The following is a 576,716-nucleotide window of genomic DNA, read 5'->3' on the forward strand; positions in this document are numbered from 1 at the left end:
GGTAAATTAAATATAGAAATAGACAACTGAATCAGCAAAGCTGGTATGGTGGGAAGTCAATTGAATAAATTCATATGGAATAAGAGAGAAATTAGTCGGAACACTAAATTAGCTGTATACAAGACAGTGTTCAAACCTGTTTTAACTTATGGATCTGAGAGCTGGGTCAGAAGTAAAACACTTGACCAAAGACTAGAGACCGCAGATATGAGAGTCCTGAGAAAGATTAGAGGCGTGAACAGATGGCATCAATGGCTATATCATATTAAAAATGAGGATATTAGGAAAGAACTTGACATTGTCAGCATCCAGGAATGCGTTAGCAGAGCTAATCTCAGGTGGTATGGTCACTTAAATAGAATGGGAGAGGAAAGATTAGCAAAACAAGTGTTCTCTGCCAGGTTGGCAGGAAAACGACCCAGAGGTAGACCAAGATATAGGTGGATTGATACGGTACAAAGTGCCTTAGACGATAGAAATATAAGATCTGATAATGTTGGAGTCTTGACAAGCAACAGACTGATTTGGAGGAAAATTGTAGATAGGAAGTTAGTAATGATGTAAATTTTTCATGTAGTACTGTCATATCCTGTACACCCCTTGAGGGTACATGGCAGGAATTTGATGATGATGATGATGATGAAATATTCAAATTTATCCTACAATGAATTGCATTGGACCAATTAAGATGATCATTGAGGGGCCATGCACCCGTAAAACGTTCATACATCAATAAAAATGCAATCGTACGGTTAAATTGACATGAATTTTGTAACACAGGTTGCATAAGCCACATGACAGCACACCAAACCTAAGGCATGTGACACTGCTAATTGCTATATATATATATATATATATATAGTGATGCCTCCCATGATTACTCTCCTCCCCCTCCCCTTTTTGTTTTCTGTACTGACAAATCATTTTACTGTAATAATCTTCCTATACATTTCCAGACCTATAACAACACTTTATTAAATATTTTAACCTGGTTACCTGCATACACTACCTTACACCATATAGTGTAAAGTAGGGTATGAAATATTCCCAAACTGAAGTGTGCCACTATTATCTTCTTCCCTGATCTCCTCTTAGTTGACATAATTCTTTAGTTATCTCTGGAAATACAGTATACCTCTATTTCTTTTCCATCAAGTGCATTACCCTCATTAACCATTTTTTACTAATGCCAAGCGTCTCTGGACAGCAGATGCTGTTTAAGGACACATGTTCTTCATACTGTTGGCATTAGTATGTAAGAAAAGGAACTTATTTTTGAGTATGTAAAATAAAATCATTACTCAATTCCACCCTCACTACTTCCAATTTCTTGGTCCCATCCTGATTCATCCTGTTAACTTCAGTTTGATTGATTCAATACATTCATCCTTCCACCAAATAACAGTTTCTCAAGAGGATAATTCCTTCCTTACCTAGATATAGACCACTCTTAATATAGAAATCCTTATTTTTTTCCTTTCAATGCCTATCAAGCATCGTCAATGTTCTCTCATCTTGCAACTTCGTCACCTCGTTCAACAGCGATGCCCCATTTTGTCAGCTCACTATTATCATACCTATCATCATCATCATATCATTACTATAGGGAGAGAGAGAGGGTTAGGAATTGGGTTGAATGATAATAGGAAGGAGGAGAGAAGACTAGTATTCAAGAATGGGAAGTGTATAAAATATTGAGTAACTTTAATGTTAATAAGGCTGTGGTACTGGATGGGATATCACCACCTATATTAAATAAGTTCTTAGATAAAAATGTTAAAAAGACATAGAGAGAGCAGCCGTTCTTGCATAACTCCTTGTTTGATTAAAATATTTTAATTTGTGATATATTTATATTGAACTACTGCATTTGTATTCTGATAGTAGCTTGAAACAAACCATAGTGTGTGTCTATGTTTTTCTTTGTTAATATTTGAATACGTTTTTCTCTATTGATAGAATCAAATGCTTATTTAAATTCCCAAAACAGCAATAAAGGCATGGAACTCCTTGTTCCATGCAATTTTGTCTACACTATGAAGAGTAAAGATATGATCAGTTGTTGACCTGTTCTTTCTAAAGGCAGCTTGTTCTTTTCTTAGCTGTTCACAATTCCATATTATTTTTACAAAGATTTTGTAAGAGTGGCAAAGAGTAATTGGTCTGTAATTATTACATTTTTGAACTTAATCTATTATATATATATATATATAGGAAAGATTTTCAAATCATTTGGGATAGTCTCATTGAAAAGAATATTATTGAAAAACCAACTAAGGATACTATTTATTTAGTGTCATGCCTGCATGCACATATCTTATTAAATTTTGTTCCCTGATTATGGAAATTTGACTTTGCCAAAATATTGGAAGTATTAATTAAATTTATTTTATTTAATATATTAGTCTGCATTGTAATTTCCTTGAAAAATACAGTTATGATAAGTTATGTTAGGACATTATATTCTTGTTTAATCCTTTACCCAAGTGTAAACAAGTTTGTGCTTGAAATATATTCACAAGTCTACTAGTATATGAAGGCTGATGACTTCTCATTGGTTTCGTTAATATCCCATAATGGCAAGTAGAAGGAAGAATGATCATGGTAAGATGATGTTAATGGATGAAAATGATAGAATGGTAACTGCTGCAGAAGCATTGTTGAATTTCAGGTATTCAGTGATCAATTTATAAGGGTGTTTCACCCCTCATCAGGGTGGAATCATGAGGGACTTTAGTGTAGAGGACATAGGAGAGGATGGTTTAATTGTGAGTGAGCAGGAGGTATTTGAGGAAATAAATAACCTTGATAAGGATTTGATGACACATCACCACATGGTGACTAGCTGTCAGATAGGTATCAGAAAGTTGTATATGGGAGTGCGGTATCCCATAAGTTATGTCCACACAAAGTGGCATGCAAGAGGGAAATAGTGCCAGATGATGACAAGAGGCCATCCCTGGAAGTTATAAAAGGAAACTGTGAGTAAGAGGGTGAGGAGTGATTTCTATGCATGGAGGGTGGTTGAACCATGGAATGCATTGCCTGATGGAGTGGTGAGAGCGAGAACGGTCAATGAGTTTAAAGAGTGGTATGATAGACTTTGTGTTTCTTAGGTTAAGAAACACAAAATCTATCTTAGGAAGGACTCCCACGATGAGTCTTTTGACTCCATGGAGGCCTGAATAATAATAATAATAATCTTAAGGGAATGCTCCAGGGAATTGTCAGTAGCATTGGCATGCTTGTTTAATAAAAGTCTTACAACAGCACAGATTCCAAGGGAGTGGAAAGAAGGTAAAATTATTCCACTGCATAAAGGTGGTGATAAGACTGTGGCTTCAAATTATAGGCCAATCTGTATATCTGGAGTTGTGGTGAAGGTACTAGACAGATTGGTTAGGTTTGGTGTACAGTGGTGTACTTGGATTTTGCAAAAGCTTTTGATAGGCTCCCACACGACAAACTATTAAATAAACTGAAACAAATGGGATTAGTTAATAGACTTCTGAGTTGGATCAGTGACTAGCTGTCAGATAGATATCAGAAAGTTGTATATGGGAGTGCGGTATCTCATAAGTTATGTCTATACAAAGTGGCGATGCAAGAGGGGAAATAGTGCCAGTGGTTCTGAGGCAGTATGGTGTGAGATAGAGGTGAATATAATGAAATACTTGGTTGGATGTTGTTATAGATCTGGTAATGTATGGTATTGACTATGAAATGTATAATCAAATTAGCCAAGCAAATAAGAAAAGAGTGATCATTATGGCTGATTCTAATTATGGCACTATAGACTGGAAATTGAGATAGCAAATGGAATAAGGAAAATGAGTGGAGTTTTTGAGGGACAACTACCTCAGACAGTATGTAACAGAGGGCACATGAGGATTGAGGGTCTTGGATTTGATCATCTCATTAGAGGATGTAATTATAAAAGGTGTCTACTCACCCAGTAATTGGTGAGCGTGACCATGAGGTGATTACCTAGGCGGTTGCCAGCAGTGTGAGAATTTCTGTGAAAAAGGGGTATATATGGAACTACAAGATGTGTGTGTGTGGGGGGGAATTATGAAGAGCTCAGGAGACAGCTTGCAGGTGTAGCATGGAATGAGGAGTTAGTTGGAAAAGAGATCAATGCAGCTTGGGGGATTTTCAAGAACTATCTAGTAAAAGCAATGTCTAAATGTATTCCAAGGGTCAAAAGGTTAAATAAGGTAGACGTGAAATGGATGAATTGAGAGATTAAGCATGTGATACATAGAAAAAGAGCATTATGAAGGCAGCATAAGAGAAGTGGTGATAACCAATTCCATCAGGATTACAAAGACCAGGAAAGGTGGATGACTTGGTTGGTAAGGGTAGCAGAATTGAGGTATGAACATCAGTTAGCTAATGAAGCGATAAAGAATCCTAAAGAGCTCTTTTGATATGTAATAGCAAAAAAAAAAGAATAATTATGGAAGGATGATATTGATTAGAGAAAATGGTAAAAAGACGGTTGTTGTGAAAGATGTAGTGGAGATACTTAATGAGCAGTTAATAAAGGTCTTTCAATTTTGAGAATGTGTCAGGGAGTTGACACCTGCCTTGACATATTTTTTAAATATGCTTCTTGCACTGGGTTGAGTTCCAAAGGAGTGGAAGAAAGGCAAGATCGTGCCATTTCATAAGGGAGATGATAGAACTCAAACAGTAAATTATAGGCCTATCTGTGTGTCAGCTGTTGTGATTAAGTTGTTGGAGAAGCTTGTGAGAACTAGGATCCAGAATTGGGTTGACAACAATGGTATTATCTTTAATGGACAGCATGGATTTGCTAAAGGGAGGTCATGTTTTAGTAATCTACTTACTTATTACAAGCTGTATTCCACGAGTAAAGAAGAGGACACAATTTGGAGTAAAGTGGATGACAAACAATATTAAACAGGAGCTACATGCGAAAAAGAGGCTATGGAAGAGATATAAGGAGACAGGTGAAGAGAAAATGTATGAAGAATATAAGACACAGGCCAGAAGAGTGACCAGTATGGTAAGGAAGGCGAAACTAGAATATGAGAAAAGATTGCCCCTTAGATCCAAGGAAAATCCTATGGAATATTTTAGCTAAGTGGCCAGTAGGAGGAGAAATGACTGTGGAAGAATGACATTGTGGGATAAAAATGGGAATAAAGTGACTGCAGAGGACATAGTCGAATTGTGCAATGAACACTTTATTGGAGTATTTCATCCTGAAGGAGTCAATTTTAATGCTAGAGGGATTGGGCAAGTTCAAGGGTTAGAGGTACAGAAGGAGAGTGTGTTTCAAATACTGAGTACTCTGGATGCCAGTAAAGCTGTGGGACTGGATGGTATTTCACCATGAGTTTTGAGAGAATGTGCTAGGGAACTGACAGTGACTTTGACCTGGCTTTTCAATGAAAGTCTGGCTGAAGGAAAGGTGCCCATGGAATGGAAGGAAGGTAAGATAGTGCCATTGCATAAGGGCAATAACAGACTGGAAGTGTCTAATTATAGGCCAGTTTGTGTGTCATCAGTAGTTAGTAAAATCTTGGAGAAAGTAGTGAGGGACCATATACAGCATTGGGCAGATGAGGGTAATGTTATCAGTGAGAGTCAACATGGATTTGTGAAGGGGTGCTCTTGTTTTAGCAATATGCTAGCCTTTTATGATAAAGTTACAAGAGCAGTAGATGAGGGAAAGGCATATACTGCAATTTTCCTAGACTTAGCAAAGGCATTTGTCAGGGTGCCACGTGATGCGAAGCTGGGAAGGGTTATTAGTAATAGTGCAGATGTGGTAGCTCTGCAAGAGGATTTGAATAAGCTAGATAGATGGGCAAATGAATGAAGGTGTTGGTTTAATGCAGCAAAATGTAAGGTCTTGAGGTTTGGGACACATCGATGGGACGCTGCATACTCTATGGAAGGAGTTAAACTGCAGGAAGTAGGAGAGACAAGAGATCTGGGTTTAATGATTGATAGAAACCTGAAATTTAGGGGACATATTGCAAAGGTAGTGAAGAGGATTGCTGCAATAATGAGAAGGACACTGATCTGCAGAGATAAAATGGTTATCATTCTGTTGTATAAAACTCTGATCAGACCACACTTAGACTATTGTTCTCAGATCTGGTCCCCAGGATTTGAAGGGGATAAATTAACTGTGGAAAGGGTACAAAGGTGGTTAACAAAGATGGTGTTGGGACTGTACAATGTACAGAGGGTGAGGAGTGGTTTCTTTGCATGGACGGTGGTTGAACCATGGAATGCATTGCCTGATGGATTGACTGTGAGAGGGAGAACAGTCAATGCATTTAAGGAGTGGTATTATAGACTTTGTGTTTCCTAGGAGGGACCTCCCTTGATGAGTCTTGATAGACTTGTGTTTCTTATAAAGGACCTCCCACAATGAGTCTTTTGACTCCATGGGGGCCTGAATAATAATAATAAGGTGACTGCTTCCTTGGACAGAGGAGAGAGATACACAGTAATATACTTATATTTTGTAAAGGCTTTTGATAGATTACTGCATGATAAGTTGATAGTCAAACTAGAGTGGATGGGGTTGAATATTAGATTAGTGCATTGGATTGGTATCAGTAAGTTGTGTATGGGGGAGCAATATCCAGGTAAAGGAAAGTCACTAGTGGTATGCCTCAGGGATCTGTTTTAGGGCCACTACTGTTTCACTTGTATATTAATGATATTGACAAAGATTTTGATGGATATATTCAGTTGTTTGCAGATGATGCAAAGTTGGGACGAACCATGAAGTGTAGGGAAGATGTTGTGGCCTTAAAGAAGTCTTGAATAAATTGAGTGATTCAGCACTGGAATGGGGATGTGAGTTCAATGTTGCGAAATGTAAGGTTTTAAAATTTAGGAAACAAAGATGGGATGCAGAATTTATGCTTGGTGGGGATATATTGTTGGAGGTGGAAGAAATAAGAGATCTGAGGGTGATAGTGGATAATGATCTGAAATTTAGGGGACACATTGCCAAAATTGTGAAGACAACACAAAGACTTCTGGGAATGGTGTGGAGGACACTGACTTGTAGAAGTAGGGAGATTCTTGTTCCATTGTATAAGGCTTTGATTAGGCCACACATGGACTAATGTGTCCAGATTTGTCTCCTGGTTTTCAATAGGATGAAGAGATGTTGGAAAGGGTCCAAAGGCAACTGACTAAGGGAGTTTCTGATCTCTGGAATGTGAAATATGAGGAAAGATTGAGAAGATGCAATTTACAGGGTCTAGTGGATAGAGGAAGATTAGAGATATGATAGAGACCTACAAGTTAGTAAGGGGTGGTTATATGATCAATGTTGGAGCGGTTCTACAGAAAACAGTGGGAGATCAAAGTAGAACCAGAGGTCATCCCTGGAAACTGTATAAAGTGGGTGTGAGCAGGGGAGTGAATAACAGGTTTTTGCATTGTGAATGATTGGAATGCGTTGAATGAGAGTGTGGTGTCTGCAGAGAATTTGAGTGTGTTTAAAGCACGTATGATGAGCTGTGTGTATGATAATAGGACCTCCTAGATGAGCCTTTGACACCATGGGATCTTGGGTGATGATGATAATAATAATAATAATAATAAGAGGAAGGTCATGTTGTACTGCAGGGATCAGTTTTTGGACCATTGTTGTTCAATTTGTATATTAATGATATTGGGATGGGTTTAAGTAGTGATATGCAGCTGTTTGCAAATGATGCAAAATTGGAGAGAGCATTGCAGAATCAAGCAGATGTTATATCCTTGCAGGAGGACTTGAATAGATTAAATAAATGGGTAGGTAAGTGGAACTATTAGTTCAATGTGGCAAAGTGAATTATTATTATTATTATTATTATTACAGGCAGCTCCAAGGAGTCCTCAGACTCACTGAGGGAGACCCAACATCATGTCAAGAACAGCTATTCAACATTTACACAGTATCTATCATACTTCACCTTGAACTCATTTACATTCATTGCATCCACAACAGACTCTGGCAACTTATTCCACTCATTTACCACTCTCCAAGTAAAAAACCTAGCTCTAACACCCTTGCTAACCACACTCTTACCAAGCTTCCATGGAAAGGCCTCTAGTCCTCCCACTACCAGTCCTATTCTCAAAATCTTCTGAATTAATCTTATAGAAACCCTTCAGTAATATGAATGTCTCAATCATATCACCCCTTTATTGCCTATCAACCAATTTCTGCAGCCCACAAATCTTCAACCTGTTCTCATAAGGTTCATTCCATAGTCCTGCTATTATCTTGGTCACTCGTCTCTGGATCCTCTCCACCTCCTCCCCATCAAGAAGAAACCCTGGCGCCCATATCTGGGCACAGTAGTCTAGATGGGGGTCTGCTAATCTTTTCACCCCAAAATGCAAAACCTTATATTTTTCCACATTAAATTGACATCCATTCTCCTTAGCCCAGTCCTCCAAACTATCCAAATCATCCTGCAAAATTTTGACGTCCTGAGCATTCACTATTGCTCTACCTAACTTTGCATCATCTGCAAACAGATGCACAGTTCCTCTCAGATCTTATCGTTTGATCAAATAAGGATAAGATTCCTATCGTTATTTGATCAATAACAATAGGAATCAAACAGTAGAATTAAACAGTAGCGCTCCAAGAATAGAACCCTGCAGCACACTGCTAGTCACAGGCCTTCTTTTGGACTCTACACCTGAATAAACCACTCTCTGATATCTCTCCATCAACCACCCTCCTATCCATCTCACCAACCCTATATCCATTCTCATATGCTGCAGTTTACTGATTAGAATTCCATGTGGTATCCTATCAAAGGCTTTAGCAAGATCCAGTAGAATCACTGTAAACCCTTATCCAGTTCATCCATCACTGTGTTATAGAACATGAGATCTACCCTTCACAAAACGATGCTGTCCTCCAGAGAGTATCCCATTTTCATCTATCCAATCTTGTATTTTCCTCTTGACTATTTTCTCCAAGACCTTGACAACGTTTCCTGATGCTGATTGGCTGGTAATTTTCAACAGCAGTCTTGGAATCTCCTTTATGCAGTGGAACTATTTTCCCCTCTTTCCACCCCCTTGGGACTAAACCAGATCCAAGACTCAAATTAAACAAAATAGTCAAATGCACTGACAATTTTTTAGCTGCTTCTCATACAACACGAGCTAGTATACCATCCAATCCTGCAGATGAATTGACTTTGAGGTTTTGTAATAGACTATTCACCTCCACTTCATTCACCACAATTCCCATATAAACTGTTGGTTCTTCCATTTCTGCAATGTCACCACCTGGATGATATACTCTTGCAAAGTGCTCACTCAGTAATTCTACTATATCAACTGATTTGGTTACCTCCCTGCCATCGGCATTCTTTAAAATCAATCTGCCGTATACATTTTTCTTTTACTTGCAACATATCGAAAAACTGTTTGGGATTCTCTTTAACCTACATGGCTAATGTTCTTTCATAATCCACTTTTGCTTTTCTTACCACACTTGTTACCCTTCTGGCCTGGGCTTTATACTGTTCATGTGCCTGCAGGTCACCTTTCTCCTTAAATTCTCTCCACAGTTGTTTCTTTTTTTCCAGCTCAAGCTTAATGGTGTTATTCATCCATTTAATCCCTACTTGATTTATTATTCGGACTCTAGGTATACAGTCAGCCATTGCCTCCTGCAAAAACTTCTTAACCGCCTCCCATGCACCATCAACATCCAGCCCTTTGCAGTTTTACATGCCATGGCACTGAACCAATCAAACTCCTAAGCTTGTCATACTTACCAGCTTGATAATTCCACATGTATCCTGTCTTAATTGTAAATTCCACACCTTTAGCCATCTCAAAGTCAAGACCCTATGATCACTCTCACCAATTGGTGGCAATGTGGTCATACTCGTTACAATCAAATCCTCAGATGCAATTACTAGGTCAAGCACTCTCTGACCCCTAGTATTTTCCATTACATGCTGTTGCAGATAGTTATCCCTTAATAACCGCAAAAAATCCAATTCCTTCCTCCCATGTGTCCTCTCCTCCTTCCAATCAATGTTACCATAGTTGAAATCTCCCATAATAATTACCCTCCTTCCATTCATTTCTTCTATTTGCTTATGCATACTATCTCCACCATCTATTCCATCACCTGGTCTATAGCAGCACCCAACTGTCTATTTTCTTCTGCTAGTCTCAATCTCACACGAAATAGCCTCAAATGTGCTCTTTTCTCTATCCTGCAGTTCCACTTCTGTTCTCCTTGGTTGCAGCTCATCAGCTATCATCAATAATACTACCCCCCCCCATTTTATTCTCCCTGTCATTCCTGGACACACTATACCCTTCACGTTCAATCCTACTAGCTATATCATCTTCAGTCAGCCATGTTTCACTAATGCCAATAACCTGTGGTCTGGAAGTGCCAATCAAGGCCAAAAATTCTTCCTTCTTGTTCCTAATATTCCTAGCATTAGTATACCTGAATTGCAGACCCCCCGTTAGCTCCATCCCTACCTTGATGCCTTATACTAACTATCCCATTCTGATTTGTTGTCTTTATTTGCTTGGGCATATTATACTCATTCATACACTCAACTGCCGCCCTAAAGTCTGCATATCAAACCCCCCCCCCTTAATAAATATAGTTTCCCTGATTCTGCACATCCACTTTATTCAACAACAGTTTTTCAAGTCTCCTTCCACCGAATCCATTCAAATGCAAACCATCCATCTTGTATAGATCTTATATTTGCCCATCGAACTCACTCCACACATCCACAAATTCCACACCACTCATCCTGCATAACCCACGCATAAAGTCATTTGCAATTATGGCCCTCCTCCTAAACTCTTCACTGTCATACTGTGGCAAAGGACTAATCATCCTAATTCTCTCACTCTTCTCTTTGGCTACCTCAAACAATTTATTCAGGTCCTCTATCATTTCCATTTTATCTCCTTTCAAATTATTCGTACCTACCACCACTATCATTTCTTTCACCCTTTGCTTTTGCTCCCTAATAGACTCACTTACGTCCTTAATAGTCGTGCCAGGTTGGTACAATTTTGTCAAATTCTCTACTATCACACCTCGTACTAACAAATCTCCATACAGCACTCACTCCTTCATTTTGTTTCTGTTCACAATCATACTCTTATTTTTTCTATCATAGTTTTTTTATTAGCTGGTACACTCAGTAGACTTTTGTGCATATGCTCCAGCTGCCGCTTTGCTCTATGTATTACTCTGCTCGATAGCGCGATCTCACTCATTGCATCTATCTCATCTTTTTTATCTGTTAAACCATTAATTTGCTCTGTATTAATACTTTCATTCACACTTTCTACATTCTTGCCCTTACAGCTCTCTGGTACAACCTCGCAATTTCTTATCATGATGTCGCTATTTTCTACATTCTGAAATTTGACAAAAATATCACAACCTGAAACACACTTTAATTCCTCATTTTCCTTACATTTTCTACACACATTCACTCCATTATCATCATCTAACCATACTCCAACCACTCTCCGCAAAGCATACATTTCGCAGATAGTACATTGCAATCTCCTTTATGTTACAGTTACTGAACAAAGATGGCGAACCATTATTACTAGCTGCCATTAGTACTATTTCCTTCTTACTGGAGCCATGTGCACGTTTCTATTGTATTTTATCAAATTAATAATTGAAATAACACCAAAAACACACAAACAGGCACACTAAGATATGAAAAGCAAACAAAACTATAATATTCAAGCAAAATTGTCAATGATAACTTAAAATAACACTTATCTTATCAGGAGCTCTCAACAAACACTACACACCACGAGTCCCTCTAGCGGGCAATGTGCATGGCTTCAAAATGTATGGTTTTGAAATTTGGTAAGCAACAATGGGATGCAAAGTATACACTTGTTGGACAAACTAAACTTTAAAGATGGTTGAGAAAATGAGAGATCTGGGAGTGTTAGTGGACATGGACCTGAAATTCAGGACCACATTGCACACAAGTTGTGAAGACATCATATCGGATTATGGCATAGTGATGCAATGTAATGCAGAGACTCTGACATGTGGAAACAAAGAGGTTATGATGTCATTGTATAAGGCCTTTATCAGGCTTCATGGATTATTGTGCACAGATTTGGTCACCAGATTTTCATGATGAAAAGAATATGTTAGAAAGGGTACAGAGAAGATCCATAGAGGTAGTCAGTGGTCTTTGGAATGTGGAGTATGAGGACAGATTGAGAGAATGTATATTGCAAAGCCTCAAGAATAGGAGGAAACAGCAGGGATATGATTAACTCATATAAGCTAGTCAGGAGTTGTTATCAGTTTGACATGGAAGATATTTTTCATAAAAATATCTTCCATGTCAGGAGTAGAACAAGAGGCCATCGCTGGAAATTATAAAGAGGGTGTGAGCAGAGTAGTGAGGAGAAGGTTCTTTTCATGGAGAGTGGTTGATGAGTGGAATGCATTGCCTGAGTGTGTTGGGAATGTAGACACATTGAATCATTTTAAGGCATGGTTGGATGAGCATTGTTTGCAATAGTGTGTACCTCCCACGATGACTCTCTGACTCCATGGAGGTCGGATGTTAATAATAATATTAGTAATAATAATAATGCAAAGTAAAATTGCATCTTCTTTCAGACATGTATAATGCTATGCATTATGGGAGGGCAACTACCCAGACTGGTTTCAAGCTTTATTGAGATCTCATCAGTGGGATCCAAATCCAGAAGTTAAATGATGATTGATATCTCCAATTATATGGTTATTATATACAAATGAGTTTATGCTGTCAATGGTATATGCAAATGAGCCACAGCCTAAAAGCAGACATTTTATAATGGTTTTCCATTTCACATCTGGAGTGAGAGCAAGACATGTCATGATAGCAAAATTCTTGGATATGGTTGCAAGTCATCATTTAACAAATGAGTTCAGGTAGTGAGACTTCATAAGATTAAAGTCAGGCAGAGGTTCCCAGATGGCTGCATGTGAGTCGTTCCATGGTTCACAGACTATGGAACCAATTCTAACAAACATCATCCTGGATATACAGTGAAGGAAGGCCATACACTCCAACTGCATTGGGGACTGATATTTCCAATTATATGCTTGGTAAAACAGGAGTGCTTCCCCAAATCAACTACAATCTGACCTCCTGTCAGCTACAGGAACATTGGTATCTACTTCCATTGTTTGCAGAAGGCTTCGTAAAGTCCTTCTGCTAGGCGACTTGTAGTCTCTGTGCCCCTATCCCCCATCACAAGAGAGAACATTTTAAATGGACCAGGCTCCACATTAACTGGACCCAAGATCAGTTGATATTGTTTACAGACAAGTGCTAATTTGCTACAAAGCAGTACCAGATGTGCTCTTATCTGAAGTGAAACAGGAACATGTTATCATCCTTCTAATATCCGTGAAAGGAACACTTGTGGTAGAGGTACCGAGATGATTTGGGGAGACATGTCATTGAATGTATGCACTGAACAGTATATGCATCCTAGTGGAACCACAAAAGCTGTAACTTATGAAGATGAGGTCCTCAACACCTATAGTCGTCTATATATAGGTGCAATAATGGAGACATTTATCCTACAAGACGGTAATGCTTATCCTCATTCAGCAAAGCTCATGGAAAGACTATCATATATATGGACTTGCCAGCCAGGTTTCCTGACCTTGATCCTATTGAGCATGTCTAGGATGCTCTGAGCAGACATGTTGCTGTTCCCCTCCCCTCTCAAAAAAAAAAAAAAAAAAACTTTGAGGGATTTAGGAGAGCTTTATAGGAGTAATTGTTATTACCAACTGAGCTCTTGGATATCATTATTAACAGTATGAAACATCATTGCGAGAATTGTATAGCTGTGAGAGGGTGACCACATTCATTATTGAGGCACTTGATAATCTCATTTTGGCCTTTGTTTTTGAACATCATCTTCATATACCCATTTGTTACTTAATTAAAATGTTTATTTACAATTTTTGTGGTGTTTCTTTCACATCTCATATCATACTGCTTTTCACTGAATTGCATAAAATTCATCTTACGTTTTTGAGTTATCATGATTTTTTTTCTTTGTTCCTCATTTCTGGAAACCAGTGTAATTTTCTGAAAATTTTAATTTAATTTATAACCAAATGAAGGAGACCTGTCCTGTGTAGCTTAGGGGAAGTGGTGCCTGCATCCTCTGCACTGGACCGCCTGAAGATAGACTTATAGTTCATGTCTAGTCACCAACTGGAGGAACTTTTTCTAAGCTTTTCTTTGATCAGTTCCCGAGTTAGTTGATCTCTGGCACAGGCAAGCGAGTTTTTCATCCCATAAACTCAAGAAAATCGACAGACAGTAACACATCCTGTTAGGGTTAGCTACCAAGAGAAGAGATGGCAGCACTTGTTTGCTGGTCTCTTCATCGGTGGCCACCTATAATTAGTAATAGTCATGGGCCAGCTATTTCAGATTGGCTATGGGTGGAGATTGAACTGCCCACTCAGTCTCCAAAAAGCTAAATAGAGTTAAAAGGCATCGCCTACTCTCTATAAGGGAATAAAAGGCTTATTATTATTATTAATCTACAGTTACCAGAATACATTGTGAATGCACCAAGAGTGTTAGGGATTTTAAGGAATATGTTGTTGGTTGAGTGAACCTCCCACATTGAGTCTGCTAACTCAATAGAGTTTGATGTGATAATAATATTCTTACCAAAGTCTTCCCATGACTATTGTTTAGCTACTTTTGTGCATAGGTTTGCTGTCTTGTATTCTCTCAAAGAACATGTTGACTTATTTGTTAGAAACTTTTGAAATGCTTTCTTCTTTGCTCAGGCTGCTTTTTAAATTCATTAAGTTTACCACAGAGTTTTGAGTTTTCTGTTTTTATATTGTAAAAAATTTCACCACATGCCTTCCTGCCTGTATCATCCAACATTTCTTCAGAATCTGCCATTGGTTTTCAAGGTTTTCTTGTTTTTAGACTCTTTCAGTTTTTTTGTAATCATATTTGTACAGGATGGCCCATAAGTCATGAAGAGGTTTAAAATGAGTGGTTTTTCATAACTAACATTCATAAAAAAAAAAAAAAAATCTCCAAGGTATGTATTTCATTATTAAAAAAATAATAATAATAAAAATAATAAATAAAAAAGTTAATAAATGTTTAAACTTCTTCATGACTTATGGGCCACCCTGTATATTTGTGTCTACAGTTTACCTCTGAAAGCTGCTCAACTTTGATTCCTTTTAAAACTTTTTTACTTATTTTTCTTTTAAATATGAAATTTATTTTTATCTTGCTCAAAATCAAATGATAATTTGATTATTTCATTTAGCAATTTAAAGAACTCTGGAAAGATAAGTGCTATTTTGAATAATAATTGGCAGTGTTTCATAAATTTTAGGGTTTCATTATTTATTTTTGAGAATGAAGTGTGTCTGAGTGATTTTTTGGTGTGAATTCTATCAGAATTATTAGTCTAAATTGCCGGTCAGGAGGCGTGGGCGTCGACTGGTGCTACTAGGCGAATGCCATGAAAGTCAAGTAGCATTGGTGACAGGCTTTTCAAAACTGATTCGATGTCCTGAGTGCAATATGTATGCATGGTGGAATATGAGAGATTTGGGGACAGAGAGAGAGAATGAGCGAAAGATGAAAGTATGGATTTATTTTGTCCTAAGTGCAATATACTGTTGGACCATGATACACAGAATACGAAACTGACTGAAAAGATAAATAGTGTAGATGAAAGAAACGGAAATGAAACAAAAGATAGAGAGACTGACGGAGTGAAAGAATGCAGGGATGTAGAAGTGAAAGTTGCGAAAAACCGAAATGAAACGAAATCAGAAGAAACTGAGGGAGTGAAGGAATGCAAGGATATGGAAGTGAAATGAAAGTTGGAGAAACTGAAGGAGTGAAAGAATGCGAAGATGTACAAGTAAAAGTTAGTGATAAGGGGGGTGAAAGAAAGTATGAATGAGGAAAAGGGAGTAAAGTGTGGCCAAACGAGAGGTAGCGAGATAGAGAGTGAATTTGTTCGAATGCAAGATTTAATGAAAAAGTTATTGGAAATAAAAAATGAAATGAAGAATATGTTGAGTGATGTTAGGCGTCTAGTAGAAACTAATGAAAGTATGCAAGAAAACAGAATGAAAATTTACCCATTGATGTATTCACCATCAATGGGTAAAAGATGTGACGAGTGATTCCAGAATAGCAGTATATAGAGATTCCATAATTAGAGGGCTAGTTACTGACAGATTCCATAAGGTCTGCTATCTGGGTGGGAGAATGCAGGGCTGGATTAACCATTAAGCAAAATAAGCACGTGCTTATTATGAAAAAAAAAAACAGAATTTCTGCTTTAGTTAGATGACGAATTCAATTTAAATTAACTTTTAATTAGTTTTTCATTGTTTTTATCTTTTCTTACTGTTACCTACTTTGTCTGGTTGGCTGAGTGGTTAGTATATCCGCTCTCCAGCAAAAGGCTGCGGGTTCGAATCTCACCGTGGGCATGGATGTTCGTGATTGTCTGTGAAAATGCTAGTGGTTGGTGGTCGACAGTAGATGACGTTGGTGTAGGTGATATAGTTGCAGTTCGTTGTGGAGTAGGTATCCCTCCCTCGATGAGTCTTAGGACTCTCCGGAGGTGTCACATAATAATAATAATAATGATGATGATGACATGTAGAAGGCCTAATAAAACTCTAACCATGTGCATGACGGTTCGTTTATGCCGTATTATCGCTCACGATAATACGGTGTAAACTTTCTGGCACTACCATTGTGTCAAATGGGGTAATTTTTTATAATTAACGTAACCATTTTATTTTTTATTTTCCTGTCTGTTTTAGGTCTTGTTTTAATAAATTATGTCTTATAAAAGGCTCCAGAAGCAAATATAAAACAAATCACGTAGTTGTCTCAGAAACGGGCCTCCGGTAAAAGGCCTAGCTGTCGCAGAAGTGCGACTCCGGTAAAATAAGAGTTAATTAAAGCACGAAAGCTCAAGATTCAGCTATAAGCTGAAAATTAAATTGCTCGTATGATTTTGCCTGTGATATGTGTAACTGTGTTGATTGCCACCTAATATTCAACAAAATAATCTTTTTATTTCTGTATTTAACAGATCCCAAGAACCAAGATGAAACGTGTTCAGTTAAGTGGTGCACAAAAGTGAAAACTATCAAAAAAGAAACAAGAGGCGACTCTGGAATTAGATTCCAAGACTGCAAAGCTGGCTGATTTCTTCACACAAGTTCCACAACATTATATACCAATTCCTGATCAGAGCCAATCTCCGTCATCAGAAGTGGACACAAATACCACTTTGATCACTTCAAAATCAAAATATGATGATGTTGGAATCATCAAGGTGTCGCAAGCAGGTTCATCTGGCACATATCTCACTACTGACCTCACTTTGTCTGTAAATTCTCTTGATATCTCTCTACTGCAAATGTTGATGCAAGTTGCTTTACAAAACATTCTGAGGTAAATAATTGCTGAAAATGAAAGTTTAGTGGGCCGTGGTGATGGTGGTGAAATGATTCAGTCTGCAAAAGATGAAGTAAATACAGCAAAAGATCCAGGGTTGTGGCTTGATTTCTCTGCTGATGATGTGGCTTATTGGACTGCTTGTGGACCCAGTGACTGTCAACATCACAATGAGCCATTTGACAAGTCTTACTGACATTTCAGTAGTGGCAAACCAGTAAGATACCGTTCGCAGAAACTTTTTGTTGGGACAAAAGCCAATGGTGAGGAATACCAAAGAGAGTGGTCATCATTGTATTCACCATCAATGGGATCAGTTTATTGTTTTGTTTGTAAACTGTTTGCTCCTAAAAATTTCTCACATTTTGTTACAAGAAAAGGGTTCAGTGACTGGCGAAATACTATTGTAACTGATCAACATGAAAAAAGCACTACTCACCGAGACTCTATGTTAACATATTTAACTCTCAGACAAGGTGTAGGGTTAGGACAACAGTTGGAAAAACAAATACAGGAAGAGTATGATTACTGGGAACATGTCCTGAGGCGTGTTATAGCTGTTATTCGTATGTTAGCTGAACGTGGCTTGGCCTTTCGAGGAACAGAAGAAAGATTTAGATCATTGCAAAATGGGAACTTTTTAGGGCTGCTTGAGCTCATAAGTCAGTTTGATCCATTTTTAGCAGGTCACATTGCGAAATATGGAAATTGTGGCAAAGGAAATCCTTCTTATCTGTCCAAAGCCGCCTGTGAGGAACTCATTTAACTGATGGCTCAAAAGGTCCACGTGCTTATTGTTTATGAAGTAAAATCTTCTGGTTATTTTAGTTTGTCAGTTGATTCAACACCAGATCTGTCACATATCAACCAGTTAAGTGTTGTACTTAGGTACTTAAAAGATGGACAGCCTATTCAATACTTTTTAACCTTTCTGGAAATGAAAAGCCATACTGGTGAGGAAATAGCAAATCAGGTGTTGCAGTACTTACGTAAAGTTTGTCAGCTAAACTTTTCAAAATGTAGGGGTCAGTCTTATGACAACGCTGCTAACATGTCTGGGCATTATAAGAGGATGCAGCAAAATATTTTAGAAACAAACAAGTTTGCTATATATGTGCCCTGTGCAGCTCATTCACTAAATTCGTTAGGCTAAAGTGCTGTTGACTGCTGTCAAGAGGCGGTTAATTTCTTCTCTACAGTGCGGTTGCTCTATGCCTTTTTTTCAGCCCCTCAACCAGCCGGTGGACAATTCTTAAAGGTTGTATTGGAAATGAAAATGTCTTAACATCCCTCTTTGATACCAGATGGGAGACACATGCTATGGCAACAGCAACAATTTTGAAATCTTTCCTTCAAATTTTAGAAGCGTTAGACTGTATAGTCGAAGACCAGTCACAAAAGGGAGACGCTAGAAGAGAAGCAGATAATATTGCAAATAAGATGCAAGAGCTAGAATTCGTTTTTATGTTGAATTTTTGGATGAGATTTTGCAAAATTTTCATAGAGTAAGCCAAGTTCTACAGAATGAGGATGTCAACTTAAAAACATGCACAGATCTGTATGGATCATTAGCTGACCAATTGTCACTTCATGAAATGAATTTGAAAGATATGAAGCAGCTACAAAGGAGGTGCTACCATATGTTGATTACAAGGCAGCTCAAACTCGCAAACATATCATAAAGAAGGTATCCAATGACAAAGATGCTCCAGAAGTATATCTGAATGCCAGAGTTAAATTTTTATCACCACCTTTTACACAATTGTTGACAAACTTGAAACTGAGATGAGAAGAAGAGGAGAGATATACAAAGAAATATAAGAGAGATTTTCTTTTCTAAGTGATGTGCCACATAATGCTACTTCAGTGACTTCATCATCTACTGAAATTGAAAGGTATTCTCCGTGTTGTCAAAAGCTGATTGATGCTTACATAGAGGAATTGAACACTAATTTCTCAGCTGAGCTTCAGCAGTTTCACTCATATGTGCACCATAAGTTCAGTGCAACAAAAAATGTAAAAACAAGATTCAGTCATGCTGAACTTTGTAAAATAATTGTAGAAGACAATATTGAGTGTGCCTTTCATGTATTTTTAACATTAATGGTCACAAATTGCTCAGCTGAGCATTCATTTTCTCAATTGAAGTATATTAAAAATCCCATCAGAACAACTATGCAACAAGGCAGGTTGAATGCCTTATCTCTACTAAGTATAGAAGCAGGTTGTTAGGTAAGATTAATTTTGAAGATCTGATCAAAGACTTTAAAAAAAGTAGGAGAAAACTTCAAATCTTAATAAAGTTGAAGTATACAAAAATAAACATTATTTTCCATCTTACTATAAGTTTTGTTTCATTTTGAAAAATAAAAATTTATTTTATGATTTATTATTGTTTATATTTTGAATTACATATATATGGGGCACCAAAATCTTTTAAGTGCTTAGGGCCTCTACGGGTCTTAATCCATCCCTGGGAGAATGAGCACAATAATTAAGGCTTTGGACATGAGGAAGAAACGAGCAAGAGAGTTAATTGTGATTGTAGGGATGAATGATCTAAATGGACATAAGAAGGATGTGAGGACAAATATCAGGAGACTATTGAGAATAGTGAAAGATAACAGTGTAGTAGGAAAGGTTGTCAATGTGTTACCCAGGTATGATGATGATGAGTTGCGACAGAGAGCCAAAATCATGAATGGTATGCTAGGGAGCTGTTTGAGGAGAAGAGAGTGGAGTTTGTGGATGTATGGCATGTGTTTGAGGGAAGAATGAAATTATACAGGCATGATGGGTTGCATTTAAATGGCTTTGGAGTGAGTGTGCTGGAGAAAGTGTTGCTCGATGAAAGTATAGTGTGTGGAAGTACGGTGTGTGATGCATGCCAGAGATCAGAAAGAAGAGATGAAGAGAAAAATCAGGAGAGTGGTACTGAAGAGACAGAAGTGCTTGGCAGTGGAAATAGTAGTAGTATGAGAGAAGAAGAGAGAATGGGAATACAAGAGGAAATGGGGGGGGGGGTGGACAGGGAGACATGGTATAGAGAGAGTGAATGTTGAAAATGGCAGTAAATGTGTATATGAATATGGAGTATATTGCAATGTGAGTGGAGAAGTGGAGGCAGAGCAAATATATGTGGTAAGTGGTGATAAAGGTGATTTGGCAGGTGTAGTGGAGAAATCAACCAACCTTTGACTTGGATAGGACTGGCTATAGACCTAAAAATGAACTGTTGTGCTTGTTTACAAATGCCAGAAGTATCAGAAATAAAGGGAATGAAATGGTTTCAGTGATTGAGTTTATTCACCCCCAAATCATTGGAATAAGTGAGACATGGTTGAATGAAGATGATGTCGTAACAGGAATAGAAATGGAAGGGTACAGTATTTTTCGTGAGGATAGAAAGGGCAGGAAGTGAGGGGAAGTGCTGCTGATGATGGCAGGGAAATTAAGTCCACATAAGGTAGACATGAAAGAGGGAAATAGTGGCAATGGTTATGAGGCAGTGTGGTGTAATGTGGTGGTTGAGAGGAAGACATATTTAGTTGGATGTTGCTATAGGCCCAGGAATGTAGAAGGTGGTGATGAAGAAATGTATAAACAACTTGAATTAGTGAACAAAGGAAGGGTAATTATTATGGGTGATTTTAATTATGGTGGTATAGATTGGAATGAAGAGAGATAGCATCTGGGAATAAGGAAAATGAATTTTTTGAGTACTCGAGAGATACCTATCTCAGGCAGCACATAAAGAAAGGCACACGAGGATCAAGAGTTCTAGATCTTGTCATTTCATCAGAGGATGTAATTGTTAGAGGTGTTTCACATTTTCCTCCAGTTGGTGAAAGTGAACGTGATCATGAAGTAATCACCTGTGTTGTGGCTAGTCATATGCAGACTTTTTTTTGCGAGGAAAGGATATATGTGGAATTATAAGGCTGGTGATTATGACAAGCTTAGGAGACAACTTCGAGATATAACATGGAACAAGGATTTGAGAGGTAAGGAAATAAATGCTGCCTGGGAACTTACAAAGAAATACTTAACAGCATCAATGTACGAATATATCCCAAAGGCCAAAAGGCTGAATATGATAGGTATAAAATGGATGAATGTGGAGCTTAAGCATGAAATTTGGAAAAAGAAAGTACTTTGGAGGAAGTACAAGATGAATAACAGTAATCAGTCACATGAAGAATATAAAGAACAAGCCAGGAGAGTGAGTCAGTTAGTAAGGAAAACAAAAAGTAAAGTATGAGCAGAAATGGGCAAATCAAGCTAAGAAAAAAACCTAGAGAGTTTTTTAGATATGTGGCAAGTAGAAGGAAGAATGATCATGGTAAGATGAAGTTAAGGGATGAAAGTGGTAGAATGGTAACCACTGCAGAAGACATTGTTGAAGTATTCAGTGATCAATTTATAAGGGTCTTATATCCTGACCAGGGTGGAATCATGAGGAACTTAAGTGTAGAGGACATAGGAGAGGATAGCTTAATTATGAGTGTGCAGGAGGTTGAGGAAATAAATAACCTTGATGTTAATAAGGCAATAGGATTTGATGACATATCACCACGCATCTTAAGGGAATGTTTCAAGGAACTGGCAGTAGTACTGGCATGCCTGTTTAATAAGAGTTTTGCAACAGCACGGGTATCAGAGTGGAATGAGGATAAAATTGTTCCACTGCATAAAGATTTTGATAAGGCTGTAGCTTCAAATTATAGGCAGTCTGTATACCTGGAGTTGTGGTGAAGGTCCTGGAAAGATTGGTGAGAAGTAGGATACAGAAATGGGTTGATAACAGCAGTATTCTCTGTGGGTATCAGTATGGATTTGTTAAGAGGAGATCATGTTTCACTAACTTACTTAGTGTACTATAACAAGATGACAAATACCTTGGACAAAGGAGATGCATATACATATACAGTGGTGTACTTGGATTTTGTAAAGGCTTTTGATAGACTGCCACATGACAAGCTCTTAAATAAATTGAAACAGATGGAATTGGATAACAGACTTCTGTGTTGGATCAGTGACTGGCTGTTGGATAGGTATCAGAAAGTTGTATATGGGGGTGCACTATCTCGAAAGAGAAAGGTCACCAGTGGTGTGTGCCCAGTTGGTAGGGTCAGTTTTGGGGCCATTGTTGTTCAATTTGTATGTTAATGATATTGGGTTGGGTTTAACTAGTGATATCCAGCTGTTTGCGGATGAGGCAAAACTGGGGAGAGCAATGCACAGTCAGGCTGTGTTGCCCTACAAGAGGACTTGAATAGATTCCATGAATGAGTAGGTAAGTGGCACTATCAGTTCAATGTTGCCAAGTATAAGGTTTTGAGATCTGGTAAGCAACGATGGAATGTAAAGTATACACTTGGTGGGGAAATTTTAACAGAAGTAGAGGAGATGAGAGATCTAGGAGTGATGGTGGACAAGGACCTGAAATTCAGGGGCCACATTGCGCAAGTTGTGAAGACATCACATCGAATAATGCCAACGATGCAGAGAACCCTGACATGCAGAAATAGAGAGGTTATGATTCCATTGTATAAGGCTTTGATCAGGCCTCATATGGATTATTGTGCACAGATTTGGTCGCCGGGTTTTCATGGTGATGAGGATATAGAGAAGTTTCACAAAGGTAGTCAGTGGTCTTTGGAATGTGGAGTACAAGGACAGATTGAGAGAATGTAAGTTGCAGAGCCTCGTGAATAGGAGAAAGGGGGGAGGGGGAATATGATTGAGACATATAGGCTGGTCAGGGGTTATTATCAGGTAGACATGGAAGAGATTTTTCATAGAATGGGAGAGGGGAGTAGAACAAGATGCCATTGCTAGAAACTGTATAAGGAAGGTGTGAGCAAAGGAGTGAGAAGCAGATTCTTTGCATAGGGGGTGGTTGGTGAGTGGAATGCATTGCCTGAGTGTGTTGTGAATATGGACACATTGAATCAGTTTAAGACGTGGTTTCGGATGAACATTGTATGCAATAGTGAGTACCTCATGCGATGTCTCTGCTGTGGATGTGGACACATTGAATCAGTTTAAGACGTGGTTGGATGAGCATTGTATGCAATAGTGAGTACCTCCCACGATGAGTCTCTGACTCCATGGAGGTCAAATGTTAATAATAATAATAATAATCACTTCCTATTTCATCCTGATATGTTTCTTGTGTCCTGAACCAGCATGAAAATAATCAGCAGTAACATGGTCAGTAAGAATAAATATATATTATTTAATATTAAAAATAATTTAAATTATATTAATTTAATTAATATAGCGATTTTTTTCAGTGAAATAAGTTGTGTTTTTTGTTTGCAGAATTATAAATTTGTATACGACGTCTGTGCTTGTTATTTCAAGAGTTGTGAGGAATGTAATTGCAGGCACATCACGTGGCATTATGTATGATGATATGCCAAATGTGGATCGTCTATTACAGCTGTGCCTAGATATTTATCTGATCCGTGAACATGGAGAATTCAGTTTAGAAGAAGATTTTGTTGCCAAACTTATCTTCCTATATCGCTCACCACAAACTCTCATTGAATGGACTCGCCTTACTCAATATAATTTGAGGTCATAGTGATGAGTTAAGGTAAGCCTAATTTATTTATTAGATAATGTGAAACTGAAGTATTATGGATAAATTGGATTTGAGATAGTGGAACATTTTTTAGAAAAATGTTGTCTGTTTCTCAAACAACAAAAAAAGCAATCAGGCACTCTGTAGAAAAGGAAAAAGTACTGAAACTTTTCTATTGACATTCCTACTCGGCAACTTGAAAGTTAGCCTGTTTTTAAAAAACAGAGAGAGAGTGATCTTAAGAAGCTATCATACCAGTACTATGAGTGAGTTCATTTCAAAAATAATGAAACTCTCCATCAACAACTGACTTCTTGATTTCCTCTAAGAAATCAGTTATTTTGAGAAAGTGGCTAATCACAAGAAATCTTCAATTAAGAAAGGATATATGTCTTAATTAATACAAAGTTAATTAAGATTAAGATAAACTCAGGGGTCATCTTGAAACAATGATATGTCATAAGAAACTGCAATGGAATGTGATTAATGCATATGAAATGGTTAAGAAATATTTAAGGAAAGTTATATCAGATTTGCATACCTAGAGGGTGGCAGGTGAATGGATGAATAGCATCATTTAGCAGGAGGTACAAAAGAAAAAAATGTTACAAAAGATATATTAAGGTGATATCAGCAGACTCATGAGCAATACAAAGCACAGCTGAGAAAGAGGCTACAGCAATTAAGCAGGATGAAAGGGTGGATGAGGTGATTATGATGGTGGGTACAAATGACCTTGATGATATCATTGACATAAAGATGAACAGTAATGGTTCCAATACACTGAACCCTGCAGAACTCCGCCATTACTTTTCCTAACATCCCTGATGCTGCTCCCCCATATACAACTCGTTGATAAGAGGAAGTGTAAATCGGGTGGTGAGAGATCTGAGATTCATGCTTGAGATTGTACAGAAGAAAACCCAGAGAGGGAAGATAGTGTGTGTGTTGCCCAGATATGATAATAAACGAGCTGAGAAGAAGGACATTAATAATGAATAGCATGATAGCCAGAATGTGTCAGAAGAGGCTTGGAATACATGGATGCTTAGAGGATAGATATCAGATAGATATCTATCTGATATACAACTTTCTGATAGATATCATAGAGTTGTATATGGGGGAGCTGCATCAGGGATAGGAAAAATACGGGTGGAGTTCTGCAGGGTTCAGTGTATTGGAACCATATACAACTCTCTGATATCTATCTGATATACAACTTTCTGATAGATATCAGAGAGTTGTATATGGGGGAGCTGCATCAGGGATAGGAAAAATACGGGTGGAGTTCTGCAGGGTTCAGTGTATTGGAACCATTACTGTTCATCTTTATGTCAATGATATCATTAACTAGGCCACAGAAAGATTTCAGTTGTTTGCAGATGAACTGAACATTGGGAGAGTTATTAGTAATAGTGCTAATCCTTTGGCTCTTCAAATGTAAGAAACAACTTACATTTGTATGAGGATGTAGGCATCTGGAAAGATTACTCTTCTCTGAATGAGTCAGTGTGTCACTGGAGGGAAACTAGAGTTGCCAGAGTGAATGGTAGCAGGGGTGGCCTCTTGTGGGGATAGGTGCTTGGGAGAAGGGGGAATACAGCAGGTAACACTGAGTCCAGTGGAGTCAGGAGGGGATAATAATAGGTATAAAAACAATGACATTTTTATGCTTTATACTAATGCCAGGAGTATCCAGAATAAAGGGGATAAATTGGTGTTGCTGATAGCATCAGCCTGTCCAGAGATTATTAGGATCTCTGAGATGTGGTTGATGGAAGATGATATAATAACAGGAATAAAAGTAGCAGGGTACAGCATTTTTTGAAAGGATAATAAGGGAAAATGTGATGGTGGAGTACTGCTTATGATAAGTGATGACACATGTCCTCTTGGAATAGAAGCTTTGGAGGGCAGTGACACTAATGGTTTTCGAAGCATATGGAGTGAGGTAGAGGTGCAAGACAGAATATTTAGTGGGGTGTTACTTCAAGCCAAGGAGCACAGAGAATGAGGAGTGGGAGATGTTTAGGCAGTTGAGCTTGGCAAGCGCAAGAAGAATGATTGTTATGGGAGATTATAACTACGGAAGTATAAATTGAGAAGACGAAAATGGCATTCATAGCTTCTGTAAAGAGCCTCCATAGCTCAGTTGGTATAGACAAAGCTCTTTGGTCAGAAAGACCTGGGTTCAATTCCTGTCCATAATGTAAGGAACCTTTATCTGGTCTCTTTTGACTAAAGATGAGTTAGCCAGTCTCATATTGAGGTAGGGGATTTCTTCACCTGGAAACTCAGGTTTTTCGTCCCCCAAAACAGGCAAACTGGCTCCGTGAACACACATTGATTTATAGCCAAGAATACTTAAGACAATATGTGGAAGAGATAGGGTCCTCACCGCATGTCGTTATGCTGTAGTCAACCATGAGTCACATCATGGTAACTAACTTCCTAGATAGGAGATGACGTGAAGTGAAGAGAAATCGCCATCTTCAGGAATTACACTGGTATTAAACACATGCACACAAGCACACTTCAGTAACAAAGATGGAACAGGAGAGATTATTATTATTATTATTATTCAGGCCTCCATGGAGTCAAAAGACTCATCGTGGGAGGTCCTTCCTAAGAACATAAAGTCTGTCAAGACTCATCGAGGGAGGTCCCCTCCCCCCCCCCTAAGAAACACAAGATACAGGAAGACCTATAAAAAAAAGTCTTATAATTATGCTGCTTGTTGGCTTTGGTTGGATGTTCTTGGCCATTGGGTTGACTGTCTGCTGATGAGGGTTTCCCATATGATACAACTATATTTGTTTAAGTTGTTGAGATAGTTGGTAAGAGCTGCAGCAGATTCAAGGAAAAGTCTCTTGAGCTTAAATTTGCTTCAGTTTAGTAAGGTACCTTTTTATCCACTGAATCTTGTGCCGAACTGAAACCTTTGGACTCTTAAGACTCTCGTTTCTCAAACAAGAGTTTTTGCTCTCTTAAGGATTCTGTCTGGTCTCTGAAGAGAACCAGCCAGTTTGAAACAGCTTTCAGGCCAGTGAAACCTTATCAAAATGGGCTAATAAAAGATGACTATATAGATGCTTAGGCTGTGCCTATTTCTTTTAATGGGAGTGTATTCCTGTAAACTCTCTGGTCAACTTACCATACAAAACTTTCATAGTTTCTACATTCAGCTTTGAAATAATGCTGGATCTAATATTCACTTTGCTTATTTAATTTTGCATCACCAAACTGAAGCCTTTTGACTCTTTATTTTAGTAATTTGTATGGAATACTAAATACTATGTATATTTAATAAACTGTATGATAATTGAATATTAATTCATAATGTTTGTTATTCTTTCAGATCTAATTTACTTGATCTTTTGTTTGTGATAATGAAGCGGCCTTCCAGTTTTAGCAGATTTAAGAAACAAAGCCTTAGGTGAGCTAGGGCTTTAGCAGTATGGTTGTAAATATGTAAAGATCATAAAGGCCAATTTGAAAAGGTCTATGTGATTATAGCTGCCTCAACTACACATTAAATCTGCTGCTGTATGCTTTCAAAAGGGACCATGATCTTTGTCCTTGTCACAATGCCTTCCTCAAAATAGATATTTTGCTGTTCTAGTCCCATTTATTGTTCAATAGACTGTTAAGCTATGCCTTTTTTTTTTCTTTAATTAACTTGTACATCATTAAAGATGAGTGATCTATCATGCCTTAATTTATTTCACTTGATTTATAGTTTGGTTAACAATAAACTGATATTTCTCAGTGGCTTCTTTTCACTAGTATAAAGCTCATAAAACTATTGTTTTAAATTGTTGCTATAGTCATTGACATCAACTTCATTTAATTTGTATGATACTTAAAAATGAGAATAATTTGCAGTTGACAGAGAAATGTTGAGAAAATCAAAGTGGTAATAGCAAGTGGTAATAGCAAGTGGTAATAGCAAGCATATAACTATTGATAATAATGATCAGCCTCAATTGCAGAAGGCTGTAAAACTGTGATTGATAAAAAACTTCATTTCTATGATTTTTTTTTTTTTTTTTCAGAACAATCAAAATACTGATTACAATAATATTATTACACCTTCCATGGAGTCAGCCGACTCATGTCAGAGTCTATTATGATTAGGAAAGATTATATGTGCTAGAATATAAAGTTTTCTTTTGCTGCATTAGTTTTGTTGCCTTTGATGTATTGAATTTAAGTATTTAAATACTTTTCAGATACCTCATAAGTTACATTTTGTTAATAATTTATGATTTATTCTTTTTTTACTATTCATAAAAGCTCATAAAACTATTGTTTTAAATCGTTGCTATAGTCATTGACATCAACTTCATTTAATTTGTATGATACTTAAAAATAAGAATAATTTGCAGTTGATAGAGAAATGCTGAGGAAATCAAAGTGTTTTTTCCAACAAATGGTAATAGCAAGCTTTTAACTATGGATAATAATGATCAGCCTCAATTGCAGAAGGCTGCAAAACTGTGATTGATAAAAAACTTCATTTGTATGATTTTTTTTTTCCAGAACAATCAAAATACTGATTACAATAATATTATTACATCTTCCATGGAGTCAGCAGACTCATGTTGGAGTCTGTTATATGGAAAGATTATATGTGCTTTCACCAGAATATAAAGTTTTCTTTTGCTGCATTAGTATATCTGCAATACTACATATATGTGTTGTTAATAATTTATGATTTATTCTTTTTTTTACTGTTGATTTTATCCATTTGCAATGAACATCACCAATTTTCAACACCAGAGATCGGCTAACTCAGGAATCAATTGAAGCAAGGCTAAAAAAAAGTTCCTCTAGTCAGTGATTAGAATTAAATTTAGGTCTTTCTTTGGTTGCCTAGCACTGAGCTACACCGGCTCTACCCCCATACAGCAATACTGAAAATTTGATGTTTTTATGCTGGGCCTATATCAGAATATTCAATTTTCTACAGTAAATTGTCATTCACTGTAGAATAAATTGGGATAGTTTTTGTTGATTTGTACATAAACTCGTCTTATTTAATTTTGTTCACTATTTTTCATGTGCTGTAAATAATTCTGTACATATATATATATATTTGTTGACCTCCACCATTTAAGCCTATACTTCATTTTCAGTGGCTTCCATAATAATATGCAACTGTTTGTTTAAAATATCGTTTATGGTTATGAAATTTTATGCCAGAATACAATATTTCACTGTAATCAGGCTTCCCATTACTGGCATCAAAATGCTACAATAATTATTCAGTTATCTGGTCATGTGGAAATTAATTTATGACAGATAGTTGCTACCTACTACATATATTAATTTTAATGCTTTGTACACTGTGTAGAAGCAGCACATGGGGGTAATTAATGCATTTTAAAAATTCATAGGAATAGGGCCAATGTTCTCTGATTATATTAATTATACTAATAATAAGGCTGTTTTTATTTCAGAGCCATTTGAAAAATGAATTCATTAATGATTTAGGAGTAATATCAACCTCATTGCTGGGGCCATTAACAAATATTGTTAGTTTGAAAGATTGATAAATGGGAAAGAAAAGGGAGAGGGGAAAGAGGATGCAGTAGAAAAATTGTGGGTGAGAAGATGGTAACAGAGATTAAAAACTGCTCCTTTCCATAACTTTTACATATACATAACTGAAAACACACATACACACAAACCAAAAAAAGGTTTTTCAGTTATTCGGGGACTGCCTGAGAATTACTGTACATAATAATAATATAGTTGTACAATACATATAATACATATAGCTTTTGAATAAATCTTTTCAAATTTATTGAAATTTAAAACTGTTCAAATATCGTTTTCATCTATTGAATATGTATTTTTCAAACATTTGTGATAATACCGTGGTTTAAAATATGTTTCATATGCTCTTTCCGATCAAGTTGAAATTGTGTTACTAATTTTGTAATTATTTGCACTTGTGCAGAATTTTTGTTTTAAGCTAAAGTATCTAAAGCTGCAAAAAAAGCTTGAATTTTACCCAAAGAGTTTAAAACCCTTCTGTAATCCAATTCCACAAAGTATGTAAAAGTGCACATTTACTTGTGCATTTACTATGCATACGAAAGATGTAATAAATTGCTATAATTATCGGCTGCTGTAAATGGTGGAGTTTTTAAATTTTATGAATTGTATAGTTTATTTTATAATTATTTCTTGTTATACACTAGAAATGAAATGTATTATTAAATGCAATAAAAAATCTATTCTGTTGTGCCAATGAAGAAAATTCTCTGTTATTTCTATTGTATCTCTTTTTAAGTATATAATAAATGGATGTAATATTTTTTATAAATCATCCTGAAATAGCAGCTTACCAGTTCAAGCTACATTTTGACAACATTTTGAAAGCAATTGAATTAATGTTTTTATTTATCTTCCAGTTGTATGTATGTGTTTGTTTTCTCCCCATAGTAGCCCTACTCAGAGTTAATTTTTATTTTCTATATGCTCCAATTGCATACAATGCATATATTATACTATGTGCATTGTGAAAAAATATATATTTTAACATATATATGTATGCATGTATAATATGCATATGTTATATATATATACTAGAGGAGGCTACGGCGCCCAACTCCCCGATTTCCGGGCTGGTTGCTCCTGTGTTGCACTACCTTTAACCTTCCTACCGGCTAGGACGTCTATAGACGTCCAACTAAATCTGGATAAGATTCAGCCCACCTGTTTAAAGAACCTGGATAAGAAGTGCAATTTGACTGTCATGTCCATTAGAAGGTGTGATAAACCCTCACGCTGAAGAGAAAGGTTAATCGGATTATCTCCCGTTCGTAGCTGCCTCTCAGTTGCCTATAACAAGAAACGGACTTTCTTGTTCCATGCTGGTGAACTGGATTTTAGTTATATATGATAGACTAAAAATAGAGAAATTATTTATATTTTTGTTTTCTCTTTTTCTTGTACAATACAATTTTAATTTCTGGACAAAATAAAACTCTTGCATAAATTCTTCACTTAACCAATTTAATTTTTTATTTTTTTGCGCTAATTTTTTTCTAATCGCTACTAGACAAAAGATTTTTCTTTGTTCTCGAAGAAATTAATTCACGATAATTATTTGGAATATTCTTTTAAAAGAAGAAAAGAAAACCGGCTGCCGACGTTCCAGGTTATATTAATTTTATTTTTGTATAAAACCATCGAAATCGAATAATACTTAACAGATTTCCTTTAGGACACGCTTGAGCAACTTTGCTTTATAGAGAATAACATGAAATTCTTTAATCATATTACTAAATTTTTTCTTCATGTTGTATAGTAATCTGTACTTTCACTTTCTTGGTTTCCTTGTATAATTGGTCATTACAAAATGAAATTAACAATTATGATTTAAATTTATATTTTCTGCATAATTCAGATATTTTATTCTCCAATTTTTAAAGTAAGCGATACATTTGCTTATTTTTATCATTCAAAATATGTATATCAAATGTGAAATTTTATTTCCATATTTTTACAATAGAATTGAACTTTATTTCGCCTCTGATAGTTTACCCCCCCCCCCCCGTTGCATTACTATCACACACCCGAAAACTGTTATGAAATATAGGTACAGTTTTTATTTAATTCGTTATTTTTCTCTAGTAATTGTTCCACATAACTTTAATTTTTCGATACTGAAACTGTGTGGTGATTATTATAAATTAGCAAATTATAAATCAGTCAATATACAATATACCGAATATCACATAATTTCCTGATTATTATAAATCAGGAAATTATGTGATATTCGGATACAGGTGAAATTAATATTTAAAATCACTGTCATCCTTCAAATGCAATATCAGAATAAAGAAGGAGAAAAACCCGAAGTTTCGAAATACATTTCGAAAGCCCGCTCTCGAAATGTATTGGTCTACAGACTGGATTCTGAACCCGCCAATGTTTCGTGATGTTATGACTGAAAAACAATTCAGTCTCATCATGAAGTATTTGCATTTTCAGAATAATGAAGAATACGATCAGGCAACACATCCTTGCCCAGTCCTCAACAAAATTTATGATTTTCTGATGAGAATCCGTCAAAAATGTAGATCACTCTACATTCCTGAGAGAGACTTGAGTATCGATGAAAGCCTTATGCCATTCAAAGGTGGACTGAAATGTAAGCAGTATGTTCCCAAAAAGAAAGCGAAGTATGGAGTAAAATTTTTTATGCTTTGCGAATCGGAAAGTGGACATCTTTGGGATTTCAAACCTTATACGGGAAAGCAAACTGTAATCGAGCACGATAAATATTCGGATCTCCCCTTGTCGATGCGTGCAGTAATGCAGTTACTTGACCCTTTACTGGGGAAAGGTTACCTACCCAATGGTAGTGCAACACAAGGGAAACTCGTAGCAAAGGTGGGGGAAGCAGCACGCATTCCGTTGCCTTCCAAAAGTCATGACCTACCAAGCTGACGTCATATCCTTTTCGAATTTTATGTCACATCCGTGACATAAAAACGTTTCAAATTTCGGCTTATCTTAAATTCCTGGAAACCTCTAATTAAAGGAACTTTAATGGAAGAAAGATAAATAATAATCATCATCATCATGCATATCAAGGATTTAGGCCTAGCATGGCCCCTTCCGACCTTAGAAGTCATCGTTTAAGAGGACGTCCTAGTTTTCTTTTTCCTAATGACTTGTACTTTAAGGCTTGTTTTGGTAATATTTCTGTTTTCATTCTTAGTGTTCCATCCATTTATGTTTATATTTTTTAATTTTTTCTATTGCTGGTTCTTGGTTTAATTCTTCCATAATTTCTTCGTTTCTTTTGTGATCAAATAGGGTATACTTTGCAGTTTTTCTCATAAACTTCATTTCTGTTGTCAATCTTTGTTTGTCTTTTTGTTTTATTGTCCAGATTTCGCTTCCATACATTAAGACTGGTAGGGCTAATGTATTGTATTCTTTTAGTATGGTTTGTTTTTGAACTAGGTTTGGTTTAAATATAAAGCTAATTACTCCTGTTATTTTTAAATATTTTGCAATTTTTACGTTTATATCTTTTTCATTTTCATATGTGATCATACACCCTAGGTAGTTAAATGAATTCACCTGTTCTAAGATCTTATTATCTATTACTGTTTTAGTTCTTGCTGGATCTTGTCCTTTAAAGGCCATAGTTTTTGATTTTTCTGTTGATATCATCATACCATAATCTTTGGATATCTCATTTAGATCTAAAATAGCTTTCTGTAGTTTGAATTTGTAATTATTATTTGGTCGTCGGCAAAGAGGAGAGTGTTTAAGTTTACTGTAGAAGAAAGTTTAATTCCTTGATGTAAATTTTTATTCCATTTTATTATTACTTCATTTAGATAAATATTAAAAAGAGTTGCTGAGAGGGGACATCTTTGTCGAACCCCTTGGTTTATCTCTCTCGTATATGATAGCTCGTGATTTAATCTTATTTGTATTTGATTATTTTCATATATACTTGTGATAGTTTTTAGAATATTATTTGGTATTTAACTTTCTTTTAATATGTTAAATAATGTTTCTTTTAACTTTGTCAAATGCTTTTTCAAAGCCAATAAATGCAATATGTGTTTCTAAATTGTATTTTAGGCAAAAGGCTGGGTCTATACATGATCGTCCTTTTCTAAATCCATTCTGTACTTCTAAAATAAAGTTTTCGGAATATTTCATTAGTTTGCTATTTAAGATTCTGCTATATATTTTGTAACAGGAATTTAGTATACTGATACCTCTATAGTTTTTTGAATCAACTCTATTACCTTTTTAAAAGATAGGAATCACAATTGCGTTTTCCATTCTATTGGGGGGGGGGGGAGATTCAAGTTGATTAAATTTTATTTAAAAATAATAAGAGTCTTTCTTTGAATTTAGTTCTTGCATATTTATATAGTTCTGAACCTAGTTTATCTTCTCCAGGTGATTTTCCGTTTCTTGTTTCTTTCAGGCTGATTTGTAATTCTTCTTTAGTTATTTCCTTTTCTTTTTCCTTAATTGTTTGCCAATTGTCTTTTTTAAAATATTTGTCTGTCTACAATTCTGTGTAGTAAGTTAGAAATATTTAGAAATGTGTAAAAAAATCAGCTAAAAATCAGCTAACGCCTTTATATTCCCGTATACGGGAGTAGGCAAGGCCATTTAGCCCTATCTAACTTTTGGAGACTGAGTGGGCAGTTCAATCTCCACTGGTACCTAATCAGAGACAGATGGCCCAAGGCTATCACTAATTAAGCGGTACGCACTGAAGAGAGACGGCTCAAATGTGCCGCCATCTCGTGGTCCCTAACCCTAACACAATATATTTAATGTCCGAAATAATGTGGGTTCTACGGTCGATTTTCTTGAGTTTTACAGGACGAAAAACCCGAGTTTCCGGGAGGAAAAACCTGCTTGCCCGTGCCAGAGATCGACTAACTCGGGAACCGGTCGAAAAAAGGCTTAGAAAAATTTCTTCTAGTCGCCGACTAGACTCGAAACCAAGTCTTCCTTCGTGCGGCCAAGCGCCGTGGTTGGCAAACGCCACATCCACTGAGCCACACAGGCTCTAATGTGTAGTAATTTAGAAATAAGAAAAAATAAAGAAAGAAAAAATAATTTCATGAGTAGATATTTATAATCCGGCGTAATCATAAATAAACTAAATAAATCTAACACCTTTTTTATTTTATATAGAGCAGATATCAAATAACTTCACATAAAAACGTGACATAAAAACATGGATGAAGATGCCCCCAACACAGATTCCTCTGTCTCCAGTTATTCTTAGGGAAAAGCAAAGATGGACAGCCTTAAGAACCACCATGGCCAACCTACAGATAAATTACTCCACTGCCAAGAACACAGAGGAGGGCATCAAAATTCAGCCCACTACAGTGATTGACTATAGAAATTTAACCAAGGAGTTGGATGTAAGAGGTATACAATACCATACCTTCACACTTACATCGGAGAAAAATTTAAAAGTGGTACTCCGAGGAGTATCTGAAGACATTGAAATAGCTGCTGACCTCAACATGCAAGATCTGCCTCCCATAAAGGTCAGCAGAATGTACAGATTAAACAAAACTATGCCTCTGGTATTGGTGGAAATACACAATATCTATAAAAATATTTATAACTTGAAGACAATCTGTGTGCTTAAGGTCTCACCGGAGCCACTTAGGAAGAGGGCCTCTTCTGGGAAGTGCTATAGATGCCAAAAATTTGGTCATGCCCAGAAATTGTGCAAAGCTCAACACAGATGTTTAAAATGTGGTGACACCCACCCCACACATACCTGCTCCAAGACAAAAACCATCCTGGCTAAGTGCGCTAATTGTGGTGGCCACCACCCTGCAAATTACAAAGGGTGCATTTGCCACCCAAAAAACAGGCAAACTGAGTTAATCAGTCAATCTACCTCACTATCAGAAACGAGAGCCCCAGAAGCTCAAGTTCATCAGGCTCTTGTTAGTTTGAACAAGATGCAAGATGACAGATGTTCACCCACTATCAACTGAGCCCCACAAGAAAATAAATCTTCAACACCAAACAAGAACATATGTTGACGTGGCCCACCCCAAAAAAGCAGTCCATGACCAGAATATGCCATATCCACATTCAAATATAACAGCCATCATCACCTCTTCTCTTGTAAATATGTTACAGGATTTCAGTAACGCAAATCCATCAAGCACTACAATTTCTTGCAGCAAACAGTCCATTTTATCTGCACTCTCCAATCCATAGGAAAAAATTTACCCCAGATTCTCTAATGATTATTGCATGGAATGCCAACGGCCTTAAAAATAAAATACTAGAAGTGAAGGAATTCAATGACAGTAATTAATGTGACTCACCCGAGACCTGCTGACAATCCTAAATTCAAAGGATATCAACTCTACAGGAATGATAGGCTGGATTACAGAGGTGGTGGTACATACATCATCCTCATCAAAAATCACATCAACCATCATGCTGTAGCCATTCCTACAACCACTAATCTCGAAGTCACAGGTATCAATGTCATCACAAATTCTGTCGAAAACATAAAAATCTATGCTGCTTATAACCCACCATCAAAAACATTGCTGACCACAGATCTGGATGCTATCCTCGGCGTTAAACTTCCGGGTTATTATTGCCGGAGATTTAAATGCAAAACATCACACCTGGAGCAGTAGGTCTATAAATAGGAATGGCCGCATCCTCTTTAACTACATAAGCTCAAATTGCACAACTGTGGCTGGCCCCTCAGTGCCAACTCACCACAGTCCCACTGGCTCACCGATGTCTTGGATATAGCTGTCCTTCAGAATGTCAACCTACAGTACACCCTGGAATCATTGAATGAATTATCATCAGACCACAATCCTATTCTGCTCCAACTGGGTTATCAGAGGGGACTTCCCCCTTCGCCTCTCACCTTCATTCCCTGGGAAAAACTATCCAAAATGCTTCCAAACTACATTGATCCCATCCCTCATATTAATTCCAAGGAAGAAATTGATTCTACAGTCAATAAACTTACTGATCAAATCAACACAGCCATAGCATCTATCACCTCAAATTCAATTGCTTTCAAGCCTAAACGACTACCAGATGACATAATGAACTTAATCAGGGAAAAAAATAAAGCAAGAACAAGATACTACAACACCAGAGCACCCCAAGACAAAAAATATCTCAACAAAATGAACAGTGCAGTGAGAGATGCACTTAAAGTCCACAGAAACAAACTATGGGAAGACAAATTAGCCTCCATATCACCTGGTGATCAAACCGTTTGGAAGGTCCTGAGAAACATCAACAACAAAAACAAATCTCTTCCTCCTCTAAAATCTGACCCGAACATTTTTTACGCAGATGCAGAAAAAGCTGAAACTATAGCTAAAAATTTAGAACAGTGTAACCCTTCATACAATAACCTAAATTTCAGTCATATTTACAAAGTCCACCGCCACGTCAGACACGTGTTAAAACGGCCTGATACTTGTACCAGCCAACTCACACCTACTTCCCCAGCTGAAATTTATGACATTATATAAAGAACTTAAAGAATAAAAAAAGTCCCAGTGACTGACGGTATCCAAAAAAGTTATTAAACTGCTACCCCGCCATCGTATATCTTACAACAATAATACATGCTATGTTCAGGTTTAAGTACTTTCCCTCTGCATGGAAGATGGCAGACGTAGTTCCTATATACAAGCCTAGCAAGGATCCTCAGCAGCCTCAAAGTTATCGTCCCATAAATCTGATTTTTGATTTGGGCAAAATAGCAGAAAAAGCTATCCTTTTCAGAATTCAACTTTCAGTAAAAAAAATTAAACATCCTTCCTTCAGAACAGTTTGGTTTTCGCTAATTTCACAATACCACCCAACAAATTCATAGACATCGAATTCATTATCACAAGTTACAAATGGCACCAATACACCGGAGAACTTAGAAAAGGCGCTCGACAAATCATGACGCTTTGGACTACTATACAAGTTGATTTTAGCTGGCATTCCATTAGATCTAGTCCAAATTATGAAGTCATTTCTTAGTGACAGACGAATGCAAGTCAAACTAAATGATATATTATGGTCGGATCCTAGAAAGGATCCAACAATAATAACTAAAAATGGTTGGATCCTTTCCAGCTACACAGGATCAAACTATGCTGTTGTGGCTGGACCTACCGAACCAACTCGTCTCAGTACGTCTGGCACTGCTGACATCCTGGATATAGCTATCCTGCAAGACATTAAACTACAGTACAGCCTTAAATCACTAAATGAGCTGTCATCGGATCACAACCCAATTCTACTGCAATTGGGAGAACAAGAATGCCTGTCTCCTCCCTCTCATTCTGGCATATCGTGGGAGAGATTGTCTAAAGCACTTCGGGATCAAATTGGACCCGTCCCTCACATCTGCACACCAGAAGATGTGGAATCTGCAGTGACTAGCTTCACTTAACAGATCAAGTCCGCTATAACGGTTGCAACCTTCCACAAACCTGTTCCCAAGCTTCGTCGTTTGCCTGAGGATATTATGGACCTGATCAGAGAGAAGAACAGAGCTAGGAAGAGATTTCGTACCACTCGCGCTTCTCAGGACAAAACAGTGCTTAACAGATTGAATAGAGCAGTAACAGATGCACTTAAATATCACAGAAACCAAGTTTGGGATAAAACGTTAGCCTCTATCTCACCTATTGATCACTCAATCTGGGAGTTACTGAGAAACATCAAAAATAAAGACAGATCCCTCCCCCCATAATATCAAACCAGGGCTTAGTCCACACAGATGTAGATAAGGCAGAAGCCATACTGAAGAATCTAGAGGAGCAGTGCAAACCTTCTTATAACAACAGATTTCAATCACTTGTACAAAATCCACAGACAGGTCAGGCATGCATTAAATCTCCCAGATACCAATGCTGACTATATTGCACCTGCATCACCTGCTGAATTATATGATATTATTAAAAAACTTAAGAACAATAAAGCTCCTATACCAGACGGCATCTCACACTGGGTGATCAAACTGCTTCCTCGAAAAGCTGTAGTGCACCTGACCAGTATAGGAAATGCAATTTTAAGATTTTACTATTTTCCTTCCACCTGGAAACTGGCTGATGTAATCCCAATTCATAAGCCAGGCAAGGACCCACACCTACCACAAAATTGTCGTCCAATCAGTCTTATCTCCAATCTGAGTAAGGTTGCGAAGAAGATCATCCTCTCACGACTAAAAACCTCAGTAAATGACCTAAACATCCTCCCTAAAGAACAGTTTGGTTTTCGGCAACACCATAGTACTACCCAGCAAATTCACAGAATTGTCGAATACATCACCATCAGCTACAACTGGCGCCAGTGCACAGGAGTTGTTTTCCTAGGCCTATCCAAAGCATTTGACAAAATCTGGCATTTTGGAATCATACACAAACTTATCTCAGCCGGTACATCACTAAAAATGGTTCATCTAATCCATTCATATCTTCAGAATAGATCAATGCAAGTTAAAATCAACGGTTCTACATCGTCCCAGCGCCATATCTTTGCTGGAGTGCCGCAGGGATCCCTACTGGCTCCATTGCTGTTTTCCGTATACATGTCAGACATCCCACACAATCCGATGACTTCCATTTTGGCTCTGTATGCAGAGATACGGCAATACTAACCAGATCTCTCAGACCCCATTTCATTACCAGAAAGCTTCAAGAAAACCTTCTAAAGCTGGAGGGTTGGTTCTCCAAGTGGAGGTTGGAAGTCAACCCCCAGAAAAGCTCAGCTGTTCTTTTCTCAAAAAAGGCCAATATCTCCTGCAGGAGATGTGTTACTATTCAATAATAAAATTCCCTGGCAGACAGAAACAAATTACCTGGGTGTAATTCTCGACAAAAAGCTATGTCTGAACATCAAATCTATGTGCGCAAAGGCATCTAAACCCATAGCTCAGATCTATCTGCTAATTAATAGAAATAGCTAGCTCCGCAACAGAATCAAATTGCAACTATACCAGATGACGATTCGTCCAATAATCACCTATGCTTCTCCTGCCTGGAGCCACACCTCTAATACTAACATTATCAAGATACAACGACTGCAGAACAAGTGCTTGAGAATGATTCTGAAATTCTATATATATATATATATATATATATATATATATGTGTGTGTGTGTGTGTGTGTGTGAAAGATACCAAGCTATTTTAAACCTGGTTTTACTCAATTTCCCAAGTAAGCAAACAAACAAGTACGTCAAGTTTGCGCCTTACTTGAGAAATGGAGTAAAACCAGGTTTAAAATAGCTTGGTATCTTTAACATGTATTATACCCAAGGTAAAATACTTTCAATTACCTAGTGGGGGTGTTGTTACCGACCTGATAGATCGGTTGCTAGTGATGAAAAAATGCATCCCCAAATAGACAGAAGAATGCGAAAATAGTAATCATAATGGGAGACTTTAATTTTCCAAATATGGGTTGGATAGCAGTAGAATATCATGAGAAGAATGAAAATGCATTTATTGAACTGTTGCGGGACAACTTCCTCGAGCAGCATATGACAGAAGGAACTCGAGGTCAAAGAGTGTTAGATTTGATTATAGTGTCAGAGGGCATTTCAGTTAAAGATGTAACTGTTCTGCCTACAGTTAGTCGCAGTGATCATGTGGTACTCACTTGGGAAGTGACCAAGTTTATGAATGTTCCATTCAGAAAAGGTTGCATTCTGAACTACAAAGCAGGAGATTATGACCAATTGAGGAGTATACTGAGTTCTCGTGAGAGGTTAATTCAACTGACAACATATTTATCATATTGAATTTTAAAATCCTTAACACTCCTTGCATTAACTGAGGAGTATACTGAGTTCTCGTGAGAGGTTAATTCAACTGACAACATATTTATCATATTGAATTTTAAAATCCTTAACACTCCTTGCATTAACAACACATTCCGGTAATGCATTCCATTCACCGACAATTCTCCATGTAAAAAATCTACTCCTCACACCCTTCTTCACTACACTTTTACATAACTTCCAGCAGTGGCGCACCCAGGGAGGGAGCCAAGGAGCCCTGCCCCCTACCCCCCCCAAAAAAAAAGAAAAAGGAAAAAAACACTAGAAAATTTTCCAAAAATCTTTTCCTAATTAAAATGATTTTTTTTCCCATTTATATTGTGTCGTGTCTTCTATTTCTAAACTACTTATGAATTGGCGGTTGCATAAGGGGGGATTCTCGGCAAGCACGGCCACTGTTGAACGCGAGGCTAACGAAATATTGCTCCGTCGGACCGAGTGCTACTTCGTTTGTTCTCCTTTGCCCGAGCTCGGCCAAAGGAGATCATGGGTATCATGTATTTGGCGATCACTGCAGATGCTCAGTCATAGCTCGTATGCAATGCGTAGTGTGTATTCTCAAATCGTATACAGGTAATCCTCGTATAACGCGGTACTTATACAACGCGGTTTCGATATAAATATAACGTGGTCTACAAATTGTAGCATCCCTTGTTCAACGCGGTCTACAATTTCTAGTACCCCTATATTTATTTATTTTTTCATATTTTTCACCGCGGGACTTAAAAATCAAATTTTATCTTCGTTAAATTTGGGTCTGCCCGTATCGCGCAAGTAGTTATAAGTATCGAATTTAGTTTTATTGCATCACTGAATAAAGTACTGTACAGAGGCTTTTGCAGTCTGTGTCATTCTCAACAAACAGTGCAATTAGAGACAGATGGAATAAAAACGGCGCTAAGTAATAAATAACATGTCCCCTCTCGCAGAAACTATGCTGTATAGACTTAAGCAAAACCATATGTTGCACTGAAACACAGTATCTAACTAAAAAACTATTGTCCAATTTTTCAATTATGAAATAAGTGTTTGTTTTATTGCATTTGAAATTCTCGATGTCATTATGACAGATCACAAAGGCTAACTTAAAATAAGACTACTAAGAATTGAAACATGCCATATAATGAATATTTGAGTTCGCCTGCCACCTCAACCGCAAACAAAAAGCCATAAAATTCAACCAAGGTTTGAAACGTTTGTGTGAGTTGAGCCAGTCAGTAATGAGAAGTTCCATCGGAACGATAAATGACACCCTGTTGTGAATGTGTTAAAACTAATAGGGAATGTTGTTATGACAGTTTCAGATGTTATGGAATTCGATTGAAGAGAATTAGCATTTCAACTCAATACTTGTCGGTTGCTTTTGTCTTTGGGTCGCGCGATCTTTTGTTAATACCGCACCAATCATATGCACGTCTTTATAGCTGCTGTCTTGTGTAAAACAAAATTCAGCTTGTACGTATTGTAACAATTAAAAAAAAAAAAATTTGAATAATTTATAAGAGTATAAAAGGATATCACCTGTAAATTGTTGACATGCCAGCAAAATTCTCAGACGTGCCATCTCTGGCACGGGTGCCATAGGTTCGCCATCTAGGGTTTACTATATAAAGTGTTTATTGTTGAAAATTGTCTTTTCTGCCAGGAAAGCGCATTTAACATCATAAGTGTGTTATTCTCAAGCAGCGCAGTATATTTTCTGGTGAGTTACATACATATGAGAATTATACAAATGATACCAAGAGATTTCAAGTGGTAACGACCTCCAGCCACTTAAAGAACATGTACGAAATGTTATTTCTGAAGACAGTGATGACGATTAAAATATGCGCTTTATTTTATTGTGTCTAAAACATTTATGCATTATGTGCAATGAAATTTATGTACAATTTGTAATTTTTATAATTTTATACTACGTATTTGTCTCATAGTTTATGTTTTCTTAACTTACATGAATTACCCGAATTAAATAAAAATATTGTTTTTGTTCGATATGTCATTGTTGTTTATATAATTTAAAAAAAAAAACCGATTTCGGAACATAACCCTACTTTTTTGTATGTGATCTAAGTCTCGTATAACGCGATTTATATAACGCGGCATTTCTGAGGAACCTAACATCCGCGTTATACGAGGGTTACCTGTACATAACTCCCCCCCCCAAGATTAAATCTTGAGTGCTCAGTCCCCTCCAAGATTAAATCCTGAGTGCGCCACTGACTTCCAGGAATGACCTCTGGTTCTTCCTCTCACCTTCTACTCTTTTTATAATCCCCTCTGGATTAATCTGATAAAATCCTCTCACTAACTTAAACGTCTCTATCATATCATCTCTCTTCCTCCTATCCACCAAATTCTGCAATCCACATTTCTTCAGCCTCTCTCTCCATAGCTAGCATTCCAAACTTCTGATATTATCTTAGTCACCCATCTCTGGACCCTCTCCAATGTCTCCACATCACATGGAAAACCAGGTGACCAGATCTGAGCACAATAGTCCAAAGGTGGTCTGACCAGTGCGTTATACAGTGGCACAGCCTTATCAAAGGAGCACTACGATGCGCAACCTTTGCAACCCTAGCAATATGCCCTCTAAACTTCAGTCTACTGTCAACCATCACTCCCAAATCTCTAATCTCATTAATCTCATCCACTTCCTGCAGTACAGCACCATCAACATAGTACACAGCCTCTGCACTCCAAAATGCAACACCTTGCACTTATTGATATTAAAACTACAACCCCACTCTTTTGTCCAAGTAAAAAAGTCTATTTAAATCTTCCTAAAGGGATTCAGCATCAGAAGTGCTACTTATAATTCTTCCCAACTTTGCATCATCAGCAAATAACTGAAGATCCCCAGTCAGTCCACATGACATATCATTTACAAACAAATTAAACAGCAGACGCCCTAAAACAGAACCCTGGGACACACCACTGGTTACACTGATTATTATTAAAAATATAAGCAATATTTAAAAATCATAAAATTTTTCTGAGCCATACAAAGCAGGTGTGTATCCGTGCAGATAATCCTATTATAATGTTTACGTTGTAATTGTTTTTTTGCGTTTTATGTAATTGTGATGTTTACATATTTTATAACACATACGTAACATTTATCTATCATTACGGCCTCGCGGGATAGAGTAGTAAGCGTTAACTGGAGTGTTGCATAAAAATTACAACTGGTTGAGAATCTTGAAGGTGGTGTAACCCTTACACGTGCGTGCGAGATTTATAGATTGAAAAAAGCAAACAGTTTCAGACATTCGCAAAATAAAGAAATAAAAAAAATAAAAACTTATGGAGTTCGCATTAAAATACAGTATAGATAGTTGTTGCAAGACTACTTCTACAGTTCATAGTAGAAAAGATATGAAAGTACTAAGAAAATGGACCTAAAATTTCAGGGGAGTGATGGATGGCTGTGTTGTTTTCGGAAGCTTCAAAGCTATATTAACAAAAGAACCTGTGGTGAATCTTTAGTACAAGATGAAGAACAACTTGAGCCTTTCAGAAAATATCTAAATGGCCTCATTTTATCACAGCTTTATAACGCTTACGAGACTAGTCTTTTTTATCGTGCTGTTCCTGGAAATACCCATGCTTACAAGCATGAAACAATCAACTCTGGTCGTAAGCTAAATAAGGAGCGAATTTTAGTTTTATTTTGTGCAGAGGCGGCTCGTGCACAGGCACTGCGGAACTGCAGCATCCCCAATTTTTCTCGCTATACAAATATATGTATTAATTTATTTATATTTGCTTGTAATATTTAATTTTATCATCAACAATCCTATAGAATTCTCTTATTTTGTATAAAATAATAAAAAAAAAATCCATCTTGTAGCACTTAGGAGGGCGAAGGACGCTAGCGGCACTGTGTTTACCACAGTGTTATATTGCTACGCGCGAGCATATGCACGTCAAAGTCGGATACGAGCTATTAGCGTAATGCGTCACTGTTCGTCGCACAGTTCCACTGTTGTTTATATTAAGACTCTATTTAGAGTCTTAGTTCATATGCAATTTGCGCCAGTAGTAGAGTGTTCGTAGTGCTTATCGTGTTTACTCCGTCTCTTTAAATATTTGGTCAAAAAATTGTAAATCCATTCCTTTAATCACAATTAAAGGAATGGATTTTATTTTAAAATAATTTTGAATTATACCAAACTGTATAATTTTATCGATAGTAAACAATATTTTTTCATGAAACAAAACAAGAAGAATATATTTTATTTTTAAGTAATTTTGAATTATACCGAACTAATTTTATCGATAATAAACAATATTTTTCATGTTTAATTTTTTTTTTAATTTTTACCATAATTTTGATATTTTATCCAAACACGTATACACTGTACTTACAGTGTGTGTATATGTATATTTCAAAAGTTGCAGCACCCCCACGATTTCAAGCCACGAGCCTCCACTGATTTTGTGCAAATGCTGATGGCTTGCATCAGCTTAAGCCGATAGTAGTTGGTAAGGGACAAAAAGAAACAGAAAAAACTCGTGCTTTAAATGATTTTACAATGGATATTTAAAAATTTTCAAAACTTTCCAGCTGCTGCGTGGAAATTTTGACCACTGCTTGGAAGAAGTTATTATTATTATTATTATTATTATTATTATTATTATTATTATTATTATTATTATTATTATTATTATTAGTGGATGTACGTTTGCATACCACGGCGCTTGGCTGCACGAAGGAAAATTTGGTTTCGAGTTAGTCGGCGACTAGAGGAAATTTTTCTAAGCCTTTTTTCGACCGGTTCCCGAGTTAGTCGATTTCTGGCACGGGCAAGCGAGTTTTTCGTCTCATAAACTCAAGAAAATCGACCGTAGAACCAACATTATTTCAGACATTAAATACGAGTGTTAGGGTTAGGGACCACGAGATGGCGGCACTTGTTGAGCCGCCACTCTTCACTGCGTGCCTCTTAATTAGTGATAGCCTTGGTCCAGATACCTCTGATCGGGTACCAGTGAAGATTGAACTGCCCACCCAGTCTCCAAAAGTTAGATAGGGCTAAAAACGGCCTCGCCTACTCCCTATATACGGGAATGAAAAGGCGTTAGCTGATTTTTTTTTTATTACGTGGCACCTCCAGGGAGTCCAAAGACTCATCGAGGGAAGGCACCTAGTCTATAACTCTCCGTCTCCACCACTCAATCCACCAACTACAGCGAACCACATCATCTACCCCAATGCCATCTATTGCCAATCACCACTAGTATTTTCAAAGACAGTTGCAAACATCCATGGCCTCTGCAGGATTCGAACCCCCAGCCTTTTGGCTGAAGAGCGAATACGCTAAACACTCGACCAACCTTCCTGCAAGTTGCTGTACGACATAGAACTTGAAATGGACTTTGATGGAGTTCAGGTGTCTAATTTTCAGGTCTATTGAGGATCGGCAACAAATATGCAACTGAGAATGGCGTGGAATAGTGGCTTGCAAATAATGATGGTGATTCAGGTTATCAAATATTTTCTGAGATCGAGACTGAGGAAAATGTTCTTCATGGAGAGCAAGAGGACGATGATGACAAAGAAAAAGAATCAGTGCACCTCATCTGTTATAAGACAACATATGGATGATATTATACACTGAATGAATCATCAATGAATTGAATGTCGTATTGAATCATCGTCATCAGACCCTGATGTGCTTCCTTATTATGAACATTTTAGAGAATTTCGATCTGCAGTGAAGGAAGCATCACCAAGGTGTAAGATAACTGAAAATTGATGATTTCTTCAAGACTATTTCATGACCTGTTTCACGAGAATTCTCTACCAGTAAGGAATTAACACCTCTTCCTCCATATGACACTTGTATTTCTGACTCTCAAAATTGCGATTCTTTCAACTAAGTTAATATTAATGTTGAATGTTATATGATGTATACATTCAGGTGTTCCCTAGGCAACAGTGTTAACACAGGCTAATCCTTCTGCTCCAAAAGTAACTTTTACTCCTTTATTGTGCCTAGGGTTTTAATCTAATCCATTTAAAGTCTATCAATACATAAAGGACTCTTGCATAACTTTGTCAAGAATTTAATTGTGGTATACTGTGTTTACAAGAAACGCACGAAGATATAAATCAACGACGCCAAAATTCCAGGAATGAAATTGGCAATGGAACTTTCCCATAACAAATATGGTAATGCCATTTGCATTAGACCAGACCTTCAAATCTTTGCAGTGGAGAATGACACAGATATAATCGCCATAGAATTGAGTAATTCTGTCATCTATTCCGCCTGCAAACACCCAAATTTAACTTTCTCCTTTAAACTTTCTGTTAATCTTAACAGGCAAAAAGTGTCTTTCTTTATTAGTGACCCTAACAGCCACAATAGTGTCTGGGTAACCCGCCTGATGATACGAATAGAGCGGCAATGTTGGAATGGGCTGAATCATACCAGTTATCCATGATAGTAAACATCCTTCTTCCATTTATCGCAGAAGATGGAAGAGGGGCTATAATTAAGATCTCATCTTTGTGAGAGAGAAAGAGAGTAACCCACCAGTGTGTAAACGTGATTTTTTTGCCAGCCTGGTTAGCATATCCACTCTCCAGTTAAACGGCTGTGGGTTCGAATCCCGCAGTAGGCATGGATGGTTGTGATTGTCTGTCAAAATACTAGTGGTGGTGGTGGTAGGCAGTAGATGTCGTTGGTGTAGATGATGGTGGTAGTGGAGGTTTGGTGTTGGTGGGTTAAGTGGCGGAGATGGAGAGTTGTAGTGTAGGTGCCCTCCCTTGATGAGTCTTTGGACTCCTTGGCGCTGTCACATAATAATAATAATAATAATAAAAAGCTCTTTACATGCCTATTCTAAATTCACAACATCGACCTATAATATGTCAACTATTAGCAGCAATTCGACACAAAAACTGTTCTGCGCATGCTTGGAAATTTTATAAATAAAAACAAAGTATCAAATAGAAACTCTGAAGTTTACTAAACGCACTTCGTTGCTTATGATGTAAAAATACTCTATAAATATTTTAATTTAAAGAGCAGAACCACTACGAAGTTTACATCTTTTAATAATCTCTCTGAAGTAATAGTAACAGTGTTTCTATAAGAACGATTATATAAGCAAAGTGGATCTTTGTATTTCCAAATAACCGTCTCTTGTGTGTTACCAGGATACACACTTAACGCCATTAAGATATTTTCTCAACAGGATCAATAGTCAACGAAGCCGGAGAAATTAAATCACAAAGACTCTGTTCTTTCGCTATCATGTTGAGAATAAGAGAAAGAATGACTTTGGAAGATTAACATTAATGAGTGATAATGATCACGAGGAGACAGAAGCAGATAAAATAATTGAGTTACTGAATGACCAATTTGCAAGTGTATATCATCCGTGTGAGATTACTGTTTTAAATATGTGACAGACACTAATGTGGGAAGAGAGGTTGATGAATTGGAGGTTCTTAGGACATTGCAGAATCTCAATGTAAATACAGTTAGGGGATTAGATGGCATATCAGCTACAGTTTTGTGAGAATGTGCAAGGGAACTGGCAATGCTTTTGACTGGGTTTTTTAATTTTATTTTGGGTTTTTTAATTTAAGTCTCAGCTCTAGTAGAGTTCAATGAAATGGAAAGAGGGCAAAATAATTCCCTTGCATAAGGGAAGTTCTAAGACTGCAGCAGCAAATTATAGACCAATCAGTATCTCAGGCATGGTGGTAAAAGTACTAGAAAAATTGGTAAAAAGGAGAATCAAAAATGGGTAGATAAAAATATGATACTGTATGAGGGTCAACATGGCTTTGTGAAGGGTTGGTCATGAGTTAGTAATTTACTAACTTTTTATAATAGAGTAACAGATGAGGTGGATAAAGAAAATGGCTACATGATGATTTTGTTGAATTTTGCAAAGGCATTTGACAGAATACAACATGGAACTATGTTATGCAAATTAGAACAAATGGGTATGGATATAACAAACTGTTAAGTGGATAAGAGGGTGGCTACTGGACAGATATCAAGAAGTGATATATGAGGAGACAGAATCAAGGCAATAACAGGTGACTATTAGTATAGGATTCAACTGTTTGCTGATGGTGCAAAATTAGGTAGAGTGACAGTTAATCAAGATGATGTGCAGAGCTTGCAAGATGAAATAAATAGGCTGTCAGTATGGGTAAAAGATAATGGATTTCAGTTTAATGTGAAGAAATGTAAAGTTATTCATTTTGGGATAAATAGATTACAAGCTGTGTATCACATTGATGACACTGTACCCCAGGAAATAGAGGAAGCTAAAGATTTTGGGGTGGTGGTTCACAGACAGAGTTTAAAGTATATCTTGCAAAAAGTATCTCATAAGAATACTTGTCTATTGAAGAACACATTAACAAATAGAGATATGGAAGTTGTTATTCCTCTTTATAAGGCCTTGATAAGCCCACATCTGGATTACTGTGCTCAAGTCTGGTCCCCTGGGTTTCTTGAGGATGAGGAAGTGGTGGAGTGGATTCAGAGGCGAGTGACCAAATGATGAGTGGCCTGAGGAATGTTCTCTATGCTGAGAGATTGAGAGTGTGTGGATTGAAGAAGTTGGTTGATAGGAGAAAAGAGGGGGATATGATGGAATCATTTAAGTGACAAAGAATTTTATAGGATAGGTGTACGGAAAAGGTTTCTTTCAGCACTTGGCTAGAGGGACAAGAACAATGGGTCATCCCTGGAAGTTGAATAAAGGGGTGGTTAATAGGAGTGAGAGGACTAGATTTTTTGCTTGGAGAGAATCAGTGGAATGGGTTGCTAGAGTCAGTTGTGAGTGCCTTACCTGTTAATGGGTTCAAGGAGTGGTTATGATAGATTGTGTGGATAGACTGGGTATCCGGCGATAGTAGTATGGTAGGCACTAGTGACCAGATCAAGATCAAGATAAGATAATGAATCGTGACGTGATTGAGATGATGACGTCATTGTGTGTGATGTCATGAGTTTGTAATGTTTGGAATTTCCCTCTGGGTGTATATGTGTCAGTGACGTCAGTTGTCGTGGTTTTGTTCGCGTATGGAATTATGGATGATGGTAGAGATAAGCATTCGTGTGTGTTGTGATTGGTGGTGCACTTCTGACCAGATCAAGATCGACATAAGATAAGGAATCGTGTCGTGGGTGTGTATTGTTTTCAGATGTAGATAAGTGACATACTTTGTTAAGTGTAAATAAGTGATGTTGTTTCGAATGGAAAAGGGAGATATATTAGTGGATAAGGAATCGTGTCGTGATTGATGGGGCACTAGTGACCAGATCAAGATCAAGATAAGATAAAGAATCGTGTCGTGGGTGCATGTTGTTATCAGATGAATATAAGTGACGTTATTGATTTGAATGGAAAAGGGATATATATTAGTGGATAAGCATTCGTGTCGTGATTGGTGGGATACTATGAACAAAATAGGGACAGGGTGAACGTAGGGGGAAGCGATGTCAGTGTGTTGGATGTGTATTGTTATGAGTTGTAGATAAGTAAATGGTTTGCGTATGGCATTATGGGTGATGGATAGTGATAAGATAAATTTTGGAATGTTTGGAATTTCGCTGGGGTTCCCCTTCTGTCAGGAACATCACGTGGTGTGTTGGGTTCGCGGTTGCATTGTGTGATATTTAGAGATATACAATCGTGACGTTATGTGTTTGGAAATTTCTGAGGAACATATGTCTCTCTGTGATATCACATGGTTTTGGTTTACCTATGGAATTGTTGGCGATGTTTTTGAGATAAGATATCTTGGAATTTTCCTAGGGTGGCACACACCTGTCATTGTCATCAAGTTTTGTGTTTGGTTGTATATAGATGGGTGTACCAATTTTCCAATACAGTTTGGGGTATTTCTTTCCTGTTAAAGGGTGGGAATTCTTAGAGTAAGTCGTGATGGCGGCAGTGTTTAAGATTTTCTGAATAATTTAATTATATGCTGGTGTCCCTCACACACACACACACACACACACACACACACACACACACACACACACACACACACACACACACACACACACACACACACACACACACACACACACACACACACACACACACACACACACACACACACACACACACACACACACACACACACACACACACACACACACACACACACACACACACACACACACACACACACACACACACACACACACACACACACACACACGTTAGACATGAAAAGTCGCTAATGTATCCATGTTGATACGTACCCTATGATTATTCTTATGATAAAAAAAACTATTCAGTATTAGAATTACGATTACCAAAACATACGAGCAGTGATTATTGAAATTACAATTATCATTTGTTATGTTTAAGTTTAAAAAAAAATTTCCAATACATTTTGGGGTATTTCTTTCCTGTTAAAGGGTGGGAATTCTTAGAGTAGATTCGTGATAGGCTGTGTTTAGGCTTTTCTGAATAATTTAATTATATGCTGGTGTCCCTCAAACATATGCGTTTTTTTTTTACTCCGAAGTCTTCATTATCAGTTAGAGGAAACACCACTAAAATATAATTGGCAAATGATAACCTCTTTTCGAATTAACGTTATTTTGTTTACTAATGTTTGGTTAATGGTGTTTTTTTTAGTTTACATGAAGAGAAAAAACCAAACGGTAATTTTAAAAGATAAATTAAAAATAAACGAGACTTAAAGGATTACAATAACTTTTTTGTATGTAGTCTAGAAATTCTAATGATAATTTAAATTTACATACAAGTCTTTCCAGAATGATTCTTCTTAATGCAAATAGATATTCCAAAATAGTTGAATTTTTATCCACATCACAACACACAAAAGCACAACCTTGAAAGAACGAAATTTCTGTAATAACCTGAAAGACTATTTGACTTTTGTTTCTTAGATTTTCTGTCCGTTTGATAGTCCGTTAATTCCTTGGCATTGGGTCATACTATGTTTTTATTCCCAAGGTGGTGAGTGTAACCTCAAACTGTCTTTTCCTGACTAATATATTCACCAACGATCGGTAAGCGCTCACCCAGAACAATATTTCTGTAAATAACCAGAAAATATAGTTGACTACATCGTTTAGATTTCCATCCATTTTCTTGGAGATGACTAATTTCTGGATTAGTTTTCGACCTCTGTCACACTATGGAACTGCTTGTATTAATCACATCCTGTAATATATCAGTTGCAGTATTGTTCAAAAGGTATCATTTTTCTGCATTTTACGGTTGGATGTTTCTCACATACTTACGTATGACTAAATGATTAGCATTCACATGATTGTGATGACACATATCCTAAAATTATTCATTCCTGATTAAGGATTTTATACACTTATTGTTTTCAAGTAGATGGCTTGTTTGTTTGTTTACATTTTGTGTAGGCTAGGAAAATGGAATTTATTTCAAATGAATATTAGCTCTGTAATATATATACTCTGTTAATTTATATGTTACCTTTTATTTGAGTGCAATATTATTAACAAATTCTACTTACTGAATCTAACATACAAAAATTAAATAAGAGAGTATTTTTTTTTCTTATTCTTCTGATTTAACATTAGCGCTGATGTTCATAGTGTACGATTTGCCACTGGTGCTTACGTGTAATTCATGTGTTTTTTCTCCATGTGACATTTCAAAACAAGTTGAACTATGGTTTTTACGAAGTTCAATTATTTAAAACTCATTTCCGTTAGTCCCAATTGACTGTTGTCCTCTCAGCCCGACATTTATTTCAAAGTAGGGATATTTATATATATATTTTAACACAATTATTATATTAGATATTCTTTCCAATACAAATAAATAATAATTTATTCTCATTTCAAATGAAAATTAACTCAGGAAGAAAGAAAGAAAGAAAAAAAAAATTTACCCTCAAGTAAATATTTATGATCACCACAAACAAGAAATTCATCAGCTTATTCAAAGTTTTGAAATTAATGCAAATATTGTTTTCATCATTTGGTATCATTTAAATGAAGAACGGGTCTGGCTATTAAGTTCGTTAATGGTTTTTGATTTTTCTCTTCCAATGGTGAGTATTTTTTGTTATACTCATGTTGATTCACTTGTTATCTGCATGCTACAATAACTTTTTACTTTTTTGTCACTTTTCAGGTATTCTATTCTCCACTAAAATTCTGCCTATTACTTTAATACCCATTTCCTTTTGCTTCTAAGAGTTGACACAGTTTCACTGAGTGGATTTTCAAAAAAAGTCTCTGGTTAGTTTGTGGCATAAAATTTCAGAAGGAAAAAAAATGTTATGGTCTTACTTAAATTTGTATAACACATCAACGACACCCAATTTTTTTCATTTAAATTTACACATTTTATTTGAATGAAATATTATTTACAAATTGTATTTACTGAATCTAATATACGAAAAATAAAGAAAGCGAAAAATACAATCTATTTTTTGTTCCTTAATTTTCTTATTGTTAAATTTGCACTGTTGTTCAAAGGTTCTTCCCATGGTTGTGCAATTGTCATCATATGGTTTTTGACAATGTAACGCTCATCTGAAAGTTAAGTTTCATCTGGTGATCGTGGGGAATTTATTACTGTAGTAAAATTAAGGGTTGCATATTTATTTTTTAGAAACCAATACATATACTTCTGAGAATTATTAAAAGCACAGAATCTTTCATTATGTTTCCAAAAGAATTTAAAAGTACATGCTATGTTTTCACATTTTGGGCATCCAATTACATTTAAATCAAGAACAGGCCTCCTTATTAACTTCGTTAATGTTTTTGATTTTTCTCTTCCTTTGGCGAGTAATATTCGATATTTGCATGTTGATTCTATCATCTAATTTCTTAGTTTGTCCAGAGATAGTGAACCAATTTCCCACTTCAGCTGATGGTTATATTTTATTAACCAAGAATTCTGTTTTTTAACTCTTTCAAGTAATTCTTTCCAACTACAAGGTGATTTTGTCAATGTATATCTTACAATAATTCCCTCAGAAATACAAATTTCTTTAGGAAATAAATTTGAAGTCTTACTGAAAAGAAATTGACAATCAATTATTCCAATGATAAGTGAAAATTCATATTTTTCACTACTGTCGATTTTTCATAATCGTTTTCCTTCATTCTTCTTAAATTACTTCATATGGCACCACAAATAAATATTTATTATTATTATTATTATTATTATTATTATTATTATTATTATTATTATTATTATTATTATTTCACTGATTATTAGCTCTGGTCGTATTTTTTATGTTAACTTTCTGTTACAAAATTCTAAACAATTAGAACTTTTCACAAAGCAACTTTCAAAGAATTTTGTGGTTCACCCATTATTTATACATTACCAAACACAAAACACCACAACACAAAACAACAACTGCAGTGGATAAACGATTACCTTAAGTCCAAAGTCACTCAACTCTATGTTTTTTTCTTAAAGTACTGTTTACACTTACTATATGCCCTACCCAGACTGTTCCTTCAAAAATGAACCTTTCGCACAGATGACTCAACGACATGTTTTTGCATACTGTTGGATATAGTGTTGGTATGTTTTCATCTTACTTTGTGTGGGGAAAGGTAAAATTTGTATATGTGTTATGTGGAGAGTACAAACATTTTTTTTCTGTACCAAACTTTAAGAGTTTAAGTCATATTTTGGGGTTAATTATCTGCTACTCTTTGTAAAGACCAAATTCTAACAGTTCGGATTTTCGATTATGTGAACGAATTGTTTTCAGATAACTCAAACAATGTCAATAGATATCATTAGACAATTTCTGAAATAATCAATACATGGATATCAGTTTTCAACACTGTTTTGTGTTGTTTTTTCTCGTTCATTCCTGGCATTTATTTCACAATAGTGAGAGCCTGGTAGCTCAGTGGATGTGGCATTTGCACACCACAGCGTTGGCTGCACGAAGGAACACTTGGTTTCGAGTCTAGTCGGTGACTAGAGGAAATTTTTCTAAGCATTTTTTCGACAGGTTCCCGAGTTAGTCGATCTCTGGTATGAGCAAACTGGTTTTTCCTCCCGGAAACTCGGGTTTTTCGTCCCGTAAACTCAAGAAAATCGACCGTTGAACCCACATGACTTCAGACATTAAATATATTGTGTTAGGGTTAGGGACCACGCGATGGCGGCACATTTCAGCCATCTCTCTTTACTGTGTACTGCTTAATTAGTGATAGCTTTGGGTCATCTATCTCTGATTGGTACCAGTGCAGATTGAACTACCCACTCAGTCTCCAAAAGTTAGATAGGGCTAAATGGCCTCGCCTACTCCCCGTATACGGGAATAAAAAGGCGTTAGCTGATTTTTTTTATTTTTTTTAAATAATTAAACAGAATTGCATTAAGGTATAAAGTTGTGGATTTAAATATCGAGTTCTAATCAGAATAACCGAGTAAAAAACTCGCTGTGAAAAAACACAACATCAAAACCACACATCTTTGTTCATTTAAGTTTACAAATGCATATTTTATTTTGCTGAAATACTATTTACAAGTATATTCACTGATAAAAATTTTAAACATGTAATTACCTAAAAATATTTCAGAGTTCAATGAACAAAATTTTTGTTACTCACTGTTTCTTGGTTACATTACATCAAAATAGCTGGTCAAGCAAAAGAGTTTTTAAAACAGACACCACGGTAAACACACCTCCATACATTAGATATTGTGTCAGTCTGGAAATGATACCATGCCTCCCTAAACATTCTGTGTATTCTTTTGTCACCAAATATACAGAAATTGTTTTTGTAAAATGTTCATAAATGTCCCAAAATAAAGAATCTTTATCGAATAAGATGTTTCTCAAATATTTCAAGAAACTGTGTCAACTCTTGCAAGCAAAGGGAATCAGTGACAATTTGTTACTATATCTGTAGATATAGTAACAAATTGTTACTCCACCAGACTAAAAAAAAACAGTCGTACTGAAAGTATGACTTAGAATTTGGTTATTTTACAGAGAGACAGTAGATAGTTAAATCCATCATGTTTCCCAAACTCAAAAAAAAAGTTTGGTGCAGAAAAAAAAGACAGATGTGATAGCTAATAATGTAATTGTGTATTTAGAAATTAATAAAGTACAAATGAATTAAATAGTGACAATGTCTGTAAATGTCACCAACAGACTATACATTTGATCATTGTTCGGAATTAAAGTCTGACTGTTAATTTGGTGATTAGAAAATTGTTTAATGCTACCTATTGATCTTGTTTGAGTTATCTGTAAATATTTCGTTCACATACTCACCCCGAACTGATAATCTCTAATTGAATTTGAAAGTTTATTTTTCATTTGGTTAGACTATAATAAATTTAGTTTAATCCTTTATCCAAGTGTGAGCAAAGTTTGCACCTGAAAATATCTTCAGGACTGAGGAGGGTAGTAAACACTGGGCAACTCATAGCAAAGCTGGAGCAAGCTACCATCACTCCTATCCCAGTATCTCCCATAATGCAAAACACATCTCCTTGCAGAGATGCATTAAGGGAAGAGCCACTACCCAGACTAGTTTCGACTTTATTGAGGTCTCTTCAGTGGGAACCAGGCCCAGAGGTGGAGATACCAGGCAGAAGCAATAGCGAGGTCATCTTTACCTATGATGGTGTCATCATAAGAACACACTGTGGAAACATCAAAAGGGAGTATACAATGTAAACTCTTGTAAACATATCATACAGTCTAAAGTTTTAAATGATTGGAAATGTAACATTGAAATTAAACTAATTACAAAGTACATTATACTACTGAGCTAATATTCATTTGAAATAATAAGAAATAACTATTTATTTGTTGTGCTGGCAAAAAAAAAAGTTTCTAAAAGAAATCGCTTACAGAGAGTTCAAAACCTTGTTTGTCTCAATATCAGTTACTTAACTTGCTAATGCTAAAGAAAATAAATAAATAAAATAAATTTCAGTTACAGAAATTGATTAAGAGCACAAAGAATCGAAGGTAAAATCAATAGTCAGAGAAGGACAATCAATTATTTATTTATTTTTTGCTCAGTTATTCTGATTAGAATTATATGTATTGGTTTAAAAAAATAAAATGCAAGCATTAATTACTACAGTAACAATTACCCACAGGAACGAAGAGTTCCAACCTAAACACACGATTTCTCACCTAGGTACAATAAATTGCAGAAGGAAATGAGTTAGGTTAAGATAACAGATGAAATATCTACAATTGGAGAAAATAAATTCACACACACACATTTATTTATTTATTTTACTCATTTATTCTGGTAATAATATGTAGTTAACTGAATTTTAAAAGTAAAATAGAAAAACAACCAATCATTTGACAAAAAAAAACATATCAAAAATAAATCTGCATTGAGAGATGCGAAATTATCAATACGCTGGCAGATATATAGTCAGGAAAAGACAGTTTCAGCTTACACTCACCACTGTGGGAATAAAAGCATAGTATGACCCCAATGTGAAGGAATTAACAGACTATCAAACGGACAAAAAATCTAAGGAAACAAAAGTCAAATAGCTTTTCAGGTTATTTACAGAAATTTCGTTCTTTCAAGCTTGCATGTGTGTTGTGCTGTGGATATATGCTTTAATTCAACTAATTTTGGACTATCTATTCACATTAAGAAGAATCATTCAGTAAAGACTGTAAGTAAATTTAAATTATAAGTAGAATTTTTAGACTACATACAAAAATTCTTGGTAAGCAAAGAAACTCCAGAAGTGGGTGAAAAAAAAACATAGCCATGAGTGAAGGAAAAACGAAATGGCAGTGTCACCTATAATTAAAAAACAGTCAACTGCATTTCAGATCTAGTGTTTGTGTGTTTTGTGGTGTGAATATATGTTTAAAATCAGCAATTTGGAATATTCAGAAAACCTCGATAGTTTTAAGTGTCCCATTCTGGAAAGAAATGTAAGTAATATCTGTGAAATAAATGTGTAAACTTAAAAGAAAAAACAGTGTCGTTGATGTGTTATGCATATTTTCATTTGTTTATTTATTTATTTATTGAACTTTAAGATCTTCATTTTAGACAAATCAAAATATTCGGATGAATTATGAATAAAATATGAATTCGAATTAGAATATGAATATAGAATAAAATATGTCTGAGCTATGGAAAAAAAGTGTGTGTTTGAGTGACACCAGCATATAATTAAATTATGCAGAAAAGCCTAAACGCTGATGCCATATCGACTCTACTCTACTCTAAGAATTCCCATAGCCTTTAACAGGAAAGAAATACCCCAAAATATATTGAAAAATTAGTACTGCCATCTATAGACATCCAAAGACAAAACTTGATGATAATGACAGTGTTGTCACCCTGATTAATTCCAAGATATCTAATCACTAATCATCACCCATAATTCCATGCGCAAACTATTTACTAATCTACAACTTATAACAACACACATTCACGACACGGATGTTACTTCCCCCATCTTCCTTTTCCATTCAAACCAATAACGTCACTTATTTACAACTAACAATTACGTCACTTATTTACAACTAACAGATGACATCACTTATCTACATCTGATAACAACACACACCCACGACACGATTCCTTATCTTATCTTCATCTTGATCTGGTCAGAAGTGCCCCACCAATCACGACACGAATCCTTATCTCTACCATCACCCATAATTCTATATGTGAACCAAAACACAAGAACTGACGTCACTGACCCATATGTACAATGATGTCATCATCATCTCAACACTCAATCATGTCACGATTCCTTATCTTATATTGATCTGGTTCAGAGTGACTGGACTACTACTCACCAGAATTATGTAATTGCTAGCTGCAGCATGTTAAGAGATGGTAGATAGATTCAGTAATTTTACTTGGTATGTTTCTACCCGATATTTTTCTGTCAGATCTCTGAAACTATTTGTACTATCTAGTAAAAATATATTGAAAGAGCTCATATAAGAATTCCCCTTGTCCCGGTTATATATATATATATATATATATATATATATATATATATATATATATAAAGTTTCCTCCCAGGTTTTTCCGGGAGGAAAAACCCACTTGCCCGGGCCAGAGGGCGACTAACTCGGAATCGGTCGAAGAAAGGCTTAGAAAAAGTTCCTCCAGTCGGAGACTAGACCTGAACTTAAGTCTGACTTCAAGCGACCAGCACACTTCCACTGAGCTACACAGGCCATTTTAATCTAATATAATAAGTATTTTATATTTTATATTTTTTGTTATAAAATATATTTGCTAAAAATATATTATATACAAAATATAGGTCTATATATATATATATATATATATATATATATTTTTTTTTTTTTTTTTTTTTCATCATGTAACTTATGAATTTCCCTCCGGAAACAGAGAAACAGTCAAATAATTTGCCTTTTTGATCAAGCCAGTTCTTGATGCTGATTACCTGTCGTATACTGTACCGTCAAGAATTTTGAGACGAAGATTACTAAACTTTAATTTAATATGAAAACAAATGTTTTTGACAAAATAAGTTTTGAGAAAATTGTAGACCTTTCTTCATTTAATTCTTTCCATTTTTTATTTAGATACTTTTCCTTGGGAGTTCCTCTATAAAATGATAAGTGGAAGAGCGAACTTTATTAGTATTATACTGTTTCTCTAGTAACACTTGTATACGTACAAATATTTTTGTATAAGTATTTCCCGTAGTATTTTAGAAATTATGTCCGTTGCGTGGGTATAGGCAGTTGAGTATTCTGTTAATTCTTTTAGTTGTTTTGTCAACCTTAGATAGGATGATGAAGATATAACTTACCTAGCACAGTCATGTTTCCCTTTTGTGTTTTGCATCTCATGCGTCTCTCTCTCTCTCTCTCTCTGGGATTTATATATGAGTGAAAATAAATTTTATTTCATAGGGAGAAAATTAGAAGCTTGAATGTCATTTTAATCACTAAAATTATTTTTTAAATATGAAAGTGATATAAAATTCTGACTATTAACCCAAACACGGCAATAATTTTCTATCTATCCTATCCTTCACATCCGTCCCTTAGGACAGGTTCAGAATCCCCTAACGACGAATTAATGCAGTCGAGTTCGTCTCTCTGCTGCACCCACTAAGGACAAGTATTCATGACTGTAGATCCGTGTGTTCACAGGGACGGTTTGTCTGTTCTGAAGGACGAAAAACCAGAGTTGACGGGAAAAAAAACCCTCTACCTCCGGATGAGACGGCTAACTCGGCTTTCGTCGAAAGTGACCACAAAGGCTCCCCGCGTCACTGATGTGAATCGAACCCAGGTCTTTCCGACCAAAGGGCTTCATCTATACCGACTGAGCTTCTGAGTCTAATTTCCAAGAGGTTTTGTATTTTTTCTGGTCATCACGAAAGGAATCTTTATAAGATTTTCACATAAAGATGAGTTACTGTATCGAACAGAAATAGAAGTTCCCATACCCCTCTGAGAAAGTTTTTTTTTAATTTTCTTTCGTCAAAACAAACAACATTAACAGAGAACAAACGTAAACAAAAGAAAAAAAACTGGGACTATATAGTTTCTACGTAAACGTTTTCCAAATATGTTTTATTAATTGACACATATGGAGTCATAGTTTTCTCTCTCTCTCTCTCTCTCTCTCAATATATATACACAGAGTGGTTCAAAATTCCACTTACAAACTTTGAGGGGAGGTAGAGAACATCAAAATCAACCATATTCACATTCACCTAAGAAAGAATAATTAGAAACGCCACCAGAAAGTGATAGGTGGCGCTGTTCGCCAACGCTCCAGTTGAGCAATTGGGGATTCCTCATTCAAGCTTTTCAGATGGCAGACATTCACATCGTTTACGGGTTAGCTGACGAGCAGCTGTATGAATGTATCCCGAAAGGTACCCAAACAGAGGTGTACCGCATCACCAAATGTTTGCGCATTTGCATCAAAATTTGTGTCACTATGGATCATTCAGAGATCCATAGTGACACAAATCATGATAATGGGTGGTCACGATCGATGCGAAATCCCGCCATGGAAGAGGAGGTGTTGCATGCGATGGACAATAATCCAGAGACAAGCACACGTGCCGTTGCCTCTGCTATAGCAGTATCTCGATCCAGTGTATTGCACGTTTTGCACTCGGAGTCCTTACATCCATTTCATCTGCAGCGGGTCCATTTACTGATGGCCGAAGATTATCCTCGACGTGTGGAATTCACGCAGTGGTTTCTGCAGAAAAGTGCCGTAGACCTGGATTTCCCAACTTGTGTTTTCTTCACAGATGAAGCTTCATTTACCCGCGAAGGGTTCTTCAATCACCACAATGCTCATGTGTGGGCTCATGAGAACGCACGTGCTGTGCGATCACATGCTGCACAACAACGTTTCGCCGTTAATGTATGGGCTGGTATCGTCACTGACTGTTTAGTCGGCCCATACCTGTTACCACCCCGACTGGACTCCCGGAAGTATCGGACCTTTCTGGAAGAAGTTCTGTCGGATGTACTGAACAATGTTCCAATGACTGTGCGTCGGCAGATGTGGTTCCAACACGACGGGGATCCAGCCCATTTTGACATTTCTGTACATCAGTATTTGGACAGGTTCTTTGGGGCTCGATGGATTGCATGGACATAATATACAAACTTCCAGATAATAATCCGCTCAGCTTTCTACATGAATTAGAATCATGGCTAAGCGGCATCGAACCCGGTACAACACAATAACAAAACCAGAAAGTACATAACTTTTAATAAACTATCAACACATTTCATAGCAGAAGTCCAATTCTACATATTTAAAGAATATTTGGAGTAGGAAGCGCCGCCTATATATATAGAGAGAGAGGGGGGGGAGGTCGCTAGTGAGTTTTCACTGATACGGTGGTGAACTTTCTTTTTTGTAGAACGTGGTAATTAAATATGATGGTTTTGAAGTTAGCTGCTAGATTAACTAGCAGAGACGCGTTTAAAGTCATTAAATTGCGGATTATACTGAATCTAAGAACATCAACAAAGATAAGTGGACGGTAATTGCAATGAGGGCGATTTGTTAGGCCTAACAGCCGATAGAATCGCCATTGTTAGCATATCTATTCTAGATACATTTACTTGCGTTTATACGCAAACTGTCAATAATGAATGTGTCAGATTTGGACGCCCTCACAGATTCGCTGGATGAAGAGACAGCGCTCATATTTGTAAATAAACTTCAAAGGAAATTTAAGCTCAAATGGCCATCAAACTTGATAGATCCTGATACAATTATAGACTCTCTAGATGAAGGATTGGCTTTCCGCTTCATAAAGAAACTCCTTAAGAAGTTCGGGCGTGAATGGCCCGGCTTCCTGAATCTTTACTCTTCACCTGAGACTGACGATGATCAAAATGAAGACACTCCTCAAATGGAGGAAAATTTAAATCCAGTCACCTCTGACTCTACTCATTCAGGTCAAGGAGAGAGGCACGTGCGTAAAAAACGCAAAACTCTCGCCTCGGAGTCAGCAAACGAAAATGGCATGGATGAAGATGCTCCCAACATAGATTCCTCTGCCTCCACCAATGAAAAGGTGCCTCCAGTCATTCTTAGGGAAAAACAGAGATGGACAGCCCTAAGAACCACCATGGCCAACCTGCAAATAAATTACTCCACTACCAAGAATACAGAGGAGGGCATCAAAATTCAGCCCACTACAGTGTCTGACAATAGAAATCTAACCAAGGAGTTGGACATAAGAGGTATACAATACCTTACCTTCACACTTACCTCGGAGAAAAATCTTAAAGTGGTACTCCGAGGAGTATCTGAAGACATTGAAACAGCTGAAATAGCTGCTGACCTCAACATGAAAGATCTGCCTCCCATCAAAGTCAGTAGAATGTACAGATCTAACAAGACCCCTATGCCTCTAGTATTGGTAGAAATACACAACATCTATAAAGATATTTACAATTTGAAGACAATCTGAAGATCTCACCAGAGCCACTTAGGAAAAGGGCCTCTTCTGGGCAATGCCATAGATGCCAAAAATTTGGTCATGCCCAGAAGTTGTGCAAAGCCCAATACAGATGTCTGAAATGTGGTGACACCCACCCCACATATACCTGCTCCAAGCCAAAAACCACCCCGGCTAAGTGTGCTAATTGTGGTGGCTCCCACCCTGCAAATTACACAGGATGCATATGCCACCCAAAAAACAGACAAACTGAGTTAATCAGTTAGTCTACCTCACTGTCAGAAACGAAAGCCCCAGAAGCTCAAGTTCATCAGGCTCCTATTAGCTTGAACAAGATGACAGATGTTCACCCACTATCAACTGAGCCCCACAAGAAAATAAATCTTCAACACCAAACAAGAACATATGCTGATGTGGCCCGCTCCAAAAAAGCAATCCATGACCAGAATATGACAAATCCGCATTCAAATATAACAGCCATCATCACCTCTTCTCTTGTAAATATGTTACAGGATTTCAGTAACGCAAATCCATCACTGAGCACTACAAAACGTTTCTTGCAGCAAACACAACTCATTTTATCTGCACTCTCCAATGCATAGGAAAACATTTACCCCAGATTCTCTAATGATTATCTCATGGAATGCCAACGGCCTTAAAAATAAAATAGTAGAAGTGCAGGAATTCAATGACAGATATAATCCGGATATATTATTAATTAATGAGACTCATCCAAGACCTGCTGACAGTCTTAAATTCAAAGGATATCAACTCTACAGGAATGACAGACTGGATTACAGAGGTGTTGGCACAGCCATCCTCATCAAAAATCACATCAATCATCATGCTGTAGCCATTCCTACAACCACCAATCTCGAACTTACAGGTATCAATGTCATCACAAACTCTATCGGAAACATAAAAATATATTCTGCTTATAACCCACCATCAAAAACATTGCTGACCACAGATCTGGATGCTATCCTCTGCATTAAACTGCCGGTTATTATTGCCGGAGATTTTAACGCAAAACATCACACCTGGAGCAGTAGGTCTATAAATAGGAATGGCCGCATCCTCTATAACTACATAAGCTCAAATTGCGCAACTGTAGCTGGTCCCTCAGTGCCAACTCACCACAGTCCTACTGGCTCATCCGACGTCTTGGATATAGCTGTCCTTCAGAATGTTAACCTACAGTACTCCCTGGAATCATTGAATGAGTTATCATTAGACCACAATCCTATTCTGCTCCAACTGGGTTATCAGACGGATCTTCCCCATTCGCCTCATACCTTCATTCCCTGGGAAAAACTATCCAAAATGCTTCCAAACTACATTGATCCCATCCCTCATATTAATTCCAAGGAAGAAATTGATTCTACAGTCAATAAACTTACTGATCAAATCAACACAGCCATAGCATCTATCACCTCAAATTCAGTTGCCTTCAAGCCTAAACGACTACCAGATGACATAATGAACTTAATCAGGGAGAAAAATAAAGCAAGAAAAAGATACCACAACACCAGAGCACCCCAAGACAAGAAATATCTCTACAAAATGAACAGTGCAGTGAAAGTCCATAGAAACAAACTATGGGAAGATAAATTAGCCTCCATATAACCTGGTGATCAATCCGTTTGGAAGTTCCTGAGAAACATCAAAAACAAAAACAAATCTCTTCCTCCTCTCAAATCTGACCTGAACATTGTTTACACAGATGCAGAAAAAGCCGAAACCATAGCTAAAAATTTAGGAAAACAGTGTAGCCCTTCATACAATAATCTAAATTTCAGTCATATGTACAAAGTCCACCGCCACGTCAGACACGTGTTAAAACGGCCTGATACCTGTACCAACCAACTCACACCTACTTCTCCAGCTGAAATTTATGACATTATAAAGAATTTAAAGAATAAAAAAGCTCCAGGGCCTGACGGCATCTCCAACAAAGTTATTAAACTGCTACCCTGAAAGGCCATCGTATATCTCACAACAATAATAAATGCCGTGTTCTGGTTTAAGTACTTCCCCTCTGCATGGAAGTTGGCAGACGTAGTTCCTATATATATACAAGCCTAGCAAGGATCCTCAGCAGCCTCAAAGTTATCGTCCCATAAGTCTGATATCTAATTTGGGCAAAATAGCAGAAAAAGCTATCCTTTCCAGAATTCAACTTTCAGTAAAAAAATTAAACATCCTTCCTTCAGAACAGTTTGGTTTTCGCCAATTTCACAGTGCCACCCAACAAATTCACAGACTAATAGAATTCATTATCACAAGTTATAATTGGCACCAATACACCGGAGCAGTTTTTCTTGATTTAGAGAAGGCGTTTGACAAGTTATGGCACTTTGGACTACTATACAAGTTGATTTTAGCTGGCATTCCATTAGATCTAGTTCAAATTATAAAGTCATTTCTTAGTGACAGAAGAATGCAAGTCAAACTAAATGATATATTATCTACCCAATGACGCATGTTGGCAGGAGTTCCTCAAGGGTTCCTTCTGGCACCGATACTTTTCACGATTTACATGGCGGACATTCTGCACAATCCAATGTCATCCATCATTGCCCTATACGCAGACGACACAGCTATACTAGCCAGATCTATTAAACCGCACCTTGTCACCAAGAAACTGCAAGAAAACCTGCAGAGATTAGAGCACTGGTTCTCGGAATGGAGACTGCAAGAAAACCCTCAGAAGAGTATCGCCATGCTCTTCACTAAAAACTCAATACTCCCCAAAGATGATATCTTCCTTTTTAATACCAAGATTCCCTGGAAAGCAGAAGTCAAATATCTGGGTGTACTGCTGGACAAAAACTAACTTTCAGTTCACATATAAAAGCCTCATGTTCGAAAGCATCAAGAGTCATAGCACAGCTGTACCCTCTTATCAATAGGAATAGCAAGCTGGATACCAAAATAAAACTGCTCCTGTGGTGATAATTGTTATTTAGAAAAAAAAAATTCGGCTTCACCATTTCGTACAATGTACATTAAACTTTTTTTTAAAAAAAAAAAATTACAAGACTTTGCGCTTCGAAAATCATCATAAGTCCAATTCAAACTTAGAGCATTTTGAGAAAAAAAAGTGAGGAGAATCGACAGTTCACGCTACCGAAATCGCTTTTTTTTTTTTTAAATCATCCGTGATTGGAATGGAGCACAGGTCTTTCTTCAATACACCTAATTTTGAAAGTTAACAAGTCTACACACTCTTCGAAATAAGTGTAAAATAAATTATAAATAGAATATTGAACACCTAGATTTGCGTAGTAAATGTATTATAGGTATTATCACTTACCTAAAACAAAACTAATATTTTAAAGATATTTAAAGAATCAGATTATAAAATATTTTTTGAAATAATAATATCTTTTCAAAATAAATAACTTTTTAAGGGCATTCGATTATCTCTTAAAATATTTTTAAAATATCAATACACCTAATTTTATTTAACATGAATTTTATATAAATTTTCATGTTTCGAAATTCATCATCAGACGATTGGGAAAAAATGGCGGCCCGTGTGTTAGTGTTTTGTGTCGTGTATTATTGATGATGGAATTAAGAGTCAGATGAGTCATTGTGTTGTTAATTAGTGGCGATAGTTTTTGAATGATAAATGATATATATACAGAGGTAAGTGTTCTTCATTTTCTGAGGTTTTTTTTTAAGGTGAAATATTTGCTACCGATGCTGGTAGATCGATTTGATCTACGGGATATATATATATAAAGTAACATTTTATTGCTGGTAGACACCTAAGAGTGTCTACGGGATTTGCTAGTGGACCCTCAAAAGTCCACAGGATTGTCTTTGCCTGCTCGGGGCACCTGAGGGATCTCTACTCTTTCTCCATCTGTGTCTCAACACATTTTAATTCTTGAAATGGAAAAACTTCTGAATGAGACCAAATTCGAAGACGTTTACAGGGAATTCCTCAGACTGGGAAAGCTACTGAGTGATAATTGGCCGGGAAAAGTTAAACTGTATGACACGTTTCCCCCCGAATGTGTCTCAGACGCTGTCACTGAAGATCATTTAGAGTCGATGCCTTCTACTCCTTCAGACTTTGTAGAAGTGCGTGCTCGCAAAGTTGTCGCTGAAGATCATTTAGAGTCGATGCCTTCTACTCCTTCAGACTTTGTAGAAGTGCGTGCTCGCAAAAAGCGAAGAACAACAGAAGAACCGCACAATGACAATATTGTAATGGAACAGGATTCTCAGGGTTCGGACGACGCTACTTCTCCCAAAGAAAAGGTGCCTCCGGTCATCCTTAGAGAAAAACAAAAGTGGGCAGCTTTACGATCCACAATGTCCAATCTGCATATTGGCTTCATTAAGGCCAAAAACATGGATGAAGGCATAAAGATTCAGCCGGCAACAGTGACAGACTATAGAAGGTTGACCAAGGAACTGGACGACAGAGGCATCCAGTATCATACCTTTGCGCTCAGTTCGGAAAAAAATTTAAAAGTAGTCCTTCGTGGTGTCTGTGAAGACATTGACACAGCAGAAATCGCTGCTGACCTAAATTCTCAGTATCTGCCACCAGTCAAGGTGAGCAGAATGTACAAAGCAGACAAAACTCCCATGCCATTAGTCCTTGTTGAGATTCACAAAATATATAAGGATATCTACAACTTAAAAACAGTCTGTGGTCTCATCGTCACACCGGGACCACTCCGTAAAAGATCATCTTCTGGGCAGTGCCACAGGTGCCAAAAGTTTGGCCATGCCCAGAATCTATGCAGAGCTGAATATAGATGTTTAAAATGTGGAGACAGCCACCCAACCAATACCTGCACTAAGCCAAGGACCACCTCGGCCAAATGTGCCAACTGCAGTTGCCCTCATCCGGCGAACTACAAAGGACGTACTCAACACCCAAAGAACAGACGGATGGAGGCAATCAATCAGCCCTCCTCCTACAGTACAAGACCACCAGTCGGAGACCTCCAACCAAAAGCAAACAAGAAGTTATGCCGATGTGACCCGTACAATTAGGCCAATTCCAGAACAAAATCAACCAAGAGCACCTAAAAACCTAACAGCTATTATCATGGCCTCACTAGCAAACATGCTACAAAATTTTAGCCTATCAAACCCTACTGAAACCTCCACTAAAATATTTCTTCGTGAAACACAGGTCATCCTCACAGCTCTCATAAATGAATAGTAACAAACTCATTCCAGCATCTCTTCAAATAGTTGCTTGGAACGCAAATGGCCTCAAAAACAAAATCCTGGAACTCCGTGCCTTCACATCTAGGTATCAGCCAGATGTTATTCTAATCAGCGAAACTCATCTAAGACCCTCAGACAATCCTACAATAAGGGGCTATCACCTATACAGAAATGACAGACTACTCTACAGAGGCGGTGGCACTGCCATCTTCATTAAAAACTACATTAAGCACCACTCTGTGAGCATTCCTTCAACCACTAACCTTGAGATCACAGGAGTGGAAGTAGTCACAAGTTCCACTGGCAAACTGAAAATCTACTCAGCTTACAACCCTCCCCAAAAATCTCTACTTCACTCTGATCTAAATGCCATCTTAGGCATCAGAGGGCCCACCATTATTGCCGGGGATCTGAATTCCAAGCATCCAGCGTGGAATTGTTCAACCACAAACAAGAATGGTTGCATCCTTTTCAATTACTTAGGATCAAGCAACGCTGTTGTGGCAGGCCCCACCGAACCAACTCATCTCAGTACGTTCGGCACTGCTGACATCCTGGATATAGCTATCCTGCAGGATATTAAACTTCAGTACAGTATCATATCTATGGATGAACTATCATCCGATCACAATCCAATTCAACTACAGCTAGGAAATCAGGAATTCCTATGTCCTCCTTCTCACTCCTACATTGTATGGGAAAGACTGTCAGCAGCACTCGAGGATTATATTGGACCTGTTCCTCACATACGCACAAAAGAAGAAGTAGAAACTGCAGTTACAAATCTCACACAACAAATTAATTCTGCTATAAAGGTAGCTTTCTCCTACAAATCTGCCCGCAAGCCAGATCGCTTGCCTGAAGACATCATGAACTTAATCAGAGATAAAAACAGAGCTCGAAAAGATTCCATAACACGTGTGCACCACAAGACAAAACAAATCTAAATAGACTGAATGGGGCAGTAAGAGATGCACTGAAAGCTCACAGAGACTATGTATGGGATGAAAAGTTATCCTCCATTTCACCTAGTGATCATTCCATCTGGGGACTACTGAAAAATACCAAAAACAAAGGCAGATCCCTTCCCCCCAATATTAACTGATCAGGGCCTTGCTCACACAGATGTGGACAAAGCAGAGGTTATAGCGCACAGCTTGGAAGAGCAATGTAGGCCTTCGTATGGAAACCTTGACTTTGACCACATACATAAGATTCACAGCAAGGTCAGACACTCACTCAAACTTCCTATCACCAGCACTGACCATATTGCATCAACATCACCTGCTGAGATATATGACATTATTAAAAATCTAAAGAACAAAAAAACCCCTGGACCAGACGGCAATACTAATCGTAAACTTCTGCCCCGGAGGGCAGTAGTGTACCTGACCAGTATAATAAATGCAATTTTAAGATTTCACTATTTTCCTTCCACCTGGAAACTGGCTGACGTAATTCCCATACATAAGCCAGGCAAAGACTCACACCTACCCCAAAATTATCGTCCAATTAGTCTCATCTCAAATCTGGGTAAGGTTGCAGAGAAGGTCATCCTCTCACGACTTCAGACCTCAATAAATGACCAAACATCCTTCCAAAAGAACAGTTTGGTTTTAGGTAACACCATCGTACTACCCAGCAAATCCACAGAATTGTTGAATACATCACAACCAGCTACAACTGGCGCCAGTGCACAGGCGCTGTTTTCCTAGACTTATCCAAAGCATTTGACAAAATCTGGCATTTTGGACTCCTGCACAAGCTTATCTCAGCCGGCATCTCACCTAAAATGGTTCATTTAATCCACTCATATCTTCAAAATAGATCAATGCAAGTAAAAATCAACGGTTCTACATCCTCCCAGCGCCACATCTTTGCTGGAGTGCCGCAGGGATCTCTACTGGCTCAATTGCTGTTCTCTGTATACATGTCAGACATCCCACACAATCCGATGACTTCCATTTTGGCCCTATATGCGGACGATACGGCAATACTATCCAGATCTCTCAGACCCCTTTTCATTACCAGAAAGCTTCAAGAAAACATTCTAAAGCTGGAGGGTTGGTTCTCTAAGTGGAGATTGGAAGTCAACCCCCAGAAAAAGCTCAGCCGTTCTTTTCTCAAAAAGGCCAATGTTTCCTGTAGGAGATTTGTTACTATTCAATACTAAAATTCCCTGGAAGTCAGAAATAAATTACCTGGGTGTAATTCTTGACAAAAAGCTATCTTTCAATCAACACACCAAGTCTGCATGCACAAAGGCATCTAAAGCCATAGCACAGATCTATCCGCTAATTAATAGAAATAGCAAGCTCAGCAACAGAATCAAATTGCAGCTATACCAGTTGACGATTCGTCCTATAATCACCTATGCCTCTCCGGCCTGGATCCACACCTCTAATGCTAACATCATCAAAATACAGCGAGTGCAGAACAAGTGCCTGAGAATGATTTTGAACGCCCCGTGGTATGTTAGAAACACTCAACTCCACAGAGACACAAATATTCCCTATATTTTCTCTTTTCTACGATCCTTAGCCACCAAGTTTTTCCTAAAGACGTCCACACATCCCAACGATTTGGTTCAACAGGCTACAGCATACGATCCAACGGACATATTCAAATATAGAAGACCAAAAGCTATATTGGCCTCCTTTAGTGATGCATAATCTCCATGCCCAATCAGGGCGAGCATTCTGCTCATAAATTTTACCTTCACTGCAACCACAACAGATAGCGGGGAATATGAAAAGCATCTTGCTTCACCCCTAAAGACATAAATGTCAATTGTCAATCATCATCAGACCACATTTTATGTCTGAATTTTTTCAAAGAGTTGTCTTGTGAATTCGGAGATGCAATTTGATTGATATATATATATATATATAGAGGTAAGACTTTGATTTAGTTGCAATTTAGAAATTATAGTGATTTCTGAAAAGAAAATACATCATTGGATTTTAACGGTAGCTATCGCAGAAAAGCTAATTTGTGGAAAACTTTTCCAGTTCCAGATACAAAGGAGTGCATTTTGATTGAGATTCACTCAGCGAAAAGTAAGATTTCGCTATTAATTCTCAGTTTTAGTAATCGACCAACCCCGAATCAAAACCTACTAGACGTAATTATGACTGACATAGACACCGACGCCCTAATAGAAACACTAGACAAAGGTCTGGCGCTAAGCCTACTCAAAAAATTGCTATAAAAATTTGAAGTGGAATGGCCACGATACTTAAACCTGTACTCCACAAATGATGAGGAAAGCGAGGATACTGCTAATACAGAGGAAAAATTGGATTTGGTCTCCAATCCCCCCCCCCCCAGGATCAAACACAGACGACAGAAGCACCCACAGATGAAGGCATGAAGGAAGACGGACACAACTCTGACCCTCCTGCCTCTACTAAAGAGAAATTGCCTCCAATTATTTTAAGAGGAAAGAATAGGTGGACAAAACTAAGGGCCACTATGTCTAGTCTACAGATAGCATACACTACAGCAAAGAATTTAGACATGGTATCAAAATCCAACCCACCACTATAATAGACTACCACAGACTCACAAAGGAGCTAGACAATAAAGGTGTGCAATACCACACCTTCACCCTTGACTCCGAGAAGAGCCTGAAGGTGGTTCTCTGTGGAGTATCAGAGCATATACATGCAGAAGACATAGCCGCCGATCTCTGCTACCAAGACCTACCACCCATCAAGGTCAGCAGAATGACCAGAGCAGACAAAAGTCCAATGCCACTCGTCTTAGTAGAGCTCCACCAGGCATATAAAAACATATATGACCTAACTTCAATTTGTGGGCTAAAAATCAGCCCAGAACCACTAAGAAAAAGAACCTCATCAGGAGAGTGCCAAAAGTATGGTCATGCCCAGAGATTATGTAAAGCAGAATACAAGTGCTTAAAATGTGGGGAGAGCCACCCCACATATACCTGCACCAAGCCAAAATCCACCCCAGCTAAATGTGCAAACTGCAGGGGGCCGCATCCAGCAAACTACAAAGGATGTATCTGCTCACTCTACTAATCTACAAAAACCAGTAGCTCCAACTCCTCAATCCTCCAGAGGTCGACAAAACACGATACAGAACCAACTGCCGCAACCAAAAGCCCCGATCGAAGCAAACCTCAATCGGCAGACAAAGTCCTACGCAGATGTAGTCCGCTCAACAAAGACCACTCAGGAGCAATACAACCCAAATTTAACAGCTGTCATCACAAACTCCCTTGCAAATATGCTGCAAGACTTCAGCGAATCTACCCTACATCGGACTCCAGAAAAAGATTTCTACAAGAAACCCAATCCATCCTAGCAGCTCTCATAAATGTATAAAAATTAAAGCATTCCAGTTTCCCTACAGATCTTCCCTTGGAACGCAAACGGACTTGGAAACAAGATTCTGGAACTCCAAGAGTTTGCACTAAGATTCAACCGGGACATCATCTTAATAAACGAATCTCACTTAAGACCAGCAGACAACCCCAAAGTTAGAGCATACCTCCTCCACAGAAATGACAGAATAAACTACAGAGGAGGAGGCACCGCCATTTTCATAAAAAAACACATCGATCATCACTCTGTAACCAGCCCCTTAACCAAAAATCTAGAGCTCGCAGGAATAGTAGTACCCACTACTTCAGCTAGGAAACGAACACTTTATGCAGCTTACAACCCTCCATCAAAGAATCTACTACATTCAGATCTAGATGCCTTCCTAGGCAATAAAGATCAAGTCATCATTGCCGGTGATCTAAACGCGAAACACGCGGCATGAAACAGTAAAACCACCAACAGAAACGGCTACACACTCTTCAGCTACTCCAGTTCAAATTATGCAGTGGTGGCAGGCCCTGCAGAACCAACACATCACAGTACGTATGGCACAGCCAACATACTTGACAGTGCTATATTACAAAATATTAAGCTACAGTATAACCTAGACTCTTTAAACGAGCTGACATCCGATCAGAATCCAATCCTGCTCCAGCTGGGAAAGCAAGAACAACTGCTGCCTCCTCCCCACTCCATCTCATGGAAAAAACTTACAGAAGTACTATCGGAACATATTAGACCTGTCCCTCACATCAGATCCATGAAACAGATTGAAAATGCGGTCAGAAGCCTCACCCAGCGGATCAACACAGCCATAAAGGTTGTCATATCTACCAAAACTACTCTTAAGCCAAATCGACTACCAGAAGACATCATGGATTTAATTAGGAACAAAAACAAAGCAAGGAAAAGGTACCACAACACCCGTGCACCTCAGGAGAAAAAGATCCTCAATAAACTGAACAATGAAGAGAAGAGAAGAGAAGCACTTAAAGCTCACAGGAACGAAACATGGGAAGCCAAACTAGCCTCTGTATCACCCGGTGGACACTTCATCTGGAACATATTAAGAAGTCTCAGAAACGAAAACAAATCTCTTTCCCCACTCAAGTCAGACATGGGACTAGTACACACGGACGCAGAAAAAGCATCCATCTTAGCAAAGAACCTAGAAAAACAGTGTAGCCCTACATACGACAACTTGGACTTCAAGCATGTCTATAAAATCCACCTCCATGTCAGACATGCACTGAAAGTCACCGATACCTGCAACAACATACCTCCAAACACCTCACCAGTGGAAATCTATGAAGTTCTAAAGAAGCTAAAGAATAAAATAGACCCCGGCCCAGATGGCATATCAAATAGAATAATTAAACTGCTGCCCCGAAGAGCTGTCGTATATCTCACCACCATAATCAACGCCATGTTGTCCCAGTGCATAAACCAGGTAAAGATCCACACCTTCCTGAAAGCTATCGACCCATCAGCCTAATCTTAAACTTAGGCAAAATTGCCGAAAAAATCATCCTCTCTAAATTCCAAGCCTCAGTAAATGAGTTAAATATCCTTCCTAAGGAACAATTTCGCTTTAGACAACATCACAGTACTACTCAACAAATTCATAGGATAATTGAGTACATCACCACCGGTTACAATTGGCACCAGCACACTGGAGCAGTCTTCCTTGACATAGCGAAAGCTTTTGACAAGATATGGCACTTCGGATTACTACACAAACTCATTTCAGCAGGCATACCATCAAGTATCGTCCACCTAATTAAATCTTACCTCCAGGACAGACACACACAAGTCAAAATAAATGGTATAGTTTCAAGTCAGCGACGGATCTCTGCGGGAGTTCCCCCTGACACCGATCTTATTCTCGATATATATGGCAGACATCCCCACACAACCCAATGTCATCCATCTTAGCACTTTATGCGGATGACACAGCAGTACTTGTCAGATCTCTACGACCACATCTTGTCACTAAAAAACTGCAAGAAAACCTGCTACAATTAGAACAATGGTTCTCCAAATGGAGATTACAAGTGAATCCCCAAAAGAGTGAGCGATACTTTTCACCAGAAGATTGGCAACTCCCATGGGGGACCTTTATCTATTCAACACCAAAATCCCGTGGCAAACAGAAACAAAATATCTTGGAGTAATTCTAGACAAAAGATTAACGTTCAACCCACACACCAAAGCCTTATGCGCGAAAGCATCTAAAACCATTGCACAACTTTACCCTCTAACAAATAGAAAAAGCAAATTAAATACCAGAATTAAAGTGCTCCTCTACCTGCTGACGATCCGCCTCATGGTGACATATGCATCTCCAGCCTGGAGCCACACATCCAACACCAACATCCTCGGGCTACAGAGAGTGCAAAATAGGTGTTTGCGCATGATATTGGATGCACCGTGGTTTGTGAGGAACGTCCAACTGCATAGAGATACAAACATCCCTTACATCTACTCCTTCCTACTAACTACAGCAGAAAAATTCTTCTCAAAGATCTCTACACACCCCAACGATCTAGTTAAACAGGCAGCAAACTATGATGAAACTGACCTCTTCAAATACAAGAGGCCAAAAGCCATCCTGAATACTTGCAACAATGACTAATCTCCGTTCCCCCCCCCCCAGGGCGAGCTCTCAGCTCATAAATTTTTCCTTCAATTCATCCTCCCTATCAGACAACGGGGAATAAAAGCACCTTGCTTCATCCTTCTGGCCAATGATGTTTTGTTATGTTATGTTATCATCTGACCTATACTGACCTACGGTTCACCAGCGTGGAGCCACACCTCCCTTAGCAACATCAAAAGATTACAAATATAATCCAAACCAAATGCCTCCGAATGATCTTCGATGCCCCGTGGTTTGTGAGGAACACTATCCTCCAGCAAGACGGATACCCGTCAGATATACCCACGTTTCTACTCCAGATAGTAAGCAAGTACTTTGCTCAAGCATCACTCCACCCCAACCTCCTCATTCGTGAGTCATCAGATTACGGTGAAAAAGACAGATGGAAACATAAACGCCCAAAGACGGCCCTGATCACAGATTGAAATATTTCTACACAGCCCTAATTTGGGCGAGCCAAGTGCTCAAAACTTTCTTTCTGTAAACAATTAAAAAACAAAATACCGATTATGGGATAAAAACCCAAGGGGTTGATGTCCATCCAGCCATAGAAGTTAGAAGTTAGTTAGAAGAAAAGAACTTCTGGCTATCAGGCAATCTACTGAACACTAAATGGCCAGTAAAAGTCGTGATTCATCAAATATAAGAGATTGATACAGATGACCCTAAACTCTCTGAACTTCTTCCCAGCATCCCTCAAGACAGCACCAGCGAAATAGAAACAACAGCTGATAATAATTCCCTCGCAGATCACATTGATTATCAGGAGGTTCGCACTCGCAAATAAAATGCAAAACTGCAGCCGCTGAATCACCCAAAGCGGATCGAATGGAAGAAGAGACGGTCCTGTCCTGGATTCTCCTACCTCCTAAAGGGAAAGGATATCTCCGATTATTCTGCGAGAAAAGAAAAAATGGATGTCCCTAAGGACTATGATGTGTAATTTAGAAATTTCATACAGTCAAGCGAAGAATGTTACAAATGGTATAAAAATCCAACCCAGGTCAGTGATGGATTATCGAAGGTTAACTGGTGAATTAAATGCCAAAGGTATACTGTACCACACCTATTGACTAGGATCAGAGAAAAACCTCAAGATAGTGATTAGAGGTGTCTCTGAAGACGTATCCACAGAAGAAGTGGCTGTGGATCTACACTAGCAAGACATACCACCCGTTAAGGTCAGCAGAATTTCCAAAAAAGACAAGACTCCAATGCCACTGGTTTTAGTAGATCCATCTGTAAACTGAAAATTACTATAGAACCATTAGGAAAAAGGGCTTCAACAGGGCAGTGTCATAGAGATCAAAGGTTTGGCCACACCCAGAAAATGTGCAAGGCTGAAATCAAATGTTTAAAATGTGGGGTTGGCCACCCAACAAATACATGTACTAAATCAAAATCTACCCCGGCTAAATGTGCTAATTGTGGCGGGCCTCACACTGCCAATTACAAAGGATGCGCTCACAATCCAAGAAATAGAAAAACAGAAGCAGAAACATTTTCTTCCTCACTCAGCATGCCTACGTCAGAGATTACTTTACAGCCTCCTGAAGAACAACATAAAAGGTCAGACGCCCATCGGCTGAAGCCAGAAGTTCCCAAACGAGTAACTTTGCAACAACAGTCTAGGACATATGCGGATGTAACTCGTCCCAAACAGTCATTCCCGGGAACAGCCAACACCACATGCAAATCTGACAGCTATCATTACCTCTTCTCTCCAAATATGCTGTTGGATTTTAGCAGATCCAATCCTTTACCAAGTTCTACTAATAGATTTCTAAAGGATACACAAGCCATTATCTCAGCACTCACCAATGAATAGAAACAAATTAAAACCTGATTCTTTGCAGATCACAGCATGGAATGCAAATGGCCTAAGGGGTAAGGTCTTGGAGCTCCTGAAGTTTGTTTGCCCAAAGACATCAGCCGAATCTACTCTTGCTAAGTGAAACCCATCTGCGACTATCAGATAATCTCAAAATTAGTGGATACCAGCTGTACAGAACAGACAGATTATCCTGCAGAGGCGGTGGCACTGCTATTTACGTAAAGAACTACAGTAATCATCACTCTATAAATATTCCATCCACCACTAATCTCGAGATTACAGGCATCGAAATTCCTACGTGTTCGGAGGGTAATCTAAAGATCTTCGCAGTTTACAATCCTCCGCAAAAAATATTACTCTTCTCAGATCTTAACGCCGTACTCGAAAACAGGGTGACTGTCATCATGCCGGCGACTTTAACTCTAAGCATCCTGACTCGAACAGCGGTTCTGTCAATAAAAATGGACAGATACTAACCAACTACTCCGAGTCCAACAATGTGGTTGTGGCAGGCCCCACCGAGCCTACCCATCATAATACATACGGCCGGGCTGATGTTTTGGACATAGCTATCCTACAAAATGTAAGACTACAGTACAGTATAATGAGACTCAATGATTTATCTTCCGATCACAATCCCATTCTATTACAGCTGGGAAACCAAGACAATTTGTTTTCCTCCTCCACATTCTTTCATACCCTGGGACAAACTATCCAAGGTACTTCCAAAATATATTGGTCCCGTGCCGATAATAAAATCAACAGATGAAATGGAAATAGCTGTAAAGGATCTAACTAAACAAATTAACACAGCCGTTGCAGCAGTTACTACTTCCACAACTACCCTCAGACCAAATCACTTGCCAGAAGACATCATGAACTTGATCAGAGAGCAGAACAGGGCAAAAAAGAGATATCATAACACCCGAGCACCTTAAGATAAACGAATCTTGAATAGATTTAACTCCACAGTAAGAGATGTCCTCACAGGGTATAGAAGTCAACTTTGGGGGGGAAAATTGACTTCTATCTCTCCTGATAACCACTCCATATGGAATCTAATCAGAAAGATTAAGAACAAAAACAATCCTCTTCTGCCTCTTCAAACAGATGTTGGCCTCATCCATACCGATGCAGATAAAGCCGAGGCAAGAGCAAGAAATACAGAGAGTCAATGTAAAGCCTCTTATGACCACCTCAGCTTCAATCACATATACAAGATCCACCGTCATGTCAGATCTACGCTTAAATCTTCTAACATATACTCTAGTCAAATTGCACCCACATCACCTGCAGAAAAATACGACGTAATCAAGAAGTTAAAGAACAAACAGGCTCCTGGACCTGATGGAATCACCAACAAGGTGATGAAACTACTACCCTGAACAACTATTGTGCATCTGACTAACATAATAAATTCCATCTTTAGCTACAAATATTTCCCTTCCCACTGGAAGTTAGTAGATATAATCCCAATACATAAACCTGGAAAAGACCCGCAATTACCTCAACGTTATAGACCAATTAGTCTCATCTCAAACCTGAGCAAAATTGCCGAGAAGGTTATTCTCACAAGATTCCAAGCATTAGTGCACAGGCTAAACATTATTCCTGAGCAACAGTTTGGGTTCCGCAAATCTCACAGTACCACACAAGAGATGTATAGATTGGTGGAATATGTTACCACAGGATTTAGTTGGTGTCAATGCACTGGGGATGTTTTCTTGGACATAGCCAGTGCATTTGACAAGGTTTGGCATTATGGCTTAACACGTTCATTGCCAATCACGCGATATCGTGTGTTGCGAGTTCTCACCGGGCGGCCGATTACGCGTTATCGCGTGGACGTCGCTAACTAAATAAAAAAATAAAAAAAATTGGCCACCACACGAAATTCCAATTGTCAGCTTGGCAATGAACGTTCATTGACAACACGCGATGCGAGTTCTCACCAAATGGCCGATCACGCGTTATCGCGTGGACATCGCTAACTAAATAAAAAAATAAAAAAAATTTGCCCACCACATGAAATTCCAATTTTCAGCTTGGCAATGAACGTGTTAATACACAAAATGATATCTTTTGGTACACTATTGGGAATGGTTCAATTGATCAAGTCATACAACTACAATAGGTGCATGCGAGTCAAGTTGAATGGCGCACTCTCAATACAAAAGTACATCCTGGCTGGAGTCCCACAAGGATCTCTACTGGCACCAACTCTTTTTTCCATATGTGTGATATCCCACACAACCCACTGTCATCTATCAAGGCCTTATATGCAGATGATACTGTGATACTGGCCAGATCTTTACAACCCGCATCTAGCAATCAAGAAACTGCAGGAAAATCTACTGCTAATACAATATTTCACCAAATGGCGACTCCAAGTAAATCCTCAAAAGAGCGCAGCAATGCTATTTACCAAAAGACCAATGCTTCTTACTGGAGACATCCTCCTATTTAACACAAAAATCCCATGGTTTACTGAGATCAAATATCTTGGCGTATTGATGGACAAAAACTGACTTTCTGCTCCCATGTCAAGACTGTCTGTCTAAAGACATCAAAAATCATTGCCCAGCTCTATCCTTTAATTAATAGGAACAGTAAATTGAGCACCAGAATCAAGTTACTTATATATAAAATGATGATTTGTCCTATACTCATCTATGCTTCTCCGGCCTGGAGCCATACTATCAATACCAATATACTTAAACTACAACGTGTGCAAAATAATGTCTCAGAATGATCTGCAATGCACCATGGTTCGTACGCACTGTGTACCTTTACCAGGTTAAAAGTGTCCCCTATATCTATACCTTCATGCAGACTACAGCAACTAAGTTCTTCTCAAAAGCATCTGTGCACCCTAATAAACTAATTCAACTAGCGTCAAATTACGATGCAACAGACTACTTTAAGCATAAAAGACCAAAAGCTATCTTAAACTAACCGCTCAGGGTTGCAGTTTAAGATAGCTTTTTATTGATCCACAGATTAATAAAAAGACTAATCCTCAGGCCCACTCAGGGCGAGCAACAGGCTCGTAAATCTTTTTCCACTCACAGTTCTCATCAGATAGCGCGGAATATGAAAAGCATCTGCTTCACCCTTTAGGTCAGTAATGTCAAATGTCAAAGAAGTCAGTGGAACGATTTGGATGATCTTTCGTTCATTCTTAAGAAGAAAAATCGTCTAATTTCGTTTTCGTTTAGGAGTCTCAATTTTTAAGGCATTTTTGATGTTGTTTTTTTAAGATAAGGGTGAATTATTGATAATTTAGAAAGCGGGACTCCTCAAGAGGACTTCCTTCTGGTATGAATGAATTTACGCTGGATGACAATGACAACAGCCATTATGCGCAGGAATTAAAATTTACATTTTTCCCGTTTTTTTAAGTAACAAAATAGAGATAAGTTAAAATCAACAAGATTACACATATTTCTTTTAGATAATTATCATTAGAACTGTTGAAAATAAGCATGGCATGCAATTCATTTGATAATCTTAATTGTCAGTCTTAATGTTTTCTTTATTATTCCATTTGTTCACTTCTAGGAATTATTTCTGAATATTGAATATGAATAATTCCTAGATGCATTCTTCTTTTTGTTTGTACAGTCGTAATACATGTTGTTATATACATATTCGTTATCAACTGATTTTTTTTCTTTCAGTTTGAGAGTATCGATATGTGATCCATTGTACATAATATCAAAGAACTCTAAAACTCGGTATTGCTTCTGTCATTTTCAAAATAAATATAGTTCTCATGTTATGACATACTTGAGCACAGAAGATGCTTCACCATGGCAACAGCTTTCGGGGACAAGTAGGTGTCCGAAAAGGTGGACTGCATCACATCCAGGAATTTGTTGCTTTCTTCAACGATTTGTTATTGCAAAGAGTGGTTAGTTGGAGATCCAAGTAAAAAGATCACTTTCATCCCTTTCGATGTCGCGTATCCACCCCTAGTTTCCAGAATTGCATTCCGTGCATCGAAGTGCGAAGTCGCGCTGTGAACAACGATGATTAAAAGGTAATTTCTCTGATCATCACACAGATGGGGATTTATTTCTGTGAATGACTGCGAATTAAGTATGACATAATATAAAGCACTTTTTTTTATTTTAAAAAATCGACATGTAGCTTCTAAAAATATAGAGTATGTAGTTGTAGTATTTTTATTATGTCGCCATATTGTTGTTTACGTTGATTGATGCACACTAAAAAAAAGTACAAATTACAGTTTTAAAAGTGCATCAGATTGTCTTTCTGCCTCAGATTTTCAGGTATGCTTTTTCTGTCAGATTTTCTGTTTAATAAAAAAAATTAATTAGTAATGTAAATAGTAATGTAAACGTGCCATTTGTAGGGTAAATTTAAAATAGGTAAAAAGAATACATAAAGGTTAGGCGTTTTCTAAAAAAAAAATTAAAAAAAAGTAATATGTCTGCATATATGTGCATCAGATTTTTATTTTCTTAGCATTTTAAAACCGTAAAATTTCTATTTCTTTTTTATCCGAAAGAAACAGGAGTGTTTCTCATTCTGACATATTTGCCTGATAGTTATCTACACAGCAAACTCCACCGATGTCATTCTGTGCGTATACAATTGAATTGCACTTTAGATGGAAAGAATAATTTGTATATAAAGACTTCATGCTAATAATATGATAAAAGCATTTTTAAAATCTAATCAATAATATTTATTTTATCAAAACTTGATATTCAATTAAATTAATATGAAAATCTAAGCGCATCCGTAATGTGAAATATTGCTTATATACCTGTCCAAAAACATGTTACAAATGAGCCAACGGCCATTCTACGCTGAATACACCGGTTCTCGTCTGATCACCGAAGTTAAGCAACGTTGGGCCCGGTCAGTACTTGGGAGGGTGACCACCTGGGAACACCGGGTGCTGCTGGCTTTCCTTTTATAACACGCCACTAAAATATAAAATATATATTTTATATATTTTTAAAATATATTTATATTTTATTTTAAAATTTAAAATAATTTATATTTTGTAAAATATATATAACACGCCACTAGAATACGAAACACTAAAAAAATAAGTCTTTTCAGAATGTTAAATCATATTCTACGCATACCGACTAATGACTCAGAAACTTCTATGCAGTCATATTTTAAGTATTCTTATCTGTTCTCAGTATGATTTCATAAAAGTGGATTAATTTTAAAAGCGCTACAAAGAACATCGTGAAGGCATCCGAGTGAAAATCAAATGTCACGGCGTCTGCGCAATGGAAGCGTTTGAAATCTGCATTCAAAAACATACAGGTCATTTATTTCCAGGCTCCTCGATATGTGTATATATGTATTTGCGCCTGCGAGTGTTTGGTACAAACTATTTTCCGTGTTCATCGCATACTGGCATTCATGTTGCTCAACAGAAGGAGGCGACATCTAAGAAGGACTGAAACATCGCACACATTTTTATTTTTAAAATATTTCGTCTATTTATATGACTTTGTTCGCATAAAATAGATTGCCTTTTTCTATTTACGAAGGAAGAAAAATTTGTTGGCTTCTCGTGCATTAATTTTCCGATTGATTTTAAAATATTTCGTCTATTTATATGACTTTGTTCGCATAAAATAGATTGCCTTTTTCTATTTACGAAGGAAGAAAAATTTGTTGGCTTCTCGTGCATTAATTTTCCGATTGATAAACTGATCGCCAGGTATCTTAAAAAAATTATCGATTATTAGTGCACAAGTTAAATTTGACGTTTCGTATCGTCTGACGTTGGTTGACTGTTCCATTCCAGAATGGTGTTGCTGAGTTCCCAGTTATATGTACAAGTGCTGGTTTTATTTTGATATGAATTCACACAATAGCTAATATTCGTGTAACGGAAATGAATACGTAGACATAAATGAAAGAATACTTCGTAATAATCCACTAATTACAGCATTTTATTTGTTATGAGAATTTTTTCAATACAAAAATTAACTGCGATTAAACTTTAGCACTCTGATATTATTTTAATATATTCCTCCTCCTGTCCTGTTCATCTGTCTAGGACGGGTTGAGTACACTCCTAATGAGGGGTTACTGGCGTATTAATGCAGCCGGTTCACCACTCCTCTGCTGCATCCCCTAAGTGCGATATTCATGACTGCATCTGTGTGTGTTCACGGGCTGGTTTGCCTGCTTGCGGGATGAAAACCCAGATAAACTGGGAAGAAAAAACTCTGCTGTCTGCGCCTAAGACTGGATAACTTAGCTATGGCTGAGGAAGCTCCTCACGTCTCCGACGAGAATCTAACCTAGGCCACTCCTTCCCCAGGCATGTGGTTGCAAAGCACACAGCCACTCGGCTAACCGTGCGGTTTAATATATTACAAATTCTAAAATAAAATGCTACGCTATTATATTATTCCTTCTCAGATGTCAGAAAGAATACATTTTTCTTTATTTATTGGTGTGTTTGTTTTTAATCAGAAAACGGAAAGTTTGTTGATGAGCATAAAGAAATCTTAGAGTTCTTTTCAAATTTCAGTTCAGGACTTGTGGTTAAGGTATTGGAAAAATTGGTAAAAGACAAAATTCAGGACTGAGTGCATATAGGAATATGATATTTTATAAGAGAAGCAAGGTTTTGAGAGGGGAAGTCTTTCCTTAATGCGAGTAATTTGCTTACTTTCTTGTAATAAAATAACAATGGAGTTAGATAAGAGAAATGGCTACTGAGTGATTTATAGAATTTGTAAAAACATTTGACAAAGTCCCAGATAGACCTCTATTGCATAAATTGGAAATATACAGGGTGTTCGGGATAAATTTGACATATTTATAATTAATTATATTTTTCCGTAAGTTACATGTATTAACACACACTTCTCTTCATTTAAAAGTTTGGACCCTTCTTCATTCATATACAAGATGTCAGAAAGGATGGATAGCTGGAACCCACCTGAATCATGGAAGAGAATAACTTGTATCATGATGATTCGTGCCCGCCATCAAAATAAGGATATTACGACTGCTGCCCAATGCTCCCTGAATACAGTAAAAACAATCAGGCATGAACTAGAGACTTGCAATGGTGACTACGAGGATGTAGCAAGAAGAAAGATCCCTAGCAGACGATCGGATTGCGTTCGTACAGCAGAATTCCTCGCAAATCTGCAGGAACAGGTGTTGAAGAACCCTGGCATTGGAATTCGGGCTTTGTTCGTGGAGTTGCTAACTGTAGTCAAGCCCTGGATAACAAGGGTAGCCAATGGTAGGCCGTATGTATGGCAGCAGGATTCGGCCCCTTGCCACACCTCTGGGAAAAGTCAAAAATGGTTGTCTGAAAATTTCTACGACTTCACCAGTCCAAATGTTTGGCCTCCAAACTCCCCAGACCTTAACCCCATGGATTATTTTGTATGGGGCGCAGTTGAAAAAGACACCAATCGCACTTCCAGTAATACAAAAGCCCAGTTAATGGATAAAATTAAAACAGTTTTTGCGGCCCTTCCCAGGGAGACTGTAGCATCAGCTTGTTCGAGGTTCCGAAGCAGAATTGAAACTGTGATCGATGCTAATGGTGGTTATTTTGAGTAAATCTTGTTGATAGTATTGTAATTAACTCTGCCTGTAATGTTTTTTTTGTCAATTCATTAAATTTAATAGATACAAAGAAGATTTTCTTTTTCCTTACGAAACTGTCAAATTTATCCCGAACACCCTGTATATGAATCTGGTGATTTGGATTAGAGGTGACAAATGTCATATAATGGTTTATGGAGGAGTTGAGTCTAGGAGAAGGTAAGTGATTAGCGTTGTACGATAGGGCTCATCACTTGGACCTCTGTTGTTTAATTTGTGTAACTGATATAGGAAAATATTTAGTAGGAAACAGTCAGTTGTTTGCTGATGATGATGAAAAATGGGGCTCCCAATTCTGTGGGACTTAAAAGTGGTGGAGAGGATAGACACGCGAGTGGCAAAGATAGCAGCTAGTCTATGGAATGCTCCCTATGAAAATAGATTGACCACAGGAGGGTGGTGCTATTAACTTCAGAAGCTAGCTGATAGGCAGAAAAGAGAAGATGACAGAAGCATATAAGTAATTTAAGGGGTGGTTATATTAACAAGAAAACTTTTAGTGTTATTTGGCAGAAGGGAAGGAAGAGAGGGGACAAGGGGATCACCCATTTAAATTGTGTAAGACTGTGGTTAGCGAGGGTGTCAGGACTAGAATTTTTGCTTGGAGGGTGGTGAATGGGTTGTCAAAGGTGGTTACAAGTGCTTCATCAGTGAATGAGTATAAGAAGAGGAATGATATGTCTTGTGGTGAAAAATGGATCGTCCCTCGATGAATCCTCTGACTCCGTGGAGATTCCTGTATAATAATAATGCTATTTTTACAGCATTCTCTAAACTGGGCTACTACGTTGCTATTTTAAAAACTCTGAATTTTTCCAATTTTTAACATAGTTACTTGTGCATATATCAGCTATTTCTAACTCCTCATGGCAAAGAAGGTATTCTGCTATACTGTTTTACTTTCTAAAATTAAATATTCTAACGTCTGTTCTTCCCTAGATGAAGTAGGTAAATCCTTTAAATCCCTTTTAGCCCTAAGAATGACTGTCAAATACATGGACAGTCATTCTCCATTCTTCAAGCCTTCACTAATACTTAGCCCAAGCGTTTTGGGAGAAAGAATACCACACAGTACCCACATTAAAATAGATTATCCGGATTATTGTATATAAGTGTGAATTTAGTTTGTTTTTTTTAGATGTCGTGTAGTAAAAGGACAAAAGCACTGCTTTTCCTATCTATTCATTTACACATACCGGCTACCGAATTTTAAACTTTTATTGAATTCCATGCTGGATCTTCATTAGCCTGAATTAGAGCACATACGGTTTGAATCGATTCCACAAGCTGTTAGATTACATTACATTTATAACATAACAATCGTTCTCCAGAAAGATTTGTCAGAAAAGAACTTTGCTCTTGGATCTGTTTTTCTTATGCCATACATTCGCAATGGAGTTCATTTCCATGCTTTGTAGTGGTGGCAAGGGAAATGGTGAAAGTTGCTGAACAAATCTTGTGATGGACATTAGCATTGTCTATAAAACATAAAACAACCGTCACCTGCTAAACAAAAAGCCAACATTGCAGGATGAGCTTGATCTGCAACAATGTCCAGATATTCCATGGAGTACACACAACTTTCTAGCAATATCAGATCAGAGGACCCCATTCCGTACTACCAGAAAATGCCCCACACCATGAAACCATTTCCATAACCTTGAGTTGTGTTCTAAAGGCAAGTACAGTTATTGCTTAACACTTTCATTGCCAAGCTGAAAATTGGAATTTCGTGTGGTGGCCAAATTTTTAATTTTTTTATTTAGTTAGCGATAACACGTGATCGGGCGTTTGGTAAGAACTCGCATCACGCGTATCGTTCATTGCCAAGCTGAAAATTGGAATTTCGTGTGGTGGCCAAATTTTTTTTATTTAGTTAGCGACGTCAACGCGATAACGCGTGATTGGCAATGAACATGTTAATGGGGGCTCATATCAAATTCTCTGCCTACCATTGGTACAAAGCAAGGTGTACCATGCCTCGCCCTAACCACATGACTTTCTTCGAGTGTTCAGTAACAATGTTCTTGACACCATCGTAGGCGAACTTTCTGGTTCTTTGCAGAAATCACCGGTTTCCGTATAAGTGCGACCGTCAATACCGATCCCCTTCAATTCCGTAAGCATAGCTGAGCCGAGAAGAGCCTTCATTAAATGCTTCGGTCAACTCCTGCACACAGAGTTGTTTTTCCATACAAGCCTTCTCAGGCGACGCCGATCTCGTTCGTGACAATATCTTAGGACCACAATTGCACCTATTGGATAAGCATTACGGGTTATTTTTCCACTGATTAAACACTCGCGATATCTCAATCTCAACTTTTGAGAAGCCAGTTAGCTCTTGCTCTTTTCAAAATCGTTGCTCCATGCAGATGGCACCCACAATGAACCCTTTATCGAACTGCAAAAGATCCTTTTGTTTTTCTCACTGTGATCAACACCACTGTGGAGTACTGACCAGCAACATTCTTAAATATAGTTGCACAGAATGTGGTGACCATATTTTACATATACATATATATACGCTGCATGAGGGTTATGTACATCTGCATAAAGGTTTCTAATTCAGTGGTGGACTTTCTCAGGGACAGGAATTTCTATTCTTTATGATAAAATGACAAAAGGGAAACTTAGCATATATTTAAATTTTTTTTTTAAATATCAAAATTACAAGTTTTTAAATTTTGATTAGATGTTTTCGATTCAACATATTTTGTCACTGTTGTCGCAGTTAAATTCAGACAATTTAACTTCGCCGAAGCGAAGTCTGTTGGCTCTTATTTTCAGTAATAATTTTTTTTTATAATTGAATATTTAAATATCAGTATTTAAACACATCCCTTTTAGCTGATAACCACAGTTGTTACAGATATTCTTCAGAAAGCTATTCTCAAATAGAAATAGAAACATATTTCGAAATAATCTCAAGAAGAAAAAAAAATCAAAACAATGGCATTTAAAGGTCAAGATTCGACTCGAAGTAAAATAGCAATATAAGATTTTAGAAGGCGTGTTAATTCTTTGTTTTTTTAGAATGCATGACTTTATGTGGAAAATGAAAAGTACATTAATGTGAAGACTACAAAATACCCAAAGTAACTTAGCAACCATATGGTTAACTTTATTTGGAATTTACATAATGCAAGTACATGGTGTACATCATCATCACAGTGATAACATATTTCAGAAATTCCACTCGTGAGTGAAATTGGATCAGATTAGCATGCTTGTAGATTTCGAGGATCACCGAGGAAAAGCCGATGATGAGATCGATCAGGATGCTGAATATTTTGATTAGACTATGGTACGTTTTCAGCAGACACGAAGTTAGTATTGCAACTACGTATGATTGTTGATTGATATTGGTGGCTCTAACGTGATATTATTCGAGAATTTTCATTAATGAAAACTAGAAAAGTTCAATTCACTAAATGATTTTTCTTTGGTTAAATATTTCTTTACCCAATAATGTTTAATATGTTCCTATTTTATATACTTGTAAGTTTATCCGTTTCTTATTTATACCTATACAAAGTACAAATGACAATGCAGTTTTCTTGCCAAATAAAATAGTTTAATTTTGTACCAAAAAATATTCAATATTTTTGTTTATAAAACTAAGTTTATCTGTTAATTTACGTTAAAATCTGTTAAAACTATATAAGGTGCAATTCGCACATGATTTCCTTGTCAAATAACAAATTATTCGTTGTTTTTGTTTTTTATACATGTTTTGTCTAATTTCTGCTTTTTGTTCAATAAACTTATATATTTCGTATTTCATTTTTACTCACTGATACGTTTTTATAAAGTGATTTTTTATTCGGGGAGGGGTATAGGGGCGCCAACTAGTTTTGCACACAGGTGCCGGACACTAATGTCAATGGTAGTAGTGACGCATCGAAACTAGGGAGGTCCAATTATGACCCTGCACTTCTATAGAATCCTTGGCTTCCAAAAAAAAACTTTGCATCCTTCTTGGCTCGACTATCTCTCCAGCTACTTATGCTGTACAAATCCCAAATGTGCCCAACCATGGAATTCTGCTCATACATTTGAGATGGTACATCTAAAACATTTTTAAAATTCTCAATGCTATTCAGTTTGGTTGATTAATAATTTTCTCTTATTTTTCACCATTGTTCATCAGCTTTTGCATTTGACTTCTAGATATTTTCATGGGTGCTGTACAGCTGAACATCTGTCCCCCCCCCCCCCCACACACACACGTCAATTCTACAGGAACAAGAGCAACAGCTGCCCAACATGCTTTTAAGATGGTGTAACTGCTGACTGAAATGAATGAATCCATCTTTCATTCTGTCTACCTCAACTCACTGAAATAATCTTTCCCCAAATAATCACAAGATGAGTCTCAATAGATCGGAGTATGGTGCCTGCTCTTCTAAGCAGGACACCAAGACCCAGTACCTAGACCAGTACGTCTGCAGACAATTTGGTTCCCGCACATCACATCCGAATGGTGCGGCATAGGAAGCAGCTGCTGCATGGTCTCAATGGCTGTCTTGATGCTTCCATTCTGGTGGCCTAAAACAACCATTACACACACAAATCCTATCATACCTCTCCTTGAATCCGTTTACTGTCAGAGAATTTAGATCCAATTCTGGCAACACATTCCACACAATCAACACTATCCATGTAAGAAAAATGTGGTCTGCTCACTAAACACACTCTTACAACTTCCACAGATGGCCCCTAGTAATCTTAGTATTTGTGGTATCTTGAAGAATTTCACTTACATCAATTTTATAAAAACTTTTTAATGTCGCCCCTCTTTGCATCCTATGAACTAAAGTTAGTGCCCCACAAATCTTCAACCTTCCATCATATGGAGTATTACATCGACCTGTCGCCATCTTGGCCACTCGTCTCTGAATCTCCTATACCACCTCCTGAGTTCTACAGAATAAGAATTTTGCAAAATAACAGTAGTCCCACATATGGCCAGTGGGCTGGAGCTCCGCACACAACAAAAACCCTTTTCAAACCACTGCAATGTAATAGCAATGGTAATGGCATTTTGATTTGCATGGTGTGTTAGTTTAAAAGTTTAATAATTTAAATTATTCAAATAAGGACCTAAGGCATCAGTTTTTCACAAGAAACCTTGCAGTGCTCAAACATCAAGCTTCAGGATCCACAATAAGCATCTTAAAACTCTACATCATGTTTCCACACCCTGAACTTCAATAACCACCTAGTTACCTTTACTGCTTTCAAAGCAATTTTTTCTTGAAAAAAGAAAAAACTTGGAGAGACAATAATTGAAACCAATCTTTGTTTATTTTCTCCTTTCCTGGCATAATCACATTACAGGATGTCCAAATGGGACCTTCCTAGTTTAAAAGAACGGTCAAAAAATCTAGATGCTGATATATAAAAGGTTTGGGATTGTTCTGTATAAGTTTCATCCAGATATATATATATATATTTTTTTTTTTTTTTAAAAAAAACCTGATTTCAGCACCACACTTAAGTAGTAGTAGTGACACATTGAAACTATGGACCGTGCATTTCTATAATAGAATCCTTGGCTTCCAAAAAAAAACTTGGCATCCTTTTTGGCTCAAGATCTGTCCAGCTACTTATGCTGTACGAATCCCAAATGTGCCCAACCATGGAATATTGCTCATACATTTGAGATGGTACATCTGAAACATCTTTAAAATTCTCAATGCTATTCAGTTTGGTTGATTAATTTTCTCTCATTCTTCAACTTTTGCACTTTACCTCTAGATATTTTCATGGGTGTTGTTCAGCTGAACGCCCCCCCCCCCCCCCCTACATCTATGCCAATTCTACAGCAACAAGAGCAACGGCTGCCCAACATGCTTTTAAAACAGTAACTGCTGACTCAATGAATCCATCTTTCATTGTCTACCTCAACTCACTGAAATAATCTTTCCCCAAAGACCATAATTTCTTCCAGTTAAAGTGAATAGAATACTTTGCTCTTGGTGACCTATACTAAAATTAATTTGACAGCGCCAAAATTTTCCCCGCTGGCGACTTTTGGTACTATTTTTCCCCATTAAATCGAATCCCCATGTTCCGTGTATGCCTACCGAATATTGGTGTGTTTTGTCCAATACATTACTCGCTAGAGGCTCTGAATACTTGATTTTATATATATATACTGGGTGATTATAAAATAACATCAAGTATTCAGAGCCCTCTAGCGAGTAATGTATTGGACGAAACACCAATATTCGGTAGGCGTACACAGTGGAACATGAGGATTCGATTTAACGGGGGGGGGGGGGGGGAATAGTACCAAAAGTCGCCAACAGGTGAAATTTTGGCGCTGCCAAATTAATTTTAGTAGGTGTGACTAATGAATGACTAAATGGCAAATGAGAGACAGCACACATCAATTTCATGACATGTATTGTTAATTGCAAATGAGGTTCCATATGACCACCATTCTGATGTTTCAGGAACTGCATACAGTGCACATTTTCCACAGTGGCTCGCAACATATCGGGATTTGTCTCACGTGTAACGTTATTCGATCTTTCAAAGTTGGAATATCGGGTACATGTCCTTGATACACAATGCTTTTGAGAAATCTCCACAGCCAAAAGTCACAGGGATTGAGATAAGGCGATCCCGGTGGCCATGACGTGGGAAATGCATGACTAATGATTCTTCTGTTAGAGAATGTTGTCGCAAAATACGTTGTACCTGAAGTTTGGTGTGGGGTGGTGCACCATCCTGCATGAAGATGGTTGAATCGAGACCTTCTCTTTGCTGCAGTTGTGGAACCACAAAGTTCTGTAGCATATTGGAATATCTGTTAGCATTGATAGAACAGATCACTGGTCCATTTTGGCGATTTTCCTCGTAAAAGATGCCGTAAATCCGCACCACACTGCAACTTTGGGCGAGTAGACACGTGCCGATTAGTTGCAGCTCAAATGCGACAGTTGCGTGTGTTAATATCGCCGTTCAAATAAAAGTGCGCTTTGTCACTCCATAAAATCTGCCACGGCCATGTGCGCTAAGAATTTCAAAGATAAGTCGATTCGTGTGGTTGGTCACATCACCAGGGCGCAATTCTTGAACATGAATGATTTTATAGGAGTAAAACTTCAACATCTGATGAAGGATTTTCTACACCGCTGTGTATGCGTTATCTGTTTGCCGGGATATTGCTCGTGCACTGCTGGTACCCTGCACATTCGTCATCTCCTGTTCCACAATAGCGGTTGCAACTTGTTGGTGATTGATTGGTTTGCATCCCCTGTCTACTTGCACTGCTAGAGTTCCAGTCATTTCGAATCGCCGAATCAGTTTTCGTAAGTTTGTTACGCTAATCGGTCCTTTTATGTAAATTTTTCGTATGCCGAAAATCATGAAGACGAGCACTGGCATTATTGTTCCGCTGATAATAGTTTGACTAACAAAGCACGCTCATGTAAGGTAAGAGGCATCAAAAAGCAGTTCGTCTACGAATAATAAGAAATCTCGCAGGCTTTCCTTTTATTGCATGATCACTCACAAGAAACGCGATAATGTAAATTAATGCATTTTACTCGGTAAACAGCGCTAAAATTTCCCGTTGACGAGTTTTGGTACCATTTTTTTTTTCGTTAAATCGAATCTCCGTGTTCCACACATCTACCGAATATTGGCGTGTTTCTTCCAATACATTACTCGCTAGAGGGCTCATGACATTATATCCAACTTTTTTAAGAACAGATAATAAATAGGTACTTACAAAAGCTGTGAAATATCAATTTTTTGGTCACATAACTATTACCAAATGACAGCACTAGATGGCATATGTCACACCATTTGAAAATGGCAAATTTCAATGGTGCAAAGCAAGCACGTGTTTTGGGTTTGAGAAAACAGAGGCTACAACACAAGGAATTTCCACATGCAATATGGCAAGGAACTTCCTAGATCTGCACATGGCACCAGAATTTTGTGGAAACAGGCTGTACTGCGAGTCATCCAAGGTCAATGGGAAGGCCACGTGCTGTTGATGCTGTTGTGGAAGAAGTTAGAGAAAGTTTACAGAGAAGCCTGGAAAATCACAAGGATGGTAGCATCTCATCAAATTGGAATTCCACGTGACTGTGTGGCATGTTTTACGACAGCATCTACATTTAAGACCCTACAAATTTACCCTCATACAACATTTGAAGAAAGACAATAAGAAGATATGTTAGGATTTTTGTATGGAAATGATCAGTAGGATAGAATAAAATGAGGACTTCTTCGACACAATCGTTTTCAGTGAGGAGTGCACTTTTCATGTAAGTGGGCAAGTAAACACTCAAAACTACAGAAATTGGGGGAGCAAAATTCCACACATCATAGAACATGTTTGTAGCACCCCAAAAGCCAACATTTTTTGTACCATAAGCAAGAAGAAAGCTATTAAACCTTTTTTTCAGAGTCTACTGTTACAACGGTACCTAATACCACAATTAGACGATAATCACGATGAGCACTCACATACCCAGCAAGACAGAGCACCTGCTCATTATCTGAGAGACGTAAGGTCATACCTCGATTCCTGTTTTCCAGACAGATGAATTGGTATAGGGGCATCTGTAGAAAGGCCACCACGTTACCCTGATCTTACACCATTAGATTTTTCCTTGTGGAGCTTTGTGAAAGATCAAGTGTTTGTACCACCACTACCAGCTAATTTAGATGAGCTGCATTTCAAAATTACTGTTGCCATTGCTGAGGTTACACCACATATGCTGTGCTGCATGTGACAAGAAATGGATTATAGATAGGACATCTGCAGAATTACTGGAGGCAGTCATATTGAACTTCAACTGTGTGTTGAAACTTCAAGTGTTATGCTACAGTAATAAAAATTGTTCATCTATCTATTTACCTTCTACTGTCATTCAACAGGGTGCTTCAACTTTTGAAGCACCCTGTGTGTGTGTGTGTGTGTGTGTGTGTGTGTGTGTGTGTGTGTGTGTGTGTGTGTGTGTGTGTGGATTTTGCACGATCATGTTCTAAAAACTTCAGAAATTATTTCAGTATAAATTTACTTGTTATAAAAATGTTTTATTATCTTTTTTTTAAACTGTATTCTACAAAATTACCAGGCACATTCAATTAGCAGCTGGCCAGGATTGAAAAAAAAAAAAATTAAAAAAATTAATCTTGTTCAATGTTCAAGACTGTATCAAAAAGGATATAAAAAAATATCTTTTTTTTTTTTTTTTTTTTTTTACCAAACCCAGATATAAAAAGCATTATGTACAGTATTCCACAATTGTTTAAAACAATTTACACTTTGATTTTTAGCTTTTTGAAACAACTGTAAAATAGCAATAGCTCTTAACAAGTATGCATAAAAAGTTCTGATAGGTGTTAAAGAAAGTGAATTTAATTAACTGGGGTTGATAGGCAAACTAAAGCACATCACATTATCAACATTTAAGTACAAAGACAAGAAGATTAGGTACGATATAGCACCAATATGAAAAGATAGTGTGATGATCTAATGGGCTGTATTACTTATCAAAATAAATTAGGACTTTAATCAATAAATTTATGTACCTCGACAATATTACACAAAAATATTTACAATACTACATATATAAAAATAGCTATAAAATAAATTCATTATACTAAACATCTGTAGGTGTAGAGCTATTCCTGAAAAACATTTCAATATACAAAGATCACTTTATACAAAACATGTACCAGGCAGAATTCTGTACTTTACATGGGCTGAGAATTATACAAACTGGTATTCATAAATTATGAATGTTTTCAATTTCTGGAATGCCTCTATGTTTGAACCCGTCAATGCTAACCAGGAAAATATCCTAATGACAAACACACGAGTCTATCTTCAGAACACTGCTCCACAATGCTGAAGTCTGTAGAGGTGAATAACTGCCAATATGGCCATATGTAATGATATGTGTTAATATAGGAACATCACACCATCCTTTTCCACAGCTGTCCAAAATTTATGACACATACCACAATCAAACCAAGAAGTGATGCAGCATTCACACTGCCCACGGAACCTGAGTCACGTATTGTGTTGCAGAGAGTACTGCAATCATCATCTTTACATATATCACACAGTGTTGCTTCTTGGGGCTCATAAAACATTCTTGCACTCTTCACTGCAAATATAGTAAACAATGAAAAATACTGTGCATTTTACATAACATTAAATTGGTAAATTTTTATATATTTTATTAGAAAATAAATTTGAAATTATAAAACTATGAACTGATTTTATGGACAATTTAAAAATTAAAATATGAATTTTAATTCAAACTATACAGAATATACACAACAAGGTCTGAAGATGTTAAGCTTTCATCCCAGTTTTCTCGGATGTAAGTTTATTCTGAAAACACACTTTGTTATTTAAATTTGTGTCCTATCCACAAATTATTCAATGCACTAACATACAGGTTCATAATCTTTCATGGCCAGATTCAGAAAAATAGCAGGCAGAAAAGGTTTAAAAAATGTTATGGAGTTATGGCCAAAGCTGTAAGACCAGTGTTATTTGCATGTGTTCTTGAAGCTGCATTGCCTGTTTTGTAGGATTTAAAAACCCATACGTGACTGGTTAATCAACCTTCTGCTGAAATTCTTTAAGGTATTTTGCTTCTTAGGTAGCATTTGAACCAATTTTAAACAAATTAGAATGTTATATTATTCAACAGCATGGATATTACATAATTTTTTTTATAAAAACAGTCACTATAAAGGATGAGATGATCATATAGACATACAAACTGAGATGAATAACTTGTATCTTGTAGGATACAACTTTTCTTTACTCCCGGGTTCAGCAATTGATAGCTTTGACATACAGCTCATTATTAATATGTATAATAAGCAAAAAAGGCTAAATTTGAGAAGCAGACAAAAGTAATGAACACAATGCTTGGAAAGAAGTCAATAGATATCCCATGGGCAAGGGTGCCATGAGTTTGTAGCCAGTATAAATTGGAGGAATATGATGCTCACAAGTAAGGGCAACTGTGTCCAGGTGAAATAGCTGTGAGAAAGGAACTGATGGAGTTTAAAAGAGGCAATGTGATGTGGTGCCATGTTGCAAGCCTACCTGTGTGGAAAATTATTGACAAATGGGGACCATCCCAGGTCAATAATGAGTGATACCATACTGAGATAGAAGCAAAGGGAGTAAACTGCAAGTTCTACCCACAGTGGACCACCCACCACACTCACCAAACATGACCATAGGGTGCTATGAAGGATGTGTAAAAACTGCCATTTGTTAGCTGACAAGTTGAATGTGCAGTTATGCAGCATCATCTTCAGTGGTGCAAAGATGCGTGTACATTGGGACATGGAAACTTCGAGAGCTGTGTAATGGAGTGATGAATCACACTGTACCCTCTACCAAACACATGGACAGGTGTGGCAGATGCCAGGTGAATGTCTTTTACCACAGTGCATAACCCCAACTATGAAATTCAGAGGTGGCAGTGTGATGGTATGGTTCAATTTTATCTGGTTTAACCTCAGACCTCTGTGGTGCCACAAACAATGATCTTCGAAAGGTATCTGAAAATTCTAGACAATCCAATGGTTCTTATTTTGTGGTATTTCTATGGAACTGACCATTGTCTCTTTCAGCAAGACAATGTATCATGTCCTAAGGCTGCTGCTGTAACTGCATTGTTCGTGGACATGTCAACCACACTTAACTGGCCTCCACAGAGCCCTGATCCCAACCCTATTGAGGGACCTGAACACTGGACAATGCAATGCTTCCTATTTTGTAGTGTTTCTACAAAACTGACCATTGTCTCTTTCAGCAAGACAATGCACCATGTCATAAGGCTGTTGCTGCTGATGTGACTGCATGTTGTTTGACACAAATGTCACAACACTTGACTTGCCTCCCTATCGAACTGGAGTGTTGGATGAAGTCAAAGGATGTCCATCCCACAACAGTCCTGGGCCTTGTTACATTCCTACAGGAAGAATGGTGCAAAATTCCCATTGATTGCTATTGTATGCTCTGTAGGATTGCTGTAGTCATCATAGTGAAAGGAGATTCGCATTATTAAGGTGGACACCGTGGCTGTTTGTTCCTTGCACTCTGTACTTTGGCTGTTTTTTTTTTTTAAGCAGTGTATATAAAAAGTAATAATGAAACCTTTTACAGAGCACAATGAAAAAACAAATTAACTTATTAACATGAGATATGTTATCACCATTCATGCAAACCTCCCCTAACTGGGTGACTGAAGTTTTGTGAATGAAGCAAAAGGAAGTTAAAATTGTTTTGAATATTTTCCTTTCTTTTTTAAATCTTGCAGAAATTAGGTTATATTTCAATCCCACATATACAGTCTATTCCAAATACGGCATAGATCCATAATCTGAGAATAAAAATTAGCTCTGAGAACTCAGCCAGTTGAGCCGGGATATGAAAAGAATAGGGCACTGGGAAAAATTGTCCAGTGGCAGTAGAACACTGTTGAGTCCAAACCAAGTCTCAGGACCTTCTTGTGGAAGGTCTCATTTACAAGGTGTGCCATATAACACATCCAGCACTACTGATTTGGCTAATAACTAATAGCTGACTCAACTAGCACAGACTAAGGGAATCTGACTAATTCAAACAAAGCATTGTGATGTCTATTGAGAGGTTTACTCCTACTGGGTATTCACAGGAGTAAACATGACTCATTGAGAAAGAGAGATTGAATGGAGCCATAGTTCTGCTTGTCAAATAAACGAGTGAAATGAAGCTTCCTGTAAGGGCAAGTCCAGCATGCATCCTTAAGTGGATGATCCCATGGACAATACTTGAAATGCAGAGTTGGTCATCAACCCTGGTGTAACTATTTACCATCACAGACAATTAAGACCACTGTTGATATCGTTATAGTTGTGCACAGGTAGGAGAATCCATAAGATCCTACCATGCCTCTACAGATGCACTTACAGAGATTTACTTTCTCTACAAAGATGAACTCATTAAACTGAGTAGGTGGTTACAATGGGATGACCAACTGCAATTTTAGACCACCGGTCATGTTTCAAATAGTTCTCACATAAGGATAGATGGGGAATACAGAATGTAGAGATAAGTTAAGATGGGAACACAAATGTGCTTGGCAAATAATTATCAGATTAAGATGTGGTGATGTTCAACTGGCCAATCCAGTGATATTAGTGAAAACCCAAACTCTATGCTGCACAAAGTGGTTAGCATGGGCTGAACAACTGTAAGATAGAATCCTGTCTGGCCACCGTAATAATATTGTTTGTGCCTCGCACACTGAATGATAGTTTGATTTACTATCCAGTATGAAAGTAAATCTGGCAGCACTAGCCAGAGTTACTTCCATACTGTTACGTTGCAATTGCTCTAGTGATGAGACATTAGAATGGAACTAAATCAGCTGTTGAGACTATGTGACGTCTGCTTTCTAAGCTGTGCCATTTACATGTGATGTGTGGGGTACCAAATCATCCCAGGGCGATGACATAGGCACTGGTCGGGGTGTCATGATTAGAAGAGCAGTCACCGTACCCCAATATATTCAGACTCATCCTCTAACACAAGCATTAGGAAATGGCCACATTAGGAAATCAAAATCAAACTATCATTCATATAATGGTATCCAATTGTTTAACATTTGAAATTTAAAGAAGGGGAAAAAAGTTACTTTTTAACAGAAAATTTAACATCTAAATTGCGTTATTTAATTTTAATTAAAACTGATAACTAATACAAGTTACTTTTTTTTCTATAATAGTTTGATTACATAAGCCTAATGACAAAAATCTGTTAAATTTATTAAAGTGTAATGCAACTGAAATATTAAAACTAATAAGACAAAGATAAACTGCATATAAGAAAGCTAAACTGTGTAAAAGTATCTAAACAAAAGTGATAGGAAGACTTAGGAAAAATTATAGAAGACATATTAGGAAGGTGGCAAAATGTTCTGGAGGCTACTGAAAAAGAAATGAAGTAAAAAGGAATCAGACGATAAAGGCAACATAAAAACAGAAGATATTGTGGATGTACAGAGAAATAGATTATTAAATAACAATGACAAAAATATTCAAAAAGAATGCAAGTCAGGCGTATGTATTAATCCTTAAGGTAGAAAATGCCATCAAAAACAAATGTGAAAGCATAAATTTTCCAGTGGCTGTACTATTCAGAAGGCAAGGTCAGAGTTGGAAGTCAAGGGATCATAGTCATGGAGTAGTATTCTCAGAATACTAATATATAAGAAAGGAACTAAAACAAGGAAAATTACAGAGGAATTTCCACTCCTGAGTGTTTCAGATTATGTATGCAAGCATAACTGAGAAGACGCTAAGAAAAAATCGTCAAAGAAAGACTTTGACAAGTACTAGCTCAGTTTAGGTCAAATAGCAGTTGTCAGAATCAGATTTATATTTTAAGACATGATTCAGAAATCATGGAAATATATATCATGGGATGTAAAGTTTTGTAGAGCTGGAAAAGACATGGCAAGGTTCCAAGAGAAAAGCTGTTCAAAACAGCTCGTCTCTTGGAATTATATGATATACACAAGCCATGACAGATAGCAATGCAGTCTATATTTAAGTTCTAAGTCAGCAATTAGAACTGAAGTTGGTTTGATGTAAAATCAGAGATAAGACAAGGGTGCAACAATCACCATTGCTAATCTCAGTTCTTTATGCAGATGGCACTCTTAAATAAATTCAGTAAGAGTATTTAGGATGGATTCCTAAACTAAACTGGACAACTACTGGACAGCACGGGAATCAGCAGTAAAAAGACAAAGACTATGAAAATAGGTAAGAACACTGAAAATATCAGCTGCATCTTAAATGGTAAACCTGTAAAACTATCTGAGCTATTTAGGAACAATTTTTAGTGAAGATGGCAAATTAAATATGAAAATAGACAATAGAATAAAGATAAGCAAACCTAATATGGTGGGAAGCCAACTAAGGACATCAGTATATGGAATAAGAGAAATTGGTCAAAAATATGACTAGCAGTATAAGTGTTCAAAGCCAATTTCAACTTATAAGAAAAAAAATATTAAAGTGTTACATAACCATTAAACAAAGAGTACAGGAAACAAATTTTTGGCTAAATTGTAGTTGAAGTTGAACTTGAGTCATCAAGTTCAACTTCTACCCAATAACTAAAACCTTTCATACAGTTTTAAAGGGCATGCCAAGTAGAATGCTTTTGTTCATTGCAATTTGAACTCTTTCCTGTAATTGTCATAATGCACATCTAACTAACCCTGCTGTAAAGATGCTGGTTTGAAATCCGGTGGAATATAATCCAAATGTATATCTGGAGAAAGAACATAAGTGTCAAAGCTTTTCAAAATGCTATGATTATATGGGATAAATGGAACATTATATAGAGCAGTACATGGGCTAGATTCAAGTTGTATGTCAGCAGTCAGAATTAAAGGAAATACAAGTAAATGGTTTGATGTAAAATAAAATCTGGTGTTAAAGTGACATTAAACCTGATATTAGAATTTGAGATATCAAACTTAGCTTTTTCCTTATGCAGATGATGTACTCCAAAGACATTCTGTGCAAGATTTTAACTAAATTGAATGACAAATGTAACAAATTTGGCATAAAAATCAGCAACAAAGACAAAACTATGAAAATAGGTAGGAATGTAGAAAACTTCAGCTTCTCCATGGTAAACCCATAGAACAAGTAAAATATTTCGGCTTTTTAGGCAAGATGGCAAATTAAATATGGAAATAATCAACAGAATAACCAAAGATGGGAGAGCCAGTTCAATAAATTTATATAGAATAAGAGAAATCAGCCACAAGCTGATTAGAAATCAGTTTGTGGCTGATTTCTAATCAGCCACAATTAGAAATCAGCCACAAGAGAATACAAGACTGTACTCAAACCAGTTTTACTTTATGGACCTGAGAATTGGATTAGAAATAAAGCATTCAAATATTAAACAGTACAGATATAAGAGTTCTGGAAATCATTAGGTGCCTGAACAGATGTTATCAATGGCAAAATCATTAAAAAATGAAAATATTAGGAAAGATCTTGACATTGTTAAGATCAACACTGATGTTAACAATGTGTGGGCAGGGCTAATCTAAGGTGGTATGGTCAAAGAGAATAGGAGGAGAAAGATTGGTTAAGTATGCATTTTATGCCAAGAAAAAGACCCAGAGGAAGACAGATCTAGTGGACTGATTCAGTCAGAAATGCCTCAAAAGACCAAATGTCAGATATGACAATACTAAGTTTTAAAATAAGTTTTAAAAGAGGTATACCGTGAGTAGACATATCGATACAAAATTAATAACAGAAAAAACTCATGTACAAAGATTATTTAATAGTATAATTTTCGCCTGTGTGTCACAGGCATCTTCAGTACATTAAGCTCAAATTAAACAATAACTGACAATTCCAAAAAGTGCCACCTAAGTAGCTGGTGTAAGATAACTAAAAAGGTCAATAACTTTCCTAAAAATCAAAAAATAAAAATAATAAAATAAATAAATAAATAAATAATCAATACAATAAAAAGTTAAGAAAGATTAGCTGATTTGTAAAGTACTATCTCACATAAAGGGGATAGACGTAAGCCGTCGGATCTGTTTGAGTTAGGAGAATGAAGTAGTTTCACATGTTTCTTTATAAAGGCGTTCCATGAGAAACAAACTGACTTTTGTGAAGAACTCGTCTTTATCCATTGAACTCTGTGTCTAGTGAAGATGGCATATGTTCTGCAAGTCCAGACTTTTCAGGTTTAAAGTATTCAATATAAGATTGGTGTTCTTCTAGCCGAATAGAGGCAGATCTTCTCGTTTGTCCGAAATAAGATAATCCACAAGAGCACAGAATCTGGTAGACACCTGGATGATTAAGATGTGGAAGTTTGTCCTTAGAAGTGAGAAAGGTGGAGATTTTTCTAAACAGTCGAAAGGCAACAAAAATATTCAGTGGTTTTTCATCCTGCAGGATATCTACATCACCTTTACCAACTATTGCTCTCCCCAGTTTTTTTTTGCATCATCAGCAAACAACTGAATATTCCTTCTTAAATCTTTCCCTATGTCATTGATATACAAATTAAAGAATTAATAACAATACAAATCTGAAAACAAACCCCAACTCAACATCACCAGAATTAAAGATCGGTACTATCAACGTAAGAAGCCTGAATGGCAAAGAAATGGAGCTAGCTGAGGAATTAGATAAGTACCAGATCGACATAATAGGGGTGACTGAAACAAAAAAGACCAAAACTGGTGAGATCTTTCTGAGCAATAAATACAAAATGTTATATTCAGGCAATAACAATCAAGGAAAAGAAGGAGTAGCCATAGTATTCAACACAAAATACGAGGCTAATCTTCTTGAATGGCAGTCAGTCTCAAGTAGAGTAATGTGGGCAAATATGAGAATGGGGAACTGGACAATGAGACTTATTTGTGCCTATGGTCCCACAGAAGGTTCTACTAAGGTAGAAGTGGAGGAATTTTTTGAGGCTTTAGAAAAAGCAACTGACACAATGAAAAAGGAAAAGTTGGTCCTTGTTGGGGATTTAATAGTAGAGTAGGAAATGATTGTGAGACATACAAAAATATTTTGGGAAAATTTGGAGAAAAGAGCAAAGCTAATAATAATGGCAAATATCTGTTGGATTTCTGCTCAGGACATGGACTGGTTATTACTAACACCATGTTCCAACATAAAAATGTGCACAAATTCACATGGAGAGAAGAGGCTAGGAATAAGAAAAGTCTCATTGACTATGTTATTGTTGATAGTGATGTTTTCTCCCTGGTGCAGGACACCAGAGTGTACAGAGGATTTGAAATTGGAAGTGATCACTATTTAGTCTTGAGCAGGATAAAATTGAATTTCATATTGAAAAGAATAACATGTAAGAAAGTTTTAAAGCGAATAAAAGTTGAGCAGCTCTCAGATGTAAACTGTAGACTAAAATACAGAAATATTATTGAAAAGAAAATGAAAGAGTTTGAGAACAGGAATCAAACCTTGGAGATTCAGTGGCAAACTCTGAAGGAAACATTGATTGATTCTGCCAGAGAGGCATGTGGTGAGGTTGTGTGCAAAGATAAAAAAATCAGAACTCCCTGGTGGACACAGGAAGTTAAAGAGGCAGTGATGGAAAAGAAGAACGCATACCAACAGTTCCTGTCAAATAAGTCAGCTTGTACTCTTAGAGAATATAGACACAAATGCAAGAATGCTAAACACTGTAAAACTAGCTAAACAAAAGTCATGGGAGGACTTTGGCAAGAATATAGAAAATAAATATCAAGAAGGTGGTAAGATATTCTGGAGATTGTTGAAGAAGCTTAAGAATGGAGGAAAGAGTGCTGTAAAAGGAATTACAGATGATAAAGGTGACATGAAAACGGGAGAAAAAGATATCCTTGAAGTATGGAGTAATTACTTTGAAAAACTGCTAAATGAAACAAGCAGTGATGACAGCACAGTGATAAAAAACACTGACCAGGCATGCAGTCAGGAATACATATCCATACTTGAAGTAGAAAAAGCCATCAAAGGCTTGAAATGTGGAAAGGCAGCAGGAGTAGATGATATTCGACCAGAAATGCTGAAGTATGGTGGTATAAGAGTCTTACAGTGGCTGCACTGCATAGTTCAGAAAGCCTGGACAGAGGGACGAATTCCCGATGATTGGAGTAGAGCTCTCATAGTACCCATATATAAAAAGGGAAATAAAACTGAATGTGAGAATTACAGAGGTATTTCCCTACTGAGTGTTCCTGGCAAGATCTATGCAAGTATACTTGAGAAACGGTTGAGAAGAATTGTGGAAGAAAAGCTTGGCGAAGAACAAGCTGGATTCAGGCCAAATAGAGGCTGTCAGGATCACATCTTCACTTTACGACAAATAGTCGAGAAAGCATGGGAATATAACAAAGATCTGTATTTAAGTTTTGTCGATTTGGAAAAGGCATATGACAAGGTGCCAAGAGAGAAGCTATTCAATACGCTGCAGTTATATGGTGTCAATGGGGCATTATATCAAGCAATACTTAGTCTTTATTTGAGTTGTGAGTCAGCAGTTAGAATTGAAGTACAGGAAGATGGTTTAATGTTAAATCTGGTGTGAGACAAGGATGTACATTATCCCCTCTGTTATTCATTATCTATATGGATCACATTATGAAGGAATGTGGTATTAAACCTGATATCAAAATTGGAGATGTTAATATCAGCTCTTTGCTTTATGCGGATGATGTTATACTTCTAAATAAATCCGCTACAAGTCTGCAAGATTCTCTGACTAAATTGAATAGCTGTTGTAATAGATATGGTATGAAGGTCAGCAATAAAAAGACAAAGACAATGAAAATAGGCAGAATCATTGAAAATGTCAACTGTGTTGTGAATGGAGAACCTGTGGAACAAGTAAAACATTTCAGCTACTTAGGCACAATTTTTACTGAAGATGGTAAACTAAATATAGAAATAGACAACAGAATCAGCAAAGCTGGTATGGTGGGAAGTCAATTGAATAAATTCATATGGAATAAGAAAGAAATTAGTCGGAACACTAAATTAGCTGTATACAAGACTGTGTTCAAACCAATTTTAACTTATGGATCTGAGAGCTGGGTCAGAAGTAAAACACTTGACCAAAGATTAGAGACCGCAGATATGAGAGTCCTGAGAAAGATTAGAGGCGTGAACAGATGGCATCAATGGCAATATCATATTAAAAATGAGGATATTAGGAAAGAACTTGACATTGTCAGCATCCAGGAATACATTAGCAGAGCTAATCTCAGATGGTATGGTCACTTAAATAGAATGGGAGAGGAAAGATTAGCAAAACAAGTGTTCTCTGCCAGGTTGGCAGGAAAACGACCCAGAGGAAGACCAAGATATAGGTGGATTGATACGGTACAAAGTGCTTTAGAAGATAGAAATATAAGATCTGATAATGTTGGAGTCTTGACAAGTAACAGACTGATTTGGAGGAAAATTGTAGATAGGAAGTTAGTAATGATATAATTTTTTCATGTAGTACTGTCATATCCTGTACACCCCTTGAGGGTACATGGCAGGAATTTGATGATGATGATGATGATGATAACAATACTGGAGTACTGACAGGTAACAGATTAAGTTAGAGAAAAATTGTCGATAGGAGATTAGGAATGATATGGTACTGTCATAGTAGCCTGTATATCCTGCACCCCCCCCCCCCCCACAGGGTACATATTCAGAAACTGATGAGTCTACAGTTCATATCTGAGAACTGATCACCTGAGATTTTTTCAATGAAATACTCAATTTTTTTTTTTTTTTTTTTTAAATCCTGAAACACTAGATGGTGGTTAGATACTTTCCATGTCAAATTCCTTGTATTCTTGTATCTTGGATACAAGATACCCCTCTCTCTGTGTTCATTCATTCATAAGCAGCTTGTGCCCTGAGCGAAACAAGTGCTTTCTACTATTTTATTAGCTCTGCCTTTCTCCAAATTTTTTTCGACATTTCTGGATGTCTGGAACTGATTTCCTACTCTGCTGTTTAGATCTCCAACTAGGAATACTCAAATCTTAAAAAACGGGAAGCATACCTGTGTTATAGTAATCATATATTGTGATGGGAACAGGCTTCCTGTTAGCTACATCAAAACCTTTGTGTGCTGGAACCATTAAACAGATCTCCGTTTTATTAATCTAGAAAGAAAAAAAAAAGGATTAAAATGCTGATTAAAAAAAGACTGTTCCTCAGAACATCACATTAACATACCATACATTAAAGGAATGTAAATGTTCTTACAGAAATAATAAAATTGCTACTTACTTTCAACAACTAAGAACTTATGAATTTAATTAAAATACAATGTACCCCTCCTGCTTCATTAAACTTTTTGTGTGTGTGCGCACGTGTGTTTATATAGCGCTTATCCTCAGGGCCGTACCTATGCACAGGCGCACAAGGCTATAGCTGGGGCCCCCCAAAGCATTCTAGCACCTCAGGTCCTGCCCCGTCTCGGGAAAAGTGTATATACAGCCCTAAAATAATCCCATACATGAGGTGGTTAAATCAATAGTATATTAATACTATGAGAAAGAAAAAAAAAAGGCTTGCAATATTGGACTTAATACTGTTTAGGAAATAAACAGACTATTCCAAGAGAAAGTAACAGAAACAATGAAGAAAAATTTGTTCTGTGAATTTGGAATTGAACTGAAGTGTTGAGTAACTGCTGCAGACATTAACAAATTTAGAAGTGACTGCATGAATTGCTGATGCTAATTCTGATAAAGTGAGCATGGAAGTATTTGGCAAAAATACAAGTAGAAACAACTGAAAGTGTGATAGAACGAATTGAAGTCATTAACCTGATTTTTTAATTTTTTTTACAGTAAGTACTTTTGTTGAGTCTTTAAGAATGTCACCCTAAATGTGAAACAGTAATCAACAGTTAGAGGATATGTGATACATATAAATTTAGTGAGTGTAGAATTAACACTTCACAGCAAAAGAAAACCAATTTCTTGAATGCGTATGGGGGTATACCTGTAATATTTATACACAAAAAGATCTGAAGAACAAAACCATCTTGACCAGAGATTCAATTGTTGTCAAAATAAAATTAAAAAAGTGAGCAGAAAGAAAAGGGAGATGTGTGCAAGATTTTGCTTCACTAGCACTGAAGTTAACAAGTATCCCATTGAAGAATGGTTGAAATCAGAACTTGAAAATGTTATAGAAGTTGATATTCTGGAAGTTTTGTTGATTTATACAATAAAAATTTGTCAAATAAGAATGAGGAGGGTTCTGTGTACTGTCATCAACAAAACTATTTGCTAATGACACTGGAAGTCACTGATATAGAGAAGGAAGATGTTAGGTGAAAGAGCCTTATGAAACCTCAGTAACACAGTAAAGATAAAGAATCCATCTACCATTAATTTGTGATCAGTGAGAAAGCTGGCAACCTAGTTCCAAAAGTCAGAACATATGAAGGGTACTCAACTTAATAGGCTTTTGCACCGAACACAATCAAATGCAAGAGAAATAACATGAGCAACAGGTTCCCCAGGCTGTAAATTGCCATTTGTCATAAATGGTAGCACAATCCATAGTGGCAATCATTTATCATATTAAACGGTCAACCAACACTGCTATTTAGAAGCTGAAAAGATTATGAGATTTGTTCAGAGAAAAAGACCTGAATTGCAGCCTGACAAGTGGATCATCCATCATGACAATGCAACAAGCCATAATGTGCTCACCGTGAGAGTTTTGGGCCAAAAAAATCAATTACGAAATCACCTGACTTAGCTCCTGTGATTTCTGGCTGTTTCCAAAATTAAAGACTGTGCTAAAAGGATGAATATTTTCTGACATCGCTGATATCCAGCATAATGTGATAAAGGAATTCAAGAGTATTCCAGAAAAAGAGTTCCAGGCCTGTTTCCAAAAATGGAAACACTGTCTAAACCAGAGTATAAATGCATAAGGGGCATACTTCGAAGGCAACAGTAGCCACTAACATATAGTTCCAAATGTATGTTTTTTTACAGGTGCATTCCAGGAATTAAATTGTCACACCTTGTATATAGTATGTTGAAATGGGGTACATTATGGGATACTAAGCATTTGATGTGAAGTCATTAGCCTCTATATATGAGTAGCCCGGTTAATTAATAATATTAAATAACATAAAATTAATATGAATTAATGAGTTATTTTGATTAGACTCTCCCAGATTTTTGATATAGATATACAGTCATTCCGATTCAGGTTAAGACGATGTAGTAAGGCCTCTACTCTTTCTTTGAATAAACGCTCAAATTTATAATGGGATCTATGTAAGAGGCGAGTTTTTGACCAAAGTTGTAGGGAATTCGAAAAACTCCAGGAAGAGACATAGTTGAGCGTTTGTCTTTAGGAGAAGGAAAATGGGAAGATAATTGTTAATAGGTGAATACGTAGCTGTTAACTCATTTCTTTAGAAATCTTGCGATGGGTTCTGAAATCCCAGAGATGTATGGAATTGGAACTCAACGTTTTGAATCTTTGTTGTTTTGTGGTGGATTATAAGAATCGAGAAGATGTTGAGTACTCATTTCGGAAAAGCCATTGAGTTTCATGTGTTGTTGGATAGTAGAAAGTTCTTTCTGTAGAAAATTAGAAGAAGTAGAACAATTAGTTTTGGCTCTTCTGATTAGACATTTTATGATTCCTGTTTTTTTTTTTGACAAGGATGATGGGCTGATTCTTTAAGAATATAATGACCCGTGAACGTTGGTTTCCTGTAAACTGTAGTTGTAAGATTATTTGAAGGGGATTGGATGAGGAGAACGTCTAAAAAAGATAACTGGTTGTTTTCTTCCATTTCCATAGTAAACTCTATATGATGATGTAAGGAACTGATATTGTTTAAAAAAGAAGGTAAGGAGTGTTTGTTGTGCGGCCATACAGTAAAGATGTCATCTATATATCTTACCCAAAAGGATGGTTGAGGGAAAATAGATGAGATCAAAATACTATCAATCATAGGATGTCAAATCAGTGGCTTATCCATTCACCCAAAATCAGCTGCAAGCAACATCATTAGCTAAGAGAAATTGGAAGTAACCACCTCAGACAAAAGAAAAAAAAAAGTACTGGAAGAAGAAAGTAACATTAAAGGACCAAAATACAATTGAAAGTATAGTTTGAAATCTCAAGTAGTCTAATGTGGAAAGAATGGCCATGAATGAATGCAATTCTCTGTAGAAATTTAAAAACAAAACAAATATTGGAGCAATCATATAAATTCTAGGTAAGCTGGACTCAGGCAGGTTATTAAAAGCAGTAAAATAATGACTGCACTCACTGATGAAATGAGGGCAGTCATTTGGAATATGACTGATGGATAAACTAGAGCTACAGAACACAACACTTAGGCATGTCATCACCACACAACTAGGCGTGTGTGAGATGACCATACTCATTGTGTAGAGCAGAGCAAGAACAACTTCAAATTTATGGTTCCTATGCAAACTTAACATCATAATTTTAATCAATGGTGAATAAGATTCAACACCATTGTAGTACACTGTATCTGGCAGAAGCATAAAAAACTGGGACCCATAATCAAGTTTTGATCTAAATGATACTAGCAGAGCAAGGATATCTGATACCCATCTCTTGGGTGCTACAAATCCATGGATTTGTTCTTGCTCTGCTCCATGTAAGACAGTGATCTCACACACCTTGCTGTGTGGTGATGATATGCCTGTGTTTATGTGGTTCTAGTTTATCCATCATGAATATTCAACAAGTGCCCTCATTCTATCAGTGAATGCAGTCATTATTTTACTGCTGTTAATAACCTGCCTGAGCCCAATGCACCCAGATTTTATCTAATTGCTATGATATTCATTTTGTTTTTAAATTTCTACAGGGAATTAACATTTATGTTTTTTTTTTACTAATTGTTTTTTCTATGGTAGTTCTTATACTGTGTATAAGGTAGGGAAGTCAGTCTTTAGTCAAATATAATCTCCAAGAACTTGGCTTTTGTTGCAACTGGGATTAAAGTTTGTCTTTCAAGTTCTGGGTCAATGTGACGACCACATTTGTGGTAAAAATGCACACAAGCAGCATTTTTACCACAAATGGTAAAAATCGGCACTTACAAATGGTGAAAACAAACCATTTGTAAGTGCCAATTTTGAAAGGCGGCCAATGGCTTGATGCAGTATTTCTATTATCCTTGCGTTGTATGAATGACAGAAGGTGGTAAAGTCATCCATCACAATTGGAGGAAACTGTTCAGTGATCAAGTTGAATGCAAAAGCATGACACTTTTGAACAATAACTGAACTTTCCAGGACTCCCTCTCCCTGGGTGTAAGTTTGGGAGGGTAATTCCACTCGAACTGGGAAGTTCGAGTGGATAAGAAGTTTTTGATAAAAAGATGGAGGTTCCCTCTGAGAATAAAATGGTGTAGGTCTTTCAGTATTCAAATCTGTAAGTTGTATTGTATGTTTTTTTTTCATGTTGGTACTAAGTGCTCCTACTTTAGGAAGACACCTCTAATGGATGCTTCCAGTCAGAGTGGATAAGCACTTGTTTAATGGAAGCCAGGTTGTGTTCTTTAAAAAAAGGATGCTTTCTCTCTCCCACACCCAGAAACCATATTAACTTTTTTTTTTTTTTTTTTTTTTTTTTTTTTTAACACCACCTTAAACAGGCAACTAGTTATAGCAAATGGAAGTGTATTTGAATTTATGGGTCCTTGCCTGGTTTTGTGAATTGCCTACTGTAATCTTCTGGACTATGTGAAAAGAAAGGGAATGGGTTTTTCTACATTGCTTGTGGGGGGGGGGGGGGAGATTGCTGATGTTTTAGCAAAGATCTTGAGAATATCAGCAATTGCTTTTGGGAAAGCAATTGGACATCCATTGTATCAATGGATATCCATTTGTATCAATCCATTTTCTGGATTTATCCCAGACCTCCTCAGTGTTGGTTGATCTGGTTATAGAAGATGTGTAGCAGATCCAAGAGGCCTTTTAGCTTTGATAGCATATCTTGCTCAGGCATGTTTGAAAGTAATCTGACTTGTTGTTTGGTATGTCTACATATACCTCAAACTTTATTCTGATTTTCCTTGGCTGTTATGCTTTCAGTATTCTACCATGGTTTAGGGAAGAGTGGAAATTGAGTAGATGCTTTAAGTGTTTTAAATGTTGTGGCACCTTGTATAATACACTGTGTAATAAGATTCACTGACCCACTGATAGAACTGGTTATAGGGATCAAATTCTGTTAAGGAAGAAAAGGTAAGCCAATCAGATTGCTATGTTTTTCATCATGTTTTTGCTCTACAAAAAGTGAAAATTCATGAGGACATGATCAGTCACACAAGTTATCAATTTCCCACTTAAAGTGGAAAGGCAGATAGTGAGCAGATTGCTAAGTCAATGGCATGGAAAGTAACACCTTATATATGTCTGCGTTTAAGAGGGAAAGATTAACACCGTCAAACTACACACTCCAACCCTCCCTATAATATTCATATGAACACTGCCCCAGTATTATGCCCAATTAAATCCTCCATTAAAAGTATAGATGTGGTAGCTGCGATATCACAGGATCATCCCCGTGAGATATTTGCACCAGGAGGTAAAGAGCTGCAGCATATTGTAATAAGACATCCCATTGTCTTATTGTAATAAGACATCCTACATGTTGTGGGATCTGTTGAGGGGTTATCACTGTCCACAAGGACTTGCTGTCCTTGTGGACAGTGATAACCCCTCAACATGGGAAAATCCATCACTCATCGTGTCCTTATGTGGGATCATTGCTGAGCTTTAAATGTCCCCTACAGGCAAAAGAACACTAGCCTCTAAAGAGAGCCTTGGTGTCAATGTTTTTACAGAACAAAAAGGTATAGATAAATATATCAAATTTCTGTAGGACTAAAAAATAACTAAGGCATTTCTACAATGAAACTGGGTATTCCATTATAGAGATACTTTCATTATTTTCAGTAGATCCTTTTGGCTCCTGATGTGGTGAGGTCTTGATTATTTTTTTTTTAAGAATTGTGGCCAGCCAGAGTCTTCTGCAGAAAAAGCATCTGATACATTAAAATGTCCTCCATCCAGGATAAGAAGTATTTGGGTGGTTTTGTTTTCTTGGGAGAAGATAGGAATATTCCACATATTAATGGATTCAGAGGCATGGTCCATTATTTTTTAGCTAATGGATTTTCATATAGTGAATTCAATTTTCAGTGTATTTTCAGGAGTGACATTCTGTGAAAATAGCGAGCAAATCATACTATTCAGGTACTTTTGATATGTCATCAAGATCCTGTGAAATTTTTGCACTAGGAGGTAAATAGATACACCATTAAAGTTGCCTTCTCTGCATAAACGTTTACTACTAGGTGTAGTTTCTACTGTGGTGGTACATTCTCTTCACTTCCTGATATGGAATGTTCTGCTTGAACATTTTTTTTTTTAAATCTCCTTTTTATCCTTCAATGTTTGACAGACTTGAGAGTAGGCTTTGTGTGCTCTCATACAATTAGAGCAGTTCATTGTTCTTTGTCCTTATGCTGTTCACTGTTACAGCAGGCACACATGCAGAGCCACAGATGAACATTTAAGTAGAATAGGGGGTTTGAGCTAAGAGGACAGTTTAAGTACCTTGCATTCACTGATGTTTAGGAGTTTCAGGATACTGAATGTAAGGATTATATTTCTGGTTGGAATCAGGTGACATCCATATGCATGAGGATTTTTATGGTTATCACTGTTTGTCCTTCAGTTTGGAGCACATCTCACCAGGAACATCAAGAGGTCCCACTTCAATATTATTTCTCAAGAAAGTTTCAAAGTTTTGTGGTATCATGATCAATATTCTGCACCAGATGTTGCCCGAACTAGGTGCTATTTCTGAATGACTGTATCGACAAGCATGTTCCCTGGAATGGAGTTTAACAAATTTTGGGCATACTGGCAATCTTTGAAACCTTTCTGGATAAAGGAGAGCAACATTTTCAATGAGACATTCACCTATTGAAGGTATAATTAAGAAAGCAGGTATAATTGTTGATGTTTGAATTTTCTGTTTATTATTTGTCCTGGGGTGCAATTGGTTTCTGAAATTGGTTGGGTCTTGCTGAGAACCCCATGATAAACATAAGGATCAAAAATTACTCATTCTCAAAAGGAAGGAAATTCACTGCCAGCATCACCCAGACACCATAATGACATCACAGCAAGTCTTGAGCCCTGTCTGCAGAATATAGATAAGGAGACTTATGCAACATTCACTGATCCTTGCAGGCTACTAGTTGAATGATCCTGAGTAGTTCTGGATCATCCAAGACCACTCCCATCTTGCTAAAGCTGGGGCCGAAGTAGTGTGGGACTACTAAGATCCTCCTTACTGGAGTGTCCATAGGTTGAATTGCATGGAAAACACAGCAACAAGACAAAGTGTAGGATCCCAGTGATGTTAATGTTTTCTTTTCTCTGTACACTAGTATTTTTCTAAGTGCATCATTCTAACTGTGAAATGTAATGGTGAAGGTGTAATGGTCTGACTTGAACTTTTGATCAGTTGTTTTGGCATGTACATAGTGCCAACCTCAATCCAAATAAACACTGGGTATAGACCAGACCAGTGCATTCTGCAGTATATCAACTGTGATCGTGGAGGAAGAATGAGAAATACCTAACTCATTGACACAGGGTGGTGGTTATGCCCAGAATAATGGAGAATGTGATAAGGACCAAAGAAAGATCTACTCATCATTGAAGTATGTACAACTCTAGGTTTCTTTGAAATAGCATTGTTTATACTTATTTCAACATAGTGTATATCATGTTTTTGTAATGTTTACAATATTTTTATAATAATCTAACAACTATTTTCACATTGCTCAGTCAATTGCCTGTCATGTTTTCTATAAGTTTTATTAAAAACGATTTTCTAGTAATAATTAAACACCACTCACCCTATCAAAATAAATTACAACATTAGTGTCACCATCCTGAGATTCGACCCTTTTTACTAATGGATACTTGTGAAGTGCATCAAAATTCTCTGTATCAGCTACATAACCTGAAGGTAAGGCAACTTCCATCACAGCCATGTTGCTAGCTCCATCTTCATTATATCTAGAGGACAAGACAAAAACAGTTCAATAAACAAAAGTGTGATGATTTTTACCATACAAAAGGCACTTGAAATTTCTGTGAATATATGCCAAAGATTTAACTTAAAATGAAAGTTATCTAAAGTAATAAATATTTTCCAGTATAAAATGAAAACAGGATACACAATAGCTTCTTCCACCATCACCCTACACAATAAATTTCATATTTAAAAGAATGAACAAAGAAACTATAGTCAATATAAGCCATTTTTAATGCTTCCATAATACTTGATGTTTTTTTCTTCTGTCAGACTATGGCAGCATACAAAAATGGCTTGGGTTGACTACTTTTTTTGTCATAGCATTCAGCCATCAGGAACATTAAAAACACATCAATATAACAAGGTATGATCCATTGGTTCATCAGATTTTATGATCTTTCATCAAAAACCTGATGCATGTAGATCTCAGAGGCTCTTATCAGTGCTAGCCATCAAATATTCTAGTGCTACTGTTTCCATTCATTTGCTAGCAGTTTAACTCAGCCATTGTATTTTTATTTCACTCTCCTGATGAAGTGTATTATAACATACACGAAACTAGTAGAGGTTACTGTTTATTGACCACTCATAAAACAAGTGGTCGATAAATAGTTGCCATGTGAAATTTATACAATACTTAAATGTTTGACATTCATATGTTCATTAAAACAAGATGAGATAAGTAAGATTTATCAAACTCTTAAACAAGAATAGAGAGAGAGAGTCTAGAATGGACAGGTGCAATTAGGACTGCACTGATGTCTTAGAACAGTGCTTCCCAAACTTCTGGATGTCAGGGCCCCCCCTTTGCAAAAATTAAAATATTTCACAGCCCCCCCTCGAAAAAAATTATAATAGACAGATATATTATCATAATATTTATTGTATTTATATTCAATACAAAACATACACAGCGAATATTGCAAAAATCAAATGCATATTACATTTTTTGCCTCTTAGCGTTTGGTTCTGAAGACAATGCAGGCTGTTCTGGTAAAATATGAAATATTGTCCTCTTTTTTTTTTTTGAGTCTGTTTCTGCTTCTTCTGATTGTTCGCAGGATTTTTTTTTTTTGATTTATCAGCCACTTATTCATCTCAGGGTTAAATGTTTTAACGTAGAATAGATCAAATAATATCGCCACTTACTGATACTGGCACATCACAAACTGATAACATGAAATTAGTGAATATTAGCTGAATAAGGGAATCCCCAGACCAGGAACATTTTTCTCTTTTGTGACTTTTCTCCCTTTATGGTAATTAAGCCTAACGCGAAACAGACAGCAAAGGCAGGTTATTAAAACGTGTATATGATTGGTGCGGTATTAACAAAAGATCGCGCAACTGAAAGATAAAAGCATAGCTGACAATTGAGTTGAAATGCTAACTCTCTTCAACCGAATTGCATATGTGAAACTGCCAAAACATTCACTATATATGTATATTACTTAGTTTTAACACTTTTACGAATTTTAACACGCTTGGTTGAATTTTATTGCTGCCTTGGGAAATCGAACTCACACACATCTAATTAATAACAATAGTTTTTAGTTAGATTCTGTGTTTGCCCATGCAACATATGGTTTTGTTTCTGTCTATGCAGCATAGTTTCTGTATGAGGGGACATGTGATTCATTAATTAGTGTGTTTTTATCCCAGTTGTCTCTAATTGCACTATTTGTTGAGAAATATATTACACAGACTCCTCATACCTTATTCACTGGCATAATAAAAGTAATTGTTTTTATTGCCTCTTCAGTATAGTGGCTGTTAGGGAGGGCGTGTTGTTTACCACTGCAAGCGAGTTACTATCTCCCACACATGAACTTGTTTAAGCTTTTTTTCATGTGTGAAGTATATGCGAAACTTTTATTGGTAACAGAAAACTAGCTCGGATGACAGTGATAATATAAAACGAGTTTTGATATGTATATAAAGTCGATATCAACAGTCCCCGATTACGAATGCATGATGAAAGGGACAGGAAGATTTGGAGCTTCCTTGGAGAGCATTCGAAGTAAATACAATTAACCATTGCTTTGAAATGAAACATATGAATAGGCAATATTTACTAATATTCATTAAGCGCCGAAATACGCAGGAAGCAAAGTTTCTGAACCAACACCAATGTGTGAATTTTTCCATTAAAATATAAAAAATAACAAAAAAGAAATAATAAATAATAAAAGTTAAATACGTTTCTTTTAAAATAAAAATTAATTTAGTCTTAACACATTTTAAATTTGTTTTCATTATTTCACAGGCTCCCCTCAACAAAACCTATGGCCCCCAAGGGGGCCACGGCCCACAGTTTGGGAAGCGCTGTCTTAGAAGACAAGTGGGCACAGACTGAAAAAAATTAAGCAAAAAATGAGAGAACTTAGTAAAAAAAATTTTAATTGTATATGGAATATTATAGTATTCCATGCATTCCTAGTAATGGTAATATTACAGCTGTGCAGTACCCAGAATATATCTATTTAGATTTGAACATAAATTTAATTATTTAAACTCAGGAAACACAATCTTCCTTGATACATTCTTGCTAAGAGAAAAGATTATATATCTACACGCAAGTGATATGATTTTTTAACTATCTTAAACAGGTGTTTTATGAAAGGAGTTTGTTTGAATGAAAGCAAATCGATTTCCAAAAAGACATTTCAATTTTGATTCATAACAAATGCAAATGTTGATAGAAATTTTGATGCAGGTTAAAACATATAGATTTAATGGAAATTAAGTATCTCCCATTAAACAGACTAAACAGGCTAAGTGGAGATGGGCTGGCCATATTGCCAGATGCAGTGATGGAAGTTGGATTATAAAAACAACAGAGTGGAAACTAATGGATGGAGCAAGACAAAGAGGAAGACCCAGAAGAAGGTGGAGGAATGAACTGAAGCAAATTGCAGGAGTAAGATAGATGGGAGAGGCAGAAAACTGAGTGGTCTGGAAAATCATGGGGGAGACCTTCGTCCAGCAGTGGACAGAACCAAAAGGTTGAAGACGAACAAGTATCTCCCAAAGGTATGAAAAACTGGAAGGAGTAAACAGTTTAATGCTTTCAGCATTCCATCTGTTACAGAGAAGCCATCAGCAATTCATTATAAAAGTATCATGCACTTAGGCAACACAGAAGGAGCAGAAATGATCAGAGCCTAAAGTCTTAGGAAGGAGCATTTCTAGCAATGCTCCTTAAATTTAGTTTCTCCACAGAAGACCTTAAATTTAGTTTCTCATATCTCACTGCAGACCCAAGAATTGGACCTAGTTTAATTTCATACACAGCACTGGTGCCAATTTTTGGAGTATCCTAATATAAAAATGTGCTAAATTCTCATTTAAAATTGTTCAATAATTTCCTGGTTCTCATTTCTCTAATCATCTTTTCTCATTATTAATCATGTACCCAACATAAAAGATGAATGTAATTAATACTGAATGAACTTACTGTGTGCAAACTTCCAACTGGAAATTCATGTCTGTTGACTTCTTGATATCTGGTTTTAGAGAAAATGCAGGTACTTCTGCTGGTGTTTTAATGTTATATGACCAAGAGACCTAATTAGGGTAAAGGAACAGAAACACATTATACAATAATGTTTTAAAAAATTTGCATTATTTTACATTTACTAAAACTTAAAACTATTAAAGATAAAATCTGAAATTTTATTGAAAGAATATAATATTTAATAAATTTACTTCATCTTTTTTCCCCCAATTCACTATGTTATCAAATTTGCATCACATAAAAATGTAAAACACCTGGTTATAAAAAATAAAATAAAAGAAAGGCAGGGCTACATGCTGCTGAAAGGCAAAAAAGTTCCAATCCTTGGCATACAAATCCTTGTCTGTAGCATTTGTACAAGGTAAATATCATGACACTCACATGGCAAGGCTATGACTAAGGTTATTTCTAAGCTCTGAATAACCATACTGCCAATAATTGTCCAGACACTAGCAATTTACAATTGATGTCAGCAGACGAACCCTAATATCAGGTATGTCTACCTTTGGCTTTGATCACCTCCTACACCCTTTGAGGGAGACTTTCCACCAATGAGTGGCAGGCATCAGGTGGAATATGTCTCCATTCCTCCATCAAAGCAGCACTCAGTTCAGCAACAGATCTGCTGCTCTGGACCTCAATCACTACTCCAATTCGTCCCACAGGTGTTCAATGTGGTTGAGGTCAGGCCTATGCAGTCATTTGACACTCATCTCTTCATACCATTCCATAACAGCTGTAACTTTGTGGCATGGGGCATTGCCGTCTTGATAGTGACATTGGTCCATTCCATAAAAACCCCACAGTGTAGGCAGCACTTGATTATCCAGAATAACATACTGAGCTGCTTTCATAGAACCATGGACAGTGACCCTACTCCAAACCAGCTGAAAGCACCCCCACGCCATTACTCCCCTGCCACCAAAATTTACTGTGGGTACAACACACTGTGGTAACAAGCATTCATGCTGTCTTCATACCCACACCCTGCCATCAGACTAGAAACAGGTGAACCGTGATTCATCACTCCAGAGTACTGTTTTCCACTGGTCAACTGTCCAGTTCATACGCTCTTTGAACCAGGCCAGGCAAGCCACCTTGTTCATTGTTGTGGTGTTTTTTGTGTGCCACTGCTCTTCTGTGGAAACCCAGTAAATGAAGTTCTTTTCATAAGTATTAGTGCTCACCATGGTGTTACTCATGCTCTGGAACTCATCACAGATGGGTTATGCCAATTGTAGCCAGTTTTTGCATACCACTTGTTTTACCTCCTTGTCTGTCAGTCATTTTCAGCGCCCACCATGGATGTTTTCATGTACTAGTGATGCCAAAACGTCTCCATTTGTTGATCACATTGCCAAGCATTGATTTTGGATGCTTCAGTTGAGTGGCAATGGCATGTATGGACGTGCCACGTGTGACAGTCCACAATGAGACCTCTCTCGAAGTCACTGAGTTCAAGCGTTGCCATACCATTTGTATTCAATTGCTATGATGAAATACTGCTTCCTACTATCTATATACTAGTTTTTATGTTCCATAAAAACACACCTGGAATGTTCCATAACTTCAAATAACAGGGGTGCCCAGGCAATTATTGGTAGATAGTGCATGCCAACATACAAGGCAACTAGGAATATAAGACAAAATTTTCTTTCAAAATATTTGTACTATATCACTAACTGCTGACAGTTTCTTATGCATTAGTTTTATCTTAATATAAGTTAAATAAAAAAAAAACAATAAATCAGCTAATGCCTTTTATTCCCTTATAGGGAGTAGGCAAGGCCTTTATACTCTATCTAGCTTTTGGAGACTGAGTGGGCAGTTCAATCTCCATCGATAGCCAATCAGAGATAGCTGGCCCATGTCTATCACTAATTATAGCAGCCACTGATGAAGAGACTGGCAAACAAGTGCTGCCATCTCTTAGTAACTAACCCTAACAAGATATGTTACTGTCTGAAATAATGTGGATATTTCAGTCGATTTTCTTGAGTTTGGGATAAAAAATCCCAAGTTTCCGGGAGAAAAAACCCGATTGCTGTGTCAGAGATCGACTAACTCAGGAACAGGTCAAAGAAAGGGTTAGAAAAAGTTCCTCTAGTTGGCAACTAGACTTTAACTTAAATCTAACTTCGAGTAACCAAGCGCAGAGGACGCGCAAGCGTCCACTTCCACTGAGCTATACAGGCCTCTTTAATATAAGTTGTGTAAATATAAACATAAATCACAGGAGGTATTTTCTTTATTGTACTATATGAACCCTGTCTTTCCATGTGACATGATTAATAAAATAAAACTGATTATTTTTTATTTTTTTTATTTTTTGTGCATGTACACTCTTAATTCATTCAGTCAAGTTTCATTAAAAATGAAACTTCTCACAAAAAATCTCACACTTACTGTGGAAAACATTTATGAAATACAATTATTTGTATTTCAAATCATAATTAGCATAATATAAAAGCAAAATACTGATTACTCTAAAAACAGTTTAGAATGTTTTATTTGTATACTTTAATAAAAGGTTATTCAAGACACTATGTATTAAAACCTACATTTTGAATCTGAAAGCATGGCTTCAATTTCATCCTCCCACAACACTTCATCCTCTATACTATTGCTAGACAATGTGTTCCATTGCAGAATTCAGAGATTCAAATTTATACTTAAAGAATCCCTTATTCCGGCAATTTTGTTTTAAAATTTCAAATATCACTTTATATGCTAACATATATGGTAATTACAAAGCACCCATGGCAATTTAATACCACTGCACTGTTAAACTGATTACTGAAACACTGGAAATCTTAAAGATTCTCTTAACTAAACTGAATAACAGCTAAATAAATTAAATAACAAATTGGCATAAAAATCAGCAATAAAAAGGACAAAACTATGAAAACAGGCAGAAATACAGAAAACTGCTGCATTCAGTTTTCTATGTAACTGCATAGAAAACTTCAATGGAAACCTAGAACAAGAAAATATTTTTGCTATTTAGGCAGTTTTTTAGTGAAGATAGCAAAATTAAATTTGAAAATAAACAGCAGAGTAAGCAAAACTGTATGTGAGAAGCCAGTTGAATAAATTTGTACAGAATAAGAGAAATAGTTAAACAACTAAACTAGCTGTATATGACTCAGCATTCAAACCAGTTTTAATTTATGGATCTGAGATTTCAGTGTTAGAAATGCCTTTGATCAAAAGATTAGAGACCACAGATATGGGAGTTCCAAGAAAAATTAGAGAAGTGAACAGATGGCACCAATGGCAGAATCATTAAAAATGAAGATATCAGAAAGGAACTTGACATTGTTAGCATTCAAAAATGTGAGGGCAGAGGTAATCTGAGCTGATATATCCACTTCAACAAAATGCTAAGAAAAAGCCAGAGAAAGACCAGATGTAGGTGGATTAATTCATAAAAAGTGTCTTAGAAGAACAAAATGTTAGATAAACAATATTGGAGTAGTGACTAGTAAACAGACTAATTTGGAAGATAACAGTTGATAGGAGATTAATAATGATGTAACTTTAATCATGTTGTGCTGTCATAGTAGCCTGAACATCCCTTGCAGGCATATCAGGAAATTAATAATGATATTAAACTATACTCCCTGTGTTTCAAGGTGAACCATAGATATTTGTTTATCTACAACCATAATTAGTCCACTCTAAGCTAAATTTACAGTGGTTTTAATGGCACTTGTGACTGATTATTAGACAGTCATTCCCAAGAATATGCGAAATATTTGCAATAATAAAATTATTAAACAAGACATCATTGCATCAGTGTAATCACAAGGTGAAGTTAGAAAAAAAAAACTTAATTCTTTTTAGAGGATTAAAGGATTCATGTTCTTTGTATAAAAAGGATTAACATTCTTTGTTCTAGTTTCACTTTGTGATTATGCTATTGCACTGATGATGGTTCATTTCTGGCCAAAATACTTACAACTGTTCTTTATTCTTGTGAATGTGTGTGTGTTATATGTCAAAATTTACAGTTCTTTCAAAAAATCAAGATGCTTACCTGAACAATCCCAACACCAAAACCAGTAGCTTCTAATTCTACATAACGAGTTGAAGGTGGAAGCTAGAACAAAATTTAACCTTCAATTAGAATTAAAGTAGTAATACTATAAATGATTATCTGATTTAGTGCATTCCAACTTATTGTCTGCCTTATAAAAAAAATTCATATGCAGTTCTTGGTGCACATTACAATTTATATACAACTTATCGGAACTTATAAGATGTGCCGTTACTGAAAAATCAATTGAATACAAACTCTTATGTCTGGTCTACATAGACTACGAAAAAGCATTTGATTCAGTTAAAACATCTGCAACACTAAAAGCACTTGAAATCCAGGGAACTGAGAAACCATATATTGAAACACTAAAATATATTTATATTAATGCAACTTCTGTAATTAAATTATATAAAAACAGTGAAAAGTTCCTAATACAAAAAGGCATCCGGCAAGGCGACACCATATCTCCCAAATTATTTATAACTGCATTAGAGGAAGTATTTAGAAGCCTTGTTTGGGAAACAAAAGGAATAAACATAAATGGAGAAAGGCTGCATCATCTGAAATTTGCAGATGATATTGTCCTAATAGCAGATAATCTTGAAGATCTGGAAGAAAGGCTAAATCAGCTAAATAAAGCTTCCAGAGTAATTGGATTAAAAATAAATAGAGAAAAAACAAAAATAATGATGAATAAATATATTAACCATAGAACTGTCAAAGTTGAAAACCATGAAATAGAACAAGTTACTTCATATGTGCATTTGGGCCAACTGTTATTCTTTGAGGAGTGCCAAAGAAAAGAGATTGGACGAAGAATTCACCTTGGATGGATGGCTTATGGGAAAATGAGAGACATATTTAGAAGTGACATCCCTATGAGTCTAAAAAGGAAAGCTTTCAACCAGTGCATACTTCCTGTCCTAACATATGGAAGAGAAACATGGACTTTAACAGAAGCCCCGAACAAAAAGTTGAGAACAACACAACATCGCATGGAAAAAAGTATGCTAAATATAACATCAAGAGACAGCAAGACAAATACCTAGATAAGATCTCAAACAGGTGTCATGGATATTGTAAAATACATTAAACAGGATAAGTGGAGATGGGCTGGCCATATTGCCAGATGCAGTAACAGGAGATGGACTAGAAAAACAGAGTGGAGACCAATGGATGGAGCAAGACAAAGAGGAGGACCGAGAAGAAGGTGGAGGGATGAACTAGAACAAATTGCAACAATGAGATGGATGGGAGAGGCAGAAAACTGAGTGATCTGGAAAATCATGGGGTAGACCTTCAATCCAGCAGTGGACAGAACCACAAGGTTGAAGAAGCTCAACTTCTACAGCTTCATAATACCTTAACTATTTCCAGCTATTAAATTTATCAAAAAACTCAATAGTATAACTCCCATTCTTGTTTCTTTGATTGTAAAATGTAAAGAAAGGTTGTGTTTTGCAATTATCTGCAAACTAATCAGTACACAGATATCTCCATGTACCAATTCAAACTATTCTTACAACAAATTACTATGGCTAATTTATGTGAAATTATTAGTAAAATTGTTATCCATGTATCAGTTCTTGTCAGTACAAAAATGGAAAATACACAAATCTGGTGCACTATGAAAGCTTTAGAATGGTAAAAAAACTGCTTCCTAAAGAAGGAAAAAATTGAGAAAGGCACATCACAAAAGCATTATTTCCAGTAAAGGGAATAAATACAGAACATTAATCCTGTTTAAGATCAGAAAATTTAATAATACTTCACTATTTTGTTCATAAAATTATAATAAATATTTACACATGCAATATTTCAGTATTCTCTCAAACAACCATGTGCTTAGACTATTCAGGTTTATGAAAAACATGTTTCAGAAGTTAACACACACACACACACACACACACACACACACACACACACACACACACGTGCGCTGTTTTATTTCCTCACAACAAACAGGCAGATCTGTGTATTACCAAATAGGGCAGGCCATAAGAGGAAGGAATCTGATAAGCTCGGAAACTTTAGCAATACCCTGATATCCCTTGACATATGATATTGGGATATAATTTCTTCTTAAGAAAAACAAGTAGAGTTCTTGTAATTATTGAATGGTTTATTGATAAAGGTCTTCTGAAAGCAATTTGCTAAAAATTTTGACTTAATGTTATAACTCTTCCAAAGAACTAAGCATGAGATGATAAATAAAGCCCCCCCCCCCCCCCAATAACCATTTCAAGGATGTGAGACAACAGTATTTTCTGTGCATGTTCTTTATCTTCTACTATCCTTACTTGTCAGATTAAAAGGCAAGAAATGTTAAAAAAAAGTGTTAAGAATTAGGTGCTACTTTATGCTCATATTTAGATTTAATAGAATGAATACAGCATACAGAAATAATTTTAATAGTTAATAGTTAATTTTAAGGGGTTAATAGTTGCTATATTCTGTCTATCATAGAGACATCTTCAGGGATATAATATTAAAATTGTAATAACACACAAAACATTAAGTGAAAGATAATAATAAATTTAGTTTAATCCTTTATCCAAGTGTGAGCAAACAAAGTTTGCGTCTGAAAATATCTTCAGAACTGGGGTAAGGTAGTAACAACACCGGGCAACTCGTAGCAAAGGTGGACCAAGCTAACATCACTCCTATCTCAGTATCTTTCCTTATTGCATAACATTATATATATCCACAAGGAGATGCGTTTTGCATTATGGGCGATACTGAGATAGGAGTGATGTTGGTTTGGTCCACCTTTGCTATGAGTTACCTGGTGTTGTGCTACCTTACCCCTGTCCTGAAGATATTTTCAGGCACAAACTTTGTTTGTTCACACTTGGATAAAAGAGTAAACTAAATTTATTATAGTCTAACCAAGTGAAAAATAAACTTTCAACATTAAGTGAAAGAGTTAGACAAAGCCTAAAATCCTATGAGAGTGGTACCTCTCATAGAACTATAGCACCCACAGAAGGTGCTTCTGTGGGTGCTATAGTTCTATGAGAGGTACCACCTTCAGGCCACCTTCAACATCTTAGGCTAGCCTAAGATGTTGGGAAGGTGGCCTGAGAATTAAGCTTTCCTAAATCTTCTTCAGGGATTCACGTTAGTATGGGCAAATTCCAACAATCTTCCACTATGGTCATTACATTCTTCTAAACTAAACCAAACCTGCCATACAAGGCCTATCACTTTTGCACTTTTCACTTTTGCTTGAAGTTACTTAGAAAAGAGAACCTATCTGTAGGAAATGCATAAACCATCACAATTGACACATTGGTTGAATGAGCTGTAAGTGTGATAAAAATTGTCCTGTCATTCATGAGCATATAACAAATTAGGATCTTGGACCTTTCCTCAGGATCACTACTACACCATGATGCTTTGAATATCCCCATGAATGAACAACTAGCTTGCCATGTGCTTGTGAAATGATCTACATCTATTTTCTGTAATTTTAGGGATGTCAATTCTGCAACTCTTAATCTCTCTAGAGACCATGTCAAGGGAACCCATCTGAACATTCCATATGCCTATGAAAAGTTCACCTATGAGGCTGATCACATGTCTTCTGTATACTTCTAGACAGCTAGAATGAAAATGATTACAGTGAAACCATCTGTACCACCCCCACAAATGCACATAGATACCATACTGCACAGACATAAGTAAAACAAATTAGAGCATTAAATACAATACAATGTCCTAAACCTTCAAAATAACTTGTTTTAGAAAACATTAAGTAGCAAAAGTTTTTTTCACTTGGTTACAAATTAAACCTGCCAAGAAATTATATTATTTTATTCTTTATTCAAGTATAAGCAAACAAAGTTTGACCATGAAGTATATTCATGACTAGGTTACTCATATATAGAAGCTAATGACTTAGTATTCCATAATACAAAACACATTCTTTTGGCGTGTATATGCATTATGGGAAAGGCCACTACCCAGATCTGTTTTGACCTTTATATAAGTAAAGGGTTATCTCCAAAAGCTGGGCAATCCATTGGATCATTCTAATTCGGTGAGCAACCTGAAGCATCATTTTAGCTCACTAACTCTTGATCACTGAAAGATGCTCAGCTGTAGTTCCACTTAGTGACAGGCAAACCCTACTACTGAGCAGAACTTCTTGTTGGGGGGGGGGGGGGGGGTGAAGGGCATCAATAAAGGGCATGTCAATGGAGGCTATACAATAAGGCAAGCAACTAACAGAATGCAGTGATAAAGACCACTTCAGCAGAAGTGTGGGCCTTCAACAACTACGGGAATCCTTCAGATCACCTATTCTCAATGACTGGCCTGAAAAATCATTTAGCTCATTAAATCTCTATCACTCATCTCCCAGGGAAAGGCATCCACTGAAGCAGGTGCACTTCCATGGAAAACCACATCAGCACTTTAAAAAAAAAAATGAAGGTCAAAATTGGTCTACATTGCACTCTTCCTATAATGCACAGTATTATACATGCCCAAAAGGATGTGTGCTTTGCACTATGGGATACTAATGCAATTAATGTGACAGTCATTAGCTTCTATATACTAGTAGCAAAAGATGCTTCATGCACAAACTTTATTTGCTTACACTTGGATAAAATATTAAACAATATAATTTCTTGGCATCTTTTAATTTCATTTAAAACTGAGTGAAAAAAAACGTTCAATTCATGTGCAAACTTTATTTAGTCACTTTGGATAAAGGATAAAGCAATTGTGGATAAAGCAACTAAGCCTCTGGGGCAATGTTCCCTCTAAGCTGCACACATGTGCATAGCACAGACGATGTTAAAAAGGGGTGCACAAAATTTTCCTTTCAGAATTTCAAATATACAGTCCATAATTCTTGAACGTATTATAAAAACAAATTGTATGATAAATTATACTTATTACTTGCTTTGCTTAGTAATTTCCTCTGTGCCTCCACTCCATTATTAATCTAACCTATTCCAAACTTAATAAACCAATTAGTTACTTTTACACCTGCATGTGTGGGCAAATATGCTAACCAGGTCAGCAGTTGGCTGGAGAATGGAAACACCATCTACTCAACAAATGAGGCCAGTAAGAAGAGAAGGTTTAAAAAAAATTAATAATAAATAACAAAAAATAAATAAAGCAAAACTTGAAATATAACTCTAAATCAATGGGAATAGAAAAGCTCTGCAGATAAATTTTAAGATTTGGAAAAAGCATATGATAAGGCACCATAAGAATCAGTTCAAAAAATTACAATTATCTGATATAAATTAATATTATACAGAAAAAACATATGGCCCATATGTAAGATAAATAGTTTGATGAATTAGCATGCATCCTTGTCTTCAACCTATCTCCAGTGCTATCCATAATCTATATAGATGACACAGGAAGGAAAGTGGCATATAACCTACTTTCAAAATCAAAGATGCTCAATTATTTTATGCAGATGATATTCTAAATAAATACAAAACTTTTCTGGGCTAAGTTTAATAATTGCTGTAACAAATGAATGAAAATCGAAAAGCTATAAAAACAGGAAGTATACATGATGAAAACCACATTCTCAACAGAGAACAAGAAAAAATGTTTTAGTTATTTAGACAATGTTTAGCAAAGATGACAAATTAAATGTAGACAGAGAACAGAATAAGCAGAGTTAGAGTTGTAATTTTTTTTTTTAATGCAACCTATGAAAGGTAAATCTAGTGTAGGTGAATTTTCTCTCATTTCTTTTATATATTTTTTTCACTTGATTTGGAAATCCTGCTATAGAGACTTAGTAGTAAACTTTATTCAAGCAACTTAAGTATGGAAGTGGTTTCACGCCAGGCAATGAATATTTCTCACATAAAGAAATTCACAAACATCCATGCCAAATGTAGGATTCGAATAAGCAGTCATCTATTGCCTTGAGAGTAGGTACAATAACCATAAGAACACCTGATCAGAAAGTGGGGTGAATGTACATGAAATAAGAAAACAACCAAATACCAAACTGGAAGATTTATACAGGAAACTATAATTATATTTTTATAATTAAATATAATAAATAATTATTATATTTAATAATTATTAATAAATATTAAATATAAATATTAAATTATAATAATAATTATTAAACTTATTATATATAATTATAATAATTATAATAATTCATATAATAATTCTCTATATAAAAATTATAATTATATCCCATCTAATTTTAACTTTTAGATGCAAGAATTGCATTAGAAATAAAGTTGAAGACTGGAGGATCATGAGTTTGTTGAGAAATTAAGAGTGAAAAGACAGTATCAATGGCAGAGTTATTAAAAATGAAGATATCAAAAAGTTATTTGCCTGACAAAAAACACAACTGGGGAGAAAACTGCTCACAGGAAGTTACATAATATAAATATTTATATTATGTATGTTCCTCCATCTAGGAGTCCTTGGACTCATATTTAAAAACCTAACATAGTTCTCTTATAACATATTCACCACAGAAGCACTCACAATATCTAACAGCTCATTCAACACGCTCACATCCTACGAAAGAATCTGGATATCACATCTTTCTTAGCCACTTTTCAGGGAAAAATCCCAGCTCTGCCTGTACCAGCTGCAGTATCTTGCATCTCTTACACCCTCTGTCCAAAAAGAAACCGAACTTTTTTCGAAAATAGAAGAAACAAGTGGCGCCACCTGTTGTATCTTTTTGTTGTCAAAAGCGGCAACCTTCATTAGTGTTGTGTCAACTGTTTCTGACATTTGTTTCATTAGAAGCCACACTATCAAGAGTGACTGTGTATTTTGATGAACGGTCAGAAAAGGAGTTTCATACAGAGAGCTGCGATCGGCTTTTGCGTTAAACTTGGTAAAAGTTTTACCGAAACGCATCAAACGCTTCAAGAAGCATATGGTGATGAATGCTTATCTCATACTCAAGTTTATGAGTGGTTTAAGCATTTAAGTTCAAGTTTACAAAGTGGTCGTGAGGTGCTTGAGGATAACGAAAAGCTGGGCTGGGAAAAGCAAAAACTGGACTGAGCAAAGTTAAATCCAAAACAATTTCAAAAATACCTGCAATTGTCTGCGAGACTGAAGATGAATTGGGGATTCCAAAATCGCGATTTGTTCCCCACACATTGACTGACGACCAAAAAATTTATTGAATTGAACACTGCAAGGACATCATTAAAATCGCTCGTAAGAACTTCCTTGAAACGATCGTTACTGGTGATGAAATGTGGCATTTTGAGTATATGCTTGAAACAAAGTGCCAGAGTGCTGAGTGGACACCACCAGAAGAGGGGCATCCGAAAAAAAGTTGCTTGGAGAAGTCAAAAGTAAAGACAATGCTAATTTGTTTCTACGATTCCAAGGGCATTATCCACAAAAAATTTGTTCCGCCTGGCCAAACGGTCAATGGAGAGTTTTATCTCGAAGTTTTGAAGCAATTGATAGTGAGAATTCGTTGCGTATGGCATGAATATCATGATGCTGGCAGCTGGTCACTTTTGCATGATAGTGTACCATTTCATCATTCAAACATTGTGAGAGTTTTTGAGCAAAAACCAAGTTTACGTGTTGGATCACTTGCCGTATTCACCTGATTTAGCACCCTGTGACTTCTATCTCTTCCCCCGACTTCATTTGCTGATGAAAGGAAAGCGATAAGACACCATTGAAAATGTTCAAGCGGCAGTAACCACGACCCTCAACAGTATCCCAAAAACCGATATAAAAAACTCATTTAAAAAACTGACCATGTCAAACACTGTGTCGAAGCTGAGGGAGAGTATATTGATTGAAATAAATCATTTGAATAATTATAATTGGCCTGTGTTTTATTTTCTATCAAATAGTTTGGTTTCTTTTTGGACAGAGGGTGTACTAATTTGTGTGTTACCATCACATCTCTTAAATCTGTTTCCCCTATCTCCTCTAGAACCCATTTCAAAAGTGATCTTAGCAAAATCTTGTGTAAAGTTGGAGAATAACTTCTTTTCTTACAAGTTACTGGTCTCTTCAACAGAGCAGTTGAAGATAATAATAATGTTCCCTTCCCTTAGCAATGTGGGAACTAAACTATCTGTATATCTCTAAACTGTATAGAATAGAGTAAATAAAAGCAGAAGGGCTAAAGTTGGAGTATCTATTAAAAAACAGATGGAAAAAGCAAGTTAAAAAAAGTTGGGAAGAAGTAAACGAAAGATTTATAAAAATTAATTCGTGAAGTATATGGATTGGAATTTTTAATTATTAGAACTTATGCTCCATGTGAAGACGCTTCACTCGATGAAAAGGAAGAATATTTTGAAGATCTTGGAAAAATTATTGAATCAGCAGGTGGATGCAAGGAATTATTAGCATTAGGAAACAAAGTCCAGTTGGTCAGAGAGATGATCATTGTGCGATTGGGCATTATGGAGATCATGTTAATGACAACAGGTGCAGGTTTATTCAGGTGTGTGCAAATGAGTTAAGTGCTAAATGGATATTATCAACAAAGGGATAATACATAAGTTTATATAGACCCAACCAACTAGAGGTCTGAAACCAACTGATCTGGTGAAAGCTAGATAAGAGAAAATAGCAACAATGCAAGATCTGAGTGTTCTGTGGAGGTGAATGTGGAACAGACCATTATAGGTAATAAGTAAGACTGTGTCCTGTTACATTACAAGGCTGAATACCTCACATGATATTAGAGTTATTGACATTCCAGGATACAAAATAGAGACGTTACAAATAGTATACAGGATTTACATAAAATGTCTTGAAAAGAAATTGAATTTAACCAGAGAGGGATCTGCATCTGAATTATATGACCATTTAAAGAAATGTGTACATGGGGCTGATGAAGAGGCCCTTGGAAGAGAAGATAAGAGTTGGGGAAATATAGAATGGATGATGCAACTAATAAAGGAGAAGATAGAAGAAAAAGAAGTGAACATAAGAAATGGCTAAGCAGTAGAACCCTTCAAGGACAGGGAAGAATACAACATTAAGAGACAAATGAAAAGAATGGTGATTAAGAGTAAAGAAGTGTGAGAAATCAAGTGCTGTGAAATTTATCACCTCTGAGGCTTGGCAATTTGTGACAGGTATGAGCCCCTTGTAGATCTCAAGCAGTTTATTATTTATTATTTAGATTTAAGATTTTAAGAGATATTATGGTTTATTATATGAGGAGACAGATGGACTATCAAGGATGAGAAGCTCTCATCAGGAGAAGGAACATTTGAAGTAGAATTAGAGAAGTGTCATGTAGGCACATGTAGGAATCAAACAATGGAAAAGCAGATTGTCTGGTGGAATGGTATTAGAAATGTTCAATTAATGGTGGCAGTAAAATATTACAGGTTCTGACAATGATATTCAACAAAGTGATTGCACATCATAAGTAGGGCAATAAGACCCCAAAAATTAGAGGAATAAGCATCATGTGTTCAGTTAGTAGGATATTTAGTTGAATTATGGGGGACAGAAATGAATTTAAGATATTCTCCAATAATATTGAAGGAACAATCTTTTTTGCAGCAAGACAATCTTGAATGGATAATCATTTATCAATCATTTTCTTCAGAACAAATATCCCAAAAAATGGTTGCTAAGGATAAAGCATGTCATTTGATTTTTGTAGATCTGGAGAAAGCTCATGATACTGTCCCAAGGAAGACAATGTGGAAGGTATTAAATAGAGCAGGTATAGATGAAAGACCAGTAGAGATAATACAAAGGATGTACAAGGCATCTAGGTCTGCTATAAAGGTTAGTAACAAACAAACAACCTTTCAGAAGAATATCTTGTAGCATCCCTGCAGGGATGTCACAAATGGTGTTTAAGATGTACATGGATGCAGCCTTGGAGGACTGAAACAGGAGGATGGAAATCCATAGGGAAACAAGTCTTACATTCTCTAATGATCAGGTGATCCTTGCACAGAACAGGGAGGATGTGGAATACTAGGTGATAAAAACTGTTAGAAATTATAAATGTTGGAGACTGAAAGTCAATCTGTTAAAAACAAAGTACCTAGTAATTGGAGGTGAGTGTGCAACAGATCTTGATTTGGGAGGTGGGGAACCACAAAATCAGTCGATGCCTTCAAGTACCTTGGCTCCATGATAAGTCTAGGCATGAGCATCTATTGGACCATGGGGTTTTATGGAGTCACAAAGTCCCAAGGAAAACTAAGAAGACTATCATATGATTATATAGGGTACAATGGTATATAGAGTAATGATCTATAGATGAGTGTTTGACCCTGACTAACAGCCAGAGGAAAGAAGTAAAAGTTATGGAAATAGATTCTTCAGACAAAGTACAAGAACCCCTGTATAGATTATCTCATCATCATCATCAAATTCCTAACGTGTACCCTGAAGGGGTGTAGAGGATATGATAGTACTACATGAAAAATTTACATCATTACTAACTTACTATCTACAATTTTTCTCCAAATCAGTCTGTTACTTGTCAAGACTCCAATATTATAATTATCAGATCTTACATTTCTTTCATCTAGGGCACATTGTACCTTAACAATCTACCTATGTCTTGGTCTTCCTCTGGGTCGTTTTCCTGCTAACCTGGCAGAGAACACTTGTTTTGCTAATCTTTCCTCGCCCATTCTGTTTAAGTGACCATGCCACCTGAGATTAGCTCTGCTAACGCATTCCTGGATGCCGACAATGTCAAGTTCTTTCCTAATATACTAGTTTTTAATATGATATTGTCATTGATGCCATCTGTTCATGCTTCTAATCTTTCTCAGGACTCTCATATCTGCAGTCTCCAGTCTTTGGTCAAGTGTTTTACTTCTGACCCAGCTCTCAGATCCATAAGTTAAAACTGGTTTGAACACTGTCTCGTATACAGCTAATTTAGTGTTCCTAAATTAGCTGTATTTCTCTTTTATTTCAAATGAATTTATTCAATTGACTTACTACCATACCAGCATTGTTGATTCTGTTGTCTATTTCCATATTTAATTTACCATCTTCACTAAAAATCGTGCCTAAGTAGCTGAAATGTTTTACTTGTTCCACAAGTTCTCCGTTAACAACACAGTTGACATTTTCAACAATTCTACCTATTTTCATTGTCTTTATTGCTGACCTTCATACCATATCTATTACAACAGTTATTTAATTTAGTCAGGGAATCTTGCAAACTTGTAGTGGATTTATTCAGAAGTATAAAATCATCTGCATAAAGCAAAGAGCTGGCATTAACATCTCCAATTCTGATATCATGTTTAATACCACTTTCCTTCATAATGTGATCCATATAGATAATGAATAACAGAGGGGATAATGTACATCCTTGTTTCACGCCAGATTTAACATTAAACCATCTTCCTGTACATCCTTCAATTCTAACTGATGAAACTCAAATACAGACTAAATATTGCTTGATATAATGCCCCATTGACACCATATAACTCTAGCGTATTGAATAGCTTCTCTCTTGGCACCTTGTCATATTCCTTTTCCAGATCAACAAAACTTAAATACAGATCTTTGTTATATTCCCATGCTTTCTTGACTATTTGTCATAAACTGAAGATCTGATCCTAACAGCTTCTATTTGGCCTGAATCCAGCTTGTTCTTCACGAAGTTTTTTTCCATAATTCTTCTCAACCTTTTCTCAGGTATACTTGCATAGCTCTTGAAAGGACCACTCAGTAGGGAAATACCTCTGTAATTCCCACATTCAGTTTTATTTCCCTTTTTATATATGGGCACTATTAGAGCTCTACTCCAATAATCGGGAATTCGTCCCTCTGTCCAGGCTTTCTGAACTATGCAGTGCAGCTACCGTAAGACTTTTATACCACTATAGTTCAGCATTTCTGGTCGAACATCATCAACTCCTGCTGCCTTTCCACATTTCAAGCCTTTGATGGCTTTTTCTACTTCAAGTATGGATATGTATTCCTGACTGTATGCCTGGTCAGTGTTTTTTTACCACTGTGCTGTAATCACTGCTTGTTTCATTTAGCAATTTTTCAAAGTAATTACTCCATACTTCAAGGATATCGTTTTCTCCTGTTTACATATCACCTTTATCATCTGTAACCCCTTTTACAGCACTCTTTCCCCCATTTCTAAGCTTCAACAACCTCCAGAATATCTTACCACCTTCTTGATATTTATTTTCTATGTTCTTGCCAAAGTCCTCCCATGACTTTTGTTAGCTAGTTTTACACAGTGTTTCGCTTTCTTACATTTGTCTCTGTATTCTCTAAGAGTAAAAGCTGACTTATTTGCCAGGAACTTTTGATATGATTTCTTCTTTTCCTTCACTGCCTCTAACTTCCTGTGACCACCATGGAGTCCTGATTTTTCTATCCTTGCAGACAATCTCACCACATGTCTCTTTGACTGAATCAATCAGGGTTTTCTTCAAGGCTTGCCACTGAATCTCCAAGGTTTGGTTCCTGTTCTCAAACTCTTTCATTTTTTCTTCAATAATCTTTGTATATGTTAGTCTACAGTTCATGTCTGAGAGCCGCTCAACTTTTATTCCCTTTAAAACTTCGTTACGTTATTCTTTTCAATATGAAATTCAATTTCATCCTACTCAAGACTAAATAGTGATTGCTTCCAATTTCAAATTCTCCATACACTCTGGTGTCCTGCACCAGGGAGAATACATCACTATCAACAATAACATAGTCAATGAGACTTTTCTTATTCCTTGCCTCTTCTCTCCATGTGAATTTGTGCACATTTTTATGTTGGAACATGGTGTTAGTAATAACCAGTCCATGTCCTGAGCAGAAATCCAACAGATATTTGCCATTATTATTAGCTTTGCTCTTTTTTCCAAATTTTCCCAAAATTTTTTTTGTATATCTGACAATCATTTTCTACTCTGCTATTCTGATCTGCAACAAGGACCAACTTTTCCTTTTTTCATTGTGTCAGTTGCTTTTTCTAAAGCATCAAAAAATTCCTCCACTTCTACCTTAGTAGAACCTTCTGTGGGACCATAAGCACAAATAAGTCTCATTGTCAAGTTCCCCATTCTGATATTTGCCCAAATCACTACTTGAGACTGCCTGCCATTCAAAAATATTAGTCTCGTATTTTGTGTTGAATACTATGGCTACTCCTTTTCCTCGATTGTCATTGCCTGAATATAACATTTTGTATTTATTGCTCAGAAAGATCTCTCCAGTTTTTATCTTTGTTTCAGTCACCCTTATTATGTCGATCTGGTACTTATCTAATTCCTCAGCTAGCTCCATTTCTTTGCCATTCAGACTTCTTATGTTGATAGTACCGATCTTTAACTCTGGTGATGTTGAGTTAGGGTGTGTTTTCAGAATTGTTCCAGTAGCTGACTTTTCGCTGTTCCCCCTGGTTCCCTGGCGAAAACAACGGGGGGCGTTGTTTAACCGGGCGACGTCCCAGCCAGCATGAAATTTTGTCATGCTGTACTATCATTTTTTTTTTTTTTTTTTGGTTTAACCAATAAGAATACAATTTAGTCGGCTAAATCCCAAATTGCCAGCCCATCCGCGTTCATTCAGTATCCAGGTAGATATCCAACAGGGTGCACCACGAGAAGCGAGGATTTGACATTAGGTCAGAAGCCCTGGTCAGTTCTCTGCATTCCTTTAAAGGCTATGTGGAGGTCTCCTCTCAGTTATACAGCTTTGACCCTTAAGCACCCTGTATAGATTATCTGAAGAGTGCATATGTTCAAAGAGAGATGAAAGTTGAACAGCCCATTACAGAGAGGCTATGTGAAAAGTAGAGTAGAGAAAAGTGATAAGAGGCAGCTGCTGACAAGTGGAAAGCATGTAAAAAGGTAAGTATAATAATAATAACAATTATTAACATTTGCCCATAGAATGGCTGTTCAGGTCAGTGCCAAATATTTTGTATTTGAATCAGTGGTAAGGGACATGCCTAACTTACTAAACTTAATTTATTTCATCCTCATTATTATGAATATAATTTAAATAATAATGGTTTCTGTACCACAGAAACATGTGGCACAAACCTTTATTCTCTTACATTCTGCACCTCCGTATATTACTTTATGGTAGCTGTCAGCAGCCACTATCCTATTTTGAATACTCATCCTGTTGAGTTTGTATATCACATATGGTATGTAGTAAAATCCCTTGCAAGATCCAGTCCTGCTCTCTACACAGAACACAAGCAGATTGCTGAAGTTATCTTTAACAAACTCGTGTTGTCTATAGAGAATTTCAGTGCTGTCTCCTAATCATGCTAAATGTCCTAGCTCCACACTTGTATATAGAAATTATCTTGCTCTCCCTCCACTCATTAGGAATCATGTGTTGACAGAGCCTTGGGTCAAGGCCATTGCCAACTCTTGCACATTCCTTCATCACTTGTGCTGATATATACCCACCAATCTAACTGCTGTATTCAAATCAAGCTCTTGTAACAGCCTTAATACTGCTCCTTGGTTCATCCACTTTTACTTTGATATCCAGAAAGCTAATGGGTCTGCTTAGGATATATCTGATCTGATCCTGTGGCTTCCTCTCGAGAGGGTTGCAGCTGATTACTAGGGAGATAGTGACGCAAGGTTGTTTCCCATGGCCTTCCTTGCCGTATTTTTATGACTGTAGCCTGTGTGTTCACGGGTCCAGTTTGCCTGCTTGCAGGATAAAAAAACCCCAGCTGTCCATGCCCAAGACCAGCTAACTTGGCTATGGCTGAGGTAGATCCTTAAGCTCCTCACGTTATCGATGGGAATCTAATCTAGGACACTCCTTCCCCAGGCATATGGTTGCAAAGTGCAAAGCAACTCTGCTAACTGCACGGACTTAGGATGTATATCTGACTAAAATGAACACTTAACTCAGTTCTTTCTAGTGAATTTATCGCTTTATTTAAAAAAAGTCACGAGGATATTTTTCCATTTTTTTTTTTTTAGGGATATATGTGGAACTGCAAGGTAGATGATTATAATAGACTCAGCAGGTGACTTGAAACAGTACCATGGCATAAAGATTGATCAGGATGATAAATTGGGTAGGGGTTAGATGGATGAACAGTACCATGAAGCATGAGCTGCAAAGAAAATGTTGTGGAGGGTATATAAGGAGAAAGGTGACCAACTAACTCCAGAGGCAAGAAAGGTAACCATGATAAGGAAAGCAAATTCAGATTGTGAAATTGTTGAGCTACTGAGTGATCATTTTGTAAAATTACATTATCTAAGTAAAGATATGACAGGGACTGATGTGACAGCAGAGGTTGAGGAATTGGAGGTATTACTATATTGCAGAATCTGAATGCATACATGGTTGTGGGATGGGGTATCAGCTGGTGTTTTATGAGATGTGCAAAGAAAGTGGTGATACCCTTTTAAGTCTCAGCTCTGGCAAGTCCCAAGAGAGTAGGAGGGAGGAAAATAATTAGTTTGCATAAAGGATGGTCTAAGCCTATGGTAGCAAATTAGAAACCAGTGAAGTTGGTCAGAAAGAGAATTCAGGAATGAGTGGATAGGAAGAATATGATGCTCTATGAGGAACAGCCTGGCTTTATGAAGGGTCAGTCATGCCCTAGTAATCTAACTTTTTTATAGTAGTGACAACTGAGTTGGATAAAGGGAATGGCTATACAATGATACTGCTGGATTTTGCAAAGGCAAAACAGGATAACACATGGAACTCATATGCAAACTGCAACAAATGGGGAATAGGCAGGAAGTTGGTGATATGAATAAAAGGGTGGTTGATGGGCATACAAAAAAAAAAAAAAAATAGTATATGGAGGAGCAGGATCCAAAAGGCCGGTGATTAGTGGTGTACTGTAGGGCTCTATGCTTGGACCACTGCTGTTTAATTGATACAGCAATGATATAGGAAATAATATGAAGGGAGATGTTTGCTGATGATGCAAAGTTGGGTAGAGTAATAGTTAATCAAGATTATGTAGAGAGCTTGCAGGATTATTTAAATAGGCTAACATTATAGGAAAAACAATGGATGTCAATTTAATGTGAAAAATTGTCAAGTTATACATTTTGGGATATAGATTACAAAATGTGTATCACATTGAAGAAACCGCTCCAAGAAATTGATGAAGCCAAGGATTTGGGGGGCAGCATAAGATACAGCTAAACTTTAGAGGGCATATTGCTCAAGTAGCCAGGGTAGCTCACATGATTTACTTATTCACTGAAAAATCACAATAACAAGCAAAGATAAGGGAGTTATCATTCCTCTTTATATAGCCCTGATATGACCACATCTGGATTGCTGTGCTCATGTCTGGTCACTTGGGTTTCTTCGAGATGAGGAAAGACAAGTGACCAAGATAGTCACTTGGAATGGTCTATGGAATGTTTTCTTATGAGAATAGATTGAGGGTTTGTGAATTGCCAAAGTTGGTTAATAGGTTACAGGGAGGAGATATGACAAACATTTAAGTTACTTTAAAGATTTTATAGGAATGATGCAGGGGATGGAGCAAAACACAAGAAGTCATCCCTGGAAGTTGGGTAAGAGTGTGGTTAGTGAGGGCATGACGATCAGATTTTTTGCTCAGAGAGTGGCGAACGAATGGAATGCTTGAATCAGTTGTAAGTGATTTGTTTGTTAATGGTTTCAAGGAGAGGTACGATATTGTGTTGATAGTTTGGGACTCCCATGATGTCTTAGGATTCCATGGAGGTGCCTGTGCAATAATAATTTCAAGGGGCCTTCACCCTTAAGGATTCATATCAGGAATTATCTAAGCAAATTTCATGGATACTAAAGGAAAAGTTTTTTACACTGGAAAGTTTATCATATTATTCCCTAACTTTTATTGTGTAGCAGTCAAGACTTTCTTTTTTAATACTGCTCCCAGCCATAAAAGATTATTTGTAAATGTATAGTACATTTTGCAGTGGGTTGCCTATGGATTTTTTCTATTGTATCAATGTTATATATTTTTTGTATTTTTAGCTTATTTTCTACATAGTCGAGAAATCCTGCTCTAGAGACCAAAGTATGGAACTTTTTTTCAAACCACTTCATGCCTCCAATAAGCAGGCAGTTATCTCGCAATGGGCAATGAAGCTCATCTCCCAGCTAAAAACAATCAGAAACATCCATCTCCTGTCTAACTATATAACTGCATTTGCTGCAATGAAATTTAACTATACATACTATATATGGAGATTCCTGGGTGACTTCAGCTACTACCCACAACACAGCCTTTTAACAACAGACAGTCAGTGAGTACAGACATTAGCAATACTTCATCCTCAAATTTTTGCAAGTACTGAGCTAGTTTGGAGCTAGGCAAAGCTTTCTAAAAACATACTAAAATATACCAGACACTTATTTTCAAAAGTTCTATGAGTACTTTATTTACATATTGCTGGAGTGCTGCATACTTTACAAAATCAGATAATCATGGATTTAATAGCACCTTATCTGGTGTGATAAATTTCTAAGTATCAAGTTAATTGAAGCTAAATATAAAAAACTACTAATCTATTCTACTGATTTGTCATCATTCTATACACACGTAGCATGTTGTACAAATAGTTTAGTTACTGAACTTTATTCAATTACCAAATGCCAATTACCTGATGTGATCAATCTTCTACATTTTAGTAGTTTACATCATACTAGTATAAATAGTGCATAACTTTGAATATTGTGTTTCAATGGCTACAAATTATCAATACAAGTATAATAAATTTCATGTAAAGTGGTTTAATCTTGAAATTCAGTTTAAGTTAAAATGTTAATTACCTGAACTCTCTGTAAAACCATGGCATTATCTGCAGTGATGCTTAGAGTTTTGCTTATGTCCATTGAAGTATATGCAATATTAATTGAAACAGTTGAGGATGCAAGACGTGATGCCATTGAAGCAAGGGCCTGAATACCAATAACTGTATCCTGTAAATAAGATGATTCCGATTACACTGATAATTTACAAAAATTCTAAATTACACAAACAAACATATACAAAAATTATTCGTGCATATTCAATAAGTGGGAGGAGGAGAAACTCGCCAAAAAGCTCGCTTAAGTTACTATATGACTTAGTATGATATATGAAGCAGTTCTGGAGTCCATAAATTAAAGAAATTCTGCATTGATTTTTATTATATACATTTCATCATCAAATTATGTGATCTTAGGAATGGAACATAAGAGTACTGCTAGGTAAAATGATCTCCACACATTAAACTAACGTATGGCAATTAAAAATAATAATACAACAGAACACTTTAGAAGTGCACATTAACTGCATAAATTTTGGACCCCATATCAAGGACATCTTAAATATGAATTCAAAAATTAAACAAGGCAATTCTCGTTAATTCTTGAAAATAAATCAGCAGTGAGAACTTGTTAGTACATGTGAATAAAGTAACATGTCCAAACTGCTCTAAATTCCAATGATGAAAGTTTTTTCACTTGGTTATACCATAAATTAAAGATGCCAGAAATTATATTCTTGGTTTCATCATTTATCCAAGTGTAAGCAAACAAAGTTTGCATGTGAAATAATTTCACAACTGGGCCACTTGTATATAGAGGCTAATGGCTTCACATCAATCTTCTTAGTATCTGATAATGCAAAGCACATATCCTTATGGACGTGTATGATGCTATGCATTATGAGAAGGACCACTACCTACAACCGTTCTGACCTTTATTGGGGTCTCATCAATGGGAGCCAGACCCAAAAGTGATAAAGGGTGAAGTAATGCAGAAGTCATATTTCCAAATACAAGTAGTTAAAAGGTGTCACACCTTATTACTAATGTACTCTAAAATACTCAGGCAATCCAAGATGGCCCATCTTGTCAAAGAAATGCAACATGATAGTCAGAATAGAGATAGATGTTGAAAGTTTTTTCACTTGGTTATAATTTTTGTATATGGATACTAGACATAGTATAAAGATCCAGCCAATGTTTCTAAATCCTTTTGAAAAAAAGAGCAATATTTTCTTCATTTGGTTTCTCATCTGTTGAATGGATGATGAGTGATGAGAAATACTGGTATATGCTTTGCCTAAGTCTCTTATTTCTGTTATCAAACTATGTATCTAGCATATCTGTACTTGGTCAGAACCTTCCGAGAGACAAAGAAAATTTGAAGAAGGATCCATGCTCTAGCATGCAATAAATGCTATACCTACACTGAAAAAAAAATCTTAGGCCTTGTCCTGAGACCATGGATTGGGAGACTTACTGCAATGCCACTGACCCTTGCTGGCAAGCCTATTAGCTGATTGATCCTGGACAGGCAATCCAGGATGGCCCATCTTGTCAAAGTAATGCAACATGATAGTTAGAATTCATGACAGTTGTCATTGTTATCCCAAAAATGAAGATTCAACACAAACACAAGCTCACAGTTACTGACCTAACACCTAACCAGCTGTGTTTGTAAGATATCAGAGTAAATGGTTAATAGCAGCTCCCATGGTATTTAGAATACAATTATCTTTTCTCTGACACAATGTGTGGTATTCATAGATGCTAATAGACACTGTGCCACTTGGCCCTCTAGAAACATGTATAAATAATTCCTTTTTGAAATGTAAAAATCTGGTCTGTTTTCTTTGACATGGAAAAAAAAACCCGACACAGCTAGGAAATATATAGTTTGATTCTTGTCATGACAACAGGAATTTTTATAAGGGCTTTTCAGTTGAAGGTGAGTTAGCCGATCTCGTGGCTGAGTAGCCATGAAAACACATTTTGCAGAGAAAAAATAAACTGATGCTGGTAGTGATGTGCAATAGATGGTGTTGGTGGTAGCAGTGATGTGTGTATTTGGAGAATTAAGTAGTAGAGGGAGACGTGTGTAGTGGAGTACAGTGCCCTTCGACGATGAGTCATTGAAGCTGTCATGTAATAATATGGTGTATTAAGAGACCTGTGTAATCTAAGTCTCACCAGACATCTTCCTGGGTCGCACTGTGTGGCAAAATGGCAGCAGGGTATTGGTCTGGTAGAGAGGACAGTAAAAAAATACACTCGGGAGAAGTACAGTAAAGTATTCAGAAAGTATAGAAAAAGAGGAAGAATGAAAGTGGCCAATATTATCATTGAGAGGTTCCCAGCACCAGAAACAAGTGTCCCCCGCATAGAATGGTAGGAAAAGAAAGCAGCGAAGTCAATATATCATAAAACTGAAATACTGAAGAGAATGCTAGGAATAAGGAAGTTATTCTTCCACTTTAGAAGAATTTGATAGATCATATCTTGATTACTGTACTCTGTTATGTAGATTCAAGGAAGATGAGAGGAGAAAATGATAAACATGTTAGTAAGGGGAATTATTACACTATAGATGCAAATGGATTTTACTCATGGCAGGTGGAGGAAAATTGTGGGTGATCACTGAAAGCAGAATGAGGATACTTCTTATGACATATGGTCATTATGTGGAATGGAGTACTAGTGGATGTTATGAGTACATCTTGAGAGAGGGCACTCAAAAGAAAAATTGACAGTCTGTGCAGTTAGCTGAGTGGCTATGCGCTTTGCAACCATTTGCCTAGGAAATGAGTGTCCTGGGTTTGATTCCCATTGTAAAAATTTGATGTAGCTTAATAATGCCAGAAAGTCTCACATCAATTTTTACAGAAGTAAAGCCCAGTAAGATTGTAACCTATATGTCTGTGTATAGTTAAAATTGTTAATGTAAATAATCCCCATGGGATTATTTACATTAACAAGGTATTGCCCTAGTGTTGAACTAGGGCAATACCTTGCCACCAGAAAACTGTATATGTTAGCGCCTTATAAGGACATAAAATTTGTTTGTGAAGTGCACCTGTAAATACTCAAGGTCAGTGTTAAACAGACAGACAAACTTCAGACGAATGTCCAATGCCCGAATCAAATAGGATTAGAAGTGTACACGAGAAGAAAAAAGAAAGGGTCAGCGTCAGTGGAAGAACAAGGGACCGCACCGAAATGTTCGGGGTCCCATATCTTCATGCAGGGACACGAAAGAAGGCAGATAAAAGGAGTTGGCCCGAAGATCGAGTATCGGTTCCAGGAGTTCCTCATCAGTTGTCGAGAGGTCATTATGGAGAAGTCGCCATTGGTTGTCCTTCAGATGTAAGCCATCGGGGACACGACTTCAGGAGAAATCATGCCAGTGATCTAAAAGAAAGATGGGAGCCGATCTGCCAGGCAAAGCAGATATTTGATGCCGAATTGACGAATCTTCACTGGGAGCTGTTGTTCAAGGGAAGAAATTGCTCCGTTAGTCCAACGCGCATGCAAGCATTCCACAAGCCGATAATCTTCGTCCGAAGTGCAGCGAGTACAGCGTCCCAAGAAGCGTCAGTAAATCTATAGCTGGCGTAAAGGGGGAGAGAAAAACCTGATTCGGAAAAAAACTGTCAGAACTCCAGTTCGAAGCCAAGTACACAGTGGGTAGCAGCCATAAAGTGAGTTGATCCGTTTATTCAAATTTCATGAATTATAGGAGAACTTTATTAGTGGACTGTTAAGTTGAGGCTGATGAAATTGAGCAGAGTTAATGGTTGAAAATTAGATGTTTAATAATTAATAGAAATTTATGTGTAATAGTCAGAGGGTAACTGTTTGTCAATGGTGCATTTTGCCTATATAATTATCTTAATATCGGAAGAAAAGACGTGTGTAATGATATTTTTTATGTGCATAACAGTTAAGAAGTAACAGTTTATTAATAGGTACTATTGCTTAGGGTAGTAATTTGTATTTTGAAAGTGAGTGGTTAATTTTGTGACATAATTTCATGAATTGAAAGGGCATTTTAAGCTAATTGTTGAACTAAGCAAAATTTTCTTTAATTGCAATAATAGTGTAAATTGTTTTGTGGTAAATAAATGTGTTGTTTAAATGTTAATAGAGTGTTGCCTGATATTTAATTCTTTGATGCACTGTTACAAAAAAATATTAGAGCCTATTAGCGGGAACGCAGGAGAAAGGATAGTAAAGGATAGAGAGAAGACCACGACTGCAGATATTAATTAATCAGGGATAATTTGAATATAATGAGAAAACTACTGGATGCATTTAACACTTCTTATTACTAGAAAACGGACATCAGTGGCGCAGCTTTTAATCAAATAAGTTTTCTGGTGTTCAAAGAATAAGAAGGCAAGTGCCGAAGGCAGTATAGCATAAAGAAACACATAAAGAGATATTAAAGGGATAAAGAGATACCAAAGAGTGATAAGGAAGAATAGTTAGAAGTACATAATAATTATTGCATTAATGTACATACATAGAGTAGATGCAGAGATAAGATAAGCCAATTAAGGAAAATATATAATTAGAGATATAAAGAAGGGGCAGATATAAGATAGATATAAATAAAATAAGCCCACCTTTACACATCACTGACATGAGGAACTTAGGATCTTTCTCAAACATAGCCAAGTTAGCTGGTCTTTTGTGTGGACTGCGGGGGTTTTCTCCCCAGTTTATCTGGGGTTTTTCATCCTGCAAACCAGCCTTGAGAACTCAATGCTTCTACAGACATAGGATACACAGGGAGACATAGGGCTAACCACTTTATTCTTGTGTGCGGTTGCAGTTAAATGAATAGAAAACCCTCAACACTGCAAGGTAAAAGAGGGGAAAAGGAAGAAGAAAAAAATTGACATTGTAACCCAAAAGAAACTCCCAAAAGAGTTCTTGACTATCTGGACAAGACTACATAATGATAAATTTCCATTAAAATATGTAAAAATTTCCAAGGGAAAGAATTTAGTGTGTGTTTCAGCATCAATAAATGGTGTCATAATACAATGTGCTATTATAGTAAATTCAACTATTCTTTTTTTTGGGGGAGGGGGGGAGAAATAAGCAATATTTTGGTAGAATGCATGCATGCTAAGGTCTCTAACAATATGGGCAGTTGCTACTTTGAGTTTTTGCTGCAAGTTTTCAAATTTATGATTATTTTCCCCCACCTTCAAGTAACAACAAAATGAAACATAAGAACATTACAATAAATAAATGCTAAACATTCATAAATATGGCATTGCAAACCACATACATACTTATAAAGTACAGTGCTACTGCATCGTATAGCTACGTACATGTTACATGCATTTGTTCAAGCAGGTGAGTGACTCTGGTACCACATTGACATTACAAAGAGTGATGCTCTTCATTTCTGCTGTCTTACTTCAAATTTATCCCTTTTATTAATACTGTACAGTATGCCAAAACTATTCAAACTTAAAGCATACTAGAAAAGTAGTGATAGATGATAGATTTTAAAAATGCATACTATCATGAAATTTATAAAGAAAAGAGAGAAGACTGCCTAGGAAACAACTCTCATAATTTGGTTGATTTAAAAGTTGATGTTTTAATTTCTTTGGGTAAATAAATCATTGCATAAGAATAAACTATTATTTTGTTGGCTTTTATTTAACATGACTATGATCAAATTTCTTTGTTGAAAACATAACTTCTTTTAATATTATGTCACCTGTGGGTGACACAATTCCAACTTTAAATTTTTACTTCATGTGCATGCACTGGGAACAAATTAACTCTTATAAGTGTGGAACCACCGTTTATAACAAGTATGAGAGGTTTTTTTTTTTAAGTCTTTTTTTAAAAAAAAAAAAAAAATTAGAATCTTTCTCACCTGGGTGGAAGAATATCCTCCATTCTCATTCTGTTGAGAAATTAACCATCTTATAATAGGCAGAGCACTTCCAACGTCATCCCTCAGAGAATATGTTAAAAGGGCATATGCTGTCATTTCAACATCCTGAGATTGTGGAATATATTTTGATTTAACAGGCAACTGATCAGATCGAGACCAATACAATTTGTCAGCTGAAAATCAGATTACAACACAAAATTAGACTGCTAGTAAACATTAATAATGTAGTTATATTAATTTATTGGAAATAAAACTAAAAAAAGTAAGATTTTATTGATAACATCAATAAAAAGGATACAAGTGCCACCCACTTTACAATTTAATTTATACATTTCCATAATTGAAAGCTGACAAAAATATCTTTGACATAAAAATAAGCATTCCATATACACACACACAGCCATTTTTTTTTAAATATTTTTCCTCTGCCAATAGCAAATAATTGAAAGGTAAGACTTATAATAAATTTATAACTGGTGAATACATCTGTTTACTTAAAATATATCAGGAACATTTCACTACACAATGTTTGTATTTTTATTGACCGATTATATTGCTGAATACTGAAATGCAGGAAACGCTATTCAGTACTATATATGTATGTCATAACTGGTAATTAGTTCACGGAATTAACAACACATATAAAGCATATTAATTAAAGATAACTTTAATGAATAACTTCTATATTTCGGCAATGTCACATTGCCATCTTCGGGAACATAAAGATATGGTATGTGCATTCAGGAACTAACACAAAGCAAATGAAGAAGAAAGCAAGAAACTAATATTGTTCCTAAAGTCCTAATGGTGCCCTCTTGCAGGCTAATTTGGTAGTCTTGGCAGTTGGGCTGAAGTTCTCATAATGAAAGTCTCCCAAATTTGGGGCAGTTTCATGCACCCAAATTTGTTGAGGTTAGGAACGTTTTTTAGAGCTGCTGAAGATTCTTTGAATAATCTTTCGTATTTAAACTTGCTGCGATGGATTATTTTTGTTTTCTTCCAACGAATTTTATAGTGGGTATCTAAGGCATGGTCTGCCAGCCCAGAGCGGCTGTACTGGTGAAACCGGATGTAGTCTTGGTGTTCTGAAATCCTGATATTTGTTGTTCTGCCTGTTTGGCCAAAGTAGGACAATTTGCAGCTGCAAGGGACCTGGTATACACCAGGTAGGTCTAGGGGAAGTGGTTGGTCTTTGGTAGAGCGGATAAGGGATGCCAACTTTTTATATGGTCTGTAACAGGAAGTAAGGTCATATTTTTTGAGGATATTAGTTATTTTTTCAGAGGTGCCCTGGATGTAGGGGATGGTGATAGACTTGGTGTAATCTTTATTGTGGAGGGGGGGGGGGGGTTGTGGTTTACAGGTTTTAGTATTTTTTGGGGTTATAGCCATTGGCTAAGAAAGTGTTGAGGATGTGGTTTAGTTCAATAGTCAGGGCCTTGTCATCTGAGCAGATAATTTTGCCCTGTTATATAGTGTTTTATCCCCCCCCCCTCACAACATATATTGTTGTGAGGGGGGGGGATTGCTGGTGAATGTATGATACATTCACCAGCAACATTTCACTACAATATTTCCATATTCTTATTTAAAAATTGAGACATCAGTATGGTTGAAATTAAAAATTTTGCAGGACTTCAGCTGCTTAGAAACAGTCTTTTTTGAAACCAGGTTGGTGAAGGAAAAGAAGAAAGCACATCAACAGTTCCTGGCAAATAAGTCAGCTCTTGCTCTTAGAGAATACAGAGACAAATGTAAAAAAGCTAAACACTGTAAAACTAGCTAAACACAAAAGTCATGGGAAGACTTTGGTAAGAATATAGAAAATAATATCAAGAAGGTGGCAAGATATTCTGGAGACTGTTGAAGAAGCTCAGAAATGGGGGGGGGGGGGGGAAGCACTGTAAAAGGAATTAGAGATGATAAAGGTGACATTAAAACTGGACGAAAAGATATCCTTGATATACGGAGTAATAACTTTGAAAAATTGCTAAATGAAATGGCACAGTGGGAAAATACTCAAAAGGAATGCAATCAGGAATACATATCCATACTTAGTAGAAAAGGCCATCAAAAGCCTGAAATGCAGAAAGGCAACTGGAGTAGATGATATTCGACCAGAAATGCTGAAGTATGGTGGTTAAAAGTCTTACAGTGGCTATAAGACTTTTATACCACCTTCTGATCTATACAGGCCTTCTGAACTATGCAGTGCTTATGCTGCACTGCATAGTTCAGAAGGCCTGGACAGAGGGACGAATTCCAGATGATTGGGGTAGAGCTCTCATAGTACCCGTATACAAAAAGAAAAATAAAACCGAATGCGAGAATTACAGAAGTATTTTCCTACCAAGTGTTTCTGGTAAGATTTATGCAAGTATACATGAGAAACAGTTGAGAAGGATTGTAAAAGAGAAGCTTGGTAAAGCTGGATTCAGGCCAAATAGAGGCTGTCAGGATCAGATTTTCACTTTACGACAAATGGCTGGGAAATCGTGGGAATACAACAAAGATCTGTATTTAAGTTTTGTAGATCTGCAAGGCATATGACAAGATGCCGAGAGAAAACCTGTTCAAAACAATAGTGATATGGTGTGAATGGGGCATTATATCAAGAAATACTTAGTCTGAGTTGTAAGTCAGCATTTAGAATTGAAAGATTGTATGATGCCCGTTTTAATGCTAAAATGGGTGTCAGACAAGGATATACATTATCCCCCCTGTTATTATCTATATGGATCACATTATCAAGGAAAGTGGTATTAAACATGATATCAAAATTCGAGATGTTAATGTCAGCTCTTTGCTTTATGCAGACAATGTTATACTTCTAAATCCAGTACAAGTCTGCAAGATTCCTTGACTAAATTGAATAACTGTTGTAATAAATTTTGTATGAAAATCAGCAATAGCAAGACAAAGACAATGAAAATATCAACTGCATTGTGAATGAAGAACCTATAGAACACAAGTAAAACATTTCAGCTACTTATGCAGGATTTTCAGTGAAGATGGTAAATTAAATATGGAAATAGACAACAGAATCGACAAAGCTAGTATGGTAGGAAGTCAATTGAATAAACCCATATGGATTAAGAGAGAAATTAGTCGGAATACTAAATTAGCTGTATACAAGACAGTGTTCAAACCAGTTTTAACTTATGGATCTGAGAGCTAGGTCAAAAGTAAAACACTTCAAAGACTGCAGATATGAGAATCCTGAAAAGATTAGAGGCATGAACAAATGGCATTAATGACAATATCATATTAAAAATGAGGATATTAGGAAAGAACTGGAACATTGTTCGCATTCAGGAATGTGATAGCAGAGCTAATCTCAGGTAGCATGGTCACTTAAACAGAATGGGAGAGGAAAGATTAATAAAACAAGCGTTCTCTGCCAGGTTGGCAGGCAAAAGACCCAGAGGAAGACCAAGATATAAGTGGATTGATACAGTAAAAAGTGCTTTAGAAGATAGAAATATTAGATCTGATAATGTTGACTTGACAGGTCACAGATTGATTTGGAGAAAATTGGTGGATAGGAAGTTAGCAATGATGCAAGTTTTTCATGTAGTACTATCATATCCTGTACACCCCAAGAGGGTACAGGTCAGGAATTTGATGTTTACGCTTCTTTTCTTTCTATCTCCCATGTAATGAAATGCAATTAACTTTCACTATAGCAAACTTGTAGGAACCCAGTAATAGTTTATTATAGTGGATAGTTACAATGAATTTGCTTTTTAATAATTTTGTGCCTATGAGGATTTGATTGCTGTTTTTGGCAGTCTTATGTAATGAGTGTTGTGCAAGATATGTTGTGTACACTTATCACACCATGCTCACTTATTGTTAGCTTAGTACTGCATGGGTACACACACCAATCAGCCTATCTGCATCAATATAGCCTGTCAAGAAGTGACATGATGACGTTAATATCATAATTGTATTCCATGGATGATGAAAATGTAACTAATAATCTGGTTTAGTGATTGTGACCATTTTTGTTCTTATTCAGGAGACTGGCTTGACTTTGTTGTATCACTTTGCTTAAGGTTAAGAGCCTGCTGTGTCAAAGAAGCATTAGACTGGCAGACAATAAGAAACACTGTTCATGTAATTCTTTTAGTGAGGTTTCCACATTGACTGTATACTTTATCAAAGCTTTTTTCAGTATGATCTCATATAAACACAATGTATACAGTACTTACCATTCCTCTTTCCCAGACTCTGTAATTTCTGGAAGGCATCATCTTTCTCTGGGTGATTTGCAAGATGAAGTGCATATGTTATTACAGATACAACATAGGGATCATTTGATAACTTTAGTTCCTGCAGAACATAGTTGGTAGCTAGTTCCATTACTTTAGCATATTTTTCTTCAGCCTTGAAGGGGAAAAAAAAAAAAAAAACTTTGAGGGCAATTTCATAACAAATGTACTTCAAAATAAACTCAGTTTTAATGCCTACTTAATACCAAGAATATGAACAGTCTCGGAAGGTGGGGGAATTCACAAATAGAATGCGCACACACTGTTTTTAAATACAAACTCAATTTATATTAAACAATATTTATTTTATTTTTTTTTCCCTTGACTACAGAAGCTATGTGAATTGACTATTTGGGAAATGTTGATCAAGTATCTGAGAAAGAACTATTTTAATACCAACTAGTTTCACCAACTAAACCCTGTTGGCATCTTCAGGGTACAGGTCTGATGATAGGAAATAAAGCTAATAAAACATGTTACAGACTAGACATTAACAGAATTCTAATTATAAATTATGAAACAACACTAAACGTGTGTAATACACATGTGGCACGTACATGATTTCACTTGTTGTTTAGGAACGTTTTATAGTTGGTACTAAAGTTCATTTCTTGCGTGTTTAGAGATCTAATTAGGGTCTTCCAGATCTCGGATAAAATTAAACCTTGGTTCCTATTAAGATTTTCTACAGAAAAGGCGACTGTTGTGGCTTCTTTAAAAATACGAGCATGGTAATCCTTTCCTATGTAAGGAGTATAGCTTTTATCCCACTCAATGACATGGTTGATTGTGGAGAAATGGGAAGACAAGACCGATATATCTTGTCTGTTGTTTTTGACATATCCGATGTGTTCTCTGTCTTATCTCAAGGCTTCTTGAAGTTTGGCCGATGTAACTTAAACCACACGAGCATGGGATATTATAAACTTCAGCATATTTAAAGAAAGGATGGAAGTCTTTTGGAGATCTCAAGAGTTGTCGAATTGTATCTTTGGGTTTAAAGGACACTCTTATTCTATGTGGTTTGAGGAGTTTAGCAATCTTGTTAGAGGCTGTCCCCTAACAAAGTTATTACCTTGTTAGGGGACATTATACTCAATATATTACCACAATCGTCATCCCATGTATGGAATGATGATTGTGGTAATATATTGAGTGTCTTCTTGTCTTTGTGGTGGATCAGAGAACAGAATCTTGTTAACAAGTCTCCAGGGGTAGCCATTCAAGATGAGGTTGTTGGATATCAGTGTCAATTCGTCTTGGAGATCTTTTTGGTCTGTTGTAATCCAGACAGCTCTCTTCTTTAGCATAAGTACAAAGCTGAGTTTTTGAGAAATGTGGTGGGAGGAGCTAAAGTGTAAATAATGTCCTGAAATGTCAAGAGTGAATTTGATTGAATGGTGAAAGGAGTTCTTATTTAGGAATTCAAATAAGTCATCTTTTTTGTGGGTCCACACAATGAAGATGTCATTCACATATCTCCACCATATTGTGGGTTTGGGATCTACTTGAGATAAAATTCTACTTTCAAGATCTTCCATGAAAAGATCGCACAAGAAGGCGAGAGGAGGCTGCCCACTGTCAAGCAAGTCTAGGAGATCCTAGACTATATGGTGCTCCTAAAGTTCACAAAGATGGACTTCCATTATGCCCTATTGTGGATGGTATCAACCATCCTACCTATCTGTTGTCTAAGCACCTTGCAAAACTCCTACAACAACATATCCATAATTCGGATACTTATATTAGAAACTCACAACATTTTGTAGAGAAATTAGAAAACATCTCCATCTCCGAAAACTATCTACTGGCTAGCTTAAACGTCCAATCTTTATTTACAAACATCCCTGTGGTAGAAGTCATCAACATTTTAGGTACGTTGTTTCCACGACATATCGCTTCGCTGTTCAGTCATTGCCTAACATCAGACTATTTTTTATGGAAAAAGACCATTTACCAGCAATTGACTGGCTTAGCAATGGTCTACTTTGAGGTCTATCTCAAGTAGACCTCAAACCCACAATATGGTGGAGATATGTAGATGACATCTTCATTGTGTGGACCCACAAAAAAAGATGACTTATTTGAATTCCTAAATAAGATCAACTCCTTTCACCATTCAATCAAATTCACTCTGGACCTTGAAAAAGAAAAACTACCACCATTTCTGGATATCCTAATTAAGAAGCAAGCTAATGGTTGTTTCAACCTCTCAGTTTATAGAAAACCCACGAATACAGGATGTTGTTTACACTTCAGCTCCTCCCACCACATTTCTCAAAAACTCAGCATTGTACATGTTAAAGAAGAGAGCTGTCCAGATTACAACAGACCAAAAAGATCTCCAAGACGAACTGACACTGATATCCAACAACCCCATCTTGAATGGCTACCCCTAGAGACTTGTTAACAAGATTCTGTTCTCTGATCCACCAGAAAGACAACAAGACACTATATATTACCACAATCGTCATTCCATACATGGGGACAGCCTCGTAACAAGGTTGCTAAACTCCTCAAACCACGTAGAATAAGAGTGTCCTTTAAACCCAAAGATACAATTCGACAACTCTTGAGATCTCCAAGAGACTTCCATCCTTTCTTTAAATATGCTGAAGTTTATAATATCCCATGCTCGTACGGTTTAAGTTACATCGGCCAAACTTCAAGAAGCCTTGAGATAAGACAGAGAGAACACATTGGATATGTCAAAAACAGACAAGATATATCGGTCTTATCTTCCCATTTCTCACACAACCATGTCATTGAGTGGGATAAAAGCTGTACTCCTTACATTGGAAAGGATTACTGCGCTCGTATTTTTTAAAGAAGCCACAACAGTCGCAGTCGCCTGTTCTGTAGAAAATCTTAATAGGAACCAAGGTTTAATTTTATCCGAGATCTGGAAGACCCTAATTAGATCTCTAAACACACAAGAAATGAACTTTAGTACCAACTATAAAATGTTCCCAAATAACAAGTGAAATCATGTATGTGCCACATGTGTATTGCACACGTTTAGTGTTGATTTGTAATTTATAATTACAATTCTGTTAATGTCTAGTCTGTAACATGTTTTGTTAGCTTTAGTTCCTATTATCAGGCCTGTAACCTGAAGATTCCAACAGCTTTAGTTGGTGAAACTAGTTGGTATTAAAATAGTTTTTTCTCAGATACTTGATCAACATTTCCCAAATAGTCAATTCACACAAACTCAATTTATTTCTAGCTAATATTTTCCAAGAGAAAAGTATTTTTATCCTTTTATGAAAACACCCATACTAATGGGCTTTTTGAAGAAAGAATCACTAAGGAACGGTGTTAAGGAAAGAATGAAGATAACACTGACAATGTTTGATGATAATAAGCTCATAAGAAACATAGGGAGTACAAGTAACTCTTAATGTAACAAACTATTATAAACAAACTCACTCAGTATAACAGACTAAAAAAAAAAAAAAAACAACCAAAGCATAGGTTACGCTATTCTAAAGGATTTCACTATAACCAACTGAAAACTGTATTCAACTGAATATAGTATTCATGGAATCCTTATGAATTTGATATAGTGAACAGGGCTTGCATAAGGTTAGAGTGATGGTGTTCACAGTGGTGTTTATCAGTGAGAAAGTTGACTATGCAAAGGTCTATTCAACAAGGAATGTGATAGCATCCACTATATTACGAAGTCATGGAAAGTGCAGATCTTAAGAATTGTTAATTGAGCCATTTTGTTTGTGACATTCTTCCTTTGGCTGTAATAGCTTCAATAGCAGAACAGTTTACTAATTTCTGGTACAAGGTTGGTGGTATTGCACTCTACTCTTCCTTTAGAGGATCATGGAAAAGTTCCACTAAAGAGATTTTTGTAATTAGCTTCATTATTCGTGATTTCATTATTAGTTATGCCCTAATTTTGCATTTCAGGTCATCATATAGATGTATTATACAGCTAATGGCAATGCAATATTCTGATATTCTCTTTGTTCACATTGCCTTGTGATAACGCATAATAGTGGTAATTGCAAACGCCAGCATCATAAGATGGCCAATGCAGGACAATTATTCAGAATATCAATGCAAGACCTAGCAATTATTTCAGTCATAATCAATATTAGAATATAGATTATGACTAATTGATTAGAATAATGGTATATCACGACACTGGCTCTAAAAAAAATTAATCACTGAGATAACACACTGGAAAGTGTTCTACAGGCATCCTCCACACTGAAATTAATCCATACTGGAAGAGTGAGCATGACTCTTTGCTCAGGACCAGGTTTCAGTGTTCCTAGTTCTGAGTTTTAGCTTGTGCCGATCAATGAAGTACATTCATTATTGTTAAACAAATGTCTTGCAAGGCTGCAATTCTTATTTCCACATGATGGTGAGATGAAGCAACTAGCCTTCTTCAAGGAGGCTAGTTGTTAATGTTAATGCACATGTTAATGTTTTTCAGTATTTTAGGCCTAAAGTCTTATCCTTGCTGGTTTCTTGAGCACATTGACAACTGAACCTGGAAACGAACAAAATATCCTTCCCCTAAATAAAAAAAAAAAAAATAATAAACCTGCCTATCCATATACTCATCATTCAGTATATTATAAGATTGAATCGACTTGCAAAAGACCTGATCTGCTTTACAGGTTACAAAGTTTACAGATTGAAAAAGTACATTTTCCTGCATTAGAGGAGTGTCCTGTGAATTATTCAGCTATAATAATACTATTCACAGCAGAAGTGTTTGCCATGTCATTCTTCTTACTGTATTAAGTACTTTTTTGGGTAGCAATAAAGACGAAACAAAATCCTATTCAGTTAGAATCATTAATCTTGCTTAAAATAAGACTAAAAGAGACCTTGACTGACAAAAATCTAAAGGTTGGCAACATACAGCAATTTTGTATTTCCAAGTATTTTTCTTATTTAATAAATTTAGCCGCCAATTGGTGAGAATGATCATAGGGTCTTGACTTGGGAGGTGGCTAAAGATGTGGAATTTTCAATTAAGACAGGGTACATGTGGAATTATCAGGCTGGAAAGAATGACAAGCTTAGGAGTTTGATTGGTTCAGTGCCATGGCATGTACAACTGCAAGGACTAGAAGTTGATAGTGCATGGGAGGTAGTTAAGAAGTGCTTGCATGAAGCAATGGCTGACTGTATACCTAGAGTCCAAATAATAAATCAAGTAGGGGTTAAATGGATGAATAATATCATTAAGCTGGAGCTGCAAAAAAAGAAACAACTATGGAGGGAATTTAAGGAGAAAGGTGACTGGCAGGCACATGAACGGTACAAAGCGCAGGCCAGAAGGGTAACGAGGGTAGTAAGAAAAGCAAAAAAAGGATTACGAAAGAACATTGGCCATGCAGGCTAAAGAGAATCCTAAACAGTTTTTTAGATATGTAGCAAGTAAAAGGAAAAATGTACATGGAAGAATGATTTTAAAGAATGCCGATGGTAAGGAGGTAACTGAATCAGTTGATATAGCTGAGTTACTGAGTGAGCACTTTGCAAGTATATATCATCCAGGTGGTGACATTGCAGAAACGAATAAACCAGTAGATTATACGGGAATTGTGGTGAATGAAGTGGAGGAGAAGTATATTGCATAACCTCAATGTCAATACATCCGTGGGATTGGATGGTATACCAGCTTGTGTCGTACAAGAAGCGGCTAAAGAATTGTCAGTACCTTTGACCATTTTGTTTAATTTGAGTCTCAGGTCTGGGTTAGTCCGGGGGGGAAATAGTTCCGCTGCATAAAGGTGGTTCCAAGACTGCTGTTGTAAATTACCGACTGATTAGCATATCAGGAATCATTGTCAAGGTCTTAGAGAAATTAGTCAAGAAAAGAATACAGGATTGGATAGATGAAAATGGGATATTGTATGGGGGACAACATGGTTTTGTGAAGGGTAGATCATGCCTCAGTAACTTGCTCACGTTTTATAACACAGTGACGGCTGAACTGGATAGGGGTAATGGGTTTACAGTGATACTACTGGACCTTGCCAAGGCCTTTGACACGATACCACATGGAACCCTAATCAGTAAACTGGAGCAGATGGGGATAGATATAGGGTTGGTGAGATGGATAGGAGGGTGGTTGAAGGAGAGATACCAGAGAGTGGTTTATGCAGGAGTGGAGTCTAAAAGATGGCTTGTGACTAGTGGTGTGCCACAGGGCTCTGTTCTTGGACCACTGCTTTTCAATTTGTTCATCAATGATATAGGAAAGGATTTGAGAGGAAGTGTTCACTTGTTTGCTGATGATGCAAAGTTGGGTAGAGCAATTGTGAGTGCACAGGATGTCAAAATTTTACAGGATGATTTGGATAGTTTGGAGGACTGGGCTAGGAAAAATGGATGTCAATTTAATGTGGCAAAGTGTAAGTTATGCACTTTGGGGTGAAAAGAATAGCAGCAATATATCGCATTGGTGGAACCATACTCCAGGAGATTGAGGCCAGGGATTTGGGAGTGTTGGTGGATAGGGAATTGAAGTTTAGGGGGCACATTGCAAAAGTGACTAAATTAGCTCATCAAATCACTTGGCTTCTGAAAAATACTTTAACATTCAGAGACAAACAAGTTGTTGTTCCTCTGTATCGAGTCTTGATAAGACCCCATCTGGACTACTCTGCCCAGTTATGGGCAGCAGGATTTCTTCGTGATGGGGAGGAAGTGGAGAGGATCCAGAGACGAGTGACCAAGATGATAGAAGGTCTGTGGAATGAACCTTATGAGAATAAGTTGAAGATTTGTGGGTTGCAGAGATTGGATGATAGGCGAAGGAGGGGGTGATATGATTGAGACATTCAAATTACTGAAGGGTTTCTATAAGATTGATCCAGAAGATATTTTTGAAAATATGATTGGTGGTGGTGGGAGGACTAGAGGCCATGCATGCATGGAAGCCGGGCAAGAGCATGGTTGACAAGGGAGTTAGAACTAGGTTTTTTACTTGGAGAGTGGTGAAAGAGTGGAATAAGCTTCCAGAGTCTGTTGTGAGTGCTACGACTGTGAATGAGTTCAAAGCAAGGTATGATAGATACTGTGTCAATGTCGAATAGTTGTTCTTGACATGTTAGGGCCTCCCTCGATGAGTCTGTCGACTCCTTGGAGTTGCCTGGAACAACAATAATAATAATAACAATTTCTAAACTGTACCATTTATGCCTCAACAAAGCTAGAAGCTTTTTGAAAAACAAATCCATTGATTCTCAAATATATGTCATATTTATCTCAGTTGAAAAACATTCTCAAAATGTGAAAGAAATAATTTTGTAAATTTTCTCAAAGCTGATATACACCAGTTAAATGGAACTCTTATGAAGTAAAGAAGTCATTCTGCAGTGGAAAAAATTTCAAGATGGTGTATTTACAAAGTAATAAAATGCTGTTGAAAACTAGTATCAGTAATTATTCTGAACCATTTTTATTGCCAGTCACTACTACCAAAGCAAAACTAGTGCAGTTTACTGAACTATGCTGTCAGTTATAATTTGATTGTAGCTTTATTTTTGCTGTTTTCTGGCAATGCTCCAGTAGTATCCTGGAACATTTAAGGCTATTGTTTTCTCATTCTTAGCAGTCCCATTTGAGAAAAGTTGTAAACCTATAGAACATTAGTGTTATGAGTGGGCAAAGGTTAGATTATTAGGAAATACTGCTCCAGAAGATCAACAACAGTACACTTTGAACTCACTTTGATTAAGGCTACCATTAATCTGAATAGTTGATGATATGCTTAGTGATGAAATCATCTATTGCCTAGATTAAACAAACATGATGAAGAGCATTTTCACAAATTAAGTTTCCACTTCCCAGGAAAAATTTCTTTCCCTCCATATAGGGAACTTTATATTATGGAAGTAACATCTTCATCTCAATCCATTAGCTTAATGGCCTATCCTAGACAAGTAACCTGGTTTGCTAAAACCTAGCATTCTAATATGGACATTAATCTTATCTGTAGAAATATTAACAATTGCATGTATTGTTCAGCCAATTTGTGTTGTAGGATGAAAAACCAATATTTCTGAGAGGAAATATTACTGCCTCTATATGAGATCATCTATCTTCAGTTGAAATGCCCTTTATAAAGGTGAAGACCTGGGATTCAAACCCAAGTTTTTCCAAAAAAACAGCATCATTAATATACTCAGCTATGTAGTAGGAGTCACAAATTTGTGATGAGTTCAGAGTTCACAAATTCATTTCATGACATAGATCAGTTGCTTCCAATCATGAATGTTATTTGTGAATGCTGAATGAAAATCAAAAACCAACCATGAAATACATACTATGACAATTTAAAAAAAAAAAAAATTCACTTACATATTTTAGATTGGAGCCCACAGAAAATTTCCCAAAATTGACTGGAAAGGAGTCAAAGGCCTTTCATCAAAGAAACAAATTAAAGTTCTTTTTTTTTTGTGTAAAGCATATTACAGATGTTTAGGGAAATACACACAATGAGAAAAGTTAGATCTGCACATCCCAAATTTCCTGTGTTTCAGTAAGATCAGTTAATTTCTAAATATTGATTATATCATCATCATCAAATTCCTGTCAGGTAACCTCAAGGGGTGTACAGGATATGATAGTACTACATGAAAAAAATTACATCATTATTAATTTCCTATCTAAAATTTTCCTCCAAATCAGTCTGTTACTTGTCAACACTCCAACATTATCAGATCTTATATTTCTATCGTCTAAAGCACTTTGTACCGTATTAATCCACCTATATCTTGGTCTTCCTCTGGGTCGTTTTGCTGCCAACCTGGCAGAGAACACTTGTTTTGCTAATCTTTCCTCGCCCATTCTGTTTTAGTGACCATACCACCTGAGATTAGCTCTGCTAACGCATTCCTGGATGCTGACAATGTCAAGTTCTTTCCTAATATCCTCGTTTTTAATATGATACTGCCATTGATGCCATCTGTTCACGCCTATAATCTTTCTCAGGACTCTCATATCTGTGATCTCTAGTCTTTGGTCAAGTGTTTTACTTCTGACCCAGTTCTCAGATCCATAAGTTAAAACTGGTTTGAACACTGTCTTGTATACAGCTAATTTAGTGTTCTGACTAATTTTTCTCTTATTCCATATGAATTTATTCAATTGACTTTCCACCATACCAGCTTTGCTGATTCTGTTGTCTATTTCTATATTTAATTTACCGTATTCAGTATAAATCGTGCCTAAATAGCTGAAATGTTTTACTTGTTCCACAGGTTCTCCATTCACAACACAGTTGACATTTTCAATGATTCTGCCTATTTTCATCGTCTTTGTCTTTTTATTGCTGACCTTCATACCATATCTATTACAAGAGCTATTCAATTTAGTCAGAGAATCTTGCAGACTTGTAGCGGATTTATTTAGAAGTATAACATCATCAGCATAAAGCAAAGAGCTGACATTAACATCTTCAATTTTGATATCAGGTTTAATACCACTTTCCTTCATAATGTGATCCATATAGATAATGAATAACAGAGGGGATAATGTACATCCTTGTCTCACACCAGATTTAACATTAAACCATCTTCCTGTACTTCCTTCAATTCTAACTGCTGACTTACAACTCAAATAAAGACTAAGTATTGCTTGACATAATGCCCCATTGACACCATATAACTGCAGTGTATTGAATAGCTTCTCTCTTGGCACTTTGTCATATTCCTTTTCCAGATCAACAAAACTTAAATACAGATCTTTGTTATATTCCCATTTTTTCTCGACTATTTGTCGTAAAGTGAAGATCTGATCCTGACAGCCTCTATTTGGACTGAATCCAGCTTGTTCTTCACCAAGCTTTTCTTCCACAATTCTTCTTAACCGTTTCTCAAGTATACTTGCATTGATCTTGCCAGGAACACTCAGTAGGGAAATACCTCTGTAATTCTCACATACAGTTTTATTTCCCTTTTTATATATGGGTACTATGAGAGCTCTACTCCAATCATTGGGAATTCGTCCCTCAGTCCAGGCTTTCTGAACTATGCAATGCAGCCACTAAGACTCTTATACCACCATACTTCAGCATTTCTGGTCGAATATCATCTACTCATGCTGCCTTTCCACATTTCAAGCTTTTGATGGCTTTTTCTACTTCAAGTATGAATGTGTATTCCTGACTGCATGTCTGGTCAGTGTTTTTTTACCACTGTGCTATCATCACTGCTTGTTTCATTTAGCAGTTTTTCAAAGTAATTACTCCATACTTCAAGGATATCTTTTTCTCCCGTTTTCATGTCATCTTTATCATCTCTAATTCCTTTTATAGCACTCTTTCCTCCATTCTTAAGCTTCTTCAACAACCTCCAGAATATTTTGCCACCTTCTTGATATTTATTTTCTATATTCTTGCCAAAGTCCTCCCATGACTTTTGTTTAGCTAGTTTTACACAGTGTTTAGCATTCTTGCATTTGTCTCTATATTCTCTAAGAGCACAAGCCGACTTATTTGACAGGAACTTTTGGTATGCTTTCTTCTTTTCCTTCACTGCCTCTTTAACTTCCTGTGTCCACCAGGGAGTTCTGATTTTTTTTATCTTTACAGACAATCTCACCACATGCCTCTCTGGCAGAATCAATGTTTTCTTCAGAGATTGCCACTGAATCTCCAAGGTTTGATTCCTGTTCTCAAACTCTTTCATTTTTTCTTCAATAATCTTTGTGTATTTTAGTCTACAGCTCACATCTGAGAGCTGCTCAACTTTTATTCGCTTTAAAACTTTCTTACATGTTATTCTTTTCAATATGAAATTCAATTTTATCCTGCTCAAGACTAAATAGTGATCACTTCCAATTTCAAATCCTCTGTACACTCTGGTGTCCTGCACCAGGGAGAAAACATCACTATCAACAATAACATAGTCAATGAGACTTTTCTTATTCCTTGCCTCTTCTCTCCATGTGAATTTGTGCACATTTTTATGTTAGAACATGGTGTTAGTAATAACCAGTCCATGTCCTGAGCAGAAATCCAACAGATATTTGCCATTATTATTAGCTTTGCTCTTTTTTCCAAATTTTCCCAAAATATTTTTGTATGCCTCACAACCATTTCCTACTCTGCTATTTAGATCCCCAACAAGGACCACCTTTTCATTTTTCATTGTGTCAGTTGCTTTTTCTAAAGCCTCAAAAAATTCCTCCACTTCTACCTTAGTAGAACCTTCTGTGGGACCATAGGCACAAATAAGTCTCATTGTCCAGTTCCCCATTCTCATATTTGCCCACATTACTCTACTTGGGACTGACTGCCATTCAAGAAGATTAGCTTCGTATTTTGTGTTATGGCTACTCCTTTTCCTTGATTGTCATTGCCTGAATATAACATTTTGTATTTATTGCTCAGAAAGATCTCACCAGTTTTGGTCTTTTTTGTTTCAGTCACCCCTATTATGTCGATCTGGTACTTATCTAATTCCTCAGCTAGCTCCATTTCTTTGCCATTCAGGCTTCTTACGTTGATAGTACCGATCTTTAACTCTGGTGATGTTGAGTTGGAGTTTATTGATTATATGTAATTCATAAAATAATGCATTAAATTCAAGTAAAATTTCATTTTTTAAGAGTTTCTTGGAGTGTTCTGCATATAGCATTAAAGTTATTCTTCTCAAACTCAGTGAAGCTTGAGAAGCGCTGACCTATAATAGACTGAAATTATGAGGATCCTAAGGATTAGATAACCTGAACCTCCTGCTCTCACATTATGCATTGAAATTCATCTACTCAAGTCAAGTTTCACTAGTTTTCTAGAGTGAATAAGTTTGCTACAGAAATTATTTTTTATTTTTTTTTAGAAAATCTGCATTCATATGACTTTGGTTAGGATTTTTTTCCACTACCTTCTTGTAGTCAGAAAATTTGTTATAATGGAATTTGCAAATCCACACATACTGTTAATTAAGAAATAGTGAGAAAGCTTTCAGATTTAATATTAAACATCATAGATCAGGGTGTATCTAATGTGCTGGGCATTTTTTTCTTCTCTCTTTCTTTTGGCCTGTTGTTGATTTGGCTGAACACAGATTATGTAGAAAGAAACAAGAGGGACAGGTCTTTTAACAGATTGAATGTGCAGAACTTTTATACCGGTATAAAAACAGTCTACAAGAATTCCTAACCACCCCCATCTGAGGAAACCACTTTATATGTTTACTTTTGAAAGAAGTCAAAATTTGTTCATATTTTGTACTGAAATACTCAGGATATTAAATGGAAACTGGTTTATGCACAGATATGGCTTTCACAATTCAAGTCATCACACAACCATGCAGCCACATAACATTTGTGCTTTTTAAATTTGTGCTATGTTTTATCCATATAAATACAGAATTATTCAAGATTAAATTCAGGACACTTATTGTTGACACACTTGGATTTACTTAAGACATGAAAAAAGGGACATTTTTGATTTAGTATTTACCTTATTTTTATATGGTAAATACTAAATCAAAGGTAAGGTGAATATTCCAAAAAATTTGACCATCTAATTTTTCAATATCATCCATTTCTACTTGCAGACATACTTGATTCTAGGGATTAAGTTTACTTGAAATTTTGGCTTAGAAATCAGTCGGGATAATAAGTAATACTTACTTTATTTTCCAGGAAAGCCAAAAGAACATATGATGCAAGGGCTGCTCCACTTCCAGAACCACCCTATTAAAATAAGGAAAAGGGTCTAATAAAATATTAAGATACTAATGATTACTATGATCAGAAATTAAATATATCTACTGATTACACTAAGCATTTATAGTGATAAATTACGACAATTATTTCCTGATATGTTCAGGGATTGTACAAGGCTAATAATAACAACCTATTAACAATTATCTTTCAAATTAATCTGGTCATCTTCAAAACTGAGATTTCAGTTCTTCTAAATCTGTGTCCGGATAGACAAAGAGGCAATCTAACTAATCTATCCGAACAAAGATTACAGTCTAAGTAATATTTCTGTCATTAAAATCCTGCTTTTGAAGTTAGGAGACGACTTTAGCCATGATCTCTTGTTAGTTGCAAATGTCATCTCTTGTATATTTTGTTAACAAATTAGATATTCTGCTAAGACTTCAAGAATACCAATAAGTGCAAATGGCCTGAATGTCCATTCAGGCCATTTGCACTTACTGCTATTATAATAGATGTAATATTCCATAATATCAATAAATACATACTTATATCACAGGTCAATGACATTTAACTATTGCCTAAAGTTTTGTTGTTCATACTTCATATGTTGGGTCATTTGTCATTCAGTGTTAAACTGAGGTATCAGCCTACAAGATATGTTGGCGCAATGAATTAATCTACTATTAATTATGGAATGCATCCTTATGACTTTACAAGAAAGTTTCTCAGTGATAGAGAAATAGTGGCAACTATTTCATCAGTGATACATCTGATGAAATAGTTGTCATGTAAAATGAAATGTCAGATTATATAAATTATACCATCTGAAAAAGAATTTATATACATCAATACAGCTATCCTGTCAAATTTCATCCAGTCCCAAGACTGAAGATAGACAAACAATATTGATGGAAATATTAATTTTAAAAAAAAGGTCAGATCTAGTTACTCCACTTGATACCTTTTACATGTATTCCTCGTTTCAAATTATTAGATATTAACAAGATTATCAACATGCTTGAAGGAGAAAATCCCCAACACTAAAGATGAAATCAAAAGTTTTTTTTATTTGGTGCTTAAGCTGTATAACAGAGGAGACCTCCACATAGCCTTTAAAGGAATGTGGAGAACTGACCAGGGCTTCTGACCTAATATCCAATCCTCACCTTCTCGTGGTGCACCCTGTTGGGTATCTACTTTGCTACTGAACAAACGAGGATGGGCTAGAATTTGGGATTTAGCCGACCAAATTGTATTCTTATTGGTTAAACCAAAATAAAAAAATGATGGTACAACATGACAAAATTTCATGCAGGCTGGGGCGTCGCCCGGTTAAACAAGGCCCCCTGTTGTTTTCGCCAGGGAACCAGGGCGAATAGCGAAAAGTCAGCTACTGGAACAAATCTGAAAACAAACCCCAACTCAATATCACCAGAGTTAAAGATCGGTACTACCAATGTAAGAATCCAGAATGGCAAAGAAATGGAGCTAGCTGAGGAATTAGATAAGTACCAGATCGACATAATAGGGGTGACTGAAACAAAAAAGACCAAAACTGGTGAGATCTTTCTGAGCAATAAATACAAAATGTTATATTCAGGCAATGACAATCAAGGAAAAGAAGGAGTAGCCATAATATTCAACACAAAATACGAGGCTAATCTTCTTGAATGGCAGTCAGTCTCAAGTAGAGTAATGTGGGCAAATATGAGAATGGGGGAACTGGACAATGAGACTTATTTGTGCCTATGGTCCCACAGAAGGTTCTACTAAGGTAGAAGTAGAGGAATTTTTTGATACTTTAGAAAAAGCAACTGACACAATGAAAAAGGAAAAGTTGGTCCTTGTTGGGGATCTAAATAGCAGAGTAGGAAATGATTGTGAGACATACAAAAATATTTTGGGAAAATTTGGAGAAAAGAGCAAAGCTAATAATAATGGCAAATATCTGTTAGATTTCTGCTCAGGGCATGGACTGGTTATTACTATCACCATGTTCCAACATAAAAATGTGCACAAATTCACAGGGAGAGAAGAGTCTAGGAATAAGAAAAGTCTCATTGACTAAGTGATAAAAAAACACAGACCATGCATGCAGTCAGGAATACATATCCATACTTGAAATAGAAAAACCATCAAAGGCTTGAAATGTGGAAAGGCAGCAGGAGTAGATGATATTCGACTAGAAATGCTGAAGTATGGGGGTATTAAAGTCTTACAGTGGCTGCACTGCATAGTTCAGAAAGCCTGGACAGAGGGGCGAATTCCCGATGATTGGAGTAGAGCTCTCATAGTACCCATATATAAAAAGGGAAATAAAACTGCATGTGAGAATTACAGAGGTATTTCCCTTCTGAGTGTTCCTGGCAAGATCTATGCAAGTATACTTGAGAAACAGTTGAGAAGATTGTGGAAGAAAAGCTTGGTGAAGAACAAGCTGGATTCAGGCCAAACAGAGGCTGTCAGGATCAGATCTTCACTTTACGACAAATAGATGAGAAAGCATGGGAATATAACAAAGATCTGTGTTTAAGCTTTGTCGATTTGGAAAAGGCATATGACAAGGCGCCAAGAGAGAAGCTATTCAATACGCTGCAGTTATATAGTGTCAATGGGGCATTATATCAAGCAATACTTAGTCTTTATTTGAATTGTAAGTCAGCAGTTAGAATTGAAGTACAGGAAGATGGTTTAATGTTAAATCTGATGTGAGACAAGGATGTACATTATCCCCTCTGTTATTCATTATCTATATGGATCACATTATGAAGGAAAGTGGTATTAAACCTGATATCAAAATTGGAGATGTTAATGTCAGCTCTTTGCTTTATGCGGATGATGTTATACTTCTAAATAAATCTGCTACAAGTCTGCAAGATTCTCCGACTAAATTGAATAACGGTTGTAATAGATATAGTATGAAGGCAATAAAAAGACAAAGACAATGAAAATAGGCAGAATCATTGAAAACGTCAACTGTGTTGTGAATGGAGAACCTGTGGAACAAGTTACACATTTCGGCTACTTAGGCATGATTTTTACTGAAGATGGTAAATTAAATATAGAAAGAGACAACAGAATCAGCAATGCTGGTATGGTGGGAAGTCAATTGAATAAATTCATATGGAATAAGAGAGAAATTAGTCGGAACACTAAATTAGCTGTATACAAGACAGTGTTCAAACAAATTTTAACTTATGGATCTGAGATCAGGGTCAGAAGTAAAACACTTGACCAAAGACTAGAGACCGTAGATATGAGAGTCCTCAGAAAGATTAGAGGTGTGAACAGATGGCATCAATGGCAATATCATATTAAAAATGAGGATATTAGGAAAGAACTTGACATTGTCAGCATCCAGGAATGTGTTAGCAGAGCTAATCTCAGATGGTATGGTCACTTAAATAGAATGGGAGAGGAAAGATTAGCAAAACAAGTGTTCTCTGCCAGGTTGGCAGCAAAACGACCCAGAAAAAGACCAAGATATAGGTGGATTGATACGGTACAAAGTGCCTTAGACGATAGAAATATAAGATCTGATAATGTTGGAGTCGGCAATTTGGGATTTAGCCGACCAAATTGTATTCTTATTGGTTAAACCAAAATAAATAATGATGGTACAACATGACAAAATTTCATGCTGACTGGGGCGTCGCCCGGTTAAACAAGGCCCCCGTAGTTTTCGCCAGGGAACCAGGGCAAACAGCGAAAAGTCAGTTACTGGAACAAATCTGAAAATAAACCCCAACTCAACATCACCAGAGTTAAAGATCGGTACTATCAACGTAAGAAGCCTGAATGGCAAAGAAATGGAGCTAGCTGAGGAATTAGATAAGTACCAGATCGACATAATAGGGGTGACTGAAACAAAAAAGACCAAAACTGGTGAGATCTTTCTGAGCAATAAATACAAAATGTTATATTCAGGCAATGACAATCAAGGAAAAGAAGGAGTAGCCATAGTATTCAACACAAAATACGAGGCTAATCTTCTTGAATGGCAGTCAGTCTCAAGTAGAGTAATGTGGGCAAATATGAGAATGGGGAACTGGACAATGAGACATATTTGTGCCTATGGTCCCACAGAAGGTTTTACTAAGGTAGAAGTGGAGGAATTTTTTGAGGCTTTAGAAAAAGCAACTGACACAATGAAAAAGGAAAAGTTGGTCCTTGTTGGGGATCTAAATAGTACAGTAGGAAATGATTGTGAGACATACAAAAATATTTTGGGAAAATTTGGAGAAAAGAGCAAACCTAATAATAATGGCAAATATCTGTTGGATTTCTGCTCAGGACATGGACTGGTTATTACTAACACCATGTACCAACATAAAAATGTGCACAAATTCACATGGAGAGAAGAGGCTAGGAATAAGAAAAGTCCCATTGACTATGTTATTGTTGATAGTGATGTTTTCTCCCTGGTGCAGGGCGCCAGAGTGTACAGAGGATTTGAAATTGGAAGTGATCACTATTTAGTCTTGAGCAGGATAAAATTGAATTTCATATTGAAAAGAATAACATGTAAGAAAGTTTTAAAGCGAATAAAAGTTGAGCAGCTCTCAGATGTGAACTGTAGACTAAAATACAGAAATATTATTGAAAAGAAAATGAAAGTGTTTGAGAACAGGAATCAAACCTTGGAGATTCAGTGGCAAACTCTGAAGGAAACATTGATTCTGCCAGAGAGGCATGTGGTGAGGTTCTGTGCAAGGATAAAAAAAATCAGAGCTCCCTGGTGGACACAGGAAGTTAAAGAGGCAGTGAAGGAAAAGAAGAAAGCATATCAAAAGTTCCTGGCAAATAAGTCAGCTTTTACTCTTACAGAATACAGAGACAAATGTAAGAAAGCTAAACAATGTGTAAAACTAGCTAAACAAAAGTCATGGGAGGACTTTGGCAAGAATATAGAAAATAAATATCAAGAAGGTGGCAAAATATTCTGGAGGTTGTTGAAGAAGCTTAGGAATGAAGGAAAGAGTGCTGTAAAAGGAGTTAGAGATGATAAAGGTGACATGAAAACAGTAGAAAAAGATATCCTTGAAGTATGGAGTAATTACTTTGAAAAACTGCTAAATGAAACAAGCAGTGATGACAGCACAGTGATAAAAAAAACACTGACTAGGCATGCAGTCAGGAATACATATCCATACTTGAAGTAGAAAAAGCCATCAAAGGCTTGAAATGTGGAAAGGCAGCAGGAGTAGATGATATTCGACCAGAAATCCTGACGTATGGTGGTATAAGAGTCTTACAGTGGCTGCACTGCTTAGTTCAGAAAGCCTGGACAGAGGGACGAATTCCCGATGATTGGAGTAGAGCTCTCGTAGTACCCATATATATAAAAAGAGAAATAGAAATGAATGTGAGAATTACAGAGGTATTTCCCTACTGAGTGTTCCTGGCAAGATCTATGCAAGTATACTTGAGAAACGGTTGAGAAGAATTGTGGAAGAAAAGCTTGGTGAAGAACAAGCTGGATTCAGGCCAAATAGAGGCTGTCGGGATCAGATCTTCACTTTACGACAAATAGTCGAGAAAGCATGGGAATATAACAAAGATCTGTATTTAAGTTTTGTCGATTTGGAAAAGGCATATGACAAGGTGCCAAGAGAGAAGCTATTCAATATGCTGCAGTTATATGGTGTCAATGGGGCATTATATCTAGCAATACTTAGTCTTTATTTGAGTTGTGAGTCAGCAGTTAGAATTGAAGTACAGGAAGATGGTTTAATGTTAAATCTGGTGCGAGACAAGGATGTACATTATCCCCTCTGTTATTCATTATCTATATGGATCACATTATGAAGGAAAGTGGTATTAAACCTGATATCAAAATTGGAGATGTTAATGTCAGCTCTTTGCTTTATGCGGATGATGTTATACTTCTAAATAAATCCGCTACAAGTCTGCAAGATTCTCTGACTAAATTGAATAGCTGTTGTAATAGATATGGTATGAAGGTCAGCAATAAAAAGACAAAGACAATGAAAGTAGGCAGAATCATTGAAAATGTCAACTGTGTTGTGAATGGAGAACCTGTGGAACAAGTAAAACATTTCAGCTACTTAGGCACAATTTTACAAGATGGTAAACTAAATATAGAAATAGACAACAGAATCAGCAAAGCTGGTATCGTGGGAAGTCAATTGAATAAATTCATATGGAATAAGAAAGAAATTAGTCGGAACACTAAATTAGCTGTATATACAAGACTGTGTTCAAGCCAATTTTAACTTATGGATCTGAGAGCTGGGTCAGAAGTAAAACACTTGACCAAAGACTAGAGACCGCAGATATGAGAGTCCTGAGAAAGATTAGAGGCGTGAACAGATGGCATCGATGGCAATATCATATTAAAAATGAGGATATTAGGAAAGAACTTGAAATTGTCAGCATCCAGGAATGCGTTAGCAGAGCTAATCTCAGATGGTATGGTCACTTAAATAGAATGCCGAGAGGAACGATTAGCAAAACAAGTGTTCTCTGCCAGGTTGGCAGGAAAACTACCCAGAGGAAGACCAAGATATAGGTGGATTGATACGGTACAAAGTTCCTTAGACGACAGAAATATAAGATCTGATAATGTTGGAGTCTTGACAAGTAACAGACTGATTTGGAGGAAAATTGTAGATAGGAAGTTAGTAATGATGTAATTTTTTCATGTAGTACTGTCATATCCTGTACACCCCTTGAGGGTACATGGCAGGAATTTGATGATGATGATAATGTTGGAGTCTTGACAAGTAACAGACTGATTTGGAGGAAAATTGTAGATAGGAAGTTAGTAATGATGTAATTTTTTCATGTAGTACTGTCATATCCTGTACACCCCTTGAGGGTACATGGCAGGAAGTTGATGATGATATGGAAGGAAATAAAACCTCCTGAAATACATCTTTACTGGTTCAAACACCCTAGATGACCAAAGCACAACTCACACCAACATGATCATGTTGCTTTTTGAAAATATATTAGGAATGGGACTACATTATGTACTGATAATGGTACACAAGTATTAATCATGCAAATATTAATGTAGCTGGTGCACTTAAAAAAAAACTCACAAAATTTCAAAAGTAGTTTCATAAACGTTTGAATTTTGTCCAATACATTTTTTGCAACAGAGCTCTGAACATCTCTTTAATTATGGCCACCCTGTATATGTTAAAGATGTCCAGAAATTATATTCTTGGTTTAATCCTTTATCCAAGCATAAGCAAACAATGTTTGCATGTGTAGTATCTTCGCAACTGGGCTACTTGTATATAGAGGCTAATGACTGCATATCAGTTGCCTTAGTATCCAATAATGGAAAGCGCACACACACACACTTTCAGATGTGTATATGCAGTGCATTATGGAAAGGGCCACTATCCATATTAGTTTCAAACTTCATTGAGGTCTCATCAGTGGGAGCCAGACCCAGAAGAGATTACCAAGGTTGAAGAAATGCAGAAGTCATAGTATCCATATACAAGTAGTCAAAAGGTGTCACATCTTATTATTAAAATACTCTGGATTAGAGTTGTTATAAGTTTTTTTAATTGTATATAGATAATATACGATTTCTGCATTACTTTAACCTTGGTGTCTCTTCTGAGTCCGGCTCCCACTCAATAAAAATCAAAACTGGTCTGGATAGTGGCCCTTCCTATAATGCATTGCATCACACACATTTGAAAGGGTGTGTGCTTTGCATTATGGGATACTAAGGCCACTGATGTGAAGCCATTAGCCCTACATACAAGTAGCCCAGTCATGATAGTTCATGTGAAAACATTGTTTGCTTATACTTGGATAAGGATTAAACCAAGAATATAATTTCTTGGCATCTTTAATTGATGGTGGTTTTGGGTATTGGAGAAGTTCATAAATCAGAATTCAAGATGGTGGATAGGAATGATACTTAACAGATAGCAGGGTTTTGTGAAGGGTAGGTCTTGCCTTCAACTTTTATAATAAAGTGATAACTGAGTTGGATAAAAGAAATAGCTAGTGACACTGCTAGACTTCGTGAAGGCATTCGACAGGATTCCACATGGAATGCTGTTCCTTAAGCAAACTGAGGTGGACATGAAGTTGGTGATTTGGATTAGAGGGTGGTTGGGGAAATACAAAGAGTAGTTTATAGAGAAGTTGAGTCAGGAGAGGGCAACAGACTAGTGGTGGACTGCAGGAGTCATCACTTGGTCCACTGCTGTTTAGTTTGTACATCAATAATATACGAAATTTCAACAAAATATCCAGTTATTTATTGATAATGAGAGAACCATAAATAATGAAAATGGTGAAATCTTGATGAACACAGAAGAAATAGGAGAGAAATTTCCAAATACACAAAATCAAAGCAAAGTTATTTCTACCACCTACATCTGAGGTATATGTAAAAAAGATAGTCAACGTTTTGAATAAATAAAATCTGTAAAAAATGTTGAAAACCACAAACCCAGCTAGCAATCTTCATATGCTCAAAGAACAAACTCCATCTTATCACATCCCACAGCACATAGTGTCTTCTCTAACTTAACCTAGTATGATCAGGCATTAAGTTCTGTAAACATCCACCTCTGAGAACACAAAGACATTCACTATTATTATGTCAGTCAGGACTTGCAGACTGATGTTTTAGATATACTATTTACAAAGTTTAGGTGGAATAAAATACACTGCTATACAAATTACAGGCCAGACTATTTAAAGAGTCAGCAGCAGCTATGAAATACTCCTCTAAGTCCTCAAAGAAGTATGGCTGGATTAATTTACCAAAAATTCAGAGTCAATTATGTTAAGAACTACAACCAAACAGCTATATAAACTTTTTAACATTAGAGGCTGGTGCTTTTGTCATGGTGTAGAACTGAGCATTAAAACACATCTTTGTAGAACATGCTACACATAACTGCCCGTGTCCGAAACATTCACCTGTTAAAAATGAAACCTGCATATTTAAAGGCTTGTCCTTGGGCTTTAGTAATCATAATTGCAAAGCAAACTCTTATTGGAAATTAACCATTTGAATGCAAGTGGATAATCTGAAGGAATGAGGTGTAATTATATACATCTCTGTGCAATGTATCATGGATATGTATATAATTTTCTACCCAAAGTTTATTTTGGATTAAATATATTCATGCGAGATGCTCATACTCAATTTTAGCATATGTCAACCCAGTATTGATGAGTTGATCATATTTATATAGTGGATTTAAATTTTCTATCCATACCATCATGCAATACTAGCAAAAATTCATTGCTGAAATGGTTTTCTACTTGTAGGTTGTCCAATTCCTGGATTCGTTTGTGGTAAACTCATGCATTATCCATCCTCTCCTCTGAAAAATAAAAGTGGATATTGGAGTGCATCGCAGGCGTTATGAATCTTGTATCAGTTTCAGTCTATTGTTGCAACCATGCAAGATTATGTCTCTGTGGTTATATTCTTGCCTAGTAATGACAATCACTACTTCATTAGCTGTGGGTGCATTGAATCTGCATGTGTGATATCCTGTCAGTACTGTGTTTGTGTGTGTGTTATGCTGATGTAACAATAATTATAAATCAAATACAATTTATGAGTTCAAACCCTATGATCTGTTTACAACAGAAAACTGCTTGTACAGGTTTGAAATGAAATTAATTTGCAAAAATTTATGGTCATTTGGTTCAATGGCAACAAACTTCCAGCCAAATGGTACATCTGACCTTGCACCTTGAAAGTAAACATGAACTCCCTTTCAACTATTTGCTTCACACCAAGGGGTGCTTAAGGGGAAGAGCTGTATAACTGAGAGGAGACCTCCACATAGCCTTTAAAGGAATGCAGAGAAGCGACCAGGGCTTCTGACCTAATGTCCAATCCTCACCTTCTCGTAGTGCACCCTGTTGGGTATCTACCTGGATAGTGAACGAATGAAGATGGGCTGACAATTTGGAATTTAGCCAAACAAATTGTATTCTTATTGGCTTAACCCAAAATACAAAATGATGGTATAACATGACAAAATTTCTTGCCAGCTGGGGCGTGGCCTGGTTAAATAAGCCCCCAACCCCTACCGTTGTTTTCACGAGACTTCTTATGTTGATCGGTACTATCAACATAAGCCTGAATGGCAAAGAAATGGAGCTAGCAGAGGAATTAGATAAGTACCAGATCGACATGATAGGTGTGACTGAAACAAAAAAGACAAAAACTGGTGAGATCTTTCTGAGCAATAAATACAAAATGTTCTATTTGGGCAATGACAATCAAAGAAAAGAAGAAGAAGCCATCGTATTCAACACAAAATACAAGGCTCATCTTCTTGAATGGCAGGCAGTGTCAAGTAGAGTGATTTGGGCAAATATCAGAATGGGGAACTGGACAATGAGACTTATTTGTGCCTATGGTCCCAAATAAGATTCTACTAAGGTAGAAGTGGAGGAATTTTTTGAGGCTCTAGAGAAAGCTATTGATCCTTGTTGGGGATCTAAATAGAGTAGGAAGTGATTATCAGACATACAAAAATGTTTTGGGAAAATTTGGAGAAAAGAGCAAAGCTATTAATAATGGCAAATACCTGTTGGATTTCTGCGCAGGACATGGACTGGTTATTACTAACAATGTTCCAACATAAACATGTGCACAAATTCACTTGGAGAGAAGAGGCAAGGAATAAGAAGAGTCTCACTGACTATGTCATTGTTGATAGCGATGTTTTCTCCTTGGTGCAGGACACCAGAGTGTACAGAGGATTTGAAATTGGAAGTGATCACTATTTAGTCTTGAGCAGGACAAAATTGAATTTCATATTGAAAAGAATAACACGTAAGAAAGTTTTAAAGCGAATAAAAGTTGAGCAGCTCTCAGATGTGAACTGTAGACTAAAAATACCCAAAAATTATTGAAGAAAAAATGAAAGCGTTTGAGAACAGGAACCAAACCTTAGAGATTCAGTGGCAAGCCTTGAAGAAAACCCCGATTGATTCAGCCAGAGAGGCATGTGGTGAGGTTGTCTGCAAGGATAGAAAAATCAGAACTCCATGGTGAACACAGGATGTTAAAGAGGCAGTGAAGGAAAAGAAGAAAGCATATCAAAAGTTCCTGTCAAATAAGTAAGCTTTTGCTCTTAGAGAATACAGAGGCAATGTAAGAAAGCAAAACACTGTGTAAAACTAGCTAAACAAAAGTCATGGGAGGACTTTGGCAAGAACATAGCAAATAAATATCAAGAAGGTGGTAAGATATTCTGGAGGTTGTTGAAGCAGCTTAGAAATGGAGGAAAGAGTGCTGTAAAAGGAATTAGAGATGATAAAGGTGACATGAAAACGGGAGAAAAAGATATCCTTGAAGCATGGAGTAATTACTTAGAAAAACTGCTAAATGAAACAAGCAATGATAGCACAGTGGTAAAAAACACTGAACATGTATACAGTCAGGAATACATATCCATACTTGAAGTAGAAAAAGCCATCAAAGGCTTGAAATGTGGAAAGGCAGAGGGAGTAGATGATATTCGACCGGAAATGCTGAAGTATAGTTGTATAAAAGTCTTACAGTGGCTGCACTACATAGTTCAGAAAGCCTGGACAGAGGGATGAATTGCCGATGATTGGAGTAGAGCTCTCGTAGTACCCATATATATAAAAAGAGAAATAGAAATGAATGTGAGAATTACAGAGGTATTTCCCTACTGAGTTTTCCTGGCAAGATCTATGCAAGTATACTTGAGAAACGGTTGAGAAGAATTGTGGAAGAAAAGCTTGGTGAAGAACAAGCTGGATTCAGGCCAAATAGACGCTGTCAGGATCAGATCTTCACTTTACGACAAATAGTCGAGAAAGCATGGGAATATAACAAAGATCTGTATTTAAGTTTTGTCGATTTGGAAAAGGCATAAGACAAGCTGCCAAGAGAGAAGCTATTCAGTACGCTGCAGTTATATGGTGTCAATGGGGCATTCTATCAAGCAATACTTAGTCTTTATTTGAGTTGTAAGTCATCAGTTAGAATTGAAGAATGTACAGGAAGACGGTTTAATGTTAAATCTGGTGCGAGACAAGGATGTACATTATCCCCTCTGTTATTCATTATCTATATGGATCACATTATGAAGGATAGTGGTATTAAACATGATATCAGAATTGGAGATGTTAATGTTAGCGCTTTGCTTTATGTGGATGATGTTATACTTCTAAATAAATCCACTACAAGTTTGCAAGATTCCCTGACTAAATTGAATAACTGTTGTAATAGATATGGTATGAAGGTCAGCAGTAAAAAGACTAAGACAATGAAAATAGGCAGAATCAATGAAAATGTCAACTGTGTTGTGAATAGAGAACCTGTGGAACAAGTAAAACATTTCAGCTACTTAGGCACAATTTTACAAGATGGTAAACTAAATATAGAAATAGACAACAGAATCAGCAAAGCTGGTATCGTGGGAAGTCAATTGAATAAATTCATATGGAATAAGAGAGAAATTAGTCTGAACACTAAATTAGCTGTATACAAGACAGTGTTCAAACCAGTTTTAACTGGTGGATCTGAGAGCTGGGTCAGAAGTAAAACACTTGACCAAAGCCTAGAGACCGCAGATACGAGTCCTGAGAAAGATTAGAGGCGTGAACAGATGGCATCAATGGCAATATCATATAAAAAATGAGGATATTAGGAAAGAACTTGACATTATCAGCATCCAGGAATGCATTAGCAGAGCTAATCTCAGGTGGTATGGTCACTTAAACAGAATGGGCGAGGAAAGATTAACAAAACAAGTGTTCTCTGCCATGTTGGCGCGAAAACAACTCAGAGGAAGAGGAAAATAAAGGTGGATTGATATGGTACAAAATGCCTTAGACGAATGTTGGAGTTTTGACAGGTAACAGACTGATTTGGAGGAAAATTGTAGATAAGTTAGTAATGATGTAAATTTTTCATGTAGTACTATACAATCATATCCTGTACATCTCTTGAGGGTACATTTCAGGAATTTGATGATGCTTACCATCAAATGATGTCATTTGAAATGCAGAATTTTAAGCTCAAATAGTTTCAATAAATTGATGAGAACATGGAATGCTGCATTGTAATGTGTGATAATGGTTCAGGAGGAGCTCCGATTTTATTTAGTTTCTCCTTTCCATTTAAACAACACATTCCAGGAGATTTGTCTGTATTTAAGTGCTTTACAGTGCTAACATACTACAATCTTAGTAATGATTGCAACTGTTGGATCAGCAGAATATCTTATATTACAACTGTGAGAGAAAGCAGACCATGTCTCATTATTTCAATTCACTTCAATAATTTCAGTCTATTTAGTCTCATATCCCTTGCCACAAGAGTTGAGCGACTTATAGAAGTTGCTCTTCGTCATGCATATTGGGAAAAATAAAATACCTACTAATAATTATAAAAACTACTAATAGGGATAACTGTAATAACAAAGAACTTAATATCACAATATCTAAAAAAATTTAAGAATATCTGGCCACAAAATAGCAGCACATAAACTGTAGCACAGGCTGTGGAGGGAGGTAAAAAAAAATTAATCACTGCCCATAATCTAGAGGTGTACATTGATGAAAATGCACATAAACTATCTTTTGGAATATCCTCGATCTATTGAAGATGTCAAAAGCAGTCAATTCATTCTCGAGTTAAGCAAACATTGAAAACTGCTTTATATAACATTTTACTGGCCGAGATGGGTTAGTTTGAGTCAGTGAAAGTAACAAAGCCAAGATGTATTAATTGCATGCGCTCTTTTTAAGTTGGAGCAAACAGGAAGGTAAAAGCATTGCATGTTTTCATCTTGCCAGTTTGCAGGGTGAAGAGCTGCAGTTTTGAGCAGACCTAAACATTTTTCTTTCATAAGTCTGGTTTTTCAACTGCCAGTTGAAAAGCCTTTATACATATTCACTGATAAAATCATCCTGAAATCCACATTGGCATTTTGGGTTCCGTAAAAATTTGTCAAATAGTTTCAAACTGTTTATAGTGAGAAAATTACATGCCTGGAGTACATAAGCCAAAACAAGTCACAATACATTGAATGCAGTAACTTAATATACTCAGTGGGGGGTCAAAAAAGTTCCACTAGTTTTTTGAATGATGTAAATTTATTAGATAGCATAATGTGAGAACTGACATGCTGTATACAAATTAAGCAGCTTACTAGAAATGTATATCTGGTCATATGCTACAGTAATTTTTGACAAACTAGTTTTAAAGGGTTGAAGAATGCTTGATGAAAGAATTCTTTTGCTCTTATAATTCTGATTTTTTTTATTAGCAAAACAACCTGAAATGAATTTTTTTCCTTTTTGCATAACCACTAGAATTTTTTTTTTCTTTTATCAGAAGCAATTCAAAATAAAAACTTTTTAGTTTCAAAGAAATTAAATATGAAGCACAGATTGCTATTAAAACTGTTTCAAATGGAACAGTTCAGAGAAATTTTCAAATTTCACTAAATTGTCTAAAAATATGCTAAAATGTTTGTAAGCATAACTGTTGTGAAAATGGCATCACCCTACAAGAAAGACATTAAAGATAAATATGTTTTTTAAAGAAAATTGCTTATTGAATCATTTCCACACTGATGATTAGACAAATGTAAGTAAACAATTATGCAAATGTCCATAATTTATGAAATACATCCTACCTGCATAGGTTTATGGTGAACTTCTCCAGGTTCTTCAAAAGACCCATCCTCTTTCTGATTTTTTGCAAGCCATTGAAGGGAGGTTTGCAAAATATTATCATCAACATCAATAAAAGATTTTGCTTGGTGGAAAGACCTTACAACAAAAGCTGTCAACCTGTTATAAAATAATGATTAAACTTTAGATGGAAATATGATTTACAGATATCTTCACTTTATTATATTACTTTGAAAGTTTAACTAATCACAATTTGATATGTTAAAATAAAGCAAATATTTTATCACTTTTAACCTACAGTTAAACATTTTCTAGGTTAGATCATACATAACATAATCAACAAAGCCAGCCATCCCACACCATTAAAATGAATAACACAAAATTTCAAAAACTTATCCTAATGACCTACACCCACTGGATGCCCACTGCAGTCAAGGTTAGGCCAGTTTGCTTTTCCTTTAGCAGAGAATGGTATCTAAATCTTAAGCTTCCCCTCCCCACAGCCAAATTTATTTTAAAGAGTTTTCTGTAGAGAAAATGCCGATTTCCAGAATATCTGATTTTTGAAGCAATGTCTTTAAGGCAATGTTTTAATGCATCTTAGTCCATGAAGGTGTGGCACATCAACTAGTCCTTTTTCTGTATATTGATTCATAAATATATTTTGATTTTTTTTTTTTCACTTTAAGATTATGGCACGGAATAACTGAGGGTAGAAAAATTCATAGCAAAAATTTAGAAATTAAATCACTTTTTTTTTTTACCTATTACATGCAGTATTATATTAAAAATAACATGGCATCAGTTAATTCAGAATTCATGGAATATTATTATTATTATGTGACACTTCCAGGGAGTCTAAAGGTTCATTGAGAGAGGAAACCTACTCTACAACTGTCTCCACTGCAACTACCATCATTTACACCAATCACCTACCGCCCACCACGACTAGTATTTTCACAATCACAAACATCCATTCCCATGGCAGGATTCGAACCCGCAGCCTTTTGGCTTGAGAGCAGATACGCTAACCGCTCATCCAACCAAGTCTGCAAAATATTAATATATAAAAAATTAACTCCACATCAATTCAAAATCCTATCAACATAAAACAGCTATTATATCACTGTTTTCAGTGCTTGCAATCTATAGCTGATCTAGCTTTCACCACGCACCTCTGGACTCAAGAGATGGAAAAATTTGGAGAAACTCATGTGTTACCCTTCACATCTCAAAGGGTTTGGCACAGGAGGCTAACTCAGCAAGCTCCCATCCTATGCTCTGCCTTTCACGCTCTGTGCAAGTAGACTGCACAACTTTCTCAAAGGTCGCTCACTATGTGCAATGGTGGACAGCTTCCTCTCCTCAGATTTCCCCACCCCAGAGTTCTGTTCTTTCAGCCACTCTCCCTCTTGTATATAAATTACTTGCTGTCATAGACTTTTCAATCCTATCCATAGCTGTGTTGAAAACAGTACGCTCCATTCCTCCTTTACATAACTCCTCAAGTTCCACCTCAACCAGTGACTTGAACTCAGATCTCGAAATGTTGACAAGGTGAGAATGATTTTGAGTTTGTGTTCGTCCAGTTCGGACCTATCAAATGTGTGCAAAGATGTCTACATGTGTAAAGCATTAGAGAATAGAGATCTGCAAGTTGTCCAGCTGTGTCAGGCAGACTGCAGACAAGACAATACAAAAGAACAAACAGGTAGATTATTATGTCTGTACATGATTGCTAAGAGTACCAGAAATAAAGGGATGGAGTTAATTGCCTTATCAATATGTTGCAACCCCAGTTTGTAGGTATTAGTGAGACCTGGCTATCAGAATCAGACCTACTAACTGGTATCGAGTGTCAAGGATACAATATTTTTTAGAAAGGATAGAGAGGATAGGAGGGGGTGTGATGCTAATGACATCAGATGGCTTGAATCCAGTTAGACTTGAGACCTATTGTTAAACTGTGAATGAAATTATGTATATTTTGTTCTTCATTCTCATTTAACATAACCTATCATATATTAAGCATGACTTGTTTAAAAATTATTTGTTAATCACTTGCTTAAGAATTATTATTCATGTATTATTCCTGAATTTCATCAGCTATTATTTGATTAAATAATTTTAATGTATATTTTACTATTGGAATGACTCAGTGATAAATATCATTTATCTTATTTACTTTATTCCTTCAATAATATTATGAGAAATTATATGTATATAATTTAATGTACCTTATATATATATACTGTAACATATATTTTATTATTGTTATTTGTAAATGAAATGGAGAAAATTAAGTAACTAATATTTTTATTAATGTTTTTCATTACTCAATGTAAAAGTATAGCCTTATGTAACGTTAATGCGAATGCTTACGTTTTGTTCGTTGCCATGGAGAGAGAAATAAAATGGAACGCGCGTGGGTAGACTGTGAGCGAGTACGATAACGTACTCGCTCACAGTAACGAGGAGAGAAGAAAGATATACGAGTAGTGATATAAAAAAAGAAAGAGGAGTTTTTGAAGCGGAAAGAAGGAAGGATATAAGCAGGGAGGTGAAAGTAAATAAAAAGGACTGAAGGGCAGGAATTCAAGGGAGTAGTATTTAGAAGTGTGCAGAGACGAAGTGAAAACTTATAGATAGCTGAAAGTAAAGTCAGCAGTGGCAGTAATAGGAATTTAGTGCCGTATTTGGATAATTAAAGGACTGGAAGTTTAATGAAGGATCCAGAATAGATCCAGTTAGCTTAGAATTACTACTTATTTCTATATTGCCTTTAAGAAGAATTGTACGGAGCTTAATTTGTTGTGAAGTAGTAAACAAGGATATCAATCTGCCCTATAGTTGCCGTCGAGAATTGTGAAGCACGACAAATAATCTAGTTATAACCTTGAAGAATTCTTTTAAATGTGTTCCATACGTGTAATAAATATAATTTGAAGATGTGCTCACATTAAATCTGACATGCTGAAGATTAATTCCGGTAAAGACAGTCATATTTTATTTGTTTCTGTGTATGAAGATTTGAGTGATAGTTCCATTTTGCTTATTCTAACATTTACTGTGGCATATCACCGAAGTTAGAAGTTGAAAATAATTTGCCTTGAAATAATATCTGCCGCGATTAATAATATGATAAGTGCCTGCTGAGAGTCAAGTATGGAGTATAACTGAGAGATATGAGCAAACTAATTAAACAAAAAATTCTGTTGTATTAATCTGAGTAAGGAATCTTGTAATTGAGAAAACTGAAACTTTTATGTGAAGATTTTGAAGACTGAATTAATATGAATGATTTGACCTGATGTACTAACTTAATTGTAATGTCTTATTTTAGAAGTGGAATTCATGTATTTGTCATATAACCTTATATTAAATGTTTTGTTTTGTTAATTTCAATATTGTGTTTGCCTGATTCTTTTTTATTGCACCGTTCATAAATAATTCGAATCTTGCGGGAGCCTCAAGTGGAAAATATTAAATTCAGCCTGAAGAGTAAGTAGACTGCTAATTTAATTGAAAATTGATTCTGCTATTTTATATAGACTAATCTAAATATAGGGTGGCGCAGTATAAATATAAATTTCCCTACATTTGGATTAGTGATCAATTAGCAATTAATTGATTTTATTAATAAGAGTACGTTACAACAAAATGGCGGATTCGAAACTAGGATGTACGTTCCAACACTATGATGGTAGTACTACTACTAACAATATTTCATGTGGCACTGAGTTTGAAGCCATCTGGTGTGAGATGGAATCTAACAAGATCGATTACATAGTGGGGTGTTGATACAGACCTGGGGGATCAGTTGCTAGTGATGAAAAAATGCATCGCCAAATACAAAAGATGAGCACGAAAAGAGTAATCATAATGGGAGACTAATTATCCAAATATTGATTGAGTAGCAGTAGAAGCTCATAAGAAGAATGAAAATGCATTTATTGAGCTGTTGCAGGACAACTTCCTCAAGCAGTATGTGACAGAAGGAACTCGAGGGCAAAGAGTGTTAGATTTGATTATAGTGTCAGAGGGCGTTTCAGTTAAACACGCAACTATTCTGCCACCGATTGGTGACAGTGATCATGTGGTACTCACTTGGGAAGCAACTAAGTTTATGAATGTTCCGTTCAGGAAAGGTTACATGCTGAACTACAAAGCAGGAAATCATGACCAGCTGAGGAGTATACCGAGTACAGTGGAATGGGATCGGTTGCTGGATGGAAAGAATATCGACAGTGCATGGGAAACATTGAAACAATACTTAAATGATGCGATATCAGAATGTGTCCCGAGAGTTCAAAGAATAAATAGGTAGGAGTCAAATGGATGTGTAATCTTATTAAGAAAGAGACTTGTAAGAAAGTGACAATGTGGAAGGAATACTGTTTGCATAAGAGTGACGTCCATTATGAACGTTATAAGCAGCAGCAGGCTAGAATTAGTCACATCATCGATATGCTTCAAGTAAAAGAAAGAATGAATATGAAGAATAACTCTTCTAAATCCAGATGGCGTTCTAAATCCTGAGTGCCATTTTAACAAAATAACACTCAGTTAATGAGTGCCATTTTGTTAAAAGTTATCAACCTGGCGAACACAATATTGAGCTCACTGTTACCTCTTCACTAGATGAAGAAACACAAATGTGTTTCTTCATCTAGTGAAGAGGCCAAGGAATTAGAGCTGTTGCACAAATTGAATAAGAATTCGGCAATAGGAACTGATGGAATATCAGCACGTGTGCTAAAAGAGTGTTCAGCTGAACTGGTCATTCCTTTGACCAGATTGTTTAATATGAGTCTTAGAACAGGTAAGGTTCTGCAGGAATGGAAAGAATGTGGTAATTCCATTGCACAAGGGTAGTGCAAAGATTGATGTATCCGACTATCGACCAATTAGTGTCTAAGGTGTGGTGGTGAAGATTTTGGAAAAATTGATTAGGGCTTGCATTCAGAAATGGGTTGACAATGAATAATATGGGTTTACTAAGGATATGTCATGTTTTTGCAACTTGCTCACATTCTATAACAATGTTACCACTGAACTAGACAAGGGGAATGGATACAACATGATACTTTTGGATTTTGCCAAGGCTTTTGACAGAATACAGCATGGTCGGCTGTTGCATAAATTGGAGAAAATGGGTTTGGGTTATACAATATTAGCATGGATAAGAGAATGGCTGACTGACAGATATCAAAAAAGTGGTATACCAGGGATCCGAGTCTGCAAGGTTTAAAGTAACAAGTGGTGAACCACAAGGATCAGTGCTTGGTCTACTGTTATTCAATCTGTACATTAATGATATTGGGAAGAATTTGACAAGCAACATATAGCTATTTGCTGATGATGCAAAGATAGGTAGGGTAATCAGGAATGCTGCTGATATGATGTACTTGCAGAATGGTTTGAATAGGCTGGAATTGTGGGCATGGGAAATCATGGGTGTCAATTCGTGAGTAAATGCAAAGTCATTCACTTCGACATGATTAGATATCCAATGCTGTATTATATTGGTGGATCAGGCTAAAAGAAACTGATGAGGCTAGGGATCTTGGAGTGTTAATAGATAGGAAGTTGAAGTTCAGAGGCCAGGTAGCAAAGATTGCAAATACAACTCAAAAGATAATTGCAATGCTGAAACGAACATTGACATGTAAAGATAAGGATGTTATTTTGCCTCTTTACAGGGCCTTGATAAGACCTCACTTGGACTCTTATTGTATGCAGGTCTGGTCTCCATTGTGATTCTGATATATTGATGATAGTACAAAGGAGAGTGTTAAAAATGATATTGGGATTGTGAAATACTGATTACAAAGACAGACTGAGAATTTGTAGACTGCAGACACTAGCAACGAGGAGAAAGAGGGGTGATATGATTGAGACTTACAAACTTCTGAAAGGGTCATACAGGATTTCAATTGATGGAATTTTTCAATTTATGGAAGGCAAAGAAAGGACAAGAGGGCATCCTTGGAAACTGAGAATGAAGGCTGCAAAGGCTAGATTTTTCTCTCAGAGGGTGGTACATGATTGGAATGGATTGCCTTTGGATGTTGTGAGTGCAAGCAGTGCGAATGAATTCAAGAACAAGTATGATAGCTGGTGTCTGTAGTATGTGGCCTCCCTCGATGAATCCCTGACTCCCTGGAGGTGTCTGTTAATAATAATAATATATCCCAATGTGGAAAGGACAATTCTGTAGACTTCAATGCCAACAAACCTCAGTCCTATCACATCTCTCCCTCTTACTTTCAACAATACCCAGATATCCAAACATGATCAGATTTCTCTTCTTGGACTGACCTACACCTCTAATTTTATCTGGCACAAACAACTATAGCTTCTTCAGCTGCCAAAATATTTTGTGTACTTTTGCACACAAGACACTTCATACTTCACAGCAGCTAACTCTATACAAATCTCCTCAACAATGGAATATTGCTCCCATATTTCTGGTGGTACACCAAAATCTTCTCTAAGATTGCTCAATTCTATCCAGAAAAGGGCAATCCGGTCTCTCACACACAGACGTTCAGTTGCTAACTTGTGCCTCTTCTACAGATACTTTCATGGACTGTGCTCTGCTGAACTGGCCACTATTATTTCTCTACTCTCCTCCAAAATCATTAAAACAAGAGCCACTGCTAACCAACACCCTTTTACAGTCCATCTTGAAACTCACCAAACCAATTTCACTGCCTCCTCTTTCATTCCATCTCCTTCTGTTCTTTGGAAGAGCCTTCCCTACTCTACCTTTCCCAAAGAACACAACCTTCATCTGTTCAAACAAAATGTGAAGAGATTCCGCCTTTCTTATCCTCTTGCCCACACACACACAGCACCAATCTTCTTGTGGTCTTTCATGTGTGGTATAATCTAAAAAGCTATTATGGATGTAGTTAACATTCAAGGTGGATGTTAAATGATCTACCATCACTTGATATACCCTCAAGTCGAGGTTATAATTCTACCATCAGTCCTAGAAAAGTATCTATTCTAACAAATTATGACCAAAATTTTATGTGGTATCTATGATTTCTGAGTGTTTAATAGTCTTTGTATGGACATAGCCAGTGTCCCACTAAAATCCAAACTATACCAAGAAAGATATTCCACCTAAAGAAATATCAGCCTTAAACACAGGCCCAGCTGGTGGTGTGTGCAATATACACAGGCACCGCAGAAGAAAAGGCGCCCTAAAAGATGTCAAAAAATATGAGATGAGTTTAAATGAACAACGAATGGTACATATTATGAATGTACGTCATCTTCCGTTTCGGCCCCTTCAGATCTTCCCGGAAACGAACAAATAAATTCTGAAATTGTATCCTGGACCTGATTATATCACTAATTTTTTTATTAAAATTTACGAAAATATACCTAAAATAGTTCTTTATTTTTTGATATATCATAAATCAACTTATGATTAATTGTTGAGGTATCGTGTAAGGGCCATATCCAGTGGTCAGCTATAAGGGGCTCACGCGATCCCTTTGTTAAATTTTTCTCAAATTTGCGAGCTCCTTGTTCACTTTATTTTTTCAAAAAAAAAAATTTTTTTTAAACTTATTAAATGACAAACTCATACGGTAACCCAAAAATTAGTCTATTCAGCAGTGCGCCAAGTTTGAAATAAAATAAACGCATGCACTAACTTTACCCTTCTCCCTTCTAGTAGGGAATCATATGGTAAAATCAGTAGCCAATCAAATGTTTTATAAAAGATTATAAAACATTTCATTGTTATTATATTTTGATAGTTAAAAAATGCTTTTATGTAATTCTGATTTTTAGTGGAACCTGTGGCATAGTAATTGAATAATAAAGTAACATGTAAAAACCACAGTGAAATCTTTAATTAGCAAAAAGACAGATATTCGTACTAAAAACAATGGTACATCTTCGGTGTCTGTAACAGTAATAGGAATGGAGTACAGGCAAACGTTCGGTGGATCACCTATTAAAATACAATTGTTACCGCGTGCTAGGAAATAATAGAAATAACAAATTTAATCTATCAATCATTTCTATTTAAATTCGGTCGGTGTGTTAAAATAGTTTCACAACTTTCTTTGAAAGAGCGTTCATATTTGAATCTGCATCTATGGAGGAGAACTGCTTTATCCCACTGGACACTATGAGTAGAGTCAATACTGTGCTGCACCAGACCAGACTTCAGAGGTTTGTTATAATCAATATAATATTGATGTTCTTTTATTCTTTTTTCCAAAGAATGGCCAGTTTGTCCAAAATAAGAGACATCGCATTCGCAAGGTATTTGGTAAACGCCAGCCAAAGATAGAGAAGACAGTTTATCCTTTGTAGAAGGTAATAAAGAAGAAATTTTGTTGATAGGAATATATTTTGGAATCAGTTGATACTTTTTCAGAATTCTACCTATAGGTTCCGAGATTCCTGGAATGTACGGAATAGGAACTCTGCGGACTAGGAAATCCACCGAATGTTTGCCTGTATTCCATTCCTATTACAGACACTGAAGATGTACTATTATTTTTAGTACGAAATATCTGTATTTTTACTAATTAAAGATTTCACAGTGGCTTTTACGTGTTACTTTATTATTTTTCTTATGGAAGATAAATTAACATAGTTGCTTGTGTGCAAATATTTCATGTTGAGATTATGAAATTTGTTTAAAAATGATAGCCTTTATAGGTTGATTGTCCTTTCATACTTTTTCGATTGGAATTCGTACACAAGCTGCATTAATAAAAGTTTTTGTGTGAAATATTTTTTTTTTTTTTTTTTTTTTTTTTTGCTCGACAGTGCGATCCCTTTGTTAAAATTTCCATAGCTCACCACTGGCCGTATCCTAATTTTAATCGGATCGGATGCACAAAGTCCGGCCCTAAAAGTCGGCTTACTACTGATAATTCATTCTTCTCGACATTCGAGCCTGTTATATTAGTGGGTTGTTAGGCCGGCGTCAGTGACACAAAATAATTGCTGAACTCTCGAGTCCAACGTGAAACATTCTTGTAAAATTCTCTTATCTATTTTTGTTGAATCTTCAAAATTAATTTATTTATTAATGCAAAATTGTAAAGAATATTTGAATAAATCTCTTAACTTTATATTACTATTTTATATTATTTTGAAAATTTATATAACTTAAAAAAAATTTGTATAAGCAGGACTAATCCGTAGGTAACATACTGCAAAGCGGTTTTCATTTGTTTTTATTTCCTGTTTTCGTTTTATTCACACTTTATTCAAAAAAAAACTTTTTTGGAAAGGCGCCGAACATTAATGGCACACGCAAAAAAAAATACTAGGTGCCGGTCCTGATTAAACATATAGAACAAAAATCATAAAAGCAGGTAGGAGTAATGCAGCCATTAACAGACCAAACAGAATTTAACAGAAAAATAATCTAAGGCTCCTCCTACACAGAAGATTTTAAATCAAGATTGCATTAAAAAGAAAAAAACTAATATTTTGTTAGAAAACTGGTTTTCTAACAGAAATTCTAGCATAATCTTAATCCCCTCCTGTCCTGTTAATTCAGGACTTTTTTGCACTCTATATACAACTATATAGCCCTATATAGCCACACAACACATACGATTAACAGATGGATACTATTGGTGGACACTAGATGACAAAACATGGAGTGAATTGTGCAGACTGCAGGTTGTATGGTGTAGGTCCTCCTATAATGAGCTGGTGGTCTATATCGATGTTGCACACAATTTATATCAAAATGATTAATGACTTGAAATTTGTTTCGTCTTCCTTAGTAAAAAGATCTATATGACCATTGATGCAAATAGATTAAATTACTTAAATAGAATGGGAGAGAAAAGATTAGCAAAACAAGTGTTCTCTGCCAGGTTGGCAGGAAATCCACCTATATCTTGGTCCCAGAGGAAGACCAAGATATAGGTGGATTGATACGCCTTAGACGATAGAAATATATGATCTGATAATGTTGGAGTCTTGACAAGTAACAGACTGATTTGGAGGAAAATTGTAGATAGGAAGTTAGTAATGATGTAATTTTTTCATGTAGTACTATCATATCCTGTACACCCCTTGAGGATACATGGCAGGAATTTGATGATGACTAAATTTGCCACTCCAGTCATCAAGATAAGGAAGGATTTGCCATTACTATGGACAATCATTCCTTACCCTGATGACTATTGCCTGAACACAGCATTTTTTACTTATCTATATAATAATTATGTAGTCACTACTTACCAAGTGCTGCCATTTTTATCTCTCTCGCCAAAAGCACTGAATGAGCCATCTGTCCTTTTGTATGTCAGTTCTCTCTGGTATCCTGCAGTAGAAACAAATGTAAATTCTCTGCATGCTTTGTATTCAGAAAACTGATAGTAAATTTTGCAATAATTGAAGAGAAAGATATGGAAGGGTTCTACTAAACATCTGTATTTAAGCAAGGTGGTATTTGAATACAACAGATAAAATAATGGGTTTTTTGGTGTCACATAAAACAAACATTTTACCCCCTTAATATCTCTTAGAAGAATGATTTTTTTTTAAAAAAAGGTATAAAACATAAGTGTTAAAAATGCATGTTACCATATTTCTCATATTGCTTTTAGGCAAATGTTAGGATAAGACTGATTCTGCATATCATTTAAAATCAATCTCTGGTTCCTTTTTAAGGATACCACACAAGTAAGTCACTCACTGTAGGGTATTTATTATAATGTCAAGATAAGTGTTTTTTCCAAGTATGGTAATTATGGCGGTATTCCCTGTCATGGTTTCCATGAAAGACGTGCAGGCCAGACTTCTCAATCTCACAATGAGCCACGTTGCTCAGATTTCTGCTATCCCTATTTTCAAAATTTATCATAATCACCTAATCCAAGACATTTTACAAGAACAGTGAATTTTATAGTCCACTGGATATTTCTAGAAAGTGGCTGATATCTTTCAGTAACCACAGAATGCTATGTAGTTTTTTCACAGATTTCTTATAAGCTGATATTCAAATGTTTTATATTTTCCAATAATGACATGATATGAGAAGAAAGATATTGGAAAGGACATCTGTGTCATCCATATTTAAGAATGACGATATTTCTGAATAAAATAGTTTATGCTTTGCTTTTTAGGTTAACCATTTGGATAAGATGATTAAATGGTATGTTTATTTTTTTTAATTTATTTCCTTTATCACTTCAAATTCCTGATAGTATACTACATGAAAAGTTTACATTACGTATTGACAGATTTCTTGCAATTTGGTCTTATCTACTTTGATATTCTAAGGCACTTCCAACTGCATTAAATCTCTGTCTTTTTTCCTGGCATCAAACACTTGTTTTACTAACCTTTCCCCATTCAGTTTAAGCTACTAAACAACCTGAGGCATGCACCATTGCCCCACACCTGATTTTACAAACCATCGCCCTGTGCTCCTTGACTTCTAAGAGCAAACTTATAACTTAAAAAGTGACTATGTATTAGTCTATGTAAAGTCACATTTACTCTTTAGTTGCTTGTAGCTTTGTGATCAGCTTTTCTCTTGGCACTTTGCCATATGCCTAATCAAACTTCATGTCATTCCCATGATTTCTCAACTGTTGGTCTTAAGGTAAAAACCTGAACCCAGCTTGCTTTTCTTCAAGCTTCTCTTTCTCAATTTTTTCTTGGCTTTTTCTCTAGTATGCTTGCATAAATCTCAACTGGAACAATCATTACAAAAATTTCTGTAATTCTCACATTATTTCCCCATTTATTGACAGGAACTATGAAAACTATTCAAATCAAATTTTCAAGTTAAAGATGCAGAGAAATTATATTCTTGGTTTTAATCCTTGATCCATGTAAGCAAAACAATGTTTTGCACATGAAATATCTTCACATCTGAGCTACTTGTCTACCTCACATCAATTGCTGTAGTCCCATAATGCATAATGCGAAGAGCCACTAACCAGACCGGTTTCTACCTTTGTTGAGATCTCATCAGTGGAAGCCAGAACCATAAGAGATACCAAGGTTGAAGTAACATAGAAGTCATATTTCCATATACAAGTAGCCAACAGGTGTCAAATCTTATTAATAAAATTCTCTGGATGCAAGATAGATGTTGAAAGTGTTTTTTTTTTTTTAAACCTACCTCCACTACAAATGAAAGATGTCAAGAAATTATATCCTTGGTTTTAATCCTTTATCCAAGTAAACAAAACGTTTTGTACGTAAAATATCTTTACATCTGAGCCATCTTTCTTTAATATTGAATGCTATGCATTTTATGAAACTGTGCATACTTTGCAACATTGTAATCTTATGAAATTTTCATTTAAGGGGTTGCAAAATTTCCATTAGAGTAAATGCTACCGATTTGTGTAAAGTGCTGCAGAAATTTAGCATGCAGACAGTTGATCTGCACATGTAGTTTGTGACATGAAACTTCTAGGAAATAGACCACTATCCAAGTTTCTTAATAATTATTACATCTGAAAATGGCAGTTTTTTTCTTTCCACTTCAAATGAAAATTTTACTGATTGATGTAAGTTGAGGAAATGGCAAAAATTATTTCTTCAAATCTTTCAATGTCTGTATTGACCACTCGGTAACTCGGTAAGATGGGGGGACTACTCATTGCTGGTTATGAATCAGGTATTTCAATCTGATAAACTTGGAATTTGGAGAGTAAACTCAGAGAGTTTATATCATTGTATTTAGAGAAAATAGATTTTCTATGTGAATGATAATCCCCACCTACTGGCACATTTAAATAAGGATGGGATGTATAGCACCTAGACTAGCTGAAATATATGAAATATGTAATTCCAAAAAATAACTGAAGCATTGTAAGATATGATAATGCAACTATCATATGTTGTAAAAAATCAAGCTTATTCTTATTTAGGATTTTGCATAAGTAGCTAACTATGTAGATCTCATGAAGGCCACATAGGGATGCTTATCCAATCCAAACAGTGATATCTATAATATATTTCTGATGTGTGTGTTCTCAAGGAACAGGAGATATTTAAATAAGTGACATGAGTAAAAATTCTTCTGCAGTAAAGAGAGTAACATCTGTTTGTGGATGTGATTTCACTTTATACAATAGTTTAAAATCTTAACTATTAAAGATGAATTTATAATATCGGATGCCTAAACCTTTTCCTTTTATTATTGCCCCCCCCCCTTTTTTTTTTTTAAATATCAGTCATATACACAAGAAACCCCAAGATTTTGGGGTTTCTTGTGTGTGGAAGTGGGTTAGGAAAAAAAAGAAAAATTTTTTGGTGCATTTTCTTGAAGAATTGGTTATAATCATTGGGAAAAAATGGTATAGGGAAGACTTGTCAACATTAGGGCAAGAGTGTAGGGAGTGAAGGAGGAGAAGTGTGAGAAGTCGGTTTGATAAGCTGAACTGTATATGGGTTTTTGATCAGCAGCTGCTAGCATTCACACATATAGGAAAGTGCAGGGACGGTAGTGGCCATTTTAGAACTTAGGGAAAAAAGTGGCTGGAGGAAGTTGGTGAGAGGGATCATCAATTAAGCAAACTGATCTTTTGCATACAAACAAGCGTTCTGTTGACGGTGTACCTTCCTAAACATGGGAATAATATTCTAATGTCAGGCAGATTCGAGCTTCATGAAGCATCAAGAGTTGACCATGTGAGATGTACTGTTAAGAATGAAAAGGAATAACCTTGGAAGAAGAGGAGGCTAAGGACCCAATGTGATCAGATCCATAGCCTCTTACCTCCACAGACTGATTTTAGTTGATAAGAATATTCTCAAAAGCAAGAGTGAAGCATGGTCATTCTTCAGGAAATGAGAGGAATGATTTTGACTGCATTAAAATTCAGGCACATTATTCTCATCCCATTTGATAACAAGGAAATCAGTGTTTATATCACTGGTTAAAGGAGTCTTGAAGCATGAATTATCTGAGCACTGTTGATTTTCAGTGACTGACGCTCTCCCACCATACATCTCAGCCTACGGAGCATATGGTCACCGGTTTGTCTGTTTGGGAACCAAGATTTTTTTTGGAAACTGGTGCGTTTTTTTCCACAAAATATTCAGGAACCGATTCGTTCGAGATGAGAGGTGTTCGACAAGCGAGGTTCCACTGTATTAGTAATGAAGATTCAGATTGAAGAGTACCTCTAATTTTTTTTTTTTTGTCAAAACACCACTGATTTCATTCTAACTTTAAAAGGAAGTGAGATTTATAACAAGCAATATGGCTTAACAAGAAATGACTAAGACAAATGAAAACTTTTGATTTAATGGGTCTATTCATCGTTTGAAACATTCTGAACAAACACCTTTCCAGTGAAATTGGAAAGAAAGAAATCAAATTATATTCAGACATGTCAAAAACCATGAGGCAGTACACATGAAGATAACACAGGAAGTTATCTTCATGCTAAATCTATACCAATAAATTGATTTATTGCTGTTTAGGAACTATACAGTGCACGTTACCAAAGTCCAATAAAGATATTAGATACAGCTCTCCCTTTTATACTCTGCAGGAAATTTTGTATGTATTGCTTCTTCACTGAAAGATTTAAATATTAAGGTTGCTCATAAGCAGTTTCAATAACTAAGATAGCCTTCTATTCTTTCAAGAAATATCCTTCACAGAAACTGCTATCCTGAGTAAAGTCCTATTCTGCAGAAATAGTCTTACACTGGGAGACATGACACTAAGGAAGATGAACAGCATATGACAAGGTTATTCATAAAAGAAAAGAGAAACCATTTTCCAGATTAAGCTTGGCATGTCGGAAAACCAGACATAACAGAGCAGATACAACATATCTAGAAGACAATTTACTATAACATGAAAAAATTCTATTTTATATATTTATTCCCAGCTACTGGAACAAATCTGAAAACAAACCCCAACTCAACATCACCAGAGATAAAGATCGGTACTATCAGCGTAAGAAGCCTGAATGGCAAAGAAATGGAGCTAGCTGAGGAATTAGATAAGTACCAGATCGACATAATAGGGGTGACTGAAACGAAAAAGACCAAAACTTGTGAGATCTTTCTGAGCAATAAATACAAAATGTTATATTCAGGCAATGACAATCAAGGAAAAGAAGGAGTAGCCATAGTATTCAACACAAAATGTGAGGCTAATCTTCTTGAATGGCACTCAGTCTCAAGTAGAGTAATGTGGGCAAATATGAGAATAGGGAACTGGACAATGAGACTTTTTTGTGCCTATGGTCCCACAGAAGGTTCTACTAAGGTAGAAGTAGAGGAATTTTTTGACACTTTAGAAAAAGCAACTGACACAATGAAAAAGGAAAAGTTGGTCCTTGTTGGGGATCTAAATAGCAGAATAGGAAATGATTGCGAGACATACAAAAATATTTTGGGAAAATTTGGAGAAAAGAGCAAAGCTAATAATAATGGCAAATATCTGTTGGATTTTTGCTCAGGACATGGACTGGTTATTACTAACACTATGTTCCAACATAAAAATGTGCACAAATTCACATGGAGAGAAGAGGCTAGGAATAAGAAAAGTCTCAATGACTATGTCATTGTTGATAGTGATGTTTTCTCCCTGGTGCAGGACACCAGAGTGTAGAGTATTTGAAATTGGAAGTGATCACTATTTAGTCTTGAGCAGGATAAAATTGAATTTCATATTGAAAAGAAAAACATGTAAGAAAGTTTTAAAGCAAATAAAAGTTGAGCAGCTCTCAGATGTGAAATGTAGACTAAAATACACAAAGATTATTGAAGAAAAAATGAAAGAGTTTGAGAACAGGAATCAAACCTTGGAGATTCAGTGGCAAACTCTGAAGAAAACATTGATTGATTCTGCCAGAGAGGCATATGGTGAGGTTATTTGCAAGGATAAAAAAAAAAATCAGAACTCCCTGGTGGACACAAGAAGTTAAAGAGGCAGTGAAGGAAAAGAAGAAAGCATATCAAAAGTTCCTGTCAAATAAGTCAGCTTGCGCACTTCGAGAATACAGAGACAAATGCAAGAATGCTAAACACTGTGTAAAACTAGCTAAACAAAAGTCATGGGAGGACTTCATCAAGAATATAGAAAATAAATATCAAGAAGGTGGCAAAATATTCTGGAGGTTGTTGAAGAAGCTTAGGAATGGAAGCTAGAGTGCTGTAAAAGGAATTAGAGATGATAAAGGTGACATGAAAATGGGAGAAAAGATATCCTCGAAGTATGGAGTAATTACTTTGAAAAACTGCTAAATGAAACAAGCAGTGATGACAGAACAGTGGTAAAAAAACACTGACCAGTCAGGAATACATATCCATACTTGAAGTAGAAAAAGCCATCAAAGGCTTGAATGTGGAAAGGCAGCTGGAGTAGATGATATTCGACCAGAAATGCTGAATATTGTGGTATAAGAGTCTTACAGTGGCTGCACTGCATAGTTCAGAAAGCCTGGACAGAGGGATGAATTCCCAATGATTGGAGTAGAGCTCTCATAGTACCCATATATAAAAAGGGAAATAAAACTGAATGTGAGAATTACAGAAGTATTTCCCTACTGAGTGTTCCTGGCAAGATCTATGCAAGTATACTTGAGAAACAGCTGAGAAGAATTGTGGAAGAAAAGCTTGATGAAGAACAAGCTGGATTCAGGCCAAACAGAGGCTGTCAAGATCAGATATTCACTTTACGACAAATAGCAGAGAAAGCATGGGAATATAACAAAGATCTGTATTTAAGTTTTGTCGATTTGGAAAATGCATATGATAAGGTGCCAAGAGAGAAGCTATTCAATACGCTGCAGTTATATGGTGTCAGTGGGGCATTATATCAAGCAATACTTAGTCTTTATTTGAGTTGTAAGTCAGCAGTTAGAATTGAAGTACAGGAAGATGGTTTAATGTTGAATCTGGTGTGAGACAAGGATGTACATTATCCCCCTCTGTTATTCATTATCTATATGGATCACATTATGAAGGAAAGTGGTATTAAACATGATATCAAAATTTGAGATGTTAATGTCAGCTCTTTGCTTTATGCGGATGATGTTATACTTCTAAATAAATCCGCTACAAGTCTGCAAGGTTCTCTGACTAAATTGAATAGCTGTTGTAATAGATATGGTATGAAGGTCAACAATAAAAAGACAAAGACAATGAAAATAGGCAGAATCATTGAAAATGTCAACTGTGTTGTGAATGGAGAGCCTGTGGAACAAGTAAAACATTTCAGCTATTTAGGCACGATTTTTAGTGAAGATGGTAAATTAAATATAGAAATAGACAACAGAATCAAAGCTGGTATGGTGGGAAGTCAATTGAATAAATTCATATGGAATAAGAGAGAAATTAGTCGGAACACTAAATTAGCTGTATACAAGACAGTGTTCAAACCAATTTTAACTTATGGATCTGAGAGCTGGGTCAGAAGTAAAACACTTGACCAAAGACTAAAGGCTGCAGTTATGAGAGTCCTGAGAAAGATCAGGGGCATGAACAAATGGCTTCAATGGGAATATCATATTAAAAATGAGGATATTAGGAAAGAACTTGACATTGCCAGCATCCAGGAATGCGTTAGCAGAGCTAATCTCAGGTGGTATGGTCACCTAAACAGAATGGGCGAGGAAAGATTAGCAAAACAAGTGTTCTCTGCCAGGTTAGCAGGAAAACGACCCAGAGGAAGACCAAGATATAAGTGGATTGACATGGTACAAAGTGCCTTAGACAATAGAAATATAAGATCTGATAATGGTGGAGTGTTGACAAGTAACAGACTGATTTGGAGGAAAATTTTAGATAGGAAGTTAGTAATGATATAATTTTTTCATGTAGTACTGTCATATCCTGTACACCCCTTGTGGGTACATGGCAGGAATTTGATGATGATATTTAATTCCAGGATACTGCTTTTGGTAACATTCACCAATATATACTTCATGCCTCATACCAAGGGATGAAATTCATCTACCACCTAAAGACAACTGCAAACATCTGTACCCATGCAAGATTAATGCCCACAGCCTGTTGGTTGGAGAAGCAATACACTAAACACTTGACAACCTTTCTCATTCATCAGATGACTGGTTGTTAAGTCCCCTATGTGCAAATCTTGGCTACTTGGTTTTATTTCTGGTCATTTCTTACTCTGAAGCTCAATAATTATGAACCAAGTTCTTTTTGGTCTACTGCTTGATCATCTTCCTCCACTGTATTCAATAAGCTTAGAAAATCACATACTTGAACAACATACAGTCCATTCAAAACTATATTTGGTAAATCTTTGAAAGGATATTCTCTGGAGGTGTCCAAACCATCTTAATTGCTTTTAAGAATTATAGCTATGAATTCATGTTTAATAGCATTTTTTTTTCTAACCAGTGAATCTTATTTTCTTAAGCATTTTATTTGGAATGCTCTGATTCTGTATTTCTTTCTGATTGAAAGAAATGGTTTTATAGTTTAAGTTTAGGGCTTTTTGAAATGTAGTTATTTTTCTGCACTTTAATATATTATTATTAGACCATCCTTTGTTAAATCTGCATTTTACTATTTCTGTGTTGTTAAGGTTGTGAGTAGTGAGACTGCCAAGATATATGAATCTTTACGTGTTCAAATATGTGATTTCCTAAGTTTATTGAATTTTTACCTCATCTCAGGAAGAGATGAGGTAAAAATTTCTTAGTTTTGTTTAGATTGATTTTCATTCAAATTTTTTTTCCCAATTGTTCTTTAGATTCCACAATAATAATGATATTGTCTACATATATGATATTTGTGTCATTTATCTGTAGACCTGGTTGTTTAGCTATGGATTTGCATATTTCGTTAAGATAAATAAATTTGTTGTGAGTGGACAACCCTTTATGACTCCTTTTTCTACATTGAATTTCTCTGTTTTTATTTTATTGAATCTGACAGTTGTTTTAGTATCTTTATAATAATTTGTAATAAAGGTTTGTAGTTCTGAATCTTGACAACCAGGCTGGTGATTTTCTCAGCAGCCCTTAGTATCTCACTATACAGCCATTTTTATATGAAGAGCCTAAAGAAGCTACTAATATGGTTTGTGAAATGGTTCTGTGGGTTTATTATTATTACTACATTGAACTAAATCAGCATATTGGTGTGAGGTTTAAGTTTCAAATGAAAAGTCTCTCCAATAAAATAAAATTAAAAAAAATTGATTCTGTAACTTAAAATCTAGCTTTTCACTTTTAAAAAAATCTAATTATGCAAATTATCATTCAAATTAGAAAAGGCAAATTAATTTAAGCACAGGTAAAATGCTGTACTTACCACTTTCCATATAATGAAGAGCTTTATTTTCAATTGCAGGAGTAATACGAGTAACTCTCTTTAAATACTGTGTAATTACAATATTGGGAACAAAATTCACCATGTTCTGTTCACCACAACCATATGGCATATGTAGAAGCTTATCGAGGTTATTAACAGTAGGTCCAAGTAAATCACCTAAATCAAAAGTTAAGATTCATGATTAAAGATCAATGACAAATGATTTTTTTTTCCTTGAAATGCAACAAAATGTTCATTTATAACCATAAGTTTGAGAACTTGATTAAGGTAATAATATCTAATAGAAGATAAGTATTTTACGTTAACTTTCTCAGTAAAGAAAAATAAATCAAATGGCATAGTTACAGTTGCAACATTTAGGGCACTACTTTTGGTAACATTAAACAATATACAGCAGTAGCAGTAGCATGCATAACATCTACCCTTAAGAACAAATGAGTCAGCTCTTTTCCATGATGCACTACAATGAACTACATCAAGTCCAGACCTCAGTCCCATAGAACCAATGCTATTTTAAAATTATTTGCAAAGAGTAAAAGTTCAAAAACTTCACAGTAGTAAATTGAATTTTTTAGAACAATCAGTAGACAAAGGAAATGGTACAGTGACAATAGAAATAGAAAGAAAATTATGGAAACTAAAATTAAACAAGGGCAATAAAGCAAGAAACCAATTCTTAATTCAGCACTTTTTTTAAATGGAAAATATAAAAAGTGATAAAATTGAAATATCTTGGATGCTGGTTAAATCAGGAGTGCAATCCAGAAATGGAAATAAGTTAGAATTGAAATATGTATGGTCTGCTGTATGGTGCAGAAACTTGGACCTTGAAGATAACATTGATAAATAAAAATAAAGCCTTTGAGATGTGGTTATACAAATGAATGTTAAAAATCCCATGGACAGCAAAAATGTTCAAGTACTGGAACAAATGGGGAAATCACATGAACTTTTAGATACCATAACAACTGCATATCTTGGTCACTTACTTCATAATGAAAAATATAAGATACTTCAATTGATTATAAAAGGGAAGGTAAATGGAAAAAGACAAGAAAGATGAAGAAAATCTTGGCTATCAGACAGTGGACTGGCATGAGCTCTGGAGGGACTGTTCAGAGTGGCTGAGGATCAGTCAACATTTGTCAAGGTGGTCGCTGACATCCGATATGAGATGGCATTCAAAGAAGAATAAAGCAAATCATCACAGAAAAAAGACCAAAGAAAACTGCACACCGAAAAATTCACACATACTTTTCCATATCAAACAGTAATGGGGAAACAAAAACTAGAACAGTTGAAATTATAAAAATCAAAATCCAGAATTAATGTTAAAATTTCAAAATGTTACTTACCTGAAATCTTCATAACTGAACTAAATATGTGCAGACTAATTAAAATTAAAAATTTAGTTAAACTAAATTTTTAACTAAATAAGTAATTTACAAATTTCTCTTTATAAACAGTTTCAAACACAAAATAACCTGTTAGCCAAACAAATTTCAAAAAACTTTTTAAACTTCAAGCTAAAGTCAGTTAACTGTGCAAGATTTCTTTGATACTATTCTCTCTTAAAACTTAAAGTATGACAGTTGTACATCATTGGATGTTTGTCCAATTGCAAAGCTAACTTTCAACACCAGGAGTCATCACTTTTTCCTTTCCCTTGGGAAAAACAATGCAGCCTAATCGATCCTGTATCTTTCTTCCTCTAACTAGAGGCGACAATAATCAAGTTGAATGTCCACTGACTGACGATGTCAGGTTATTTTTGATTTTAATGGTACAGACTACACTTATTTAGTGTATCATGAAGATTTCAGGTAAGCAACAATAAGCTAATCTAATTTTTTGAAACTTCAACATTAATTTTGGATATTGATCTATATAATTTCACTTTTTGTCTTCCATTATCATTAGAATTTTTATTTTTTCATTTCATTTTGTGTGCACTATGTACAGTTCCTACCGATCCTTTATGTGCTGTCGGTCAATATATGATTTCCCACCATTCCCTTTGTTTTCTTTCTTGCAATGTCTTTGTTTCAAGGGATGGGAGTCATTATTATGAATCTTGTTTTAACAAATAGTTACTTGTTCCTGGGGAGGGGGAAGTTAGAGCATCTACTGTATCTCTGATGAATAAAACTACATGTCATTTTGTAAAATAGTTGGCATTATGACAGACAGCTAGTTTAGAATTTGTAAACAATGCCAAAAAATAAGCAAACTCTTATTTTAAGTTAAATATTAGTTACTCCAATATTTGAATTAATTTCAAACATTTGACACTTTGCAACAGCAAAGGTAAACACATTTTTTTCACACTTGTTATTTTTTAAACTGTCAATTCTCTGGATAACTATTTCAAACTATTCAATGTCTTCAAGTTAAAAGAAAATTGACTAAAATAGAAAAATTATTAGATTAATATAATAACCATTTATTCAACCACAGTAGGGACACAAGTGGCTTTCTAATTATTGATAGTTCAATAAGTGAAGGTACGATTAGAAGTACCAGAAGCCAGCTGACATACAAGGATTGTTTTGAAGGTCAGGTAAATGGTAGATTGAAGAATCATAATTAAAATTCAAGAAACATTAAAGAAAAATCTCATTCTGCTGATATAGAAAAACTGTTCTGCATTACATGTAATGTGTCAAAGCTGTATAACTGAGATGAAACCTCCATATAGCCTTTAAAGGAACACAGAGAACCAACCAGGGCTTCTGACTAATCCAATCCACTCCTTCTCGTAGTGCACCCTGTTGGGTATCTACCTGGATACTGAACGAACGAGAATGGGCTGGTAATTTGGGATTTAGCCAACCAAATTTTATTCTTATTGGCTTAAACCAATATACAAAATGATGGTAGAACATGACAAAATTTCATGCCGACTGGGGCTTTGCCCGGTTAAACAAGTTCCCCTTGTTTTCACCAGGGAACCAGGGCGAACAGTGAAAAGTCAGCTACTGGAACAAATCTGAAAACACACCCCGACTCAACATCAGAGTTAAAGATCATTACTATCAACATAAGAAGTCTGAATGGCAAAGAGGTGGAGCTAGCTGAGGAATTAGATAAGTACCAGATCGACATAATAGAGGTGACTGGAACAAAAAAGACAAAAACTTGTGATATCTTTCTAAGCAATAAATACAAAATGTTATATTCAGGCAATGACAATCAAGGAAAAGAAGGGGTAGCCATAATATTCAACACTAAATATGAGGCTAATCTTCTTGAATGGCAGACAGTCTCAAATAGAGGGAGGTGGGCTAATATTAGAATGGAGAACTGAACAATGAGACTTCTTTGTGCCTATGGTCCCATAGAAGGCTCTACTAAGGTAGAAGTGGAGGAATTTTTTTAATGCCTCTAGAGAAAGCTACTGACACAATGAAAAAGGAAAAGCTGGTGCTTGTTGGGATCTAAATAGCAGAGTAGGAAGTGATTGTCAGATATACAAAAATGTTTTGGGAAAATTTGGAGAAAAGAGCAAAGCTAATAATAATGGAAAATACCTGTTGGATTTCTGCTCAGGACATGGACTGGTTATTACTAACACCATGTTCCAACATAAAAATGCGCACAAATTCATATAGAGAGAAGAGGCAAGGAAAGAAAAGTCTCATTGACTATGTCATTGTTGATAGTGATGTTTTCTCCCTGGTGCAAGACACCAGAGTGTACAGAGGATTTGAAATTGGAAGTGATTACTATTTAGTCTTGAGCAGGATAAAATTGAATTTCATATTGAAAAGAATGGCATGTAAGAAAGTTTTAAAGTGAATAAAAGTTGAGCAGCTCTCAGATGTGAAATGTAGACTAAAATACACAAAAATCGTTGAAGAAAAAAATGAAAGAGGTTGAGAACAAGAACCAAACCTTGGAGATTCAGTCGCAAACCTTGAAGAAAACAGTCACTGATTCAGCTAGATAGGCAAGTGGTGGAGTTGTTTGCAAGGAGAGAAAAATCAGAACTCCATGGTGGACAGAAGTTAAAGCAAGTGAAGGAAAATAAGAAAGCATATCAAAAGTTCCTGGCAAATAAGTCAGCTTATGCTCTTAGAGAATACAGAGACAAATGTAAGATAGCTAAAAATTGTGTAAAACTAGCTAAACAAAAGTCATAGGGGCTTTTTCTGGCAAGAATACAGAAAATAAATATCAAGAAGGTGGTAAGATATTCTGAAGGTGTTGAAGCTTAGAAATGGAGGAAAGAGTGCTGTAAAAGGAGTTAGAGATGATAAAGGTGATATGAAAACTGAAGAAAAAGTATCCTTGAAGTATGGAGTAATTACTTTGAAAAGTTGCTAAATGAAACAAGCAGTGATAGCACATTGGTAAAAAACACTCAACAGGCATACAGTCAGGAATACATATCCATACTTGAAGTAGAAAAAGCCATCAAAGGCTTGAAATGTGAAAAGGCAGCAGGAGTAGATGATATTTGACCAGAAATGCTGAAGTATGGTGGTATAAAAGTCTTACAGTGGCTGCACTGCATAGTTCAGAAGGCCTGGACAGAGGGGCAAATTCCAGATGATTGGAGTAGAGTTCTAATAGAACCCGTATATAAAAGGGGAAATAAAACTGAATGTGAGAATTACAGAGTTATTTCCCTATAGAGTTTTCCGGGCAAGATTTATGCCAGTATAATTGAGAAACTGGTCGAGAAGAATTGTAAAAGAAAAGTTTGGTGAAGAACAAGCCTTGATTCAGGCCAAATAGAGGCTGTAAGGATCAGATCTTCACTTTACGACAAATAGTTGAGAAAACATGGGAATATAACAAAGATCTGTATTTAAGTTTTGTCGATCTGGAAAAGGCATAAGACAAGCTGCCAAGAGAGAAGCTATTCAATACACTACAGTTATATGGTGTCAATGGGGCATTATATCAAGCAGTACTTAGTCTTTATTTGAGTTGCAAGTCAGCAGTTAGAAGGAGGAAGGAAGTACAGGAAGATGATTTAATGTTAAATCTGGTGTGAAACAAAGATGTACATTATTCCCTCTGTTATTCATTATCTATATGGATTACATTATGAAGGAAAGTGGTATGATATCAGACATGATATCAGAATTGGAGATGTTAATGTCAGCTCTTTGCTTTATGCAGACGATGTTATACTTCTAAATAAATCTGCTACAAGTTTGCAAAATTCCCATACTAAATTGAATAACTGTTGTAATAGATATGGTATGAAGGTCAGCAATATCAAATCAAATATCAAATCTGATATCAAAATTGGAGATGTTAATGTCAGCTCTTTGCTTTATGCGGATGATGTTATACTTCTAAATAAATCCGCTACAAGTCTGCAAGATTCTCTGACTAAATTGAATAGCTCTTGTAATATATATGGTATGAAGGTCAGCAATAAAAAGACAAAGACAATGAAAATAGGCACAATCATTGAAAATGTCAACTGTGTTGTGAATGGAGAACCTGTGGAACAAGTAAAACATTTCAGCTACTTAGGCACAATTTTTACTGAAGATGGTAAACTAAATATAGAAATAGACAACAGAATCAGCAAAGCTGGTATCGTGGGAAGTCAATTGAATAAATTCATATGGAATAAGAAAGAAATTAGTCGGAACACTAAATTAGCTGTATACAAGACTGTGTTCAAACCAATTTTAACTTATGGATCTGAGAGCTGGGTCAAAAGTAAAACACTTGACCAAAGACTAGAGACCGCAGATATGAGAGTCCTGAGAAAGATTAGAGGCGTGAACAGATGGCATCTATGGCAATATCATATTAAAAATGAGGATATTAGGAAAGAACTTGACATTGTCAGCATCCAGGAATACATTAGCAGAGCTAATCTCAGATGGTATGGTCACTTAAATAGAATGGGAGAGGAAAGATTAGCAAAACAAGTGTTCTCTGCCAGGTTGGCAGGAAAACGACCCAGAGGAAGACCAAGATATAGGTGGATTGATACGGTACAAAGTGCCTTAGACGACAGAAATATAAGATCTGATAATGTTGGAGTCTTGACAAGTAACAGACTGATTTGGAGGAAAATTGTAGATAGGAAGTTAGTAATGATGTAATTTTTTCATGTAGTACTGTCATATCCTGTACACCCCTTGAGGGTACATGGCAGGAATTTGATGATGAGGTCTGCAATAAAAAACACAAAGACAATTAAAATAGGTAGAATCATTGAAAATGTCAACTAAGTTTTGAATGGGGGAACCTGTGGAACAAGTAAAACATTTCAGCTATTTAGGCACGATTTTTAGTGAAGATAGTAAATTAAATATGGAAATAGACAACAGGATCGACAAAGCTGGTATGGTAGGGGAAGTCAATTGAATAAATTCATATGGAATAAGAGAGAAATTAGTCTGAACACTAAATTAGCTATATACAAGACAGGGTTGAAACCAGTTTTAACTTATGGATCTGAGAGCTGGGTCAGAATTAAAATACTTGACCAAAGACTCAAGACTACAGATATGAGACTCTTGAGAAAGATTAGGGGCACCAACAGATGGCATCAATAGCAATATCATATTAAAAACAAGGATATTAGGAAACACCTTGACATTGTCAGCATCCAGGAATACGTTAGCAGAGCTAATCTCAGGTGGTATGGTCACTTGAACAGAATGGGTGAGGAAAAATTAGCAAATCAAGTGTTCTCTGCCAGGTTTGCAGGAAAACGACTCAGAGTAAGTCCAAGATATAGGTGGATTGATACAGTACAAAGTGCCTTAGACGAATGTTGGAGTCTTGACAAGTAACAGACTGATTTGGAGGAAAATTGTAGATAGGAAGTTAGTAATGATGTAAATTTTTCATGTAGTACTATCATATCCTGTACACCTGTTAAGGGTACATGTCAGGAATTTGATGATGTTTATCAAAAATTGAACTCTGAAAATATTCTACCCGCTAATCATTTGTCTCATGGAATTCATAATGCTTGAATGAATTGTTTGTCTTAAAATTTTGAAAATTTAATTTTAAAAGTTTAGCACTTGTTACATCAATTGATCCCCAGGAAAAAACTGGCATTTATTTATTCATATGGTGAAAACAAAATAGGATGATTTACATTATATTACAAATCAATGTTTTAAATTGGACAACCATTGCACTGCTCCCTCTATAGCCTGATGTGGTTTTGGTATTCCCACTAGGAAACAGGAAATTGGACAGGACTTCACTATATGAGACATGACTTACAGAACAGAGCATTCACAATTTGGCTGATTGTCAATTTTCCATTTTTGAAGTAGATATTCATATCTTCCATGGCTCATCCTGATCCTGTTCAGGGAGGACATTGTTTGCATGGCAGATCAAATCAAGGAGGCTCAGAACATGGATCAGGATCATCAGTAAGTGATCAATTGGTAATGCTAGAATTGTTCTGATCCCTGCATTCATTCTCAGGAGTAAAGTTGAGAATTTCCAATAACTATCCCTCAGACCAAAATTCATGATCTGAGTCAGGTTCATTGGGGGGATATATTTGAGATCAGTACTAGAGGTTCAGATTTAAGTATATTTTTTCAAAGTTGCAGTCTTAAGGTAGGGTGACATTTGTTAGGACAGGAAGCCATGGTGGTAGAAAAGTTGATTTCAGAGTACCCGATATAATATGCCTGGTTTGGTTCAGTTCATCTTTATTTGTGCCTATCATCGAAGGTTCTAAAGAAGCAGTGCAGGAATTTTTTTGAGTCATTAGAACAGGCAGCTGACAAATAAAATAGAAAAAGTGGTCCTTGTTGGAGATCTGAACAGCAGAGTAGGAAATAAATCCAACCAGGCATATACGAACATTTTGGGAAAATTTGGAGAAAGGGGGCAAAGCAAATAATAATGGTAAGTATTTACTGGATTTCTGCTGAGGACACAGACTAGTCATTACTAACACTATTTTTCAATATAAATATGTGCACAAGTTCACATGGAGAGAAAGCAATAAATAATAATGCTTCATTGAGTACATCATTATTGATAATGATATCATTATGCTGATTCAGGATACAAGCGTGTACATAGGATTTGAAATTGGAAGTGACCATTACTTAGTAATAAGCAGGATAAAAATGATATTACATTGAAAAGAACAGTATATGAGAAAATTTTAAAAAATTAAAGTTGAGCATTTTTACAGGTAAATTTTACTCTACTATACAAACATTATTGAAGAAAAAAATAAAACAAATTGAAAACAAGAACCAAACCTTGGAATCTTAGCAGCAATCTCTGAAGAGATTGATTCAGCTAGGGAGGCATGTTGTGAAGTTGTTTGCAAGGATAGAAAAATAAGAACACCATGGCAGACACAAGAAGTTAAAGAAGCAGTCGTGCAAAAGGAGAAAGAACACTGCCGACTTATTTGCTAGGAACGAAAAGTTCCTAGCAAATAAGTCGGCAGTTGCCCTTAAAGAATACAAAGAAAAATGTAAGAGCTAAGCTACGTGGAAAAGTAGCTAAACAAAAGTTAAGTGAAGACTTTGGTAAAAGTATGGAAAATAAATATCAGGAAGGTGACAAAATGGTCTGGAAACTATCGAAGAAGCTTAGAAATAGAGGAAAGAATATTTTAAAAGGAATCTAAGAAGATAAAGGTGACAAACTGAAGGATATCTTAGATGTCTGGTGTAATTACTTAGAAAGATTGTTAAATAAGTCGAGCAGAAACAGAACGTACTAGAAATTTTTAAAGAAGAATGCAAAGAGGAGTACATAAATACTTGAATAGAAAAAGCCATCAAAAGCCTGAAATGTGGAATAAGGCAACTGGATTAGATATTCGACCAGAAATGCTTAAGTATGGAGGTATAAAATTTTTGGAGTGTTTAAACTGCATAATTCAGGGGGCCTGGTCAAAATGTCAAATTTCCGATGATTGGAGTAGCGCTCTCATAGTACTCATCTATATATATATATATATATATATATATATATATATATAAAAATGAAAAAAAAAAAAAAACCTGAATATGAGAATTAAAGGAATTTCCCTACTCTAAGTGTTCCAGATAAGAAGTCGAGAAAGATTGTGGAAGAGAAATTTGCAGAACAAGCTGGGTTCAGGCCAAACAGATGTTGCCAAGATCTGATTTTTACTTGAAGACAAATAGTTGAAAAATCATGGGAATATGACAAGGACGTACTTCAGTTTGTTTTGTAGAATCTGGAAAAGACATAACAAGGTGCCTAGAGAAAAGCTTTTCAAAACACTACAATTATATGGGGTGAAATCCATATATATATATATATATATATATATATATATATATATATATATATATATATATATATATATATACAGGGTGTTCGGGATAAATTTGACAGTTTCGTAAGGAAAAAGAAAATCTTCTTTGTATCTATTAAATTTAATGAATTGACAAAAAACATTACAGGCAGAGTTAATTACAATACTATCAACAAGATTTACTCAAAATAACCACCATTAGCATCGATCACAGCTTCAATTCTGCTTCGGAACCTCGAACAAGCTGATGCTACAGTCTCCCTGGGAAGGGCCGCAAAAACTGTTTTAATTTTATCCATTAACTGGGCTTTTGTATTACTGGAAGTGCGATTGGTGTCTTTTTCAACTGCGCCCCATACAAAATAATCCATGGGGTTAAGGTCTGGGGAGTTTGGAGGCCAAACATTTAGACTGGTGAAGTCGTAGAAATTTTCAGACAACCATTTTTGACTTTTCCCAGAGGTGTGGCAAGGGGCCGAATCCTGCTGCCATACATACGGTGTACCATTGGCTACCCTTGTTATCCAGGGCTTGACTACAGTTAGCAACTCCACGAACAAAGCCCGAATTCCAATGCCAGGGTTCTTCAACACCTGTTCCTGCAGATTTGCGAGGAATTCTGCTGTACGAACGCAATCAGATCGTCTGCTAGGGATCTTTCTTCTTGCTACATCCTCGTAGTCACCATTGCAAGTCTCTAGTTCATGCCTGATTGTTTTTACTGTATTCAGGGAGCATTGGGCAGCAGTCGTAATATCCTTATTTTGATGGCGGGCACGAATCATCATGATACAAGTTATTCTCTTCCATGATTCAGGTGGGTTCCAGCTATCCATCCTTTCTGACATCTTGTATATGAATGAAGAAGGGTCCAAACTTTTAAATGAAGAGAAGTGTGTGTTAATACATGTAACTTACGGAAAAATATAATTAATTATAAATATGTCAAATTTATCCCGAACACCCTGTATATATAGATCACATTATAACAAATTTGGCATGAAACCCAGCAATAAAAAGACTAAAACTATGAAATGAATATAGGCAGGCGCATAGAAAACTTCAGTTGCATTCTGAATGGAAATCCTGTTGAACAAAAAATATTTCTGCTATTTAAGCACAATTTTTAGTGAAGATGGCATATTAAATCTGGAAGTAGACAACAGAGTAAGCACAGCTGTATGGTGGGGGGGGGGGGGGCAGTTGAATAAGTTTATATAGGGTGAGAGAAATTAGCCAAAACACCAAATTAGTAATATACAAAACAATATTCAAATCAGTTTTAAGTTATGGATTGGAGAGTTTGGTTAGAAATAAAGCACTTGGTCAAAGATTAGAGACCACAGATATGAGGGTTCTACGAAAAATCAGGAGTGAACCAATAGCATCAATGGCAGAATCATATTAAAAATGAAGATATTAGAAAAGAACTTAACATTATTAGCATTCAAGAATACGTCAGCAGAGCTAATCTAAGGTGACATGGACACTTAAATAGAATGGGTGAGGAAAAGTTAGCAAAACAGGTGTTTGATGCCAAGAAAGAGACCCAGAGGGAGACCAAGGTCTAGGTGCATTGATTCAGTCATAACTGACTTAGAAGCATGGAATGTTAGATATGACAACAGCTGAGTGATCACAAGTAATAGATTGATTTCAAGGGAAATTATTGATAGGAAATTAATAATAATGTAAACTTGTAACCTGAATACCCATTGAGGATATATATCAGAAAATTCATGATTGTCAGTAAGGTATAGCTGACACCTTGCACGGAATGAAATAGGAAAAAACGGCTGTGCTTCACCAGAGCAAATACAAACATGACATAAAATTGAGTTTCCAGGAAGAGGTGCTAAATTTGGTTACAACAAACTATGGTTAGTACTCATGGCATTGGGAAGTAAGGCCAGATTTATCATGTATCTAATGTAATCTTGGTGTTCTTTAATTCTAACTTGGAAGGACTGCATTCTGTACAAATAACAGCTAGCTAACAAAATACTTAATAGACAGCTAATGGAAGGTAGTAGGTAATAATAATAAAGAGCAGGTATAATTCTTCCTCAGAAGGTAGAAAACAGTTACCAAAATGAGTTGAATGTAGTGCATGCAGATGACTTATATTTAAACTTACTACTACTTGTTCTAATCCCCTTTAAGCTGAGGCAAATTTAACATCTGATTGTGGAGTTGAAAGATTATATCAAGGTTTCTCTGAATGGAGGTTTGATCTATCCCATCAGCAGTAATTTTTTATACTGTTTAGTGACCCCCAGAAGGGGACCAAACAGAACTAAACTTTGATTGGGCAAATGGTTAACAGATTCACTCTCCAACCAATAAGCAGCAGGTTCGAATCCTGTCATGAGAATGGATATTTGCATAGGCAGAAATGAATTGTATTGCCTAGTATGAGGTAACAGCCTTGGCAGCCTAAAGTGGCTTGAAAATGTTTGATTCTCTAGAACTGGGTCTCCAAGACTGTTTATAAAAAATTTTTAAAAAAAAAATTTTTTTAATGAAAAATTCTTAGTCAATCTATAATACTATATGCTTGCAATAACCTTTCATGGGTGGGAATAAAAGGAATAATACTATGTCTAGAAGAAATACAACAGAACAAATGAGATTCATGCATTCAAAAGTTGAAATTTTTTAAATGCTTCTTTGGTGAATGGTGTGAAAACTGTTGAATAAATCAGTCAGTGACAGGTTTCTGATACATGAAGAAACAAGGTTACCTAGGAAGGATAATTCAAATATCCAGGAAGGGAAGGGCCATTAGATTTAAGTATGTGATATAGCTATACATGGAATTATTTTATTAGAAAGTTGGCATCTCAAGTGTTCCATAAAATAATCTAATGCAGATCACTTTGTACTGTATCAATCCACCTATATCTTGGTCTTCCTCTGGGTTGTTTTGCTGCCAACCTGGGAGAGATTTTGCTAATCTTTCCTCTCCCATTCTGTTTAAGTGACCATACTACCTGAGATTAGCTCTGCTAACACATTCCTGGATGCTGAAATGTCAAGTTCTTTCCTAATATCCTCATTTTTAAATGCTTCTTAGGAGTGTGAATAGATGCCATTGATGCCATCTATTCACACTCCTAATTTTTTTCTCAGGACTCTCATATCTGCAGTCTCTAGTCTTCAGTCAAATGTTTTTTTACTTCTGACCCAGCTCTCAGATCCATAAGTTAAAACTGGTTTGAACACTGTCTTGTATACAGCTAATTTAGTGTTCCAAATAATTTCGCAGTTGTAGGAAGTCAAATGAATAAATTCATATGGAATAAGAATTTATTCAGTTGACTTTCTACAATACCAGCTTTGTTGATTCTGTTGTGTATTTCCATATTTAATTTACCATCTTCACTAAAAATCGTGCCTAAGTAGCTGAAATGTTTTACTTGTTCCACAGGTTCCGCATTCAAAACACAGTTGACATTTTCAATGCTTCTACCTAATTTCATCGTCTTTGTCTTTTTATTGCTGACGTTCATACCATATCTATTACAACAGCTATTCAATTTAGTCAGGGAATCTTGCAAACTTGTAGCAGGATTTATTTAGAAATATAACATCGTTTGCATAAAGCAAAGGGCTGACATTAATATCTCCAATTCTGATATCATGTTTAATACCACTTTCCTTCATAATGTGATCCATATAGATAATGAATAACAGAGGGGATAATGTACATCCTTGTCTCACACCAGATTTAACATTAAATCATCTTCCTGTACTTCAATTCTAACTGCTGACTTGCAACTCAAATAAAGACTAAGTATTGCTTGATATAATACACCACGGACACCATTGAATAGCTTCTCTATTGGCACCTTGTCGTATGCCTTTTCCAGATCGACAAAACTTAAATACAGGTCGTTGTTATATTCCCATGCTTTCTCAACTAATTGTCATAAAATGAATATCTGATCATGATAGCCTCTATTTGGCCTGAATCCAGCTAGTTCTTCACCAAGCTTTTCTTCAACAATTCTTCTCAAATGTTTCTCAATTATACTGCCATAAATCTTGCCCGGAACACTCAGTAGGGAAATACCTCTGTAATTCTCATATTCAGTTTAATTTCCCTTTTCATATATATGTACTATTGGAGCTCCAATCCAATCATCAGGAATTCGTCCCTCTGTCTAGGCCTTCTGAACTATGCAGTGCAGCTGCTGCAAGACTTTTATACAACCATACTTCAGCATTTCTGGTCGAATATCATCTACTCCTACTGCCTTTCCACATTTCAAGCATTTGATGGCTTTTTCTACTTCAAGTATGGATATGTATTCCTGACTGCATGCCTGGTCAGTGTTTTTTTTTCATCACTATACTGTCATCATTGTTTCATTTAGCATTTTTTCGAAGTAATTACTCCATACTTCAAGCATATTTTTTTCTCCCGTTTTCATGTCACCTTTATCATCTCTAACTCCTTTTACTGCACTCTTTCCTCCATTTCTAAGCTGCTTCAACAACATCCAGAATATCTTACCACCTTCTTGATATTTTCTATATTCTTGCCAAAGTCCTCCCATGACTTTTGTTTAGATAGTTTTACACAGTGTTTAGCTTTCTTACATTTGTCTCTGTATTCTCTAAGAGAAAAAGCTGACTTATTTGCCAGGAACTTTTGATATGCTTTCTTCTTTTCCTTCACTGCTTTAACTTCTTCTGTTCACCATGGAGTTCTGATTTTTCTCTCCTTGCAGACAACTTCACCACATGCCTCTCTAGCTGAATCAATGACTGTTTTCTTCAAGGTTTGCCACTGAATCTCCAAGGTTTGGTTCTTGTTCTCAAACTCTTTCATTTTTTCTTCAATAATCTTTGTGAATTTTAGTCTACAGTTCAGATCTGAGAGCTGCTCAACTTTTATTCGCTTTAAAACTTTCTTACATGTCATTCTTTTCAATATGAAATTCAATTTTATCCTGCTCAAGACTAAATAGTGATCACTTCCAATTTCAAATCCTCTGTACACTCTGGTGTCCTGCACCAGAGAGAAAACATCACTATCAACAATGACAGTCAATGAGACTTTTCTTTCCTTGCCTCTTCTCTCTATATGAATTTATGCACATTTTTATGTTGGAACATGGTGTTAGTAATAACCATGTCCATGTCCTGAGCAGAAATCCAACAGGTATTTGCCATTATTAGCTTTGCTCTTTTCTCCAAATTTTCCCAAAACATTTTTGTATGTCTGACAATCACTTCTTACTCTGCTATTTAGATCCCAACAAGCACCAACTTTTCCTTTTTCATTGTGTCAGTAGCTTTCTCTAGAGCATTAAAAAAATTCCTCCACTTCTACTTTAATAGAGCCTTCTATGGGACCATAGGCACAAAGAAGTCTCATTGTTCAGTTCCCCATTTTAATATTAACCACATCCCTCTATTTGAGACTGTCTGCCATTCAAGAAGATGAGCCTCGTATTTTGTGTGGAATACTATGGCTACTTCTTTTCCTTGATTGTCATTGCCTGAATATAACATTTTGTATTTATTGCTCAGAAAGATATTACCAGTTTGTCTTTTTTTGTTTCAGTCATCTCTGTTATGTTGATCTGGTACTTATCTAATTTCTCAGCTAGCTCCATTTCATTGCCTTTCAGGCTTCTTATGTTGGTTGGGTGTGCGCTTTCAGATTTGTTCCAGTCGCTGTTCGCCCTGGTTCCCTGGCGAAAACAACGGGGACTTTGTTTAGGTGACGCCCCAGCCGACATGAAATTTTGTCATGTTGTACCATCATTTTGTATATTGGTTTAAGCCAATAAGAATACAATTTGGTCGGCTAAATCCCAAATTGCTAGCCCATCCTCGTTTGTTCAGTATTCAGGTAGACACCCAACAGGATGTACCACGAGAAGGTGAGGATTGGACATAGGTCAGAAGCCCTGGTCAGTTCTCTGCATTCCTTTAAAATGCTATGTGGAGGTCTCCTCTCAGTTATATAGCTTTGACCCTTAAGCATTAGATTGACATAATTACTATTTCCTTTGAACTAACTATGTTCATTCTCATACAGCTATGGCAGATTTGAGTAAATGCACACTACATGACATGTCAGTTTAGAATATATCATTAGCTTTTATAATGTTCCTTTGAAGAGTGAGGAAACACTAGCAGCAATTTTTTTTTTATTTATTTTTTTTTATGTCTTCACCATGTACTTTATAAAAAGAACAGCAGTGCACAGAGAAAGAATCAAGGGAAACAAAATGCTAGCTTTCCATAATTGTGTTACTTAGGAAGTAGGTAACCCCATTATGTTGATAACCATTTGATTTTTTATAATTATGTACATAAGAGATGCAAAATTTTCAAGAAATTGCACCTAAAATTTCTAAATTCATTTTCCTTACCAATAGCAGATAGTTTAATTACTTGAGAACCCTCTACTGCATCATTTGGAATGGGAACTGACAAGTTGGCTTTCACTGGTTTAGAAGAAGGATGGCGCAAATCAATCAGAAGGGCTTTGTTATAATACTGAGTAGATCCTTCAGCCTACACTCAAAAGAAAAAGGGGTAAATACTAAAAACATTAATTTTAGCTTTTTCTAATCATAGAAAATTTTGTGGCAACATTATGAATATACAATTCCCAAACATTCTTTATATATTATTGTAGGTGATTTATGATTGATTATCTACCCAAGAATAAAAATAAGATGTAACATTACTCCTTTTTGATACAAATTAGAGATTACAACTGAAATATGTTAAAAGAAATTTCACAAAGTGTAATAACTGATTTAAACTCTCGAGAAATGTATAATGTGAAGTACATACACACAGACAGTTCCCGGGTTACAGACAAGATACGTTCCTGAGATCGTTTTAAGACAGATTTGTATGCAACTCTGATCCCTGATGAATAGCGCATGTACGGTAACAATAATAATAACAATACTATAATGGCCCATATGTGGCAATAATAATAAAGTATAATAATAATACCCCTGTACTGTAATAAGTTACAGAAACTATTGTACTCTTCTTTTCAAACATATTCAAAAATTCAAACAGAACATAAAAACAAAATCATGCAAAAAAGTTTAGATAGGAGATGGAGAAATTTGAAAAAAGAATATTAAAGGTTGCATCAATGTCTAGCTTACTAGAAGACATTTTTGAGTCAAGAAGGCTAACATTAATCAGAAGATGAGAGAATCAGGATTTGATTCTGTTGCTGGAGAAAGAAAGCTTACCACTGATGTCGGTCTCTTGAAAAAAGGTATCTAGGGTTGTTTGCACAGCCTTTTTCCTTTTTTTTTTTCATTATAAATGGCCTTGTAGCAGCTGATGTTCTCACTAACTACACAGTAAACCTTTGTAAACCACTCAATGTTAGGCTCTTGCTTCTCAAGCTTAGCAAATCCTGCTTTAATGAGATGAAAGACTTCAGCTAATTCTTTTGTCAAACTTTCTTGGCTCTGGATCTTCTGATTCTTCATGTTCTTGTGTTTCTATCAGCTGCTTTCCTATCTCCATAAGGTCTTAATTGGTTAATTCTTGTGAATGAGACTAGTAAGTTAATGACATAATTTTCATTTATGTCCGATTTTATAGTGCATTGCCACTATCCACCACAGCTTTTCTGGCTTCAGCGATGTCTTCTGTGAAGCCATGAAAATCACCAGAGAATTGAGGGCACAGTTTCTTCCACATCCCTTAATTGTTGGCTGCTTTACTTCTTCCCAAGAATCAGATGTTTTTGATAGCATCATGGATGTGATAATTCTGTCAGGCCTCTCTCAAGGTCGTCACATCGTCTTCCAAAGCCTTGACTGCTTGCGGGAATGTACGCCTTAAGTAATAAGCCTTATATGCATAAATGACTCCCTGGTCTGTTGAGTGGTAAAAATACTACCTTTACATTAGGGTAAAGGTCATCTAAAGAGGTTGGATGTCCAGCACAAGCAGAATTTTAAAAGGAATTTTCTTTTCCCCAAACAATAGTGCTCACGGCAGGAAGAAAACATTTCAAGAACCAATCTATCTTCAAACATGGTAAGTGTGACCATGCATGAAATAAACTAGTTCCTGAATTATTAATTTAATTATTGTTCCCCTGGTCTTGTTCTTATGGAAAGAACAAGAGAATTTCAAAACAAAATATTTATCTGTTATTGATTATAAGCTTTTGACTGTTGATTACACAACAAACCATGGAATATGATAAGACCAATGGAAAACATGAACATCTGTATAACGATCAAGAAGCTTCAAGAAAAAACAGTCTTCAGAGAAACAGTGTTCAAGTGGAAAAGGGGATTGCATCAGGCTGTATATTTGCCTTCTTTTTAATATTGATAGTGAATATATTATGAGAATGGCTAACTTAGACAAAGATTCAGCAGTAATTAAGATTGGTGACAGAAAAGTAAGCAGATTAACCTCATAGCAAAAACTAAAGGAAGATCTGGAGCAGTTGATTCGTTAAGAGAGAGAGCAAAAAAGCTGGGCTTAATTTAAGCATCAGAAAAACTGGAGTGATCGCAGGAGATAGAGATCTTTGAAAGTTATGATTTACTGTTGTCCAGAATAAGAAAAAAAGTCAATGTGAAGATGAAATTAAAAGGAGAATTGCTATACTTTAAATCTGACAAAAATTATGAAAGAGGTGCAAAGTCCACAAAAGTTAGGATTGTTGCATTCAGTAGTAATGTATGGACATGAAAGTTGGATCCTTAAGAGAGCAAATTCATACATTTGAGTTATGAACATGTGGCAGACTTAAGTCTCCTCCAAGAATGCAATCCTTGCAATCCAATCATTTTTAATCAAAGGACTCTTGTCTCCTTATATTTGGCTTAACTAGGAATACCATCAAAGCAACTAAAGATATTAGACACTTTCTTTTATGCTTATTATTTTCACCTATCTACAACCACTGATTTCTAATGTTATTTTGTAACCACTGAAGTTTGTTTCCAAGTCATAGGAAACTACAGAAATTAATCAAATGCTGTAAATCAGTGACAATTCATATCTGTAAAGTTAACACTGCATGTCATTACTAAAAATGAATCATGAGAGGAGCAGTCAACAATCATGTTTTACAGTGAATATGATGAGTGAATTATTTTCTAGTTTCCAATGTAGCCTTATATTTAGTTTGATTATTTCAACCAAATTATCCCCATCTTCTTTTTTTCCCCTATAGGGAGTAGACAAGGCTGTTTTATTCCTATCTAACATTTTGGAGAATGAGGAGGCAGTTCAATCCACAAGTAGCTAATAGCTGCCTCAAGATTATTACTCCTTATACATAGCATCCAGTGAAGGGAAGCAGCTGACAACTGGTCCCTAATCTTGACATTATGTTTACTGTCTGAAATAGTGTCGGTTCTGTGGTTGATTTTCTCGAGTTTCCTTGAGAGACAACCTGCTTGTCCATGCCAGAGATCAATTAACTTAGGAACTGTTCGAAAAATGACTTACAAAGAAGTGTTCCTCTAGTCAGTGACTAGAAGCGAACTTTCTCCTGAAGTAAAAAGTTCGGCCAACTGAAGAAAGACTTTCTTTGGGTTGCCTAGCGCCACTTTCACTGGGATACAGACTTAAATCATATTCACACATTGGAATAAAACAACAAGTAAAATCGGAAATGCCTTTGCTGCAAGTTTTTTTTTTTTAATTAATTTATTTATTGGGGGGGGGGGGGGTTAGTGATGAGAGAAGTCAGATAAATGTCATAACTTTGTATTCTATCGATAAAGATGTTGTTTAAATTGCTGATATGAGATATATTTCTTCATAAATAGAAAGGCTTTTGTTTCCTAAGTAATTATGTTTTCATCTTACCACAGACAAAACAGTCAGAGCACATAGTTACAAGTATAGGGGGTCCTCGAGTTATGTCGGAGATCCGTTTCTAAGGACCAATATAAGGCTTTTTTCGATGCAAGTTGGAATTACCATAGCATAAGTTACTTACCTAACCTAAAACACCCTAAAGTTAACACGTTTATATATCAAGAAACAGAACTTCAACGTGCGGCCGATGTTCATTGCAATTTCTCCCCTTTTTGCCCTTTTAATGTCTAATTTCACTTCTAACGTAATGGCTTTCTTTTTCTTCGACACACTGCCATCGGAAGAGTCTGCCTTATGTTGGAGCCATATTGAAGGGTAAAAAGTCACAAAAAAAAAAAAAAAAACACAAAAGTGAGAGAGTGGATGTAAACAAAGCATGTGGTACCCAAGTGATGCCACCTCTCCCAAACAAACGCTGCATAACGGCGTATTCTTCTGCCGCACTCACAAACAAGTTCTCCCGCGACGTTTTGAATTTTATGGTGCACTGCTTCAAGTCGAAATTTATTTTTTAAATTTATGGGATTACTGCCCTAAAGTTGAAATGACACCTGTCGAGGACCCCCTGTATTGGAAGAATATAATCAATCCACTTTAATTATTTAATTAAGGGGATATTAAATCCTACATTGTTTTAAAACTGAATAAGAAACTCAAAGATCGGAATCAAAGAGTTTCATGCCGAATATAGTAACTATAAAAGCATCGGCGACTACTAGCATAAGCTAAAGCACGTAGTTCAAACTAGGGCAACTCACAGCAAAGGTGGAGAAAGTTCTAATCGCTATTTGTAGTATTTCACATAATGTAAAATCCATCTCCTAGGAGATGTTGATGTTATACATTATGTTAAGGTGGGAGGTCACTACCCAGACCGGTTTCGATCTTTAGTGAGTTCTCATCAGCAAGTAGCTAGACCAAATATAATACTAAGGGTATAGCGAAAAGAACTTATATACTCTGCTATACGAATTGTCAAAAAGGTGCACCCATAAATTATTTAAAATAAAGAGCCAATAGACTTCATTTCAGCGATGTAAACATTATTTAAATTAAGGCTATATTAAATCCCACATTGTTTTAAAACCGAATAAGAAACTCAAAGATCGGAATCAAAGAGTTTCATGCCGAATATAGTAACTATAAAAGTATCAGTGACTACTAGCATAAGCTAAAGCACGTAGTTCAAGTACGTAGTACAAACAAAGATACTAAGAATAGCAATCAGAACTTTCTCCACCTTTGCTGCGAGTTGCCCAAGTTTATACTACGTACTTGAACTACGTGCTTTAGCTTATGCTATTAGTCGCCGATACTTTTATAGTTACTATATTCGGCATGAAACTCTGATTCTGATCTTTGAGTTTCTTATTCGGTTTTAAAACAATGTGGGATTTAATATCCCCTTAATTTAAATAATGTTTACATTGCCAAAATGAAGACTACTGATTATATTGATTATTGATTATATTCATGGCGGTTAGGATTAGTGTTGGGGGGGAGGGGACAGAACTGTATTTGAGGTTGCATTGGTAGACCTAAATTTTGAATGAAAAATAGGAACTTGAGAAAGATGCTTGGTAAATCATTCAGGAAGCTGATCCAAGAACTACTTCACCAGTAACCCATTCCACAACAGCTAATCAGACACTGACAGTTGCCAGCTATAATTTTTAATTATATAATCAAATAATGAAATTATAATTTTAATTTATAAAACCACTTATTTTATAACCTGCATGTGAAGAAATGCAAGACTTATTACAAGCAACAATGAAAATGTTTCTAATTAGCATCTGATGAATAGACATGCACTCATAAGAAAATTCAGAATATAAAAAGATGTCTAAACAGTATATACAAGTACACACACACTTTTTTTTTAAAGGTTTATTAATCCAGCTAGCTTACCTTGACTAAAAGTTTTCTAAGTACTGCATCTCCTGCAATTGTAGATGTAGCTGTCACTTTTACATCAATGTAGCCCAACTTCATAGGGGTGATAAGAAATGGAAGAGAGATTCCATCTTGAGGAAGAACCTTTAAAGAAAAAGTATAAAGCTGGATAAATTATAGAATAACAAGGCCATGAAGTGGAATTAGAAATGTCTGTGGCAATCAAGTGTAACAAGAGACATTTTAAAAACCTTTGGGCCCCTAAATAATATCCTTTTGCTCTTTGTATATGGAAATTTGCGATTTCTTCTCTGCAGCAGTATCTTCTTCAGTCTGAGCAATGGCCCTTCGTATGTTTTTGCATTATGGGATATATAGACAATTGATACGAAGCCAACCTCTATACACAAGTAGCCTACCCATGAAAATATTTCACGTGCAAACTGTTTTCTTTCACTTAGGTAAAGGTTTAAGCAAGAATATAATTTCTTTCATCATCATGCATTTCAAGGATTGGCATGGTCTGTTCCGGCCTTAGGAGTCATCGCTGAATCGTTTAAGATGTCCTGGTTTTCTTTTTCCCAATGGCTTGTACTTTAAGGCTTGTTTTGGTAATCTTTCTTTTGGTTTTCATTCTTTGAACGTGTTCCATCCATTTATGTTCATATTTTTTAATTTTTCTATTACTGGTTCTTGGTTTAATTCTTTCATAATTTCTTCGTTTCTTTTGTGAACAAATAGGGTATACTTTGCAGTTTTTCTCATAAACTTGATTTCTGCTGTTATTAATCTTCGTTTGTCTTTTTGGTTTATTGTCCAGATTTCGCTTCCATACATTAAGACTGGTAGGACTAATGTATCATATACTTTTAGTCTGGTTTGTTTTTGAACTAGGTTTGGTTTAAATATAGAGTTAATTACCCCTGTTATTTTTAAATATTTTGCAATTTTTACGTTTATATCTTTTTCATATGTGATCATACATCCTAGGTAGTTGAATGAATTTACCTGTTCTAAGATCTTGTTATCTATTACTATTTTAGTTCTTGCTGGATCTGGTCCTTTAAAGGACATAGTTTTTAATTTTTCTGTTGATATTATCATACCATAATCTTTAGATATCTCATTTAGATCTAAAATAACTTTCTGTAAGTTATCTTCAGAATTTATAATTATTTGGTCGTCAGCAAAAAGGAGAGTGTTTAAGTAAACTGTAGGAGAAAGTTTAATTCCTAGATGTAAATTTTTATTCCATTTTATTATTATTTCATTTAAGTAAATATTAAAAAGCATTGCTGAGAGGGGGCATCCCTGTCGGACCCCTTGGTTTCTCTCTCTCTCTTGTATATGATAGCCCTGGATTTAATCTTATTTGTATTCGATTATTTTCTTATATACTTGTGATAGCTTTTAGGATATTATTTGGTATTTGTCTTTCTTTTAATATGTTAAATAATATATTTCTTTTAACTTTGTCAAATGCATTTTCAAAGTCAATAAATGCACAATATGTGTTTCTAAATTGTATTCTCTTCTTTTCTCTATTATTAATTTTAGGCAAAAGGCCGGGTCTTATACATGATCGTCCTTTTCTAAATCCATTCTGTACTTCTAAATTTAAATTTTCGAAATATTTCATTAGTTTGCTATTTAAGATTCTGCTATATATTTTGTAACAGGAATTTAGTATACTGATACCTCTATAGTTTTCAGGGTCATCTCTATTAGCTTTTTTTTTTAAATAGAAATCAAAACTGCTTTTTTCCATTCTATTGGGAGGATACTAGTTGAATAGATTTTATTTAAAAAGTATAAGTCTTTCTTTGAATCTTGTTCCTAAATATTTATATAGTTCTGAACCTAGCTTATCTTCTACAGGTGATTTTCCGTTTCTTGTTTCTTTCAGACTGATTTCTAATTCTTCTTTAGTTATTTTCGTTTCATTAATTGTTAGCCAATTGCTTTTTAAAAATATTTGTCTGTCCACAATTCTGTGTAGTAATTTAGAAATTCTTCTAATTTCAATTTGGTGTTTAATTTTATGTTTTCTTTGGTATCTGCATTTAAGTGTTTCAAAATTTTATATACATTGGGTCTTATTTTATATAAATCATGTTCTAAATTAGAAACAAATTTGTTCCATGATTTTCTGCCTTTTTCTGACTTCTCTTTTAGCTATGGCTCTTATTCTTTTATATTCTATTTCATTTTCTAATCTTTTACTGCTTAACCGTTTGTGATAGGCTTCTTTTTTCTTTTTTATTATTTCTTTGATTGTATCATCCCAGATCTTTCGTTTTTTCCTTTTATTGAATTTTTTGGTCTTTCCTAAGCTTTCATTTGCTGCTGCATTTAGTATCGTTTTTATATTAATCCATTCTATTTCTATTTCTTCATTTTGTTTTATTTTATCTAGATATTGGTTAATTCTTTGTTCATATAGCCATTGTATATTTGTGTCATTCAATAGTCTAGTTTTATAAACAAATGTTTCAACTTTTCTGTTCTTATTACTTGTAGCCATTTAGGTGATAATCTTAATTTTATTTTAACAAAGAAGTGATCACTGCTTATTTCATATCCTCTATAAACTAACATCTAGCGAAAATTTTGATGTCCTGTAATTTAATATAAAATAATCTAATATTGATTTCCATCCTCTTGCTGCCCAAGTATATTTATGTATGTCTTTATGTTCATAGAAGGAATTCATTATTTTTAGGTTATTATAAACTACAAAGTCAATCAATTTTTTACCATTCCTGTTTAGAGGATGTTCTCCATGTATTCCTATATTATTAATTTTCTTTTTTCCAATTCTTGCATTTAAGTCTCCTGCTAAAATTACAGAATCATTTTTATTTATTTTATTATATATGTTTTGTGGCTGATTATAAAAACCAATATTATCCTGCTCTCTTCCTTCTTCTGGGGCATATAAACCAATTATTGTTAAATAGCCTCTATTTTTATTCTAGCTTCTATTATTCTTTCATTCCATAATTTATAATGTTTTAACTGTTTTGAAAGGGAGTTATGAATCCAAATCATGACTCCTGCTTGTGCTCTTTGGTCAATGTCAACTCCACTGTATATAACATTAAAATTTTCGGTTCTCATAGTTCCTTTTAATTTCTTTTTTGTTTCAGTGATTACTGCTATTTTAAAATTTCTTTCATTTAATAGTTGGTCTAATTCTATTTCTTTAGATGCTATTCCTCTAACATTCCAGTTTGCTATGTGCATTATATTTTTTCGTTTCCATTTTTGTTTTACCTTTTCCATTCCAGGGTCATTTTCCATAGATTCAATCCGATTATGTTTTTCTGTCAGCTTACAAGTAGAATTATGTTCTTCATGTCAGGGGACTAGCCTGATGATGGAATAGTTCAGTGGTAGGGCTGCTACCTTAAGGCTTCTGAACTAGCCTTCTTCCAAATTTAAACCCATAGGAGGAATAGGGTATATTGAAGGGGGGGAAAGAGTAGATTATAGAAGAATTATAGTAAGATTTATAGAGGGCATAGTTGTAAGGTCAGAAATGAAAAGACCCCATGGCCCTCGAGTACTCTAATAGAGTAAGGTTCATAAAATAAGAAGAGTTGGCTGATAAGGCCTTATAGGAAAGATTAAAGTAGGTGGATCTTCCTCAAAGTAGATTAAGAAGAGGATAGATCCCGCAAGGGGTCCATGGGAGTGTCACTTCCCTTACGATCAAGATGATTGACCCTGTTGGTCCACGAGTCCTTATTCAGTATATTCGGACCACCCCACCATGCACATGGTGGGATCCCCTATCTGCCATCCAGGGGATACGCTCTCTATGGGTTACAGGGTCCCCCCGAGATATTTCTTTATCAAATATAATTTACTTTGTTACCAAGTTAAAAAAAAACACTAACAACTAACATTTACAACTGATGTTCTATTCTTTGGTATAGGTATACAAGAATGCAAACCATAAGATGGTAGACATGTGAGTAAGTCTAAGTGTGTGTGTGTGTCAAGATCTCCTTGACAATGCCAGAGTACCCCACTGCTTTGTTCCTTCACCCACTAATTCTCCCATACATTATTACTACGATAAAGAGCCAAGAGGCTATTTTTCCGGCAGCGTAAATTAAGTTAAGAGGATAATAAATCCCTCATTATTTTAAAGCCGGATACGAAACTCGAAGATTGAAATCTAAGAGTTTCATGCCGAAGAACTATCGGCAAGTCCAAGCGTAAGTCATCACCTGGGTAGTACAACACTAGGGCAACTTGTTGCAAAAGTGGAGTAAGCTCAGTCACTATCCTTAATATTTTCTCATAATGTAAAACACAGCTCCTAGGAGATGTATTACTGTTTTACATTATGAATATTATTATGAATAATATATGGGTACACCGGTCTGGCAATTCGTTAGTAGGGGTATATGTAAGTTCGGTTCACTTAAACCTTGGTATTCCAGGTCTACCTACTCACTAATGAGACCTCAATAAAAGTTGAAACCGGTCTAGGTAATGATCTCTCCTCATAATGTAAAACAGTAATACATCAGCCAGGAGCTGCTTTTTCCATTATGAGAAAATATTAAGTGTAGTGACGGAACTTGCTCCACATTTGTCCTAGTGTTGTACTACCCAGGTGATGACTTACGCTTGGACTCGCTGATAGTTCTTTGGCATGAAACTCTTAGATTTCAATCTCTGAGTTTCGTATCCGGCTTTAAAATAATGAGGGGTTTATTATCCCCTTAATTTACGCTACCAGAAAAATAGCCTCTTTGCTCTTTATCACAGAGGTCACCACCGGTCTGGGTAGTGACCTCTCCTCGTAATGTAAAACAATAATACATCTCCTAGGAGCTGCGTTTTACATTATGAGAAAATATTAAGGATAGTGACGGAGCTTGCTACATCTTTGCATTGAGTTGTCCTAGTATTGTACTACCCAGGAGATGACTTGCGCTTAAACTCGCCGATAGTTCTTCGCCATGAAAAACTCTTAGATTTTGATCTCAATTTCGTATCCAGCTTTAAAATAATGAGGGATTTATTATCCCCTTAACTTACATTATTAACTTCTCACTAACCATAAATCCTATCCATAATTTTGCTAATGATAATACACTCCATTTCTCTTCATGTTATAAATCATGTGTCAATTATTGCAAGCATTAAGATCTTCCATAACTAATACTTCACTCTGATACTCCATGCTCTTCTCCATTGGCAAGTGCCTTGTGAAGTTTAATGCTATCAAACTGCAGCCCTGTCTAATTCCTCAGGACAGATTTTGTTTTACTTCACCTTACCTTTGATCACAGTTCAACATATACTTACCCAGTCACTTTTGCTAGCTAGCAAAGTAGCTGTAGATTGAACAAAACAGAATATTTTTAAATTAATAAAAAATAAATTACTAAACAAAATCTAACTATGAAAATATAGATGAATATAAGTAACATAATGGGCCATTCTAGTAAAAAAAAAAAAAAAAAAAAAAAAAAAAGCAAATATTTTTTAAAATATTCAATGTTTTTACTGCTATTTATTGACTGCCTAGAATGGTTCAAATACATAGTGTTCTCTAAACAACCAATAACCACTATTACTGAACTATTGACTTACTGAAAAAGGGGACTTTTTTCTTTTTTAAGTAGGATTTCGTTGGGCCCTACTTTTGATAACACAATCTCCAAACATGGTCACATTTCCCTTGTAGCCTTCCCTTCACTGACCAAAAACTATGCCCTTTTCCATTGAATATGCTGATTAAACCTACAGAATCACTTATACTACAGAAATCTCAAATCCATCTAAAAATCTTCTCATCCAAAGAGAATCACCAATTAAAATCATTCCCCTCCAACCTCTATCACATAGATTCACTACAGCTACTTTTTCAGAATTGCTCTTTCTGCCTTATGCCTCTTCATAGGTATTTTCATGGGTATTGTTCACTGAATTGGAAACATCATTCCTCCACTATTTTTTTTACATTAAAAACTCATGCAAGGCATCTATATTATTATTATTAGACACCTCCAGGGAGTCCAAAGACTCATCGAGAGAGGACACCTACTCTACAACTCTCCATCTCCACCACTCAATCCACCAATTGACCGCAACACCAATGCCATCTACCGCTGACCACCATTTCCACAGACAATCACCAACATCAGTGCCCATGGCGGGATTTGAACCCGCAGCCTTTTGGCTGGAGAGCTGATAAGCTAATCACTCAGCCAACCAGGCCAGCAAAATCTATATGGGGAAAAAAAAAAAAAAAAGGAAAAAAAATTATATATGTTCTCTAGCTAGTTAAAATATTAAAGAGATATTCTTACCTCAACTGTTTTTGTTTTTTTCTTTTGAGATCCATTAATTTCGTTCCCTGACACAGTGAATGCAAATTCATCATTTTCATTTTCCATGGTAACTTGTGCCTAAACATTTGAATAACATCGAGTTACTCTGAATATTTGAAAACTGCAAGGAGTAAAATCATACATAAACAATATGATATACGCATATTAGTTGAGCATATGAATATACCGGGAATACAATTACATAAATTCTTTAAATGCATGGGCTAAAATTCCAAATTCATCTGGTTCATAAATTTGGATGTTCAAAAAAAAATTATTTCTACATTAATTCAACCTTAGTTGAAGTAATGCAGAGGTCATTTTTTTTTCAGAAGTCATGCAGAAGTTTGCATTACTTCAACATTAGTATCACCTCTGGGTCTGGCTCCCACCGATGAGACCTCAATAAAGGTTGAAACCGGTCTGGTTAGTGACCCTTCCCATAATGCATAGCATTATACATGTTAGCAAGGACATGTACTTTGCATTAGGGATACTAAGGCAAGTGATGTGAAGTCATCAGCTTCTATATACGAGTTGCCCTAGTCCTGAAAATACTTCAGGTGCAAACTTTGTTTGCTTACACTTCAATAAAGGATTAAACCAAGTATATACTTTCTTGGTATCTTTAATATATATATATATATATATATATATAATTGAATGAAAAGGTCAGATGTAATTGTAGTTCAATTATCTGACCTTTTCATTCTAACAATAGAATGAGTTGGATAAATGGCGGATTACTGTACTTATAAATGTTAACTATATAAGTATGATGTCAAAGAATAACTATTCTTTTTAGCACAAAGCTATTGAAGAAATCCTTACCTTGAGTGGTTTATTCATATAATTAAAAACAACTGCTTGAATAGCAACCGATTCTCCTCGAATCACAGAATAAGGAAGATTCAGCTTTATAAAGAATGGCCTAAACACTGTTACCTGTTTAAAAAAAATATAAACTAAAATTAAAAAATAGAAGCATTAAGAAACATTACTACAGTATTCTCATAATTACATGAATCAAAAAGTTCAAGTCAGAATATTAACAACTTTATGTAAGCAATAACAACAATTAAGTTGTTATTCAACAGTAACCATTCCTAAAACTATATGAAGTATACTCAGTCATGTGGAATTATGTTTATTAAAGAATAAAGCACCTCTATTGTGCAAATAGGAAATGGCAGTATATTGTGCCCTTCAACTGGAAAAGGAATAAGTTCAATTCTTGTTGTAGAAAGAGGAACCTTTAAAACCCTGCTATCTCTGATCTTATGGAGGTAGTATTTTTTACTCCCAAAAACTGGTTTTTCCTTCCAGGCAAACAGGCCATAAAACACAAGCAAATTATAGACAAAAATACTAATGGTAACCAGTAGATTGTGTGTAGATGATTGGTAGTGGCATTCTGTATATTTGGTGGATTAAGTGGTGGAGACAGTTACAGAGTAGAGTGCCCTCCCTCAATAAGTCCTTGGAAGTGCCACATAATAAATGATACTTTCTAACTATTTGTCATGTTGTACCATCATTTTGCATTTTGGTTTAAGCCAATAAGAATACAATTTTGTCGGCTAAATCCCAAATTGCCAGCCCATCCTCATTCGTTCAGTATTCAGGTAGATACCCAACAGGGTGTACCATGAGAAGGTGAGGATTGGACATTAGGTCAGAAGCCCTGGTCAGTTCTCCATATTCCTTTAAAGGCTATGTGGAGGTCTCCTCTCAGTTATACAGCTTTGATCCTTAAGCACCCCACTTTCTAACTATTACCAAAAAAGAAATTATAAACACAATCTTCAATTCGACAAACCAGACCGATTGGCTAATAGATGGTATCACTTAAAAAGAAATTTCCTGAAGAGTCGCTTAAGGGCCAAAGGCTGCATAACTGGGAGGAGACATCAACTTTTAAGGAATACAGAGAACAAACTAGGACCATTGACAATGTCCAATCCTCACCTTCACATGGTGCATCCTATTGGTAGGTACCTGCTTGATACTGATTAACAGGATGGACTAGCAATTAAGGACTCAGCTGAACAAATTATATTCTATACAGAGTTTGATCAAAACAAAAACATGAAATTTCAAACCAGCCAAGGCAATGTTAAATAAGGACCCTGCTATTTTCACCAGGGAACAAGACTTAACAGTGAAAAGTCAACTACTGGAACAAACTCAACATCAGCAAAATTGAAGATGGGCACTAAGAACATATGAAATATGAGAAAAGAAGTCCAACTAGCAGAACTAGAAAAGTTCCATATCAAGTGTACCTAACTTGCAAATAATTGCAAGATCTCACACCATATCTCAAGTCAGCAGTCTAAGAGTTTGAGATACAAGAAAAGTCTTATTGATTATATCATTGATAATGTACAGGTTCAGTACACAAGATACAGGGATTTGAAATTAAATTAACATTTAGCTTTAAGATAAAAATGAAAAAATTATTATGTTAAAAAGAATAACATGTAAGAAAGGTTTAGAAGGAATTACAGTTGAGCAGCTTTTCTAGGTGAAGTCTAGAGACAACTATACAATTAAACAAAATATGAAAGTTCAAAAACAAGAACCAAACTTTGGAATCTCAGTGGCAAACTCAGAAGACAACTCATTCAGCTAGAAAGGCAAGTGAAGTTGTCTACAAGGATACAAAAATGGGAACTACATAGTGGATGCACGAAATTAGAGCATGAGGCTTGGAAAGAAATCATATCAAAAGTTCCATATCAAGTAAATTAGCAAATGACTTAAAAGATGATATAACAGAAAAATGTAAGATAACTAAGCTATTTGTAAAAAGTAGATGTTCCAACATAGAAATGTACACAAATTCACATGGAGAGCAGGGAGTCTCATTGATCATGTTATAGTTGATAGCAAATGTTTTCCCAAATGGTACAGGACACAAAAGTATACAAAGGATTTGAAATAAGAAGTGATCACCATTTAGTGTTGAGCAGGATAAAATAGAACATCATATTGAAAAGAGGGGTGTAAGAAAGATTTGAAATTTAACTTTAATTTCAAAACTATCAGATGTGAACTGTAGACTCAAAGACACAAACACTATTCAAGAAAACTGAGAGTTTGAAAACAAGAACCAAACTTTGGAGATTCAATGGCAAACCCTCAAGAAAACTGACTACATTAATTGATAAATTAAAGTATTCAAAGTTATCCTGAAATTAATTGCATATGACCCAATTAAGATGAGCACTGATGTGTTATGCACTCTTAAATGCAATCATATGGACAAATTGACGTGAATTTTGTAGCGTACGTTGCATAAGCCACACAACAGCACATCCAACCTAAATAGGCATGTGGTGCCACTGCTATATTTCTAAATTTAATCTTTAGAAAACTTGTACCAACATCAAATTTCTGACATATACCCTCAAGGGGTGTACAAGATATGATAGTACTACATGAAAAATTTACATCATTACTAACTTCCTAACTACAATTTTCCTCCAAATAAGTCTGTTACCTATCAAGACTAACATCATCAGATCTTATATTTCTATCTTCTAAAGCACTTTTTACTGTATCAATCCACTTATATCTTGGTCTTCCTCTGGGACTTTATCCTGCCAAACTAGCAGAGAAAACTTGTTTTGCTAATCTTTCCTGTCCCATTCTGTTTAAGTGACCATACCATCTGAGATTAGCTTTGTTAACGCATGACTGGATGCTGACAATGTCAACTTCTTTCCTGATATCCTCATTTTTAATATGATATTACCATTGATGCCATCTGTTCATGCCCCTAATCTTTCTCAGGCCTCTCATATCTGCAGTGTCTAGTCTTTGGTCAAGTGACTTCTGACTCTGCTCTCAGATCCATAAGTTAAAATTGGCTTGAATACTGTCTTGTTACAGCTAATATAATGTTTTGACTAATTTCTCTCTTATTCCATATAAATTTATTCAGTTGACTTCCTACCATACCAGCTTTGATTTGGTTGTTGATTTCCATATTTAATTTACCAATTTCACTACAAATTGTGCCTAAGTAGCTGAAATGTTTTACTTGTTGTATAGGTGTTCTCCATTCACAATGCAGTTGATATTTTCAATGCTTATGCCTATTTTCATTGTCTTTGTCTTGCTTATTTTCAAACAAAATTTATTACAACAGTTATTCAATTTAATCAGGGAATCTTGCAAACTTGTATCAGATTTATTTAGAAGTATAACATCTATGTTCATAATCATATATCATAACATCAGTGTTATGTTTTTAATTTTGTTTATAAAGTGTTTTTTTTTTTTTTAACACTCAAGGAGTTGGTAGGTCATTCCCCCTCCTAGATAAAAAAAAACACAAAACACTTTATAAACAAAATTAAAAACATAACACTCGACAAAGACGACTTATTAGTCAGTTTCAACGTTTCTGCCCTTTTCACTAATGTCCCCATCAATGACAATTCTCCTACTACAGAACAAATTTCTGCCCGACATTATGGTCCTCTTTGCCCACGTACTACAGTCCGGTTACTTCGTGTGGCAAAACAAATTTTACCTACAGAAAGAAGGTACAGCCATGGGCTTGCCACTATCGCTCCCAATCGCCAACTTCTACATGGAAACTTTTGAGCAAAGGGCTCTTGATTCCACCACTCTAAGACCGACCGTCTGGATTAGATAAGTTCATGACGTGTTCGCGATCTGGCCGCATGGACAACAAATGTTAAACACATTCCTTAGCCACCTGAACAAACAACACGCATACAATTCACCATCGAAATCGAAAATCAAAATTCGCCCCCTTCCTAGACACACGTCTTCCTTCAGGCAGTCTATCCTTCACGGTCAACCGAAAACCGACACACACTGGCTAATACATACATACATGCTAAATCATACCACCACCCATCACAAAAATATGGAGTCATTAACACACTTAAAAACAGAGCAACAATTTACTCTAACAGCAAGACCTGAAACAAGAACTAAAAATCATCAGCGACACATTCATCAATAATGGCTATAACAAAAAATAATTTTAAGTATTAATAAAATACTCCATAGAACAACAACAAAAATAAATCTAGACTACAGTAAAACCATAGCTATCCCATACATTGAAGGGTAATCAGAAAAAATCAACAGAATCCTACAACATTATAACCTCAATGCCACCTTTAAACTACCCACTAAACTTAAAGCCATATTCAACTCCTTTAAGGATCCTCTCCTCCCATTAGCACATCCTGGTCTATTGCATCCACTGCACCTGTAACTTACGATACATTGAAGAAACAGGATGGACAATCCCTATACACAAGAAAGAACACATTAGACACATTAAATAACCAATATGGTGAAGCAGGCCTCTCAGACCAGGCGATCAACACCCTACACCAAATCAACTGGAAAAGCATCTGCTCTTTACACCACACAAAAACCTGGTATGAAAGGAAATAAGGAAGACTCCGAAATCCTGATAAACCACCCAAATATCAACAACAAAGATGGCATTAAAATTCAAAGGATCTGGATGGCACACATTCAGCCTACCTAATATATAAGATCCAGCATGGTCAAAGCTGTATATCTGAGAGGAGACCTCCACATAGCCTTTAAAGGAATGCAGAGAACCGACCAGGAGTTCTGACCTAATGTACAATCCTCACCTTCTCGTGGTGCACCCTGTTGGGTATCTATTTTGATACTGAACGAAAGAGTATGGGCTGGCAATTTGGGGTTTAGCTGACCAAATTGTATTCTTATTGGTTAAACCAAAATAAAAAAATGATGGTACAACATGACAAAATTTTATGCTGGCTGGGGCGTCCCCCGGTTAAACAAGGTCAGAGTTGTTTTCGCCAGGGAACCAGGGCGAACAGCAAAAAGTCATATACTGGAACAAATCTGAAAACACACCCCAACTCAACATCAGAGTTAAAGATCAGTACTATCAACATAAGAAGCCTGAATGGCAAAGAAATGGAGCTAGCGGAGGAATTAGATAAGTACCAGATCGACATAATAGGGGTGACTGAAACAAAAAAGATGAAAACTAGTGAGATCTTTCTGAGCAATAAATACAAAATGTTCTATTCAGGCAATGACAATCAAGGAAAAGAAGAAGTAGCCATAGTATTCAACACAAAATACGAGACTAATCTTCTTGAATGGCAGTCAGTCTCAAGTAGAGTAATGTGGGCAAATATGAGAATAGGGAACTGGACAATGAGACTTTTTTGTGCCTATGGTCCCACAGAAGGTTCTACTAAGGTAGAAGTAGAGGTATTTTTTGAGGCTCTAGAGAAAGCTACTGACACAATGAAAAAGGAAAAGTTGATCCTTGTTGGAGATCTAAATAGCAGAGTAGTAGTAATTGTCAGACATACAAAAATGTTCTGGGAAAATTTGGAGAAAAGAGCAAAGCTAATAATAATGGCAAATACCTGTTGGATTTCTGCTCAGGACATGGACTGGTTATTACTAACACCATGTTCCAACATAAAAATGTGCACAAATTCACATGGAGAGAAGAGACTAGGAATAAGAAAAGTCTCATTGACTATGTTATTGTTGATTGTGATGTTTTCTCCCTGGTGCAGGACACCAGAGTGTACAGAGGATCTGAAATTGGAAGTGATCACTATTTAGTCTTGAGCAGGATAAAATTTAATTTCATATTGAAAAGAATAACATGTAAGAAAGTTTAAAGCAAATAAAAGTTGAGCAGCTCTCAGATGTGAACTGAAGACTAAAATACACAAAAATTATTGAAGAAAAAATGAAAGAGTTTGAGAACAGGAATCAAACCTAGGAGATTCAGTGGCAAGCCTTGAAGAAAGTCCTGATTGATTCAGCTAGAGAGGCATGTGGTGAAATTGTCTGCAAGGATAGAAAAATTAGAACTGCATGGTGGACACAAAAAGTCAAAGAGGCAGTGAAGGAAAAGAAGAAATCATATCAAAAGTTCCTTGCAAATAGGTCAGCTCGTGCTCTTAGAGAATAGAGAGGGCAAATGCAAGAATGCTAAACATTGTGTAAAACTAGCTAAAAGAAAGTCATAGGAAGACTTTGGCAAGAATATAGAAAATAAATATTAGATGGCAAATTATTCTGGAGGCGGTTGAAGAAGCTTTCAGAATGAAGGAAAGAGTGCTGTAAAAGGAGTTAGAGATGATAAAGGTGACATGAAAACGGGAGAAAAAAAATATGCTTGTAGTAGGGAGTAATTACTTCAAAAAACTGCTAAATGAAACAATGATGACAGTACAGTGGTAAAAAACACTGACCAGGCATGCACTCAGGAATACATATCCATACTTGAATTAGAAAAAGCCATCAAAAGCTTGAAATGTGGATAGGCAGCAGGAGTAGATGATATTTGAGCAGAAATGCTGAAGTATGGTTGTATAAAAGTCGTGCAACAGCTGCACTGCATAGTTCAGAAAGCCAGCACAGAGGGACGAATTCCCGGTGATCGGATTAGAGCTCTAATAGTACATATATATGAAGAGGGAAATTAAACTGAATATGAGAATTACAGCGGTATTTCCCTATTGAGTTTCCGGGCAAGATTTATGCCAGTATAATTGAGAAGCAGTCGAGAAGAATTGTGGAAGAAAAGCTTGGTGAAGAACAAGCTGGATTCTGGCCAAATAGAGGCTGTCAGGATCAGCTCTTCACTTTACGACAAATAGTCGAGAAAGCATGGGAATATAACAATTATCTGTATTTAAGTTTTGTCAATTTGGAAAAGGCATATGACAAGGTACCAAGAGAGAAGCTACTCAATAAGCTACAGTTATATGGTGTCAATCATCATCATCAAATTCCTGCCATGTACCCTCAAGGGGTGTACAGGATATGACAGTACTACATGAAAAAATTACATCATTACTAACTTCCTATCTACAATTTTCCTCCAAATCAGTCTGTTACTTGTCAAGACTCCAACATTATCAGATCTTATATTTCTATAATCCAAGGCACTTTGTACCGTATCAATCCACCTATATCTTGGTCTTCCTCTAGGTCATTTTCCTGACAACCTGGCAGAGAACACTTGTTTTGCTAATCTTTCCTCTCCCATTTTATAATTCCTCATTTTTAATATGATGTTACCATTGATGCCATCAGTTCACGGCTATAATCTTTCTCAGGACTCTCATATCTGTAGTCTCTAGTCTTTGATGAAGTGTTTTACTTCTGACCCAGCTCTCTGATCCATAAGTTAAAACTGGTTTGAACACTGTCTTGTATACAGCTAATTTAGTGTTCCGACTACTTTCTCTCGTTTCATATGAATTTATTCATTTGACTTCCCACCATACCAGCTTTGCTGATTCTGTTGTCTATTTCTGTATTTAATTTACCATCTTCAGTAAAAATTGTGCCTAAGTAGCTGAAATGTTTTACTTGTTCCACAGGTTCTCTATTCACAACACAGTTGACATTTTCATTGATTCTGCCTATTTTCATTGTCTTTGTCTTTTTATTGCTGACCTTCATACCATATCTATTACAACAGCTATTCAATTTAGTCAGAGAATCTTGCGGACTTGTAGCGGATTTATTTAGAAGTATAACATCATCCGCATAAAGCAAAGAGCTGACATTAACATCTCCAATTTTGATATCAGGTTTAATACCACTTTCCTTCATAATGTGATCCATATAGATAATGAATAACAGAGGGGATAATGTACATCCTTGTCTCACACCAGATTTAACATTAAACCATCTTCCTGTACTTCCTTCAATTCTAACTGCTGACTTACAACTCAAATAAAGACTAAGTATTACTTGATATAATGCCCCATTGACACCATATAACTGTAATGTATTGAATAGCTTCTCTCTTGGGACTTTGTCATATGCCTTTTCCAAATCGACAAAACTTAAATACAGATCTTTGTTATATTCCCATGCTTTCTCGACTATTTGTCGTAAAGTGAAGATCTGATCCTGACAGCCTCTATTTGGCCTGAATCCAGCTTGTTCTTCACCAAGCTTTTCTTCCACAATTCTTCTCAGCTGTTTTTCCAAGTATACTTGCATAGATCTTGCCAGGAACACTCAGTAAGAAATACCTCTGTAATTCTCACATTTAGTTTTATTTCCCTTTTTATATATGGGTACTAAGAGAGCTCTACTCCAATCATCGGGAATTCGCCCCTCTGTCCAGGCTTTCTGAACTATGCAGTGCAGTCACTGTAAGACTTTTATACCACCATACTTCAGCATTTCTGGTTGAATATCATCTACTCCAGCTGCCTTTCAACATTTCAAGCCTTTGATGGCTTTTTCTACTTCAAGTATGGATATGTATTCCTGACTGCATGCCTGGTCAGTGTTTTTTTTTTTATCACTGTGCTGTCATCACTGCTTGTTTCATTTAGCAGTTTTTCAAAGTAATTACTCCATACTTCAAGGATATCTTTTTCTCCTGTTTTTTTGTCACCTTTATCATCTCTAACTCTTTTTACAGCACTCTTTCCTTCATTCCTAAGCTTCTTCAACCACCTCCAGAATATTTTGCCAGCTTTTTGATATTTATTTTCTATATTCTTGCCGATGTCCTCCCATGACTGTTGTTTAGCTAGTTTTACACAGTGTTTAGCATTCTTGCATTTGTCTCTGTATTCTCTAAGAGCACAAGCTGACTTATTTGACAGGAACTTTTGATATGCTTTCTTCTTTTCCTTCACTGCCTCTTTAACTTCCTGTGTCCACCAGGGAGTTCTGATTTTTTTATCCTTGCACACAACCTCACCACATGCCTCTCTGGCAGAATCAATGTTTTCTTCAGAGTTTGCCACTGAATCTCCAAGGTTTGATTCCTGTTCTCAAACTCTTTCATTTTCTTTTCAATAATCTTTCTGTATTTTAGTCTACAGTCCACATCCGAGAGCTTCTCAACTTTTATTCGCATTAAAACTTTCTTACCTGTTATTCTTTTCAATATGAAATTCAATTTTATCCTGCTCAAGACTAAATAGTGATCACTTCCAATTTCAAATCCTCTGTACACTCTGGTGTCCTGCACCAGGGAGAAAACATCACTATCAACAATAACATAGTCAATGAGACTTTTCTTATTCCTAGCCTCTTCTCTCCATGTGAATTTGTGCACATTTTTATGTTGGAACATGGTGTTAGTAATAACCAGTCCATGTCCTGAGCAGAAATACAACAGATATTTGCCATTATTATTAGCTTTGCTCTTTTCTCCAAATTTTCCCAAAATATTTTTTGTATGTCTCACAATCATTTCCTACTCTGCTATTTAGATCCCCAACAAGGACCAACTTTTCCTTTTTCATTGTGTCAGTTGCTTTTTCAAGAGTGTCAAAAAATTCCTCCACTTCTACCTTAGTAGAACCTTCTGTGGGACCATAGGCACAAATAATCTCATTGTCTAGTTCCTCATTCTCATATTTGCCCACATCACTCTTTTTGAGACTGCCTACCATTCAAGAAGATTAGTCATGTGTTTAGTGTTGAATACTATGGCTACTCCTTTTTCTTGTCATTGCCTGAATATAACGTTTTGTATTTATTGCTCTGAAAGATCTCACCAGTTTTGGTCTTTTTTGTTTCAGTCGCCCCTATTATGTCGATCTGGTACTTATCTAATTACTCAGCTAGCTCAATTTATTTGCCATTCAGTCTTCTTACGTTGATAGTACCGATCTTTAACTCTGGTGATGTTGAGATGGGGGTTTGTTTTCAGATTTGTTCCAGTAGCTGGCTTTTCGCTGTTCACCCTGGTTCCCTGGTAAAAACAACGGAGGCCTTGTTTAACCGGGCGACGCACCATCTGGAATGAAATTTTGTCATGTTGTACCATCATTTTTTATTTTGGTTTAACCAATAAGAATACAATTTGGTCGGCTAAATCGCAAATTGCCAGCCCATCCTCATTCGTTCAGTATCAAAGTAGATACCCAACAGGGTGCACCACAAGAAGGTGAGGATTGGACATTAGGTCAGAAGCCCTGGTCGGTTCTCCGCATTCCTTTAAAAGCTATGTGGAGATCTCCTCTCAGTTATACAGCTTTGATCCTTAAGCACCTCATATATATGGTGTCAATGGGGCATTATATCAAGCAATACTTAGTCTTTATTTAAGTTGTAAGTCAGCAGTTAGAATTGAAGTACAGGAAGATGGTTTAATGCTAAATCTGGTGTGAGACAAGGATGTACATTATCCCCTCTGTTATTCATTATCTATATGGATCACATTATGAAGGAAAGGGGTATTAAACATGATATCAAAATTGGAGATGTTAATGTCAGCTCTTTGCTTTAAGCAGATGATGTTATACTTCTAAATAAATCTGCTACAAGTCTAAAAGAATCGCTGACTAAATTGAATACTTGTAATAGATATGGTATGAAGGTCAGCAATAAAATGAAAAAGCCAATGAAAATAGGCAGAATCATTGAAAATATCAACTGTGTTGTATACGGGGAACCTGTGGAACAAGTAAAACATTTCAGCTACTTAGGCACGGTTTTTAGTGAAGATGGTAAATTAAATATAGAAATAGACAACAGAATCAGCAAAGCTGGTATGGTGGGAAGTCAACTGAATAAATTCATATGGAATAAGAGAGAAATTAGTCAGAACACTAAATTAGCTGTATACAACAACAGTGTTTAAACCAGTTTTAATTATGGATATGAGAGCTGGGTCAGAAGTAAAACACTTGACCAAAGACTAGAGACAGCAGATATTAGAGTCCTGAGAAAGATTATAGGCATGAACAGATGGCATCAATGGCAATATCATATTAAAAACAAGGATATTAGGAAAGAACTTGACATTGTTAGCATCCAGAAATGCATTAGCAGAGCTAATCTCAGGTGGTATGGTCACTTAAACAGAATGGGCGAAGAAAGATTAGCAAAACAAGTATTCTCTGCCAGGTTGGCAGCAAAACGACCCACAGGAAGACCAAGATATAGGTGGATTGATACGGTACAAATGCCTTAGATGATAGAAATATAAAATCTGATAATGTTGGAGTCTTGACAAGTAAGAGACTGATTTGGAGGAAAATTGTAGATAGGAAGTTAGTAATGATAATTTTTTTTTTTTCATGTAGTACTATCGTATCCTGTACACCCCTTGAGGGTACATGGCAGGAATTTGATGATGATGCATAAGTCAGGACTCCACCCAATCTTCAGCTAGTATTAGAAACCATCCCATACCAACTGGCTGGAATGTACAAGTATAATCATGATGTTAATATATGTATATAGATAGAAACTTGTTATGCCCAATGTATTTCTACAACCAACAGATAACACTAATAATAGGACTCTAGCATAGATGTATAATTTTTTTCCCCACCAGAGGTCAGGCCAACAATTGTTGCAACGATTGGGTCAGTATCTTTAACAAACCAGGTTGATTGTAGTTTAGCTTGTTTTCTGTGTATAGTTGTATGCTCCAGAAGATGACCTTGACATAAAGGTTGAAACGTCAAATGCAGATTTTAGTTATATTAAACAAAAGTTTTTATTCAAACACAGTAAAAACTATCAGAAACCTGAAAGCAGAAGACAGCTACAGCCCACTTTAAACATTTCAAATTTCTTTTTATAGATGTATGTTTTTGTGGTTTAGCAGTTCAAAAGAAAGATTTCAGTATTGCGATCACATGTTTATTAAGGTAAATAAAGATAAACAAACCCGACAAGTTTCGGATGTTGTTTGACTTACATCTTCAGGGGTTAAAGGTAACAAAGTTTAAACACAAGAAATGAGAAATTACTCAAAATAATCCATTACATGTTATGGCAGTTTAACTGTTCATCAAATTAAAAAATCTGAATGCAGAATTGATATATATACATTAATGCATGCTATGTTTGAACAATGTTGGATGTTGTCACGTTCACTCTGTCCGAGGTCTGACTTAGGTATATTTTTAATGAATGCTGACCAAACTTGGTTTAGAATTAGTCCCTGGTTTTTGTTGCATTGGTATTCTAAGCATTTATAGACACCTAAAACCAGGTGTCTATAAAATTTACTGTTCCTGTGGGATCTGTTACGTAGATAGGTGGGAAGATCAGGGGAAATTCGTATGAACGAACATCAAAGACTTGCAAAAAAGGAGAGAACACAAATCAGGCCTAGCATCCCACACAACTTCCACTGGCCATAATGTACTTTGGCATAAAACGAAAAACTTATATTAAAAAAAAATCTGTTTCACAAGGAAATTTAAGGAAGCTGCAAATATGCTTAGAATCCCAATGCAATGCAACATAAACCAGGGCCTACTTCTACACCAAGTTTGGTCAGCATTCATAAAAAATATACCCAAGTCAGACCTCAGAGTGAACGTGAACAGAACGTGACAATATCCAGCATTGTTCAAACATTGAATGCATTAACATACGTACTGATTGCATTCAGATTTTTTAATTTGATAAACAGTTCGACTGCCAGAACAACATCTAATGGACTGTTTTGAGTAATTTCTCATTTGTGTTTAAACTTTGTTACCTTTAATCCCTGAAGATGTAATCAAGCGACATCGAAACTTGTCAGGTTTGTTTATCTTTATTTATCTTAATACCAAAATCTTTCTTTTGATTTCAAATTTCTATTCTTCCAAATATGGAGTTTCACAGCAAATACCACCACATTATTCAGAAGCTCCGTCAAAAGACTGAATTCTTCTAGATGGATACAAGATCTTGTATTCATTTACAAAGAGCAAAAGAAAACAAGAATTGCTGAGAATTTCCATGGCAAGCATATTCAGGTAAAATTTATACAGGCATAAATAAGAAAATTGTGAAAGAGAAACTTGGTGATGAGTGTGACATGTTCAGGCCATCAGGATCAATTATTTTACTTTAAGATAATTTGTTGGAGTTTCTAAATCTCATATGGTATCAACAATGACCTTTAAATAGAAAGAGCATTCAAAGAGTGGATCCTATTTAGGATACCAAGAACCTTTATGAGGAAATTGAAAGGTGAGTTAGTCAGTTACTTACTGAGGTAACAGGGCTTTTTCCATCCCAGAAATTGATTTCTCATCCTGCAAGACAATATTATCAGAAAATATATGAAATTCACAAATGTTGCAGGATATGCCGACAAAATTAACTACTCTATTATCATCATCAAATTCCTGCCATGTACCCTCAAGGAGTGTACATGATATGATAGTACTACATGAAAAAATTACATCATTATTAATTTCCTATCTACAATTTTCCTCCAAATCAGTCTGTTACTTGTCAACACTCCAACATTATCAGATCTTATATTTCTATCGTCTAAAGCAGTGCTTCCCAAACTTCTGGATGTCAGGGCCCCTTTGCAAGAATTAAAGTATTTCACGCCCCCTCGAAAAAAAATCGTAATAGAGAGATATATTATTATAATATTTATTGCATTTATATTCGATACAAAACATACACAGCGCGTATTGCAAAAATCAAATGCATATATTACATTTTTTGCCACTTACCGTTTGGTTCTGAAGACAATGCGGGCTGTTCTGGTAAAATATGAAATACTGTACTCTTTTTTTGAGTCTGTTTCTGCTTCTTCTGATTGTTCGCAGGATTTTTTTTTTATTTTATTTTTTTATCAGCCACTTATCCATTTCAGGATTAAATTTTTTAACGTAGAATAGATCAAATAATATCACCACTTACCGATACTGGCACACCACAGACTGATAACATGAAATTAGTGAATATTACCTGAATAAGGGAATCCAGGAACATTTTTCTCTTTTGTGACTTTTCTCCCTTTACGGTAATTAAGCCTCACACGAAACAGACAGCAAAGGCAGGTTATTAAATTGGTGCGGTATTAATAATAGATCACGCAACTGAAATATAAAAGCATAGCTGACAATTGAGTTGAAATGCTAACTCTCTTCAACCGAATTCCACATGTGAAACTGCCATAACATTCATTATATATAACTTAGTTTTAACACTTTTACGAATTTTAACACGTTTGGTTGAATTTTATTGCTGCCTTGGGAAATCTAACTCTCACACATCTAATTAATAACAATAGTTTTTAGTTAGATAGTGTGTTTGCCCATGCAACATATGGTTTTATTTCAGTCTATACAGCATAGTTTCTGTATGAGGGGACATGTGATTCATTAATTAGTGTGTTTTTATCCCAGTTGTCTCTAATTGCACTATTTGTTGAGAAATATATTACACAGACTCCTCATACCTTATTCACTGGCATAATAAAAGTACTTATTTTTATTGCTTCTTCAGTATAGTGGCTGTTAGGGAGGGCGTGTGGTTTACTGCAAGCGAGTTACTATCTCCCCACATGAACTTGTTTAAGCTTTTTTTCATGTGTGAAGTATATGCGAAACTTTTATTGGTAACAGAAAACTAGCTCGGATGACAGTGATAATATAAAACGAGTTTTGATATGTATATAAAGTCGATATCAACAGTCCCCGATTACGAATGCATGATGAAAGGGACAGGAAGATTTCGAGCTTCCTTGGAGAGCATTCGAAGTAAATACAATTAACCACTGCTTTGAAATGAAACATATGAATAAGCAATATTTACTAATATTCATTAAGTGCCAAAATACGCAGGAGGCAAAGTTTCTGAACCAACACCAATGTGTGAATTTTTCCATTAAAATATAAAAAATAACAAAAAAGAAATAAATAATAAAAGTTAAATACGTTTCTTTTAAAATAAAAATAATTAATTTAGTCTTAACACATTTTAAATTTTTCATTATTTCACTGCCCCCTCAACAAAACCTATGGCCCCCAAGGGGGCCACGGCCCACAGTTTGGGAAGCGCTGGTCTAAAGCACTTTGTACCATATCAATCTACCTATATCATGGTCTTCCTCTGGGTCGTTTTGCTGCCAACCTGGCAGAGAACACTTGTTTTGTTAATCTTTCTTCACCCATTCTGTTTAAGTGAGTATACAACCTGAGATTAGCTCTGCTAATGCATTCCTGGATGCTGATAATGTCAAGTTCTTTCCTAATATCCTCGTTTTTAATACGATACTGCCATTGATGCCATCTGTTCACGCCTATAATCTTTCTCAGGACTCTCATATCTGTAGTCTCTAGTCTTTGGTCAAGTGTTTTACATCTGACCCAGCTCTCAGATCCATAAGTTAAAATTGGTTTGAACACTGTCTTGTATACAGCTAATTTAGTGTTTCGACTAATTTCTCTCTTATTCCATATGAATTTATTCAATTGACTTCCCACCATACCAGCTTTGCTGATTCTATTGTCTATTTCTATATTTAATTTACCATCTTCACTAAAAATCGTGCCTAAATAGCTGAAATGTTTTACTTGTTCCACAGGTTCTCCATTCACAACACAGTTGACATTTTCAATGATTCTGTCTATTTTCATTGTCTTTGTCTTTTTTATTGCTGACCTTCATACCATATCTATTACAACAGCTATTCAATTTAGTCAGAGAATCTTGCAGACTTGTAGCAGATTTATTTAGAAGTATAACATCATCTGCATGAAACAAAGAGCTGACATTAACATCTCCAATTTTGATATCATGTTTAATACCACTTTCCTTCATAATGTGATCCATATAGATAATGAATAACAGAGGGGATAATGTACATCCTTGTCTCACACCAGATTTAACATTAAACCATCTTCCTGTACTTCCTTCAATTCTAACTGCTGACTTACAACTCAAATAAAGACTAAGTATTGCTTGATATAATGCCCCATTGACACCATATAACTGCAGCGTATTGAATAGCTTCTCTCTTGGCACTTTGTCATATGCCTTTTCCAGATCGACAAAACTTAAATACAGATCTTTGTTATATTCCCATGCTTTCTCGACTATTTTTCGTAAAGTGAAGATCTGATCCTGACAGCCTCTATTTGGCCTGAATCCAGCTTGTTCTTCACCAAGCTTTTCTTCCAAAATTCTTCTCAACCGTTTCTCAAGTATACTTGCATAGATTTTGCCAGGAACACTCAGTAGGGAAATACCTCTGTAATTCTCACATTCAGTTTTATTTCCCTTTTTATATATGGGTACTATGAGAGCTCTACTCCAATCATCGGGAATTCGTCCCTTTGTCCAGGCTTTCTGAACTATGCAGTGCAGCCACAGTAAGACTCTTATACCACCATACTTCAGCATTTCTGGTCGAATATTATCTACTAATGCTGCCTTTCCACATTTCAAGCATTTGATGGCTTTTTCTACTTCAAGTATGGATATGCATTCCTGACTGCATGCCTGGTCAGTGTTTTTTTACCACTATGCTGTCATCACTGCTTCTTTTATTTAGCAGTTTTTCAAAGTAATTACTCCATACTTCAATGATATCTCTTTCTCCCATTTTCATGTCACCTTTATCATCTCTAATTCCTTTTATAGCACTCTTTCCTCCATTCTTAAGCTTCTTCAACAACCTCCAGAATATTTTGTCACCTTCTTGATATTTATTTTCTATATTCTTGCCAGTCCTCCCATACTTCTGTTTAGCTAGTTTTACACACTCTAGCATTTTTGCATTTGTCTCTATATTCTCTAAGAGCACAAGCTGACTTATTTGACAGGAACTTTTGATATGCTTTCTTCTTTTCCTTCACTGCCTCTTTAACTTCCTGTGTCCACCAGGGAGTTCTGAATTTTTTATCCTTACAGACAACCTCACCACATGCCTCTCTGACAGAATCAATGTTTTCTTCAGAGTTTGCCACTGAATATCCAAGGTTTTTTTTTTTTTTTTTTTTGATTCCTTCTGAAACTCTTTCGTTTTTTCTTCAATAATCTTTGTGTATTTTAGTCTACAGCTCACATCTGAGAGCTGCTCGATTTTTATTGGCTTTAAAACTTTCTTACATGTTATTCTTTTCAATATGAAATTCAATTTTATCCTGCTCAAGTCTAAATAGTGATCACTTCCAATTTCAAATCCTCTGTACACTCTGGTGTCCAGCACCAGGGAGAAAACATCACTATCAACAATAACATAGTCAATGAGACTTTTCTTATTCCTAGCCTCTTCTCTCCATGTGAATTTGTGCACATTTTTATGTTGGAACATGGTGTTAGTAATAACCAGTCCATGTCCTGAGCAGAAATCCAACAGACATTTGCCATTATTATTAGCTTTGCTCTTTTCTCCAAATTTTCTCAAAATATTTTTGTATATCTGACAATCATTTCCTACTCTGCTATTTAGATCCCCAACAAGGACCAACTTTTCATTTTTCATTGTGTTAGTTGCTTTTTCTAAAGCCTCAAAAAATTCCTCCACTTCTACCTTAGTAGAACCTTCTGTGGGACCATAGGCACAAATAAGTCTCATTGTCCAGTTCCCCATTCTCATATTTGCCCGCATTACTCTACTTGAGACTGATTGTCATTCAAGATTAGCCTCGTATTTTGTGCTGAATACTATGGCTACTCCTTTTCCTTGATTGTCATTGCCTGAATATAACATTTTGTATTTATTGCTCAGAAAGATCTCACCAGTTTTGGTCTTTTTTGTTTCAGTCACCCCTATTATGTCGATCCGGTACTTATTTAATTCCTCAGCTAGCTCCATTTCTTTGCCATTCAGGCTTCTTACGTTGATAGTACCGATCTTTAACTCGGACGTTGAGTTGGGGTTTGTTTTCAGATTTGTTCCAGTAGCTGACTTTTCGCTGTTCAACCTGGTTCCCTGGCGAAAACAAAGGGGGCATTGTTTAACCATGCGACGCCCCAGCCGGCATGAAATTTTGTCATGTTGTACCTTCATTCTATATTTTGGTTTAACCAATAAGAATACAATTTGGTCGGCTAAATCCCAAATTGCCAGCCCATCCTCGTCCGTTCAGTATCCAAGTTGATAACCAACAGGGTGCACCACGAGAAGGTGAGGATTGGACATTAGGTCAGAAGCCCTGGTCAGTTCTCCGCATTCCTTTAAAGGCTATGTGGAGGTCTCCTCTCAGTTATACAGATTTGACCCCTTAAGCACCCCACTACCCTATTATGACACATTAAATTTCTAAGATGCTAAGTGACTCAGATGTGAAGAGGACATTGAGACTAACACGAAAGGGAAGATAAAAAATGTGAAAAATTACCAAAGTAAAACTAGAATATGCATATAAGTTTCATAGATATGGAAGAGCATTAAGCATATAACAGAATATCTGTTCAAAATTCTTATGTGGTATCCATAGACATTCTACAAGAATGTATATATTGTGTGTGTGTGTGTGTGTGTGTGTGTGTGTGTGTGTGTGTGTGTGTGTGTGTGTGTGTGTGTGTGTGTGTGTGTGTGTGTTGCAGTAAGTCGTGTCACTTAAGAGTATAAGCTTGATAATAAGGAGCAGATCACCACATAGCATTTTTAAGGAATGCCGAAAATTGACTGAAGTTTCTGCAATGTCCAATCCTAACCCTCTCACGGTGTACCTTGTTAGTAGGTATCCAGCTGGTTATTAAACAAATTTGGACAGGCTAGCCATCTGGATTTAGATATGTATTCTGTATTGGCTTAAACTGAAAATAATGATAAAACAATGTAGAATCCCCTTCTGCTGTTTTTGCCAAGGAATCAGAAAAAACAGTGAAAGGTCAGATACTGAAATCAACATCAGCAAAACCAAAGAAAGGCACTGTTAATGTTAAGAGCATCAACAGGAAAGAAACTACTTGAAGAAATTAAAGAAATACTAGCAGTAAGAAAAGAAACATGAGATACTGCTAAACAATGCTTATCTGATTCCTTTCCTTCATGATTACATGGAGATCAGAATTCATTGTAAAAATCATTGAAACAATTGTGTTAGAGGAAAAACTTCAGTTCAATATAAACCAAAATCACTCAATGTTTCAACCTTCAGATTAAGGTCATCATCTGGAGTATATACATATATACAAAGAAACAAGCTGCACTACGATGTACATGGTATACTAAAGTTACATTGATTTGGTCAACCATTAAAACTACTGGCCTGATCTCTGGATGAAAAAAACCCTTACTACATCAATGCTACATATTCTCTAGCTTAATTTATTTTTGTAACCAAACAGATAATAACAGGACTTTAGCATTGATATGATAAGGTTTTTTTTTTTATCTTCCCATCAGGTAGTTATTGACATAATTTTTACAATGAATGCTTATCTGATATCACATTCAGCAAAATGAAGTAGCTTGAGCATTCAAAAGAAACAATTCACAAACAAGTAGGCAGGATGGCCAGTTTATCCCTAAAGTATCATAAAGTACACAATAAATTCCTGTGGTACTATAACCAAATATTTTGATCTCAAACTTACAGATCATCTTCAATGTTACTTTTGATTCAAAACGATAGAATAAAAATAGTAAGAGATGCTAAAATGGTACAGTAGATATCAGGTTGATGCACATTACCTATAAACTATTTTTGTAAATCATAGCTACCAGTTAGTGTATATAAGAATGTGTTATATACATTCTTATATACACTAACTGGCAGCTATAAGAATGTGTATAACACATTCTTATAGCTGCAACTTTTATTGCAATCTACGTAAACATTACTCAGACACAATCATGCTAAGAAATATCTAAGACACTATGACTAAGACTAACAAACGATGCATATTACAGGAGGTAGGATAATTTAGATTTCTAATGGCGCATATTTATGATAAAAAGCAAAAAACAATGAACTATAAAATGTGATGATAAATCATGACTTAAGCTATGTGATACATGAACTACCTAAACTAGAGATGAGTCTGGCCTCCATTTCAAACTCAAATTAACCTTCTCACATTTTGTGTCATATGTTGGATGTACTTTTTATTTTTTTTAATAGAACTTCCCTAAAAGCAATGATAAAGGCACTGTAGAATTTATAGCTGCACAGCCTATGAATTTGATAATTTCACCTCTGTGAAGAAACCAAGGTTGATTTATATGTTAATGGTTAAGCTTCTTGTTAATATATTAATGTATATGGAATTCAATTCACACACTTTTTCTCTTTTTTTTTAATTTACCTTGGCAGTTTGCGAAGCAATTCCAAGACCTGTCATGCTATCCATAGCAAAGGCACTAATAATCCATGATGTAATGGTATCAGGTGCAGGAGATGATATCACAACACTTCCATCATTACTAAAAGACAGGAAGAAAATATTTATTAACTGTTTTTAATAATCCATAAAAAAACTTTTGAACTATAGTATGAGACTTTTGATCTACTTTCTACAATAAATCCTAATTGAAGTTTATTCACATCTGCCTCAGAGCATTAATTGCTTCAGCTGCATATCCAAATCAAACTTCCTCTCCCACCCTCTCAAGTTTCAATTAAGCAGAGTTCAAGATAACTTCATCTGTAACAAAAATTAAATTGACAAGAGTTTTTGTGAATAGGTTTAAGTCATAACAGTTAAACTTTTTCTCTTTAAACAAATTGCGAGACGACATACTGAAATCAAAACTTTTAGTCCAACCTTCACCAACACATTCAAATGGAATAAAAGTGAATGCCTTATGAGATAAGAGTACATCATTAAAATCACAGAAAAGAACCAAGGAATTATTTAAGCACAACCTCTTCAATGCATTTTTCTCTCCTCCATAAGGATCACTAATAAAACATGTTGTACAATGAAAAGTGGACACTACACTTAAAGATCCACAAACAATTAGGGAAATGATCAGTGATTTAAAAAAGCATACATATTGAAAATGTGAAAACTGAAAACATTCATGATGGTATTCATTATCAAAATTGAATCTAAAACTGCTTATGGCAGATATACATATTACTGTAGACTGTTATGATGGGCTAAACCAGATGACAATAGTCTTAATACAATAATCGTGATATCAACGGCATTCTTTCAAAGTGGAGGGATGTTAATATGATTTGTCAGATCTGATCTCAAACTCTTAAAATGTCATCTAAAACCTTGTTCTTCAACCTGTGGTCCATAAACCAGCACCGGTCTGCAGAAATTTCCTGGCAGTCTGCCAAAAATTTCTGTCTCTCTCAGAAACAACGCTCCAGCCACGTATATCAAATTTTCTAACCCCTCCCCTAAGCAGCAGCAGATGTCGCACTAGCTAAAATTCGTAATTTTATAACATTGGATTTAATAAATAAAATACTATATTTCTGTCTTAGCCGTCAGCAGGTCCGCAGGTGAAAAAAAAAGAACACTGGTCTAAAACATAACTGAGCTAATGCACCATTCCTCCAGTATATTGTCTTTATCTAGGTCATATACCTGCCATTTTGCTTCAAACACTAGCTTTCAGCTTCTAGCCTGTATAAGTGTCCATACATCTTCAAGTAGCTCTGATGACATTCTTCAATGTTAATATCATGGTCTTTTCTGATATCTTCCTTTTTTTTTTAATATGGTATTACCACTGCTGACATGTATTCACTCATATCTAGTCTCCATTTTCTGATCAATGTTTTTTTCTAAAAACTGAAATTCAAGTTGAATTTTGTTTGAACAGTTTTGTATACTGCTAACTTGGTCTTTAGATAAATATCTCTTATTCCATAAGAATTTATTCAACTGGGCTTCCCATCAAATAGTATAATAATTAAAAATTGTGCCTAAGTAGGGTGTGGCCTGTTTTACAGGTGTGCTACTGATAGATGTTTATGTTACTGCCTATTGTTTTATTTTTATTGCTGCAAATTTCTTCAAAATTAATTATTTAAGTTGGATAAAGACCTAAGCCAATATGCGGTTTTGGGAAGAAGTCAACAGATGCCACAATGTGAGGAACAAACAGCCATAGCACCCACCTTAAGATGTAGAACTTCCTTTTGTTGTGATGACTGCAGCAATTCTACAGGGCACACTTTCCACAAGTGTATGATAGTGATTAATAGAAATTTTGGACTATTCCTCCTGTAGGCATGTAATGAGGTCCTAGACTGTTATAGGGCAGACATCCCTTGATCTCACCAGAGGCTCCAGTTCATCCCATAGATGTTGAAAGTTTTTCAGCATCTGGTTACTTTATAAATTAAGGGTATATTTAACTTTGTAAATAAACCTCTACATTTATACATCGTATAATTATAATGGTTACATTATAAATTAAAGATGCAAAGGAATTATATTCTTGATTTCATCCTTTATCCAAGTATAAGCAAACACAAAGTTTGCGAACGAAGTAACTTCATGACCAGGCAACTCGTATATAGAGATTAATAACATCACATCGATTGCCTTAATATAACATAAGGCAATGCACATATCCGTACAGAGATATGTATAATGCTATGCATTATGGGATATTGTAGATGCGATATCATCAGCCTCTATATACGAGTTGCCCGGTCATGAAGTTACTTAATGTGCAAACTTTGTTTGCTTACACTTGGATAAAGGATGAAATCAAGAATATAATTTCTTGGCATCTTTAACTCATCATCCTGTTCAATAGGTTGAGATCGATGCCCTGTGGAGGCCAGTCAAGTGTGGTGACATTGTGTCCACAAACCATGCAGTTACAGCAGGAGCCTTATGACATGGTGCATTGGTCTTGTCAAAAGAAGACAGTCAGTTCAGTAGAAACACCACAAAGTAGGAAGCATTGCATTGTCCAGAATGTTCAGATACTTCTCAGAGGTCAGTGTTTGTGGCACCACAAACAGAGGTCCAAGACCAAACAAGGAAAAAAGGGGCATCTCGTCACACTGCCACCTCTGAATTTCATAGCTGGGGTTATGCACTCTGCTAAGAGACATTCACCTGTCCATCTGCTCGGTATTGGGTGTAGCTTGATTCATCACTCTATAACATACCTTTCCGAGCATCCATGTCCCATGCACGCATGCTCTTTGCACCACTGAAGAAAATGCTGCATGTTGGTTCAGATAATGTGGAGTTTGAATATTGTGGTCCTAACATGGAAACCAATGTTGTGACCCTCAGTTCTGAATGTTGTGCATGCAGATTTGTGTTCCAGTTAATGTCCAGAGCTTTGTATTCGATGTGTCAGCCGACAAATGGCAGTTTTTACATATTATCCTTTATAGCACTCTACAGTCATGATCAATGAGTGTGATGGTCATCTACTGTGGGTAACACTTACAGCTGACTCTCTGCACTTCCATCTCAATATAGTATTACTAATTGTTGACCTGGGATGGCCCAATTTTTCAACAATTTGCTTAAGAAATAGGCCTGCAACATGGCATCCTATCAACAACTCCTCTTTCAAAAACTTTGTCAGTTCCCTTCTCATAGCTATTTCACCCAGACACAGTTGCACTGACCAAGGAACATAATATTCTTCCAATTTATACAGTCTACAAACACAACTTGTTAAATGGCACAATGCACCTTGCCTATAGTGGGTGTCCGTTGACTTTTCCAAGCAGTGTATCTCTTTATCTGAATATCATTTTCTTTACTGATGTCATCCATAAAGACTACCGATAATGGTAGATAGCATATAATCACTTTATATCTGGTTTTCTAATCAATCTTACTGTGAACACTTCCTGTGAACACTAGTGCACTTCAGTTATAAACTGCTTGTATGCAGCTCATAAGCTAGGAATTGCTCTCATAAGATTACATTTGCACTATATATAAGGTTCTATTTATGCCATAGACAGTTTTTTTTTAACAGTTTTCACTGATTGTAGACTATGCTTTTCCAAGCTTAAAGCTTCTAGAGCTCTATTATATTCCTATAACGTCAAATCAGCCACGAGTTGAAACTCTGGTGATGGCAACCAAGAATGCTCTAAGTTTCTTCCAGCATATTTGCATAAATGTTTCCTGAAACACTATTAAAATTCCACAACAATTCATATTCCCTTTTTATAAAGAAAAGGGAAAAAAAATAGTCCATCTAGAATTTGAGATTGACCAATCCTTCCAGATTATGTAACCACAAATTTAAATTTCTATACTGACATATTTACACATCTCAAGTTGAATATATACTCCGGCTGAATATACTCCATTTCAATCAGATAATTCAAATGTTGAGATTAGAGCAAAATATCTGAAATAATTTCTGTTGCTGTAAGTGCACGATGTTAATAGAATAATATTTATTGATCAAAAACTTTCTAGTATCTTAAAAATAAGTGTTAATTTCCCCTGCTAATTGTCACAACCCATAAAGTACTTGCAGATTTCCACCCTATTTCGAAAGTTTTGATTAAGGAGATTCAGCAACTAAATACATTAACCACTCGGCCAGCCAGGCTGGCCGAGTGGTTGGTGTATCCACTCTCCAGCCAAAAGGCTGTGGGTTCGAATCCCACCATGGGCATGGATGTTTGTGATTGTCTGTGGAAATACTAGTGGTGGAGGTCAGTGGTAGATGGCATTTGTGTAGTTGCAGTCAGTTGGTGGATTGAGTGGTTGAGACAGTTGTAGAGCAGGTGCCCTCCCTCGATGAGTCTTTGGACTCCCTGGAGTCCAAAAAAAAAAAAAAAAAAGTTAACTAGTAAACCATGGGAACATTATAAGACAAGTCAGGCTGGTGGCATGTGTGAAGTGTGCAATATACACAGGTGCCTAAAAAATGTCAAAAAAATATGAGATAAAGAGTTTAAACGAACAACGAATGGTAAATATAATTTAATGTATGTAGTCTTCCGTTCGCATCCCTTCAGATCTTCCCGGAAGCGAACAAATAAATTCTGAAATTGTATCCTGGACATGATTATATCACTGTAATTTTTAATTAAAATTTACAAAAATATACCTAAAATAGTTCTTTATTTTTTGATGTATCATAAATCAACTTATGATTAATTGTTGAGTTAAGTGTAAAAAAAAATTTGTATAAGCAGAACTTATCTGTAGGTAACATTATACCATAAAGCGGTTTTCATTTGTTTTTCATTTCCTGTTCGTTTTATTCACACTTTATTCAAAAAAAACTTTTTTGAAAGGCACCAAACATTAATCACACACACAAGAAAAATACTAGGCGCCAGCGTTGCTATAAGATAACTTACTCAAAACTATTATTTAAGCTTCTCAAATTTTATCAACTAACAATCAGTATTGACGAGAAAAACTGACTACAGGAGAAGTAAGAAATGAAAAAAATAAAAAATACTTGCCCTGCAACAGTGCCATTCCAAATCCATGTTTCAGGAAAGTGTTTGCGTACACGAGGGGAGTTTTGTTGTTTATGCTTTGTTGTTGAACTTAAACTCAATTCATCATCTTCAATTCCATCATCAGCTATAGGATAAGATCTATACATGACTGAAAGCAAAAGGGGAAGAATGGATTAAATCTGAGCTAACAAGTTTTCTAGCAAAATTATACAAATATGATTAACTTATGACTTCATAAGTATTATACTTACTTAATTGAACATGTCTGTGTAAAAATCCATTTGTTAAAATAGCAACTCCAGAGTCCTAAAACAAGAATATTAAAATTGAAATGTCACTGTTTGCAACTTATTCAATTTTTATATACTATTTATGCAAATATTCCTTTTCTGATCCACAACCAGGAGTTTTATTTTTTGGGTATATTCAGTTAAGTCATGGGAATAGGAAATTGTGTAGGAATAACTTACATTTAAAAAAATAAAATTAGATAAAATGCTGAATATATGCCTCCCAACATTGATTTTGCTATAGACTAAGAATATGGTGAAACGAGCATAAATGTGTTAGTCTTATTTTATGAGCTATTCCCTTTATATCTTTGCCAAAATAAAAATACTTCGTGCTGCTACAATAGTTATTTCTTAAAATAACTGCAGCTGTCATACTACCTATACTTAAGATTAAATTTTATTGAAAAGTGACTGTTAAAAATTATTTTAATAAAGTTACTGAAATAACAGCCAACAGGCTTCACTTCGGCAAATTAAAATTATTCAAAAAATTATTCATTATTTCTTAGCAAAATAATGTGGTATTCGATATCCACTTAATTTTGAATAATTTTACTTCACCAAAGTGAAACCTGTTGGCTCTTGTTTCAGTAATTGTATTTGTGCACCTTTTTTGGCAACTCATACAGTAAAGATATAAGTTCTGACCATTGAAACCTTAGTATAACATCTAGGTCTACCTACTCACTGATGAGACCTCAAAAAATAGGTCGAAACCAGTCTGGGTAGTGACCTTCTCTCATAATGTAAACCAGTAATACATTTCCTAGGAGCTGTGTTTTACATAATGGAAAAATACTAAGAACAGTGATCGGAAGTTACTCCACCTTTACTACGAGTCACCGTAGCATTGCACTACCAGGTGTTGGCTTACGCTTGGACTTGCCAATCTTTAATCTTTATTTATATAGTTTTCTATATTCGGCATTAAACTCTTAGATTAAATTTGCTACCTTTGAGTTTCTTATTCGGCTAAGAAATAATGTGTTATTCAATATCCACTTAATTTTAAATAATTTTAACAAAGGTTTCTAATATTTCAAAATAGTAACTATCCCATCTTAAGAATCTATATAGTTAGTTCTTTTTGATAGATTAGAATTATGATAAAGTATTACTAGCATATCATCATCAAATTCCTGACATGTACCTTCAAGGGGAGCAAAGGATATTACGATAGTACTACATGAAGAACTTACATCATTACCAACTTCCTATCAACAATTTTCCTCCAAATCAATCTGTTATGTGTCAAGACTAACATTATCAGATCTTATATTTGTCTTCTAAGACAACCACAGTAGCAATATCTTGATTAAAAAACAAATTCCTTCCTAAAAAGAAAGAAGGGAGGTCAGCATTTTCTGCTATGGCAGTGGATACCATAAGTTTGCAACTTCAACAGTATCTCCTTCATATGTGACCCCCCCCCCCTCTCTACAGCTTCCTCTTTTGCAGTGTTGATCCTCTGCATATATAATTTCTTCAACTCAAATCATAACGCTCATGCCACCAATCAACAGGGATGATCTATTTAGCTGTCTTTTATCATAATTATGTCTGTAAAGTTGATCAAAAAAAAAAAAAATTCACATTCCAGATGCCTGCCATCTCCCCCCCCCCCCCCCAATAAAAATGAAATGGAAAGAAAAGTTGAGGAAGTGTGCATATTTTAATGAGTGACTACTCATTGAAATAGGCACAATTTTTGCATTATTTGAAATCCTTGCAAACATCTTTGACAGTAACAAATATGTGTATACAACTCAGAATAGATAACAATGAACATTTGTTCAAGATATTTAATCTTAAACCTGATTAGTAGAGGCTATTGTTCCACATAATTTGACTTATACTTTACTGAAGATGGTAAACTAAATATAGAAATAGACAACAGAATCAGCAAAGCTGGTATCGTGGGAAGTCAATTGAATAAATTCATATGGAATAAGAAAGAAATTAGTCGGAACACTAAATTAGCTGTATACAAGACTGTGTTCAAACCAGTTTTAACTTGTGGATCTGAGAGCTGGGTCAGAAGTAAAACACTTGACCAAAGACTAGAGACCGCAGATATGAGAGTCCTGAGAAAGATTAGAGGCGTGAACAGATGGCATCAATGGCAATATCATATTAAAAATGAGGATATTAGGGAAGAACTTGACATTGTCAGCATCCAGGAATACGTTAGCAGAGCTAATCTCAGATGGTATGGTCACTTAAATAGAATGGGAGAGGAAAGATTAGCAAAACAAGTGTTCTCTGCCAGGTTGGCAGGAAAACGACCCAGGGGAAGACCAAGATATAGGTGGATTGATACGGTACAAAGTGCCTTAGACGATAGAAATATAAGATCTGATAATGTTGGAGTGTTGACAAGTAACAGACTGATTTGGAGGAAAATTGTAGATAGGAAGTTAGTAATGATGTAATTTTTTCATGTAGTACTGTCATATCCTGTACACCCCTTGAGGGTACATGGCAGGAATTTGATGATGATGATGATAAAATTCGGTATTATTTTCAATAAAAGCAAATAAGAAACCGACCACAAATTCCTAAAAACTATGTAGTGTAGATAATTGGTTTTGCCATTCAACTAGATCAAATTAAATAACTTGACAAATTTTAACAATTCTAATGTAAAATTATTCCAAATCAAGAAAATAAAGAAAACTATTTCAATTCAGTTGCCAATAAAAATAAACTAACAAGGATATTTATTCAACCTATGATGTTGAATGTCAGAATTAGTGCATAAAATACTCAGAGGTAAATTTGATACTGACTTGATTTTGTGAGTACTATCATGTCAGTAACAAATTAACATTATTTGTTTACTTCTGTAAAAATCTGTAGTGTTATCAAAAATATTTTACTCCATTTCCCAAGTAAGCAAACAGACTTGTAAGTCAAGTTTGCGCCTGCACGTAGTGCAAGTCTAGGCAACTCGTGGTAAACGTGGAATAAGCTCTGATCACTATTCTTAATATTTACCCTTAATGCAAAGCCCATCTCCTTGAGGAGATATATGATGCTATGCACTAAAGGCATGGGGCCACTACCCAGACCAGTTTCGACCTTTACTGAGGTCTCATCAGTGGGATCCAGGCTTAGAAATACCACGGCTAAGTAATACAGAGCTTATTAAGTATTTTACCAACACAAGTTACCATAAGGTGCTTTGACCTTATTAAAAAAAATCTCAAGATGAGAGATGTAGAAAGTTTTTTTACCTTGCATTGGATCGTAACTTCTCAATCACGTTTTACAGTCTTACAATTCTTCTCTTTAGTATTTGACTAATTGTAGGCTGATATATCAATCGAATATGAAGAAAATTTATATTATACTGTGCCATTCCATATTCTGAATTGCAAGAGGAATTTAGATAAATCAACCTTCAACTGTATTAGGTTATCATAAACTGATTTTAGGCTGAGGTTTTTATTCTTACTACATAGGGTTCCCGCTAAGATTCGTATTATTTTAATGAGCGGTGCAATGAAACAATCAGGCAAATACAAGATTCAATTCAAATAAAATTATTTAATGCAGTGTCACATAGATTACGTCATAACACAGTATTCCAACAAGGACATACTAATTAAACGAATATAAAGCTCATTAAGATTCTAGTATGCTACTCAGTGAGCTTAAACTTTATAATTAAAGATTACATTTAACAGATCTTATTCTTAGATAAAAAGCCAAACGGCTATTGTTTCTGGCGAAGTTAATTAAATTAAGGGGATAAAAATCCCTTATTATTTTACAGCCAGTATGCAAAACTCTGAGATCGAAAACTATGATCTAAGAGTTTCATGCCGAAGAACTATCGGCGAATCCAAGCATAAGTGAACACCTGGTAGTACAACACCAAGGCAACTCGAAGCAAAGGTGGAGCAAGCCCCCTCACTATCCTTGATATTTTCCCATAGTATAAAACACAGCTCCTAGGTGATGTAATACTGCCTTACATTATGAGGAGAGGTCACTACCCAGACCGGTTTCAACCTTTTTTGAGGTCTCATCAGTGAGTAGGTAGACCTGGATGATATCAAATGGATGATTTCGCATACTGGCTGTAAAATAATAAGGGATTTTTATCCCCTTAATTTAATTAACTTCGCAAGAAACAATAGCCGTTTGGCTTTTTTATCTTATTTATAATATATGGGCACACCTTTATGGCATTCATATAGTGAAGGTATGCAAGTTCTTTTCACTTAAACTTTGATATCATCCAGGTCTACCGGTCTACCTACTCACTGATGAGACCTCAAAAAAGGTTGAAACTGGTCTGGGTAGTGACCTCTCCTCATAATGTAAGGCAGTATTACATCTCCTAGGAGCTGTGTTTTACATTATGAGAAAATATCAAGGATAGTGAGGAAGCTTGCTCCACCTTTGCTTTGGTGTTGTACTACCAGGTGTTCACTTACGCTTGGATTCGCTAGTGTAAGTGAGCATACCGAAGAACTTACGCTAGTTCTTCAGCATGCAACTCTTAGATCGTAGTTTTCGATCCCAGAGTTTCGCATACTGGCTGTAAAATAATAAGGGATTTTTATCCCCTTAATTTATATCTTATTCTTCTTATTACAGAGAACTTCTATCATAACCTTAATCTGATCAAGGTTACATCTCAAAACATTTAAATATCAAATCAGTTCAAGATATTCAGAAAGTATGCAACTCGTGAACCATCAAATATTTATTTGTAATTCTCTAAGCTCAGTCAATCAAAATTAGTTCTTGTAAGTTCTAGATTCCTAAATTACAACAAATAGGCTTCTCAATATTCTCATTAAGTCAATGAACACCTAACTCAATAATATAGCATTTATCACTTGAGGGGGAAAAGTACTTAGCACATCACACATTAAATCTTGACCCACTGAATACAGCAACTAGGAACAATATACTATCAGCAGAATTAATTTTCGTTACTTCTCACTAAGTATAGCAAAGGTAATCTTAACAGAATATAGCTTCATCACATCATAGAGAGATCGAACAATATTTTTAAAGTCCTTGCTGACTTTTACTTTGTAATAACACAGACTTAAAAGAATCTTCCACTTCCGTGACCGATTTATAGACTCTGGAGAATATAACCTTTATGCGCTTGGTTTAAATTATGTACCTATTTCTTCTTTTTCTTATACATATTATCCTATTTCCTGCACTATTCACTGTTAGGAAGTTTTGGTATAAATAAATTTGGTTTAAATTATGTACCTATTTCTTCTTTTTCTTATACATATTATCCTATTTCCTGCACTATTCACTGTTAGGAAGTTTTGGTATAAATCCAACTCGGAAGATTCCCGGTCCTTTAAATACCGTTTTCAGCACGTCAAAATTCCCTTCCAGTTTCCAGCTACCGTTCTCTATACTTCCCTATTCGATTCTCTTTTTACTTTCATTTTCATATCCACCCCTTCCATTTTCCTGCCAAAAACTAGTTCTCACCGGTTTAGCTCACATCAAACTTGCCTTTCCCTTTGTATATAGTAGTTCACACTCCAGCACGCACTAGGAGAAATTTGCATGTTTTCTCATAACATCCAATCAAATGATACCACAAAGAATATTCTGGATATATTAAAATTACATATATTACAGTTTCTTATATTATTAAGAAAGGATAATATAAGTAAATAAAATAACTGACTTTAATACAGAGCCTTTTCATATCTATAATATGTTTTAAAATCACAAATAAAATTAACAAAACTTAAAAGGAATTACATGAATAATATTTTATAAGCAAGAAACTAACAGAATTTAAATATGTCCTGCTTATGATATGGTAGATGTTAATTATGAATGAACTATTATCATAAATATCTTCATTCACAATTTAACAAAGGCTCACTCTTTCTCTGAAAAAGTTTTCTTTAAAGAAAAATTTCTCTATTAACATAAATTTCTGGGAGGATTCAGACTTTCTGCTTCTTTCCTGATGTTTCAGATAGGGCCTAGTCTGAATAAAATCTAATTTCTTATTACAGTCTGTATTTATCTCTCTCTCCACTACTCCACTTGAATTTTTGCTGTTTTTATTACAGGTAAAAATTTGATTGCTACGCTTATAGTGTGATAATGTCTTTTCAGGGCAGAAGTTTTGTTCTCTGTCACTAGTATTAAGTCTTAATTGTCTCATGACTAGGTGATTCGTTCTATTGGTAATCCCTTTGTGATCACTCATTCCTTTGTAATTTCTTCCTCTTCTCATATTTCTAGTTCTGATATGTAAAGCAGATACCTTGGCAAAATCAATTTCAACTGACAGTTGATTTCCAGCACCAATTTCTTGTTCAGGATTGGACACTTGATGTCAAGTCAGTGTTAAGTTGTGTCACAGGCTGATCAAGTACATCATTGTTTATATCACTATCTTTCACAGTTGGTTTATCTACAGATGATTGCACTCTATTAGGAGTTTCTTCTTCATTGGGTATACAAAATCTTCCTGTTAGTCGCTTCCTTCCTGTGCATAGAGACTTATTGTTTCTTCTGACATTTATTTTTCTGTTTGTTAGGGATATTTCACCTCTTGAAAAGTCACAAGAGAAGTGATGTTTCTCCATAAAATTTGTTCCTAATATTATGTGAGGTGCTTAAGGGTCAAAGCTGTATAACTGAGAGGAGACCTCCACATAGCCTTTAAAGGAATGTGGAGAACCGACGAGGGCTTCTGACCTAATGTCCAATCCTCACCTTCTCATGGTGCCCCCTGTTGGGTATCTACCTGGATACTGAACTAACAAGGATGGGCTGGCAATGGTCAAATATCATCTACTCCTGATGCCTTTCCACATTTCAAGCCTTTGATGGCTTTTTCTATTTAAGAATGGATATGTATTTCTGACTGCATGCCTGATCTTTACCATTGTGCTATTTGTTTCATTTAGCACTTTATCGAAGTAATCACTCCATACTTCAAGGATATCTTTTTCTCCCGTTTTTATGTCACCTTTATCATCTCTAATTCCTTTTACAACACTCTTTCCTCAATTTCTGAGCTTTTTCAGCCACTTTCTTCATATTATTTTCTGTTCTTACCAAAGTCTTCCCATGACTTTTGTTTAGCTAGTTTTACAGTGTTTAGCTTTCTTACATTTGTCTCTGTATTCTCTAAGAGCACAAGCTGACTTATTTGCCAGGAACTTTTGATATGCTTTCTTCTTTTCCTTCACTGCTTTAACTTCTTCTGTTCACCATGGAGTTCTGATTTTTCTATCCTTACAACAACCTCACCACATGCCTCTCTGACTGAATCAATCAGGGTTTTCTTCAAGGTTTGCCATTGAATCTACAAGGTTTGGTTCCTGTTCTCAAACTCTTTCATTTTTTCTTCAATATTTTGTTTATTTTAGTCTACAGTTCACATCTGAGATCTGCTGAACTTTTATTCACTTTAAAACTTTCTTACATATTCTTCTTTTCAATATGAAATTCAATTTCATCCTGATCAAGACTAAATAGTGATCCCTTCCAATTTCAAATACTCTGTACACTCCTGCACCTGGGAGAAAACATCACTATCGACAATAGTCAATGAGACTTTTCTTATTCCTTGCCTCTTCTCTCCATGTGAATTTATGCACCTTTTTATGTTGGAACATAGTGTTAGTAATAACCAGTCCATGTCCTGAGCAGAATTCCAATAGGTATTAGCTATTATTGTTAGCTTTGCTCTTTTCTCCAAATTTTCCCAAAATATTTTTGTATATCTGACAATCATTTCCTACTCTGCTATTTAGATCCCCAACAAGGACCAACTTTTCCTTTTTCATTGTGTCAGTTGCTTTTTCTAAAGCCTCAAAAAATTCCTTCACTTCTAGCTTAGTAGAACCTTCTGTGGGACCATACATACAAAAAAAAATCTCATTGTCCAATTCTCCATTCTGATATTTGTCCACATTACTCTACTTGAGACTGCCTGCCATTCAAGATTAGTCTCTTATTTAGTGTTGAATACTATGGCTACTCCTTCACTTCCTTGATAGTCATTGCCTGAATATAACATTTTGTATTTATTTCTATGGCTACTCCTTCACTTCCTTGATTGTCATTGCCTGAATATAACATTTTGTATTTATTTATGTATGTATTTATTGCTCAGAAAGATCTCACCAGTTTTTGCCTTTTTTGTTTCAGTCACCCCTATTATGTCAATCTGGTACTTATCTAATTGCTCAACTAGCTCCATTTCTTTGCCATTCGGTTTTCTTATGTTGATAGTACCGATCTTTAACTCTGGTGATGTTCAGTTGGGGTGTGTTTTCAGATTTGTTCCAGTAGCTGACTTTTCGCTGTTTGCCCTTGTTCCCTGGCAAAACAATGGGGGCCTTGTTTAACCAAGCGACGCTCCAGCCTGAATGAAATTTTGTCATGTTGTGCCCTCATTTTGTATTTTGGTTTAAGCCAATAAGAAAACAATTTGGTCAGCTAAATCCCAAATTTCCAGCCTATCCTCGTTCGTTCAGTATCCAGGTAGATACCTAATAGGGTGCACCACGAGAAGGTGAGGATTGTACATTAGGTCAGAAACCCTGGTCGGTTCTCTGCATTCCTTTAAAGGCTATGTGGAGGTCTCCTCAGTTATACAGCTTTGACCCTTAAGTACCCCAGTTTAATGTTGTTAATACCATAAAAATAAGTCACGAATAACATTCAACAGTTAAGTTACCTTGTCTATTAGAATTATGATCAATAAAAGGCATTTGTTTCTTGCCAAACTACTTGATGTCCTATGGCAATTGTATGGGATGCCACACCTGATATATGCCATCTTTTTTTGCCATAAAGGTTTACAAGCAGGTCCACTGTATCATCTCTAGGTACATTGGTGAAAAAAGACTGATTGCTTCGAAACTTGCTAGGATATCTGAAGGCTTTATATTTAAATTTTTTTTTACCTGTTCAATAACAAATTCCTATAGAAGTAGTAAAATATTTCGGCTATTTAGGCACAGTTTTTGGTGAAGATGGCAGGTTAAATCTGGAAACGGATAACAGAATAAGCAAAGCTGTATTGGTGGGGAGCCATTAGAATAAGTTTATAAGGAATGAGAGAAATTAGCCAAAACAATAAATTTCTGAGAGAAATTAGGGGAGTGAATCAATGGCAGAATCATTAAAACTGAAGATATTAGAAAGGAACTTGACATTATTAGCTTTCAAGAATATATCAGATAATCTAAGGTGGTATATTACCACTTTCATAGAATGGGAAAAAGAAAGATTAGCAAAACAGGTGTTAATGCCAAGATGGCAGGAAAGAGAAACAAGGAAGACACCAAGGTCTATGTGGATTGATTCAGTCAGAAGTGTCTTAGAAACATGGAATCTTAGATAACAATATTGGATTGTTCCCAAGTAATATATTGATTTGGAAGAAAACTTGATAAGAGATTAATAATAATGCAAACTTAATCATGTAGTGCTCTCATAGTAACCTGAACATCCCTTGGGTATACATATCAGGAAATTGATGGTGATTATGATAATAATACTATTCACTACATCAAAAAACACTTTTTTTTCATAATTCAGGACAAATATAGGAACAAAAAGGACTTGCCGTGGTTTCCTCCTATCTCCAGCCTTGGCTGTGAAAAATTTCAAAAATAAGCATAACCAGTTGCAGCTTTAATTATACTTTGAATCGAAGATATTTGTCAAAATGTGCATTATATTTAAGCACCATTTTGACTAATGTGGAAACTTTCAGAACAAATTAATTGCATAAGGACTTGTGTTCCTTCAGTTATTAAGAATGAGAAATAAATTTATCTAATTTTTACTATACAGACTTGTCTAGTATTAATATTTTTTATTTTTAAATTTCACATATCCAGAAAGCAATATTAGTTTGGTTGGTAATCAGTCATGAGGTTATCTTTAACAGCTGTGGTTTTTCATTCAAAATATCAAGTGATATGTGCAATCTTCATATAGCTACATTAGGGCTACTTCCACAATGTATGCTTGAGAGGAAGTGTGAAGAAGTTTCAGATGTAATAAATCACTGTTGGCAAAATGTAGAATTCATCAGATATCTACATATCTGATGTATTCTTTAATTTCATGTTTTAAATCAGTTCAGAAACAAATTTTTGTGAATTAGATTTGACATAAAACAGTAACGGACAAGGAAGTCTAATAACTATTGAATTTCAAGTTAAGCTATTTTGATTAAACTGAATGCACTGTTATTTTATGTTAATAATAAGTTGGATAAGGAGGAAGAGACAAAAAACATACATCAAAAACTTCACCAGCAGTTGGAGATCCTGGCCACCATAAAGAACGTTTCCTTCGATTAAAGAGTGATCTCCAGTATTGTTTTTTACCTCCATCATAAGTTGATAATTCATCAATTACCTAAAATAATTGCAAAATATTAAATTAAATAACCAACCTTTTTGTAAATGGTGTAATTATCGGATTTTCAAAGTGCATATAACACTTACATCATGTTGTGAAATATCATTACCAGACTTCAAAAGGAGAACGCTCTGGTCAACACCAAGAAGTCCAACATAAGCATTAGGTTTGGTCCACACGGTAATATCAACTGTATCTTTTGGCTCAGCTTTGCTCTTGCTTGTTCCAACACTTACCTAAAAAAAAAAAAAATATATATATATATAATATATGTTGAAAGCTTTATATCATTAAGCTCTCAATGTGTATCACCAAGCATTATACAGAATACTACAGTAAGACTATTTAAGTTAATTACTAGCTTCCCATCAATTTTCCTCTATACTAGGTCTTATTTGTCAGGTCTACAATATCATCAGATCATTTTGATTTGAGACACTACTTATGCCTCAGACTACATCACTTCTTAGATCTTGGATTTTCTTCAGGTCCCTTTCCTACTATCAGATAGATGTACTGGAAAAATTCTCTCATTCTGTTTAAGTGATTACACGCTCTTGAATACTAACAATATCACACTCTCTCCTAATATCTCAGATTTTAATATGATTTACTCCCATTGATGTTATGTTCACTCTCCAGTAATTTTCTCAAAACTCCCATGTTAGTAGTTTGGTCTTCCATTACATCTTTCCAGGTCTCGATCCACAAGTTTAATCCCGTTTGAATGAATGCTGCTGCATACTGCAACATTACTATTAGCAACTGTAGCTAAGGTAACCTAAATGTTAATAATGTCAAGTTCTTTTCTAATATAAGCCTGCCAGTGATGCCACCTGTTCACACTCCTAACTTTCCTCAGAACTCTCATAGTCAAAGTCTAGTATTTTATTTCTAACCCAACTCTCAGATTCTGAAGTTAACCCTCTTGTACACAATGATTCCATTGCTGGAATCATAGTAAAACATTGGTACCCATCATGATGGTTATAAATTGAGTCAAGTATCTTTTCAGAAGGATAATATTCAAAAATGCTTGTTAGAACATTCATGAAAGTCCCCATAATGCTTTTCAGCGTAATAGCATCATTTTTTTATAACAAAAAACGTTATTTTCAGGTAAGTTGGATTGGAAGGTAAGTTGCAATCAAGAGATTAGGTTTGTTTTGCATTATCTTTTAAAGTTAACAAGCAATCATTACCCTTGAACTATGAAAGAACTGCAAAAAAATTTCGCCCTTTTAGGAGTTGGTTGACTATAGAATCCAATGGATGGCAGAAGCATCTTTCCCCATTCAGGTGGCACTGCACACCATGGTTGAATTTGCTGTTCTGCTTCATGTAAAATGAAACATGCATTTTTTTTTTTTTTTAAGAATATTTAGAAGAAAAGAAAAATATTTAGAGGAAAAACCTAGAAAGCATGCAATTATTAAAATATGCCACTAGAAAGAGTGAAATCTCATTTTCAAGATAAAATGGATAGGCAAGTTAGAAAAAACAATTACAAAACGCATGAAGTTACTTTCTCAAGTAACTTCATGCGTTCTCTAAATTTTCATTTAGAGAACGCATGAAGTTACTTTCCATATTTTTTTATTTTTTTTTAATGCTTCTCCACATCCCTTCGTAAAAAGATACAAACAATTAAACAGCTTTATTTATTATGAGCTCTATTATAAATCCAGAACATTTGAACTGGATATATTTAACAGTATAACATCTGCATAAAGTAAAGTATTGGAGAATAAAAACTCCAATCTTGATTCAAGTGCAAAGCTATGTTCCTTCATGATGTAATTCATACAGATATGAATAATCGTGGTGATTGTATGCACTCGTCTTAACACTTTATTTGCATCAAACTACTCCCTGACCTTTTAACTTTACTTCATTTGATCTGGAAAGTTTCTCTCATGATCGCCAATCACCCAAAATCTCATGTCATAAGTAGTTTTCAAACCCATTTTGGCTATACAAAGTTTATTGTATTTGTCTAAAGAAGACTGTAACCCTTCCTATAACATTCTGATGTGTATAATAACAATATAATATTCCATCATCATCAAATTCCTCACATATACCCTCAAGGGGTGTACAGGACATGATAGTACTACATGAAAAATTTACATCACTACTAACTTCCCATCTACAATTTTTCTCCAAATCAGCCTGTTACTTGTCAAGACTCCAGCATTATCGGATCTTATATTTCTATCATCTACAGCACTTTGTACAGTATCAATCCACCTATATCTTGGTCTTCCTCTGGGTAGTTTTCCTGCCAACCTGGCAGAGAACACTTGTTTTGCTAATCTTTCCTCACCCATTCTCTTTAAGTGACCATACCGCCTGATATTAGCTCTGCTAATGCATTCCTGGATGTTGACATGTCAAGTTCTTTCCTAATATCCTCGTTTTTAATATGATATTGCCATTGAAGCCATTTGTTCATGCAGTTAATCTTTCTGAGGACTCTCATATCTGCAATCTCTAGTCATTGGTCAAGCATTTTACTTCTGACCCAGCTCTCAGATCCATAAGTTAAAACTGGTTTGAACACTGTCTTGTATACAGACAATTTAGTGTTCTGACTAATTTCTCGCTTCATCCATATGTATTTATTCAATTGACTGCCTACCATACCAGCTTTGTTGATTCTGTAGTCTATTTCTGTATTTAATTTACTGTCTTCACTAAAAATCATGCCTAAGTAGCTGAAATGTTTTACTTATTCCACAGGTTCCCTGTTCACAACACAGTTGACATTTTTAACAATTCTACCTATTTTCATTGTCTGTTTTTTTAATGCTGACCTTCATATCATATCTATTAACAACAGTTATTCAATTTAGTCAGGGAATCTTGAAAACTATTCATAACAGATTTATTTAGAAGTATAACATCATCCACATAAAGCAAAGAGCTGACATTAACATCTCCAATTCTGATATCATGTTTAATACCACTTTCCTTCATAATGTGATCCATATAGATAATGAATAACAGAGGGGATAATGTACATCTTTGTCTCACACCAGATTTAACATTGAACCATCTTTCTGTACTTCAATTCTAACTGCTGACTTACAACTCAAATAAAGACTAAGATTGCTTGATATAATGCCCCATTGACACCTTATAACTGTAGCTTATTGAATGGCTTCTCTCTTGTTACCTTGTCATATGCCTTTTCCAAATTGGCAAAACTTAAATACAGATAATTGTTATATTCCCATGCTTTCTCAACTATTTGTCGTAAAGTGAAGATCTGATCCTGAGAGCCTCTATTTGGTCTGAATCCAGCTTGTTCTTCACCAAGCTTTTCTTGCACAATTCTTCAACCGTTTCTCAGGTATACTTGCATAGAATAGATCTTGCCAGGAAAACTCAGTAGGGAAATACCTCTGTAATTCTCACATTCAGTTCTATTTCCCTTTATATATATATATATATATATATATATGGGTACTATGAGAGCTCTACTCCAATCATCAGGAATTCTTCCCTCTGTCCAGGCTTTCTGAACTATGTAGTGCAGCCACTGTAAGACTTTTATACCACCATACTTCAGCATTTCCAGTTAAATATCATCTACTCCTGCTGCTTTTCCACATTTCAAGCCTTTGATGGCTTTTTCTACTTCAAGTATGGATATATATTCCTGACTGCATGCCTGTTGAGTATTTTTTACCACTGTGCTATCATTGCTTGTTTCATTAAGCAGTTTTTCTAAGTAATTACTCCATACTTCAAGGATATCTTTTTCTCCTGTTTTCATGTCACCTTTATCATCTCCAACTCCTTTTACAGCACTCTTTCCTCCATTTCTAAGCTAATTCAACAACCTCCAGAATATCTTACTACCTTCTCGATATTTATTTTCTATGTTCTTGCCAAAGTCCTCCCATGACTTTTGTTTAGCTAGTTTTACACAGTGTTTTGCTTTCTTACATTTGTCTCTGTATTCTCTAAGAGCAAAAGCTGACTTATTTGCCAGGAACTTTTGATATGCTTTCTTCTTTTCCTTCACTGCCTCTTTAACTTCCTGTGTTCACCATGGAGTTCTGATTTTTCTATCCTTGCAGACAACCTCACCATATGCACCTCTGGCTGAATTAATCAGGGTTTTATTCAAGGCTTGAATAAAACCCTGATTAATTTGGGTTTTATTCAAGCCCAGATATGGGCTTGAATAAAATCTCCAAAGTTTGGTTCCTGTTCTCAAACTCTTTCATTTTTTCTTCAATAATCTTTGTGTATTTTAGAGTTACAGTTCCCATCTGAGAGCTGCTTAACTTTCATTTGGTTTAAAACTTTCTTAAATGTTATTCTTTTCAATATGAAATTTAATTTCATCCTGATCAAGACTAAATAGTGATCGTTTCCAATTTCAAATCCTCTGTACACTCTGGTGTCCTCCACCAGGGAGAAAACATCACAATCAACAATAACATAGTCAATGAGACTTTTCTTATTACTTGCCTCTTCTCTCCATGTGAATTTATGGACATTTTTATGTTGGGACATAGTGTCAGTAATAACCAGTCCATGTCCTGAGCAGAAATCCAACAGGTATTTGCCATTATTATTAGCTTTGCTCTTTTCTCCAAATTTTCCCAAAATATTTTTGTATATCTGATAATCATTTCTACTCTGCTATTTAGATCCCCAACAAGGACCCACTTTTCATTTTTCATTGTGTCAGTTTCTTTTTCTAAAGCATCAAAAAATTCGTCCACTTCTACCTTAGTAGAACTTTCTGTGGGACCATAGGCACAAAAAAAGTCTCATTGTCCAGTTCCTCATTCTGATATTTGCCCACATCACTCTACTTGAGGCTGCCTGCCATTCAAGAAGATTAGCCTCTTATTTTGTGTTGAACACTATGGCTACTTCTTTTCCTTGATTGTCATTTACTGAATTAAAACATTTTGTATTTATTGCTCAGAAAGATCTCACCAGTTTTTTTGCCTTTTTTGTTTCAGTCACCCCTATTATGTCGATCTGGTACTTATCTAATTCTTCAGCTAGCTCCATTGCTTTGCATATTCAGGCTTCTTATGTTGATAGTACCGATCTTTAACTCTGGTGATGTTGAGTTGGGGTGTGCTTTCAGATTTGTTCCAGTAGCTGACTTTTTGCTGTTCGCCCTGGTTGACTGGAGAAAACAATGGGGGGCCTTGTTTAACCGGGTGATGCCTCAGCTGGCATTAAATTTTGTCGTGTTGTACCATCATTTTCTATATTGGTTTAAGCCAATGGGAATACAATTAGGTCGGCTAAATCCCAAATTGACAGCCCATCCTCGTTAGTTCAGTACCCAGGTAGATACTAAACAGGGTGCACCACGAGAAGGTGAGGATTGGACATTAGGTCAGAAGCCCTGGTCAGTTCTCTGCATTCCTTTAAAGGCTATGTGGAGGTCTCCTCTCAGTTATACAGCTTTGACCCTTAAACACCCCAGGGGAGTGGAAATAAGGTATGATAGTTCCATACAACATACCTTTGCTACAAGTTGCCTGGGGATGTACCCCTTTACCTCAGTCCTGAAGATACTTTAAGGTGCAAACTTTGTTTGCTTACACTGGATAAAGGATTAAACTTAAATTATTATAAACTAACCAAGTGCAAAATAAACTTCCAACATCTTTCTAAATCCAGAGTAATGTAATAATAAGATGGTACACAGTTGGCAAGCAACTTGTATAGTTAAATATGAAGGGTTTTTTTTTTTTTTGCCTTAGTATCACCACTTTGTGCCTCCCACTGATGAAACCTCAATAAAGGTTGAAACCAGTCTGGGTAGTGGTCCTTCCATTAATGCATAGCAGTATACATGTCCGCAAGGGAGATGTACTTTGCATTATGGGAGATACTGTGACAAGGAGTGGTGAGAGCTTGGTCCACGTTTGCTACGAGTTGCCTGGGGATGTACCACCTTACCTCAGTACTGAAAATATTTTCAGGAGCAAATTTTGTTTTCTTACACTTGGATAAAGGAATAAACTTAATTTATTATAGTTCCATACAAAGGTGGCTCCAAAACAGAGGTAGAAAACTACAGACCAATTAATACATCAGGAGTAGTAGTTAAAGTGTTGGAAAAATTGGTTCAAGGTAAAATCCAGACAGTGGGTGGATAGCGATGCGATACTATACAGTAGGAAATATGGCTCTCTAAAAGGGTAGGTCCCATCTTAGTAATTCATTCACATTTTATAATAAATGTGACAACAGAATTGGGATAAAGGAAATGGCTATACCATGAAATTGCTACTTTGCAAATGCATTTGAGAGAATACCACATGGAAAACTATTACAAAAGTGGAAGCAAATGGGAATGGATATGAAGATGGTATCATGGGTAGGGAAGTGGCTGACAGACACCAGAGGGTAGTAAATGGTGTAGTCAAATCTAGGAGAATGAAAGTGACTATTGGAGTACCTCAAGATTCTGTACTAAGGCCACTACTCCTTAATTTGTATATCAATGATATAGGAAAAGATTAAAGAGAGGATATTCAACTGTTTGATGATAATGTAAAACTACAGAGAACAATAGTAGATAAAGGTAATGTAGATATTCTGCAGGATGATTTAAAGAAATTGGCATAGGCATTACCTTACATTTATGTTACAAAATGTAAGGTTATGCACTTTGGGTTGAAAAGGTTGCACAAGGTGTATCATATTGATGGTACTGGACTGCTGGAAATTGATGAGGTTGGGGACTTGGGAATAATGGTAGACAGAGTTGAAGTTCACAGAGCATATATACAATATAGGAATATATACAACATGTCAAGGAATACATGAAGAAACATGAGAAAGACAAGTTGAAGATTTGCATATTAAATTTTGTCATAGTCCTCAGTCAGGTCTTTCACTGTCTCATGCACCATTTTCAACCAGTCTATAGATGAAATTTGGTGTGTTTCATATTCATGCTAAGAAACTACTTTAAAATATTAAATTTACAGAAATAAAACATAAGATCTAAAAGATTTCTATGACAACTGAAAATTTCTATTGTAATGTCACCTTAGATATAACTAGTGGATTATACTATAATATTCTTAAACAGAAGATATTAATTATAAAACTCACTGGTGTTCTAAATACTCCTTCCACATCAAAATTGAGGGCATCAGCTACAATTTCATTATTTTCTTTTCTCACATAATAAACAACTACACGAGCTTTTGGAGCCATAGGTGGAGTGACGATGAATCTAAAACGATGAGTAGTTGTGTTGGGAACTGGAACAGTGCCAGCCAGCATGATATTTCCACGACCAAGAACCTAAAAATGGTTTAAAAAAAATTAATGGAAATGCATTTTGAATTTAAGACAGTCTTTGCCTTCTGGAGAAATAAATGAAAAAAAAAAAATCTATAAAAATCCAAGTAATGATTTAATATTTTCTGGTATACATAAGGCCAGGTGAGGGAAGATATCTTTATATAAATCCCATGCATAAATAGTTGAAAGGTTATTGTACGTTTTAGTGCTGTTGGTGAGAAAATAGATATGACGGAAATGCAATTAAGATTTCAATTGATTAATTACCGATCAACAGTCTTATCTGACAGGTTACACTAATGGCTTCCACATTTATATTTGTAAAATACTCATAACTCCAACCCACTTAATATCTTCATCTTCCCCTATTTCATTTCACTTTTTTTTTAAATATATTAATCTTCCTCTTTGATTCAAGTAACCAAACCATGTTAGAATAGCTGTTTCCATATATTCACAAACAGTAATGCCAAATTTTATTACCTTCATTTTTAATATGGTTTTTTCATCAATGGATCTATTTACTTCCACAGGAGATTTTCCTTAGAACTCTTCACAGTGATCTCCCATCTGATCAATTATTTTACTTCTAACTTTATCCATACAATAAAATGGATTTGACCACTGCCTTAAGGTTGCTTGCTTTTTTTTATTTCCCTGATTGTACTTGTTTCATATAAACGTATTCAATTGGCTTTCCACTATGTTGGCCTCGTTGACTATTATTTTTAATTTTTTCCCCTATATGTTCACTACTGATAGTTCATCTTTTTTATTTTCCTACTAATTTTCAGTGTTTATTTTCATATCTAATTATCATGATTTAATTAGGATAAAGATCTTCATAATTTTCCTTTATAATTCTTGCTATTTCCCCCCCCCCCTTTTTTTTTAAATGCATAAATCAACTGAAGATTTGACTGTGACCAAGTCTTGTAAAATTATGCTAAACAATCAGTGCAGTACTTTTACTCCAACACATTTCAGGTTTCTGGGGATTTTTCCACCTTAAACATTCTTCTTGAACATTTATCATCGCAGTTCTGTTGTTTGTTACCTTATTTAATTATGAAGTCCACAAAGTTCTAAGTATCTATTAATAACCTTGAAATCATTTTTCCTCCCTTCATATTTATTCTTCTCTATTTTTCCAAAAATCTAACTGCTTTTGTTCAGCTACTTAACCCAGCTTTCCTAGATTTCTTTCTTAATTCTTTGAGAGAGAAATGACTAACCTACCTGAACATTTTAGTATTACTTCCAAACCTCAGTAGTGTCTGAAGACTCATCACAAGAAATTGAACACTCAGACTACAATAACCATCATACCTTGATAATTATCAATTATCAACCTTCAATATATTCAGTATTAGAACAATCACCACCCACTCCAGAAAGGATGATTCCTTTTCACTTCCTTACTCACATAAACTTTGTACAGTTTTCAGGTATCAACTCTGGTTCTTACATCACCCATTATCCTATGCAATAATCCCCTGTATTATTTAATAAGCTCCTCTCACTAATTTTATATGTTTCAATCATATTACCCTTCCTCCTCCTATCACCAAGCTCTGAAGACCACATTCCTTCAATCTGTCCCCATACTCAATATTCCAGTCATTTACCTCTTCCCTGCCCTCATGTTTTGGGGGGTTACCCAAAGATAATCTGATTAATCTGTTTATATGAATATTTTTCAACTGAGTAACAATGCATGAGAGAACATTTGCAAATTACTGGGATTAAATTGAAGGCTTTAAAGTATGACACTCAAAAATCAACAATGGGGGAAAAAAACTGGCATCATATTTGGATTTTGTATTAGTTTGTAAATCAATACAAATTAGTGACAAGTAAAAGACAAGGTTCTTCAGGTTAATACAATAAGGTGTTCTTTCTAATATCCCTTTAAATAAATTATAAACTTAAGCTTTTTGTACTACAATTATATATAAAAATAATTGATTAAAAAATTCTACAAGGCATTAAGGAAGAGGATTTCTTACCTCATATATAAGTTCAGTAATAGGTTCAGTAATATTAACTTCTAATTCAACTTCCTGGTCTACCTTAGGTTCCTCTGTGATGAGAAGAACTTGAATGAAATTATCACTAGGTGAGAGAGCAGCATCAGTGCTATCTAATTGGTAATGTTCTCCTCTGAACTCTGCATACAGATTTAAGAAAGTAACAATCTTTTTTTTAGGAGGATAGAACTCCAAGTTAATTAAACCATTCAATGGCACAGAATATTTTTTGCTTTCTACATTTTCATCATTGTATGTATAACTATAATTCAGTGTAACCATATCAGTGGTCTCAGCAATGGGAGTGTCATCCTGATGTGCAACTTTAAGCTGCAATAAAATAAAAAATAAAAAAGTAATCAATGGCTAAAGAAATTTATCTAAGAAAAGTTTTATTTTTATTTTTTATTTTTTTTTTTGCTAACTTCAGTTTAATTAGACACAGCTAAAAAAGTTTCAATGTGAAGTAACTTTCAATGCAATTTTGCTATGGTGGAATCTCATTAATACAAATCCAAAAACTAAATATTCTCTTTGCACGTAATGAAAATTTGCAATCCCAAATTCTGTCTTTGAACAAAACAGTTTTCCATTCTACTGAATATCGAACAATGTAACAATGCATCAGGGTGCAACATAGGATACTGACGATCTGGAAGGTGGGAGATTTTTTTAAAATATCGAAACGTACGTGGGTGGTCTGAAGAAAAGTTCTTGGCCTTGACCATAGATGGCAACACCATCGGCAGGATTTTTTTTCCTTCAAAGTTGTTATATCTGTCATAAGCATCCATGTGAAATTGCAAGTCATTCTATCAAGTAGTTTGTTTCATACAGCTGTCTGAAGCAAAAGTGTTGTCTGTATCCCTTGAAATAGATCAAATTGAGTATCATGTAGTTATAAAATTCTTTGTAAAAGAAGATTTAACGCTAAAAGAAATTCATTCAAAGTTCATAAAAGTTTGTGGGCACTCTTCTCTTTCGTTTGACAATTAAGAAATGTGCTGTCAAGTTTAAACATGGCCTTACCAGCCTTGAAGATGATCCACGTGAAGGCCGTCAAAAAGTGTATTACCAGAAATCGTTGATCAAGTGCATGATATGGTATTGGATGACCAGCAAGTCAAAGTGCGTGAAATTGCTGAGACTATAGGCATTTCAAAAGAACGTGTAGGATATATTTTGCATGAAGAATTGTAAATGAAAAAGCTTTGTGCAAGATGGGTGCACTTGCTCACAGCAGATCAAAAATGCACTCGCATGAAAATCTCTGAACAATGCTTGGAGCGTTTTAACAAGAATAAAACTGATTTTGTGTGTAGATTTATTACTATGGATTACACTTGGATTCACCATTACACACCAGAATCCAAACAGTGGACAGAAGCCAGATGTTCAGAGCCAAAGAAGACAAAGTCAGTTCCATCATTAGGAAAGGTCATGGCATCAGTGTTTTGGAATGCTAAAGGCTTTATGGTCATTAATTATCTTGAAGGTAAAATAATAACTGGGGAATATTATTCCAATCTTTTAATCAGACTAGGCGAAAAAATTAGAGAAAAGACCCAGTTTGCAGAAGGAAAAAATCATCTTTCATCAGGACAATGCACCTGCCCACAAAGGTGTTTTGGCAATGGAAAAATTAAGGGATCTGCACTATGAATTGTTGAAACATAGACCCTATTCCCCAGGTTTTTGGCTTCCTCTGACTTCTGTCTCTTCCCAAAACTAAAACTCTTCCTCGCTGGTCAGCATTTTCCTTCGAATCAAGAGGTGCTTGCAGCTGTAGAGGGGTATTTTGCAGATCTTACTGAGAACCACTACATGGACAGGATAATGGCACTAGAGCATCACTGGAATAAATGTATTAGTCAGAGAGATTATGTTGAAAAATAAAAATAATTTTGAAATTATAAATTCGTTTTTAGGCCAAGAACTTTTCAGACCACCCTGATATGCATATTTTTTTTTAAATTGTACTGCAATTAAAATGGCACTTTATCTTTAATATTTTAAACATATGGTGTTTAAAATAGTGGCCTACAACATATGGTGTATGCATATAGGAACATGATATACCTCAGGCTTCTTAAGAGATGTAATAAAATGGGACCTAACATGAGATATAATCAACAGAACCATTAATCTTATCAAGTACTATTGCTGCAAAGCTTGCCCAGAGGGATTAAAGACAAGCTTAAAGACAAGGATACATAAAGAAAAACTTAGGTGCCATTATATAATAATGCCAAATGGTATAAACATCAAAAGGGAAAAAAATAACCATTTATTAAACTAATATTTTGCTGCTGTTTATTTTTTAACGGTATATTAGAACACAGAAAAATAAGTGAATAATTAATTTATTAACTTATTGCTGGTATTTCAACCAGCATCTTTAGAGCACAAAAACACAGTTTGTCACAATACGCGAGACTATAACAACATGGTGCAATCAACGGACTAGTTAAACAAAATTGTAGCACCAACGCAAAGACTAGACTCCGATTTTGGTGCCCTCTATCTGGGGAAAAAAAAATTGCAGCTATCACATAAGACTAGAGTCCTAAACAAAGAAAAAAAAGAAATAAAACAGTACTAGTTTTTTCTTAAGATGACCGTCTCCCAGATTTTAGGCAAACTTATACAGTCATATTTGTTGTTGAGATTTGGAGTGTTTCAGGGCTTCTGTTGCCTCTAAGAACAATCTCTCCGACTTGTAAGAGCTTCTGTGCAGTACTTATGTTCTTCCAGTTGATCCTATGTGCAGGGGTATCCAGAATACGGTTTGCTAGGCCCGACTTGCCATAGTGATAATGAAGGATGTATCTTTTGTGTTCGTTGATGCGAATGTTCACAGTTCTTCCTGTTTGACCATGGTAGGCTTGATTGCATGAGCAGGGTACTTCGTAGACTCCTGGATGTGATAAAGGGGGAATGCTGTCCTTGGATGAGCAGATAAGGGTTGCTAATTTGCTCCACGGTCTGAATGTGTTTAGTTCATGTTTATTAAGAATTCTTGAAATCTTTTTGGGTGTGCCTTTAATGTATGGGATGGTGACTGTTTTGTGGTGGATAGTGGGAGGGGTTTCTTAGGAGCGGTTAGCATTTTGCTTATTTTTCTGTGTTCTAATATATACCGTTAAAAAATAAACAACATGTACGATGAACGCATAAGTCTGTCCACACGTTTAATATTTTGCTGGTTTTTTTACCCAGCATCATCAGAGCACAATGATAACTGACAGACACACAGTGTTAAACTAAGTAATTGTGAAAACAATTTAAATTGTAACTGACACTTAATGTCCTTATCAGATCGGTCAGATAACTACAATGTTAATTTAGAGAACTCCAGTTATTAGGTTTTGATATGACAAAAAAAGAATGCGAACTGCACTTATTGAGGTTAGAATCAGCATCTGCTTCATAGCAGCAATTCTAAAAATTGCCTCTCAGACCTCTAACAACTTCTATAATAACAGATATTTTTCTCCATCTGATCCTATGTGAAGGAGTATCCAGAGCATGGTCTGCCAATCCCAACTTGACATACAAATCATCTCTTTTGTGTTCTAAATATGAGTCTCCCAAATACACCTAAATTAAAAGCTGACCTTCTGCATCATTCTTCTCATCCAACTCCTGCATATATGACAAAGCAAATCATGTTCCGGGTAAAGTAAACGATCCCCCCTTTGGGTGGGGGGGGGGGGGGGAGTTACCTATGGAGGAATGATTCTGCTGACTGCTGAGCATGTTTGTAGGACTGTTTATATTGTCAATCAACAGCTGGGAATGTGAGTGAGGAAGGCGAAACTTTGATATTGCATATATTATATTATAGATGGTTTCCCTTGAAAAGGGGTTTGAGCTTGTTAAATTCCTTGGTCAAAGATGCAACTTCAGTAATTAAACACTATTTTGCATTTTACTAGATCTCTAACGTGATATATGTAGAATTAATAACTTGTCATTCTGCAATTCATTATAACAGAAACATTACCGTATCTGCTTTGTTTAAAAAACTCATCATAGTTTTTTTTTTTTTTTTTTTTTTTTTGTTGAGGCTGCTATTTCTTTGTGACATTTGCTTTTTTGGGGGAGAGGGAATTTGGTCAGTAAGTTTTGCTATGCCTAGAGCTGTTAGCTACTACAGAAGGTAAATTGTATACCCCATGTTGTATATACACCATTACTTCCAATTTCAGTAATTGCCTAGGTATTACGATAAACTTAAGACTAGGCATACTAACAGTTCCTTCCATTGAAACTAAAGGTGCAAAGTTCACAACACAATCCTGGGGTAGTTGTAGTCAATCCATTGTACACTGTTGGAGGATTTCCAACTTCTAGTATTGACTTTTTTTGAATTCCTTATCAACTGCATCTTAGGAGATGTTGTGAAGGACTGCCCATAGTTTAGAATTTAAAATTTCACACAGTTCATCATAGAAAGCAATAATTATATTTTTGAAAGTTCTAGCAAACAAATAGTGCTAGACTAATCTGTTTGTAAACACATTGGGCTAAATGAAACCTGATCTGACACAGCCAGGGATGATAGTAGTTCCACTTTTTCAGGAAGGTTAACATTTTCAACATCACAATTAGCTTTGATAGTACTTCACTACTTACTAACATACCACTAACAGACCCTTGATTTGATAAAGTCCTATTTCCCCAGATATTTGAATTACTCCAATTTATAGTACATGCTGATATTTCACATGAAAAGAGGAAAACAAATGAAATTGCAAAGGGTTCTCTTTCACCCCATTTAGCCAATTTATGTACAGAACATTTAGAGATCCAAGCACTCAACATGGATACACTCAAACCAGTGGATCTTCTGCAATATGTAGATCCATTTGGCCACCCCATGGTCTGGATACATTACATACATTTTTAGTGCATTTAAAGTTGACATTCCAAAATCCACTTCACAATGGAAGAAAATCAAATAACTGTATTCCGTTCTTAGATATGCAAGTTAAATCTTACAAATGGTTTATCTTTTCTATTTATAGAAAGCCAATGTGCACTGGAGTATATTTATATAAACCACCAAACTATCATATCCTTAAAATGCTCAAACACAGAGCAAGGGCAATGATTCTCCAACTTCTTCCAATGATGTTGCTCTTGCCAGTGAAATGAGTAAAGTTTGCTGCACATTTTTAGCCAATGGTTAACCAAAAAATACTGAACTCTTGCCTTCTCTCCCCACCCCAAAACAAAACTACCATCCCTTATATCCAGGGAATGCCTATTACAAGTTACAACTCATTTATTTATTCACCAAATACAATTCTTTATCACATCCAGAAGTTTATGAAGTGCTCAGTACTTGTGAACTGGTTTGCTACGAACAGACAGGTAGATCTACATCTGCCTCAAACAACATCAGAAACACATTGATCACCATTATGGCAAGTAAAATTAGATGGGACTAAGCTAATGTGATACACAGCAAAAAAAGTCTTGGAATCAGCAACAAATATGAAATATTGCCCAAAAACATCAGAAACACATTGATCACCATTATGGCAAGTAAAATTAGATGGGACTAAGCTAATGTGATACACAGCAAAAAAAGTCTTGGAATCAGCAACAAATATGAAATATTGCCCAAACCTCACAGGTGTGAGTACTAATTTTGTAATTTACCAAAACTCTGGAAGTCAGTTTAAGATCAATTTTAATACTTGGAAAATTCTCTTTATCCAATAGATGGTGCCAAATTAGGACTTTAGTTATTTGTGTTGTCTATTACAATTTTAAAACTGTTCCCACTAGTAGTAGTGTTTGCTCAGCATGGCAAGATGGGTATAAAAACCATCAAAATATCAACAGTTAAGTAAATGCATCATTTTGCTTCTTGGTGTTGACAATTAAACCACAAAATTACAGATGAACAACTACCAACACCTAAACTTATCTATATCCAAAAGTAAAAATCTAGCATTAGCTGGAGTGAGCTCAAATTGGAACAAAAAGTGTGAAGAGCAACTACTAAGAGCTGGTAATGAATCACTGCATTGGACTACCATTGTAGCCTGCAACATCAAATCCCATGAATTTCAATACATGTCAAATGACCAAGATTTTTCTCTTCAAGAACAGTAATAACGTTTATGTATTGTTTAATTTTTATATAGAAATAACAACATTAAGAACTGCAATTTAATAAAATGCAACTTACAATAGCTGTGTACCTAAGACCAGGTTTGAATGATTTTGAAGTTTTAATGAGCTCCAACTTCACATCTCTATTGAACACTTTAATCACTTTGCTTGCATTGTATTTTCTGCCAGTTAATTCTTCCTGGACTTCAGCAGAAATTTCTACTTCTTTCACAACAAAATCAGCTTTTAGTCTCAGATCATTTACTAAATTCAAGTGGAAATCAGCTTTGCCATCAATCTGTAAAAATAAAATATATAATAAAAATAAATCTTTAAAAAATTGATTTAGAAGAATCAATGTAACTGATCACAGAACATGCAGCTAAATATACAGATTTATTTCTATATATAGATATAATTTTTTTATTATTCTTAAAAAAAAAAATCACTCTAAAAGTAAGAAGATTCTCCTAATAAACACTTTAAATGAAAAATTACCATTAATCATCAGCTCACCATAGCAAACTCCTTGTGATAAAGGAATAGTTTGTTATAACAAATGTTTGCTATACTAAACTTCCTCTAAAATAGCACTGTGCTTAAGACCTTAACAGTTTGTGGAGTAGTGAATATGTACTGATAACAGTGAGTATTGACTATTATCTATGAAGTAATCCTCTTTCTTTTCTACAGTTATGCAGGAATGACAGTATCCTCCTACATTCTGACTTTCACAATAGTAGAAATAATTTTCTGTCTAGTGTGATGAAACCTATGCAGTCAATCTTAATAACTCCAAAGGCATTACATCCATAAAAAAGGTCTGCTCAAAAAACTGGCATCACATTACCTTCTACCTTTGAAAAACAGGTGGATAGTTTCTTCACTAATGCAGAAGTGTTCCATGGCCATGTTTTCTATGATTTTTCTCCTATACATAAATGATTTCTCACTGACCCCAAACCCTAATCATATTAGTTTGATGATGACACATTCCATTTATTTGACATATTGAATTCTCAAAACATCCCAAGCCTCAAGTTATGCAACCAATGCATTAAAACACTGATCTCCATGTCATTCTTCAAAATATAAGAGATATGTTAAGAGAAAGAACATAACCTTTCCTCTTTATATGTATATACACACACTAGGTGATCCAAAAGGACCAGAAAAAGTAAAAATTCAATAATTCGAAAAGTAAAGATAGTAGCACGATTCGGTTTTCACATGAATGCACAGAAAGACATGGGATTTTTTTTAATAAAAAATTTTATTGCCATAATAGTTATATTTGTCACCAACAGGTGCGCTTCAGCTGTGTCAGTAGTTTGTGCATTGGCACAGCGCAGCTAGGATTACAAATGTTCAATGTGACAGCCGTCAGACGTGGCACAGCATCGAAGAGGGGTTCAGCTGTAATTCCTGTCACATGATGGTGCATAGCTTCTTTCAACATGGCCAATGATGTCGGCCAACCACTTACACCTGTGACTTCAAGTATCCCCATAACCAAAAGTCACAAGGTGTAAGGTCTGGAGACCTTGGTGGCCATTCATACGGGAAAGAGCGACTGAGGACACGGTCATCGCCAAATGTCGATCGCAGCAGGTGCTGAACAGGACCTGTGATGTGCGGAGGCGCACCATCCTGCATGAATGTTATACTATGGAGCGCTTGCCCCTCTTGCAAGGAGGGAATGATGCAGTCTCTTAAAAGCACTGGATAACGCTCACGTGTGAAAAACAGTTTGAAATGTACTGCTATGGACTTCCCCAAAGAAAAGGGGGCCTATAATGATGACGCAGTGAACCTGCACCACACTATCACCTTTGGCTGATGCAAAGGGGTTTCCACAATTTCCGGATCTGTTTAAATACCAACAGGCAGCAGCTCTGGGACTGCTACAGCACCACCTGTCGGTGACAAATGTAACTATTCTGGCAATAAAATTTTTCATTATTAAAAAAAATCCCATGTCTTTCTGTGCATCATTTCTGTGAAAACTGCATCGTGCTACTGTCTATACTTTTCGAATTATTAAATTTTTACTTTTTCTGTTACTTTCGGATGACCCAGTGTGTGTGTGTGTGTACACACACACATACCAACTTACCTCTCTTTACCCTATTTAAAATAAGATAACCAGACAAGATAAGGTCTCCTCTAGCCTTTCCTTATGTAAACACATCTAGCTTGGTTAGCCTTCAAACTTAGCATCACTTTTCACTCAAGATAATATCATTTACCCACTATGAACTAACCCTCTATAACGGCTAGATCTACCCCTATGGTTCCGTGAGCTTTACTGAACTGAGCATCTCTGAAGATACTACTATCCACAATCCATTTAGAAGGAGACCTGGTCGTTTACTATCATGCACCATGACAGAGTGAACAACTAGAGAGAAAACTGATGACCTGATTGCAAAGGGGAGAGTGGACCATAAGATTCTCTGGAAATTGGAAATGTCAAGAGTGACCAAGTCTCCAATCTTTTCCATCGCTTATGTCTAGCTATCATCTTCTGCCTTTAGACATAAGCCATGCTCTTGACATTTCCAATTTCCAGAGAATCTTATGGTTCACTCTTTGCAACCAAGTAATCTGTTTGATCCTTAGTTGTTCACTATCATAGTGCATGATAGTGAAGGACCAGATTTCCCCTTCTCTCTCTCTCTCGTGCTCTCTCACCCCCCACCAATGTTGAGGTACTTCAAGAGCCTACAGTTTCCTACTATCCCCCTCCTCCTATGCACAAATGAACTGACTTAAATACTATTCACAGCTTTGCTGAAGACAGTGCACTGCCATTCCTCCTCATTTTGCAAAACCTGTGGTGTACTCCCGATGATTGTAGTAGAGCTCTCATAGTACCCATATATAAAAAAGGGAAATAAAACTGAATGTCAGAATTACTGAGATATTTCCCTACTGAATGTTCCTGGTAAGATTTATGCAAGAATACTTGAGAAGAATTGTGGAAGAAAAATTTGGTGAAGAACAAGCTGGATTCAGGCCAAATAGAGGCTGTCAGGATCAGATCTGCACTTTACTACAAATAGTAAAGTGCAGATCTGATTATAATAAGTATTGGAGATGGTGTTGAACGCTTAATTGTCATTGCCAGAATATAACATTCTATACTTATCTGTAGAAAATAAGCCAAAGAACTCAGTCCTAATATGGACCAGTAATTCTGTATAATTAATTTTAAGTTGTTAGTCAGAGGTCTGTTCAAGACTAGAGGTTCTGTTGCAATTCAAACCATCTCTGATACTTATCGTCACATATATAATAACAAGTAGCAAGTAATTGTACTCCAAAGATGCTGGTTTGAAATCCAGCAAAAAATATAAACCAGTTAAATATTTATCACAATGTTGCATAATACCGTGAAAAAAGCAAATGTCATTAAATTTTTTCATATGATCAATCAGAAAAAAATGACTATTGTTTGTATTTTTAACCTTAGAAATGGCAAGTTGTTTCTTAAGCATCAAAAACAAAATGTTAAAAATAGCTTGTAATACTATATTAAAAATTATATTTCTGGAAGAATTTTTTTGGAAATTATTAGTGATGTATCTAAAGTTATCTTTAAATATCTCATTTTCATTAATCTATTAAGAAAGTTAAAATTTATTTACAATTTAAATATTAACCAACCTTTGTTTTAGTATCTGATGTTTTTGAAATGGACACAAAACCATATTTTTCTACAGGTACTGCTTTTACTGTTACATCTCCTTTGACAGGCCTACCATATGTGTAACTAAAAAGGAAGGTTTGAAATTAAGTATTTCATATTATACAAAAGAAAATCAAATTCCTGATATGTATCCTCAGGGGGTGTACAGGTCAAAAGAAAATTAACTGTCAAACTGCTGAAAACTTCATCGGGTGCATAACACAAGAAAAAAGATACACAAAAACATTACTTAGGTACATCACTAAGATTTAAACTATTGATGGACTGCTCAAATTAGAATGGATTCATGTACCAACTGTATAGTTATTCTCGTGCACATTGCCCTCAGCCATAACCTTTCTTATTGTTACTCCTCTGCTATTTGGCTATGGCAGTCTTGAGACCAACAATAATGCAGCTGGTCTGCAAATCCATTCTAATTTGAGCAATCTGTTAATAATTTAAATCTTTAATGATGTACCTAAGTGTTTTTTTGTTGTTGTTTTTTTTATCTTTTTCCCTTCTATGTATTATGTACCCGATAAAGTCTTCTAGAAAGACTAAGCTAGTTGTGCCTTTAAAAATTAATTATTTTCTTATTTATCATTCAGCTATATAGTCATAAGTGATTCTCCTTAAAACATGTACAATAGCCATGAAAACCTAATACACCTTATTTTTCCGCGATAGATACGTTCTTAAAAATTACGCGTAAATAGAACTACTGACTCCATAGAAAATGTGAAGATTGGTTCCAAACCTGAAATATAAGCAAAATAATGAAAAAACAAACATTAAATTTGTTATGATGATAAGATTTTTATTTATATTTCATGGAGAACACACATACATATAAAGAATTTTAATAACTTTAAAAAAACATTTCAATTGTTTACTAACGATTCTATAAAAAAATTGTAATTCGCTATCAGTTTCTGACAAACACAAAAGATTCCGTTTTCGTGAGACTAACATCACTAGAACTACTAGATATGGTAATATCGTCAGACTTCCGCCTCAACTTGTGGAATTCTTCTTGTCATATCTTGAACAAAAGTACCACTGGTTTCAGTAGTTTTAGTCATGAACTCAGTTATTAATCGCTGTGTTGATGCTTTAGATAAGTCGCGATATAATTCTCTGTGTGAAGACATTACCAACTTAAGCTCACGTGAAAACTTCCCAGCACATTCTTCATTTGGATCATGTCAGGAAAAATAATTGCCTAAATTACTGGCCGGTTTAAGACCTCCTTTAATAATATAAACAGTAAAAGTAGGATTATCTTGATCATTATCTTCTTCGCTTTCAGGAGTCTCAGAAACAATCTCCACTATTTCATCTTCGCTAAGAGGTTTATCAATTAACAATTCTTCGATATCTGCCAAGATCATTGAATCCTTCTCCGCCAATTTCACATGCCAAACTTATTATATTGGGGAATTCTGCAATATGATTGACGGGAACAGGAGCATTCTCTTTAACACATGCGGGCCAAATAGCTTTCCAAGCATCCATTCATAGTTTCTGGTCTCAATTCAGATAACGATAATCGAACCTGATCAATACAATCCATAATTGAAAAATTTTTCCACACATCCATAACTCACAGTGTTTCATCATCATTTAGCTTGTTCAAAACATACTGAAATGTTCATCTGACATAATATGTTTTAAAAGTCGCAATTATACCCTGATCTAGAGGTTGTAGCAATGATGTGGTATTGGGCGGCAGAAAAAAAAAATTGAACATTTGGGTATTCTATGGCAGGATGACCAGGTGCATTATCAAGAATCAAAAGCACTTTAAATGTGAGACCTTTGTCATTCAAATAGCGTCTAACCTCTGGCACAAAATGTTTGTGGAACCACTCAGTGAAAATATCAATGGTCACCCAAGCTTTTTTTGTTGGCCATCCAATGAACTGGCAATTTTTGAAAATTTACGCCTTTCATTGGCCATGGTCTTAATGATCGATTTATGAGCAGTGGTTTTAACATCCGATCTCCTAAAGCGTTCGAACAAAATAGGAGTGTTATGCGATCCTTTGCTGCTTTGAACCCACCAACAGTTTTTTGCATTTTTGATACATAAGTTCTGTTTGGCATTTTTTTCCAGTAAAGGCTAGTTTCATCCATATTCCAAACTTGTTCACGAGTGCAACTTCCATCTTCAATTATTTTAGCAAGTTTTTGTGGAAAATGCTTTAGCAGCTGTTTCATCAGCAGAAGCCATTTCACCTTTAATTTTTATATTATGAAGAGCAAGTCTTTTAATAAACTTAGCCAGCCAACCATTGCTTGCATGAAATTCATATTTTTTTCCTCGATTGAGATGAAGTATCTGGCTGCAGTTTTTTAATCTGTTCATAAAATCTTAATGCTGATTGCTTGATGGAATTTCCATCAACTGGCATTCTTTTTTGTACATTATCTTCTATCCACATCACTAAAGCTTTTTCGGCCTTTTCTAGAACAAAATCTCTTGTGTATGATGATAATTTCACACTTGATTTTGTACCAGAACATACTGCATTTCTAATGAACTTCATTTTTCTTTATAGATCTGACAGTTGATTCACGGACTCCAAAATGCTTACCCACAGCCGTCGCACCTTCCCCACTTTGAAGACTATCTAAAATTTGAATTTTTATATCCAAGGAAACAGCTTTTTTTTTTTTTTTTTTTTTTTTTTTTTTTTTTTTTTGTTATCGGCAACATCATGTGAGGGCTGGATTAAAATCTTCAGTTAATGAAATTAAAGTTTGAAAATTACATATAGCTTGCCATTTATTATTTCTTGGCAAAATTTTAATTTTATAACGCGATTTTTATTTCGATTTCACTTAAAAAATGTGGTAACTGTGTTGTCGACTCAAACACCAAATTCAAACTGCTAAGAACTGCTTTTTCATGCACAGTCAGTTATGGAATTTGGAGAATTCCTGATAAATGAAATTCGTAAGAACTTAGAATTTTCTTAATTGAAACGAGAATGCAATTCTACAAAATTCTCAGAATTTTCTTGAATTACGGATTTTTTCCCAACTTACTTTTCTTTTTCGCATAAAAAGAGGTTTAGGTGTATATGAAATTACACACACACACACACACACACACGGAGCAAAGAGGATACTATGAAAGTATTATATGATTAAGTTTATATTATTAACTTCCTTTCAAAATTTCTCCAACATAGTCTGATATTTCATCAGGTAATTCTCACATCCAATATTTCATTCTTCTAAGACACTAACTGCATTAATCCATCCAGATCTTGTTATTCACCTGAGTCTTGACACCAAATACCAGTTTGTCTAAACTTTTATCTCCATTCTGCAGACCACATAGATCATACAACCTGAAATTAATTTCAGAGAGCTAAGTTCATACAACCTGAAATTAGCTCTCTGCTTACGCATTCCCAAATAGTATGTTAACTTCATTTGTAATAACTTCATCTTTTTAATGATTCTGCCACTGATGCCAGTTTTTATAAATGAGGAATGGAGAGTAACTCTGAAGTCAGAGAGAGAGAGAGAGAGAGAGAGAGAGAGAGAGAGAGAGGTCACTGATATTAAGGAGAAAGTGTGGATAAGAGGTACTCCAGCATTAATAAAGAAGTCAACTATGATACAACAAATGACAAGTGAGAAAGTTAGAAATCTAACTACAAAGCACAGGAGGAAGACTAATGGTAGCTTGTTCAGGAGGCCTCAATGCTAAGCACAATCTACCTCTGAAGTAGAGCAACCAATGGGTTTGGTTTCTCAAAATCTTTCCATGGTCTTTGTCCACAGGTGAATAAGGATAGCACAGCAAAGTCTACTATAGAATGATAGAATCCACATTAGTGATTGTTAATTAACAGTTGACCTTCATCCTTGAGATTGCAGCGAGGACAATCAGACATTTGATAGCTGTCCCCCTTTAATTTTTTTTTTTTTTTTTTTTTTAAGGAAAATGCTGGATAAAACTTGTTTCCATGCTGTTGGACAGAAGAATATGACAGCTCATATAGGCAATGGATTTGTGCTAATTCTGGGACACAACTAGAGGAATACCATCTGAACCAGGTTCCTTATTAGCATCTAGATTGATTTAAATATACTAACCAAACATAGAAATCTCACTTACTGGTTTCTAATATATCCTGGAACACCATTCTTTCTACCACCTACAGGGTTGGTATCAATTGAAGCACATGATTTGTGACATGCCTACCAATGTGCAAACACGAAGTTTAAAAAAAAAGTCATATCCCAAGTATAGAATGAGACAATTTGTCCCAGTCAGGCTTTTGCATATTAAAGTGAGAATCTGATCCTGATAGCCACTATTTTGCTAGAAATCAGCTTTTTCTTACAAATTTCTCTTCTAAAATTTCTCTGAACCTCTTCTAAAGTATGCATACATAAATCGTCCATGGAACACTTGATAGAAAGTTCCTTTAACCACCTCACCGGCCATTATGGATCAAATACACATCCTCATATGCTTCGTATCCACCATATATTTCAATGTAATATCAATGGTATTACAATTTTAATATGCACTTCGAATCCGTGATAAACTTGACGTCTTGGCCGGTAGCGTGGTTAATACTCAATGTTCAATTTTTTAAGTAAGCCTACACAAAATGTTTCTCTTTTTACATATGGATGCTATGAGAGCATCAGAATTCAACCTTCTGAATTATGCAACAGTAGATAACTTTTATACCTTCATATCTGAGCATTTCTGGTTAAATCTATTCCAGTTATTGCATTTCAAACATTTTTAGTACCTAATGTCTTTTTCTACCTTTGCTCACTCTCTTGACTGTATTCCTTTTTAATATTTTCTACAGCTGTTCTATAACCACCTGTTTCATTTAACAATCCTTCAAATAATTACTCCAGCCATCCAGAATACCTTAATACTTAGTTATGTTGCCTTTCCATCTGATAAAGGTGACAGTTTTATAGTACTTTCTCCATTTCTCAGCTTTTTCAATAGTCTCGAAAATATTTATCACCTCTGATATTTATTTTCTTACATCTTTATACAATAAAAGTTTTTGAAATGTCGAGAGTGACCATGTGGGTTTCTCCAAATTTATCCATGGCCTGAGTCCATAGGTGGGTGGCAAAAGCAAGAAAATCAGCTGGAGATTGCAAGTGGCAGAATCCATACTGCTTGTCACTGATTAGTTGACGTGTCTCTAAGTGGTTCAGGAGTTGGATGTTGATGACCTTCTCCATAATTTTAGAGAGTAGAAGTGAGAGCAGTTGGGTGGCAATTTGTTGGTTGACTTTTAATCATCTTTCTTTGGGATGGGCTCGATGTGGACCTGCTTCCATGTTGTAGGATAGATGCCAGTTGAATAGGATAAATTGAAGAGGCATATGGGATAGGTGTTAGTTCTGGGACACAATTTTTTTTTTTTTTTTTTTTTTTTAACACAATAGATGAGATAATACCATCAGGACCACCAGATGTGTTCAGGCTATTGAGGATTCTTTGGATTTCTTTTTGTCGGAAGGCTATAGATGATAGGAATGGTTCTTGGTAGTGTGGAGGGAACTTTGTCAAGGTCATCAATGCAGGAATTTGAAGAAAAGTGATGCCAGTAAGTTGGCTTACTTTGGGTGAGATAACTACAGTACCATCTGGATGCGAGTGGTGGAAACCTGGATAGACAGAAGTTGTGATCAATGGCCTTGGCAAGGGGGACCAGAATGAGCGACTGTCATTTGAGGAATGCTTGTTCCAACATTGCAATTATCCTCCGAGTTGTATTTGCTTTTGTTGCAACCTTTCAACTTCAATCTTTCTATCCACCATAACTCCAAGATCTCTAGCCTCATTAGTTACTAGAAGTTCATCCCACCAATATGCTGTTGGATATTGCATCAGACCACCAAAGTGCACAACTTTACACTTAAACACTGAATTGGCAGCCACTATTCGCGCACTTCCAACCCATTCAAATCACCCTGTAAATACTGTATATCAGCAGCATCTCTGATTGCCCTGCATCATCAGCAAACAACTTATGAACTCTTGTCAGTCCCTTTCCATTATCATTAATGTATAGAATTAATGTAATAATGAATGTGTAGAAAATAAACCAATAGTTTATATTCTAATCCCATATTCTCCAGTTTATGTAACAGCCTTTCATCTGGTATCCTATCAAATATCTTGGCAAAATCCAACAATATAAGTATATCCATTCCCTTTAGCAGTACAGCATGATCACTGTCACATCCTTAACTGAGACACTTTCTGACCCTATGATCTAACCTAACACTCTTTTGTCCTCTGGTTGCTTCTTTCACATGCTGCTTGAGAAAGTTTTCACCCAATGCGACTTCTTGTTAGCACCACTCCCAACCGACCTGTCGCCTAGCCTGCTGCTTGGGGGATATATTTTTGGCTGTAGTAGCGTATGTTCATGGGGCTGGTTTGCCTGCTTGCGGAATGAAAAACGCCAGATAAACTGGAGGAAAAAACTCTACTGTCCACACCCAAGACTGGCTAACTTGGCTATGGCAGATCCTCAAATTCCTCACGTCTTCAACAGGAATCTAACCTGGGATACGCCTTCCCCAGTCGTATGGTTGCGAAGCGCAAAGCCACTAGGCTAATCGTGCAGACTCTCATTCAAAACAAACTCAACCATCTCATTTGTAATGATCCTTGCATTTGTGTAGGGGGGGGGGGGGTAAATCTAGTCTGCTTGGCACAGTTGGTGCTTTCCATGTGAATATACACATGTACACATTATTGGAACATAGTAGCAATGCCTAATCCATCTCATCAACAGAAATCCAGCAGGTACTTACTAATATTAGTGTCCCATCTTTTTCTTCCAGTTTTCTGAAAATGTTTGAAATGCATTTCCTAATTCACACTGCCGACAAAAACCAACTTTTAATTGAATTCCTCTAATAAACTAAAAATATTTTTTCATTACCAATACATTCAAAACAAGCAATTAACTTTTTCAATTTTCCATTTTGCCTACCTCTCTACCTGAAACTTTCTTACTAAAGTTTATTTTCACGAGTGTTAATAGTACATCCTCTTTATTTTCCCTGATCACTACTGCATGAAGAAAATCTTATTTCGAAGTATATGATTAGTTTTCATATTTATATCAATAACACCTGATTACATAAATCAACATAGCATTTCTGAACTTGCTCTGCCAGTTCTTCTCCCCCACCACCACTGATACTTCTTACTGATGGACCTACCTTCATGTTTGTTTTGGTTGTTCAGGAAGATAACTTTCACCTTTTCCTCTCCCCCTCCACTGAAAACAGCAGGAATCATGTTTAAAAAAGCACTCCAGCCAACATGACATCTGTGCTGTATCATATCAGATGCATGGGTTAAGCAATTATAAAATACACAATTTGTTTAACAAGTACCAAAATGCCAAATTATCCTTGTTCTTTCAGTATCCTAGAAAATAATTAACAGGGTACACTACAGGAAGGTGAGAACTGGACAATGGGTCAAAGTTCCAATCAGTTCATCTTCCTCACAAGCTACATAAATATCCTTATCTAACCAATCTCTACATTAAATATAGAGAAAAATATGAACAGAACATTAGTGATACTGAAGAACTTTGAAGGTACTTACTAAGCACTAATGGTTGCCACTATATCTGACTTGTTGTATGTTACGTAAGAAGGAAGATCAATTTTGACATCAAAAGTTGGGAGAACTGAAAAGAATTTACAAAACATTAAGATCCAAAACTATATCAATTTAATTATAAAGTCTAAATTGGGAAAAGAAAAAAAAAGTTAAGATAAGTTGGCAGCCTAGCAATATTACAAGCAAGAAAAGCTATACATCATAATGGAGATTCATCATATATTCACAATTTTGGAATCAAATGCACTTAAACTAAAATATTTAGCTTATGTTATTCCTTACATTGCTCAAGTCTACAAGAGCTGATGGTAGTACAAGCTGGTCATGAAATATTTCAAGCTAGCTCTATTCACTTCGATTTAAATCTTTTTATCTTTATTTTCTAATTTACTTATTGATGAACAGCAAAGTAAGTTTTATTGAACACTTCAGCATCAGATGCTGAAATATGCTTAGCCAAGTGATATTCTCATTTCAGTACTTTGTTTCAAAAGTCACCTCTCATTTTGTTTGTGTGTGTGTGTGTGTGTGTGTGTGTGTGTGTGTGTGTGTGTGTGTGTGTGTGTGTGTGTGTATATATATATCCTTCAAGTATCATTATCATACTGCATTACAAGTATTCTGTATGCTTCTTGAAATGACATACAGGATACTTATGACAATGTCTGGATAATCACCTCCATCAGCAAACTATTAAATTCATTTAGTTCAGTCTGTAAATTTAACTTATAATAAACAATACATTCAATGAGAAATTTAGAATCTTTCCCAAGATAGCCAAATGATGAAAGAAAATATGAGAGGTTGAATCATGCAGAGCATTTAATGCATATCCTTATTCTCGTTTTTGTAGGTGTAACGCTTCATTCTAGAAAACAAAATTGACAAGTCCTCTTGAAAAGTGTCAATTTTCTTGCATTTCTTTGTAACTTGTTCCTGACAAACAAAACCTTAAACTTCTCAGATCTGAAGGTCATGGTCAAGATTGTTCTATAGGATTATGATTACCATTCAGAGTGCAGCTACTTTCAATATTCCTGCCCTTTTCATTGATTTTCATACCAAATTTGATACAGAAGGTATTCAATTTAGTTATGAAAATAAATAAAAAGGGAACATTGAAAATAACTGCACTGTGGGTAATCATGTAATTATAAAGGGCAATCTCCACAGATCAGTTGGTGTAGACAAGTCCTTTGATTGGAAAGATCTAAGTTTGAATCCAGTCTCCTAATCCTGATGAGAGGATTAGGTGTTTTCAATCAAAGGACTTGTCTTGTACAGTGGGGGGGGGGGGGGGAGTTTTCCTCTCAAAAACTGTAGTTTTTCGTCCCTCAAAAGAGGCAGACCACCCCTCCCCATAAACACTTATCTACAGAAAACTAGATTCTATTGTAATCATGCTCCCTAACTGTATTTATTCCTAATTTTTTGTTTAAATACTGTACTGATAATGTCCTAAGATACTTAGGATGAAATATTTACAATTAAATAATTTTCACTGTGGTTTATACGTGTGTTTCTTCTAATTATGAACACACCACAGGTTTCGTTATTTAAAAAAAGTTTTATTCCTTCACGGGGAAATGACAGCGCAGAAGACAAACTTACTAGGAAAACTGCAACTAAAACAGGGTAGGCTACAAGCTAGAATATCTTTTTTAAAAAAGTGCAGACGTGATAATCTTATTCCAACCTTTGCAAAACTGAAAGAAACCATCAAATCTCCAGGCACCCATAAAATCCATCAAAAAGCAAGTCATTCCTTACTACTCAATCAGTTACAAGTGTCTAAGCATGAACTAGCAACAAACAATTTAAATATTACAGAACTAGAAACAGATTTGTCAAATACATTAAATCAAGAATTGCTACAATTAATTATAACTGTCTCAAAGAATTCGGGAAAAAAAAGCTTTTGATAAAAGCAATAGTGCTCTACATATTAAATACCTTAATCTATTAAATCGATCAAAAAAGATCACTAACAAATTACCAACAGAAAAATGGGTAGTCAATTTATCTAACCGTCAACTAACAAAAGATGAATTAAATGTTCTAGCAAGAGGCCATAAATTTGCGATTTCACCAAAGTGTTTCCCATATTTAGACTTTATACATAATATAGAAAGAAACATCAAGCATCTCTCCAGTATTGAAGCCAACAAACTTCGTTTCGAAGTAGCTAAAGTGATCTACAATGCCAAACCTTCAGAATTAAATATCCCACCATCGGAATTGAAAGCTATTATTTCCTTAAAACGTAACAAAAATTTAATCATTACTAGAGCTGATAAAGGAAATACCACTGTGGTTCTTGATACCAATTCATATGACCGAAAAATTAATTTACTTCTTCGAGATCGTAATACTTACTCCAAATTGGATTTTGATCCTACGAATCGTCAACTCAGAAAATTAAATAAGCTACTTAATGAAACTTCCTCCTTAGATGAAGAAACAATCAAATAACTTAAGACATACCATGCAAGACCTCCTAGAATTTATGGCTTACCTAAGCTACACAAAACTAATGTTCCACTTAGACCTGTCGTAGACTGTATCGGCTGTCCAACGTACAAGTTATCAAGATTCTTATCTAACCTTCTCTGCCCTCACATAGCCCACTCAGTCTCTTCAATCAAAAATTCTGAGTTTCACACAAAAATTAAAGACATTCAACTATCAAAAACTGTCTTGTTAATCAGCTTCGACATTGTCTCCCTGTTCACTAACATTCCCCAAAGGAAAGAAACAATAGAATTACTAACTCAAAAATTTCTGTCTGATATAGTTGAATTCTTCAAGTTTGTTATTGCATCAGGTTACTTCACCTGGAAAGGTCAAATTTACAAGCAAGAGGAAGGAACAGCAATGGGATCTCCTTTATCACCAAACCTAGCAAATTTGTTTCTAGAACACCTTGAGGAAAAAATATTCACTTTTGAATCCAAACCAAAAATTTGGCTAAGATATGTCGATGACGTATTTGCAGTATGGAATCATCCCGAACATGAATTACAACTGTTTCTAGATAAAATTAACCTTCATCATCGTATCAACTTTACGTTAGAAAAAGAATCTCCACAGGGTCTCTCTTTTTTGGATTTACACATCAAAAGAAAAGACGACGGTTCCATCGCCACTTCCGTCTTTCGCAAGCCTACATTCTCGGGTCGCTACATTCACAATTCTTCTGCTCATCATCCATCTCAGAAATCTGGCATTATTAAATCACTAGTTTCCAGAGCACACAAATTCTGCTCCTCTGAAGAATCTTTAAACCAGGAATTAGAAGTTATCAAAAATACAGCCATCCTAAATGGATATAATCCCAAAACAACTCAAAAAATCAGTCACTTCTGCATACATCAAACCAGACAGGAAGAAGTGCATAGGATTCCAATACCTTACGTTAAAGGCATCTCAGAACGTCTTTCTAAAATTATGAATAAATACAATTTTGCCACTACTTACAAACCTATCAACCAAATTTACAACTTATTACCTTCTCCTAAGGAAAAATTCTCACCCTTGATGTTACCTGGTGTTTATGAGATTCCATGCTCATGCAAATTATCTTACTTTGGACAGACAGGTAGGTCTGTTCAGAAACGCATCTCGGAACATCAAGACCACATTCGTCTTCTTAAACCGCAGAAATCTGGCCTCTCTCAACACGGAATTGAAAATCCAAACCGTAGGATCCATTGGGAAAAGGCTAAACTTTTACATAGATCTATATTTAAACATGAACGTTTATACAAAGAAAGTTCTGAAGCCCTACTACACAGACCAAACCTAAACCGCAACGACGTTCTTACTATTCCTAAAGTATGGGAAATTATCATACAAAACTATGTTAAATAATTAACTTTTTTTTTTTTGTACTACTTTAGCACGTTATGCACGTTTTCATGAGATTCTATTGTAATCATGCACCCTAACTGTATGTTATTCCTAATTTTTGTTTAAATACTGTACTGATGATGTCCTAAGATACTCAGGATGAAATATTTACAATTAAATAATTTTCACTGTGGTTTATACGTGTGTTTCTTCTAATTATGAATGCACCACAGGTTTCGTTATTTAAAAAAGTTTTCTTAACCTTGTGAAGTACAGTAGAACTCAGTTATAACGATCACGGTTACAGTGAATTCATATTTATAATGAATAATTTTGAAGGTATATTTGAATTACATTTGATTTAATGCATGTATTTCATGTTTATTACGAATTCGTTTCACGGGAATAACGAATGAATAATACATGTTAGTCGTTCCTTTACTGATATTTCGTACGTACGCATTTTCTGGTTCTGGAAAAATGTCGGGAGTCAAACAATATTTTATCGGTTTCCGAAAAAGTAGAAATTATATGGGAGGTGGAAAGTGGCCAATCAAATCTGACAGTAGCAAAGAAGTATGGTTTGTCCTCATCGACAATATCAACAATTTGGAAGAATCGCAAGTTGACTCTGAAAGCTTTTGAAAACAATTTATTGAAGTGTAAAAAAATTAAAAGTGTAATAAAAGTGACGTTGACAAGGCACTTCTTTCATGGTTTAAAGTGCAAAGAACCACTGGCGGTTCTTTGCACTTTAAACCACCCTATTAGCAGACCAATTTTGAAAGTTCAAGCCAAAAATTTGCTGTTCAACTTAGTTATAGTGATTTTAAATGCAACAATGGGTGGATTGATTGCTTTTTAAGAACAGAAACAATATTGTCTACGCAAAAGTAAGTGGCAAGGTGTTGTCCATTGACAAAAACGTTGTTTCTGACTGGATCAAGAATGTATGGCTGGACATCAAATGAAGGTATGGATACAACAACATTTATAATGCAGACGAAGCAGGGTTTTTTTTTATAATTTAATGCCCGATAAAACTTTTCAATTTAAAAACAAAAAGTGCATTGGTGGAAAACTTACCAAAAATAAACTCACAGTTTTAGTTTGTGCGAACATGACCGGTAGCGATAAAAGAAAGCTTCTTGTAATTGGAAAATTGGCAAAGTGTAGATGCATTAAACACAAAGAAACTTCCCATTGATTATACAGCGAATAACAAGGCCTAGATGGCATCTTCAATTTTCGAAAATGAAATTCGCAAGTGGGATAAAAATCTTCAGAGTGAAAACCGGAAAATTTTGTTATTGATAGACAGCTGTCTTGCCCATCCTGTAGTGGCTAATTTAACAAACATAAAACTTGTTTTTTTTTTTTTTGCCACCAAATGTGACATCTGTCTTACAACCACGTGATCAAGGCGTAATTAGATGTTTTAAATCCCATTTTCATCATCTGTTAGTCTTGGAACTGATAGAACGCAGAGAAAAATCCGCAGAAAATGCTTATTCTTATGACTCTAAGATCAGTGTATTTCACGCAATACGTTAATCAGTGATGCTTGGAATTTGGTGTCATCGTCTATGATACAAAACTGTTTTAAGAAAGCCGGTCTCACCGAATACTAGTGTGCGAATCTGAAGAAAATGAAGAGGATAACTTACCGTTAGCAGCGTGGTTTAAAGAGTGAAACTTGAACAATTTTGAAACGTGCCCAGAGATTAATAATTTTATAGACATTGATAATGGAGTCGCAACTTCGGGTATACCGACAGACACTGACATCTTAAAACAAATCTCTCACACACCAGAAGAAGATAATAGTAGTAGTGACTCTGAGGAAGAAAATAGCAATGATGAGAAAATCGTCACCTGGTGTGAAGCAGAAAGTGCTTTACATATTTTAACAAGATTTATGGAATCACAATCTGTAAGTTCAGACGACACATTCAAGCATCTTAGTGGTATAAAGAACAATTTCAAACGTATGAAATATGCGTTTTGTGCAAAGCAAAGCACGCTTGATGATTTTTTATGTAAAAATGTGAAGTTTTAAAAATAAATTGTTCTTTATATGTATGCATGTATGCACATATGTATTTATGTTACCCAATATACCTATGCTGAGAAAAATCTGAAAACATTTTTAATTCGCTCAAATTATGACCTTCTTGGATATAACGAAGAACGGTTATTACGAACAAATATATGCGGTCCCCATGGAATTCTTTATAACAGAGTTCTACTGTATATCTATATAAATCTTACACAGAATACTTAGTAGGGAAATTCCTCTAATTCTCACATTGTTATATTTCTGTTTTCATAGTGAGTACTATGAGAACACTATTGGAATCAGGAATTCAGCTTTCAGATCATTTGATTTGAATTATATAGTGCAGCTCTGCTATAAAACATCAATCCATATTTGAGCATCTCTGGTGAAATATCTACTTTGGCTGCCTTTCCACATTTCATGTTTTTGATGGCTTTGTATACCTCAAGAATTATGTATTCCTCTTGAATATTTAATTTGAAAACCATTGTCATTTCATTTAACACTTAATCACTCCAAACATTTGGAATATCTTCAGTTTATCACCTTTATCTGATTAAAGTAGTTTCCTCCATTTCTAAACTTTTTTTAATACCTGCCAAAACATTATCACCCTCCTGATATTTATATCATCTATTCTTATCAGTTTTTCCATGAATTTTGTTTACTTTTAAACACTCCTTCAATTTCTTACATTTCTTTCCTTCCTTCTCTCTCTCTCTCTCTCATATACACATGGCAAAATCTAATCTAATCCTGTGGCCTCCTCTTTTAAGAGGGTTGCAGCTGATGAACAGTACTCTTCCATTCCTCTCTATCTCTTGCTTCTGTAAGTCTCTTTCCCATCCAGTCATTGATGTTGTCTTTTCATTGCAGTCAGGGTCGTCCTCTTCCTCCCTCAACCATCCCCTGCAATACTATGCTGGGGAGATCTCTAGGAGAACACCCCCCCCCCTCATCAAATGTCCTGCAAATGCTATTTTCTTCTTTGGATACTAGCTGTATAGTCTTTTCACCTTGAGACCCTCTTCATTACTCTTTCAGTTCAGCTGATATGATCCATTTTTCTCAAGCACTACATTGCAAACACACTGTCAGTCATCTCTTTATTGATCATCCAGAACTCATATCCATATGTCCCCATGCTCCAGATCATTGTCTTGAGGATTCTTACTTTAACTTTTTGCTTAGATTTGTTTCCTAATATGTAGTATATTTGAAATATGCTGCTTTTGCATTTTTAATTCTGTTCTTAATTTAATTTCATGTCATCAGTTATCCAGCTCCCAAGGTATTCAAAACTTTACATTCTCCATTCTTTGTCCATTCAAAATGATTTCCATCCCATCATTTCCTTTCCTTGAAATCTTAATTTTTTGTCTTTTGAGCATTTATTTTCATTTGATATCTCTCATTTCCAACCCTGTTAAGTCTATTCAAAATTCTTTGCAAACCATCCTCTGTTTCACTCATGAGTACAATATCATCTGTGTATCTCATTATTTATCAGATGTCCATTCTTTATTCAATCCTTCAGGTCGTCAAAAGCCTCAACTCACCATCCATTTACTATAGACATTAAAAAGGAGTAGGGACAACCTTTCCCCACACCCTTCCTTATGGGCATTCAGTATCTTATTCCTTATTCAGTATCTTATTCCTTCAAATCTAATCCTGGCTTCAAGTTTTATATATTCTGAAACAGCAATCTGATAATTTTTCCACATATTCCTATTTTATGCATAATATCAACATTCAATTTGAATAATTAACATTAAAAGCTTTTTCGTAATCCACAAAGCATAGATATAAAGCTTTATTGCACTCGATCATTCTTCCCCCCCCCCCCCAATATCCGTAATGTTGTGATGGCTTCCCTAATTCCTGTTTCTCCTGAAACCGAATTGTGCTTTATTATTTAATTATCATCTGTTCTGTTCTTCTATATATTACGTTGATTAGGACTTCTGCAACATGGCTAATAAAAATCTGATAGTTCTGTGCTTAGTGCAATTCATCGTTCCTGTAGTATTGGGCGCACGGTTAGCCTAGTGGCTATGCGCTTCGCAACCATATGCCTGGGGAAGGAGTGTCCTAGGTTCGATTCCCGTCTGTGATGTGAGGAGCTGAAGGATCTTCCTCAGCCATAGCCAAGTTAGCCAGTCTTGGGCGTGGACAGCAGGGTTTTTTCCCCAGTTTATTCTGGGGTTTTTCATCCTGCAAAGCAGGCAAACTGGCCTTGGGAACTCAACACTACAGGCCATAGGATACACTGGGGCATAAGGCTGACCACCTTATCCTGTAAACAGAGTGAGGTCCGATGATCAATGGACCCTCGACACTGCAAGGTAAAAGAGGGTATAAGGAAGATGAGATGAGATAAAGTCTTTAGATATTCTATCCTAAGGCAGACTTCTATTAAAAATGATTGATAGAAGTTTTATTCCTTCCTAGTATTTATTCCTTACAAGTATGATAGCTAGTGTGTGTAGTATGTGGCCTCCCTTGTTAACAGACCTCCTGACTCCCTCTTAATAATAATATTAACCCAGAAAATGGCTACAAAAATAGACTTGGAAAAATTCTACTTGGCAAATAGATTTGAATCCGTCTTTCTAGCCACAGGCCTAATTTACCTATGTGGTTAAAAATTAATTTGAATTCAGCTGTTATTTAATGAAAGGTTAGGTTCTCTTTAGAACTCAAACTTGAATATATTAAATTAGGTTCTGGAATACACTAGGATATTTCAACAGGTAACACTGAAATGAATGAGTGACTAATGTCATTCCACATATTTGGCATATAGGTTGATGAATCCCTATCACAAATTTTAAGTGTTGTCTAATGTATTGATAAATGTTAAAATAAAATTTTCTTTGATATTTAGCAAATAATCATGCATTTTTTTTTAATAGTAACCCTACAGACAATATCACAAAATCTCTAACAAATGTTATGCACTTGTGAGAAAGAAGAGATCTGCATTTCATGAAAAATGAGAGGTAACAGCCTATGCAATAAACAAAGGTAATCTGTGCCAGAGAACAGAGGTAGATCAAATGAAAGGAGGCTGAGAAGTGGGTTCAATAAGTTCTAAACTGAACTGTGTATAAATGTTGACTAGAATCTAATTTATGAAATAAAAAGGAGTAAAGATACCAAGAAATTATATACTTGGTTTAATCCTTTATCCAAGTGTAAGCAAAGTTGGCAGCTGAAGTATCTTCGGGACTGGGGCAAACTCTTGGTAAAGATGGTATGACTTCACATCGCTTGCCTTAGTATCCCATAATGCAAAGCATATCTCCTTGCAGACATGTATAATGCCTAAGCATTATGGGAAGGGTCACTACCCAGACTGGTTTCGACCTTTATTGAGGTCTCAGTGGGAGCCAGACCCAGGTGGGATACTAAGGTAAGTGATGTGAAGTCACCTTTACCACAAGTTGTGCCAGTCCTGAAGATACTTCAGGTGCAAACTTTGTTTGCTTACAATTGGATAAAGGATTAAAGTAATTTCCCTATCCCCTTCTACAACAGCTTGAAGCATCAAGGCAGTTTTTGGTGAACTACCCCAAATGTGATAGTATTCTAAGATTGAAAAGATAAGGAATTTACTTACTGTTAGGAGCTATATGGTTGAACAATGTCCTTGGGAATGAAAAAGGACACCAAGGTTTCTTTAGTTGCTATGGATGTTATGTGTTTGTATTTAAAGAGCTAAAAGCAATGCCAGCCTAAGAAGTGAAATCTAATCTTGACTGGTGATCTGAATATTATCGAAATTAAGAGAAGAGAACAATGAGTTAGTGTTTTATCATTTTTCATGTTTTATAATAAACAATTTATTACTGATAACAATTTGCTACCTAATTACTCCTGCTTACAAAGCTTTTATTTTGTAAAAGCAGAAATAATTTAGATGAGATGAGAGCCAAAAGAGAAGCTTTTATTTCAGGTCATAAGAGCAACTAAGAATGAGGCAAATATACTCCATGAATGCTGGACTGGATGTTTACTGTAGCTTTTATTTTGTGGACAACAAAATTAGCAGCCCTCCAATTTGGACAAAATGGAAATTAACAAAATGCATTTAGAAGAAAAAAATAAGCCACATATGCTTTAGAGAAACTAATGTTATTAATGGAGTGAACCAGCACTAAGAAAAGATTAAAAATTTTATTTAATTCTTCAAATATTTTATCTCCATACCAGTGAATGCAATCAAAAAATGAACATCATTCTCAGAAACTACTCTCGACTTTAGATTATAATCCCACCAAATCTCAGTTTAAAAAAACTGAAAAGTTAGCTCAAAAAAAAAATTCTTCTGGGCCTCCTGAATTCACAAAAATAAAAACTCAAACCCTTCAGTTCTCTCCAAACCTGATATACAGATTACCAAAAATACAGAAACATAATTTTCTCTCATCTGTAAATACTGCAGATCCCCATGTTATAAATTACCAAAACAGTTAGCAAGCTCTTACACCCCCCCCCACCTTAAGTGGTATTATATCCTACATAAACAACTATCCATTTTAAAACTTCTATTGAGAATTTAACTTTAAACAGATATTTTTGGTTAGCTCTGCTAAATTGACATCATTCTAATATTTCCTTAAATGACATTATCACTTATAAAAGTTTTTCCTCCTGATATTACTGGTCTTTTTCTTTTGCAATCCATTCCAGATATTTCCCTTGAAAGCACAAAATTTATTATTATTATGCAACACCTCCAGGGAGTCCAAAAACTCATCGAGGAAGGGCACCTACTCTACAACTCTCCGTCTCCACCACTCCAATCACAACTACCTTCATCATCTACACCGCCATTTACCGCTGACCACCACGACTAGTATTCTCGGAGAATACCACAAACATCCATGCCCATGGCAGGATATAAGGATTTAACAATTTTGGGAGAAACCATAGATGTTCTTCCCCTCTCACCTCCCACACCAATTTTTTATGGAATGTTTTGAAAAATGATATCTTGACTCAGCCCCTCTCAAACTTATTTGAATAAGATATGCAGATGTGTTCTCTATTTGGCCTTATGGCCAAGACACTCTTTCCTCTCTCATCTCAACACCCTAAAATCCAGCTTACCATGAAAAAATACACTAATAATAGTTTAACCTTTCTAGACACCAATGATAATTTGTCCTTTTCAGTATACAGGAAGCCTATCCACACAGGCAGGCATGTTCACAAACTTTCTTATCTCACCCCCCACTCATCTCTCTCAACATGATATCATTAAAACTAAGCCTATAATCTTTTTTCCAATCAGTCCTCTCTTACAGAACTTAATCATCCACACCTTATCTAATGGCTACAGTTCTCATAATATCAAAAATAAATAAATAAAATAATCAATCCATCCCCCAATCCTCGACCTTCTCTTCAAAAAGATTTTAGTAATGCTATTATCATCATCTCCTATATCCAAAATACTTCAGAAAAAAATAGCCAGAATCTGTGCATGGCTTTCAAACTCCACCAAAAGCTTGCTACCCTTATACATTCTAAAGATCAGCTACTTCGTCTGTGACTGGAGTACGTGAAGTGCCCTGTTCTTGCACGTTGTCCTACTAAGGACAGGTAGGAAGATCAGTCGATATCTTCATGGAACACAAAAAATAATCTGCAGTAATGACTATGATCAATCAGGTCTTGCAGACCATGCTTTAGATATGGCTCAATCAATTCAAAAAAGACTACCATGCTCTATTGCATTAAATTTAGAAGAGATAATCCATAGTGAAGAATTTATAGAGACACGTTAGAATAATTACTTATCATTAAAAAGTAACATTCGATGTTATAACCTCTGTATTGTGGTCATCAGGAAAACAAACATACAGCATGTACAGGATACAAGCTATGTGACACACTATCCAAAAGTAAGATGAATCTAAATGTTTGTTAATTACTTACCATAGCCTGACCTCTGGTGGATAAAATAAAACAGAACAACATCAAACAATTTCTAAAGTCCTCTCGAATTAAGATTTTCTTCTGTTTGGAATTGCTCTGGTTGCTATACAGGTTGAAGATGGGTCCTTCAAATTCTTGGAATAATTAATCCATCATTCTTGTTCAGATCTGGATGATGTTTTAGCATTTCATGGCCTTCTTTGAATTTTCTTTCAAACCAGGTTTTGGTGCGGGGTAGGGACTTGGTGCCTTTTGCACCAAGATTTATCACAATGAAATGCCTTCCCTCCAATATAGCTTACAAAATATGAATAGAAACATCATACATATTAAACTCCAATAAATAACTAAGTTGCACCCTAACCAGAACAGAAGAATTGTCCCTTAAATCTTTAAAAAAAACCGAGACATCATTATTACAAAAGCAGAAAAAGGCAATGCTATTATTGTCCTTGATTAGACAGCTTACATGGAAAAAATTAATCAATTAGTATCAGACCACAACACGTACCAAATGGTGAACTACAACCCTACATACTGCATCAAAAAGAAAACAGAATTTATCAAATCCATTTGGCCAGAGGAAACAACCCAAAAAACATAATACTGCATGATGCCTGCACTCCCAGAATTTGTGGCCTGTCAAAAATACACAAAACAAACACCACTATGACCGATAGTTGAAGGAATCGAGAGCCCTAATTATCACTTAGCCAAGAAACTAGCAGCCACACTCAAGGAGTTGGTAGATCATTCCCCCTTCTACATAAAAAATACACACTTCATAAACTAAATTAGAAACATCACACTCAACGACAAAGATTTATTAGTCAACTTTGACATAACTGCCCTTTTCACTAATGTCCTGATCAATGATACTATTCTCTTACAGAAGATATTTCTGCCTGATATCACAGCCCTCTTTGCACACATACTCCGCTCTGGGTGTTTCACATGGCAAAATAATTTTTACCTACAAAAAGAAGTACAGCTATCAGCTCACTACTTTTCCCCCAATAGCTAACTTTTGCATTTATGTGGAAAAATTTGAGCAATGAGCTCTCGATTCAGTCATCCTAAAGCTGAAAGTCTGGCTCGGATATGTTGATATTTTTGCCATTTGGCCCTATGGCTACGAAATATTAATTACATTCCTAAGCCACCTGAACAAACAACACAAAAACGTATCCAATTCACCATTGAGATCGAAAAACAACAACTCTTCCTTTTCTAGACATTTATCACAAGTCTTCCCCCAGGCTGCCTCTCCTTCACAGTCTACTACAAACCCACACACATAGGCCAATACATACATAAAAATTCATACCACCATCCAACACAAAAACTAGGAGTCATCAGCATCCTCAAACACAGAGTTCTAACAATTTGCTCCAATGAACTCTAAACCAAGAATTTGAAATTATTCACCAAACATTTGTAAAAATGGCTACAATAAAAAATAAAAATAAAAAAGTTCACGCGATCTCCATAAAAATGCTATTAAAAACGAACAAAAGAAGATTACAAGAATGCCATAGCCATACCATACATTAGGGGCATTTCGTAAAAAATATATAGAACACTACTTAACAATAATACTGAAATACACTATTAAGACACCCTTCAAACCCCTGTGAAAATTAAGAAATTTTCTTAATTTTCTTCCAAAGATCCTCTTCCATACCTTGCCCACTCAGGGATTTACAAAATTCAACGTACCTGTAACCTACCTTACATAGGTAAAACAGGATGCACTGTTGGATCCTACTTGTTCTTAATCTATACCTTAGATCCGACATGTTATTTACTATGACGTTCTTAAATAATTGATAAGTTATGAGTTGATTTCTAATTCAAATATAGAGAAAATTTATATTTATAGACTGTGCCACTCTATATCTGGATTAGTTCAAGAATTGAAGATAGATCAACCCTCAACTATTACTCCTTAAAATATATACTGGCCGAGTATATCTGACTTACTTAATTTACCCGCTTTGGTTCGAACATTTTATGAATGGTGCAGTAAAAGAGATTCAGGCAAAATACAACTTTTGATTAACAGAAACAAACATTTAATTTAGGATCACAATTTATACGCATGAGTTCAAATCACTAATTAAGATACTACAAACACGCTCTTCTGATAATACAGTCATACAAACTCTAACAAGATAAATCTGTTATCTCTATATTACAGACTTCTCACAGTTCCTTAAGTTCAAAAATACAATAAAATCGCAGTGACACCGCTTTACAAGTAAACACTTTCAAATTTTCACTTCAGTTAATCTTCGCGACAGTTACTGTTAACATAAGGGAATTATAGGATGAAACTCACACACTTCTCTACATAGGAAAATTAAAGGTTGGAATAATCTTACCGATAATCTTCTATCTTCATCAATTTATACACAAACACTTTTTATAACCGCAAACACTTTTAACAATAAACAGCACTCATTAAAATAAATCTTCTAAGCATTAACTGAATTAGTTCACGGGCACAATACATATAATCAGAAGTTCTTGTATGAAGCACTTCTGATTACTCTTGAATTAGGGCAATACACAATAATTCTTTAACTTGGGGTTTTATATGTACAGATGTTCATTCCTCCGGCATTCAAATAATTCTTTAGGGACTATAATTCTAAACACCGCTATCATTAAACACAACCCTGTTGCCTGAATTTATTCTCTAGTTACTTCTTACTATGCTTCACTTTTCAGTGTGTCGTTGAAAGGTCGGCCCTGAAAATAAATCTCAACTAAAATATTGCTAGTCATTCAGTAGTCACTCAGCTATCTTCCGTTGCTTTATTTATTATTCAGAAACTTATTAGCCAACTGCTTCTCAACTTATAGATTTAATTTAGTTGCTTGAGTGACTTGCCGACTCGCTATTATCGCACGGTGATTTTCGAATGCCGAATTCCAACCTAATGCCAACCTCATCATCATCAAATTCCTGCCATGTACCCACAAGGGGTGTACAGGATATAATAGTACTACATGAAAAAAATTACATCATTATTAATTTCCTATCTACAATTTTCCTCCAAATCAGTCTGTTACTTGTCAACACTCCAATATTATCAGATCTTATATTTCTATCGTCTAAAGCACTTCGTACTGTATCAATCCACCTATATCTTGGTCTTCCTCTCGGTCGTTTTCCTGCCAACCTGGCAGAGAACACTTGTATGGCTAATCTTTCCTTGCCCATTCTGTTTTAGTGACCATACCACCTGAGATTAGCTCTGCTAACACATTCCTGGATGCTGACAATGTCAAGTTCTTTCCTAATATCCTCATTTTTAATATGATACTGCCATTGATGCCATCTGTTCACGCCTATGATCTTTCTCGGGACTCTCATATCTGAAGTCTAGTCTTTGGTCAAGTGTTTTACTTCTGACCCAGCTCTCAGATCCAGAAGTTAAAACTGGTTTGAACACTGTCTTGTATACAGCTAATTTAGTGTTCCGACTAATTTCTCTCTTATTCCATATATATTTATTCAATTGACTTCCCACCATACCAGCTTTGCTGATTCTGTTGTCTATTTCTATATTTAATTTACCATCTTCAGTAAACATCGTGCCTAAATATCTGAAATGTTTTACTTGTTCCACAGATTCTCTATTCACAACACAGTTGACATTTTCAATGATTCTGCCTATTTTCATTGTCTTTGTCTTTTTATTGCTGACCTTCATACCATATCTATTACAAGAGCTATTCAATTTAGTCAGAGAATCTTGCAGACTTGTAGCGGATTTATTTAGAAGTATAACATCATCCGCATAAAGCAAAGAGCTGACATTAACATCTTCAATTTTGATATCATGTTTAATACCACTTTCCTTCATAATGTGATCCATATAGATAATGAATAACAGAGGGTATAATGTACATCTTTGTCTCACACCAGATTTAACATTAAACCATCTTCCTGTACTTCCTTCAATTCTAACTGCTGACTTACAACTCAAATAAAGACTAAGTATTGCTTGATATAATGCCCCATTGACACCATATAACTGCAGCGTATTGAATAGCTTCTCTCTTGGCACTTTGTCATATTCCTTTTCCAGATCGACAAAACTTAAATACAGATCTTTGTTATATTCCCATGCTTTCTCGACTATTTGTCGTAAAGTGAAGATCTGATCCTGAGAGCCTCTATTTGGTCTGAATCCAGCTTGTTCTTCACCAAGCTTTTCTTCCACAATTCTTCAACCGTTTCTCAAGTATACTTGCATAGATCTTGCCAGGAACACTCAGTAGAGAAATACCTCTGTAATTCTCAGATGCAGTTTTATTTCCCTTTTTATATATGGGTACTATGAGAGCTCTACTCCAATCATTGGGAATTCATCCCTCTGTCCAGGCTTTCTGAACTATGCAGTGCAGCCACTGTAAGACTCTTATACCACAATATTCAGCATTTCTGGTCGAATATCATCTACTCCAGCTGCCTTTCCACATTCAAGCCTTTGATGGCTTTTTCTACTTCAAGTATGGATATGTATTCCTGACTGCATGCCTGGTCAGTGTTTTTTTTTATCACTGTGCTGTCATCACTGCTAGTTTCATTTAGCAGTTTTTCAAAGTAATTACTCCATACTTAAACGATATCTTTTTCTCCCGTTTTCATGTCACCTTTATCATCTCTAATTCCTTTTATAGCACTCTTTCCTCCATTCTTAAGCTTCTTCAACAACCTCCAGAATATTTTGCCACCTTCTTGATATTTATTTTCTATATTCTTGCCAAAGTCTTCCCATGACTTTAGTTTTACACAGTGTTTAGCATTCTTGCATTTGTCTCTATATTCTCTAAGAGCACAAGCTGACTTATTTGACAGGAACTTCTGGTATGCTTTCTTCTTTTCCTTCACTGCCTCTTTAACCTCCTGTGTCCACCAGGGAGTTCTGATTTTTTTTTATCCTTACAAACAACCTCACCACATGCCTCTCTGGCAGAATCAATCAATGTTTAATGCCAACCTCTGTCTAATAAATCTCTAATCTCCTAATTAATTAATAATTCCAGCGTTCGCTTATATATCAGTTTCCCCCCCCCCCCCAAAATTGTTTATGTCATTTCTTTCTAAAACTCTTTTCAATAAACCTCACATGGTGTTCCAAAACGTGCTCGCTCACTTGCATACGTTTCCATGACAACAAAACAAAATATAATAAAGTTGAGCTATTACATAACGTTAAACTTTACAAACAGGAATAAACAAGGAATATTTACATTTCAAATAATACGCAGTTAATTTATCAAACACAAATTCTTATAATATTAACATAGTAATAAATAAAATAGCTTAATATTTAATACAGTATTTTCATTCTTAATACATATATCTTGATTAAATAATTAGATATTAGGCAAAATTAAAGCAGTTATAAGAATATTAAAATGTAAAATAAGTTGTTTACAATTAAATAATATTTACAAGTCTAGCCTTTGTGATGGAAGATAATGTTGGATTCTGAACCAAATAATAATTACTCTAATCTCTACATAATCAGAATCCAACAGCACCATCCCAATTAAAAAAGATGAACACAAATGGCACGTTAAATACCTCCAACTATGGTAAAACGTGCCTGTCAGACAATGCACACCAAACATGTCACAGAATTGGCTGGAAAGTCTCTACACTAAACCTGGTTTGGAAAAAAAATTCAAAGAAGCCTGCAAAATGCTGAAACATTATCCAAATCTGAAGAAGAATTTGGAGGACCCATCTTCAATCCATATAACACAAGCAACAATCCCAAACAGAAGAAATCTTAATTCGAGAGGTTTGATTCGAAATTATTTAATGAATTCTGTTTTGTTTTCCTCCACCAGACATCAGGCTAGTGTAAATGATTAACAAACATTTAGATTCATCTTACCTTTGTATAGGGTAGTGTCATGTAGCTTGTATCCTGTACATGTTTATCTGATGATGACCTCAATACAGAGGTTGAAATATCAAATGTTACTTTCTTAATAAATAAAGTAATCATTCTAACATGTGTGTTGCCTTCATAAATTCTTCACTATGAATGCTGACCACGGGGTGTGGGGTGCTTAAGGGTCAAAGCTGTATAACTGAGAAGAGACTTCCACATAGCCTTTAAAGGAATGTGGAGAACCGACAAGGCTTCTGACCTAATGTCCAATCCTCACCTTCTCGTGGTGCACCCTGTTGGGTATCTATTTTGATACTGAACGAACGAGGATGGGCTGGCAATTTGGGATTTAGCCAACCAAATTGTATTATTATTGGTTAAACCAAAATAAAAAATGATGGTACAACATCACAAAATTTCATGCCGGCTGGGGTGTCGCCCGGTTAAACAATGCCCCCGTTGTTTTTGCCAGGGAACCAGGGCGAACAGCGAAAAGTCAGCTACTGGAACAAATCTGAAAACAAACCCCAACTCAACTTCAGAGTTAAAGATCGGTACTATCAACGTAAGAAGCCTGAATGGCAAAGAAATGGAGCTAGCTGAGGAATTAAATAAGTACCAGATCGACATAATAGGGGTGACTGAAACAAAAAAGACCAAAACTGGTGAGATCTTTCTGAGCAATAAATACAAAATGTTATATTCAGGCAATGACAATCAAGGAAAAGAAGGAGTAGCCATAGTATTCAACACAAAATACGAGGCTAATCTTCTTGAATGGCAGTCAGTCTCAAGTAGAGTAATGTGGGCAAATATGAGAATGGGGAACTGGACAATGAGACTTTGTGCCTATGGTCCCACAGAAGGTTCTACTAAAGTAGAAGTGGAGGAATTTTTTGACGCTCTAGAAAAAGCAACTGACACAATGAAAAAGGAAAAGTTGGTCCTTGTTGGGGATCTAAATAGCAGAGTAGGAAATGATTGTGAGACATACAAAAATATTTTGGGAAAATTTGGAGAAAAGAGCAAAGCTAATAATAATGGCAAATATCTGTTGGATTTCTGCTCAGGACATGGACTGGTTATTACTAACACCATGTTCCAACATAAAAATGTGCACAAATTCACATGGAGAGAAGAGGCTAGGAATAAGAAAAGTCTCATTGACTATGTTATTGTTGATAGTGATGTTTTCTCCCTGGTGCCAGACACCAGAGTGTACAGAGGATTTGAAATTGGAAGTGATCAATATTTAGTCTTGAGCAGGATAAAATTGAATTTCATATTGGAAAGAATAACATGTAAGAAAGTTTTAAAGCCAATAAAAGTTGAGCAGCTCTCAGATGTGAACGATAGACTAAAATACAGAAAGATTATTGAAAAGAAAATGAAAGAGTTTGAGAACAGGAATCAAACCTTGGAGATTCAGTGTCAAACTCTGAAGAAAACACTGATTCTGCCAGAGAGGCATTTGGAGAGGTTGCGTGCAAGGATAAAAAAATCAGAACTCCCTCGTGGACACAGGAAGTTAAAGAGGCAGTGAAGGAAAAGAAGAAAGCATATCAAAAGTTCCTGGCAAATAAGTCAGCTTTTACTCTTACACAGAATACAGAGACAAATGTAAGAAAGCTAAACAGTGTGTAAAACTAGCTAAACAAAAGTCATGGAGGACTTTGGCAAGAACATAGAAAATAAATATCAAGAATGTTGCAAAATATTCTGGAGGTTGTTGAAGAAGCTTAAGAATGGAGGAAAGAGTGCTATAAAAGGAGTTAGAGATCATAAAGGTGACATGAAAACAGGAGAAAAAGATATCCTTTAAGTATGGAGGAATTACTTTAAAAAACTGCTAAATGAAACAAGCAGTGATGACAGCATAGTGATAAAAAAACACTGACCAGGCATGCAGTCAGGAATACATATCCATACTTGAAGTAGCAAAAGCCATCAAAGGCTTGAAATGTGGAAAGGCAGCAGGAGTAGATGGTATTCGACTAAAAATGCTGAAGTATGGTGGTGTAAGAGTCTTACAGTGGCTGCACTGCATAGTTCAGAAAGCGTGGACAGAGGGAAGAATTCCTGATGATTGGAGTAGAGCTCTCATAGTACCCATATATAAAAAGGGAAATAAAACTGAATGTGAGAATTACAGAGGTATTTCCCTATTGAGTGTTCCTGGCAAGATCTATGCAAGTATACTTTAGAAACGGTTGAGAAGAATTATGGAAGAAAAGCTTGGTGAAGAACAAACTGGATTCGGGCCAAATAGAGGCTGTCAGGATCAGATCTTCACTTTACGACAAATAGTCGATAAAGCATGGGAATATAACAAAGATCTGTATTTAAGTTTTGTCGATTTGGAAAAGGCATATGACAAGGTGCCAAGAGAGAAGCTATTCAATATGCTGCAGTTATATGGTGTCAATGGGGCATTATATCAAGCAATACTTAGTCTTTATTTGAGTTGTAAGTCAGCAGTTAGAATTGAAGTACAGGAAGATGGTTTAATGTTAAATCTGGTGTGAGACAAGGATATACATTATCCCCTCTGTTATTCATTATCTATATGGATCACATTGTGAAGGAATGTGGTATTAAACCTGATATCAAAATTGGAGATGTTAATGTCAGCTCTTTGCTTTATGCAGATGATATTATACTTCTAAATAAATCTGCTACAAGTCTGCAAGATTCTCTGACTAAATTGAATAACTCTTGTAATAGATATCGTATGAAGGTCAGCAATAAAAAGACAAAAACAATGAAAATAGGCATAATCATTGAAAATGTCAACTGTGTTGTGAATGGAGAACCTGTGGAACAAGTAAAACATTTCAGCTACTTAGGCACGATTTTTACTGAAGATGGTAAATTAAATAAAGAAATAGACAACAGAATCAGCAAAGCTAGTATGGTGGGAAGTCAATTGAATAAATTCATATGGAATAAGAGAGAAATTAGTCGGAACACTAAATTATCTGTATACAAGACAGTGTTCAAACCAGTTTTAACTTATGGGTCTGAAGCTGGGTCAGAAGTAAAACACTTGACCAAAGACTAGAGACCACAGATATGAGTCCTGAGAAAGATTAGAGGCATGAACAGTTGGCATCAATGGGAATATCATATTAAAAATGAGGATATTAGGAAAGAACTTGACATTGTCAGCATCCAGGAATGCATTAGCAGAGCTAATCTCAGGTGGTATGGTCACGTAAATAGAATGGGAGAGGAAAGCTTAGCGAAACAAGTGTTCTCTGCCAGGTTGGCAGGAAAACGACCCAGAGGAAGACCAAGATATAGGTGGATTGATACGGTACAAAGTGCTTTAAACGATAGAAATATAAGATCTGATAATGTTGGAGTCTTGACAAGTAACCAACTTATTTGGAGGAAAATTGTAAATAGGAAGTTAGTAATGATGTAATTTTTTCATGTAGTACTATCATATCCTGTACACCCCTTGAGGGTACATGGCAGGAATTAGATGATGATGATGAATACTGACCACTGCATAACCTTAAAAGAATTAGAAGAGATTATTTGTGAAATTCGCAGCTGCTCTGAGAAATCAGCCTGATTTATAACCTCTGTCCAAAAAGAAACCAAACTTTTCTAAAATAGAAGAAACTAGTGGCACCACTTGTTGTATCTTTTTGTTTGAAAGTGGCAACCTTCATTAGTGTTGTGTCAACTGTTTATGACATTTGTTTCATTAGAAGCCACACTGCCAAGAGTGACAGTGTGTTTTGATGAATGGTCAGAATAAGAGTTTCAAACAGAGAGCTGTGATTGACTTTTGTGATTAAAGTTGGTAAACGTTTTACCGAAACGCATCCAATGCTTCAAAAAGCATATAGTGATGAATGCTTATCCCGCACTCAGGTTTACAAGTGGTTTAAGCGATAGTGGTCGTGAGATGCTTAAGGACGACAAAAAGCTGGGCTGCCCAAAAACTGGACTGAGTGAAGTTAAGATCCAAAAAGTGCACGATTTCATAAAAACAAAACTGGCCATTTTCTGCGAGATTGATGGAAAATGAATTGGGATTCCGAAATCTACTGTGCACAACATTATGACCGAGAGCTTGGGCCTTAGTAAATTGAATTCGCAATTTTTTCCCCACAAGTTGACTGGCGACCAAAAAATGTATCGAATTGAACACTGCAAGGACCTCATTAAAACCGCTCATAAGGACTCAAACTTCCTTGAAACAATCATTACTGGTGACGAAATGTGGTGTTTTGAGTATGAGCCCGAAACAAAGCACCAAAGTGCGGCATGGAGACAACCAGAAAAGGGGTATCTGAAAAAAAGTTGCTTGGAAACGTCTAAAGTAAAGAATGCCGATTTGTTTCTATGATTCCAATGGCATTATCCACAAAGAATTCGTTCTGCCTGACCAAACAGTCAATGGCGAGTTTTATCTTGAAGCTCTGAAGCGATTCATAGTGAGAATTATTTGTCACGTACAGCATGAATGTCGGGATGCAGGCAGCTGGTCACTTTTGCAATATTGCACCATCTCATCGTTCGAACATTGTAAGACAGTTTTTGAGCAAAAACCAAGTTTGTGTTGGATCGCTCCTCTTTCTCTTCCCTCCGACTTCATTTGCCGATGAAAGGAAAGTGATATGACACCATTGAAAATGTTCAAGTGGCAGCAACCACGACCCTCAACAGTATCCTAAAAACCGATATAAAAAATTCATTTAACGAATTAATTGACCGTGCCAAACACTGTATCAAAGCTGAGGGAGAGTATATTGATTGAAATAAATTCTTTGAATAATTCATCCCGGCTGGCCAAGTGGTTAGCATATCTGTTCTCCAACCAAAAGGCTGCGGGATCGAATCCCGATGTGGGCATGGATGTTTGTGAGTGTCTGTGGAAATACTATTGGTGATGGTCAGTGGTAGATGCCGTTGGTGTAGTTGTGGTCAGTTGGTGGATTGAGCACGTGCCCTCCCTCGGAGTCCTTGGACTCCCTGGAGATATCTAATAATAATATAACAGGCCTGTGTTTTATTTTCTATCAAAAGTTTGGTTTCTTTATGGACAGAGGGTATAAATAATTATGGTTGCATTACACTTCCCAAAATATGGGAAACAATTCGAGATCCCAGTTTACTTCTTAGGCCACCAACAGGTGCTCCCCATTAACACAGTTAGGACTAGTCTTTCATCCATGTCTCACTTAGTTTTGTGTTGCCTGTGTGTTACAATTCTCATTGTACTCCCTGAACAATGCCTTAATGAGAGACAAAATATTGGAAGAATAACATTTTTAATCCTTTCTTGATGCTGTTTCACTCCATTAAGCCAAGGACTAGTCATTCATCCACGTGTTTCACTCATGGATGACAACACAAAAGAGAGAGGTAATCATTAGCAATCTCACAATTAACAGTGGAAGAAAATTAAAAATCTATACATCCTATCATACATATAAACAGCCAAACTAGCAATATTTTGTCCAGAGAATAGCCTTAAAAAAAAATTTCCTATTTCATAGAAATTCTGAATAAATCAACTTACCATATTCAGCTACTGTAAAAGTTTTCTTAACTATCTGTCCCTAAAAAGCAAAATACAGTATATGAAAGAGTGTTTTCACAGTATTAAAATAGCTATTATTCTGACTGTTTAGGTGTATTATCAATTGCCTTTAAATTTGTGTGTGTCACAAATACCTATTTGAGATCAATGCTCCTTAAAACACTTATCAAATTTTCAAGTATGCACGATGACAAAGAGTAACATGATTTGCATTATACATACTAACTGAAATATTTCAACTGTTTCAAAGATCTTTCAAAATATGCAACACTACAATGGGACAAGAAAAAAAAATTACTTTCACTCATATTGCACAAACGACAGTATTATTTAATATAAGTATTAGTGTAATCACTCTGTGTTTGTAGTTATTATTGTGGGCAAAGTCAATCGGTGATGTCAAAAACTATATGCTATAGTTCTAATGAGAAACGTTTTATTTAATTTCTTTTTTATGAGAAACTAATTTCATTAGTTTCTCATAAAAAAATTAAATTATGGCACTTAACACCATTCAGTACTCCTACACTGATGCACAATGCAATCCAATTTAAGTGACACTTGCAGTGTGTTGCCTAGTATGAAAGAATTACTGGTATGCATACCAGTAATTAACAAGATATGACAGTAACATAATTATGATTACATGCCAATTCTTCCAACTCCTTCCCACACTTGGATCTAAAACACTTCTCAGTCAGCCCATCTACAGTAACAAACAAATTAATCCAAACACTCACATTTTAAAGAAATATGTTAATTTTACAAGAAAATATGTACAAAAATTAAGCTCTAACTTTACCTAGTAATTTATAGGTGTTCCTAATAAGTTTGATAACTCGCTTAGGCACAGACTACCAATCCAAAACACATTTTTCTTATTTCTGCATCTTGAAACGATACTTTTATAAAGATTGTATTAAGTTATCCTTTGTATCAACAATTTAATTTTCCAAGTCTCTTTTCACTATAACTCAAAAGAAAATTTGTGGACCAATGTCAGTAGATTTACCTGGTCAATGAAGCAATTGAATGTTATGATTTTTGAGAAACTCACTTTATGGAGTACAGCATGGAGCGAGATCCTGTTGGAAGATTGTCTTTCTGGATCTGTGGGACTACTCTTTTCTCCAATATTTTCGATTTTTTTTTTTTTTTTTTTTTTTTTTATGTACTGGTCACTTTTCATCATACCATCAGCAAACACAAGTGAGACTGTACTGTCATGTAAAACAACTCCAGAACATCTTTTTAGCTGGGTGTTTAAGAGCATGTTGAAGGTGGGAAGGAGAAGTCTTCTCAGCTGCTGATTTGCTGAACGTAGGATACTTGCTTTCCTTGGACAAAGAAATGGTCTCGTCTGAGAATATGACCTTCTTCCATTGTTGAACAGTCTAATCTTTGGACACTTTTGCCCAGTGAGCCTCTTTTTCTGCATAGCCTTTATCGAGTTGTTTATTTTATGGTCTGTGGGCAGTCCTCCCTGCTTCCAATCTTCGACGAACTCTCATGTTAGAAACATGAGATTAATTCTACTAGCTGCCAGGTTTCTATTTAAGTCTACAGCAGACAATCTTGGATTAATTTTGCTTTTCCTAACTGGTAAAAGATCTTGAGTAAGTGTAGTTTTCCTTTTTTGCCCACATTTTCCTTCTCTGTTAAGAAGGAAAAAGGTACCTGTTAAGAGTATCCAAACCAATACCACACTCATTGGTAATTTGTGTGTGAGTCATGGATGTTTGGTGAAAAAGAGTATATTTTTGAATGCTTTCTTTGAGATGTATCCATTTTATAGCTACACAAAATGAATAAAATACTATGTGTCAACTTGTTTACACTATTAAAAACACACAACACCATTAATAAACATCATAGACAATTAAAACATACAACAGTCATCCAAAACAGTGAACTAAACTAAACTAAATAGTAAATCAAAGGCAAAACCAAAATTGTGAACTGAAACAAAAACAAACTTTATGAAAATTTAGCTTGTTCAAAATAATTTGTTTGCCACTGTATATTTCAGTCTTCCTATGTCACTTTCCAGTCATTTTTGCTTTTACTATTCTTACTATCTCAGTTGTTTAAGTGACCAAATCACCCACTTCCTTGTATATTAATAATGCCAAGCTATTTTCTGATATCTTAATTTTTAATATAGTTCTGCTATTGACACCTCATCACCCTTAATTTATCTCAGAATTCTTATAATTGCAATTTCAAATGCTTGAAATTGCAATTATAATTATCAATTTTTTTTTAATGAGTCTCACACGAAAGTTGTATTCCTAAAGGTGAGTTAACCAGTATAACTGGTTAACTCACCTTTAGTTACCTACTGTATATTAGTACTGCAGCTCGATTGAGAGTTAGATAACCCAGCTTTCCCTGCTCTAGAATCCAAACATGGCATTTTTTCAAGCCACTTCTGGCTTATTATGGTGGTTTCCCATTGGAAAACAAAAATTTTCTACCACTTAGTCTTTTACAACCATGTCACCATGGAAACTGAACCCGCAGCCTGTTGGTTAGCAAATGTTTTCTACTTCTATCCCATCCCATCCCTCAGCCATACGGCTGGTGGGGATAGCTGTATACTACCATACTAGGGAGATGATTATGGGCAAGGTTGTTTCCCATTGCCTTCCTTGCCATAATACATTTATGACTGTAGCTGTGTGTGTTCACAGGACTGGTTTGCCTGTTTTGAGGGATGAAAAATCCAAGTTATCAGAAGGAAAAACCCCTCCATATGAGACTGGTTAACTCACCTTTAGTCGAAAGATACCAGATAAAGGATCCTCGTGTCATAGATGGGAATTGAACCCAGGTCTTTCTAACAAAAGCTTTGTCTATACCGACCGAGCTACAGAGGCTCGGTTTTCTATTTAATCAGTCAAAATGTATAACTTATGACATAGGTGGCAAGTTTTATTGACTTTATTACCAAGTATCTCTGCTTTCCAAATAGGTTGTAGGTTCAACACCCACAAGAGGTATGGATGTATTATGGATTTCATCACTCAGTGTAAAACCACTACCTGTACTTACTGGAGGCTTCAAGTGGCTGAAAAAGTCTTGTTTTGTCTCTATAGCAGAATTTTAGGAATGCATTAGAAAGTTTAAAAAAATAAAAACTTAAGTCCATTCAAAATACTAATATTTATTTTTGTGGTTTATCACTTTCCACAGATGGGCATCAAAGTTTACTTGGAATAAGGCTTTTGTTTCCTATCCTGACAGCTAATTTTTACTGATGAATTTTATATCAAATCTCAACAATTCATTTTATTACTTTTAGATTTAAGAGGATAATGTTATTAGCAAAAATTAAAAAGGACGTTAAGTTTACTGTATATATCAGAGTGAATCTATCCTTAATAATGTGGTCCAGGTAGATTATAGACAATGCAGGAAATAGAATACATTCTAATTTAATATACAGCAATCTTCTGGTACATTTGAGATAAGAGTGTATAAATATTTAAAGAGTGTATAAATTCCATTTACACCAGCAGAATTTTCTACCCCACAATGATATATAGACTTAACTATTTATCCTAGGTGTTATCTATTATTTTCACTTTTTTTTTAACTTAATAGTTTTTTTAATGTACTTACAGAGACATCCAAAAATCTTATTTTTATATCTTACGTGAATCTCACCAATGAAGGGTAAACTTATTGTACATTAGTATCGTGTTAGGTGGGTAGGATTATAAAATTAGCTAATCCTTGTTTTAGTAATATACTAGCCTTTTATGATAAAGTTAAAAGAGCAGTAGATGAGGGAAAGGCATATACTGCCATTTTCTTGGATTTAGCAAAGGCATTTGACAGGATGCCAAATGATAAGTTGATATTTAAGTTGCAGCACATGGGTTTGGATGTCAGGTCAGTCAACTAGATTCAGGATTGGCTGTCTGATAGGTATCAGAGAGTTGTGTATGGTGGGACAGTTTCAAGGAAGCAGAGAATTACAAGTGGGGTCCCACAGGGCTCAGTACTGGGACCTATATTGTTTAACCTTTATATCAATGACATTGTCAGTGGATTGCAGGGGGATATTCAGTTGTTTGCAGATGATGTGAAGCTGGGAAAGGTTATTAGTAATAGTGCAGATGCAGCAGCCCTGCAAGAGGATTTGAATAAGCTAGATAGATGGGCAAACGAATTGGGGTGTCGGTTTAATACAGCAAAATGTAAAGTCTTGAGGTTTGAGAAACATCGATGGGACAATGCATACTCTATGGGAGGAGTTATACTAGAGGAAGTAGGGGAGACAAGAGATCTGGGGTTAATGATTGATATAAACCTGAAATTTAGGGGACATATTGCAAAGGTGGTCAATGTGACACAGAGGATTGCTGCAATGATGAGAAAGATGCTGACCTACAGAGATAAGAGTTATTATTCCATTGTATAAGACCCTGATCAGACCACACTTAGACTATTGTTCTCAGATTTGGTCCCCAGGATTTGTGAAGGGGATAAATTAACTGTGGAAAGGTAAATTAACAAAGGCAGATAAAGATTGTTTCAGGACTGTACAATGTTAGTTATGAGGATCGGATGAGGGAATGTAGACTGCAAAGTTTGGTGGATAGAAGGAGAGGTGATATGACTGAGACTTTTAAACTGTTGAGAGGTGGTTACAGGATTGACACTGGGAGTTCTTTTGTTTGGTTGAACATCAGGAAGGAGTGATGACAAGGGGCCATCCCTGGAAGTTACGAAAGGAAACTGTGAGCAAGAGGGCGAGGAGTGGTTTCTTTGCATGGAGGGTGGTTGAACCATGGAATTCATTGCCTGATAGTGGTGAGAGCAAGAATGGTCAATGAGTGGTATGATACTGTTTCCTAGGAGGGACCTCCCACAATGAGTCTTGATAGACTGCGTTTCCTAGGAAGGACCTCCCACGATGAGTCTTTTGACTCCATGGAGGCGTGAATAATAATCCAAAAGAAACTGATCGACAGCCCAAACATGGATTTTTGTCAAGCCAATTGAGGTCCCCAAAAGAAGGCAGTCTTACACCAGGCAATGAAGTTTACCCCCCCCCAAAGACATTTTATGAACATCCACAGACACATAGGATTCGAACCCACAGCTTGGAGGGGAAGCATAATCCACTCCAAGGCCAGCAACTTCCTGATACTTGTGGTACTCTGAACTAAGAAATCCAAAATTTTCCAACCATCTTGAAATCATTTCCTGACATGTACCCTCAAGGAATGCAAGATACTATGATAATGCTACATAATTAAGTTTACATTAGCTGTCAGTCAACCATTTTCTTCAAAATTGCTCTAATCTATTATGCCTCTAACATTATGAAATATTAGATTTGTCTTCTGAGGCAATACAAACTCATCAATTCATATAGTTTTGGTCTTTTTTTTTCTGAAAAATCTGTACCCTATCTTCACCCATTCTGTTTACATGACCATGCACCTTAGATTAGCTTTCAAGAATCTGTAAGCTCAAGTAGAAAACTCAGCTGGAGCAGATCCATTCCAATCTTCTCTTGTGCTAGATTTAATGGCCAGCCCAGTAAATTGACTTCTTTGAAACCCAATTGTTGCTCTGACACAATTAAGTGTCCTATCTGCATAGTGGATTATGGCTGTCAATTACACATGCTAACCAGTTTACTTGTTTTGTGGTATGAGAAACCAGTTTATGGGAGAAAAATCTTGTCATCTGAGACCACTTAATTTAACATTTAGTTGAAAGCTCTAAAAGATTCTTCACATGGGATTTGAACAAAGATCTTTTCAATCAAAGTGCATAATTGAAACTGAAAAAGGGAAGCTTTACTGAGCCTTTATAGCTCAGTATTAATAATGATGAAACATGATTAATGCTGTTCTCTTCCACCCAATGTTACTCCAGCAGACATGCATTTACATCATAAATTTGATAATTAGATACAATATTTTTTGTTAGTATTAATGTATTCTGAGTAGAGCAGCAGAAGCACTGAAAATGATTTAAATACAGTAAATCATTGAATTACACGGTTAATTCGTTCCGAAGGTTTCCATGCAAATTGAAAATTCTTGGTCGTAAACTAGTTTATAATGCAGTAGCATCTTGGATTTCCTCTTGTAAGATTATCAGCATTCATTGTTAATCTTTATAATTATGGAAATTAAAAGTAGAAAATATTCAAGGACATGAAAAATGTAACATGCTTACAAAATGAATGAATCTACTGTTAGAACTATAACAGAAAAGTTCACATTATGAGCACATGAAAAGCCCAGCGTTGATGCAACCCATGATCGCTTCCAAGACAAGAGGCACATTAATAGAAGAAATGGAAAAATTATTGGAGATTCTGATTGAATATATTCAAAAACAAATGGTGAGTGATAATGATAAGATTCTTATTGTGACTACATGCACTCTTATTCTCAATTATATTACTTTTCTCAGACATATTTAGGGTTTATATTGTTTTGAATATAGATTCAAAACAATATACATTCACTAACAAGACAACTTCTGCTCGAGGCAGAAAAAGAAAATGACAGGCATCAGCTGTGCATCAGCTTATTAGGAAAACCATCAGTTATTATATTAAATAGAGGATATTGTAGATCCAACCATATGTTATAATGCTGTTGTAGAAAAGAAATTGGTTTCAAAAATTTACCATAAAAAAACTGATGCTGAAGTTTATATGATAACATAACCTTTAGCATTGGAGTTGCCTTGATATGCACTATAAAATACATAATCTCTGCCAAGAAGCTCACATGTTTGTCTTTTATTACAAGGTTAAAATTTTCTAAGAAATTTGAAACTTTGGCTATAAAATATGGCTGGATCCATAATATCCTCCATTTTAATATCTTATCTATGAAATTTGAAGCTTTTTTATCACTTTATTTTTGCCATCTGTCATGTTCACACATTGACACTTGACAGATGGCATTGCTAGTCATAAATATTACAACCATCTATGAATCTGTAGAAGTAGAGAGTTTTTCTGTATTTTTTTGAAATGTTTATTACTTGTCTAGTTGGCCAAGTGCATAGTGTGCTCTCCAACCAACTGGCTGCAATTTTGAATTCCACTGCGACATGGATGTTTGTGAAAGTCTGCATCAGTTTTTTTATGGTAAATTTTCGAAACCAATTTATTTCAAAGTGTTATATAGTAATTATTCTACCTCAAGTAGCCAATTTTTAAATGGGTAAGCACATCATTTGAAACCTGGAATAGTACTACTCAACCATACATTGTGAACAGTATCCTCACTTAAACAGCAACAAATCATTTTCAAATTCAATTGGTTAATTCAAAGATTACTGTATATACTTCTCATGTTAGGAAAAAGAAAAATCAGAAAAATAAAGTTAACTGCTTAGATGGACCTGAGAGAAAGTACTCACTAAAACATCAACATGAATTGTCCAGTCTCCAAGGATAGGCTGGTCAGATAACTGTAAATCTTCTGAAACAATACCTAAATAAATATATAAAGCAATTAAGAATTTTAACAATATTTGAATAAAACTAATAAGCTGATTTAAGAATAGAAAGTGGATTGTGTTAAAATTGTCAATATTCTAGCCAACTTTTCTATGACCTGTCGCAATAAAAAAAAATGCTATTAAGCATTTGTAAAACATTTGTAGAACTAAAGTTCAACTTGCATCTCCAATAGTAAAAAATTGCTTCTGAAATGCAAATATTTCTGGTGTATAGAAAACAAGAAAATGTTTATCCCTAAAAACATGAGTTTATAATAGAAATTTGGAATTTAACAATAAATATTCTTCCCTTTCATTTTTTTTTTTTTTTAGCAAATTATTTTTTTTTTACTGGTTAGCATGTTCATAGGATAAGGTATAAAAAATTCTGTTTGCATAATTTAGTAGGCATGTACTTTCTGTTGGAAGGACATTTAGTTTTGTGATAAGAAACTAACAATGTTTGGATGTATGTTAAATTACTAAGGACAAAATGAGTTACCTGTTAGCTAATAATCTAGAAATAAAAACTGCATGACCCATAAGTGGTAAGTTTAATGAAAAGTTAAAAGAAATATTCAATGTAGAAAAATAGATTTCAAATACTCTGAAACTTTCAAACCAGCAGAAAATTAGACAAAGTAGTGATTTGTTCAGTTCCTGGAGTAGAGGTGCAGAGTGCAATTAAAAATCTTCAAAATGAGCATAAATTTTGAATTAATCTGTATAGGATATGTTTCAAACATTTTCATCACATATCTATAGCAGTTAGAAGCTCTGGATATTACTGGAATGAGCATTTTAAGCTAAAGGCAAAAGCAACAGATTCTACTGAAATATTGAATATAAACTTTTATATTAAAAAAGTCTCACAACTGGAAAGCAAGTAATGCAATTTACCATCATTTGTTGTTCATATAAAAACTAGTCTAAAACTGAAGCATACTGATCCATATAATAGTATCTTGCAAGGGAAAAAAATTTCGAAAATCTTATATATTTGAAACCAATTATTGATAAATACTTAATGATTTTCAATGTAAGCATCGTACATTGAAAACCATTACTGCAATACATGAAGGAACATGCATTATTTTATTCTTTTGCACGGATTTGAAAAATAAGATGGAAAAATAAGAAATTTCCAATTTGTAAATAAATGTATTGCCAAGGCTAACCTCATTACATTTCAACTACACTGATTCTAAATTATTGTCAGGGTTTCCATAGCCTATAATTTTTCAAACTAGAAACAAAAAACTGCTTACAGTATATGAAAGTGCAACTCAAAAAGTATTATTACCTATAGAATCAATAGGTAATAATAATATATAGGTGAAGAATGTTAAACCACCTCTACATGCACGCCTTTAGTGCACATGAGATGTCCAGATGACAATCAATTTCCATCTAAGTGTTCATCGTTTGCAATGTAACTTTTCTATCACAGCAAATTCTGGTCTTCAGTTCATCAAGGAAGGTCATAGGGGTCTGGTAAACAGTGTCCTTCATGTATCCCCACAAGAAAAAAATCAAATAGCATAATACCGGGTAAGCATGGGTACAATGGAATTAGTCCATCATGCCCAACCCAATGCCCAGGAAAATGCATGTCAAAAAATTCTTGACAGTAAGTAATTAGTAAGAGCCCAATGTGGTGCTCTATCTTGCTGGAATGCTACATTTGGCTTATGATCTTCCAACTGGGGCAAAAGATATAGCTGTAGCATATCCAGATAGTTAACCACTGTCACTGTTTTTTCCACAAAGAGAAAGAACTCCAAAACTTCTGAACATGATAAAGCACACCAGATTTACCTTTGGACTGACTCTCTTTCAAATACTTTGAATAGTGTGAGGGTTTTCTGATCCCAATATTCTGCAATTATGATGATTTACCCTCCCTGATATGTCAAACGTTGCTTCATCACTAAATATCCATCTCTGAAGATAAATTTTCATCAGCTTCGACTTTTGACAAAATATCTTGGGCAAATTGGAAACAGCAGTGTTTATCATCTGGCAGTAAAGCCTGCACAAACTGCAGTTGGTAGGAAAAGAGTTGAAGGTGGTTATGAACAGCCCCCATACAGCATTTGTGGTATACCTAATTGCAAAGAAGCTCATTTAGCAATTTTTGTGGGCTTTGATTTAATGCTTCCTGGATTCGATCAACATCTTCCTGCAAAGTGCTCAGTCTTCCCACTCTTCTCTGGTGCTGAACACCACCAGTCTCTTGAAACTGCTTTAATCAACATTGGATAGCATCATCTTGGATGTTTTCCATAATGAGTTCTTTAATGACATTGTGTTATGATAACTGTTTCAAAAACCAAAGTACATTGCTTTCTCTTAAACACTCCCCATTTTGAAGTATGATGTCATATCTCCCAGACATCAATGAAGTGTAATAAATTTAGTTTAATCCTTTATTCAAGTGTAAGCAAACAAAGTTTGCACCTGAAGTATCTTCAAGACTAAGGCAACTCATGGTAAAGGTGGACCAAGCTTTCATCATTCCTTGTTTTAGTATCTCCCATAATGCAAAGCACATCTCCTTGCAGACATGTATAATGCTATGCATTAAAAGAAAGGCCACTACCCAGACCTTGGATAAAGGATTAAACTAAATTTATTATAGTTTAACCAAGTGGGGAAAAAACTTCCAACATCAATGCAGTGAGTACAGTGTTGCCCAATAAAACTGAATTACTTTCATATTCTGTAAGCAGTTTTATTTTGTTGTTTCTGGTTTGAAAATTATAGACCATGGAAACCCTCAACAATAATGTAGAATCACCCTGTGTATAATTTATTTTCATACATGTGAAATTCATCCTTGTGAACAAACAAAACTTGTATAGCAAAAATTGAAAATATCAAAGAATAAAGAAAATACCAGTAAAACAGTACACAAAACTGTGTACTGTTTTACCTTAATTTTTTTTTTTTTTTTATATAGCAAAGATGGTTAATTAAATATGGAAGTAGATAGACTACATCAAGTCTGGTATAGTGGAAAGCCAGCTGAATAAATTTATATATAATAAAATAAAGAGGACAATCAAGCAAAGGTCAAGTTAACAGTAGTATTCAACCCTTTTTTTTTTTTTAAATCAAATACTGAAGACCAGAGATAGTCTAAGAAAATTAGAAGATGGTAAAGGAAGTACTTCCTGAAAATAAAGAGAACATTAATATTCAAGGATGAGAAATCAGAGCTAATCCATGATGGGATGGTCACTTAAAATGGGAAATGAAAGATTAGCAATACAAATGCTTGAAGCAAACATTTAGATAGCAATACACAGAAAAACAAGATTAGGTTTGCTGATGCAGTTCAGAGTGCTTTAGAGAAAAATCAGTTCAAATAGATACCAAACAACTAATGTCAATTTGGAAGAACCTGAAACCTAGCTATGAATGTCGGTTACTGTCATATCTAGTACATCTCTACGGAGTTTAACACTAGAAGGTAATTAACTCAAAATTAAAAAAACAAGCAGTGAGAAAATTGCACTGATAATAAGCCAATTCAATGATTCAAACAATACAATAAAAATCTTAAATTACCTTTTGAAGTAAACACTCTGTTCCACTGTTTAATGCGGTTTCCAGCAGCATCCTAAAAAAATAAAAAATTTTACACCAGAAGCATACCAGATATTACAGGAAACAACTTCATAATGTATTTTTTGAAATTATGCAGAGAAAAAGAAACAGCATAGTTACAGTAGCTATTTTGAATTGCGGAACAATTCAAGAATATCTTTAAGAGTAGCAGCTACTAATGTGTTATGGCAAACAGTTATTTCTTTCTTTTTCAAAGAACCGTGTCTTCTTAAAACATTAATTACTTGCCTCTCAGATGGTCAGCTTTCTTTTCCACTTATAGAAAGCCAATAAACAATGAAATATCTGAATAAACAATAACATCATATAGGGTGACAAATCAGGACTATCTTTTATCTATTACAATTTGAACTGTTTCACAATATGAAGTGACCAGCGCTTGGTGCCAAGTAGGTTAAAAATGAATCACATTGAAAAGAAGGGTATGTAAGAAAGATACAAGAAGAATAAGTTGAGCAGCTTTTAAAAGTAAACTATAGACTCAACTATACAAATATTATTGAAGAAGACAATTAATTTTGAAAATAAGAACAAAAAATTAAAGTCGCAGTAGCAAGCTCTGAAGAAAATTGATTCAGCTAAGGAGGTATATAGTGAAGTTATCGTAACAGATAGAAAAATAAAAACATCACGGTGAACACAAAAAGTTAAAGAAGCAGTCCAGTCATAGAAAAGAAGAAAGCATACAAAACGTTCCTGGAAAATAAGTCAGCAGATGCCCTAAAAGAATACAGAGGAAAAAATTTATAAAAGCTAAGCAATGTGTAAATAAAAGTAGCTAAACGAAAGTCATGGGAAGACATTGGTAAGAATACAGAAGATAAATGTCACGAAGGTGGCAAAATGTTCTGCAGGCTATTGAGAAAGCTTAGAAATGGAAGAAAGAGTACTGTAAAAGGAATCAGAAATGATAAAGGCAATATGAAAATTGAAGATAAAGATATCCTAGATGTCTGGAGTAATGATTTGAAAGACAAAGGAAACAAGACTGACAATTAGTAATAGAAATTTTCAAGAGGAATGCAAACAAGAGTACATATCAATACTTGGGATAGAAAAAGCTATCAAGCTTGAAATGTGGAAGCTGGAAAATGTGATATTCAACCAGAAATGCTTAAATATGGAGATAAGTTATGCAGTGGCTACACTGCATAATTCAGAGGGCCTAGTCAGAAGATCGAATTCCAGATAATTGGAGGAGAGCTCTCATAGTTTCCATCTATAAAAAAAGAGAATAAACTGAATGTGAGAATTAGAGGAATTTCTTTAAGTGTGTTTCCAGGCAAGATTTGTGCACGTATACTGTACTTGAAAAGAGGTTGAGAAAAATTGCAGAGGAGAAACTTTGACATGGTGATCACAGAAAATCTTTTCAAAACATTACAATTATATGGGATGAATGGAATATTATACAGAACAATACATAGCTATATTTAAGTTTAAGTCAGCAGTTGGAATTGAAGGAAATACAGAAAGATAGTTTGATGAAAAATCTGGCATAAGACAAGGATGCACATTATCTCCACTCTTATCTATATGGATCACATTATGAAAGAAAGTGGCCTTCAACCTGATTAGAATTGGAGATATCAAACTTAGTGCAGATGTACTCCTAAACACATCCAATCCAAGTCTCAGGATTCTCAAACTAAACTGAATAACAGGCTGTAATAAATTTGGCATGAAAATCAGCAATAAAAAGATCAAACTGAAAATAGGTAGGAGCATAGAAAATTTCAGCTGCATTCTTGACCTATAGAAGAAATAAAATACTTTAGCTATTTAGGCATAGATCTTAGTGATGGTGGCAAATTAAATTGGAAATAAGCAGAATGAGCAAAGCTGGCATGATGGGGAACCAGCTGAATAAATTTATATGGAATAAGAAAGAAATTAGCCAAGACACTGAACTAGCAATATACAAGATGCTGTTCAAACTAGTTTTAAGTTTATAGTTCTGAGATATGGATTAGAAATAAAGCACTTAATGAAAGACTAACCAAAGATGAGTTCTGAGAAAGTTAGGAGTGAATGCTAACAATGTCAGTCAATATCTTCATTTTTTATATGACTCTGCCATTGATACCATTCATTCCTAACGTTCTCAGAACTCATCTGTGGTTAGTTTTTCATCAAGTGCGTTATTTCTAACTCAACTCTCAGAACTATTAACTGTAAAGAATATGTAAGTAGACCTAATCTAAGGTGATGTTGGCCACTTAAATGGAATGGGAGAGGATAAGTTAGCAAAACAGGTATTTGATGCCAAGATGGCAGGAAAGAGACCCAAAAGAGGATCAAGGTTTGGGTTGATTGATTTAGCCAGAAGTGACTTACATGCATAAATTGTTAGATACAATATTGGTATTTTGACAAGTAATAGACTAATTTGGAAGAAAACTGTTGATAGGAGACTAATAATAAAAAAGCAGTTGTACATCACATGAGTCAAGGATGAAATGTTCAGGCTTCAATTTAAAAATCACAAAAAAGAAAAAAACCAAATTCTAAAATTGGGTTGTAGGATTAAGAATATAAATCCTACAACCTGATTTACATTATGCTTTATATTCTAATCCTACAACTCAACATTTTGAAATTAATTACACCTGTAGTTTATGAACTACTTCCTTCAAAATAATAAATACATTAGAAATGATGCCAAACATCCAGGATTGCTATATTGAGATTAGCTGATTTACATTATAAGAACTCAAAACTGCAACCAAAATCTATTAGTCACTTGAAATCTACTTGCAATACTGTTGATAAATTTTAACACTTACAATAACTGGGTGTGTGGCAATCATTTATTGGGATAAGTTAGATGCTTTGAAAGTAATTCTGGAATCCCATTCCAGAATTACTTTCAAAGTAATTCTGGAATTACTTTGAAATATCACTTGCTCTAAACATGTGTTTTTGGTAATTAAATTTGAATGCCTATTTGAAAAGGTATAACATAATTGTCGCAAATAATGAAGGTAATATAACTTATTTTTGATTAATATTTGGCTTTTTTTTTTGATGCAACACAATTAGGAAATGACAACAAACCTGACAAATATTTCAAAATGGAGTGTGGACCTCTTGTTTTTTTTAAACAACTTGGCATCAGCAGGTCACTGACAAAATCAATTTCTTGATGAATGCAACCGTCAGCTCATGGTTCCACACCCTTATAATGGCTTCTTTGAGCTCCTTAAGTATTTTGGCTTCTTGTGTATTTCAGTCTTCATTTGGTACTACAAATTCTCAATGGGGTTGAGATCTGGGCTGTTTCCATAGCTGGCCATGGTAGTCACTGAATCGAATGTTCATTGAGCCACTTATTAACATGCAACAAAAAAAAAAAACCTAAAACTTTTTAAAGTATTAAACTCAATTCATATGGCAAATTTTAGGGTTATAATAGCATTATTTACACTTTTTGCCCTATGACAAGGGGCAGTCATCCTGAAAGATGTAGTTTGTCATTACGGTCAAGCAGTCTGATAACAGGCAGTAATTCTTCCAAAATTTTCTAGTATACTTATACAGTCACTGAACCTTTTGTGAAATGCAAACGACCACCACCATGATACGACATGCAGTCCAGATCATCTGACTGAGAACTGTCCTGATTATCTTGGAATCGTCTGTCTGCCATCAGTGCTCTGCAAAAAAAAAAAAAAAAAAACTCTTTTCCAATGATCAGGGGTTTATTTGGCATGCTCCTTGTACCAATTTAACCAAGCCAATCTTTTTTTTTTTTTTTTGGGGTTAACAAGGGCTTGGTTTCTTTTTAGAGTGCTTGGCTATCAGACTTTGTCAAACGAATCTTATCCTGAGTTAGAGTTTATCACAACTCCAATTTGTTCTTCACAGTCCCCTGGACAACACACAGCAATTTTTGAGGCAGAGCCACTTTAGAACTATCTCAGCATGGTATAGACAGTAGCTTTCTTCCTTTCAGCAGTCATAGACTGACTACAGGAGACCCTTTTAGCTATTTCATGAGAGGAATAACCTTCTCTATTCAAAGCTTGAATCACACTTTTTTCTCCAAGGTATTAACTGCAAATAACTAGCCATAGCGATCATGAGAAAATGCAAAAAAAGAGCTCATGCTGTCTATATTTATTGCATAAAAAATCCTGACAATAGCAGCAACTATTACATTATACAGAAACCATCATCTATCATTCCCATTATATAATGGGAATGATAGATGATGGTTTCTGTATAATGTAATAGTTGATGATGGTTTCTGTATAATGTAATAGTTGCTGCTATTGTCAGGATTTTTTATGCAATAAATATAGACAGCATGAGCTCTTTTTTTGCATTTTCTCATGATCGCTATGGCTAGTTATTTGCAGTTAATACCTTGGAGAAAAAAGTGTGATTCAAGCTTTGAATAGAGAAGGTTATTCCTCTCATGAAATAGCTAAAAGGGTCTCCTGTAGTCAGTCTATGACTGCTGAAAGGAAGAAAGCTACTGTCTATACCATGCTGAGATAGTTCTAAAGTGGCTCTGCCTCAAAATTTGCTGTGTGTTCTATCATCTATCATTCCCATTATATAATGGGAATGATAGATGATGCGATACAACAAAATATCTAATGACAAACCAATGAAAATTGCCATTTTTTAACTACTAAAAACTGTATGTAAGGTGATGCAGTTTCTATGAATGAGTGTATATAAAAAATACTTACTGTTATAAATATGTCAATAGCTCCTGTGACTCCTGGAAGCAAGTATGGATTTACAACAATGACCCTGAACTGAACTGAAACAGAATATAACAATATGTAGATAAATTTACTTCCTACAAATTATCACTAAGTACATCATTTAGTTAAAAAATGTACTAATTTAAAAAAAACATTACATGTTATTTTGTTGTGCATTTCTTTATACAAGTAATAAATAATTTGATAGATAATGTTTAATCTATACAGTATTAAATATCAAGACAACATATGAATTTTATATGAATGAAAAAAATGTATGTCACCTAAATTATTTTCTTGGTCAAATGTGTATGAAATGTAAACTGGTCCTCAAATATTTTAATTTCTACTCAAGATGCCCCATATATATATATATATATATGATGAGGCTTCACAACTGGTAACAATTAGCTTTTAGGTTGAGCAGTAAAAGAAAAAAATAATGGTACATGACATGACAACTGAGGAATCACCTGGTTAAACAAGACTCCTGATGTGGTTATGAGGAAAAGTGTTTGGGATGGGTCCCCATATAAAGACCAATAAAGTCAACTAATGGAACAAATTCAAATTCAGTTTCAGCAGAAGTGAAGATAGGCATCTTAATATAAGAGGTCAAGGGGAAAGTGAAACTAGCAGAAAAAATTCAGTGTCATGTTGAAATTGGTGTTGCCAAGACAAACTGAAACAGGTGGGATACTGCTAAATAGTTATATTTGGGCAGTAGTTATCAAGGAAAGGAAAGTGGTAATAGTATTCAATGCTAAATGCAAAGATAAACTTCTCATCTGGCAGACATTTTTTGACAGAATGTGAGCAAATTTCAAAATAGGGAATTGGATAATGAGACTTGTCTAACTTCTGAGTGGAAAGGAAGTAAAGGAATTTTGAGTCATTAGAGAAGGCAGGAGACACCGAAAAAAGGGAAAGCTTGTTCTTTTTAGAAATATTAACAGCAGGAAGCAGGAAATAAATATCAGATATAGAAATTTTCTAAGAAAATATTTAAAATAAAAGCAAAGCTAATAAGTTCCTGCTAGATTTCTATCCAAGATAGATTAGTCACTAATCTGCATAAAGACAAATTCACAAGAAATAAAAATCTAACATTGCTGATAATGACATATTCAGTAATTCAGGAGAAATAGCACAGAGGGATTTAAAACAGAAAGTAATCACTATTTAGTTTTGAGCAAGCTAAAAATGACTCATTGAAAGTGGAGAAATGCTTAAAAAAAAAAAAAAAAAGCTGAATACCTTTCAGAGATATATTGTATATTTAAATATACAAATATTAGTGGAGGAAAATGAAAACAAAAACCAATCATACTGATAGAAAAATCTGAAAGGGAAAAAAAACTAATAGCTGTTGTGTGCAGAATTTAACTTGCACTTGTTTTCCTTCCCTTCCCTCAGGATTGTAGGATTATAAGTAAAGAATGCTGCTTATCAGGGAGCCAATTTGGATAGTGATATCTCTGCAACTACTTCAAAAGAGGTGGAAATAAAAATAAATCCAGTGTGCGAATAATGCTATTTATTACTTGATTAAAAGGATCACCTATTTTATGATTTTTAAATATGATTTATCAACACAATGATTACAGGAAAGCAAGTGTAACCACATTAATATAAGAACAGTAGAAAAACAGGTATTCAATGAATTAACTACAGTATTCTTGAATGGGAGGACAATTTTTTTTGTAAAATAACATGGGCAAATTTCAAAATCAAAAAATGTGCCAACCATGCATATAGTCCTACTGAAAGGTGCAATAGGTGAAGGTTTCATGCCAAGGAAAAGACCTAGCAGCACTGTAGCAAACTTATAGGGATTTGATCATATTTCATTGCATGTTCACACTTGAATGTTGCTCAGCTTTAATTATTTTCTTAAAACTTGTGCATTTTTCTCTTTTCAGTTTGATACTCATTTTTAATTAACTGAAATACATATTTTGAAGATTTTGCTACAATCAATAAGTTAATAAAACTTGTGTTCCTCTATGTTCATAAAATGGAACATTTGTATTCTGAGTTTTGTAACCTTGTGTGGGAGATTGATGTAAAAAGTGAATTCACAGAAGTCTTTGTGAAATAGTATTACTAGTGACTGATATAACAATTAATGCTCAAGCATTAATTGTTATATCAGTGTTAGGTGCAATAAGAGTCACCTGTATACAATTATAGGAAGTCTAAAGTTTTAAGAACTAGAAATAAATTTAGAGATCAAGGAATATTGTGAAAAGTGACCTCTGCTTGAGAATGTTATGAAATCCAAGGGAAAAAAAACAAATGGCTTGACAACTAAATAAGCAGATTCAGTTACAAAATACAAAACAAAATGGGAAAGTTATTAAATAGTACACCATGGGAAAATCTGGCATGCAGAAAATAATCAGTTGGCAAAACATTCTGGATGCTATTGATAAAAGTCATGATTTAAGAAAGACTACCATAAATCAGGTGAAAAAAAATTAAGATATTCTGGACAGGTTCAGTAATTACTTCAAGAACTTATTTAACTGAAGAAGTATCAATTTCCTGAAATATACCCTCAAGGGGTGCAGGTTACTATGACAGTATTCCATGAATATGTTTACGTTACTAATCTCGTATCAACAGTTCTCCTCCAAATTAGTCTATTATTTGTCAGATATCACAATATTGGAATGCTAACATTTCAGTTCTAAGCCACTTCTGACTGAATCAATCCACCTAGATCTTGGTCTTCTGCTGCATCTTTTTCCTGCCATCAAACATCTGTTTTGATAATATTTCCTCTCCCATTTAAGCGACCATGAGTTATTTATTCAGTTCCAAGGGGAGAAAAAGCTGAATAACTGATGACAATACATTAAAGATACCAAGCGATTTTATAAACTTGGTTTTAATCCTTTTTTCCCAAGCAAGCAAACAAGTCAATCGAGTTTGCGCCTGAAGTATTTTCGGGCCTGAGGCAATTCGTGAAGTGGAATAAGTTCTGATCACTTTCTTTAGTGATCAGAACTTTTGCTTTCCATAATGCAAAGCACATCTCCTTGCAGAGATGTATGATGCTATGCATTAAGGCAGGGGTCGCGAACTGGCAGCGCCTGCAGGGGCAGGATACGATCTGCGAAGGCTTAGTATCCAGGTCATGACCTTAATGATTTCTTTTCTAAAAAAGAATGTTTCTAACATCTTGCAGGGATTAAAACAGAAAAAATTCAAACTTCTAAATGTTTTATGACAGCTTTAAACAAAAGTAAAACTTGCTACTATAATTCTTTGTATTATGTTTCTATCATCAAATGTTGGCAACACTGAATGGAAGTTACTTGTCACGCAGCCATTTTAAGCCACATGATACAATGTCACAAGTTACAGGTTACCCTTGTAATATGATAGTGTGTTAATAAAAAGTTACCTCAATAACTTATATTTTTTTTGCCCATAACACTGTCTGAATTTAAACTTAAAAAAAAAAAAAGAAAAATAGATCAAAGGCGGCAGAACTTTTCAAGAAAAATGGGGGAAGGCATTTCTTTGAAAGCAATTTTTTTATATTGCAATACAAAACGAAAAAGCAGATATTGACATGTTAATACAGAGTAAAAGATGTCAGGTTTCAGGATCAAAATCAAATTAAAAAAAAAAAAGGACTCGTATATATAAATCTTTATTTTTGTAAGTCAAAATTATGTATTTAAATAATTTTCTTAAAGTATGAATAAAATGTAATTGAACTTATATTTTCTAAAATTTAAAAATAAAAATGGTGGTGTAACTGTTTACGTCGTAAAGGCCGAGCAACAAAAGGGCCTTTGTTAGAGCTTTTTTTTTTTTAAAGCTTATGTTTTGGTTCACAGAATAATATTGAATACGGTCCATGTCTGATATACATCTAACTGGCTAGCCCTTTTCTGCATTTCAGACCTCTGCATTAAGGGAATGGCCACTACCCAGACTAGTTTCAACTTTCATTGAGGTCTCGTCAGTGGGAGCCAGACCCTGAGATGCCAAGGTTGAAGTAATGCAGAACTTATAAATTTTAAGTATGCATAGCATCATACATGTCCACAAGGAGATGTGCTTTGCATTATGGAAGGTACTAAGTGATCAGAGCTTATTCCACCTTTACCATGAGTTGCCTCAGACCTGAAAATACTTCAGGCGCAAACTTCACTTACTTGCTTGTTTGCTTACTTGGGGAAAAAGGATCAAAACCAAGTTTATAAAATTGCTTGGTATCTTTAACATATAGTATACCCAAGGTAAAAAACTTTCTACAACTGATGACAATATTCAGCAGATATGCAATTCCAGGAATGAAGGTAGAAAGCCTAAGAGAAATCTGAAATGTAGAAAATTAGCTGAAGTAGATGATATATAAACAGAAATGCTGAAATATAAGCAATAAATTATGCGATAACCACAGTAATTAACTTTAATGAAATGAAAGTACACATATTTTGAACTAAAAATAGCAGTACATCAATATGTAGAAACAAGCAAATCAAAGAAACAGGAATACAAGGTATTAGGTTCATATTGGGCATTAATATTTAAATATGAATGCTATAATAAATATGAATTTAAATATGAACACCTTTTCAAAGAAAGTTGCGAGGCCCCCTTTTACATCAGCCAAATCTGAACTTGTCACTCTCCCGAAAGTTTTATTTTATGTAACCAAAAAAAAATAGTTAATATTTATTAATATTAATTTCTAGCACACGGCAACAGTTTTTAATTGGTAAACCACCAACTGCTGTATGTACCTTGTATTCCTGTTTCTTTGATTTGCTTGTTTCTATGCATCGATGATGTACTGTTATTTTCAGTATAAAATAACTGTACTTTCATTTCATTAAAGTTAATCACTGTCATTATTGTGTAATTTATTGTTTATAGTCATGCCACATGTACCTTTAAAGAATGCTCAAATATGACATACAAAAGCTATCTAAATTTTACAATTTTTTATAATTCAGAAAAAGTGTTCAGAATGTTGATTTCCATACGAAAGCAGAGTTGTCATTGTATACATAAGGGAAATAAAATTTAATGTGAGGATTACTGAGGAATTACCATATCCATTCCAGACTTACATTAAAAAAAATTGAAAGTCATGAGAACATAACCAACTTATGTTGGTTATGTTCTGGAAAAGGCATATAAGAGGATGGTCTGAAAAGTTCTTGGCCTAGCAATGAAAAAACTAATTTATAATGTCAAAATTATTTTTATTTTTCAACATAATCTTCCTAAAAACTAATACATTTATTCCAGCAATACTCCAGTGCCATTATCCCATCCGTGTAGTTGTTCTCAGTAAGATCTTCAAAATACCCCTTTACAGCTGCAATCACCTCTTGATTTGAAGAAAAAAGGTGACCAGCGAGGAAGAGCTTTAGTTTTGAGAAGAGATAGAAGTCAGAGAGCCAAATCTGGGGAATAGGGCAGATGTTCAACAATTCATAGTGCAGATCCCTTAATTTTCCCATTGCCAAAACACCTTTGTGGGCATTGTCCTGATGAAAGACAATTTTTTTCTTCTGCAAACCAGGTCTTTTCTCACGAATTTTTCATCTAGTCTAGTTAAAAAAATCATAAAAATATTCCCTGGTTAATGTTTTATCCTTTTCAAGATTAATAAACAAAATGCCTTTAGCATCCCAAAACACCGATGCCATAACCTTTCTTGCTGATGGAACCGACTTTGTCTTCTTTGGCACTGAACAACTGGTTTCAGTCTCCACTGTTTTGACTGCTGCTTGGATTCTGGTATGTAATGGTGAATCCAAGTCTCATCCAAAGTAATAAATCAATGCACAAAATCAGTTTTATTCTTGTTAAAATGCTCCAAGCACTATTCAGATTTTCATGCAAGCATGTTTTTGATCTGGTTTGAACAAGTGTGGTACCCATCTTGCACAAACTTTTTCATATGCAATTCTTCATGCAAAATATATCCTTTTTCTTTTGAAATGCCTATAGTCTCAGCAACTTCACACACTCTGACTTGCCAGTCATCCAATACCATATTGTGCACTTCATCAACGATTTCTGGTGTTGTTACACTTTTTGGACATCCTTCACGTGGATCATCTTCAAGGCTTTAATACTAAACTCGGCAGACCATTTCTTAATTGTCAAATGAAGGAGAGTGCCCACAAACTTTTATGAACTTCGAATGAATTTCTTTTGCTGTTCAACCTTCTTTTACAAAGAATTTTATAACTGCACGATACTCAATTTTATCCATTTCAAGGGATACAGATGACACATTTGCATCAGGCAGCTGTATAAAACAAATTACTTGATAGAATGATTTGCAATTTCACATGGATGCTTATGACAGATGAACCAACTTAGGAAAAAAATCTTGCCGATAGTGTTGCCATCTATGGTCGCTGTGTAAAATGATAAGCTGTTCAACATAAAATTTTAAATTTAAATGAGGCCATCACACACACACACACACAGTGTCTTATAATTAAGATCACCAATTATTAAATTAAAACTGCACTATAAAGTGCAAAATACTAAAAGTATTGATATTATATTTATATAAAGCATTTATAGATAAAGTAAGTTATATACTGCTTTAAACCTACCTAATTGTCCAGGTTTATAAATTGCTTTATCAGTTTGAACAAACACTGAGTAACTCTTCTGTTCATATGTAAGAGATGTCTGATTATTTGTATTTATTCCTCCACTTAAAGTTGCAATCAAACTATAATTACCTTGACTCCATTCACCAATCTGGTTGGGATAAAACAAATATTAAAGTAGATATCTGAGATTTAATATAACATACAGCCTATAACTTGATGTGTAGAATTAAATTGTTTAGCATGCATCTTAATAATCCCACTCCAGACTCCTCATTGAAAGATTTCCTTCTGAACCAATGGTTTTATTTAGAGAATGAATACTACCAAAAGAGTGGACAGTTTTAAAATAAATAATGAAAATATTTAATAAAATCATGTTAATGCTTAACTGCATTTTTTAATGCAGTTAAACTAATAATGTATTATTGAATTTTACAGTTAACTATTCTTACCTCAAATTTTATAATCTGTGTGTCACCTAAAAAGGAATAAAATTTGTTAAATGAATATATAATGGTTCAAATTGCTTTTACATAAATGATTTCAAACATACAGCATTTAACTTAGAAAGAAAACTGAAAAATTCAGTTTTCTTTCTAATAAGCAGCATATACTTCAACTATTTTACAACTGTTTTAACATTTGGGGTTCTCTAAATTGAAAGTACCTACACATGGATGGTTCAAATTTCAACAATTCTGATTACTGTATGTCAGTAAATTGTTTTACGTTAATCTAGGTAATCTTGCCCCTACACATACATGCCCATCTCATTAATTAGTTTCAAATATGGAGCACTGACTAGCCTGGTTAGTTAGCAAACCTGTTCTTAAGTCAGCAAGCTGCAGGTTTAAATCCTGTTATGGATGTTTGTAATCGTCTTTAGGCAAAATATGAATTTCAATGCACAGTGAGACAAATACTCCACTTATTATGGGGTGTGAAGTGACGTGAAAAAGTTCCATGTTTGATCTCAAGAGCAGGATTTCTGGATTGTGTAAAAAATAAATAACATGTAAAAAAACAATCATTAGCCTAATGCATTATAGTTTACAATTATAGTGCATTAGTAGTATGCAAAATTTCACCAACTTAGAATTCTTTAAGATGGAGCTACTGTGTAATACACACTAGTTTTGCAATACTGATATCAGTCATCTTTCCTTCAAAAAGATTAGAGGCATTCAGCATATTATAAAGCATTTCGAGCAGAAATGTATAGGTGAGATGGCCAGATTATAAGATAAGATGAAATGTGATGTGGGGGGGGGTCTTCTAATTCAGAGTGGTGAAATGTTATTCACAGTAACAAGAGCTAACTACTGTAGCAAATAAAGATTTTACATCAATAACGAAATTAGCTTTTTGACACTGATGTTCTGGTGAATATGCTGTTTGTAGTCACAGATGGGGATCTTTCAAATGACACTAAACAGTTAGTTCACTATATAATCAACAGTACATCATTGGGAAATTAAGTCTTCAGTGAATACTGAATTTCATTTACCAAAAATTTTATTAGACATCAATGCGTTGCCTTCTTACTAAAATCTATGAATGTCCTACAGTATGGCTATAAAGTTTTCCAAATATTAAACATGCAAGAGGTTGTAAACATGTGGCACTTAAGTACGATGTATAAACATATGGTTAAGAATGAACCTTCCTTTCTTGAACAGCTGGTGGTAGTTGCACCAACTGAAAGAATTAAAGACGAAAAATTGGTTGAATAGGCTTAAACCTGGAATATTGACACACTGCTTATTGTGACAGGCTTAGAGGAAAATGCAGCACCACCGATGAAAACACCTACAGATGCATGGGATACAAATAAAATGCAAGTGATCCAGAATGAGCCTGCGAGTTGTAGCTGGATTATCTTCTAGATTACGTCTACATCAGGAATTTTTAGAGGATACATCATACCAGTTGTAAAAATATTATTCTAAGATTGAGATTAGTACAGTTAAGAAATAGTGTTGAGTTTAAAGCCTTAGCAAAGTGTTGGCAATTATTCATATTAACTTTTGCACAATATTGACTCAAGCAATTTCTACAATTACTTGATTGTAATGACTTGTGTTTGAAATTTAAACATAATTGTTTAAATTTGTGTTTAAATTTCATTTAAATTTCAAACTACATTAATCAGATATGAACATTTGCATATAAGTAGATAACTAAGGAAAAAAATTGGCATGAATATAGATTTGTTACAGATAAATATCCAATTTACACTTGTAGTATTATGGATGGTGCAATAAGTTACTATACAGCTTGTCATCCCTGTAGTTGTGCATGTGTGTATTTATGAAGAGCTTTGGTCAAAAAAAGGGAGGAGATGTGGACAAGTAGTGTAGTGAATAACTCTCAACCATAGAGCCGCACATGCATAGAAAACAAAATAAAACACGTTTACTGTAAGAGGAAATACCATAAAATACCCTAATAACCTATTTCAAAATAATGGATATGGAAAACTTTTTCTAAGACTTGACATTGATAACTTTGCGTTTATTCCTTTCATCCTTCCCATCATCAAATTCCTGCATTGTACCCTCAAGGGGGTGTACAGGATATGACAGTACTACATGAAAAAAATTACATCATTACTAACTTCCTATCTACAATTTTCCTCCAAATCAGTCTGTTACTTGTCAAGACTCCAACATTATCAGATCTTATATTTCTATCGTCTAAGGCACTTTGTACTGTATCAATCCACCTATATCTTGGTCTTCCTCAGGGTCGTTTTCCTGCCAACCTGGCAGACAACACTTGTTTTGCTAATCTTTCTTCGCCCAACCATACCAACTGAGATTAGCTCTGCTAATGCATTATTGGATGTTGACGAGGTCAAGTTCTTTCCTAATATCCTCGTTTTTAATATGATATTGCCATTGATGCCATCTGCTCATGCCTATAATCTTTCTCAGGACTCTCATATCTGCGTTCTCTAGTCTTTGGTCAAGTGTTTTACTTCTGACCCAGCTCTCAGATCCATAAGTTAAAACTGGTTTGAACACTGTCTTGTATATAGCAAATTTAGAATTACAACTAATTTCTCTCTTATTCCATATGAATTTATTCAGTTGACTTCCTACCATACCAGCTTTGCTGATTCTGTTGTCTATTTCTATATTTAATTTACCATCTTCAGTAAAAATCATGCCTAAGTAGCTGAAATGTTTCACTTCTTCCACAGGTCTCCATTCACAACACAGTTGACATTTTCAATGATTGTGCCTATTTTCATTGTCTTTGTCTTTTTATTGCTGACCTTCATACCATATCTATTACAACAGCTATTCAATTTAGTCAGAGAATCTTGCAGACTTGTAGCAGATTTATTTAGAAGTATAACATCATCTGCATGAAACAAAGAGCTGACATTAACATCTCCAATTTTGATATCATGTTTAAAACCGCTTTCCTTCATAATGCGATCCATATAGATAATGAATAACAGAGGGGATAATGTACATCCTTGTCTCGCACCAGATTTAACATTAAACCATCTTCCTGTACTTCCTTCAATTCTAACTGCTGACTTACAACTCAAATAAAGACTAAGTATTACTTGATATAATGCCCCATTGACACCATATAACTGTAATGTATTGAATAGCTTCTCTCTTGGTACTTTGTCATATGCCTTTTCCAAATCGACAAAACTTAAATACAGATCTTTGTTATATTCCCATGCTTTCTCGACTATTTGTCGTAAAGTGAAGATCTGATCCTGACAGCCTCTATTTGGCCTGAATCCACCTTGTTCTTCACCAAGCTTTCCTTCCACAATTCTTCTCACCGTTTCTCAAGTATAGTTGCATGGATCTTGCCAGGAACACTCACTGGGGAAATACCTCTAATTCTCACATTCAGTTTTATTTCCTTTTTACATATGGGTACTATGAGAGCTCTACTCCAATCATCAGGAATTCTTCCCTCTGTCCACGCTTTCTGAACTATGCAGTGCAGCCACTGTAAGACTCTTACACCACCATACTTCAGCATTTCTGGTCAAATATCATCTACTCCTGCTGCCTTTCCACATTTCAAGCCTTTGATGGCTTCTTCTACTTCAAGTATGGATATCTATTCCTGACTGCATGCTTGGTCAGTGTTTTTTTTTTTATCACTGTGCTGTCATCACTGCTTGTTTCATTTAGCAGTTTTTCAAAGTAATTACTCCATACTTCAAGGATATCTTTTTCTCCCGTTTTCATGTCACCTTTATCATCTCTAACTCCTTTTACAGCACTCTTTCCTCCATTCCTAAGCTTCTTCAACAACCTCCAGAATATTTTGCAACATTCTTGATATTTATTTTCTATATTCTTGCCAAAGTCCTCCCATGACTTTTGTTTAGCTAGTTTTATACAGTGTTTAGCATTCTTGCATTTGTCTCTGTATTCTCTAAGAGTACAAGCTGACTTATTTGCCAGGAACTTTTGATATGCTTTCTTCTTTTCCTTCACTGCCTCTTTAATTTCCTGTGTCCACCAGGGAGTTCTGATTTTTTTTATCCTTGCAGACAATCTCACCACATGTCTCTCTGGCAGAATCAATCAATGTTTTCTTCAGAGTTTGCCACTGAATCTCCAAGGTTTGATTCCTGTTCTCTCAAACTCTTTCATTTTTTCTTCAATAATCTTTGTGTATTTTAGTCTACAGTTCACATCTGAGAGCTGCTCAACTTTTATTATTATTATTATTGTTGTTCCGGGAAACTCCAAGGAGTCGACAGACTCATCGAGGGAGGCCCTAACATCATGTCTGGAACAACTATTCAACATTCACACAGTATCTATCATATCTTGCCTTGAACTCATTCACGGTCGTAGCACCCACAACAGATTCTGGAAGCTTAATACACTCATTCTCCACTCTCCAAGTAAAAAACCTAGCTCTAACACCCTTGTCAACCACGTTCTTGCCCAGCTTCCATGCATTGCCCCTAGTCCTCCCACCACCAGTCATATTTTCAAAAATATCTTCTGGATCAATCTTATAAAAACCCTTTAGTAATTTGAATGTCTCAATCATATCACCCCTCCTTTGCCTATCGTCCAATTTCTGCAACCCACAAATTCACAACCTATTCTCATAAGGTTCATTCCACAGACCTGCTATCATCTTGGTCACTCGTCTCTGGACACTCTCCACTTCCTCCCCATCATGAAGAAACCCTGGTGCCCATAACTGGGCACAGAAGTCCTGATGGGGGTCTTATCAAGGCTCAATACAGAGGAACAACAACTTGTTTGTCTCTGCATGTTAAAGTATTTTTCAGAAGCCAAGTGATTTGGTGAGCTGTTTTAGTCACTTTTGCAATGTGCCCCCTAAACTTCAACTCCCTATCCACCAGCACTCCCAAATCCCTGGCCTCAATCTCCTGGAGTACGGTTCCACCAATGCGATATACTGCTGCTATTCTTTTCATCCGCATAACCTTACACTTTGCCACATTAAACTGACATCCATTTTTCCTAGCCCTGTCCTCCAAACTATCCAAATCATCCTGTAAAATTTTGACATCCTGTGCACTCAGAATTGCTCTACCCAACTTTGCATCATCAGCAAACAAGTGAATACTTCCTCTCAAATCATTTCCAATATCATTGATGAACAAATTGAAAAGCATTGGTCCAAGAACAGAGCCCTGCGGCACTCCACTAGTCACAAGACGTCTTTTTGACTCCACTCCTGAATAAACCACTCTCTGGTATCTCTCCTTCAACCACCCTCCTATCCATCTTACCAACCCTATATCTATCCCCATCTGCTCCAGTTTACTGATTAGGGTTCCATGTGGTATCATGTCAAAGGCCTTGGCAAGGTCCAGTAGTATCACTGTAAACCCATTACCCCTATCCAGTTCAGCCGTCACTGTGTTATAAAACATGAGCAAGTTACTGAGACATGATCTACCCTTCACAAAACCATGTTGTCCCCCATACAATATCCCATTTTCATCTATCCAATCCTGTATTCTTTTCTTGACTAATTTCTCTAAGACCTTGACAATGATTCCTGATATGCTAATCGGTCGGTAATTTACAACAGCAGTCTTGGAACAACCTTTATGCAGTGGAACTATTTTCCCCTCCTTCCACCCGCTCGGGACTAACCCAGACCCGAGACTCAAATTAAACAAAATGGTCAAGGGTACTGACAATTCTTTAGCTGCTTCTCATACTACACGAGCTGGTATACCATCCAATCCCACAGATGTATTGACATTGAGGTTATGCAATAGACTACTCACCTCCACTTCATCCACCACAATTCCCGTATAATCTACTGGTTTATTCGTTTCTGCAATGTCACCACCTGGATGATATATTCTTGCAAAGTGCTCACTCAGTAACTCAGCTATCTCAACTGATTCAGTTACCTCCCTACCATCGGCATTCTTTAAAATCATTCTGCCATGTGCATTTTTCCTTTTACTTGTTACATATCTAAAAAACTGTTTAGGATTCTCTTCAGCCTGCATGGCCAATGCACTGAGCCAATCAAACTCCTAAGCTTGCCATACTTTCCAGCCCGATAATTCCACATGTACCCTGTCTTAATTGAAAATTCTACACCTTTAGCCACCTCCCACATCAAGACCCTATGATCACTCTCACCGATTGGTAAGAATGTGGTCATATTTGTTACAGTCAATCCTCAGATGTAATTAGTAGGTCAAGCACTCTCTGACCCCTAGTATTTTCCATTACATGCTGTCGCAGATAGTTATCCCTTAATAACCGCATAAAATCCAATTCCTTCCTCCCGTGTGTCCTCTCCTCACTCCAATCAATGCGACCATAGTTGAAATCTCCCATAATAATCACCCTCCTTCCACTCATTTCTTCTATTTGCTTGTGCATACTGTCACCACCATCTTTTCCATCATCTGGTCTCCAGCAGCACCCAATTGTATATTTAGTTCTGCTAGCCACAATCTCACACCAAATGGCCTCAAATGTGCTCTTTTCTCTATCCTGCAATTCAACTTCTATTCTCCTTGGCTGTAGCTCATCAATTATCATCAACAATACTCCTCCCCCCATTTTATTCTGTCATTCCTGAACACACTATACCCATCACATTCAATCCCACTAGCTCCCCCCCTTAACAAATCTAGTTCGCTGAATTTGCACATCCACTACATTCAGCAACACTTTCTCAAGTCTTCTTACACCATAACCATTCAAATGCAAGCTATCCATCTTATATAGATCCTTTCGCCCATCAAACTCACTCCACACGTCCACAAATTCCACGCCACTCGTCATACATAACCCACGCATAGTCATTCGCAATTATGGCCCTCCTTTTAAACATTTCACTGTCATACCGTGGCAAAAGACTAATCGTTCTAACTCTCTCACTCTTTTCTTTTGCTACCTCAAACAATTCATTCAGGTCTTCTATCATTTCCATTTTATCTCCTTTTAAATCATTTCTTTCACCCTTTCCTTTTGCTCTCTAATAGACTCAGTTACATCCTTTATGGTCGCACCAGGTTGATACGATTTTGTCATATCCTCTACTAACACACCTCGTACTAACGAGTCTCCATACAGCACTCTATCCTTCATTTTGTTCATATTCACATTCATAGGCCTATTTTTCCTGTCATACCTTTTATTATTGGTTGGTTCATTCAGTCGACTTTTGTTCATGCACTCTAGCTGCTGTTTTGCCCTTTCTATCGCACCATTCAACAACGCGATCTCACTCAATGCATCTATCTCATCTTTTTTATTCTCTGAGAAACTATTAATACTATCATTCACACTTTCTACATTCACACTCTCATAATTCTCATGTACAACCTTGCCGTTTCTTGTCATATCACTATTTTCTTCATTCTGAAGTTTGACAAAAAATATCACACTCACGATACGAAATACACTTCAATTCCTCATTCTCCCTACATTTTCTATACGCATTCAATCCTTTATTATCATCTATCCACACTCCGACCACACTCCGCAAAGCGTACATTTCACAGCTAGTACACCGACTCATTTCTTTTATACTACCGTTCTTTGATAAAGATGGCGAACCATCATTACTGGCCGCCATTTTCCTTCGTACAGGTGCCATAATTATTGCAACGTGTTTTATCAAATAATAAGTTATAACACACCAAAAACACACAAACAGACGCACTAAAATATGCAAGGCAAACAAAACTACGCAATATTAAGTAATTTTATCAACGATAACTGAAAATAATACTTATCTTATCAGGAGCTTGCACGAACACTACGATATAACCTCGAACTCAACTCCCAACGATACAACCAACTTTTATTCGCTTTAAAACTTTCTTACGTGTTATTCTTTTCAATATGAAATTAAATTTTATCCTGCTCAAGACTAAATAGCGATCGCTTCCAATTTCAAATCCTCTGTACACTCTGGTGTCCTGCACCAGGGAGAAAACATCACTATCAACAATAACATAGTCAATGAGACTTTTCTTATTCCTTGCCTCTTCTCTCCATGTGAATTTGTGCACATTTTTATGTTAGAACATGGTGTTAGTAATAACCAATCCATGTCCTGAGCAGAAATCCAACAGATATTTGCCATTATTATTAGCTTTGCTCTTTTCTCCAAATTTTCCCAAAATATTTTTTATGTCTCACAATCATTTCCTACTCTGCTATTTAGATACCCAACAAGGACCAACTTTTCCTTTTTCATTGTGTCAGTTGCTTTTTCTAAAGCCTCAAAAAATTCCTCCACTTCTACCTTAGTAGAACCTTCTGTGGGACCATAGGCACAAATAAGTCTCATTATCCAGTTCCCCATTCTCATATTTGCCCACATTACTCTACTTGAGACTGACTGCCATTCAAGAAGATTAGCCTCTTATTTTATGTTGAATACTATGGCTACTCCTTTTCCTTGATTGTCATTTCCTGAATATAACATTTTGTATTTATTGCTCAGAAAGGCATCGCCAGTTTTTTTGTCTTTTTTTCGTTTCAGTCACCCCTATTATGTCGATCTGGTACTTATCTAATTCCTCAGCTAGCTCCATTTCTTTGCCATTCAGGCTTCTTATGTTGATAGTACTGATCTTTAACTCTGGTGATGTTGAGTTTGGGTTTGTTTTCAGATTTGTTCCAGTAGCTGACTTTTCGCTGTTCGCCCTGGTTCCCTGGCGAAAAACAACGGGGGCCTTGTTTAACCGTGCGACGCCCCAGCCGGCATGAAATTTTGTCATGTTGTACCATCATTTTATATTTTGGTTTAACCAATAAGAATACAATTTAGTTGGCTAAATCCCAAATTGCCATCCCATCCTCGTTCGTTCAGTATCCAAGTAGATACCCAACAGGGTGTACCACAAGAAGGTGAGGATTGGACATTAGGTCAGAAGCCCTGGTCGGGTCTCCGCATTCCTTTAAAGGCTATGTGGCGTCTCCTCTCAGTTATACAGCTTTGACCCTTTTTATACCAAAAAATAAAAAAATAAAGACTAGTTTTTAGAAATTTCCTATAAAAGCCTGACTAATTCTAAAAGATTAGCAAGGATTACCTTGTTTTTGAAATTCAGCTGAGGTAGAAAGGTGAAATAAAGAATTGTGGAGTTTAGTCAAAATCTGTGCAAATGTGATGTATCCCGAAATAGACTGAAATAAATTTTATATTACACAATTTCAAGTTGCCTTCCATAAATGATATAAAAAAAGTAATTTATGAAAGGAAATGACTTTTTTTTGTATGTGACAGGAGGGATACCAGATGGAATTCTAATCAGTTAACTGCAGCACATAGAAATGGATATAGGGTTGGTGAGATGGATAAGAAGGTGGTTGATGGAGAAATATCAGAATAGTTTATTCAGGAGTGGAGTTCAAAAGGAGGACTATGACTAGTGGCATGCTGCAGATTTCTGTTCTAAGACCGCTATTGTTTAATTTGTACGTTAATGATATGATCTGAGAGGACCTGTTCAGTTATTTGCCGATGATGCAAAGTTGAGTAGAGCAATAGTTAATACAGATCATGTCAAAATTTTGCAGGATGATTTAGACAGATTGGTAAACTGGGCAAAGGAGAATGAATGTTAGTTTAATGTAATAAAGTCTAAGGTTGTGCATTTTGGGGTAAAAAGATTACCAGCTGGATACCACATTGGTGGAACTGTACTCCAGGAAATTGACAAAGCCACAGCTTGGGAGTGTTAGTGAACATGGAACAAGTTTGGGGGGCACATAGCAAAAGTGTAAAGCAGCTAATCAGATTGCTTGATTACTGAAAAATACTTTGCCAAGAAGAGACAAGCAGGTTATTGTTCCTCTTTATCAAAGTTTTGATAAGACCCCATCTTGACTACTGTGCCTTGATCTGGGCACCAGGGTTTCTTGGTGGTGATGAGGTAAAGAGGATTCTGTAGTTTAGCTCTGGCGAGTGACAAAGATAGTAGCACGTCTATGGAATGAACCTTAGAACAGGTTAAAAATTTGTGGGTTACAGAAACTGGTTGATAGGCAGAAAAGGAGTGATATCATTGAGACAAGAATTACTGAGGTTTTTTTTTTTTTTTTTTTACAAGATTAATTCAGAGGAAAATTTTCAAAATGATGAACAGGTCTGGTGTTGGGAGAACTAGGAGTCATCCATCGAAATTGAGTAAGAGTGTAGTTAGAAGGGTGTTAGAACTAGGTTTTATGCTTGAATAGTAGTGATTGAGTGGAATAGGTTGTCAGTCTGTTGTGGCTACAATGACTAAATGAGCTCAAAGTAAAGAACTGCACAAATATTGGATAGTTCTTGACATGATATTTAGGGGCTCCTTCAATGAGTCTAAGACTCCTTGGAGTAGCCAATAATAATGTTTTCCTTTTTTGATAAGTGAACGGGGGGGGGGGGTGGAATAATGGAAACTGTTCGTATAGAAAGGCTTATATCTTGTTGGTTATTACTAACAGTGCACTGCAGTATAAACACTAAGAGGGAAAAAAAATTTATCAAATTCAATATTTCACTCTGTTCTGAAGATGCTAGGTAGAAAACCAAAGTACAACTGAGACAGCACTCAACTAGATAGTTATAGAAACTACTCAAGTAGTTTCAATTTGGAAAAGAACTAATGTTCCTATAAGGTACCCTCTGGGTGCCAGATAACCCAAGTTAATTGGAAAATTTAGGCTATATTTGACCTCAAAATGACTGTCTCCAGATGTTTGGCAAATTAATGCAGCCATAGCCATACTTGAGGTTAGAGGAATGCTTCATAACTTAGACATGGCTGAGACATCAGAAGGAAACTGCTGGGATAAGATATAAAGTATAGCCTTAAAAGAAACAAACATTGGTGAACAGAGAATAGACATCAAAACTGACCATTATGTCAGTGTTGGAGTGAGATTTTCAATTACTGGCCTTAAAGTGGTCAGTCTTTGATGTATGAAGGGGTGTTGCCAGTATATTGAGTGATCATGCTGGCTAAATATTTAGCTAGTTTGCATGTGGATAATTAATGCCATCCACAAATGGGCGTAATGGTATACATTGTTTGTCGATTTTTAGCCACTCTTATTAGGAAAGAAGAGAGGGGGGGGTCCAGAATTATATGGTTTGCGATTTGCACAGGCCAAGATGTGACCTTTTTAAGTAGCCTGTGAATGTTTTTTTTTTTTTTTTTTTAAATCTGTGCAGGTAGAATCATAGTTGAAAGCATGGTAGGAGGAGCAATCCTTAAGCAGAGAGGTAAGGATTATGTGTGTAATCTTGTCAAGAGCTACTGTACTATTTCCCTTATCCACTTTTGTTGTTCTTTATTAGTAACTAATTCCTTGCTTTTTTGGCAGGTTTGTAATATCATTATCTGCTAAGATCAGAATTCATCAATGCTAAGATGCATAAGATTTCTAAATTGGAGGGTTCAGGCTTTGCTTCTCATGCCACTGACACTAGACATACTTCATTAGGATCAAAGATTTTGCATTACAGTAGAATTAAATTTCATCTAGTCCTTGAAATATGAAAAACTGTCATCACTTAATCTTAATCAAATATACTGCATGCCTATCTCCAAGTTTGGAAGTAATTGCCATAAACTGTTCATAAAATGTTAATTTCAAATTACACAGCTACCTGGTTTCCTGGAAATTTATTAGTGTTTTCTCCTGTTCACTCAGCTGGCCAGGGCACATGGAACTGCACTCTTGCTGACTTATTTAGAATGTTGCAACTGATTCTTTAGCTCTCTCCCCCTGAATGATGCTCTGATTATAGCGAGTGAAATATATGGGAGTTGTTAATAAATTCTATTTTCCCTTAGATCAGTGTTTCTCAACCTTTCTAAACCCTAGGACCAGTAAAATATCTAAAACAACTCTACGGACCACTAAGTTATGCAATTTTTTCAAAAACCTGTGGGGATTACAACATTTGTGGAAAAACTGTGCGATTTATAACACACTAGTTTAATTCTTATTAAACTAAAAGCATGTTTTGAATATATATGGAAACATAATTAAACTGGAAGTAAACAATTAAGTGTATCATCATTGAACAAAGTTTCAATTCTTATTAAACAAATAAATAATATGATTATTTTGCCTTTATTTTGTCGTAAGCATCAAAAACAGTCGAAGAAATTAAATGAACTAAATCTCTCCCTGAAGGGAGAGATTTAGTTCATTTAATTTCGAAAAAATGTCTGAAAGATAGGATCGTGTTGATAACCATGTTCGGCAAAAAGGAGTGGTGCAAAATCAGAATTACGTTCATTTACACACAATAAAACTTTGTGCCATAATTGAAATACCCTTGTTAGTACTTTGCCCCTGGAAAGCCAGCGAATTTTGGAATGAAGCAAAAGTTGTATATATTCACTGCCCATTTCATCACAGAGTACTGAAAATAACCTGTTATTTAACCATCGAGTCTTAATAAAATTAACTAGCTTTACAGTGTTGTATAGCACAGTTTTAAATTCTGGTGGCATGCCTTTGGAGGCTAATGCTTCCCTATGTATGAAACAATATACCCAATTCATATCCGGAGCTACTTCCTTGACCTTAGAAACACACTATACCTGCCTGTAAAGGCAGGAGCTCCATCTGAACAGAAGCCCATACATTTTTTCCACTGGTCCCTTTGTGTATTATGTAATTATTGAGTATGAAATATTTCTTCAGTTGTTTGGGATGAAAAATTTTCTACAAAACAGAATATCTTCACAATTGTTATCATGCGCATATCTTATGCAGCATATTAACTGCCCAGTAGTCTCATCTATTTGTGACGCATAATAGGGCTCTTCTTAACTCTTTCGAGTAACTGAGATTCTACTGTCTATTTTTCGGAAAGTATTTTATATAAATACTGGGAGTTAAATCACGACACTTTGTCCAAGTATCACTTAGCATTTCTGAAGATATACTGAATCTTGGTTGAAGGAGGAAAACCTCCAATAATAAAAATCAATAAACAAGCAATTGGTTGAAATGTGGATAACACATGTTTACTTCAAATTTGGCAAAACAGAAAGGGAAGGCAGAAGCAATTAAACCATATTGTTGCTCACTTCACCCCTCTTTATTACTCATTATTCTACCGCTATTTGTTGTTTTTTTAAGGATCCATTTTCTTTCAATAATTTTTACTTATTCAATTTTAATTTGTTTTGTTTGGGTAATTAAAATATATATTTATTTAATTTAAGTCTGCCTGTGGACCACCTATCCCATCGTCGCAGACCACAGGTTCAGGAACACTGCCTAAGATGTACTGAACCTTTCCCCCCCCCCCCCCCAGAGTATTATGTCTATTACATGTTTCTATAAAACATCTAGGAAGCTGATGAATTCCATTGCTAAACTGCTCTAATATAAGGAATGAACAAATCTGGGGAATGAAATATAGGGAATGAACCCTCTCCCATCAGTAGCTGACAGTATACAGATGTGCTTACAAATTTGCCTGTCAAAGAGTTAGCAAAATTCTCCTAAGCAACTGGTTCTTTTATTTAAAAAAAATTACATTTCAAAACTTAAAAGCCTCAATCTTTAAAAATTCAGACATCAGGATCAGCTGTTTAATATGACCAACTACCACTAAAAGAGGCCCTTGATCTTTGGCCAAGTCTTATTCCTACAAGCAAACCACTTTGATAATCAGGTCACATCAAAAGATGGCTATGATGTGACAGCATGCAAATGCATTATAAGATTCTGCAGTGGTCACATTCTGTAAGCAGGAAGTTAACCAAAAGGACACTTTTTGCTATTTCAAAAGCACATCAACATGACATTAACCTCTTGATTAACAGACTTTCCAGCAGTGCCAATTTCAATCCATCAATGTCTGAACTGCATTCTATCATCTAGGGCAGCGTTCTTCAAACTTTTGACACCTGCAGACCGGGGATAGGAGAAATATTTCGCGGACTGGCTGACGGCTAAGACAGAAACATAAACCAATGTAGATAGTATTTTATTTATTAAATCCAATGTTATAAAATTACAGTTTGTAGCTAGTGTGACATCTGCTGCTGCTTAGAGGTTAGAAAATTTGATATACATGTCTCTAGCGTAGTTTCTGAGAGATAAAAATTTTTGGCAGACCGCCAGGACCACAGGTTGAAGAACAAGGATCTAGAGTAACAAGTTTGTTCTATTACATAAGAATCTCCATTGTGCTATTATACAGAAATTTAAGATATTTCTATCTTAGAATGTCACTGACAGTTTAAAATAGAAAATCTCAGTACTATCTCAGTACTTCACTTCTCACATGGACAGAAAGGATATGTTCTGAAATGATGTGTTATTAAGTGCAGTATTGCTACCAGTAACTATGAGAAAGTTATGAAAACACATGAAGGATTCATCTTTTATTTGTATATTCTGAAATGTTCATAACACTACAATGTATTTTTTAAATATATTGAAGACATGATTTAACTGTGCTGTTTTTTTTGTTGTTGTTTTTTTTTTTTTAATTTCAAATTTTGATGAAAACTCATTTTGACCTTCAACTATAAAAGACTGAAAACATTAATACTGTGAGCAGATTAGATAATCCAGAAACAGTTCTGCAGATCAAACATGAAATTTTCAAACCACTTTACAGTAACACATTGGGTAAAAGTCATTTAGCACCTAAAAAGACATTCTCAAACATGAAATAAATAATAACTACCTTTGACTTCACCACAAGTGCACAATAAAAAAAAAATATCCAATAATATCTGCTCGCCAATTTCACTGCATATCCTTATTTACCAAGCTTTAACTAGCATTTCATTAATTTGTCACAGCAGACATACTTATACATCTCTCTCTCTGGAATTGTGTCTTTACTCTGCTTGTTTTCAACTTCAAATTAAATTTAAGTGGTAGAACTGGATGTGATTTACTGTCAAAATATGAAAGTATTGCAATCAGGTGACTTAAGGGGAGGGAAGAGAATAACATATTCCTTTGAAAGAAACAAACATACGTGAAAATTATATTTGTACTTTATCGATATTGGCACGAAGGATGAGAAAAGAAATAATCCTTTTTCCATCCTTGATATTTTTGTAGCTTTATTGTATTACTGAAATTTATTATAACTAAATGAACAATTGCCAAGTTTGAAAATCTCTGTATCAGGTGTGGAATATTAACATTAAAATGAAAACCATACTATTAATTGCATTTCTTTCCTCCAGTTCAACAGGAGAGCAGTATTTTCCAAGGTAACAAATTGTAGAAAACAGTTATTAGGTCTTAAAATTTCACAGAAAGTAAACAATTAACCTATTCACTAACAATGCCCACACAACTACTTCTGAGAACACACCTTCCACTCTAAGCTGGACGAGTTCCTTTTCCCTATTAATTACATAACTACGCTTATAAAAGGTAATAAATAAATTTCCTTGAAATGGATACATTTAAAATGACTTTAACAGTTGCCTTCCTAAAATGTAATGTTTATAATTTCATAAAAAAATAAAATCACAGTTATATTTTTACAGCATTAAACAAGTATTTTTTCCCTTCTTAACTTCAGATGTCAAAGCACACTAAGGAGCCACAAGTAATATTCTAATATTACATTAGTTAAAAGAATACAATATTTATAAATATAAAAATATAAAATAAATAATACAAAAATCAGAGAGAACATTACCTGAATTAAGAGTAATCGTTTTACTTATGCTGTTGAAATTTCCATTATCTGCTGGTCCCTGAATGTCAATTGTCATTTCTACTCGTGAGGGCACCCTGTGCACTGATGCACTAACATGGTATCCCACATTTGGACGGAGTTTGGCTGGTGCTATCACAGTATAAATCCCATTATCTTGTTTGATGGTATCCTCACTATATTGAAAATGCAAATTAACTATATCAGTAACCTTAGAAAATAAATAAAAAGAAAGTGCTTTATTAAAAGAAACAGTGAAACAATTGCAATCTAAATTCAGGAAAGGGAAAAATTTTCCCACTAAAACAAGTTTCAAACACAGATCTGAAATTTTTATTCAATGTGCCATTTACATGACTCATTTGAAGCCACAGCTTTTTTTTGGGGGAGGGGGAAGGGGGTTGATTAATAATTATAACTAAACTAATCATTATCAAATTCCTGATATATACCCTCAGGGGAGTGTACAGGATATAATAGTACTACATGAAAATTTACATCATTACTAACTTCTTATCTGCAATTTTCCACCAAATTAGTCTGTTACCTGTCAAGACTCCAACATTATCGGATCTTATATTTCTATTGTCTAAGGCACTTTTTACTGTATCAATCCACCTATATCTTGGTCTTCCTCTGGGTCTTTTTCCTACTAACCGGGTAGAGAAAATTTGTTTTGCTAATCTTTCCTCTCCCATTCTGTTTAAGTGACCATACACCTGAGATTAGCTTTGTTAATGCATTCCTGGATGCTGATACTGTCAAATTCTTTCTTAATATCTTCTGTTTTTAATATGATATTGCTATTGATGCCATTTGTTCATGCCCTAATCTTTCTCAGGACTCTCATATGCAGTCTAGTCTAGTCTAGTCTTTGGGCAAGTGTTTTACTTCTGACTTAGCTCTCAGATCCATAACTTAGGATTGGCTTGAATACTGTTTTGTATACAGCTAATTTAGTGTTTTGACTAAATTCTCTCTTATTCCATATAAATTTATTCAATTGACTTCCTACCATACCAGCTTTGTTGATTCTGTTATTTATTCCCATATTTAATTTACCATTTTCACTAAAAATACTGCATAGCTGAAATTTTTATTTGTTCTATAGGTTCTCCATTCACAATGCAGTTGATATTTTCAATGTTAAATTTTCAATAACTAAAAGGCCAGAAAACTGGTCTAGCTGAGAGATAACATGTCAATCTGATGTAAAAAGTATATCAGTACCCTAACCTTAAATCAGGGCTATCCAAAGCACTGCATGCAGCCTGTGGTGTGATTTTGTGCAGCCCACCTGTAGTGGTGTTGATTTTTAAGAGTGAGTGAATAAAATAATTTGAATCAAATTGATAATCTTGATGTTGGTAATTTTAGTTGGTGTTTTTACATCACTATATACCCACATGTTTTTCAAATATTAGATGTGTCAAAGAAGTGTTCTTATGCTGATTTGTTCCAACGCACATGGAGAATGTGAGTTCACGATTAGTGTTGTTCGTTTGTTCAGCTATTGAGGTTGTGTCGCTGCTGCTCACCAAATTACTAGATAATGTGGTGCAGCCCTCAGATTATTAAAGTTGGGATAGCCCTGCCTTGAATGGTAATCTGAACAATTAGCATGGGTTCTTTGAGGTTTCTATATGTTACCTTCAAACTAGATTTGAAACAATCTCTTCCCCCTGCCAGGGGGGGGTCTTTTAAGTGCACCTTTTCATGTTGACTTATTTTGGGCAGCTTACCCACTCAGCTAAGATTACAATCTAAAAACATCTGGACTATATTCACTTTTCAGAATTGGAGAAACCCGACCTTGCTTACTATACCATCAACACTAGATAGTTCTCTGAACCAAATTAAAATTCTCCATTCCAGTAGCTTTAAATTTGATTGTTGCCTGAAACTTGTGAAACTTCGATGTCATACAAATCTTAACCACTGATTGCATGCCAGTCTCAAATTTCTAAGAAGAAATCACCTTAAACTGTTTGTAATATTAAATAATTTTACTCTGAATCTGAAGCTATTCATTTTGTTATTTTGAACTCTAATAGTGCCTTCTATTGATAACTCAACTGTCACCGTGACATGAACTAGTAAGCATGCATTATGCCACTCATATCTTGGAATTATTGTTGGGTGTAGTTAATGGATGTTTTCTTTCTGATGATGCCAATGTAACACCGGACAAATATATCAGTTTAATAAATTATATTTTCTATACATGTTAAAACATTTTTATCATACTGAATTCCTTAACACTGAGGATTCACAACTCATTCTGATGCATCACACTCACCCACAACTCTAGCCTCTCATTCTTCACCTGTGACCTATTCATTATAATCCCTTGTATATTAAACTGACAAAATCCTCTCACAGAATCTACAATATCAGCTCTTTCCACCTAACCAACATCTGCAGTTTACATTCCCTCACTCTTCAATGCTAGATAAATAATATCAGTACTTTGGAATATTGGTTATCTTGTTTGTTCGTCTCTGGACCTTCTCTCCATCATCACCCAATTCCTGACTTCTACCGTCAAGGGGTGTACAGGACATGATAGTACTACATGAAAAATTTCCATCATTAATAACTTCCTATCTACAATTTTCCTCCAAATCAGTCTGTTACTTGTCAAAGCTTCAACATTATCAGATCTTATATTTTTATCGTCTAAGGCACTTTGTACCATATCAATCCACCTATTTCTTGGTCTTCCTCTGGGTCGTTTTCCTGCTAACCTGGCAGAGAACACTTGTTTTGTTAATCTTTCCTCGCCCATTCTGTTTAAGTGACCATACCACCTGAGATTAGCTCTGCTAACACATTTCTGGATGCTGACAATGTCAAGTTCTTACTTAATATCCTTGTTTTTAATATGATATTGCCATTGATGCCATCTGTTCACCCCTTTAATCTTTCTCAGGACTCCCACATCTACAGTCTCTAGTCTTTGGTAAAGTGTTTTACTTCTGACCCAGCTCTCAGTCGGAACACTAAATTAGCTAATTTAGTGTTCCGACTAATTTCTCTCTTATTCCATATGAATTTATTCAATTGACTTACTACCTTGCCAGCTATGTTGATCCTGTTGTCTATTTCTATATTTAATTTACCATCTTCAGTAAAAATCATGCCTAAGTAGCTGAAATGTTTTACTTGTTCCACAGGTTCTCCGTTCACAACACAGTTGACATTTAACGATTCTACCTATTTTCATTGTCTTCGTCTTTTTATTGCTGACCTTCATACCATACCTATTACAACAGTTATTCAATTTAGTAAGGGAATCTTGCAAACTTGTAGCAGATTTATTTACAAGTATAACATCTTCTGCATAAGGCAAAGAGCTAACATTACATCTTCAATTTTGATATCATGTTTAATACCACTTTCCTTCATAATGCGATCCATATAGATAATGAATAACAGAGGGGATAATGTACATCCTTGTCTCACACCAGATTTAACATTAAACCATCTTCCTGTACTTCCTTCAATTCTAACTGCTGACTTACAACTCAAATAAAGACTAAGTATTGCTTGATATAATGCCCCATTCACACCATATAACTGCAGCGTATTGAATAGCTTCTCTCTTGGCACCTTGTCATATGCATTTTCCAAATCGACAAAACTTAAATACAGATTTTTGTTATATTCCCATGCTTTCTCAACTATTTGTCGTAAAGTGAAGATCTGATCCTGACAGCCTCTATTTGGCCTGAATCCAGCTTGTTCTTCACCAAGCTTTTCTTCCACAATTCTTCTCAACCGTTTCTCAAGTATACTTGCATAGACCTTGACAGGAACATTCAGTAGGGAAATACATCTGTAATTCTCACATTCAGTTTTATTTCCTTTTTTATATATGGATAATATATTAGAGCTCTACTCCAATCATCAGGAATTTGTCCCTCTGTCCAGGCTTTCTGAACTATATAGTGCAGCCACTGTAAGACTTATACCACCATACTTCAGCATTTCTGGTCGAATATCATCTATTCCTGCTGCCTCTCCACATTTTAAGCCTTTGATGGTTTTTTCTACTTCAAGTATGGATATGTATTCCTGCCTGTATGCTGGTCGAGTTTTTTTTTTTTAACACTTTGCTATCACTGTTTGTTTCATTTAGCAATTTTTTGAAGTAATTACTCCATACTTCAAGGATATTTTTTGAAGTAATTACTCCATACTTCAAGGATATTTTTTGAAGTAATTACTCCATACTTCAAGGATATCTTTTTCTCCTGTTTTCATGTCACCTTTATCATCTCTAATTCCTTCTACAGCTCTTTCCTCCATTTTTAAGCTTCTTCAACAACCTCCAGGATATCTTACCACTTTTCTTGATATTTATTTTCGATATTCTTGCCAAAGTCCTCCCATGACTTTTGTTTAGCTAGTTTTACACAGTGTTTAGCTTTTTTACATTTGTCTCTGCATTCTCTAAGAGCACAAGCTGACTTATTTGCAAGGAACTGTTGATATGCTTTCTTTTCCTTCACTGCCTCTAACTTTTTATGTCCACAATGGAGTTCTAATTTTTCTATCCTTGTAGACAACCTCACAACATGCCTTTCTGGCTGAATCAATCAGGGTTTTCTTCAAGGTTTGCCACTGAATCTCCAAGGTTTGGTTCCTGTTTTCAAACTCCATTTTTTCTTCAATAATCTTTGTGTATTTTAGTCTCCAGTTCACATCTGAGAGCTGCTCAACTTTTATTGGCTTTAAAACTTTCTTACATGTTATTCTTTCCAATATGAAATTCAATTTTATCCTGCTCAAGACTAAATAGTGATCACTTCCAATTTCAAATCCTCTATACACTCTGGGGGCCTGCACCAGTGGAAAAACTTCACTATCAACAATAACATAGTCAATGAGACTTTTCTTATTCCTTGCCTCTTCTCTCCATGTGAATTTGTGCACATTTTTATGTTGGAATATGGTGTTACTAATAACCAGTCCAAGTCCTGAGCAGATCCAACTGGTATTTACCATTATTATTAGCTTTGCTCTTTTCTCCAAATTTGTCCAATTCCCCATTCCAATGTTTGCCCACATCACTTTACTTGAAACTGCCAGCCATTCAAGAAGATTAGCCTTGTATTTTGTGTTGAATACTATGGCTACTCCTTTTCCTTGATTGTCATTGTCTGAATATAACATTTTGTATTTATTACTCAAAAAAGATCTCACCAGTTTGTCTTTTTTGTTTCAGTCACCCCTATTATGTCGATCTGGTAGTAATCTAATTCCTCAGCTAGCTCAATTTCTTTGCCATTCAGACTTCTTAAGTTAGTACCGATCTTTAACTCTGGTGATGTTGAGTTGGGGTGTGCTTTCAGATTTGTTCCAGTAGCTGACTTTTCGCTGTTCGCCCTGGAGAAAACAACTGGGGCCTTGTTTAACCGGGCAACGCCCCAGCCGGCATTAAATTCTGTCATGTTGTACTATCATTTGTATATTGGTTTAAGCCAATAAGAATGAAATTTGGTTGGCTAAATCCCAAATTGGCAGCCATCCTCATTCGTTCAGTATCCAGGTAGATACCCAACAGGGTGCACCACGAGAAGGTGAGGATTGAACATTAGATCAGAAGCCCTGGTCATTCTTTGCATTCCTTTAGAAGCTATGTGGAGGCCTCCTCTCAGTTATACAGCTTTGACCCTTTAGCACCCCTTTCTCTAACATGACTAAATCTGAGCACAACAGGGCGCTCAGATTTAGTGTGTGCTCTGACCAATGCTTTATACAGCTGCACAATTACCTCCTCATTGTCAGTGAACTCCTTATGCCAGTGTTTTTCAAAGTGTGGTACACATACCCTGGGGGTACGTGAAAGGTCGTTAGGGGGTACGTGGCAATTTTCGGCTATACATAATTAAAGGAGTCATTTTTCAACAAACAGTGCAATTAGAGACAACCGGGATAAAACGGCACTAACTAATGAATCACATCCCCACTCCAACAGAAACTGCTGTGTAGAAGCAAAACCATATGTTGCCAGTGGAACATATGGTTTTGCTTGACACCATCCCCATCGTTAACTTGTTAAAACTAAGAAATATATAGTGAATGTGTTTCAGATATTATGGAATTCGGTTGAAGGGAATTAGCATTTCAACTCAACTGTTGAAATGTTAATTTGTCTTTGATTCGTACAATCTTTTGTTAATACTGCACCAATCATATGCAGTTTTTCGCTGCTCTACGTATCTGAAGTCTTGTAAATTACTGGCAATTTTTGCTTGAAATAATGGGAAAGAAGATTATGCTATTTGGGTAGATGACTTTGACGATGCACACAAAGAAACTGTTCTTGATGCCAAAAGTAGTGATAGCGAGTAGAAGCTTCTTGGTAAGTCGCACAATTTTTCTGAAAACTTTAGTTTCCGAAAATTCCCGCAAGTATCTCGCAACATGATTTTTTAGCTTTAATTTTGGGAAAAAAGTTAGTTATATTCGAGTAAATACAGTATTGTTTTTTAGCTTTCAAATTCTTACGTATGGATCATTGGTTAAAGATTGGATTTATAAAACCCCTAAAAGAAAGCAATATAGCAATACAAATAGCTGTAAGCAACCAGAAAATTTTGATATTGCATCTGGATCAAATGAAATTGATACGAGTGTGTCGTCTGACATCTCTAGAGAACTAAAATTTAAAAATAAATCATTTTTTGTTTACATGAACATATAAATTCAAATAAAATAGATATTTAATTTTAATTAATATTTTAAATTCATTAATTAAAATAAATTAATTTATTTTTTTAATTAATTAGGGAGGTACTCGGTAATAATGAAAATTTAAGAAGGGGTACGTGGATATCTGAAGTTTGAGAAACACTGCCTTAGCTTTGAAATGCTTGCAATGTGTCCTCTAGAACTTCAGTCCAACCATCATTCCCAAATTTCTAATTTTACCTACTTCAACAGTAACACTTTTTATTCTCGAACTTTACAACTGAAGATCTCCAGTTAATCAACATGAAATGTCATTAAATAAATTAAACATGGGGGGAGGGGGGGGGTAAAGAAGATGAGACACTTCTGTATTGTTCAGGACCAATCTCCAATCCATCAAGCCACTTATCCATTCCATCTTCCATGTAGTTTTTGTTCCAAAACAAAAATAAATGCAAAAGCTATGAAAATTTGAATGCGGAAACACTTGTATATGGAGCAGATGGGTTCAAAAATTGCCTTTGCATCTCAATGCATAGCAAGCACACTTTCTATACTGATATGCATAAGAGTTGCTACCTAGATTGGTTTCAAATTTTGAGATCTCAATATGATCTAGACCCATGCAGATACTGAGAGCTAAACACAGAAGCCAATCTCCATATACAAGTAACTAAATAGTACAGCAATCTCTCGATTAGTGGGTCTAATGCATTCTTAAAAACAGGCGCATTAATCGAAAACACACTAATCAAATATAATAACCTATGGGAAAAAGTATAATTCATTCCTCATTTGAACTTTAATTTTTTTATAAAAGAATTAAGGTATGTCTCAGGGCCTAGTTAAAGGAAAACCATGAAGCTGAAAGACAATAAAACATATTCAGAATATAAATTTTATTATTCTACTTCTTAACAAAGAATTGAACTAACTCTTTCTTTTTTTTCATACAACCGACGGTATCGCCCTGTTTCCTCTTCTACACTTCTGCAAATTTTATTGTTTCTCTCTTCATCAGGGTCAGCCTCTAAGCATTGCTGCTTAAAAACTTTGATTGTATGAAAAATATTTTCAAATTGTTTCTGTGAAATCTCTTTTGGCTGACTATCAGTGGTTAAATTTTCTTCATATTCTTTGAGATCTTCCCACTGTGCATCTAAATTTATTATTATTATTCAGGCCTCCATGGAGGCCAAAGACTCATCGTGGGAGGTCCTTCCTAAGAAACACAGTCTATCAAGACTCATCAAGGGGAGGTCTCCCGTAAGAAACACAAAGTCAACACATTGACCGTTCTCGCTCTCACCACCCCATCAAGCAATGCATTCCAAGGTTCAACCACCCTCCATGCAAAGAAACCACTCCTCACCCTCTTGCTCACAGTTTCCTTTCGTAACTTCCAGGGATGGCCTCTTGTCATCACTCCTTCCCGCTGTTCAACCAAGCGAAAGAACTCCCCAATGTCAATCCTGTAACCACCTCTCAACAGTTTAAAAGTCTCTATCATATCACCTCACGTCTCCTTCTATCCACCAAACTCTGCAGTCTGCATTCCCTCAGCCGATTCTCATAACTATCATTGTACAGTCCTGAGACCGTCTTTGTTATCTGCCTTTGTACCGTTTACACAGTTAATTTATCCCCTTCAAATACTGGGGACCAAATCTAAGAACAATGGCCCAAGTGTGGTCTGATCAGGGTCTTATACAATAGAATGATAACTTTTATCTCTGCAGGTCAGCGTCCTTCTCATTATTGCAGCAATCCTCTATGTTACCTTCACCACCTTTGCAATATGTTCCCTAAATTTCAGGTTTATATGAATCGTGAGAATTTTCTTATTCCTTGCCAAATTCACATGGAGAGAAGATCTCCATGTGAATTTGTGCACATTTTTATGTTGGAACATGGTGTTAGTAATAACCAGTCCATGTCCTGAGCAGAAATCCAACAGGCATTTGCCATTATTATTAGTAATTGCCATTATTATTATTATTATTATTTCTCCAAAGTTTCCCAAAATATTTCTGTATGTCTGACAATCATTTCCTACTGTGCTATTTAGGTCCCCAACAAGGACCAACTTTTCCTTTTTCATTGTGTCAGTTGCTTTTTCTAAAGCATCAAAAAATGTCTTAGTAGTCTTCTGTGGGATCATCATAGGCACAAATAAATCTCAATGTCCAATTCTCCATTCTGATATTTGCCCACATCACTCTACTTGAAACTACCTGCCATTCAAGAAGATTAGCCTTGTATTTTGTGTTGAATACTATGGCTACTCCTTTTCCTTGATTGTCATTGCCTGAATATAACATTTTGTATTTATTGCTCAGAAAGATATCACCAGTTTTTGTGTTTTTTGTTTCGGTCCTTTCCTTGCTGGGATCACTCTTACTCTACTCCTCTCATCCATGCCCTCACTCATGGATTCTATCACTGTCTTACAGCAAGTAATTCTAGCTTATGTCAACTTTCATCTCAGAAATAATAGATGCATGCATATAACAATATTGTGCACAAGAACCTGGAAAGTAGTTTTTTTTTCTTCCTTTTTATTTTAATCCAAGATTTTCTAACTTTGAAGTATTGAAGATCGGGTAATGAGATAATCATTAATTTTAAAGTTGCCCAATGCTTTCTGTGTGCTATATTATATCAAATAGTAAAGTAATGCGTCAGCTAGTCTCATTTAAAATTAGAGAACAAATCAGCTTTATACCAAAATTCCAAGAGAATTTTTAAATCATTGATGCAAGTGATAAGTAACAATGCTGAGAATATCTGAGTCATGCAATAACAGTGTCAATGCATTGGTACATGCTGCATTAAGAGTTTTAAATAAACAAAAACAGCAAGGAAGGTAACAATGCATGAAAAAAAAAGCCTGAAAATTTTCAGATATTGGGTTTAGTACTTCTCCCTCAGTCTGCAACTTAAGTGAAATTGTCTTCTAGAAATAAATCTGGATATCAAGATATTGATTGGAGAGGAATAAAAAAAATTATCAAGTTGCAGTGACCTTAACACAGTAATAAACAAACCTGCTACTTGTTAGAAAATAGCATTCTCAACCTTGAAGTGAAAAAGTCGCATTCCAGAATCTATTTTCTAACACTTTTTAAATTATAGAAATGGTATTCTCTTCTGTAGGAAGTTTTTGGTATTGAGAGCACATTGTAATATATGGAGTTTATTAAAAACAATTAAAACCCGACAAGTTTCGTGGGTTGTAAGACTTACATCACAAGGGATTATGTAATGGTACATAAGTTTTACACAACAAAAGCCTATTAATGATTAATTATACATATTAGATTTTTTTAAAACCTTAAAACTTAAATAATTGATAAACCAGAATACAAATGATAAAATTGTTACAGTATGTGTGTTGGAACATTGCTAGTTGTTGCTATCATGTTCTGTTGTTGCTATCACGCATGCTATATCCTGGGTCCGTGGCTGTTAAATTTTTTTTATGTAAGCAGACCATACTTGATGTAAAATTAAGCCTTGATTTTTATTGCATTGTGTAGGGATCCTAAACATTTATGGAGGCTTCTTTAAATTTTCTTTTAAAACAGTTATCAATATATGACATTTTTGTTTGTTGCCAGAGTACGTGATAGGCAGTAATGGTTGCGTGGAATGCCAGGCCTGATTTATGCTCTTCTTTTTTCGATGTCTTTTACAGACATACAGATCTCTCCCGACCTTCCTATCTGGACTACGTAACAAATGCCCCAAGAGCAACAAAAAGTAAGCAACAAATCTCATAGACATCTGGTTTTTTTCCATGGGGTGATGTGGAGGTTTTGGCAGATATAGGAATTTTGATATTTTTTGTAAAGGTAAAAAAAGTCATTTTCATGTTATGCTCAAGGAGCAACGCAGAAATTATCTTTTGGGCTAATGTTTTAAAAAATTAGCTTGACATACCAATAGTATCTTTCAATCACATTACATTACCAAACTCTTTGTTATTGTGACAAACTGAGAAACAACACTGCTAACATATATTCAGATAATTTAGTATTTTAAAATAAAGAATTTATGAAACAATTAAAAAAAAAATTTTTTTACCATCCTTATCCCTTAAATTTAGGAAGCACCATCACATCATTGCTTGACCATAATTAGTTTAGCTTGAAAATTATCACAAATTGCAACCTTTTCCAAAAGCTAATTTACAACTACTGTATACAAGTATAAAATAATCATTGCTAGAAGTGTAGAATTTTTAGCGCAAAACACTAAAAATGCCTAGGATTAGTTAGAATTTTCACATGAAACAGCAGTTCTGCATTATATAAATTATTGCAAATATCTGGAGAAAGCAGCTGTATGCTGAATATGCAAAACTGGGAAGAGTTATCAGAAATTAGACTGATATGATAGCCCTCCAAGAGGATTTAGATTGGCAACATGAACAGATAAAAAGCTGGAGCACAAAACATTCAAATGTTTTGTGCTCCAGCCATTAGCAACTTTGTATTCAGCTCTTGTTCCAAACCATTCATCTCTGCAATAATTGACAAGCCTAGAATTAGTTAAATTTTCGTATGAAACAGCAGTTCTGCATTATATAAATTATTGCAAATATCTGGAGAAAGAGCAGCTGTATGCTGACATCTGCCATGTAATGTAACATGCATGTAACATCTGCCAGCTCAGAGTGACCCATCAGACATAACTAGTTCAAAATAGTAGTCTTAGCAGTCAAATACTAAGTTCCTAACAAACTGTGAATACTGTAATTCACTATACTGGGAAAGAGACAAGAAATCAATGATTTGGACAGGGCATTGCAATTCTAAAAGGTGCACTGCAAAAGGTGGGAAGATGTTCTAAGGGCATGTTGCAAAAACAACTTTAAGCATTGCCATTTTGATAAGCAAATGACTGTTTCAGTGTTATCACAAATGAATTACTGTGCAGGTTTATAGTTGCCTAGTTATTACGTGGCAATACAGAAATCTTAAAAATACCGTGTGGGAGCAAGTAAGCTCATTTGAGTTGGATTAGGTTGTCTGAATTACAACTAAAGCAATTAAGGCTATGAGACCATTGTATTATGTCTTAAATGCATGTGTTCCAGGCAGTTGTCTGTTTTACAGAATGAAAAATCCAATTCCTAGGAGGAGAAAAACTGCATTACACCAAGAGCAGAAGTGGATGAGGTACAGGACAGTCAGTCGTGATCAGATGCATGAAGAATACAACTTACAGTATTCCTCTTACAATGATAAAGTATGGAAAGACAATAATAGTAGTGGAGTAACCATAGCAAGGAATGTAGTCATTATATAATGGGCACTGCGGTAGTGTAAATGTTGTGGAATATGTACAAAGGAGGAAATAAAGCAATTAGAGGTCAAAGAAATGGGTGTATCAAGTGATTGAGTAATTATAAAGATGTAGGAATAGATGACATCACATTTTTAAAGAATGTGATGTCAACCTTTCCCACTGAAAGATTTAATAAAGTCTTTCAGTGGGAAGAGGAGGCAAAGTAGAGCCGCTCCATAAGCATGATTCTAGGTCAAATTTCTAATAAGTACAGACCAGTCTATATCTTCAGTTAGAGCATAGGAGAATTTGGTTAGGAACAGAATATCAGGATTAGGTTGATGAATAGGATTCTTTATGATGGTCAGCTTAGTGTGAAGTGTAGATCCTGTTTTAGCAATCCACTTCATTTTATGATGAGGTGATGAATGTGCTGGATAAAGGAGATTTCATAAGGATATTCTTGAATGTTGCAAAGGCAAGAGACAGATTTCCACAAAGTGTACAAGCTAAAGAAGTTGGGAATGGATAAGAGACTAGTCAGATGAAATGGAGATTGGCTCTGAACAATACCAACAAGATCCCAGAAAAGGAAAGTAACCAGCAGTTTGTCTCAGAGTTCTGTCCCTGGACCCTCGCTGTTTAACTTAATTATTAATGATATTTCACATAGAGACTAGAGATCAACTGTTTGCTGATAATGCAAAGCTGGAGAGAATTATAGTGTTGACATTCAATTCCCTTCAAAATTATTTGAATAGCCTTAATTTGAGTTTTAATATTAATAAATGCAAAGTACTGCACTTTTGAATGCAATATATATGACTGTACTCAATTTCCTGGGATGACTGCTTGTTCTGTCCCCCTCTAGCCAAGTGCTGAAAAATTGCGTTGGCATCTATTCTCAATCGAAGATTGTGTAAAGGTATAGTGAAGGATTTGAGAAGAATTTTGCATAGAGAATGGTGGGCATTTATGGAACTGTGCTTCAGGAAGTAGACAAGATTTGTAATTGGCAGTGATGACTAATAGTGGGCTTAAGTTCAGAGAACCTATTGCAAATGTTGCACACCACTTTGCTATTATGTAACTTACCAAGTAAGAGGGATAAAGAAGTGGTAGTGCCACTGTAAAAAGCATTAGTCCACACAGCTTTAGTGCTCAAATCTGTTCACCTAGTTTTCATTGTGATGTGGAAACACTGGAGACAATTCAGTTGAATGACATGGCAATATCAAGATTCTGGAATGTTGGTTATACAGAGAAACTGAGAATGTAAACTGCAAAGGCTGGTGGGAAGGAAACGGAGCGATTTTTATTTATTTTGTATGATGATACAACAGCCATAAGCCCGTTTTATGGGGAGGTACAGCACCATTTCAATCCCCCTATTTTATCTGGGAATCGGGACTATCATAGCTGATGAATCAGGCCTATAGCTGGGAGGGACTGTTTCTTGGGTATTCCCCGACTGTAATCTCTGCGTTCACAGGGCCAGTTCACCTGTTCTGGTGGACGAAAACCCCAAGTTTCTGGGTGAAAAAACCCGCTACCTTTGTATGAGACCGGCTAACTCACTTTTTGTTGAAAGATCAGATAAGTGTTCCTGATATCACGAACAGGAATCGAACCCAGGTCTTCATCTACATCGACTGAGCTATGGAGCTAGAAGTGATATGCTAAAAACATTTGTCGGTAAGATTTTATCAAATTAATACAGAAGGAATTATAAAAAGGGTGAAGGGAGAAAAATGAGAGACCATCCCTGGAAGTTATAATACGAGAAACCTCCTAGGAGTCAAAACTCAAGATAACCTATTCTATCTGCGTTAGATCTATTGTACCTCTCCTTGCACACATTCAAAGTACAATAGACTGGCAACCCATTCCACTCATTCAACCATTCTACAAGCAAAAAATATTTTCACATCCTTGCCACCTCTTCTGCTCTTGCTCAATTTCCTGGGATGACCCCTTGTTCTACCCCCCCCCCCAGCCAAGTGCTGAAAAATATTTCCTCTGCATCAATCCAAGATGCCAAGAAATTATATTCTTGGTTTCATCATTTATCCAAGAATAAGCAAACAATGTTTGCATGTGAAGTATCTTAACGACTGGGCTACTTATATAGAGACTAATGACTTCAAATCAATTGTCTTAGTATCCCATAATGCAAAGCACACACACACACACCCTTTAATGTGTATGATGCAATGCATTATGGAAGGGCCACTACCCAGACCTGTTGTGACCTTTATTGAAGTCTCATCATTGGGAGCTAGACCCAGAAAAGATACCAAGGTTGAAGTAATGCAGAAGTCATGTTTCCTATATAAGTAGTCAAAAAGTCATACCTTATTACTAAAATACTCTGGATTAGAGACAGATGTTGAAATTTTATTCTTTGGATAAAGGATGAAACCAAGAATATCATTTCTTGGCATCTTTAATTTACAATCCAAGATGTGTAAATATATAGTGAAGAATTTGAGAATTTTGCAGGGAGAATGGTAGACAAGTAGAATGTATTGCCAAAATGTGTTACAAATATGAGAAGTGTAGATTAGTTCAAGGTTCAAAAACAATACATACAGTACATGTTACTTGCTAAATAGGCCTCTCATCATTAGTTGGCCAACTCCATGAAGTTTGTGTAATAAACATTTGATATGATGTTCCTGTTTTGATGACCACATTTAATGCATAGCCAAAAACACTATTTGCTATTTATTAGAGCAATTTTGCATTTATATGCCTAGTTTAATAATTAGCAGAACTAATCACTGTATCACCAAATGTTTCTATACATATTGTGCATCCAAGATAAATCTTACCTTTCAGCTTTAATAAGGACTAGAAGGCCAAGAATGGCCCCAACACTTAATATTAACATGGTCTTGAATAGAAATTTTCTCCCTAGAAATATAAAAAAACTACACTTGAAATTGTCACTTTCTTTTGTTTGTATTACAAATTTTAATTTCAAAATTTCAAAGAAATTGAAAAGCCAACTAAAAAATCAAACTAAATATTGTTTAATTCCAAATACAAATTTATTAACATCCAAATATGCAAGAATACTAGCAATATTGGTAATAGCATCTGAGAATATATCGAAAGTGCTAAAATGCCATGCCTCCAGTTGGCGGGAATGATCATGCTATTTAATTTTTTATATTAATGGAGGTGGGGATTAACATCTAATGATATGGTAATGAACTTGCACAGAATCCCTGCAGGCCAATTTGAGCAGATCAATTGTAAATGATAGATATCGAATTCAATGTTTTCAAGTGCAAAGTTATGCAATTTGGACCGAAGATGTTTTATAAGCTGATTATATTAATGAGAAATTGCAAGTGGCAATACAGCTAGACTTGGGGAAGTTCAGTGGCCATTGTACTACACTACTGAAAAGAATACCAACTTGTAAGAAGAAAATTTACTTTACAAGGCTCTGATAAGGGCACCATCTAGACTGCAATACATGTTCAGTTTTACATTCTGTAGAAATGGAGAGAGCCAAAAATATTCAGCAGCAGGTAATAAACAATTTCTGGCATATGAAATTTTGAATATAAGGACAGATCGAGTAAATAGTGATCTTCAGAGTTTAAGAAATAGATAAGATATAATAGAAAGATACAAGTTGGTATGGGAATTTTTTATTTTTTTTTCATTGGAATACCTGTGAGTAGGCATACTGAAAATAATTCACAACAAAAACTCACATAGAAAATCTTGATATTTAATTGCAAAATTTCTGGCTGTTTCAATCTTCAGAACATAAATAAAACAGCCATTAATAATAGAAAATTCTAAAAAGTGCCACCATAGTAGCTAAATTATCTGTTAATTGTTCCATGTATATATATATTGATGAAAAGCCTATGGAACATGAGTGAAAATGTTACAATTAAGCATCAAGATTTTCCTCAAGTTTTCTGTTACAGAATCTTAGTATAGATACAATGGAAAGTTTTGCAACTCTTGGCAAGTGATATCCATCCCTTAACCCAGATGACTCAGTCATCTAGGTTAAGGGATGGATTTGCCTCCTGTGTCCTTTTGCCAGAAAGACAATCTTGATTAATAGATATCAAGGTAACTCATTACTGATAGTACCCTCCTCCTTAATGTTCTCTAAAATGAATGCCTAATCAAGTTGACAGGTTTAGGTGTTGGACATTATTCACAATGTATTTTAACAGCATTTAAACACTAAATATACCTAAATTATAAAAAGATGCTTATTAACTGGTTTACATTTTGTTGGATTGGTTAGACTATACAAAGTTTCCTGTGACAGCCTGTTATGAACAGACAGGAAGATCTGTGGACATCCACTTGCCTTGGAGAACAAATTCATTCACTACCATTATTATGGCAAGTTAGTGTAATATAGCAAGTTATGTAACATTGTTTGAAGTGTGTATATTGTTTTTGTTTTATTAAATGTGTTTATTTTGTATTTGGTCTTGAGTCAGTGATTATTTGGATTCTGAAAGAAAGAGTTAAGATCATTGCACCAATTGGAGTGAACCCTTGTGCATAATCTGTTTCTAACAATTATTTTTTTTTTTTTATTTCCAAGTGTACCTATATATTATTATGCACAAGGGTTCACTCCAATTGGCGCAATGATCTTAACTCTTTCTTTCAGAATCCAAATAATCACTGACTCAAGACCAAATACAAAATAAACACATTTAATAAAACAAAAACAATATACACACTTCAAACAATATTACATAACTACAAATTAATTGGATCCAAATAAACTTTTTAAATAAACTTACACTTAAGACTAGACTAAACACGTTGTTTGCACAATCACAAAATGTTCACAGCCAGTTTCTTTCTCTGTCAAAACCCTTTTCAATATATATGACTATTCTTCATTTTTACAGGATCCTTTCTCATCACTTATGTAGCACACATTAATTCTTCCGAACTTAATTCCATCTCTTTTCTTCAGTAGAAATAATAGTCAGATCCGGCGTCCTTAATACAGATGAAACTTCCTAATCAGTTTTCTCGAACATTCCTTTAGAACGTAAATAGCAAATTCTTTTATTCACTAAATGCTTATTAACAGTCTTAACTCTTCCATTACAGTTCTACGATTCCCTTTTTCGGAATCTCCTATAATTCTTCCAATTAGCGTTTCCTCCAATATTCCTTTTAAAACGCCTATAGCAATATTTCCCTTTTCAAATAGTTCCACGATTCCTTTTTCGGAATATACTATTAATTGTCCTCCAACTATAACATAAAAAAAAAACTCAAGTTCCTCTGAATCTAAATATCTGCCGGCCTGTGTTCTAAATTCCTTCCGAACGCTCTCCTTGTTTACACTCCCGTTGCTTCGATACCCAACTTGTCAGTTGTCAATCACACATCAAACCTCTCGGCGAGCATGCGCACTCCATGAAACTGGTAAGCAAGAAGTTAGGTATAAATAATGGCTGACACGTTGTCTCCGTTAGCGACAAGAGAATGTCTTCATAAAACACAACTTTTGATAATTTTAAATTACAATAAAATTCTTGTAAGTAATACAAATATCAAATCTTGTAAGTACATCAATTTTTTGACTTCTTTACATATCACTTTTGACAAAACAATTTCATAACGGGCACATCGCAAGTGCCGACAATGCGTGTTATGAAACTAAAACTAATAAACATTTTAACATAAACAATTCGTAAAAATATTCAGAATTTTAATCGATTTTTACATCAGTTTCATCTTTCTCTGAAAATTTTTTTTTAAAAAATTTTTAAATATTTAATCTATATCTAACAAAACTTTTAATGCTTATTCCTAGATCTTAAAAAATAATGCGATTCCTGCTGATCATTATTTACACTTTCGGAATCACTAGTTTCAGAATCATCTGATGCTAGAGATGATTCAGAATTTACACCTTCCAATTTACTATACTTACACAATTCATTTCTATACTTTTCAAATATTTCATTTAAACTATTTGAATTATGCCCTAAATCTATAGAATGATCACTATCAGAATCCATTTCTACAGGTGTCTCAGATTGTTTATACTTGCTAACTAAATTAGAGGTATTTTCACATTCCTCTGTCTTATTTAACTCCAAATTAACTGACCTATGATATTCTGCTACTATTTCATCCATGTTAGAGTTAATTTGTTTATTTTCACTTACATTTTACATTATCTGAATTATGTACTTTTGGATTTCTAAAATTTCCTGCATTAGGTTTTGTTTTACCCAAATTAAATTTTCTCCTTTGCTGTGTATTTGAATTATTCCCTTTCCTATTATTTGATAGTGAATGAGATGCACAATTAGTACTAGGAAAACAACACTCATCTTTCAATATTTTATTCATATTGTCTCCTAATGTAACTAAATTTCTACTCCCTAAAAAGTACCTTTTTAACTTATCAGAGTGTACACTTAAAATTTTACTAGTATTTTTGACATCTTGAATCCTAAAATTCACAGGAGAAAAATTGTCTAAAATTCTATATGGACCTAAAGCTTTCCTTCTTAATTTCTCAACTCTTTTTATACTAGATTTATCATCTAACAATACTAAATCTCCTGGTGCAAATGACTTATACTTCTTAAAACGATTTATATACTGGCTAGTTTTCTGAGAACTTAATTTACTTATTTCATCTACCAATCTGTGAGCAGTGGAAAATTTATCTACTACTGTTTTCGGATACTCATTTATGTCATTGTATCCTGTATTAGAAATGACTGAAACAAGTTCATTAGGAAAGATTGGATCAAAGCCATAAAGCAAAAGATGGTTTTTCTTTGATAGCAAAACGAAAAGCAGATCTGCATGCAAATAATGTTGGAGAAATATATGTATCCCAATCATTCATTTTAGTGTTTGCTAGATTGGAAAGTATTTGCTTTATATTTTTATTCAGCTTCTCACACATACCATTACACTGTGGTAAATTTAGTTTAATCCTTTATCCAAGTGTGTGCAAACAAAGTTTGCGCCTTAAAGTATCTTCAGGACTGGGGTAAAGTGGTACAACACCGGGCAACTCCTTGCAAAGGTGGAGCACGCTACCAACACTCCTATCTCAGTATCTCCCATAATGCAAAACTCATCTCCTTGCGGATATGTATAATGTTATGCATTAAGGGAAGGGACACTACCCAGACTAGTTTCGACCTTTATTGAGGTCTCTTCAGTGGCAGTCAGGCCCAAGTGGAGATACCAAGGTAGAAGCATTAGCAAGGTCATCTCCTCCTATAAGAGCTGCCAAACAGTTCAGGCACAAACTTTGTTTGCACACACTTGGATAAAGGATTAAACTAAATTTATTATAACCGTTTGGCAGCTCCTATAGGAGGAGATGATGCTTCTGGCTGGTATCTCCACTTGGGCCTGACTCCCACTGAAGAGACCTCAATAAAGGTCTAAGCTAGTCTGGGTAGTGGCCCTTCCCTTAATGCATAACATTATACATATCCACAAGGAGATGTGTTTTGCATTATGGGAGATACTGAGATAGGAGTGTTGGTAGCTTGCTCCACCTTTGCAAGGAGTTGCACCACTTTACCCAAGTCCTGAAGATACTTTCAGATGCAAACTTTGTTTGCACACACTTGGAAAGGATTAAACTAAATTTATTATAGTCTGACCAAGTGAAAAATAAACTTTCAACATTACACTGTGGGTGGTAAGGTGTAAATTGTCTAAAATTCTATATGGACCTAAAGCTTTCCTTCTTAATTTCTCAACTCTTTTTATACTAGATTTATCATCTAACAATACTAAATCTCCTGGTGCAAATGACTTATACTTCTTAAAACGATTTATATACTGGCTAGTTTTCTGAGAACTTAATTTACTTATTTCATCTACCAATCTGTGAGCAGTGGAAAATTTATCTACTACTGTTTTCGGATACTCATTTATGTCATTGTATCCTGTATTAGAAATGACTGAAACAAGTTCATTAGGAAAGATTGGATCAAAGCCATAAAGCAAAAGATGGTTTTTCTTTGATAGCAAAACGAAAAGCAGATCTGCATGCAAATAATGTTGGAGAAATATATGTATCCCAATCATTCATTTTAGTGTTTGCTAGATTGGAAAGTATTTGCTTTATATTTTTATTCAGCTTCTCACACATACCATTACACTGTGGTAAATTTAGTTTAATCCTTTATCCAAGTGTGTGCAAACAAAGTTTGCGCCTTAAAGTATCTTCAGGACTGGGGTAAAGTGGTACAACACCGGGCAACTCCTTGCAAAGGTGGAGCACGCTACCAACACTCCTATCTCAGTATCTCCCATAATGCAAAACTCATCTCCTTGCGGATATGTATAATGTTATGCATTAAGGGAAGGGACACTACCCAGACTAGTTTCGACCTTTATTGAGGTCTCTTCAGTGGCAGTCAGGCCCAAGTGGAGATACCAAGGTAGAAGCATTAGCAAGGTCATCTCCTCCTATAAGAGCTGCCAAACAGTTCAGGCACAAACTTTGTTTGCACACACTTGGATAAAGGATTAAACTAAATTTATTATAACCGTTTGGCAGCTCCTATAGGAGGAGATGATGCTTCTGGCTGGTATCTCCACTTGGGCCTGACTCCCACTGAAGAGACCTCAATAAAGGTCTAAGCTAGTCTGGGTAGTGGCCCTTCCCTTAATGCATAACATTATACATATCCACAAGGAGATGTGTTTTGCATTATGGGAGATACTGAGATAGGAGTGTTGGTAGCTTGCTCCACCTTTGCAAGGAGTTGCACCACTTTACCCAAGTCCTGAAGATACTTTCAGATGCAAACTTTGTTTGCACACACTTGGAAAGGATTAAACTAAATTTATTATAGTCTGACCAAGTGAAAAATAAACTTTCAACATTACACTGTGGGTGGTAAGGTGTAGTAAAAATCTTCCCAATGTTGAGTAATTTACATAACTGTAACAACAGTTCAGATGTGAAATTTGCTCCTTGATCTGAAAGTAAGATCTGAGGAGTTCCATATCTACAAATAATCATATTCAAAAACTTTCTTGCAATAGTCTTTGCAGTTTGATCCTTCATTGACACTGCTTCAGGAAATCTAGTTAGCATATCTATAGCTACTAGAATGTACCTATTGCCTTCTTTAGTAATTGGCAGTGGACCTACTACATCAATAGCAACAGCCTGAAAAGGTCTAGCTGGAATTGGAAATTGTTGTAATGGAGCTTTTCCTCTGAAAGGGGATCTTATTTTCCACTTATGGCATGATTTAACATATGTGAGTATGTCACTCTTCATACCTTTCCAGATGTAACGATCCTTTATTCTTTCCCAAGTTATAGAAAATCCTTGGTGTTCTGCCAAGTCTGAATCATGGAAAGTGTACATGATCCAAGGAATCATTTCAGTTGGTGCCAATATTTTCACTTTCAACCTTCCATCTTCCATTTGTCTAGATAAGAGTAAACCCATCTTTATCTAAATACAGGTTTTCCAGGTTTAAAAATGTATCCAGTTGAGTTTCACCCTTCAATACTGCTTCATAGATAGTTTTGAGTATGGGATCATCTTTCTGAGCTTGGACAATCTTATCTTTTTCCCAAATTTGTGAACTAGGTTCCTTATTCTTTAGAGTCTCAATATTGACCACTTGATCATTATCATTAGTGTCTTGAAAAACTTCAGGAGACTGCTCTCTAATTTTGCTTTGTCACCTGATTTCCTGTCTAAACAGCATTCTAGTCCACACAAGGACACTGTATTATCAACAAAATTACATGCAAAACCATGACGTTTCAGAAAATCAATTCCAAATATTACTTGTACATTTGGATTTGAGGATTCTGGAAGAACAACTAATGGATGACAAACTTTCAATGGAAAACATGGAATTGAAATAAAAACATTTATTTGCTTATCAGAAATTTCTGATTTAAATATTCCCTTTAATTTAATTGGATAGCTTAAAACTGAAATATCAGTTGGAATTAGAGATTTAATTTTGTTAAACAAGCTATAAGAAATGAGCGAGATATGTGCACCTGTGTCAAGTAAGATTCCACAAGGCACATCTTCAATAAATCCTTGGAGAACTGTGAAAGGATTACCTCCATTAGCATAAGAAGCTAACACTACATCAAACTCGCTTTTAGGGTTGGAGCAGTCTTTAGCTTTACCCATGTCTAATGAGTAGTTTGACATTTCTGTCCTTCGCAGTATGATATTGGAATAATAACTATTTCCAGATTTTTCTTTATTCTCTGATTTCTTATGTTGAAAACAAGATTTATCTCTAAGATAAGTCTTTAGCAAAATGACCCGGTTTATTGCATCTAAAGCATTTTGGAACATATATGCTATGAGATGATTTATTCCTGTCAATACCATCAGATTTACAAGAGAAAGATTGGAATTTTTTATTATTTGACACCTGGATAACTGGGATGTGGAAGCTTGTCCTTTGGAGAAGTGAGAAAGGTGGAGATTTTTCTGAAAGGTCGAAAGGCAACAAAAATATTCAGTGGTTTTAAAACTTTTGCTATACATTCACTAATGCCTTGCACATAAGGGATAATAATGCAGGTTATTTCTTCTGTATTTGAAGAGGAAGACATTAAAACTACTCAAAGCTCTTTTGATGAAGGAATTCTTATATCCATTAGATAAAAAGGAGGAAATAATATATTGCAGTTCTTTTTGTAACAGATCTGAAGAACAAAAGGAGTGGGCCTGATGAACCAGTGTTTTAATAGTTCCTGCCTTTTGACTGGGATGGTGATGAGATTCAGCATGGATGTAATGGCCTGTATGAGTCTTCTTTCTATACAGAGAAATGTAGGTTCCCATCTGGTTGGCGAAGAATTAAAAGATCTAAAAAGGCTAACTGCTTATTTGATTCTACTTCTAGGGTGAACTGGATCCTTAGATGAAGTGCATTTAACTTAGAGAGAAACTGTTGAAGTTCATCAGAAGAGCCATTCCAGATAGCAAAAATGTCATCGACATATCTGAACCAACGAGTAGGTCTGGTAGAAATGGTGTCAAAAATACGTTATTCAAAGTGCTGAATAAAAAAGTTGGCGATAGCAGGAAAAAGAAGATTGCCCATTACTGTTCCTCCAATTTTTTGATACAACTTGTTTTTAAAGGAAAAATAACCAGAATGTATTATAGAATCAAATATTTTTACAATGTCTGAAGGAAATTCTTGTTACTGTAATTCAATGCTTTCAGATAAAGGAACATTTGTAAATAAAGAAACATCTAAACTGATCATAATATCCTAAACGTCCAAATGAAGATCTGAAATTTTATTTTTGAAATCCAAAGCATTCTTTATAAAAGTATGAGATCTTCTGGTTGAAGAAGTGAGTAAATTTGATAAAAATTTAGAAATTTTATAAGCGAGACAACCGATACAGTCTACCACTGGCCTGAACGGAATACCTGGTTTATGAACTTTCGAAAGACCATACAATCTAGGTGGACGACCGTAGAAGGTTAAAGTTTTTCCTTTTGATCTTCATCCCATGCAGATACACTTTCTATAAGAGAATTAAGTCTTTTCAATTGACTCCTGGTAGGATCTGATGTAAGGGACCTATAAGTTAATTAGTTGTGGAGTAATAGATATTTTTCTCTCATATTCCTGCCTATCTTGAATAACTACAGCCTTCTCTTTGTCAGCTTGCATAATAATTAAATTATTATTCTTCCGTGATTTCGGTGCTTTAAATTCAGAGTAAGATAGATGAGGAGGCTTGGCATTAAGAATTTTCGCACATTCAAAACGTGACCTGTTGGCTGTTTTTTGGGATAAGGATCAAAAAATGTTATGAAAAAAATCTATCAGGGGTACCTTATTTTGTGCAACGGCAAAATCATATCCTTTTGATAAAACAAAACGTTCACTGTCTTTTAGTATGGCCGTAAACATTGATAACTACTTTATCTGTATCACTAACATTAGTACTGGATCTAAGGAGGCTCACCATGATTCAAACTTACACTTTAAATTATCACAAGAATCATTAAAAACCTTTAGGTAAGAATTCAAAGATATGCGCAAAACTTTTTAGCTGTTAAAACAGATTCTAGAGCATTCTTGATGTCCACAATTTCTCTATTTAAGAGGTCTAGAGATTTTTTAGTTTTGTGCAGGTGATAAATTTAAAAGAGACCTACTAGCTTTTAAATAGATCCGATGAGCTCTTAAGGACCTAAAAACTTCTTTTATTTTACAGCAGATATAAATAACCTGAGCCATCTTACAACACTTTAGGAATATTATTTTGTTAATTTATCCTTCTTTACCGTATCAAGCACGTTGTTTGGAAGTAGACCCTCTGTAAAGTCTCAATTTGTTTTAATAAGGAAATACCATGAGTAGGCATGAATTAAAAAATATAATAATGGAATAACTTGCGTAAAATATTATTTAATAGTATAATTTTTGCCTGTGTATCACAGGCATCTTCAGTCATATATAACACCAGTTTTAATATTCAATACCTTGAACCTGAACAATCTGTACTTGCAGAACATACCATCATCACTAGACTTGAGTTTTTTTTATGTGACAGTTGGAAGACAATTAATAGTACATTCCGATAAAAGAATCGTGGAACTATTTCAAAAGGGAAATATTGCTATAGGTGTTTTAAAAGGAATATTGGAGGAAATGCTAATTGGAAGATTTATAGGAGATTCCGAAAAAGGGAATCGTAGAACTGTAATGGAATTGAGACTGTCAATAAGCATTTAGTGAATAAAAGAAGAATTTGCTATTTATGTTCTAAAGGAATGTTCGAGAAAACTGATTAGGAAGTTTCATCTGTATTAAGGATGCCAGATCTGACTATTATTTCTACTGAAGAAAAGAGACGGATCAGAAGAATTAATGTGTGCTACATAAGTGATAAGAAAGGATCCTGTAAAAATAAAGAAGAGTCATATCTATTGAAAAGGGCCTTGACAGAGAAAGAAACTGGCTATGAACATTGTGATTGTGCAAGCAAAGTGTTTAGTCTATTCTTAAGTGTAAGTTTATTTAAAAAGGCCTTGGATCCAATTAATTTGTAGTTAGTTATGTAATATTGTTTGAAGTGTGTATATTGTTTTTGTTTTATTAAATGCATTTATTTTGTATTTGGTCTTGAGCCAGTGATTATTTGGATTCTGAAAGAAAGAGTTAAAGATCATTGCACCAATTGGAGTGAACCCTTGTACATATAATAATATAGGTACACTCAGAAATAAAAAAAAATAATTGTTAGAAACAGATCATCTCTATGGTAGGATTAAATATTATGATGAATATCTCTATATATATAATCCATACCAATTATTAATAATGGCACAGTTGACTACAGGATTGGTTGTGACTTAACTTTATTTTAGAATCCAGAAAGTAAATCTTGACTCAAGTAAAATGGCTACAGGAGATAGCAATTATAGTTGTGAAGTTTCTTCAATTAAAGATGAGGAATTTTTTAGGTTAATTAATCTAACTTTAGTAATACCTTCTTTCTCAGATGATAGTAGTGAAAGCATAGAAACATTTTTCAGATATGCAGGAAAAAATTAGAGATTTAGGAAAATGGTCAGATTTTCATTTGTTGATTATACTTCGCAATAAGTTATTGGGGAAAAGCCAAAACATTCTTAAACACATCTCCTTTAATGAGAGACACTGACAGTTAGTCAACTTTTAAAAGTTTACTAATATCAGAATTTTCAAGTGTAAGAGAATTAGGGCCTAACATATGGAAATCAGTGCATTCAAGGTAATAGGGAGTCTGTTTCAGAATACTATCATAGACTTTGGAGCATTGCTCATGAATTTAAGGTTTCATCTGAAGAGAAATCCTCCTTGGAATGGTTGCTGTTTAATCAATTTAGACATGGCCTTAAAGATAATTTGAAAGAAACAGCATACAAAAAAAAGGTTAAAAAACTTGAACAGTGTTTTGAACTTGTTAAAGAAAAGGAAGAGAGACTTAGAGATATATTTCATTCTGAAAATAATAAGCAGGTAAATTCTTTTCAGTTTAATCAAACTCATTCTCCTAGCATTGTGGCTGCAGATAAAGTGAGAAAAGGAAAGTTTCAAAAATTAAAAGGTGCTAAGAAACAGTAAGAAAATTTCTGTAAATCTAACAGAAAATGTTCCAGAATCTGATTCCAAGGTAAAATCGCATGATTTAGTAAAATTAGAAGAACTGAAAACATTTCTTAGTGAAGAAATAGAAAGACAACAGAGACCAGTAGTACAAGGACAGGAACTTCTGTTTAAGATGATATTGGATTTAACAATATCGAATAATCTTACAGATAATCAATCTTTCTCTTGTAAATCTGATGGTATTGACAGGAATAAATCATCTCATAGCATATATGTTCCAAAATGCTTTAGATGCAAAAAACCGGGTCATTTTGCTAAAGACTTATGTTAGAGATAAATCTTGTTTTCAACATAAGAAATCAGAGAATAAAGAAAAATCTGGAAATAGTTATTATTCCAATGTCTATCAGATTCCTTGCTCTTGTGGATTATCTTATTTTGGACAAACAGGAATATCTGCCTCTATTCGGCTACAAGAACACAAGTTATTCCGTTATATTTTTGAATTTAATATTTCACAATTATCACCCAATACTTGTGTGTGTGTGCACGTGCAGAGAGAGAGAGAGAGAGAGAAATAAGTGGAATGCATTGCCAGTGTGTTGTCAATGCTAAGAATATAAATTTCAATATTTTTGAATGAGTGAGACCTCCTGAAGTTCCATGGAAACCTTATTCAATTAGACATTTAATATAAGCTTCCCAATTACTCCTTTCAGCAACATTTTCCAACTCGCTCTTTTTAAAAACAACCTTTTCTGGACCAATTACTTTCCTTACTGATTCTCTGCAAAACAATTCCCGTCCCATTCTTCCATATGTTCAAACCAAAACATGTGGTAGTATCACTGTCCTAAGCATCCACATTACATTGACATGTAGAAATAAGGAGGTGGTGTATAAGGCAGTGATCAGACCACACCGACTATTATATTCAAATTGTCTTTTTTATGTCACGTTTTTTTAAACGTTTTGAAACTCAGGGCTACCCTGAGTGTCAAGTCTTCAAAATTTGAGTCATCAGAATTCAAGGAGAACGGCCTATCAGTCCAGAACTCGGGGATTGGGCGCCATGGGGGAAGGAGAGAAACCCCCTTTGAGTCTTCACAATTCAAGGAGAACTGGCCTACCAGTCTGGAACACGGGGGGATAGGCGCAGCCCCCCTAGTATATATATATTGCCAGATTAATACAGAATGAATTATAAAGAGTAGACAGTAACAGCAAAAGGTCATCCATGGAAGCCATATAAAGATGCAGTATGGGAAAGAGGGGTGCAAAGAGTAGATTTACATGAAAAGTTGTTGGTAAGTGGAACTCATTGCCAGAGTACAATGTAAACACATGGAGTGTAAATGATTCCATGGTTCAATATGATAGACATGTTGCTGGTTGAGTGGGCCTCCATGATGCGCAACTAAATGGAGGTTACTGTAATAATAATCATCACACTGCATATTGCTTTCAAACCTAAATCAAACTCTGCAATCTTCATAAATACTCACTATTTGTGAAAAACTACAGCATATAATTTTGCTGGTTTACGGCAATCCCATTCATTAAAAGCAGTACCTATAACATTTATGTACCACAGATGCAAGTGAGTTACATAATGAAACTGTGCTCTTGAAATAAACTGTTTTTCATGCCTCAAAAAATTATAAAGGGAATTGTTTTACAATACTAATGACAGATAGATGATCAGTATAGTAAAATGACAAAATCAGAGTATGAGAGGAAATTAACTGCGCAAACCAAAGATAATCTTAGTTCATTTGGTATGTGGTACTGACTATGGTAGAATGATTTAATTAATTCTATTGAGATGACTGAAGCAGACAAAACAGCTGAATTAGTAATTACTTCATTTTAGAATCCTTTCTTTTAGTTGCACGGTGATCAGCATTCATTTTTTTTTAAATTATGGACTTTACAACCGTGTTATAACTTTTAATTTCCCGATGTCTCGATCTTCATATTAAGATCGTCATCTGGAGTATATACAAATATACAAGGACAAGTTGAGTTACATTACACACAGTAAGCTAAAGAAACAATAATCTGATCACCAGTTATTCTACTGGCATGACCTCTAGTGAAAAAAAAAAAACTTACAAATTATTTGGAAATTACACCAAAGCTAAATTCTATTTAAGATAACATAGGAAAAAACTCTTTCTTATAGATAGTCTTCTTTCAGTAACAATGATGTCCTACTTTTAACATTACAGTTATTTTAGATTTAGGATTCTGGATTATCTAGTCCTGTTTATAGTTAACTCTTAGAGAGAAAGGTTCCGTGGGTAGAATATGTACCTTCCATATGCTTGGGATTTTTAGGCCATTATTGTTCAGATTGGGGTGGTTGATAAGAATCTCACAGGCTTCCTTAAATTTACATTCGTACCATGTTTTGGTGTGATGTAAACAATTAAAAGAAAGAATTAGTGATTACTTTGCAAAAGTAATCATCCATGTGGAGACACTGCAGTAACTGACATGAAAATAGGCGCAGATGAAATAGAGATGCACAAAATATTGTACAGACTTATGTGAATAGTGTTTATGGGATTTGATGAAATATCAGCTCTCATATGAGAATGTAACAGGGAAATGACAGTGCCTCTGACCAGATTGTTGCAGTTCTGTAGATTATATAGAAGTGTTAGTTACTAACATGATCATTTTGATGGCATATGGTCACCTGTATACCTCATACAGTTTTGGGAGTAAAGCCTTCTGCTAGAAGTGGTAGGATTGTAGATTCCCTTTCCACACAAAGTTAAGACAGCCACAAACTTCCTACTCCTGGTGAGATTTGAACTACCGCCTCTTGGCTGGAACCAGGGTATTGGAGAATTGCAACATGGGTTTTTACTCACTGTGAGTGACCAATATCTGATTATCTGCTCACTGAAACAGAAATGCTACCCGAAATCAGCTATAATCTGACCTTGTGTTGGCTACAAGAACATTGGTATCTACTTTGACTGTTCACAGAAGACTTCATGAAGGCAGTCTGTATGCTAGGCAACTAGTAGACTATGCCTGTATCCCCAATACCACAGGAGAGAGAACATTGGAAATGGGCCAGGCTTCATGTCAACTAGACCCAAAACCAATGAAAGATATCCATGAAAGGGACACTTATGGTGGAAGTAGCATGATGGTTTGAGAAGACATCTTGTTGGGTGGGTGCACCGACCTATATGTTCTTCCTAGCAGAACCATGAATGTTGCAACTTAGAAACAAGGTCCCAGATCCTATGTTTGTCCATATGCAGGTACAATGGGAGACATTTATCCTAAAAGATAATGCTTATCCTCATGAACAAATATCTTTAAGAAGAGACTATTATACATATAAACTGGCCAGCCAGGTCTCCTGACTTTAATTCTATTGGGCATGTCTGGGAAGCTTGAGGTAGATGTTTTGCTGCTCTAGACCCCCCCCCCTTCCCCAAAACCTTGAGGAATTTAGAACTTTGCAGAAGCAATGATTATTAAAAACTAAGCTCCTGGACATCATTATAAACAGTATAAGCATTGTATTGCTGTGAGAGATGACCACATTCCTTAATACACATACACTTTGAAAATCTCATTTTAACCCCATTTTTGACCAGTCTTCATGTATCCATTTGTTACTGAATTAAACTATAGTTTTTGAGAATTCTCATACTCCTTTTCCAAAGTGCATAAAAATTCATCATACCTTTAGTTATTGTGATTTTTCTCTGTTCCTTTTGTGGAAACCAGCATGTACTCATGTTCATAGAAACCATATCACCTTACATAAATAGTTTTTAGTAGTTAAATGGTCACTTTGATTGGTTTATCATTAGATATTTTATTGTATTGCATCATCTATCATTCCCACAGGTTTCTGCATAATGTAATAGTTGCTATTATGTCAGAAATTTTTATGCTATAAAGGGACAGCAAGAGCTAGCTTATGCATTTTCATGCTGTGATTGCTATGATTAGTTACATGCAGTTAACACCTTGCAGAAAAGTGTGATTCAAGCTGTGAATAAAGAGAGAATGCTATTCTTCTCATGAAATAACTAAAAGGGAATCAATGTAGTCACTCTACTGTGATACGGCTGCCAAAAATGAAGGAAATGGGATCTGCTGAAAGGAAGAAGGGGGACAGGAAGAAAACCGGTCTACACCATGCCAGGATTGAGTACTGAGGCAGCTCTACCTCAAAAATCACTGTGCGTCACCTGGAGAACTGAAATGGGAGTTGTGGGGAAGACTATTCAACAGGGACTGAGAGCCAGGCACCCTAAAAAGAAGCCCTAGTTAACCAAAAAAAAAAAATTAGATCGGCTTGGTTAAAGTGATGCAAAGAGCATGCCAAATGGTTCTGATAAGTGGAAAAAGGGTTTTTTTTTTTTTTTCTGGCAAGAAAAGTTTAACCTGGGGTTGCATGTCGTATCGTGGTGTTAGTTGATTGCATTTCACAAAAGGTTCAGTGAATGTAAGTGTACCATAAATGTTTAGTGATCTTTTTTGCTGCTACTATCAGAGACCACTTTACCATAACAACGAACTCCATTTTTCAAGATGACTCTGTTCCTTGTCGTAGGGCAAAAAGTGTAAATAATGCTATTATAACCCTAAAATGTACCATATGAGTGTAGCACTTAAAGCTTTAGTTTTTGTTGCAGGTTAATGTGGTTCAACAAACACTCAATTCAGTGACTACTATGGACAGGTACAGCCCAGATCACTCCATGGAGAATTTGTGATAACAAATGGAGACTACAAGAGAAAAAGCCAAAAATACTTTTCGGAGCTCCAAGAAGCCATTATAATTATATGGAATCGACAGTTGCATTCATCAGGAAATTGATTTTGTTAATGCCCCGCCAATGCCAAACTGTAATAAAGGCAAGAGGACCCACAAATTACTAAACAACAAAAAGTGACTTTTTGGCTTTGAATGTTAGTAAAACTGTAGCTGAACTAAATTTTGATACTGGTATGTTTTTCCATACAGGCCACGCTAGGCCTAAATCCTCGATATGCATGATGATGTTTTTCCAATGAAAACATAACTGTCCATTGTGAAAGGTTTGCAAATTTGTATAATAAAGAGCCACATATTAATGAAAAATAAAAACTTGATACCTTCATTATTCATGACAATTGTGTTATTATACCTTTTAAAATAGGCATTCAAATTTAATAACCAAAAATATGGTTGCAGTAGGTGATGCAGTTTCTATGAACATGAATGTATAAACAGTTTAGAAGTGATTGGGTGGGGGGGGGAAGTTTTTTTCAATCCCTTCTTTTTTTTTTGCAGTGATCTCTGATAATGCACAACAATAAAAAATGGTGTGCATTACCAATTCCAATTAATGACAATAATTAGTCAATAAAAACTAGTCACTCCAATTAGCAACTAGTCACCCCCCCTCCAAAAAAAATGAATAAGCAAATGAATTAAACAAGTAGTAAAAAAATTGGCGCTAGAACGTAAAAGGTTTGTACCCCTAATGTACACCGTTTAATACAATCCAACTACTCACAACGCCATCTACCGCCACTAACAGCACATTTCGTCTGCAAACTGTGCATTAAGGTCGATCTGCCTATGTGGAATAAAAAACCCTGCTCCGTCGTATGAGATCGGCTAACTCATCTTCAACTAAAGAAGCCCATATAGATTCTCTTGCCACGACAAGAATCGAACTCAAGTAAGTTTCCAATCAAAAGGTCGGAATATCGCATTGTTCTTTTTGAGTCTAAAAATATTTATTGAGAGAATGGTTTACCTTAAAATGAAGTCGTGAGGTCAAAGCATTTTCTTTGAAAGACCGAGTTTTTTCAATCTGAAAATCAGCCCATGTACTTAAAATATTCTGAAATGATTACTTGTTTACTTATGACAATGGGTTAAATATACAACAGGAGTTACTCATTGTGAAACGCTGAGTAGAATTTTGTTATTAGATTGCAGCATCTACTCCATGAAAAGTATTTATGATACTAGAAACATTTTTCTTCTGTTCGTAGCAATCTCAAGATGTTTTTCATAAGAACGTATTGTGGTGATATCATCTAAAAGATTCCAAAACTATGTCAAGCGACAAAATCACGCGTAGAATTAGATGGCGATACTTAATAATGGAAGGGTACAAGAACTAATGGGGGGGAAATGCATCAGAACTAATAATATACCGTGATAGTAGTCAATGACCGTAACTTTAAATCAGAACATTTTTTACCTTATTGTTCTGCTTAAAAACGAAATTACGTGTCACTGGATCTATCACGGACATGTCTGCAAAATCACAAGCTAAATAAAATTTCCTGTTGCATGAGGTCATTACGTCAGTTATACATTATCGTAAGCCTCAATAGCAAAGGCTACTCCGCAAATGAAGTGGAAGAGAGATCAAGCGGGGAGATTGGAGACAGTAGCACCGACATCTAGTGCGATGGGAGCGGGGGGTTGGAATCGTAATTTGTCTATTATATCTACATAGCTAAGGGCCTAAAGTTTCAGGATGAACAATAAGGTTTACAACATTTCGTAGATTGATTCGCTTAAAAAAAATAGTACTCAATGAATATAATCAGTAATACTGGATAATATCGGAGCAAGTAAAACTATGAAGCCAGGTATATCATCTATTAACTGCGTTCTCGAGCTTGTGTGATTTGCAAGATGAAAACCCATGTTTTAAGCAGGAAATATCCTGCCGCTTCTATGAAACCGAACTTTTTTTTTTGTGAATTCCGCCTAAGAAATGTAATAATCCTATTTACATTTAGCAATGTTGTTTAAATACGGTTAGAGAATTTGGAAATCTTACTCTATATTTGCAAATCATTTCAGGCTAGTCTCGCACCCGGTGAAAATCGTCTGAAATTGAAAAGGACCTAAACAATGTTCCACACAACTGCGATACAAAAGATGAACTATCAAGCATCAACCTACTGTCACAAGTACTGTGCAACTATTTTTTTTTTTATCCTACTAAATGCTTGCATGCAATCGGCAACGTTATTGTTAAATTACAATTTTTTTTAAAAAAAAGAAGAAATTTACAAATATTACACTTGGTAGTGTAATATTTACATAATATATTCACTCATTTGCCCAAATAGTGCCAGACTAAATCCTCCTGAAGAGATACTACAGAATTGCCTTAAACAAGAAATTGAATTTCTCCCTTTTCATATGTTCTATCTCAAATGTAGAAATAACTAGCAATACCCCAAGAAGAAAGCCCTTTCAGATACCTTACTTGTCACTCCCTACCTCCTAGACAATAGCTTTATACACAATCGATATATACTGTTTACTACTTAGCCTTCTATCCACATCGATACCCCACAATTATCTTGCCATACTTCAACTTCCTTGACAACCCTGGAATATCAATGTATTTCCCGCTCCTATCACTTTTATTTTATTGTAAAGAGTGGGCAAATTACTAAATCCATACTTTTCTTTTACAAACCCATATCTTTCGGAGAATTTCTTTCAGTTAACAAATTTTTATCCAGCGACAATTCCTAAGCACTGCAAACCCCCTGGTAATTTGAATGCAAAGTAATGATAGCTCATCCAGTTTGTTTGCTAAATCAATAGAGATGATAGATCATTCTTCCACAGCCATGCCTCTTCTGCTTACATCCTTGTCTTCAATGTCAGTATGTTCCTACTCAAGTAAAATAACGCTGCCACTAACATCTCTAGCAAGTTTTCATTAGTTTCGTGCTGAATTTGCGTTGTCAAATTCGTGTTCTTTTTTCCTGGAAACTTTCCAAGTTTGCAAACCAAATGTCATCACAGTTGATACCTCCTCTACAGTTAATGGGCGTAAAATGGTTTAGCAACGAAATGATTTCTCCTCTTAACTCGAAAGATGGTAATAAGAGAAGGTAGGAATGCCGACTAACTTCCAAGTACTATTAATCTCCTTCCGAGACAGGATGCTAAATTGCCAGGAGTATCTCCATCCTACTCACCTCTCTGCCCCGGTCACAAGAATCCTGACGTCTATGCAATTTCAGCATAAACTTGACTACATAACGTATAGCTCAATGTGCACTTGCTATAATCAGGGGCATCGCGTACCGACTAAAGACTTTTCGGACCATCCCTTTTCATCTTAGTAAATTCTGTAATAACATCTAAAACATAATGACAGAGCTTACATTTTCAGAAATAAAAATTATGCAATTTGTATTTATGGCATGCTTAGAGAAAACAAACATGCCACTGATGTCTTTTTTTTAAAAAAAAAAAAACCTAGGGGCAGTGACCCACTTGCCTCCCCTTGACTAATTACCGACTTTCGCGGAACCACAAGATTCATTGCGGGAGATAAACTTGAGCTTTTTCCAAACTAGAAAAACAGTTAATGTTTTTGACCGGGTTTACTTGTCTTGAGGAAAGCCAGTTTCAAATTTCCTAGTGGGGAAGCATGCAAGGAAAAAAGTGCCTCATGCATCCATAGTGACGAAAGTACTGTACTAGTTGCCAAAGCAATTGGAATTCAGATATGGCTAATTAATTATTCGTGTATGTGTAAAGAAAGATAGATTAGTGATGAAAAACTGGAGAATGTATTTTTAAATAATCAGTATGAGTTCAAATTCGCTATCTGGTAAATGAATCCTCATTTTGAATTCAAGTCAGAAAGAGAAATTCTCAGTGGGATGAGCCTCCATAGCTCAGTCGATAACGACGATGTTCTTTAGTTCCGACCGAAACGTTTTGTGTGCGTTTCGCAAACCGGCAGTATACGGAAAATTAGTGCAGTGTAGAATAAAAGTACGAAATACTATAATAAACAAAGAAATATCTAACGTCGGTATGAATTATGAAAATTTTTCATTTGCTCGTAACTGACCAGAATTTGACATTAACTTTTAAAACTGTCAATCTGAACGTAATTGAAAATGCACTGGAAGCTAATGAATGCATCACAAATCATAGTCGTAATAGCGACATTTAACGAATATTTAATGCTTTTTAAAAATGTCAAATAATGGATGCAACTTCCTAAATATTTACGTGGTAATAAAATAAATAAATAAAAGCGAAATTCGAAACTTTTTAAATTAAAAAGTGTTCGTATTATAATGTATTTCGCCATTGAAATACTGCGATATATTCGTATACACGCCTAATGACTTTGTGCAAGGAAACCCGATCGAAAAGAATCCACTTCAAAACTTTCCTGATATCTGAGTTTGGGTTTCACCCAACACTTGATCGCTGAGGCGCAAAAACTTTCCATGGTAACTACTCTTTCCATTTTAACTGGATATTGTATACTCGTATCCAGTATCAAACACTTTTCTTTGTCTTGCTTAGCTAGAATAATATTTACACTCATATTTATATTTTTCTAGATTATATTCCTTCAAAATCTTAAATATTTCTCATTTTAATGACAGTCATGTTTAAGTGATTTTAATGAATTTTTTCATTAAAAAGTGGGCTAAGCTTCGAAGGAAGAACGAATACTGATTCTTGGATGTCACCTGCTTTTATATATATATATAATAAAAAATCTAAAATCAGCTAACGCCTTTTTATTCCCGTATACGGGAGTAGGCTAGGCCATTTAGCCCTATCTAACTTTTGGAGACTGAATGAGCAATTCAATCTCCACTGGTACCAATCAGAGATGGATGGCCCAAGGCTATCACTAATTAAGCGGTACACAGTGAAGAGAGACGGTTTAAATGTGCCGCCATCTCGTGGTCCCTAACACAATATATTTAATGTCTGAAATAATGTGGGTTCTACGGTCGATTTTATTGAGTTTACGGGACGAAAAACCCGCTTGCCCGTGCCAGAGATCGACTAACTCGGGAACCGGTCGAAAAAAGGCTTAGAAATATTTCCTCTAGTCGCCGACTAGACTCGAAACCAAGTCTTCCTTCGTGCGGCCAAGCTTATAAATATATATATATACTCCTCTTAAACACTATTAATATAATTAACGGCTATTTTAGCCTGTTTTTGTTTAGGAGTGTCCCTTATATTTAATACATTGGCTAACACAACTCAAAGGGGGTATATATATATATATATTTTTTTTTTTAGGGCATTATGGGCGAGTATAGGCGGCCTTCTATACTCGCCCATAATGCCCTAAAATATATATATATATATACCCCTTTTGAGTTATGTTAGCCAATGTATTAAATATAAGGGACACTCCTAAACAAAAACAGGCTAAAATTATATTAAGTAAGTTTGCGCCTGAAACATAATTCAAGTCTAAAGATGGTACAACACCAGGGCAACTCATTGTAAAAGGTGGGTAAAGCTCTTTCATATATATATATATATATATATATATATATATTCACACACACACACACACACACACACACACACACAGTTTAGCAAGAAGTGCTGTAATTTTAAAGTACAACGAACTAGTTCTGGCTTTTAGACAAGAAATGAAATTTATACTCCTCACATTACTGTTTCCCCTCTCTCCAAATCGCAAAAACAATGAAGCTGTTCTGTATACTGTAAATAAATGTGTTTCCGGATTTGTACTTCATCCGACTGACCTTGAAGGTTACACATTGTGTTGGGACACATGGGCAGACTAGGTTATTACTAGGAAGCCCAAAACAGAAACTTTATTCTGTTGACGGTAGTAAACCTGTTTTCAAATACTGGTTTGAACCTGCGAAAGCAGAAATATCAGCATAAACGGGTATGGGAGATGTCTTGGTAATCCACACAATCTGCGGAGAAAATGCATGCTCAAAAAGGCATCAACAAATCCATGTAGAGGATTCATGAGAAATACAAAGATAATAAACAACTCGATAAGATAAAACAGCTCATGAGTTCAAAAAAAAAAGTATTGAAAACTACGCCTGAGGCATCTCAATGTTCAAAAATAGAAATCCTCTCTATTACAAATAACAAAATCACTAGAAAACGAGCGATTTTTTTACCAATGGAATACTAAAAACAAAAGGAAAAATAATTGAGATGAGATAATTGAGACTTCAAGCTATGCTTTATTCATACTTTACTAAAATATCAAAATTAAATAGTAATATATGATTTAGTTTATCGATTCTTTTTCCTCATCCCTCACACTATTTAACTCGGTTCTGTTTTGTTCCTTACCTAAATGATTTGAACTTACCGCTTTTTAAAATTCAGTTAAGATAAATTTTAAAACGTTAACATTTTAAAATATTAAATTTCGGTATTTTATAACTTTTTTTGTAAATGAATTATAACAGAGAATTTTCAAATTAATTTAAAATGAAAATAAAAAAGCCCTATTAATTTAACCTGAAAGACAATTTTATTTTGTTTAATGTCAATTAGAAACATTTTTGTTTATGAAATAAGGGGCGCACTTATAAACTTTGCCTAGGGCGCAAAATAACCTGGCACCGACAGTGAACACAGTTAAATCGTAGGTATTAGCAAAACTGATATAAGCTTAGCTTTCATTGTACTACCACGTGTTGGCTTACGCTTGGACTCGAACTTTATAGTTTTCTATATTCGGCATGAAACTCTTAGATTAGATTTCCTATCTTCGAGTTTCTTATTCGGCTAAGAAATAATGTGGTATTCAAAATCCACTTAAATTTGATGTATAAGCTTCTCTAAAAGCTTGATTACCAAAATAGTTTTGGAAAGAGGCCAGAATCAAGCTATTTTTCAAGTCCGTTTTTGTATTTTTGTTCATCATAAGGGATTCGCTTCAACAAATCTATTCACCTAACCAGGTCAGCAGGTTGTAAAAGCTATGATTTACCCACTATTAAAACGAAATCATTTGGCATGAAACGAATAAGCAATAAACAACCCGTTATTGAAGTGTGAATCTGCAATCCAATTCAAAAAGGTTTTATTAGTGCTTCCGGGTATACATTCTTTCGTAAAGCATTCCGCGGAGTTAAAGATCGATAGATGAAGGCATTCCACTAGAATCAAGGTGGAATGCAGTCGTCATTTCACCTAAAGAGTAACCGAAGTGGAAACAATGTATGTAGGCTATAAGACAATGCCTCTCATGAGCAACTCAAGGTCAACCGTTGGCGTATCGAGTGCACTTGTTGAATTCCTTTATTTTTCAAATTCCTTCGCGATATCGAGTGATATTTTGACACCTGCAATACTTAATCACGAAAAGTAGCACCCAACTGGAAATTCTCGGCATTATTTTTATTATCATACCATATGCAGGTTTCCTTTGAAATAAGAATTCGAAAACTTCCGGCCTTAAAAATGTTCCTGGATCAGCTCAGATTTCTCAAAGAAGCCTAGCAGAAACTGCCTCCGGAATGTCACGAATCCGTTGCACAGCAAGAGATAAAATATCGTCCGTCGACACTTTGGCCCAGCGGTCAAGGTTCCGTCCGTGTGGCATGAGATCAAAAAGGCGGAACGACTTGAATAGTTGTCGTCACGGACCCCATAAACAAGGGGGGGGGGGGGTGAACACGGAACTCTCATACACAAACGCCACACGCTACCGTGCTTCCTCTCTCGGGGAGGAGAAGCAGTGAGGAGGTAAATAAACCGATATGGCAACAAGTAATACAAAACCATTACAGCAATTCACATGCTCAAAGCAGTTCCATTATTCGGCCAGATGCAGCTGCTACGGTGTTTAGCTTGACCCAGACGTCGCGGAACACTAGCTTGAGTGCACAGAAGACTAAGAATTGTCCATTAAACTTTAGCATTACAGTTAAAATGCTCTAGGGACAACTAAAGCCTGTTGATTGTGAAAAATAAGACGCGCCCATATGGGGGGGGGATGCTTTAGGAAAGGTGGTATTACTGATAACAGCAAGACGATTTTGGCACCACAATTTGTGCATGCTGTAACCTGTCCAAAAAGAGGACAAAGTCTTCTCCCCACGGCGTAAAGAAAACTGACAACTAAAATCATAATTCACAAAAAAAAGTGAACGACGACAAGAATGATTAAGTCATTTAAACAAAAGCTGAATAAGCGTCACTTTCGGGCAGACAAAACTTCCCAGAAATTCCAACTATCACCTGAAGACAAGCATCAGATCCCATTCAGATTCGAACCCAAAGCCAGTCGGTATTTTATGAAGGCAAAACACAATTTTCAGTTAGCAGTGCATTGCGATGCCCTACAGTGTCCCAAAAGTCGCCATATATAGGAAATTATAGCTAAATGTACCTTTATTTACAAAATATTCTCTACGTGTTGGCCACCTCTTTCTACACACAGTCTTCTCTTAATTTTTAAATTAAATTTTTCCTATGTATAGCGAGTTTATATATGCACCCTTACCGAGCTGGCTAGCAAAGACCTGATAACTTTTTTTTTTATGACGTTAAACACACCAAAGTGTTTGGAAAGTAAAATTAATGATGATTACAAGACTTATGTCAATAATAGTTCTTGGTTTTTTGTTTTTGTTTGCCAAAAGAAACTATGTTACATTTATTTTCTATTTAAATATTTATATTGAGAGAATATAACGAAGAGATATACCCATTACCTCGTCCTGAACAATTAATACTAACGATTTGCAAAATTAGCTTGCGCAAAAATCTGAATATCAGTACTATTAATAAACAGCTGGAACTAACAAGTGTTAACTAGAATTATTTGGTATAGGCAAAATTTTCGTAAATACGATACTTTGCCCCCCCCCTCCAAAAAAAAATAAAAACGCGACTAAAGGTGTCTATTGACAGTGGTGGAATGTTCCATAAGTTGCCTATGTAATGTCACAAAGAAATAAAAATCACAAGGAAAGATGTTTGATACGGATTTTTAAACAGCATTGCTTTGTAGAGATGTCATGAAATACAACGACAGAAGTTATGTTTAGTTGTTATATTTAATTCCTTGCTAAAATAGACAGCATTTGTTCCTCTGGTTACTTTCTCGGTGCAATCCTGTATTATCTTGGGTTGGTAGAGGAAAGTCCTATAAAATGGCCCACTCAATCTCCTGAGAAACATTATGGAATTGAAACAGTATTCGGGAAGCTATTCCAACCATCTGTAATGGAGCGTGCCATTGAATTTGAACACAGAATTAGATTAAATAATAGAAAAAGGTTTTAGTATTTACGAGCAAAGTTACATCTTCACTTCTTTTAGTTCTATTTACTTCTAGGATATTTTCTGTGAAATAATTTTAATTCTGCTCAAACTTTAAACTAGTTGGTTCTTATTTACCATTCAAATGACATCGAGTTGTGCATCAGAAGTTAACTTGAAATTCATTTATGAAAAAGTTTTGTTTCATAAAGAGAAATCTTACGTAAGCGTAATAAATATTACAAAAAACGATTACATCTGAATAGCAAACTGGTTAAAAATAGGAAATAATTATTATGTGACACCTCCACGGAGTCCAAAGACTCATTGAGGGAGAGTGTGTGCCAACAGCATCGAACGATTTTCACATTCTAACTACTAACCGCGCTCAAACTTGCTTAAGTTTTTGCTGAGCCATTAGTAGCAGAGGCTCTACTAATCGACCAACTTTGCTGGCAAATTATCGATGACTATTTAAAAATCTGTACAATAAAAACAGTAATGTCGACCCGATAGAGACTTAAAATATCGTAACGTAACGAAAAATAAATACTAGAGAATCAAAACAGGAGAAGACGAAAAGTAACAAAAAAATAAATACCCCCCAATTTCAAGCCAATGCTGTAGTGAAAGCAGAGAACAAATGCATAAGACACGAATTCTCAACTTCAAACGCAAATGTGAATTGATTCCTATATTTCTAACATTTCCGAACGTACCTTTTTAGGTTGCATCCACGTGTAGCCACAAAACCAAACTCAAGCACTGAGATTCCCTCCCGGCATGTACGAAGCACTCCCATCACCTACAACGGTGACGAACCGGTTTTCACAATGCATCATAGACTGCGTTAATTGCTCTCTTCGTGACGTGTAACGACAGCCCACGTGGTGTACAATTGTTTCCTCACCCGTCGTAAAAAATGGGGCGCTCTGTTTACCGCTCAAAACTCTTCACTGGATTTTTTTTTTTTTAATGTCCTGTTCCAAGCTACTAACCATTGTTGACCACCTATTATCAATAGAATGCTTCGTAAAGAGTTAAAATACGCATAAATCTGAAATATAATATCAAAAGAGGTACACTATCTTAAGAAAAAAATGAAAAGAAAACTCGATAAGATGGGGCTTAATTTGTCAGTATTATTAATAATGACTACTTCGAATGACATGAATATTCTTTGACGGAATTAATAGTTTTTGAATATGCCTGCTATTTATGCACATCTGCCCACGAAAGGTTTAAGCCTATCGTAGGTAATGGGTATCTCTATGAAGTCCAAAGACTCATCTGGGGAGACCCAGAAACATCGTTCACAATATCTATCATTACCTCCAGCAATAAACCAAATTCACCATGGGAATAAGAAATGAACCACTGACACTACCACTCCTTAAACGAATTCACCGACGAAGAACTGGCAACCACAACATCGGTCTCTGGTTATTATGGGATGAAAGACATTTTGGCTTCCTGCCAAATTAACTTTTCTCTTCATTGTGAGGAAGGCTACACGATTTTTCCCTCTCATCTTGAATATGTTCAATAATACAGTTCTCTCCTGGACAGTATCTGGCCAGAAATGTTGTGCCCACCTAGCTTCTTTAATAGTTGAGATGATTTCGTATTTAGTGGACGATTTTCGCCTGAAGGCAACTTGTTATGCTTTCATGAACTAAGCTACCACCCCTTTTGTTTACTGCAGAATGACAGAGCCTTGGTATTTTCTTAATTATTTGAAGACTGTCAGGATTCTTGTTGCAATGTGTTAGCTTTTTGTATTGCATCCACTTTTTGGATAGCGTTTGAAGTGTTACATTAACGGACTGTGGTTTCGATGTCTGGTAGATAAAGCTGTTATGGTTTCTTACCGTGAAAAATATTATCCTTTATTCCAAATAAAATTTATAAATACGATGACAACGTACTATTTCCGTTTCTCAATATTTAAATCAACAAGAGTCCTCCGAATGATTAAAAAAAAAAAAAACGTATTTATCTTGAAATGTATAGTTACCAGTCATCTTTCCAAATGATGACTAATAACACAGGCCTGCGATGGAAAAGTCGGAAAAATAATTGATTCTTATAGATTTCTAGAAAGAAAAAAAAAATTAAGAAAAAATAGTAAAAAAATTCCATCACCCACCAATTTTACCGAATTTCTAATTTTATCGTTTTTATTAGCAGTATTTGGATTTAAATTCAGCGCATTGGTATTTAATTTCATTCTCCTTTACTTACAGCTAATTAGTTGTATAAGTGCTTTTTTGAAGTGCTTTTTATGGTAAATAAAGAAATTTCCACGAAACTTCTCATTCTTAAGACAGGAGAGGGAGGAATGCAGATAAAAGTACAGGTGACTACTTCATCGATTGGAAGTTGTTTATTTATCGAATCCTCAAAAAACAAGCCTCAAAGCTGTGCTTCTCCATATTTATTGGAATAAATATGCTTCAGTACCATTAGTGCCAAAATTTCGCCAAAATTAGCCCGGATATACCAAATGCCCGTGCTTTTTGTGCGAGTGGGACAGCCGAGATCGAGAGCAACACTAGATCAAGAAAGAATGGCCAGAAAGAGACACATTAGAACCTGGAAGTAAAAATGTGTTACACGAAACTTTGGTTGCTCGCGAAAAAATCCTTTTACCCCCGCTTCACGTAAAGCTGGAATTAATGAAGCAATTTGTCAAGGCTTTGTCGAAAGGAGTGTTTTAAATACATCTGTGCAAAATTTCCGGGATTATCAACAGCAAAATTGAAAGGTGTTTTTATTGATCCGGACATTAGGAAACTTATGAAGGATAAACTGAAGAAAAAATGGCAACTGTTGAAAAAGAAGCGTGGAAAGCTTTGAAAGAGGTGGTGACCAAATTCTTAGGAAATCACAAGGATCCCCAAATATTAAATGATTGTGGAAGACATGCTACAGAAATTCAAGGATTTGGGATGCTCCATGAGCTTAAAAGTGTACTTTCTCAACACTCATTTAGACTACTTTCCAATCTGGGAACTGTCAGCGAAGAGCAAGGAGATGTAAAGCAGGTATCAGGACAGGTGGAATGTCCACATGATGGCGGACAATTGCTGGATGTTGCACAGAGACAACCCGGGAAAAAAATTTCACAGAAAAAAGTTCAAAAAGAAGCTTTGAAGGAAAAAGAAAACGACAACGAAATATAAAGTATGTACTAAAGATTAATCTTTAATTAAAAATTTTTACATTGTACTGTTATTTTACTTAATATAATGCGTTTTTAAAGATATTTTACTATTATATTGAGATCCATTTTGTGAAAAAATCCTTACGTGATAGAGAAAAATGGAAGAGATATTTGAAATCAGCGGTCAAAAATAAATCGCAAACAGTTAATAGTTTCCAGACAACTTTTCATGACTCGAATTTTGCAGGCTTGTGTAATTGTTAGAGTATCACAGGTTCAAATGAAAATATTTGACTTCAGTATAAAAAAAAGGGGGGGTTTAAACAGACCTGGTAAAGGTCAAGTTCATTTGCTAGCCGTTGGACTCTGGATTGCTCTTTAATACGCTAATAGCGAACCGAATCAAGTTACTCCGTGCACCTAAAGGCATTCAAGTATTATTCTCTGAACATGATATCTTCTTGGCGCTACCATGTAAAACGTTCCTTTCGAAAAGCAAGAGCTTGCTTCGCGATTTATGGCAGACTGACGTTGAAAGGCAGATTTTATAGCAGACGAGGTAATGACTGTTGGAATCAACGCACGCTCAAGGGCAATGATATAAATCAGATGCTAGATTTTTGTTCTGTTTTTTTAAGGAGGATGATTGACGTTCAAGCGTCACTGCCAAGTTCTTCTTGAACTGGTTCCAGTAACTGTGTACAGGTGCAGGAAACAAAAAAGAATCCCGCTGTCTGGCATCACATTCATGATTTTCACTTTCCCGATAACTGCTCCAAGCGCTTGCCCTTGATCAAAGTGTGCATTACTTTAGGCAATGGTTTCCAAACTGAACTCCTCTCAATTGTAAGAGGGAGGGGCATCTCGTAAACCTTTGTTTCTAATATTTGATAAACTATCAGTGATAGCGCAAGTATTTCTATCATTGGTCCTAAAAAGCACTTAAGCGTCGACGACCTTTCCAAGTATTATCGGACTTCGCAACAGTAACTCGAGGATAATGTAAGATGCCTCCCGGTGTGTCCTACGTCTGTAGATGCGTGTATTTAAGGGCCGGTTTGCCATTTCTGGGAGACGAAAACCCGAGTTTCCGGGTGGTAACTCCCGTACCACCTTTCGTCGAAAGAGACCAGATAAAGTTCAAGTCACTGACGGAAATCGGATCGAGAACCAAAAGGGCTTCGTCTATACCGACTGAGCTACGGAGGCTCTGATAGCGCTAGTATGGAAAATGTTCATGCTATCTTTCTGTGCCAAAAATATTAATTAACAGTTATGAATTTGAACAAACGAAATTTCTTATCTTTTCAAAAATGTCATTGTAAATTTTTGAATGATTGCCGATCAACAATCCTTCGTTATATAACTTATTTAAGTTAACAGACGCTAATAACTTAGCAAGCAAAGTTTACTAATGAAAAATATTCGTTGTGTGTCCTAGAGAGATTCCGTAGCTCAGTCTGTATTGACAGTACCCTTTAACTGAGAAGATCTAGATTCAAAAATCATTCTTCGTTTCCTAGCTTCGCCTAGGAAACGAAGAATGATTTTTTTTTTTCAATTAAAGGGTTATTTAGTCTCACGCGGAGGTGACAGGATTTTTCTACCCTCCAATAAACCGGCCAAAAGATGCAACGTAATTGCCATACTATCCCATCCACAGTTGCTTCGGCCTCCAATGTCAATAGCTGTGTGTGTCCATAATGAACATTACAATCCCTACTCAGACCTTTAATGAAGTCTCGTAAATGGCAGATACTGAGAGCTATTGATATTAGAAATCTGTTCTGCCATTGAGAGTTCCCACTCTTCACGCATTACTTCAACCAGTCGGAGAAGTGCTCACATAACGCATAGCATTATAGTACGCAAACAGCATGATGTCAAGTCAATTGCTCTATATTTAAATACTTAGTCGCGAAGATATTTCACTTCCTGTTTACTCACGCTTGAGTAAAGAATGAAAACAAAAATCAAGTTATTGATTTTTGTCAGTCAAGTAATTCTGAAGCTAATTCGTGGGTTTACTTCAGAATTATTTGACTCCATAAAATTTTAAATCTTTGTTCTAAATAACTATTTAGAAACGTCTAGCAGAAGGTTTTACTCCAAAATCCAATGAGGTACAGAAGTGACGTCACATGTGAATAATACCTAATGGATGTGCTGCCATTCTTTCCCCCACCTTCCGAAATTCATTAGTTATTCTAATTCTATCCGTTTTGAATCTTATGAATATTAAGTTGCTCGTACCGGTTCTATGCCATCGCTGATTTGAGTCTTGCAATTTTTTTTTTTTCTATTTATGTGGCGGTATGCTATTTTGCCTATTCGATTTAGATGTTCTGACCATCTTTATTTATTTTATATTTACTTGTATATTATATTCAGTGTCGTAAAATTTCATTTGTTTTATGGTCCTCACTTGGTATATCCAGCTGTTTTTCTGAGAAATTGCTCTGTTTGAATTCTTTTTTTTTTTTTTTTTTTTCCCTCTCTCACGTCCAATAATAAAGTGGTTTAAGACAAGTCTCATGCTAGTGTTTCTGTACCGGGGAAGGGTTAAATATATTATTTATGCCATTTAGTTTAAGAATTTTGATAATAAAATGTCTTTTTCATTTTTGTATTATAAATCACAACCTAGATAGTTCAAGGCAATTACTTGTTCTAATATTTTACTATATCATTATTTTACTTCATACTGGGTTTTCTCCTTTGAAAGCCATTATTTTTGTCTGCTTTCGATATTCTCCTTGTTCTGAAATTTCATTTAATAATTTTACATCTTTTTAAATCATGTGATATAACAATTTGATCGTCTGCAAATAATCATGGTTGTAGACATCAATGACTGCCAAAAGGCAGATCAAATATTCTTAAATTCAAAGTAAAGAAGGCGACAATCAGAACGTTATTGGGGTGGGGGGAAGGTAAAAGCAATTAAAATTTAGAATTTGAGTTGGATTAGGATGCATTCAAGAAAAGACAGCGGTAGAATGTCTTAACTATTTTAGAAAAGATTCACTCAAACGAAAATCATCCAGCGCCATCTATTAATTCAGCAAACACGTTTTTTTTTTTTTTTTTTTGTTAAAGCAAATCGCTCTGGAAAAAAGAGTCCGTCATACTGCAGGTGGGAATCGATCCTAAAATTGAAAAAATAAAATGTTAATAATTTTAAAATATTTCACATTAGGACTAGGAAAGTTGTCCGCAAAAAAAAAAAAAGAAAAAAAAAGAAAAAAAAAGCCACGGAAAATGTCAAGTAGGAATTAGCTAGCATACAAAATGACAGAACATAAATTAATATCAATAAAAAATAAAATTTCAGATTATATAACTTAATAAGGTCAAGGGTCAAATATTCAGACATATCCTCAGTGCTAAGATCGGAAATCCTCCGAACAAACAGTTCCGGATAACAGATTTATTGTAATTCAATTAGAGAATTTGGTTTATATTTGGAAAATATCAATATACTGCCACATCGCTAATACATTTACATATATTATTCGTTGTGTTGTCATATAGATTCAAGATGGATTCGTTTATTAATATTCTTCATTTTGAACACAGGAATGGATACTGCCTTCCTTTTGGGAGTTAAAAGGATGTAAAGTAAAATCCAAACAAATATTTTTCGGGAGCCCCACTTCCTCGGGTCTTTTCGCTATGCCACTGCTCGTGATATATAGCTGATATTTCAAAGCACGGTTGATATTTTAAATTTTTATTCCCTCCCCCACAAAAACAAGTCATTTGAAATTACTCCAGCCAACGCTGCACTTTTAGGAATTTGCGAGAAAAATAATTTATTTTTGTAAGCTTACACTTTTATAAGTGCATTTTTGTGCCGATAAGAAAAACACAAACAGAATTTTGAAATCCATTTGAACATCACATCTGATTAAAAAATATAATAAATAAATGATGAGCTGTATACTAGGTGGTCAATTTTTGTTGAGGTAATGGGAGGTGCTGAGAGCAAGGATTAGTCAGCAATCTGTTATATAATATGTAATAATCACTTTATTCAAAATTTATTATGTAATATTATATAAATATAAAATGAATATAATTGCTTCAAGGGTTCTAATAATATATAAAGGTGACCGAATACGACTGAATTGTTCATTATATTTACTCTTATCTAAGAAAATCTTAACACTATTAGTTATTCACAAAATAAAAGTTACAAGTAAAAAAAAAGGGGGGGGTATCCGAACTGAAGTTCAAGAGTGCAAAGTATTACTTTTTAGCGAATCCCGTAACTCTTAAACAGTTTCTACAACTGATTTTTGTTTCACGAAGATACACTGCGCAATCACACTCCGATTAACGGCAAATTATTCGTTATTATTTTAATATAAAATTGTTATATCCTGCCACCGTAAGCGTTGGCGGGAAATTCTTTGCGCATACTCAGTCGTTACGACCCTGAAAACGCCCGATCCATTCATTCACACCCATAATTGGATGGTTTTCCACTCCCTCCCTCAGTCTCCCCACCCTTCGCCTTTCAACTGCGTTAGTCAGCTTTACTCCTGGACAATCTGGTCACGAATGTCGAAGGCCGCACAGGGAGGGGTAGAGCCTCTTCGACGCTACATGTGTTTAGCAGAGGTTTCAGCAAGTGTCGCGCACAGCTTGATCGACTCTGCTAGAAAACGTCGCAAAATTTGAAGAAATCAACATAAACGTGAATTATTACAAATATAAAGATACAAGGAAATATATTTTGCTAATTTAAATATTTATTAATAACAATGCATAAATAATATTTAGAATACTGCGCTGCTAATAACTAAGCGTTTAGCTAATGTTTAGTAAGATTCCAAGGTGGTCGTCTGCTCGAAAATTCGATATGAAAGAACCAATCACTGCTGTCGTTTATTATAAAAAAGAAAATACGATGCGTATTATCATGTAATTGGAATATTTTTGGAAAAATATTGAATAATTTCGCTTGAAGTTTAGCAAGGGAAGGTCGAGAATTTCTCCTATTTCCACAGCGAAACGGAGGGGACCCTAATTATACTTGTATTATCAATATTTCATCGCATTTTTTATGTTAAATATAAACGCTATTTTGGATGACATTTCGCACTAGTCATCCAAATATTTCAGAAATAACGTTAAATAGAAAATTATTATTTTTTATTTTAATTTCAATCTAATGAAACGGATAGAAAACTTAATCGCAACTTTATTCCGAAATTTAAAATTCTGACTCACGCCGGAGGAAAGATTACAAATAGTTAAATGGAAAGTGAACAATTTTTTTTAAAAATCGATGACTAACAGTGGTATTGGCTTTAATATTTTGAATTTAATGAAAATAAGAATAAGAAATTTGTTACTCAAATTAACCAAATTTTTTTCCAGCCTTAAATTAAACTGAAAATGTGCATTTTCATAGTCAAAAGAAATATTTTAACGCAATTAGGAAACAAAATCGATGATGCAATAATCATGAAGACAAATAATAAATATTAAAAAAGTGCTGAGGGAACAAAAGTTTGAGAACTTAAGTTAACTACCTAATGGAATGTCTGAATGCTTTTTGTAGTTATATACAAATTTTTATTAAAATACTGTAGTTTCAATTCAGCATTTAAAACTAACATAGTTACTCGTCAATTTATGTTGGAGAAGGTTATTTACTTATGAATATCTCCGGTTACCGATTACCGTCAAACATTTTAAAAGCGTTGCACAAAATCGGCAAGAAACAGCTTTGCATGGATAGGTTATAATAAAATTGTTTAGGATCAATGCCAAAATTTATTTATACGTTTCAACTGATTTAAGCAGGACAGTTGTGTTCAAATATCATTTGGCAAGAAACACCATTCCAAGATTATCTTAATTCATTTCCATACTTTATTTTTTTGTTATCAATATAGATCCTGGGTGCTTTAAATAGCATGTTTAACTGACAATTGATCCTTAAACTGCAACTGAAAATACTCATCAACTTCGAGACGGAAATACCATGCTTTTGTTGGTAATGCGATACTGTTCTCATGTAATAGCCCAAGAAAAACATTCTTAATGAGCCTGTTATGGTATCTCGGCGTCAGGCTTTCCGACCATGCGGCACTGGGCTAATGAATGCCATTAAAATCCAATACCTCCCTTTCCACCTTTTGACCTTTGTGCGTGTGTACGGATTACTGAAAGAACATACAGCAGAAGTTATAATAAAAATATTGCTTTATTATGGCTATAAAATAGCATATTTTGAATATCGATTTGTCCTATTCGGCAGGATATACCAGAGGAATCTTACACGTGAATAATTGAAGAGTTCGATGTAAATCTGCAATGTTCAAATTGACAAACATCACGTTTTCCTTGCGACTACAACACCTTCGGCGTATTAAATCAAGTCATTATGAAGGCGAATTACACATACAGAGGTAGAAGGTATTCCTACACACACACACACAAAGGCCAGAGAATACATGACAAATATACAGTGGATGACTGTTCAACTGAGCATTATATTGATATGCTTCAAAGTCTATCGTTCTGAATATAATATCGTTTATTAAAACCGAATCAAATTTATTATTAAAATATTCTGTGATAACTCCTGATTAAACAGTTTTCTCAATTGTAATAATTTTTGCATTAATTTTACGCAAAATAGGTATTGCTCTCTATCAAGAGAATCAGTTACTTGATTCAGATACTAAAAAAACAAGGAAAATTAAGTAAGGGTTTTTCCATGTTCGATGCAATGTTTATTCAGATATCTACTTTGCACAAATGTTTAATCAGGTGCCACATTGTTTAATGTTTATCCATCGGCATCTGACGGAAGTTATGAAATAAAAAGCAAACAATAAAAAACAAACCAAGTTCTACGTACAATGTCATTTATTCGCCGCATGATTTCAAAATAATGGACATACATCCTTGAGAGAAAATGTCTCCATATACCCTCATGCAACTAGTAGTGGGTATGATGCAATTCTCTTCAGCAAATCGAAGTTTCGAATGGTAGTTTCGAATTACCATACTTCCGGTCCACACAAAACTAATAATTAATGGAGGTGGCAAATAATGTCGAACGAATTATTTGCCAAACCCTGGCTTGGCAAATAATTCGTTCGACAATATATTTTCCATCAATATTAGTTTCATGAATTATTTCAATTTAATAATGAATAAACAGGAAAGAATATTTCCTGAGCGTAATAATTCGAGGTTTGAAAGAATATTAGTTTTTCGAAATTAGTCTCAACAGGCTTAATTTCTTTAATATCGAAAACGAACTGCGTTAAACATTTTTCACCTACAATTATCACGAAATGCTGTAAAATAACGTTTAATTACTGTGTTAGATAAGCATCTACTAAAACAATATAAACTCAAATCATGAATTATCACGCAACCAGAGACTTGCTAGACATAGTTTTGTCTACTGCAAGAGTGGATCCTGACAGGGAGGAAATGAGTAAATAAGTTTTTTTTTTTTTCATCTGTTGTAAATGAAGATTTCTAGACGTGCTACCACTAAAAAGGTACATGAAGAAAGCCAAATAATTCGGACATGGCCGACTGAGTGTCCACTGAAATGCAAAGAATAGTAAGAGATGGAGAGAAAAGTTTTGAAAAAACGCTGTCGGGCATGTTGAATTTGCCTCTGAATGAAAGTGGGTAAACCGATTAGTCAGAAGCGAAGTCATGTATGGCCCTGTAAACTGAGCAATTGTTGACAAATTGGGAAATTAGTTTTTTTGTTGTTTTTTTTTTCGCTAGAACATTGGAAGTATGTCATTACAAAAATAAAATTATATCAGAATAACCAGCACAATCGAGCAATATAGGGACACTTAAAAAGTTATTAAAATAAAACAAGAATTAAATTTAACAGTATAATATGTATACAGACAACTATACCTTATGTTTTTATTTAACACGATATTTTGAGCTTTACTGGTAAAAGAATACGAGAAGGCCTGTCTCCAATTAATTCGTGGAAACCGAATTTGGCACAATACAGTATTTTTTAATCACTGCCATACTGAAATTACGCAAGTCAAAATTAACATTTCCAATTTTTTTTCCATATTAAATCAAAATTCCATATTAAAATATGGAAATCAGTCTACAAAAACAGTACCAATGCAAACTTATGTGATTATGTTGTGCAATGGTTATACATGTGCGATATTCAAATAGAAGATATTAAACTTAGTTCTTTTCTCTACTCCGATTTCAAGCGTCATTACCTATAAATGTAACTGGTGTGACTATCTCGTATGAAAAGAGACGGGAAAGTAGAAAAATGCATCTCAAGAATGCATTTATAGAACAGGTTACAGTGTAGCGTCATTTATGCACAATTTTTAGTGAAACAATTGGGAAGAATTAGTTCAATAGATAGACGAGAGAAAAAACAATATACTGGATCTGAGTGAGTCTAAAACAAAACATTAGAGTGGTCAACGCGTTTAATGGTGAATTTGCTTAGAATTTTTAATCAGCTTAACTCATTACTTTCTTTAGAAACCACAGCAGCAAATTCATAGTTTTGTGATGAGAAAATGTATATCAGGTTTCATTAAAAAAAAGTTAAAATCAGAAAAGAAAAATCAGGAAGCAATTATACACTTGACAATTTAGAAATATTGATGGTATTGAATTGTTCACTCGGGCCATATGCAGAAGAAAACAAGCAAGTCAGCTCAAACTAGGGAAGGAAAAATAGTAAGTAAATATTTAAATCTCAACTGTACTTGTAAAGGTTGCTGCTGTAATAAAAAATGGGAAATAGTACTCGCCTCTCCACTTTATACTATTTCCACAAAGGAACTCTTGCAATTATGAACTTCACTAGTGCTGAAAGTTATACAATTCTTTGTGATACTGAAACAAGTGTATAATACAATACTGTATTCGTTTACAGTAATTTTATTTATAAAGGTTAGAGAAAGAGTATTTAACCTTACAAAAATGCCGATAATATGAAAGTATTTTACGTAAAAAGGCATTGTAACATTGACTAGTAGGTTGTAAGAAGTACGCAATATGGGTGTACAAAAAGGTGTTGATCTGCACGTGCCCTTGTTAATAATATCATTTTCGTTCCCATGCGCTTCGAACTACTAAATACTGTCAAGCTTTGCCTTTGTTTTCTACACCTACTAAAACAGATCAATGAAACGGATTTGCGTCGAGTGATTAAAAAAAAAAAAATCAATATAAAACCTTTTCGCCAACGTCAGAAGGAAACTTAATGCGAAATAGCAAGCCTTAGAATGGGAAAAGGTTAATTAAAATGTACTTTTACATCCGTTACATCACCTCCGAGGTCGCCTTCAAGCAATTAATCCGATTAGAGACGGTCCCCAATAAGGGCTTGAACTTCGTGATGTGAATAATTACCGAAGACGGATACATTTACCTTTAAATGTGGTAGAGACTATACTGGAATGCATGCATCTACGTCTAGAATAACCAAGGGGTTGCCATGGTAGCCATAAATGGGGTTAGTAGATATTCAAAAGGCTGGGTGTGGAAGTGGTAAAAGGAGACAGCTTTGGATAAATGCCAAATCACACAAAACAAAAGTATGCAACCACACGCCACATTCCAAGGCAGGAGTTCTTAGTGTGGTAGTAAGGAAACAAGAGCCGAAATTCTTTAAACACTTCCACTCAAAAGGGGTATTTTTGGAATGCGATAAATTCTCTATTAGTGGTGTAGAGAATTTGTAACTAAAAAAATAGTTTTCTTAAATCACTATTCCATTTTGTTATTTATAATTCAGCGCTGCGAAGATGGTCGAAGATACCAACTACTCCTGATTTTTCACCGGCATAAGTAAACCCTCAAAATTCCACGTGCAATGCAACGTTCGACCTCAGGAAATGATTCCGGCAAAGTGACGCAAGTGGAAAAACCCGAATCCGTGTTCATCCGATGTATAAGAAACACGTTGCCCACAAGTAAAGTGAATTCCCATTAATAAAGTAGCCTGAACTTTTGTCTTAGCAGGTGTACCTCTGACACGGCTGGTGAAATGGGGTACGGTGCACGTGGAGAGGTGAACAACCCTTGTGGCATGTAGGTTATAGCCTGGTTCACGTGAATTAGTGGAGTACATTCAGGTGCTTTCACTGAGACGTTCGGTTATTTTTACTTTTTTTTTTTATACGGTCGTTAAATCATTCTCCGTACCATCGTTTGACCTCGCATCTTTCGTCTACCCTTCCCCATCATGGAACTGATATTTATAGTTTCGAAGTACTTTCAAAGTTTTCATCCAAACAATGCACCAATATTTCTTAGTTAAAATAAGCACGGGGGAGGGGGTCCGCAAAGCACTAACTTTTTGTCATTTGCAACCTTTTTAAAAGAAAATGCATCCTAACTGACCTTATTCCACTTCCCGTGGAATAAGAAAATGAAAGAAGGAAAAAGAATTCTATAACCATCGAGGAAGAACGAACAGCTCAATTTCGAAAGGAAATTGGGTGACGACAACAATATTTTATTAAATTATTGCCTAACCTAATAAACCACATAACAAGAATGAATATCTTCGTTTAATTAAGAAAAAAAAATACACGAGGGAGAGTTCAGAATGGAGCTTTCAAGCTTTATACGATATTTGGGGAAGGAAGTAAATATTTAAATCTCAAGTGTACTGTAAAGGTTGCTACTGTAATAAAAAACGGGAAATAGTACTCGCCTCTCCACTTTAATGAGAGGCGAGTACTATTTCCACAAAGGAACTCTTGCAATCGTAAACTGATATAGTGAAAGTGCACTGGTATGTCATACACGAAAGGTATGTACATTAAAAAAATGGTCATGCCTGTCTCCTGAATCCAAATCAGAGAGGGGAAAAAAGAAAAACCTATTTGGGAGGTAATGGGCTCAGTTCTTATGTCATTTCGCATGAGTCTACATGACACAGTAGCCAAAAGGAGAGCAATTCGGTGCAAATACTCCGGTGGTAGGCTACAAAGCGTATTTAATCTAGTTCATGTGATACTGATCTACTGCCCGTACAGCAGATCAAAAGAACAAAAACATTACTGTCGAACTAAAGTGCTAAATTCGATTCTTACAATCGATTGCATGACAATAAGTGAAAAATTAAAATAAAACCGCATGTTCCTCCCTCAATTGAACGACCTTTTACAGCTAGACAGGTGCTTTTATGGTTAGTTCGGCTACCACACAAGTGACGTTACAATTTGGTATAGTACCGCACGGACACTTTTCTGTGATTTATTGTTAAGAATAAACAAGAGCATACTAAAATAAGCGCCTATTTGATTAGTTGGTCATTTGTCTTCTACAAATTCGATTAATTAAGAATTAGAATAAAGACCTATACTGTCCCTTACAGCCAGTGGTGAGCTATGGAAATTTTAACAAAGGGCTCGCATCGTCGAGCAAAAAAAAAAAAAAGCCGTATTTCACACAAAAACTTTTATTAATACAGCTTGTGTACAAGCTGTATTAATAAAATCCTCATTAACATTAATTAAACATCATTTACCCACAGTATCAGTTTATTCAAATCATCCTACAGAATGTGTCATCAAAAAGTATGAAGGGACAACCTGTAAAGGCTATCATTTTTAAACCAATATTACATGAAATAGTTGCACACAATCATCTGTGTTAATTACATAATTATGTAATTAAATTTCTTATGTAATTTATCTTATCTTACATAAGAAACATGTTTTACTATTAAAATATAATAATAATAAAATCTTATCGCACATATGAAATAGTCCGCATTTCTTATAAACAAAATAAATTTCTTGTTTGCGATAGAAGTTTTAATGACAAACAATCTATACATAATAAATATTATCTAAACACAATAATATTGAAGTACATTATATTTCTCTTTGTTTTTATACTTCAAGTGATAATCCACAATGCCAATGAAGCGGCATTATTTTAGTGATATATTATTTTATATATCACTTTGTTAGGTCACCGTATGAGTTTGTCGCTTAATATATTTCAAAAAATTATGTTTTTTTTTTAAATAAAAAAAAGTAAACAAGAACATTTTTGTTTAATAAACTGCTTACAGCCCCTTAACTTTGTATAGCGTATTTTTCTTTTACCAAAAAGGTCACGTATAAGTTAAAATTCTCTTGCACATCTCTCAAATTAGAACGCCAGCTATCGACTTTATGTGAATCCCATATTAGTATCGTAGAATTTGAATCCTCAAGTAAACAGTGTCATGGTGATCTCACACCGGGTAATGAAATTCGCCTTAAAAGCATTTACAGTCATGCCCAGAAGAATTCCAAACCCAAGACGGAACAGAAAAGCTATCCAGATCTGCTTAGGCAGGTCAGGCCAAACTCCAAAACCTCTTCAGAAGTTTCATTGTGTATACTAAGATGGACTAACAGAAGAAAAGTTTCATATACTCCATCCTTTCTTGTAATTTCAATACTAAAGTGAAACATTTTCAGCTTTCTTCAATAATGGTTAACGTTCTTAAAAAAGCCCGTTCTTAACCGTTTGTTTGCGGAAACCTAAAGGGCAAAAGTTAAATTCATCATAAGTGAACTCAGTAGAGATCCTATTATGGATATTAGGCTATAAATTATAATATCTTATCTATCCTAAATCTAAACCATCAACTGAGGCGGGGGGGCTTCTTTCCCATCCGTGCATTGAAAACATTTCCCAAACATTCTATAAAACACCTTCAGCAACTTGTATTCAATCATTCTTCTAATCAATCAATTTTTGCAACCCACTAATCTTCCATCTATCATAGGAAGCATTTCCCCTTCCTGATTCATCTACTTCTGGATCTTCATTTCCTCATCGAAGAAAACCAAGTGAGCATAGTGGTTCAGATGCAATCATTAAACCTTAATGCAGAATAACCATATCCCTACTTGTGGGTTAAAACATCCCTTTTTATGCTTCACGTTTGTGCATGTTCCCTGAATTCCTTTTCTATCACCACTCAAGTCTCTGGCCTCAATGTTTCTGAAGCACAATCTTATCAACATAGTAGTATTTTTAATCTTTTCAGCCCAATTTTGCAACATAAGTGGAATTATTTACCTACAGTATCAGTTTATTCAAATCATCCTACAGAATATGTCATCTTGTTCACAAGAGTCCTTAGGCATTAATATAAAATAAACAGCAACAGAACAAATAGAAAAACCATCAGTACTTTGCATCACTATTCTCACTCTGCCCTGTCCAACCTCTACCATTTAACAATAATATGTCCACCACCTTATCTATGCTACCAATTTTATATCCATTCCCATTTGCTTCCATTTAAGGTTTTTATGCAGTATCAGAAGACCTTTGCAAAATCCAACATCATAGGGTAAGCCGTTCCCTTTGTCCAGCATGCCCACGGAATCATATCTATCCGCCCTCAATTCTGACCTCAACCATTATTCCTGAAATACTGACAGGTCATTCATTTGTAACCTGCCTTGAAGCTTCCATTACATAACAGAACTGTCTTGGCCCATGGCTAGTACTAAGAAACAACCTGCTCACACACTCAAATACTCACTTCATTTCTAACACGAGATGATACCCATCTAATCCCATGGCTGCATATGCAGTGAGACTAATCTTGAGCATCTCCAAATCTCATCGATCATTATTTGATTACTGAAATCATCTCCACCTGGTTGATAAACTTTCAGAATGCAATCACTCAGCATGTTTTCTCCTTTTGTCACTTCTACCATCTACATTCATTAAAGTTATCCTTCCATAATCATTCATACTTGCCACATAGCTATTAGCTTAGCTAATTTCCTCTTAATCTGATTTTTTTTCCTTCCTCACCATGCTTGTCACCTTTGTATGTATTTTGTGTTTTTGAGCTTGATTATCATAATTTCTCCTTGGTCACTTTTTTTCCAGTTACTGCTTTATGCTACACATCCATTTAACTCCCATCAACACACTATGCAGTATAATACTGCTGCCTCAAATGTGCTCATGACCATTTCCCATGCTCTGATAGCATGTCCATACTCCAAGTTACAAGTTTGCCGTAATCAGCAGCTCAATAGTTCACAAACAAATAACTTTCATGTCTGACAATTTCCTAAGGGCTTTATCAACTGCATAAGTGCTTTCACCTAAATCAGAGCAAAATGGCTACCTTAGTTATGGATAAATTCTCTGCCACATGCTGCTTTAGGTAATTCAATGGCTTCACAAATAACATTTCCTTCAGATCTGTCTCCATTACTTTCCGTGTGCTTAGTGAGCAAACTTGGCCAATGCACGTCACCCATAGCTTCCTCTGCACCTTATAGTATATTGCAATCTTAGTCTATCTTATACCAAGTAGTCTCAAGTGCTGTCGCCTTGTAGGACACCTTTCCTACTCGATTTCTAACACTACCCCTCTCTCCCTGTATATCTATCTCTTCCTTCCATCTGATTCAGACGGGTTGAGTCTCCTAATGAGGAGTCACGGCGAAATAATGCAGCCGGCACACCACTCCTCTGCTGCATCCCTAATAGAGGTATTCATGGCTGTATTCACGGGGACTGTTTACCTGCTTGCGGGATGAAAAACCTCCAGCTAAACTGGGGAAAAACCCTACTGCCCGCTCCCAAGACCGGCTAACTTGGCTATGGCTGAGGAAAATCTTTAAGCTACTCATGTCTCCGACGAGAGTCGCACCTAGGACACTCCTTCCCCAGGCATATGGTTGCGAAGCGCAGCCACTAGGCTAACCGCGCGTACCTCCCCTGTATATAATATTCTTCAAATTCTACCTCTGGAAATATGAAAATCAGATTTATCTTTCTCCAACCAAGTCTCGCTAATGCCTATAATTTTTAAAAAATTTAATGCCAAAACTCTTCATCCTTATTTCTATTACTGCTGGTTAGTATACAGGAATTACAAATATCCCTTTGGATTCCTGCGAAGGTGTGGTGATCATCCCCACCTTCGCAGTATTCAGTAACTGCTCCATTCAGATTTGTAACGTATTCTTTGCGCATGCCGTTTCCTTCCTACCTAATGGCCTCAATTTCCCTGATTTTGTAATACTAGGGTATTATGTTATATGAGCACCTACGTGGAGTCCATAAACTGATCGCGGGAAGACCACTTTTATTATTAAATAGTTTAGTACCAACAGTACCAATTAATACTGTAATACTGTTAATAACTGGTTTTTAAAATATTTAAATCGAAGCAATCGAAAAGTTGGGTGTATGTTGGGGGGAAGCATTGCTAGCCAAACAGTGACTGACCCATACCACCATATAATGATGGTATGGGTCAGTATAATGAGCGGACATTCATGGAGTCCATCTCGATGCTGTATTTCAGGAAACATTTCTATAAAACTAATATGTGCTAGTTGAGACCAAGATATCATCTGGTGATATCTTGGTCTCAACTACGTTGGTAAGAAATGAAAACCACGACTGATAAAATCCTGTGGTAACCTTAATTTTGTCGTTATTTTCGCATATTTTTATATAAATTGAGACATCGAAAAGTTATATTCATGAGTCATGTAGGAAACCCTAAAAAGCTAACTTCAAAAATAATCAAATAATTAGCTTTAATCTTTAGGTTAAATATTATTCAGATGATTCGAAAAAACAAACTTCCATTGTACAAACTGAACTAATGAATCCAAAATGCGTTATCCTCCCCCTCCACACCAATAACTATGAACACACATTTAGATAAGATCAAAGAAACGGAACGTTAACTAAATTAGGGCTAGGAGCAAAGGGCAGAATAGTATTAAGTAGGTATAATGAAGTGTTTTCAAATGTTACAAAGAAAGGAAATAAGACAAATCTCGAGATCAAAGACTAATTCTGTTTTCGAAACTGCATAGCGACATTTCTAGCAGAGGAACAAGAATTGAAAATGTTTTATGATTTAAATGTTTCGTTTAAAAGCGCAACCTTAACGATAGAGTTCTTAAATGGAAAACTGAATAATAAAATAATAATAATAAATTAAGACACTGAAAATTTGTGTCAATTAAATATTTCAAAAGTAGGAATGCGATCCAGAAAAATCAGTAGCTATAGATTTAAGAATGTGGTAGTTACTTTCAAATGGAACGAAAAAGTACAATAAAAAAAAGAATCTGAAAACAGGGCATTTTAGCTTCAATTACGATCACTATGACGTCATTGCATGTGATAAAAGTTCGATGAACAGGTAAGGAACATGCAATTTTATTAATACATAAAAAATAAAAGAAAGAAACCCGAGGAAATACATTTTACCCACTTTTGCAATCGAATATGCTGGTTGCGAGTAGTCGATTTTCAGGCCATGAACTAAATATCAGTTGTTTTCCCCGTGTTCGATCTATTTTCAGAAAAGGAGAGGATGTCCAACAGGAATCAGGGTATTTAGAATATAATATACGTTTCATATGGTTATTTATATTAACTTTTTTCTGTGAAAGGAGCCTTGAAAAGAAAGCAGGAAGAGAGCAAATAGAAGTCCTACACAAAATGCCGCACGGAAAACGTTCCAGTCCAACCAGTTCGGAGGTGTAAATTTTGTTGCTAACCCGAGCATATCGCAATAATGCGTGGTTACTAATTTGGCATTGCCATAATCTGAGAAATAAAATAGACACGACACTGAACGTACACAAAGCCAACGACCTATATGAATTCAGCTCAGTAGAATAGGATGTGATTGCAGAAATTAGGTATTCATTAATATTGGACGATAAACATGGCGAATCAATTCTGAAATATCAGTGTAAATTTTAGTTAAATCAGCAAAAATGTACTCAGGTTTCTTAGGTCATTACTATCTATTGTATTTAAATAATTAACATCAGAATGGGACAAATTATAAACGTAGAGCTACAAAAACACAGAATTATTCGACAGACAAATTACCATTCAAATTTTTAACGTTAGATTGATCACTGCCTATCCAAAAGATAGGCTTTAGGCCACTTATTGCACTCACAAAAGAGTGAGGGGACGTCGATAAGTAACGCACTCAGGATTTAATTTTTTGGGAGGAGGGCGATTTGAGAATACACACTACGACTGAGCATCTACAATGATCGCCAATTCATAAGTAGTATAGAAATATAAGACACGACACAACATAAAAAAAAAATGAATTTCAATTAGGAAAAGATTTTTGGAAATTTTTCTAGTTTTTTTTTTTCTTTCCCCTTTTTCTTTTGGAAGGCAATTGCCCCCTGGTCTCCCCCCTCTGACTTCGATACCATCAAAAACTATATAGATTCCTCAGCAATAATTAAAATGAGTTATTTAAAAAGGAACGTTAATAAATTTCGAAAGTTTGGAAGAGTGGATCAAATGCCTTTGTTTCGTGCCCAAATAATCTTAGCTAGGTAATGGAAGTAATGCGTTGTCAGAACCCACCCACCGACAAGGTGCTAATAATCTCAAGAAACATGTCGGAGCAGTAATGTGCAGCCTGCTGTGTGAAAGCTTTCGTTTCGGAAGTCAGTAACCTAGCCATTCTTCTAACAGAAAACCACTCTTCACTAATTGCCTTTTCTACGTCCTCTCCCCAGCTGAATACTTCAAGTACGCTTACTTCATATTAAAATAAAGAATAAAAAAAAGTTAATAGACGTGCCTTGGAGATGGCAATAAACCTTGAAACGTTATTAAAATCTCAATGTTTTAAGATTTAGCTGAAAATTTAAGTAGGCATTAAATATTTTTAAAAAAGGTACGAATGCGATCCAGAAATCAGTTAACTGCAGAATATGAAGAATGTAGAAAAATAGTTATTTTAAATGGAACGATGAAGTTACATATGAAAAAAGTTTTTTTTCATATGCATTTTTTTTCGGAAAAAAAAAAAAAAAAAAGATTTTTTTTCCTCCTTATTGTGCACGGCCAATAAATACTTTTCAACACTAATAATGCCGAATTTCCTAGTCCTATTCTTATTAGAAGCACAGTGAACGTCCAAAATCAAGGCATCTAAATGATAAAAGCCTTTAAAGTTAAGGGGATAATAAATCCCTCATTATTTCAAAGCCGAATAAGAAACTCGAAGATCGAAATCTAAGAGTTTCATGCCGAAGAACTTTCGGTGAGTCCAAGCTTAAGTCAACACTTTGTAGTACAACCCTAGGGCAACTGGGAGCAATGGTAGTATTCAGCTTTTAAATAATGAGGGATTTATTATCCCCTTAACTTAAGTCGCCGAAAAAAATAGCCTCTTGGCTCTTGATTGTGATAAAAGCCTTTATCAAAATTTTAACATTGTTAAAAATCAAATTCAACGTATTTCAATGTGTGGAGCAACAACAGTATATAAACCAAATTACGTGACCAAGTAATCATTGTAAAAGATTTTTAAACTTTAAAAATCGATTTCAAGTGAATGTTATGAAAGTTGTTAGCATTAAGATGAATTACCAATAAATTTAACTCACTGTACGCCCACAGATGCGAGACGCTTCTGCGCATGTCAGGAGGAGAATCCATTCCGATAATAGGGTAATCAACCCATCTTGTGGGATGAGTTGTTTATTATGACACATCGGAAAATTAACTTTTCTTTTATGAACATTGAGTTTTAAAGTGGTAACTATTTTGCTTGCATAACAGTTGAAAAATTTTACGTTTATGGATGATTTTGCGTGTTGGTAACGAATTCGTACATCGCTTTATTCCTTCTCCTCTTCAACATGAATTGACTCTTCTTGGCACATTGCCAGCTGAGGATCTCAGATCTGTGGTCGGACAGTATCAGCGACATACAATAAAACAAACTAGCCAAATCAAATCAAGCCGTGTTTTTTTTTTTTTTTTTTTTTTTACAAAAAATGAGAGGGGAGTGGAAGGAAATGAATTTTATCCCCTGGTATTATAACACCACCTGCTTATTGGGAGCCTTAAACTATCCATGTTTGGTTTTGGTTTCTTTCTGGAGCACGATTTCCAGATTAACCTTTATTCCAACCACAGCACTTGTCTACTGTAGTTTTAAATATTTGTCGGCGTCACAAACTGCACAAGCTTGCATTAAGAAAACGTTGTAATCATCTTTTGTTTACAATCACATAACAGCCTTCGAAAAGTCACATGACTTGTCAAGTCCTGGACTAACAAAACAATAAAGCACAACTAGCTCTGCGATACTCCGCCTTTTCGGCTCGAGAACCACAAAAACCCTTTCAGAAACTAGATTCACTAACTCGTGTGAAACTAGCTTAGGTTCCTCATGCCATTTTCTTTCAATATGACACTCGTACATTAATCCCCGTCCGCGAACGAGTTGGGACCTGACCTCTGTTACCTTTGTCCAGTAAACATTGTCATAATTGAAAGCCTAATAACGGGAAGTAGTCAGTGACTTGCACGTTTTGGAATATTGTATGTATTTACCCTGTAAAAATCAGATGGTTTTTTTTTGTGCAGGCTTATTTTTTTGTTTTTCATAAGCAATAAATGCACCACCATTTTTTTTTTTTTTTTTTTTTTTGTATTTTAGTCAGAACACAAAAATTCATAATCAGAATCCGCTCTATGCAGCTATGGGGCCTTTTACCTAAAAACCTCATCCTAATGTAGTCATTTTTTTTAATATAATCACAAATTACAAAAGTTATTATATACAGACACACACACAGGTGGATGCCGTTCTTGTGTGCTGTTCCAAGCATGTGCTTACTTTCCTAAGGCATAATCGTGTACACAATTCTACTAATATAAAGCAGATGTATGGCAATATACATTTGTTGTAAACAGAACACATTTTCAACGTGAGAGCCGTCTTTCAAAAGTTTGTGAAGCGAGCTTGTTTCTCCGAATTTCTCAAATCTTTTATAGTAAATCTTGCAAAATACTCATCTGTAGGCTGATTACAGAAGTTATATTTTTTAATTTATACTTATTTGTAAAAAAATAAACTTGCTAGGTCATACTCTTGGATAGCACTTTTCAAAATGTAAACACATACTTGGGAAGACCAAAAGCTGTGTTTCGACAAAGTATGGTTTTTATATGCATGCTTGTGTATGTAAAAATTGTTAACTTTTGGTGTAAAAGTATTAAGCGAATTTTGTGTACCCGAAGGTTGGGTTTGCTGCTGAGGCTGGAAAGATAGTACCTCTATAGCGCAGCAGGAATAGGACGACGTGGAACAAGTACCTGAGCAAGTAAACAAAGTGTGTATATAACACAGATTGTCTTAAATGAAGTATACGTTCCCATCCCCACCCACTTCAAAAAAGCTGGCAAACCAGTTTGAAAACATGCAATTATCAAGGGAAAAATTGGGTGTGTGCGCAATGGAAGTCAGTGGCAGATATTTTTGGAGGTAACATTAGCTTCATATATTTCACTATGTTTATATTCAGAGGAGGTGGGGAGTCGCCCCTTTATGCGTTGGCTAGATTGTATTTGAAACCACCGTGGAAGTTTCAAATAATTACAAACAGAATTTCATCCATTATAATTAATTGAATAAGTCGTGTATTTAATTCCGATATAAAATTTGAGTTTTTACATCGAAATTTGAAGAGTATTTCAACTCCCCTGATCTTAATAATTTTTACATCTTAAAATAAAACTAACTTTAAGTATATTTCCTGTGTGAAGCATTTTCCCATTACACTGACTTAAAAATGGGAAAATTCCTCTGTTGTGAACTTTCATAAATGAAAATGAACAAGAAAATTTCAACATCTCAGCATTTTTTTTTTTTTTAGTTCTATCACTACGGTACAATCCCACACTTGACATAAAATTTGTTCCAAAAAAAAAAAAAAAAAAAAGTACTTTAAATCTTCATTCTAATGCGGTGGAAGAGATCTGGTGGATCTGGAGATTAGAATGCTTGTCATAGCTTAGTTCAAAATCAATAGCTTTTTTAAAAAAATAATTTAACAAATTAAAGAATATTCCCAGAAACTGCTTAACTCATCCTCAAGAGAAAAAAAATGAAAGTGGAATATATCTATTTTGAGTGGTGGTACATTGGTTTCATGAAAAGTAAGTCATAAGGAAAAAAGGTGCAGAGTAATTGCTACTTTGATTTTTCCACATGGAACATTTCAGGAACTAACTAATTAATGCATTCATATGAAAATTGCATATCAGCAAAAAATGGCGTAAATTAATATATATTTCCCACACGAAATGAAAGGCGAAAACGAATTTTCAAATAAACTGTACATTTGAAAATTTCGTTCCTTACATATCATAATAGGATAATGCGACAAAGTTGTACAGTTTACTGTCCAACCTTTGTCACATATTCACCGTCGGCATAGATAGTATAATTGCATAAAATATAATAACATAGCATCATTAAAGTTTGTTATTACTCATAGTGAGAGCAGACAGATACGAGCCCCTATTTCCCCCCCCCCCTCCCTCCCAGGATTCTGAATCAGTGTCTAAATTAGCGTATACTTATAATCCAACCCCTGCTGCCCACATGCAAAAATTCCTAACGCGCCAGTGGCGATACATTCCAACCAAAGTCCGTTGACAATTTAGCCATTCAGTATAATATATAGTAATGATTCATCAAAAATATAAGTGATATATTATACTCCAACATTTTTATGAAACAGGATTTTAATGTTCTTCGCAGTACATTAGTACGAAATGATGTCTCAAATGACAGGTAGGTAGCCTTAATTATTCAAGCTCACAGAGCTATTTAAGGGGCCAATAAGTAAGTCTCTTATGAGTTAACACACACATATATATTATTGTTCATAATTTTACTCGGTAGAAAATGTATGTAAAAATAATTTAAATGACTCCATACCGAGAAAGAAAAGTTTAATGTTAAGATACGACTCGTTTCGTTGAAAATTCGACATCTTCAGGTATCACAGAAAAAGAATTAAAAAAATAACAGACATGATAAAATACATTAACAGATCTAGGATAAAACACACAAGTACCTGTTAATGTATTTTATCATGTCTGTTATTTTTTATTTAATTCTTTGCCTGTGATACCTGAAGATGTCGAATTTTCAACGAAACTAGGCGTATCATAACATTAAACTTTTCTTTCTCGTTATGGAGTCATTTAAATTCTTTTTTACACACACACGCATATATACATATATATTATATATTATACATACACTGTTAGAAACTATTGTTTATAAGAAACTGGTAGCAACAAAATTCAAAAGTACTCGGACAAGAAATATTCAAGATCTGACAAATCGTAAGAATCACCTGGGAAGTCAGTTTGTTAATCCACACACGGCAGATATTACACAAAATATATTACATATTACACATTTATCACATACTAATAATGTATATAACAAACATCATCAAACCAAAAAAATGAGTCAAGTTTTAAAATCAACTCTTTTTTTTTTTCTTTAATAGTGCACTTCTCCTTAAATTAAGTTACTATACGAAATAACTTACCAACAAACACACAGATTTTTCTTGTTTTCAAAAAAAAAAAAATGCTGACCACTGTCGCATCCAAAACCGGTATTCCCCACTTAGACACAAGCGACTCTCGTATCACAAAGATGACAAGAGACTACCTTGGTTAAACACTCACTCGAACGCACTGAATGGAGAGTGTTACCGCAGCGCCCTCACTTCGAAATACACTCACGACAGGAAGTTGGGTTTCTGTCTTTATTCAGTGCAGTATCTGTGGATTTCCTGTTAACGGTTTGTGTAAATAATCGGACGTTACCCAATGTGATTTATTGAATGAAAACCGTTAAAAGCCATTACAATAATTTAAACCATATTTCGATTTAGTGTGTTTCATAATATCTTTAATAATAACATTTATAATAATTTACTGAAGTATTTGGTATAAACAATGCATATTACTTCTTTGTCCACTTTTTTTTCTTTCAGTCAATTTATTTTCAAGTTGATTTTCGCAACGATATCTAGGAACTATTAGCAGAAAGTGTCGTTTTTTTTAAAAACTAGGTAAGGCAATTTCCACTTTTTTATTTTTCAGATATTTCCCTCTTTTAATTTTTTAGAAAATTCCCTCTTTTTATTTTTCAGAAATTCCCTTCTTTTTATTAGAAATTTCCCCTTTTTAACTAAAATTTCCCTTTTGTTACTTTGAAAATCAACCTTTTTAATGCTCTTTATTTTTTTTTAATTCTTTTCTCAAGAATTCAAGAAAGGAAGATGTGTTTAAGTGCTGCTGTAATTGTAAGATGACAAAGTTTATTTTGAAGGTTGCAGAGTTTTCCCCTTTATTTTGCTACGAAGTCTTACTGCTAACCTTCACTATGAAATAAATATTGTGGACACAATTCCCTATAGCCTAAGGATAAAAAAATCAGCTAACGCCTTTATTCCTTTATAGGGTGAAGGCGAAGCCCTTTTAGCCTTATCTAACTTTTGGAGACTCAGTAGGCACTGCAGTGTTCACCGGAAGAATGCTCAAGAAGAATAACATGTCAAAATTTAAAAGTAGTAGCTCAGTGGAAGCGGCGCTTGCGTCCTCTGCGCTTGGTCCTTCGAAATTAGACTTAAGTTTTCAAGTCTAGTCACCAACTGGAGGAACTTTTTCCTTTCTTCAACCGGTTCACAAGTTAGTCGATCTCTGGCACGGGCAAATGAGTTTTTCCTCCCAGATACTCGGGTTTTTCATCCCTTAAACTAAAGAAAATCGACCGTAGTATCCACATTATTTCAGACAGTAACATATCTTGTTAGGGTTAGGTATCAAGAGATGGCAGCAGTTGTTTGCCAGCCTCTTTATCGGTGGCTGCTAGAATTAGTGATAGACATGGGCCAGCTATCTCTGATTGGATACCGGTGGAATTTGAACTGCTCACTCAGTTTCCAAAAGCTAGATAGGGTATAAAGGCCACGCCTACTCCCTATAAAGAAATAAAAGGGGTTAGCTGATTTATTTTTTTTTATTTTAATGTTTCAAGATGCCAAATCAATATGTTTACAGGAAATAGACTAAAAACTGTAGTTGGTGAATGATGTGAAGTGGATGAAGAAACCGAAGCATGCGACTTGAACGGAATGCATAACAGAAGTAATCTCCCTCTCGTCCTACCCTGATGTTGAATGCATCCCTGCATTCTGGGGTCTAAACTATAAGACAAAAAGAAAAAACTGTATATCCTCATCACTGTATTTATTATTATTATTATTACTACTAATTCCCTGTGTAGCTTCTGGACCTATCACAGAAGTGTCACATTAGCTTTTTATTGGCTTATCATCATGATCATTACACTTATTCGTCAATTTATAATTTATATCATTCTTTCTCTGCTCTCTCTCTCTCTCTCTCTCTCTCTCTCGACTAAAAATATACCCTTCTCCTTGTTCAAAATATTTTTGCTCAAATTCCAAGGATGGATATGTAAATAAAAGTTTCTGGTCAATAAAAATATCTCACCAACTTATCTCTCTATCACGTCTATCACATCACAATTGTTTCATTCACATAACTAAATGAATTCTTTCTCTCCTCAGAGAGAACATTTCGCGGTCTGATTATTTGATTGTCTGATTTTAGTTTTCTGGATTAAAGATTCTGTCTTTGAGAGAGTTCAGAGAAATAGAACATCTGACAATATATCTGGATTCTGCCTCTTAACTTTCTGATTGCTACTCACATCTCGTTGAACTTCACTGATGAAATATTTGCATGGCGTCTTCATTATTACAGCACTTTCTTGTATGTCCCAACCACCATTGCAACATGTCCCACCCAAACGTGAACTCTTTTTTCATCCAAAAGACTCCTAACTTAATTTCTTTCAGTTCAGTTTCATCAATGTAAGTTTAGCGATAGTCTTTTCCCCCCAAAATTAAAATTTTACAGTTCACAGATGAAAACTGTGGTATATAGTTTCAGCTAGCTAAATGCTAATTGATTGTAGGTAACTGAAATAGTGTTCCCTCTCTGATTACATTTTGAGTCATTTCTAATATATTCTCCAGATATGCATTATAAGCATTATTTTTTTAAAAAAATTAAGGATGATTACATTAAATAAAGTGGCTGTGGAAATCGTATTCTTGTTTCGTAGCACCAGACCACAAAAGAAAGGACTGTCACCTAATCACTGACTACAAGAATTTTTTTTACTTGGCCTTTTTTTCAGCCAGTTCCTGAGTTAATCAAGCTTGTCACAGGAAGATAAAATTTGCCTCCCGGTAACTCGGGATGCAATTCTCCCCTCACCGAAAAAATGTAATTTTTTCATGCAATAAATATTATTTCTCGCAATAATATACAGTATATAGTAATGTTGAATACCATTTGTGTTGCCAGTTGGTACTATGAAGAATAAAGATGTAGCAAAGAATATTCCAATGACAGGAAAACTAGATTTTGTTCAAATTAAGTAACTTAATGGTTGCACCTGTTTGACAACTCATATAGCAGAGTATATAAGTTCTTTTCGCTATACACTTTGGTATCTATTTGGTCTAGCTACTCACTGATGAAGCCTCAAAAAAAGGCTGAAACCGGTCTGGGTAGTGACCTCCCACCATAATGTAATAACAGCATATATATTTCCTAGGAAATGTGTTTTTACATTATGGAAAATACCAAGATTAGCGATCAGAACTTTCCCCACCTTTGCAACGAGTTGCCTGAGATTGTACTACGTACTAGGACTACTTGCATTAGCTCACGCTAATGCAAGTAGTCCTAGTACGCCGATATTTTTATAGTTTACTATATTCGGAATGAAACTCTCTGATTCCAATCTTTGAGTTTCCTATTCGGTTTTAAAACAATATGGGATTTAATATCCCCTTAATTTGAATAATGTTTATATCGCCGAAATGAAGCCTATTGGCTCTTTATATTTAAGTAGATTTTGTTATTTTTTAAAAAATTCGATTTTTTTAAAAACTTATTAAAGAAAGTTTGGAAAACTTTCTATCCCAATAGTTTGCATGTGTGTGTGTGTTCCAATGGAAAATTCTACCATATCTTAAAGGCCAGATGCTCATAGATTTCTTCTTTCTCAGAGAAGGAATCATGACAAAGATATGCCTCCGTAGCGCAATTGGAAGAACGACGGTACATTGCGCCCTTCGATTGGAATAGGCCTAAGTTCGATTCTCGTCGCGACGGGAGGAATCTTTATCTGGTCGATTTCAATCGATGGTGAGTTAGCCGATCTCATACGGAGGTAGCAGGGTTTTTTCTCCCGGAAACTCGGGTTTTTCATCCCGCATACATACAAATCGGCCCTTCAGAACACACGCAATTTACAGACAAAAATTACTAGTTGTGGTGGTGTTGGAGGTGGGCGGTAGATGGCGTTGATTCGTAGTAGAGGTAAGGTGTAGGGACAGTTGAAGATGTCCTCCCGCGATGAGTCTTCGGACTCCTTGGAGGTATCAGGAATAATAATAATAATAATAATAATATTACCTCCAGTGTATATGTGTAAACTAAGTATGCTATAGGTAATATTTTAAAGTGTGACCTGCATAGTGAGCTTTTATCAGTTACAGTAACCAATAGAGTACAAAATTATTCATATTTATAGGTACATCAGAAGAAAGATCGTTATAGGTTCGATTTTAGTAATTTATTAACTAGAGGTCTTCCTCCCATATACTTGGGCTTTAAACCCTGCAATTGAAGACGATCAATGGTAGGCAATAGTATAAACTTGCTAAAGTTAAGGGTCACAATATGGCAGTAGTTGCCTGCCATACTCTCATTTATTGTTCATCTTAAATCATTGACAGTCTTCGGCTTAGATATAAATAATGGATTACAGAGGAAACTCAAACTCCCAAAAGTTATTTTCAGCTAAAATACTTTTTCATGCTGCTATTGAGAATAAAGATTTTAGATAATTATTTTTGTAAATAAATATTTTTATATATTTCTGAGAGAGTCAGTTTTCTACGTTATAATTCGGGGAAACATTCAAATTTTAAATGTTGATGTATACTATAGATCTTTAAATGAATAATTTCTTGTTCTTGAACGAATTCACTCAGTGTACTCAACTAAAGAAAGCATTCAAAATACAGAAGGAAGAATGCAATACCTCAGTGTTAGTTACAAAATTTTGGAGTAAAAATTCATATTTCATCACATAACTTTGCAAAACTCTGAAGGCAAATTACAAAATGGAGTTAAAATGGTTTTGTGACTATCTTATTCTTTAGTCATTATGAACAATGATTGGGTTTTTTTAAACTTTCTGCGACATATGTTCAATGATAGGTGATATAAACATGGCAAGATCACTAGTCGATAAACAGCGTCTGAATCTATGCTGCTGACCACTAATTGGCTGAGAAGTTTCCAGCTTGTATAGAAATTGATTATTAACGGGTTTCTTAATTCGGTCAGAAAGAAATAACAGTGGAACAAAACAGCACTAATCCGATCGTTAAAATTTCTTCTCCTACGAGAATTGGTGAAATATGAGCTACTGTCCATACTGAATGATAAATACCAGTGGAATCGGAGTAAAAAAGCCACAGTACAGGAAACGACTCTAAAGACTGACTGGGTAGAGAGGACAGCATCAGTTTGGATTCTGTCATCAACTCGTTTCTAGATAAATCTTTAGAACACACAGAAATGACATCAGAATCTAAATACTTTTCGATATTTATATCGGGCCAAAATTCTTGTTATATTCTGCTTTTGATAACAAATAAAGTGGACATTGGATCATGTGAGATAGGAATGTTAGCAGGATATATATCGACATCAAATTGAAACGTGTAACAAACTAAGAAACTAGAGAATCGGCTATTTTTCTGTGGTAGTTGCATCTGTCAATGCAGTAGCACCGTTCCAATCCAAAAGAAATGGGTATAGTATTAAAGGAAAGTATGGCTAATAAATAGCTTTGGCATAAAAGCAGAGGGTACATCTGTTTACATCATTTGAACATGATGCATGTCTTTGGCATTTCTTCTTCTTCAGGAACAACTGTTCCAACAGAAACTGTCACGTCAGGTAGATCAAATCTTTATATTTCTTTCTATCCACTCAAATTTTTCCTTCATGAACACTCTACCAGTACAGGTTCCTTTTCTAGATCTTCTCTTATTTGGTCTCCTCACCTTTCTTGTGGTCTTCATCTTGGTTTCGTCCCCTGAAATTTCATGTCATACATTCTTCTTGATATTCTTCTTGAAATCATTATCATCAGGTGCCCAAACCATGGCAAGCGGGAGGGCAAGCAATTCTGCAACACTTTTTAATCCTAAATTATTCCTAATATTTATATTTGTTATTCTATCTCTCCTTGTTTTTGCCAACATTGTTCTTAACACTTTCTTCTGCATATATCCTTTCAAAATCTTCTTTGTTAGTTGATCCATTGACCATTGACGTTACTGACAGGATGGGTGAAGCACAAGTGCTTTTCTTATTCCCCTTTATCTGTAATGAGAGATTTGGGAATGGGAGATTTGTGAGCAATTAAGCTCGCCCTCTGAGGGAAGTAGTGTTAGCTATGATCGGTTGAGAGAAGAATAGCCTTCGGTCTTTTGTGTTTGTAGTAATCAGTCTCATTGTAATTGACAGCTTGCAGGATTAGTGGGTTTGAATGTGAACTTGACTTCACAAAGAATTTTTCTGCAAGATCACGAAGAAGGGAGGAGATGTATGGAGTGCCGGTTTCTCGGTGAATTTGTGAATTTCTGATGAACCACGGTGCATCCAGGATCATCCTAAGGCATTTGTTTTGGATTCTCTGTAATTTTGAAATGTTTGATCTTGAAGTGTGACTCCATGCTGGTGAGGCGTAGGTGATGACTGGACGTATTACCATCCGGTAAAGAAGCAATTTATTATGTAGGTTCAATTTGCTCTTGCGGTTGATCAATGGGTAGAGCTGAGCTATGACTTTAGAAGATTTGGAGCAAATGAGATTGACGTGTTGGTTGAAAAGGAGTTTCTTGTCCATCAATACCCCAAGTTATTTGGTCTCTGAATGCCATGGGATCTTTTGACCAGAGAGCAGGATATCTTCTTTGTTGCAGATCTTTCTTCTTGAAAACATTATGGCTGAGCTTTTGAGGGGGTTCACTTGAATCCTCCAGTTGGTGAATCAGTTTGCTAGCTCACTGATACTTCCTTGGAGTCTAGTGATTGCTAGGCGAGGGCTGAGTGATCTAGCTAGAATAGCGGTGTTGTCGGCATAAAGGACTGTAGTAGTTGTTCTTGGATTGAGAGGAATATCTGCCATGTAAGTTGTGAAAAGTATTGGGGCCAGAAGAGAACCTTGAGGTACTCCCGCTAGAATTTTGCACCTTGAAGAAATAATTCCGTTGAGTTTTACTTGCATGTATCTTTCATTGATATATGAATATATGAGTTTCAGAAGTTTAATTGGGATATTGTTTTCAATTAGTTTGAAGATAAGGCCTTGATGCCAGACCTTATCAAAGGCCTTGGCAACATCCAAAAACACAGCAGCAGTGTGAAGGTGCCAGTTAAAACCATGAGTGATATGTTCTGTTAGTCAGTGAATTTGTTGCACCGTCTTGTGAGCTTTGCGAAACCCAAATTGCTCATTTGGGATTATTTTCTGTTGGTCCACTGCTGATTGTAGTCTTCATAGGATGACCTTTTCTATTACTTTGCCAAGACAGGAAAGAAGACTGATGGGCCTGTAGCTTTGGGGAAGTTGTGGATTATTACCAGGTTTTTTCAGAGATATAATGTCCGCGATTTTCCAATCTGTGGGAAAGTACTGGAATCTAAAAATGGAATTGGTAATATTAACTAGATGAATTATGGCTTTCCGTGGGAGTAGCTTTATTATTCTATTGGTAATGCCGTCCAGGCCGGGGGCCTTTTTATTCTTCAGATGGGAAATGATATTTATTATTTCTGTTGGAGATGTGGGGGTGATGGTTTCTGAATCATCCTTAGGCTGACTTAGTGCATATCTAACTTGACGATGAACTTTGTAAATAAGATTGATGTTTAAGTTTGCATAAGATGGGCTGCATTGATTTTCCAGATTGTCAATTAGGGCTTCTACTTTTTCTTCATCTGTGTGTGCAACTCCAAGATTGGTCTTTAAAGCGGGAAGTGGTTGTCTTTTGGTATGAAGAGAATTTACAAACTTCCACATGGAGTTATCTTCCGGGTTGATTTCCTTCAGTTTGGTTTCCCATTTGGAGTTCCTGTGGACCTGGAGGGCTTCTCGAACCTGTCTGTTCAAAGTGTTTAAGGTTGCTTTGTCCTGCGAGGCTCTGGTGTTGTGATATCACTTTCTGGCCTTGTTTTTGGCTCTAATCTGGTCCATTATCTCTTCGGGGATACAGTTAGGAGCGTGAAAGACAGTGGTTTGAGTGACTGATGCTATTGCTCTGTTGATTTGCCTAGTTAAATTGTTTACAGCATGATCTATTTCTTCTTTTTTACGAATGACAGGGGGAGGACCGATGTGGATTGGAAGAACCTTGGAAAGCTTGTCCCATGGTATGAAAGAATGATGGGGAGAGAGCTGGTCTTGAAGTCCTAACCTGAGTAGGATGGGATTATGATCTGAGTTAAGCTCTTCTACTGTCTCCAGCTGGTATTGATATTTGATGTTTCTGAGGATAACTATGTCTAATACATCAGAACTTCATGATGGGCTGTAGTGGGTGGGCTCAGTGGGTCCAGCTACTATTGATGAGTTGAGTAATGTGTAGTTGTATAAGGTACGGCCTTTGGTGTTGATTGACGAACTGAACCAGGCCGTATGTTTGGAGTTAAGGTCTCCAGCTATAATTATGGAGTCTGTGGAGCCGAGGATGGAGTCTAAGTCTGCTGTCAATAGTGGAATACTGGGAGGATTGTACGCTGCATAGATTTTGAGTTTGCCAGCGTTACTAGTGTGCACTTCCACACCCGTCACCTCAAGGTTTAGAGTTTGGGGGTTGGTCAGCGAGTTGTGGCTTAAATAATTTTTGATAAAAATAGCTGTTCCGCCTCCACTAGAGTTAAGTCTGTCTGTCCTGTATAAAATATAACCTCTTAGTTTTGGGTTGTTTGATGGTCTGAGGTGGGATTCACTGATCAAGATTATGTCTGGATTGTATCTTTTTGCAAATTCTTGCAGTTCGAGAATTTTGTGTTGATAGTTGATCATTTCATTCCACTTCTCTTTAATAATCGAAGTATAGGATTAGTTTTGGTGTCAGTGAAATTCAAAATGAGGAATTGGATTTGAAGAATATATGTTGTCAAAAACATCTGGCAGCAAGAATGAAGAATAGGAACTCAAACTTTCTTGTAAAATCTTTACAAATTCACGAGGAAAAGTCTTCAGGAAACAAGAACATCTACGCCCATCATTAATAGCAAATTTGTTTTAATACGGCTGGTACACATCATGACTGTATATATGCTGAAATCTACACACTCCTGCAATCCTTTTAGAAAGTTTTATGTGCATCTAATTGACATAAATCTGTGTAATGCACTAACAATACTTCTCTTAGACCAGTATTTACTTTGTTTCTATGGAAGAAATCATTTGAGGATTTCAGAACAGATGGAACAAGAATTCCTGATTGTGAATAAACCGATCTTGTTGAGAGTGTATATACACTCATGAGTCGAACATTGTGATCATCTACCTAATGCGGTGGTATTGTGCCTCTTTGGCCTAGATAACTGCTCGCACCAACTTGGCATCGATTCCACTAGACCATGAAAGGTGTCCTGAAGTATACTGGAGTAACGAGACAGAATAACATTCTGAAGAACGGCGGCCGACCGAGGATTGGCATCTACTGGTGGATGCTGCCTTCCACCTGATCCCACAAATGTTCAATGGGATGCAAATCAAGAGGAGAAATAAGCGGCCAGAGGATCGTATGGAATGCTTGGATGTGCTCTTCGAATCATGCTTGTACAATGGGAGACTTGTAACATAGGGAACTGTCTTGCTGGAGAGTCCAGATAGATTAGATGACATCGTCACTATTTAGGACAATACCTGGTAAACTTCCAAGATAAGAATTAGCTATCAAGGTGTGTTCAATGGGAATGAGATGACCCAGTGATGTGATTTCCATGCAGTCTGGTTGGCTGGAAACAGGCTGACTTGTCATAATGTTTTGGCTTATAAGTCGATGGTAGAAATTTATGGTTATTATGATTTACGGTCGGCACAACTTATTGTAAGTTTTGGTGTTCTACCATTATAATGTTTTTAGTTTCCAAAATGTACTGAGAAATAGAAGAATGATTTTGGGGGGCTGGTATTGAAATGATTGTCCTATAGGTTTCTGATGTTTTGTAGAGTGGAATGTCATATATCACTCAGGGTACATATTATAAAGGGGACCATAAGATGGTCGAAAAGATTCAGAGGCGAGTGACCAAGATGGTGCTAGGTCTGTGGAATACTCCCTGCAAACATTCAGGGAATATACCATGGCGACATTGTTCAATTGGGTAAAATTGGAAGAACAATGATTATTAATTACTTACATAGAGACGTTCCATCTGTGAAGCACACATCTTAGGCCATCTCTAATGGCTGCAGCATCTATAGCAGCAGACAGTGTCTAAAACTGCATAGGTGATTTTGCTGTGCATAACCCTGTTTCTTAGTCATGTGATGTTTGAGGCATGAAAAAATACCATGTTCGCTCCAGAGAAGAGTTCTAAAACTTAACCGAATACTGCTCGCGACAGGTTGTAAACATATCTCATTAGTATTGCATGCAGTAATGAGTTATTAACGTACTATTAATGTTATAAAGGGAACCAGGAGATTGCCGAAAAGATTCAGAGACGAATGACCAAGATAATGGCAATAATAATAAATGAGCAATTAATACAGTTATCACTGAGCTATTAAGTAGTTTAAGGCTATTGTAATTAACACGCTTTATGGGTGTTATCTTAAAGAAGTGTTTTTTTTTTTTATTGTAAACAACAAGATAATCCTGCAAACAATCATGGTTGAAAAAGATGAACAGTTGAGATTACATGAAAATTTTCTAATATGCATGTTATTTCAACTTGAAAGTCTTTGAAAGTCTTATTGCTAAGACTTTCAAAGAAACGAGGCATCAGCAGCATGAACAGAATTTTGACAAATATATTCCCTATTTAAATGTCCTTGTCTCTCACATGATAAGAAATAAGATCTACAGTGTTATTAAAGCAGGAATTGTGACTCTGCTGTAGTCAACCACGTGATCGTCCTGATAAAACATGGGTTGTTCAAGGTGGCAGACATCTAGTGTTGTCTCAGAGATAGGCTGACCATATTTCCTTGAGACAAAAACGGGACAGTGGGATGGCAAGAACGGGATGGGGGGACGATAAAAAAGCTTTATTACATAAACATATTGAGCTTACCATTATTCTTCAGTGACAGAACCCATACAAGATATTTAGTTAGACGTAGAGAAGGAATGTTTTTCACCACATTCGTACCATGAATATTTCTCCGATGAAGTGATCTTATGCAGCAAATTTTGGTCTTTCAACGCCTTATCATAAAACTTCTCACACTCCATGACACAAGTTTGTCTTACAACTGTCATTGTCTCAACACTTAATCTAGATATCTCCTTTGATCCTGTTCATGACAGAAAATATTCTCTTAACAGGTGCTGTACATCCTGGAAGCCAAAGAATAAACTCTACAATATTACAGAAGTCTTGAAATTCTAATGTTTTTCGCTCATTTCAGAAAAGATCTCCACCCATCTATCTATCAGATACAGGAATGTTTTCTTTATTCCATGTATCCTACTGGTTCACAATCATAGATTTTATGAGGGTCCACCGATGGAATACATAAGTTTCTTCTGATTCTGTGCATGTGACGAGTTCCTCGTTCAGGCTGTCCTGTATTTCTTTCCATTCAGGTGTCTTCCTTAGTAACCACCCACTTGAACTTCTCAGTGTTTCCTAAACTGTACTACCACTTGTTGACATATTCTAAGTTGGTTTCATAGAAATTCTTAACTACCTCAAAAAACTTAGCCTCATTAATTTCTCCTGAATCTGCTAACATTTTCAGTTGTTTTTTGACATCAGTAGTTATAAACACTTCACTTTTTTTTTTTGACTTTAAATTGTTTGCAAGATTTTCAATGTTCATGGCTTCTGTAGCTGAAATATTATCTTTCTCAATTAAGCTAATGTATGTTTGGAACATAGACACTTGATCTCTTGCAAATGACAACCACAATTTCAAACTATTTTCGCAACATAACAGTGCATTTTTTCTTGAGAAAGAAAATAAGAACGAAACCCATCAAACATGCTTAAAATTCTGTCAATTGATGGACCCAAGGACAAAAATCTTCCCTGCTCTAACAATTTAGCGTAATTGTTTTCTGCAAAGTCACGAGTTTTTCAGTTCTTCAAACTGACTGTGTATATATTGAAGTACGGTATTTGTATACGTTCACTGCAAAACATTTAGTCTCAATTGATAAACCGTCGACAGCAGCAGAACTCTACAGCAGAACAGAGACACGTAAGTGTTGCCAATATGTATTTTTTTTATCATTATTTTCTCTGAATAAATCCCTGCAGATTCGATATTTAGTTTTGAACAATGCGACTCCATGGTTATACAAATTACTGATATCCATTATATTGATATACGAGTATAGGTTATGAATAATAATTTATGATTGACCAATACTGAAGTATATTTATAGTTTTTATTAAAAACGGGACAAAACTGACATTTTTATTAAAACGATGGGACGGTCGGGAAATATGAAAAAAAAAAAATAGGCTTATCTTCTGCAACAAAAAAGTACCTTTTTTGTTGCAGAAGATAAGCCTACCTGTGACCCAGAAGAGATGCCTAGGTTGATCAAGTGACAAAACATTCAATAATGGTGTGGAAATTATTACATTCAGTTAATAAGTGTAAATAATCTACCTATAAGGCATTCTCGTCCTGAAGAATTAGCGAAGTCTTCACAGTCTTATCACTCTACTATCTAGAAGATAAAAATGGTCAAAACGTTAAATTGCTTTTCTACCCGTGATCGCCTACGAACTAAGTTGCAAATAAAATTTAGCGTCTTTCAATATATTAATAGATGACGGTAAAGAATTTGAACCCAGATACAGTTTGCTTTCTACAAAATGACATTTCAGACAATCCACACACACCCGAGTTTTCATAAACCATTTATTTTTACATACATAAATATACTTTTTTTTCACGATGACCATGTTTCTCGATAGACTTTTAATAAATGTTGATAAATTATAGGTATTACTTCTGGAAAACAAAATTGGAAAAATTGTTGATAAATAGATAGTAGGCGAGGTGGGAATGATAAAATACTGCAACTAGTGTTAAAATCATTTTAATTTCAATGAAAAATAACATTGTATTCCTTCAATACAGAACATGCCATTCGATTAAACATTTTACATTTCTCTAGGAGTTTAAAAATGCTATGAGTAGATTGATTCTTATCAACAGTCGTAGGAGATCACCCTGATTCCTGCAGTATTCCCCCAAACTGCAAAACCACAGTTCTTTAATCACCCTGATTCCTGCATTGCTCTTCCAAACTGCAAAACTACAGTTCTTTGAGGCGTGCTTTTCATTTTAGGAGTTTTTCTGAAGACTCATATTGATCAATCAGTGAAATGTAATTAAATCTCAATATTATCGAAAGTCCAATATCCTTTTCGTTTTCAGTGATCTTTTTGTGAGACAGCATGCATTTTGATGTAGTACAAGTAGTAGAACATGAGTAATTGACAGATTAACCTCTTTGAAATGAATGATATTCACGACCGTAGTGGAGCAGATATTGTAAGTCACAGTTATCATTTTTTTTTTTTTTTTTTGGCATTACTGGATTCCTTATAAAGCCTTTCCGGGTGTGGAAAATTAATGCATCCATTAACATTATTAACAGCTATTTCAAGAGATGATATGACCATGGACCAGTTTCATCTAGTAACTTCAAAATGATGCGTTCAAGACAACGTACCATTTCTGCCTACTCTGTAATGTGGTGAGAAACCGAATGAAATCGTGGTAAAGGTGGACCAAGTTCTCATCAGTCCTTGTCTTACTATCTCCCATAATGCAAAGCACATCTCCTTTCGGACATGTATAATGCTATGCATTAAGGGAAGGGCCACTACCCAGACCGGTTTCGACCTTTATTGAGGTCTCGTCAGTGGGAGCCAGACCCAGAGGTAGTGATCAATATCTGATGAGAGAGAGAGAGAGAGAGAGAGAAAAAATGTGAAAGTAATGATACAACATCTTAACATTTTTGAAATTATGACCACTATAACTATGATCAAACAGCAATGCACATAAATTCGACTCGATGCCAAAACTTAATGTAAATATTAATTTTAACCTATTAACTTAATAGGCGTTACGAATATTAAGTATATATTTCAAATAAATTATCAAATTCATAATAATACTACTACTACTAATAATAATAATATATCTAACTTTGCTTGCTCCCTATTAGCAAACAAAAGGCGTAAGCTGATTTTTATAATAATAATAATAATAATAATAATAATAATAATAATAATAATAATAATAATAATAATAATAATAATAATAATAATAATAATAAGCGTAAGCTGATTTTTATAATAATAATAATAATAATAATAATAATAATAATAATAATAATAATAATAATAATAATAATGATAATAATCTGTTTATGAAGTTCTCAGAAGACTTCATAAGATGTCATTTGGAATTTGACTCAAACATAAAAATAGAACAGTTATACCAGTGATAAGTATGGATTATGCAGTATTTTACTCTAAAAATATATTTTGTCATAATCCCCTTTATCTCGTCATCACATCATTTATGTTGTATTCAAAACGCTAACAGCGATTAGTCACGCTTGAGAGAAAGTTAGTAGTGGTGAATTCAGTAGCTGGTCAGGAAATACGTTTCATACCAGTACCTAAAAAAAAAAAAAAAAACTAATAATTTCAAAATTGGGTAACCTGAAAGGTCGAAACAAGTTATTTAAGGAGGAAGTCCACAACAGTGGATATAACAACACAAACTGCAAAGCGACCATGAAAACAAAAAGTAATGTATAGTGTCTGTCAGTGACAGTTCTAAGAGGAACAAAAGGTTAACCTGTGCCTTGCGGAAATGAAGTAAAAAGAACTTCCTGAAAGTGAGGATCGAGAATTGTTCCCTTTCTATAGGAGAAACAAGAAAAGAAAACAGGTAATCTTCAATGAATCAGTCTTGTAAAAGTGATTAACGGAGCAAAACTCAAATATTCTACGCTCAGTCAGCCATGAAATTAAAAAAAGTGTTTACTAGCTTGGTAAATAAAGGTAAACTGATTTTTAATTATCTCTAGTTATCTGTCACATTATTTCACTACGGAAAGGATTTGTCTTTTTAATTGTCCGGTATTTAATAAATGTACATAAAAAGTTAAACCAACAAGTGACAATTATCAAACGTGAGAGAGAGCTTAATAGAACCTCATGTTAAAGACAGTTTTGACGCAGTATCTGATTAGGCTGATTCAATCCATTTGAAGAATAGGGGCGGAAAACAGGCCTTTTTTTTGTTTGTTTGTTTCTTCTTTTCAATACAATTTTTATTTATTTAAAGTATATTAAAAAATCAGTAAGCCAATGGTTAGTAAGCCAATTATTATTATATCTAAAGATCACTCCTTTCTTACACTGGATTAGTTAATTTATGATAGGATAAACATTATCTCTGTTAGAATGTATCTTACTATAGCCTCCCTTGATGAGTCTTGACTCCAGGAGCTGTGTGTATAATAATAATAATAATAATAATAATAATAATAATAATAATAATAATAATAATAATAACATTCCGCTAGTTACAAGTTATTAGATACTTATTTTCACTTAATGATGGTTTTTGCTTTTTAACCAAAAAACAATAAACCTTAAATGAATCAGCCTCAAGCCAATTTAATAGTACGTATTATTATAATTTTTTTTTTCAGAGATGTCTGTTTGAGAGGGCGCTTCTTTAATTTTTCTTTAACCCTTGTTTTCATTGACTCTAGTATTAGTAGTTAAATGTTAAATGAGTAACAAAGTAACGATATGAGCTGTGTTTGAGATTTATTAATTCTGACATAAGTTGTTCGCTAAAGTGACCAAATAACTAGATATTTAATGTTGCAAAGCAATATTACGTTCCATGTACTAATATTTATTTCAGAATAGAAAAAACAGTCGGCAGCTTAAGTTGTTTATATATGAAATATGCATGAATGTAATGGTGAGTTAATTTGACATAATTCTAGTTATATTTAGGAAAAGGCTCATTTCGCTTCACTTATAGTTATTATGATTCAAAATATACCATATTGTTTATCTGGATATCGATTTTAAGGACTTAAACGAATCAAAATTTTAAGCATATGATATTATTATTATTATTTAAAATGGAGAAATTCAAGGGGAAAATAGCTAACGAACGTTTCACTTACAATTTAATTAGTGCAGAAGAACAGTAGCGAAGCCTTAAAACTGAATATAAAAAAAACGACAAGAGCTGTTACTCAATCAAAAATGAGGCTCACAAAATCAACTCGTGCTTTCGACCATAATGTGGGGGTGCAGGTTGAGAACAACATGATCTCATGTTGTTCTTAGCACCGCCCCCCGCTCTTTCTGTTATCATCTATTGAAAATGACGTGACGTATGTCATCTCGTATAGAATGCGCAGTTTTCTCTTTCAAAAACTCATCTCATTTCATAATAAAATGCAGGCAAACAGGCCAGAGAGCACACAGCTTGAAAACAAAAATACATTAAATGCGTGGGATGAAGTTTGGAGAGTTGCCTTTTACGATGAGTCTTAGACCTTACCACAGATGCCTCGTAATAATAATAAACTGTTTAATATTTTTCCTCCGCAAGTTGTCATTTTTTTAATAGATGCAATTTTTTTCCCCAGCTAAGCAACCAGATAAAAAGTTAAGATAATGAAATCAACGAAAAACGTTATATAGAACCTATTAACGTCTTTTGCTATAATATTTGTATATTTGCTCTATTTTATTTACTAATTTTTATTTATTTGTTTATCAGCTATGTGTTGGCAGAACGACGTGTCTTTCGGTTGAAAAGGCATAGATTTAATCCTCATCATGATGTGAGGAATGTGTTGACCGATTTCATACGGACGTGTTAGGGTTTTTCTTACCAAGAATTTTCTTGCAGCATAAGATGCATTTAAGTTGTGATACTCCATCTGAAATGGAGTCTTAGTACTCAAATGCATTTTGACAATAATATCAGTTAGGTTGAGAAACACAAAATAGCGGTGGTTTCTGCTGTATTCTGGCCCCAATATCTTGAAGTCGTCGTTAGCCCTAAGCACAACTGCCGGACTATTTAGGAGATGGGATGTTAATTTGGAACTGAAGGCGCTTCTTCTTCTACCTTTGGGGATAAAAAGACGTTAGAGGATTTGTTTATTTATTTAATTTATTATTTATTTGATTATTTATCTTTTTATCATTTATTTGATTATTTATCTTTTTATCATTTATTTATTTATATCGAAATTCCACTTTCCAAGCAACATACAGAAAACATAGAACTGAGCAAAAAAGGGAATCTATGGAATATATAATTGAGAAAATACAAAGAGACAGGAAAATAAAAAAATCACGCAAGGTCTTTTATTATAGTTTCGTGATATGTTCGCCATAATGGACATCATTTTTTTGGCTTTACTCTTCTGAACTAGCGTGATATTTCGAAGAAAACTGCGTTTATTGTCAGAAAATCTATGAATAAACGAAAATATTGCATGTGTAGCATGACCCGAAAGCAACAATTATTACGAAACGCCTACGGCTTCCATTTCAATTTCGTATAAAATATCCGATTCATTCTGAATAGCCCTGTGAACAAAGCAGTAATGTCCGATAGAGACAGGTCTGAACCTGATTGTGTTTGGCGTTTAAAAAAGATTATACGCTGTTAAAAGTAGGTCAGAAATTATATTCGGTATAATTTGCTATAATATTTGTAGTACTGATCATTTATTCTATTTTATTTATTCATTTATCGAAGTATAAGCAAATAAAGTTTGCGCGTGAAGTATCTTCACGACAGTTGCTTTTGTCTATTGAGACTGTCGACTTCACATTAATTGCCTTGGTATCCCATAATTCAAAGTACACTGCTTCCGGACGTGTATGCATTACGATAACGGTCACCACTCAGACCGATTTCGACCTTTATTGAGGTCTGATCAGTGGTAGCTAGACCCAGGAAGATACTGAGGTTAAAGCAATGCAGAAATTATATACAAATAATAGAATGGTGTATCACCATATTATTAAAATACTGTGAATCAGTGATTAAAACAAGAATATAAATCCCTATATTTTCGTCATACCTTTGTAGGTACTGTATGCCCAAAATTATTCCTTATATTCTTCATATATCTATATCTTTAAAACATCAGTAATGCCCTAAAAATTGAGTAAAAAGCCCCTGACATTATAAAAGGTACTTCTAGATAAAAATAGGCAAAATAGCCATAAAAATTAATTTTGCTAAATTATTAATTACAAAAACGAATGGAAAAGGGAAAATCATCTTAGTAGGCAGTAAATCAAATATTTAGGTTAAATCAGTTGCAAAGTTGCAAAGCAAGTTAAGAAAGCATACACCAAATTTTATAGTATGAATAATCAATTTAACCTTGGCTCGTTATCTGCAGTGCGGAGGTTAAATTTTGAGAAGAATATAATAAAAATATTTTACAATTGTCATTGTAATCATCTTCTTTCCAAACTTTTATTTGTGTTTTGCATTCCAGGGAAAAAAACAAAGCAAAAGTCATTGAGAGACCCAATTTTTCTTGTACGCCACTCAAATCGCAAAACATAAAAGAGGCAATATTGATTTTTGCATTATCCAGTACTATATCACTTTATTGCAAAAATATCTTTCACTGTTCTTTTTTTTTTTCAAACAAAAACGCAAATTAGTTTAATTTTTTCTTAATTTATTATATTAAATTGATGTAGTGAAAAAGAATGAAAATAATAATAATTTCACAAGTTCAAAGAAACTTATGTGCAAATACATTAGCTGAAGATAACTGTTTAAATTAATTTAGTAAAATCAGGTAACAAAAACAGAAAGACCTCATTCGATAAGCCCTTTTGGTTTAATTGTAAGCTAAATGACAATTCTTCTTTCGGCGGGACCCTGCAACCTCTAGAGAGCGCGTCCCCTGAGTGGCGGATAGTGGAGCCCACCATATATATATATATGGTGGGCTCCACCATATATATATGGTGGAAAAAAGAAAAGCCCTAAAAAATCTAAAACAGAACAGTAACATTATTATTTTACCTGCAGATAAAGGCAACTCTACGGCTATCCTCAACTCTGAAGATTACCACAACAAAATGCTTCAATAACTTGAAGATAGTTCAATATATTCAATTCTTCAGGAAGATCCTACAAGAGAATTACAAAACCGTACAAACAACTTGTTAAAGACTGCGAGTGAACTTCCTCATAATATTCGCCTCTCATTACGCTCTCTACATCCTCTTATCCCACGCATCTATGGAGTTCCAAAAATTCATAAAGAAAACATCCCTCTTCGCCCAATTGTGGAAGGAATTGATTCACCTACATATAAACTTTCAAAATATTTAGCAAAGTACCTCAAGTGTTTCTCCAATAAATCTTCATCTTTCATCAAAAACACCACAGATTTTGTTTCTCATATTAAAGACATTCCCATCGATGATAATGATATTCTAGCTAGTTTTGACATTATATCTTTATTTACTAACGTTCCTACGGACGAGGTACTTACATTACTACAGGACAAATTATCCAAAAAATGTTCACTTTATTAAAGCATTGCATTCATTCTGGTTACTTCAGATATAAGGACTCCATTTACCAACAAAAACAATGCCTGGCAATGGGCAACCCTTTGTCCCCAGTGCTAGCTAACATCTTCCTTGAAGACTTTGAAAAGAAAGCCATATCTTCCTTCTCATTTAAACCAAAAGTTTGGAAAAGATATGTTGATGATATATTCATTATTTGGAATCACGGGCACACAGCTCTCACAGATTTTCTTCGTCATCTAAACATCCAACATCCTAATATAAAATTTACTGCTGATCTAGAAAATAATAACTCTTTACCTTTTTTGGATGTTATGCTTACACGATGCTCTGAAAGATTAAAAATCTCTATGTACAGAAAACCTACGCATACCAATAGATATCTGCATAATCTTTCTCATCATTTTCCACCACAAAAACTTGGAATTATATCTACCTTAGGACACAGAGCACGTTCTCTCTTAAATGAACAAGATGAACTACAAAAAGAAATGAATCACCTCACTCTTATTTTTAAACAAAATGGATACTCTGAAAAAACAATTAAGAAATTCTTCTGAACCCTCCTAAGCAGTGCACAACAGAGACTATTAATTTTAAAGGTAGCATCTCCATTCCATACATTATCACAGTCTCTAAGAAAATAGCTAAAGTCCTTAAAAAATATAATATCAGGACCTTCTTCACCACACTTCCAAAAATTCGCTCTCTAATCAGCCATCCAAAACCTACTCATCACAACCTTAAGTACCCTGGAGTATATAAATTGTGGTGTGATTGCAATATCCCATACTTTGGTCAAACTAACAAATCTATTGAACAGCGCATAGAAGAGCATAAGAGAGACATCTCATACAAAAGATCTCATGCAACTGCGTTATCCAGTCATGTTCTTTTTTCAAATAATCCTAATGATGACCAACAAAGCCACCCTGTATGCTGGAATAGATCAGAAAATATTTTTCGCTGTGAAGATGAGTTTGAAAGGAAAATCGTAGAATCAAGGGAAATCCTACTGAACCCGGTCCACTTAAATAATAATTTAAGTTATAACATCCCAGATAGCCATGCTGCAGTTATTCAATATTGGCGTTCACGTGAACTTGCACACATAATTGCAACAAACAATGGCACGCCAGTTGGAACAACTTGAAAAATACAACGTTTTTATGTATCGATTATGTGAGGGAATTTGTACCTGTAATTTCTAGTTTGTTTAAATAATTCAATGTTTATTAGTATTCCTTTCCTTTATAAATACCTGAAGAAGGCTGCTATATGCCGAAACTAGTAGTATTTATCATTAAAATCTTTATATGTTATCTCGATCTTGGAGTCATTAAATCTATTTTTTTCAAATATATATATATATATATATATATACTGTATATATATACGTATGGAGGGGTGGTCCGAATATATTGAATAAGGATTCGTGGACCAACAGGGCCACAAGGAGCAATCATATCGATTGTAAGGGAAGTGGTACTCCAATGGTCCCCTAGCTGGATCTATCCTCTTCTTCCTCTACTTTGAGGAAGATCCACTCACTTTAATCTTACCTATAAGGCCTTATCAGCCAACTCTTCTTATTTTATAACCCTTATTCTATTAGAGTGCTCAGTGGCTATGGGTCTTTTCATTTCTGGCCTTCATCTATGTCCCCTCTATAAACTATTCTACTATAATCTACTCTTTCCCTATTCCTCCTATGGGTTTAAATTTGGAAGAACGTTTGTTCAGAAGCCTTGAAAATAGCAGCCGTAGCACTGGACTATCCATTGCCAGGCAAGTCATTTGACATGGAGAACATTAATCTACATTTAAACCAACAGAGAAAGGTAATCGAAATGAATCTATGGAAAACGACCCTGGAATGGAAAAGGTAAAATGACAATGGAAACGACAAAACATGATACATATAGCAAACTTAATATAGCAAAAATATAATACAAAGAGGAATAGCATATAAAGAAATACAATTAGACCAAATATTAAATAAAAGAAATTTTCAAATAGCAGTAACCACTGAAACCAAAAAGAAATTAAAAGGATCCATGAGAACTGTAAATTTTAATGTAATATATAATGGAGTTGACAGAGACCAAAGAGCACAAACGGGTGTTATGATTTAGATTCATAACTCCCCTTTCAAAACAGTAAAAACATAAATTATGTTTTAACTGTTACAAAATTATATTAGAAAATATATAGAAGTTATTTAACAATGATTGGTTTATATTCCCCAGAAGAAGGAAGAGAAGATGATAATATTGAATTTTATAATCAATTACAAAATATATATAATCAAATAAATAAAAATTATCATATAATATTAGCAGACTGCTATAATAATATAGGAATATATGGAGAACATACTCTAAACAGGAATGGTAAAAAATTGATTGACTTTGTAGTTTATAATAATCTCGAACTCTCGGAGGACCCTGTAACCCCTAGAGAGCGCGTCCCCTTGGTGGCGGATAAGGGAGCCCGCCATGTGTGTGTGTGTGTGTGTGTGTGTGTGTGTGTGTGTGTGTGTGTGGTGGGATGGTCCGAATATACTGAAAAAGGACTCTTGAACCAACAGGGCCAATCATCTTGATTGTAAGGGAAGTGGCACTCCCATGGTCCCCTAGCTGGATCTATCCTCCTCTTCTACTTTGAGGAAGATCCACTTACTTTAATCTTTCCTATAAAGCCTTATCAGCCAACTCTTCTTATTTTATGACCCTTATGCTATTAGAGTACTCGGGGGCATGGGGTATTTTCATTTCTGGCCTTACAACTATGCCCTCTCTATAAACCTTACTATATTTCTTCTATAATCTACTCTTTCCCCCTTCAATGTACCCTATTCCTCCTATGGGTTTAAATTCGGAAGAAGGCTAGTTCAGAAGCCTTAAGGTAGCAGCCCCACCACTGAACTATTCCATCGTCAGGCTAGTCCCCTGACATGGAGAACACAATTCTACCTGTAAGCTGACAGAAAAAAGATAATCAGATTGAATCTATGGGAAACGATGGAAAAGGTAAAACATAAATGGAAACGACAAAATATAATACACATATAGCAAACTGGAATGTAAGAGGAATAGCATATAAAGAAATAGAATTAGACCAACTATTAAATGAAAGATATTTTAAAATAGCAGTAATCACTGAAACAAAAAAGAAATTAAAAGGAACTATGAGAACCGAAAATTTTAATGTGATATACAGTGAAGTTGACAGACCAAAGAGCACAAGCAGGAGTCATGATTTGGATTCATAACTCCCTTTCAAAACAGTTAAAACATTATAAATTATGGAATGAAAGCATAATAGAAGCTAGAATAAAAATAGATAGAGGTTATTTAACAATAATTGATTTATATGCCCCAGAAGAAAGAAGAGAAAAGGATAATATTGAATTTTATAATCAGCTACAAAATATATATAATAAAATAAATAAAAATGATTACGTAATTTTAGCAGGAGACTTAAATGCAAGAATTGGAAACACGAAAATTAATAATAACATAGGAATACATGGAGAACATACTGTAAACAGGAATGCTAAAAAATTGATTGACTTTGTAGTTTATAATAACCTAAAAATAATGAATTCCTTCTATAAACATAAAGACATACATAAATATACTTGGACAGCAAGAGAATGGAAATCAATATTACATTACTTTATATTAAATGAAAAGACATCAAAATTTTCACTAGATGTTAGAATTCACAGAAGATATGAAATAAGCAGTGACCACTTCCTTGTTAAAATAAAATTAAGATTACCACCTAAATGGCTACAAATAACGAAAACAGAAAGAAAATTTAAAACATTTGTTTATAAAACTAGATTATTAAATGCCACAAATATACAATGGCTATATGAACAAAGAATTAACCAATATCTAGATAAAACAAAACGAAAAGAAGAAATAGAATGGCTTAATATAAAAACGATACTAAATACAGCAGTAAATGAAATATTAGGAGAGACCAAAACATTCAATAAAAAGAAAAAAAACTGAAAATATGGGACGATAGAATCAAAGAAATAATGAAAAAGAAAAATGAAGCCTATCATAAATGGTTAAGCAGTAAAAAAATAAAAAAAAGAATAAGAGCCATGCCTAAAAGAGAAGTCAGAAAAAGACATTGAGAATCATGGAACAAATTTGTTTCTAATTGAGAACATGATTTATATAAAATAAGACCCAACGTATATAAGATTTTTCAACATTTAAGTACAGATACTAAAGAAAACATAAAATTAAACACCGAATTGAAATTAGAAGAATTTCTAAATTTCTAACAGAATTGTGGACAGAAAAATATTTTAAAAAAGCTAACTAGCAAACATTTAATGAAAATAAAAAAGGAAATAACTAAAGAAGAATTAGAAATCAGCTGAAAGAAACAAGAAATGGAGAAGATAAGTTAGGTTTATAATTATATAAATATGCAGGAATAAGGTTCAGAAAAAGATTCCTATTATTTTTAAATAAAATCTATTCAACTAGTAACCCACGAATAAAATGGAAAAGCAATTGTGATCCTTGTCTTTAAAAAAGGTAGTAGAGATGGCCCTAAAAATTATAGAGATATAAGTATACTAAATTCCTGTTACAAAATATTGGTATATAGTAGAATTTTAAATAACAAACTAATAAAATATTCTGAAAGCTTTATTTCAGAAGTACAGAATGGATTTAGAAAAGGACGATCATGTATAGACCCGGCTTTTTGTCTAAAATTAATAATAGAGAAAACAAGAGAATACTATTTAGAAACACATACTACATTTATTGACTTTGAAAAAGCATTTGACAAAGTTAAAAGAAGCATTTTATTTAACATATTAAAAGAAAGACAAATACCAATTAATATTCTAAAAGCTATCAAAAGTATATATGAAAATAATCGAATACAAATAAGATTAAATCATGAGCTATCATATACGAGAGAGATAAATGAAGGAGTCCAACCGGGATGTCGCCTTTCAGCATCTGTTTTTAATATTTATCTAAATGAAATAATAATAAAATGAATAAAAATTTCCTTCAAAGTATTAAACTTTCTCCTGCAGTGAAGTTAAACACTCTCCTTTTTGCCGATGACCAAATAATAATTACAAATTCTGAAGATAACTTACGGAAAGTTATTTTAAATTTAAATGAGATAACCAAAGATTATGGAATGAGAATATCAACAGAAAAATAAAAAACGATGGCCTCTGTAGGACAAGATCCAGTAAGAACTAAAATAGCAATAGATAACAAGATTTTAGAACAGGTGAATTCATTTAACTACCTGATTACATATGAAAATGAATAAGATATAAACCTAAAAATTGCAAAATATTTAAAAATAACAGGTGTAATTAACTCTATATTTAAACCTAACCTAGTTCAAAAACAAACTAGACTAAACGTATACAATACATTAGCCTACCAGTCTTATTGTATGGAAGTGAAATCTGGACAATAAAACAAAAAGACAAAAATTAATAGTAGCTGAAATTAAGTTTATGAGAAAAATTGCTAAGTATACTCTATTCGATCAAAAAAGAAATGAAGCAATTATGAAAAAAACCGAAATAGAAAAAAATTAAAAAAAATATAAACATAAATGGATGGAAGAATGAAAACAGAAAGATTTCTAAAACGAGCCTTAAATTACAAACCACTAGGAAAAAGAAAACCAGGACGTCATCTTAAGAGATTCAACGATGACTTATACGGCCGGAACAGCCCACTCTAGGCCGGAACAAGCCTAGAGTGGCCTGTTCCTTATTATTATTATTATAATGGGCAACTCCAAGGAGTCCTTGGACTCATCGAGGGAGACCCTAAACATGATATCAAGAATAATTATTCGGCATTCGCACAGTGTCTATCATACTTTGCTTTGAACTCATTTACAGTCATGGCACCCACAACAAACTCAGGCAGCTTATTTCACTCCTTCATCACTCTCCAAGTAAAAAACCTAGTTGATGATGATGATGATGACAATTCTTGAAGTTTGAATAAATAACAAATATTAAAAAATAAACTAAAAATTAAAGTCATGTAAAATAATTAAAATGATTTTGAATTACTTTGTTTTGCAATTTCTGGAAACAAGAAGTATATATTGCTTAAATTATTTTAGGCATAAACATATACTAAATATGAAAATAAATAATAATAATCTCTGTAGTAGATGAACAGTCTTCCGTATGTATCGATAAAAATTCAAACTCACATAAATAAAAAATAATAAAAACTCGGTTGTAGTTTCTCTTAAAAAATAAATAAAAAACATTTAATCTTCGCTAAAATCAGAAACGTGCTTCGAGATACACGTTGTGATACTGGAGTGCCTTAATAGCTGCACATGACAATTAATAACAGAACTCTCAAGTTTGAAATCGATTTTTATTTTACTTCATGCACTTGATTATCTGAAGGACCACAAGCTTGAACAGCAGACCCACCCATCATATATTACCTCGTTGTGAGGCATCTCCATAAATCGTGACAACCATTGACTCTATGAGTAAGTCTCCTTGACTACACCCTACAGCTTGCACAACGTTATAACACCTAGCTAGAAGTACATCGGAGGAAGGGCGAAAAAAAGTCTTTCGAACGTGGGAAGCACATCATTGATTCGTCACAGGATTTAGGCTTAATTTCAAAACAAGGGAAAACTGGGATGTTATTGTTGTCATTGTATTTAGCCATTTGCAGACTTCATATGTATGTATATGAGACGCATTTACGCGGTAAATTAACTATTAAACAATTAAGTTAGTTATTTAAATTTCTACTTCAATAATACAATTAAAATAAGTCTTATTCTTTCGAGTATTTCTGCATATGGGTCAAGTATTTCCACCAGTTTTTTCGTGGATGTACTCGTGTTGGAATTAATAACAAACATACAAAAAATATCATCTATGGGTCATATTGTAAGGCATGAAAATCTTCAAAAAAAGGCATCATCTTTTAGTACGATGGATTGCACTGAACATGAGATATCTCTAATATTTAACCACCGAGTTGTATATGATAGGAATTTTAAGTCATTGGCGCATCAGTTAAATCGAAGACAAAACGCGATTTTATAACTTACACATTTTTATTCGGTTTGGTTTGAATTAGCCAGAGCAACTATCTTAGATCAGAGTATGACTGGTATTTATTTATTTTTATCGCATGAGTTCTTCTGGATGGTTTAACTGTTTTATTGGATGAAAAATCCGAATTTCTGCTGGCAAAAGGTTTTTCCGTGAAGGGTTATTTTTCACGCTGATCCTGTCATTTTCTATTTTTTTTAAATGTGTTCTTTTAGAAGCATTTTTTCACTCCCTATTTGCTTCAATCCCAATATATTTGTTTTATTGTCCTTTTAAGCAATATTCATCGAAAACACCATATCTCAAAGACTGTATTATTATTATTATTATTATTATTATTATTATTATTATTATTATTATTATTATTATTATTATTATTATTATTATTATTATTATTATTATTATATACACTGAAACCTCCAATACTGTTAGTCTTTCATCTACATGTTGTGCCATGCCGGTTGCTGATAAGTTTTTGTGTATTAATTTTGTGTGCAGTTTGGAATGCTTCATTGTTGACTTATAAAATAATTTTCTCTCTCTCTCTCTCTCTTTCTCCAACTTCAGTGATTTCTATATGTGGCACAATAAGTTTTCCATGACTGCTAAAAGAATTCTACCCATGAACTTGAAGTTGTTCTTAGACAAGGTCTTCTCCATCTGTTCTTCAGAGTTTGGAGCCTCTTCATTGTCCACTGGGTCCACCTGGATGTAGCGTGCTTTGGGAAAAATTCATTACTAACCCACATATTAATGAAGTTACATCTGTAGCCCAGGCAACATCTCTTTTGTATGGTATGTCTGAAGCTCATGCTTCCTATCAATATGTTTGGTCACATATGTTGAACAGGACATGTAAGGGATAAACAAGAAGCAGTAATAAGAATGACTTGTGCAATAGGTGAATTTGGATCCAATGATGTAAAATTAGCTATGGAAGCTTTACCCACAAATAATGGATTTTCTTCTATGGAAATTAATGAACCCGGGTTGTTCATGTGAATCTGGTAATGATTATGATTGAAAAGTAAAAGGAAAAATCTCTTTTGTGAACAGAAATAAAACATAAAACCTCTTATCTCAGGAGTTCAACATTGGGTCAAACTTACTGAATTGTTTGGTCTTTTAGTAAGGATATTTCTGAGGGCATTGGCCTATGGCAGTAAACTTCCAATTGAAGATAGACATGCAGCATCCTGATCTTCCAGGAACCATGGATCCAAAAGATTTCTTGGCAGAGGCACAAATAATGAAGAAACTCAGACACCCAATGCTAGTCCAGTTATATGCTGTGTGTACCTTAGAAGAACCTATATATATTATTACAGAACTTATGAAAAATAGAAGTTTGTTGGCATACTTGCAGGGTAGAGGACGTTCTCTGAAGTTGCCACAACTTATAGACATGGCTGCTCAAATTGCAGCAGGAATGGCATACCTTGGGTCACAAAATTACATCCACAGAGATCTTGCTGCTGGAAATATTTTAGTTGGAGAGAATGATATTGTTAAATTTGCTGACTTTGGTTTAGCCAGGTTAATTAAGGAGGATGAATATGAGGCAAAAGTAGGTGCTAGATTTCCTATTAAGTGGACCCCCCCCCCGCTGAAGCTGCTAACTACAGTAAAGTTTCCATTAAGTCAGATGTGTGGTCTTTTGGTATCTTGCAGAGCTTATCACATATGGCAGGATTCCTTATCCAGGCATGACTAAGGCTGAGGTTCTACATCAAGTGGAGCATGGGTACCGTGTGCCTTATCCACAGCTCTTTATGATATTACGTTGGAATACTGGCATAAAGATCTAATGAAAAGACCAACATTTGAAACATTACAATAGAAATTGGAAGATTTCTTTGCATTAGAGGGGTTCCGAATATAAAGAAGCCTCTATTGCGTATTGAAATTTTTGCAAAATTAGGAGTAAGAAATTGTTATAGCCAATGAATGGATTCTTTTTTTGTGTGTGTGTCCGAGATGAGAAATGGTGTACTATGTTAGCATCTTCACCTCAGGGGTTCTGGGATTTAATTTCTTTTTTGGTATTAAATATATCTCTGTACTATAATGATTTAAAATGATTTCATACATTGCTGCAAAAGTTTTTACAGTTGGAAAAACTCATTGTCAATTGGATCCTGCTCTACCTGTATCTTTAGTATTTCATACACAGTGCAATATTTAAAATAAAAAATTAAAAAATGTATTTTTTGAGAATGTTTGCTGAATTGTTTTGATTGAACAAAAATTGACGATATACATTTTGACGTCTATTAACTTTAAATATATTTTTGTTACATTTATAAGGAATATTTCCAGTATGTATTGTGTTATTAATTTGAAGCCCGTTTTATTTTGTATGGTTGAATTAATTTTTAATCACAAAACAAAAAAAGTTATCTTAATTTTGAATATAAAGTTTTTTTAATGTTTGCTAAAGAAACCTACATATCAGTTTACATCCCGACTTAATACTATTAAAACAGCATTTGCTTTTGTACGGGCTCTTACTCTATGTTTCTTACTCTTAGACCTTTCTGCTATTTATAAATATCAGCTTTTATACAAAACCAGCTTACTATTTTCAGTAAACCGGAAATATACACGAACATTATTCCAAATACCTTGCCATATACAAGGGTCCACTATACCAGGTGTTTGCCTTACTTGTAATGTTGTAGCTGGCGAGTAGTAGTAGATTGTGTCATGTTTTTTCTGCATCACTAAAGAACACTTGTCAGCACGTAAAGGCCTTCAGATTTAAGCTATAACCATAGTGAGCTGAAAGTTGTCAGATTTTGTATAGAAGTATAATGACAATTTTGTTTGTCTATGTGAAAGTATTAAAATTATTCTTTATATATTACATATACATGCCTCTTGTTTATAAATCTGTTATGTCAACACTTTGAGTGTATGATTTGATTTCTTTCCAGAAATATCATTTTCTAACTGTTTTGTTTACAGTGATATTTTCTCAAATATCACTTATTATTATTATTTTTTCTTTATTTATTATTATATAATAAATAATAATAATGATTGTTCACACATAATTATACGTTTGCTTTGACGAAATGTCCTTGGCAGATTTGATTTTTTTTTTTTAATGCAATCTTCACAATTGTCTAATTTTATTTAATTATTTCGTGACCTCTTTCATCCGAAGAAGAAGCTACATCTATATTGCTAATTATTAAAAAAAATAAATAAAAACTCACGATGTAACTTGCATAATAGAGGGCGAGTATTCAAAGTGATTGTTATAAAACTAAATACTGTAGGTTGACCGACTTTCTTGTGAAGATCGAACCACTGTGTGAGTGTTAGCCTTATTTTGTATGAGGTGTTCACAAGTGACCTCCTTTGACCCATTTTGAAAGCAACAAAATAGGTGAGATTACTGGTGTAAAGAAACACGGTTTAATCCCAGCAGTACTGTTCATAAATCAGCATAAAGAGTTGTAATGGTAGTAACAGGAGGATGATATGGCTCACTTACACTTTGTATTGTATTAGGTGGAATCATGCCAAAAGAACTAAAATTGCGAGAACAGTATATTGTGTTTGTTAATTGCTTCTGTTCTCTTACCGGTTTGTCTGCTGTGCGGAGGAAACGCCTGAGTTTCAGCGACAAAATCCCTATCAACTCTCCCCTTCGCTTAAAAGCCCTCATAAAGTTACCCTCGTCCTAAAAACAAGCCTGCTTTTATTTATTTATTCCCCAAATAGAGTAGCTAACTTTCTGCCCTAGCATTTTGGAAGAAATCGCTGCCAGCGGTCTCTACGTTCGTCATTGCTTTATATGAGTCATTTCTACTAATGTGGAGAGACAGAAGGTGACATGAACATACAATGAAAACTGCTACCATCTCGTGTTGTTAATCCTGACTAGAGCATTATTGCACAATTATGTAATTCAACATTTCTATATTCTGGTATTGACGCCGTGGATGTTTCCAAGACACTATGGATAACAAGCAGAGGCGTAGCTAGGGAGGGGCGGAGGAGGCGATCCTCCCAGGGCGGCACTTTGAACCTTTTTGAACTTTTGCAGTTAATTCTAAAATACAGTCTCGAGAGCTCATTTCCAAATATTGTAATACCACTGCGAATTTTCTTCACAATTGCTTAAGTTGTTGGGAGGAGTTTTTCTAAATAAAATTGATTAAGAATTACCTACATTACTATGAAATAGACTTTGCCAATGTCATCGACGATTTTGTTAACAGAAAAGCAAGAAAAATAGCATTTTAGAATGTTGAAATTAAAGTTTTACTTCAAAAATAAACATAGCGTTTTAATTTATTTCCCTATAGGTCGTTTTGACTTTTTGTAATATTTTTGGTGTGTATTGAGAGGAGCGGCAAACTCAGGGACCGCCCCGGGCGGCAAAAGCTCTAGCTACACCGCTAATTTCCTTTTTATTAATTTATAGTAAATCTGCAGTGTTTGTTCATGGAAACTTTGAAAGATTTGAAGCTAAAAATACTAGCAGGTGTCCGTGTAACCCTGTGGAAATAGCTTCCATAGCACCAAGCTGTTCAAGAAAGACCAGTAACTAAAAATTCACACATATGCCACAGTAATTAACTTTTTAATATGTAAATATTTCGTCTTAAGTATCATAAGACATCATCAGTACAGTAGTTTAAACAATAATAGGAATTGCATTCAAAAAAGCACATTAGTGCGCATGCTTACATTGGAATCCCTCTTTGTATACAGTAGCGTGTTTAAAGATTAAAAACTATTGGGCTGTAATTAAATTAAATCTTTAATTTTTAATAATTTAATTAATAAATTTTAATACTTAAACACGCTACTGTATACAAAGAGGGATTCTAATGTAAGCATGCGCATTAGTGTTTTTTTTTTTTTTTAATGTACTGGAGTTCCTATTGTTGTTTAATAACTGTACTAATGATCTCTTATGACACTTAAGACGAAATATTTACATATTAAAAAGTTAATTACTGTGACATACGTGTGAATTTTTAGTTATGAATACTCCACAGGTTGTTCCGCTGTCCAGTTAACATGGGTTTTAGCTCAGTTTAAACTTTTCAACCTTCGTTTGAGAGATAAAAATGGCTTTTTTTGTGGAATTCAGGCATTTAGACCACATTCCCGCAGTCTGCGCCGAACAGTCCTTGCGCTCAACTTCACATTGTATTGCGCCATTTCATCTTGTATACACCCAGATGATTTTCTTCTGTCACATAGGCAGAGTCTCTCAATTATTCTATCATCAATTGCTGTTGTGCACCTTTTCCAGTCTGGTTTTGTAGTGACTGATTCTCCTTATACCTCTGCAGAAATTTAGAAATGCCACCTTTGGTTAAGTTTCTACCAATTTTTCTTCTAATTTCTTCATAATTGTAGCCTTGTTCACTTAATAGTACTATTTTACATCGCTTTCTGAATGACCAGTCCACTCTTTGCGCCATTTCTTTAATTTTATTATGTTTTACAAGCTCACTAAATGAAAGAACACACACACACACACACACACACACACACACACACACACACACACACACACACACACACACACACACACACACACACACACACACACACACACACACACAAAAAAAAAAAAAAAACCCAACCAACTTGATAGCAATCACATAACACACTGAAAATGTCCTCCTCTCAGCTCCAATACATGGCATCAATAGCTGAATCCTGCTGTGACCTTATTGGCTCATTGCCAAAACAACATGACACCTGATTGGCTCTCTAAACACTCATGCTCATTGGCTACATTCAAATGAAGGAAAGCTACTTCATATCAACCTAAGCAAGTTGTGCTTCTTTTTTTCTGGTTATTTGGCTATAACTTTTCATAGAATACAGATAATTGAACAAACTTTGTTGCATTACGTTCTTGATTAAATTATTTTCCCACTGATATATAATTTTATGGTATTACACCAAAAAGAAGTGGCGTTATGAGCCATCAAACCTCAAAAACACAATTTTTCCAAAAGGTTTCCACAATTTTGACCACTAGTGTATGTTAAAGATACCAAGCAATTTTATAAGCTAGGTTTTAATCCTTTTTTCAAGTAAGCAAACAGACAAGTAAGTCAAGTTTGCGCCTGAACGTAGTGCAAGTCTGAGGCAACTCGTGGTAAAGGTGTCGAAAGCTCCGATCACCTACCTTAGTATTTCCTCCTAATGTAAAGCACACACCCCCTACGGAGATGTATGATGCTATGCATTAAAGGCAAGGGCCACTACCCACACCGGTTTCGACCTTTAATGAGGTCTCGTCAGTGGGAGCCAGACCCAAAAAATGCCAAATTTGAAGTAATGCAGAGTTTATAAATTTTACCTAAACAATGCATAGCATCACACATCTCCGTAGGAGGATGTGCTTTGCATTAGGGGGAAATACTAAGGAGGGTGATCGGAGCTTGCTTCACCTTTATCACGAGTTGCCTCAGACTTGAACCACGTCCAGGCGCAAACTTGACTTACTTGTCTGTTTGCTTACTTGGGAAAAAGGATTAAAAACCTAACTTATAAAATTGCTTGGTATCTTTAACATAGTATACCCAAGTTAAAGAACTTTCTACATATATATATATATATATATATATATATATATATATATATACAGAGAGAGAGAGAGAGAGACTCAGAATAAAATTATTATCGATATCTTTTGTCTTTCTTTCCAGTTCGATAATCTTGAAAAGTGGGTAATATAGTGTGAGTGCATAATGATGTTCTTTCTAAGTCAGCAGACCACCAGGGAATGGGAAACAGCTTCAGGAATGCAAAAATTCTTGTCTAGAATTATCTAAAAAAAGTGCTAACCAAACATCCATCCAAGGAGAGCATTCCTTGTACCTCTAAGGAAATAATGCGAATAAAAAGGACATCTTCATGGATGATAAGTGAGCTGGTACAAATGAGACATACATTTCTGAACTTCAGAATCCTAGCGGGGGTCATCGAGACGATAGCGACTCTTTGAACGGTGAAGGTCAAACGAAATCCGACAACAGCCTCCCTATAGGTCCTCTTACACGTAATTTCAAACAAAAGACGAATTTAAATAGAGCGGCACCGGATATTGTCGCCATATCTCCATCCTCGAATAAACTTTCTGTAGCCACTTTCTTAACGTATTTGCTTCTTCACTGTGGGATTAGAATTCATTCTTCCGTACCACAGCACAAATCGGGACAACACACTGCGAAACCACTCTGCTGTGTAACTTGCGTTCGACTAATAAGTTCAAATTAATTGGGAGAAAGTCCAAAGGATGGTAGAAAGTGAAGTTAAGCTGGTTTAAGCACATTCTACAAGGGTGAGTGGGGGAGGTCTTGTAAAAACGTGTGCAATATGAAACCAGTGGTCCTGAGGTAATATTAAAATGATTCATATTATTAATACATGACTACTTCCCCTATAAGACTTACAGGGGGAGTAGTCATGATAATACTAAATCTATAAAATTTGCTAAAGCATAATATGAGTATATTTTGCCTAGAACTACTACAAAAGAAAGAATAAAAAACTTAACAACAAACAGATAAATGTTTTTAAAAAGAACAAGTGATATTGATAAACCAAGCGAGAGGGTTTAATTGAATTTTAATTAAATTGAATTAATTTCATATTTTGTGTCCATATTTATACAGAAACAGATATTTGGATGAAACTAATGCAGTTGCAGTCAACTAAGTTACCGTAGTTCGATACAGTCTGAGTACAGTTCACAAAAGAATGCTGATATTTCTATGCAGATTGTCTAAAGGTACTTATCAGACGGACACGAAAAAGATATTTTAAATGATAGAACAAGGGGAAAGGGAGAGAATCCGCAAGGTGCAATACTCGTCCTCTCTATGATCCCACTAAACAGTGAGATTGTACAGATGATGAATATTGGATCTATTAAGCTTCTTCTCAAATCCTACCATTTATAATATAATCATAAATTAAAAAAAAAAAAAAACACTAAAGATTGAGTTCTTGATTTCTATTCATGATTTAAAAAGTATTAAATTTATTAATACTTTTTATTATTAAAAAGTATTTAGAAACAGAAATGCAAGAAAATAGGAAATTTTTGAGGCATTCCCCTTTACGCTATAGCTATAATGGAGAGTGTATAAAAGAAAAGCCGGGAGATATTTTAAAAGAACTAAAAATAGACTCAAAAAAAAAAAAAAAACGAATGGCCAACTTCGGATATCCTAAACAATTAATAAAATATAATTGGAGTGAGAAGACCGGGTAGACCTAAAAAGAGGCAATTAGATTAAAAATGAGACCCGAAGATCATAAGGTCTATATCCCTATTTACCGTTATAATGATGATGATGATGATAAACCTCTTCCTAACGTTTCAGAGACAAATTGCATAATATTACTCCGAATGCCTACATATCAAAATAAAATGGCATTTCTTATTTTAATTGGAAGATTAATTTTGAGTTTACCAAGACTAATATGCGTAGTGTACAGTATGATTTAAAAAAAGAAAAGAAACAAAGAAAATCCCCCCCCCCTAAAAAAAAGGCACGTGTGTAGATAGATTTTCGTAGGTAATAAATAGACATCGGCGTTTGACGGCACGTTGGTTTCTACGCCTCTTTCTCGCATATCCCCGTAAAAGACTATATAATTATAGGACACCTGTTTATTTTACTATAGAAAACAACGCTCAGAACAAGAAAAAGAATCAACCGAAGATATCCTCCACCACGTAGTACCTGTCAGAAGACCTTTTTCGCAATACTTCCTGTTGCAAGCAATCGACGCCAGGAACTTCTGTTCCGTCCATGTTCCCAAATGACGTCACGCACTGACTCAGACCCACCTGGTGTGTGGTATATTTATTGACCTATCCATTGTCACCTGGTGTGACCAGCCTACGGAGAAGGTCTCGTGGCCATAACGGGCACTGCCTCTTACGTAACTAGAAACCTGTTTCGTTGGTGTCGTCTCTTGTGAAAGGACCCCCAGGAAAAAGAGCAACTCGTCTTACAAGTGGAAGAAACAATATAAAGAAAAATTCCTCTCATGCCGACTCAGGAAAAGTCAACGGAAAGTTAATTCCTGATTATATTGGCGGATAGGATTCGCCCTCCATAGATAAATCTTTTATTTCGTCTTTTTCTTAGTTTGGAGGAAGTCTTCGAACACTTCCGCAATTGTCTGTTGCCTCCAGCGATGATCTCCGTTGTACGGTTTCCTCCAGGCAGAGACATCGACACGGATACATTGTGAGAGCATTTGTCGCCGATATGACAGATTCCGGTGACGTATACACAACCAGCGTTTGACGCACTAGTTTAATTTCCACACCGAGATTCATTTTTTTTCAATATCGTGTCTGTATGGACATTACAGACACATCTCATTTCCGTTTTAATGTTTGGCTCTCTTCCAGCTTTCAACCAAGATATGCCGATGCTTTGAATTCATGTTTGCACACCTACCATGTGATCTGAAGGTTAACCACAGTAGACAAACTCGTGGGTCGAATTTTATCTTTGTATTATGCATTCCTTTCATAAATGATGATATGGCGAAAGATATCCTGATGTAACAGTAGTGTTTGAACGAATTATAAAGACGCCTACACTCAGACATCTCAAAGAGCTTTTAGAAAATGTCTTTCTGGCCAATGATCAGTATAAAGAAGATGGAAACGTACTCCCATAATAAAAACCTTATAAATTAAACTAATTCTCGATTTAACTCTCATTTCCTAAGACACTCAGGATTTAGGATTATAGATGATACGGGTCGTGTGGATTTTTAGTGTACAGTTTGTTAAGTGAGAAAGAGGAGAATGTGGATTAGATTTGCGATCAACTAGAGAATATAATGACAAAGGTTGGGAGAAATCTCAGATGCTTTGCTTACTAGTTTTAAGGAATTTCATCTGTTTAGCAGAAAAGCTAATTAAGTAAATTCTGCATATATCAGCATTTGGTAATGCTGATATATGTGGAAGGAAGAGAATATGTGAAAGAACAGAGCCCTTGTACAACACCAGCATTAGTTCGCAAAGTTTGAGGATAAAGATCTCTTCAACTAGTAAAGAGGCTGGAAATGCAATTTAGGAATTGAGAATGCAAACCACGTGACTAGAGCTTACTTAATACGCCTTTCTGCTGAAATGTCTTAAAACTAATAGGAAAGTCACTAGGGATTCCCCAATCTTTGCCATGGTATTTATCCAGTAGTGGATGACATAAGCAAGGAGATGCTGAGCTGATGGACAGTGGACGAATTCTTACTGGCAATCATTTGTGAAGGCAATTTGGCAATTACTTGAGATGATTCAAGGTAATGTAGACTTTTGTGTTAAACGTTTTCTGCATTATTTTAGATAGAACTGAGTTGAGAGAAATTGGGCGATAAATTGATCGTAAGGATTTGTTTTTGTTCCTAGAAATGGATCGAATATAGGCTAATTTTGAGGCTGCAGGTTAAATGCCAACGGAGTAGGAGATTATAAAAATAGCGAATAGAGCAAGCGTCAACTCTGGAGCACCACCTTTAAAACAGCTGGAGAAATGCCACCGGGATCCAGGAGACGTTTTGGTATTCAGTTTGGACAAGATACTTCTGATCTTTTTCTAGAAAACAAACAAACAAACAAAGGGCATTGAATGTTGATTATTTGAAAAGAAAGAAATAAGATTGCCAATGATTAAATTCGAGAGAAAGGGCCAGGATAATAGCTTTCTTCGTTGGTGACGATGCAGTAGAACTATTCAAGTTCAAATGTGGTGGAAGTAGGGTTGGACAAAAGCTATGACCAATACCTTTGGCAAGTGACCAGAAAGTATCACTGTCATTTGGACATGATGCAAGTTTCCTGTTATGAGTCCTTTCAAAATCAGTTTTGAAAGGACTACAAGCAAACTTCTCCAGTTTGCTTGAATTAGCAACAGACATGGAAGGGATATTTTGAAAGTATGCTGTTTGTGATATTATCGATTCTACTATTTTACAGCCTTGCCTTGGCACACTTCTTGGAAAACCATGAAGTGGCTTAGATATGGGTTGAGAATCAAAAATCGAATTGGGAATAAATGTTTCTTAATATTACTCACTTAAATACCGTGTCCTCAATGGGACAAGCTACTTGTGACTGATGAGTAGATTAAAACTTGAGCTTACTTGATATTGATGATGGAAATCAAGCAGTAGTTGATTCCAAACATAACTACAGGCTCCAAGGAAGGATCACAAAATAGCTCTAGATATTCGCTTCTGAACAGTACATCTATAAACGATGCACTATCGTTCTTTAAGTATTAATATGCAGAATTGTTTTAAAAGCTAGACAAGCAGCCATGTTTATTTTTAATGTTTAATACAGTACGTTCAGAAAGGCGATGCGTATTTATTAGTGAATTACAAAAAAATTGTTGAATATGTTGGCCATTATGGTTATACCTGAGTAAATATGAATTGTGGTATCGAATTTATTTCTTAGCATGTCACTTGATATGTTGTCCAGTATAACTTAAAATTTTGATCTACAGCTCGTTCATTGCATGAGGGCGATTTGAATATACACCGTTGTCATTAAACATTCCTATAAAAAGATATCAGATTGGGTTAAGATGTCAGTAGCAATAGTCCCTTTGAAACGTGCTGTACATGATTAGGGAAACATGAATATCCACGCGCTTGTTTTCCGTAAGCACTTTCGGCTTTCCACTTTTCAATACCTCCAAAACAATCCCCCCCCCTTTGGATTTATAAGTACCGTACTAATTCTGATGTATTTTAACCACAAATGTTTGTTCTTGAAACGAAGCCATAAATTTTGCATTTAAGGGTTTCTGGACATGAAAGAACAGCAATGAGTGCGAGTAATATATAATTAATAATAAAACCAATAATTAGGGAACTCAACCGGTTGAGTCCCCTAATTATTGGTTTTAGGCAATTTTATGCAGCCCACTTGCCACTCCTTTGCTACATTCCCCAAAGGAGACTACTTTATGTGTATAAATATGTGTGTGTTCATGAGGCTGGTTTGCTTTTTTTTTTTTTTTTTTTTGAGGGACGAAACACCCTACGTTTTCGAAAAAAAAATACTTCGTATGAGATCCTCTAACTCACTTTTAAAATCCTGGATTCAAACCCCTCCCCTTATACACGGAATTTCAATTCAGGTCTTTCCAGCCAAAGGACTCCGTCAAAATCAACCGCGTTACTGAGAATTAGCTTATCCTCCGGCGATAACAGCTACTACTCCTTGCTTAGAGACACATAAATCATCTTCTATAACCTGTTTTTGAAGGTCACTTCACATATTTTCTACACTCTAACAATACAATAAAAAATGAACTAATATTTGCCTCTCTACTTCGCTGTCATCTTATTATGCCATCTCATAGCCCCTGGTTTTAGCCACATGGAGCAAGCTCCTGCTGCCTATCTTATAAATGTACTGAACCAACTTACAAACCCAATTAAAACTCCTTTCCTTCACCCATTAGATAAATTCATCGCTTTACCACATTCTGATAACAATCACTATTCCTTCTACACATTTTGTTATTTTTCTGTTTTCTTGACATCCATTCACACTTTTGGTGAGTGAAAATAGAAAACATAATCTGATATTATGTTGGGCCTTCAACTGGAAAAGCCCAGAGTTCGATTCTGATCATGAAGAGAGGAATTTTTAACAGTTTATTATTATTCCCATCACGTATACAACATATTTATACTGTATTATACGAATCAAGTTGTACAATTCAATGTACAGTATTTACAATACAATTCAATGTACAATGTTATACAACACAGTTCAAATATTACTATTATTTTCTGTTGGTAATTACACTTATATTTGGCTATTTATTTTGTTACAGTTAATAAATGTTTCCTCATATATACAAATAGAGTAAAATACATTTCAGATAGTTTTCGTAGTTTATAATAATTTACTGGGTTTTTTTTTTAGTGATAAAGTAAGTTAATTTGTGTATTTATGTACCACCAAGAGCCATAGCCATACTGGTTACTAGAGAATTAAATTAGTTCGAAATAGTCACTGCGAGTCCAGTGACCGTATCTATGAAGGCTCACCTTACACGGTTTGATTTCATGTACATGTTAATATATTAGTCTCCTAAGTGAATGAACTAGTTAGTATATTGGTATCTTAATTGGATATGATAAGTGAGTTATAACGATCTCTTATACTCTGCGTTTAAAGTAATTGTCAACATTGTTTAGTCCCATGAGGTAGCCTCTCAATCTTTTTCTGAATGCATAAGATGAGGTTATAGATTTGATTTCATTTGGAAGTTTATTGTAGCTGCTTGTCGCTAGGTATGCCAGCCAGGTTGGCAGAGTGGTTAGCGTATCCGCTCTCCAGCCAAAAGGCTGCGGGTTAGAATCCCGTGGGCATGGATGTTTGTTATTGTATTTGGAAATACTAGTGATGGTTGGCGGTTGGTGTAGTTGTGGTCAGTTGGTGGATTGAGTGGCGGAGACAGAGCTGTAGAGCAGGTACCTTCCATCGATGAGTCTTTGGACTCCCTGGAGGTGTCTAATAATAATATTCGAAGGATTTATGAAAAATTTCTTTGTATGCCTTGGGTACTACCAGTATGTTCCGGCCGCAGCGTAATCCATAGTCTACATTATATACCAAGAAACTTTCAGTGTTCCTTTTTACGTACAATAGAACGCCATAGAGACTGGGCCGTCGCCAGATTAGATCGTGCCCTGAGGCAAACAATTAAATATCGCCCCTGATGGATTATAAGACAAGAATATAAGAAACTTTCCAATTGCTATATTGTCTTTATTACAAGAGAAACCTTAATGCAAAGCTATTACATAATAATATTAATTAAACTATGTCCGCCTCTATCGATATTGTTGCTAGACCAACCAATCTTTGTTTTAATAAGGCAATACGTGAGCAAACATACGAATTCAAAATTATAATAACGGAATAACTCACGTAAAATATTATTTAATAGTATAATTTTAGCCTATGTATCGCAGGCATCGTCAGTCAGTACACTTCTAAAGCTAATTGAACAATAACCGACAATTCCCAAGGGCGTCACCTAAGTAGCTAATGTAAGATAACTAAAAAGGTCAATACATTTCCAACTAAAAAAAAAAAGAAATAAAATTTAAAAAAAAATAATATATATATATATATATACAATAAAAAGTTAGGAAAGATTACCTGATTTATAAAGTACTATCTCCCATTATAAATATTACGTATTATAAATACGTAATTATTTATAATACGTGTATTATATAAAATACGTATATATTTTATTTTATTTTATTTTATTTTATTTTTTACTTATTTATTTTTTCTTAGGAAATGTATTGACCTTTTTAGTTATCTTACATTAGCTACTTAGGTGGCGCCCTTAGGAATTGTCAGTCATTGTTCAATTAGCTTTAGAAATGCATAGAAGATGCCTGCGGTGCACAGGCGAAAATTATACTATTAAATAATATTTTACGTCAGTTATTCCGTTATTATAATTTTGAATTCAACCAATCTTTCTTGAGTAACTGCTGTTCGCAAATCATTTTTAATCAGTTTAAGCTTGGAAAAACTTGCCTCACTTGCTACGCTAACAATTGCTAACAGAGATTGTTGGCGTAGCTCATTCAGCCATATTGCAATATGGCTGAATGAGCTTCCTTATTAAGCCTCGCCGTGAGGCAGGCTGCCTCTATGCTACACCCTGTCGACGGTACTGCATTGAGATATAGTTTCTGTAGTGGTAGAATATTATGCATGACAAACAGATCATTGGTTGAATGTGCGAAGTTAGTAGTGGTTATGGCTCTAATTATTCTGTTTTGTATTCGTATTAATGGAAGCAGATGTTGTAATAATCTCACCCAAGCAGGTGATTCCATATTGCAGTGAGGAATTTACCCAAGAATAGTACATGCATCTTAAGAATGCTGCATTGACAAATTTTTTAACATAATATATTCTATTAATTATGAACTTAAACTTATTTCTTAAGATTCATATTGCTATCGATATGGAGGCCCAAATACTTGACTGATTTTGTTTTTTTGACTAAGCTACAGTCACAATTTAGGATGTCACTACATTTTCTTTCATGCCATTTTATGGTTATATGGTAGTCTAGCTTTTCTGTTAACGTGAAGTACGTATATCTCGTTTTATCGGTATTTATGTTAAGTCCACTATTATTATTATTATTTGACACCTCCAGGGAGTCCAAGGATTCATCGAGGGAGGGCACGTGCTCTACAGCTCTCCACAACTCAATCCACCAACTGACGGCAACTACACCAACGCCATCTACCAGCGATATTGCTAAACCATTTACTTAGTTTTAACATATCACGTTTAATCCGATTTTTTAGATCTTCAAGAGTTGTTTCGGTGTTTATTAATGTCATGTCGTCAATTTCTCTTCCAGAAACTGGATTTTTTCTTCCTACACACAGGCAGTTCAAAAAGGGCCAGGGCGGCGTTGGTGAATAAACTACACTAAACTTGTGCTCTCCATTTTATCGTTATTGTGAGTGTTTTTTTCATCGAAACTAATCATCAAACGGAAACCTCAACAGCGGGTACTGAGGAGCAGAATACTTCTGCACAACCTGTAAGTACTTATAGTGAATTAAATCACCTATCTTTGCAATTCTAAATCAGCCACGTGTAAGCGCTCACTATGTACCGTACGCAGCAAAGATGGCGGCAATAAAAGCCAACAGCGAACGAGCACCCCGTGTCTCGCCAGCACAGTGCCGTCGACAAACCTATTAAGTGTCAAACTCGTGTCACAGATAGGAAAAAAAAGGTTATATTCTGCGAGTTCTGTTGCCACTGGCTGCACGCTTCCCGCGCCAAAACAGACGAATATGCGCAAAAGCTATTTATCGAACTTAACCAGCCGTTCTTCTGTTCGCTGTGCCTCCCTTCAGTAAAACAACTTCTGAACATAAATAAGTAAACGTGTCGAAAACCTCGAACAGCACATCAATGCTTTAAACAAACCTTTTACCAACAAAATATGTGCAGTGGAAGCTAAGCTCGAACAAATTGACGACCAGTACAATGCAAGCTCAACTTTGCCCGCGATCTAATGGCATCAACGGTAAACGACTTGATGGAGGTCAAAAACAAAAAAATTCAACGCCGTCATTTTGAACTTTCCAACGGAAAATCATTAAGAGAGTACATCAACAAACTAGCTGAAGAATGCAACATCGGTTCTAAGAATATCGTCAGGTGCCATCGTTTCGGGCCTATAAATAAAATTAAGGAAGGAACGAACTTTCCGCCCCTAGTAAAAGTGACTTGCCACACGCCGACCATCACATCAAAACTAATAACAACGAAGACAACTCGAAGAAAAACGTCAAAATGGTGACAACAGTTGTATCATCGACTTCGACAAGATAAACTGGTGCAGAAACCAAGTGATGTCACTAGCAGCCACCATGGAGACCAGTATGCAGGCACTGCATAGGAAATGTGCAAGACTCTTGTGGTCAAACATATGACTCACAAAACCCTACATATCCACTTCAACTATTAAGGAAATGGACACAACCTTAATAGTGTCCACTACAGCCTTCAGTCTATCGAACCCCACCTACTCTTCCTGGCAGAAACGCAAATCTCACCTCCCCACAGCACTATTTACCTCAACATTCCAAACTAGTTACTGTTTAACAACTTTCATCCCAAGGGTGGTGCCTGCACATACATCCACTCTGTACCTTCCCAGAGAGCAACCTAGAATCACTCAACTTTGAGTATCTTTGGTTGAAAATATCTCTTCCCCACTCAGTCAAATTTACCTTCTGTCTCTATTGCTCCCCCAACACAACCAACCACTCTGAGCTCTTTAATTTCCTTTCCCTAAAAATTGACTTCCTCCAATCCCACTTTCCCAACAGTAAAATTATCCTCCAAGGAGATTCTAATGTCGACAACACTAGCTGGCTTTCCTCCTCCAGTTGTACAGATCTTGCAGGCAGAGATGCTGAATTTAGTCATCATTAACGACCTTGCACAACTTGTTCAGATGCCAACCAGATAACCCAAACCACTCCCCAAACAACCTAGATCTCTTCCTCACCAATGACCCCCCGTCCAAATACACAGTGAAAGTAGTGAGCCCCCTGGCCAATTCTGACCACAATCTAGTGTCCATCTCCAACAACAACGCTTACACAGACACTCCCATACAAGAGTAGTTTGGCACTATAACAGTGGCAAGTGGTACAGCCTCTACAAGCCACATTCCCATGGTTGGACTATTGCTTCCGGCCTTCCAACCCAAACATATGCACCGAGCTTATTACTAAAGTAATCCTCACCAGCATGGAAACATACATTCCACACAGTACTCTGAACTGTCATTCCCTAACGAAACCCTGGTTCTCCAAAAGATGTGCCAACGCTGTACAGATGAAACACCAGACATTCCATGTCTGACTGAAATAAAGAACCTCATGCTCCTTTAAAGCTTGCACCGAAGCCCGAATAGATGCAAAAAAAAAAACAATAATGCTTCCAAAACACAGTTCGAAAGAGCAAAAAGCAGGAAAGTAGCAGCCTGTCCAAATGGCAGCCAAGCTTTTTGGTCTCTCGCCAAAGCAATTGGCTGCAACTTCTGTCCAACACTATTCCCTCCCCTATCATACCCAGATGGCTGTATTGCATCATCACCCACAGAAAAAGCAATCTTCTGGCTTCATACTTTGCTTCCAATGCATGCATAACTAACGATGGTAAATGTCCCCCAACCATTCCAGACACCCAACATACAATACCCCTATATCATTATGCCAGGATGAGATCAGAAAAATACTGTCCAAATTAGACACAAAAAAGTCTCCTCCTGCCCCTGATGGCATTTCCCCAATTGTCCTGAAAGTTTGCACACCAGAACTGCCCCCTATCCTATGTCATCTATATACTCTCTTGCTCCACTTAAATCTATCCCACAAACTGGAAATTGACCTATATTCAGACCATTCCCAAGAAGGGTGACAAGTCACTGCCATCCAATTACCGCCCTATCTCGCTTACTTCAGCCCTGTCAAAAGTAATGGAAAAAATCATCAATTCACAACTCCTACGCTACCTTGAAGACAACCACTGAATAAATAACCACAAGTATGAACTCCGTCACTGCCGATCAACAGGAGATCTGCTCACATATGTTGTCACCCAGCTCTGGACAAATGCCATGGAGAAGTTTGGTGAATCTTAAGTGGTTGCATTAGATATCTCCAAAGTCTTTGACCAGGTCTGGTACAAAGGCCTACTAAGCAAACTACCATCATTCGGTCTGACCCAGGACTTCTGTAGTTGGATTTCCAGCTTTCTGTCTGGACGCACACTGTGTGTTATGGAGATGGCTTCCTATCCTCTCACCATTCAATTAATGATGCGATTCCAGAAGGTTCTGTCCTTTCACCAACCTTCTTCCAGCTACATATCAATACAGTTTTGCACACTATACTCCTCGCTTGCATTTCATAAACCTTACCCTTAACAATTCACCTCAACCCACAGAGCATCAACCACCACCACCCTGAACTCCGATCTCCAAGTCATCCTACAATGGGGGTTCAGATAACCTCATCAATTTCAATGCCAATAAAACCCAGTTCTGTACCATTTCCCATAAAAAATAACCATTTTTTCCCAGTATTCTTTTTGACGATATCAAAATTTCCAGACAGTTTGAGATCTCGCTTCTTGGAATTACCCTCACATCAAACCTCTCTTGGCATAAACACGTCACAACCATTGCATGGTTGTGACGTGTACTATGTACTATAGGTTGGTCAACCAACCTCTTGTGTATGGGCAAAACATAAAAAAAAAAAAGTTCGGCCAGAGAAAACATCCAATTTACGGACAAAATACTATTAGTGAATGGTGGGCAATGTTCTCATGTAGATGAAGGATTATGGACGACGATTTATGTAGTATTGAGTGCCTTCCAGCGAGAGTGGGCTTCCTGGAGTCTTCAGTAATGCTTATCATGAAAAGACCAGTACTAAGCGATCATTTAATATTTTTTATTGGAGCAAATTTTAAACTGTATCACATTGGAAGCGTTTAAAAATTTATTTTATTTGCATTAAATTTATTTTGCTATTATATTTTTGATCCTAATAAGACTATATTATATTTCTATATTATGGCTATTTTAATTTAATTTATATTTTTATTATTTTGTGCAAATTGAAGTTCAAGTACATTCCCCTTTAATTTTCTTAATACTCGAGTTTTCTACCTACAAAACTATTAAAGAAGTGCATTTATCAATGGAATTTTCCCTTCTGCAATTATGTTTTGCAGGTGAGCTACTGCTGTTTCAATAATTTAAATGTTAGCGAATCATTATAAATGATTCACCATCTTTAAAATCTTCCTTCACAAACAGGAAAACGTCGTGTTTACAATTTCTTTAATATGCTGGTGCTGAAACGTGACATTGATTTTGATCTTGTTGTTTAACCTTATAAAAAAGTTAAAAGAATTCGATCACGAAATTTTCATATACTGGAATGATTCAAAACACTCTCGACACCAGCACAACGAAACTATGCAGTGTTTATTTTGTATCATAACTAGCGAAACTTTATTATTATATTTGTATTATTTGTTTATTAAACATTATAGTTTATTGTTTAATTAATCCGTGGGGTCACATACGTTAAGTTTTGTTTTGATAATTTAGGGACTTTAAAATTTAGGGATCCCATTGCTATAATTATGAGCACATCAAAGCAGATTATAGTAATGTTAAGGAAGCTGACATGTAGTCGCAGTGGCGGCTCGTGGCTTGAAATGGAGGTGCTGCAACTTTCGAAATATGCATACACACTGTAAGTACAGTGTATACGTGCTTGGATAAAATATCAAAATTATGGTAAAAATTAAAAAAAATTAAACATAAAAAATATTGTTTATTATCGAGAAAATTATATAGCTTGGTATAATTCAAAATAATATATATTCTTCTTGTTTTGTTTCATGAAAAAATATGGTTTATTATCGATAAAATTATGTAGTTTGATATAATTCAAAATTACTTAAAAATAAAATCCATTCCTTTAATTATAATTAAAGGAATGGATTTATAATTTTTGGGCATTACAATTAAATCCTTTAATTGTAATGTCCAAATATTTAAAGAGACGGAGTAAACACGATAAGCACTACGAACACTCTACTACTGGCGCAAACTGCATATAAACAACAGTGGAACTGCGCGACGGACAGTGCCGCATTACGCTAATAGCTCGCATCTCACTACGACGTGCACATGCTTGCGCGCGTAGCAATATGACACTGTGATAAACACAGTGCTGCTAGCGTCCTTCGCCCCCCTAAGTGCTACAGGATGGATTTTTGTTATTTTTTATACAAAATAAGAGAATTGTATAGGATTGTTGACGATAAAATTAAATATTACAAGCAAATATAAATAATTAATAAATATATTTATATATCTGCAGAGCCTATGCACGGGGCGCCCCTGCGTAGAAGTATTATATTGCAGTTATTTTTCCATTGTAGATGGCCTTGATCAGGTCGTTTACAGATTATTGTGCTCAGATTTAGATGCCTAAATCTGAGCACAAACTGGTTTTCAAGCGACGTAGATATACTGGAGGGGATCCAGACAGGATTGACTAAAGTGGTACCAGATCCCTGAATTAGAATGAAGTCACACTGGTGATGCGACTGAGACTTATGAGTAGTGACCAGATTAACGTGAAAGAGATTTTTCATAGAATATTCAGACTGGAAGCAACACCATGAGCAAGAAGTGTGGAGCTGGTTCTTTGCATAGAAAATTGTTTATGAAGCAAATTCATTGTCTGAGGGGTATGGGGAGCGCCGAAACAGTGAATGTATTTAAGGCTCAGTTCAATGAGCTTTGCATGTGACATTTCGCTATAATTATTTTGTTTCCATGAAGATCTGATGTTAACGATGATGATACTGTACATAAGACTTTGTTAATGCAACTTTTACTGTTTAGAAATATCTCTACTGTATGATTTCGAAGTACTGCTCCTATAACACTAATCCTCGCCATGCAAGAGATTCTGCAGCTTAGAGCAGTGCTTCCGAAACTTCTGGATGTCAGGGCCCCCTTTGGAAAAATTAAAATATTTCACGGTCCCCCTCGAAAAATTATCGTAATATAGACATATATTATTATACTATTTATTGTATTTATATTCAATACAAAACATACGCAGCGAATATTGCAAAAATCAAATGCAAATATACATTTTTAGCATCTTACATGCGCATTTGACATGGGATATTATCTCATATTTTCATATAGATAGATATATTGTGCTTGTCCATTTGCAGTACAAGCACATGAAACGTAAAACGATTAGTAATAAAGAAAGAATTAAAAACATAAAAGAAGTTTAATAACAATTTAATGCGATGGATGTGTTTCAATACTGCTACACCAATATAGGTGAAATATCTGAAACTGCAATTCTTAGATTTCTGCTTTGAAATGAAACTTATACGAATAAGCATATATTTACTAATATTCATTAAGCGCCGAAATACGCAGGAAGCAAAATTTGTGAACCCTGTGGTAGGGAAGCAGTGTAGTTACTTCTGTGTCTACAACCCCTTATTCGCAAGTAGAATATTCTACAATTTCAGTGACATGTTATTCCTTTGCCTTAACTCATATGTGTTTCTGAGTGAAAAATGCGATGATTCAATGATTGTAGGGGTCAACAGAATTGAACACAAGAGATGGCGATAAATTATTCACAATTAGAGGGCATTCATAACACTCTCTGAAACGTGTATATGTCAAGCGGGGGGGGGGAAAGAGCCTTAAGAACCTCATTGTTTCAATGTAGATGTATCGGCTCCATTTCAACGACCTTAGCGTGACATCACGTGCAAGACCATCTCTATTAGTTCCGTCAAACAATGCGGAGGACGTGACCTTAAACATCCTACGGCTTTGACAAAAGTGGGCCAATCTCAATGCGGATGAAAAGTGGGTTGATGTAATGTGTGTATTATTGCCAATGATCAACCCTTTGTGTGACACAATAACAAGCCAACCCTGTCGTTCAAAAGTGCTTTGACTCCCATTTTTTTTACAATGAAACCTCCAGACAAGTCGTTTAAGAATAATATGTTTTTAGTGCTTTTTTTATCATTATTTTTAGAGAAATCACGTAGTTGAGTGAGGGTAGGAAGTCGAATCTTTTGTTATTTGTTAATGTCTCCCAACACGAAAGTTTGTAAATCTATAATACACCAGATCAGTAATGTTTTATGTATTTTTTATTTTAATTGAGATTAATCATTTTAATTGTTATATTTATCGCAATATTTCATTGCAAAAATCTAACTATAAAATAGCTCGCTAACTATAAAATAACTATAAAATAGCGAACTAACTAATTAACTGGCATCTTACAATACATTATCGTTTCATGTCACCTAAGGCTCTTCTATGTACCTAAGATTACTGAAATACCAGGAATACCTCAAGGACCTCTCTGTCTACTTCTTCCAAGTAGAAGGGTTTAAACTCCCACTGTGGGGATTAGTAGTATTTTAATGCAGCCAGCTTCCCCTGCAGCAGTTCCTATGGGCAGGGTTGACTACGTAAATTGCATACATTCTTCTCTGGTTGGGTCGCTTGTTTTACGAGACGAAACAACTACACGTTTGTTCCACACCTTATGAGACTGGCTAATCTACTGTAAGTTGAAAAATCCCTTATCAAGAGCTATTTGACCTAGATTAGATGCCAATCCAGGTATTTCTAGATGCAAAACAACAATCGCCATGACAAAATAATATGTTTTTAGTGCTTTTTTTAATATCATTATTTTTAGAGAAATCACGTAGTTGAGTGAGTTTCTAGTTTCACACACACACATAATATATATATATATATATATATTAAGTTGAACTTGGTTTTTCTTCCCCCAAATATGAGACACAGACAATACTCCTTATGATCACAGTGGCTTCGACGTTAATAATAATAATAATAATAATAAAATCCCAATTCCAAATAAATAGCAAAATAATAGTAATCACAAGGAATGTCTACTGAGTATTATTATGAATAATACTGAAGGATTATTTGAATCAAAAGGTCAAGGGACAAAAAAAAAGACAATGTGTTTTGGCGTCCCAGGATTCATCGCACCCAAAAGTCTCTTTGGCAGTCTCGGTCTCAAAATTACTTAATCAGGTTTAATGTGAGTTGAAATAAAAGAATGGAGTACTCGAGATACTGAAGAAGCACAGACGGACATTAGGGTTGCTTGTTATTATTCATGAACTTAATTGAAAGAAAATTAAGGAGTTGGGCCTTAATTTTCATTCATTTTTTTTTCTAATGGCGATGCACAAATCACCTTAATCTACTCGAACTTCGGATTATGATTATGATTAAAGAAATAAATTCTCTAACGTCTTTTTATTCGCTAAAGAAAGTAGGTGGCGCTCTTTTAGCCCTAACTTTTTGGAAAACTGGTTGACAGCCATTTTGCACCCTTCGTCAGTACAGGAAACTGACATCTCTAGTCGGTTTTAAAAAAAAAAAAAAAATCAGCTAACGCCTTTTTATTCCCGTATATACGGGAGTAGGCGAGGCCACTTAGCCCTATCTAACTTTTGGAGACTGAGTGGGCAGTTCAATCTCCACTGGTACCCAATCAGGGACAGATGGCCCAAGGCTATCACTAGTTAAGCGGTACGCAGTGAAGAGAGACGGCTCAAATGTGCCGCCATCTCGTGGTCCCTAACCTTAACACAATATATTTAATGTCTGAAATAATGTGGGTTCTACGGTCGATTTTCTTGAGTTTACAGGACGAAAAACCCGAGTTTCCGGGAGGAAAAACCTGCTTGCCCGTGCCAGAGATCGACTAACTCGGGAACCGGTCGAAAAAAGGCTTAGAAAAATTTCCTCTAGTCGGTTTAATTAGACAAAAAAAAAGGGGGGGTGGAATAAGGGCACTGAAGTGTTCGTAATCCCATATAGTAATATTGTGTGTTCTGTCGTTGATTTGTTTTTAAGTTGCTGATTAAAAATCCCAGTTTGTCTCGAAAAAAAAATCTATTAATGCTTGAATCTATACAAAAATGTTTACGTTCTAACCCATAAATCCTTTTTCTGTCAGTTTATTATATCATGGATGTAACCACAGTTTATATACTCCAGTCATCTATGAGAGGGGGGAATATAATCCCCCATCTGCATCTAAGAACTCCTCATATCCTTGATAAGATTCGAACTTGTAGTTCTTTCCAGTCAAACTTCCCATAGGTAAATAGTCTATTCACTCATCGATCTCCATAATAAAAATCTACTTTTACTGCTATGATCAAACTCTCGTAACCTTCAAGATGTCTCTTTTATTCATGCAACGAGAAATTCACCTGTCTTCACCTGATCCTTTCACCAAGATATTGATCTATCCCTTTCCTATTCGTCAAGCGCTAATTCTCCCATTCTCGGTCAACATTCCATATTATCTGCATATCTCTATGGTGTTTCGAAATCCAGGCGACCGCAATTTGTACACACTAATCCAGTGCTGATATGAATCGAAACCTTGCACCAGAGATATAATTATTTTCTTACTTTACTAGTCGGCATCCTTCTCATCCCGTTTCTTCTTGACCATCTTGTCAGCACGTTTCCTAAATAATAAATCCTTGTTCGCTCTTACCCTTTCCTGCTCTACTTCACAAGGAGCTGTTACCAGTATAGTTCCTGACATGTCAACCCACTGAATTGTAATACTGAATTTCGATCTACTCTAAACTACTTACAGTACCAGTTTATTTTACTAGCCTTGGAGGAATTCAATATCACAGTTCGTAATGCTTGTGAACTTTGCAATGGGTCGGAATTCATGTCGAGGCAATCGCCATACACAAACAATTGGATATCTCATTTCAAAGTCTTAACATTATGATTACTATACTCATAACAGTTGAGTAGTGACAGTCCAAGGTCGCCGCTAGTTGTGACCTGATATTCTACTGCTCACACTTCTTTAAGGCACCGAATCTCATATGCCGTTTTCTACTCCTTGTCATTTAGATTTTCCTATGTAGGCCACTAGCTGACTGTCCACCCGCATCAAGGAATCGTGTGTCTCATTACGAAAAAATAACTAGATATGTTTTTTCTTTGACAATATAAAAATGTTCTCTCTCATGTTTTTTTTTTCCTTGTTAGGTACAGACACGTGTTTGGTATGTGGGAGATACTTTCTCCTTTATCTATGCATTGCCTGCAGAGTACATAATCACTTAGCTTGCATAGTTTGTCCTTCACATTGTACACAGTAACAAAGCCCGCACAGGAAGTTTCTATGACAAGTGGATTTTCCATAACAGGGAAAGTTACTGAGTGTATTGTGATTATAATTCATACGTGACTGAAAACCTAGATTATTTCCCAGTTTGTTGACGACGAAGTACATGGGGGAGAAAAAAAGAAGGCAAAACTTCTTAGAACTAAAAGAGAATTGGTCTAGTGGATGGTTGACCTAAATTACGACAAAACACTATTCGCGACAGCTTTCCCAGGGTGGGAAATAAATCTGTCAGGTGACACCGCGTTAACTAAGTTGACCTGATTCAGAAAAACAACATATCAGTTTAGTTTTTAATAGGAAAGTATAATTGTTTTATTTTTTCGTTATCAATTGGAAATTAGGTTTTTTAAAACAAGGCTAAGTTAGCAGGTCCCAAACGGTAAAAAGAGTAATTTTTTTTTATCGGTTAAATGAACAAGTGCATAATCTAGAGAATAAATAACTTGTGAAAACAAGACTTTATCCTATTACAAGACAACTGGGATTGTATCACATCTACACAAATAAATTGAACTACCGATCTTGGAAACTACACACACCAGAAACTTACTCTCTATTCCGCGGGACATTTGGAATTCTTATTGATATCTGACAGCTTCTTTCTTATTTGCAAAGACGAGGTCAATGAAAACAGTCTCGGAGACGTTGGACAAAAAATTTAATATCTTAAGAGCAATGGAGTCTTCCAGGAGAAAACATCCATCAAGCGAGAAAAACAAAATTAATGGTTCAGCAAGTATTTAACAATGGGATCTGATACCTATTCTTGCCTTTGAATATGTAGGGTATTCTGAAGAGAGGTACGGGAAACTACCTCTATCTTACTTTTGAGGTATGCTAGAATTCTTTTGAATTCCAGATCAGTCTTTCACACCATGTAAAAATAATCTGAGGTGACAAGGGATTCTCTGTCTTTAGAGACTATCATTTTCCTTTACCCCCTCCTAGTATATGTACTACTTATTTTTTATGCGTATCACTTACCGAAGGCACTTTCGAAAAAGTAAACATAATAATTACATCGTGCAGAGAGCTAGACTATAAGGAGAGACAAATGCCAAATCAAATTGCGATTTTTAAGCAGTTGTTTTTCGTTATACTGAAGGACTGTCCAATTATAAATGACCTTGTTATTCTCACTGCAGTACAAACAATGGGTAGACTACAAATGAATGGCAACGCGATACAACATCCTAGAAGTGGGAGCTATAAAAATTATACTGGAAATATGCTCGATCTTGAGGCTCATGAATCTGAAGCATGCTGATTATTGAACTAGGCAATTGATCTTTGTCTTTGAAATACTTTCTCAGCTTTTTTTTTGTCTTCCCCCATCTATGGAAGGTTGTGAACCCGCATTAGCACCGTAGGTGGACTAAGATTTTTTTTACAATTATTTTTATTACTTTTTGTATTTTTATTATTATTATTATTATTTTTGGTAATTTGTCATTTATAATCAACTCTGGAAAACCTGTTCTAGAAGCCAAAGAACTATTTCAAACCATTTGAAGTCTCCAATAAGTGGAGCATTGGTCAGCTAGGTAGATATACTTTTAATGTGGCACTAACGATTTAAAAAAATAGATTTTTATGCGAAAATTAATACAAGAAAAGATTCTTTTTGATGAAGATAAATGGTGAATATCTGTCATTAAAAAAGTGACGTTTAAAATACCTTTCATCGAGAAATCCTAAGACTGTGATACGCTACCATTAATAGCTACCCACCGTTAATTTTAAAAAAATGCTTATGACGTAAAAACAAATGTTTACTAACACTGAAGAGTTTGTTTAGTCACGTGATTTAATACCTGTATAATCGCCTATATAAATCACTCACCTAAATGCAACAAACGCAGCAAATTCACAAAAATTTATATAATGAGATATTCAAAAACCACCATTTTTGAATCTCTCACTAAGCAAACAGGCTCACAACAACAAACTATTGAAAGGTCCGACCAAAGTCCATCGGACGGGTGATTTACGTGCCAACTCTCTAACTGGTTTCAGATTTGAATTCCGCTTGAACATGGATGTTTGTGATTGTCTTTAGGTGGTAAATAAATTTCATCATCCAGTTGAACAAATCGCTGTGTTTATTCTTCTTCTTCTTTATTGGATACCTAAAATGGCATGAAAGTTCCATGTCAGGTCTCTAGAGCAGGGTTTCCGCGTTATGTAAACATAAATAACAAAACAGTAAGTCTTAGCCTGCCAATGAACCCATGTATTATAAGTTTACAGCATTTTTGGGTGAGAGTTGCATAAAAAGAAAAGATTGACTACTTGGGAATTTTTATAAATCTTCTCAGAGCCTTAATAATTAATAATAGAAGAATAAAAAATAAATAAATAATAGACTTTATGACGCCTTTTATAGTAATTTCCAAAAGGGCATAGGTGAAACTCTTTTAATTCTAGCTTCTATTTTATTTATTATTTATTATTATTTTTTTTTTGTAATGAGTGAGCAGCCAATTTCATCTCTTCGTTCAACAACAGTAGTTGAATCTAAATCTTCTGTAAAATACAAATTTTATGTATTTGTAAAAAAATACGACTCACATTCTCTCCATCTTGTGTTTCTAACCTTAATTGTAGTATTGTTTGAAGTAGTGTGAATTTAAGTTCAGCTCGAGTTGCATTAAAAACACAAGTTTCAGGGAGGGAAAAAAATAAAATCGAAAAAAGAACTATAAAAAGTATTTCTACTCGTCGATCGTGGACTATAATCGAATATTTAACAATCTTTCGTCTGCGTTTCTGAAATCCTGGTTAGTGGAGCACACAGGATTTAATCTTGGAGGGGGCCGAGCGCTCAGGATTTAACCTTGGGGGGGGGGGGGGGGGAGAGTTGAGTAGACTATTTGAGAATACACACTACGCATCGCATACGACCTAAGACTGAGAATCTGCAGTGATCGCTAATTCATAAGTAGCATAGAAATAGAAGACACGACACAACATAAATAAAAAAATGAATTTTAATTAGGAAAAGATTTTTGGAAAATTTTCTAGTGTTTTTTTCCCTTTTCTTTGGGGGGGTGCCCGGGCCCTCCCCCCCCTGGGTTCGCCACTGATCCTGGTAGTTACTATTTGAGTATATCAGTCAGAGTACACAGACAATAACAGTAAGAAGAAACCCGAAGGCGTATGTTATATTATTAAAAACCTATCAATGTGTTTAAAAAGCGGAAACATGTCAATTAATTCTTTAAAGTGAAAAATAAAAACTTTCGCCCACTTAAAAAAAAAATTGTCTACATTTAAAATTATACTACTTTATAAACTCTAAATATTTATTCTTGAGATATTTGCTTTATGAACAATAACGGTAGATGGCGGCACATCACATTAAAGACAATCACGTTACAGAAACAGGTTACAAAAAATGGAAGAACTGTAATTCACGAGTAAGTAGAAATTCACACTGGTATAAATGAAATTAAAATACATTGAATGAAATTAAGATACAGTCAACTTATAATTTTTTTTTATAAATAGCGACTAAAAGGCGCACAAAATAACTATTAAAATCACTTATTTTAAAGCATTTATTTTTAATTGTGGCATTAATGATTTATAATTACTTTTTTTCTAGAATCAGCATGAAAAACTCATTTCTATGAGATTTCTGAATGAGTGCTATGATGTTCATTTATATATTTTCTTTACTATGCGGATATACTTTTTTTTTTTTATTAATAAATAATTTAGCACTAGATGGCGGCAGTAGTTGGATAGGTGTAGTGCAGTTCAAACAATATTACAGTATAATTTTTTACGTTCTATATCATACAATTTCATATTTAATTATTATGAAGTGAAAATACTTTCGCTTCTCTTTTATATTACACGATTGTTCACGGAACAGTTGTCTAATATAGAATTAAAGAAATTAAGATAAATGCATTGTAATTAAACATAGTTTCATTAAGAAAAACAAAGTATCAATGCTCAAGCACTGATATCGTAAGAACATTTGTTTGGAAGGGAAATTAAGGACTTGTTTTTAAAAAGAATATAACTCTTTATTTGGTGCTTTAGAATACCTTTATCGGTCAGAATTGCTAATAACAATTTTGCAATCATAATATACACCCATTTCAGTATTTATTTTATTTTTATTTTTTCTGCATTTTTTTCTGGGGGGGGGGACGGCGCAATAGTTCAATATTATTGTGTTTATTTTTACTAATTTTATTGTCCACCAAAATATGACTTAGCAAGAGTTTTTTCTTATACTCCCTTGTAACTTTGCATAGGAATAAAGAATACTTAAAACAGAAGTTATTTACAGACTACTTGAGCTATTGAGGATGTCCAGGGAAGGTTTCTTTTCCTCCCCATTTCTATTGAGCCTTTTAATTTTTTTACTATAAAAGTAATAATAAAAAACGAAGACAACTTCGGGATCACCTTTTAAGTCCCATTCAAAAAATTACTTAACGCTTTGGAGGGATCACCCGTTTGTCACGGTAGGTCAGACTCAAGTATGCGAGTCTAACTATACTTGATTTTGCAACTTAGTGACAGACGGAAGTGGGCCTGAAAATGAAAAATATAACGTTACGTAGTTTATGAACAAGCCTATTGTACAATACTAAAAACGAATGATAGATGAGCTATCACTTTCAGAACTTTGGTTTCTTACGTTATTGTTGTCTAAAAATGTGAATATTTTATCCCGTCAACTTATAAAAGAGAAAATGTACGTGTGTGTGTGTGCGCGCGCCTGGGTGCTATGCTGCAAAAACACAACAGAGAAATACAAATATATAAGGTTACGTTTCTAATAACACGCAGACCCTACTTTAGTCTCGAATTACAGAATTATGTATATGGTAAACTTTATGTTTCGTGGAAAATTAATCTTCATTCTTGAGGAAGAATTATTTTCAGTTCTACTGGTAATGTTGACCCCAAGGACAATTCCTTAAACGGCGTTCCACTTCATTCCATAACTAGTTGGTCCTTTAGAGGCAATTTTTGCTCTGACTGGGGAATGTCCTACTGGCTTACGCGCGGGCTTTCACCGTTGAATTCCGTAAGAAGTACGCCCCCCCCCCCCTTGCGTTCATGATAGCATCAATAAAAATCAGAAGGCTAATCCATACCACGAAAAACTTTCTTACACAGACACACACATATTACACTTCCACCAGTATGCTTTATAGTGAGACAATGCAAACCGGCATACGCCATGTCAAAACATAACAAGATTCATCGCTACAAAGTACTCGTTTTTAGTATTTTAGACTGCAACCAACACTAAGCAGGAAATCTGTAATCATTCTAGTCGTTAAGTGTCTTCAAAAACTTCTTGTCCGGTCTTTAGAGCAAGTTATTTATTATTATAATACGACATACAGTTTAACCTCAACCACTGCGTCTCCTAAATCGCTCCTTTTTTTTTTTTTCTATTTTTTTTTCACACCTTGCATTGCGCATTTTAGCTACATATCAGTAAATTGAACTAACAATTGGAACAGTCAATAAATATTCACTTTATTTCCCTTGAGAACAAAACAAAAAGAAAATTATTATTGTATAAAAGTTACAAATGAACACAGCATTAGTAGAAAATCTCTCAAAATTATAAAACTTCTGTTATTAAACTACTTTCGTCTACAAAATCCTCACACAATAGAATAAATGCAGAGAAATGGAATAGTTGAATACATTCATTCTACACGTATTTTATTACCTGCATGGATGGCTGTTCCTTTTCCTTTATTAATACAGCGAGATTTAAAGATTTAAACAAATTATTTTCCACTTATCGGAAACAATTCATTTATTTTTGAAAAACACTTCGATTATTTCAACTCAGACATCGCAGAGGGCGCTTCGATCTCAAACCGCTAACTGCTTATTCAAATTCTGTTAGTTACGTAGTCAATTTATTTGATCATCAGTAATAAAAATCAGGAAAAACACAAATATTATTCCAGCTGTTTATTCTTCCATTACTGTGACTTCCATTCTTTACTGACAGAACAATGGAATGGCCTTGACATTCTTTCCTGAGGCAACTAATACTGTAGCCAGCCATAAATGCTGGTGTAAGGTAAATAATATACACGTACCAACTTACTAAGTCTCGTGGAGCATGTTAATATTCTACTGTACAAAACATGTCGACACACACACAAACGCATAAACATCTTCGCCGTGGAAAATAATTCTTTTGGCGTCGTCATTTAACAGAAATATCAATTACTTTTCATCGTTTGATAGGCGCAGTATGCATCGATTGCGTGAACTATTGAAGCGACACACCCAAACACCTAGAAAAAAAATCACAATAATTAATTAACAAATCGCTTAAAAGAAACAACTTTTATTATTTTCTTAATTAATGAATAAAATAAAATAAAATTATTAATATTTATAATATACATTAATATAAATATTTTATTAATATTTCTTAAATAGTAAGTTTTTGCCGCTATATGATAAGGGTGTGTTGCGAATAATTGCAAATAATTCAATGCCTATGTGTAGAAGGAATGGAGTGCAGTTTGTGGATGTGTTTGATGGCCTAAAAAGACTTGTAGAAGGCAAATTGTTTGCACTTAAATTGATTTGGTGTTAGGAGTTTAGAAAAAATGTTGCTGAGTGTAGGAAAATGCTGTCTTTAGTTTCTAAGATTGTAAATAGGAATGGGATTGTGGATACAAAGCATACAGTCCATTATGGGCCTAAGAGTTTTATATCATTTATGTATACTAATGCCAGAAGTATTAGGAATAAAAAGGAGAAATTTTTGGCACTGGTTAGTTCCTATTGGCTGAAAGTTATTGGTATTAGTGAGACGTGGTTGACTAAGGTGGAATAGAAAGTGAAGGTTATATAGTATTTTTAGGGCGGATAGAGCAAACAGAATGGGGAGAGGGGTATTATTGATATCAGATGAGTGGCAGCCCAATAGAGTGCTAGTGTTGCTAGCTCAACAGGAATCAGTCAAGTGGAAACAGTGCTTTTCAAGCTGTCTGGTTTGAGGCGAGCTAACACGACAAAGCATTTGGTTGGCTGCTGCTGTAGTCCAGGGAAGGCAAAGGATGATATGGATGATATGTATTGGCAAATAAATTCAATAAGTAGAAGACGGGTAATTATTATGGGTAACTTTAATTATGGGAAGGAGGAAAGGTCATATGGGCAGAACGAAATGAAATTTATGTAACTTCTTAGAGATAATTACCTAAGGCAGCATGTAATGGAAGGCACAAGGGGGTCAATAGTGTTGGACCTTGTGATTACATCTGAGGATTTGTGTATAACCAGTGGTGTAGCTAGAGCTTTTGTCGCCCGGGGCGGTCCCTGAGTTTGCCTCCCCCCCCCTCAATACACACCAAAAATACTACAAAAAGTCAAAACGACGTATAGGGAAATAAATTAAAACACTATGTTTATTTTTGAAGTAAAACTTTAATTCCAACATTCTAAAATGTTATTTTTCTTGCTTTTCCGTTAGCAAAATCGTCGATGACATCGTCGAAGTCTACTTCATCACTCAGTTGCCGTTCTATACAGAGTATGGCAAGATTTCTTAAACGCAAAGTGCCACCCGGGGGATCCCACCCCTTCCCCACGCCACTATGTATAACTAAGATGGATGTATCGCTCTCATTTCAGTACCTGGAATTTTCAGTAAAGGAGGGTTTGATATGGAATTATAAGGCTGGGAACTACGAGAAAATTAGAAGACTGCTTGGAGCGATATCACGAGAAAATATACTTCAGGAAAAAGATGTTGGAAGTGCATGGGAAGGTAAATGGGTGTTTGAAGGAACAAGTAGCTAACTGCACACCATGATTTAATAAACTGGTAATTAAATGGATGAGTTACATCATTAAGCAGGAGTTAAAAAGAATGAGAAGCATGTGGAAGAGATTCATAGATAGAGGTGACCAGTAAGCCCATGAGCAGTATAAAGCACAGGCCAGAAGAGTGACTGGTAAGGTAAAGAAGGGAAAATCGAAGTATGAGACGAGATTAGCCGAATGAGCTAAGAGTAATCCAAAAGAGTTCTTTCAGTATGTGTCAAGCAAAGAAAGAAGAACTAAGTAGAATGATTTTGAAGAATGCAGATGGTATGAAAGTAACAGAAGCAGATAAACTAGTTGAATTATTGAATAAGCATTTTACAAGAGTGCATCATCCAGGTGATGATATTACAGTAATAGATATGACAGGGATTAATATGGAAGTAAGGAACAAGAGAATCGAGGTATATAGGATCTTACAGAATCTGGATGCCAATACAGTTATGAGATTCCATGGGATATCAGCTCATGTATTACGAGAATGTGCTAGGGAATTGCTAGTCCCTTTGACTAGATTGTTTAATCTGAGTCTCAATTCAGGTAGTCCCATAAGAATGGAAGGAGGTCAAAATAATTCCATTGCATAAAGGAGGTTCCAAGACAGAAGTAGCTAATTATAGACCAATTAGTATTTCCGAAGTGGTGGTCAAAGTATTCGAGAAGTTGGTTAAAAACAAAATTCAGGACTGAGTTGATAGGAATGGGATACTGTATGGGGAGGGGAAGCAGCATGGCTTTGGGAAGGATAGGACATGCTTCAGTAACTTACTCACTTTCTATAATAAGGTGACGACCGAGTTTGATAAAGGTAATGGCTATACGGTCATACTGTTGAACTTCGCAGACATTTGATAGGATACCCCGTGGAATCCTGATACATAAATTACATCAAATTGGTATGGATATGAAGCTAGTGTTGTGATTAAGAGCGTGTTTGATGGAGAGATATTAGACAGTAGTTTATGCAGGTGTACAATTCTGTAGAACGCCTGTGACTAGTGGCATGCCACAGAGCTCTGTACCTGGGACCAAGACTGTTTAATTTGTTCATTAATGATATAAGAAATAATCTGTGAGGAATTATTCAATTGTTTGTAGATGATTCAAATTAGGTAGCGCCATAGACAACAAAAATGATGAGATTTTACAGGATGATTTAAATAGACAGCAGCATGGGCAAAGGAGAACGGATGCTGATTTAATGTGGCAAAATATAAGGTGGATGGGGAGTTGAAATTTAGAGACTAGGATTACCTGGTTATCGAGGAACACCCTGAAATGCAGATGTTAGAAGGTCAGTTCCTCTTTATAAGACTTTGATAAGCGACCCCATCTAGATTACTGCGCACAACTTTGGTCACCGTGATTTCTTGGAGATGTAAATAGGGTGGAGCTGATTCAGAGGCGAGTAACTAAGATGGTAGCAGGACTGTGTGATGTTCCATATGAGAAGAAATTAAAGATTTGGAGGTTACAGAAGCTGGTTGATCGGTGGATAAGAGGAGATATGAGAGAAGTTGCTTAGTTGGGGTTTGCAGGATTGATGTGGAGGAAATATTTCAGTACTTGAATAATATGAGGAAAACTAGCGGTCATCCATGGAAATTGAATAAAAGTGTGGTTAGCAAGGGAGTGAGGACTAGAATTTTGCTTGGAGAGTGGTGAATGAGTGGAATAGATTGCCAGAGTCAGTTGTGTGTGTGTGTGTGCTTTGTCTGTGAATAATTTCAAGGCAAGACATGACAGACATTGTGCAGGTATTGACAATTGTCAATACCCACACACACACACACGCACACATATATAATAAATTGTTAATAAAATATGTAGTCATGCTTTCTTATCAAATTCAATTTATTTTTATTTTATTTACTTATTTATTCAGGCAATTAGTTTAATGCAGTGGCGCACCCAGAGGGGGGCCAAGGGGCCCGAGCATCCCCCAAAGAAAAGGAAAAAAACACTAGAAAAATTTCCAAAAATCTTTTCCTAATTAAAATTCATTTTTTTTATTTATGTTGTGTGCTACTTATGAATTAGCGATCACTGCAGATGCTCAGTTATGGGTCATATGCGATGTGTAGTGTGTATTCGCAAAACGTCTACTCAACTCACCTCCACCCCCCCAAAGGTTAAATCCTGAGCGCTCGGCCCCCTCCAAGATTAAATCCTGAGTGCGCCACTGGTTTAATGACAGACGATATTTATCATGTTAAATAATACGTAAGTAGAATCTAAATCATATAATTTCGATTATGTAAGTGATATAATATTACTATAATACCTATAATATAATTTTTAACTTAAAAACATTTATGTCATTTTATAATTATTTTTTTGAGCGCTGTAGACTTAGGCAGCTGCCATAAAGTCAACTTGTGCGTAGGGACTATTTCAAATAACTCTAAACAAACCGATAGCACCGAAGTCTGATTTTCATTTCCAATGGTGTATTGTTAATATTAGTTAACAATACACCATGTTTAGATATTCCCTTATTTTATAGCTGCAGCTGCTCCAATAGTATCTTCATAATGCTGTAAATAAATAAATAAATAAATGTATCTTACCCCTGCTGTCATCATGGCAGGGTAGGCTTGGAAATACGGAGTTATGATGTACATGGGCCATAGGAACACCGAAGTTTGGAGAAGAAGGAAAGACGAAGCTGCGATGTATAGGACAGTGGCAACCATGTTGTGCACAGTTTCCTGCAAAGCAATTTGATTGATTAATCGAGTACTTTATGTTTTAAAAAGTGCAGATTAATTCTCAATACCAATGAGGTTTATCAGTTAAAGTTAAGTCTTTGCTTTTAATTTTATTACGTGAGTAAGACTGCTTACCAGTACTGTCGTGCGAACCATCTTGAACGTGTGAGAAGAAATCAGATACGAAAAAAGGATGATCGACGATCCCAAAAGGGCAGCAGCTGTGGCTGTGAGGAAGAAAGAGTAGGAGGTGCCTAAGATGAGCCACACTGGCGTGCCGAATGTGATGGTGAGGCCCAGACAAATCCCGCCACAAGTCTGAAAAGATGTTAATACAATTCATTTACTATACATATATTTATATTCTCTCTCTCTCTCTCACTCGCTCTTGTTGTTTGTCTTTTCTTACTATCTTTCATTAATACTTATCTCTTATCTGTGTCTCTATCAATTTCTCTCTCTCTCTCTCTTTTCTCTTCTGCTTTTTTAATATCTTCTCCATTTCTTTCTTTAACATTGTGTCCTTTTCTTCTTTTTTTCTATCTTTCTCTTCGCATTATCTCCTCGCCTCTCTTCTTTCTTTTTCTCTGTGCCACTTTCTTTATCCCTTCCCTCCATCAGTATGAAGAGCTGAGGAAATGAAATTTAGGAACAGAAGTCATGTTTCCCTCTAAACCAGGAAAAAATTAACCTTTCTCGAAATGATATTTAAAATTGTGGCAGAGCATCACAAAATATATTACAACAAGGGCAGAAAGATTAAAATAATGCAAAAAAGTTTCCTATTTTTTCTTTAATTCCTTTTTGCATTTTACATGCAATACTTGGCATCCATCTTGTAAGGTTTCTCAGTCATAATTATTATTGCTATAAAAATTTTAAACGCAGTGATTGGTAGAACAACAGCATGCGAATACAGTTTTATTAAAACAAACTCGAACATGGAAATTGCAGCATGATGAAAATTTTATTATACAAATATTATCTGTTATGCAGGCGGTTTATTCAGTTATACAGGGTGTCCCAAAATTCACGCAAGAAGTAATTTTGATAGAAAACACAGGTTTTTAATTAAAAATTATAATTTCTTATTGATTCATAAAGTATACAATATAGGGTTATGCATGGAATAGCATATCGGGTAAATGGTCTCCACGGCTTTGCTGACACATACGCACTCTTTTGTCGAAATTTTCCATGACCGTTTTGCATAAATGTGGCTGAATTTCGTTGATACAGCGCTCAATTTCCTCCTTCAAGGCGTGGGTGGTCGTGGGCTAGTTGGCATAAACCTTAGACTTCAAAAAACCCGAAGAAAAAAGTCCAACGGCGTTAAGTCACATGATCTGGGCGGCCAAATCTGATCACCAAAACGGGAAATTACACGACCAGGAAATGACTCGTGCAGTAATTGAATTGTTTCTCGGGCTGTATGGCATGTGGCACCGTCTTGTTGAAACCACATGTCGTCCACATCCATATCTTACAATTTAGGCACAAAAAACTGGATTATCATGTCTCGATAGCGAGCACCATTAACTGTTATTGCCTTACCAGCTGCATTTTCGAAGAAGAATGGACCGATGATGCCTCCAGCCCAAAATCCGCACCAAACAGTGACACGTTGTGAATGCATTTGTTTCTCAACAATCACTCGTGGACTGTCTCCCAAATCTTAGGTAAATTTATACAGCCGTATTTGTTAAGATTCGGAGTATGTTTCAAGTCTTCTGTTGCTTCTAAGAATAATCTCTCTGACTTGTTAAAGCTTCTGTGCACTACTTTTGTTTTCTTCCAGTTGATCATGTGTGCAGGGGTATCCGAATCTTAACAAATATGGCAGTATAAATTTATCGAAGATTTGGGATACAGTCATCTTAAGATGTACCGGCTTTCTCTCTCTGTTTTTTTTTTTTTTCTTTTAACACAGAGGGCGCCTAATTAGGACTTTAGTCTTTGTGCTGTTGCTACAATTTTTCAAACTAGTCCCATTATTATACCACGTTGTTGTGGTCTCGTTTATTGTGACAAACTGTGTTTTGTGCTCTGAAGATGCTGCTTAGAACACCTGCGAAATATCAGCAATAAGTCAATAAATAATTATTTACTTATCTTTGTGTGTTCTGATATATTACCGTCAAAACTAGTCAACATGTACGATGAACACATAAGCCTTTCTACATTTAAAGCACAGTTAGTTGCAAGCATGATACATTCGCCTCTCCTGTCTATGTCTCCTCTTCAAATCAGATGTTATATCGCCAATATATGAATTAAACAGCAGTGCCCCCCCCCCCCAGCACAAACCCTGTGGCACCCTACTTTCACTCACTGCGACACCATTCACTGTAAGTAACACGCTGAAATCTATAACTTTGCCAATCGTAAATTCATCCCATTAATCTACCACAACTTTAACGTTTATAAAAAATAGAACACCAATAATAATAATAATAATTTGTCTCACGGACTTTATCAAATGCTTTTATCGAAATAGAACATGTAGAATCATAACACATTTTACATAACATGCAACCCAGAAAAAATTATAACTTTATGCCTAACTGATAAAGATGACGTTAAGTATGAAATAAAGACAATTTTTAACTACGACTTGCATCATTAAAACAAAAGGAATTAAATATTAAAAAAAATGTAAAACAGGTTCTCTACTTTGCAATGAACAACATGGGTGTACTAAGGGAAGGTCATGTTTTAGCAACTTGCTCACATTCTATAATAATGTTGGCATTGAACTAGACAAGGGGAATGGATATGCCATGATACTTTTGGATTAGCTAAAGCTTTTGACAGAATACAGCATGGTAGACCGCCTTTTTTCCCTCCAGATATATTTTAATTTAATTCTATAACACCTTACTGCAAGCATAGGATTCCATTGTAATCATGCGCCCTAACTGTATGTTATTCCTAGTATTGTTTAATTAACTGTACTGACGATGTCCTAAGATACTTAGGATGAAATATTTACTTCTTAAAACTTATTATTGTGGTTATTACGTGGGCTTGTTTAGTTATCTATGTTATCAACATTGCCGTTGTTTTCTACATGCTAAATATTCTATTAAAGATTCAACATATCATGAGACAATTCCGTATTAGTTGAAAAAATTCGAGAAACTATTTGTCAATTAATCTCAGAAGGTCACGTATTTTTTTTTTTTTTTTGTGTTTATAAAAAGCTTGAATAAAAAAACTCAAACTAAAAGATGTATCTCGTGGTCTGCTAATACAACGAACCACAAACAGTCCATTTCTAATTTATTTATAACTACAATTTAACGTTATGAAACGTGGAATTATTCTTGTGATTGTTGTATTGAACCACAAATAATGCCAGGAAGAAATATTTCAATGACGTCATCATCAGAGCAGTTGCGCCCTCTCCGCTATGTGCTAAATGTCTTAGAAGCTTGTGAGATCATCTTAGCCTATAATTTTGTTCTATTTAACTATTAAAACTTCTCGATTTAATTTAAGACAACACAAATTTTACGAAAGATTTCAAATGGCACAATTAAACTTTATTCGGTGAGCAGTGCTGTTATATGCATCTAGATGGAGGGAAAAAATAATCTTACTACAGTCCTGAGTTGAGATGATGAGATGTAAAAATTAACTGCGTGTCGATTTGCTAACAAATCGCTTTTTTTTTTTTAAATAATAATATACTGGTATTTAACTTTCGTGTAACTCAGTTGCTGTGCAATTCAAAATGTCTGTAAAATAGTTTTCCTGGCCTTAAACATATTTTTCTATGTCTTCCACCCACGAAAGATTGAAATTCATCCCCCACCTAAAGCCAATCGCAAGCATCCATGCCCATGACGAGATTCTAAGTCGGTCTGTTGGAGAGAGGATACTAATGGTCACATTTGCAAAATCATTTTTCAATTACTGTACAGGAAAACCTCGCTTAACGCGAATTCGATATGCATGATAATCAGTTAGCGCGATTGAGTGAAATGATATTATTTCCCGCTTTAAGCGAGTAATTAATCAGTTTACGCTATTTTTTTACGTTATGCGAAATTTTTTGTCGCCAATCTGCAGCGAGCGGAGAAGCTGAAAGTCATTAAGAGACATGAAAGTGGAGCCAGTAATACAATGATTGTAAAACAGCGAGTCTACAGTTCGGACTATATTAAATAAGAGCAAAGAATACAAAGAACAAGGAAAAGTTGCTACTTTTCTTTGTTCTTTACTTTAAGCATGCAGATTACCTGAAATAGAAGCCATTTAATGATCGAGATGGAGCGTCTTCTCTCACGCTGGATTGAAGATTATAACCATAAACATAATACCTCTTAGTACAGGGAATATTCAGGCAAAAACTCAATATTTTTACCTCATTGAAAGAGACCGAATTTCAAGAGGAATTCGAAAGCTTTACTGCGAGTTTAGGATGGTTTGACCGTTTTAAAAATCGAACTGAACTGCATAATGTAAGAATAACCGGAGAATCTGCTAGTGCTGATAAAGATTCTGCGGCCAAGATTCCTGAAGAATTGCAAAGGATAATTCAGGAGAGTGATTATGACGATCGGCAAGTATTCAACGTCGATGAAATTGGTCTCTTTTGGAAGCGTATGCCAACAAAACTTTCCTAGCTTAAACAGAAGCATCTCGACCAGGATACAAAGTATCTAAAGATCGTCTCACTCTCTTATTAGGAGGCAATGCAGAAGGCGACTTTAAACTCAAGCCTACGTTAGTATATCGTGCGCAAAATCCTAACATTATTGAAGAAATCAGCACAATTGGAAAAGAACTTTGATTTAATGAACTGGATAATGAAGATGTGAGAAACTTGGTCGATTCGCATTCAGAACAGTTAAGCGAGAATGATCTCCTTCAACTAGAAGAACAGCATGTATATGAAGAAGAAGATAAGGAGTGCGAACAAGAAGAGATTTGTTACGAGTAAGAAGCAAACTGCGAAAGAATTTGAGCAACTTTTCAGTCACATTGATATGGAACGAAGTTTCGAAGTCCGCCGAAATTTTGATAAAGCAATCGCAAATTGCATGACCGGATGAAAAAAGTAGATCACGATTCAAACATCTTTACTTATTTTTTTGTAAAAAAAGTAGCTCAATTAAATGTTTAGACATTAAGTAAAAATTTAAGCAATTGGATTTTATTAACTTTGATGATTTTATCCTCTAATATAGCTTATACGGTCATTTTTTTCTTTCAAATTTACGCAATCTGATTTCCAATTATAATCATTCCTATTGTTTATTGTATTCGATTAACGCGATTTCGCTTAGCGCGCATCAAGCGAGGTTTTCCTGTATTTATTTATTTATTTTTACTGGAAATAAATCGTCACTATGAAATTGGTCGTCTAATATTTTTCTCCTTTAGTGTAGATCAGCTTCGCTTTATAAAATCAAGGCTGCATACAAGTCAGTGTTTTCCTGTTTGTTATTCTTTTTTTTTTCTTTCTCTTTTTTTCATGAAACCGGAAGTTGCATCTGTAGCTATTTTTTTTTTTTTCTTCAATCAGCGGTACTTTGAAAATCACGACATACGGAAGGGTAGTGAGAAGCACCTTTTTACAGCTGACTCAGCGGTAAAAGGTTCGCCAACCCTGTCTACATTCCTAACCGTTTATTTCTGGCTGATGTATCTCCACACAAGGCTGCAATAACCTCGGCCTTAAACACATCCTTAAGGGCACCGACCGACGCATACAGGAAATGATAATTCGAACATGAACTCTCTCTGACTGTATCTGACGTAATACTTTCATTCATCAAATCATAACTCTTTCTTAATTTTCACACATTTTTTTAAATATTATTTATCATTATTAATAAAATAATCAGAAACGGATCAATGCAAAATTTGAAGATAAAAATACGAATAATAGATGTCATTTTGTGTAACTAATATTTAGTGAAAATAATAATAATAATAATTATAAAACTCATTTTTTAAATTAAGTTTTTGTAAATCATCAGCGTTTGTAATTATATTTGTAAGCACGTTTTTCGAAGTTTTGTTCTTCTGTTTTGAAACTTTCACTCATAATTATATTTTGCAAATTGCAGATTATTAATTACATTTTTTTGTAAATCATCAGATTTTGTATTTATTACTTAAACGTAAAAAAAAAAAAAAAAAAAAAAGGCTCTTCTTGCAGAAGATTTACTCTATTCTCAAAACGAATGTTGATTATTTGGTGGTAGCTCCCTCTCGAGTATAATGATTAAATTGATTAAAAAAAAAATCCTCTAGCGTATTTTATTCTAAATTCAATATTAGATAAACATATAGTATTTCAAAATTAATGCACAATCTAACTATTCTAAATAAACCTAAAAACAGGCTTACATTTGAAGAATCGTTTAAATAGCTCTCAGTAACTGATTTTATCTTATGCTAAATATTTACAGAAGTTTCGCAAATTTCAAAAACGTTATTTGCATTTGCAGACGATAACACGAAGAACTATTTTTCGATTTTTAATGGAACAGTTAACATCATTTCACATGAAAATGAACTAATATTGTTTATTAAACAAAAAAAAAAAAAAAAAAAAAGATAAAAATGCTTAATAGATTTATCAACTAGCAAAATAACATTAGACATATCATTTGCTATTTGCCGTACATACGACAAACACCTAGAACAAAAATTATATTAAATCAACTGATATAACCACAAGAAAGAACATACGGGGATATAAGAATACAAGTTACCTTCATAACTCTGCTACTAGTGCGTTCTTTCTTGTGGTTATATCAGTGACTTTAATATCATTTTTGTTCTAGGTGTTTATCAGAATTTTCCATCCCCCTCGTATTTCGTTTCTGATGTATTTTCAGTGGTAAATAGGCGTCATATAAAAATGATTAATAAAAATTAGAAAGGATTAAATTGAAAAATCAAAAGAAAATTTGAAAAGCCAATTATTTTTTTTATAATAAAAAAAAACTAGAAAGCTTCAATTAATAGTTAATACATTTTAATTATTTTAAAAATATTTCTAATTATTAAAACAGGAGGTTTTTTTTTTTTTTTTTTTGAAATGGAAAGATTACCTAAAATATATTTGTTGCCATTTTATTGAAATAATCCCATTGTTTATGAATCTACGTTCTTGAATGGCAAAACTTGTTCAAAAAATCTAAAACTGTTGCATCACTCTTTCCTTAATAATGCCAGGTTAGAAATACTAACTTGGCATTATCGGCTTATAACGCTAATATTCCAATTTGATTTTTATAAATATTTTTTATTAATTATAAAATCTGAACATGCTTTATTTTAAATATTTGATTTCCTCTAAATTAAAAAAAAAAAGAAAGAAAACGTTACTAGACCATTTTGAAAATAGAATACACTTTGTTAACATTTGCCGTTTTCATGTTGGTAAAACAGGATATTTACTATTGTAATGCTCGTATATTTTCTGCAGATCTGCTGTTATTGCAAGAAACAAATCAAATCTTAATTAATTAATCAAATCAAAATTAATAATTCTTTGATAGTAATGGAAACAATGATCAAGTAGCTGAAGGCCCGAAAGCTCAGAGAGACTGAAACATATAGTTTTGCTTATTTCTCTCGAACATAATAAAAGCTTTGTTTATAATGTATCATTTTAAATTGCATAAAAGAATTTTCTACAATTTTACAAAATAGCATATACCATTTAGGCGTTTCACATTCTAATATTAGAATTATATTACGACAATATCCATAGAAATAAAATCAATCGTGAGTGCATTATAAAGTCCACAAGGATATAATTATTATCATGTTTTAATTTTCTTTTGTCTTAATGCCAATGAAAGTCCAAAATGCATTATTATTGTTTGATGTTTGTTTTCGTATATAACAAGTAATTTAGAATATTAAAAAAATGATTTCTGTTGGAAATAATAGTGTAAGTGATATTTTACTCTTAAGTTTTAATTGATTGCTCTTAAATTTAAAAATTGACAACAAAATGATATATCTAAAAATACACCTATAAAAATTTTATATCATAACATTACAATTTCAGACATAGGGCTCATTAAATCGCTTATGCATTAAGTGCTATATGTGGAGCTGAATTTTTACTGGCAGTTAAATTAATGCTTATTTTAAAATGACGATGGATGGTTAATTTAATATCTCATTATATTTCTCTAAGTTGGATTTAATTAATTTGATGAATATTAGAATATGTGTTGAAATATATTACTTCGTATAGATAAAGTTGAAAATGAATACTTTTAATTGAACAAAAGAGCAAATGTACTTACTATTTCCCCCAGCTTGCAGAGTCCTGGCTGGAAAGTAAGAAATGCAGTGTTCAGTGCACAGCATCCATGCGTTGCGGTCGGGACCTGACTCCCACCACGTGAGATAACCACCGTGGGCATGATATGTCTGGGTGTGCTGTGGCAGTCAAGGGTGCTAGATGTTCTGTCCTAAATTTATCCGAACAGTAAGGGATGAGCCGACTGTCACCAGCAAAGACGTCACATCTAGAAACATCTCGTTACCAGACTCGCTGCTAAACTTTCATACCAGACATAAAAGTTACCCTGAACACACACAAAAAAAAAAAAAAAAAAAAAAAAAGATGGGAAGGCACAAGGCGACACTTTGAGGAGCGCAAAGATTGTCTGCCAATATTGAAAAATGCTGTGTAATGAAAAATGACAGAATATATATCTCGCCTACGAAAACAATGGAACGAAGCACGCATGCTCAGAAATAGCATAACACAGATGCCAGCAAGGTTGGTAACTGTAGACGTTATTTGTTTATACATAATTTTTTTTTTTTTTATACATATTATTTATTTATTTGAAGTATGTTTTTCTGGAAAAGTTATGTTTAGGCTAATGATGCAAGATTGTCTCGATATTTTATATAATGCCAAAATATAATGCTACTGAAGAAGGGAGATTTCAAGTTAAGCTATAGGCTAGTAAGCTGGCCTATAGCTTAACTTGAAATTTGTTTAAATTTGTAACTAATTTGTTTAAGATGTCAGATATGCTAGTTTGAATAAGATACCAACTTGGATTGAAGAGAATAGAAATCTTTCTAAAGAGCATCACGAGTTTGTCAAGGGACAACTTGTTTCTGTAACCTGGTTACATTTTATAATAGGATGAGAGAGCGAGCATGATATTTTTTTCTAGATGTATAGATGAGTAATAGAATACCAAACTGCTGTTGAAATTGAGTAAGACTGGAATAGACATTTCATGCTTTCTTAAGCATGTGACATGCGAGATTTAATAAAAAAAAATGCGATATATTTAAAAAAAAAATCTAATTTTCGTAGAAGTCTGTTATTATTATTATTATTATTATTATTATTATTATTATTATTATTATTATTAAAAAACATGATTCCCTCTAACATAAAAAAACCCCTCCTATATCACGGTATCTGCGAATCCCTGCTCAGATACGGAATAACAGTCTATGCAAATACATCAAACAGCCACCTAACAAAATTAGAAATATTACACAGGAAAATCGTGTCAACAGTGATTTGGACACCTTACACGCAACAACCAATATCCGACCAGCACATGGCGACGCACACAATCCTGAGCATTAAAAATCTGAAACACTACATAATGTAACTAAGAAATTACTTCAACATCACCTATCGTTATAGTGACCAAATTATCCAAGGACCAATGCTGGACACGTTCCACTGGTTGCATAAGTTTTGTTTCCTGCTTTGCAGGTTTGCCTTCCCTCCAGGCGTATATTCTAAAATTGCTGAACAACAGAAACATAATCATCCCTGTTCAATAAAATATTCTGCTTTCATTCTTGTTATTATTACTAATTAATAATATTTTTACTGCTGAACGTCAAACTGAATTTGGGACGAAAGAAAGAGAATTAGTGATTGCAGAGGCTGTGTTTCCTTTCCATACCATTATCCCAATCATACTTTTAGATCCGTGGACTGTACATCCAAATTGATCCGCAAATTCTCAATAATGGATGCAAAAGTAAATATCCCCAAAAACGTATTTATTTTTTTAATACAATGAATAGATATTTATTAAAAGCAACTTTCAATAATTCATAATCCTCTGATATTTCACTCATAAAATCTTCACAGGAATCAACCATATTATACTTCATAATAAGAATGGCCTTTATTGTATCAAGTTTTAATTGTGTTTTCTCTGCAGTCCATAATTTATTCACAACTGAAAATACTTTTTCCTGTCGAATAATTGGCGGATCAATTTGGATGTACAGTCCACGGATCTAAAAGTATGATTGGGATAATGGTATGGAAAGGAAACACAGCCTCTGCAATCACTAATTCTCTTTCTTTCGTCCCAAATTCAGTTTGACCGAGAAAACTGGTCATCTTTACAGATGAAGAAACTGCCTGTAGAGCTTTCTTCTACTTATCATATATAAAAAAAGATATAGCAAAGTATCACTTCTGCGAATACCTGGGATCTCTGATATCAAAAACAACAATTGTAATACTATTTCCTATTACCATTACTATAACCATGGTCGATATATATCGTTTCGTAGTTTCCTTTGCTCCGCAATCGATTTTGTATCGACATGAGTGAGATACTGAAAGACCTCAAACTAACAATAACTTAAATTACCTTTATTATTGAAAAAGGGAAAATACAGTTTTTGCTGTCACGCGTAATTGTTTATTTTATGAATCACATTTAAAAGTAATTCAGATATCATATCTAAACTTTGTTTATGATAATAATAACCTTTATTACGGGCATTAGCCCAGTTACAATTTGTTACAGATGGTTGTGAATTGCACAGTAAAAATAGGTAATAGTTTTACGAAACAGAATACAAATTACATGCCTTAAACATATACTATGTAAATTATAGTAGTAAAAACAAAACCTAAATCGTTGGTATTATATAAATTTAGATTACATTGATTGACGAGGATAATTTTGTCGAACTTTAAAATAAAAGTTTGGCATATAATCGAAAAATAATTTTACATGAAAAAGTTCCTCCGAATAAACAACTGATGTAAGTATGTTCGTAGTTTACTCTTTTTCTTAAAGTGAATAAAATATTTTGAATGCTGTACGTTTTGCTGTACACATACTACTGCCGTACAGGACCGGTAAATGCTGTACAATACAGCATAGTGCTGTACATCTGGTCACATAACCTGTCGTAACAACAAAGACACATATCGTATAACACGACCCACAACAACTCTTTACATCCCTAGACCCTTCAACAACTCATACGGTTCTTTAGTGAGATCGTATCTGATACCCACGCTACTCAACAACCTACCAAGAAATTTAAAACACATAGACAACTACAGAACATTAAAACACGAACTCTGGAAACTATACCAACACAGTTAGTATTGCATTGTCACTTATATGCAATATTTTAATAAATATTAAAAAATGATTATTAAAACAATTTACTAACATATCATTCATTTCATCCTAGAAATAGCTAATGGGTGAAATCGGGAACAATCCTTTGAGATTGAGAGTAGCACAGGGCCTGCATGCAGTTATAGACATTCTCCCGTATACACACACACACACACACACACACACACACGTTGTCAACGCTATTTCAGTCGACATGTGATTCGATCATTGATCAGAAGGCAGTGCTGAATTATGCGTAGAAGCGACAAAGATTTTCTCACTGAGCCGATCGCTCCTGTCATATTGATCTATCACAAACAACCACACCCCACTCCTCTGTTGGCAACAAAACCGTCACTAACAAATCAGCAGTTCACGAAAAACATGGCTACAAACACAAGTTTTCTTCTTTCAGTGCCAGGAATACTAAAAGAGGTCCAAACGGTAAGAATAGACGCAATGTCTTTCAATTATGAATCCTCGAAGTGTTTCACACGTGACCTTCATTTGTAGTTTTTATTTTTCGTGAAAATCTTAAGTACAATCCGAATATTAATCATACCGTATATGACGCACTCAAACAGTGATTTGAGATATAGCGAACCTCCGTCGGTATTGACGATGTTCTTGTGAAAAGACTAGGTTCGAATCCAGATTTAAAAATCCAATAATAAATCTCACCGGAAAATAATCTTAAATTGGATCAGATCGTCTGTTTCAAATGACCATTGATTAGGAAGCCATTATATTATGATCACGTGCAGAAATCACGTGCTATTAATGGCACGTGATTTCTGCCCTATTTACTTATGTTTTTTGGGGTGAACAAACCCAATTTTGCAGATGGAAGATCCCCATCCTCCTATGACATTGACTTAGTTTCGGCTGAAAAAATAAACCTTATGAAAGAAATAATATTGGGTAAAAAGAAAAAAAAATAACAGTGTTTACCGTGTCCATCAATCGCAAATGAAAAGCTCACAATTAAAAAATCACATAAGATTATTAATAAATTAAAACATCTAACTAGGTAGGACTCTTTTAGCCCTACTTTTTGGAAATAGGTAGGGAGCTGGTATTCATATTCCAGTATCGCTGAGGTTGAGTGCAATTTTATGGCTTTCTAGGAAAGAGCCAATGTTTCATAATCAGAACTGTTATTTATTTGTAGGTACAAGTGAGTGTTTTAGTATAGTATATATGTTTGATGGAATTTAATTAAATTTGGTATTTATTAAATTTTTTTCCAGTTGTTTTAATTCGACCATTTGATTGACAAAACCATACCTAATAAAATTACTTTTATGGTAAACGCGAATGTTTCATACATATTTTATCCTGGAGGATTTTGATATCTTCCAAGATATTTATGAGGTTATTTTTTATGGACTATAAGTGGCTTGAGATCAGTGATATATGAGTACTCTCAAACATAAAAGTACATATTGCACAATAACTGGATTCAGAAATAAAAAAGCATATGTATATTCTATTGTACCGTATGCTTTTTTATCTATCACCTTTTGCTTCCTGAGTTCGATTCTTGTCGTGAAGAGTCTTTACATGGGCTTTTCAGTTGAAGGTGAGTTAGCCAATTTCGTACTGCGGTAGCAGGGCTTGTTATCCCGGAGACTAGTGTTGACATCCTGCAAACAGGAAAATTGGCCTACTACACACGCGATTTACAGCCAAAAAAAATAAATAATAATAACAACTATTATTAGACAGTAGATGACGTTGTGGTAGATGATGGATAGTGACGTAGTAAATGGAGGTTTAAGTAGTGTAGACGATAGGTGTGTGGAGTGGATTGTCCTCCGCGATGAGTCCTTCGTCTCCTTGGAGATATCACGTAATAATAATAATAATAATAATAATAATAATAATAATAATAGTGTTTTTAAACAGTATATTAATTTTTTCTGTATTTATTTTTATGTATTGGACATAATCACTTTTAGAAATTATCGCTGATAGTCCCAACTGTAGTAGTTTATTTTTTCACTTTTAAATGAAACGTCTACCATTTCATTCAATGTAAGTAGCAATACTCGAAGTAGACCAAAGTGTAGTCTATATGACGTGAACTCACCCAGACGCTTCCTCTAGTAAAAGTATTTCTTCAAGACGCATGTTAGGTGGTAGAGGAATAGTCTTATTCTAAATTTCATTTCTGATATTTAGAGTTTTGGAACTTGAAGCATATGAATAAAAAAAAAGCGAGTGAATGTTCAAAAATCATAACTTATTCCAAATATTGGTGAACCGATAAATTCATAGGTAAGAAAAGAGTTTAAAAATTCAGAATCTTAAATATATTTGGAGATACAACAATAATTGCATCTGTTAATTGTGTAAACGTCCATTAGCCAAAATATTAGAAAGGTCCTCCGTGCTGAATGCGATTCATTTGTAACAGATACCTAATAAGTCGTAACGGCCACCAGCTATAAATATGGCAGATGCTTATTGGAGACAGCATCTGCGTTCAAGTGTGTGTGATAATGAACAATGGTCATCACCTGAATCTGACAACAATAACAAAAAAAAAAAACCAACTATGATGAAGATTAGCGAAAGACAATCAACTCTAGACAAAAGTGGACTAAAGAATAATAGCACAGACTTATGAATTCTTTCTCATGTTATTTTATGTGGATGGGCGCCACCCTGTAATTAGTGGAAAAACCCAGTTTTTGTGTAAGTTTTTCTCGCAAAATATTACGATTTTTTTAAAATATATTTTATCTCTACATTGTAAAATAGTGCCAACCTCTTCAAATTATTCATTATCATTATTTCTATTTTTATTCTACAGATTCTCAATATCATTTGCTTGATCCTCATGGCATACTCTTCTTATATTCACGGGGTACATGGCCTATATTATGTAGATGCGGCATTCTTTTTGATATCGTACGGATGTATGATGATTACTTTCCTTCTCTTGATTTGTTCGATTGCACATGATTCTATGACTCTACCAAAAACTTCATTTGTAAGTAGTCATGTTTATGCTACATTTGTTTTATCGAACATGCGAAGCTTAATGTATTCGTTCGCTAATTAATTCTTTTTTATCCAGTAAATTAAAAAAGTACTGTACATTTTTATAAGTTTTTTTTTTTCTGGTTAGTAATAACATATTCAATATTCAGAAAATCGATACTGTAATCCGAGCTAGCTGCACATGAATTTCTTCAAATTCTTTTGTTTTAAGAAAAAATACGATTATTAACCACATTATACAGGCTAACACATTTTAGTGTTCAGTCCTTATAAGGACTGGCTTAAAGGGGCGAAGCAAGAATGCTTTTCATCTTCACCGTTATCTGTAGAGGACAGTCTACAGTATCTGTAGGGATAAGGTGTTATTGAGCTATTAAAGCTCTGATCATGGCAGGAGGGTAACAGCAATAGCCGAGCCTCAGTGAGAACTTCATTGGCTACAGCATTGCCATCCATTACCCTCCAAGGGTATTGGATTGAATGAATCAATCACCGTCTGTGTAAGTAAAGGTGAAATCTCAAAAATACGGACGATCTCTAGGCCACTCCATAGTGGGCAAAAGACCGTCCTAATCTCAGCGTTGGTTCCACTAAGTGACGGGCTCCCCGACCACTGAGCAAAACCGCTCAAATTCCGAAGAAAATAATTCACCGACAAAGCCCCTCAGCGGGCCATGCCGGAGAACACCTTCCCCGGAGACTCAAAGTGCTCCCTTAAGGCAAAAACCTTAAGAGAGCGAACTCAAAAACTCATCGCCCAAGGGGGTAACAGCAACAGCCGAACCTCAGTTAAACTTCATTGGTACAGCATTACATTGTTGCCATCCATTACCTCCAAGGGCATTAATGAATCAATCACCGCATCTCACGGTCGATTGATTCCGACCAATCTCCTCCCATTTTAGTGTTCAGACAATTGACAATTGACATTTATTCTTTAAGGGTGAAGCACAATGCTTTTCATATTCCCCGCTATCTGTCGTGGTTACAGTGAGGGTAAAATTTACGAGCAGTTTGCTCGCCCTGAATGGGCATGGAGATTATGTATCGCTATAGGAGGCTAATATAGTTTTTGGTCTTCTATATTTAAATATGTCCGTTGGCTCGTATGCTGCAGCTTGTTGAACCAAATCGTTGGGATGTATGGACGTCTTTAGAAAAAATTTGGAAGCTAAGGATTGTAGATAAGAGAGAATATAGGGAATATTTGTGTCTCTGTGGAGTTGGCTGTTTCTAACATACCACGGGGCGTTCAAAATCATTCTCAAGCACTTGTTCTGCACTCGCTGTATCTTAATAATGTTAGTATTAGAGGTGTGGCTCCAGGCTGGAGAGGCATAGGTGATTATAGGACGAATCGTCATCTGGTATAGCTGCAATTTGATTCTGTAGCTGAGTTTGCTATTTCTATTAATTAGCGGGTAGATCTGAAGCTATGGCTTTAGATGCTTTTGCACATGCAGACTTGATATGTTGGTTGAAAGATAGCTTTTTGTCGAGAATCACACCCAGGTAATTTGTTTCTTTCTGCCAGGGAATTTTAGTATTGAATAGTAATACATCTCCTGCAGGAGACATTGGCCTTTTTGAGAAGAGAACCGCTGAGCTTTTCAGGGGGTTGACTTCCAATCTCCACTTGGAGAACCAACCCTCCAGCTTTAGAAGATTTTCTTGAAGCTTTCTGGTAACGAAGTGGGGTTTGAGAGATCTGGTTAGTATTGCCGTATCATCCGCATACAGTGCTAAAATGGAAGTCATCGGATTGTGTGGGATGTCTGACATGTATACAGAAAACAGCAATGGAGCCAGTAGAGATCCCTGCGGCACTCCAGCAAAGATATGGCGCTGGGACGATGTAGTACCGTTAATTTTAACTTGCATTGATCTATTCTGAAGATATGAACGGATTAGATGAACCATTTTTAGTGAGATACCGGCTGAGATAAGTTTGTGCAGGAGTCCAAAATGCCAGATTTTGTCAAAAGCTTTAGATAGGGCTAGGAATACCGCTCCTGTGCACTGGCGCCAGTTGTAGCTGGTGGTGATATATTCCACAATTCTGTGGATTTGCTGGGTAGTACTATGGTGTTGTCGAAATCCAAACTGTTCTTTAGGGAGGATGTTTAGGTCATTTACTGAGGTTTGGAGTCGTGAGAGGATGACCTTCTCTGTTAGTGTTCAGCTCAACTATATTATTTATAAATATTATGATGATCATAAAAATAACATGGTGTATTACGCAATTATTTATATTTTAATACAATTTTTTAAAGAACTAAAATTTATTGCTAAATTTTATATTAATATTTCAGATGATTATATTTTGTTTACAAGATTATTTTTTTCGAAGATTATTTTAAACTTACTGATAAAGAAGTGCCTAAAGCGATGACATATATGAACTGGGCTAGGAATACACGAGGAGAAGACAAGATAGTTATAAAACGAACACTAATATGACGCCATATTCGGAAAATAAAACCTTTATTTCGAGTTATTATAAAGATATCAAAGCAACTGTCATATTATAACTGAATAAAATAAAAACAGACAAAGTACAAAAAGAAGTCATGCAGGGTTGCCCACCCTCATCAAATATTATCTATCTCGAAGAAATATGCAAAACCATAGCCGAAAAAGCGGTCTACCAATAAATGGCACGAATATCAACCATATTAAACATTCACATGATATTATTATTCTTGTTCGAATAATTTTGAATAATGGAGATGCGGTGATTGATTCATTCAATCCAATACCCTTGGAGGGTAATGGATGGCAATGAAGTTCTGACTGAGGCTCGGCTATTGCTGTTACCCTCCTGCCATGATCAGAGCTTTAATAGCTCAATAACACCTTATCCTACACTGTCCTCTACAGATAACGGGGAATATGAAAAGCATTCTAGCTTCGCCCCTTTAAGCCAGTCCTTTTTTTTTTTTATTCTTGTTCGAGATTGAATCAATCGACCATGAGATGCGGTGATTGATTCACTCAATCCAATACCCTTGGAGGGTAATGGATGGCAATGCTGTAGCCAATGAAGTTCTAACTGAGGCTCGGCTATTGCTGTTACCCTCCTGCCATGATCAGAGCTTTAATAGCTCAATAACACCTTATCCCTACACTGTCCTCTACAGATAACTGGGAAGATGAAAGCATTTTTGCTTCGCCCCTTTAAGCCAGTCCTTTTAAGGACTTATTCTTGTTCTTGCAGGGGAGAGGGTAAGGTAATGGACAGCAATGCTGTAGCCAATGAAGTTCTAACTGAGGCTCGTCTATTGCTGTTACCCCCCTGCCATGATCAGAGCTTTAATAGCTCAATAACACCTTATTCCTACACTGTCCTCTACAGATAACGGGGAAGATAAAAAGCATTCTTACTTCGCCCCTTTAAGCCAGTCCTTATAATGACTATATAAGAATTATTCTTGCAGAGGTTAGAATTGATTTGTGATGAGAGTGATTCAAGATGACGGAAGATGAATACCGGCATGATGGTTGTTGTTCAGTGGTGATTAGTGAGTTTTAGATTTTGTGAATCTTCTTTGATAGCGGAATACAAGGTAAGACTTTGACTTTTGATGCAATTTTCCGGCCTTTGCCCATTCTCTTCGCCATTATAAATATTTCTCAGGTAAGCATATTTGAATACTTTTAAACATGAACAGTTTAAGTCCCGACGACTTTGTCCAATCTCTGGATAAGAAGCTCGCGCTCGACCTCCTCAAAAAACTGTTGAAGAAATTTGAGGTAGAGTGGCCAGGGTTTCTAAACCTACATTCAACGACAGATGACTCCACAGAAGGGGACAACTCAACACCAGGGGAAGAAGGGAAGATGAACCTGATAATCTCTGCTCCCACACCAAAAGACGATACTGAAACTCACGCTCGAAAAAAGCGAAAAACACGGGAGACTCAGATAAAATAGGGAATGGAAGACGATGCCCCCAACACTGACCTCCCCACACTCAACAATGAAAGAGTTCCTCCAATTGCACTACGGGAAAAAGTACGATGGACAGCCCTCAGGCCTATTATGCAAAACAACCAAATTGCCTATTCATGGGCAAAAAACGTAGACGACTGAGTTAAAATCCAGCCTGCCACAGTAGGCAACTACAGACACCTCACATAAACCATGGATGAGTTAGATATTAAATATCATACTTACTCGCTGAAGTCGAAGAAAAGCCTAAAAGTTGTGCTCAGGGGAGTAACAAAAACATCTGCACAGATGAAATAACTGAAGACCTCCGTCTCCACCATCTCCCACCTGTCAAAGTCAGCAGAATGTTACGGGCCGACAAGAGTCCAATGCCCCTAGTACTCATAGAGATACCCAACACACACACAAGAACATATACAACATAACAACGAACTGTGGTCTGAAAATCACAACAGAACCACTAAGGAAAAGCCTCGTCTGGCTTTTCCTTAGTGGTTCTATGCCACAGATGTCAGAAGTACGGACACGCACAGAAACTCTGCAGAGCAGACTACAAATGCCTCAAATGTGTGCAAAACCACCCCACAGCAACCTGCTCAAAACCCAGGACCTCACCAGCCAAATGCGCGAACTGTGTGGGGCCCCCACCAGGCAAACTACAGAGGCTGCAGTCACTACCCTAAGAATAAAACAGACAACAAAAGGAAACAGATCTCTAAATCCTGCCCACTCTAAATCGACGGCTCCTCAGTTGCCTGAGACCCTTACAAAAGACAACAAAATACCAGCTCTCACAAATGGAAAATACCAACAGTCTGGAAAGCCACTGTCGACAAGCTCACCTCCATCTTCACAACAGATCATACCACATGGAAATTTCTAAACAACCTCAGGAACAAGCGCAAATCCCTCCCCCCTCTGCAAGCAGAACAGCACCTTGCATACACAGATGCTGACAAAGCCGAAGCCATAGAAAGAAACCTAGAGAAACAATGCAGTCCTGCATATGAGAACCTAAACATCAGCCATGTATACAAGATCCATCGTAAAGTCAGGTTCACAGTAAATCGTCCCGATGACAATCCAAGCCCTATAATGCCTACCTCACCTACGGAAATAATCGGCATCATCAACCATCTCAAGATCAAAAAATCCCCAGATCCTGATGGCATCACTGACCAAGTCACCAAGGCACTACCACGCAAAGCCATAGCACATCTGGCAAACATCATAAACTCCATCCTGAAATGGCAGCACTTCTCCCAGTCATGGAAAATAGCTGACATCATCCCAATTCATAAACCAGGCAAAGACCCACACTTACCCGAAAATTACCGTCCCATCAGCCTGCTATCCAACTTAGGGAAAATAGCAGAGAAAATCATCCTCATCAGACTCCAAAATCATGCCAATCAACTAAATATCATTCCACAAGAACAATGTGGCTTCCATCAAAATCACAGCACCACCGAACAGATCCATAGACTGGTAGAATACATTACCACAGGATTTAATTGGAATCAGCGCACTGTAGCGGTCTTCCTAGACATCTCAAAGGCCTTCGATAAAATCTGGCACCAAGGCCTCCTCTACAAACTTATCATCGCTAACCTTCCACTAAACATGATACACCTGATCAAATCATACGTCTCAAACAGGAGGATGCAAGTCAAAATTAATGAAACAGTCTCAACCCAACGGAAAATCCTCGCTGGAGTTCCTCAAGGATCACTGCTTGCCCCGATCCTGTTCAACATCTATATGGCAGACATCCCTCAAAATCCTCTCACATTCACCATTCCCCTTTATGCAGATGACACGGCTATACTAGCCAGATCCCGCCAACCACATCTCGTAATCAAAAAACTACAAGACACCATCCTGAATCTAGAAAAATGGTTTAAAGACTGGCGACTACAATTAAACCCCCAGAAAAGCAAAACGATACTCTTCACAAGAAGACGAGCATCCCTCAAAGGAGACATCACCCTGTTCAACTCTAAAATTCCCTGGAAAACTGAAGCAAAATACCTCGGAATACTTCTCGATAAGCGATTATGCTTCAACAGCCACATCAAGAGCACATGCACCAAAGCTTCAAAAGTTATTACCCAGCATACCCCTTGATCATAAGACAGAAAACTAAGCCTCAAGAAACAAAATTCTACTGTACAAGACAGTGATCCGTCCCACAGTTATATACTCCTCCCCAGCCTGGAGCCATACCTCCAAGACAAACATCCTCAAGCTGCAAAGACTACAGAACAAATGCCTGCGAATGATACTGGACGCCCCGTGGTTCATCAGGAACGCCCAGATCCACCGGAACATAAATATCCCCTACATCTCTCCACTACTACGCTCCCTGGCAGAGAAATTCTTTATGAAGACATCTACGCATCCAAACCAACTAATACAGCAAGCCAGAAACTTTGACGGTAATGACCACTGGAAACATAAAAGACCGAAAGCCACCCTAACACCCAACGACGAATAACCACTTCTGCCCACTAAGGGCGAGCTAAAATAGCTCACAAATCTCTCCCATCACTGCTCCCGAAACAGACAACAGGGAATACGAAAAACGTCAAGCTTCACCCTCTGCGCCATATATGTCCTGCGTCTTTATTCTTGCAGAATCTAAAGCGCAATTGAAAAACAATAAAATTTTTAAATGAATGCAGAGCTTTTGGAATGAAAATCAATCTAAGCAAATCTAAAAGAATGAAAAAGGAAATGAGAAAAAAAAATGAACAGAAACAAAACACTGCAAACAAGGTGGGAAATATTTAGTTAGAAGGAATTCTTAATTGAAATCAAGGAACTTAATGATCGCTTAAAAAAACAAACCATTCGTTACCTTTAATGGGTACTGCTTCCCCTTCCCCAAATATGAGTGGTGAATCTTAAATTAATTCTTATTTTAAACCGTAACCTTAATCCTAATATTGTTCTATTATCTCTGCAGGAACTGGTGTACACTGCACTTTCTTGCCTTCTCTATTTTACTACAAGCATCTCTTTGATTATTTTGACTGTGGACAGGAACGGAGCCCAAAAACCTGTAGACTGTCCGCCAGAAAGAGGTTATGACGGAAAGATAGCTGCAGCGGTAAGCATAACATTCCACTATTAATTTGCCGTTCTCCAAAGTTGTTTGAAATTGCCGACTTTGCAATATATATATATATATATATATATATATATATATATATTGTTGAAATTTGGATTGACTCGGGATGTATACATTTATAAGATTAAAATTTAACTGACTAGTACCCGAAATTTCGGGCTGTAGTCAGTTAAATTTTAATCTTTACACACATATATATATATATATATATATATACAAATTTTTTACTTTGTTTTAATCCTTTTCCCAAGTAAGCAAAACAAAGTTTAGCGCGTGAAATATATTCACGTCTGAGCTACTTGTACATAGAGGCTGATGACTTCATATCAAGTGCCTTAGTATGTATCCCATAATGCAAAGCACCCCCCCCCCTTTTCAGGCTTGTATAATGCAATGCATAATGGGAAGGGCCACTACCCAGACCGGTTTCGACCTTTATTCAGGTCTCTTCACTGGGAGCCTGACCCGGGAGGGATACCAAGGTTGAAGTAATGCAGAAGTCATATATATCTCATATACAAGTAGACAAAAGTTGCTCGACCTTAATAAAAATCTCTGGATGAGAGACAGATGCTTGAAAGTTTTTTACCTTGGGTGCAAAATACGTTAAAGATACCAAGAAAGTGCTTTGCATTATGGGATACATACTAAGGCAACTGATATGAAGTCATTAGCCTCTGTATACAAGTATTTCAGACGTGAATATATTATTATTATTATTATTATTATTATTATTATTATTATTATTATTATCATCAACATTCGACCTCCATGGAGTCAGAGACTCATCGTGGGAGGTCACTATTGCATACAATGTTCATCCAACCTCGTCTTAAACTGATTCAATGTGTCCACATCCACAACATATTTCACTCACAAAACTTTGTTTTGCTTACTTGGGAAAAGGATTAAAACCACGCGCGCACGCACACACACACACACACACACACACACACACACACACACACACACACACACACACACACACACACACACACACACACACACACACACACACACATATATATTCTACTTTATTTTTAGATATTTATATTCTCACCTTTTTTCCTTTTTTTTTTCTTTAGGCCATTGGCTTGATAAACTCTCTAATCTACGCTGGCGGCGCCCGTTACTGCTACAAAGCCTTTGAAAAAGATTGACTACTCCAAGTTTTTGATTGGTTGGCTGGTTTTATTAAATGCATGAAGAATTTTAGTCTAATTTAAAAGAGAAGGGGGGATGCTGATTAACCAATTTTCGATCTTTTTTTTTTTAGTGAAGTTTTTGGATTTGAATTTGTTGGTTCACAATTCCAATAATTTCGCAATCTGTAAACAACAAGACATTTCCTTGAAGCATAGGAGTTAGTGTCTTTTTAATTGTTTAAAAGTGCAATCCTAGAGTTAAAATATTTACATAAAAATGATTAAAGCGCTCTGAATTAAATGAAAAAGAATTATGCCAAACAGTCATTTGCAAACCCTTCATTTGCATGACGTTTGAACCACATAAAATGCCACATTTAGTGGGAAAATATGATTATTATTTTTAATCTTATTATGTTATTCCAAATGCGCTACGGAGGAGCTATGCACTTGCAAATAAAATTTTCTTCAGAGCTGCTAATGAAAGTTTTGATACATGTTTCAAGTTGCTTTATATTTTTTCGAATAAATATTAAAATATGCTCTTTCATATAACCCAAGACCAAGAAAGCTGTTGATCAAATCACAATTGGTAAACATCTGTCACGTGCTGACTTCTTTTGGCAGTTGTCGCTAATGTTTCAATTGTACCCATAAATAAAATATCGCATTCCATTTTTATTTATTTATTTGAATCGATCGTGTATGTCAGATTATAGTTATTTGCCTGCAAGGCAGAGCCGCATTTATACTTTAGGAGGCCCTAGGCGCAACATCATTATGAGGCCTCAAAAATAAGCATTTTTTTAGTTTATTGAAAATAAAAGTCAACATTTCCATAATAACTCATTTTAATAACACAATACAATATTGGTTTACATATATTTGCATTTTAAAAAAAGTATAAAAATAAATCAGTTCAAATTTAAGTAAAAAAAAAATTTGCTAAAACCAAAACCAGAAAAAAAAACCCTAAAAGGGTTTTTTTTTCTGGTTTTGGTTTTAGCAAATATATCTATCATGTCATCATAATTAATCGAGTTCATTACTTCTGATTCAATGCATAATAACGACAGGTCACTTGTTTTATTTTGGTGCAAGTTGCTTCTTAAATAATTTTTTATTCGTTTCAACACTGAAAATGAGCGTTCAGCACTTGCATTTGAAATAGGCATCGTCAAAAATATTTTTAAAATTGTTTCTACGTTCGGAAAAGTAGACCTTACCCCATCTTTTATAAATTTGTACATATTTTTAATTGAAGAATTTTCTTCCTTTATCATTATTAAAACTTGCTTAACTTCATCAGTAAATTTTTCTGGATCGATATCAGTCCCATAAGTTTGTAAAATTTTATTAATACTTGTCTTGATCTACATCTTTCTTCAAAGAAATGTGAAACATATCTAATATGTCGAAATAGCTTTTTGTTCTTTCATTAATTTCCAAAATTAGCTTATCGCAAATGACATTAAAAGTGTTCGCAGCAAAATTTTCTTTCCCATGTAATATAATCTCATTGTTAGATTGTGAAACTTCGTCACTCATTTTTTTTTCTTCGTTTTTTAACTGTTTCCTTTTCATCTTTAAATTTTGTCTCATCTGTTAATAAATTCGCTTCTTCATTTACAGCAGCAAAACTATTTCTTAGATCTAAAACCAACTAAAGAGTGTAACAAATTATTAGCTAAAAACAAATCCATATCGGGATCTCGTAGAGATTTACTAGCAGTATGTATTCGTTGTAAACTTTTGTCCCAAACAACTGTTAAAATTGCTGTTTCTGGTTTGTCAAAATGTTCAGCCAATGATGAGCTCTCTAATTTAGAAACAGGTTTTTCATGAGGAGAAATGGATAGTACAAGTAATGATTCTTTAATTTGTTTATATCCACGTTTCAAAGCCAATATAACGTCAGCTCTTGCGGACCACCTCGTTTCACTTAGTCTTTTAACTGTTAAAGATTTTTTTTCGAAATGTTCGAGGAGTATTCCCCATCTTCTTGTTGAAAATGAAAAGTAATTACATGCATTTTGAATAAAACAAAAATATTGCACTGCTTCCGGACAAGATTCCGCGGCATAGCTGCCAATTAAATTTAAGAAATGACTAGAGCACGGTATATAATATGCAGAGGGACTACGTTTTTTCAGCCTAACTTGTAAACTTGTATAGATACCTTTCATATTGGCAGCGTTATCATAGCCTTGAGCTCTGCATATTTTTATATTCGAAGATAATTCTTCTAATTTTTTTAATACTACCTCTTCTAAATATAAGGAATTGTGTAATTCTGATGAACCCGATAAATGTTTCTCTAATGTCAGAATTTGCGGCATCATACCTAAATATCATAACTAGTTGGTCATTATGGGCAATGTCTGGCGTTGAATCAAATATTATTGGAAAATAAGCAGCTTCCTTAATTTCTGATATTGATATTTCTCTTCTTTTTTTAGCTATGAACGCTATGAATTCATCACAAGTATGGTAAGAAAGATAATTTGATCTGCCAGAACCACAGTTGGCGTACATTTTCATGTGATGTTTTAAAAAATCATCAAATTCACTTAAATAATGTAAACACGATAAATAATTTCCACAAGAATCAGAAAAAATATAATTTTTATTTTCTCTAAATGCTAGCCCTAGTTTACTCAGTAACTTAATGGTAAACCTCTCTCCAATAATTTTCTTCAGATTGTATTTGTTTGATCAATTCAGAATCAATTCGACTATTTACAGACCTTGATTTTCTTTTGCGATATGTGCACATCGCTCGTATATGCTCAGTAGAATTGAATGCTCGTGATCACATAAGGTTCGTGTTATATTTCCCCAGTCATTAAAACCCTTCAGTAAGCTATTATTTGACTTAGAAAACAATCTACAAACAAAACAGTAAAATTGCTTTGCTGGTTTCTGAAAAAATTAGCCACTCTCGTTTCTCCTTTGTTCCATTCGCCTTTTTGCAGTAAAAGTGTGATTCATTTACATTTCTGACATATTCTATTGTCTTCTGTGTATGTATTCGTTTTTTAAATTTTCGATTTTACCAACGTTCTGGGGCATATTTATTAAAATAGCTCGATAAACTGTTCATTAATAGTAAGTGGCCCCACTGCTATATCGGTAGGATAAGAGATAGCTGGCTTGCTGGTAAGTACAGACTCCGATAGAAAATTTTCTTCAGAATCCTCTTGATTTGTTTCATTTACTTCTTTCTCTCCTTCTATGTTTTCCACATCATTTTGATGTTCTTCATTTTCACTTTTATCTCCTCCTGATAATGTTTCGTTTTCATTCCGAGAAGTGTGAAGTACAACTTCAGTTCTACGAAATTCTTCATTTTCAGAATTTATTTATTAATTAAAATTAATTAATTAAAATATTTATTAAATAGAAAATAAACATATAAATAAAATAAACAATTACGTTAAAAGCTAAAAAAATACAAAAATAGAAATCTTGGTTTTGTTAAAATAAACAAGTAACAGTAAAATAAGAATAATAAATTAATTAGTACTAGCCAAATAACTGTAACTAAAGTATCAGTTTAATTACCGTTTTTTGGAATTTCCTTAACTGTTCTACGATATTTGACCCTTTTTGGTGCACAATTTATTTATTGTGTCTCTTCTCCAAAAGATAAACGAATTTCACATGTATACAATAAATATTAATATTAAAAAAATCTTGGTAATATTAAACTAGCAACCTTGTAAGTCATTTTATATAAATAAATGACTAACTTATATCGATGAATTATAAATAATTATGCAACTTCTACGATACTTTATATTTAATATTAAATTTTCTAAATAGTTTAAAATCTTTTAATGTAATTCTAAATATATATATTATTTACACTTTTAAATATTCCATGTAATTGAATCATAATTAATTTAAGGAAAGATGTAATTAAAATCTTTCTGTGAAAGATTTCAATTGCAGTGTTGATTATTGATTTTGAGAACGTTGATTTTGTTTGACAAGCATCATAGTTGCTACAAAAATTCTGAATACCGAAAATATATTAAGAGGTATGGTAATAATTTAGTATAACGATAAAAGTTTTTTTCTTTTTAAAGAATTTAAATACAATCAAATTAATCTTGTTAATCAAAGTAAAAATTGGAACTTCATGAACTGTATAATAAAATTAGTTTAATCCTTTATCCAAGTGTGAGCAAACAAAGTTTGTGCCTGAAAGTATCTTCAGGACTGGGGTAAGGTGGTACAACACCAGGGCAACTCGTTGCAAAGGTGGAGCAAGCTATCAACACTCCTATCTCAGTATCTCCTATAATGCAAAACACATCTCCTTGCGGATATGTCTAATGTTATGCATTAAGGGAAGGGCCACTACCCAGACTAGTTTCGACCTTTATTGAGGTCTCTTCAGTGGGAGCCAGTCCCAAGTGGAGATACCAGGCAGAAGCATTAGCAGGTCATCTCTACCTATATATTTGCATTATAGGAGATACTGAGATAGGAGTGTTGATAGCTTGCTCCACCTTTGCAACGAGTTGCCTTGGTGTTGTACCACCTTACCCCAGTCCTGAAGATACATTCAGGCACAAACTTTGTTTGCTCACACTTGGATAAAGGATTAAACTAATTTTATTATAGTCTAACCAAGTGAAAAATAAACTTTCAACTTCATGAACTGTACAGTTCAGATATTCTCACTAAAAATAAAAATTTTGAATTTATGATAATAAAATTATAGCAAAAATCATCATATTTATGGAATTACAAAATGGATCTAAATATAAATATAAAACGTTTCAGTTTGCAGTAACATTGCATAGTATGCCTCCCTGGTTGACAGAATGGTTAACATATCTGCTTTCCAACCACCTAACCTTAGGTGAAAGGTAAATTTTGTTGCCTAGTGTGAGACCATCTTACTTACTGGAGGCCTGGGATTCACATAAAAAGCATATATATATGCTTTGATTTTTTTTTAGTTGCAGTAATAATAAGCATAATAATTCCAGCTTTAGTTAAAACGTAGAGGCAATAAATAGTAACGATAACTTGCTATGCTCGCTAACATCCACTTTTTTACTCGACATTCCCTAAAATAACTAGAATCTTGATGCACAAAAAAATGAACCGAAGAATCAATTTAATTTATAAATAATAAAAAACTTGATTATCAAATGCTCTGTTTATGTGATATAGAAACTGCTCTTACCCAACTCATTAATACAAATAGCAGCAGCACACAAAAAAGCTCTGTTGTCTCAAGAACGTGTTTCGAAATGATCGCAAGTTCAATCCTCAGCGATCTGTTCTTTCCTAATAGGATTCTGGGAAATCACAGGGTGAAATATTCTTAAGAACGTTATGGATTAAACTGACCATATATTTAATCTTTGGATTAAATTGCTAAGTCACTCAGTGGTTGGTCAACACAAGTCAAATATTTACTAAGAGAAAATTTCCAGAGAAGGAGATTGAAATTTAGTAATATTGATAAGAACAAAATAGGCTAAACGTCCAGGTAGTCCAGAAGCGAAAACCATCTGTGACAAAATGAAACTAGTTTATTTAATTAAAAACACAAAAATACAACCAATTTATTAAGTATATCTTTATAGAGTTCATAATTAAAAGGACTCTAATAATAATAATAATAATAATAATAATACTAGATTTCTACAGATGTGTCTCATGTTGTTTTGGTATTATCAAGTTATTCTGAAGCATTATGAATTCTGCTATTTTATTATTATGCCGCTAATATTTCTTCAAATGCGGCACAAAACTGGCTAAGTTATGTTGAATATATCTGTTTGCAAACATACTCAAAATTCCTTTGACCTAATAAAAAGGTAGAATGCTGATGAAACTTCAATAGCATATCTGTTAAAATGCAAACCCCCCCCCCGCCGTTAAGGGATTATTGTCTTTATGTGCACTGTATTACTTGGAATTTCCTTTACTGTCCTAAGATATTTAACCCTTTTTTTTTGCTGCACAATTTATTTATTGTGTCTCTTCCCAAAATAAAAACGAATTTCACATGTGCGAAAATAAATAATCAAAATGTTTGTTTGCATTGGAAATATTATGTCAAATATTTATATTTTTTAAATAACATTTATTGAAATAAATATGTTAAATAAATTTTGCTTTCTTTCCTTCAAAATAAAATTATATGGGTTGTACATTTCAATTTTAGGAACGATTTTTTTCTTTTTTTATGAACAACAAATGATATTAAACTGCATTACTCGGGGTTTCCGATTGTGAGTCTTTTTAATATCAAAAATTTATATCCAATGGTATTTTATCAGAGACTCTTCGCCTTTGTCTTTTGCTTAAAACTGCAATAGATTTTTTTAAGGATCCGCATTACTATAATATCCAGTGTAACCACTGTAGATATGATACAGAAAATATAATATGAATGACATCCTATACTAAATAATTCAAAATTTATGTCATTTTGAAGATTTTCTACTGCATCTACTTCCCTTCTCCTCTAGTGGAACTCAATTACATAACTACTTTAAATTTCTACTGGTTTGAAAGCTTTTAGACAGTATTCAAAACCTGATACTTCAGTTTACCTTTTTGACAAAAAAAAAAAAATAAATAAAAATAAATAAATAAAATAAAATAAAGCAATAATATTGTTGTGTCGTCGAAGTTTCAAATTCTGTACTTTGCAATCTGAAATCAGTTGTTCAGCGGTCTGCTGAAATTTCAGTAATGTTATTTTTGTTATTTATTTATTTTTTAAATTCTAAATATTACTACGTCTTCGAAATACTCCATAATAATCCTCTTAGCTGGAGGAAAAGCTAAACATAGATTACTCTTACTGCTATTGAGAAAGACTGTTTTTTAAACATTAATTTCCCCAATATTACATAATTAAATGATTTATACTTATCAGGAAATAATATAAATGAAAAAACATACAAAATTTGCTAATTAATAATAATTACAATTCAATTTCGGTATCGGAATATTAAAAGTTCTCTGGTACAATTACTTTGGAAAAATAACGAATTCAAACAAAAAGAAAGTGCACATATGTTATCTAGTAGTATTTTGTGTGTGTGTGTGTGTGTGTGTGTGTGTGTGTGTGTGTGTGTGTGTGTGTGTGTGTGTGTGTGTGTGTGGCGATAATTTTGGGAGGAGGGGGAGTTAGCCATTAAAGGCGAATTAATTCTGTTATGAAAATTTTGGAAATAAAATTTAATTTTGGCGCATGCACCTACACATGTTTCGAAGGATAAAGTGTAGGGAAAATATCGCTACTTCAAAACTACTGCATAATATCTAAATTAGCCGAAAATATGTACATAACAGTTGACTTCATAACTACCGTTTATTTCGATTTGTAGTGAGGGGGGGAAACCAAGAGAGTTGAAATCCAAAAACCTACAGATTACGTTATAAAAATTATCTATTACATGTTATGATTCAAGATTTATGTACGATTCTCTATAAAGCAAAATTTAAAAGTGCGAACCTTCGCGCAATCTGTGAACTAACCTTCGAACTAAGATTATGAATAAAAAAGAAAACTTAATTTGGAACAGATGGAGGCTGTATTCATTTTTAAATTCGGATTTTCATGAATTTATAAAAGAACTGTTTGACAAAAATAATTATCTTCAATCAAGTTCTTGGAGAATTTTAAAAGGTATTGGTGATTAAAATAATTAGCCAAAAAGTTGATAGTGACATTGATCTTCTATAGTGATACAATATGAAGTGAAGAAAGTATAAAAGGATTTCTTATTTTACGCTGGCATTAAAAACTATAATTATACGATAAAAACAAGCAAAAAAAATTGAATATAACTCATAACTATATAGTCTGATATAACTTAGATTCCAGTTACTAGCAAACGGTAAGCAACTGCGTTTCTTGCTGTAGGCAACTGAACGTAGCTGCTACGTACGCCAGGTAATCTAGTTAAGTGTTCTTTTCAGCGTGAAGGATTATTGCCCCTTCTAATGGACATGACGGTCAAACTGCATTTCTCATCCATGTTCTTTCAACAGGTGGACAGAATATTATTCAGGTTTGCTGGACGCGTATATACCAGCAAACCTGTTTTAAAATTTTAAAATGTGGTTTAAAATTTTAAAAACCTTAAAACAGCAAACCTGTTTTAAGGTTTCAAAATGTGGCCCCCAGCTTGCGCCTCATAGTAAATGCGGCCCTGCTGCAAGGGTAGATTGAAAAGAAAATTATTTTGTATAGTTTATTATTATTATTATTATTATTATTATTGGAGCGTGTTCTTCAATACGTTGTTCAATTGACTTTTCTATCTGTTCATAGTAAGAGGATAAACATTCGGATATTGAAGTGGGCTATGGCAACGTTTTCTAGATCGGAGTAGTGATCCCATCTTGATAAATAAATTGGCAATTTTTTACCTAGTCCTGAAACCCCACTCTAGACACCAAACATAGAACTTTTTCAAGGCATTTCAGGACTTCAATAATCGGGGTAATAATTTCACACGCGCGATGGAATTAATCTCCCACATAAAGACAGTCCCAAACATTCATGTTCAGCAAATTATAGCCAATCAATAATTTTCAAGTGTTTGCCATAAATCAACGGATTTATTCATTCATTTCACTTACCTTTGATCGTCTGCAAGTTTTGAAATTTTCCAAATGCTTTTCAAGCGTCAGAGTTCTCTGATTTCATGAAATATATTTTAAATGAATTGCGCCCTCTATTATGATCTTAAAATGAAAAAAAATCTTTTGTGATTTTTTTTAAAGTTTAAATTGCATGGTTTAGATATAAATAACAAAGATTTTTTTTCCCTAATGATAATCTGTAATTTTTATATAAATAAAAATCGATTTTATATAGACAATCTTAAAATTCGGCCTAAAATTTTAGATGTAAAAAATTCAAAAATAAATAATTAAATCCTTTAACACTTTTTGTTATAAAAATTATTCGAAATAAATATTAATTGAAAAGACTTGAATAATATGCACTTAAAACCCACAGAAACAAATTATCGGAAGACAAATTAGCCTCCATATCACCAAGCGATCAAACCATCTGGAAACTGCTGAGAAATATCAAAAACAAAAATAAATCTCTTCCCCCTCTCAAATCTGATCTAGGAATTGTTCACTCAGATGCTGAAAAAGCCGAAACTATAGTTAAACATTTAGAAAAGCAGCACAGTCCCTCATGTGATAACCTAAACTTCAATCATATTTATAAAATTCACTGCCACGTCAGATACGTGCTAAAACGGCCTGATACCTGTACCAGCCAACTCGCCAGCGGAAATTTATGACATTATACAGAATTTAAAGAATAAAAAAGCTCCTGGAGCTGACGGCATTCGTAATAAGGTTATTAAACTACTTTCCCGAAAGGCATCGTATATCTTAGCACAATAATAAATGCCACGTTCAGATTCAAATACTTTTCCTCTGCATGGAAGTTGGCAGACGTGGTCCCTATTTATAAGCTTGTAAGGATCCACAGCTGCCTCAAAGTTATCGTCCGATCAGTCTGATTTCTAATTTGGGCAAAATTGTAGAAAAAGTTGTCCTTTCCAGAATTCAAGTCTCTGTAAACAAGTTAAATACACTTCCTACAGAACATTTTGGCTTTCGCCAGTTTCACAGCACTACTCAACAAATCCATAGACTGATTGAGTTCATTACTACAAGCTACAATGGCATCAATACACCGGAGCAGTTTTTCTTGACTTAGAAAAGGCATTCGACAAACTATGGCACTTTGGACTACTATACAAGCTGAGTTTAGCTGGCATTCCATTGGATCTGGTCCACCTTATAAAGTCATTTCTTAGTGGCAGACGAATGCAAGTCAAATTAAATGGCGCATTATCTACCTAGCGACTGAAGGATCTCCTTGGCAGGAGTGCCCCAAGAGTCCCCCTGGCACCGATACTTTTCTGGTTTACATGGCGGACATCCCGCACAATCCAATGTCATCTATCATTGCATCTACCTCTACGCTGACGATACAGCTATACTAGCCAGATCACTTAAACCGCATCTTGTCACCAAGAAACTGCAAGAAAATCTGCTGAAATTAGAGCACTGGTTCTCCAATTGGAGATTGCAAGTAACCCTCAAAAGAGCACCGCCATGCTTTTCACTAAAAACTCAATATCTCTTAAAGAAGACAACTTCCTATTTAACATCAAAATTCCCTGGAAAGCAGAAGCCAAATATCTCGGTGTACTCCTGGACAGAAAACTAATGTTCAGCCCACGTACAAAAGCCTCATGTACAAAGACATCAAAAGTGATAGCACAGCTTTATTCTCTTATCAATAGGAATAGTAAATTAGATACTAAAATCAAATTGCACCTCTACCAGCTGATGATTCGTCCCATTATTACTTATGCGTCCCCAGCCTGGAGCCACACCTCAAGCACAAACATCCTTAAACTGCAGAGAGTGCAAAACAAATGCTTAAGCATGATTTTAAATGCGCAATAGTATATCAGAGATGTTCATCTCCACCGGGATACAAATATCCCCTACATCTACTCTTTCCTGCAATCTTCATCTGTAAAGTTCTTCTCAGCATCGTCTTCACCGTCATCCAAATGAACTTGTAAAATCAATAACTCGCACCCCCTCGGGCAGAGCACTTAGCTCATAAACTTTCCCCTACACAGTAACTTACCAGATAGCAGGGATTATAAAAGCGTTTTGCTTCACTCATATAGACAGCAACGTTTTATGCCTTGAATTTTTTACATGTTCTTTAGAAGAATGCAATATATATTTTGTTCTTTTTTTTTTGATATAACAAGAAACTGTATTTTATATAAATAAAGTTGCACTTAGCATCAGAGTGTTTGTTCTTTTTAACCTCTTCCTTCTCTGTATATTAATTTACTTCTGGAATCTATTGTATGTTTAATTTGATATACAACTTGCACTCATTTGAACTTACGCGTGAGCTCTTAGACCCGGAATTTCACTGCTATCAAGAGGTCATTCATTTGAGTATAAACATCTCAATAGGGTTATGCGTTGTAATTTACAATGTGCGGAGCCAGTCTTTTAAAAATGGAAGAGAGGTTTTATGAAAAGTTTGCCTTGTACATAGGGGGAAAGAAAGGAGAAATATTTGTTCTAGTAAAAGAGGAAAACTGATATTTAAATTAAATGCATAACATAATATAAGTATAATATTGATTCTAAAGTTCACTTTATGTTTATAGTTTTTCATTTAAAATTATCATTTAAAAATAATTTAAAAATTATTATTATAAACAATACAATACAATACATTATAGTATTATACATATTATATTAGTATACATTAAGCGAAAAACACAGATGCTGCGAAAAAAAAATCTATTTTTAGATTGCATGCCTTAAAATACAAAGAATTCACCTAGTTTTACAAAATCATTAATGACCAGTGAATCAATGCAGGTTTCCAGAGATAACTAAATCTTATAATCAGAAAAATAAAAAAATACCGTTAAAGCCTGCTTCACTTAATAATAATAATAACAACAACAGCAATAACAACAATTTTTTTTATAGTAAAATAACACTTTATTACCTATAAAATAATACATAAATATACAGGGTGGCCATAAAATAACTTTCCCTCTTTGGAGGCATCTGAAGCTAAAACCAATAAACGGAATGAGACCAAATTTTATATTGAGACTTTTGAAGGCATGCGAAGATGATTTTCGCGAAAAAAAAGAAAAAAAAGTACCAAAAGTCGCCGATAGGGGAAATTTTGGCGCTGGAGGAGTGGAAAACAAGCGGATAATTGCATCAAAGGCAGATAAAATGGAATAATAACATTTCGACGGTGTAAGCGACAGCCGCGTCACTCATTCTAGCTGAATATGTGGTGCGTTACAATGATAATAATAATAATAATAATAATAATAATAATAATAATAATAATAATAATAATAATAATAATAATAATAATAATTAAACTAAAGCAACAATTGTGAGAGATACAGAAATCAATGTAGCGATTAAACTCACAGAAACATAAAACGGGCTGTTATGAACATCCATGAACTCCTTATGCTCAGCTGTACAGCATGTCGCACACTGGATGCAATTTGTTGTACACAAGAAAGGTCAGCACATTGAAAATCGTGTATGTGGTCCAGGGGACCCTGATTCTGATGAATAAAACATTATTTCCTGTGAGTTCAATCACTACATTAATTTCTGTGTCTCTCTATGTTGGTATAGCTTATACGGTTCATGTTTTAATGTTCTGTAATTGTCTGTGTTTAAAATTTTGTGGTAGGTTGTTGAGTAGTGTGGGTATGATATGTGATCTCATATCCACACAATAATAATAATAATAATAATAATAATAATAATAATAATAATAATAATAATAATAATATATTTTTTTATGTCTCAGTATAAATTACATACAATAATAAAATAATAATATTTACAATATTTACAATAAGGTTTCTTACAGAATTTTTGAATTTAGAATATAATAATAATAATAATAATAATAATAATTTTTTTTTTTTTTATAAACGACTTATTTCTTTTTGTTTTTACAATGAAAACGATAAGGTTTACTATCACACAGAGTATCTGCACACACATAACGAAAAACATTATCCTTTCTGTACAGTACGAAAATTCGATATACAAAATGCAGAGTACATTTTATAAATACGAATATACATTTTTTTAAACTAGCTAAATATTGATTGGCACCAATGTGCACACAATTCACGATACAATGCAGTAATGCAACATACACACACAATTCAATAATAATAATAATAATAATAATTTTTTTTTTTTTTTTTGCATTTTATTATGTCTCAGTGTAAGTTACATACAATAATATTTACAGTATTTGCAATAAGGATTATACAGAATTTTTTTTTTTTATGTTTCAGATGAATTGCATACATAGTTGCTGTAGTAATTATATGTATATAATATTTATAACGCATTACAAGTGTGTATAGCAGATACTTGCAAGTTAGTAATTTTCTTCCTCGAAGCTTAGCAGAGCTTATCTGAGGAAGATAATAGATGACAGAGGGTGGTGGTTTCATGGTTGTGTTCCTATAGTGGTCACAGCCAGGTGTTGATTTTACTGTTTGTTGGTACGTGCTTGAAAGACTTCGACTGCTATTACAGTTTAACTTTTTTTTTTTTTTTTGTGCAAATAGGGTTGGATTTAGACATGGTGTGTTTGTTTCTTTGTGTTCTTGTAGTGATAGTTTTTTGGGAGGGGGGGTTGTCGTAGGTTTGTGTGTGTGTGTATGTGTGGTGGGGGAGAGAGAGAGACAGGAATTGCTCTAATTTTCATTCTCGCTATAATATTTATATAGTGCTTGTTTCAGCTCTCTGTATGTTCCTAGGTTTCTGTTGTCGAACGGCAGTTTGTTTATCATGTCAGATACGTAGAAGTTTCGGGTGGCTTTGCCGTGGTGACTATTGTACTTATATGTTATGTAGTTATTAATAATAATAATAATAATAATAATAATAATAATAATAATAATAATAAGCTAATGCTTTCATTACAAAGGAAATTGAATTACTTTAAAAAAATTAAATCACTGAATACATTCGAAAACCTATTCTGATGACAGAATGCGTTGATGAAGCTAAAGCAACGCAGCGCCAAACCTTCAAAATGAGAAATGAATTTGAGAAATGATTGCTTACTACCTTACTCAAGTAATTCGTCTTATGTGTTGAACAACTGTGCCAGATGAAATATTAATGGTTATTTCAATCATCTGGCAGTTCATACAATACATATAAGGGGTATAAAAGAGGGTGTGTGTTTTTTTAGTGCCAGCTGTTAAATGCATTTCATCGCACAATGCACAGTTTTTCTATATTGAACTACTACTTACGATGGCATAAAGACAAATAAGATTAAATCATGAACTATCATATCCGAGAAAGAAAAACTAAGGAGTCCGACTGGGATGTCCCCTTTTAGCAACTCTTTTTAATATTTATCCAAATGAAATAATAATAAAATGAAATAAAAATTTCCATCCAAGTATTAAACTTTCTCCTCCTGAGAACTTCAATACTCTCCATTTTGCTGATGACCAAATAATAATTACGAATTCTAAAGATTGCTTACAGAAAGATAGTTTAAATTTAAATGAGATAGCCAAGGAGCCTGTGTAGTTCAGTGGATGTTGAAGTATAAGGACTTTAGGAAACGCAAGGCACTGAAAGATTATCATGTAAAAAAAGATTGTATGAACACAGATAACAGACACAATGTGAAAAAGAAACTATAATCAAAGAAAAAATGCCAATTAAAATGAGCATACTATGTACAAAATGTATATAATTGTAAATAGATGTATATATATTTATTCCTATTCAGATTGTACATAGATGCTTTGTTGGTAATAAAATATATGTAGCTCAGTGGTATGTGGTGTTAACTGAAAGAAGCATGCTATGTACGTATTGTATATATGTAAATAGTTCGTCCGAATGTACATGGATGCTTTTCAGAAAATAAAATATTCAGTGGCGTTTGCACCACGGCGCTTTACCGCACGAAGGAAGACTTCGTTTCGAATCTAGTCGGCGACTAGAGGAAATTTTTCTAACCCTTTTTTCGACCGGTTCTCGAGTTAGTCGATCTCTGGCACGGGCAGGTGGGATTTTTCTACCGGAAACTCGGGTTTTTCGTCCGTAAACTCAAGAAAATCCACCGTAAAATCCACATTATTTTCAAACATTAAATATATTGTGTTAGGGTTAGGGACCACGAGATGGCGACACTTGTTGAGCCGCCTCTCTTCACTGCGTGCCGCTTAATTAGTGGTAGCCTTGGGCCAGCTATCTGTGATTGGCTGCTAGTGGAGATTGAACTGCCCACTCAGTCTCCAAAAGTTAGATAGGACTTAAAAACAGTCTCCCCTACTCCCTGTATATACGGAAACTAAAAGGCGTTAGCTGATTTTTTTTCTGATGAGATATCCAAAGATTATGGAATGATAATATCAACAGAAAAATAAGAAACGATGGCCTCTGTAGGACAAGATCCAGTAAGAACTAAAATAGTAATAGATAACAAGATCTTAGAACAGGTGAATTCATTTAACTACCTAGGATGTATGATTACATATGAAAAAGAAAAAGATATAAACGTAAAAATTGCAAAATATTTAAAAAAACGAGTGTACTTAACTCTATATTTAAACCAAACCCAGTTCAAAAACAAACCAGACTAAAAGTATACAATACATTAGCCCTACCGGTCTTAATGTGTGAAAGCGAAATCTGGACAATAAAACAAAAAAGACAGACTAAGATTAACGACAGCAGAAATGAAGTTTATGAGAAAAACTGCAAAGTATACCCTATTTGATCACAAAAGAAATTATGAAAGAATTAAACCAGGAATAATAATGAAAAAAATTAAAGAATATAATCAAAAATGGATGGAACACGTTGACAAAATGAAACAGAAAGATTACCAAAACAAGCCTTAAACAGATTCAACGATGACTTCTAAGGCCGAACAGGCCGCTCTAGGCCTAAATCCTTGAATAGCATGATGATGATGACGTTCCTGTTCAAAACAGGATTCTTCACTTCAGCAATATTAGTTTACTAAATAATTTTACGGTGTAATTCCTGAGAATACGGAATAAATATAAAAGAAATTGAAAACAACGAATAGGAGAAACAAGTAAATATTCTTATGAATTCCCAAAAGAAAAGGGGAAAAAAAAAATACGGACTGCAGGTCCCACCGAGACTTAAACTCGGATCGCTGGATTCAGAGTGCTAACCATTACACCATGGGACCTTATGACAATTTGAATTTATATTTTATATATTACATACATATACAAATCAATAAAAATGGAGAAAAATTACTTTAGCTCAACCACCCTACAAATGCACTATAGGGTCACCAATAGATCTTTCGTAGATGGGAGTCACATAATATATTTCAAAATTTATGTTCTTGTTTAATCTTTTATCCAAGTGTATGCAAACAGTTTGGAGTGAAGTATCTTCACGACTAGGCTACTTGTATATAGAGGAGGTTGCATCAACTAGCCCAGTAGCTCATAATGTAAACAAACTTATTTTGGACGTCTATTTTGCTATGCATTATGGGAATGGTAACTGTCCAAATGGAGGATATATTTTATCCTCTTCGTTGGGGTACTGTTGAAAGTGTGGGAACCTTACCAAAAACTCTACAAGTGATCTATAAGTTGTTAAATTGAGTGATCAGAAAGGATCTCTCTAGGAGAGTGGACAAACACCCAACTATGTGACACCACTCCTGGAAAGATGAAAAATGTCATCGGTGAAACCACCTTATCCAATTAGGCACTTTAGGCACAGCGCCTAGAGCCCACGAAAACAGGATTAACAAAATTTTACAGAAGTTGGGAATAAAAACAAAATTCCAAAATAAAGATATTTTATATTTTTATCCAGAAAAATTTTAAATAGAAAATTTTAAAAATAGAAATAAATTTAGTAGACATAAACAATCATTATGTCTACTAAATTTTTAATATTTTGTTTTAATATTTCGCTTTCTATAGAAATTACTGATAAAGATGATGATTTGAACTGAGAGAATCCATATCGAAAATGTTTTCCAAAATGTGCATTGTTTTCCAAAATTGACGACCAGTAAATTCGAAGTGCAATATTGGTATTCGGGAAGCTTCTCACTAGCTTTCGTTCATTTTGTGCTGACAATAATTCTGATTCTGCTTTGCACTCCGAAATAATTTTGAAAATAATAAAACTTCGTCCACAAACGAATCTTCTGAATCTTGATTACATAAGTGGACCAGAAGAGTCTTTGTTTTGGAAATAAGTTCGCTTTCTGACATTGATTTATCAATAAGAAAGTCAAATCTGTCATAAAGAGAATTAGAGGCAACTCGTCTTTTATCGAGTTGTTTAACCAATCGCGATGCCGCGCAAGGGCTAAGGAATCGGAAAAATTTCCGACTTCCGATTTTTAAGGCAACATCATTGTCCAATACAAGAATGCCTAAGATTACAAAAACCTTAATCCTCTGGGTGAGAGCCAGTCCCATAAAAATTGATGCTTCATGGCACATAAGGCCGGAATCCATTTCATCCAGATCCCCCACGGACTTGAATACCCGTTCAGCGACTCTCCATCTCTTCCAGTTAGCCAATTCTTTCCTTTTCTGTCATTCTCTGCCAAGTTAATTTATGCCTTTTCCTTTTTCGTTTTTCTTCTGGGATCCATGTTAAAGCCACTTCGAGGAATCTCTCTCCCGGACTCATTTCCATCTCGGTTTTTGTTTTATTTCATCTTTTAGATGCTTTTTTGTTGCACTCTCAGCTTATATAAGTCATCGTTTGTTATGCGTTGGGGCCAAAACATTTTCATATTTTACGCAGACATTTTGTTTGGAAACTATTTAATTCAACTTACTATTTTTTGGTCAGCTTCATTGTCTCTGATCCATATAATAATACGGCCTTAACATTGCTATTAAAGAGCTTAATTAATATTATTATTATTATTATTATTATTATTATTATTATTATTATTATTATTATTATTATTATTATTATTATTATTATTATTATTATTATTATTATTATTATTATTATTAAGAGGGGAGTTATACTTATATTTGAACTCATTCACATTGCTTGCATTCACAACATCCAATGGCAATCCATTCCAATCACGCACAACTGTCCTCTTCTTCTTCATCTAGCTTTACGATTCTTTATGAGTTTTAGCTTGGAAAGCAATTTTTAGCCATTCTTTTCTGTGTAATATTCTCCCAATTCTTAACTTTTAGAATTGTAAGATCTTTTGTACATCATCAATCCATCATTTTCTTCTTCTACTTATCTTCATTTGTCTTAATGGTTTTCATGCAAATACTTTTTTAACTTCTTTTTCTTTCTATACGTCCCAACCAGGCTATTCTTTGGGTCTTTATATATCTCACTGTAGCTTCACATTAGTTAGTTGTTGAAGTTCATTATTTGTTCTGATTCTCCAATTCCCATTTTCTTCTTGTATTGGTCCATATATCTTCCTTCCAAAGATTCTCAATCTATCTATATCTTTTTGTGTTAATGGCCGCGTTTCACATCCATATGTTGTTACAGGTCTTAAAATTGTTTTATAAAGTTTTTATTTTGAATTACGATTAATAATCTTATTATTCAATAGCTTTTTATAAATATAATAACACTTACTACCAGCCATGATTCTACTATTCGTTTCGTGGGATGTATTATTGTTTGTTGTTATTAATAAATCTAAATATTTAAAACTATCTACAACTTCAAAACTGTATTTTCACTTCTATTATATCTTGTAATGTTTTTATTTATTGTCTTTCCACATTGCATATACAGTATTTAGTCTTCTGTTCGTTAATTTGTAATCCAATTTCTTTAGCGTTTCTATTAAGTTCTTCAAATTTCTCTTCTAAATCTTTTCTCCTTCGATTTCTTATTGCTGTTTAGTCTGAATATGCACATATTTGTATTCATTTATTATTGATAGATTATCTCATATTTAACTTTCTTATTATCGTTTCAAGTGTCAAATTAAATAAACTTGCTGAAAGTACATGTCCTTGTCTTGACGCACTACTGTATGAAAGAAAAATCTAAAAATCTAGCCCCTCCCCCCTCTTAGCGGCCTTCATTCTCAGCTTCCAAGGATGCCCTCTTGTCCTTTCCCCACCCTCCATAAATTGAAAAATGCCATCAATTGAAATCTTGTATTACCTTTCAGAAGTTTGTGAGTCTCAATCATATCACCCCTCTTTCTCCCGTTTGCTAGTGTCTGCAGCCTACAAATTCTCAAACTCTCTTCATAATGAGTATTCCACAAATCTGATATCATTTTTATACTCTCCTTTGCACTATCTCCACTGTATCAGAATCACAACGGAAACACGGAGACCAGACCTGCGCCCAATAGTCCAAATGAGGCTTTGTAAAGAGGCAAAAGGACTTCCTTATCTTTACATATATCAAGGTTCATAGATGTATGGGGGGTGGTGGTTCAAAGGGTAGTCTTTTATCAAGTTGAACCACAGTTCAAGATCATTGGCTGAATTTTGTAGGCGCTTAGTTTTGGACTGAGTGATTCTAGTGAGATTGGCTGTGTCATCTGCATAATAAGCGGTTATAGTAGAGTTCTATGATTAATATCAGCCATATAAAGAGGATCTGAGGCCTTGTATTTTAATGTTTATGAATAAGTTTTATTCTACCTGGGCATTTGGTTTCGAGTTCCAACTATTTTCTCAATCAATATGAGTAGTTGGTTATAATCGAGATTTGCTAACAACTTCTTCTTCTGCAGCTTGTCGAACTTAAGTAGGATTGCTGTTTGTGGTGAGTCTACTCCACATCCTCCTGTCTTGGGCTGTAACCACATCCAAGTTCTTCATCCTCACGTCCTCCTCTACCAGCTTCCTCCATCTCTTCTTTAGCCGCCCGCACTTCCTCCTCCCCTGCACATCCATCTGCATGACCTTTCTTCCCACATACTCGTCCTCCCTCCTCATCACATGACCAAACCATCTCAACCTTGCCACCTTTATCTTCACTCGTCAGTTCGCAACTTTCACCGTTCCCCTTACATAGTCATTTCTCAGACGATCCTTTTCTAGTCACACCACACATCCACCTAAGCATTCTCATCTCGGCTACCTCCATCCTGCTGATGTTATTTTTCCTCAGGGCCACAGCTTCCATTGCATACGTCATGGCTGGTCTCATTACCAGATTTGCTAACGATAGATCTTCCATTGTTTTCGACATTTGAATTTAAATAAAATAAAAGAAGATATATGGTAGGAAACGAAAACTTACAGCAACCGACCTTCCTTCAGTTCATTAACCCCGTTATCCCGAAACAAATTTTTTCACAAAATTCAATTCAACAAAAGAAACTTGTTCTGTGGGTTTCAAGGTTTACTGCGAAAGGCTGTTGGGAGCAAACTACGTGTTCCAACAAACTTAGTACTAAGTGGGGAATTATTGATTACTGTTTCATATGAAAACATTTCCCATGGAAATATTTGTAGAAATATACAAATTGCAGAGACTAAACGTCTATGTGAAAGTGGGGGAGTGAGTTGGTAAGAGATGGGTCATTAATAAGTATAATTGCTCTCCTTTGTATTGAGTCAAGCATTTTTAGGGAGCTTTCAAGGGCCCTATCCCATATGTGGGAGCAGTATTCGATAGCTGGGCGGATTTGGATAGTGTTAACAGCTGCTCATGGGTGAAGTAACGTCTTGAGTGAAAGAGAAATCCTCGTTTTTTTTTTTTTTTTGTAGCTGAGGATGCAATGGTTGTGCTGTGTTTATGCCAGGAGAGGCTTGATGTGACGGTAATTCCAAGATGGGAAATCTCAGATTGTCTGGAAATTTGGGTGTCGTCAAAAAATAATACTATAGGGAAAAATGGTTTTTATTTTATCAGAAATAAGACAATACTGGGTTTTTATTAGCATTGGAATTGATGACTTTATCTGAACCACATTTCATTTGATTATATCATTTGATTAGGGAATGAAAGCACACCAACGACAATTCACAGTGATTTAGGATCACAGTGACTTAGGATACCAATGACAATTGACAATTGACATTTATGTCTTTAAGGGTGAAGCAAGATGCTTTTCATATTCCCCGCTATCTGTCGTGGTTACAGTGAGGGTAAAATTTACGAGCAGTTTGCTCGCCCTGAATGGGCATGGAGATTATGCATCGTTATAGGAGGCTAATATAGTTTTTGGTCTTCTATATTTGAATATGTCCGTTGGCTCATATGCTGCAGCTTGTTGAATCAAATCATTGGGGTGTGTGGACGTCTTTAGAAAAAACTTGGAAGCTAAGGATTGTAGATAAGAGAGAATATATGGAATATTTGTGTCTCTATGGAGCTGGCTGTTTCTAACATACCACGGGGCGTTCAGAATCATTCTCAAGCACTTGTTCTGCACACGCTGAATCTTGATAATGTTAGCGTTAGAGGTGTGGCTCCAGGCTGGAGAGGCATAGGTGATTATGGGACGAATCGTCATCTGGTAAAGTTGCAATTTGATTCTGTTGCTGAGCTTGCTATTTCTATTAATTAGCGGGTAAATCTGAGCTATGGCTTTAGATGCTTTTGCACATGCAGACTTGATATGTTGGTTGAAAGATAGCTTTTTGTCGAGAATTACACCCAGGTAATTTGTTTCTGTCTGCCAGGGAATTTTAGTATTGAATAGTAACACATCTCCTGCAGGAGACATTGGCCTTTTTGAGAAAAGAACCGCTGAGCTTTTCAGGGGGTTGACTTCCAATCTCCACCTAGAGAACCAACCCTCCAGCTTTAGAATGTTTTCTTGAAGCTTTCTAGTAACGAAGTGGGGTCTGAGGGATCTGGTTAGTATTGCCGTATCGTCCGCATACAGCGCTAAAATGGAAGTCATCGGATTGTGAGGGATGTCTGACATGTATACAGAAAACAGCAATGGAGCCAGTAGAGATCCCTGTGGCACTCCAGCAAAGATATGGCGCTGGGACGATATAGAACCGTTAATTTTAACTTGCATTGATCTATTCTGAAGATATGAACGGATTAGATGAACCATTTTTAGTGAGATGCCGGCTGAGATAAGTTTGTGCAGGAGTCCAAAATGCCAGATTTTATCAAATGCTTTAGATAGGTCTAGGAAAACAGCTCCTGTGTACTGGCGCCAGTTGTAGCTGGTGATGATATATTCCACAATTCTATGGATTTGCTGGGTAGTACTATGGTGTTGCCGAAAACCAAACTGTTCTTTAGGGAGGATGTTTAGGTCATTTATTGAGGTTTGGAGTCGTGAGAGGATGACCTTCTCTGCAATCTTACCCAGGTTGGAGATGAGACTGATTGGACGATAATTCTGCGGTAAGTGTGGGTCTTTGCCTGGCTTATGTATAGGAATCACATCAGCCAGTTTCCAGGTGGAAGGAAAATAGTGAAGTCTTAAGATTGCATTTATTATACTGGTCAGATGCACTATAGCTTTTCGAGGCAGCAGCTTGATCACCCTGTTTGAGATGCTGTCTGGTCCAGGAGCTTTATTGTTCTTAAGTTTTTTAATAATATCATATAATTCAACAGGTGATGCGGGTGCAATATGATCAGCACTGGTATCCGGGAGGTTTAGTGCATGTCTAACCTGTCTGTGGATTTTATACAGATGATTGAAATCAATGTTGTTATAAGATGGTTTGCACTGATCCTCAAGATTTTTAAGTATGGCTTCTGCCTTATCTGCATCTGTGTGGATTAGGCCCTGGTTTGAGATTATAGGGGGGAGGGATCTGTTTTTGTTTTTGATGTTTCTCAGTAGGCCCCAGATAGAGTGATCAATAGGTGAGATAGAGGCTAACTTTTTATCCCAAACTTCGTTTCTATGCGTTTTAAGTGCATCTCTTACTGCTCCATTCAATCTATTAAGCACTGTCTTATCCTGAGGAGCGCGAGTGTTACGAAATCTCTTCCTAGCTCTGTTCTTCTCTCTGATCAGGTCCATAATGTCCTCAGGCAAACGATCAGGCTTGGGGATACCAATCTTAAAGTTCTTAAAAGAACTGGGCGATGGACTGAGTCCTTGACTCTTTATCCCGTCATCTGAATGAAGAAAATCTGTGTGAATGGGGTGTTATCGAGCTAAAAAGCTCTAGTCATGGCTGGGTAACGGCAATAGCCGAGCCTCAGTTAAAACTTCATGGGCTACTGCATTGCCATTTGTTACCCTGGAAGTCCTAAAAAGGACTCCTCCCTTTTTCGGGGATACCAATGTTTATATTGCTAAATTGATATATTATCTTTTTACAAATAAAAAAAAGGTGGATTATATTACTTTTAAATATTATGAATAAGAGAAAGTTTATGAAAAGTTTATACTTTCTCTGCAAAGAAAATTTCTTTCTCATTCTTATTTAATACTTTTCAGCAAATACTTTTAGATATCATGAAGATAATTTTTTTAAATATTTTTTGTTAATAAAACACAAACACTATACTGCTTTATATACCTTACAAATATATTGAAAAAATGTAAGTGAAATCCTCTGCAAATGTTTCGTCAACCACAGCTGAACAAAATGAAGTTTATATGAAGATTAATTTTAAAGTTATTAGACATTATTTTTAACACGAAAATTGGTTGCAACGACGTTACGCTTTCTCTAGCCCACAATGTGAGTAAACGTAACAAGCGAATGCATTTTCCATTTTAGGGTAGAAACGACAGGATTTTCTCAGAGTGGTATAGAAAGAAAACTAATCGAAAAAAATGACACTGAATGATTTTTTTTCTTCCCTGTTGGCTGTAATTATTGATTTTTTTTTTTTTTAACGCTTAGTTTTTTCGGAACAATACGACGACCAATCAAGCTTGTACGAATTAATCGGTGGTTCATTAGAAATGAGGATTATCATTAGTGGTGCATTAAACCGGTAATGTTCGATTCGAACCCACGTTCCGATGGCCCGTATTTATAATGGATATAATGCGTATAAATGATTTATATACAGCCCTCGCGGAGGTGCTTGAACAGTAATTTTAATGATTAAAATAAAAGATAAAAGCATTCAGTTTGTCATAAGTAAGATATTTTAATGGACGATATTATGGATCCAGTTATATTTTATAATTAAACATAGAAAAACCTTAAGAACAGGCCTCTGTTTGGCAGAGACTGTGTCTTTTAAGTACTGCAAACCAACGGGCAAATATCCGATCCTGATGGTTATATTCTTCTTAACTCTGGTAAATTTTCAAAATATTTTAAAGATTTTCAATATTACACTATAAATAATAATTTATTCTCCGCTGTTTTGGGTGTATCTGTACTAGAGGAGATTTTCCTTTTCTTTTTGACTATTTGGAATTCTGTGTTGGTTTCCAAAAACTGCGGAGTATTATCTAGCGATGCAGCATCCTCCATATTCGTGAGGTGTCTAAATTCTGGTTCAGTTTAAACATAGAAAAACCTTAACAACAGGCCTCTGGCAGAGACTGTGTCTTTTAAGTACTGCAAACCAACGGGCAAATATCCGATCCTGATGGTTATATTCTTCTTAACTCTGGTAAATTTTCAAAATATTTTAAAGATTTTCAATATTACACTATAAAATATAATTTAATCAATAATGTTCTCTATTTATTTGTCTTACTATTAAGAAAATAAAAAAATTTAACTCTATATTTTAATAATTTATTTATGCACCTATAATAATTTCACTTATAATGCATTTAAATTTCTGACTCGATTAAAACCTGGAAGAAAAAAAAATCATTTTTTTTTCTTCAATATCATTTTTTTTTCTTCCCTGTTTGCTGCAATTATTGATTTTTTTTTTTTTAACGCTTAGTTTTTTCGGAACAAAACAATACGACGACTAATCAAGCTTGTACGAATTAATCGGTGGTTCATTAGAAATGAGGATTATCATTAGTGGTGCATTAAACCGGTAATGCTCGATTCGAACCCACGTTCCGATGGCCCGTATTTGACAATTGACAATTGACATTTATTCTTTAAGGGTGAAGCAAAATGCTTTTCATATTCCCCGCTATATGTCGTGGTTACAGTGAGGGTAAAATTTACGAGAAGTTTGCTCGCCCTGAATGGGCATGGAGATTACGTATCGCTATAGGAGGCTAATATAGTTTTTGGTCTTCTATATTTAAATATGTCCGTTGGCTCGTATGCTGCAGCTTGTTGAACCAAATCGTTGGGATGTGTGGACGTCTTTAGAAAAAATTTGGAAGCTAAGGATTGTAGATAAGAGAGAATATAGGGAATATTTGTGTCTCTGTGGAGTTGGCTGTTTCTAACATACCACGGGGCGTTCAAAATCATTCTCAAGCACTTGTTCTGCACTCGCTGTATCTTAATAATGTTAGTATTAGAGGTGTGGCTCCAGGCTGGAGAGGCATAGGTGATTATAGGACGAATCGTCATCTGGTATAGCTGCAATTTGATTCTGCTGCTGAGCTTGCTATTTCTATTAATTAGCGGGTAGATCTGAGCTATGGCTTTAGATGCTTTTGCAAATGCAGACTTGATATGTTGGTTGAAAGATAGCTTTTTGTCGAGAATCACACCCAGGTAATTTGTTTCTTTCTGCCAGGGAATTTTAGTATTGAATAGTAACACATCTCCTGCAGGAGACATTGGCCTTTTTGAGAAAAGAACGGCTGAGCTTTTCAGGGGATTGACTTCCAATCTCCACTTGGAGAACCAACCCTCCAGCTTTAGAAGATTTTCTTGAAGTTTTCTGGTAACGAAGTGGGGTTTGAGAGATCTGGTTAGTATTGCCGTATCGTCCGCATACAGTGCTAAAATGGAAGTCATCGGATTGTGTGGGATGTCTGACATGTATACAGAAAACAGCAATGGAGCCAGTAGAGATCCCTGCGGCACTCCAGCAAAGATATGGCGCTGGGACGATGTAGTACCGTTTACTTTAACTTGCATTGATCTATTCTGAAGATATGAACGGATTAGATGAACCATTTTTAGTGAGATACCGGCTGAGATAAGTTTGTGTAGGAGTCCAAAATGCCAGATTTTGTCAAATGCTTTAGATAGGTCTAGGAATACCGCTCCTGTGCACTGGCGCCAGTTGTAGCTGGTGGTGATATATTCCACAATTCTGTGGATTTGCTGGGTAGTACTGTGGTGTTGTCGAAATCCAAACTGTTCTTTAGGGAGGATGTTTAGGTCATTTACTGAGGTTTGGAGTCGTGAGAGGATGATCTTCTCTGCAACCTTACCCAGATTGGAGATGAGACTGATTGGACGATAATTCTGCGGTAAGTGTGGATCTTTGCCTGGCTTATGTATAGGAATCACATCAGCCATTTTCCAGGTGGAAGGAAAATAGTGAAGTCTTAAGATTGCATTTATTATACTGGTCAGATGCACTATAGCTTTTCGAGGCAGCAGCTTGATCACCCTGTTTGAGATGCTGTCTGGTCCAGGAGCTTTATTGTTCTTAAGTTTTTTAATAATATCATATAATTCAACAGGTGATGCGGGTGCAATATGATCGGCACTGGTGTCCGGGAGGTTTAGTGCATGCCTAACCTGTCTGTGGATTTTGTACAGATGATTGAAATCTATGTTGTTATAAGAAGGTTTGCACTGATCCTCAAGATTTTTAAGTATGGCTTCTGCCTTATCTGCATCTGTGTGGACTAGGCCCTGGTTTGAGATTATAGGGGGGAGGGATCTAGTTTTATTTTTGATATTTCTCAGTAGGCCCCAGATAGAGTGATCAATAGGTGAGATAGAGGCTAACTTTTTATCCCAAACTTCGTTTCTATGTGTTTTAAGTGCATCTCTTACTGCTCCATTCAATCTGTTAAGCACTGTCTTATCCTGAGGTGCGCGAGTGTTATGAAATCTCTTCCTAGCTGTGCTCTTCTCTCTGATCAGGTCCATAATGTCCTCAGGCAAACGATCAGGCTTGGGAACAGGTTTCTGGTAGGATGAAACCATTATAGCGGACTTAATCTGTTGGGTGAGGCTAGTCACTGCAGATTCCACATCTTCTGGTGTGCATATGTGAGGGACGGGTCCTATTTGATCCCGAAGTGCTTTAGACAATCTCTCCCACGATATGCCTGAATGAGAAGGAGACAGGCATTCTTGTTCTCCCAATTGCAGTAGAATTGGGTTGTGATCCGACGACAGCTCGTTTAGTGATGTAAGGCTGCACTGTAGTTTAATGTCTTGCAGGATGGCTATATCCAGGATATCAGCAGTGCCAGATGTACTGAGATGAGTTGGTTCGGTAGGTCCAGCCACAACAGCATGGTTTAATCCTGTGTAGCTAGAAAGGATGCGACCATTTTTGTTGGTAGATTTACTGTTCCAAGCAGGATGCTTTGCATTGAGGTCTCCAGCAATGATGACCGGTCCTTTTACTCCAAGGATGGCATCCAGATCTGAGGTCAATAATGTCTTTAATGGAGGGCTGTATGCAGAAAAAATCTTGAGGTTTCCAATTGAGTTTGTGAGAACATTGATTCCTGTGATTTCGAGGTTGGTGGTAGTAGGGTTGGTTATTGAGTGATGATTGATATAGTTTTTGATAAGGGTGGCTGTACCTCCACCTCTATACCCAAGCCTGTCGTTTCTGTAAATCTGATACCCTCTGATTTTCAGGGTGTCAGCAGGCCTCAGGTGAGTTTCATTAATTAGCAGTATATCTGGATTGTATCTATTATTAAATTCCTGGATTTCTAACAGTTTGTTTTTTATACCGTTGGCATTCCAACCGATAATCCTAAGAGAGTTTGGGACGATTTTTTTCCTATGCATCAGAGAGTGCTAATAATATGGATTGGGTTTGCTGTAGGAATCTTTTTGTGACACTTAAAGATGGATTTGAGTTGCTGAAATCCTGCAGCATGTTTGCAAGAGAAGAGGTGATAACAGCTGATAGATTTGAGTGTGGATTATTCCGGTTCTGGGTTTGTACTATCTGATTGGAGCGGGCCACATAATGCGTATAAATGATTTATATACAGCCCTCGCGGAGGTGCTTGAACAGTAATTTTAATGATTAAAATAAAAGATAAAAGCATTCAGTTTGTCATAAGTAAGATATTTTAATGGACGATATTTATGGATCCAGTTATATTTTATAATTAAACATAGAAAAACCTTAAGAACAGGCCTCTGTTTGGCAGAGACTGTGTCTTTTAAGTACTGCAAACTAACGGGCAAATATCCGATCCTGATGGTTATATTCTTCTTAACTCTGGTAAATTTTCAAAATATTTTAAAGATTTTCAATATTACACTATAAAATATAATTTAATCAATAATGTTCTCTATTTATTTGTCTTATTTTTAAGAAAATAAAAAAATTTAACTCTATATTTTAATAATTTATTTATGTACCTATAATAATTTCACTTATAATGCATTTAAATTTCTGACTCGATTGATTTTTTTTATAAGGAGTCTGTTTATAAGGAGTCTGTTTAAGAGTACTTGTATTATACGAATGAAATGTAAAATATATAAAATAAAATGTGTGTTGAGTTTTGGTTTAGATTCGCAATCAAGTAGCAAAAGTATGTATGTATAAATATAAATGAAGTTTTTTGGTAAGTAGTTTTGTTCAGAAAACTTTTAAGTGCAAAATTTTGCTACCTATGCTGGTAGATCGATTTGATCTTCAGGATATTTATATTGGGCTCTAGGACCAATTTCTCAAACTTTATTCTAACAAAATTATTACCTCCTATTAGACATGTCAAAACCTTTCAATGAAAGCATATTCGAAGAAGTTTACAAAGAATTTCTAAGATTAGGAAAATTATTGAGCGACAACTGGCCAGGGAAAGTAAAGTGCTAGATATATCCCCCCCCCCTACAGCAGTCACAGGGGATAGGATGGATGATTTAAATGATGAAAGTATGTTGACTGAACCAGAATTTAGACACTCCACGAATATAGAGGATGCTGCATCGCTAGATAATACTCCGCAGTTTTTGGAAACCAACACAGAATTCCAAATAGTCAAAAAGAAAAGGAAAATCTCCTCTAGTACAGATACACCCAAAACAGCGGAGATAGAACCAGTTAATGAACTTAAAGAAAGGGTACCCCAGTCGTCCATAGGGCCAAGGAGCACTGGACGTCCGTTGCATCCGCACTGAAATCTTCAGATATCACCTTCATGAAATCCACAAACACAGAAGAAGGGATACGTATACAACCAAAAATGTCGTCCGACTACAGAAAAATAACCAAACTCCTAGACAATAACAACCTGCCATACTACATTTTCGTACTCAACAGTGAGAAAAATCTAAAAGTGGTATTAAGAGGAGTAGGCTGAAACAATACAAATAGAAGACATCACAGCATACCGCCAATTTAAGGGATTTAGCCCAATTAAAGTCAGCCGAATGCGGAAAGCTGATAAAACACCCTATCTCCTAATTCTAGTGGGGGATAGGGTGTTTAGGGGGACAGTGGAAATAAGGAAAGACCAAAAACATATATACAACCATCTGTGATCTAATCATAAAAGTTGAGTCATTCAAACATAAATCAACTACAACCCAGTGTCATTGATGTCAGAAGATTGGGCACGCACAACGATGCTGCAAGGCTGAATTTCGTTGCGTGAAATGTGGTGGCAAACAAGCATCAAATGAATGCCAAAAACCCCCCTCACACTTCCAGCAAAGTGGGCAAACTGCGGAGGACCACACCCTGCAAACTACAGGAGCTGTATAGCATTTCCACAAAACCAAAAGATACACCTCAAAACCAGTAAATCTATACAAGAACGCATGCCATCCCATCAAACCATAGTCTCCACAACCAATGGAAGATCGCATGCTGAAGTTACAAGATCAACCTTCCAAAAAGACCCAAAACCAAATCAGTCACAGCAAACCAACAAACCTATCCTACTGAACATAACAAGCCACTTAGGTGAAATGCTTGCTAAACTCCGAGAAAGCAAGCAACCCAACTCAAGAAGCCAAGGATATCATCTTAAGGCACACACAATCACTCCTTGTGGAAATTCTTAATGGATACGTCTAAAAGAAAACCGAAATCGCTACAAATTATTTCATGGAATGCTAATGGTTTATCTATCAAATTACAGGAGTTGCAGGAGTTTGAAGCAGAAACCCAAGCAGACATCATCCTCATAAGTGAATCACATCTTCGTCCAAGTGACAAATCGGAATTAACGGTTATAGCACTTACCGTACACACAGATGCTTTGCCAGAGGTGGAGGCACTGCCATCTTTGTGAAAAGAAACATAAAAAATAATTCAATAACCGAAACCCAAACAGAACACATGGAAACTACAGAAATAGAAATACATATGAAAAACACAAACATCATTACGATATATGCAGCCTACACCCCCCAAATAAAAAACTCCTTGAATCTGACTTAGATGTGATACTAAATACAGGCCGAGCAGTGATTATAGCCAGAGATTTTAATGCCAAACATTCAGTCTGGAATAGCAGAAACTCAAATATTAACGGAAGAATACTCAACTCTTACACCACTTCAAGAAATATAACAGTAATAGGACCCACCGAACCCACACATTACTGAGCAACCGGACGTCCTGATGTACTAGATATAGCTATATTAAAAAACATAGTGCACAGCTATCAGATACAAGCAATCAACGACTTAAGTTCTGATCATAACCCCATCATATTACAACTAGGCGCCATACAAGATTTAACAGAAAACACCACCACATTTATAAATTGGAAACAACTTCCCTCAGCCTTCCAGGAAAACCTTGGTCCAATACCGCATATAACATCCACCGAAGATATAGAAAAAGCAGTGAAAACTCTTGAAAAACAACTGCTGACAGTTATAACACAGGTAACAAATACAGTATAACCAAATGTGCACCATCAAATAAACTCCCAGAGGATATAAAACGTCTTATCCAAGAGAAAAACAGATTAAGAAGACAATATCAGAGAACAATGGACCCAGCGGATAAACAAGCAGTCAATAGAGCAACAAACCAGGTTCGATATGCCCTAAAGGACCATCGTAACCAACTCTGGAATAACAAAATTCACCAATTGAACACAGAGGATCAATCAATATGGAAAATGATAAAATCACTCCGTTCAAAGCGTTTTACACTTCCTCCAATCCAAGGTAAATATAGTGTTGTCTACAATGACGAGGAAAAAGCTGAACTATTTGCTGACAGCCTAGAAAAACAATGCAGCCCCAATTATATCAATACATATATAAATTTCATAAGTAAAATCCACACCCAAGTACGTAAAATAACTCAAAATGCCTCACTCCAATCCAACAACAAATCCGTGTCACCAACAGAAATATATGAGATTTTAAGAAAACTAAATAACAAAAAGGCTCCAGGTCCAGATGGAATAACAAACAAGATGTTCAAGTTAATTCCCCACAAAGGGGTTATGCATCTGGTAGCCATTATTAATGCCATCCTTCGGCTAAATTATTTCCCAAAGGGATGGAAAATTGCCGACGTTTTCCTAATTCCCGAACCTGGAAAAAATACACAGTTTCCTGAAAATTACAGACCAATCAGCCTTCTTTCATGCATAGGTAAGATAGCCGAACGTGCTATTCCACACCGGTTCAAGAGGCAACAGATATCAACCATGTCATTGAAGATGAACAATTCGGCTTTAGGAAATATCACTCCACAACGCTACAAATTTACAGAGTTGTCGAATATATAACCCAAGGATATGAATGGCACCAACACTCTGGCGCAGTTTTCCTGGACATCACTCAGGTATTTGATAGTGTGGCATCAAGGACTAATTTTTAGACTACACGAAGTTGGTATTCCATTACCACTAGTTCTACTTATGAAATCATATCTGAATAACAGAAAATTTAAAATAAAACTCAACGGGATCAGTTCCACAGAGAGGAGAATCACGGCTGGAGTCCCTCAAGGCTCTCTGCTATCTCCCCTACTCTTCTCCATATACATGTCAGATCTCCCCAAACTGTCCCTATCTATCGCCGCTCTATATGCCGATGACACAATCATTATAGCCAGATCCCTCCGTCCAAAATCAAGCTGCAGAGAGCAGTCAATATATTGGAGGATTGGTGCCCCAAATGGCGTATCCCAATCAATCCAAACAAAAGCTCTGCAGTACTTTTCACCAGACCTAAAGCAGAACCGAATACAAGCATACAAATGTTTGGTAAAATCATCCCTTGGCAAAATTCTACCAAATATCTGGGAGTTCATCTTGATAGACGTCTAAATTTCAAGTCACATATAGATAGTGGTGCCACTAAAGCAAGTCAGACCATAGCACAGCTATATCCACTTTTGAATAGGAACAGCTTCCTAAGCATAAGCAACAAAATTCTCCTTTACAAATCAGTAATCATACAGCAACTAACTTACGCCTCTCCAACCTGGGGTCACACAACTAAAAGCAACATCAACAGACTTCAGATAATGCAGAATAAATGGGGCATTTAATGCCCCATGGTTCATCAGAAACATCCAGTTACATCAAGAAGCCAATCTTCCAGATATCAAGACCTACATGACAGGCATTGCAGAGAAATTCTTCACAATCACAGATAATCACCCAAATCAGCTAATTCGACAAGCAGCGGACTACAAACCCTCAGATCGTTTCAAACATAAAAAACCGAAATCCTCCATCGCAAGAGAAAGCTGATACAGCCTCAATCTCACAATGAGCGTTTAAATTACCCACAATAATCTCATCATCCACAAACTAACATCCAGATGAAGGGATAAAGAGCCGTCCATCAACCAATTAAGTTCAAAGTTTTTTTTTTATAAGGAGTGTTTTCGCTCTACGGTTGTCTAATTGTGTTGATTATGTTGATCACGGCCTAGATCAGGTGACTGCCAAGTTTTTGGGAGCCGGAGTAATGTGAATGCTATTGCTTGGTGTCTGATAAGGACGCAGGCCATTGAAACTGAGATTAAATATTAATAAAAGGCAAAAAAACATATGAGTTCCTGAGTAGAGCTTGTGCCTTTTAAGGTAGGCAACTCCAATGCCGAGGGTTATATTCTCATAAGCTCTATGGTAAATTTTAAAGTTTGTTTCTACATTTGGCTGTAAAATATGACTGGTCAGCATTTTAAATTTTGTTAACGGTGTCAAGAACTATGTACGTTCTACGCTAAACTAACTGGAAATAAATGAATTTAAAAGACTGTGGCGCTCCTAGCGACGAATATGAGAAAATGTTAAAGTTGCTAAGCTACGTGTTGTTGTCGCGAATTCTTTTATCTATATTTTATCTACATCGTGCCACTGCATGTACGCAAGCATGGAAGCGTAGAGCTCGACTGCATCAAGTGTATATCAGTACGATATTATGTACGCTGAATACAGTTCTGTACCTATCAATGTTTTCATCTTGTAAAATTCTATTCTGATATTATTTAGATGGACGGTAGATGGCGTTGTGTGTATTGAGAAAAGAAAACTGTCAAAGTTACAAAACGAATTAAGAAAACAACAAATTATGCTGACAATGCGTCAAGAAAGAAATTATCTGCTTTGAATGCTAATTATCAAGTTGCATCGCTTTGATTTTAATGGTGAATTTCTTAAAAGTTAAGGAAAACATTTGTGAGGGGAAACGAATAATAACACAACACATTACATTTTTTGACAGTTATTTGAAGTGGAGATTATTATTATTATTATTATTATTATTATTAGATTTACTTCGCTCACATCACGGTCTTCACTTACTTAATATACCAACTCCACACAGCACCATCTGGCGTCCATCTTACTTTTGGAAAATATAAAACACACGAAATATTTTAGTGCGTCACTGTATGAATGACAGTACTGATGAGATTGTGTTGCAACCTGTATGCGCGCGCTTACCTACACCCTCTGTCCAAAAAGAAACCGAACTTTTCGAAAATAGAAGAAACTAGTGGCGCCACCTCTTGTATCCTTTTGTTGTCGAAAGCGGCAACCTTCATTAATGTTGTCAACTGTTTATGACATTTGTTTCATTAGAAACCGAGTTAGTTATAGTGCCAAGAGTGACAGTGTGTTTTGACGAACGGTCGGAAAACGAGTTTCAGAGGTGCGATTGATTTTTGTGTTAAACTTGGTAAACGTTTTACCGAAACGCATCAAATGCTTCAAAAAGCATAGTGATGAATGCTTATCCCGTACTCAAGTTTAAGAGTGATTTAAGCGATTTCAAAGTGGTCCTGAGACGCTTGAGGACAACGAAAAGCCTGGCCGTCCAAAAGCTGGACTGAGCGCAGTTAACATCCAAAAAGTGCGTGATTTCATCAAAGAAAACCCGAAATAGTCCGTGAGATTGATTCAAGATGAATTGGGAGATTCCAAAATTAACTGTGCACAACATTTTCACCGAGAGTTTGGGCTTTTAAATTGAATTCGAGATTTGTTCCCCACAAGTTGACCGACAACCAAAAAAATGTAACGAACTGAACACTGCAAGGACCTCATTAAAACTGCTCGTAAGGAGTCAAACTTCCTTAAAAACGTGGTTTTTTGAATATGAACCTGAAACAAAGCACCAGTGCTGAGTGGAGACCGCCAGAAGAGGGGCATCCGAAAAAAAAGTCGCTTTTAGAAGTCAAAAGCAAAGACAATGCTGATTTGTTTCTACGATTCTAAGGGCATTATCCAGAAAAAATTCGTTCCGCCTGGTCAAACGGTCAATGGTGAGTTTTATCTCGAAGTTTTCACGCTATTGATAGCGAGAATTCGTCGCATACGCATGAATATCGTGACAACCGACTTCGTCAAAACACACTGTCACTCTTGTCACTATAACTCAGCTTCTAATGAAACAAATGTCATAAACAGTTGACACAACACTAATGAAGGTTGCCGCTGTCGACAACAAGTTTGCGCTAATGAAGGTTGCTCTTCGTTTCGAGCTCATACTCAAAACACCACGTTTCGTCACAGTAACGATCGTTTCAAGGAAGTTTAAATCCTTACGAGCGGTTTTAATGAGGTCCTTGCAATGTTCCATTCGATACTTTTTTTGGTCATCGGTCAACTTGTGGGGAACGAATCTCGAATTCAGTTTACGAAGGCCCAAACTCTCGGTCAAAATGTTGTGCACAGCTGATTTTGGAATCCCCAATTCATCTTCAATCAATCTCACGGACGATTTCGGGTTTTCTTTGATAAAATCACTCCCTTTTTGGATGTCAACAGGTGGCGCCACTAGTTTCTTCTATTTTTGAAAAGTTCGGTTTGTTTTTGGACAGAGGGTATATTTACTGGCTGCGTCGTTCGAACTGTTGGTTCACATCAGGCACCACGCAGGAATAGAATATAGCAGATGTTCTTGTCTCAGAGTTATTTAGTTTGCTATTCGATAAAACTCTCAATAATCAAAATTATTTTAATAACAGACGAATATACTGCCTCCAGGGAAGAATCCACGTCTTTTGAATAATATAATACCAAGGCAACTCATACCGAAAGTCTGCATTTATTCAGCTCCTCATCTCTTCTGAAAAATTGTAAAAATGAGCTCTTTTTTTTTTGTATAAATATAAATTAGAATTAAACAGTAATTGATACTTATTATCCCTGTTTTTAATAATATTTAACGTGAAGTTAAAATTGTTGGGCTGTTTTCTTCTGTGCTATGTATAAAGGTGTATCCGTCTGTTTTCTAGTAAGTGAACTGATAAAGCCCATTTCGTTGATTGTTCCACATTTCGTGCCATTCACCAGCTGGTATATTTACCTGCTGTATACCATTGATTTGTGTTTTTCACATTACACAGAACCATTCCTGTCTCCTCCATAATTACAAGCATAACGATTCTTTCCTAAAACTTACTACTTTAGTTTGACATTTTACTTGCGTTAATGTGATCAATACTGAAACCTTTCCATATCTACAGTATGTATATGAGCTTTGAAAGCCATAACCTGAACTTTCTCGTAAATAGTATATCGGGAAACTGTTGGGATATAGTATTGCAGGACACTACCACCAGATAAGGATAGGTAGATAGTTGAGGAAGATGGCTTTTTTCTGATATTGACTAATTCCACATTTTTAATTACATTTGAAAAATTTGAGCGCATTGTACTTATAATACATTTTCGCAATTTATACCTAGAAAAAATATGAAGGATGAAGATAATTTCAGAGAATACATTAAAGCTGCAACAAACGAATTAGTAAACTCACTAATAAAAAAAAAATAATAATAAAATAAAATAAATAATAAAAAATAAAAATAAAAACTCTGTCCACGTACAGACAGCTCTATAAAACAAACTACTCGATAGAATGACTTGCAGTTTCACATGGATGCTTATGACAGATGTACCAACTTAAAAAAAACCCTACAATTTTTCGATAAAGTTTTTTTTTAATTTTATTTTTTATTTTGATAAAAGCCCACACATTGAATGTTACCTGCAAGGGATTTATCCAAGGGTGGTCTAAAAAGTTCTCAGCCTCCACTATAGATCGGAATACTGTCGGCAAGATGTTTTTTTTTTTTTTTAAGTTGGTACATCTGTCATAAGCATCCATGTGAAACTGCAAGTCATTCTATCAGGTAGTTTGTTTTATAGAGCTGTCTGAAGCCCAAGTGTTGTCTGTGTCCCTTGAAATGGATAAAATTGAGTATCGTGCAGTTATACAATTCTTTGTAAAAGAATATTAACGCCAAAAGAAATTCATTCGAAGTTCATAAACGTTTATGGACACTCTTCTCCTTCGTTTTCGACAATTAAGAAATGGGTTGACGAGTTTAAACGCGGCCGTACCAACCTTGAAGATGATTCACGTGAAGGATGTTTAAAAAGTGTAACAACACCAGAAATCATTGATCAAGTGCACGATATGGTATTGGATGACCGGCGAGTCAAAGTGCGTGAAATTTCTGAGACTATAGGCATTTCAAAAGAACGGGTAGGATATATTTTGCATAAAGAATTGCAAATAAAAAAGCTTTGCGCAAGATGGGTGTGCGCTTGCTCACAGCAGATCAAAAACGCACTCGCATAAAAATCTCTGAACAGTGCTTGGAGCGTTTTAACAGGAATAAAACTGCTTTTTTGCGTTGATTTATTAATATGGATGAGACTTGGATTCGCCATTACACACTAGAATCCAAACAGTAGTCAAAACAGTGGACAGAAGCCGGTTGTTCAGCGACAAAGAAGACAAAATTGGTTCCATGAGCAGGAAAGGTCATGACATCGGTGTTTTGGGATGCTAAAGGCATTTTGTTTATTAATTATCTTGAAAAGGGTAAAACTATAACCGGGGAATATTATTCCAATCTTTTAACCAGACTAGACGAAAAAATTCGCGAGAAAAGACTCGGTTTACAGAAGAAAAAAATCATCTTTCATCGGAACGATGCACCTGCCCACAAAGGTGTTTTGGCAATGGGAAAATTAAGGGATCTGCACTATGAATTGTTGGAACATCCACCCTATTCTGGAGATTTAGCTCTCTCTGACTTCTGTCTCTTCCCAAAACCGAAACTCTCCCTCGCTGGTCAGCGTTTTTCTTCGAATCAAGAGGTGATTCCAGCTGTAGAGGGATATTTTGCAGATCTTACTGAGAACCACTAAAGGGACGGTATAATGGCGCTGGAGTATCGCTGGAATAAATGTATTAATTTTAAGGGAGATTATGTTGAAAAATAAAAATAATTTTGAAATGATAAATTCGTTTCTTCATCATTAGGCCGAGAACTTTTCAGACCACCCTCGTATAAGAATAGTTCTGTGCTTTATAATTTATGCAGTTCCATTTTAAAATTACGATATTGTTGGTAAAAATAACAGCAAGTAAAAACAAACAAATGACTATGAGCATTATCTGGTTTTCCGTTGCTTTCTTACCGTACTTTATCGTATGACTGTAACTGTGTGTTTAAGGGATCGGTTTGCCTGTTTGTGAATGAAAAATCCCGGGTAAACTGGTGGGAAAAACGCTGCTGGCTACCCCCAACACCAGCTAAATTGGATATAACTGAGGAAAATCCTTGAACTCTTGACAGCGATGACGGGAATCGAAATTAAGACACCCCCTTACCCAAGCATATAGTCGCGAAGCGCAAAGCCACTAGACTAACCGCACGAACGGGCCTATATATATCAACTAAATGAAATATATCAGCAGAATAATATATCAAAAAAAAATCAACTAAATAATATATAAAAATATACCAATTAAATAAAATATAAACTGACTTTTATGTAACCTTTAATAGTCAATTTTCATTTCGTTTTTATGTTTAATTTCATTAATTTAAATTAAACTTTAATTTAATAATTCCAATTTAATTAATTTCATCTTTTAATTTAAATCACTGTCATGTTTATGTTTTACGACTAAATTAAAATCATGGTTATACCCATTTTTGTTTACACGTTTCTGGCAATTGTCTGTTAACATTAAAAGCCTGCTTTGTGATTTGCGCAAAAGGCAAAAGTATCATACAGTGTACAAGTTTCATTTATTGATTCGACATACCAAATGCTTTGCTGCTGATAACAAACTGTAACCAACAAACACTGCAGCGCTCTAAAAGATGGCGGTAAACGTCGACTTTTTGTTTTCAGTGCCCGGATTACTAAAACTGATTGAAACGGTAAATAGTTCATTTCCAAATGCGAAAATCTTTTGGAGGTAGTTAAGTAACTAATTTAATGTTTTATTTCTCTAAAAATTACTTTATTCGCTATAAATTATTTTCTTTATCTAAAAATTAATATAGTGCCTAGGAAATATGCCCACCACGCATCGACAATAAAGGTGGTATTTGCTACAAGAAAAAAAAAATAAACATAACAGAAAATTAATATAACTATTAATAACTATTAAAGATATTTCCTATGTCTTTGGGACGGTAAAGTTATTAGTACAGTATATCATTTTATATTTTAGACGTTAGGATCACCATTTTTTATATAGTGGTCAATGTGTTCCATCCTTATAGTCCTTATAAGGACTGGCTTAAAGGGGCGAAGCAAGAATGCTTTTCATCTTCCCCGTTATCTGTAGAGGACAGTGTAGGGATAAGGTGGTATTGAGCTATTAAAGCTCTGATCATGGCAGGAGGATAACAGCAATAGCCGAGCCTCGTTTTGAACTTCATTGGCTACAGCATTGCCATCCATTACCCTCCAAGAGTATTAATTACCGCATCGCACGGTCGATTTTCCTATATAGTATGTCGAGTTCTTAAAGTTCTTAAAAGAACTGGGAGATGGACTGAGTCCTTGACTCTTTATCTCGTCATCTGAATGAAGAAAATCTGTGTGGATAGGTTGTTATTGAGCTAAAAGCTCTAGTCATGGCTGGGTAACGGCAATAGCCGAGCCTCAGTTACAACTTCATTGGCTACAGCATTGCCATTTGTTACCCTGGAAGTCCTAAAAAGAACTTTTCTTTTCCTTGTATATCGCCCCCACATAGTATGTCGATTTTCCTGAACTATGCTTATAACTAAGATTTATAATTACAGTAATATGGTGTTTCTGCAGTATCACTTTCTATAAAGTGTTTTTTTAATTTTTATTTTACGCTTCTTTAAGATTCTTATTTTTTACATAGATAATTAAAACCATCATAAAATTCCATATCGTGACATGTTCTGACATGTTCTAGAGATAGATCGTTTTAAATAGATTAGTCTGCTGTTTATAATTACAGAGAATAGAAGGGCACTTTTACATAGTAATTATTCATCGCTATTTAGAATCATAAAAACAAATCCGAGTTTTTCACAGAGTTGAAGAAAACATGCGAATGGAAGAATTTCATGAAAATCTACCATCGTCATAGTATGGTGATACACGAAGAGATTGTCCAACGATCCACAGGACTTTTGAAAATGTTGAACAGGTGAGAAAATTAAAGGTAGAGTTACCAGAGATTTAAACGTAGATAAACAAAACAGCAGTTTAAGTCGAAGACATCGCAAAAGAAAAGAAACGACTCAAAAAATACTCTCATCATTCTGAAAGAATTTCAATGCATGATCATCCCCTCCCCACCATAAATATTCCATTCATTATGTACTGCAGTGCGATGATATCATCGCTTTACTAGATTATTGCTGCACGAGGCAATTAGTGTCTTTCTCCGAAGCAGGGCCCATAAAGTGGTCACAATTATCAACGAATAAAACTACGGATACTTCCGTTTCCGGAGGAAATAGGGTACCATTTCCTTAATATGAAGGTCAACAATTGCTACTACCGGATAGTCAGGTTAAAAAAGTCTGAGTTGAGGACATTGAAACTTCTAGTTTTCTACGGAAATCATAGGGGTGAAGAATTTTTATCCCTCGCTTCCTGAGTCCACGACAGTGCATGAATGTTTGTATTTCTTCTTCCTCTCATAACCTCATTTAATGAGAAAGCATGTTCTAATGTTAGACGCTTTATTGTTCAAATAATGAATTAAGAGAGGTCAACAGACGATTGGTGTCCTTGGGAAATGTCCAGCATCCCTCTAACATTCATGCAATTTTCGTTGTAACCAGGGGCTGCTCGGCACTGCAGCACTCCCAATTTTTCTCGCTATATAAATATATTTATTAATTTATTTATATTTGCTTGTAATATTTAATTTTATCGTCAACAATCCTGTACAGTTCTCTTATTTTGTATAAAAAATAATAAGAATCCATCTTGTAGCACTTAGGAGGGCGCTAGCAGCACTGTGTTTACCACAGTGTCATATTGCTACGCGCGCAAGCATATGCACGTCATAGTGAGATGCGAGCCATTAGCGTAATGCGGCACTGTCCCTCGCGCAGTTCCATTGTTGATTACATGCAGTTTGCGCCAGTAGTAGAGTGTTCGTAGTGCTTATCGTGTTTACTCCGTCTCTTAAAATATTTGGACATCACAATTAAAGACATAACATTTGTTATAGTTTTTATTTTAGAACATTACTAGGGTTATGATAATGGATTTTATTTTTAAGTAATTTTGAATTATACTAAACTTTATAATTTTATCGATAATAAACAATATTTTTTCATGTTTATTTATTATTTTTTAAATTTTTACCATAATTTTGATATTTTATCCAAACACGTATATACTGTACTTACAGTGTGTATGTATATTTCGAAAGTTGCAGCACCTCCACGATTTCAAGCCACGAGCCACCACTGGTTGTAACTATCATGACTATAGTTACAATGTATGATGTGTTACGGAGACATGACTTGGACGCATCGGTCACTTCGCTGTCAATACAACAGATGTTTAAGAATAAATCTATGAATTCAAATGAAAGCTTAAGCCTAAAATCTCATCTTATGTTAATGTCATATCTGTTACAAAGATCAGTATTCATTTTTAAGAAAAATTTGGGACAGCCACGCATAAACCACACAGAGCCAAACCCACAAATCTAAGAGGGGCAGCGTAAAAAGGGGAAAAAAAGTAATGGTATTCTGAAAAATTCATTAGTCACAACTATCCACATTACTGACATCATTGTCGACAAAAAGTTTATCCGAACAATTATTCGAAGTCATGCACGATATGGTGTGGTATTCCGTGCAGTTCTAGTCTATGTAATTCGTTAAATAGAAATGACAGTAACATCATCAATCCTCTAGCCAAGGAAGGAATTTTTTCAGTTAAACCAGTTGACAATCCAGCTGAAGCATCAAATGTTACGAGGAAAGTATAATGCTTGCATATATTGCGTGTATTCTTCTAGAAGGTTTACATGTTTTGAGGAATGAAGATCCAGGGTCTGTGAAAGGAGGGAAAAAACCCCTTACTGCCCTTATATGAGACTGGCTAACTCCCTTTTGTTCGAAAAGTCGTTATAAAGTTTTTTGCGCCCTAGACAAGATTTGAACCCATGATCTTGCCAAAGATAAATGCCGCAACGTTCCAACAGTTCTGTTATGGAAACGCTTTAAATCTAGAAAAATTGGAGAATGTATTATGATCTGGGTTATTTGGAAAGGACCTGCGAGAGATTTCTCGTATAAATCTAAAATTGTAAGAATTATGCGATCTGAAATATTTTTCAAAAACATTAAATTTTGTAATCTCTTTAGAGATGTCAGGAATTAAATCCATCGTATCATATTCCTAATTTCTTCATACTATCTCCAGCCATATATTAAACGGTTAACGTGGATGGTCCATCATTTCAAATGCTAACATTTGGAATGACCACATTGTACTTCTGGTGTCGGGGGTGGGAGAGAGGTACATCAACATTGTTATTTATAGTATAGTTATCCAGCAATTGACTGAACCTTCAAGTGGAAAACAAAGGGTAAATCTGTGAAATCTTTCAAGACTTAGAGTTTCTGTAGCTCAGCTTCTCTAACCAATGAGTATTGACGATACTCTTCGATTGGAGAAACCTGGATTCGTTCAGAACGCGAATAACCATTATCAGCAACTGATGGTGAGATATCAGTGTCATAGGCACGTCGCAAGGTTATCCTTCCTACAAAACTGGAGCCTTTCGTCCCATAAGACAGACAAACACGGACGGACAGATGGACAAACAGATCAAAGAGAATAACTTGTCTAATAGCCATAGTTGGTTTGGCTGTCACAAACAACAGGATCAACATCTTTTGCAGAAGACATAACCGTTGTGTAGACACTTTTTAAGATGGCAGAATCATCACGTGATACTTCTACTCTCTCATCCGTAATGAGAGAACAACGATTTTGAATTTGTCCTCACGACATATATTTGACACCCTCCAGAAATGTGCACCTCAGGATGGCAACGTGTTCATGTTAGAAAAGTTTAATTTTTGTAGGTATTATTTCTTGAAAATTTTCCATGCTACTCCTCTAAATAAATACTAATTTTTGTTGGCTCTTTTGCCTATGTTTGTTTAGGAGTACCCTTTTTTATGATGATGTTGTTGTTAGCTTTTTAGGGCATTACTGGTGTTTTAAAAACAGATATACGAAGAATATATAGGAAGAATAAATTTGGACAATTTGTAGGATGTTCCTGGTTGTCTTCTTATCGAGCGGCATCCGGCGTATGCAGTGGCGTAGCTAGGGTGGTGCGGAGGGGGAGGTCCTCCCCGGGCGACACTTTGAACCTTTTTGAACTTTTACAGTTAATTCTAAAATAGTCTCGAGAACTCGTTTCCAAATATTGTAATCCTACTGCGAATTTTCCTCACAATTGCTGTAAATGGTGCTAGTTGTGAGAGGAGTTTTTTTTTAAATAAAATAGATTAAGAATTACCTACATCGCTATGAAATAGACTTCGCCAATGTCACCGCCGATTTTCCTAACAGAAAAGCAAGAAAAATAACATTTTAGAATGTTGAAATTAAAGTTTTACTTCAAAACTAAACAGTGTTTTAATTTATTTCCCTATACGTCGTTTTGACTTTTTGTACGATTTTTGGTGTGTATTGTGAGGGGCGGCGAACTGCGGGATCGCCCCGGGCGGTAACAGCTATAGCTACGCCACTGGGCGTATGGCGATGCATATTTATATTACTGCTGAAGTTTGGTAGAAGGGAATGGTAGAGAAGAGGGATGTGTGAGTTTTCAAACACCTACAAAGGTATATCCAAAATTATTCTTCCCATATATTTTTCATATATCTGTCCTTAAAACACCAGTAATGCCCTAAAATTGAAAATAGGGCATTCTTGAAGAAATGCCCTATTAGAAAAATAGGCAAAAAATTTGTTTAAATTTTGGTTTAACTCACCTTTTATATGATTATTTTACAGATTCTCAATGCTATCTGCTTGGCGCTCATTGCACATTATTCTGAGGTAGCACGTTTTGGACATGCTCTATTCAAAGTGGATGTAGCCTTCTTCTTCATCTCGTACGGCAGTATGATGGCCACTTCTCTAATGTTGACCACGTCTATAGCACACCATTCTACTTCTACTCTACTGCCAAAAACATTATTTGTAAGTAACTATCTAGTGTTTTCATAATTTTGTCACTTCGTTATATAGTACTTTATTAAGATTGCAAAAATGCCTTTGTTGATTTACCCATTACTAAAATCATTCTGATTTGTGGATTAGTTCCTGAAAAATTAAAAAAAAAATCTACATTTTATCCATCTATACAAACATGGATATGCGCTACAGAAGATTTACATTTACACGAAACACGTTTCTTTTAACCAATTTCGTATATATTTCTTTTAGTGAAAGAAATATAGGTTGGTACAGAATATTGCTTACTACAGAGAGTATAAAATACAATGTTTTAGTATAGTATAAATTATATATATTTGGTTCGAACACATGTAAGTTGAGTACAGGACTCTGATGTCTTCAAGAATAGTATAAATAGTCTTGAATACTGAAGACAAAAAGAATGGAATCATAATCTTTGGTCTTCCCTGGGCACAATATTTCCAAAGTCAATTCTCTGAGTCGCGAATACACTGCCATCTGTATGCAGACATCTGAAATAGAGGCTCCAGACAATTGTATGATCCTAGGTAGTGAGCGCATTCATATTGCTCTGTTATCCTTAAGCCCTAATACATGTCACGTGACCAATGAAACTGTTCCTAATTTGGATTCTGTCCTAAATGATATCTTTAACATCTAAAACGACAAGTCTCATACTTTCATTCTGTCCCTTCTAGTATTCAATACCATTGTATTGAGAATATCAAAATGCATTAGTCTTGTATAGTACTGTTCTGATACAACCAAGATAAACTGGTTTTTATTTCTTCAGAATAAAGTATGTCTTGGTTTTCCTCCACACCGTAAAACAGAGAAATGATAACATGCCTGGCTATCATGTCATGGGCAACATAAATGAGTCATTAGTCACAAAATATGGACTCGTCAGGAGCGTGTACTTAGTGAAAAAGAAGGCTCCAATTCTAGCTGTTCGTGTTTTCATGTCCAAATTGCTATGTTCACTTCCTGGGAACGGAATTGGATCCCCCCCCTTACTCAATTCAATGAATTCGCTCGAGCTGTTGAGAACAGGATGGTCTTGATTGCGAATCCTTCCGAAATTAGTTCAGAGTGGATTATACCATAGAAACTTCATCAGAAGCACAATATAAATTTGTTCTCGAATAGACCTTTCATTGGGATTGAAATCGCCACCTCTACTGGTCCATTTATGTTGCGTTTTCTGATTGTTAACAGAGACCTACGTTTAGTTGTAAGGAACAATTCCTTTGATGAAATTCATTCGGAGGATTGGAGACCATCGCTTTCTAGATGGGAATGCAATTCAATTCTTTCTAAAGATTCCACAAATCCATGTTTCCAACTAATCTTTCTTCTTACTAGTCATCAGTATGTATATTATGTCCACCAGGCATGAACACGGAGGGCATGAACTTTTCTCGCTATGGGTAAATGGAGAAAAACCTACTATCCATCCTTTCATTGGACATCAGCAGATGCTCGGTGATGTGGCCTACCAGTCCTCGACAGGTAGTCCTATTATGCCTTTCTATAGGCTTCAACTCTGAAAATCAATCACTCCAGACACATCATCCATTGAGCTGAGGGTCCACCGGTTCCCCATTTTCCAGGGTGAGAGGCCATAGTTATAATTTAATTTTGCACTACGATGGATAAATATTTCACCGTAAAACAAAGAAATTTCATTCTCATTTATATTTAATTTGTTTGTTATATAACAAACAAATTTATTTAATTTTTTATTGTAAATTAATGTAAACAAACAAATAAAACAACAAACTAATTATACACAGCATCCAGGGAAGAGATCGCGGACAAGTGCCACCATCTCGTGGTACCTTTCTCAAACACAATATACTTATTGTTTGTAATAGTGTTGATTCTATGGTCGATCTTATTGAATTTTCTTCTTCTACTTTCCTAGATTCCACCAGGAACATTGGCAGACTGTAAATGCTCCCCATCGGTTCCTTATCATTGATTGGTCTTAGTTCAGCAAAACTCTTCTTCTCACATACTATTAAAGTCGATCTCCTCTATATATTTTTAGGACGACCACACTTTCTCTTTCCTTGTTTATTCCCCCAGGGCTGCGTGACAGATTTCTTCGTGGTCTTTCCTAAGTGTATGTCCAATCCATTTAAAGTTTCGTTTTCTGATTTCAGGATTGATATTTTGCTGATTTGTTCTGTTCTTCCAGAGGTCTTCGTCAGTCATAATTTGTGGCCACCCAATTCAAAATATGCTCCGTAGACATCGGTTTATCAATGTTTGTAGTTTTGGTTGTATTTCCTTTGAAATCCGCCACGTTTCGCATCCATATAAAAGAACTGATTTAATGCAAGCATTAAATATTTTTAATGTTATATCTGTGTGAATATTTTTCATTTTCCATACTCTACAAAGTTTAGCACATGCACTTCTTTTTAAAATCCTTATTTCAACACATCTAGTTGTCCCTCCACATGCAAGATAAAACATTGCCGAGATATGCAAAATGTGAAACAGCTTCGATTTTTCCATTTTCAATTGTATTTGGTGGCTTGTTGTTCACATTGATTCTCATTTCTTTTGTTTTGTTTGCATCTATTTTCAAACCGACTTTCAGTGATTCTTCTTGTAATGTGGGTAGTTTGTTTTGGATATCTGCATGTCTGTGAGTAATTAGAGATATACATCCCCTGCATACTTTAGATTACCCAAAGTTTTGTTTATTTTCCATGATATTCCTTTGGCATGTTTCATTGCTGTCTGTTCAAGAATTTCATCTAGCACCAATATAAATAACGAGGGCGATAGCAGACATCCTTGTCGCACTCCAGATACAGTTTGAAAGGATTGTGACAGATATCCATCATGCAGCACCTGGCATTGGAATTTGTTATATCCTTCTAGAATGAGGTGTATTATCTTCTGTGGCATTCCTTTGTTTTGAAGTGCATTCCACACATTATCTCTAGCAATGGAATCGAAGGCTTTTTCATAATACACAACAGGAAATATAAAGGAGACCTAAATTCATCAGACTGTATATACATGATCTATTTGGTCTAAAACAGACTATTCTCTTCTTTTCTCTTGGCCTCATCAAAAAGAATAAATTTTGCTAATGACACATACCAGGTTTACGCTCCTCCAATTACGAGGGTGGTCTAAAATGTTCTCGGCCAAACAATGAAAAAACGAATTTATAATTTCAAAATGACTGTATTTTTATTTTTCAACATAATCTCCCTTAAAATTAATACATTTATTCCAGCGATACTCCAGCGCCATTATACCGTCCCTTTAATGGTTCTCAGTAAGATCTGCAAAATATCTCTCTACAGCTGGAATCTCTTGATTCGAAGAAAAACGCTGACCAGCGAGGGAGAGTTTCAGTTTTGGGAAGAGATAGAAGTCAGAGAGAGCTAAATCTCAAGAATAGGGCGGATGTTCCAACAATTCATAGTGCAGATCCTTTAATTTTCCCATTGCCAAAACACCTTTGCGGGCAGGTGCATTGTTCCGATGAAATATGTTTTTTTCTTCTGTAAACCGGGGTCGTTTCTCACCAATTTTTTCGTCTAGTCTGGTTAAAATATTGGAATAATATTCCTCGGTTATTGTTTTACCCTTTTCAAGATAATTAATAAACAAAATGCCTTTAGCATCCCAAAACACCGATGCCATGACCTTTTCTGCTCATGGAACCAACTTTGTCTTCTTTGTCGCTGAACAACCGACTTCTGTCCACTGTTTTGACTGCTGTTTGGATTCTACTGTGTAATGGCGAATCCAAGTCTCATCCATAGTAATAAATCGAAGCAAAAGAACAGTTTTATTCCTGTTAAAACGCTCCAAGCACTGCTCAGATTTTCATGCGAGTGCGTTTTTGATCTGCTGTGAGCAAGCGCACACCCATCTTGCGCAAAGCTTTTTTATTTGCAATTCTCTATGCAAAATATATCCTACCCGTTCTTTTGAAATGCCTATAGACACAGCAATTTCACGTATTTTGACTTGCTGGTCATCCAATACCATATCGTGCACTTCATCAATGATTTCTGGTATTACACTTTTTTGGACGTCCTTCACGTGGATCATTTTCAAGGCTGGTACGGCCACGTTTAAACTCGGCAGCCCGTTTCTTAATTGTGGAAAACGAAGGAGAAGAGAGCCCATAAACGTTTATGAACTTCGAATGATTTCTTTTGGCGTTAAATCTTCTTTTACAAAGAATTGTATAACCGCACGATACTCACTTTTATCCATTTCGAGGATTACAAAGAACACTTTTGTTTCAGACAGCTGTATGAAACAAACTTTTCTTTTTTTCTTTTGTAGTTTATCTTTTCTAGCTCTTCTCTTAACTTTTTTTTTTTTATCATCCTTGATGATAAAAAATATTTTAATTCTTTTAAATCCTTGATATCAAGGATTTATGCCTAGCGTGGCCTGTTCCGGCCTTAGAGTTATCGTTGAATCTTTTAAGAGGACGTCCTGGATTTCTTTTTCCTAATGGCTTGTACTTTAAGGCTTGTTTTGGTAATCTTTCTGTTTTCATTCTTTGAACGTGTTCCATCCATTTATATTTATATTTTTTAATTTTTTCTATTACTGATTCTTGGTTTAATTCTTTCATAATATCTTCGTTTCTTTTGTGATCAAATAGGATATAATTTGCAGTTTTTCTCATAAACTTCATTTCTGCTGTTGTTAATCTTTGTTTGTCTTTTTGTTTTATTGTCCAGATTTCGCTTCCATCCATTAAGACTGGTAGTGCTAATGTATTGTATACTTTTAGTCTGGTTTGTTTTTGAACTAAGTTTGGTTTAAATATAGAGTTAATTACACCTGTTATTTTTAAATATTTTGCAATTTTTACGTTTATATCTTTTTCATTTTCATATGTGATCATACATCCTAGGTAGTTGAATGAATTCACCTGTTCTAAGATCTTGTTATCTATTCCTATTTTAGTTCTTGCTGGATCTTGTCCTTTAAAGGCCATAGTTTTTTATTTTTCTGTTGATATTATCATACCATAATCTTTGGTTATCTCATTTAGATCTGGTGTCTAGCCTGACGATGTATAGTCCAGTGGTAGGGCTGCTACCTTAAGGCTTCTAAACAAACGTTCTTCCAAATTTAAACCTATAGGAGGGATAGGGTATATCGAAGGGGAAAGAGTAGATTATAGTAGAATAGTGTAGAATTATAGTAAAGGTTTATAGAGGGAACATAGATATAAGGCCAGAAATGGAAAGACCCCATGGCCCTCGAGTACTCTAATAGCATAAAGGTCATAAAATAAGAAGAGTTGGTTGTAAGGCCTTAGGGGAAAATTAAAGTGAGTGACTCTTCCTCAAAATAGAGGAAGAAGAGGTTAGATCCAGCTAGGGAACCGTGGAAGTGCCACTTCCCTTACAATCAAGATGATTGCCCTTTATGGCCCTGTTGATCCACGAGTTTTTTTTATTTAAACTTTAAAGTTCAAGTCTAGTTGCCGACTGGAAGAACTTTTTCTAAGCCTTTCTTCGACCGGTTGACAAGTTAGTCGATCTATGGCACGGGCAAGTGGTTTATTTCCTCCCGGAAACTCGGGTTTTTCATCCCGTAAACTCAAGAAAATCGACCATAGTACCCAGGTTATTTCAGACAGTAACATATCTTGTTAGGGTTAGGCACCAAGAGATGGCAGCACCTGTTTTCCCTCTTGATCGCTGGCTGCTTTAATCAGTGATAGACATGGGTCAGCTATCTCTGATTGGCTACCGGTGGAGATTGAACTGCCCACTCAGTCTCCAAAAGCTAGATAGGGTATAAAGGCCTCGCCTACTCCTTATAAGGGAATAAAAGGCGTTAGCTGATTTATTTATTTATTTATTTTTATATTTATCTTTAAGTTTATTTTCCTGTTGAGAAGTATTAATTGCATATAATTTCAGCTTAATTTTTTACTTTCATCCACTGTCTCCAGATTTCCATCGCTAACCATTCTTCTTACTTTCTTTTAGCACGTCCAAAAAACATATTCTGCTTTACGGACTTTGTTTTACCTTTTTCTGTTTAGCCTCTATATCATCATTCCTTGGAGGTAGACAGATATTTGCAATCAGATACGCAGATGACAAGGCATTACTATCAAACACTGAAACAGGACTACAACATCTGTTGAACAGATTACTGGAATTCTGTACCAATTATGGTATGAAAATTAACATCAGAAAAACAAAGGTGATGAAAATAGCAAGGAAAGAGGCAAATATGGATATGAGAATAAATGGGGAAAAATTGAATCAAGTAAAGACATTTAAATATCTAGGAAGTGTGATTAGCAGTGATGGAAGATGTAAAAGTGACATGAAAGCAAGAATAGAGATACTTTTAATAGAAAATGGAATTTATTCAGAAGTAAAATGGATAGAAATCTAAAGAAAAGACTAATAAAATGTGCGAAGTGTTGCCCTCTATGCATCTGAAACTTCGACATTGAAGAAAGAAGATATTAAGATTTTGGAAAACTTTGAGATGTGGATTTGGAGAAGGATGGAAAAAATCAAATGGACAGATAAAATAACTAATGAAGGTCTTAAAAAGAGTAGAAGAAGAAAAAAAAATCTGATAAGGAGGATAAAAAGAAGCAAGGGAAACTGGATCGGACATATCCTGAGAGGGAATGGAATCATCAGAGATGCCATCGAAGGAAAAATAGACGGAAAAGACCCAGTGGAAAACAATGCTAGATGAGATGCTCAATGGAGACAGGTACTCATCCTTGAAAGAGAAGGTTCAGAACAGACGAGAGTGGAAAAAGTTTCTGCTACTAAAAGAAGAACCTGCTCAATTGCAGAATACTCAAGAAGAAGATCATCATTCCTTATATCCTCTTCACCTTCAAAATTACTATCCATATGTTCCCTTAACTTTATTTTAAACTCATTGCAGACTTCAGCATTTTGTAATTTAGCCTGTATTTCGTCTATAAAATGTTTTCCGCTGATGGTTTTTTCGCATATATAACTATATAGATTCTATTATTAAATGATGATCTTAGTCAATATCAGCACTTTTTTTTATTTCGGACATCTAATAACATTTTCCTTCGTCTTTGGCTGATGGTAATATGATCCATTTGATTCTGTGTTTTGCCATAGGGATGACATCCAGGTTGCTTTAAGTATTCACTTATGCTTGAAGATTGTACCTCCTATTACTAAGTTATATTTGCCACACATTTCCACCAACATTGCACCATTTACAGTTTCTCTCTCTCTCTCTTCAAATCACGCTTTCCCATTACATTCTGCAGCCCCTCATTATTTATACCACCTTTAGCGTTAAAGTCACCCATAACAAGTATGCTCTCGTTTCCATGTCCTGTCATTAAGGTCTTATCAAACAGACTGTAAAACTTTTATTTTTCTTCAGAGGATACATTCTCATTTGGTGCATAACAGCGAGCAACTGTTAAGTCTTCTAAATTTACTTTTAAGATTTGCTGTTATTATTCAGGATCTGATTTTCACTTTACGACAAATAGTTCAGAAATCATGGGAATATTACAAAAATCTGTATTTAAGTTTTGTGGATCTGGGAAAGGCAAATGACAAGGTGCCAAGAGAAAGGCTATTCAAATGAATACAGTTATATGGTGTCAATGGGGCATTATATCAAGCAATGCTTAGTCTTTATTTGAGGTGTAAGTCAGCAGTTAGAATTTGAAGGAAGTACAGGAAGATGGTTTAATGTTAAATCTGGTGTCAGACAAAGATGTACATTATCCCCTCTGTTATTCAGTATCTATATGGATCACATTATGAAGGAAAGTAGGAGATTTTAATCTGGGCTTGTTACTTTATGCAGATGATATCATACTTTTCAATAAATCTAGTACCAGTCTGCAAGAGTCCCTGACTAAATTGAATGACTGTTGTAATAGATATGGTTTGAAGGTTAACAATAACACAAAGACAATGAAAATAGGCAGAAGCACTGAAAATATCAACTGCGTTGTGAATGGGGAACCTATAGAACAAGTAAAACATTTCAGCTACTTAGGCACAACAAAGCTGGTATGGGAGGAAGTCGACTGAATAAATTTATATGGAATGAGAGAGAAATTAGTCGGAACACTAAATTAGCTGTATACAAGACAGTGTTCAAACCAGTTTTAACTTATGGATCTGATAGCTGGATCAGAAGTAAAACACTTGACCAAAGACTAGAGATCGCAGATATGAGAGTCCTGAGAAAGATTAGAGGCGTGAACAGATGGCATCAATGGCAATATCATATTAAAAACGAGGATATTAGGAAAGAACTTGACATTGTCAGCATCCAGGAATGCGTTAGCAGAGCTAATCTCAGGTGGTATGGTCACTTAAACAGAATGGGCAAGGAAAGATTGGCAAAACAAGTGTTCTCTGCCAGGTAGACAGGATAAAGACCCCAAAGAAGACCAAGATATAGGTGAATTGATACGATACAAAGGGCCTTAAAAGTTAGAAATATAAGCTATGATAATGCTGGAGTCTTGACAGATTGATTTGGAGGAAAATTGTTGATAGGAAGTTAATAATGATGTAAGTTCTTCATGTAGTGATATCATAATATCCAGTACACCCCTTGAGGGTACATGTCAGGAATTTGATGATGATGTTATTATTCGTTCTGAAATTAATTTCCACTTAGTCGTTGCTTGACTAAATCTTTTGTTCATGAGCATTCCAACTACATATTGATGTTGTTGGAACGTACTTCTTAGTTTCGAATCCGCCATTTTGTTGTAACGTTCTCTTATTAATAAAATCAATTAATTGCTAATTGATCACTAATCCAAATGTAGGGAAATTTATATTTATACTGCGCCACCCTATATCTAGATTAGTCTATATAAAATAGTAGAATCGATTTTCAATTAAATTAGCAGTCTCCTTACTCATTCAGGCCGAATTTAATATTACTCACTTGAGGCTCCCGCAAGATTCGAATTATTTATGAACGGTGCAATAAAAAAGAATCAGGCAAACACAATATTGAAATTAACAAAAGAAAACATTTAATATAAGGTTATATGACAAATACATGAATTCCACTTCTAAAATAAGACAATACAATTAAGTTAATACATCAGGTCAAATCATTCATATTAAATTAGTCTTCAAAATCTTCACATACAAGATTCACAGTTTCCTCAATTACAAGATTCCTTACTCAGATTAATACAACAGAATTTCTTGTTTAATTAGTTTGCTGATATCTCTCAGTTATACTCCATACTTAACTCTCAGCACTTATCATATTATTAATCGCGGCAGATATTATTTCAAGGCAAATTATTTTCAACTTCTAACTTCGGCATTATGCCACAGTAAATGTTAGAATAAGCGAAACGGAACTATCACTCGAATCTTCATACACTGAAACAAATAAAATATGACTGTTCTTACCGGAATTAATCTTCAGCACGTCAGATTTAATGTGAGCACATTTTCAAATTATATTTATTACACCTATGGAACACATTTAAAAGAATTCTTCAAGGTTATAACTAGATTATTATTTGTCGCGCTTCTCAATTCTCGACGGCAACTATAGGGCAGATTGATATCCTTGTTTACTACTTCACAACAAATTAAGCTCCGTACAATTCTTCCTAAAAGCAATATAGAAATAAGTAGTAATTCTAAGCTAACTGGATTTATTCTGAATCCTTCATTAAACTTCCAGTCCTTTAATTATCCAAATACGGCACTAGATTCCTATTACTGCCACTGCTGACTTTACTTTTAGCTATCTATAAGTTTTCACTTCGCTTCTGCACACTTCTAAATGCTACTCCCTTGAATTCCTGCCCTTCAGTCCTTTTTATTTACTTTCACCTCCCTGCTTATATCCTTCCTTCTTCCCGCTTCAAAAACTCTTTCCTTTTTCTATATATCACTACTCATATAATTCTTCTCTCCTCGTTATCGAAGCTCACGGTCTGCCCACGCGCGTTCCATTTTATTTCTCTCTCCATGGCAACGAACAAAACGTAAACATTCGTATTAACGTTACATAAGGCTATACCTTTACATTGAGTAATGAAAAACATTAATAAAAATATTACAGTTACTTAATTTTCTCTTTCATTTCATTTACAAATAACAATAATAAAATATATGTTACAGTATATATATAAGGTACATTAAATTATATACATATAATTTCTCATAATATTATTGAAGGAATAAAGTAAATAAGATAAATGATATTTATCACTGAGTCCTTCCAATAGTAAAATATACATTAAAATTATTTAATCAAATAATAGCTGATAAAATTCAGGAATAATACATAAATAATAATTCTTAAGCAAGGGATTAACAAATAATTTTTAAACAAGTCATGCTTAATATATGATAGATCATGTTAAATGTGAATGAAGAACAAAATATACAAAATAATTTCATTCACAGTTTAACAATGTATATCAGTTATATTAGGCATCCCTGAATAAAGAAACACATTCCCACTGGGAAAATTTATCCTACCAGTACCATTCCATCTTACTTCGCTAAACCCCAATAATTTAGTTTTATATTTTTCCATCTCCTTTCTTTGCTAGTTTTCCTGTTTCATACAGTGTTTCCACATTTCGTTGGCCAATTAGTGTCCGAATTCTCCAAGCTTTAGCCGATACCAAGGCGTCTGTTCGATTTCTGCATTTATCTGACTTGAAAACTATTTAAATGTTTTGAGACGTGGGTTCCTATTCTGGTGGTACGGCTGCTATCTTAGCATTCAGACATGCATTATATACACAAGCATTTACTCACGTCTTGATGTTTCGGTTATACCGCCGATACCCCTGTCACCAGAGCCTCGTTCGTGATAACAGGTTTTACCACGAGAAGGTGAGGGTAGTATTTGAGTGGGAGCGGCTATATGTTATATATCATGAAGTCAAGGACTTCAAAATATTACTTCGAATCTTAATTCACACCTTTCATGGCTATTTTAATGCCTCCGTGAAACATACACATCGAGTGGAGAGAAAAACTGAAGCAATATACAGTTGGCGCTTTAGCAGCAAGCAGTCGCAAACACGCTATTTCGATGCTCCCATATTTTAAGTTGCAAAGTAGATATTTTCTTGTGAATTAAAATTTAAAGTACATCAGTGAACTCCGTTCTTCAAGACGAACATATAGATGTAAAAACTGTAAGTATTTGTTAAGTAATAAGTAAAATATAAGTATTCAAAGTTCGAAGTATACGTTGGTCAACTACGCGAGAAGAGAACAAAGGAGGACGCCATATTAGAAAATACAGCAAGATCGTCAAACAAGAAATATGAAGTGCTACAAATGCCAAGAAGACCTAACGGGCGAAGAAAACCACGTAACATGTAGGAACTGCCAAAGAACATGCATTTTTTATGTTCAGGATTGTCCGAGACTACCTGGCAGCGAAAATCAAACAAGAATCGTGACGAGTGGAAGTGTCCCCATTGCAGAGATAACAAAGGAACGTCGCCTTCGACCGCAGGCGGAAAACAGCCAATGCAGAAAACAACCGCAGGCAGTAAACAGCTATCAACAACAGAGGGAATTAAAAACAAAGAAAACAACAACGGAAACCCAGGTGAGCCATCTTTAAATACATTACTCGAAAATAGATTACAAAACCTAAAAGACTGTTTAATCGATTTTGTTGGAGAACTATTTCAAAAACATACCGCACAAATTGCAGAAAAATTTAACCAATACGAGGCATTTATTAAATTTAATAATAACTCGATAGAAGATATGTTACAGACCGTTAGAGAAATTAAAAACTGCATCAAAGAGCTAACTGAAAGACAGCATAATTTAATTAAAGAAACAACGGACCTACGGCAAGAAATAAACTCTCTAAAGCAACAGTACGAGCTCTCAAACCAACAGCAGCACAAAAATGACCTCCTCATAAATGGTCTCCCAGAAATAGCTACGGAACCTCTAAGAGACACTGTAATACAACTAAGCCAAAAAATCGGCTTCCCCATTGAACCAAGAGACATCCAGTCAGTGCATCGGTTACCACAAAAAAGGAAAAGAGAAAATAATACCCGTCCTTCTCCCGTCGTAGTGCGACTCACCAACAGCCTAACAAAAACTTCACTTATAAAAGCTAGCAGGATTAAAAATCCAGTAGTAAAGGATCTGAAAGGAGACCACGACAACACCCCAATATACTTGTCTGAATACCTTACTCCACACTATCAGAAAATATTCTACCAAGCAAGGAGAGTAAAAACAGAAAACAATTACCAGTTTATATGGATAAGAGACAGCAAAATATTCCTTAGAAAGACACAAGACTCAAAACCAATCGAAATAAAATCCGTAGATGACCTCAACAGGCTGACACATAGAAAGGAATATTGACAACCCGTAAAGAAGGACCAGCACCCCAACCAACATGGAAGCACACCATCAAGCAGACGTAATCACCCCGGAACATGATAATAGCCACATTCTGAAATCAATATCAGAATGGAAACAACTGACAATCCCCAAAAAAAGGACTATCTATTCTTCACATCAACATCAGAAGCATTCAAAAATACTGGCTGACCCTGCAAGCTTATCTGCAGGAAGATATAGACGAAATAGACATTTTAATACTGACTGAAGTATCTACGACAAACGAAGAGGCATCCTCCTACCAAATGCCACACTTCCAACAACACAAACACTGCAGACAAACAAAACGAGGCGGTGGTATAATAATATTTACCAAACATAAACTAGAAGTAACAGAAATAAACTATAAATTAGAATACGCAGAAAACATATGCATCGAAATTAAAAACATCAAACAAGAAAACTCCCTGATATTAAACGCAATATACAGACCACCCAACTTAAGCACCACAAAATTCCTAGAAGAACTAAACAGATGGCTTTCAGCCACGAAAGTAGGCACCTCAAAATACTTGATAATAATAGGAGACATTAATATAAACATTAGGAACATAAATAACAACACAGAACAATACCTAGACCTATTATCGGCATATAACATAACCCCATCCATACAGTCGTATACACGAGAAGAGATAGTCGGAAACACAACAACCTCAACCTGCATCGATCATATAAATATAAGGGCCCCTCCAAACAGCCACACAGCATCCGTCATAACATGCAAACTAGCAGACCATTATTTCACAGCATTGCAGTTACACACTGAACCAGAACCCATAAAAATCACTGAGACTACAAAACAGTATCATAGCATTGTAAACGAAGCAATAGTGAACGATGAAATCAGAAAAACAGACTGGATGCAGATAGCATCTTTAGACTCTGCTGAAGCTGTATATAATAATCTTAAACTTGCATTTAACAAAATATACAACAAAGCATTACCAAAAATAAAAATACGCCCCCAAACGAAACAAAATCCATGGATAACAGACAACATACTAACAGACATACAAAGAAAAGATGCCCTATGGAAACAACTTAAGAAGTCACCGAACAATATCGCTTTAAAAACTGAATACAAAAGAAAACGGAATCTCCTAACAACCCAGATTCGAACGGCAAAAAGAAACTATTACAGCAACAAATTAACAACAGCACAGAACGACATAAAGGAAACCTGGCACCTGATTAATGAAATGCTGGACAATATACACAGAACCACTGCCACAGAAACAATAAAACACAGCTTTGCCTGCGACCCCAAATCCCTCAGACAGTTGGCAAACAACTTTAATCAGCACTTTGTGAACTCTGTCCAAAAGCTACAAGAAACAACCATTCCTCACACACACACGAACATTCTCCACTAGGTCCACGAGCAACCCAGTCGATGTGGTTCCCCACAGTAACAAAAGAAGAACTATCACTGGCAATTCAACAAATTAATCCTAACAAAGGACCGGGGATAGACGGAATCAGACCAAAAGACATCAAGAAATACTCAACCGACCTACTTCCAGTTATACAAAAACTGTTAAATAAAATCTTCGAAACGGGAAACATACCTGAAACACTGAAGACTGCATTAATCACACCCATACACAAACAGGGAAAAAGAAACATAATAAGTAATTACAGACCTATCGCCACGCTGCCTGTAATCAACCAAATCATGGAGCGCATTGTACATCAGAAACTCTCCACATACGTTGAAAATTTTCAAATCATACCCAAAACACAATATGGCTTTCAACAAAATAAAGGAACAGCAACACTCCTGGAAGATTTCACAGATCTAATAAACGCTGCATTGGATAAAAACAGAATAATATTAGTGGTATTCATTGACCTAACAAAAGCATTTGACACACTAACACATAAAACCTTGTTAACGAAACTTACCCATATCGGAATTGGAGGTCGTCTACTCCAGTGGTTTAAAGCATACACGAAAAACAGAAAGCACATCACACGTATAGGATCAGCACGCAGCACACAGCAAAGAAAATACAGCAAGATCGTCAAACAAGAAGTATGAAGTGCTACAAATGCCAAGAAGACCTAACGGGCGTGTGTGTACATGTAACCTGTGGAGTACCGCAAGGAGCTGTCCTATCTCCCATTCTATTTAACATATACACACACGACATAAGCCAACTCCCCCTAAAAAGTAAAATGTTCCAGTATGCAGACGACACTGCCATAGTATCCATTCACAACACTGCAAAAATCGCTTACAAAAAATATGCAACACGACATCAATCAAATCACTAACTGGTTAACCGAAAACGGCATATATATAAACCCTGGAAAAACAAAACTAATGATATTCAAAAACCCCCAAACCCTGCCCATAGAAACAAAATATCTCACTATCAAACATTCATCCTCCTATACACAAAGTGCAGAACCTAAAATCACAACCATCACACAGGTGAAAACAACACGCTACCTTGGACTTCACTTCGATGCAGATCAAAGTTGGAATAGCCATACAAACTACCTACATACCAAGCTTAGGATAATAGCAAGCAAACTATACAGATTAAAAGACATTGCCCCAACCCACATAAAAATACTAATCTATAAAGCATTATGTGAAAACATTTTAAGATATGCAATCACATCATACGCATTCTGCGCAGACTGCAGACTTAACAGGCTACAATGGTTGCAAGATAAAATGATAAAACTGATATTCTGGGAACAACCCACTCTTATGCAGGAAGTAAGGACAAAACACAAAATATTTAAGGTGAAACAATTACGCCACTACACAGTCATGTTAAAACACTACTACAGCCCAACATATAGAGCAACCAGAACAACATATCAAATAACAAGACCACAGTCAACAAACTACATAACATATAAGTACAACAATCATCACAGCAAAGCCACCCGAAACTTCTACGTACCTGACATGACAAACAAACTGCCGTTCGACAACAGAAACCTAGGAACATACAGAGAGCTGAAACAGGCACTATATAAATATTATAGCGAGAATGAAAATTAGAGCAATTCCTGTTTCTCTCTCCCCCACCACACATACACACACACACAAAACTACGACAACCCCCCCCCTCCCAAAAAACTATCACTACAAGAACACAAAGAAACAAACACACCATGTCTAAATCCAACCCTATTTGCACAAAAAAAAAAAAAAAAGTTAAACTGTAACAGCAGTCGAAGTCTTCCAAGCACGTACCAACAAACAGTAAAATCAACACCTGGCTTGTGACCATATAGGAACACAACCATGAAACCACCACCCTCTGTCATCTATTATCTTCCTGAGATAAGCTCTGCTAAGCTTCGAGATAGAAAATTACTAACTTGCAAGTATCTGTTATACACACTTGTAATGCGTTATAAATATTATATACATATAATTACTACAGCAACTATGTATGCAATTCATCTGAGACATAAAAAAAAAAAAAAAATTCTGTATAACCCTTATTGTAAATACTATAAATATTATTATTGTATGTAACTTATACTGAGACATAATAAAAAAAAAATTATTATTATTATTATTATGTGATAATAACATTAATATAATATTACTATGCAACAAGAAAAAATAATGTAATAAACCGTTCTTATTATTAAAATTATGTAAATAATGAGTTTACATTATACGCTAGTGAGAATTAGGAAATATAATATTTTAATTGCATATGTGTAAATACTGTTGTATAATCACACTTTCTCAAACTTTCAAGAAAAAAAAGAAGTGAACTGCAACATGTAATATTATTTAACTTGTGTAACTCTGAACTATATAATTGTAAATTATTACTGTGATTATTTTAAAAAATAACAAATAACTATGTTATCATCAATATTATTGAATTCTCATTATATGTAGCACTTAGTGCAGAATCTTGTAAAATGATATACTGAATGTACTCAAGATGATTAATGTATATATGTATATATTTGAAAGATCAATAAAAAAAATTATTATTATTATTATTATTATTATTATTATTATTATTATTATTATTATTATTATTATTATTATTAAATCTGGAATCTAAGGATTCGTCGCTAAAGACGAATTTATAGTAGGGTTTTCTCAACCGAAGTTCTGCTTTACACTATATATTTGATTCCATAAAAGTATTCGATCTATGTTCTTTGGCTAGTTTGCCCATGTCGTGGTATGATAAATCCCGAGTTTCTGGCAGAAAAAAAAGAAACCCTTCCAACCCCAAATGAGATTGAATAGGTCACCTTGATTTGAAATAAGGAACCCATGTGGAAAATCCCCTTTGATGACGGGATCTGTTTTCTAAACCTAGTTTGAATTCAAACTTGGTAGCGATCTAATACGAATATGAATCTTACTTTCAGTCATGTTCCTGAATCAACCTGTACTCTGAATTTCAATCGTAATGCCAATTATACATTCTGTTCTTGTTCCTAATCCTCATTCCAATTTTCGTCGTGATCCTTATTCTAAATGCTATCCACGATTCATATTCTAAATACTAATCTTAATGTAACTTTCCTTTATTTCTTCCAGGAGCTGGTATACACCATACTTTCCTGCCTTCTCTATTTTACTACAAGCATATTTTTGATCTATTTTGTTATGGACAGGAATAAAAATTACGGATTTCAAGAACATGGTTATGAAGGAAAGATAACTGCAGGGGTAAGTTTTAAATTTATTTTTATTTTTTTCTACTTACAGCAGATAGAACTCGTCTTTATAGACGGCGTTTTTTTTTTTTTTTTTTTTTTTGCGTGCAGTAAATTGTATTCCTATTTGACTTCTAGTTTCTTAAAGTCCTTGACAAAATAAAATTTGTCTTGCCTAGTAATAAGAATGTGCCTAACAGAGGAAGAATCTGCCATGTAAGAAAAAAAAAAATTTGAAGAAACGCTTTAGGATCTAGTTTTACATTAAATTCCATCTTGCATAATATTCGTATCTCTAGTCAACATTCAGTTTTTCTTCCTGGGCTGATTCTGAATAATGCTATGCAGAAAGAACAACTCGCTTAAAATTTCCATCTCTCTCAAACACATTTTATAATTTTCTTTGTATTATGTTTTTAATGTAATTATTTTCAAAAGTGTTGCCCTTAGGCCAGTGATGTAGCTAGAGCTTTTGCCGCCCGTGGCGATCCGTTCTGCCCCTGTCAATACACACCAAAAACACTACAAAATGTTAAGACGACGTATAGGAAATAAATTAAACACACTTATGTTTATTTTTGTAGTAAAACTTTAATTCCAACATTCTAAAATATTATATTTCTTGCTTTTCTGTTAGCAAATCGTCAATGACATTGTCGAAGTCTATTTCATCACTCAGTTACTGTTCTATACACAGAATGGCAAGATTTCTTAAACTCCAAAAAAGTGCCACCTGGGGAGGAGCGCCCCCTCCTTCTCCCTGGCTATGCCACTGCTTTAGGCCCGGACAAGAGCAACACTGTCCAGGATCCCGCGATTTACAGGACATTGCATATTAAAAACACATAAACAATATTAAATATGATGGATGTGTTGATTTTATTATTTATCCAAACATCCACGACCCATCAACAGAACATCCTGGGACATTAACAATAATATTAAATTCGCCATCGTTTATATTTTTCCTACTTTCATTCATGTAAAAACCATAGCTGTACACATAATTTTCGATTTTTGTCGTTATAAAAATTGTTTATTATATCGAATATTTTAATAAATCTTTGTCGGCTACATTGCAAAATTTAAACAAAACCAGTTATGACATTTTTCGAACAACTAGGACTGATCTGTGATATTTATGGCATTGCACGAAAAGACTTGTAAACTGCATTAAATCTGATGTCAGTGTGGTCGAGTGGATATGCCTGGGGGGGGGGGGTATTTTTCAGAGTGAAATGAGCTTTTAATTGATGATTACTGATAAGAAGATTTTTCTTCATTTTCTATAATTCCCTTTAATAGACAAAAATTATTTGAAACACTCATTTTTTTTTTTTTTTTTTTTTTTTTTTTTTTCCCGTTCACTATAATTCAACTATAAATTATGCAGAATTCAGTGAGACAAAATAATCTACAGGACACATGTCCAAAACGGCTGTAGGTTGACTTACTTGGCTTACTTGTACAAGTAAATTTACATGGAAAACACACTGGAAACTTCTACTTTTTTTTTTTTTTTTTTTTTTTTTGTTTTTAAAGTCAGAGTCAGAATTCGTATTCCCTGGAAAAATATGAGATCAACTTCGAATAGGTAATACTCATCTTTATAGATTTAACCAAGGCTTTTGATACGATGTAAAACCCATTTTAATTAGAAAAATACAGCACCAATACATTAAAAACTTATTAGCTCGTTTAGAACCTTCCAGTAAAACGCTAATCTTTCCTTCATACTATTTAATTCCCACAATAATGACCTACAAGAAGCTATCCATAAGTTGTCACCCACTGAGTATGCAGATGACAAGGCACCGCTGATTGTATCGCATATCATTCTTCCGAGAATAAGTGTGAGAAGGTTTCTATCATCTCTCAAAGCTGGTGCACAAAGGTTCCATTCACTTCCACAGGACAAAGGCATGATGATGATTGTCGAAAATTTCTGGACTTCAGCTACTCCATATTCCAGGCATCATCCCAAAGATGTTCTGTTGGATTCTAATTCGATGTGGAGATGAGTAACAAACATTCTCATGGAGCATCCGTTCCTTTTATTTAGGTTCCAGAATAACAAGGATTGATACTTCTTGAGTATGTTTGATCATTTTATTTGTGGATTTTCATTTCTTAATTATGAAATGCTCCATTTGAGATCCGTAAATCTCTGGTGAAAATATTTGTCTTTTTACTTTAAACGCAGGGTGTATAGTTAAAAGAAGATGCCATTAGCTTTGCAACCCCGCGATCATGGGATTGCAACTTATAGAACGTTCTATTTCCGAAGGACCCATATGTAAGAATCTTTTATTAGTTCATTTTTAAGGTCATTGTTAGTCAGTACCGTTTCGAACAAGTATTGGCTCTCCTCAGTAGTAAACAGGGACCAGTTGGTCGATATTAGCGACTTGCATATGGAAATGTGATATCACAGGTTAAAGGTCACTAGCACCAGAGCAAGAAAGTGTTGATTTAGTATGGTTTACTCTCTACGTTGTGATATACTAACAGAAATATTCCCCCAAAACGGCAAGTAACTAAATATTTCCCTGTGTAGGGTTGTTTTTTTGTAAAGTGTGTAATTATACCCATTTGCATCTAATAGGCATTTAACCTAGGACTTTTTTGTTGGACAAACGTTAAATAATTTAGAATATTCTAGATATTAAGTGTAAGTAATTCATTATGATAGAAAGAAGGTGTTATTATATGTAGAGTAGGACTGCTCATGATGAGTTATGGAATAAATAGACTCAATTTACATAATGAGTCTACTTTAAAAAAATCAACTGACCCGTTTTATTTCCTTATAGGGAGTAAGTGAAGCCTTTTAACCCTATTTAGTTTTAGGAGACTAAGTGGGCAGTTCAATCTCCACCGGTAGCCAATCACAGATAACTAGCCCATGATTATCACTGATTATATGCGGCAACCGATGAAGAGAGGACAAACAAGTGCTGCCATCTCTTGGTACCTAACCCTAATAGGATGGGTTACTATCTGAAATAATGTGGGTTCTATGGTCGAGTTTCTTGAGTTTCCGGGGCAGAATAACCGAGTTTCGAAGGAGTTTTTAAAAGGAGTTTCTCTAGTCAGCTACTAGAATTGAGCTTAAGTGTATTTTCGGGCGGCCTAGCGCAGAGAATCAAGCGCCACTTCCACTGAACTACACAGATCTGCTGAGTCTAATAATAATAATAATAATAATAATAATAATAATAATAATAATAATAATAATAATAATAATAATAATAATAATAATAATTATTATTATTATTATTATTATTATTATTATTACAGGCGGCTCCAAGGAGTCCTTAGACTCATCGAGGGAGGCCCTAAACATCATGTCCATCATAACTATTCGACATTCACACAGTATCTATCATACTTTGCCTTGAACTCATTCACTGTCATAAAATTTACGTATAATATAATTCTGTTTTGCTCAATTTGGTATTAAAAATTGTCAGATTAAACCAAGAAATCTGCGAGAGTATAATGTATTTAATAACGATGTAATTTTGACATCCTATACATTGTTATTTTTTTTGTACAAAAACGAATGCAAAATTAGGTATTTTATACCATTCTAAATAGCAGCAAAAACAAAACTGTTTAAATTTTGCAATACCAAATATTATGATACGCACTTCAGTATTCAGCACATATAACTCTGTTCCAAACGAATATTCTCTTCCTTTTATGCTACTAGAATTCAATTAAAACAATGATAATTTTTCGTCTGTTCCAAATGAAGACAAATTTGTAAACATGAATTACGCAAGCAAAATATATAAATATGAATTATTGAAAATGGTTCAGGAGCATATTGCCACTCAGTATGTATTTTTTATTTTCCCAATGTCTATATCTTCACTGATTTTATTTAATTTTTTTTCTTTTTTAGGCTATGGGTTTGGTAAACTCCATTGTCTATGGTGTGGCGACTTACTTCTGTTACAAGAAGTTCAAAGAATAAAATGGGGTGTTGGTTTTCACAATTTTCATTATATATCATTATTTTATATATAAAATTATTATAAATATAAACTAATTTAAGATTTTTTCTATTTTTTAATTAAAAATGGAGTAAAAGTTAATTAACTGAATATAAACTAATACACCATAAAAATATTTTTTAGTAATTAATTAAATAACATTTGAAAGAATGTTATGAATGTAAGTGAAAAGATGCACTGAATACTCTTGTAGGGTAATGGATGGCAATGCTGTAGCCAATGAAGTTCTAACCGAGGCTCGGCTATTGCTGTTACCCTCCTGCCATGATCAGAGCTTTAATAGCTCAATAACACCTTATCCCTACACTGTCCTCTACAGATAACAGGGAAGATGAAAAGCAGTCTTGCTTCGCCCCTTTAAGCTAGTCCTTATAAGGACTATGAATGTAGGTGAGAAGAGTCGACCGTGAGGTGCGGTGATTAATAATACTCTTGAGGGGTAATGGATGGCAATGCTGTAGCCAATGAAGTTCTAACTGAGGCTCGGCCATTGCAGTTACCCAGCCATGACTAGAGCTTTTAACTCAATGACACCCCATCGACACAGATTTTCTTCAATCAGATGAAGAGTCAAGGACTCAATCCATCTCCCAAAAAAAAAGAATGTATTCAAGAACTTTATAAAAAAAATAATATATTTCTTATAGATGAACGATATATTTTTAGAATGTAAATTTATAGTCCATATCAGAGAATATAAGAGATTTTTAAGATAAAAATATATCTTTTGGGACTTTATCTTTTGAAAAATGTATAACGTAAATTGGAATCGGAAGACTTTTTCAATAGTATTATTAACTAAAGTGACATTCGCTTAGATAATTTTATGTAATCAAATCTCTTATATCCTTAGGACACTGACTTGTAGAAGTAAGGATGTTATGGTTCCTTTGGATAAGGCTTTGATCAGGCAACATATGGATTACTGTGCACAGATCTGGTCGCCTGATTTTCAAAAAGATGGATGCGTTGGAAAAAGTTCAAAGGCATTTGACTAAGGTGGTTTCTGGTCTCTGGAACGTAGTGTATATGAAGACAGATTGACAAAATGCAATTTGCAGAAATTGGTGGATAGAAGCAGGAGGGGGGGGGGATATGATCAAGACATATAAGCTGTTAAGAGGTTATTACCAGATTAATCTCGGAGAGGTTTTGCAAAGAATGGGTGAGAATAGCAGGAGAACAAGAGGTAATCCCTGGAAGCTATATAAGGAGGGTGTGAGCAAGGGAGTGAGGAGCAGGTTTTTTGCATGAAGAGTGGTTGGAATGCATTGCCCCGAGAGTGTGGTGAGCGCAGAGATAGTGAATATATTTAAGGCGCGGTATGATAAACTGTGCGTATAACAGTGGACCTCCCACGATGAGTCTTTGACTCCATAATAATAATAATAATCACCGATAAATATCTTCACTCCAAAAAAATAATTACATAAAATTAAAAGCATAAAATTTACCTCATAGCTGCTGGTGAAACATGTGATGCGAGCAATTGCATATTTTACGTCATGCTAGCAGAAAGGTCAAATACAGTACTCATTGACTTATAATCCTATCAATTAGCTGGAAATTTACGTAAAATATAATCAGATATAATTTATATAAAATAAAATTTCTATATCAAATTTTGCTGCTAAGATGTGCACCGATCTTGAGATTATTATCGTTGTGTTATTATGGGTGTAATATTAACAATGAAACTTATTATAAATTTAAACTCTTATTTGAATTTCACTTTAAATTACCATTTTCGTTAACTTAAGTTGTGGCGAAATCTGTCAAGAACTTGAATTTATGGAAGTGAGAAATTACTTCGAATTCTCTTGGCTTCAGTCCTTGTAAGTTTGACCTGTTTTTCCTAAAAATGCAAGTCTATTGTTATAAACCCAGTCCTTGAAGTATTTATAAACAATTTCTGCATATATAATTTCCTTTTTAAGACGTGCAGAACTGCAAAAGAGTAGCTAGTGCACTTACAGTGATAGAATGTAAGTTTTAATACAAAAGTTGACACTTTTTTCCCGTATCACTGGTAAAAATAGTTATGCTTAATATCGATATTTTTTGCATGTTTTCAATCATATGAATCATCTTGTTAAATTAATAAGCAACCCAAACTGTATTTTATATAAATTAAAAAATATAAAATCATATTTATTATCAATGTATTCATTATTTTTTCTTTGTATAACAAAATATTCTTCAATAGACATAACTCACATTAATTTATCTTTTGCTAAGAGTAGCAACACCTTTTATATTTTCAATAAACTTTATATTAAATTAATCCAAAGACTGCAAGTAATGTGACTCCCCGTGTGGTTGCCGGGATAAGAATAGAACCAATGTAGCTAATGCATGTCGTACGAGGCGACTAAAATTGGTACCCTTGGAGGGTAATGGATGGCAATGCTGTAGCCAATGAATTTCTAACTGAGGCTCGGCTATTGCTGTTACCCTCCTGCCATGATCAGAGCTTTATAGCTCAATAACACCTTTTCCTTACACTGTCCTCTACAGACAACGGGGAATATGAAAAGCAATATTGCTTCGCCCCTTTAAGCCAGTCCTTACTTATACTTATATAAGGACTATTGAAAAGTAATGTTGTAAGATCGATTAATATCCTTGGAGGGTAATGGATGGCAATGCTTTAGCCAATGAAGTTCTAACTGAGGCTCAGCTATTGCTGTTACCCTCCTGCCATGATCAGAGCTTTATATATATATATAAATAACGTGATGTCGGTCCTCTAGGATCATACATAATGCGTGATTTTTAATTTTTTTTTCAATGAATTGAATTGGGGAATGGATGATCGGAAGACGGGGGGAGGGTGGTAAAGAGATGATTAAATTGTGAAGAGACGGACCGAGTGACCGGCAAGTGATGTTTGTTGTAAATGTGTCCTGAATACCACGCCATTATATGTCAGTGCTCTTATCCAAAAATTTCAGAGTCCTGCAAAAGTGCCGGTAAGTCTTCAACTGCACGGTATTTTTTTTTTTTTTTTTCTCTTTTCAACTTTAGATACTTCACATTGATAGTCATGGGAAAACAGCTAAATGAGACAATATTCGAGAAGGTATATAGAGAATTTATAAGACTAGGTGAACTACTTAACAACAATTGGCCGGGAAAAGTGAAACTTTACGACACGTTTCCCCCAGAAAGTGTCACAGACGTGGTCGCAGAAGATCAGTTAGAATCGTTGCCTTCTACTCCTTCAGACTTTGTAGAAGTGCGCGCACGCAAAAAGCGAAGAACAACAGAATAACCGCACAAAGACAACGAAATGGAACAGGATGCTCAGGATTCGGACGCCGCTATTTCTCACAAAGAAAAGGTGCCTCCGATCATCCTTAGAGAAAAGCAGAAGTGGGTAGATCTAAGATCACCAATGTCCAATCTGCACATTGGCTTCATTAAGGCCAAAAGCAAGAAAGAAGGCATTAAGATCCAGCCAGCAACAGTGACAGACTATAGAAGGTTGACCAAAGAAGTGGACGATAGAGGCATCCAGTATCATACCTTTCCGCTCAGCTCGGAAAAAAAAATTAAAAGTGGTCCTTCGTGGTGTCTGTGAAGACATTGACACAGCAGAAATAGCTCCTGACCTGAACTCTCAAGATCTGCCTCCAGTCAAGGTCAGCAGAATGTACAAAGCAGACAAGACTCCCATGCCATTAGTCCTAGTAGAGATTCATAAAATTTACAAAAATATCTACAACTTGAAAACAGTCTGTGGACTCATCGTCACACCAGAACCACTCCGGAAAAGATCATCTTCTGGGCAGTGCCAGAAGGTTGGCCATGCCCAGAATTTTTGGAGAGCACAATATAGATGTTCGAAATGTGGGGACAGCCACCCAACCAATACCTGCACAAAGCCGAGGACCGCCTCGGCCAAATGTGCCAACTGCGGTGGCCCTCATCCTGCGAACTATAAAGGATGTACTCAGCACCCAAAGAACAGACGGATGGAGGCAGTCAATCAGCCCTCCTACAGTACAAGAACACCAGGCATCAAAACCGGAGACTCAGTGGCCACAGTCGGAGACCTCCAAAAATAGAGACACCCAAAAGCAAACAAGAAGTTATGCCGATGTGACCGATACAAATAGACCAATACCAGAACAAAATCAACCAATAGCACCTAAAAATCTAACAGCTGTTATTACGGCCTCACTAGCAAACATGCTACAAGATTTCAGCCTGTCAAACCCTACTGAAACCTTCACTAAAAGATTTCTTCGTGAAACAAACACAGGTCATCTTCACAGCTCTCATAAATGAGTAGTAACAAACTCATTCCAGCATCTCTTCAGATCGTAGCATGGAATGCAAATGGCCTCAATAACAAAATTCTGCAACTCCGAGATTTCACATATAGGTATCAACCAGATGTTATATTAATCAGTGAAACTCATTTAAGACCCTCAAACAATCCTAAAATAAGGGGTTATCGCCTATACAGAAGTGATAGATTACTCTACAGAGGCAGCAGCACTTCCATCTTCATTAAAAATTACATTAAGCACCACTCTGTGAGCAACCCTTTAACCACTCACCTTGAGATCACAGGCGTAGAAGTAGTCACCAGCTCCGCTGGCAAACTGGAAATCTACTCAGCTTACAACCCTCCCCAAAAATCTCTACTACACTCTGACCTAAATGCCATCTTATGCATCAGAGAGCCCACCATTATAGACGGGGATCTGAACTCCAAGCACCCTGCGTGGAATTGCACAACCATCAACAAGAATGGTTGCATCCTTTCCAATTACTTAGGATCAAGCAATGCTGATGTCGCAGGCCCCACCGAACCAACTCATCTCAGTACGTTCGGCACTGCTGACATCCTGGATATAGCTATCCTGCAGGATATCAAACTTCAATACAGCATGGATGAACTATCATCCGATCACAACCCAATTCTACTACAGCTGGGAAAACAAGAATACCTGTTTCCTCCTTCTCACTCCTACATAGCATGGGAAAGACTATCAACAGCACTCAAGGATTATATTGAACCTGTTCCTCACATACGCACAAAAGAAGAAATAGAAACTGCACTTACAAATCTCACAAATTAATTCTGCTATAACGGTAGCTACCTCCTACAAATCTTCCCGCAAGCCAGATCGTTTGCTGAAGACACCATGAACTTGATCAGAGACAAAAACTGAGCTAGGAAAAGATTCCGTAACAAGTGTGCACCACAAGATAAAACAGCTCTAAACAGGCTAAATGGGGCAGTAAGAGATGCACTCAAAGCTCATGGAGACTAAGTATGGGAAGAAAAGTTAGCCTCTATATTAGAAACAAAGACAGATCCCTCCCTCCAATATTCTCTGACCAGGGCCTTGCTCACAGATGTAGACAAAGCAGAAGTTATAGCAAACAATTTGGAGGAGCAATGCAGGCCTTCGTATGAAAACCTTGAATGTGATCACATATATAAGATTCACAGCAAGGTCAGACACTCACTCAAACTTCCTGACACCAGCACTGACCATATTGCACCAACATCACCGGCTGAGATATATGACATTATTAAAAAATTAAAGAACAAAAAAGCTCCTGAGCCAGAAGGCATTACTAATTGGGTGATCAAACTTCTGCCCCAAAAAAGCAGTAGTTCACCCAACCATAATTATAAATGCAATCCTAAGTCTTCATTATTTTCCTTCCACCTGGAAACTGGCCGATGTAATTTCTATACATAAGCCAGGCAAGGATCCTCACCTGCCTCAAAATTATCGTCCAATCAGTCTCATCTCCAACCTAGGCAAGGTTGCGGAGAAGGTCATCCTCGCACGTCTTCAAACCTCAATAAATGAACTAGATATCCTTTCTAAAGAGCAGTTCGGTTTTCGGCAATACCACAGTACTACTCACCAAATCCACAGAATAGTGGAATACATTACTACCTGCTACAACTGGTGTCAATACACGGGAGCTGTTTTCTTTGACCTATATAAAGCATTTGACAAAATATGGCATTTTGGATTGTTACATAAATTTATCTCAGCTGGTATCTCAATGAAATTCACACATTTAGTTAGTTGATATCTGCAAAACAGGACCAAGCAAGTCAAGATTAACGGCACTACCTCATATCAGCGACCCATCTTGGCCGGAGTGCCACAGGGATCACTACTGGCTCCATTGCTGTTCTCTGTATACATGTCTGATATCCCGCACAATCCAATGTCATCCATCATGGCCCTGTATGCAGATGACACAGCATTATTAGTCAGATCTGTCCGATCACATTTTGTTACTAGAAAATTTCAAGAAAACCTTCTAAAATTAGAAAGATGGTTCTCCGAATGGAGACTGCAAGTAAATCCCCTAAAAATTTCAGCTATTATCTTCACAAAAAGGTCGATATCTCCTATAGGAGACATCTTATTATTCAACACCAAAATTCCCTGGCAGACGGAAACGAAATACTTAGGTGTCGTCCTCGACAAAAAATTAACTTTTAACCAACACATCAAGTCTACATGTACAAAGGCATCTAAAGCCATCGCTCAGATCTACCCTCTAATAAACAGGCAGCAAGCTAAACATCAGAATCAAACTGGTTTCATTCCAGCTGACGATTCGTGCTAGTTACTTATGCTTCTCCAGCCTGGAGCCACACCTCCACTACAAATATTATCAAATTGCAAAGGGTTCAGAACAAATGCTTGAGAATGATCCTAAATGTCCCATGGTTCGTCAGAAATAATCAACTTCACCGAGATACAAATATTCCTTATATTTTCTCCTTCCTACAAACTTTAGTTGCAAAATTCTTCCTAAAGACGTCCACTCATCCCAACGATCAAGTTTAGCAAGCTGTAGCCTATGAGCCTACGAATACATTCAAACACAAAAGACCAAAAGCCATTTTAATTTCCTTCAGTGACGTATAATCTTCATGCCCATTCTGAGCGAACAAACAGCTCATAATATTTTCCCTCACTGCGACCGTAACAAACAATGGGGAATATGAAAAGCTCTTTACTTCATTCAAACACAAAAGACCAAAAGCCATTTTAATTTCCTTCAGTGACGTATAATCTTCATGCCCATTCTGAGCGAACAAACAGCTCATAATATTTTCCCTCACTGCGACCGTAACAGACAATGGGGAATATGAAAAGCTCTTTACTTCATTCAAACACAAAAGACCAAAAGCCATTTTAATTTCCTTCAGTGACGTATAATCTTCATGCCCATTCTGAGCGAACAAACAGCTCATAATATTTTCCCTCACTGCGACCGTAACAGACAATGGGGAATATGAAAAGCTCTTTACTTCATTCAAACACAAAAGACCAAAAGCCATTTTAATTTCCTTCAGTGACGTATAATCTTCATGCCCATTCTGAGCGAACAAACAGCTCATAATATTTTCCCTCACTGCGACCGTAACAGACAATGGGGAATATGAAAAGCTCTTTACTTCATTCAAACACAAAAGACCAAAAGCCATTTTAATTTCCTTCAGTGACGTATAATCTTCATGCCCATTCTGAGCGAACAAACAGCTCATAATATTTTCCCTCACTGCGACCGTAACAGACAATGGGGAATATGAAAAGCTCTTTACTTCACCACTTAAGTCATAAATGTCAATTGTCAGTAACGTGATGATTTATGGATCGACCGTGAGATGCGGTGAGCAATGCTATAGTCAATGAAGTTCTGAGGCTCGGTTATTGCTGTTACCCTCCTGCCATGATCAGAGCTTTAATAGCTCAATAACACCTTATCCCTACACTGTCCTCTACAGATAACGGGAAAGATGAAAGCATTCTCACTTCGCCCCTTTAAGCCAGTCTTTATAAGGACTATAAGTAACGTGATGGTCCCCGTGTGGTGGCCGAGATAAGAATAGCACCAATGTAGCTCATGCATGTCGTACAAGGCGACTGAAATGAGTACCCATGGAGGGTAATGGATGGCAATGCTGTAGCCAATGAAGTTCTAACCGAGGCTCGGCTATTGGTGTTACCCTCCTGCCATGATCAGAGCTTCATATAGCTCAATAACACCTTATTCCTACATTGTCCTCTACAGATAACGGGCGAAGGAAGGGTTATTCTTGCTTCGCCCCTTTAAGCCAGTCCTTATAAGAACTTAAGGAAGTAACGTGATGTTTTTCTCAAGGTTGTGAAGATGTGACTTTTGATGTGATCGGACGTGTTATTTTAAGCTGTGAATGGAGGATTGACGAAAAACTTTTGTAAGTGATATTTGTTGCAAATGTGTCCTGAAGATCACGCCATTTTATACCAGTGCTCTTACCCAACTGCAAGGGAAGCGTTTTTTTTTTTTTTTAAGCTTCAGATACTTCACATTGACAATTATGGAAGAAACAGTTGAATGAGACAATATTTGAGGAAGTATATCGGGAATTGACCAGACTAGGCAAGCTACTTAACAACAATTGGCGGGGAAAAGTGAAACTTTATGACACGTTTCCCACGGCAAGTGTGACAGATGTCGATGCCGAGAAAACGGAAGATCAGTTAGAATCGGTGATCACCACTTCTTCAGATTTTCAAGAAGTCCGCCCACGTAAAAAGCGGAGAACATCAGTTGAACCACTCAAAGACAACATAATGGAAGAAGACGGTCAAGTTTTGGACTTCACTTCTTCTCCCAAAGAAAAGGTGCCTTCGATCATATTACGAGAGAAGCAGAGATGGGCAGCTTTAAGATCAACAATGTCCAACTTACACATTGGCTATATAAAGGCCATAAATGTGGATGAGGGTATAAAGATACATCCTGCAACAGTGACAGATTACAGACGGTTGACTAAAGAAATGGAGGACAGAGGTACTCAGTATCATACCTTCTCGCTCAGCTCAAAAAATAATTTAAAAGTGGTCCTCCGTGGCGTCTGTGTAGACATTGATACAGAAGACATAGCTGCTGATCTTAAGTTGCAGGATCTGCCTCCAGTTAAGGTCAGCAGAATGTACAGATCAACCAAGACTCCCATGCCGTTTGTAGAGATCCACAACATATACAAAAATATCTTCAACTTGAAAACAATCTGCGGGCTCATCGTCACACTAGAACCACTCCGGAAAAGGGCATCTTCTGTTCAATGCGACAGGTGTCAAAAGTTTGGTCATGGCCAGAAACTATGTAAAGCTGAATTTAAATGTCTGAAGTGTGGGGATAGCCACCCAACCAATATCTGCACAAAGCCGAAAACCACCTCGGCAAAATGTGCCAACTGCGGTGGCCCTCATCCTGCCAACTATAAGGGATGTACTCAGCACCCAAACACCAGACGGATGGAGACAGCCAAACAGTCCTCCTCCTCTAGTACAAGAACACCAGAGGTCCCTGCTTTAGAGCCGGAGGCTCGGCGGCCACAGTCGGAGATCTTGAAAGATAGAGGGAGCCAAAAGCAAACAAGAAATTATGCTGACGTGGCCCGCACAAAAAAATCAGCACCTACAAACATAACAGCTGTTATTACGACCTCTCTAGCAAACATGCTACAAGATTTCAGCCTGTCAAACCCTTCATCAACCTTCACTAAAAGATTTCTATGTAAAATGCAAGCCATCCTCGCAGCACTTATAGATGAGTAGAAACAAACTCATTCTAGCCTCTTTGCAGATCGTTGCATGGAATGCAAATGGCCTTAAAAACAAAATACTGGAGCACAAAGATTTCACCTATAGGTATCAGCCAGATATTGTACTAATTAGCGAGACACATCTAAGACCCTCAGACAACTCTAAAATAAGGGGTTATCTCCTATATAGAAACGACAGATTAATCTACAGAGGCGGTGGCACTGCCATCTTCATTAAAAATTACATCAAGCACCATTCTGTAAACAATCACTAACCATGAGATCACAGGCGTAGAAATATTCACCAGCTAGGCTGGCAGACTGAAAATCTACTCAGCTTACAACCCACTGTTAAAAATTCTACTGCACTCTGATCTAAATATCATCTTAGGCACCAGAGATTCCATTATTGCTGGGGATTTGAACTCCAAGCACCCTGCCTGGAATTGCAGAACCACCAACAAGAATGGCTGCATCCTCTCTAACTACATAGGATCAAACTATGCTCTTGTGAACAAGAATGGCTGCATCCTCTCTAACTACATAGGATCAAACTATGCTCTTGTGAACAAGAATGGCTGCATCCTCTCTAACTACATAGGATCAAACTATGCTGTTGTGGCAGGCCCCACCGAACCAACTCATCTTAGTACGTTTGGCACCTGTGACAGCATAGATATAGCTATCCTGCAAGATATTAAACTCCACAGCTCAAAGTCATTAAATTAATTATCATCTGATCACAACCCAATTCTACCAGCTGGGAAGACAAGAATACCTGTCTCCTCCCTCTCACTCCTATATATCGTGGGAAAGATTGTCGGAAGTGCTCAGGGATTGCATTGGACCTGTTCCTCACATATGCACAAAAGAAGATGTAGAATCTGCAGTTACAAGCCTCACCCAACAAATTAACTCCGCTATAAAGGTAGCCACCTCCTACAAATCTGTCCCCAAGCCTGGTAGTTTGCCCGAAGACATTATGAACTTGATCAGAGAAAAACACAGAGCCAGGAAAAGGTTTCGTAACACTCGCACGCCACAAGATAAAACAGTTCTAAATAGACTAAATGGGGCATTGAGAGATGCACTCCAGGCTCACGGAGACCAAGTATGGAGAGAAAAGTTGGCCTCTATCTCACCTACCGATCACTCTGTCTGGGGACTACTGAGAAATATCAGAAACAAAGGCAGATCCCTTTCCCCATAATTTTCTGACCAGGACCTTGTTCACAGAGACGTAGACAAGGAAGAAACCATAGAAAAAAATTTAGAAGAGCAGTGCAAACCTTCATATGAAAACTTAAGTCTTTGATCATATACGGTATATAAAATTCACAGACAGGTCAGACACTCACTCAAACTTCCTGATACCAGTGCTGACCATATTACACCCACATCACCTGCTGAAATATATAATATTATCAAAAATTTAAAACAAAAAAGCTCCTGGGACAGATGGCATCACAAACAGGGTGATCAAGTTCCTGCCCCAAAAAGCTGTAGTGCACCTGATCATAATAATAAATGCAATCTTAAGATTTCACTATTTTCCTTCCACCTGGAAACTGGCTGATGTAATCCTTATACATACGCAAGGCAAGGACCCGCACCTGCTTCAAAATTATGGTCCTATCAGCTTCATCTCCAACCTGGGTAAGATTGATTGCAGAGAAGGTCATCCTCTCACGACTTCAAGCCTCAGTATATGAACGAGACATTCTTCCTAAAGAAAAGTTCGGTTTTCGGCAACACCATAGTACTACCCAGCAAATCCACAGAATTGTGGAATATATTACCAACAGTTACAACTGGCGTCAATATACGGGAGCTGTTTGAAAAATATGGCACTTTGGGTTGCTACACAAACTTATCTCAGCTGGTATCTCACTAAAAATGGTACATTTAGTTAGATCATATCTACAAAACAGAACCATGCAAGTCAAGATCAATGGTACCATCTCATCTCAGTGCCATATCTTGGCTGGAGTACCTCAGGGATCCCTACTGGCGCCATTGCTGTTCTCTGTATACATGTCAGATATCCCACACAGTCCAATGACATCCATCATTGCCCTATATGCGGATGACACAGCATTGTTAGCCAGATCTCTCCGACCACACCTCCTTACTAGAAAGCTTCAAGAAAACCTTCTAAAATTAGAGAGATGGTTCTCCAAATGGTGACTGGAAGAAAACCCCCCAAAATGTTCAGCCATTCTTTTCACGAAGAGTTCGATATCTCCTGCAGGAGACGTCTTACTGTTCAACACCAAAATTCCCTGGCAGACAGAAATAAAATACATTTGTGTTGTCGTGTCACCTTTTTTTAATAACTTTGATATCTATGCTCTTTACGTTTATTCGCCCCTTGGTGTCACGTGTTACTATCTAAGTACAAAGGGAATTGCCCTGGGGTAGAGCCAAAATCCAAATGTAACAAAGCTTCTGAGGTTCTTCTTCTCATAAAATCCTAAGACATTTATTTGTTTTCGCTGCGCTACTTAGGACAATTAGTTTAAAGGAAAAAATCTTAAACAAGAAGTGAACACCCAGCTTTACCTCAGTGACTAACAACCGTGCACTCGCGACCGTAGACACGCTACTCAAATCTCCCGCTTAGGTTCGCATATTTAGCAAGTGGTGCATCGGATAATACTAACAAACAACTGAATCAGAGTAAGCAAAAGATTTATTTAACATTCTAACATATATACAGTTCATGGAAGTCTGGGAAAGATCATTTCTAAACTACAAATTTATGTGCTATCATAGTTATTAAATACGAACAGTAAATTCTCATAACTCACAGAGGATTAACAATAGAACTGTTCTGTATCACTTCGCACATAAGATCCTTATAACTTTCTTAATTAAAATCTAGTGAATATACATTATCACCTTGTATTCACATCCTAAGGTTATCACTCTTTAAGTTACACTTGTCTACTTTCACAACTTATAATTTGTTTTATTTGTTTTGTCCTAAGTTTTATCTTTGTTAAATTCCTTAGATCTTGATTCACAGATCATTCATTTACACTATCTAACAATAAAATTTCACGATACCATATTATAGATATCTCCTGTGCTTGTTCCTCTTTTTACTCGTCCTTTGACCCTCAAATTGATTTCTTTGTGCTGGGATTGGCACCTGGAATTCCTTGATTATATGCTGGCCCATTCGTTTCAGTCGGTTATGCCTTCCTTTCAATAGGATTCTTGGGGAAAAGTCACTCTATCGCACGTGTTGCCCTTTTACATAGATTCTGAGGGCTCTACCCTTTTCTTCTGGAGTAATGTGATTCACCTCGGACGTTGCGATGCATAACCTTTCCCGTAGATACGCGGCATCTATAGTTTCCGTCTGCCGGGTATCAGGGCAGAGATCTCTCCTCGCGCTCTGGAACCGTCCCTCCACTCGCGAAGTCCACACACCAAAACCAAAACCACCAGGAAAAAAAAGCCTCGTGGCGGGGGTGGGGTTCTAACACTTTTATATCTCCGCATCCTATCGGCACCTTCCGTAACCCCCCCCCCCCCCCAGACTCATCGATAGCGTTCAACGCGATAGCTCTCGGTAGAGGACTTCTTTTATGCCTACTTATCATGTATACTGCTTTAATCATACTATAACGTTCTTTTTCTCTAGAATTTTAACGCTAATATTTAACTAGCTTAAGTAATCTTTCTACATAATGGAATAACACTTCTTTCTTATGCA

General features: G+C 35.5%; 2 protein-coding genes and 1 non-coding gene across 5 annotated transcripts; 1 reads left to right on the forward strand and 2 right to left on the reverse strand.

Moving 5' to 3' along the window:
* Nucleotides 1–81,292: 81,292 nt before the first annotated feature.
* LOC150103601 (5S ribosomal RNA) lies at nt 81,293–81,411 on the forward strand. The gene has a single exon (XR_016548896.1). It is a non-coding gene; the product is annotated as a 5S ribosomal RNA (ribosomal RNA).
* An 11,738-nt stretch (nt 81,412–93,149) lies between these two features.
* Nucleotides 93,150–413,714, reverse strand: Tep2 (Thioester-containing protein 2). Of its 3 annotated transcripts, none has more exons than XM_090397649.1 (35): nt 413,579–413,714; nt 362,650–362,731; nt 347,807–348,000; nt 332,107–332,132; nt 331,652–331,802; nt 325,029–325,102; nt 320,269–320,320; nt 316,615–316,688; nt 309,187–309,226; nt 285,852–285,936; nt 278,191–278,296; nt 274,598–274,819; nt 268,372–268,722; nt 266,168–266,362; nt 259,144–259,293; nt 258,935–259,054; nt 248,612–248,666; nt 248,361–248,508; nt 243,289–243,406; nt 223,093–223,206; nt 222,241–222,339; nt 215,921–216,049; nt 210,550–210,694; nt 194,875–195,051; nt 185,842–185,923; nt 175,602–175,758; nt 160,912–160,974; nt 148,222–148,396; nt 143,987–144,180; nt 138,107–138,256; nt 120,374–120,436; nt 116,275–116,384; nt 112,636–112,798; nt 104,731–104,833; nt 93,150–94,249 (listed from the first exon to the last, which is right to left on the reverse strand). In XM_090397649.1, exons 2-35 carry the CDS (start codon nt 362,706–362,708, stop codon nt 94,056–94,058), a joined length of 4,338 nt encoding a protein of 1,445 aa, XP_090253775.1. In that variant the 5' UTR covers nt 362,709–362,731; nt 413,579–413,714; the 3' UTR covers nt 93,150–94,055. The 3 variants fall into 3 exon arrangements, with proteins under 3 accessions (XP_090253775.1, XP_090253777.1, XP_090253776.1); XM_090397651.1 differs by lacking the exon at nt 413,579–413,714 and adding an exon at nt 379,479–379,494; XM_090397650.1 differs by lacking the exon at nt 413,579–413,714 and adding an exon at nt 364,615–364,734.
* A 57,326-nt stretch (nt 413,715–471,040) lies between these two features.
* On the reverse strand, nt 471,041–476,435 carry LOC150103603 (protein singles bar-like). Its single transcript, XM_090398299.1, has 3 exons — nt 476,229–476,435; nt 475,953–476,093; nt 471,041–471,839 (listed from the first exon to the last, which is right to left on the reverse strand). The coding sequence occupies exons 1-3, from the start codon at nt 476,247–476,249 to the stop codon at nt 471,765–471,767; spliced, it is 237 nt and encodes a 78-aa protein (XP_090254425.1). The 5' UTR covers nt 476,250–476,435; the 3' UTR covers nt 471,041–471,764.
* Nucleotides 476,436–576,716: the final 100,281 nt, after the last annotated feature.

Source organism: Typopeltis vanoorti, chromosome 9, assembly GCF_054136105.1.
Source record: "Typopeltis vanoorti isolate ZY-2024b chromosome 9, IOZ_Tvanoo_1.0, whole genome shotgun sequence".
NCBI classification, from domain to species: Eukaryota; Metazoa; Arthropoda; class Arachnida; order Uropygi; family Thelyphonidae; genus Typopeltis; species Typopeltis vanoorti.

Bases quoted from the DNA above. Each gene is read 5' to 3' on its own strand.
- LOC150103603 (XM_090398299.1), bottom strand. From the start codon at position 476,249: ATGGTTCGCACGACAGTACTG. The intron at 476,094-476,228 runs GTAAGCAGTCTT...ATTGCTTTGCAG, and splicing joins TGGTTCGCACGACAGTACTG to GAAACTGTGCACAACATGGT. The intron at 471,840-475,952 runs GTAAGATACATT...TTTTTTTTCTAG, and splicing joins CTGCCATGATGACAGCAGGG to GTGTTTGGGTGTGTCGCTTC.
- Tep2 (XM_090397649.1), bottom strand. From the start codon at position 362,708: ATGTTAATATTAAGTGTTGGGGCCATTCTTGGCCTTCTAGTCCTTATT. The intron at 216,050-222,240 runs GTAAGAATATCT...TTTTCTTTAAAG, and splicing joins AAAAAACAAAAACAGTTGAG to GTTCTTCCTCAAGATGGAAT. The intron at 185,924-194,874 runs GTAAGTACAGCA...TTTCTACTGCAG, and splicing joins TCTTCATTATATGGAAAGTG to GATACCAGAGAGAACTGACA.